The 486,318-nt window shown below is 44.7% G+C and overlaps 7 protein-coding genes and 3 long non-coding RNA genes across 28 annotated transcripts; 6 read left to right on the top strand and 4 right to left on the bottom strand.

Moving 5' to 3' along the window:
• Positions 1-26,973: 26,973 nt before the first annotated feature.
• On the top strand, positions 26,974-33,071 carry MAL (mal, T cell differentiation protein). Of its 3 annotated transcripts, none has more exons than XM_061350361.1 (4): positions 26,974-27,703; positions 30,836-31,003; positions 31,161-31,289; positions 31,535-33,071. In XM_061350361.1, exons 1-4 carry the CDS (start codon positions 27,617-27,619, stop codon positions 31,607-31,609), a joined length of 459 nt encoding a protein of 152 aa, XP_061206345.1. In that variant the 5' UTR covers positions 26,974-27,616; the 3' UTR covers positions 31,610-33,071. The 3 variants fall into 3 exon arrangements, with proteins under 3 accessions (XP_061206345.1, XP_061206344.1, XP_061206346.1); XM_061350362.1 differs by lacking the exon at positions 26,974-27,703 and adding an exon at positions 28,119-28,825; XM_061350360.1 differs by lacking the exon at positions 31,535-33,071 and having other exon boundaries at positions 31,161-31,523.
• Positions 33,072-36,976: 3,905 nt separating this feature from the next.
• MRPS5 (mitochondrial ribosomal protein S5) lies at positions 36,977-324,978 on the bottom strand. Of its 3 annotated transcripts, XM_061350357.1 has the most exons (12): positions 324,973-324,978; positions 78,014-78,072; positions 72,998-73,135; positions 62,373-62,498; positions 61,839-62,072; positions 56,885-56,919; positions 47,878-47,968; positions 46,834-46,880; positions 45,708-45,765; positions 44,368-44,430; positions 39,179-39,315; positions 36,977-37,532 (listed from the first exon to the last, which is right to left on the bottom strand). In XM_061350357.1, coding segments are annotated over exons 1-12 (1,215 nt in total). In that variant the 5' UTR covers positions 324,975-324,978; the 3' UTR covers positions 36,977-37,307. The 3 variants fall into 3 exon arrangements, with proteins under 3 accessions (XP_061206341.1, XP_061206340.1, XP_061206342.1); XM_061350356.1 differs by lacking the exon at positions 324,973-324,978 and having other exon boundaries at positions 78,014-78,137; XM_061350358.1 differs by lacking the exons at positions 44,368-44,430; positions 324,973-324,978 and having other exon boundaries at positions 78,014-78,137.
• Positions 199,873-201,045, bottom strand: LOC133210604 (uncharacterized). The gene is made up of 3 exons (XR_009724971.1): positions 200,861-201,045; positions 200,108-200,178; positions 199,873-200,010 (listed from the first exon to the last, which is right to left on the bottom strand). It is a non-coding gene; the product is annotated as an uncharacterized LOC133210604 (long non-coding RNA).
• On the top strand, positions 244,462-252,854 carry LOC133210691 (uncharacterized). Of its 2 annotated transcripts, XR_009724981.1 has the most exons (4): positions 244,462-244,674; positions 250,845-251,007; positions 251,111-251,259; positions 252,762-252,854. It is a non-coding gene; the product is annotated as an uncharacterized LOC133210691 (long non-coding RNA). The 2 variants fall into 2 exon arrangements; XR_009724980.1 differs by lacking the exon at positions 252,762-252,854 and having other exon boundaries at positions 244,463-244,674; positions 251,111-251,655.
• Positions 262,275-263,698, top strand: LOC133210692 (uncharacterized). The gene is made up of 2 exons (XR_009724983.1): positions 262,275-262,694; positions 263,159-263,698. It is a non-coding gene; the product is annotated as an uncharacterized LOC133210692 (long non-coding RNA).
• SLC8A1 (solute carrier family 8 member A1) lies at positions 270,954-376,435 on the top strand. Of its 10 annotated transcripts, none has more exons than XM_061350347.1 (10): positions 270,954-272,792; positions 361,657-361,760; positions 363,885-363,905; positions 364,711-364,728; positions 364,838-364,852; positions 365,731-365,799; positions 366,633-366,763; positions 367,581-367,680; positions 371,710-371,985; positions 373,856-376,435. In XM_061350347.1, exons 1-10 carry the CDS (start codon positions 270,994-270,996, stop codon positions 374,230-374,232), a joined length of 2,910 nt encoding a protein of 969 aa, XP_061206331.1. In that variant the 5' UTR covers positions 270,954-270,993; the 3' UTR covers positions 374,233-376,435. The 10 variants fall into 10 exon arrangements, with proteins under 10 accessions (XP_061206331.1, XP_061206333.1, XP_061206330.1 ...); XM_061350346.1 differs by lacking the exon at positions 361,657-361,760 and adding an exon at positions 361,208-361,314 and having other exon boundaries at positions 270,955-272,792; XM_061350349.1 differs by lacking the exon at positions 363,885-363,905.
• Positions 376,436-390,473: 14,038 nt separating this feature from the next.
• Positions 390,474-393,703, top strand: GINS1 (GINS complex subunit 1). Its single transcript, XM_061350345.1, has 7 exons — positions 390,474-390,598; positions 390,675-390,739; positions 390,849-390,944; positions 391,329-391,419; positions 391,932-392,048; positions 392,907-392,981; positions 393,221-393,703. Exons 1-7 carry the CDS (start codon positions 390,524-390,526, stop codon positions 393,287-393,289), a joined length of 588 nt encoding a protein of 195 aa, XP_061206329.1. The 5' UTR covers positions 390,474-390,523; the 3' UTR covers positions 393,290-393,703.
• On the bottom strand, positions 392,350-411,487 carry LOC133210689 (ninein-like protein). Its single transcript, XM_061350344.1, has 15 exons — positions 411,464-411,487; positions 409,508-409,643; positions 409,287-409,424; positions 408,932-409,070; positions 408,162-408,272; positions 407,467-407,556; positions 405,584-405,680; positions 404,941-405,080; positions 399,490-399,594; positions 397,767-398,018; positions 396,544-396,756; positions 395,806-395,922; positions 395,472-395,712; positions 394,775-394,984; positions 392,350-392,960 (listed from the first exon to the last, which is right to left on the bottom strand). Exons 2-13 carry the CDS (start codon positions 409,573-409,575, stop codon positions 395,524-395,526), a joined length of 1,659 nt encoding a protein of 552 aa, XP_061206328.1. The 5' UTR covers positions 409,576-409,643; positions 411,464-411,487; the 3' UTR covers positions 392,350-392,960; positions 394,775-394,984; positions 395,472-395,523.
• A 119-nt stretch (positions 411,488-411,606) lies between these two features.
• On the top strand, positions 411,607-422,906 carry EIF4A3 (eukaryotic translation initiation factor 4A3). Its single transcript, XM_061350343.1, has 12 exons — positions 411,607-411,822; positions 412,005-412,077; positions 413,575-413,641; positions 414,655-414,717; positions 415,032-415,164; positions 416,545-416,625; positions 419,608-419,749; positions 420,890-421,028; positions 421,493-421,608; positions 422,144-422,251; positions 422,338-422,465; positions 422,702-422,906. The coding sequence occupies exons 1-12, from the start codon at positions 411,651-411,653 to the stop codon at positions 422,716-422,718; spliced, it is 1,239 nt and encodes a 412-aa protein (XP_061206327.1). The 5' UTR covers positions 411,607-411,650; the 3' UTR covers positions 422,719-422,906.
• A 2,456-nt stretch (positions 422,907-425,362) lies between these two features.
• ATL2 (atlastin GTPase 2) lies at positions 425,363-471,550 on the bottom strand. 5 transcript variants are annotated; one of them, XM_061350337.1, is made up of 14 exons: positions 471,379-471,550; positions 451,383-451,660; positions 443,476-443,610; positions 441,922-442,026; positions 440,726-440,776; positions 438,509-438,565; positions 437,426-437,518; positions 436,990-437,128; positions 436,016-436,143; positions 433,854-433,910; positions 432,560-432,631; positions 429,523-429,954; positions 427,950-427,964; positions 425,363-427,846 (listed from the first exon to the last, which is right to left on the bottom strand). In XM_061350337.1, exons 1-14 carry the CDS (start codon positions 471,506-471,508, stop codon positions 427,739-427,741), a joined length of 1,800 nt encoding a protein of 599 aa, XP_061206321.1. In that variant the 5' UTR covers positions 471,509-471,550; the 3' UTR covers positions 425,363-427,738. The 5 variants fall into 5 exon arrangements, with proteins under 5 accessions (XP_061206321.1, XP_061206325.1, XP_061206324.1 ...); XM_061350341.1 differs by lacking the exon at positions 471,379-471,550 and adding an exon at positions 468,802-468,958; XM_061350340.1 differs by lacking the exon at positions 427,950-427,964 and having other exon boundaries at positions 471,379-471,533.
• Positions 471,551-486,318: the final 14,768 nt, after the last annotated feature.

Below are 486,318 nucleotides of genomic sequence, written 5' to 3'. Positions count from 1 at the left end.
AAAAAAAAAAAAGAAATCCAAGCTTGTAGGAAAACGGAAGACGCAGATAGGCGCCAAAAATGCAAAGGGAGAAAGCTCCATGAAAGCCTCCAGGGTGAAAGCTTCCAGGATGGTGCCATGGGGGGAGCTACAGAAGCTATTCCAGTGAAAAAAACGCAAAAAGAAAACAAAATAGGAAAAATTGTAGAATTGCAGTGAAAAACAAAAAAACAAACCAAAACCCACACACCCCCAGCCCCTCCCCCCAAAATAAAAGCCTCAAAAACAAAACAAAAAAACAAAGTTCGGCGAAAACAAGAATTTGAAGAGATCCAAAAATGCCCTGAGTGGAAAGATCCCTAAAAAGCCTTTAGGATGTGAGCTCCCAAGATACCGCCACATGGAGAACGAGAAAACAACCCAAGGGTGAACAGCACCCCAAGATCCAAACCTTTCCAAAATTGCCTGGAATTGTGGAATTCCAGAAAAAACCCAAATGAGGAAGATTGTCAAATAAAAGAAAAAAAGTGACTCACTGCAAAGCTCTCCAGGCTGAAGAGCTCCCAAAGATCCTTAGGGTCAGAGCAGCCCACACAGAGTGAAAAGTGCCACAAAACCCGAAAGTTGAGAACTCCTTGAGGCCAAGTTCTGATGGAACACCTCAAGACCTTGTGGGGAGGCTTTCAGGAAATGCCAAGAATGGTAAATTCCAGGAAAAAAACCAAACCAAAACAAATTTCTAGAATTCCAGTTTAAAAAATACCCAAATCAAACCCACAAAAAAACCCAAAAGAAATCACAAAAAAATAAAAAAGTAAATCCAAGCTTGTAGGAATACGGAAGATGCAGAAACGCACCAAAAATGCAAAGGGGGAAAGCTCCAGAAAAGCCTCCAGGGTGAAGGTTTCCAGGATGGTGCCATGGGGGGAGCTACAAAAGCCCCCATGGTGAATGAAGAGTGAGAAGCGACCAAAAGAACAAACGTTGATGAACTTCCTGAGGCCACGTTCTGAAGCAGCACCTCAAGGCCTTGTGGGGAAGCACTCAGGAAATGCCAGGCATGGTAATTGCAGTAAAAAAACCTCAAAGAAAACAAAATAGGAAAAATCGTAGAATTCCAATTAAAAATAAAAACACAAACCCAAACCCACACAGCCCCAGCCCCTCCCCGCAGAATAAAAGCCACAAAAACAAAACAAAAAACAAAGCTCGGCGAAAACAAGAAGTTGAAGAGCTCAGAAAAATGCCCTGAGTGGAAAGATCCCTAAAAAGCCTTTAGGATGTGAGCTCCCAAAATGCTGCCACATGGAGAACGAGAAAACAACCCAAGGGTGAACAGCACCCCAAGATCCAAACCTTTCCAAAATTGCCTGGAATTGTGGAATTCCAGAAAAAACCCAAATGAGAAAGATTGTGAAATAAAGAAAAAGAAAAACGCGACTCACTGCAAAGCTCTCCAGGCTGCAGAGCTCCCAAAGATCCCTAGGATCAGAACTGCCAAAACAGAGTGAAAAGTGCGCAAAAACCCGAAAGTTGAAGAGCTCCTTGAGGCCAAGCTCTGATGGAACACCTCAAGACCTTGTGGGGAGGCTTTCAGGAAATGCCAAGAATGGTAAATTAAAAAAAAAAAATCCCAAAGGAAAAAAAAATTTGCAGAATTCCAGATTAAAAAAAAAAAAAAACGCAAACGAAACCCGCAAAAAAAACCCGAAAGAAATCACGAAGAAAAAAAAAAAAAGAAATCCAAGCTTGTAGGAAAACGGAAGACGCAGATAGGCGCCAAAAATGCAAAGGGAGAAAGCTCCATGAAAGCCTCCAGGTTGAAAGCTTCCAGGATGGTGCCATGGGGGGAGCTACAGAAGCTATTCCAGTAAAAAAAAACCAAAAAGAAAACAAAATAGGAAAAATTGTAGAATTCCAGTGAAAAACAAAAAAACAAACCAAAACCCACACACCCCCAGCCCCTCCCCCCAAAATAAAAGCCTCAAAAACAAAACAAAAAAACAAAGTTCGGCGAAAACAAGAATTTGAAGAGCTCAAAAAATGCCCTGAGTGGAAAGATCCCTAAAAAGCCTTTAGGATGTGAGCTCCCAAAATACCGCCACATGGAGAACGAGAAAACAACCCAAGGGTGAACAGCACCCCAAGATCCAAACCTTTCCAAAATTGCCTGGAATTGTGGAATTCCAGAAAAAACCCAAATGAGAATGATTGTCAAAAAAAAAAAAAGAAAAAGAAAAAAGTGACTCGCTGCAAAGCTCTCCAGGCTGCAGAGCTCCCAAAGATCCCTAGGGTCAGAGCAGTCAAAACAGAGTGAAAAGTGCCCCAAAACCTGAAAGTTGAGAACTCCTTGAGGCCAAGCTCTGATGGAACACCTCAAAACCTTGTGGGGAGGCTTTCAGGAAATGCCAAGAATGGTAAATTCCAGGAAAAAAAACACACCAAAAGAAAACTGTAGAATTCCAGAAAAATTAAAAAACTGAAACGAAACCCACAAAAAAAACCCGCAAAAGCCATCCCCCTCAAAATAAAAAAAAAATAAAATAATCCAAGCTTGTAGGAAAACGGAGGATGCAGATAGACGCCAAAAATGCAAAGGGAGAAAGCTCCATGAAAGCCTCCAGGTTGAAAGCTTCCAGGATGGTGCCATGGGGGGAGCTACAGAAGCTATTCCAGTAAAAAAAAAGCAAAAAGAAAACAAAATAGGAAAAATTGTAGAATTGCAGTGAAAAACAAAAAAACAAACCAAAACCCACACACCCCCTGCCCCTCCGCCCCCCTAAAAGCTACATAAAACAAACAAAAAAAAAAAACACAAAGCTCGGCAAAAAAAAGAAGTTGAAGCACTCAAAAAATGCCCTGAGTGGAAAGATCCCTAAAAAGCCTCGAGGGTTTATGCTCCCAAAAAGCTGCCACATGGAAGCATGGAGATCTACAAAACAAGCCAAGGGAGAACAGGACTCCAAAATCAAAAACTGTCCAAACTGGCCTGGCCTTGCGGAATTCCAGAAATAAAGAAAAATGAGAACGATCGGGTGAACATTCAATGTACAAGCTTCAGGGTACTAGCTTCAGTGTACAAGCTTCAACGTACAGACTACACTGTAGAGGCTTCACTGTACAGGCTTCACTGTAAAGGCTTCACTGAACAAGCCTCAGTGTACAAGCTTCAATGTACAAGATTCACTGTGCAGTCTTCAATGTAGTAGCTTCAGTGTCCAAGCTTCAGTGTACAAGCTTCATTGTACAGTCTTCAATGTACAAGCCTCAGTGTACAAGCTTCAATGTACAAGATTCAGTGTGCAGTCTTCAATGTAGAAGCTTCAGTGAACAAGCTTCAGTGAACAAACTTCAATGTACAGGCTTCAATGTACAGGTTTCAATGTACAGGCTTCAATGGGCAAGCTTCAGTGTGCAGTCTTCAATGTACAGGCTTCAATGTACAAGCTTCAATGTGCAGGCTTCTGTGTGCAGTCTTCAATGTACAGCCTTCAATGTAGAAGCTTCAATGTACACTCTTCTATGTACAGGCTTCAATGTACAAGCTTTGGTGTCCAAGCTTCAGTGTCCAAGCTTCAATGTGCAGGCTTCAATGCACAGGCTTCCATGTACAAGCTTCAATGTACACTCTTCTATGTACAGGCTTCAATGTACAGGCTTCCATGTACAAGCTTCAGGGTGCAAGCTTCTTGAAGACCTGAGACACATTTCACTGGAACAGATTCAAAAGAACCTGAAAATCTGAAGTGTATCTCTCCTTGAGGGCTGTGGAGCAAGGACCTCCAATAAAAGCAAGGGAATGCAGCACTCCAAAGTATGTGAGTGGTGAAAAGCTGATGGGTGAACAACTCACAGGAAAACACAGGGTGCAGCAGTCAGAAATCACTGCACAATGGGGAAGAGGGGAAGTGCTCAAAAAAAAAAAGAAGAATCAAAAAAATGAAAGCAAATCGGAAAAAAAGAAATTGAAAAAAAAAAAAACCCCCCAAAAAAAAAGTGCAGAATTCCAGATTTAGAAAAAAAACCCACAAACGATACCCACAAAAAAACCCAAACGAAATCACAAAGAAAAAAAAAAAAAGAAATCCAAGCTTGTAGGAAAATGGAAGACACAGATAGGCGCCAAAAATGCAAAGGGAGAAAGCTCCATGAAAGCCTCCAGGGTGAAAGCTTCCAGGATGGTGCCATGGGGGGAGCTACAGAAGCTATTCCAGTAAAAAAAAACCAAAAAGAAAACAAAATCGGAAAAATTGTAGAATTGCAGTGAAAAACAAAAAAACAAACCAAAACCCACACACCCCCAGCCCCTCCCCCCAAAATAAAAGCCTCAAAAACAAAACAAAAAAAACAAAGTTCGGCGAAAACAAGAATTTGAAGAGATCCAAAAATGCCCTGAGTGGAAAGATCCCTAAAAAGCCTTTAGGATGTGAGCTCCCAAGATACCGCCACATGGAGAACGAGAATGCCCTGAGTGGAAAGATCCCTAAAAAGCCTTTAGGATGTGAGCTCCCAAGATACCGCCACATGGAGAACGAGAAAACAACCCAAGGGTGAACAGCACCCCAAGATCCAAACCTTTCCAAAATTGCCTGGAATTGTGGAATTCCAGAAAAAACCCAAATGAGAAGAATTGTGAAATAAAGAAAAAGAAAAACGCGACTCACTGCAAAGCTCTCCAGGCTGCAGAGCTCCCAAAGATCCCTAGGATCAGAACTGCCAAAACAGAGTGAAAAGTGCGCAAAAACCCGAAAGTTGAAGAACTCCTTGAGGCCAAGCTCTGATGAAATGAAGGAGGAGAGAAGACCTTGTGGATTATTGTCTATCTGGATGGTGTCTTGCAATCAGAGTGAAAAAAAACCCCAAAAAAAAAAAAAAAGTGCAGAATTCCAGATTTAGAAAAAAAAAACGCAAACGAAACCCGCAAAAAAAAAACCGAACGATGTTTCAGAAAAAAAAAAAATAAAATAATCCAAGCTTTTAGGAAAACGGAGGATGCAGATAGACGCCAAAAATGCAAAGGGAGAAAGCTCCATGAAAGCCTCCATGTTGAAAGCTTCCAGGATGGTGCCATGGGGGGAGCTACAGAATCTATTCCAGTAAAAAAAACAAAAAAGAAAAAAAAATAGGAAAAATTGTAGAATTGCAGTGAAAAACAAAAAAACAAACCAAAACCCACACACCCCCAGCCCCTCCCCGCAGAATAAAAGCCTCAAAAACAAAACAAAAAAACAAAGCTCGGCGAAAACAATAATTTGAAGAGCTCAAAAAATGCCCTGAGTGGAAAGATCCCTAAAAAGCCTTTAGGATGTGAGCTCCCAAGATACCGCCACATGGAGAATGACAAAACAACCCAAGAGAGAAGAGCACCCCAAGATCCAAAACTTTCCAAAATTGCCTGGAATTGTGGAAAAATGCAGAAAACAGAAATGAGAATGATTGTCAAAAAAAAAAAAAAAGAAAAAGAAAAAAGTGACTCGCTGCAAAGCTCTCCAGGCTGCAGAGCCCCCAAAGATCCCTAGGGTCAGAGCAGTCAAAACAGAGTGAAAAGTGCCCCAAAACCTGAAAGTTGAGAACTCCTTGAGGCCAAGCTCTGATGGAACACCTCAAAACCTTGTGGGGAGGCTTTCAGGAAATGCCAAGAATGGTAAATTCCAGGAAAAAAAACACACCAAAAGAAAACTGTAGAATTCCAGAAAAATTAAAAAACTGAAACGAAACCCACAAAAAAAAACCCGCAAAAGCCATCCCCCTCAAAATAAAAAAAAAAAAAAAAAAAATCCAAGCTTGTAGGAAAACGGAGGATGCAGATAGACGCCAAAAATGCAAAGGGAGAAAGCTCCATGAAAGCCTCCAGGTTGAAAGCTTCCAGGATGGTGCCATGTGGGGAGCTACAGAAGCTATTCCAGTAAAAAAAAAACAAAAAGAAAACAAAATAGGAAAAATTGTAGAATTGCAGTGAAAAACAAAAAAACAAACCAAAACCCACACACCCCCTGCCCCTCCGCCCCCCTAAAAGCTACATAAAACAAAAAAAAAAACCAAACACAAAGCTCGGCAAAAAAAAGAAGTTGAAGCACTCAAAAAATGCCCTGAGTGGAAAGATCCCTAAAAAGCCTCGAGGGTTTATGCTCCCAAAAAGCTGCCACATGGAAGCATGGAGATCTACAAAACAAGCCAAGGGAGAACAGGACTCCAAAATCAAAAACTGTCCAAAGTGGCCTGGCCTGGCCTTGCGGAATTCCAGAAATAAAGAAAAATGAGAACGATCGGGTGAACATTCAATGTACAAGCTTCAGGGTACTAGCTTCAGTGTACAAGCTTCAACGTACAGACTACACTGTAGAGGCTTCACTGTACAGGCTTCACTGTAAAGGCTTCACTGAACAAGCCTCAGTGTACAAGCTTCAATGTACAAGATTCACTGTGCAGTCTTCAATGTAGTAGTTTCAGTGTCCAAGCTTCAGTGTACAAGCTTCATTGTACAGTCTTCAATGTACAAGCCTCAGTGTACAAGCTTCAATGTACAAGATTCAGTGTGCAGTCTTCAATGTAGAAGCTTCAGTGAACAAGCTTCAGTGAACAAACTTCAATGTACAGGCTTCAATGTACAGGTTTCAATGTACAGGCTTCAATGGGCAAGCTTCAGTGTGCAGTCTTCAATGTACAGGCTTCAATGTACAAGCTTCAATGTGCAGGCTTCTGTGTGCAGTCTTCAATGTACAGCCTTCAATGTAGAAGCTTCAATGTACACTCTTCTATGTACAGGCTTCAATGTACAAGCTTTGGTGTCCAAGCTTCAGTGTCCAAGCTTCAATGTGCAGGCTTCAATGCACAGGCTTCCATGTACAAGCTTCAATGTACACTCTTCTATGTACAGGCTTCAATGTACAGGCTTCCATGTACAAGCTTCAGGGTGCAAGCTTCTTGAAGACCTGAGACACATTTCACTGGAACAGATTCAAAAGAACCTGAAAATCTGAAGTGTATCTCTCCTTGAGGGCTGTGGAGCAAGGACCTCCAATAAAAGCAAGGGAATGCAGCACTCCAAAGTATGTGAGTGGTGAAAAGCTGATGGGTGAACAACTCACAGGAAAACACAGGGTGCAGCAGTCAGAAATCACTGCACAATGGGGAAGAGGGGAAGTGCTCAAAAAAAAAAAAAGAAGAATCAAAAAAATGAAAGCAAATCGGAAAAAAAGAAATTGAAAAAAAAAAACCAAAAAAATAAAAAGGGCAGAATTCCAGATTTAGAAAAAAAAAAACGCAAATGATACCCACAAAAAAACCCAAACGAAATCACAAAGAAAAACAAAAAAAGAAATCCAAGCTTGTAGGAAAATGGAAGACACAGATAGGCGCCAAAAATGCAAAGGGAGAAAGCTCCATGAAAGCCTCCAGGGTGAAAGCTTCCAGGATGGTGCCATGGGGGGAGCTACAGAAGCTATTCCAGTAAAAAAAAACCAAAAAGAAAACAAAATCGGAAAAATTGTAGAATTCCAGTGAAAAACAAAAAAACAAACCAAAACCCACACACCCCCAGCCCCTCCCCCCAAAATAAAAGCCTCAAAAACAAAACAAAAAAACAAAGTTTGGCGAAAACAAGAATTTGAAGAGATCCAAAAATGCCCTGAGTGGAAAGATCCCTAAAAAGCCTTTAGGATGTGAGCTCCCAAAATACCGCCACATGGAGAACGAGAAAACAACCCAAGGGTGAACAGCACCCCAAGATCCAAACCTTTCCAAAATTGCCTGGAATTGTGGAATTCCAGAAAAAACCCAAATGAGAAGAATTGTGAAATAAAGAAAAAGAAAAACGCGACTCACTGCAAAGCTCTCCAGGCTGCAGAGCTCCCAAAGATCCCTAGGATCAGAACTGCCAAAACAGAGTGAAAAGTGCGCAAAAACCCGAAAGTTGAAGAACTCCTTGAGGCCAAGCTCTGATGGAACACCTCAAGACCTTGTGGGGAGGCTTTCAGGAAATGCCAAGAATGGTAAATTAAAAAAAAAATCCCAAAGAAAAAAAAAATTTGCAGAATTCCAGATTAAAAAAAAAAAAAACGCAAACGAAACCCGCAAAAAAAAACCCGAAAGAAATCACGAAGAAAAAAAAAAAAAAGAAATCCAAGCTTGTAGGAAAACGGAAGACGCAGATAGGCGCCAAAAATGCAAAGGGAGAAAGCTCCATGAAAGCCTCCAGGGTGAAAGCTTCCAGGATGGTGCCATGGGGGGAGCTACAGAAGCTATTCCAGTGAAAAAAACGCAAAAAGAAAACAAAATAGGAAAAATTGTAGAATTGCAGTGAAAAACAAAAAAGCAAACCAAAACCCACACACCCCCAGCCCCTCCCCCCAAAATAAAAGCCTCAAAAACAAAACAAAAAAAACAAAGTTCGGCGAAAACAAGAATTTGAAGAGATCCAAAAATGCCCTGAGTGGAAAGATCCCTAAAAAGCCTTTAGGATGTGAGCTCCCAAGATACCGCCACATGGAGAACGAGAAAACAACCCAAGGGTGAACAGCACCCCAAGATCCAAACCTTTCCAAAATTGCCTGGAATTGTGGAATTCCAGAAAAAACCCAAATGAGGAAGATTGTCAAATAAAAGAAAAAAAGTGACTCACTGCAAAGCTCTCCAGGCTGAAGAGCTCCCAAAGATCCTTAGGGTCAGAGCAGCCCACACAGAGTGAAAAGTGCCACAAAACCCGAAAGTTGAGAACTCCTTGAGGCCAAGTTCTGATGGAACACCTCAAGACCTTGTGGGGAGGCTTTCAGGAAATGCCAAGAATGGTAAATTCCAGGAAAAAAACCAAACCAAAACAAATTTCTAGAATTCCAGTTTAAAAAATACCCAAATCAAACCCACAAAAAAACCCAAAAGAAATCACAAAAAAATAAAAAAGTAAATCCAAGCTTGTAGGAATACGGAAGATGCAGAAACGCACCAAAAATGCAAAGGGGGAAAGCTCCAGAAAAGCCTCCAGGGTGAAGGTTTCCAGGATGGTGCCATGGGGGGAGCTACAAAAGCCCCCATGGTGAATGAAGAGTGAGAAGCGACCAAAAGAACAAACGTTGATGAACTTCCTGAGGCCACGTTCTGAAGCAGCACCTCAAGGCCTTGTGGGGAAGCACTCAGGAAATGCCAGGCATGGTAATTGCAGTAAAAAAACCTCAAAGAAAACAAAATAGGAAAAATCGTAGAATTCCAATTAAAAATAAAAACACAAACCCAAACCCACACAGCCCCAGCCCCTCCCCGCAGAATAAAAGCCACAAAAACAAAACAAAAAACAAAGCTCGGCGAAAACAAGAAGTTGAAGAGCTCAGAAAAATGCCCTGAGTGGAAAGATCCCTAAAAAGCCTTTAGGATGTGAGCTCCCAAAATGCTGCCACATGGAGAACGAGAAAACAACCCAAGGGTGAACAGCACCCCAAGATCCAAACCTTTCCAAAATTGCCTGGAATTGTGGAATTCCAGAAAAAACCCAAATGAGAATGATTGTGAAATAAAGAAAAAGAAAAACGCGACTCACTGCAAAGCTCTCCAGGCTGCAGAGTTCCCAAAGATCCCTAGGATCAGAACTGCCAAAACAGAGTGAAAAGTGCGCAAAAACCCGAAAGTTGAAGAGCTCCTTGAGGCCAAGCTCTGATGGAACACCTCAAGACCTTGTGGGGAGGCTTTCAGGAAATGCCAAGAATGGTAAATTAAAAAAAAAAAATCCCAAAGGAAAAAAAATTTTGCAGAATTCCAGATTAAAAAAAAAAAAAAACGCAAACGAAACCCGCAAAAAAAACCCCGAAAGAAATCACGAAGAAAAAAAAAAAAAGAAATCCAAGCTTGTAGGAAAACGGAAGACGCAGATAGGCGCCAAAAATGCAAAGGGAGAAAGCTCCATGAAAGCCTCCAGGTTGAAAGCTTCCAGGATGGTGCCATGGGGGGAGCTACAGAAGCTATTCCAGTAAAAAAAAACCAAAAAGAAAACAAAATAGGAAAAATTGTAGAATTCCAGTGAAAAACAAAAAAACAAACCAAAACCCACACACCCCCAGCCCCTCCCCCCAAAATAAAAGCCTCAAAAACAAAACAAAAAAACAAAGTTCGGCGAAAACAAGAATTTGAAGAGCTCAAAAAATGCCCTGAGTGGAAAGATCCCTAAAAAGCCTTTAGGATGTGAGCTCCCAAAATACCGCCACATGGAGAACGAGAACACAACCCAAGGGTGAACAGCACCCCAAGATCCAAACCTTTCCAAAATTGCCTGGAATTGTGGAATTCCAGAAAAAACCCAAATGAGAATGATTGTCAAAAAAAAAAAAAGAAAAAGAAAAAAGTGACTCGCTGCAAAGCTCTCCAGGCTGCAGAGCTCCCAAAGATCCCTAGGGTCAGAGCAGTCAAAACAGAGTGAAAAGTGCCCCAAAACCTGAAAGTTGAGAACTCCTTGAGGCCAAGCTCTGATGGAACACCTCAAAACCTTGTGGGGAGGCTTTCAGGAAATGCCAAGAATGGTAAATTCCAGGAAAAAAAACACACCAAAAGAAAACTGTAGAATTCCAGAAAAATTAAAAAACTGAAACGAAACCCACAAAAAAAACCCGCAAAAGCCATCCCCCTCAAAATAAAAAAAAAATAAAATAATCCAAGCTTGTAGGAAAACGGAGGATGCAGATAGACGCCAAAAATGCAAAGGGAGAAAGCTCCATGAAAGCCTCCAGGTTGAAAGCTTCCAGGATGGTGCCATGGGGGGAGCTACAGAAGCTATTCCAGTAAAAAAAAACCAAAAAGAAAACAAAATAGGAAAAATTGTAGAATTGCAGTGAAAAACAAAAAAACAAACCAAAACCCACACACCCCCTGCCCCTCCGCCCCCCTAAAAGCTACATAAAACAAAAAAAAAAACCAAACACAAAGCTCGGCAAAAAAAAGAAGTTGAAGCACTCAAAAAATGCCCTGAGTGGAAAGATCCCTAAAAAGCCTCGAGGGTTTATGCTCCCAAAAAGCTGCCACATGGAAGCATGGAGATCTACAAAACAAGCCAAGGGAGAACAGGACTCCAAAATCAAAAACTGTCCAAACTGGCCTGGCCTTGCGGAATTCCAGAAATAAAGAAAAATGAGAACGATCGGGTGAACATTACTAAGAAAAAAAGAAAATTTCTGCAATTGCCTGGCCTTGTGGAATTCCAGAAAAAACGCAAGAGGTAAAGAAAAGGAAAAAAAAAAAAAGAAAAAGAGAAAATAAAGAAAGGAAAGAGAAAAAAAAAGTAAGGAAAACCCAAACCAAAACCCCCAATCTGAAAGGTCTCCCTAAATCTCAAATGGGCTCTCTACAGATTCCTATAATGGAGAGCCCCCAGACATCCTTTGAGTGAGAGCTCCATCAAAGCCCCAGATGCAGGGCTTTGTAAACTCCTGAGGGGCAGAGATCCCAAAATGCACAGGGTGGAGAGCTGCCAAAAATCCAAATTCCAGTAAAAAACGCCCACGCTTAGAAGTTTCCCAAGCCCCAGAACTGATCCCCAAACCCAAAATGGCTCCCAGAAAAGGCCGGATGGTGATGGGGTGCGCCGTGAAGGAGTCCTGCAGGTTGGCGAGGTGAAGCTCTCCTCCAGGATCGCCTGGTGAAATATTCCAAAATTGCCAGTCATGATAAATTCCAGAAAAGGATCAGACCTTGAAGGACTCCCAAACCCGAAAACGGCTCCGCAGGGTGGAGATCCCCTAAAAGAGCCCAGGGTGGAGAGCTCCCAGAGAGCCACAAGGTAGGGAGCACCCACAAATCCCCCAAAGGTCTCCCTAAAACCCAAATGGTGAAGCACTCCCCAAAACCCTTGGGATGAGAGCTCCCAAAATGCCACCAGGTGGAGAGTTCCAAAAATAAGAAAGGGTGGATGTCTCCCAAAGACCCAAATGCTGATGTGCACTCCTCAGGGCCACTCATCTTTTGAGGGCACAACCGTAACTGGTGTTGAACCTTGTTAGAATCAAGGCTGTTGTACCTGCAAGAGCTGGTTGTGGGTGGGTAAAGCTTCCAGCCTCCTGTGAGGGTCAGGCGGGTCTGGCTCCATGGTGGCTTTAGGGCATCAGCATCCCAGGAGGGAAACAGCCACCTCTCTGTCCTCCCAGCTGCTGCTGGTGCTTTATCAGGACAGCAGTGGCAGGGCACCCATTGTGAGGTCATCTGGCATGAATGCCTCTGGTTTCAGGCATGTGTGTCTTGCCTGGCCGCTGCTTATGGAGAGGGACCCAAGTTTGGTAACTGGCTGTGACTATACACAGCTGAGAACAGGCACACCGCAAGCTGCAGCAACCATGAAAACAAATGCTGGTGCTGAACGCAGTCAGGCTGGGTTCTGAAAAGGGAATTGTGTCTGTCCTCCAGGACATGCACCAGCCCCACACAGTTCAACCGTGTCCCCAGAGCAAGTTGATTTGTTACTGCAGGATGGTGATAAATTGATAATAAAAGGGAGGAGGAGCAAAGCAAAATTAAATCGAGTTGAAAACTCATTAATTTAATTTAGAAATGAAATTATGTTATTTTAAGCTAAATTCCCATCCCTTCCCAGAAAAATACCCAGAGGAAGAAATGAGGCAGTAGTTCAGGCGCATTCAGGCAACCACAACAAAAAATGACAACAAAGAGTGTGAAGGGACCAACACATCCGTTTCCTTCTCTGACAGCTTAACACCTTGTGAGGGGCAGGTACCTGAATGTGGGCTCCAGAAAGCCTCCACACCTGAAGCTCCCATTGGCAGAGTAACAGAAGTTGGTCTCTAGCAAATTACTGATGGCTGATGGAAAACTGCTCCCAGAATCATGCCAAGAATGGTAAATTCCAGGAAATAAACAAACAAAAAAATTTGTAGAATTCCAGATTAAAAAAAAAACAACAAACCAAACCCACAAAAAACCCCAAAAGTCAAACCTCTCCCCTCCCAAAAAATAAAAATCCAAGCTTGTAGGAAAACAGAAGATGCAGATAGGCGCCAAAAATGCAAAGGGGGAAAGCTCCATAAAAGCCTCTGGGGTGAAAGTTTCCAGGACGGTGCCATGGGGGGAGCTACCAAAGCCCCCATGGTAAATGAAGAGTGAGAAGTGCCCAAAAGAACAAACGTTGACAAACTTCCTGAGGCCACGTTCTGATGCAGCACCTCAAGGCCTTGTGGGGAAACACTCAGGAAATGTCCTTTGGTGCTGCTTTTCCCTCTTTTTTTTTTTTAGGAGAGGTGGAAGATGCCTACTAGTATTTCAAATATTTTTACTGTAAAATATTGTAATGAAATGAGAGGCCTCATTGTTTAGGCAAAGCCTTGGTATTGGGAGGACTTTCTTTGGGAGAGAAGGTCTTCAGTTCCAGAAGTGGAAAAAAATGTTAAGGTGTTAATATAAATGGGTTTTCACCAGTATTCTATTTTTTTTTTGGAAGCACATCTTGTCTGAAGATGTCTCCAGCTCTTTTTGAGGGCTGGATGTATGTTTTACCTTGCAGTCTTGTATTTTATTTTAAAGCTCTTTTCTGATGAGTTTGAAGTGTCTCTGTTGAGATCTCTTAGTGGAAAATAAACTATTTTTTGTATTAATTCTTTGTATTAATTTTGTATTAATTCTTTGCAGCGTTTGCATGTGTCTAACAGGTGTGCTATAGCTTTTTAGAGTGGAGAGGCTTCTTTCTATCAAAAATAGTGGTTTTCTTCACTTAATAGTGTTACTCCAAGGGTACAATGTGGAAGATGGAAAAACCTGCCAAGTGGATCAACAATTAGAAGTGACCTCTGCCTGCCAAGAAGCATGTGGAAAAATCCTCCTGAAGAGAAAGGTCTTAGCAATCCTTGTAGATAATGCAAAAGGTATCTGTAGGGGGGAAATAGTCTAATTCAAGGCTTTGCATGTCTGCTGAGCTGACAGAGAAGTATTTTTGTAGAGAATGATTACAGATTGCTTTCAGGTGCTATTTTGGACAATCATGTGCAACCTGGCAAGCTGTGATGGACTTGTGCGTTGTATTCCTCTGCAGTGATTAATATGGAGATAACAATTAGCAGTTTGTCTGGGCTGGTTTGGGCTTTTTTCCTTATTTTACACTTGTTGTGTGTAGCCTGTTGGAAGCATTACTGTCTCCAGGTGTTTTCCACAGCAGAGCCTCTACTCTGGAGATTTTAGAATTTGAAGTAAAAAACTGTGGTGCTGACTGTCAGGCTGCATGGGGACCTCATAGCAGCTTTGCAGTGTCTGAAGAGGGCCCATAAGGGTTCTGGGGAGGGACTGTTCATTAGGGACTGTAGAACACTCTAGTGCACCTCAGATATGGATTCTTGGCTTAACACAGTACTTTTATAAATATCTGCCCTCCCACCCAAGTTCAGCTTTCAAAGAGGCCTTGGAGAAGACGATAAGGAGTTAATCACAAGAAAGGTAATGTGTAACTTGCTCATTCCATTAGCTCTCGCATCAAATATGCAGAGTCAACAGTATCGTGTCTCTTCTCAGTAGCAGCAGTGCAAGTTTGCTGTAGGAGATGAAGTGTTACCTGGGTTGCTTAGCTCTTAATGTATCCTGGAGACAGAATCAGCGGCCGTACCACTATTTTCAGTGGGGGTATGAAAGAGAGATGACGTTTGGGTTTTTAATTATTTTGTTCAGTGAAGCCATGTTGCCCCTATAGAGAGCTGAAATGTTAATGTTCTGAAGTTCTTGTTGGAGGTTTAAGTAAAACACAGGGCTTCTTAAAGTCTGTTCCTACGTCCAGAGGTGTCTCCTCAGGAGACTGCTGAAGTGAATGGGGAGATGGAGTTACTACTCTGTTGGATGGTTGATGCATCTGTAACAAAGCACAGATGCTCTTCTAAGATTGAGATTATTTTAGCAGAGAATCTCAGTAAATTTACTTGTGATGTAATTTAGCTTCATCTAAAGTCTGGTTTAGACACTAAAAGCGGGCGTGCTTTTCTGATTGCAGTTACATGTGGGGAAAATTCTTGAATTTTACCTTCTGTTTCTGTCAAATATTCTCATCCAAAATGACACCCACTAGGAAGGGTGAAAACTAGTTCTGCTGTAGTACAGGTCACTTCTGCTTTTTGTGTTTCTGTTTTCACTGTTGCAAAGAATTGAATTGTGTAGGGTGGACAGCAAAGTGTAGAAGAGTTATGCTTGTTTGATGGTGAAAAAGAGACACTGCCCTGGGCTGCTCAGTTCCAGGAAATACTCCTAGAGATGAATGAGGCAGTTGCTTAATTTCTTTTTTGTCTTGTAATTACTTCCTTTCTCATTTAGAAAGACTTGTGTCTCGTGGTATGAAATTGCCATTGTAAATGTTCCTAGTTGCAGGCTCTCTGTATTTTATGCTGTTCTTTTAGAGTTTGGATTACAAGCTGCATGCAGTATTCTGACAGAGACCATATTAATAATTTGTCTATTTTGCCCTCATTCAGGTACCTTCGGTTTTGTTGGTCACTGCATATTGATGAAAAGCATATTCTGAGGTGATTGTAGGTCTGTTTCTTTTGTTCATATGGTTATAACAGTGTATCTTGGGGGCGGAGGGGGGAATTTTTGCTATGGTTTAATAAAGGTTGAACTTCATTTATCATCTCACAGGTCATTCACTGCGTGTGGGTTGACCCTGCAAAAGTTTTTCTCAGCATCTCTCTAAAAGAAATGCCTCCTTTTCCTTCCCCCTTTACTGAAATTCAAATAGTGAGTGAGACAATCAGTTCCTGCAAAGATCTGTTGCACCATGTCTACTTATTTCAGTTCTTTTTGTCATTTGCGGCTTCAGACAGTTGGCAGATGAAGACGCAGGACTGCGTAGGGTGCCTGTTTCTTGGCATCTCGTCTTTAAAAAGAAAAAGCCCGATTTTGTGCTTCCCAGCCCCTTGGCTTGTGAGTTGGTTTTGCTGAGGGAAGACACATACCTACAGCTCAACTGCTTCACGCTGAAGCCCTCAGATTCTGTAGGCATCTCTGGGGAACATGTGGTGACTGTTACTGCTGTCAGCCATGTTCCAGTGTCTGGTTTCTGATGGTGCTTCTGTGTGTTGCTGGAAGAGGATGTGTTCAGAACAGATGAACCTGAATTTTGGTGAATTCCCATTTTGCAGCATCCTAAAAACAATTCTCTTCTCTCCATGAGTGGGAACCGCGTTGAGAAAACAAGGGGAATGAAGACGTTAAAATGCTTTTGCAAGGGGCACATAGATTTGTTAAGGCCAAAAAGGGCTTTTTTCCTTGGTGGAACGAGCACTCCCAGAAGACTGTAATGGGAGCAACAGGATTCAGCCATGTCTTTCTTAGCTGTATGTATTATTTTGGTGGGCTGTTTTTTTCAGTGGGAAAGCCAGAGGAAATTTGGTCTGCCTTGAATTAAACGGTTTTAGTGACTTTTTGGGTAGATGACTGGAGCCGTGTGAATTTTGGACTTTAGGGGGACACAGTCCTGAAATCCTGGTGTGGCTCTGGCTCACCTGTGACCATCTGCCCAATCATGGTGGAAAGGGGCATCCAGTTACACTCAGGGTATCCAGTCAGGTGGCAAAATGTTCTTTGCAGGTGCCCTCCAGGGAATACCTGCTCCAGCTGTTGTGCTCTACAGCACAGCCCCAGCAGGAACAGCAGTGCAATGTCCAGGGCTTCAGAAGCAACAGTTGCAGTTGCTCCTTCTGCCTATGTGGGCTACTGCACAGGGTGTCAGAGCAGAAGGATTTTCTTCACTGCTGTCAAAAATGTCTCAGCCTGTCCCATTGCCCCTTTGCATTTATATGTATGAAGCCAGTGTGTGTAGGTAAGGAAATAAATGGCCAGAAGTAGAGGATTCTGAAGGTGAGAGGGAAGGCAGAAAGGAAAGTGGAGAAACAGAGCTGAACTCCCATAAAGAGCCTGATGTTCAGGTTTGATTTCAATACAAAATTACATTTAATGTTTTGAATAATTTTTATATAAACTTTGACATACATACAGGCTTCACTATACAAGCTTCAGTGTGCAGGTTTCAGTGCAGAGTCTTCAGTGTAGAGTCTTCAGTGTAGAGTCTTCAGTGTAGAGTCTTCAGTGTAGAGTCTTCAATGTAGAGTCTTCAGTGTAGAGTCTTCAGTGTAGAGTCTTCGATGTAGAGTCTTCAGTGTAGAGTCTTCGATGTAGAGTCTTCGATGTAGAGTCTTCGATGTAGAGTCTTCCATGTAGAGGCTTCAATGTGCAGTCTTCAATGTAGAGTCTTCAATGTAGAGTCTTCAATGTAGAGGCTTCAATGTGCAGTCTTCAATGTAGAGTCTTCAATGTAGAGGCTTCAATGTGCAGTCTTCAATGTAGAGGCTTCAATGTAGGGGCTTCAATGTAGGGGCTTCAATGTAGAGGCTTCAATGTAGAGGCTTCAATGTAGAGGCTTCAATGTAGAGTCTTCAATGTAGAGTCTTCAATGTAGAGGCTTCAATGTAGAGGCTTCAGTGAAGAAACTTCAGGGAACAAAATTCAATGTACAACCATCAACGTACAAGCTTCAGTATACAGGCTTCAATGTAGAGCCTTCAGTGTAAAGGCTTCAGGGTAAAGGCTTCAGGGTACAGGCTTCAATGCGGAGGCTTCAATGCGGAGGCTTCAATGTAGGAGCTTCAATGTAGGGGCTTCAATGTAGGGGCTTCAATGTAGGGGCTTCAATGTAGGGGCTTCAATGTAGGGGCTTCAATGTAGAGGCTTCAGTGAACAAACTTGAATGTGCAACCTTCAAGGTACAGGCCTCAATGTGGAGGCTTCAGTGTAGAGGCTTCAGTGTAGAGGCTTCAGTGTAGAGGCTTCAGTGTAGAGGCTTCAATGTAGAGGCTTCAATGTAGAGGCTTCAATGTAGAGGCTTCAATATAGAAACTTCAGGGAACAAAATTCAATGTACAACCTTCAACGTACAAGATTCAGTATACAGGCTTCAATGTAGAGCCTTCAGTGTACAGGCTTCAATGCGGAGGCTTCAGTGTACATGCTTCAATGCGGAGGCTTCAATGCAGAGGCTTCAGTGTAGAGGCTTCAATGCAGAGGCTTCAATGCAATGGCTTCAATGCAGAGGCTTCAATGCAGAGGCTTCAATGCAGAGGCTTCAATGCAGAGGCTTCAATGCAGAGGCTTCAATGTAGAGGCTTCAATATAGAGGCTTCAGTGTACATGCTTCAATGTAGAGGCTTCAATGTAGAGGCTTCAATGTAGAGGCTTCAATGTAGAGGCTTCAGTGAAGAAACTTCAGGGAACAAAATTCAATGTACAACCTTCAACGTACAGGCTTCAGGGTACAGGCTTCAGGGTACAGGCTTCAATGTAGACTCTTCAATGCGGAGGCTTCAGTGTACATGCTTCAATGTAGAGGCTTCAATGTAGAGGCTTCAATGTAGAGGCTTCAATGTAGGGGCTTCAATGTAGGAGCTTCAATGTAGGGGCTTCAATGTAGGGGCTTCAATGTAGGGGCTTCAATGTAGGGGCTTCAATGTAGGGGCTTCAGTGAACAAACTTGAATGTGCAACCTTCAAGGTACAGGCCTCAATGTGGAGGCTTCAGTGTAGAGGCTTCAGTGTAGAGGCTTCAGTGTAGAGGCTTCAGTGTAGAGGCTTCAGTGTAGAGGCTTCAAAGTAGAGGCTTCAAACTAGAGGCTTCAAACTAGAGGCTTCAATGTAGAGGCTTCAATGTAGAGGCTTCAATGTAGAGGCTTCAATGTAGAGGCTTCAATGTAGAGGCTTCAATGTAGGAGCTTCAATGTAGGGGCTTCAATGTAGGGGCTTCAGGGAACAAAATTCAACGTACAACCTTCAACGTACAAGCTTCAGTATACAGGCTTCAGTGTAGAGGCTTCAGGGTACAGGCTTCAGGCTACAGGCTTCAATGTAGAGACTTCAATGCAGAGGCTTCAGTGTACATGCTTCAATGTAGAGGCTTCAATGTAGAGGCTTCAATGTAGAGGCTTCAATGTAGAGGCTTCAATGTAGAGGCTTCAGTGTAGAGGCTTCAATGCAGAGGCTTCAATGCAGAGGCTTCAATGCAGAGGCTTCAATGTAGAGGCTTCAGTATACAGGCTTCAATGTAGAGCCTTCAGTGTACAGGCTTCAGGGTACAGGCTTCAATGCGGAGGCTTCAATGTAGAGGCTTCAATGTAGATTCTTCAGTGTACAGGCTTCAGTGTACAGGCCTCTGTGTAAAAGCCTCTGTGTACAAGCCTCTGTGTACAAGCCTCTGTGTACAAGCCTCTGTGTATAAGCCTCTGTGTACAAGCTTCAGTATGTAGTCTTCAATGCAGAGGCTTCAATGTAGGGGCATCAATGTAGAGGGTTCAGTGAACAAGCTTCAAGGTACAGGCTTGAGTGCAGAGGCTTGAGTGCAGAGGCTTGAGTGCAGAGGCTTGAATGCAGAGGCTGCAATGCAGAGGCTGCAATGCAGAGGCTGCAATGCAGAGGCTTCAGTGAACAAGCTTCAATGTGGAAGCTTCAATGTGGAAGCTTCAATGTACAAGCTTCAATGTACAAGCTTCAATGTACAAGCTTCAATGTACAAGCTTAGGTATACAGGCTGCAGGGTAGAGGCTTCAGGGTAGAGGCTTCAATGTACAAGCTTCAGTGTACAAGCTTCAGTGTGCAGTCTTCAATGTAGAGGCTTCAATGTAGAGACTTCAGTGAAGAAACTTCAGGGAACAAAATTCAATGTACAACCTTCAACGTACAGGCTTCAATATAGAGGCTTCAGGGTACAGACTTCAGGGTACAGGCTTCAATGTAGAGTCTTCAATGCAGAGGCTTCAGTGTACATGCTTCAATGTGGAGGCTTCAGTGTAGAGGCTTCAGTGTAGAGGCTTCAATGTAGGGGCTTCAATGTAGAGGCTTCAATGTAGAGGCTTCAGTGTACAAGCTTCAGTGTACAAGCTTCAGTGTACAAGCCTCTGTGTACAAGCTTCAGTGTACAAGCCTCTGTGTACAAGCTTCAGTATGGAGTCTTCAATGCAGAGGCTTCAATGTAGGGGCTTCAATGTAGAGGCTTCAGTGAACAAACTTGAATGTACAACCTTCAAGGTACAGGCTTCGGGGGACAGGCTTCAGGGGACAGGCTTCAGGGGACAGGCTTAAATGAAGAGGCTTCAATGTAGAGGGTTCAATGTACAGGCTTCAATGCAGAGGCTTCGATGTAGAGGCTTCAATGTAGAGGCTTCAGTGAACAAGCTTCATTGAACAAGCTTCAGTGGACAGGCTTCAGTGGACAGGCTTCGGTGTACAGGCTTCGGTGTACAGGCTTCCGTGACCAAGCTTCAGTGATGAAGCTTCAGTGTCCAAGCTTCAATCCGCAGGCTTCCATGTACAGGCTTCCATTTACAAGCTTCCATGTACAGCCTTCTGTGTACAGCCTTTCATGTACAAGCCTCAGTGTACAACCTTCAACGTACAAGCTTCATTATACAGGCTTCAGGGTACAGGCTTCAGGGTACAGGCTTCAGGGTACAGGCTTCAATGTAGAGGCTTCAGTGTACAGGCTTCAGTGTACAAGCTTCTGTGTGCAGGGTGCGGTGTGCAGGGTGCAGTGTGCAGGGTGCAGTGTGCAGTCTCCAGTGCAGTGTCTTCAACGTAGAGGCTGCAATGTAGAGGCTTCAATGTACAAGCTTAGGTATACAGGCTTCAATGTGGAGGCTTAAGGGTAGAGGCTTCAGGGTAGAGGCTTCAATGTAGAGGCTTCAGTGTACAAGCTTCAGTATACAAGCTTCAGTGTGCAGGGTGCAGGGTGCAGTGTGCAGTCTTCAGTGCAGTGTCTTCAATGGAGAGGCTGCAATGTAGAGGCTTCAATGTACAAGCTTAGGTATACAGGCTTCAGTGTGGAGGCTTTAGGGTAGAGGCTTCAGGGTAGAGGCTTCAGGGTACAGGCTTCAGGGTACAGGCTTCAGGGTAGAGGCTTCAATGTACAAGCTTCACTGTAGAAGCTTCAGTGTACAAGCTTCACTGTGCAGGCTTCAATGTAGAGGCTTCAATGTAGAGGCTTCAGTGAAGAAGCGTCAGGGAACAAAATTCAATGTAGAACCTGCAACGTACAAGCTTCAGTATACAGGCTTCAGTGTACAGGCTTCAGTGTACAGGCTTCAATGTTCAGGGTTCAATGTACAGGCTTCAATGTACAAGCAGCAGTGTACAGGCTTCAGTGTGCAGGCTTCAGTTTATAAGCTTCAATGTGCAGTCTTCAGTATGCAGTCTTCAATGTACAAGCTTCGGTGTCCAAGCTTCAGTGTCCAAGCTGCAATGTGCAGGCTTCAATGTGCAAGCTTCAATGTACAGGATTCAATGTGCAAGCTTCCATGTACAAGCTTCTTGAAGACCTGGGAGGCATTTCACTGAAACAGACTCTAAAGAACCCGAAAATCTGAAGTGTATCTCTCCTTGAGGGCTGTGCAGCAAGGAACTCCAATAAAAGCAAGGGAATGCAGCACTCCAAAGTACGTGAGTGGTGAAAAGCTGATGGGTGAACACCTCACAGGAAAACACGGGGTGCAGCAGTCAGAAATCACTGCACAATGGGGAAGAGGGGAAGTGTAAAAAAAAGAAAAAAAAAAAAAAAGAGAAGAATCAAATAATCAAAGCAAATCGGAAAAAAAGAAATCGAAGCGCTCTAAAAATGCTCTGGATGAAGTTGAAGTGCCCGTTGAGTCCAAGTTCTGATGGAACAGTTCAAGGCCTTGTGCGGAGGCTTTCGGGAAATGCCAAAATGGCAAATTCCAGGGAAAAGTCCCCAGACAAAGCAAATTTGTAGAATTCCGGAAAAATTAAAGAAACCGAAACACAACCCATAAAAATACCCAAAATACATTCCCCTGACAAAAATAAAAATATAAATAAATCCAAGATTGTAGGAAGACAGAAGATGCAGAAACGTGCCAAAAATGCAAAGGGAGAAAGCTCCATAAAAGCCTCCAGGGTGAAAGTTTCCAGGATGGTGCCATGGGGGGAGCTACAAAAGCCCCCACGGTGAATGAAGAGTGAGAAGCGCCCGTAAGAACAAATGCTGATGAACTACCTGAGGCCACGTTCTGATGCAGCACCTCAAGGCCTTGTGGGAAAGCACTCAGGAAATGCCAGGCACGGGAAATTCCAGTTAAAAAAAAAACAAACAAAAAAAACTAGGAAATATGTAGAATTGCAGTTAAAAAGAAAAAAAGAAACCAAAACACACAGATTACGAGCCTCTCCCCCCAAATAAAATCCTCAAAAACCCAACAAAATAAAAGCTCAGCAAAAACAAGAAGCTGAAGAGCTCAAAAAACGCCCTGAGTGGAAAGATCCCTAAAAAGCCTTTAGGATGTGAGCTCCCAAAATGCTGCAACATGGAGAACGTGAAAACAACCCAAGGGTGAACAGCACTCCAAGATCCAAACCTTTCCAAAATTGCCTGGAATTGGGAATTTCAGAAAAAAAACAAATAAGAAAGATTGTCAAAAAAAAGGAAAAGAAAAAAGTGACTCACTGCAAAGCTCTCCAGGCTGCAGAGCTCCCAAAGATCCCTAGGGTCAGAGCAGCAAAACAGTAAAAAGTGCCCCAAAAGCCGAAAGTTGAAGAACACCTTGAGGCCAAGTTCTGATGGAACACCTCAAAACCTTGTGGGGAGGCTTTCAGGAAATGCCAAGAATGGTAAATTTCAGGAAAAAAAAACAATCCAAACCAAATGTGTAGAATTCCAGATTAAAAAAAAAACAACAAAAACCAAACAAAACCCACAAAAAGAAACCCCAAAGCCATCAGAAAAAAAATAAAATAAAATAAAAAAAATCCAAGCTAGTAGGTAAACAGAAGATGCAGAAACGCGCCAAAAAGGGAAAGGGGGAAAGCTCCATAAAAGCCTCCAGGGTGAAAGTTTCCAGGATGGTGCCATGCCGGGAACTACAAATGCCCCCACGGTGAATGAAGAGTGAGAATTGCCTGAAAGAACCAACGCTGACGAACTTCCTGAGTCTACGTTCAGATGCAGCACCTCAGGACCTGTGGGGAAGCACTCAGGAAATGCCAGGCATGGGAAATTGCAGTAAAAAAAAAAAAGCAAAACAAAAAACAAAAACAAAGGAGGAAAAATTGCAGAATTCCTGTTAGAAAAAAACCAAAACCAAAACCAAAACACACACACCCCCAACCCCCCCGGCCCCCCCAAAAGCCACAAAAACCCAACAAAAACAATGCTTGGCGAACACAAGAAGTTGAAGAGCTCAAAAAATGCCCAGAGTGGAAAGATCCCTAAAAAGCCTTTAGGATGTGAGCTCCCAAAATGCTGCCACATGGAGAACGAGAAAACAACCCAAGGGGTGAAGAGCACTCCAAGATCCAAACCTTTCCAAAATTGCCTGGAATTCCAGAAAAACCCAAATGAGAAAGATTGTCAAAAAAAAAAGAAAAAGAAAAATGTGACTCATTGCAAGGCTCTCCAGGCTGCAGAGCTCCCAAAGATCCCTAGGGTCAGAGCAGCCAAAGCAGAGTAAAAAGGGTCCCAAAACCCGAAAGTTGAAGAACTCCTTGAGGCCAAGCTCTGATGGAACACCTCAAGGCCTTATGGGGAGGCTTTCAGGAAATGCCAAGAATGGTAAATTCCAGGAAAAAAAACAAACCAAAACAAAATTCTACAATTCCAGATTAAAATAAAACGGAACTAAACCCACAAAAAACCACAAAAGGAATCACTAAAAAAAAAAAAATCCAAGCTAGTAGGAATACAGAAGATGCAGATAGGCGCCAAAAATGCAAACGGAGAAAGATCCATGAAAGCCTCCAGGGTGAAAGTTTCCAGGATGGTGCCATGGGGGGAGCTACAAAAGCCATTCCAGTAAAAAAACGCAAAAGAAAACAAAATAGGAAAAACTGTAGAATTCCAGTGAAAAACAAAAAAAGAAAACAAAACCCGCACACCTCCTGCCCCTCCCCCCCAAGTAAAAAGCCACATAAAACAACAAAAAATAAAGCTCGGCAAGAAAAAGAAGTTGAAGCGCACAAAAATTGCCCTGAGTGGAAAGATCCCTAAAAATCCTCGAGGTTTTATGCTGTCAAAACTGCCACATGGAAGCATGGAGATCTACAAAACAGGCCAAAGGGGAACAGGACTCCAAGATCGAAAACTATCCAGACTGGCCTGGCCTTGTGGAATTCCAGAAATAAACCCAAATGAGAACGATCGGGTGAACAGCACTAAAAAAAAGAAAATTTCTGCAGTTGCCTGGCCTTGTGGAATTCCAGAAAAAACGCAAGAGGTAAAGAAAGGAAAAAAAAAAAAAAAGAGAAAAAAATGTACAGAAAAGAAAAACCAAACCAAAAACCAGAGCAGCCCTGCAAAGATCTCCAGGATGCAGAGCTCCCAAAATTTGCCAGGGTCAGAGCTGCCAAAAAATAGTGAGAATCTCCCAAAAAACAAATGTTGCAAAAAAAAAAAAAAAACAAACCACAAAAAAACCTAAAACCCAACTCAAACTAAACCCAAACAAACTGTAGCATTCCAGTTTAAAAAAAGGAAAAAACCCCAAACAAAAATCACAAAAAAAAAAAAAAAAAAACGAAAAAATCAAATCTTGTAGGAAAAAAGAAGATGCTGAAGCTCCCAAAAAATGCCCAGGGTGCAAAGCTCCATAAAAGCCTCCAGGATTGAAGCTTCCAAAACGCTGCCACATAGAGAGCTACAAAACCCCCATGGCGAATGGCTCTGGAAACCCCAAGAGCTGATGCACTCCTGCAGCGATGCGCTTCTCCAGGGTGTGCGGTGAAACGTGTCAAAGGTGGCAGGCGTTGGAGAATTCCAAGCAAAATCCAAGCCTTGCAGTCCTCCCAACAATCACAATGGTGAAGCACTTCCGACGGGTCCAGGACGGAGAGCTCTCAAAAATCCCCATGGTGCAGAGCTTCCAATGAGCTCAGGCTGGAGAGCACCCAAACAGCCAAAAGATCAGGTAGTGGCTCCCAGAATCCCCAGTGCTGCTGCAGTGCTCAGGGCTGTGCAGTGAAGCACTGCTGCAGGTTGCTGAGCTGAAGCACTGCTCTGTGCCTGCAAGGTGATGCACGCTGCAGGGGCTGCATGGTGAAGCGCTCCTCAGGGACCTTCCATCAAGTTCTTGCTCCTCCTTGGCTGCAAGGTGAAGCGCTGCTGTGGGCGGTGTTGTGAAGCACAGGGCCAAACATTCCAAGGTTGCCGGGCATTGTGAGGTTGCAGAAAACAGCCAATGGGAAATACTCTCATAAAAGAAAAACATGAAGCACTTCAAAACCCTCCAGAATGGAGATCTCCCAAAGGGCCCAGGGTGCAGAGCTCTGAAAAATCCTGTAGGTCAGATGTGCCCAAGAATGCTGAGTAGCTCTGAGAAACCCAAGTGCTGATTAAATCCTTGAGGCCCGTGTGCGCAATCACTCCTCCAGTGTCGTCAGGTAAAAGAGTCCAAAAGAGCTTGGATTTGCAGAATTCCAGGAAAAAGACCAAACCTCAAAAGGCTCTCAAAAAACGAAGAGAGGCCCCAGGGATGTGAGCTGCCAAAATGCTGCCATGTGGGGAGCTGCAAAAATCCCCAAAGGTTGGAAAGCTCCCAAAACTCCAAAGGCACTGCACTCCTCAGAGCTGTGCAGTGAAACACTCCTGTGGGTTGGTGAGCTGATGCACTCCTCTGCGCATTCTAGAACTTCCGTTTGTTATGGAATTCCAGAACAGCAAACAACCTTTGAAGGACTCCAGAACACCAAATTGGCTAAGCAGAAACCCCAAAAGCTGATGCACTGCCTCAGAGGCACGGCGTGGAGCGTTCCTGCAGGAATGTTCTCCTCCAGGTCTGCATGGTGAAGCAGTCCAAGGTTGCCAGGAAACGTAGAATTCCAGTGAAAAATCCCGAAAGCTTACAGTGCTCCCAAAACCCCAAAATGCTGAAGCACTCCCAAAATCCCTAGGGTAGAGAGCTCCCAAAAATCCAAAAATAAGAAAGGGTGGATGTCTCCCAAAGACCCAAATGCTGATGTGCACTCCTCAGGGCCACTCATCTTTTGAGGGCACAACCGTAACTGGTGTTGAACCTTGTTAGAATCAAGGCTGTTGTACCTGCAAGAGCTGGTTGTGGGTGGGTAAAGCTTCCAGCCTCCTGTAAGGGTCAGGAGGGTCTGGCTCCTTGGTGGCTTTAGGGCATCAGCATCCCAGGAGGGAAACAGCCACCTCTCTGTCCTCCCAGCTGCTGGTGGTGCTTTATCAGGACAGCAGTGGCAGGGCACCCATTGTGAGGTCATCTGACATGAATGCCTCTGGTTTCAGGCATGTGTGTCTTGTCTGGCCACTGCTTATGGAGAGGGACCCAAGTTTGGTAACCGGCTGTGACTATACACAGCTGAGAACAGGCACACCGCAAGCTGCAGCAACCATGAAAACAAATGCTGGTGCTGAACGCAGTCAGGCTGGGTTCTGAAAAGGGAATTGTGTCTGTCCTCCAGGACATGCACCAGCCCCACACAGTTCAACCGTGTCCCCAGAGCAAGTTGATTTGTTACTGCAGGATGGTGATAAATTGATAATAAAAGGGAGGAGGAGCAAAGCAAAACTAAATTGAGTTGAAAACTCATTAATTTAATTTAGAAATGAAATTATGTTATTTTAAGTAGTGAGCTTCAAGAACAGTCACTGTAAAGAAACCCAGAGGAAATTAAGATTCAGTCAAAGGGACAACAGCCCTTTCAACACTTTGGTGGTAGGGAATTGCTAAGGCTGCAAGAAACACCCCCCAGCTCCAGACCCTGCACCCAAGGCCTTGTGCATGGGAGCAGCTGCATGAGAGCAAGCACCACAGATAAGCCTGGCTCAGTGGCACTTCTTCCACAGGTCACTGGTCCACAGAGATGTGCATTGTCACATTGCTCCTTTTCTATTCCTGGTGTTTCATGACTTTGTCCTTAGCCAAAATAGTGTGTAGTTTTGGTGGGTATCCAAGTGACATGTTAGAAAGAAGCAAACACTACGTATTATGGAGAGGAATGAGTCACTCCCATGGACTCCAAGCTGAAGAAAAACCCCAGCAACATAAAGGAAGCAAAATGTTTGGAAATCTCATTATTTTAGGTAATTTTTCTTACCTTGGCATATGTAATCTCCTTCTGAGATGATGGAATTGATTCACCCTGCAATTTGACTGCCCTTGTCTTCAGGTACATCTTCTTCCATGAGACGTTTCTCAGCCCCATTGTTTACCCATAGCTGGCATGCCATGTCTTGCCCTGGCTGCCAGTTGTCCTTTGTGGGTGCTGCTGTGACCAGCTCATGTGGGTGGGGGACAAGCTGACTTACTGTGCAAATAGAGGGGATGAGAGGCTGCCCAGCTGGATGGGTACAGGTCCTCCCTATTGCCCTCACCACCACCCAGGGATTTGCCCTGCGTGCTCAACCTCTGACAGCTCTGCTCAGAATGCCTCAGGGCTGACCACATCTGAAAACCTCCTATGTGGCTCCTATCAGCCAAGTAACCCTTGGTCAAAGCATTTGGCCACACCTGTGCCATTCACAGCTTCTTCAGCTGTCAGCAGGAAGGAGGAAGGAAAGGAGGAAGAGAGACAGAGGGAGGGAGAAAAGGAAGGAAGGAAGGAGGCTGCATTCAGCATTTACCTCCAGCAGCTAGAGCCAGAGCAGCTGATCGCCACCGTGGGAGACGCTTGCAATGTCCTCGCCAGGCTCCACCACCTCTTTGCCCAGCGGCCTGTCTGTCCTGACAACTTTCCCAGATGTGCTCTTCATTCCTGAAATTGTGAGTGCTGGCTTTTCCCCGGGGGAGGGCAAACACTGCTTGTGGGCGTCCAGCACGCTTCATGCTGCGGGCATCTGAGGGGTCAGACTTTGCACTGAGAGTGTGGCTCAGGAGCCACAAGGGTCTGGGTCAGCCATCTCAAAGAGAAGCACGAGCCCTAAGCCGGGGCTTTGAACTTCCCTTTAGTTTGCAGGGGCATGTTGGTGTGTCCTTGAAACCTTTTGTAATTTCCTGCCTAACGAAGTTAAAGGAGTTAGTGGTGGGTTTAAATTAGGTTGCAAGTTGAGCTGATTAATTAACTGGAAGGTGAGTTTAATACCTGACACAGGCAGAGGATAAACTGGTTGCTTAAAGCAGGGGCTAAAAGCTGTCTGAGGTTAATTGTTTGCAGCAGCGAAGAGCCCAGGCTGCTGAAGCTGCACTGCTGCAGCGTTCCTGAGATGGAGGTGCAGAGCTCTAGGTCTGAGTATGTGTGCAACAGTGGGTGAGCAAAGGGTGAACAAACACCTTAGAACTTCTTCCTAGGTTGTAATGCTATTGAGCAGGTGAAGATCATAGTCTTACCAGAATTGGCACAGGTGATTAAAAGCAGCCACTGTGAGCAGAGATCTAAAATTTAACTATAATCTTTAACGTGTGTTCTTTGCCCCCAGCCATGAAACCTCCTCTTTTACAATAGTTTGAGAGGCTTTTTCTAAAGCCTGAGTACTTTCATCCAGCACTGAGGATTTTGGCTGTGTTGTAGGATGGCATTCAGATTATTTCATGCCAAAAACTTCAACTTTGTGATCTGGGACCAAATACTTTCCTGTCACCTAACTCAGTCCACACTCCTGGGACTGACAACGTTTACTTCATTCTGCTAGTGACAGCAGTCAAGCAAATAGGAGCTAGCTTAAAGCGGGTGGTATTGATGTGTAGAGAAGGGCTTTCCTTCAGCTGCCCCAAATATGCTCTGGGAACTTGCCTTCTGTGCTGAGCACCTAAGAATAAGCTCCAGGTTTTCTGCAGCTGCATGAAAAGGGTGAAAAGTCCCTGCTGAGGTTCTGGATGGGCAGACTCTCACCAGCCATCCCTGCCACTGGGTTGTTAGTCCTGGTGCTCATCATGCTGTTAACCAAGGTACTGGCTGTGCCTCCACCTGTTTGAAATTCCTGTCTCCAAGGGATTTGGCAAAGTGGCTTGCTTAATGAGACCGAAAAATAAAAGCACCCTATCCCTTGGTTTGGGTAAGGTCTGGAAATGTGCATCCTGAAGGCTCAGGAACCACCCAGGAAAGAAGAATGCTGTGTAACCAGATTTCCCCATCTCCAGAGGTGTATGACTCTAGGTTGTGCAGCTGTATTATCTCTGCTGTGTACAAAAGGGGCGGCTGCCTTGAATCACAGCATTTGGAAGGATAAAGAGTTTCCCAATCTCTAGAGGAATCTGAGATTGACTGCAGTGGGTTAATAGGGTAACTACAGAATAAAAACAAAAATTGGGATTTAAAATACTAAGATAGTCTTGAAAATGCCAGAAGGTCCTGCCTGCAGCTCAGGCGATTGCCACATATGGATGTGCTGATTAAAGCTACCCTTTTTATTCTCTGAGTCTGGGTTTAATTCTTGTAATATATTTTATTTGAAGAGCTTTCTGCATATATGGATAGCCAGGCCTACGTGGAAAAGCTGAAAGAGGCTGAAAACAGATATGTTTGCTTTGTAGAAGGTAATGAAAAAGATAGATAGATAATTTTTTCTTAGACTGGTCCCCAACTTGCTATGGGTTGTTACTGAAAGCCTCTTGACCCTTCCTTCAGTTTTATGAGTCTGCTGAACAGCACCATGAGATCAAAGTCACTAATGAAACCACGTCATACATACTTGCCTGAGTGAGAAATCACATCCTGCAGAAAGGGGAGATGGCGAGTGGTAAGAAATGAGAAGTGATGCTTCTCCCCCAGCCTTGCATCTCACCCCAATTGTGTTGGATGTTAAGGGAGCAACTGTAAGGCTTTCTCCAGGACCTTTAGCTGCAATGCTCTCATGGTGTCCCGCATGAGTTATTCTAGGGACTACATTACTGTTCAAGCGTCAGTCTTTGGCTGAGACAAGAGACATTGAAACAGCAGCACTCTGGAAGACCTGTTTTCACTCAGATATCTGCAAGGTCTCAACCACCACATCTTCGATTTAGTGTATTGATTTGTGTAATGGAAGCAATGAACTTTTCTACAAGTGTGGGCTGCCACAAATGGTGTGGCATTTTTGGGGTATCATAGATCTGAAACTTTTTTCCCACTTGCAAAATGCCTCCAATGCGTTTGTATTGAGTTGTGTGATTTGTATGAGTAGGCACTTGGATGCTGGAAAAAGCTGGCCTGGGACACAGTGGTGATCAGAATGATTTTACAGTCAGTGAGGCTCTTTTACCTCTGGAGATTTGCCTGCAAGTGCAAGACCAGTCAGTGATGAGGGATAGGTCTCCTTTCTCTGCAGTGTGGGTTCAACTGAGAAGCTCCTCATCATAAAATACTGCATAGACTAAACTTTGCGCAGGTTCTGGGAATAACTGAACTGATTTATAGCAGAGAAAAGCTGCTGAGTACGTTCTGGTGCAAAGGCACCACTTGCAGCTCACACATTCTTAGCATGGGACATTGTGCTATGAAAGCAGCAATAAAAAACCCTAGAGAGTAAAACTGGCCATATTACCTCCTTTCAACCTGTTCTCTGTCCTTTCAGGGTAACGTTTGCATGTGGCCTTCACTAAAGCCACGCTGTTTGTGCAGGTGGGCTGGGTTTGACACCACTCCTTTCAGGGGTCTGCCACACTGTGTGTGAACTGAATGTGCCCTTCTGAAACAAGCCTGTTCATGGAAACCAGCGTCCTGAGCACACTGATGTGGGCAGTGACACCAAGAAGCAGTGTTACAGAGAGGCTTCTTTTGGGTCACGATCAGAGACACATGCTCCAAGCTAAATTCCCAGTTTCAAATGAAGGCAATTGCAACTGAACTCAGTTGCATAAGAGCATCCCTGGGATATTGCCATGTGCAGTGCTAGTGCTAGAGGTATGAATGGCTTTTGGCTCTGCCCTGGATAAGCCAGTTTATCCCATGCTCACCCTCTCTCCTCCTTTCATTTTCAGATTTTTGGGGGCCTTGTCTGGATCCTGGTGGCATCCTCGAAGGTCCCGTTCCCCATATTGCAAGGCTGGGTGATGTTTGTCTCTGTGTTCTGCTTTGTCATGTCCACCATGCTCCTGTGCCTCTACATCTGCAGCGTGCACGGGGGCAGCAGCTTCTGGGTTACCTTGGTAAGTGGATGTGACAAACCTCAGGGCCTCTCTTCTCCCTGGTATCACTGGTAGACAATTGCCTCCTTTCCTGCTACCGCACAGGCTGGGGTTCCTTTTTACCCCCTTCTCAATGTGTTCCCTTTCTGGAAATGACTGTGGGATCCTTGTTTCTTAGGATGCCATCTGCCAGTCAACAGCAGCTCTGTTCTACCTCAGTGCTGCTGTGTTGGAGGCCTACTCCACCTATGCCCTTGGTTTCCCTGTGATGCCAGCGATCAGCTACCGGGAGAACATTGCTGCGGTGGTGAGTGCCTGTCAAGCTGGGGAAGGAAGGCAAGGAGGTGGCTGTTCCACAGCCTCAAGGGCAAATCTTTACTTGCACCAATCATCCAGGGATGGGGCAGAGAAACTAGTCCCAGTCCTGTGTATGAATGCCTCCAGACATGTGAGAGTCAATAGAAATATCATGCATCATGAGGTGTTTGCTTAGAGCAGGAAATCATACCATATAATAAAAATTTAACTGGCTGATGTGTTTTTCCATTATAGGTATTTGCATTCTTAGCTACCCTGATGTACGTGATCCATAAGGTGTTCTCACTCCTGCGATGGAAATCATCCTAAGAGCCTCCCCTTGCAAGTGTGTCTTGTGGTCACTCCATGAACACAGAAGTTGTTCAATGATTGCAGTTTCCAGGCTGGGTTTGGGGTTTGTTTTTTAATGTAAATACTATAAACCAAGAAGCTTTTAATGCAGGACCATGGCAATGAAGACAAAGAGCCTACGAGAGTAAGCCATATCCTGCACAATCTGTTTCCCTTCACTCTCTTCTCAGTTGGTACAGTTTGATGCTGGTAACTGGGGTCCAAATAGAAAACATCCAGTTTTAAAAAGAATAATATAGTTGGGTTCAAAGTGCTAAAATCTCCCTGAACCATACCTTTGTGTCTCCAGGGCTGCTATTTCAGGGGAAGCCTGCACAACCAGCACTAAGGAGCATGAGTATGACACCCTGTATGTAATTGCCGCCTGTCCCTGTAAGCCTGTTTCCCTCCCTAAACCTGCTGTGCCAAAAGAACATTTTCCTAGAGTTTCAGGAAGTGCCATCTCTGACCTGTGATGAGAAATGGGGGCAAAATTTAACTTGCCTCAGGACAATACAAGTTATTGCAATCCCTGGAAGGGTATTGCTGAATTATGAGGCACAACCATAATGCCAAGAATTACCTCTGTCTTTCATTCCCCTATGAAATACAGCTTATAAGGTGCTGCAGGAGAATTGTATGGATTATTAGAGTAACATCTTGAATAAACAGAGGCAATCAACTTGGTTTTGGTGCATGGCTGCTCTCACATACACCAGCACTGTGTTGCTGTAATGAAGATGAGTTTGGCTGAGGTTTTGCAAATAGGCAAGAGTCTTCTGCTATTCTCCCTTTGCTTCACACAGGTACACAGCCCTGTACAGCCTCAGGAGCTGCACTGTAACAGGGCAATGGCAAGGGAGGAGGCACAGACACCAGCATGAATGAGAGGGTTCTTCTGGCAGAGGGAGCCTATGGGGCCAGGGGCTAAACCAGCTCAGTGACAATGTTCATCTGAATGCTTAAATGACTACAGAGTTAACTTAAATGAGTGTGCTGGGTTTGGCTGGGATAATTTTCTTCACAGTAGCTGGTACGGGGCTGTGTCTTGGATTTGTGCTGGAAACTGTTGATAACACAGGGATGTTTTTGTTACTGCTGAGCAGTGCTTGCACAGAGTCAAGAGTTGATCTGCTCCTCATACTGTGCACCAGTGAGGAGGCTGGAGGTGCAGAAGAACCTGGGAGTGCACACAGGCAGGAGAGCTGAGCCCAACTGACCCAAGGGATATTCCAGACCATATGGGGTCATGCTCAGCATATAAAGCTGGGGAAGATGGAATGGGGGAATGTTTGGAGTGATGGCATTTGTCTTCCCAAGTAACCATTACATGTGATGGAGCCCTGCTGTCCTGGAGATGGGAAGTGGTGAATGAATTCCTTATGTTGCCTTGGTTGTGTGCATGGCTTTTGCTTTACCTATTAAACTGCCTTTATCTCAACCCACGAGTTTTCTCTTTTACTCTTCTGACTCTCCCCTATCCCACCAGGGGGAGTGTAGTGGCTGTGTGGTGCTTAAGCTACCAGCTAGGCTTAAACCACGACAGTGAGTTAACCTATATGGGTTTAGACCTAAGAAGGGTGTTTTAACATGTTAGAGGTGCCTAATAAACAGTGGTACCAAATTAGCACCTCCAGCCTGTGGGGCAAAAAATGCTTCTGTTTTCAGTCTGAAGCTCCTGGATAGTAACAAGGACAAGAACAGAAGAGAAATGAAAGTTGACTTGAAGGGACCTCTGTTGCTTTAGGTCCAGGGGGGAATTTTGAGCTGTGACCATGGGCTGGGGTTGAAGCTTTTTAATTGCAATGGGAGGGAAACATTTAAATTCTTTTTTTCCTTGTATTTTTTCTTGCTGCAAACCAGCCGGACCTGTTCTGCTCGTATTAGTGTGACAACAGAAATCTGATTGCAACAGAGATAGACAGGAAAAGAAACCTCTTTTCAGAGCAGGGAGGGAACTCACAGCCACTTGGGACAATGGCACTTGTTCTGAAGTTCAGCATCCTCCTGTTGAAACTGGTTTAAACATCTTGCCATCGTGGGCGAGTGTGGGTGTTTGTGAGCCCAGATTTGTCCTGCTTCTATTAATGCCCCTGAGCTTAGCATTAACACACAAAGACACCTTCCTGCTTGGGTCTGTTTACAAAGGCAGAGACTTGCAGTCATATCCTGGACCCTGGGGTGCAGTGTCTCTGTCCACCTCCTGCACCCAGGTGTGGCCAGCGCCTCTACACCAAGCAGTGCTCTGTCCCCTCACATCCATGTCCCGAGGCCTTGCCAGCATCGCATTTGCAGCCTGTGTCTTGGCAGGGCTCCCATCTCTTCTCCCCAGTTCTTTCTGCCTGGGTTCATCCTTTGCTTATCCCTTCCCTGCCATGCACTGGTTTACACCGGACTGCACTAGTTCACCTGCTTGTCCCTTTCCTTCTGGCCTCACCAAAGTAACCTTGCTGTAAACCAGCACTAGAGGTGCTGCTGGCTCATCAGCCCAGGGCAGCTAGGAGCTGGCTCAGGCAATGTTATGGACATGGCATTGAGAAGGAAGCTTTGAAGCTGCACTGTAAACTGCACCAAGTCTTTGTCTGAGGAGGGCTGAATGGAGAGAAGTGCCACCACAAAGACAGGAGTATCCAAATGAGCTGCTACAAAGCAGTGCTGCCACTTTCAAACCCTCCCATTGTGGCCCCAACTTCAATCCCATGTAACTGAACAGCTTGATGATGAATGAGCGTCCCCGTTTGCACAGGGTTGCTGGGCCCCAGTATAGGATAGTAGTGCAGTGAGGGGTGGCTCTGTTGCATCAAGCTGCTGGATTGGACCTCTCAGGTGCTGGGTTGCAGCAATAAGCATAGTCTCTGCATGGTGGTAAAAGAAGAGAAAATGAAAAAAGCACCCTGAGGTTGCCATTCCCCATCACACCCAGCCATGTTTGGGTGCTGAATGATGGACCTGAACGTGAGCAGTTTGTGCACTGGCACCCAAAAAGGCCAACAGCATCCTGACCTGTATCATCAGTAGTGTGGCAGCAGCGCCAGGGCAGCGATCATCCCCCCTGTACTGGGCACTGGTGAAGCTACACCTTGAATCCTGGGTTGAGTTCTGAGCCTCTCACTACAAGAGAGCCACTGAGGTGCTGGAGCGGGGCCAGAGGCCAAAGGAGCTGGTGAAGGAGCACAAGTGTGATGGGGAGCAGCTGAGGGACCTGGGGGCGTTTAGTCTAGAGAAGAGAAGGCTCAGGCGGGACCTGAAGGAGGTTGTAGTGAGGTGGAGTCAGTTTCTTCTCCCAGGTAACAAGTGACAGGACAAGAGGAAACAGCCTCAAGCTGCACCAGGGGAGGTTTAGATTGGATATTAGGAATTTCTTCACATAGAGGGCGATGAGGCATTGGAACAGGCTGGCCAGGGCAGTGGTGGAATCACTGTCCCTGGAAGTGTTCAGAAGCCGTGTAGATGAGGCTCAGCGATGTGGTTTAGTGGTGGCCTTAGCGGTGCTGGGGTGATGCCTGGAAAATTGCACACCTTATTGCTTCTGAAGCAAAAGATGCTGCCCAGGGCTCAGATAATCTAGGAACTACAAACCACCTACCATCCAATCATGAGGTCTCATCCCCACAGAGAGCCTTGGGGGGGGACAGCATCAGCCTGAGAATTTGCTGTTATCCCACCGGAAAGGTTTGGCATGATGAACACTTGAGGCTTGATCCTCCTCCCATGGAGGTACTTATCTGGGGATAAAAACAGAGGCCTACTGCATCCTCACAGCCACATCTCAACTGGTAGCATAACTGGAGCTTCCATCTCTGCTGTTCTCCTCCAGCTTCCTCACCAAAACAAGGTCTGCAGGCATTTACTCTACAGAGCAGGCAATTAGTTAAAACAAACTAACCACTTGAAAGTAGGCAAACCCTCAGCTCCTGTGATAAAAATAAGATTACAGACATATCATTCATTAACTATGCCCAGATTGCAATCTTGGTTACTCTTGCTTAATTGTTTAACCACAATGTTAGCTGTTCCCCAAATATTTGTATATTGGATACCTTGCCTCCAGTGAGGCAGTGAGTTAGAAGCACTTCCATCTTCTCCTGAATGGCAGAATATGCTTTGTCTGAAAGCAAAGAAACTTGATAGAAATACATGGCCAGCTCCATGGAAAATGTAGGAAGAGTCTCTGATGTTTCTCGTTTTACAGTCAGCTTTATCTGTGAGTGATGAGTGAACTGTACACTGGATAAAGCATCTCTACAAGTATCTGTATTAATATGAACAAATCTGTGAAGACAGGAAACCCACAAAAGATGACTTCTATGGAGGAATCAAAACTCCATGTGGGTTTGTGGCAGAATCTGATTTACAGACAGCCCAGTCTGTGTCCCCTTTTCCTGACCCAACTACAGTCCATTCCCTACCTCTGATCTTTGTACAGCAACCACGGCCCCCTCCTGCTCCTGTCTCCTTTATGCTAACAGAATCAAGCATTGAAAGCCCATTTGTTTTGAGGGACAGAAATGTCTTATCTCTGGAAGTGCTCAAACATGAGTTACTGTCCAGTGGGTGTGAGAAGCGCCCTAAACCTCCTCCAGAGAGCAGAGGCAAGGCAGAGGAGACCTGAAGACTCTCATGGGAGCAGATGCAAGTGTCACTGATGTGCAGGCCTTGGGGAAAGAGGAAGATTTGTGGTTGTTAAATTACTTTAAGTTCTGTAAAAGCAAAAGGTATTTACCCAACCACTTCCTTACCTTGCAGCTCCTCATTTACACAGCACACAAGGTGGACCTGCAAGGCTTGTGTGGATTCTCTTGGAGGCACCACCTATGAATCAGACACTTCCCTGTGCTTCGACTGATGGAGAAAAGATCCATCAGAACAACACGCTGTTTTACCCTGCACTAGCACTGAGAACAGAAACTGGCAGAAAATGAAGTTAGGTCTTCTCCCAGCACACGTGCAGAGGAGAGGCTGGACTGCAGGTTCTGGACTGAACTTCCAAAGCCAGTCAAGATCCTGCAGTATCTCACAGGCTGTGGGGTGTCTGTCCTCAGATATCCGGGCTCTGCTGCATTAAGGGAACTCCCTCCACTTGCATGAATAATTTTTGCACAACTCCAGCTGTTGCCCACCACAACCTCGTCCCTCTTCCTCCCCACCAGAAGACACAGAACTACTTACTGATTTCACTGCTCCCCTACCATGAGTGAGTCTAGGGAGTGAGATGGAGAGCACACACAATTCCCACTACTGCCGCCTGCACCACATCTCCCAGACACTGGCATTTAAAAAAAAACAAAAAAAAAAACACAAAAACAAACAAACAAACAAACAAACACCAACAAACTCACACTGAGCTCATTCTGAGGACTCTTTATTGCTTTCACAAGCTTATCTTTCCAGCACTTTCCCAAAAGCTTGTGAAAGACACATATAACCTGTTGATTACACAGCATCTTCAGGAATCAAGTAAATGCATGCTTGAAGGCAAAGTCATGTTCAGTGGCTGCTCCCATCTGAGCGTCCCTAGTCGAACAGTGGTCACAAGAATTGTGGGAAAGCACAAATAATGGGAGCAACAATTTAAATGGCATGATTATGATGGCCTCCTCTGAAATGTAAGCCTAGCTAACTTGTCCATTTGGGCTGGGCTTTCCCTGTTGCAGAAGAGACAGAGGGACTGAAGCTTTTACCATATTGTCCGCTTGACATTTGCCCACGGAGATTTCTTCATTCCCTGAGCTGCTTTCACATCACTCCATTCCAGCTTTATGTCTGGAACCTCATCTTCAGGCTCGGGATCCTCACGGACAGTCCCCTCAGGCAGCGCCACAACGATGGGCAGAGGCCCCTGCTCCTCCCGGAACTCCACTACACAGAGACTCTTCTGGTCCGCTAACTGCTGGTGAGTCTCCTGGGAGCAGGAAAGAGAACAGACAATCAAAGCAATGATATACAATGATAATTTACTTCAGGTCAAACTCTACATGGTATATGGGGTAAGAAACGTTAATTTACTAACAACAGTTTAAAGGGTGTAAATTAAATTACTTGTCAAGCTCATCCTCATGGGTTTCAGATGAGCTAATTGCATAAGCAGCAGGAATTCAGAGAGTGACACTGCAGATATACTAGCATGACAATGCCATCCTAGAGGATGCTTCTGGAAAGGATGCGGCCAGAAAAGGAACATCCTGCTAATATGGATTCACGTTGGCATGTTAGTAACGTACAGGAACGTTATTATGTCTTTATGGATATAAATTTTGCTCTGCCAACAGTAAAGTGCTTATTACTGCCCTAATAGATAATATTAGCTAATGATATGAATTTAACATTATTTTCAACTAAACCTTTTCCTCACACACAAGTTGTTTACAACTCAGAATTAACACTCGGAATAACACTCAGAGTTAACACTCAGAATAACAGTTCACACAATAAATGTCTACAGGGAACAGGAAGCTTTTCCTATCCAGATCAAGTGCTTACCTCAAAGCAATCACAGAATCAACCAGGCTGGAAAAGACCCTTAAAATTATCAAGTCCAACTGTTACCCCAGGTTTGCCAAGGCCATCACTAAGCCACGTCTCTAAGGGCCTCATCTACACATTTTCTGAACACTTCCAGGGATGGTGATTCCACCACTGTCCTGGGAATGCTGTTCCAATGCCTGATCACCCCCTTGGAGAAGAATAATCTATACAGCAGGCCCTTCTTCTATTCTATTCATCCTGTGAAAGACTTCCCAGAAACAACACACTGAAAATATTATATGCCAGACTTCAAGTCAGACTAACCTCAGATACTGATAAGAACGTGCAACTATCTCATTAGGCAAAGAGGATCAAAAACCCTCCCCTCCTGAGGCTAAACTGAAAGAGCTGGCTAGGACAGGGTGACAGATATGATAACTGTAGCTTTGCAGGGCTATATCGGAGTGTAAGCAGCTAAATCCTGGCAGCTACCAAGGCTCTACATCCAAATGAGATAACCAGGAATTTCCAAAGGACTGACTCATCCTAAGGCTGGTGTTCAAAGGAATGCTGAAATGTTGCATATTAGATCTTTCCACCAGCTACAGGCAGCTGGCTCAGAGGGAGACATCTCCATTGTGAGCGCTTTGAGTTAGAGGAAATGATACCACCTCCCTGACTTATTTTAGGGATCTTAATTATACTAGTGATAGAAGCAGCTGTGATGGTTCAGTCCTTAGGCAATGAAAACTTATATTTCAGACAAACAAGCAGCTGCAGGCAAAGCTGGGCCACAAATTCCTCTGCCCATGACTTTTCAAATGTCACCAAAAATACTACAAATGAAAGCCCAGAAATTCAGATATCCCCTGAAGACACTTGGTTGTGGAAAAGGTAGCACTCCGTACAGCTGTTTCTGAGTGGACAACTTCGAACTGAGACAAATCACATGCTGATTTTGTTTGCTCCCTGGAAAATTACTTAATTTTAAATCTACAACATGAACTGTGTGACCACAAACTATTACAGCATCCTGTCCGGTCCCCTGACCTGATGTAAAGAATCACTGAGAGTGCACTCTACCTGTTGAGTCAAGCCTTTAAAGAGCGCTCTGGTAATGTTAATCAAGTTTTTGGATCCAGAAACCTTGGCGTACATGTCTTTAATGCCAATTAGTTTGCAGATGGTGATGATAGCTCGGTGGCAATGAAGACCATACCCTGGGGGGAAAATATAAATTAGCATTATATGATTATCTGTAAGCATTCAACTTGGCTAAGGGAGAAGAGAGAACTAAGATCTCTTCTTAGTTATTTTTGTCTCCCACCACATTAGAACACATTAGATCTTAAAAATGGCAAAACCATTCTGATGACACCATTCTTCCCAGGCTTTGCTGCCATGTCAACATAAAGATCATGGGGTTTTTTGTACTAAATATACCTTACTTAACATAATGCAAAACCAAATGAAAATGTCACCATCTAACTCAAAGCAAAACCATAAATAATGCAACCTGAAGAATTGTTTAGTATGGCAAGTTCGGGTGGCATTCCTTAGAAGTACCATTGGCAGCTTGAGAAGAATCTTCCAAAAACATACCCTCCCACCCTGGGGACATTCACCAAACAAAAAGGCAATTCCCTTTTCCCACTCAGCAGAAAAATAACACTAGTACTTCCTTATGATACTGATAACAACAACACGAATAACGTATTACCAGAGAAGGAAGGTGACAAGTTTACCTAAGAGTATTAGAAGAAAGCCACTAGAAGGGTAGAGGATCCAAACATAACTGAATTTCAACCAAGACTCTCTTTTCTAAAAATGAGTACCTACACAGCTTCAAAACCACTCCCTTTGCAATTTCAGCTGATCAGCTGCTGAATAACAGCTTCAGTAACTCCTAAGCATGGTAAATCATAGAATCATAGAATAGTTAGGGTTGGAAAGGACCTTAAGATCATCAAGTTCCAACCCCCCTGCCATGGGCAGGGCCACCTGACCTTGAAGTCCTGATTCATATACATGATGGAGTGATTTAAACTGGTCTCCTATGGTGAAGTTACTGCTCAAAACAGCTGGTGTGATCAAGCACTTCTGTCCTTTGGACATCCTTTCAGAAGGACCCAGCAGTAGAAGCAATGTCAGTGTCTCTCATTACCAGGCAGACTGCTGTTGGATGAGAGTACTACAGTGCCTTCCTGAAGTCTGCGATTGTGCTTAAGACCTCTATCAGACACAAAAAAGGCAGAGAGAACTGGAGAGGAAAGGAAAACGGAAGTCCAAGTCCATGGGCAATAGTGTTCCAATATAAAAGTCCTATCTAAACACAGAGCTGCTGGGAAAGAGGCAGAGTACCCAGTGGCACGGGTGTCTCTTGTTGCTCACAGGCCTTTTGAGTAGCCAAATAAAACCTACCACATTTTCATTTTATGCAGCTCTTGGTAAGCAAAGCTTTGAGCAGTGGAAGTGGGATGAGGCTGCCTGCAAATCCAGGAAGGCATCATGGCACTGACTCAGACCAAATTCACACTTGGTAGTCTATCTCTCCAAAATGTGAACCTGTTCCTTGCCTTCTGACTAAGCAACAGCAATTCACCAGGCTACACAGTCTATGCAAAACAGAACAGGCTCTAGCCACCAGCCAAGAAAAAGTCATGCTTTTCCCCTTCAGCTTACAAAAGCCAGTAGGATACTGTGCACTGCCAAGAAAGTAAGATGGCACAGATTATCAAGGTACTGTGCTGAGACATCACTTCCTTTCTCCTGGCCCAGCAATTGGCATGAATTAAATTTGCTATTACATCAGTGGCACAGCATGAAGGATGGAATGGAAATAAAGAAGGTAACAGTCTCCTTGGAGCTAAAATTACTGGAAACACAGCAAAACACATTTCTAGGACAAACAATTCTTTTAATCAAGCTTAAAGAGCAAACAATTGTTGCGACACTTATTTGCTTTCAACTTCATTGCTCAAAGTAGCAAGATCATTAAAAAAAAGCCAAATTACAAATTACAAGCCTGTAACTATAACAACTTGAAATTTGGAGGTGAGTGGAGAGGAGAGACATAGTTCAAAATCCACAAACACAACAGAGGTTTGCATATCATCTGCATCCATCTCCACCACAGTGTTGTATTAGCTCCAATGCATAATTGTAATACATTAGCAAATGGTTTCTTAGTCTCGTCAGATTGTAATGGAGTTATATATTGAGGAGTCTAATTTTGCTCTCTTGTACCCGAGAGTTTTGTTTCACCTGGCCTAGCTCTATTATTATCACAAACCTTAAAAACCAGTTTGTGATAGTTCTAATGTATCTTACTTAAAAGCTGAAAAGCAGGTTATTGATTAGTCCACTCTGGGGGACAGTCTTGCTGCTGAGAAAGTAAGGAAAAAACGTCTATTCCAGCGTTGCATGTTTTATTGTGCCAATATGTCTCTTTCTTTTAACCTATAATCAGAAAAGAAACTATAACCATCCAAAGCCATTTGTTCTGTCATTTGTTCTGCCTATCCCTCACATGGGCAATTTAATTTTCGCCTTATGTCTGCACCTGACCACTAGAGGCAAAGTCCCACCTGAAGCAATTCTGAAAAGGAAAGTTCCTTCTCCGGCATACAGAACAACAGCCTTCCCTTTTAGTTACTATAATGGTGAAGGGATAACCACAATGTCTAGAGCATTAACAGTGCTGGGGCCACAATGGTGGATGAGGCTGCCTGGGCCCATACATGGTGAATACAGAATTGTTTTGGTAATGAGCAAGCAGGTGTGGTGGAAGGTGTTCCTGCCCATGGCAGAGGGGCTGGAACTGGATGGTCCCTTCCAACCCAAACCATTCTGTGATTCTGTGATTTCAGAAAATACTGTTTTCTATGCTACAAGACAAAGTCAAGTTTTAGACACAATTACAGTGAATGACCTCTGAAAGGCTGTTTGCCAAAGATTCATTTTCAGCACTTTTTAAGCATTTAATTTCTGGCATTTTTATTGTGCTTTTCTCCCATCTGATCTCAGCCAGGCTTCTGCAGATTGTTAATACGTAAAGCAGAAGCCAGTCCATCAGTCACTGAACAAAATTTATTCTGAACACAAAAGCAAAGGATTCCAACTGCAAACTCCAGATGTGGAGAAAAAGCTGGGGTCAGACATTTTAACTTGTCTGTGGCAGGCATGCTGCCTTACTGCGGTTTAATTCAGTGAGAGCTATGAAAGAGAAATGGCTCATTTAAATGTAAAACATTTTCTTACACTGAAAAAGATACAAAGGTAACCAAAAGTAGTATTTAAAATTTAACCCTCCTATAATCTAACAAACTGTTAAGGAAACCTACATTAGATCTCCTGGGTAGCCACTAACAAGACTTTGGAAGTAAAACACCCACTTTATACCTACACTAAGGGACTAGTAGCTCACATTCACACGCTCACTTGACATTACTTTTTTAGCTTGGATTTTCACTTGTCTAATAAGTAATCCTGACTATATGATGGGGTTGTTCTCCACTTTGCAGGGACTAGGAATAAATTTAAGAAAGGAACATTTAACAGGGACCACCTTTTCTACTGAAACATTAGGCTTTGCTGTGATCATTTGCTGAGGTAGCTGCCTGAGTCCTACATTCAGGAACTGGAAATAAACTGCCAGCTGTAATTATGCAAAGTGAAAGGTTTCAGCATACATAACCATACAGCTGTAATGCCAGGAGTGAACAGAGGGTATGCCTTAAGTCTAAATAGGCCTAATGTGAAAACTACGAATAATTTCAATTGCTTATACCTATTAATTACAGCTACAGGGTATCAGTGCTGGGCTTCACATCCACATAAGTGTATTTGACACTGCTCTGCGTTTCCCCTTATTCATTCACATTAGGAACTAATTTACAGTACTTAGGACTGTATTGATGTGGTTAGCAGAGTAGTCTCATGACTACTGTAATTCTAAAGTCAAATCAGAGATGAAGATTAAGCATTGTCCACACTCTAAAAGGTAGCATATTCTACAGCACAGATGAGCAGCTGGCATGTGCTATAAACAGGAGGGATCTGGAATGGTGGCAGATACGAAGTCCAGGGTCTGCCTAATGTTAAATCTTGTTTTGTAGTATGTTCACAAGTCATTTAATTGTTCTAAAATTACAGCCAGCTCAAGCTGCCACTATGGATCCTCCACTTACAGTACAGCACAAAAGCCTGTCAGAGATTAAGGTAAAATCTGCAAGAGCTCTACCCTTACGAACTCAATTTTGCATAGATACATAAGGTTACAGCTTGCTTTCAAGTCATGACCACATAATGAGGCCTCCCTCACACATGTACAGTTTATCTACAAAACTGTGCACACTAATCTAACATTACACTTCTCAATAAGGCCACTGATGCCTGCTGTCCAGAGCACACTGGAAATAAGCACAATTTTTTCTTGACATCAAACCTGTTTCAGGAAAAGTACAATCCAGTTCCATCAGTTATAGAACAGGGAAAATACTAAACGGAAAAGTGTTTCCCAATTTTTGGAGGATACGTTATTATGTATGGATGTGTTGTCTATGTGTTGTGTACCTGAAAAGGCTGTCCAGATACTCAGATAAAGCGAAGAACTTAGCCAAAACTGCAGCAACAAGCTACCAAGGCTAAGGTGGTAATGTGACAGAACCAAACTTCTGTTCTGACACAGGTCAGCATGATACTCTCACAAATAAGCTAGGGAAACAGAACCAGGCAAAATCATCATTAAAGTTTCCATCGCCCATTTCCAGCAGTCTGCTGTCAGGCCAAGAACTGAACGGGGCAGGGACCTGGTGACATGGGACACAGAAAAGCCTGAGGTACTGGAGGACCCAGGAAACTACAGGCTAATCAGCCTCACCTAGATCCCTGGGAAACTGATGCAATAACTAATCCTCAGAAACCATTTCCAGGCATATGATGTATGAGAAGGTGGTCAGGAGGAACTATGCTTAGGAAGCATGAAAGAAAACCACAAATACTGCTCCCACCAGTGTTAGAGGCACAAGCCCTGATTTACAATAACAAAACCATGTCATCAACAGTAGGTATTTCTAATGAAAAACAACTGATCATCTCTTAGCATTTAACACATGGTAAACTAGCACCAAATGCTCCATTTCTGAATGGATAATTTCTGAAGGAAATGGACACATTTCTGAAGTGAACAGGCATTGCACAAAGTAACTTCATCAAATAAATACCAGTCAATAATTCATAAAACTTCAAAATTTCCAGGCAGCTTTAATTACCTTTGTTCTGCTTCTTCATGCGGATGGTTGTTCTTTTAAATTTCACTGTAATGTCATGGTAAACTGGAGGGGAGAAAAAAACCAAAGAAGAAGCATTACAGCTAAATTCTTCCTTCTAGAAAAGCTTTACCTCAGCACATTTAAGGAGAACCTTTCTTTTCCAGAACTGTGAACGGGAAGTTGGTTTTACTCTCCTCAGAGTTCTTTAATAATAATGACTAATAGAGGTAAATTTCTGGCATAGACCAGGAATGTTTACACATCTGTGAATACTGTGTTACTATTGTATACAAAACCAAGCTTCACATGAAAAATGTGAAGGGTGTGTTTATCTCCAATAATCCTTATCTAGCTTTGAAGCGAGCTCACGTGATATAATTTAGTCTTCTTCCACATACTCAAATTTTTCTAATAATTCAGCTTTCAACCTAAGATTTCACCAAAGGCTTCAGCATTCTTGGATTTTCCGTAAGAATATTTACCATTTTTGTCTTCCTGCTTCTCTCTGCTTCAAAATGAAGACCAAACTCGTATCTTCTGGTGGGGGGCTGTTATATACATCTCATTTAGTGGTTCAGCTTTTGCATAGTGGGTTCTAGCACTGCAGTCAAGATGGCTCATAGAGGACCTCTGTGTTAAGTAGAATGTAAAGCATGGTGGAAATGCCACCAGTTTTTAATCAGATCCCTAAACTGTGCAATAATAATGCTCAAGGAATAGATGTGTGAAGGTAACTGTAGTTTTGTATTTGTAAGCTGGTTTTATTACACTGAGTATTCACTACACAATGACTTGGTTATTCATATACTCTGTAATCTTTCAGGTTTTTTTATAACTGAATATTCGGTATTCTGGTGCCATGTCTGACATCAGAGAGGACTTGTGTGATATTAAACTGAATTAACGAAGAGCAACCATGAAATATCAGACTGACTTCTCCATCCCACATTCTCCCTGGCTTTGTGCTGGGCTTTGTCAGCAAAGCCCACTGACATGGATTGACTCAACAGGGAATCATCTCTGACATACAAAGGGGAAAAGCACAGAGGAGTTAACCATAGAGAAGAGATAAACCACATAGTCATTCCAGTTAATGGCAATTTATTTTATACAGGGATTGACAAACTATGTACTCTGATATGACCACCATCTAGCTAAAAGAGTGTGGAGCTGAGATTTCACACAGCATGCTGAAGAAGCAAAATAATGCATGAATAATACAATGCATCAGATCAGACAGGGTTTAGTTAGCATCTTTTTATGCTTTGTAACAAGTTGCAGTCAGTTCTTGTTGGCATATTCAGTACTTATTTAGAGTCTAAGAAAATCATACTACTTACTAGTGTGGTCCTGATACCGCTCTATAAAATGTAAGCCACGTATTGCTTTATTCTTTGCCTAGGGAATAAAAGCAGAAATTTTATTTTTTTTCCTTGATTTTTTTTCTGCAAAGGACTGGAAATTTACCACTGTTCACTTAACTAGACAAAAAAAAAAGGCGAGGAAGAAATCTTTTGAAACAGGATGGCTACATCTAATACATTTATTTTATGAAAATTAAAATGTTCTCTGTAAAGAACTGCTTTCTCCAACCAGATTTCATGTTAGTTGAAAATTCTCAGTACAGTAACAACTTTATCAAACTTTGTGTATTTTAGCATTGCTACACTGATAGCTTAGTTGAGCACTAGACAACTAACATTTAGAAGTCTAAAGGAGCCTTTAATACGGTCATTACACGTGTAAGAGAATTTTTCTACACACTAACTGTATAAACAGATTGTATGTCATATAGTATGGGAAACAAGTGACCATGGGAGTATAGGTATATGCCATAGAAAAGGGAGCAGAAATAAGAGTGCATTAGGAAAATCTCATTGCAAAGCAACCTCATTATGTGTGTCCAAAGAGCAATGAAACTGGTGAAGGATCCGGAGCACAAGTCTTATAAGGAACAGCTAAGGGAACTGGGGTTGTTTAGTCTGGAGAAAAGGAGACTTAGGTGAGAACTTATCACCCTGTACAACTACTGAGGTTGCAATGAGGTGGGTGTTGGTCTCTCTTCCCAATTAGCAAGTGATGAGAAGAAACAGCCTCAAGTTGTGCCGGAGTAGATTTAGACTGGATATTGGGAAAAATTTCTTCACTGAAAAGGTTATCAAGCATTGGAACAGGCTGTCCAGGGCAGTGGTTGAGTCACCAACCCTGAAGGTATTTAAAGGCATGGTGCTTAGGGACATGGTTTAGTGGTAGAGTTGGCAGTGTTAGGTTTATGGTTGGACTCCCAAACCTTAAAGGTCTTTTCCAACCTAATGGCTCTATGATTACTTGTATCAAGGCCAACGAACCATGTATACAGACTTACTTATTTGCATATACTACAGAAGATATTGACCATAAAGAAAAAAGTGCAGGTATGAATTATACGTGCTTGTCATCAAGCACCAAGTAATCCAATCAACATACTTTCCGTAAAGCATTCATCCTGTCACCTGCTTTCCCCAGTGCAAAACCTGCAAGAAAGAAAAGAGTCACTTTATTACTGAGAAATAGCTGAGGCAGGACCTTCATAAAGCAAAGGGAAAGAACAGAATTTCACAACCACATTTAGTATCTGTTACTTCCATGCCACTGCACAGATCATACTCAGAAAATGGTTCACAGAAAACCACAGAAACCAGTAGAAAGTAACAGTTTAGGAGTTATGAATACCTAATAATTGGATGCCAATTGCTTGTCAAGTGAAACAAATACACTTTATTATTTCTTTTGCATATTTGTCCAAACTTGTACCAAATGACTTAATAATGGTGACTGTTTCAGCCAAAAACAGTCCAGCCTTCTGCTTGAAAAGAAAGAAGGGAATGAAGAAAATCTGATGCAGATAAGAGCTCCAAGACCCTAAAAGCAATGCAGACTGGGTTTCTAGTTGTGAAGCAGAGTATCAAACCCAGGTTGTACAGAACAGTGCATCTGCAAAAAAATGCATGCCTGCAGAACAGAGCACAGGGTCTGTTTTGACTGTCAGTTTGCAAACTGCTACCTAATCTCTCTGAACCCTCAGACCTACTCCTATTTACCACGTCAGCTATGGTAGTGACAAAGAGATTTCACAGCAGTCTCAAGAGTATCTGCAGTCAGCTCAGAGCAGCGCCATCAACTGTATGGAATGAGTAAGAGGATGTGACAACCATTTTCACTAACTAGTCCAACAATGTCAAGGTAGATTGAATGAAAATCATTTCATTTCAAATCTGCAGATCTACCTTCTTTGGTCTTTTGATACAAAACATAGCATCCAAATGAATACATACATAGTCTGATCGTAAATCTTACTTTTACAGATGAAACTCAAAACTCACAGATATTCAATGCTGCGCAGGAGAAAAAAGTTTTTTTTTGTTTTCTTTTGTTAAGTATTAGAAGTCCATTTAAGTCACCTTGCCTCCCAAATTCCTACAACAAACAGTGATTAACTTGGCATCTTTTACATACAGTAGATAAACATACCTGCAGCTCCTTTACCATTTCCAACAGCCACCAAGGCACGTATTGATTTTTTTCTGCCTTCCTTTGCATTCATACAAAACACATTTCTCACCTGAAAAAAAACAACAAACCACAAAGCATTCTGTGATGGCACAGTCCAATTCTTTCTGTTTGTTTGTTTGTAAAGAGATTCAGTTTACCAAAAAGTAATTAGAGGTCTGTGATGAAACCATACAATATAGTCATCTGCAAGTGGCACACTGGCTTCAAGGCATTAAATATGTAAAGGCTGCTAGAAGTCTATACTCAAACAAAGAAGTTAGCTCAATAAAGTTTCATTTAAATATCCTCTTCTGTATTTAGCTGCACAACAGATAATGGCTCTACTGCTGCCAGCTTCACATGTGATTTCAACTGTGATGAAAAAACATGGAAAAAAAATGGAAGTGACATTAATATCTCACTGCCCCCCTCACATTTTAACATATTTTAGAAGCACTCAGAGCTATTATTCAGGGCATGCTGTTGCTTAACATGAGTTATAACTTAGCACTGAAATCTACTTGCAGACTGCAGAAGGCAGTCTCATTACTGAGATGACAGCTGCTAAAAAGACTTCATTTAAGAATGCAGAAGAAATGTTATTCCATGCCTGGAACTAGAAATGTTTTCAGAAACTCTGCAAGAAATTCAAGCAGAGATGCAAGAAAGCTCTTTAGTTTGGAGTGGAGGGACACAACAACTGTGGAGATAGATGGCCTTATGGTTAGCATTCTGGAAATCTAAATTTGCTTCCGCCTCTGCTACAGACTCCCCATATGCGACTAGAGGCAAATCACTGCATTATAGTCTCCCACCTCGAATGACCGAGTATGTCACCCATGATCCTGTTCAACTGGCTCCTGTTCTAGTGTCCTTGGCTTTGTTTATGTATTTAAATAAATTCTTTACTTAAATACAGATACATACTTTCATATGTAGATTATATACTGTATATAATAAACTATACATTTATCACATATAATGTAATATACATAGTATACAAAAAATACATACACATATAAAATAACATACTGGATATTGCTTGACTGTGTCTCAGGATTACCAGTCACAAGATAAAACTTACTTAATGGTTCACTTCTTTCTCTCAGATGCATCAGGGCCTACTTTCTTGAAGCCTCAATATGATTTCCATAATTTATCACAACAGCTAAATTAAACATGCATTAGTGATACATGAATTAAGCAGTGTGCCCCCCTTTGCCCTATATGTAATTCTTCAGTAAGATAGTCTAGTTGTACTGTTATATCCCAAAGCAGGTTATTATACAATACTTGGTCATGGCTTAAACATGCTTCCTGAAATTCATACACCACCCGCCACCCAAACACCCCCTCCCACCCCCAAAAATTCCACTGACACCACAAGGTACAGGTTAGGAATGAGTACTTCTGAAAAAATCCACCCTGCTTTCATTAGAATAAAGATGCTGTTAAATTCAAGGTGCACATATATTCTGGAGAGCACTCTGAAGAAAGATCATCTTTGCTAATGGCTTATTCTGAGCTATTTTTATTTCTGCAATCTTACTGCTTACAAGCACAAGCTAAAAAAACAAGCCCCCTAAGATGAAAGTGCCTGTGGAAATAGGCTATTTACAGAAAATGCAAAATGATTATGAAAGAAGAGCGAAGCAGAGTGATCTCCCCAGGAGCATCAAGAGCATACTCTTTTTGCTTTGCACATACTTTTTGTCTTCCACTGCCAATCTGAATAAGTACTTGTAAAAACCCCAAAGTTGGCATGCATATTGTCAAAATTAAAGGACATGATGCTTGCAGGAATATACTCAAGAATTATTTTTCTCCCTTTCCAGAAGATGGCAATAAAGACACATGCAATGATTTCTCCAGAAGGCTTCCTAAAACTGCACTTGTCAGCTGTTTCTGAGCAGCTCTGAAGGAAAATGTGTTCAGTCACTCATCACAATCAGTGCTACTGCATCTCTCCTGAAACACTGTGAAGGCCTTTCAAGCTTGATCATGTACACAGACAGCTATGACTACTGAACAACATTGTCCTTAGATTCTCCCTGCAACAGCCCCATGCCTCCTCACATCAAATAAGCAATGCTCTTCTGGATGCTCAGCAATGCTTCCCTTCCATCTTGAAAATAAAGCATGCAGCTAAAAGCCTATCATTAAACTGAACTGGCATTAATTAATAGACAATGAAACAGCGTGACACTTTAAAAACAGCATGGCCTCTGAAAAGTGACTGAAACTAAGACACAATTACCCTATTTACTAGATTGCCACTCAAAGCTGGATTTAACAATTCTTTAAATTTGAAAACAGATGCATGCTCAAGCTTAATCACAGCGTACCTCAAACTGACTGTCACCCTGCATCCATTATCCAGTGGTCAGAATGCAAATTCACCTAGATCTCTCCTTTGTTCTCCCTTTGGTACCTGCCCCAGACATCCCATACATCTTGTATGATACTGAAATGCTCTCCCCCTGCATCCTGAAAATGTGTCCTATACTCCTCAGCAGTAACCTCCCCCACAGTCTGCATCATGCTCTGGAAAACCTCATCTTAACAGGTGTGACCCCTGGACCACTGGGCTAAGGCTACTCGAGTGCAGTCTAGGGAGAAGCCAAACGGTGCCTGTTTCTCTCAGTCTGTAATTTTGGTTCTCTGCCTGCCTCTGTGCTCCTCTGGCCTGTGCAGATGAGCCATCAATGCAGTTACAGCTCTCCTGTGATGGTCTTGGGAGGACTGCTGGAAGGGTGTTACTTGGGTTCCTCTACCTGCTATTGCCCCTGCACTCCTCTGTGTGTGTAGGCAGAGAGGTCTTTCATCACATAACCTAACAGTCAGTACTCTCTCCATCTTGGTCGTAAGTAGAATGATTTTCTCTCGAGGAATTTGATTCAGTAGCTGTAACCTTTGAGAAGCAGAAAGGTTAGAACCAGCCATCCTGCTCACAGTACGTTCACTCCCCAGGTACTCAAGGCAGTGGAGAAACTGCAATACAGAAAATAATTTGAACTCCTCTACCCCTCACTCATCAAAACAGATGAAAGTTTTTGACCAGGCACTTGAAGTGTTCTTCATACAGGTTGAGTCATCACAGATCTGGGATAAACCCCAAGTGCAGTTCTCATCCAAATTAATGAGCCCTATCTGCAGAGAACTACTGACTAAACTATAGTTAGTGGTGACAGTTTTCTGTCACATGTGTGAAACTCTCTCTTTTATAACTCATTCGGAAAAATAAGATAGCTCATATGCCCTACTGACACAGCGTGTTGTCTAATGTGGCTTCATACTGCAGATCACATCTCAGTACAGATCCTTTGGATTACCCCACAGTAATGCATGCTCAAAGCCACACTACATCAGAAGTGGCTTTGTTTCCTTTTCAAAGGATAATCCATCATCACGCCAAATCACTTAAAAGCTTCTGAATGTTCCAAATGCCAAATTTATTAAAGCCTGAGAGGTAAAAAGAGATTAAAGATTTAATTATTTAATCAACAGAACCAGTGTAAGGTGGCATCCCCAAATGCTCCTCCAGAGGCAGGCCAAAATACTTGAGAAGTCCAAGAACATCAGAAATGAATTCTTGTACACAGCTCTGACCTCTCGTTCTTTCCTCTAACAGGTGGCTTCAGATGCTATCTCAGAAACTGTCTGAAATCGTCATTGTCAGTCTAAAGACACTGTCAGTATCATCCAGGGAACAGAAAACTTTCTGTAGTTTTAAAAGCAAAACCTAGAGCTCCAATACCCCAAGAGTACTTTTGAGCCAATATCTCACTTGAAATAAATTATTACTCAGACAGTATCCTGTCTACCACATAATTTTTCAGTCAAAGATGTCAAACAATGGATCTCAGACACTGTAATTTCATGCATCATTTCCTTTTCACAAGCCTTTTTTAATGCACCCTTTGCAAAAACAACAGCTAGAAAACTATTTCCAATGACTCACAAAAAGAAACGAAGGGTTTAGACCACATATTAAGGACTATTCTTTTTGTTACAAGTAACAAATCTACCAAGATTAATTTTGTGGTCTTAAAACAAATATGTTCTTGTGGGGTTTTTACTACTTCATGGAAAATCGAAACTGTGGTCTTATACTCCCTATGGACAATCCCCTGCTGCAGCCAGACAGTTTATTTTTGTCTAGTACATGCAGAACAAATGACTACAGAGCGATAGTTTGTAACTCTCTTCTGTGTTCATATTCCCTACAGTTGCATACATTTCTGTGGCGAGACATTTAGGAATACTTAAGAGAGGTTCTTCATATCATTTTGACCCAACAAACCTATGTTTTTTTATCTCTGCTTTCCACATGCCAACACAGAGCTACTGTTTCTAAGGCAAGTTAATGCTCCTGCTCAGATTTTGGCTAACACGCAGCTTATACTAAGGCCTGATGTATGCCAGGAGCAGCTCCATGAGGTCAAAGGGAAAGCAACACACAGACAAATATCATGTGGAAGAAGGGCAAAAAGTCAGTATGCAGCCACTGCCACCTGCAGCTTACCATCCTCTGCAGTGATCATCCCTGCACGCTGATTGCCAGGCAGCCAAATTCAGAATGCCCTAGCTCATGGCAGTTATACAGACCAAACTGCCAAGCTGGAAGGTACAAATATGTGGGCTTACCCAAAAAGATTTTGAAATGGATCTCACAGCAGTGGGCTGCTGAGGTTTTCATGCTTCCCCTGTGATACAGGGAAGCATTGTGACAAAGAAACAAAGATAAGAACTCTTGCTGTTTGGCAACTATTTCACTCACAGCTGCGCAAGTTACAAATTAGAGAACCGGAAACAAATTAATTCACACGTTAGACTAGTCAGTACAAAGGAGATTAAGCACTTGTATGACATGTTTGCTCTCCTTCCTAGTAAGCTCATAAAATAAAGTTTCATTTCCGGAGTATGCTCCCCTTCATGAAACATTCAAAAGGGCCACTTTCAGCCCTTACTGATCTCATTTTCCAATTCTGATTGCACTACAAGGCAAGTAGTATTATAACTCAGGGTATCATGAAGCTACTTTTTTTTCACTATATTACCATGTTCACTTTGAAGAAAAACAGAATAAAAATTTATCTGAGGATGGATGCTGGAAAGCATCATTTTGTTTAAAAATGGCATATATCAATTACATCTGTAAATTTTAATTGCCACTATTATTACATTGTGTTGAACGTAAACAAGGTAGTAAATACTACCTCCAGTTTTATTCACAGAAATTCTTATATGTAATGCATGAACAAACAGGAAATGTGCCTTCAGGCGCATTCAACCTTCAACCTGAAATGTGACTTCAAGCTGGCAAGGAAAGAAACAAACAGGTAGCCCAAGTCATCTACTCGAAGTAACAGTCTGTAGGAAAGCCAGAAACAAACCCAATATGCAATCCCTGCTGTCGTTCCTTAACACTCTCTCTCGCTAGCTTTATCTCTCTGACAACTTTCAGCTCTAATTTACATGAAAATCTGACCTTGTTTTTACTCTATCCTACAAGCAGGGGAAAATCAAGTTTGCTTTTCTGTTTCTACACTATTAGAAAACACTTTATTAAACAAGTTCTCACTTATAGCAAGGGAGCACAGTTTTTTTAGTAGCACAGCCACGTCAGAAAGGGGCTTTTGTATCTTTGTCCATAAAACAGTAATTTAAAAGTGGCTTTCAGTTTCTTGCTGCAAAGTATAATTCCCCAACAAACATTACTTTAATCTCCTGTAGTGTTGTAAAGATAAAGGTAATGGAAAAGGCATACAGAAATAGCATCATGTATGCCGTCTATTTAAAATAAGAATGCTAAAAAAGATCTGTTTATTTCAAAACTCATACTTATCAGAAAATTACAAGACTCAGTAATCTTGGGCTCACTACTGGCTTTGAATATACAACTTTTTGCTGCTGCTGCTATTCTGAAAAAAAGAACAACAAAATAAACCAAAAAACAACAACCCATTCCTCTTTCTCAGTTCACACTTGAGAACCTCATATAACAGTAGAGTCTCAGCCTGCTTGTAAAAGCTGTTTTATTACTCAGATACAATAAAACATTGAAACAATTTTTATAGCACAAGGAAGTACTGCACAGCATTTTGTTGTTTAATGAATTTGACTGCAAATAATTGCACCAGCACAAAATGGCCAGCTTTAGTAAATACCTACCATAGTATCCAACTGCCAGTCAGTTGTGACATGTCACAGTAACAAAACAACAGCCACTTTTCTGCAATGCGCCCTTTCAATCAACTGAACGCACTTCCAACTGCTATTTGAAGGACCTTTAACAATATGTGTGGGTTTTCCAAACCTCACAAGAATCTACTGTGTGTACAGGTACTCCTGATCTAAGAGGAAATAAAACCACCTGTGTCGTTTTAAACCTGAGAATAATAGATTAATTTTGTGTGTTAAAATAAGAATGCATGAAAAGTGTATGGTGCACTTCAGGACATCTCATTAATGCTCACATAAATGCTCATTTTTATCGCATTCATCATTCCAAATATAATCCCTAAAATAGTACTCAATAGGAATTTGGTATATAAAAGGGATCATCTAATCCACTTGGATATGATCAGAAGATCACCATTTTTTTTTTCCAATAATGCCATCCTATAAAGGCTGTTTCAGAGAAGCCTGGACATATGCACATCAGCATATGCAATAAATGACAGAAGCATACTTCCCATTTACTATTGAAAGAAACCACTTGTGGCATTAAGTGCAAGTTTGCTACTCATTTTATTTCCTGTCTTCTCTAGGCACCAATGACAAATCTGACAATAATATATTAGAGATACTTGAGAAAACAGGAAAAATCTTGATACTGAACTCATTTGTATAGGTTTATATTCATGTCTGTTTAGATATACATGTCATATATGAACTGTCAGTGAAGGTCAGATCCTTTGATAAATGTTATCTTAAGACTTAGACTGAATGCACTCGCTAATGGAAAAGATATACACCTCACTCAAGTAACTTTGTTCTTTTGCATACCAACACGACTTTACACATTTTGTACAAGATTCTGAAAAGTTGAGCTTAAATAGCCATTTGGTATTAACATAGAGAGTCATCACAGTCAAGATAACAGAAGGGACCCTACAACCACCCATCTTAGTCCAGGTGCTGGAATGCTAAAAAATTAAAAATTAAAAAATTTTGATGACAAAAAAGTTTAAAGACAATTGAGGTTTGGCAAGAAAATCAGTACTTGGCATTTATAGCTTATTTAGAGATACGGAGTGTAGGACAAAGTTGCTCTCAGAGAGATTAAAAGTCTGAATGAGATTTTAGTATGACCACAATGCAAGATCTTCATACTGAGTAACTGTTTTCAAGCATGGCTTACGAATTAAAATCCAGTTTGTCAAACAAAGGATTTTAAAAGGATTTACATGAAGGAAAATCAGTTCTTGTAATAGTATATGACAGTGCATAGAGGACAGAGAGCGTGATCCTCGCCAAAAAAGGCATCACTTTGGTAGTAGGACACAAAGTGATATACACTGTGAGTGAAACTAAACAGAAACTCAAAACACAGATAGATTCCCTTGGAACAAACACCTCACATAGACACAGGTACAACATAATATTGGCTAAAAGTACAGGTAAGGTTTCACAGATGTGTTTGGTAAGTGAAGCTGTAGTAATGAGTAAAGTGATGAACAGTCATCTCTATGCATATAAAACTATGTAACAACTCATCAGACAGACAATTTCATAGTGATAAAAGCCTGTCAATGCTCATATTAAGCAAAGACACATGATGTGCATCTATCACAGAATGTATATTGATTCAGGTTAAGACCTTGGCTCTCAGATGATAATTAGAAATGAGAGGTGTCTCTTTCTCCAAGCAGCAGCTAGACTAGTATAGTTTTTCAATAATAAAGCAGTTAAATATTAATTGCAAATGAAGGTTCTGATAACAATCCTGAAAGGAACATAAATTAAACAGGCAATTTCAGCTGTAGGTAAGGAAACAACAGGAGAATGTTCTAAAGTGACAAGTTTACACAATTAGTCATAGCCAACATGGGTTCACAAGGGGAAAAGTCATCTTTAACTAACTTAATTTCCTTTTATGATAAGGTCACCCATCTAGTTGACCAAGGGAAGCCAACAGATGTGGGGTTTTGTTTGATTTTAGCAAAGCTTCTGAAATTGTCTCTCCCAGTATCTATATGGACAAGATGTCCAGCATACAGCTAGACATGTCTATAAATTGGGTTAACAACTAGCTGGTAAGTAACTGGCTCAAAGGGTTACAGTAAATGGGGTTACATCAGGCTGCCAGCCTATCACCAGTGGGTTCAGTTTTAGAGCTAGCACTCTAGTATGTGGATGCAGGATTGGAATGCGCATTAGGAAAATTTGCCATTGATGCTAAATTAGGAGGAACTGTGGACTTCCTCATAGGTAGAGTGACCTTATAGTGAGATATGGATATAGAGCTGGACCACAATTGATCATATGAAATTTAACAGTATCTCCCAGAAGATAGAATAAGTTAAAACATCTAGGACAAGTGAGTTTTATTACTTGAGAGGCACACAAAATGGGATCTCCATTCTAATTACTCTCTGCCCTGTGCAACTGCTCCCCCCCTCTTTAATTCTTTGTTCTACAGGCAGAGTTATATAACTTCCTAACTGTAGTTTTGACTGAGAAATAACCCTACCTCTTTACTGTGGTAATGTTTTCCCTCTTATGGTTGTTTGTGAACCATTAAAGCTTTATTTACAGACATTTGCCATTTCAGAGATACTCAAAACCACCTTTTAATTATATATCATTTGCTCAACAAAGAAGATAAGGCTCCAGTGAAAAGAATGACCATTGATACAAAATACCAGACTAATTCCTATTGCTGTAAGATAGACTTGGCAAAGGCTACTTAAATAACTGCAAGCTCAATATAAAATAGTGACAATTATCTGAAGTCCTTAAAAAGATTTGTAATGCTTACCTCAATGACTCTTGTTTCAAAATCTTCGTAAGTTTCTGTTGGGAGAAAAATAGGGCATTACATTTGCTTGTGTTACTTATCTAACAGCACAGCTCTCTGCAGGTGGTATAATTTAAAAAGGACACAATTTTTATGTAACTGTAATTTATAAATTAATCTCAGCAGCAAGTAGAAAAGGTGATAATAATTTGAACAAACGTATCTAAAGTGAGCTTTATTAGTTGCTTCCGTTTAAAAAGACCTCAAATACGTTTTTTTACTTGACATCATTCACTCAATCATTCAATCTTTTAGAATAAGGCCAGTGAAAAGCAGCATATAGCTCATATTTATAAAACATAGGTTTGGGTTTTATTAATCTCTTCAGTAAAATCCACTTATGTAAAGAAAACTAGTTAAAAAAATCCAGTTAAATGGTAACTTCTCAGAAGTTTAATACCACTTGTTATTACAATACAGCTTGTTATAATTAAGAGATAACAACTGCTAAATGCATTCATTGTGCTCCATTAGGGACCCCAACCTCCAACTGCAATCAGTATCTGATGTTTTTAAGTACCACACATGCAGAGAATTAAGATGGAAACAGTCTCCAAGGACTGTCCCATCTAAATAACCAGAGAAGCACACAGGAAGAAAAATAATCACTTTTTAAATGGTAGAGCAAGACATACAAATTTAACTGCTTCCTCTGAACACCACAAAGAAAACAAAGCTGACAAAAAACTGAGACATCCTCAGAATCTGTTGAGCATTTTTATCAGAAGCTAAGCTATACATCCTTCTTTTGGAAATCACTGCAACTCACCACTTACACTGAAGCATTTTTGTTATATTATATCTGATATTCTTCCTCATTCTTTACAGCTGCAGAAATGCTTTGAAAAATAACCATCCACAGCATGTTACGAAAACAATGTTTTGGGTTTTCACTGGCTGGTAGAGTAAACTGCCTTCCTTCCCAAAATACTGCTCTAAAACTGCAAATGAACCCCAAATTTCATACCCACCGAGCAAAGGCTGTAAATGGTTAAAAAGAAAAAAGTAAATCACCAAATGGGTCACTTCCATAATGACCTAAGTATTATCCAATATTATTCAGAATATTCTGAAACTTGTATCAGCAGACAATCAGCAGGGATTAAAAGAAATAGCAAGCATTTCTTAATACATATTTCTGTGAAGTACCAAGAAGGGGAGGATAATATAAAACAATATACAGCCACTTCAAATAGTCATGTATCACATAGCCAGACCTTTTTTCCTCCCTTTCAATTTCAAATTCTGCCTGAAAAAAATGTCTTTGCAATCAAAGACAATTACAGCACCATTTATTTTGTCTAGTAATAATTAAGGCATTTTGTACTGTAAAATAAAGATCACTTCTATGTCACATCTATGTTCAAGTCTTTTCATCACAGTGCTAATGAAACACCAAACGCAGAGTTCAGGTGTACATTATATATTCAGCCCTAAGTGGTAAACTTTCCACTGCACTGAAAGTTACTAAGTTTCTGCTCTGTCATTAGAAGAAACTTTAAATTAAGATGTTTTTGAAATGTCCTACAACCTTGCAGGGAGAAGAATGGGAGAAGAGCAAGAATACTGGAGAGCTGTGGGAATGACGTGTACTGCCTTCAAAGGCAGTAAGTCAAACAGGAGAGCACAAAACCGTGCACTGCGGTCCACTCAGATCCTCTCCGTAGGCCTTCACCCTGACACATACTGTAAGAATTGTCAGCAAGCAAATCCCTTAGGCTTGGCTTTCAGCAGTTCCATCAGCATTTCTCAAACTCCATTTTAGAGAAGCAGGAAAAAAGGCTGCATATCACGGATACTGCCAAAAAGATCCCATCTTCTCTGAGTTTCTGTTTCAAAACCTGATGACCACACAAACACCTGAATATAAATTGAAAATATATTTGTTTCCTTTCATGCAATTGAGAGCATACTTATATTTGATCTGTATTTTAACATAGATGCATTTTCCAAAAGGAGTATCCTATTATCAACTTCGTTGTGGGAAAAATTAGTGACTTTGAAAGCAACAAAGTAAAATGCAACATCTTGGTATAAGAAGCAGAACAGACAAGAGACCCTTCCAACCTCCCGCTTTTCCAATTTATCTCATGAACAAGAGCATTTCAGTGGAACACAGGAGACCAGTGTTAATTAAAACAGATAATACTTATTTGGTGTAGCTACAGTGAGATTTTGGATAAAAGCTGAAAACAGTAAAATGGTGAAGAACGATAAAGAACTGGAGACTCACTCCTTCACCAACACTGCTTTATCATTTATGCATAACCTCCAAGGCAATTATAAACACAATCCCCAAGACAATTATAAACACAATCATTCCTGCGTAATTTAGAGATCTGTTAATCTACAAGAAGCAGAGTTCTAGCTCACAGCATACGAATATCAGCAGGTACCCTGTTTCCTCTCTGAAGCCTCTTCAGTTGCAAAGACATACTGTAAACTTGAAAGAAAATTGATTTTCTTTCCAACAGAACAATACTGTTCTATCTCTGCTCCTAGTTAGCACAATAATTAGAGGTGCAATGGAGGAAGATTCCTCTGAAAGAATGAAGCATATATAATCACAGTATGTCCCCAGTTATCTCTTTCTTTTTAACATACTGGTCAATTTCAACCAAATTTGTCAGATGTTGAAGGCTAACAACACTGAGGTTTCTACAAGCTTCTTGGACCTGTTTTCACTGGAAAATATGAATGCTGCTGAAGGGAAGCTGCAGCTTATGCTCAACCTCCGATTGTATTAGAGATTCTAGTATCAGAATACTACGAAGGGCTGAACTGCAGAATCTCAGAACTCATTCTTGCTTAGACAACAGAGAATCCATGCCATAGTCTCAGGCCAAAAGGATTCATTTGGTTTATTCCTCCTAACACCTTCACAGTGTCAATGTCCCAAATCCCCTGCAAAATCATTAATTATCTGAATAAAAAGATGCAGAAAGAACTACAGGGAGCAGAAAATCCTCAAAATTTGTAGCAGATTAAAAGGAAATCAGTGCATATTGATCAGAAACTGCTTTTTTCTCAAGCAAATTTATAATATAAATTGACAAGCTTGATTTGCCTATTTTGACTGTACTACCCTTTCCTCTTTTTGGCACAACTTTACTACAGCTTCCACACAGCCAACTTTAATGCAAGCAATCAACACCAATAGTATCAGCCAAAAGCAAAATCAATAAAAACACCGGAAGATAAAATTCTAATGTGCATAAATGGTGTTTGCAACAGCTGCCACTTCTTTTAGTGGAATAAACTACTTGAAAATAGATTTAAATTTTAAAACAACACAGTCTTGTGTTCAAAGCATGAAACTAGAAATATAAAGTTTTCTCAACTTTCTATATATTCCACCACTGAATTATGGGGAATTTGGAACAATTCATTAATTTCTCAAATCACCTATTTTTCAGTTGTAAGATTCTGTGACAGTTGTCAAGTCCATTGTTACGTCACTGCCTTCCGTGGAATATTTGCTGTCAAGGTAATAAAATGAAACACGGGGAAGTAATTATAGGAAACCTTTCATTTGTATACTAAAGCACTACGCTGATATTAAAATAGAATTAACTGCTCTTAAAACTGAAGACAATTAAATATTTGAACAGATTGGCAGGCAAACTCTCCTTAAATGCACAAGGTAAACCTGAGGGAAACCATGTATCTCAGGCACTACAGCGACACAAGCCACAAAAACATCTGTACCAGCTACAGGAATGGAAAACCTGAGAAGGGAACAAAGAAGTAGTAGATAATAATAATGGCATTAGCTTATAAAGCATAAAGGACAAAAGCAATAGATCGCACTGGAAAGACAATGCTCTCACTACCTTATGGCTCAGTTCAAAGCATGGCTGAATTTTTAGTTAATGTCCAATAGAACGTAACCAGGTAATATTCACAGACAGAAAAGAAATTAACACACAGCATCAGGCAGATTGGGGCACAAAGGTGACTGCAAGATGAGACAACAATATAATTCTGATTATATGCAGGTAAGTTCCCATTTATATTGACTTGTTTCAACATATGTTCCAAGATCTAAGCTTACACTGGGAGAACATATTCCTAGGCAAAAATAGCTCCAAAAATATGAACAAGCTTAACACTCACAATGACTGCAACAACCCTGAAACAACAGCGCTAGGAAAAAAAATAAAAATCAACTGTCTTAGGTCATCTTACTAGAAAAGCCTAAAGAAAGGCAACAATAAACATAAAAGCATCATTAACCGCATTACAAGAAAAACTCAGCTGAGTAACAACTCATTTCCATATTTAATCAGTTGAAAAGGATTAGGTTTCTAAATGTTAAACAAAGCTGCTATAGAATTTCTAGTGGTTTGAATCAGAGCATTGTAAAAAAAAGTTAAGGTCATCACTCTAGGCATAGGACTTCTAGTTTCACTGTATTTAACCAACAGCAAATAAATATATTCTACTAGCTACATTCAAACTACATCATCTTTAACCACATTTCGTTATCTGAACTAGGACAAAAAGCCCGATTAATCCCACAGGATCCTTTAAGAAGCTACAAAAACACCACAAACGACCCTAAACACGGCTATATTTCATACTCCAATTGTTGAAAACAGAAAACTATTTCCATGCTTCAAGACTCCTGTAACAGTCTACAGCATAGTACATTACACTGTAATGCAATACAATATAACATCATGCAGTCTATAACATACAGTCTAACAGCTATATTAGACTAAGCAGTGATTTAGCAAGTTTCACTTGTTTTAACACTTGTTCTTTGATTTAGCTGCCTTGCTTCATGTATGGGCATGTAACAGAGAAGTACAAAATCAATTTTCATTTGTAGAAAAAGCCTTGATTTCACTTGTTCCAAGCCCCTTATCAGAAAGGCAAAAGTAAGACTAAGACAGATAATCAGTTTTCTTACCTCCATTAGGACCTGGGTCAGGAGGATCCAGGATGACACCTCCCCAGCACTTTCCACTCCAACCTCCCTGCCTCTTAATTTTCATTTTTCTTCTCTTCTCATATGTATCCCTCTGCTGAATAAGTTCAGACTGAATTCTCTCTCGTTCTTCTTTTTTTCTCTGGCTAATTGCCTGGACTTTCCCACCTTGTATCACAGGAGTGTTAAGACCAGGCCAGAGGAATCCAGAACGTCCTTAAAAATAACAGAAAAAATAGGGTTTATGCCAGATTAAGAGTGAAATGCTGCACACTGGAAAAATGTGATAAAATGGAAGGTTCTCCCATATTTCAAGTGTGTTTTATGATACAGAATTTATATTTCGAAACGAAGGGCACATTAAACAATCAGGATTTAAAAAAAAAAAAGACAAAAATATATCAATCAGTTCTGACACCAAAGAAATTAACAGCAATTTGTCAATTTTATTAATTCAACAAACATTATACATGAAAAGGTCAAGACATGTCTTCAGCCCCTTATTTATGAATCTACCTTCGCCAATCGTCTGGCCTTTATTCAGATCCTTCCTTAGCTTTTTCTTCCTTCTCTTTCCTCTTCCTTTCCTTGTTCCCACACCAGTCTCCGCCAAAGCTCCTTTCCACAGCTCATCAGCTGTCACTGAAATAAAAAAAGCTTTCATAAGCATTGTACAAGTACAGCTTATATAGGAAACTGAAGCTGAACATAAAAAACAAACCCCAAACTTGAAATGTTAACCCTTGTTTGACCTTCACTGGGATTTAAGCTGTAGGATTACTGCCTCGCTAAGTGCTTCTCTATGTATATGCATCTGGTGCAGAGATGTGCCTCTACTCATGACTGAAATTGGGTAGGCACACAGGCAGGTGCATGGGTTTTTAAATCGATTCTGAAAATCCTTTGAAGGCAAACATTCCTAACCAGTAATCAGTAAGGTTATTAATTCCCAAGTCATTAAAAGAAAATAATTCATTAGAACTCTGCAACAACACCTGTAAGCACTTATCCAAGGACAAATACCAATGACAGCCAACTTGAATCACTCCTAAAATTATCCAAGGATTAGCCTGCTTTAAAAAGCCACAAAACACAAGAAGTTAACCAACAACATAAATCTGCTGCTGTGTTTCACCCGGGGGCAATGTTACTATGGCAGTTTAAATCTCGTCTTCTCTAATTAGAAACTGATTTTATTTGAAATAGGAAAAAAAAAATAATCAGTAAATGCTTTTAACCAGGGGAATTAAAATAACTATGCTCAAATAGCTACAGTTTCCCATCAGCATTTCATGCCCGCTAGATTAATGCACATGAGAGTTCTGAACACAGACTGGCAAACACACTGGAACTGAGGAAGCTCTGCTACGCTGACAACATGGTGAGGGCCATGAGCTATCCAAGATTTCCAGAGGTATCACTAAATGCCCAAGTTTATTTTTCTATTGAGTAAGTTTGTATTAAGATACAAAGATATGACACCCATCTTTTCAGCCAAAAATACTTTTCAAAGTGGAATACAGAACTGTATATGGTATATGCCCCATACCTGGAGACTTTAAGGCCAGGCTGATGTGGTTCTGGACAACCTGATCTAGATGAAGATGTCCTTGTTTATTACAAGGGGGTTGGATTAGAAGAGCACTGAAGGTCCCTTCCAACCCAAGCTATTCTATGGTTCTAACTGTGATTCTTTTTTGAGAAGTTCAATCCTGAATCAAATAACCAAAGCTCAGTACATTAGGAAAGCAAGTGCGCAAGGAAGGACACACAACACAAGGCCAGAAAGCTACAAACCAGCGTTCCCTCGAGATGGACAACAGCAGAATAGCCTAGAAAGTACTACATACACAAATAACATAATATATAATAAATGTATAATACAGATTTCAGCTGTATTACAGACAAGTGGAGAAAGTGTAACACAGACAAGCAGAAATGCCCACGGATAACAGCGTTTGTCACAGTTCCCATGTGCTGTGAGGCAAGAATTGTATTTGCTCCTGGGTAGGCTTTAGTCCCTTTAGAAAAGAAATTTTTATCTTTTCTAGACATTCAAGTGAGCCCTAATGTCCAGAGGTTTATGGTTAAAAAATCCCACCAACAGTAAATGTATCAAATGGCTTGAAAACAGCATCTAAACTGTCAGCCACTAAAAAAAGTTTCCAGCTGATTACAAACTGATGCATGTACCTGTGTGCTAAATAAATAATAGTAATTAAAAAAATCTTCTGCTGCACAGAACTCACCAAACAGAAAAACCTAACTGCTGACTCAACATGTTACTTTCAGTAAATGTCAAATGGTGATGGGTACTAGGCTGTCTACAGCTAGTGAGTATTACCCTAAAATGACACTGCATTAAAGCTGAGTCAAGAAAGACTGGTGGTAAGTAGGTAATGCATGATGCAGCTTTTGATGTTCTTAAGTGGACTATAGGATTCTCTCATGAGTTGGAAGTTTGACAATCAATCATGTTAAGCTTCTTAGCTTATTCAGAAAACACTGTGTAACTAGCAATTTATTTTTCTTCATGATAATCCTGCTAGCCTGGAAACTTGAAATTACAATACAGGTATTTACATTTTCTTTGCCAGGTTATTTTTAAGCTGAAACAGCTCCCCAATCTGCTGCAGTTCATGTGGCCTCATAAAGGGCTGTAACAGCTACAAAGGAGGCTGCAGACGGGCAGCAACAAACAGTTGAGACACATGAACAGGAAGCTCTTGAGCTGGTTACACACTCAAAAAAATCCCAGCACTTTGAGCTGTATTCTAAATATCTGAATGATAAGACCACTTAATCCCAATAGAGGAAAAAAGCAAAAGGAGATTGTTTTGTACCAAAGGAGATCAGTCAATGCCAAGAGATCCCACGAGATGAGGTCAGACTGAGTCAAGTTTTGGCCTCAAGCACTGCACAACTTCTGACAAAATTAAAACCAGATGAAAACATCACATTCGGTAGCAAAGTGCAGTTCATCTAATCAGTCTATAATAATACCATCATGTGCTTGGAAAGCAGCTGCATTTAATGAAACATCAGGAGCCTGCAGGCTACAGAGCTGAGCGTTCTTTGTAAGATGGCAGATACCACACTGATTTTAAGACAAAGTGACAAGAACGGAGTATGGAAAGGATAGGGTGCAGTCAAGAAGATTACAATGGTGGGGATACTGCTTACAATAGACAGACAATACAGAAACAATGAAAAAAACCTGACCATAAGAAAGATCAATCTGACTTGGCAGCAAAACTCCAAAATGATTCAAGAGCACACACATAGGCAGGAGAAATGAACTGTAGTGAATAAAAATCAAAACAGAATTGGGGATTGCTGTGCTCTTTTTTGCATTTCTAAATGTTCAGAAATGCTCTGACAGTATGCAATCTCTTAGTGATTTATGGCCTTTATTTTGCCTTTTTAAACTTTGATTTTTTGCATGCGTTCCTCCAAAACTAAAATAGACCCTGTCATAAAAGCCCCCACATTTCTACTCAGTTACCAAAAGGTCCATAGCTACTAACTGAAAAAAAGAAATACAAGAAAATGTGTCATATATAAAATTTTATTTTATAGGTTAGAAAAAGATCCACTACTTAATTTTGCTGAGAGCATTCTTCATGCAGGCTGATTGCTAACAACTGCGAATAGTAAGTCTGCATGACACCATTCCATTCTTCTTAACCCACATAAAAGATGTTTGTAATATTCTGAAAAGGATTTGAATTTATGTCTTTTTATACTGTCCCTGAATTTCAGGAACCTGACAGTCCCAGGGCACACTTCAGAGCGAGTATTAGATCATACCTCAGTAACTCACAAGTATTACTGAAAAGACTTGTTTTAAACTGTACCAGAAACCAGTATCCTAAATCATGATAAACGAAGATTAACAGCACATTTCTTTGCCTTCTGCAAGATGAGTTCCCAGCTTGCTTAGAATATGAACTACAGAGAAAGACAAGTAGCAGTAAATTGGAAAACTAATGGGAATAAAAGCAGAAGAAAGAATCAATTTTATAAGTAGGCTCACTTCTACTTACAAGCAATTTTTCCTTAAGCTTTTTAATGACAAATGGTCTTGTAGCATCAGAGCAGTGGAAATCCAAAGACATTAATATTAATCATATAATAAAAAGACTAATGAACATGTTACAATAAACATGCATCTTTCAAAGTGCTGTTGCTCACTGCTGTTGCATCTACACGTATGTATTACCATAAGGAACTCACTAAGGTCTTTTCAATCACTAACATTCTCTTTCAGATTTCAGCCTGGAATACGCACTTTTATTAGCAGGTGAATTCTAAAAATGTATGGCATTTCAACCCCTTGCCTTCTTCAGACAGTGGATTTGCCATCTCCAAACAAAAAAAAAGATTTGGAAAAAATACTTCACACACAAGAAACACGAAAGAGCATCTGCAAAGGGAATGTGCTGCTTACATAATCTGTCGCAAATTGCATGATAAATTACGCAGTCTAGATTCAGCTGCATAATGACCACAAGGAGACATTTTTTTCTCAGAAGGAGGTTAAAGGCTTAAAAAACACCTCCTCTAGGAACCAAACCGCATAAGCGTCGCTATACTCAGGTGCAGAGGGCATTTCATTGACCTTGTCTTCCCTGATGAACACATGCTTACCCATCTATAGGCAAGAGAAGACACTCTAGTCAGAACATTTACATGGGCTCAAAAGCAGCCAATTTCATAGAAGAAAAAGCCACCTAGAAGTGAAATAAATGAAAAAAAAGAAAAGAAAATCCATTTGCAAATCACTGAAGATTGTGAGGTTTTCCTAAGGAAGCATCTCTACATGCTCATCCAATTCTTAGTTTCTTCCAGTAGTGAATTGCTGCTGGAGACAGGATGCTCAGTTAAATGAATATTTGGTCTGATGAGGCGAGGTTTTTCTCACACTCTAGAAGTGCATTTTTACCTTACTCCTCTAAGACATCACTGTGAGGTATAATTTTTATATTCAGTATCTGTTGATTTTGAAGCACATTTCTGAAAGAACAGCATGGACTCCGTAAGTTCTCAGAAAACATACACGTTTCTATCACCTTACCACAACTGGGATCACTGAGGACTGAAAGGAATAGGCCAAGCATTAAACAGGTATGGAAAGCAAACGATGGGCCTGCCCCAAGAGCTGTTCTCTAGGTATAGCTGAAATTGGATGAGAACAGGGAAATCAATATATTACTTATTTGTACAACTCTGCCTTCGAGGTTCACTGTAGAACAAGACATCATTGTAAGATGTTAAAAACAAACCCATATCCATTCTTATTCTCTGCCATAGTTGTACTTTCAAAAGTCTACCATTATGGCTAACATTTTAAGGATATGCATCTCTGTTAAGAACTATGCAACTGTATAGTAGACAGTGAAAAGTCTGTTCATGTCCCAGACAGCTTAGAAACAAATTCTTCACTACTAAGAACTGCATTTCAGTATTTGTTCTGAGCAGGCAAAACCTCAAGAGAAAGGTCATTCTGACAGCGTTCATGAACAATTAATATTAAGTCATGCTTCTAAAGCAGGATGTGCTGAGAGTCCAGAAAGATAATGAAGTTAATCTTCATAAAACTTTTACTATGTAGTTATTATCTACTATTGGAATTAAAGTGAACAGAGTAATCCACTCACATTCAAATTAAACAAGTTCTTAGTGACAACTTCACTGCCAATAAATTGATATCCCATCAAATAAGAGTTTTTATCATGGTGCTGATATGATGAAACTAATTTATTAAGCAGCTTCATCACTGAGGGACAGGCAGAGCTGGGTTATTCCAATTACATTGGATTTTATCATCTCTTAAAAAGAGACAACTGCAACCCTGTCTCATCAGAGCTAACTGAAATAGTCTACAGGAGTTTTAAACATTGGGCTTTTCTTGTAAAATGACAGCTTTCTTCAGAAAACTACAAAGCCCAATAGTAGTTAATTTTTCTTAAAACCCTTGATGGGTTTTAGAAGACACTGGCATTTAGCCTGTACTTCTATTATTTTTGATAACAGATCACACCAGTATTTTAGCATTCTTTCACCAATTTAACCAAAATTAATTATCAAGGCCAAAAAGAACTATCGTCAGGTACTTCCTCAATTTGAAAAAGGGAAGACAGCAATGACTAAAATGCTGTTCAGAAAGATTATCAAAACTTTCAAACCTCTGATAAAGCTACACATCCAGTTCTACCTTTCACTAGAACTGACTGATGCATAAACCTATTAGTTCTGGTGAAGTACACCATGAAAGTAATCCTCAGTCACATGCCAAGGTGCTGTATCACTGTAAAATTTAAAATGCTGTATTTTGTTTAAGCTGCATGCTGCTGATCTCAGCAAATTAATCATTCTACCACTGTCATTGCAGGTGATGGATATATCCATTATGGGAAATCAAAATTTACAACTAAAATCTTTTTAGGAACTAGTGTTTAACTCATCAGCCTACATAATATCCCCAAAAGATTCGAAAGTAGTTTTGTCAAAATCAGTGTGTTCATCCTGAATGAGAACTGCCCTTGCTACTTTCTTTATCTCCAAACTGCAACCGTCTGCCATCATGTGACATTGTAGTTTCTTGACTTCAGTCTGCAAGCAGAAAAGTGTAGGTCCGTAAAATGATATATAATGCTGGATTACTCTTGAATTTCCTCAGTGACACACTCAAAACATTGTTTTCTTCTACTGCAAGGCACCTCCTACATTCTAAATGGACATGTATGATGTACATCTGATACAAGTTCTGCTGAAAGATAATGAAAAAACTCCTCCCACCCCTGCAAGTGATGGGCGGCTACTTTAACAAAACACGTTCTTCTTTATAACTCTGCCTCCAACCTCTTAAGATGTCATCTTCTGCAGATATTATCTGTTATTTCTACAAGGCCTTTACATAAACCTAGAAACAGTGAAGAATATAAACCATTCAGTCTAGACAGCCTTCTAAGGAGTAACTCAAAATTAATTTGGATAGCAGGTGGTATCTTATGAACTGCAAGAATATGGACATTGAAAATGTTCCAAGAAAGACAAGAACTGCAGTACGACAAAGGGGAACATTAGGCCATGTAAGAGACTAGAATCATGGGAGAGATTTAAGATGGTTTTAGGTAATCTTCACAAACTAAAAATTAGAACTGCACATATCTGTAATGTATCTACTGAAAACTTAAGCTCATTTCTACTTCTCACTGCTAGCCGAATTTCCACAGGACTGAAAAGGAAAAAAACCCTAATCTAGAAACAAATTTTCTGGCTTCTGTTTGATTTTGCTAATAAAAGACTGAAGCCTGAGGGGCTACCTTCTTAATCATAGAAGTTGAAGAAAGTATAATTAAAAAATGTTAAAGTTCTCATTATGTGGATTGCACTAAAAAATTAGTTTACGTGTGTCTGTACATTTGTTGCCAAGAGGTGTGTGTACTACATATTATGGTAGTACAACAAAACCACTGGAGCTAGAAAATACTGCATCCATACTGCTCCGCAGACTTAGTGAATTTCTCCACTTAACTTCAAACCCTAAGCACGCTTTCACAGTGTACATGGAATTAGAATTTCACATTTTTTAAAAATGACACTTTATCACAATGTCATCAGGAAGCTGTAGACATGAGATTTTCCAGTTAGCCACAATTCAATGCTGAATAAAGCCATCTACAAACCTAGCTGTTGACAGACTAAAAACTTGTTAGCTTAAAGGAGGAACAAAATTGCTCTAAATTATCTGGACAAACATCTGAGATATTATGGGGGGTTTCTTCGCAGCAACTTATTAAAAAACCAAGACCTTAAATTAGCTAACAGATGCTGTTGTAAATGCTACTATGTTTTGAAGGTTGCTTTAATTACTAAAGTTAGCCTTAGTGTCACCAGATGGATATGAAGAAAAGATTTGGGTGAGGTCTGTAAAACAAAACATCACTGCCCTCAAAACTAAATGACAACCAGAGGTCAAGCACCTTCACAGAAGTTGCTGCACAGCAACATAGCAAAACCCAATAAAATTGCCCTCCCCATTAAGTAGAACTAACTGTAAGGCATTTAATATTCACTCCCCTTTTTCTGCCTACAATTAACCAACTATTCTTTGACACACAGGCACCTCCCTTGTAAATGTAAACAAAAAAGAAAAAAAGGCACTTGTATATTTGGATCTCTTTGTAACATTAATGCTGAAACATCAGAACTCTTCTTATTATACCACTGACAGTAACACGTGGTAACTCAGTAATTACTTATCTGGAGAGATCATGCTTAAAGAATAAAAAAATAAAATCACTGTAATCAAATTAAGCACAGCAGAAAAAAAAATGAACAATATAATACAAAGAAAATTCACACAGCCCTACAAAAATTTAACATAAAATGTAATTTAAAGGAGCGGGCTTTCAGGAGCTTATGTTTCCAAGAAAGAACAGAGATTTATACCAAGTACGATTGCCTCCAGTGTGCAAAGCTCTAGAAACAAAACATGTTATGATTTTATATTGTTGGCCTGAATGATTCTCCCTTGTTCATTACAATCTAGTTCTATAACGTCTGAAAAAAATCATTCTATTCCTTACTCTGTATTCTAACTAAGAGAATGCATCACCTAGCAACAGAGAAATTAAGTTTGTCTTTTCATTTGTTCCCAAGGCTAGGCTAATAGAATTAATACTCTGATTTGGAAAGCATGATTTTTATATAGTCACAGTATCAAATAAAATTTCTTTATTTTCATATACACTTAAATACACAACAGATATTGAGAAAATTATGCTAGCTGATTTGAATGACTGGGATCAAAGATAACTCTTACAGCTGGGAGGCAAACACATCTGTGTGTAACTCCGCTGCCTTCAGGAATGACAGCCCAGGAATGTACTGACAGTTAAGGAAAACCAATCTGCCCTACCCTCTCAGACAAAAGTTGGACTGAAACAGGCACAATGAAGACATTATCTACAAATACCACGGCTATTGAGACACACTGAAAAAGGAGGCAAGACTTTTCAGAGGAAGTTATGTATTTTTAAAGCATGATCTGAAAAACCTCAGGCCCTTCCACATCTCTAAATAAACATCTCTAAATTCTTAAGTAAATGGAACCAAACTGCTCCCCATAGTAGGGACAATGGAAAGCAAAAAGGAGGAACAGAAACTGAGCCTGGGATAACAAGATCATTTAAAATTATTTCATTACAAACTCACTTAAATATGTCATAGGACAAGAATAAACACATGTACATTTCTGTGTCAGAGTTGCAGGAGACAACTATCTAGGTAAGGATAGCAGAGCACCTAGGGTAGTTGCCGTTCCTCTTGTTTACATTAATTTTGTCAATTTGAATGAGTTAAACTGTTTTAATAGTTACGTTGAAGCTACAGATGTGCCTACTAACAAGAGCATATTAATATTCTTATAGGTATGATGGAAGAGAAATAAACATCCACTAATGAGAAAGAAAGGACTGGTCACCTTTCTCAGTCACAAAGAACCTGTCATTTGGTTGACATTTCACTTGAAAATTGTTTCGCATAAAATGGTCGTATCTGCATTTTTAATGTTATCACTTCTGAAGCAACTACACGGCTAGAGGATATGAATGATTTATACTGTTACTATCTACTCCATTTGAATTTTGAAGATTCTATTTTTTTTAATTCTGTAAGAGAAAACATGCTTAGAAACTGCTTTGAAATAGAAACCCTCAATCTTCTGAATCTGATGAATACATAAAGGAGGCACACTTATATTCTTCCAAGTTGTTACATCTTCTTAAGCCAATAGTTACAGGTAGATTGCCTAAATACAACTTGTTCAAAATTTTGTTAATTCAGACAATGCAGATGCCATCACAACAAACATTTTAATTCAGTCATCTAAGAAACATTCTTCATTAAGTCATCTAACAAGACAGCTGGCAAGCTTTCTGCTAAAACAAAGCTCATCTAGACTTCATGAATATGAACACAAGCATAACTAAGAAAACGATCTAACCTACAAATTGTAATCACACTGCAATCACTTGCAATGCTAAATTATAAATTTAAGATAAACAAAATAACAACAGTACTTAGCTTCTTACATATTCTTATCTTGTGACTGGTTGGGTGCCTAAGAAAAAGTTCTACATTATATTTTTCTGCAGTTAGCATCCTTAGAAAACTTTTACCATGCAGAGCCTCCGGTTCACGCACCGTAGGTTTTTGCAGTTCTTTTGAGACCTCCCTACCCTCAGCTGTCTGAAATCAGTCAATGATCAAAATTTACTGAGTAAGATGAACAGATACCCAGCATGACTGCTTAAACCATTTCTTTAGCAAATGTAGTAAAACTTGTATTTTTCTGCATTAAAAACGTAGAAAACGCAGTATTCTGCCACTTAGATATTGAGAGGAATAGGAAGAGACCACCAGTTCTGACAGCCTGATTCTGCAGAGGTCTTGTATTTGATGGATTATAAACAGTCAAGGAATTGCAAACTGCTGCAGTTATCTCCTGCAGAGATTATGTTCTTACTATTCCTTCTTATCCCCCTTGGGATAGGATAAGGAACCACAAATCAGGTGGAATGGTTCCTTCAGCTATCTCAGTTCACAGTCCCAAGTGTGAATTCAAACAGCCATTTCTCAATTACGTTAAGTATACGTGGAAGAAAGAACTGCAGCCGACCAGCCAATTAGCAGGACACTGCCAACAGGTTTTTGTTTAAAATATTACTGCATTTTAGTTATTTCTTTTTTCTGACAGCACAGCTGGAATGGTACGTCCTGCCTGTGCCTCAAGATTAATTTAGAAAATAAACACACAATATATTCTTAATAAAGGAGTATGAAACAGAGGGGAAGTTACTTCCCCCCTCAACCCAATGATGGATATTAGATGGATTGATTCACTGTGACGTGACACAAACCCTTGCTTGCTGTTAAAAGATAATAAACTGACCTCGCGCATGCACTTTGTCAAATAGGTGTAGTTGCAACTATAATCTTAGGAGACAGGTAGCTAGAATAGATTTTTAAAGTTACTATACATAGATTTTCATGACTGTATCTCTCCAAAGAAAAATTTTCTTTTCTTCTTCTGTTTATTACAGATAATAATTTTACTTCAACTCCAGACTTACACGTATTGAAGAAACTGCTTTGTCTGCGTTGCTCTATTGTCACAGTCCAGGGGGCAGAGATGGAACATCGTGCCTGGAAAGCCCATGCCAGGCTAGAATACGAACAACAATTTCCTTTCACTGGCACAGAAGCAAACCCTAAGAATAAAGACAGAAAGGTGTTTATGTAAGGGACATTTTCTTCTTTAAAACAGCATTCTGTGCAAATATACACACCAGAAGAAAAAAATCAGCAGTATCGACTCATACAGCTTAATTTCCAAAGGGAATCAAACTTGAACCTTCTGTCCTGAAGTGCAAAGCAAGTTGCAGGAGGTGATGGTGGTGAAATATTGCAATGGAAATTGTCACAAAGAGAAAAAAATCTAGAAGGCTTCTAACATATTGGTGATAGAGTGAGAATGCACCCTCAAAAATTAGAAATACTGTCCTAGCAGCAAATGTGCAATAACATCCTGTACAGAATTGAACATGATAAATAAATATACTACAAAATACTGTTATGTGCTATAAAAACCAAATCTGAAATCAGCCCAATAATCCTGCTCAATATCATTAATGGTGTGGGTGATGGGGCAGAGCATACCCTCAGCAAGTTTGCTGGTTATACAGAACAGCGAGGAGTGGCTGATGCACCAGACGGTCATGCTGCCATACAAATGGACCTTGAGAGGTTGGAGAAATGGGTTGAGAGCAACCTCAGTGTGCATATTCAAGAAACTAAAAAGGCCTATACTGTCTTGATATCAAGTTTTCATCATGCTATTCAGAAAATGACAATAGAAAAACCCTACTTCTTCCCAAAGTACATTTAAATTAAATCTTTTCAGATGTTTTTTAGAAGCAGAAAGTAAGCATGACTTTTATCATGTTCTGTTACCATCCAGTATCAATAAAACAACCACCATTTTTTGAAGTCAGGATAATAGCTCCTTCTAGGCAAATCAATTCCTGTAGCAGGAAGCTCTAAAAAAATTCGAAGTCATCTTAAAATGTGAATTTATCATAACTTACTCCTATAAAAAGTTAAAGTTGACAGTAAAACACCATCATGAACAATTTTTGAAAAACTATCAATTTTCACAAAATAAAAAGTGCCCTAGAAACAAAAAAGCAAAAACAGGAATAGAAGGCTCTTAAATATCTGGTTAAATTCACAGAGAATGCAGAACATATCACTGAGTCATAGTATGAGATGCATACAAACAATATGCTACAGTCACTACTCAAACACTTCCTTTCAGTTCAAACTGCTACTGAACTAGCTGTCACTCCTAGTACAAACTACATAGACAATGGTAACTCTATAAGCACACACAATTATTGAGCTGTTTTGTGGGGTTTTTTTTCAATACACATTTAATGACAAACTGTTCATCTACAAGATTACATTAACAGCTCATCTGAGAATAATCTTCCCCCAAATTACATGAGGTAGTAATTTACTTCTTGGACTGGTGTGCAATTAAACAGAACACCATGCATCTAAAACAAATTCAAATTCACACTGTTTGGCAGTATTTATAATTTTCTGTTGCACCCTTCAGTTGCCTACAGCTGGAAATTGCTTCAAAATAACTGGCAAAATCTAATCCTGTCTTCTTCACACACTTGCATATTTTGTCATACCTCAAACATGACTTTAAGTGGCACGCTTTTGCCCATTTCGCATACTTCCTGTTGGCCTATAAATGAACATATCTCCTGATAATTTCTTTGAACAAGCTTCTTTTAATACAAAGGCACAGTAATTCTTAGTTTTAATACCTTTTTGAGAAAAATGAAAAGAAACAATCTGGAGGTGTATGAAGAGATGCAGTGGTTCAGGCTAGTGGCCTAAGTAGCCCAACATTCTGTCTCCAGTAAGTACTATAAACAGCTGGCTTGGGAAGAGTAAAGAGTAAGCAAATATGTATAATACTGTCCTCCTTTATATTTTCTCAGTCTCTGACTACTTTCAGTACAGGTAATTTCCTCAGAACCATGTAGATATCTTGCATTCACAACACTCCTTGATAAGAAGTCACGCAAATCTACTGCTCACCTCATCATGAGCTAGGTTATTATTTTATGGCTGGCAAACAGAAGAAAAGGAAAAAGTCAAATGTCAGAAAAAGAAACAGCCAAATGATCACTGGTGTGATAGAAAAAGGCCAGAAGACTTTCAGTTGATCTCAAGAAGTCTGGTGATCCAAAGTTATTTTTAAAAAGTACTACAACATCCAACTATTACAACTCATAACAGAGCTTGCTAAAGACCATTGTGAGATCCTGGCTTCAACTGAAACCAGTGACAAATCTCCTGTCTTCTTTAAGGATTCAATCTTCTTTAAAGTGAGAACAATTTATACTTACAAGACTCACAGTGAGAGAATACCAGCTTTGGGCTGGCAATCAAAATTACATGTCTGGGAAAGCCTATGGGCTTTGTTGACCGTATTCTGAACACCAGGAGATGAGACACTTGGTCTCTGAATTGCAGCAGGACAAAAGAAGGGGGAGGACAGGGGAAAAAAAACAAAACCCCAAAACCTAACCTAACCAAATCTATATGATTCTCAAAGTCTGAAACACTGAGTACTGGTATTTAATAAAATATACTCGCACACTTCTGTACACACACTGCTACCAAGGGAAGAGACACTTTGAAAGGAGAGCAAAGAATAAATTCATGAAATGTAAACATCTGAAATGTCACATCTCAATAAAACAGTGTTTTGACATGTAAGTATGTACAGCTAATGCATCATATCCTCCATTCCCTATGCATCCTCCAAACATATGATGGGATTCTTACCTAAAACCTGAATAATACGTAAAAGCAAGACAGGTGGATCCTGGACTGATGTCTTGCCACCAGCAAAAGACATGTCTCTCTTAGACATGCTCTGCACCAACATAAAATTAAATTCTCAGTGACACATTCCTGCTATAAACCTTACACTTAAAACCACTATAAAACACAAACTGCTTTTTAAAAACCCTCCAGCTGCCTTGGAAAATTTTGGGTGTAAAGAACTTAATTTCTCAAGCTAAAACCCACGCATTTAAAATCACAGCATATGGAAAGGGTCATTATCTACCTGGGCTAAGCATGCAACACCAAAGTAATCAAACCAGAAAGAGTCAGAGGGTCACACATGAAGTCACAGATTATTTTAATAAATTATTCAGAAGCAGACGCAGCCTTTTACTTTTCCTGGTCTATTTGAAAGAAGTATTATTTCTTTCTTAGGATATACTCTGTAACTACACTTCATTAACAATTACCCTGAGAAAGGAAAGAGACCAGAAATTCATTAACTGCTTAGGTTTTGGGGTTTTTTTTTTTTTTTGTTTGTTTGTTTGGTTGGTTTGTTTTGTTTTGTTTTTTACAAGTGGAGGCAAGGAAGTTTTCAGGAGACTGCAGAAGCTAAAAAAAAAGCTAAGAACTTTATTTTGCCTTTGAAGGTGAGGGAGAAAAAATGGGACATACTCTGCTGAAAGCAAAAAACACGCTCAGCTCCCAGGTGTTCTAATATCAAGCTTGAATATACTTTTACCAATGTAATCTGGCCTTTCTTCCCACCTCAATTGCCAGCTTTCCTTGGAAAACACACAGGCATTCATGTAGTTCATTATCACTTTTGCAGAGAACATAAGTGCATACAAGCTACCTAGGCTGTATAAACAATTCTGAGATAGGTTCACCTACATTATCAGGGTGCATAGCTGATGAGGTAACAGATGACTGACAAGGCACAGCTAGCCTGCCCCGAACCCTGTAATGATGAACAAGATCTGCATGCCTAACATCCATTCATGATTTGAAGTACATGCTTACTGCATGTGAAGAAAAAAAAATATGGTAACTGCTAAGTACTGACAACAGCAAACTTGTCCACTGATGACAATGCAAGTGTAAAGCTACTTATTTCATGAGGCATTTATTATGCTTCTTGTCCTAGAGAAGAATAACATGCAAAATAAAGTCTTTTAAAAGTTTGTTTTGAATTTCCCATTAGCATTATTTAGATATAAAAGAGGATTCATGTGTAGCTCCTGCAGGACTAGGAGTGACTGGACAGCCAGGGAAATGTATGAAACTGGTGTGTTCTGATCCACACACGTAGGCCACTTCTCTATGTGTTGTTCTTATCCTTCGATATTTAATACTGTGCCACACTAACCACTGTAAAGTCTCACAGATGGAGCTGACTCCAACAAACAGCGAAGTACTTCTTCCATGATGGAATTAATAAAATAGAGGGGAAATAATCGCTAGGGCTTACAAAACACAAATAAGCATATGTACAGACACCTCAGTATGACAGTGATCTCTGAAGCACACACTCTGATCTCCTTCTATCCCTTAGCAGCGCTGCCGAGGTCATACCAGTGCAGGCAGGCAGCAGGCCACAGGGGGTTGCTCTTAATAGGTCATGCTCCAGATCACAGAATCACCTAGGTTGAAAAAGGCCTTTAGGATCATCAAACCCAACATCACCCCGGGACTGCCAGGACTACCACTAAACCTTATCACCGAGGGCCTCATCGACACGTTTTCTGCACACTTACTGGGACAGTGATTCCACCACTGCCCTGGGCAGCCTGTTCCAATGGCCGACTGTCCTTTCAGATAAGACATTGCTCCTAATATCTAATCTAAACCTCTCCTGGTACAGTTTGAGGTCGTTACCTCTTGTCCTATCGCTTGTTACCTGGGAGCAGAGACTGACCTCCACCTCACTACAACCTCCTTTCAGGTAGTTACAACTACCTGAGTTGTAAGTGTAAGAGTGATAAGGTCTCCCGAGCCTTCGGAGACGCAACAAACCCACTCTCCAGGCTTAGGCGCATACACACGTGTACACACATGTGGACACACACCCGACCTCACCCCAGGCTGCGGGGAACCGCACGGGGCCTGGGTCCCGCGGAGGCCGGCTGAACCGGGCCGTTCCCACTGGAGGCAAGCCTCCAAGCGATTACCGCCTCCCCGAGGAGGTGCCCCCGGTACCACGCGCTTCCCATCACCTCGCCACGCCGCTCGCAAGGCGCCAAAAGCGCACGCCCGCCCGACCGCCGCCGCCGCCGCCATAGTAGCCCCTTCCCCCACTCTCGGCCACCGTCCTTTGCTGCCCCAAGCGCTGCCTGACGAAAAAGCGACAGGCTAGGTGAGCGGAAACTAAGGCGGAGTGCAGCAAACCGACTTCTCACGCTCAGTTGCAGCCTTATGGAAACGCTTCCGCTGCCCGGCCGCTTCCCAAAGGACAGCTGCATGTCTAACGGTCAGCAGGCAAGCTGATGAACAGCTCCGCAGCAGAGGCCCGTCGCAGGACCCCGATGCTCGTCAGGGCGCTGCGCGGCGTTGGCGCGGTGTTGTTCTCTGTAGGCGTGGGGTTGTGATTGGTGCCCGTGGCCCAGGGCTGCGGGAAATGCCCTCAGCTGGTACCGCCACATTCGCTGCCCTTGCCACCGCCGGCAGCTGCGGGACCGGGCTATGGATGCAGCGGGGCGGGGAGAGTCACAGGTGCTGAGCTTTGCCCAAACCCGAAGTTCGCATGAACACCAGGGCGGCAGCTCTTGTCTGGAGCTCGTCCGGCTTCCTTAGGAGTCACGATGTGTGTCCCGCTGGTTCCATTCCGTTTTCACGCACCTGAGGTGCAGGGGGCTGTGCAGTGCTCGGTTAATCTGGTGTACCCTCGCAGATAGCTGTGTTGTGGCTCCGGGTGCCAGATTGGCGCCGAGGTGTGCCTCGTATTCCATGACAGGTGGGCTCCAGTAAAAGCTGTGGTAACGCAGACGAGCGCTGCCTGTGACAAAGCTTCCGTGTGCCTGACAATAATGCTGTCAAACCCTGCTTGCAGTCTCCCCGCAGCTCTCTTTCTCCCTTGACCTGCAGCAGCCTCAGATGTGCTTTAGGAACTGCTCAAGACCCTAATCTCAGCAAATCTAACAAGAAGACCTGGCAGTTCAAGTACCCTTCGGTGCGGTCCTCGTGGGGCAGAAATCATCTGTTCTGCAAGGTGCCTGCTGCTGTGGCTATGAGGAATTGCTACACCGAGAAGGAAGAGGCAGCAGAATGCTAGGGGGTGAATTGTTGCTTTTTCAGAACACTTGGAAAAATCTTGCTGCAAACGATTCAAAGCAGTTCCCCCCCCCCCCCCCGCCTGCTCCTTTTTCCTGTACATCAAGGCCAATGGAGTTTTGGGTCTGATTGCCCTCATCTGCAGTACAAGTATTTTGAAATACTGCATTAACATTCTTCCTCTTTATGTACTAGTTCTAGTAGTGAAGACTACAGTAGTAGTTTAATATGCATTAGTGAGCAGAAGCACACAACCTGCAATGTGTTCAGTATTTGTCATAGATTCAATGTATAACACAATGATTGCTGTGTATCTGATGAAACAAAAATTCACTGAGAAACTGTAGAGCAGAATTTCCTGTAGTGTGCTGACAGACCAGCTGCTGGCACAAAATTGATGCTAGACATAATCTTTTAAACAGGATTTTTATCTTATCTTCAGGCGCTTTTAATATGCCCATTCTCACAGCACTGCAATACCATGTATTTCAGGATGTAACCATAGCAGTGTCACTAAGGATAAAACCAATTAGTGTCTCATAAATTCCTGCAGATAAGTTCACTGCAGTATTTATTTCCAGTTTTTTCTTTTGGAAGTAATTGTGTCACATAGAGAATTAAGCTCTCTTTTTTATTTATGAACTGGGTGTTCTAATGGAAATGCCACTTTCTGCACATCATTTACTGGAGAGAATGAATTTGCCTTGTGCACATTTGTTACATAGAAAAAACAAAATGCAACCAGTGAAATAGCTGTTCAGCAATTGCACCTTGTCACACTGCTACAGCTGCTTAATGCCAGCAATGTAGGGGTGTCAATGTCTCATGTCAACTGGTTTATGCCAGTCTCTATGCTATACAGACTACAAAAGATGAAGAAAAAGTCATACTCAGCCCTAAAAGCCGGTTCCCAGAGTTTAATACTAGTCATTCAGCATCAAGGTCCAACTAGAAGTGGGCAGATATCTTCCTTCATGAGAGTTACTACAAGTCTTTTGCTCCTACTCCCTCTAAAACTGAACTTACATTTTAAGAAAAGTCTTTCAAAAATTTAAATCAACTTGGAGCAAAATCTTCAAAGTCTGAAAATTTAACAGAATTCTGAATTGACTCAGAATGGTTTGGGGATTTCACTTAGACTCTCTTTAAAAATCGGGTTCCAGTAGCTCTGAACTGTTACTTTACCTGGTTGAATCACAAGTTTTCTTCCTAGAACTGGAAATAGACTGCAAAAGTCTTTATGTTAGGGCTGAGGCTCCAGAAAAGCACTAGTGCTAGTGCTTGATTGCTGTGCAAGAAGCTGGTGTGAGTGATGCTGCAAGAAGCTGGTGTGGGTGATGCCACAAGAAGCTAGAGAGAAAACAGATGACAAAATAGCACCTGATTAGCACCAGCATGGTGCTGTTGTGGCAGGCAGGAAAGGATGTATGCATGGTAGAGAAAAGGACCCAGAGGGGTGATGTGTCCTGAAGGGGGAACAACTGATGTTAAAACACCATGGTGCAGTCACCATTCTCCCTGTGGTGAGAAGCTAAGGAGGGAAAATCCTCACTCAGCAGGCCAGTCTGGTGCTTTCAGTATCCCACTGCAGTCCCTTGAAACACATATCTAGTCTGTCCAGCACTGGAATACTTTCAGCAAAGTGATGTTATCAGGTACTTCTTTGCTGTTTCAGAGTAGAGGAAAATCCCATTGTATCTGATAACCTACCAGCACTGAAAATAATTACAATAAGGCTGCTATCTGGGGTGCTGTCATTTACATTTTGGAGCAAACCTTACATGCTTGGATTTTTCCACCAGTGATAACTGTTTTGCTTGGCAGTAAAATAGATTTGATACAGTATTAGTCATTGATGTGTGAACAGTGCTGCCACTGGGAGGGACAGCAATACTTGCTGATAATGGGCCATGCAAGGGCAGGCTGACTGCTCCAATGAAGGATGAATAGTGGACTTCAATGCCAGCAGAGAAAAAATTCAGAGATGTGATTTTGATTAGAGTTTTTGTATCTCTTAATAATAGCAAAGTCTCAATCTAGCTCATTTGTTTCAGCAAGACTGCTAATTTTTTTGTTAAAAACGGCTAAACACTGTGTTTTTTTTGACTGGCTCATTGCCTGTAAATCTCTATTGATTAAAGCTCCTCTGTGTATGCTTTCCCATTGTAAAAGCAATGTCAGTTGTATGCATTACACTATTTTGGCTCTTCCTTGGTAGGAACTTCAGATGTGCAAGAAGAAACATCTCTAATGAGGAGCTCTGAGACGTAGGATTTCATGCACTTTGGGTCAGCTTCAGCAGGGAAGAGGCTGGTGTCTTGAACAGTTTCTGATAAACAAGCTTCCAAAACAATAGAACTGGCTGTTTGGCATTGGGCATGGTGCTGTCCCTGAGAAAATCAGCCAGAATTTTCTCCCAGGGGTGAAGTTGAGGTGAGACACCACAGGCAATTGTGGGTGGCCTTATAATGTGGAAGCCTCAGTAGTATTTAGCTGTTTAGCAACTAATGCTAAGCAAGGCATTTTGAAGGAGTAGGAAGATCCTCCAGGTGTGGTAGAAACAGCTGCATGCCAGAGAACAGGAATGTGTGCCTACTAGGAACCCCTTCCCCAGGTAGAGGAGATGCAAATTTTTGCACCCTTACCTGCCTGGGCCACTGGATAACGAGGAACCAAGGAGATTTTAGCCCAGATGCTCACCTTGATCCCAGGCCTTGGTGACACATAGAAGAGGCCTCAGTCCCAGCTTCCTTGCTAGGGGCCAAATCAGCCCCACTATGCAAGCACAATATCCACTTGCCAGTGTTGCCTAAAGGGTTGTCAGGAGAAAGCGTAATAAATTCTCCACGGAAACCTGCACTTGATCAGTTTGCTTCTGTACATGCTGCAGACTGACAAGTACCATCAAGGCACCTGTTTCAGGAAGGTGTCCTTAAAGATTCCAGAGCAAGGCCATCAGCAGTATCCTTGAGGGTATGGGGGCTTACCTGCCACATTGCTGTTGCCTTTTAGTATCAGAGTGTTTTTAGGGTTCCTGCCAAACCTCTTGTTTCTCCTCAGCCAGTCGGGAGTAACTGTGGCATACCATCTCCCAAGTGGTCACTCCCTTGCTCTGTGCCAGCAAAATCAGCTCTTCCTTTCATAATTGCTCCCCTTCTGCCCCTGTCTGAATTTGCATGGTGTTTCATTTCCTCTGCTGTGCCCATCTGTGGAGATTCACATGCTGTAAAACTCCAGTATTGCTACAGAAGTATATCTCTGGGACAAAAGATCAGCTGCCAAGGAGAGTGGCCAAGAATACAGGTCTTGGCTAACCTAGAGGTGCTGCAGAGCTGCTGAAACCAGACAGGTTGCAGTAATTTGAGATCTTCAATGGGTGTTTAATACACCTGCTCACTGAATTGTAGACAGAAACATTCCTGCCCTGGTCAGTATTCTCTCTCTGTCTCTCCATTATACCCTTAGTTTTTTAGCCCATAGGTTTCACACTTGGCTGATCACTTGTTTTCTTCAACAGTTCTGGGGCTTGATTTTTCTTCTTATTTGTACATAAGCATCAGTTTTATGGAGGAGGCAATGTGAACCCCAGGTGTCCACATTACCAGGGATATGCGTGACAGAGCTATAGCAGCTGTAGCGATGCTGCATCTAACAACACTGTGTGATGTGGCATATGGTGAAACACATCCAACACTGTATGAAAACCTCTCTTCTTCCCAATGCAAAATTATACCAACATACGTACCTAGAGCATACATCTCTAGGCTTGCTCTGCCTTGGTTGCTCTTCCATTTTTGATACAAAGGTGGTCAGTATGGGCCTTGCAACTGCTGGTTGGGCTCAGAGTCAAGCAGGGAAGTGAGCAGGTGCACTGTCCATTCATAACAATGAACATGCAGTTGCACAGCAGTATTGCAAATGAAGTCAAAAGAAGGGTCATAAACAGACCTCCAGTTCTGAAGGTGCCTCAGTATTTCTGCCATTGTTGTTATGAGTCAGACAGCAATGACATTCCTTGATATTTAATTGTTTTGAGATGGCATCTGTGAGCCAAAAGCCATGGCCAGGCTTTTAGCAGAGCAATGTGAAACCAGCATGTAGCTGATCAGAAAGTTTAATGTGACTGCTGCCATAATTTCTCTTGTGTTGCTGAGGTGCACTGTTGCAAGCTATCAATAACCTACCAAAGTGAAAGCTGGAAATAGATTGAAGCTTTCCTGTGGCCAGCTCCATTAAGGTGTTCTGAATTCCTGGCAGGACAGAAGGTAATTTACATGCCTCTTGAAATAGATGACTACTGCCAGGCACCTGGTTTGAAGGCTGTGCAATTGGAAAAGTAGCCTAGCAGTTATACAGAGAAATAAACATACATGAAAAGGAGGGTCTGGCAGGCCCAGAAGGCTGTTCTAAGACCATCAGCTAAGGCAGCATATATCTGACTATGGTGCTCAAGCTTTAAAAGATGTACGTATTTCCACTGAGATCTACGTATTATTGCCACCTGGCATCAGATGCATTATAGCTGATTTCTGTGTGGCAGTAGCCAGAGATAAAGGACCAGTAAACAAAACAACTCTTCAATTCTCCACATTGTTTATGTATTCTCCTTCCTGTTGCTGGCAGTAACAAACCAGGCTCTGCCTGTCTCATATGGATCATTTACGAAGCAGAAGGCTGTTGTTTCCAAAAACCAGCTCTGGTGCTCAGTTGCACAGAGAACTCTGGCTGTGAAGAGATGCTGCTGGACTCCATACTAGCAGCATTGTTGGGGGACATGGACATTTGGTCTGGCAGGGTTTGTGCAGTGACAGACCAGTCCAGGGGCTTAGCACAAATCCGTTGTCACTATTGTGCTGGCAGGAGCACAATCCAAAAGCACGAGCTCACAGGGGGGTAGTTACACCAGGCTTCACTACAGGTATTCAACTCTTGTCTTCCCTGAGACTTGACATGATACAGAGGGTGCAGTGAGAAATTGTATAAGGAAGAGAAGCTACATTTTTTAAGCTAAACACTCACATCTGCAGGCCTCCTCTTGCAAAGACTGTCTTGCTAGGGCCATAATTGCATGGCAGCAGGAAATGAAATAAAGTGCAAATCTCTTCTTTGCATGCTCAAGTCCATGACTCTATCTGGCACATGGGTATAAGTAAAGAACAGAACAGGCAACTGGTTATCCTGTAAGGTAGCAGTTACCCCAAAGTAAGGCAGAAATTCTGTACAGGATGAAGGCATTCAATACCAGCACTAAATCTACAGGCCCCAAATTAGAATTGCTCTTTTGACTATTTGGGGTGTATTCTTTCTTTAATCACCTGTATTTAAAGAAGTAAGAGCAAGTACTGGAGTGTCTGTGGTTGAGTCACCCCATACACATCTTTTATTGATATGGTTTAATGATGCATGTCAGGCCAACAGGTTTTACCTTTTTCCTGTGCTGGTGGCAAGGAAGCATTACGAGCTGGGGAACTGACACACAGACCTTTTGAGCTGCTGTCCACAGCTGTCCTGCTATCTGGCAGTCAAACATCTTGCCTTCAGTTGCTTCCTATCTGCATGACTCATCTGAGCAACACCCAGCTCAACTTACACACCAAAGGGTCATTCGTGAGATATGTAGTGAAGAACCAAGCAAAAAGTCAACTCTCTTGTCAGCTACCCGCAGTAGTAGCACAAAATTAAGAGGCTGGAGTGCTAAGAGCTCCTCCCGGAACCTGTTCAGGGTGTGTAATCAGTCCTAGTAGACATGTTGCCAGGAACTGGAACATCTCTAAGGAATGTCAATAAGCCAAATAAGCTATTATGAATGGCAGAGACTAGAAGTTATGGCTCAGAAAACAGATGCTTTCAGGCACAAAATAAATACCCATTTTGCCTAAGGTAACTTTTAAGAAATTCAAACATACTGTCATCTCTTTGAACTACATTTCTAGAGAGGAGAGGTGATGAGATTTTTGTTCTTCCCTCCCTGACGTGTTAGAGATTGAGGAAACTTGAAATTAATGCAACACTCAAAAAATTAAAAAGAAACCCCCAACCGTCCCCTGTCTGCAGGTCCTGTGAACTGGTGGAGGTGATCTGGGCTGTGCTGTGCCAGGGTCTGTCATACAGAACAAACATAGGCAGAATAGATGTGAGACTGGTCTGTACTGTCTGCCTCAGACATCCCAGCATCTGGAAGGCAATCTTGGACATCTCTCTCTTGTGCATTTTAAGTAAGCATGATAATGTTGTAAAAAAGGATGTGAAAAGCTACCCTGCCAGTGCCAACTTCAGCACTTCCACTCTGTGCAGAACAGGCAAAAATGCTTTCTGTCCCCTGCTCCTGGGAGCACCTAGCAAAAGTGCTAACAGGAACAACAGCTCTCTGTGTGGCTTTGGGACTTGGCCACCCACACCAGTCAAATGCCACACACTCTCAGGGACATAATAAGCCCTGTATTACCTATTACATAATGTCCTTATGATATAGGCAGTGGGATCAAGTGCACCTTCAGTAAGTTTGCAGATGACACAGAGCTGTGTGGTACAGTCAACAAATGTGAGGGGAGGGATGCCATCCAGAGGGTACTGGACGAGCTCTAGAAGTAGGCCCATATGAACCTTATGAGGTTCAGCAAGACCAAGTGCAAAGTCCTGCGCCGGGGTAAGGGCAACCACTGGTATTAATACAGGCTGACAAATGAAGGGATTGATAGCAGCCTTGAGGAGACAGACTTGAGGGTACTGATGGATGAAAAGCCAGACATGTGGCAGCAGTGTATGCTCACAGCCCAGAAAGCTGACCAAATTTTTATGCAGTTTATAATTCTATTCTGTTTTCATTTTTTTTATGCCTTCATAGCCCACCTAAGCAGGAGAGTTTGAGCTAAAGTTTTCACTGGCCACAGCTGGGGTACCAGTGTGCCAAATAGTATACTGTGCAATTGCTTGTGTGAGAGCTACTCTTTACTCATAACCTGGCTGTAATGATCTTTGCTCTTATGTTCTTAGGATCATAACCAGGTGTTAATACAAGGGTTCTGGGACTGCACTAACTTCCACCCCAATTGCTGATACAGCTGAGAAAGGAAGTACAAAACAGCGTCACCTTTGCTTTTATTCACTTTCAGCTTCTGTAGTTGTACTTTCAGGATATTCTACTTCTGGTCTCACCAACACCTGCTGTATTTGTCTCCTGAACCAAAGGAAGCTTTTTTCCATGTATAATGCTACATCCTGCCTTTGGGCAGAAGTGTCACTTACCCTGCCTAGCTGTCAGTGTCTTCCTTTTCTCCCACTATCCCTTTGCCTGAAGAGCAGGCAAGGACTGCACAGTCTCCACTACTCACACTCTTCCATTTCCTTGAAGTGGAAACAAGAATGCATAAATGGATGTATTGGCTGAGAGAGTAATGAACCAATTCGTGTTTCTGCTCCTGCTGTCAGTCCAGCATCAAAGCTGTAGAAGCCTCTACATTTCCCCATGCTGCTGATTCTCCTGATGATTTTCCCACTGTTTCCTTCCTGCATGGGTGGTAAGCTGTGCAGCACCCAGGCACCAAAACCCCAGGCTCAGCCAGATGGGTGGAAGGATCCAGGACATAAAGACTAAAACAGAGAATTTGACTGTGTTCAAAGTATTATTAAATTGCCTTCCTCTTAAAGAACCCATGTTTTGTTTTGTGGGATCTGGGAGTTGTGAGAAATCTGCCAAAGAAAAAAACTACCTCTTCTCCACTTTCTCTGCCCCTGCCTCCTTCCTCCCGAACTTGGGTAAAATGAGTTTGAAGGTTTTCATAGGTACATAGCACCTTCCTTACATTAAACTAGAAGGAAAAATAATACCTTGGGGACTGGTGGTGGTGGCGGGGAAGTTTATTTGCATTCATATTATCCAGTGTGACTGTTCCTAGTTGACGATATTGAAATTCAGTAAGCTGTTCAGCAGAGGAAGGCTGCTAGTGATAATCCCTTCAATGCCCTGTTCATTTGTGTGTGTCAGACTTTGACTCTAGAGGTATTTCAGAGATGTCTTTATCAACCTCACTTCAATGCTGGTCTGGTGCTGCAAGTGCCTAAAAAGGTAATAGTCAGCATTTCCCCAGATTTCTGCTCGGCAGCACATTAAGCAGTGACATGGGAACATTTTGTGGGATTCCATTACAGCCTATTGCCAACACACAAAACACCATTTCACAGTCCAGTGAGAGAAGTCTAGCAGCGAAGTTACATTAAATGCTCAGAAGATGAGGCAAGCTCCTCAACTTGCTCTGGGCAGGATCCAGGCTGCATGAAAACCTGAGGTACACTAAACAAGACTGGCAAAGATTCCAGTGGTGGACCCAAACTGGGACTCTCTGACCCCATGCGAGCCCTAGGAACACTTCAGACCTGCTCAATCATAAGGGCAGAAAACCCATGACTATGTAGCAGAAGTCTTCTTAAGTATTTCTTTTCTTGATGGAGATCTTGGTGATCACCTGCAGCAGGCACAGTAAGCTGGAAACTGCAGATGCATTGCTGTGCCATGCACATGCATGTATGTGATGGCTGGGCCGTTGCAATTGCAGTTGCAATGCTGGAGATTCAAGTTGCTGAGCACAGCAGTAGAGCAGGGCAAGGCATGACAAATACATCCCCTTAAGCTCAGAGGACCAACAAGTCCCAGGCTGTCCACTATGCAGGGAATCTGGCTCAACAAAGCTCCCTTGGGCCTGAGGCCACTGCAGAGGAGAAAGCTCTGCCATCCAACAGCCCCAAGGAGCAAAGGCACCTGGAAGAGCCACTGTGGGACATGGGTCAACCCACAGGGCTGTAAAACTACCCAAACAACCCTTGATGAATACACAAGCAGCAGCAGCATGAAGAGAGAAACTGCATGTACCTATGGACATCAGCAAAATCTGGAGAAATATCAAGATCGCTATTTGGAAGGAATAGGAAGGAGACAAGAGGGATAAGGCTGGCAAGTCCAGTGCAGAGGTGGATGGCTGCTTTGGAGGACGACCTGACATGCTCAGATGAAAAGCCTGTCAGGGCCATGCAGTGGTTTCATAGACTTCCTCTACCCTGGATGGCAGTTGATTCTCCCCTGCCATGCTATCTGCTAGGAGGACATTAGATTGAGATGAATGAAAACCACTCACATGAGAAAAATCAATATTAGTTAAAATGTCTTATCATACATTTAGTTAATTACTAAGTGAATTGCTTTAGTGCTACACAAAATACGCAGCTGTGTTTAATGAGCTAGTGAAATGCTTTCTTGGCAAACTTTAATAATATCACTATTCTCACAGAGGAAAACTGCTGCAGGGGAAAAAGCATCTGTTTGCACCTAAAATATTCTGAGTGACAGCTCGAAGCCTATTATCTTTAGGGCACATGGCAGTCAATTTCATTAATATGAAGTGTTAAAATATTTATGCTTATCACTACTGTGCAGCCTTCAGGGCAGACTGCAAGGCCAGTAACGCTGGTGACAGAGAAGGCCATTCCAGGATAGGTTGAATAAAGCCAACTCCTGCTTCCTTTTGTTTTCTGTCATAGTGCCCATTTCCTAGGGCTCAGACCTCAAAACCACCTCACGCTTTCCCTGTGATTCTGTTCAGCATCCTACATCCCTTCCATGATGAATGCCCTAGCTCAGACACAGCTCTCCCCACCATGGCTAAGCAATAGCAAATAGAAAAACCTAGTTGACTATACACATGTAAGAAGGACATCTGCCTGTGATATATCCCAGTATGAGGCATGCCTTCTCCATGACAGCAGTTACTTGTGGTTGACTGTGGCTCAGGTCACTTGAGTAGCTCTCTTAAGCCAAGGTGAGGATTGCCTGTAACTCTACCCAAGTACTGCCCTTCAATTAGGAGTCAAAAGTATGCTTCTGGAGCTGCTGCCTTGTACTTCTGCTCTTACAGTCTGAGGAAAAAGAATTAGGCACAAATGAAAGTATGAACCAGAAAAATCTACTTATTTCAGAATAAAACCCAGGCTGGCTTCTCAGAAGTCCTAACATAAGCCATCATCCATCAGGCTGGATGTTAAACCGGTCTAGTAGACCCAACAAATCTTCTTTGCAGTATAGAAGGTTGTACCAACTTTGTATGAACTGGTCATATGAAGATTATCTCATCCTAGCTTCAATATTGTTCCCTAATCAAGATGCACCTTCTGTATCGTCTCAGGAAATGGGAAAATGAGCAGTGCAGAGGCAGGCTATTAACCTCAAAATGCTCACAAAAGAGATTATTGCTGCCCTTCAAAGTGGCACTTGCTGAACATAGGCACCCCAGTATCTGGTGTGTGCTGGTCCTTCTGGGACACGCTCCTCTGCTATGGCAAGAACATACTCTTATTATAGAATCATAGAATCACAGAATAGTTAGGATTGGAAATGACCTTAAGATCATCAAGTTCCAGCCCCCCTGCCATGGGTAGGGACACCTCACACTAACCCATGTCACCCAAAGCTCTGTCCAGCCTGGCCATGAACACTCCCAGGGATGGAGCATTCACAACCTCCCTGGGCAACCCATTCCAGTGCCTCACCACCCTTACAGTAAAGAACTTCTTCCTTATATCCAGTCTAAGCTTCCCCTGTTTAAGTTTGAACCCATTAGCCCTTGTCCTATCACTACAGTCCCTAATGAAGAGTCCATCCCCAGCATCCCTATAGCCCCCTTCAGATACTGGAAGGCTGCTATGAGGTCTCCAGGCAGCCTTCTCTTCTCCAGGCTGAACAGCCCCAACTTTCTCAGCCTGTCTTCATACGGGAGATGCTCCAGTCCCCTGATGGTCCTCGTGGCCTCCTCTGGACTTCTTCCAACAGATCCATGTCCTTTTTATGTTGAGGACACCAGAACTGCACACAATACTCCAAGTGAGGTCTCACAAGAGCAGAGTAGAGGGGCAGGATCACCACCTTTGAGCTGCTGGTCATGCTTCCTTTGATTATTAGACACACTATTACTTCCTAAGTGCTTCCCGTTGGCTCCCCATGTTATATTCATATTCAGGCACTTGAGACAGACGCCCAGTGCTGATTTAACAGGGAAAGTACAAGAGCTACTGTCATCATGCTGTATGCATTGCCTCACCCCTGTCCAAATTCAGAGTGCCCCAAATGTTGCATTGGCACACCTATGATATACCTACACGGATGTTCAGACAATCCTCTGCCACCAGAGCATGGTTTGGGTGACTTAAGTCTTAGAGCTGATCTCAAGTCTCAGTCCTGTACCTCCCTATGGTTGAGACTGCCTTGATTTTTGGGCCCAGCAGTCAGAAGAGCAACATACTGACAGTATTTCTCTGAGATCTTGCCCCAGGAGTCTCCTACTGCCTCAAAGTGACTTTCTGTATCATGATAAGTTGAGACAACCTGAAATGCTTAGAGATTTGAGAATACCTTGAGAAGCATTTGTTTATCTTTGCTTAGAAGAAACGCAGTCACTTGGGAAGAAAAGTTTCAGAGACGTCTTCCAAATCTATAAACAAAGCCAAATATTTTGTCTGCGACGATGTAGTGATTGCCATGCATTACAAATACAGTCAGAAACACTTTGTGCTGAGCACATGATCAGGCTGATGGATACTTGGTCTGCCTGCTGTTTGTTACCTATTCAGAATAAAGTGCCAATGCTTTGAATACAAATTGTGAATTCATTATTCTATTTTGAGCTCAGTAAATGTTTTAGTCTTTTCTGATTTTCAGAATCCTTGAGAAGGACCAATTACAAACACTGTTGCCTATATCATTTATTGAAAGAAACCATTAGCTGCTGCAAAAGCCATGTCTTTGCTATGCAATTACACTTATGGCCTGCCATCTGCCACTGATGCCTAGAGGGAAAAGAGCTTTTATTGCAGAACTATGCTGAAAAAGAAATAAAGCACCTGTGTTCTAGGGAAATCCTGATGCTCAGCAATAGTGGCCAGGCCTATTGGCTCCATCTCTTGATAAACATTCTTGTTATGAGATACTTCTGGTTTACGGCTGTCTGCTCAGGTTTCTATAGTTCCTCTATGAGTAAATGCTCTGAATGTTGATGCTTGCAGTCTAACACATTTCCTCACTGAATGCTTTTTCCTCTGCCCTGCAAGAACCTTGGCCCCAGAATTGCAACCTGCTCAGCACCAGCTCTCTCCTCAAAAGCAGGGAGTACAGAGTGAGCTCAGCGGTTCCTATCCAAGCCACAAGTGTCCCCACCTTGCCTTTCGTATTACTCCATGCTGAGTCTCCATAAGGAGTATAAACATATTTTGGAAATATATGTGGGGCCATAAAATCCCACTTCACAGTCTGCACTTTTTAGTTCACTGCTTTAAAGAAGACTCACAAAATATTTTGCTGTCTGTATTAGGGGATGGAAAACAGCTTGTGGATGGAGCTAAGAGCTTTTTGGAGAATTTTTCCAAAGCAGGCAAGGCTTCTCTGAGCCTCTTTGATCTTTAATAACAAGACTTCCCAGGAGAATTGCATCTCTTCCTGGCTACTGCCAGGCAAAGAGAGCAGTATTTTTCTCTCCCATTTTTCTCTATTGAAGCATTTAGCCTTCTGGGCACAGCTTCTCCCCATAACAACCATATTTTACCCTTCTTCAAAAAATAAAAAGGAGATACAAACTGGAGAATAAAAACAAAACAGCAAAAACTGAGGCCATCCAAACCTTTGTCAGAGCAGAACTAACCTGGAAGGACAGTAAGGATGAGAATGTGTCCCTCATTAGCCACATGGAGAGAAAAGCCAGGGACAGGCAGAGTTTCGGCACGCCCTACAGTGCAGTGTAAGCCAGCAGCTACATGCAAAACACAAGGCTCCTAAATTCACAACAGACACCCCAACTGGGGGCACAGCACACAGCCAACAAGCTGTCAGACATGCTCAGCATGTCCAACTTCAATACATGTATTATGCCAAGTTGTGTGTTAGCGTGGTCACAAAGGTGGACTTTTCTGCAAAGCTTATTTTCATGTTATAAGACAAACTCTTGTGGGTGTTCTTTGCACAAGCAGGGGCAGCACTCATTTTCTGCATGTGGCACCAGCGTGGTTCATACCTTCTGTGTATCCATAGCCTGCTCCCATGCTGCTTTCGCCTCCCTAGCAATACATGCTACAGTGGTTGCAAATAAGATGTTTTCTCTTGGCATAAACAAGCCAGGCAATACTGAGGTCCTCTTTTCCAAGAAAACTTAGGCTATTGTTTAAGCTGTGTCAAGTCAGACACTGGAAATTGTCTCTGTTTTTAAATGTTTATTTTGTACATGTGGGATTGGACATTTTAAGGCATTACAAAATACACTGGGATACCAGTCAGGTTCCTGTGAGCTGCTTCTTTGTTTACTGTGCAATTAGTGCAGAGTAAATCCAGTGTGACCCTGAGAGCTGGGAGAAACTTCCTAAAGTGGAACTAGAGGAAAAAGAAACAGCAACATCAAAGCAAGAAAACTCCCAAGCAAGGGGAGAAAGTACCTGGCTGCCTTGGAAAGGAACACCTTTGGGCATTGCACTGTACCCCTTATAAGAAGATAAACCTTGATACTAGGTGAGGGATCTCACCTCAGTACAGTAACAGTACTGTTATGGGATCACCAAAGCTTTGAGCAGAGCAAACTACCTTTCTATTGACAAACCATTTCACCAGTGGAGCAATATAACCCAACTTAACCATCAGATGTATTCCACAAGGGAAAGCAAAAATGTTGAAGTGACTGTTCTGAATGCAGTACAGTGTCATGGGCAATCTCTGGCACCCTCAGAGTGATGCTGGGGCGGACTGGACCTGTTCATCTGACTTTTCTGCATTCTTCCAATTCTGTTACTACAGCAGGCCACAGCCCCTGCAATAAACACAGATCAAAAACAAGAGAAGCATGGATAGCCCTCAGCCCACCAACCTTAATCCTTCCAGCACATAAAAGCCCATGGCTTGGATTTCCATGGCACTTATGGACTGACAAAGAGCACATAGCTTCACAAAGCAACAAGCTGTTCTCATCCCTCAGGCCCAATGCAGAGGTCTTGTTTCTTTTGTTCTACCTATGGCTCACAGACATTTTCCTCCAGGCATGAAACACAGAGCAAAGAGGAGCAGTCTTTAGGGTCATAATTTTACACAGGTTTCTGCAGGTCAGCTGGGTTCATGCACTGATTTTACTGTCTCTGACTCTTGTATTTATTGAAGAGCTGCCTTTTTCAGCGACAATAAGTAAACTTTCCAGCCCTATAAAGATTTGCAAAGGAAGCTTGACATTTGTTTGTAGGAGAATGAATATGTGGAAGCACCAGACAAAAGAGCAGAGCAGGAAGCCAATGAATAGTGGATATGCAGCAAGTGATGAGACTGAAAGCAGCTGTGAAATCCAGGGTGGAATATAGGTAATGCTTGGGAACTGTCAGGAGCTGGTACTGGGAAGAATGCTGGGTGCACATCGGAGCGGAAACCCTACTGGTGTGACTTCTTCCCCTGTTGCTGAAGCAGGCTCAGGGCTGGGTTGAGTTGTAAAAATAAGTCACACAGTACCATGGGAGGTAACAGGAGACAAGGTGAGGACTCAGAATCTGTTGTTCCTAATCCTCTGCATCACCATAAGGAATCCTGAACAGACATAGAATCATAGAATAGTTAGGGTTGGAAAGGACCTTAAGATCATCAAGTTCCAATCCCCCTGCCACAGGCAGGGACAGATCACACTAAATCATGTCACCCAAGGCTTCATCCAACGTGGCCTTGAACACTGCCAAGGATGGAGCATTCACATGTCTTGATGCTTGCAGTGTTGAAGAATGGGTGAGCAACTGAAATGTCCCATACTTAAAGTGAGCTTCATCTTCCGCTTCTACACAGTCTCACCCTGAGTTGCTCTGTGCTCTCTCCACCATCTTTGCCTGTTAGTCCCTGGAGAGAAGTTCCTCTTCTGACAACACCACAGTGACAGCTCTCACATTTGGAATGATTTGTTTGGCATCCATGGGAGGGAAGCCGCAGGTCTCCACAGAGGTGGGGACTGGCAGCTGCGGAGGCTACCAAGACACAGCCAAAGCCATGGTCCTCCTTCACAGTATCACAGTATCACAGTATCACAGTAGGTTAGAGATTGGAAGGGACCTCAAAAGATCATCTAGTCCAATCCCCCTGCCGGAGCAGGAACACCTAGATAAGGTTACACAGGAACGTGTCCAGGCGGGTCTTGAATGTCTCCAAAGAAGGAGATTCCACAACCCCCCTGGGCAGCCCGTTCCAGTGTTCCGTCACCCTCACTGAGAAGAAGTTTCTTCTCAGGTTTAAGTGGAACCTCTTGTGCTCCAATTTGTATCCATTACCCCTTGTCCTTTCATTGTTTGCCACTGAGAAGAGCCTGGCTCCATCCTCGTGACACTCCCCCTTTATATATTTATATACACTAATAAGGTCACCCCTCAATCTCCTCTTCTCCAAACTGTAGAGACCCAGCTCCCTCAGTCTTTCCTCATAAGGGAGATGCTCCACTCCCTTAATCATCTTAGTTGCCCTGCGCTGGACTCTCTCCAGCAGGTCCCTGTCCTTTTTAAACTGAGGGGCCCAGAACTGGACACAATATTCCAGATGAGGTCTCACCAGGGCAGAGTAGAGGGGAAGGAGGACCTCTCTCGACCTACTAACCACCCCCCTTCTAATACACCCCAGGATGCCATTGGCCTTCTTGGCCACAAGGGCACAGTGTCGGCTCATGGTCACCCTGTCGTCCACCAGGACCCCCAGGTCCCTCTCCCCTACACTGCTCTCTAACAGGTCGTTCCCCAGCCTATACTGGAACCTGGGGTTGTTCCTGCCCAGATGCAGGACTCTACACTTTCCCTTGTTATATTTCATCAAGTTATTCCCCGCCCAGCTCTCCAGCCTGTCCAGGTCCCTCTGGATGGCAGCACAGCCTTCCGGCGTGTCGGCCACCCCTCCCAGCTTAGTGTCATCAGCAAACTTGCTGATAGTACACTCAATTCCCTCATCTAAATCGTTAATGAATATATTAAATAATACTGGTCCCAGTACCGACCCTTGAGGCACTCCACTAGATACAGGCCTCCAACTAGACTCCGCCCCATAGACTACAACTCTCTGGCTTCTCTCCTTCAGCCAGTTCACAGTCCACCTCACTACCCGATCATCCAGACCACACTTCCTCAATTTAGCCGCAAGGATGCTGTGGGAGACCGTGTCAAACGCTTTGCTGAAGTCGAGGTAGACCACATCCACCGCTCTACCATCATCCATCCACCGTGTTATTTCCTCATAAAAGGCTACAAGATTGGTCAAGCACGACTTCCCCTTGGTGAAGCCATGTTGACTGCCCCTCATAACCCTCTTATCCTTGATATGCCTTAAGATGGCACCAAGGATAAGGTGTTCCATCACTTTCCCAGGAACGGAGGTGAGGCTAACCGGTCTATAGTTACCCGGGTCCTCCTTCTTGCCCTTTTTGAAGACAGGAGTGACATTTGCTTTCCTCCAGTCCTCAGGCACCTCTCCCGTTTCCCAAGACTTGGTAAAGATGATGGAGAGCGGTCTAGCAATGACCTCAGCCAGTTCCCTCAGCACCCGCGGGTGCATCCCATCTGGACCCATGGATTTATGGATAGCCAGATTGCTCAACTGGTCTTTAACCCATTCCTCATCGACTAAGGCAGACCGCTCCGTTGACCTATCTTCATCCGGGGTCTCAGCGGTACAGGGCTCTTCAGGACTGCCTCCAGCAGAGTAGACAGAGACAAAGAAGTCATTCAGTAACTCTGCCATCTCTGTATCTTCTGTCACCAGGTCACCCGTCCCGTTCATCAGCGGGCCTACATTGCCTCTGGTGTTAGTTTTACCTGCCATGTATTTGAAAAAGCTCTTTCTGCTGTCCTTGACCCCTCTCGCCAGCTTTAATTCCAAGGAGGCCTTAGCCATCCTAGCAGCTTTCCTACATCCTCTAGCAGCAGCCTTATATTCTTCCCAAGTGGCCAACCCTTCTTTCCATGACCTGTAAACTCTCCTCTTCCACTTGAGCATACCGAGCAATTCCCTATTTAACCACGCAGGTCTCCTGACCCTCTTCCTCGACTTCCTACGTGTCGGGATGCTCCGATCTTGAGCTCGGAAAAAGCAGTCCTTGAACGTCAACCAACTATCTTGGGCCCCTTTCCCTTCAAGCAGCCTAGCCCACTGGATTTCCCCTAGCAATCGCTTGAAGAGGCCAAAGTTTGCCCTGCTAAAGTCCAGGGTTGCGATTCTACTTGCTATTCTACTGACCCTACCACACAAGATCCTGAATTCTACCATCTCGTGGTCGCTGCAACCAAGGCAGCCCTCAACCTTCACTCCTTCAACCAGACCCTCCTTGTTAGTGAGGATGAGATCCAGCAGCGCACCTCTCCTGGTTGGCTCATCCACCATTTGCATGAGGAAGTTATCATCCATACACTGGATGATACAGTACACTCCTTATTAGTGTTGACATCAGTGCAGCTGTGAGTCAGAGGTTGGACTGCAAGACTCTATGCGTGTGTGATGTTCCTGCTAAGACATGTCCTGTGTGTCCTCATGGGCACAAGGGACAAAAAGTGACACAGGTTGTGTAGTCCAGAGTCCAAGCACCCTGAGAAGAGAACGGGAGCATGGGCCAGCAATCTCCATGGCCTGTGAGCCCTGAGAACTGATTTGTTTTGCTCTGTGGCCGTGAGATTCATGGTTTGGGATTTCTTCTGAGAACAAAACATTTTCTATGGAACGTATAGCAGTGGCATTAGCTAGAACTTGCATGACTATAGGAAGGAGGCAGAGCACCAACTTCCTGGTGCACCCAGGACATACTTACACGATGACCTTGCCTCTAGTCTCTACTTCTAAAAAATAAATGGGGTGGGTTTGCATCCTGGTCAGTGTGTAGGTAAGGTCCAGGGAGACCAGGGCACTCCATTTTGGGTAGGTTGGAGCTGACCTCCTCCTGTGATCCCAATCCTGATGGAGAATTATAAGAGGATGGTGCAGGGAAGTTGCAGCAAACCTAAAGAACGGCATGAAGGAGAAAAGATGGGAAAACTGTGGCATCTCCCTCTGCACAAGTGCTCTGGGTCTGATAGCCATCAGCACGGATATTTCCATGTAAAAGAATGCTCGTATGGCTTTGTTCTTCCAAGTCAGAGCAACAGCACACCAGGAGGCAGAGCTGAGCAGCACAAAAATGCCTTAGTAGGGAACTTGCAAAAAAGTAGGCTTATTCTCAGCTCCAGGACAAAACTTGCTTTGAACCAGCTCCTTCACCTGTAAAGCAGGCATCTGTGCTCAGAAAGTTTGGTGCTGGAAATATACAGTGGATGCTCTGGGAAAGCAGACCATTCAAAAATGGATAGCTCTTATTGGAGATAAGTTCAAAACATGTATTTGTTGGATGATGTATGTATATATATGTACATGTATTTATACCTACTTATATACATAAATATATATATTTATCTATAAATATGTTTATGTCTGTATTTGTGTGTATATATGTATGTATGCATACAGGCACATACAGTTACTCACATGCAGAAATAAACTGATTCCCTGGAGAACCAATCCCCCATGTTGTCAGAGCAAACCCCCCAGTACTGGCATTCACGGATCATTGTGTTTGGTTAGAGACACTTCAGTGCCACAGAGGAGTACAGGGGTTAAAGAATCAAACACTTCATCAGAAGCTCTTATTTCAGAGCCTAAATTAAGAATATGGTGCTGGGCTGTATGCCAGGACCCTGTCACACAATACACTGGCCAAAGTCTGAGTTAGAGTTGACTGGAAACGTGTAGACTAAGCAGTAACACCTCAGCACATGCCTTTCTATCAAAGCAGAGAGACCTTGTGAGAATTGCGTGGTTCTGATAAAAAAGCATGGTGAAAAAGCATCTGCTTCCCTGCCTCTGCTTTTCCCAGTTGCTTTCTCCACAGATCATGGATTTCACTAACTCTTAGAAAAGTAGCTAACACAATATACATGAACACATGCATAATATAAGTATACTTCTATAATATTACTGCAGTTGTGCATTTGTGCAATTTAGCATGTGTAATACATGCGCACATGCATACTAGATAATGCAATGTATTCAACACGAATGCACAAACCACCTGGCTTCCAGACAGCAAATCCTCTGATGAACAGCAACTACTCAGTGAACTGGCAACAACTAGGTATTACTGCCTTGACCAAGCAAAACAGACCCGGGGTCCATTCTGGATGCCCATGGGTGAATCTGTGTCCATGGTTGGTGTAAAACCCACCCAGTTTTACCAATATGAGTACACCAGTAAGTGGTGAACCATGCAAAGCCAGCTGGGAATCCACCCAGTATGTGAGCATAGGAGTGGAGCCAAGAGCTGAGTGCCCTGTGAGCAGCACCCTGTGTCACATCATTGAGATAAATTTTCCTTTTTCCTGAGTGCTTCATTACATTAACCTTGGCATCCTCTTCTCTGCTGGGCTCCAGTGTTGCTCTCTTGGGAGCCCACATGCTGTTGCGTCTTGGTGCAGAAGATGGAGGCAGCTGCCTGCACTGCACTGTCCTGCTAGTTTCCACCAAGCTGCCAGTCCTTCCTCTCTCATGAGCATCCATCCTGTGATGGGCCCTGCATGAAGCATGCATAAAATACCATGATACAGTGCCAAGTTTTGGTGCTTTTCAGACTCTCTTCTTCAAGTCACTAATCTCAACAGGATCTAGTCTAGAATTAGTCCTTTCTCTCTTTTTTATTAAGTGCCATGTACTGTATATTGCAAATACTGCTTACTGTTTTCTGCTACATCCAAAGAAAATTAAACATCACACGATCCTGTGCAGCTTGAGTGTCACAAATAATGTTACACAGCCACTTTCAAGTTCTCAGCATTGGTTCAGCATTCAGGCTGCTTTGCAGGAATTCATGTTAACAATCTATTATAGTTTAATATTATGCAATTAAAAAATCAGATTTCCTCCATCAAAGACGCATTAGCAGTAAATATAATGTAGTAAAAAAACGCTGTTCATGATACTGCAATCAACTACTGTTATGGGGAGGAGGGGTAGAATAAAGCTCACACAGAAGATATTAAATCTGTTACCTGCTAAATCCCAAGTACTTGATTTTTGTGGTGGCAGTCATTTTCCTTTAATGCTGCTTCCTGTTATACATTTTACTGAGCCAGAGTTTACCCCAGGCCATATCCCTGCAGATTTCATCTCCTGTGGTTATTTCCCCTGTGGCCCACTGGAAATGGCTAGAAAGCATGCCTGTTTGAACTACAATTTAAAACTTCAATTTTAATTGTATCAGTGTAAAAACCCGCTGGGCAGGTTTATACATCATAATGGGCATACATATATGGTGGCCATATTATAAACATGAGTAGAGAATTACAAATGCTGAGGAGCCAAATGCTGGACCTCAAATCCTTGAGTGCACCGGTGAGGTTACTGGGACACCAACTAACTCGTCAGGCACTGTCTCATCTACACAGACTTTCTTATTGCACCTCTCAGTTGTTAAGGCCAAGCAACAGCCTTCTCCTGCGGATCTCTGCACTAATCTGCTTAGTTTAATTAAACAAATCTCCAGATTCAATTAGCAGTGATAGTAAAGACTTCTGCAGATGTCTTGCTGGTTTTAATACATGCCTGACACCAGGCACTCCTGTGAGAATGGTTATATCTGTCCCCTTGGTTTGCTCATTTGCCTGGCCCTGGTAGAACTGTACTCAATTAAAACATAGCAGAGCCATGATGAGAGGAGACAGCCCAGGAAACAGCTACCATCACAGGGCCTCTCACTGAAAGTCACCCAATTTCCATTCCCATCACAGGGCCTCTCACTGAAAGTCACCCAATTTCCATTCCCTTGCCCTCTTACCCCTGTTTAAAAGTATCACAGCAACTTTCCACAGGGAAAAGGGCATCTCAGTGGGATTAAGGAAAAAAGCCTAATTCTTGACATTTGCTGCTATCAACTTCTCCAGCAATCACAGACACTTTCTTTTTTCCCTTTTCCATTCATTTTGACCCTGCACCAAAGCTACTTCTGCCTCTTAATGCAGTACTTTAAGTACTTCCATTTCTGCTTCCTTTTCACTATCTGCCCAAACACAGCACACACACAGCAGCCCACATGCAGAACCACAGGAGAACTTTACAGAATTCCCGATCATTAAGGTTGGAAGGGACTTCTGGAGGTCATCCAGCCCAACCCTGTGCAAAAGCAGGACCTCCTAGAACAAGTTACATAGGAACACCTCCAGACGGGTTTGGAATGTCTCCAGAGGGGAAGACTTCAGGACCCCTGTGGACAGCTTGTCCCCAAGAAAAGTGTCAGCCTCAGTTCAGACTTTCCAATGTAGGGAGAATGTTATGTTCCTCATACACAGGAATTACACAGTGCAGGTAATTTAGGTGTGACAGTTGCAAAGTCTTTTTGCTGCCACAATCACAGCATTCTTAATTGCAAAAACTAGTTTCCATCTGCAAAAGCTGCATGAACCAGACCTGTCTTAACAGCTGATTTTATTCCTAAATCCTAGTAGAGCTTGGGGATGCACCAGTCAGTTCCAACCACCCTGACCTCCTCCTTGTTTTAGCTTTGTTCTCCTCTTATTTCTGTATGAGTTGCCTATGTTGGATACTTCTGATACTTGAGAAAACAAAGAAAAACCTTTTGGAACCTTTCTTTTCCTAAGACTGTTGGGTGCAGTTACATCATAGCCATTGGTCTCAGCTATTTCTTCAACAAGCCCTTCTCTGCAAGCACAAAATGAAGGCTATTTATTAACAGTAGTTATAAGTGGTGTTTTATAGAGCATTCATCCCACATTGCAATGTGTATAGACGTGAAGCAAATCTGATCCCTGCTGTTTACAGGCTGTGCAACTGAATCATCACTGTAGGTTATTCTAAGGGTCACCATCACAGTTGCTGTTTTAGAAAAAAGAAAATAAGTCTAGAGGAATTATGCTTAAGGCCCCTATCTCAGCAGGATCCCTCTTGGCTTTTTTCTTCTCTAGCTGAGGAAGTGACAGATGCTATTAAGTTTCTTTTGTGTGAGATTTCTGGGAATAATTGCAGTGATTTGAATCTCTCTTTTGCTAGTTGCTAATGCAAACATTGTTTCAGGTTTGGTTAATTAAGTGGAATTATTCTAAGATCAGCATTTACTTTAAAAGCACTAAATCTTCTTTCGGGATAAATGATTGCCATAAATAGTAGAAATGCCCCACATATATTTTCTTTAGGAATACACGGGATTTGATTCTGACCACTTATATTCATCTCTACCTTCCAAAATGCTTTCTACTCAGCTGCAGCACTTGTTCTTCCCTTATTCTCCTATTGCTTTTATACAGAGCTGTGCAACTAACTGATTTTTCATTTCCCTGGCAGCTAAGAAGAAAAAGGAATTTCCATTAATACATTTGTTTTTATCTGAGGTCCCTAAAAGTTAAAAATACATTTCACATTGGCCAATGATGTTTAGCTGGAACAAGACTGAACAATAGAAGTTGACGAGGATACAAATTTGCATTAAAAGACCAATGCAGTGCAATAAAAAGGGCAAGATCGACGTTTTCCGGGCTGCTGTGAGCAATTTGGTGAAAAGGCACAGACTCTGTAGGACATTTTCATGTCAGTGGAATCTGATTTGTTGCCTTCCCATGCTTATGAACCAGTTGCCCTTTCTTCACCCTGCAGATTGTGGACGACTGCTCTGACCACAGACCCCATGTTGTGCTGAGCAGAATGCATGTTCTCACAGTGCCTTGTCCTGAAGAGATTTATTAACTGCATCAAGAAAAGGCATTGTAATTAAGGATCCAATTAAGAAAGAAGACTGGTGTTGGTCTAGCTTTGCCCTCAGCAAAATCCTGCTAGATGCAACACATTTTGCAAATCCTTTTCAGTGCTAATGCTTATGAGCTTGATATTTCACTGCTTTGAGGAGTGCTTAGTCCTATTCAAAACTCACACTTGAATTCTGCTTGTGTTGCCCCGGGGTCTTGTTTTATTCCTCAGACATATCCTGGACAATATCTCATAGGATTTGCATGGATTTTGTTACATGCAGATATACACAGGCTGAATAGACATAGGTTCCTATTAAAATCATCAGTAATGAGGCCCTTATAGTACAGTAGGGCTGGCAGTGTCTAGTCTTTACATCCCAAAAGGTTTTATAACATGAAGTTAATTGTATCTGATGTTTCAACTCCTCTGTTCTGTAGAGCTCATAATGAGAGCCTGGCAAACAATTTCTTCTGAATAATTTGTTGCATGAATTCATCGCCTTTCCCAGCTGACAGAAGCCATGAATAGACTGAAATTCCTCCTATATATTCAGTGCTGCCTGAATGAATGGAAATATGTTTTTCCCCAGCCTGCCCTTCTTGGTTGGGAGGTCAGATATAAGAACAACACTGCCAATTCTCATCTGTTTCAGCCAGCTATTAGCTGTCTCCTGTCTGGTAAGGAGGGTCAGCCAGCCCTAGCTAGTCATACTTCCCAGCGCAGTTTCAGCATCCATCAGAATGTTTTAATGCTCCCTCCCTGCAGACCTCTATCCAACAAACCAACCTGCAAGTGCTAATGATTGTCAGATAACTCCATATAACCAAGCTTAGGACATGAGTGTTACTGCTCCTCAGGCAACCAGATGCCCTCCAAAGAGTCAGAGGGCATTTACAATTGGGACAGGGATGTGCAGAAGTGTTTGTCTCCACCTGCACCTGTGGATTGGAAAACGCAGTGAGGCTGGAAGCTGCCACATGGCTATCAAGATGTTCCATTTTCCCACGCAGATGAATGATACACACCAAGCAGCAGCTAAGGACAGGACATTGCCTGTCACATCTTACGAGGCGATGGGATGGAGATGTATGCTGGAGCTGTGGAGCTCAGAGCTTTCCCCACGCCAGAAACAGTTTGAAGTGCAGAAAGCCCTGCTTTGAACACGCAGCCTGATAAGCTTCCACACTGGTTTCACTCCCAGATAGAGAAATGCTTGTGTGACATGTTCCCCCAAATAAGTCAGGAGCTTTCCTGCCTCACTGGCCCAGCTCTGAGCACCACAATAATGAAAATTAACAAAACATTCTGCTTGGACCAGTGAACCCCCTGTCCCTGTGGAAAGCTGAGGGAGGCACGGCTGGCTCTGCCTAGCAGGAGCACTTTACTGTCAGAAAATGCTGGTACAGGAGTCATCATGCTGAAACCATTCCTTCCCCAACCTCCCCAGAATTCCAAATACCCATGTGATTTTCCAGCTAGGTGGTAGACCATGATTGGGTAATACCCAGATGTTCACATCCAGAGGGACGCTGCCCTGTTTTCCCCAGGCAAAAGAGAATGGGATTTCTGTGAGAGCTGCTGTCTTCTACTTTCTTCCTGGCAATACGAAGCACAAGCAAGAAGGAGCAGTCTCAGTTTCTGTGGAGAAAGGTTCCCAGCAGGGCAAACATGCACAAGCGAGCTGGCACAATGCCCCCAAGTTCACATCCACACCTCTTAAAATCGGCCTCAAATCTCATTTTATTCAATCCAGCTTCAAATCATTACTTTGCTCTTAGGGTAGAAAGAGATCTGAATTTTAAGTAAAACCTGCCAGAACTGCAAAGTCAACCCTAGCTGATGTTAGACAAGGAGTGTTTTAGTTTATTTTTAGGCTGAGACAACTAGAAGACAGAATATGTTAGTAACAAGTCCTGTCAGACAGAGCAGTGGGCATTTTTCCTCTCCTAGTGCACTTACCTGCGGTCAGCCCTGGGTTATAAATAAGCACTGGATAGTCCTGTTTTGCCCTGGGAGTTTTAATTCACCCCTGGAACAGTTAATCAGAGTCAGAGATCTCCAACCTTGGAGGTTTTCAGACCTAGTACTGGTGACAGCAGGGGGTTGGACTCAAAGCCTCAGGGTCCCTTCCCACCAGTGCTGCTGGGAGGCTATAACTAAATGCTGTGCTCCTAGGAGAAGGCTCTTAAAAAGTGACCAGCATTCATGTACCCCAGTACCTTCAAAAGCAGATTCCATGGGGACCTTACTAACAAGCTCCTTCAGCAGCCTGAATCTGCTCTCCCAACGTCAGGGTTATTTCCGGGTATTATTTCCGAGGACACCAGTTTCATTGCAAGCATGAAGAATTCCTAAAATGGATAATAACACAATGAGACACAGCATTAGTTTTCTTTTTTATTGGTCCTGTGCTTTTTATTCTGAGAGACTATGGTCTTCAGGTATTACTGCAATAAAAACCACAGCAATGCCATGACCTGACAGGTGAGTTTTCCATGTGCATCACAGAGCTTTCTCAACTATTTCAAAAGAATAAGAGGACAAGCATACATGATACCTTCTCTGCTTATATTCATTTGGTCAACTATTTTCAGCGCAGGGGGGTTCCTGAAGTTATGCTTCATTTTTTTCATAACCCTAGCAGATGTCTGTTCCAAATACTGTCTTGTACCCACAGTGTCCCTCAGAAAGGAGTTCTGAGAGTTTACGCTTAAGGTATGATAAGTTGTCTCCTTTCATTTATTCTGGACTTGATCTCAAGCAGCATTATTTTATGACCCCTAGTTCTTATAAAGTCAGTGTTTATCCACCTTCTTCAGACTACTCAGGGTTTGGCAGAGCTCTATCACATTTCTTGCTCTCTTTGGGAGAGCCCTCTCAAAGCATTGCTTTTCCAAACTGAAAAGCCACAGCTTACATGATTTATCATTGAACATAGCTAAGTTGTTCCAGGTCTATAATCATTCTTCATCCTTTGTTGAACCTTCTCCTATTCTGCTCCATCCTTTCAGAAACGTGGAAATGTGGGACCAGAACTGCACACTGTATGCAGACTGATGGCAGTCCATGGATCGTTTTGAAAACCCCAGTAATATTCTCTATTTCATGCTTATTTCTTTCCTTATAGTTACAAATGCATTACGCTGACACTTTTATGCCTTGTTTCTAACAGGCCCACCAGGTCTCTCCCTCCTAAATGGTAGCAGCCAGCTCTCAACCCATCATTTTGTACATGGAGATACAATTGTTCCTTCCTGTTGTATCACTTCATATCTGCTTTCATCTGCTCCTTCAGTTCTCCTTTCTCCAGTAATAGAACATTTATTTTAAAAAACACTTTCGAAATAGTGATCCCTTGCATGATTTTTTATTAAAATTTCAGAAATATTTGTGATTTTTGTTATTTTTATTTTGGTTGGGTTTGTTTTGTTTTGTTGGGCTTTGTTTTGGTTTTTGTTCTCTTTTTTTAACTGGCCACCCTCCAAATAAAACAGCACTGAGGAACAGATGTGACTTTCTGAAATACTTGGTGAGAGAAGATGATTGACAGAAACTGATTCTGAATCCCACCAACCTGACAAAGAGGGCCAGGAGAAATTACCTGTTTAATAGAGTTGATCTTGGTGATAGGGAAAATGCTGCTAATGAAAGTAATTGCCTAATAAAGGCACCTTCTTGTAGAACAGCCTGCCACCCTGTCTTCTTTGAACAATTACATGGTGTTGCACAGGTAATCACTGCTGTCTAAACTGCTCAGTACTATAGCCTGTCATGTTCTAATACCTTCTAAACCACTGCATAGAGGCATTGTAATTAACCTTAGTGATCCACCGTTATCCAAGCAGCATTATTTGTTTGTTTGTTCAGGGTTTTTTTCCCCCCTTTTTCTAGGGGCTTCGTATTTCTGTTCTACCCCATGGCCATGTGTTAAGAGCAAGGGTTAGGAAATTACACTTAACTCCTTTTGACAGGAAGAGAGGCCACATTCTCTAAGGGCAAATGGGACATTAAGGCCCTTAGGCCAGTGGAAAATGGAATTTCCACCTACCACAGGTGGCTTCAGAAACAAAGATAGAAAAGTAAGATGATTTTTCATCTGCTGCCCCCAGGACTGGTAATTCAGTTTGTCACCTTGAGTTGGGGAGAAAAAAAAACATTGCCTTTCCATCTGACTGAGCTTTGCAAAATGCACCCATTGAAGGTGTGAGAATGCCTGAAAACATGCAATGCGGTTTGCTGTGGATGGGTATTCATGGATGGGTATTTTATTTCTTCTCTCTGCAGTGAGTTCATTCCACCTAGTGCATGAATTTCTTAGCAACGTTCATCTTACAGCTCACCCAACTCCCTATGATGCACAGCTGATAATCTGGTTTCTAAAATAACCCACAAATCCCCAGTGATACTTTAAAACTACTAAGAGGGATGAGTCATCTCTTTAATTTAGGCTATGGTGTTATCTGAACCAGTAACTTCTATAGCTTAGAGAGAACCTGGGGCTGCCAATACCCTCTTCCTTCTCCCCAGTGTTTTAAACTGTTTGAAGAAACTTGCTCCACATGGCTCCCACAATGCTCTGCTCGCTTCAGATTTGGCCATGCTGCAACATTTCTCATCTCAGATATTTAATGCCTCTTTTTGCTCATGAAAGGTCATATTAACCCAATTTCTTCACAAAAGAAAAATGATCTTCCTTGCAGATCTGTGAGGTGCTAATTAGCAACCATGGCTGGGTGTTTGCATTACACATGCTCCTGTACGCAGACTTAGCATTGTAGAGAACTGAACGGAATGGAACAGAACGAAACAGGATAAAACAGAACAAAATAGAATAAAATAGAAATTTCAACTGGAAAGGACCTACAACAATCATCCAGTCCAACTGCCTGACCAATTCAGGGCTGAAAAAAAGTGAAAGCATGTTACTAAAGTCATTGTCCAAATGCCTCTTAAGAGCTAACAGAGGCACAGAGCATTGGCCACCTCTCTAGGCAGCCTGTTCCTGTGTTTGACCATCTTTATGGTAGAGAAGTATTTCCTAATGTCCAGTCTGAACCTCTTCTGACACAGCTTTGAACCATTCCCACGTTTTCTGTCTCTGGATACCAGGGATATCAGCAGCTCTCTTTCCACTTCTCCACGTTAGGAAGCTGTAGAGAGCAATGAGGTCATCCCTCAGCCTCCTCTCTTGCAAACTAGACAAGCTCAGGGTCTTTAGTTGCTCCTCATAGGATATGCCTTCCATCCCACATAAAAACACAATACTGCATTAGGAAACTGGTAGTTTGCTCTGTTGGACTCCCTGTCTGACCTCTCTCTAGAAGCCTGGAAATAAGTGTTTCCAGTCAAAGCAGAAAAATGAGTTCCAATGAATCATCTCATTTCACTGCTGTTCCACAGCCTTGTGTTGGTGCGGTTTCATTAATGTGCAGGTTAGCTGGCTGCTCAAAAGAAAGGCTCTTTCTCATTACAGAACTTTCCTGTGCAATTACTATCCATGGTAAAGAAGGTTGCAAACACTATTTCATTGAGATAAAGACCTATCAACTACTTTCATCTTGGTTGAAAAGATCTGCCAGCTGCACAAATTGCAGGGCCTCCTCCCCAGCACTGATCCTGGAAGAAGCCCCGGTATTGATATAAGGATACAGCAGTCCTTACAAGCAGGAGCAGTGGAGGTCAAGGAAGAAAACACTGGTTTTCTATTTATGGATTCCTTGCCCGAGTCCTTAGCCCCTAGAATATAATGAGTACCCTCCAAAAACCATGAGCATCATCCTACTACAAAACTACCTAAAATGACCCCAGTCCCCTTGAGGCAAAGCCTGTCTCTCTGCTGTGTCCCAATAGATAGTGCCAAGCACAAAGTGGATTATATCCCCACCTAAGCATCTTTGGCACAGCTGTAATAATATTCAAGGAGAGTGTATCAGAGGTAGAAGTAGCATCTGTGTTGGGGTCCAGGGACTTTTCTCCAGGCATTCTAAATCAGCAGGGACTGCTTTAAGTCCATTATCTACATGCATGTACCTGCCCTTTTTGTAAAAAGTCCATTTTATTTGGGCTTGCAATCTGAAGTTCATCTCCACTTCCCTGCCCTTGGCTGGGCAGAAAGTGAACAGCTTTCCTGTGCAAGACTTCATTAAGATTGAAGAATTGTTTTTGTATGCAGAGATATTTTCTGCAGTAGAGCTTTGCTATGACTGATGCTGTGTATTAAAACTGAGTAGTACGCACTGCAGTACACATGTGAAGGTTCTGAACAAAAGTCTGATGTGAACAATAAAATGGAAAACACCCTCATAAACCCACGCTTTAAAGGTCCCCTCCAACCAAACTATTCTATGATTCTATGAACCCCAGGCTGACAAATTCATTGCTCTAGGAAATCCAAGGAGGCTGAACAGGAGGCAGGAAGCAGAGCAAGCTCCATCTCCAGCTTTGAACAGAAGAGATTTCTCCAAAGGAGTTAACTAACACTTGAAAAACCTCTGCTTTCATCAAATGCTTTTATTAATACCACAGAATTATCTTGTTACTATTGCAAAAAACCACAGACAGCACTTGGAGGCTTTGCACTTGACTGTGTCATCTAGGAGAGGCACCCATACTTAGAAGCCAAAGCACATGACTGTTTTTGTTATTCGGAGAGGTTTTTCAACTCTCTAATATTTCCCTGCTCAAGCATCCAGAAGCCACTTGGCCACTGCTCAACACAAGGGGGTTACTACCCCCAGCCACCACCCAGCAGGCACAAATAACCTGCCCCTCAAAATCCAAAAGGGCTGGGTGCTTGAGAGGTTTCTGTGCAGAAGTGGGCTTAGGAAAAAGCACAAAGTCTATGCTAACATGATGACAACCTGGATACATGACTTTTATAACTGACTGCTATTTATTCGTGTTATCAGTGCTGATAACAATTTCAGATGAATGAGACTACCAGGAACTACATGTAATTAGTACATGCATGTATAATAAAAGAGCACATAATTAAAATGATGGACCGTTTAGTTAACTTAGTGAGTATATCACTTTCAAAGACATGCACTTTAAGTAGAACTGGACAGACAGTTTCCACCATGAAGGAAATGCTCATGCTTCAATACTTATTTTAATTATGAAGTGGAAAGAAGAGGCAGTATTTTAACATTGCTTCTGGAAGATGAATTCCCCCTCCCACCCAGATTCTTTCAACTGCTTGAAGGCGTAGATGTGCTAAAATCACATGTGGTTTTACCAGCTAAACGATTAATGGAGTGTGGATTTTGAAATATGTTATTCTCAGTGAAGAATATGATGTATTGCTGTAGTCATATCAAGCTCAAATTAATCAAAGGATCACATACAACTTTATTTACATGAAAGGGGAAAAGCAGAGGAATTGGGGGCAGAGGGAGCTGCTTCTTTCTTAAAATCACCATTTCATAGAAATGTTCTGCTTTCTCTGGTTCCAGTTTTATGTGGTTTTGATCCACAAACATTTTTGGAAGGAAAAAAAGTTCGACCTAATTTCCAGGTGCCTCTGCTAGCGAGGGATACAGAGCCAGGAAGGATGAGGGGGCTACTACCTTTGGCTGTGCCAGGAGCAGTAGTAGAGCACCAGCTGTGCTGAGGAGCCTGGCCCTGAGTATCTTGTGTGCCAGGCTTAGATCTGTGCTTCTCTGAAGGCTGTTGAAAAGCTGGAGAAAATCCAGAAAAGGACAGTAAGACTTGGCCAGCAGCTGGAGATGATACTTCACGAGGAAAGGGAGATTGTTCTGCTCCAATTATTGAGAAGAAGAGCGTGAGGTGACTGGATTTAGTGCATGCAGCCTTCAGGGGATACAAATGTTGAAAGGGTTTCTTAACTGACTGAAGCAAGAAAAGGCTAATGTTTAAGCCAGCACCTTGGGAGTGGGCCTGGGGGTTTGCTTTACCCAACAGCAGATTGAGACCAGTGCAATGGAATTGAGTGATGCAGATGTGTTTGGCTGGCCATGTGCTGTGGAGAAAGCAGGTCCCACTGTGTGGTGCCCCATGCCATCCCCCTGCTCCAGCCATGGAGGAGGAGCAGAACTGAATTGGTAGGAAGTGGGGAGAAACCCAGCCAGGAGCCAGGTGGGGAGTGAGAGGAAGATGGGTGAAAGGACCTAATGGCATGGTGCCTCACCATGGTAAGGTCTGCCCCTCTCCCTCCAAACACAGGACACCCAAGGGCAGTGGTGGGCAATGCCAGGACCATGAGACCCACACCATGACTGCACAGAACCACATCCATTTTTGCAGGCCTCCAGGGGGTAGCTGTAATGTCAGCACCAGAAAAGCAGAGCACTGACATCTGAGACTGCCAGCTCATGCTCCTAGATCTAAATTCACTCAGAAAAATCCCTTCTTCAGGCATGGCTGACGCATTGTGCTCTCGTACCTGTTCTGGCTGCTGGCCCAGCCTCTTACCATAGGCAAATGCAAACATCTCTTCACCTGGAACAGTAGCACTAATAAACCATGATGAATAGGCTTTCACTTTTCTTTTCCCACTCTTTTAACCTAGTAGAAAGAGACTTAGGTAAGTTTGCTTGTGTTGACAAATCCTGGACTGCCACAGAGTATTTGAGATAAGGAAATTCCCACCTGTGTTTCCACCCCAACTTATGTCTATCTCTTCCAGGCATTGCTCCGTGAGGGCCAGACCTACTGTACTGAGTTAGACTTCAGGAGCAATCACTTGATACTGCATGCAGCAAGTAAACCTGGCTTCAGCAAAGGAGGGGCAGCATCTGGCTGTGAAAGACTTAAAAGTGGCTCCTTGATCTTTTAATGACATTTCTAATCTCTGTACACTGCTCCCTCTCCCCCATCCCACCTCAGCCTTCAACACTAAGTAGGTTTAAATGACAGCCCCAGGCCACTGCTCTTGTTTTAAACCCATTATGTAATGCTCAGATACCAAGACAACAAGCACATTATAATTTTGGATAAATACACCAAAATCACATTCCTCTGATATGCAAAGTGTCCTTAAAAAGCTTATGTTCTTTAGTCTTTCTGTCTGAACAAGACTGCCATCTCTTCCACTTTTGTACCAGAACAGTCTTTTGCTGTCTGTAAGCACCAGGCAGCTCTGAAAGATCTGCAAAAAAGAGCAAGTCCATTCCCAGGAAGATTAAATATACTTGCATTGAAAAACCTGTAAGGGTCAAAAAACTGAGAAAACAAGATGTCAGCTTTGTTTGCAGCTATGAATATACAAGGAAGGAGAATCTATTCTAGTCTTTGCAGTGGTGTTCAATGTCTTAAGTTAAATGTCTATCAATTAAATGGAGGAAGAGGTCTAAGAATGTTTCCCTGAAGTGACTATAATTTGCTGTAATTATGAAGCTCTTCCTATTGCCAGAGTGGATTAAAATGGCTTTAGTCTACCTGAGAATTAGGTTAATAGGTTCTGATTGTAGCTCACTATCACTTTTCAAAGAGCTGGTAAAGTATCAGTTATTCAGGTTATCCAGATGTGGATGAGGACCACATTGTGTCTGGTGCTGTGTGAGCACAGAAGCACCCCAGGAGGCAAAAGACCACCCCAAATGCAAAGACCAGCATCAAAACCACTCCCAGTATCTCAATGTGTTGTCTGTCCTCCCATGAAACTAATCCCTCCCCTTGAAATGTGACTGGGGTGAGCAAGGAAGGTAGCAATGCATTAATGTTTTTATTAAGAATGCAGGTAGACTATCCATAGCCAGTGGACACACTGTTGTGTAACAATGATCCAGATGACATCTTGTGGGCTAAGCTTTTGTCAGTGCACTGCTTTGATTTAATAGGGCACAATCTGTTTAGCTGGAGCATTTGGCTTCCAGGTATAGGAGCTTGGGAAATATCTGAATGTTAACTTCCACATTCCTGTCTGCTTTCTAAACTTGTCTGAATGCTCGAATACATGCTTGAAATTGCCTGTTCTTATTCCAGATGGCATCTCATTGGAAACAGTCATGCTCAATGTGTGCAAATAGGCTGTGATGTGAAGAAATGTCTACTAGGCAACCATAGGTCATCTGGTTCCTCCGGCTGCTGCCAAGGGTCCAGCACTGCTTCTCCTAACCAAAGGGAAAAGCTCAGCTTCTCAGCTTCAGTGAGACTATGGACAGCCACAGACACATTCAGTGACACACAGTGTTGGCCGATGTAGAGACACATCTAGATCACTACCTGTCACATGAGACTATGTGTCGCAGTGATGGGCAAGTATTTGCTCCATGGGAAACACATCTGAAATCTATCTTAGCTGACTTTCTGCTGCCAGGGTGCATTTTGTGATAGGAGTATGTCATATTGAGGAAGGCAAGAGCACTTAAGTCCACCTTGTGATGGAGGGGCACAGCCCCATGCATGTGACCATGAGGCTGAGAGACTGAAGCTACCTTGCTTGGAGGATATGACATAAAGTTCTGCATTACTAAAGTTTAGGACTTCTCCCGGGGGACTAAAAGATGTATGAAACAAGTTAATTGACTTTCCATAGAAAATGCATTCCCAGTTGCTCCAGGAGCATTTGAACAATATCTGCTCTGAAAGCCCCTGAGCTCTGGGTATAACCTACCCTATGCACGGGTGAGTAGCCACCTGTAATTACTCCTTTGCCAACAGTAATATAGCGGACCACTTAAGAAAGCAGCTAGAAATTCCCCTGGATTTCAGCATGCTTTGAAGTTAAGCATCAGGTAACTCAGGTTTACACATTTTTTCCATTCTTAGAGGGAACCACAGGAAAGGTGTAACAGGAGTGATTTGACCCAGGTATTTGAACTCTATTATTTTTTACAATACTTGATATTTCCATGTCTTTTCCAGGGTCAGATTTGATCTGGCAATTATGGCCTGACCTTGGCACATTCCAAGATTTTTCCCCCCATTATTATTATTTCCTTCTCTGCTCTTTAAAGAATTTCTCCATCCACTTTAACAAACTATTCCACTAGTTAGAAAACTCGGGCATACTTTAAGAGCTATGTGGCCAGGAGGGTTTTTCCGAAGTGCTCAGGTATCTGCTAGAAGTGTTCCAGCAGTATAGCTGTCAACATGGAAAAATGCTAACAGCAAAATGCTGAGATGAAAATTTAAGATATACAGAGGGGAAGATATTAATTTTCTGATTCACTGACAGAAGCCCTTGCTGCCTCTCTTGGAAATGCTACTGAGGGAGAAACATTGCCAGCTGAGAGAAAGCCATGTGGGATTTGCTCCTTTTCTTTCTTTGCTGTGGAAAATGGTGAGACAAAAATGTAAAGGCCTCAGACTGCTGCAGATCCCTGCAGCAGGATCTGACCATATCCCATAGGAGGTTCACCATAGGTGGACACCACCAGTTTGTGGCTGCACAGGAATGTAAGACAGGGGAAGCTCCTCCAGACTCACAGCTCATCTCATCCACAGGAAAGCTCAGGTTCCTGGGCAGCACAGAGCTGCATGCCTTCACTAGCAGGGGATAAATCTGCTGCAGCAGCTGGCTTGTCCTGTACCTAGCCAGTGCAGCAGCAAATTGCCCTCCTACTTCATCTCATTTTGGGTCTTGTTTGCTCCCCTCCATTGGCTCCCTGACATTTTCACTCTCTGTCTGCAGGGCCGCCATCTGTTGGAGCTATTCTTCCATGCACTGGGATGAAGAAGCTGGTTTTTTGTTCTCCCAGTGGACTATCTCCACAAAGGGTAAAGAGCTGAAACTGTAATTTAACCAAATTGCATCTCTGAGTTGTAATCTCCAACAGCCTTTATTGCCTGGATTTTACAATGGTTAAATACAGCTCCCAGTTCCATTCCTTTTGGCTAAGGAAGTATTCTACCAGTAAGAAGTTAATGCTCTCACCTCAGTTTCAGTATTATTATTGTTTGTATATGAAATTATGAGAATAATTAATTTGGGCTCTTGCAGCACTGAATGTCAAGCACAAACTAACAGCATAAAGCAACCACTTGCTCTTCTGAGACCCCAGAGGTGCAACTGCACTCTGATTTACTGTCAGCATTCACCCAGCAATTTTACTCCTGGTAAGTGCTTGGCTTTGCACCTAGGATTTAGGTGGAAGCCTACTCATGGAGTGTTTGCTGAGTTGCAAACACTGACTCTGTAATGTACACAGCTGCAGCAAATTGGGTGTGCTGTTTTAAAATATGGTGTCAGTGCAGGAGAGGCTTGCCAACCCATCAGGGCTGGAAGAATGTGATATGCTCTTTTCCTAGGTGAGGATTGTAACACATCTCTTGCTTTAAGCCACTGACTTCAGTCTTGCTTTCCTTGGAGTTGATAAAGTCCATGCAAATTCATCTTGCAAATCACACCTAAATTTTGTATTCATTTCCCAAATGCATATTTGACAGAGTGCAAAACTCATATGCAGTGGTATGATCCAAGTAGTCCCCTGGGTTTGCCAAACAAAAAGCAATTTTCTGCATATAGAGAACGCATAGGGAAGAGTGACTGATTCTCTCATATCTGCACTCACTGAGGATGCAGGAATCATCTGGGTTCCATCATGCAAGCAAGATGCTTTGGGTGGCAGAAGGAAGTGGGATGGTGAGCAGAGAATAAGTATTGCATCTTCCCAGAAACCCTCAGGTCCCTGCTCAGACCTCCAAGGTACATGAAACGTGTACAACTCTCATGTGTGACAGGCACATGCAGCTGCAGGGTAACAAAAGGCTTGGCCTTGTGCCCAAAGGTTTCTTTGCATAATGTTCTTCCAGTGCAGGATCTTGCTTCCTCCTTGCCCCCCTCATTTCCTAGTGCCTCTATGAGATTTACAGCCCCCAAACATGAGGTTCAGCTCTGTGCTATCACTCCTCGTAACTCAGAACAGCTGCTGGTACTTGCAGCAAATCCACACTTGCACAAGCCACAGCACAGCCGTCTGTAGCCAGTGCAGACCATCCACATTTTCAGTGGCACATGGAGACATGGCCAGCCCAGCCTTGCCTTCCCAGGTCACTGCACACAGCAGCAGTGAGTGCAGGAGGACCATGGCCTGCTGTTTTCTGCTGTAACTTCCCTGGGGACAGAGCAAGTGTGCTGGCCTCCAGGGTCACCTGCAGGTAATAAAAGGTGTTAATCAGTGGTTAATGCAGAGTCTTTTCCTTAAACTAATAGAAGATATAAGCTGTCCCAGCAAATCTCCTGCTCCTATCATCAAGCCATTGAAGCTGTAACCACACAGCCATGGCTCTTTGTGCTTCCAGGTGTAGTAGAGCCTAGTAACGCCTTGGATGCTGGTCATAGAAGTGTGTTTTCTGAAATTAAGAGCATTTGTTATAGTCAGTGATAGTCCTGAACTCTGGTGTGGATGGGTTGGCTTTCCCTGTGGAGGGTCAGAGAGATCAGCACAGCTCCCTGCTGTCATTGTTCTCTCCAGACATCCCAGCCACAGGGTTTGGCCAGGACACCCTTGTGCATCCTCCCAGGTGGTAACAGAGAATGTAAGCACTGACTTTAGGAGGCTGAGACAGCACAATTAAAGTAAATCAATTACAACTATGGTTCTGATTTGAAACCAGCTTCAAACTTAATTCTCATTGATTTTAGTTTTACCAGTCGATAGCAGAGAGGCTGTGGGGCAGGAGCGTTGGTGGTGAGATGAAATCAGTGTCCATCAAATGGACAGAGCCACAATAAATTACCAATTAATATCAGCAAGCTAAAAATTACAATGATTAACCAGACAGAGTGCAAATGGGAGCTGTGAAATTGGAGTTGCAATAGCAGGGCAGTTAGTTATTAATGAGATGTGCCAGCAATCAGAATGACCTTATGGTATTAAAGTACTCCCTCTCACATAGACTGTGTTAGCTGACTTGTCAATGGCCTATCAAAAGGAAAAGAACAACCAACCAACCAGCTTTGATTTTAGAGACTGAGCATTATAACAGACAAGGTACAAACACAGTTGCTTTGGATATGATCCTAGTTCATGTTGCTGTTGTCGCATAAAAACCTGCCTATATCAGCCCATAGTGGGAACTGACAGGCTTGGTTGTAACTGGAGCCATCATGTCCTTACAAAGACTCCCATTTCAGCTTGGAAGACTGTGTTTAACCTTTTTCCTGCTTGTTCTGATAGGACAGCACCTTGTTCATTTTAATAGAAACTACCATGAGTGCTGCTTCTCTTTGAAGGTGCATTAAAGCGGGTGGCAAAAGCAATGCCAATCAGCTGTATGGGAGAGCTTTCCTGGATGGGAGATGCCAGACCCCTCTCACTGGTGTTCCCATCTCGCTGATGCAACAGGTGGATAATTCCTTCACATTTCCCACTTATGCACCTCCATTGCAAACCCATGGAACAAATGAACAGCAAGGAATGGCCACCAGAAATCCTTTTTCAGCTGTAAATCAGTGTTAAGCTTTTCTCACCTGGCACAGAGAGGAGGGGAATCCAACAAGACCAATTTTTAGCTTTTAAACACAAAGTATTTAACTTTCTTTATTGTTTTAATACTTTTGCAGTCGAAGGAAGGTCCATTCTGCTGGGAATAGCCAATCATGGCTGTTAATTAGCACCGTGAGGAAGAGCATTTTGCTGTTATGCCGGGATTGGGATAATGTAACCTATTACGATCGAAGAGGGTATATTAAATAATCAAAGTGAGAAACGACTGTAGAGTGGGAAGGTCTTACACAAGCAGAGCAAGAGCTACACCAAGTCCAGATCTGAAGGCTGGAAAACTGTTTTAGCAATTAAAAACCAGCAGTGCAGTCTCTTGGGCTTTCTTTGTTTGGTTGGTTTATTGTTTGTTTGGTTGGTTTTGGTTTTGTTTTGGTTTATAATAGCAGATAAAATCTGAATGCCTTATCATCAGACAGAACATTCAGAACCTGTTGTATTAAAGTGATACAGAGAAAGCCCTTGCTGTGGAAAGTAAGTAGAGATGGTTTTAATCTCATCTGCCATTGTCTTGCTGGGTTTTGCATCTTCCATCAGTCTTACTCAGCCTGATAGGCAAGCACAGCAGTGCGAATAACCAAGCTCAACTCCCACCAGCAGCTGTGCCAGTTAGCTGCCAACCCCCACAGAGACAGCTCTCTGAGCCACATTTTAAAGAAAGGAGAAATCAGCGTTCTACTGGAAAAAGGGGTCTGGGAAGGAAGCATCAGGTGAAGGCGCAGACTGGGGCCTGTATCCTCGTGGAAGGCTGGTTTGTAGAGAGGCAATGGGAGAGAGGGAGACAACATGGAGGGATGGGGCAGTGGCCCAATAGGCTTGCTGGTCTTCTCGTGGCTTGTCACTTGCCACAGCAGCTAGTGATGGGAAGCAGCCCATCGACACATGGGAAAATCAGGGTCATGTAGCCCCTTGGATGTCCTTTGGCAGGAACAGATGAGCTCAAAGCTGTGTGTTGCAGGAGACAGGCATGGCAAGAACAGAGTCCCAGGCCCAAAGCTATGTGCTGTTCCCATGCTCAGGCAGGGCACTGCACCAAGATCTGCTTCATTAGACATACCAGTCTTGTCACCTCTCTGTTTACCTACAAACAAAACATTTTCCTGTACACTGACTATTCAGAGAGCAAGAATACTGCTTGGCCCATCTTGCAGGTGAAAAGGAGCATTGCTGCCTCTCCTGTGTTCCTTCCCTCCCAAGCCTTTCTCTGAACTCAGCTGCACATTGATTCAAGCAATGACTATTGGATGGGGTTTGGCTCCCTGAGAACTGGCCAGTGCCGGTGCAAAGTCTGTCATAGGAAGGAGCAAGAAATAAATGGCTCAGTTGTAACCTCAGTCCCCAGCAGATTGGCAATGACTTTACAGATGTGCTTTTAGAGTAACTTTTAGATGTGCTTTTAGATGTGGCCCTTCACAAAGGAACAGTTTGACTTAGGATTAACTAGGAACAAAGAGAGGAAAACCTCTACCTTTATTGTTGGATTTTTGCCTCTAACTCCTTGAAATTAACTGCACAGAAGCAAGTTTTGGCTGTCTGCAGGCTTTTTAGATGCAGGATGAAAACAGGTTTCCTTTCTCTTTATGTCATGATGTATACCACATGGTGTTAAAGCAGAAGAGCTTCCCCTGCTCCTTAGCCCAGCTGTATATTAGTATCTTTCCCCTAAAGAGGGCAAGATGTCAAACTCCCATACCTGTCTCAACAATTGCCAAGACTAGCACTTCTAATAATACCCAGCCTTGAATTTCTGATGGCAGATTTCCAGAGGATTTAACATTACAGCTTGCTTGTCAGATAAAGCTAAATCCTGAAGGAAAGTCTTCCTGTTGTCTTAAACCTTTCTGAAATACTCTCAGAAATGTGCACTATGTATTTTTCATTACATGAAAGAATTACTCTGCCTCCCTGGAACAGCAGTAATAGGGATTTATTATGTTTGGTGGCTATTAATAGTCATAAGGTGTTACCACACAGAGCACCATGAGTAGTTTCCATGTACACCATGAGTATATAACAAATGGAAAACCAGTATAAATGGTGCACAGGGACTGGGCTGAAGCTAACTCTGCTTAGTAACAGTGTTTTTTCCAGCTTTTTTGGCTGGTTTCAGCAACTTGAGGGGTCACAACTCAAACAGGACTGCAGGGACACTGTATGTCTGAAAATGATTCATGTGTCAGTGCATCTGCTGCTAGGCTGCTGAGAAATAAACGGAGGTTTGGTGTTCCTTTCACTTCTCAGTCACGGAGACTATTTTGGGTGTATCAGGCTGCTTTTATGTGCTTCACTGAGATGGGTCTCCTTTCCTTCTCCCCATTAACTGAGCCGTGGTCTGTAGGCCACAAATTCTGTCCTCAGTCCAAAATACTACATGTGTGAAGACCTTCAGGACAGAGTGTGTGTATGAGGAGGCTTTCTGCAGAAAGCTTGGAATGTTTTCAAAGCTGTGGGCTCCTGATGAGACGTGTCAGATTCCTCCTTACTGGGTCAAAGAAACCACGGTCCTGTGAAAAGATGAGAGTTGCACTTTGGAAAGAGTGGCTCTTTAAACTCATAGCAGCTTTATCTTGAATACTGTGTGTGTGCATAATGCTGCGTTGTCATGGTTTAAGCATGGAAGTTGAAGACAAAGCATCTGACTCCAAACACCTTTGCTCCTGCCCTCTTCCCAGGGAAATCACAAGTGCCAACCTGTGCTGCATCTCACACACCTTTCTCCCATGGAAGCTACTGAAGGCCACGCAGCATGGATCTCCAACAAGGTGCTGTGCATCACTACCTCTTGCTTTGTTTATGGAGACTGGACAGCAAAATCACCAGCAGGTTTGTACATTTGTGATATTCCTGCTCCAAGAGAGTGGTTGGACTGCAGAACAATGGAGGTTCCCTTCCCACCAGCACTGGGAGTCCATAGAGCTTGGCCCATTACACGGGCCATAGAAGTGTCCAGGATGGAGGGATCCCTGCATGCTCCTTTGTGTGGAGGCTGCTGAGCACTTGACACTGACATTTGTCTCTCTGTTGACTGAAAACACCTCCTCACTTGCCTCTTGCAGATGCTGCATCTGTTGGGAAATGCTGCAGTCAGAAAAGATTCCCACCATGCCTGAATGGATTTCACTGGGACTTACAGTGTCTTCACTGCACAGCAAGAGCAACTTGACATACTGCAAGCTGAAAGAAAAGCCCTCCAGGCAAGTAAGACCAGGGGAAAGAAGGAACAAGAGATGCTGAAAGGGCCTGAGGCTCCAGTGGAAGCACTGTTACCTCCAGTGAACCACAGCTGAAGAGGGAAGAGAAGACCAAACAGAGACTTTGGGTACAAATCCCCTCCAACAGACCCCATGGAAACTCACCCTACACAAAGCCGCATTATACCACTCCTTTCTGTGATCCCCTGTTGATTATGAACTGCACTGTGGTCCCTTTCAAACCTTTTGCCATTCTGCACATCCTCAGCCCCATGAGCCAAACATCACTTTTCCCCAGGCCCTGCCACAGATGCCCAGATTTTCTCCTCCCATTCCCATCAGCTGCCTTTCTTTTTATGTCTTAGACCTTCCCCACAGCTGTCTTTGGATATGAACCTCAGGGCCTGGTGTCAGCACCCTTTTCTGTCACCATTGCTGCCAAAGGGATTTACCTCTGTCTCTGATTCAGGACTTTTTCTCATCTTGCATGAGGACAATTCAACCTCTGAGAGGATCCTGTACCACTTACTAATATAACCTGTTACGCAAAAGGTACAAAACCTGGGAGATATGTGCCACTGGTTTGGAATATAAGACCCCCTCTGAGAGATGGTCTTATATATTTGACACTCTGAAAAGAGCTGAAGATTTATGACTAGATTTTAACCCTGCTGTAACCAGAGATAAACCAAGGTCAAACTGGTTGATTTCTACCAGCACTTTTCTATGGCTAGTAGTTTTCATTGTGTTTCTAATTGGAGAACTGTGCAGATGACACTGCCTTATCCCTGTGTTCACAGTGGTAAAGGACACTATTAGTACATAAAGCTGGGCTCCTAATTAACGCTTGCTACTGAGCATTGCAGGACTGTAAAAGAGCCATCACTTACAAGGTGGCAGATACCAGACCAGGGCCATGAGCAGCCAGGGGCAACCACTAAGTCAACATCACCTCTGCAGCCTCTTTGCAAGGCACAAAGCACAGATATCTCTAGAGTGGAGGTGGGTTCCTACAACCTCATTCTCCTCTGTTCCCCATCAGATGGAGGCTGCATCTGTATAGCAAAACACCATCAACACTGGCAGCCAAGAAAAGAGTTGCTAGGCAAATCTGAGCAGTGGGAGGATTTTCACATCCTGCAGCCACCTGGACTGCTGCATGCAGCTTTCCTCCAGCTCTCTCCCTCCAGGGCTCTTAACCCCTTTTCTCTACCCATGTGCTTCCCCCTTCCACACCTTATCTATATTTAGGGCAAACCTCTCTCTAACTCACATAAACTTACTCCTTACCCTTCCAGCCCAATGGGACAGCCTCATGGGAGAATCCACGTGTGCAGAGTGAGTGGCAACAACTTCCACTGCTGAGAGACATCTGCTTTCTCTTGGCTGAAGGTGGCCATACACCTACATAACACTTAGGTGATAAAAGGTAGGGGTAAGCTCCCTAAGAGACACAAAGCCCACCCATACAGCCCTTCCCTGATCTGGCTGTGCCCCAGCTCAGCAAGCTGGTGACATAAAAATGGCACTGCCTCCTGGAAGTGCTCTCAAAGAAATAAAGCCCCTGCTGCCAGAAGGTCATCAAATTACTGCAGGGTTCAGCCACCAAAAGCTAAACCTTGGAGAATGAAGTGTTTACAGTTAAGGTGCTATTTTTACATTGTATTTTTTAACAAAATCACTGGTTCCAAAACCTTGGCTCCATCCTGGCAATGTCTAACCAAACCAAGGCTGGAGGGTTTTGTGCAAAGCCATGCTCTAGTCTGCCTAGGTGCTGGCTCATGGTGGCCCTCCAGCTTACAAAAGGCAGAGCCTGGAAGACCTTAGTATAGGTTAGCTGTAGCTTGGGCTAGACCAGAATCATGTTCCCTCACTGCCCTGGTGTTAGCTTTACTATGGAGGAGTGAGAGCAGTTGCATCCTCTCTGATAGGGAGCTGGGGATTTGTGGAAATGTCAGCTAGTGTCAGAATTTGTGAAGGGAAAAGGACATGTATAGATGGAAAACATCCAGTGATGGTTGGACTTGATCTTAAAGGTCTTTTCCAACTTAGCTGATTCTATAATCCTATTAAAAGAAGAACACCCTACGTTAAAACTGCTGTGACTTCTGATCTGGGGTCTATACCCAGGTGATCCAGAACAAAAGGTGACCCGGAGCAATCAAAACCCAATCACTGCAGAACAGCAGAGCAGGGATCACATTCTGTCAATTCCCGCTTGCTTTTCAGCTTATTAGCATGACCTTAACTGAAGGGAGAGCTGGGAGATGACGGATGAGCAGCGGTAGGAGGGTATTGTAGAATGTCAGCCAGAAAACAAAAAAAATTGTAGGAGGGGTTTGAAAGATGGAAATGGACTTGTTTGTTCCAGGCATAGTCTGAAAATAGTCCTGTGCCTCAAGGTTATGAGACAGGGATGCAGACCAGAATAACATGCTGAGCTCTGAATGGGCAGGTTTGAAGCAAGGACATCCCCCTAAATGAAGAAAAGCCTGAAAGAATAATGTACGTTTCCCTTGTGTTACACTTAAATCACTTAAATGTTTTGTGTTGTTTTTTTTTTTCTCCTCCTATTTCTGGGCTATGGAGGTTTCTTCCACAACATCCAAAATGCCTTTTGGAAACCAGAGTTTCAAAAGTTTCAGAGACATTCAGCAATTTTCCAGAATCACCTGGATGAGGCCCCAGACTGATGGGGCTGATGCCAGAGCTGAGAGCAATGAGATGTTGGACTGGCTGTTGGACTATATCACACTGGAAGCTGAAAACACAAATAGTGGAGATGAGGGGGAAGATTCCTACACTCCTTTAGACCAGCTGAAATTTATTGACTGCCCAGCAATCATGTTGCTTTCTGGCTGCTGATAAGGCCTGCAACCCCAAAATCCCAGAAGTTCCCGATGCCAGAGAAGAGGCTAGATCATAATAAAGCCCTCTAAAGTAATCTGTATTTTGTTAGAGCTGATATTATGATCAGCACTGTGGATGGACCTCATAGCAGCCTTCCAGTATCTGAAGGGGGGATATAAGGATGCTGAGGAGGGACTCTTCATTAGGCACTGTAGTGACAGGACAAGGGGTAACGGGTTAAAACTTAAACAGGGGAAGTTTAGATTGGATATAAGGAGGAAGTTCTTTACAGTAAGGGTGTTGAGGCACTGGAATGGGTTGCCCAGGGAGGTTGTGAATGCTCCATCCCTGGCAGTGTTCGAGGCCAGGCTGGACAGAGCCTTGGGTGAGATGGTTTAGTGTGAGGTGTCCCTGCCCGTGGCAGGAGGGTTGGAACTAGGTGATCTTAAGGTCCTTTTCAACCCTAACTATTCTATGATTCTATGATTCTGTGGCAGGGAAGAAGAAAAAAACAAAAGAAAAAAGGAAAAAGAAAGAAAAATCCCAAACAACTTTAATAATAGATTTTGGAGGACTTTGAATTGTCAGAGACATTTTCTAGTGACAGTTTGTCTGAATCATATTTGGCACTGGTAATATACCACATCTCCTGTCATGCTTTTAATTACTTTAGAGGTTTTTAAAAGAGCATTTTAAAAATTAATTAAGAACACCTCTGATTTCAGAGCAAGCAGGAGAAAATAAAATATCCCCACTCTTGTGTTTCCAGTGGTAGATTGTCCTGGTGGTGCAGAAAAGCTTTCTGAAAAATCCAGCATGCCAACACCAGAACAACCCCTAAAGATAACTTCAGTTTGTACCCATTTAAGAGCTTGGGAAGGGAAGTGTAACATTTTTGAATTTAAGGAGACAAAGGAACCTCAGTTAACTAATTATGTTACCAGGAGTCTGCAGGAAATGGATTGGTTCCGCTCTGTGCTGATTAAAGCTTGAAAAGAGAATAAGGCAATGCTACAGCTGGTTGTGGTGGAAATCACTTGTAGAAGATTTCTTGTGTGCAAAACCAGAGGATATGAATTATTTGGAAGGCGGTGGAAATATCAGAATTTTAGGATTCATATTAGAGATGATCAGTTTTGTTTGGGGCTTTTTTTTTGTTTGGTTAGGTTGGTTGGTTATTTGTTTTGGTTTTAGCAACTTAATGAATTTACCTCTCTGGACAGTATCTGAACACTTTGTGGTATCTAACAGTCGTATGCATGCAATTTACTTAGGCACAGGTTAGGGTTAGGGTTTAACTAAGAAAATTGATACATTGGTTTGTAACCACACTATTGTCAGGCTATTACTTTTCTTCAGAAAAAGACTGCCTAGCCTAAGTCTCAGGGATAAGTCAAGGAACCTTTGTCCAGCTGCTCAGACCAGACTGGGAATATCTATGATGGAAGGTTTGCACCACCAGACATCCTGGCCCAATATGCTCACTGAAGAAGCTGCCCATCTCCTGGCTTCTTGTGCCTCTTGCACCCAGCATGCAGAAGCAGAGCAGAGCTGCCCTCATCTACAGTACCTTCAGCTCTGTGCAGGAGCACAGTGTGAAAGAGGGGTGGCAGGGGAGGCTGCTCTGAGCTGTAAGATCTTTTTAGAGTGAAAGATCCAAATGTCTCCTAGGCTACCTCCAACAGCCACTGGTAAACACCAAGAACATTTCTTGGTTAAAGGCATCTGTGGCTCTGCTTTTTGGGACAAACCTCAAACCAGGCTAGATAAACCTGCTTCAAACTACATGGGATTCAACCCAGTACATCCCTCCAGAGCAACCTTTAGTGCTCAGCTGCCATGCTGAGTTTCTTAGCATAACACTGGTGTAGCTGAGCAGCTTGTGCATCGCTCTGCTCTTGGGAGCCCACCCACAGGCAGAGGAGCAAAGAAGCAGAGAGAAGTACTCCTCCAGTGCTGGCATGCTTGCTGCAGAGCATGATAGGTCAGAGCTGTGTGATTGTAGGGGGCCAGTGTGAGAAATGTTCCCCTCTCCCTTCAGTGAAGATAGAAATTAATGAGTAAAACCTGGAGCTCAGGCTCACCAGTGCTGTCCATTATGCACAGGACTGGGACATTACCCAGTGCATACAGCACATAGTCTGTCATCCTTTCCACAAAGGTGACAATTCTGCCTTAAGGTTTGTCTTTTTGCTTTTCTCACCATAGCACTGATTAAAATCCTGGCCTGTGGTATCAGGAACACTTTTCTTCCAAAGGAGGAAGCCAACGAGCTGGGCTAAATTTAGGTCTGCCCTTAACCCTTCTGGCCACCAAACAGGGTCTGTGCACATTATATCATTGCTGATAACTTAGATGAAATCCATGACAAATAGTTTTCAAACAGCCTATTTGCAAAGGTAATATATAGCTTACTGAAAAGAGACAGCTACAGATTTTTTTCTTGTGACTCTCTTAGCCAAGGCTGTCTCCCCTCCTCATCTCATGTGTGGAACATATTAAGGCTCTCAACTTCCAAAATACATTCAACTCTTGACCAAGAACTGCTCAGGAGATGGGGAGAAGAAACCAAAATGAGAGAAGCCATTTTTCCTTTTCTGAAAGCAAGAATGTGCCTGTCTCCTGTGCTCAACTTGTTCCCTGTCATTTACTCTGCAAAGACCAAAAGAGCAGCTAGGCAGCTCTCTACTGAAAATATCTGCCAGTTAGCCAATCTCCTGATTAAGTTAGTGGAAACAGTTGCATGTATTAAATGAGGACATGCTTGATGTGAATAGGTATTCATACAGCTTTCATGTAAAAGGCTCCCCTCCACTCAAAGCAGCATGTCTGACTATGGTGGGATTCAAGGTGCCTTTCTTTCCTGCTGAATTTTTGAAGCTGACCCCATTTTAAGAGGTTGGAACAGAGACTCCCCCATAGATTGCTTCCTGCCTAAGCCCTAGAATAAATACATGTTTTTTCAACAATAGATTTTAAATGCTGCCTTTCCTTCAAATTTTCTCTATATTGCAAGTAGAACTAAAGAGTATTTAAGCTCTCTTGCTCAATCTACGATCTTGTCTTCTTACCCCAGTACCACTGTTTTATCTTACCAGAAGCTGATGACATTCCCTTACAACTGCATTAGAGGGTTCAGAATCATCCATTAAAAAAATAATTAAAAAAAAATAATTTTTTTCGGTCAGGTACAACAGACTGATGAATAATTCAGGGTGAATCCCTTCTGTGCTGAAGCATTGTATTAGCCTTAGGTTAGCCCTTGAAGATCTAGTCCTGTTTGCCCTGAATAGCTGCATGCATGCAGTTATTCCTCTGAGGGGCACAATTAATGAATTTGGTTTGTGTTCAGATGCTCTAAAGTGTGGTTAAAACAGTCTGCTCCTTTGGGCACAGGTACATCAGTCAAAGCTGCACAAGTGTTTATTTCCTTCAAACCAGAAAGATGTATGTGCAGCACTAATGGACAGAAGAAAGGAGATACCGTCGCTGCTGGTACTGAGGGTCGCTGATTAGACTTGGCTATGCAGTGTGTTGATGACCACATGGAGCAGGATCTGCCAAGCACTTCTCAGGCCCACCTCTTCACAGCTTATGAATTGTAAACCTATAGATCTCTTAATTTCTTAGGTTTGTGGTAGCACAGCTTGCCCAGCAGACCTCTACAGTCTCCTTACAGTCTGCCATGAAAAGCTCACCACCGGTATCATTCATTGTCACCATCTCATTAAAGATGGAAATTATTTGTTAATCCCTAATTGTCAGTATATAGCAAGGAAAATAAACGGAATGATTTCAGTTATTTTCCTTGTTTATCAGCAAATATTTGAGGAGAGCCACAAATAATTCTATCCCTTCCACTGAGTCAAAACCCACTCGTGATGTCATTGGAGGTCTCTACCTGTTCTGCTGCTGGCTATGCAGTGTTTGTGAAATAAGTGCATACAGGCTTAGCTAATATCACTGCAGCAACAGTCTCAGTCAGGTGGGAGGTTGGTGAGAAAATGGGACAATAATTTACAGAAAGAGCTGGGTATTTCTGTTCAAAAGCACCCAAGTGGTGTCCCTCAGGGATTAGTGTTGGGACCAGTCTTGTTTAACATCTTCATCACTGACATGGACAGTGGGATTGAGTGCGCCCTCAGCAAGTCTGGTGATGACACCGAGTTGTGTGTTTCGGTTGATACACTGGAGGGAAGGAATGCCATCCAGAGGGACCTTGAAATGCTTGTGAGGTGGGCTGATGCCAACCTCATGAAGTTTAACCATGCCAAGTGCAAGGTCCTCCACCTGGGTCACAGCAATCCCAGGCACAGCTACAGGCTGGGCAGAGAAGAGATTCAGAGCAGCCCTGCGGAGAAGGACTTGGGGGTGCTGGTTGATGAGAAAATGAACATGAGCCAGCTTCAGTGTGCGCTTGCAGCCCAGAAAGCCAACCGTATCCTGGGCTGCATCAAAAGGAGCGTGACCAGCAGGTCGAAGGAGGTGATCCTGCCTCTTTACTCTGCTCTTGTGAGACCTCACCTGGAGTATTGTGTGCAGTTGCAATGTCCTCAACATAAAAAGGACATGGAACTGTTGGAACAAGTCCAGAGAAGGGCCATGAGGATGATCAGGGACTGGAGCACCTCCTATATGAAGATAGGGTGAGAAAGTTGGGGCTGTTCAGCCTGGAGAAGAGAAGGCTGCATGGAGACCTCATAGCAGCCTTCCAGTATCTGAAGGGGGCCTACAGGGATGCTGGGGATGGACTCTTCATTAGGGGCTGTAGTGATAGGACAAGGGGTAATGGGTTAAAACTTAAACAGGAGAAGTTTAGATTGGATATAAGGAGGAAATTCTTTCCTGTTAGGGTGGTGAGGCACTGGAATAGGTTGTCCAGGGAGGTTGTGAATGCTCCATCCCTGGCAGTGTTCAAGACCAGGTTGAACGAAGCCTTGGGTGAGATGATTTAGTGTGAGGTGTCCCTGCCCATGGCAGGGACATGCCCATGGAACTAGGTGATCTTAAGGTCCTTTCCAACCCTAACTATTCTATGATTCTATGATTCTATGTCATGCTTGTGGCTGCTGCAGTCTTACCTGAAGGCTTGATTGTCTGATGCAGTTCAGAGTCATGTCAGTTAACTATGAAGTTTAAATAATCACTATATATAGACAGTGCTTGAAGGTCTGTCACTGGAAATGTTAATAAAAGCTCAAGATAGAGTCATCCTGCTTCTCTTTTCTGCCTTGCTTTTTTTTCTTTGTTGGTCTGTTGCTCTGTGCAAGCCTTCCCCTGCATGGCCTTCACCCTTCAAATAAGCAAGGTTAAAGCACGTAAATGAGAGGTTCTTCAAAGTTTACTGGGAGAATTGATCTCAGAAACTGTTGGAGATTGCCTGGTTGTCATAAAGCTTCCAGAAACCTCTCTGGAGAGTCTCTTACCCTCTCCCTGTAGCCTGCACGCAGTGATTCACCTGATTCCATTTGGGCTCAGTTGAAACGCAGTCAGCTTGTATTCTGCAGTGATATAACTGATACGTCTACAAGCTGAGGAGGAGCGTGGTGTGTCAGTGAGGTCTATACTGCTTCAGATGATGCACAGCTCTGGAAGCCCAGGACAGTGTTAACACAGGATGAAATTTTACAGGGCACCCAAGAGATCTGGTACCTCAGCTCTAATCGAAGTAGAAGGGTTTGCGGATTCACAATACATGAATTGCCATGACATTGGAACCCCTCTTCGCTTATGGTTCAGAGGAGAAGTAAAGCTGCAGAGGCGGTCTTCCTATCCACACTATCCTGCTCCCAGCCTCTTCCACATGCAAAGAAAGGGAAGAGGAGGTGAAATGAAGTAGGGATAAGGGAAGATGGCCAGGGTATCCTTCACTTGTCGTATACAAGGAAAGACAGGTTCCTTATGAGGCTCTGAGGAGGAAGAGCCAGCTGGATATCTCCTGCTGTTGTCATGTCCTTGGTGTCCCTCCAATGCACTCCTGTGAATTTAGGATGCAGATATGCTTATCTACCCTTCAGCCAAGGACTGTGTCACAGCAGACTCTCATAGGTGAAGGACAAAGTTGCTAAACTTTCAGCATAGAGATACAGAGACACAGAGCCCTGCTGTCTTTCTGCATGCCCAGCTTGCCATCAGAGCTGGAATGACATGTGACCTCCTTTGTCTTCACTGCTATGACTGATTTACAAGACCTTGTCTTTATTCTGGTGTCCTGCACAAAGAACTTCAAGCCAAGTCTTGAGTTGAAGATGGAAAGAACTTCCTCAAAGAGCAAAGTAACCTGGGATGAGAGTGTCATCCATATGGGAGCCTGTAATAACTGGGCCCAGAGCAAACCCCATGGTGATGGGGATCCCAGCTGCCACCAAGGAAGCAGAGAACTGGTAGCCAGCCATGCACTCCAGGGAATGATGCTTAATGGAAGCAGAGGGAAAGCAAAAAATAAATGGCTGTTATACTCTTCAACAGACATTAGTGTGTTGACTTGACATTCATAGAGTTTCATCCTAATTCTACTGCCCCAAAGTCAAAGGAAAAACTCCACACTGGGTGTTGAACCCTTTTACATTATAGCCTGTTTTGTCCTGGCAGGCTCTATGTAAAAGTTTTACAGGTCATCCAAAGTCTGTTCCCATAGTGGCACATCCGTACATTATTATAGGCTCTGGGAATTCATTAAAATCCTTTTGGATTGAAATATGGAGACAGTAAATGATTTATGGATACAATCTACATATGCTGGTTTTGCCTACAGATGTTCTTCCTTGTAATCAGGGGAAGACCTGCTGACTGGCATTTGGATAGAAACGGATAAGACCAGAGAGTGGAAGAAGGCAGACAGGTCTCAGTTCCAACAGTATGGAGTTTCTAAGGGAGGAAATGCTGCCTCTGTCTTCTGAATGTTGCAGAGCCTTTCTCTCACTCCATGAAATCTCAAGCCTCTGTTGAAACTGGAGCACAGCAGCACAGTGTTTTTACCCATTTTAATGCAGATTCACTTACCATTGATTAGCCACCCAGAACTGCTTTGATTTCAGGTATATGTCACTTCATTGAGCACTTGTGAATGTCAGGTTGATTTACCTACACAGCTTCTTTATATATTTATTCACAGCAGAAGTTGAAGTACTTCACAGAGCCTATAGAGAAGCCTTTGTGGAAACTGATAAATTACAGGAGTCAGACTTCAAGGTGAGGATCACTGCCTGGCAGGAAGGTGAGCATCTCCTGTGAGTCACTGTGTGTGCTGAACTGCCAGAGGTTTCAGAATGGTGAGCAGGAAAGGCCAGCCTGCATGTGAGTCACCTGCCCTGATGCTGGATTTACAATACCACTTCATTGGAGCCAGTACCATAAACTCTGCAAGTCTGGACAAAGCTTTTTCCCATAGCAGTATTTTACATGCAAGTATCACAAAGCTGTGCTTGATGTTCTTTAGCAGAACAGTACTTAGCTCAAGGAATGAAGAAGCAAATATCTACTTAGCAGAAGTAGGTGGGAATGGCCCTACCTGAATGTTTCTCTGTCTGGCTGCCTTCCGCTCTTCCCCAGTCTTTGGCTGCTCCTTCACCAATTCTGATCTGCGTTCATTGCTTTCTGCTTCCCCAAGGCTCCCAGTGGATGTCTTAGTAGTTTTGGATCAAGACTCATGAGAAAACTTACTTGCTACAAACAATTTGCACTACTGGGGAAAGCATTGGAAATTCTACTGTGGTTATAAAAGAAATTAAGTTACGACATGTTAAAAAAAATGCATAAATATTAACATTTCTGAAGAGCATGGCATCTCCCTCCTTAGCACTGCTCATCCCAAGAAATACTCATCAGTATTCATCTAGCTTGAGTACCACTGCAAAGTATGATCTGGAAAAGTATCATCTTCATTTACTTGTTTGCTCAGAAACAGTTTTATTTATTCCTCTCTCAATTTAAATTGCACTATATATATATGTTGAAGCCTTCACCATCCACTTCAATCTGCATCTGAGTGGAAAATTAGAGGATTCCTTGGCCTGCGAGCCAAATCTCCCATTTCAGGCACTCACAGCCTTCCACACCCCATGTTCAGGAGATGCACCATTCTCCTTGAAAAGAGTGGGTCCATATGTCCATGAAAGACCTATGCAGGACTGTACCTTGTGCACTGTTCCCCAGGTGTTGAATTCACACACAATGGATGTGTAGTTGAACTTCATCAAGTCAGTATATGGCACTGCTTCACAAGCTTCATACTTACAATCATTGCGAGGTTATGATCCACATATATGCACTGGAGAAGGCAGAGACCACCACCAGCTCCCTATTACATTAGCAGAGGAATGTAGTGATTACCCCACATAACTGCTCTGAGTTTGTATGGCAGTACTTTTCTGTCTTGCCAGAATTTTTTCTGCATGTGACAGATTTATAACCTCACTTTTCAGAAGAGAAAAGCAAGCTGGGAGAGATCAAAAGCCTCACCACAACTCATAGGCAACATCAAAACCAGCAAGACTCTTGTTCCTGGGATTTGAATAATCTCATAGGAAAAAGCTCTATGGGAAAGGTCTGTCCCTCTTTTTTGTTGCATTCCTTCCCAAGCTCACAGGCCAATACCTCAGAGCAGCCAGTTATGATTGCACAGGGCTTCCAAAAGCCTGGGCCAATAGTCATCCACAACCAAGCAAACCAGAGTTCATCTGTGCCTTCAAATACATGTACATGACAACTGCCTTGGTTATCACTGCAGATATCAGGCAGAATTCCTCTTGGAAGTCTTTCCAGATATACACACTTCATATACAAAGGCCTTTGTCATGGCACTTTGTACCACATGAGGTGGAGAGATTTATCCCACTTCAAAGAGAGAGAGCCTCTTTGAGTTTTCATCTTGCTTTTCCTTACCTCCCTGAGTTCCAAACTGAAATACCTATCAGTTCTCTGAAGAGCTTATGCAAAATGGAGCAGCTTATTGGAAAAATAATACTCAGAGGGATTTCATCCTCCATGGTTGTTTCTTCTGCCTTCACAAGAGGCCTTCTCTTGTGCTTTGTTAGTTCTCTCAGGCAGGCAGGATTTATACCTTATTAGCTAGAAAAATGCTGCTTCAGCCAAGATTTTCCCCAGTGATGAATAACACAACAAAACCAACAAGCACGCAAGTCTGATAGCAGCACATTAGAAAAACCCATTTTTTGCAAGATGGAAGAAGATAATACGCAAGAGGATAAAACCCCTTTTGAATCCTTCTTGATGGACACAAAATCTGCTTGGTAAGCTATTAAAAAATCAGCAATTATAAGGTATGTGTCAGCTTCCAAAAATGCTAAGTACCTAATCAGAGGTTTTTTGCACTGAATTGCAACAGTGACTATGTATTTCTGTTCCTTGCTCAGGCAGTCCAGTGCAGAAGAGCTAAGCAGTGAAGGAGATGATGCGAACACAAGCACAGTGCTTCTAGAAGTCCCTGCAGACCTGCTCCAGAAGGGGAGGGTGTGGAGCTGCTCATCTTTCCATCCCACCAGTCGGTCTGACAAGAGAGCTGAGCCAGAAAACTCATGTAGAACAAGAGATAAATATATAGCATTCCACTATATTTTAGTCACTGCAGGCATCATAAGAATAAGGCAAGAAAGGAGATCTTGGCCAAATTCAGAAAACCCTTTCCATAGGAAACCCTCACATTTCATATCTATTAAAATACCAAACTGGGCCCAAAGGCAAATATTTCCCCCCCACACACACACTTGAGTTTTATACTCACTTGCACCAGAAATGTTGAAACCTGAAATGAAAGACATAAAAAAACAACCCAACCTATTTTCTTTTCTTTCCGTGGTTGCTCCAGGGAGTTTGCCTTGCTCCAACCAGTACTCAGTTCCTTGCTCACTTTTTATGCTGCTAGGATAGTTACTGGGAAGGGAAATAACAGTACCACCCTGTCTATGCTACTGTAATTGTAACATATCAAGCTGTGGCAATGGGAAAAATCAAGTTTCTGATCTTCTCTGGAGAACAATGGAGGTTGGTTTGAGTTACAGATTAGCATCAGTTATAAAACACATCTATATGCAACGGAGTTGGAAATACTTTTTCTTCTTCCTTTCAAGTAAGTGAAGGGATCATTAAGACTCTTAGCATTTTCTTTTGATAGTTTTTTTCTCTGCTGATTTAAACTCCTCACTTCAATAGGCTGCACTGCTTATGGTCAGAGGGAAAACAGTGGTGGTGTTAAGAGAGAGCTTGCTGGAAGCCCTGGGCTCCTGTGTTTTGAACTGCTAAACTGAAAATGAATGTCTGCAGCTGAAATTCTTTTCCTGTATTTTTTGAAATACATTTCATTTCAAAAGGTTCCAAGCAACCAGCCTTTTTCAGCTGTAATATGAGAAATATTTCTGAAAAGAGCTGGCAATTGGCAAGATGATACAGAAGTAAGAACATATTTAAGAATCATTTATAATTAACTAGAGCTGTCACTGTGCTCAAAGAACCAATATTAGTTAAAAAAAGACACAGATACACAGTCTTACAGCAAAATCATCTCTGTAAATATGCAAAGCCAGGAGGTAAGTTGGTTGTATCACACTTGCATTTTGAGCATCATTTAATACCTAGCTCCAAGTGGAAAACAAGTAAATCAACTTGCTTTGGAGAACTTCAGGACTTTGCAAAGCACACAGTGATGGAGCAAAACTTGGACTGGGAGTTCCATCCTGATCACACCACTGGTACAGTCTCTAAGCTGCTAGAAGAAAGGTGGGACCTGACTCAGGTCTGCCAGAAAGAGCTTCTCACATTTTCTGGAATTCATTTTTATTTCTGTACAATATATATCTAAAATTCTGAGAACTTTCTCAAATAAAAAGTACATATCTGGCTTTTGACCAGTCACAGAAACAGATGGAACAGTACCAGATTCTCAAGTGAAATGACCCCATTTAAAAAAAGAGCAACAACAGTGAAAATAATTTGAGAATCAGGCTACCATCAATTCAACCACTTTATATGTGCTGTTGCAAATGGGTCTTTACAAGTCTCTAGTTCAGTCTCTCACTCAGAGTGGGACTGTGTCCACCACTACATCTGGCTGGCTGTGTTTATGCCTTGGAAACCTCCAAAGACAGAGATCATTCACATGACTTAAGCCCAAACACAGATACCTTAAAGGTTGGATCTAGAGAGGAAAGGGGACTAGATAAAGCCTTTTTGTACAAATACTACAGGAATACACCACAGAGCACAAGTCCTCCACTGTACTGTGTTGTAATGGAATCCAATGGGGAAAAATCACAGCGGGCTTTATCTTCCTGAAAACCTGTCATCTCATCTGCTCAAGAACTTACTTATTCTCACCATGGCTAGTGACTGCTTCTAACAGGCAGAGAGGGATCACAGCAAGGCAGTCTCTGCACCAATTTGCAAGAGAGGGAGAGCAGCCAGTTTGTCAGCAGTCTCACAGAGGGCTCCAGCAAGGCTCATTTAAATATGCAGAGCACGCACAGCAGAAGATGACTGGAAATCTGGTTGTATGAACACCACTTGAAAGGAAGCAGCCACTGTAATTAGCTTGACAGCAGAACTCAAGTGCTGCCCTCCCTGCTTAAAGCTCAGAGTTAGTTGGTAGTTAACTGCTCTGCTGTGAAGGGGCAATGATAGTGATCCTTGCCAATGTTACCAGCCCTGCTAGGCATCTCAGTGCTGCCTCCCCACTCAAAGGGATAACAAATAGCTGCCAGGCAGACAGACAAGCCGTGTGTGTTCCTTCTGTGCTTGCAAGAAGCACAGGGACACAAAACTTGTGCTGGGGTCAGCCACCCTCTTTTAAGATGCAAGTTAGTTGCCCATGAAGGATGCAGAAGATTTGTGCCAAAACAGGACTAAGTCCTGGAGCAGACTGTTATCCCACAGTGGTTCTTGTCATTACACAGTAAGCAAGCTCTGCTTTCTCTGACCTACTGGCTATTCACTTGCCAGTAGAGAAGATCCAATCAGTTGCAAATTGCACCAAGCCTAAAGCACATTTTTCTTTTTAACTTTATTTTTATTATTATTTATTTAAATCCTGGTTTGAAGAAACCAGAACACCATCAGGTTTCATAGACTCAGAAGATATCAGCCCCTCTTCTTGAAGGGACTTGACTTCCTAAGGAGGTTCTTCTCCGGTCACACCAGTCCAAAGCAGCACATGGGCACACACTTCAGTTCACTGAGTGTGAGTCCTTTAAGAACTGTCTTAGCCTGCATAAGGATCATTTCAGTCAAAGGCCAGGATGTTTCCATTTGGCAATGTTACAGAGTTTCTTACCATTGTGGAATGCTAATCACCTCCTATCTGTCAAGGGTAGTAGCCGGAGGTAACTCCCAAATAGCAACTAGATTTGGTTTGGATAAGTAATGCTGCTCTGACTGGACTTCCTTGGGTCATTTGTTTTTTTTCTTACTTCAGCTACTACTATATATCTTCTGTGCCTGAAACACCCCAAATTTGAAGTTGCTTTCAGTTTCTGTACTCACTTATCACAGGCAAGGGCTGTGGGGCTGACTAGCCCAGTCCCCAAGCTTGGGTGGCATGGCAGTGCTTCATTCCACATTACACATCCACAGAACTTGTGTTGCACCTGCATTTTACTTGCCCCAGTCAGAGAGCAAGACAACAAGGTCTAGCTCTCTGCAAATCCCCTGCCATTCCTTCTTTTAGTTCCCTACCCCACAGTGCAAAGCTCCATGATGAATGGCGAGTCTCAGAGCTGCTGCAAACACATGCCAAGATGAAGGAGAAAAACGTCTGAGCTGATGCCTTGAGACAGCTTATTAGTCATTATTGATCTTGGCCCATAAGCTGCTGTGATTGACTGATGATGATACAAAATTGGAGGCTTTTGCAAGGCATCGGATGGAAAGCGGAAAGATTGCAATGATTTCAAAGCTTGGAGTGATAAAAACTGGCAGTAGAGAAGGGAGTTCTGTGGCACAAACTGCAAGGCTGTGTTTTCAGGTACTAAATAAGCACAGCTCCTACAGGAAAGGATCTCAGTGCCTGGAGGAAGCAAAGGGAAGTCTGGCTGCATTAGTCAGATGCACACTTTCTAATGCAGGCATGAAAAGGGTGAGTGGATCAAGCTAGCTATTTTCTGTACACACCTATTAGTGTCTCTTCACACAGACAGGCAACATTGCTTAGAGCCCTCATCAGGCATTCGATAAAGATCATGCTTTTATACATGAGGACAGCAGTTCCATTGCTAAAAGGAGACAAGAAGAGCTTGGTGCGTTCAGCCTAGCAACACAGAGGTGAGAATGAACTACTGTCACTGCATTAATCTAGGAAGTACCAGCTCAGGGAGAAGTGCAGTTCTGGGACAGCCTTCTGGTATACAGGGAACAGAGGAAGACTGCTCAATGGTGCCTGAGCAATGTATCAGTGGCAGAATACAACAACTTTGCCATCAATAGCTGGGCCTTGGGTGGATGGTTGTGTTTCCTTTGGCTGCAAGTCATAGTCCTGCTGCACAGTCTTGGCCTCCATTGCCTTTTCGCTTCTCTCTGACCCACAGCATGACACACACTGATGGGAAGGGTCTTTGTAAACCTCCAACAGTGGATATCCCCCATATCTCTGGGTGCACCCTGCATGTCTCTACACCACCCTCAGGCAGGTTTTTTATCCCATTGCCAAACCTGAACTTTCAGAAACACAGTTTCTGGCTCTTACCCCTTGTTATAATGTCTGTCACAACCACCCTCTCTGTAAAATCCTTGCAAGAATCAGTAGCTGCTCCTAGGTTTGGGCTCCACAGGAGCAGAAAGGAATAAGGGGAATTCACCATAAACTGGATAAAACAACATCAAGAGAAACCTGTAGATTTACCATCTGGGTGCTGAGACTAAGCAGAAGAAATGCACAATGCCAATATAAAAAAAAAAGAAAAGCATTGTTGAAATTGTGAAACTGTGCTCATTAAGGTGATGCATTTTCATTTCTTCTTTCAATAGAACTCAAAGTGAAAAAAGATCATATTTTTCGAATCTTCCAGATAGTACAACTGCAAAAGTATGAATCATTGTTTTCTCAGGACTAAATGTATGTGTTCAAAGTGCTCCCAAAATGTTTTCCCCCATCTTCAGGTTTGAAGGCTTTGGAGAGGTTTTTTGTTTATTTGCTGGCAATCTTCATTGTCAGAGGCAGGAAGGAGCTAAGTTGCTTTTCCTTCTGAACTTGATGTTTTTTGAACTTGACGATATTGTAAAAGTTTGCGGAGAGAGTTAAAAAAAAAAAAAAAGAAAAAGGAAACATAACCCCAGGATCATCCATCTTCTAACACTGATGTCGACAACTTTCAAAAGTGCAATTGAAACAGCAGCATTCATTTCAATTTCAAACTTCTTTTGGCAATTATGTTGTCTCAAACAATCTACGTTTGAAAAGGCTCTTTTCAAACTAACTCTAGTGTTCAAAGAGGTTGTCTTTTGAGTCTATAGCCTCTGGTACTAAACCCAGTTAACTCAGAAGTAGCTATGAAAGAACAGAATCATTACAAGTGGGAAGAAAAGATTGTTCTGCCTATTATTAGTGCACATGCATTATTAGCAAGAAAGCCATGAGCAAGGGTCAGAGCCTGTAATGGCCATCTCTGGAGCAGTCATGCATGGACTAGCATAAGCCTGGAAGACAAAAACCAGGCCAATTTAAACCTGCTTTGCCTAAAAGGATGTAGTGGTCTGGATGAGCCAGCCTTGATTCAGCCACTGAGTGAGATAGGAAGTCAGACCAAGCACAGCACAATCACATTAATAAATAAGAAGCATTGCCTTATAATTATCCCATCTCACAAATAATCTCTGTGAGAGTTTCAGGTTTGAGAAAGGAAAACCAAGAGTGGCATCAATGACTGACTAGCCAGTGGAGATGCCATTGTTCGGGTAGATAATACCAAATAGATAATAACCTCAGCATCACAGGGTCTGAGTGCTGCTATATGTGAGCTCACAGAGTACTTGATACTGAGGCATGTCATCACTGCTGTAACATAGGCTGCAGCAGAGAATGCTGCATTAATTTGCTGAGTATTAAAGGCATTTCTCCACTACTAGTGCAGGTTGCCTCCATCCCCTGCTTTTCAGAAGTAACTAGCACAGAGATCAGACACGCATCCTTTTCCCTGCAGAGGAAATAAAGCAGACACCACCTGGAAATCTACCATGTGCAAAAAGGTTGGGGGAAACAATTGTGCTACTGAGGACAATACGGGAAACGAGTAGCAGAAACTGCTCAGACAGGTTTGCTAAAGCTGTGGAAATATTAAAAATTTTTGGGAAAAGGAAATCCTGCACTGAACTGCACCTTTTCCTTCATCTTAAAATAAAGAGAAAACTTGCTGACCTAGAGGAAAGACAAGGCGCTTTTAAAGCTGATTGATTTATTTAAACTTTAATTACACAGTTTGTGTTTTGCAGGAACTAGGATCTAATGCAGAATGATAGCAGTGTTCAGGTCTGCTTAACTTTGCCATGGCCTGTGGTTTTGTCCAAGCTCCACCATATATCCAGGCTACCTGCTTTTCATCTCCCATTTCCCTGCCTTTTTACAGCCACAGACCGGTGCTCCTATTTTGTGCCACACCTAGTAGTGAGAGCTTTCCATTAGCAATATGGCCAGACGAATCTGTTTCCATCACACATAAAACTTGATTCAAGGGTTACAGACTATAGACTTGGAGTTTCCCACCAAGTCGCTTCCAAATGATGTATATCTAGTTCTGACCCCAGCATTACAGGATGCAGGTTTGTGCAGGGAATTCGCTTATTATTTATCATGGCACTAGCCCCCCAGGCCCTGGGTACTTTGTGTTTCTTACCAAACCAAAAATTAGGACTTTTGAAAGCCCTGCCTGTTCTGCCTCAGCTGACTTACAACAAATACTTACCATGTAACAAGAAATGAAGGCAGAAACAGGATGCAGACAGTAGACAAGCATCAGCTGATAACTGGTTCAGGCCATAATAACTTTGGAAGAGAATTGACCAGGAAGTGGTGTTTCTTTCTCTTCCTAGTGCAGGAGGGGAGAGAAAAGGGAAAAGAAACTAGAGGGGTAGAAAGAAAGAAGGAAAGTAAGAGGAATGCTATTTTGAAAGTAACAATGATAATAACAAGCAAAAAAAGTTTAAAGAGGTTAAAACTTTTGAGAGGAAGTTTTTCATGAAATTCATGAAGAAATCATGAAACGATTCATGAAGATATGAAAGTGCACTCAGGTGCTACTAGAAACTTCCTGACAAAGTATACTTTTAACAGAGCCCAAAGAAGATATTCTTACATGTCCTAAAAATAACAGACTAAATGAAACCTTTGCCAGGAAATTATGTGCAGTGCTGTGCCATGACAGTTAGCATGCATCCAGCTGTAGAGCTCCAGATTTGCTCCTCGGGAATGATCCTACAGAATTGATTCTCCACAAACAAGAATCCATCATTGCTGTTACTGAGTACTTGATGACACCGTCAACATGCGTATTTGCTTGTTTGAATAGGATCAAATAATCCAATATATATATAACACTTGATACATTAATGGTACAATAGTTCCTCCTGCTCTGAGTGGCAAACCAGAAAACTTCTTATCTGCATTTCTTGAATGCTCTATTAAGTGTAGGTAGAAACCAGGCAGGTGCTTTTCCATGGGCACAGTTTTAAGGTATTATTATTCTAACTCCCCTTCTATTGTGCACAGTTCTGTACTTAAAACCCAAGATTTTCTCTGATTTACAGTGATTGAAAAAGATCTCATTCTAATAATGAAGTTTCTTTTCTAGAGCCAGAAGTAAGATCCAGGACATTGTTAATATCAGGTTCCCCACAACCCATCAGCTCCAATGGAAGACTAATGTTGCACATAATTTATCTCAGAAGTTTTGATCCTAAAACCACATTAAGGATCAAACCCACCCCCAGTGGCAGACTAAAGAGCAAAAGCAGCAATATCCTTTGATCATCTGAGTACTGGATTGCAAAAACCGCTCTTGCTCCATGTGAGAGGAGGGAAAGCTATTAATGCTCTTCAGGAGGCAGCTCCAAGATGTGATGGATGTGTGGCTGAACCAAAACCATCTTGGTGGTGTATTTTAGAAAAACATCCAGCCACCACTGTGAGCCAGAAGAGGTGCTCATATTCCTCTTACTTTCTACAGAAATGCAGAGACAAACACTGCTGTTTCATCAGCCCATCCTTGGAAAGTGATCTAAAAGCACAGAGACTGAGCCATTTGCTCAAGGCAGCTCAAATACTGTGAGAGATCCCATGTTGGACTAGGAGTTCAAATTCTTATCTACTGCCTTCAGCAGGTTGTTCTCTACCCTTTGAGTGTGGCTCAAACAAGGGCAACCCAAGACCATCTAGCATCTAACAGAAGTTTCCCTGGTTGCAATGTCTGCCCATAGCTTCCTGTTCTTTCTCTGTGTACTTTCCAAAAGAGTGCAGGTCTGCTTCCTCTGTACCCTCTTGTTAGGTGCTTCACTTGGAGCTTCCACTTCGCAGGCTGAGCAGGCTCAGCTCCCTCCACTTCTCTTCCCACGCTGAGTGCTCCAGCCCTGACCATCTCAAAGGCCTCTACTGGACGATGCGGTCCATTGAGCTGAGCACAGCATCCAGATGTGGCCTTGCCAGTGCAAAACTTGTAGACCAGGATTCTCATCTCTTTTGTAAAGCTGCTTTCTAATCTGTTAGATCCATTTGTCCTGCTTCCAGGGTGGTTGGATTTCAGCTGCAGCACATAGCGTTTGCTATGGTTGAACTCCCTGCCAGCCCAATTGCCTGCCTTTCCAGGTCTCTTTGAATAGTAGTCCTGTCCTCCAATATAGCATTTGCACCTCCCAGTTGGGTATCATGCTTTAGGTCACACTCTGTCCCACCATTGAAAGCATTAATAAAGGTCTTAAATAGCATCAACCTAGTATTAACCCTCTCAGAAACATCACTTGTAAGCAATTGCCACTCAGTTTCAAGCTGTTGAGCCTGACAAGCTCCCTGAGCCTGACTGTCTACTCAGGTCCATTGCTCATAAATTTGCCTAATGCCAGTGCAAAGCAGTCTCATCCACCATGCTTCTGAAACTACATGCAACTCTTCTACCAGGTAATTCTCTATCAGTAACCAAAAACTTCAAACTGGGGCATGGATCTATTGTGTGTATAATTCTGTGTTAATTCAGTATGCTGTCATGCAAGCCTAAAATCAATAGAAGATAAAATAAAAGTTGGAAATGACCACTCAAAGTTATCCCCAATTTTTATCTGTAAATGAAAACTATTAGAATAGTACTGCAGGAGACTTTTTTTTGAGAAGGTGAGCAGGCTTTTCATTTAAATAGTTGGACAAATTTTGCTGTAGGGTGCTAAGGAAGAGAGAATCCTGCTTCCACATCTCCTTTTTTTATGCACTAACAGGAAAACACAAAAAAGTTAACATTTTTCTGACAAATCCTTAATCTGTTTTATTTTAGTTGCTGGCATTGGAAAAAATTGAATCCCCACCTACTCAGTTCTCGCTTATGCTATATTAATATTTTAAGACATTTCAAAATACACTTGATTCCCAACCATAAACTGAAGAAGAGATGTCAGAAAGGAGATTACAGATTTGAGCTCTTCTACTGTCAGCTCTCACATGAACGTGCGCCCAACTGCTGGTCTGTAAGTTATTGAAAGTGTATCCCAGGAAGACTATAAACTTATAGCTAAGAAACACAGAGAGATTTCCATCCATTTTGAATGGATGGATTTAAAAAAAAATCAAACAGGGAGAAAAAACTAAAAGTAAGGGGAGGTGGTCATTCCAGCAAGAAAGTCAGGAAGTGTAAGGTAAGAATATCAATGTATGTTCTGGCACCTTTTCATTCACCAGGATTCAGCTTCTGTGTTTATTTCGCAATTGCAGTAGCTGTAATTTGTAATGATTATTTGAGTCTGTTTGATCAGAACTGTAATGCCTTTAATCCAGTCATTGTCTCTCCTGGGTGCTACAAAGCATAGAGCTGTTTTCTGTCACTCAGAAGATGCAGCTTGGACAGCCTGAGGATGAGCAGTAAGGAAAAGAACTCTGACTTGAAAAGAAAACTGTCTCACCCAGCAACTCACAGATGCTTTCAAACCCCAGATTTTACCATTTTCATTCACTGTTGAATGGTAGATGCAGAAAAAAATAGTCTGGATATCTTTTCTAAGATAGACTTAGCAGCTGGTCTTATAAACATTTTCAAAAGCCTTTACAGGATGTAGATGCTGAGGATGGTAAGAAATAACCCTTTTCAGTCTGCTTTCCAGTGTAAATCTTATGAGGGCAGGAGAATTACTACCAAGTTTGATGCTGGCATCCATCTTTAAATCCCCACTGCTAATGCCATGTACATTTTTGCCTATATCCAAGTTGTAAGGAACATCAGGAGGCTTCCAGACCTACCTTGTCTTTGGAGCAGGACCATTGATGACACTGGATCTGGTTGGTCATGTGTGGCCTAGCCAGATTTTTAAACCTTCCAAGACTGGACAACCCAGTACCTCACCACATACTACATCTTCTCTAAACACCCAGCATAATTTTCCAACAATAGCCTAGGAAGCTGAAAGTGACTGTGCCCTAAAAAGGCTAAAAGTAAGAGCACCCTAAATGAATAAATCTCTTCAAAATTAAGGTGCACATCAGTGTATCCAAGTGAATTCCTACTTACTTTTTTCCAGAATAGCCCAATGGATAAGTAGCCCAAGAGATGGGAAAGCAAAACATTGCCATTCAATGGACACTGTATATTTTTTTGCAGACATGTCTTCTCTATGGGAAGAATTGAGATGTGATTGTAACTGAATACAATACCTCAGAAATCTTCCTAGGGCTTCTTTGAAAAAAAAATTCAAATGAAGAAATTCTTTAGTGGCTGCAAGACTATTGAAAAGCTGTGCTGGGGGAAGGGCAAGGGAAGAAAAGGAGAGAAAAGCTTTGAAGAAAAGCTCAAAAAAATATCAGAGATCATTGTTATAGGGAAAGAACAGACAGAGCCCTAGATGTCTTTCTGTAGCATCTTTGTTTCTTGGTGAGTCAGACAAAGAAGTTTGGCTGTTGAAAATCAAGCACACCCCTCCAGTTATTTTGCTAATTTCAAGGCCTGTCTAACAAATAAGTAAGCTCTGAATTTAACAGATTTCACTAGAAATAACATATCCTATGTACCAGAAAGAGGTGCATTCTGTAAAATAGTAATGCATGACCAAAGGGGAGGTTGCTTAATTAGCTCATTATTTTTCTCAAAAGCAGTGTAAAAAAAAATGAGCTATCTGCAGTATGACTATGTCTGTGTTTCCAATAGTTACAAGACAAAAAAAAATTAAGTGGTGAAAATTTCTAGATTAATAGCTTCTTAAAAAAAAAACCAAACAACCGAAACCAACAAACCAGTTTATTTTATACAGAGAATATAGACTTTAAGAGCTACAAAATCCCTAAGGCAAACTCTCAAATTAAAGGTATGAGCCCTACTAACTCCAGGGCAGAAGCCATGTGACAGAGTCAGGATGAAGAATGCTTTGGGGAAGAAGCAGTTTCCAGGGGACCTTTTCAAGTGCTGAGCAAGATGAGCTCCTCCATCTGGGGCCACTAAATCTAGGAACACCTCTATCTGGCATGTTCCTTTGGCTATGCCAGCTCCTCCAGAGGACAAAGCAGGATGCAGAGAGCTTCTTTGCTGTGGGCAAATGGCTGCTTTCTAAAAGCTGGAACATGGTATGTGGTTCAGCAATGGCTGTGTTACTCCAGCAAGTTTATTTGGCTTTGGCAGGTGTTACCAGAATGACTGCAATCTGTTCTTGGAGTGAGGAGATGCTTTCCATTAGAGGAATTGCCATTTCCTCCCACTCATGAGGCTGCTTGTGTAGAATGAGCTGTTAGCAACAGGGCATGAGATGAGAGTGGTTTTCCAGACATCATACACAACCTTCCCTCAACCGACTCCAATTGGGTTGACATGACAGCTCCTATCTACTCAAACTGAGAGCTGTATATATCCCCTAACTCCTTTTACTAACTCATCCATATGGAGAAAGCTAAAACTGAGTGTGTTTAGGGCTCCAATTGTTAGTTTTAAACCAGTGCAATCCCTACCTCCTTCTGGGAGAGCGATAAACATTTGAGAATGAACTGTACTTCCAAAAGCTCATAAAATTCAAATACAGCTTTTTTAGGGCTCATATTTGTGGTGTCATGGACACTAGGGTCTTTTTCTGCAGCCTAGACCCCAACAAACTATCTCTTGCCTCAGAGGACTCTCAGCAGAATACCATGATGAAGAGGAGAACGCTCATGCAGAAAGGCTGGATAAATTAACCAATGGCACAAGGATGGGAGATGGCTCTTCCTTAGTGACCCCTCTGAGGAAAGACACATTTTAGTCCTGAGCTTTGCACAACACCAGCTGTGGTGCTTAGGCCAGTCCTTTTAAGGTATAGCTCAGCTATTCGTTTCTACCTAAATCATCTTCCTCATATAGCCCCAAATCTGGATTTGAATGTGGTCACAAAAGGAGAATTTGTTAAGCTCACTAGTAGCTCACACCAGTGGCTGATCCTCCTCGTCAGAAAATGTGCTTTTTTTTTCTCATATGAACTTCCCTGCCTTTCATTGCCAGACATTGTTTTTTTCTTCATGTTTCCTCCACTAGATCAATAAGGCCCTTAATACCCACTATCTTTTCCCTTTGAAGTTCTTGTACCCTGTAATCAAGCTACTTTTTGATCTTCTCAAAAAAGACCCAGACTGAGCTCTTTAAGAATTACTGTAAAGTAACTTTTTTTTTTCCAGAACTGATCTCTATCTTTCCAAAGTTGCTGTTAAAGAGCAACATACGCATTGTGTGATTATCCCACATTCCAGAGAGGGGTCCCATTCAGGAGTCTTGTTAGGTAAAGAATGACCAGGTTGCACAGTACTCCAAATAAATTGGCCTTATTGTATTAGTGTCCAAAGGCTTTGAATTGTGATCCCTTTTGGGTTTAATCTGCTATAGTCAAAGGGCTCACTTCAGCTGTGTGCCCCAGCCTTCTGCCATAGGAACAGCAAGGTTGCTGCTTTAGCTGCATCAATTGTCAGCCAAGCACACTGCTATGAGCTTTAACCCCAAGCTGTGAATTTACTCCCAGCATACCACTTTGTCAGAGAGACACCTCCACCATAAAAGGGTTTTTGAACAAAGTAGAGCAGTCATCACCTGCATGTTCCAGGTATCCTGAGGATCAGGAATACAGCATATGATCACTGTATGGAAGATCAAAACCTTCAGAGCTTTGACTCACCAAAGTAATTACATACACATTTTACTTGTCAACACAAGGCTACTAAACAAAAAGCTTGAGCGTTTAGCAACAGCTGACGTAGAAATTGTTGCTGAAACCAAATAGAACTATTATGCAAGGTTTTTCCTAGAGCCCTGGAAGTTGATCAATGTATTAGATTTTTGATCTCCTTTTTTTCAATGCTTCAGAAAGCTGTCTCATGGAAACCAGTCTCTCATTCAACAGGCAGGGCTAAGTGCAGAACAGGAAACTGTGGCAAAGCTGTCTGACCAAAACATTCATGGAAGATATTTAACAAATGCAAAAGCAACTACCATGATCTTTCTCTTATAGTTAGGGTGGATGAAATATCTGAGAGAAGAGCAATGCTTTTTGCTCTTCTTGACATTCAATACTACGGAAGGGGTAAGAACCTATAGCCAAGAGCATGCCAAGTCCAGGGTGGCAGAGATATGGAAGCAATCTGTAGGACTCTCTTGGCACAAGAAGAGAAAGTTAAGACCAATGGATATGCCTAGATATGCAACCATGGGTAGACTTTCATGCAAAAGGATTAATGCAAGAGAAACAAGTTGCATCCTGTGCAGGCACTGTAAAAAGCATCACAGTCCTGGGACAGCAGTTTCATTGGAAGAATGGTGAAGGATGTATTGAAGGAGGGGCACAATGATTCTAGGACCTGTTACAGCACACAACAGGGCTGACTGCATGGCCTTTGTGGCCAACACAAGGTCAAGATAGCACAAATGACAGCACATCCAAACCATTAAGCAATCTTCTATGCCAGTGTACTGCTATCCAGGCCATTAAGCAATCTTCTATGCCAGTGTACTGCTATCTGGGCAGCTAAAGCAGACACCACGCTTCCTACATTTGGCAGGACACTTTGAAGCTAACCAACCAGCCAAGAATGAGCAGATAAAAAAGATTTATTTCACCCAAAGCAGAAGACTGGTAAATTACCACATGAATCTTAAAAATGGCTACTGAGACAGTGGGAGCACCTGGATGGAAAGACCTGATTTAAAATCCAGTTTCCAGTCCAATCTGTATTTGGACCTTGGCTCCCCAAATATGCAAGATAGTTGTGCTGCCAGATAAGCTTCATCACTGTCTGTCTTCTGCCATTACTGAGTTTCTGCCTCACCATCCAACAGAGAAATGACTCAGCATTACTTTTGGGAGGAAAGTGTTGTTTCTCTCTTCAGTCATTTCTTCCAGGTCCTCCATCTTTTTCAAGGTGGGGAGTGGGGAATTTCTATTCTTGAGATGACTCCAATGCTTGAACAAGCAGTTTTGTCCTAAGTCCAGGATAGTAGTCCAGGATATACCACATCCTTCTAACCAGAGACAAGACATCATGGGAGATATTGCTTGGTGAGTGATCCCAGCCCAAAGATTGCTATTATTGGTCTATCTTCATTTTCTACTTTTTGGCACAACAGAAATGTCCTGTGAGAAATACTGGCTTTTCAAAGAGATTGCAGTTTTTACCTTCCCCAGGAAGGCAGAACAATTCCCAACCAGCTCTGCTCAGAGCAGAATTTATGCCCTTTTCCATCTGGGTTTATCTAGCAAAGCTTTGCCTCTTTCTAGTAAATTAAAAACCTCTCTTTCTTATCATGCAAATGTGTAGGGAGTAAAAGGGCTCTAATATCTAAGAACTCATTATAAAAGAGAGATTTTAAAGTCTACCAAATAATCTTTGTCTCTCCAAAGCAATATACAGCTCTCTACACATATGTATTTTTGCTGTGTTATGTAAAGAAGCCTTTAATCACATCTTAATCTTTTGATTAGGAAACCTTTTTCTTCTCATCTGCAAAGACCTTCTCCTGAGCATTTCTGGACCTTATATATAAAGGTATAGGGAAAAGGGACATTCAATAGAATGCTACCAAGTGAGAAAGTTGCAACCACTTATACCTTGCCTGAAATGCTCCTCTTCACCTGGCTTTATAAATAAGCAGTCATTTCAGTCCCCTCTGATCACTTAGACTCCATCAGCTGATTTCAGTCCGATTTGACAGAGACATCTGAAAGAAAATTTAGTCTCCTATGTGTATAGTAAAAATCATTGGCCAGACTGCAAAAAGAAACACTCAACAAGGTCCCCATGGGGAGACAGGCATGTCATGATCACCTGGTTTACTCCCTTAGAGGTGGTAGCCAGTCAACAGATTAGCATGTGTGTGGTGGCTGGCCATTTAGCACACAGCCAGTCCTGGACTAACCCTGCCTGCTTCTGTACTAGCACAGCTCTCTCTGAGACCATGATGGCGAGAAGAGTTTATGGCTGTGAAATAGAAACCAGTTTTGTAATAGATCTGCTGCTGCCCATGTGGGGTGAGGTGAGAACAGATGAAAACCCCAAAGCAGGGTTAGCACACAGTGATGAGGATCTGGGAGGCAAAGGGAAAGGATGGTGGCTGGTCAGCAAAGGAGCAGCATAGAAATAGGGTCCAGATCACCATGTGCAAACACAGAGCTGTCCATGGACAGACCAGGTCTCTGTTGGACTAAATGAGGTCTGTCTAAAGAAGGAAGAGTCCCTTACTAGCAGCAAGGGGACTGAGCCTTCAGGATGGAAAAACAACACCTTGGGCACAGATCTCGAGCCCCTTAATTTGGGTTCCGAGCAGTGGGTTACTCCTCCTTCACACAAGGACAAGGCAGAATAGAAAGAAATGTCACTACCCACAAATACCTTGCTTGCTGAGAGACAGTACGCATGAGCAGACAGCACATTCAGCAGAGTAGTTGCACTGTCCAGATATGGCTCTTCCAGGAAGAATTCAATTCCCACACCACACATACTATTTACAGCTATGAAATGTCTGTTTTTGCAGTGGATAAAAAGATACATACTTTTCAGTAACAGCTCAGCAGATATTCTCTCTCATGCCTGACATTAGCCAACTACTGTTCAAAAACTGGGTGAGATATATCTATCCTTAGTCACACGTTGCCAGTCCCTAATGTAAAGCATGTATATAAACTGACTTAATCAGAACTGATCCTGCACTCATGCTTTCACAGATACTTCATCCTTCCACCAACTTGTCCACACTTTCCTCTCTCCCACTCCCTTCCTCTCCCAATGACAGTAAGTGCAAAATCATAAGAAAGGAAAAAAACCCACCACAACACCACATATAAAACAACAGAACGACTTAACTGGACCAGATGGCATCCACGAGAATCTGAAATACAAGCATGCATCAATTACTGCAATATTCAGCCTTCATAAACTTTCAACAAATATGTTCACATAAACACGATGCTACATTCTGCATCCTAATTAATCTTCCCATTTGTACAAAACGTCTTCCAGGAACAAAGAAAAAGAATTAAAAAAATAAAAAATAAAAGAACACTTGCTCAGAATGCTTTTTTTTCTTAAGGGACTGAAAGAAAATTCGAGTTCTTCTATTTCAGAAGAACACTTGAAACCCTTTCTTAATTTTTGTAATGAAGTGGAAGGAGGGCTGATTTTACCTACAGGTGCAGCTTTTTCTTTGAAAGGGGGTCCTGTACACTTAGATGAGCAATAAATTTGCTTTTGCTTGGCATTAGCATGACCAGAGTTCAAGGGAGGGGATTTTCCCCCTATACTCTGCTATCATGAGACCTCACCTGCAGTCCCGCGTCCAGATCTGGGATGCCAACACAAGAAGGGTATGGACCTGCACAAGTGAGACCAGAGAAGGGTCACAAAAATGATCAGAGGGCTAAAGCACTTTTCCTATGAAGGCAAGCTGAGTGAGTAGATTTTTTTCAGCCTGGAGAAGGCAAGGCTCCAGGAAGACCTTATCACAGCCTTCCAGTACCTAAAGGAGTCCTACAATAAAGCTGGAGAGAGACTTTTTACAAGCGCCTGGAGTGACAGGACAAGAGGCAATAGCTTTAAACTGATAGAGGAGAGATTTAGATAAGACATTAGGATTAAATTCTTTACTATGAGGGTGGTGGGGCCCTGGCAAAGGTTGCCCACAGAAGCTATGGCTGCCCCATCCCTGGCAGTGTTCAAGTCCAGGTTGGACAGGGCTTGAAGCAACCTGGTCTAGTGGAAGATGCCCCTGCCTGTGGCATGGAGGTTGGAACTGGATGATATTTAATGTCCCGTCCAACATAAACCATTCTATGATTTTATGGTCAAATGTGAAGTAGGAAAAGAAAAAGGGAGCCTGAAGGCAACAGCAATATCCCAAGCCAAACTGTAGAGGAAAACTGGAGTTTTTCAAATACCTGATTCTTTGACTCAGTAACTGAAATGAGGAGGTGGAAGTGAGAAGACTTTCAGAATGAAATCTGGACTATTCTGCAAATCAAAGTGACTTTGGCTAGGCTGAATGCAGCCTTTGTGCTGGCATTACTTCTTGCCCTAGCTTCACTGGTTGGTACATTGCCATTTGTATGAAATTATATGGGGTCAAATCTTCAGTAAGCATCACAGATGGTCTTACATGAGGAAAGACTGTAAAATCATTTGTGAAGAGCTTAGATTTTTTTCTTATCCTCAGAATAAATACATGTCTATATAAATATATTTATCTGTCTTATGGCTAGCTGAGAAGTATAACCATTATTTTGTTTTTGAAGAAATAATTCAGCTATTATCTCTAAGCTGTCTGTTTTCAAGTAAAAAAAAAATCTCTATATATGATGTTCTCCCTCCCCATCATTCCTTTTGAGTTGAGAAATGCTCTGATATTTCTTATTTGAGAGTTGCACACAGAAGGCCCTTCTGCACATGGTCCTAAGAAAGTGAAAGAGGATTTGTCACCATCATAGAGATGACCAGGTCAGGGGCACTAGTCCCATCACTAGTCCCTGAGTATCAGGCATCAGCCTTCCCCCAGAAAAACGGCTCACACGGCAGCATCACTTGTTTTGGGATGTCTCTCACCATTAAAAGGCATCACTGGTGATCCTGCCCAGTGTTTTTTTCATCCTCTGTTCAGTAGGGTCTGGGCAGCTGCAAGGGGCATATCCTTGACAAGGCACACACAGGCAGCTACAGTGGGGAAGGACTTTTCAGCTGGCAGTGCTGTCCGAGCAGTGACCATGCAGACAAAAACAGATGACTTTCTGGTCTGGTTCAAAGCACACCACACTGCCATCTCCCAGCACAAAACTGGTTCTTTCCCTATCCTAATCACCACTAGGTAATTGTTTTACCTAAATAGTTTAGTTTGGCTTGTGGCTTTGCTGTTTAAAGTTGATACAGTGCATATCTGTGTGCTTTATGGATGTGCAGGATTTTGTAAAATTAACATATTTCAGCTACAGTAACATCTTTTGCTATGGAAAAAAAATCAAAATGGAGCTAAATGGAGCTAATGGTTGTGAGAGAGACAATGGCTTCTATTCAACACAAGAGAAATGCCATAAACTCTCATTTCTAAGGAGACAGAAAATACACGTACATTGATTTAGAGAAAGAATTGTCAAATATGACCTGGCTGTCAAGGAGGATGGAAGCAGACAGGTGTGCAACATTTTACATGAGGGAGGCTGACAAAACTGGCATTGTCATCAATCTCAAAATGCCATGTAAGTGATTAGACAACTGTGTTTCTCTAGGATAACTTTATCTAGGTGCCATTGAGCTCCACTTTAAACAGTGTAGAAAGATGTTAGATTAAGAGCTTTGAGATTTTTTTTCTTTTTTCTCATTTTTTGCTTGCCCTAAGTGCCACTTAGTATTCACTCTAATGGCACCACAACCACTTATAACACCAGGGTGTGCTTGTTGCAGCTTTTTTCCTCATACATGTAGTAATTCTTCCCAGAACACACGGTTGGTGAATTCCTCTCCTGTCTAAGCTGCTGGCAGTCATCTTGTTCAAATCTGGCATTCCTACTTTGCAGCAATTTCTCTGACAGCGGGGTTGTGAGGTTTTAATATGTTTGCTTCTTTCTGTTGTCATTCTGCCTTTGTGTTTCTTGGGGCACCTCCCCTGGGAGTCTCAAGGCACCATTTCAAACCACAGGTACACTGGGACACAGCATCCTGAGCAACCTCTCAAGACTTCAATGGCTTTTCCAAAGAAAGACTCTGCTCTGACACTTTTCTGAAATAGATAATAAATAAAACAAGAATAAACCCCTAAAAAACAAGCAAACAATCCAGACCAAGCAAAGAAAATCCCAACAAATAAGGCAAAGAATTATTAAGGTCTGCGAGACACTACTTATCTAGCAGTAAATCCAGCTCCTGTGAAGATGGAAACTCCCACCAGTCTCTAAATGACCAGGATGTAAAATTAACATGCAGTATTTGAGATGGAAACGTCAGAGTACATAGTATAACCAGAGGACAAACCCACTAGTAGGTAAAGTCCATAGGCAGCAGTGGTCCTTATTGCTGAATACACACAAATCCTTGGGAGATCTGTAATTGCCTTACACAGAAATGTCCTACTTCTACAAACATTGGGGCTGGAATCTGTATTTAACCCAGCTGGTGGTCAGAAAATTGTGACAGGCAGAAAGCAGTGAGAAATGTCCTGGTAAACCAGGTCTCAAAAGACCCAGTGTATTCACTTATAAGAAGACTAGAAACAAATTGGCTATGTTTATTAGCCATGAAATGTCTCCTAAGCATGTGCAGGAGATTAGATGAGCCTGTCGCAGAGGAGATAATCACTGTAGTTTTTTGGAAGGGGTGCAGAAGACTAACATATGGAGAGGATTCAGTGGCTAGCCCTGGAGCAGCTCAACACCCTGATCCTCAGTCCAGCCACAGCCAAGCACCCACCCACGTTGCATTGAGCTACACGTCTGCTGTGTGCAAAGATCACAGGGTGCTGTGTGTAGGATGGGGCTGTTACTTGGTAAAGCTGAGGTGTTACCATGCACTACTGTGAAAGAAAAGAAGATGGCAAAAGGCCTTGTGGGCAAAAACACAGCAATCGAGAAAGTTGAGGTTGTTCAGCCTGGAGAAGAGAAGCTGCGTGGAGACCTCATAGCAGCCTTCCAGTGTCTGAAGGTGGCCTACAAGGATGCTGGACTCTTCATCAGGACTGTAGTGATAGGACAAAGGTTACTGGGTTCAAACTTAAACAGGGGAGATTTAGGTTAGGTATGGGTTAGAAACCCAAGCTATTCTGTGATTGTATGGTTAACTGCAGCAAGCAGATCATAGCTGCTCAGGAGCCATGGCCTGCGTGGAAATGTACTGCTTGTCTTGCCCATGCCAGATCCCTGCCAAAGCCTCGTCTTCAGATAGGGAGGCAGGGTTTCCTCTTCCAGCCTCTACCTTGACATTCACAGCTGCCAACACAGGGAATGGAGCTGCCAAGCTTTTGTCAAAGGCTCACAGGCAGCAAACACTTTCTTCCATCTTCTTTGCCATTGCACAGTGAATCTACAGCTGCTCCAGTAATGAGCACATATCTTCAACAGTGGAAAACGCAAGCCCTACAGCATCTTAGTCCCGATGGACCACACAGCTCAGGGCCCACAGTCCCCAGTGCCAGGGCTACCTGTGCATTATTTCCATTAACTTTCACACACACATGGCTAATACCTGATAGGTCTTAAGCAGGATGAGTGTTTCTATCAAGACAGTGAGATAATTTCTTTCTGAGGTCAACACCTCATCTTTGCTTACCATCAAAACTTTCATATCAACTGGAGTTTAACTCCAGAAAGCTGGTAACATACCTAGATAGCCTATACTACAGGTGCATAGTAGCAACCAGCAGTAACACAAGAGTGTCAGTGAGGTCAGTGAGGAAATACTTGCTCTGGATTGTGGTCGAATGCATTAACCAAATTAGACTTACAGCAAGCATTCAGCACCTCCTGAAGTATTGCTGTGCCTAAACCATCTCTCCTTAGTTGAGCACTCAGTGTAACAAGAACACAGTAATTACAGCACTAAACAAGGGACTTTCTTGAAAACAAATCTTATGCATTTTGGCACAATACTTATTAGCAAGCCTGTCTTTTCAGTGCGAGTGTCAGACTGTTCTGCACTGTCACAAAGAGGTACGTCGTCCAAGAGGTGGGTCCTTTGGTGTCCAGGCAGCACACAGGCTGTAGAAGATGCCACATCTTTCTAGTCAGTTGTGCACAATGGATCCATGTGGCCATATCCATATCTCACTACCTTGGACTTCACAGCCTATGCTGAATGGAAGCATACTTTAACCACAAAGACAGAGGACTCCTTGAACATGAATGTATCTGCCAGCCTTGAGGAAAGAGATGAGGGGGACATCAACAGAGAACAGTTGTTTGCAGATGTTGTTTCTCTGTAGCACACAGCCAAAAACATTTGGTTTATGACAACTCAAGTGCTGCTTTTTGTAGGTTGCAGATCTGTGGGAAAGCCAGACAGTAGACCTGTCCAGACTGCTTAGAAAGGACCTGCAAATGACGTTACTCATATTTCTGATGGGGCTTTTGAGGACAGATCTAAGAAACAGGGACAGTTACAACCCAGCCTTTGTTTCAACTCCCCTCATCCAAGCAGCATCAGTTATAAGATGCTCTCCACCTCTCACTTAGTTGTCCTTTCAGTATCAAAACTTCCTGCTGGCTTCCTCCTGATTTGGGCAAGATTTCTCATCCCTATCCCTCATTAGGGCTCAGGAACTCTGAGACTCATTGCTTTCCAGGCAGAATTTAACCAAGGTTTTAAGTTGTTTAAATTTAAGCCTTCATAGGTTAAGGTTTAACCTCAAGATTTAGCCTATGAAGGTTTATCACCTTCAGAGATGTTCCACACGAATGTGGAACTAGGGGTCCCAAAGCTAAATGGGACTTGGGTTAGAGGCTTGCACAAGTAGGCTGCAACAAGGACTAGCATTTAATTGCAAGAAGGTTTAACTTCAGTGCTGCTTTTGCCAGGGCCTGGTAATAATTTGGAAAAGCACACTCATATAGAGCCAGCCAATGCAATTAGAAATACAGGAAAAGCCTGACTGGTTTTCCATGTATGAAGCATTAAAAAAATTAAGGCATTTCTCTCCAGTCCAAGTATTGACTGCAATTATAGATAGCAGGCACCCTTTGCTGCTATAAAATATTGAAGTGCTTTTATATTGCTACCTCTATAGTTTACTATTTAGGGACAGGAGAATGGTTGCCATTTAATGAAGTGCAGTTTCACAGAACAACAGAAAGGAAGCCCATTACTACACAATACTTCTGCCCTTTCTATTATTAGCCTGAAAGCACTTGCCAGATGAATAGAAACAGGTTTAAACTTGCTTTATTATTTCTCTAATGTCAATTTGCCCTGAGCAGCTCACCCTCTGGGTAATCTCTGCTTGGAAGAAAGATTCCTATCTGACAAAAATGTATTTAGCATATTTCAATTTCTCAGAGTTTCAAGTGGCTCTCATGGTATGGCCAGGGCAGTCATGGGTCAGGGAAAACAGGTTGCCCTGCAAGTGTTGCCTCAAGCTTTGTCCTTCAACTGCTGGCATCAGGCAGCACCTAAGAATTCAACCACTGTCCAAAATCACTCTGCTGTCTCCTAGTTTTGCATCTGAAAGCTAGCCTTGGGGACACTGGTTTCTCTGTGACCCTGGACAAGTCAGATGGACTCGAGACAAGTGACCAAGGGCACCTAAGGGCCTGAGGACACAGTCCCAAAAACTCTGCAGTGCAACTTTCCTAGCTGAGAAACAGCACATCTTTATTTCATGCCTATGAATGAAAGGCGTGTTGGTAAAGAACATAGAGACAAATAGTCACATCACAGACCACATACAATTATTGAGAGCAGGTGAAATTGCCTACAGGCTTGTCAAGTTCTCCTGCATGTTACATAAGGGCACGGGCATGACCAAGGGACTGCTGGGCTGAGCAGGCTTTGTCAGAACCCCCTCCCAAATAACAAAACACCAAAACAAACCAACCAAACATAAAGAAACAAACAGGCATATTAAAAACCTCAGTGACTGAAACTCAGAAGGTACCAACAAACTATGTTTCATTCCTAAAAGGCATCATACGTGGGAAGACCTGTCAGTCCTACCCAAGAAGATTCAATCACAGTGCACAGAGTTTTCGTGAGCTTGCCACCCTGAGCAGCAGTTCTCATAGAAAATAAACGGGGCAGTTTCCTTTCCCTCATTCAGACTTGAAGGCAAAAGGAGATTGAGAGCAGCCCTGGGAAGAAGGATTTTGGTTGATAAAAAGCTCGACATGACCTGACAGTGTGTGCTTGCAGCGCAGAAACCAGCTGTGTCATGGGCTCCATCACTGGCAGTGTGACCAGAAGGATGAGGGAGGGGATTCTCCCCCTCTGCTCTGCTTTTGTGAGACCCTGCAGTCTGCATCCAGCTCTGGGGCAACAACACAAGAGGGACATGGGCCTGCTCAAGTGAGTCCAGAAAAGGCCATGAAGATGCTCTGAGCACTGGAGCACCTCTGCTATGGAGACAGGCTGAGAGAGCTGGGCTTGTTCAGGCTGGAGAAGAGAAAGCTCAAGGGAGACCTTAAAGCAGTCTTCCCATACCTAAAGGGGGCCTACAAGAAATCTGGAGAGCTACTTTTGACAAGGGCCTGTAGTAGCAAGACAAGGGGGAATGGCTTTAAACTGACAGAGGAGAGATTTAGATATTAGGAAGAAACTCTTCCCTGTGAGGGTGGTGAGGCCCTGGCACAGGGTGCCCAAAGAAGTTGTGTCTGCCCCATCCCTGGCAGTGTTCAAGGCCAGGTTGGATGGGGCTTGAAGCAACCTGGTCTAGTGGAAGGTGTCCCTACACATGGGAGGGGGATTGGAGCTAGATGATATTTGAGGTCCCTTCCAACCCAAACCCTTCTGTGATTCTATGATTGGCAGGTGTCTTTTCTGCTCCAGGGAGGGAAGTGGTTAGTACCTGGCACTTAAGACAAGGTGCAGAGACAAGAGTAGGCTCCTAAGATACTTCTATTATTCTAGCAGTAAAGTAGACTAACTACGATACTCCCCGGGTTACCATAGCTGTCACATAATGAAATGTGACTATTTTCTTGCTCAGATAGAAGGATACACCATCTCACTGCAGAAAACCCAGACCGAGGGGATCAAGCCAAATGGCCTGCTGCAGAGCCCAGTAAGCATCTGATTTGTTCATTCAGATTACACTGTTTCTCTACATTTTGCTCCACCGAGTTGACTGAATTTATTTTTACTTCCTTAGCTCACAACATGACTTTAAATTTACAAGGAAAGCACCAGTTAAAATTCCTCAGAAATAGAGCCTGTAATTGTACCTTACTACAATTTTGTACCTAAATAACTGTAAGAAAAAGTAGAAGTCAGCCTCTGGAGTTTAGCACTTTCAAGGCCTACCAGAGGAATCTAAGGTTAAACCTGAATATAATTAGTTCCAAGCCTTGGAGGAATAAATCTAGGTACTAGAATAGACTAAAGTCATATTTAATTATAAGATATATCTGCTGACAGCTAGATTAGCTTGAAGAAAGAAGACCTAGCTACAGTTGTGGTTTCTGCTCTACTAAAATTATTACAAAGAGCCATATGCAAAAGCAGAAGGCATCACTAATATCCTTTGATTAGCAAGATTAAAGATCTGTTCTTACAACACACGGCCTTGTTATCTCTTTTGTACTCACAACCTCCTGCAAAAAGTAAAACAGATAGCTAGGCAAAATGAAGTGAGATTGATCTCATTCACGCATACACTTAACACACAGTGGAGATATATAGCCCAAGGGCTATCCAGGGCACTATCTTCCACTCCTTCAACATTTATACTTACCTTACTCAGGAAACAGTTACCTTCACTAGTAAAAGTCTTCAAAATCTCTACACCAAAACAGTCCAGCCCTACAACCATCTTACACAAGCATCCTCTTGCAGTGACATCCTAATTGCTCAGTCAATAGACATCTCAACACAAGCAATTAACATATCTCAGGTCTTTATTTCCTTGCTATCCAATTAACAAAACCTAAAGTTTATTTCTTTGTCAGAAGAAAATTGCTGCTATTTCCCTTTGTGCTAAATCAATTGAAAAAAAAGTAAAAATAAAATTAAAAATAATTGCAGGTGGCCACATCTCCCATGGGTACACTTTCTCCTTGATGTTTGAGGTGCCAGATGATCTTTACTAGATCAACAGCCTAGAGTGTGTGGTGGTCTGAAGCCCAGTTTGTTTAAAGGGGTAAGTTTAGGTAAGGTAAGCTTGTAGTGGGAACATCATTATAAATAAAGCTTTAGAAGTCACAAAAAGTCTCTGAAATACAGAGATTAGTGGTTTCAACAATTTACCGTTGTGGAAGGTTTTAGGGAATGACCTTACAATGACCTTACAAGTGTTGCACAGGAAAGTCCTAGCTTTCAGTCTTGTAAGAAAATGACTGGGGGGTATAAAGCACTGGCTGAGAAGGGCCAGGTCGCAGCTCTGGCTGACTTGTGAATCGTCTGATGCCCTGTGACTGTTTCACCAGGACTTTGAAAAAAATCTTCATCTTTTCTGTTTCTTATGATATTGACACCTTCCAGACTTTGAAAAGTCCAAAGACCTTCTTTAGAATTTAGCCAAAGCCTTTGCTGTGCACTACTTACAAAGCTCCAATGATCTGGTCGACCAACAAATCTTCACAGATTTCTTTCTAGAAGAAATGCCATGAGCAATCTAAAGAAGTAAACCAAGTTGACTTACAAGTAGATGATTGGCCCAAAATGGAGGAAGAGAATTGCTTCTTGAACATTATCTTCTGGATGGAAGCAGTTGCCAGAGCAACTGGGTTTGCAACAGAAATTATTAACTTTTGGAGCAATCATCTCTCCTTTAAAGCAGCAAATCTTTTCTAGTTGTCAAGAAAAAAACCCACCACCCTGTGAAATACCAAAAATGCTAATAAAAACATTTCCACACTTCGTTAGGGATGTAGCCATAATAAATAATGAGTTTATTTTGTTTTCTCCTACTGGCTAATTGCCTTTTAAATTTTAATCATCTCTCTAAAGCAGCTGCCAGAGTTCTTTTTCTATAATGCATTTATATACTGTATATTAATTTCATTGCTAGTTTTGATACATATAAAATGGCACGGCATTACAAATATAAATAAAGCACAGTGGCATGCCTGCTGGAATACAAAACGCAGCAATGATTTCATCAGTATATCAAAGGAGAGCTCAGAGTGCTCCCTTCTTCCTACTAAGCATTTCTCCTGAGAAACCAAGGCAGATTTAGTCAGAGCTGAGCATGAGGAAAGAGTTTCTGTGCTGGACTTCAAATACATTGTGAGACACATTAAACAGAATTTTCTACTCTAAAAAGATCTCACATTGTGCTTTGGGGAATAAAAGACACATTGATGTGTAGAAATGCTGAAAACCTGCATAAAAGATGACGTTTACCCCTCTGCTCCATAATAGATGTTCTGATTTAGTTGTCTTTGCACAGCACATCACGAAAGGGACTAGACATTTCTCAGGGTAGCTTGCCTGATAAATCCACCCATGGGCACATCCTCAGGGTAGTCAAGTACTTACAAATACCAGTGCCACCAGAATTTGGGTCCTTAATGTTTTATTTACTGTTATAAACCTGGTTTGCAGCAGATAGTGTAATAAAAAGCTCAAATGTGAGGATGGAAACACAACTGTTCAAACAAACTTTCCAAAGTACACCAATGAGCACCCATCTTGACACTCCAAGGGTAGGAGTTCACCATATAGCTGCTGCCAAGGGGCACAGTAGATACTGTAGATACAGACAGGTGGTATTTGGACAGCAGCGTTTGGACATGGAACGAGGCAGGTCTGCAGAGGCATGTGGCTTCATTAAAAATTGTATTTTTCTTAGATTCCTTTTGGTAATTTACACATGCTTAGGAAGAGACTGTTGTTTTGTTTTGGTTTTAAAAAACAAGTTTCACCACATTTTGTTGAGAGAACTGCAAAATCTAGACATGTTTAAGCTTCTAACTTTGAAGACAGAAGTAGATTGCCTCCACAAATGTGCTGTGGTTGGACGAAATTCAGGAATCCTGAAGCCCCCTCTGCAGATGTCAATAGGTTTGTCCATCCTGGGTACAGCTTCCTAAACATTCCATGCTTTGGCTGCCAGTCTTTATGGAACTATGTGTAAGAAGTGTGTTTTCTGACACAGCATAAGTTCACTGAGAGGCACACTCTGCTCCTGGCCCCTGGAAATATTTGTATGCAGCAGTACAAAGCCTTCTCAGATAGAAATGAAAATCTAAACCGAACAAAAACCACAACACACAGAAAGAAAGAGGAACACATTTAATGAAAGAGTGAAATAAAAGAACATCCCCCATCTATGTTTTACGGTAGTATTGTAATACTAAATACACTGCTGTTAAAGTTACTGGAAACTCTTGCAATGTAGTCAACCAAATCTGGCAATGTTTCTCCATTTGAGAACAGCTTCTAATGACAGCAAACACTTGCATCTAACAGCTGTACCCATCCGCTCTAAGAGGCTTCTGCTTATTGCAGATGCTGTCAAGTGAGTGTATTTGGGGAACAAAGGGAAGCCAGGGCCACCAGAGCTCCCCGATAAGTAGCTATTCTGCTGAGAGGGGAAACAGCAGCACATGGAAAATCTCATTATGGGAGAGGGTGCAAGTGATGCTTGCCTAAACATAAGAGGACAAGGAGAAGAGATAACGCAATAATTTAAGGAAGCTCTGAGTGGGAAATGAGTGAGTGAATGAGAAAGCATCTGTACATAATTTTCCATAGAATATCTTCAGCTCCCCGCTATCTGGGAGCCTGGACAGAGTCCTCCATTTCTGACAGCCAAAAGAGGATATCAGTGTATGAGATTCAGAGAGAAAATTGTCACAGCGAGAAGAGCTATATTAAGACCCTAGGTGTTGTCATTCAGAATCTAGGTTTGGGTTACAAGGACCAATCAAGGTGAAAGCAGTTGAGAAGAGAGCCTGTCCCACCACTGAAGGATTCCTGCAAACTCTGAGGAGAACGACTCTTGCCCGCCTACTGGCGTTTAAGCAGAGTTTTCCTCTGAGAGAGTATAGTGACAATAGAGAGAGCTCACACAGGCTCTACTCCCCAGTAGCCCTGGTATGCTGCTCACCTGAGCCCCTGGAGAATCACTGCTGCTCTGATCCTTGGCAAGACAAGACCAACAAGTAGAGTTAAGTTCCACAGTTGAGGTGCTGTGTTCAGTGATTCCCTACCTTGGTACAGTATCTGAAGGCGATGCCAGTACATACCCTTCTTGCTTTCCTTTCTTTCCTGACTCTTCAGACACAAACCTGCTTTGCTCTCATTCCCAACTGAGGAAGCTTAACATGACCAGACAGGTAGACAGCTGGAATTTCCACATCCGTCCAATGCAAGGACAGTGGTTTCTGCCAACACACCTCCCTGGGGCACGTCCTGCCTTCTCTCACCAGCAGGCAGTCTCATTCTCTTTAAAACCCTAAAGGTAGGAACAAAATCTCATTAATACTTTTCTCTGATAAGCCTGACAGATAAGACTCACAAAAGCATTACTTCTACAAACACTGGACATCTCCACTCCAACCTTCCATTAGAGACAACACTATCACAAGGACTGGGTCAGGGCAGCCACAGCTTTGGAGGGAGCTATCCTATGGCTCCTGCCATATGGATGAGGGAGAAGCATTCCTTCCAGAATCTCTTTTGGAGTAATTAGTCTGTGTTGTGTTTGCTTCCTGGACTGATATCATGCTTTCCTACCCTCAGAGAGAATCTCTGCTGCTTAGCTTTCTTCACTTTCCTCTCTCAGGGACTGTCAGTCCCTGGTTTCTCTATACACTGTCCCCGTCCCCAGTAGTTCCAATGGATTTGGATCAAGCATTAACCCTCTTGTCTTTCACACCATCTCTCTTCCTTCGTCACTTTCATTCTCTCAATGACTCTCCTTCTCTCGCAATTCATTACTTTTCCCCCAAGCTTTTTCCTACACTAGTTTTAAAACTGGAACTTTCATTATTCCTACTGCCCCGGAAAAAAAAAAAAAAAAAAACACAACAAAAAACCCCCCAAAAACTCCAAATACCCCTAACCAAAATCACAGAAAGTTATTTTCACATAAAAGGAAAACAAAGCAAAGCAAAACAAACAGAACTTTGCATCTTTACATCTGCTAACACAAGCGGAAAAAAAAAATGCATACAGGGAGTCTCCAGCTTGCAAAAAGGTTCCCTTCAGAAATGTCACATGGGGTGACAGAGGCACTGTAGAGCATGGCTCTGAGTTTTTCCTTTGTTAACCCTCATTTTTTCTGTACCCATTGAGGCATCACATGCTGCTTCTTATTGTCTACTTGTTATTTCAAATGGGATATTAAACTGTTCACTGGATAAGTGCATGCTAGTAAACCAGACACAAAGACTCATAGTCAAACCACCTGAAGCTAGTGGCATCCTAGTGACATTTACTTCTCTCTCCCGCTCATTTCCCTCCTTACCTGAGAAGCTCCTTGACACATACATTTTCTTCTTGTTTGTCTCAAAAAGTATTAATACACATAAGATCTACTGTATTGAGCATGGGTGATGTACCACCACAGAAGGGTTTAAGTGGATAAGGACCTGTGGAGGAACTTTCTGCTCACAGTAGGACCAACTGAGACAGTAGGGCAGGCTGCTTAGCCGATCAAGCTTTGAATATTTGCAAGGATGAAGACTCCACAGCCTCTCTGGGCTTGTTCTCAGCACTACACCACTCATAGGGGAATGTTTTCTCCCTCCCTCGTGTCCAATTGGAAACTCCCTTCCTACAGCTCATGCTGTTCTTTTAACATGTGTCTCCCTAGAGCAGTCTGGCTCTGTCAAGAACCACAAAACCTAAGTTTTTGGCAGGATGAGACTTCTGTGAGCAGAATACAAGAGTCCCTTGTCTTTCCTGTACCAAGACAGCTTTCTTGCCTCCTCGCAGCTGTTTCCCCAGGATACGCAGTTGCTACTCAAGGCACAGCACTGTCCTGGAATAGAGCTGTACAAAGCTCTCAGAGCACAGGGTGGCAGTTCGGAAAGTTGGTGGGATCCAGCTAGAAATAAAAGCAAACAGAAAGAGCTGGACAGATTTACCCCTCACAGACATCCTTTCCAAATGCTGTCTTTCAAATCCACCATGAAAAGCAACCTTTTCCTTTTGGAAAATGCCACTGAATGAAAACATTGGGCCTTAGATCTTTAAACTGCAGAAGATGGAAACAACTGACTCCTCTGGTGACAGTGTGTTTTATCTGTCCTGATGGGAAAGGAATTAAGAAAGAGAACTAAAAAAAACCACCTGAAGGACAAAAAATAGTGAATAAGTTATCAGTATTTTTAAAAAGCTAATTGCAATAATCCTGAAAAGAAAATATGAGTGGAACACATTCTCCGTTGTAAAAAAGGTTCCTTATACTTCAAGACGCTTAACTGTAGCCAAAGGATTAAGATTTATTTAAGAAAAAGGGTATGGTTTTCAATTTAGTTTTAGAAAAAAAAGATGTGTTAAACAACTGTAATTGAGAGCATGTGCTCTCAAAGGGCATCTCTGAAGCTTGCTGGGGAATATGTCATTATATTTTAAAATTTGCCACTTAGCTTAGTTTCCCCCTCTGCACTGCATGCTTTTTATCATATCAACGAAGAGGTGAAAGACTTTGTCTTGGTCTGAGACACAAGGAACCCAAATGTATTTTTACCTGCTTAGGTACTCCAGGTTTACTGGCCTTTGGATACTGAATACAGCCACTGCCTGTGTAAATGTTTTTAACAGCTGTGAACTCAACATTAGCCCCCTGTGAACCTTCAACCACTAGCTGCAGTAGGGATAGGACCAAAGACTCACAGCATTCCTCAGTGAAACGATGGTGGAAGAGAAAAGGAGACATGACAGAAACAGGAGAATAGCTTAGAATAGAATGTTTCTGTAGGAAAGGATCTATAGCAATCATTTAGACAACTACCTAATCAATTCAGGGTTGAACAAGAGTGAAAACATGTTTCTAAGGGCATTGTCCAAATGCCTCTTAAACACTGACAGAGGTATGGGAGATTGACCAACTCTCTAGGCAGCCTGTTCCTGCTTTTGAACACCCTCTCAGTAAAGAAGTGCTTCCTAATGTCCAACCTGAACCTCCCCTGAGGCTTTGAATCATTCCCATCCTCCCTGTCACTGAATACCAGGGAGAACCGATCAGCAGCTCTCCTTCCACTTTCCCCACTTGGGAAGCTGTAGAGAACAATGAGGTCATTCCTCAGCCTCCTCTCCTGCAAACTAGACAAGCCCAGAGTCCCTAGCCACTCCTCACAGGACATGCTTCCACCCTTTCACCAGCTTTGTTGTCCTTCTCTGGATGCATTCTGGTACATTTACATTCTTTTTAAATTGCAATGCCCAGAACTGCACGAGTTCTGGTAGGCAAAGTGAGGCTGCACCAATGCTAACTACAGCAGGATAATCACCTCTTTTGACCAGCCTCCTCTAAGCAAACAAGCAGACCTAGAATTTCTCCGAGCAAACCTCTCACTTACATTTTTGGGATTTTTTTTTTTGGTACATATTTATTTCTGGGTTAAAAGAAGCTGAAAAGTAATTTCTAAAATAAAACTCTAGTAATATGGACTCTCATAGATGCATTTTTTTCAGCTCCCTCCTTAGATTAAGTTTTTCTGGAGAGAGTTATATTATCAGGCAGTGGAATAAAGATCATCTTTATCAAGGTAGCTGCTGAGCTGCAGTATTTTACATAGGAGAACACAGAGCTTTCATAGTAAAGATGAATAGTGGCAGCAGGAGGTGGCAAAATACTGCATCCTACTGTCCTAGTTAATACCAGGAGGGACACATCAACGGGGTGATAAAAGGCATGTTTTCACATAATTCTGCAGCTGCCCATGGTTCTAGGTGGCTTAATATTTTTGCACAGACTGCCAAGAGGTATGTTCAGATGGCCTCTACAGCCATAAACCGTGTAATGACCCTAATTAACAATTGCCACCAGTTTGTTTAATGGGTTTCCTCTAAAAGCTTTTGCACTGTGCAGCCCATGATAACGTGGGTTATTTGCATTGCCAGAACATCTATGAGAAGAGTTGTATCTCACTGAGGAAGAATAAGAGAGATCTTCTGATCTCAACCAAGGAGTGGCAAAGACCTAGGAGCTGAATTCAACGAGACAAGATGGAATCCAGAGCTCCACAGAGCTGAGCACTAACCAGTTCAGAGAAGCAGCTCCAAACCAAAAGAATTTAAAGCCTGTCAGGCTGTAGGGTTGCCCTACAGTTTTATTATTATTATTATTATTTGGGGAACCTAAGCAGCAGCAGTATTTTGCTGATCAAACATTAGAGTTGATATAGCTATCCTATAGACAGTGACAAAACTGTCAGCTACCTAAACCATACATGCCGGTTCTCTGAAATGTATTTAGTAGCTGCTTATAGGGTATGTTCAGGTTGTAACTACATCCAACTATTCTCCCATTTAGGTTCACATATGTATCGTTGTAGTGCTTAGAGTTAAACCAGCTTGCAAACAGCTTTTTGATTCATATATTGCAAGTGATTCAGACAACCCATGTAGCTTCTGAGAAATGTCTGAGCCCCAGCTCTAATCTCTTATCACTCACTAAATAATCCATTAATACCTGGCACTTGGCACAGCACACGGACTGCTGCAAGCTGTTCATTTCTTCTTCAACAGGAGCAAGCAATAGAGCTACAGACCAAACAATGTCAGGGTTTTGTTTTTTTCTTGTAGCTGCTGTAACAGAGACATTCACAGGAGCAGTATGATGGAAGTCACTGAAATAGGTTTGGAGATGTTTGTGGAGTGGCCTTATGCAAGAACTAGTTGGAATTCTCGTGTATTTTAAATGGAAAAGAATGGGACTGTGTGTGGAGTAAGGGTCAACAGATTGAAAGCATGTAAGAGCTGGTGGGCACAGACTGAAGGTGAAGATGGGCAGCTAGAGAGAAATAGGCATACAGGACAGGACTAGATGGATATTCATCAACAAAGGCACAGATGGGTGTAAGAGAAAGAATAAAAGAAAGAAGCACTTAAAGGACATGGGGGGAAAAAAGAGGAAAAAAATATTCCCCATCCTATACACCAGAGAAGCAAAAAGAGTAGAGTGGGAAGCAGCAGGGCAGCAGGCAAGGAAACCAAAAATCAGAATTCTAAGGCATCTCAGACAAAGAGCAAAGAATTGAGATACATGGGAGCCTACATCAGAAAAGAGGGAAGAACAATGGCAAGGTACTTCATTGCAACAGCAGAGATTGCCAGAGGGACTGGGATTTCTCCCTCTTTCCCAACAGATACTCCCCGAAACATCATTTGCTTTTTTAAATAAATGAACTAGGGAGGAAAGTAACCCAACAGAATTAGTAAGCAATGGATAACAGTAGAGCTAACCCACCGAGCGTAACAAGAAAAAAACCCCTATTGCTTCATTGCTACTGTGTGAAAGAAGGAAGCCTCCTGCACCACTGACAGCACAACTTTTTGAAAAACAACCTTGCTTAACTCTTCAATTTTGTATTGAATTCCATATGCCTATTTTGAGAACAATGCCTCACTCCCAAACACTGTGCAGAGGCAGCTTGAATGTAATTCTCCCTATCAAAGGTGCAGGCTGGTTGAAGGGGTCAGCTTGAGTTCATTGCTTTGATGCACCTTGGTAAATTTAGTTAGCCCAAGAAACTTTGCAGAGCATTCAGGGGACACAGCTTTGAGCTGAAGGAAATCATCCAGGCTGAGAAGCACACAAAACCCAGTGTCCTGCCTAACCAGCATGCTCTCCTTCCCCAGCCCACCCCAGTAAAGAAAGAAAAGGGAGGCAGTGATTACAACTTCAGCTCCAGTGCTCTGGCACAAATACTGCAATCATTCAGAGCACGAGGGATATATTCAGTGCACAAGCAGCAACTCCACCATAATTGCAGCAATAATTTTAAGGAATTTATCCCCCGCGTGTCACCTCCAACTGTTTTGTTTAAAAATCAGTCTAAGCATTATGAGCCTTGTGCAACAATAGTCTCAAGAGCAAGCAATGATTAGCTGGGCACAAAAACATCTTAGAAGCCCCTCAGATATAATATACCACACCCACGTACGCTGGTAACAACAGGCCCCAAATGACTGATGCCTTAGAGACATTTAACAGCCTCCCTCCCCTCAATTTCTAGAAATGACATTTCACTTAATCCTGCAAAGCAAAAGCACCCGTGCTGGCACTGTGAATAACCAGCGGTGCTCTGGAATTTGAGATTCAAGCTGAACACCTGGGTAAGAGAGCACAAAAAAAGCAGTTACACTCATCCATGCAACCCCCCATATTCCCTAGATTCTGATCATCAGGACCTGTTCAGATCATCAGAGAGCATTAATTTCCAACTGCACTTGAAAGGTGTTATTTCTGCAGAAGGGTGCATGCCCAAGCCAGGCAGCTTCCCCTCCAAGCCAGGTTCTTTCTAGACGTGGGAGTGACAGCACCCTGCAGAGTCATAGGAGGTTAGGTGAAGGTACTCAAGACAGATTAGAAGTGACAAAGCAACCACTCAGCATCCCTCACTCCTGTATGCACATTTCCGTGTTGTCAGTAAGTATGTTGGTACCTGTGACTGGGTGTAGTGAATTTTTCCAGAAAGGTTAGGAGCTGCCCAGCTGGAATGACTAGATTGAGTCGAACTGATAAAGTGCTAAGCCATCCATCCATTCAAACAAGGCCTGAGTTGACTGGGAATGCTGGCTCTTACTTTCAGGAGGAGCCCATTGCCTAATCCTGGAGCTCTGTTGAAATCCTCACCTGCTATAATAAAATGGAGATTACAGGTGTGAGATGGACAATACCCAGAATATGGACTAGGTTTTCAACATGCAGCTGTTCACACCTAGTAACACTTCAACACAAGTGAGTCTTTTTGGTAATTTTCCAGTAATTTCCAGTACATCCCATATCACATATATATTCCTCATCATAACTGAACTTCTCTTTGGTCTTACCACCTCTATTTTTCATTACAGAAAGGTACATTATGTTCGTTGGCTTTACTGGTTACCTGCTACAAGATTTTGTGCCTCCAACTTGGACGGCAGCCCCACAGTATTCACACTCACTATAAAAACCTTTTTGGCAGAAAACAGAACAGCAGCTGAGTAGTAAAATTTGCTCTTGAATAAGACCAGTGGTCAGTGTGGCTGCAGCTCTTTATTTGCTTCTTCTGTTTCTCAAAGAAGTGGAAGATTTTGGTTCTTTTTAAGTTTCATTATAAAATATGACTATTCACAAAAGATGCTAACAGCCTATTTTAATATTGTTCATAAAAGCAGATATTAATCTTTCATGAAAAGACTAGAAGAAAAATACTAAAATGGGAGGAGGTTAATGCTAAATAATGTTAAAGACTTTTTACTTGCAAACAGAACTTGAAGAAAAATTCTTACTTATGCATAAGATTTCCTTCCAAAGCAGATCAGGAGATCATCAATTTTGACCTTTTCTATAAGCAGCCACAGGCCATCATCCAACTACCTGTACTAAACCAAATAACTTGCCAGAAGGAAGGTACCTACTTGCAATTTAAAGACATCAAGAGCTGAAGGAGGCTTTGGAGGATGCTTTACTCCAGCAGTTACTCAGTATGGAAGATTTGTGCTCGGCATCCAGTCTGAATTTGCATAGCTTTGGTGTCAGTCTTGTCTACCAAATTGAAGCATTGTAATTTCTCTGCATTTTCTCCCTATAACATATATCCATACAATAACAAAAATTTAACTGTGTTTGGTCAGAAGGACTTACTCAACTCTTGATGTTACACTCTTCATGAAATGCCTAAGACATCACCAGATCTGAACCCAGCTCTTTATTGATGTGCTCTTTACACTTTGAGGTGAGGAGCTAAGACTGAAGTTCCTAAAAGCTCTCTAACAGATTTAGGCACAGGTCTTGCTAAAGTAGAGAAATATGTTTTCCCTCCATCATCTCCTAACTTGGAGGACTGACAAACTCTCAAAACCACGGCATCGCTGGATGAGATACCACAGAGTAGCAAGGAGCTGGGTTAGCACAGGAATGACAACTCTATATGGTACTGACTGGCACTTTCACCAATTAAAGATGCAGCTGCATCAACCCCTGAGCCAGCCTCCACAGCAGGCAAACCCACTCACACCAGAAGTGGTGGGTAGGAGCTATCTTTCTGTATAATCTGTTTCAAAACAGATTATTAGTTTTTTAAATACAAATATATAGCTGTGACTTAACTTTTTAATTCAAAACCTGATCGTGCTCTAGGTACGAGTCTTCCTTCTGTTCTGTGCCCTAAGGCTGGCAAATTCTGGCTGCATCCCACAACAACAAAGCAGCAGAAGTGACCATGGCTTCAGCAGCAATGAATCAAATTCACCTGAGACATAGTGATCACTCAAGCCTTATTTTGCTAGGAAGCCAGTCTCAAACATAGTACTGCTAAAGTTGGGGTGCTGTGCTAATTAACACCAGCCCACTAATCCCCATAGTCCCACTGTGCAGCTGCTGGAAAACAAAAGGCTTGTTTCTATCAACATGTTGTCACAGGTACCCCGGGTACCTGACTAAGCAGTCCTTCATCCAGAGTGTAAATTACAGCACACTCAGAAAATATATTTAAGTTGGTAGAGTGGTGAAATACCCACTCATACCTCTGCTTGCTGTCAATCTTGTCACCCTGCCAAGCAGACTCAGAATGACAGCTATGCAGTCATGACATGCAAACAAGAACTGCAGCATCATACCTAGATTCCAGAGATACATTTTAAAAAGGAAAAAGAAAGATGCAGAAGTAGGGAGGTTACCAAACACCCGCTCAAACGACTCTAGCTTGGGTTGCTATGGAGAGGCAACTCCACAATAAACACATATCCATGGCTAACATGGGGATCTTGCACCTTGTGTTTAAATCCTTTCACAAAGCAGAAGGAATATGGAGATGGAACAGCCTCTGTTCATCTTCCCCACATTATTACTGTCCAGTTTTCCTTCATCATCCTAATTAGAAGTATTTCTAGTTAGAACAGATGATGAATTGCAGGATTTCACACAGACAATATTTTTTTTTTTTGCTCTTTTCAAAGCAGAAGGGATTTCAGGGAGTTTTAGGATTTTCACTGAAAATTCCCTTCTGAAAATTTTCCCTAAATTGCCAAACCACCTCTCCCTTCCTTGCAGAGGCAACTGGAAGGACAGAGGCCTTTGTACCACAGCTGTAACTGACACAATGCTCTCCTCAGTCACACTAGACTCAATTAGGTTTTCACCCATTATTAAAGAATGATGACTGCTTTTTTTACCCCCAGAAAAGGGAAGAATGTGTGCCTGGGTGTGAGAGCTAGGATAGGCTCTGGATCCATCTCCAGATGGAGCTTCTGCAGAACAAAGACACTCATCTTGAGTTTTCTTGACTTCCTAGTATGTAATACTAACTCTTCTACCTCCTGCTGTCTCCCTTTGGTCCCCTTCCCGAGTCAGGCTCATTGCAACCAACAAGGCAGCTGACAGTGCTCCCTATTCACAGGCCTGCAGAGCATCAGAAGCTGATAAGTAGCTACTGGTAAGTAGCTGTTATGGCTCTACATATTGAGGAGCTCAAGTCCTACCCCATGGACTTTGTACGCTGTGCTGCAACACAGCAACATCTGGGGGGCATAAAATATCATCAGAAAGCGGTGCTTCTCTCAGCAGGCTTGTAAACCCCCACCCCCCAGTGAACGTATGCACCTTTCTTCTCAGCATTGCAGCAAGAGCAAGGAAAAGCTGGAAATGAAGACAGGAACAAATCTATTTTGAACAGGACACTCTGGAAAGGTAGTGCTCCTCAATGGTCATATCGTTTATCTGCAGCTCTAGACACATTCATGCTACAGACAGCCCAGTCTATTGTGACTAATGGGGTTACAGCACTTGTGGATGAGGAAAGAGTGACCGACATCACCTACCTGCACATGTGCAAAACACAGGCACTTGACCTTGTTGAAATCCATGAGTTTTGCACTGGCCCACCACTCCAGCCTGTCCAGGTCCCTGTGGATGGCATCCCTTCTGTCCAGCATGTCAACCACACAGCTTGGTGTCATCACAAACTGCTGTGGGTGCACTCAACCCCAATGTCCATATTGTCAAAGATGTTAAACTGTGACAGTCCCAATACAAAAACCTTAGAAACACTGCTTGTCACTGATCTCCATGCGGACATTGAGCTCTTGTCCACAATTCTCTGAGTGCAACTATCCAGCCAATTTCCTTATCCACAGAGTTGTCCATCCATCAAATCCATGCCTCTCCAATCACTGCCATGACTTCTCAAATATGATAATGGCTTGGCAGCTTCATTCACCAGTTCCCTCAGGACCCACAGATGCATCTCATGATATCCCATGGACTTGTACACCTACAGGTTCCTTAGATGTTCTCAAACCTGATCTTCTCCCACAGCAGGTGGTTTTTCATTCTCCCAGTCCCTGCCTTTGCCTTCTGCAACTTGGGCAGTGTGACTGGAGCACTTGCCAGTGAAGTTGGGGGCAAAAAATGTCAAGTACCTCAGCCTTCTCTGTGGGTAACCAGATCTCCTGTTTCCTTCTAGAGGCGCCCCAATTTTTCCTTGTCTTCCTTTTATCCCCAGTGTACCCATAGAAGTTTTTCTTGTTGCCCTTGATGTTCCTGGTCAGATTTAATTCTATCAGGGCTTTAGCTTTCCTAACCTGGGACAATTTCTCTGTATTCTTCTCAGTCCTTGTTTCCACCCTTTGTAAACCTCATTTTTGTGCTGGATTTTGTCCAGGAGCTCCTTGTTCAACCACACAGGCCTCCTGGCATTCTTGCCTGACTTCCTCTTTGTCGGAATGCATTACTCCTGAGTGTGGAGGAGGTGATAATTGAATATTAATCAGCTTTCTTAGGCCCCTCTTCCCTCCAGGGCTTCATCCCATGGTACTCTACCAAGTAGATCCCTCAAGAGGCCAAAGTCTGCTCTCCTGAAGTCCAGGACTCCACCATTTCATTGTGACTCAAACTCCACCATTTCATTGTCAGGAAAGATGGGAAGATATTCTATCAGGAAATGTAGTGACAGGACGAAGGGTAATGGGTTTAAACTGAAAGAGGGTAAATTTATATTAGGTATTAGGAAGAACTGTGAGGGTGGTGAGGCCCTGGCACAGGTTGCCCAGAGAAGTTGTGGCTGCCCCATCCCTGGCAGTGTTCAAGGCCAGGCTGGATGGAGCTTGGAGCAACCTGGTCTAGTGGAAGGTGTTCCTGCCCATGGCAGGGCTTGGAACTGGATGAGCTTTAAGGTCCTTTCCAACCCAAACCATTCTGTGATTCCACAGTTCTATGATGCAGGAATTAATGTGCATGAGACACACAGCTTCCCCCTCACCAGTATTGTCTCCTTCAGCATGTTCATCTAGGCGCCACATACTGATAGTCTAGCTGATAGCATCAGAAACCTACATGCATATTTTACTGTGGGGGAATAATAATAATACAATTATAAAATAGAAATGAGCAATTCCTTTGTCAGGACCTGTCAGAGTATTTTGTTAAATTGCACTTTAATATTCCATAAAATGTTTATTTACTGATTTTAACTGCCACAACATGACAGGGCACTTGGGTCCTGGCTGAAAACCTTGTTTTTTATCTTCAAATATTTCATGCAGTTGCATTAAATTTGAGAAAGGGACCAAGCCTGGCTAATCCTTACACACAAATTCCACAGCATTCATTTCTGCTTGTCCTTAATTTTTTGTCCCTATTACAGAATGAGATGAGAAAGCCCAGTCTTTCCACTTCCATAAACCTTCAAGTTTGCAAAATATTTTCCATAACAAAAAAAAAGGAAGATTTTTGGTACATTAGGTTAATTAAGTACTTCAACAAAAGTCAAGATATGATCTCCTTCCAGCACTTAAATTCCTGATCTTAGAGTACACGTTACTTTTTAATCAAGGATTTTTTATTTTGAATTCTTAATATTCCTTATGACCATAGTGCCCTGCAGCTGGAGTAAATATTTTATGTTCAATATATTCTAGGCTTACACAGTGCATTATGAAGTGACAAAATTCTGCTTAAGAAATTATGCAAGTTCTGGAAGGCTGCCTAGAAGGATAGCTTTGCATGAAGAACATGCAATTGCCTAACATTACCACCATCTTTTCTTAAACCCTGCTTGTACTGAATCAATCAGCAACAAGAAGGTGCAACTGTTCTACTTATCATCAGCCTGATTTGAGTAAGGAGCAGACAGAACTGGAAACCAAATTACAACATAGATTATGTACCACATCATGATGAGAAGTCCCACACCACAGCTTTCCTAGGCTTATACGAAATATCTGCACAGAAGTTGTCCCATACGCAGGCTTGTTACCTGATGAGTAGCTCCAGTTCCCTACCGAGGTGAGGTATTTTTTATACTTTTTCTCCAGTTTACTATTTTCACTCTGGTAGAGAAGACAGCAGAATAGGAACCTGCATGATTTCAAACCTCCCACCTCAATCACCTTTCCCTCAGTTACTGCTTAGTTTCGCTAAGCTCATTTCTTGTGGTAGGCAATCAGTCAGCTCTTCTAACTTGTGATGGTACTCCTTTTAGAGTTCCTCCTTTAAAGAAAAGGATTTTCTGGTGCCTAACAGAGCATATAAAAATGCATATTACCTGAACTAACTATTAACAAATAATTTGTTCTTAAAGATAAACTATTAACAGTGCTTTTAATTTTATTAACACTCTGATACCAAAGTGAGCACCAGAAGGAGCAGAGAGCTGCAACAGGAACAAGCCTTCCTTAGAGCAGAGAAGTTGGCTGCTCTCAACTTTCTCAATGCCATTTCAAAGCCTTCAACTAAAGATACTGAGCTAGCCCATGTTATCTTCCTATTCTTTACTCTGTTACCACCAAAACCATTCAGTTCCATTTTCTACAACCTTCCTACGCCCTTGTTCTCTGTAAGTCCTCCAAGGGGTGACCCAAAGCTTAGGAATGTCCAACCAACCTAGTTTCATGACAGGCTTTTCACAGAACTGATAAGCTGGCCATGATGCTTATAAACAGGAAGCAACTTCAGTCCTAAGCCTTTGACAGGAAGAATCACACTAAGAAGCCTGCTTTCCGAGCCCTAAAATAGCATGATCTTCTCATCCCCATTCAGAGTCAGTGAAGTCCCGATAATTAAAAACACTTGGTCCCCTTGAGGTAACAGCTAAACTCCATTACTGCTCACACTTACTTATCAATAATTAGGATCAAATGTATAAAGGTACCCCCCCCATATGACAGAGATACATAATTTGTTATCAGGGCAATGAACAGATTAAATCAGACTGAAACATCCTTCAATTAATTTGGAGTTCATCAAAACATTTGCAGCTTTGGATGTGCAAACACAACTTGTGCTTTTAAAAATCTCTTAGGGCACTTAAAATTCCTGTCCCACTTTTCTTCAAGAGCTAATTTTGCCAATGTGAGCTGTTTGATGAGAGAGCTAACAGGACTAGATCATTAGTCTGAGCTCCTAGAAAGCTCCTCACTCCCCATGCACCAGTTCTGGGCCTTGCCTGCAAGCCTGCCTTTGCTGTGCTTGCACTGGTCCTTGAGGGAGGAGAGCCTTGCAGAGGTAGGATATTGACCAGAGGAACAGAAGGTGGTCTTCAGAGCAGGACAGGGGTAGTGTGTCTTCTCTGAGAAGATTTGCTCTCAAAAGGGCAGCAAGGATTTATCTTGCTGCAGCTGAGCAAAGGGGATCCCGTTAATACCTCAGCCTCCAATACATGGAGAATCCTGCGCTACTCTAGCTCCTCACTGGTACTGTGAGGCATATAGTAGGATGTCTCCTGAAGATTCAGGAGCAGCTGATGTCTCTCTCCAGTCCAGTCGAAAGTGGAGCATTGAACAAGGGACTGAGGAACAGGTCTGCTCACTGAGATTTTCCCTGGGGCATTGGGATCCTATGGACCCAAGCCTTTGCCTTGATCCACATAACCTGTGACCACTGCATGCTGACTATTCATGTTTACTGAGCACTTCTATGTCCCTCTTTCAGGAAACATCTGGGCATCAGGTGAATTTCAGTGATGGCAGAAATAAAGCCAACAACAACAGCAAAAAGGACCAAGAAAAAAGCCCTGTGGGATATGTTGATTCTTGGCTTTCCTGCCCAGAGAAGCAGCTGGTCAGCAACAGTCTTTAGTGTACCACCCCTGACTACTTTACAGATTCCTAGATCACTTGAAGCCCAGCCACTGGCTTTTCCTTCCCAAACTGCTACATCACTCCACGTCCTAGATGTCAAGGGGAAAGGCTGGCCCTGTTCCTGCTGGCAAAAAATCCTGCAGCTACTGGTGAGACCCAAGCACTGCCAAAGGTCAGGACTTCCTTCACTCCCAAGCTTTCTCTGTGCTGCCAGTAGTACAACAAGACCAATAGTTTACCCATCTCTGTCCCCTGAAGAAAAAGTGTTGAGATTGAAGAATTCAATAAGTAGAGCTTAGGAGGAAGAAAAAGCCTACATCTTTGCAAGGACTGGTCCCAAAGCAAGGAACATCTCTGAATTTACTTTAATTTATGCCCTTCTGGGGCCAAACATTGAAGAGCCATTTTAATCAGGCCTGGCTGGATGATATACAAGAAGCTTAGCTACTTGCTAACTGGAATCATTAGGGATCTGAGTTTTCTCACTAACACAAGATAACAAACCTATGGGAGTAACTCACTAACACAAGATAACAAACCTATGCACATGGGAGTACAATGTTGATAGCACTGTCTCTATAGTATGATTAGGCTTTAAAAGAGAGCTTTCAGCTTGTTTCTCATCAACTACATGTAGATTTAGCACCTGCTTAGTTTCAGATTTACTACAAATTAAACCACACAGAAGAAGTGTTGTGTGGTTTAAAATAGCAAAATAAGGCAAAGCCTACAACAGTTCAGTGCCAGGCTTTGTGCCATTACATTTAAAGCTGTGTCAGAATTGCCTTCACTCAGCATCCTTGTTCTGTCCCTGAACCAAAGATACTCATGGTGCAGTTAACAAGCTCACTAACACTTCCCAGGAGCTATTGCCTTCCTCCCAAGGCTTTGTTTTCAAAGGCATGCTTGGCAACTTCCAAAAATGCCAGAGCAGCAGGGTTCTCACATCCCTTCCTTGCAGTTTGCCTCTGGATTAATCCGCTACAAGGTTTTAGAGCCCCTTCTGAATAGTCTGGGCAGTTCCTTCTTTGCATGGCTCTTGCTAGAGAAGCTGTGTCCAGAGATGCTATACAGCTGGGGCACTGGCTGTAGCAGAGAGAGATGTCAGAGCTGAATGCCTGTCTCTGAGGAACAGGAAAAGCCCAGCAGTGCCTAGCATCCCACAGGGCAATTTCACTCCCTCTCTAGCTTGCCCTGCAAGGCTGTGCAAGGACTGGATCACCTCCATGCAGCACTGGAGAGTGAAACAGCTTCTGGCCCCAGTCTAAGCTTGACTAGAGCTTCACCTGCTTGTGAAAATAGCAGAACAGACCCTGTCCCCCTTTGAGTCACGTAGGAGAAATCTTCTGTCATAGAAGCTTGACACAGACTCCCACTCCCTGTCAGAGGATGGACAACTCAAATCAACTCTCTTTATAACATATCCTGAGCTAAGTAATTCCTCAGCCTTAACTAATCATGCCCAACATCTCCTACGCACACATCAGCTAACGTAACTTAGGGCAGGATCGCTCTTTGCAACTTTAGCTCGTGGTCTGGTTGTCAAACCACTCAGGTTAGGCACCACTGCTGCTGTATTTAGCTGAACAGTACTCATTAAGAGAGCAGAGATGAAGAACAGCAGCACTGTAGGAAAGAACTGAGTTTCCTGTCTCAAGAGCTAATAGTACCTTGGTAATTCCTGCAAATCTATGAAGCACAGGGAATCAAAGCAAGTTCACATCCCTGGGAAAGGCAGGGATATTTAAGTCATAAATTCTATCTTGAGTGGGCTATTGCACACTATCCCAATCAGGGCATTTTTCATTTAAACACTTCTGACTCCTTACCCTTTCAAACATCCCCAGAAAAACAAGATAAACAGATGCTTCTGACCACTTTCCTTAACTGGTCCACAATATTTTAGATATGATCAACCACTTACCTTTAGGATCCTTACTGACCCCTTCAGTCTTTCTGAAGACTTGTCTGTAGCATCTTTACTTGGAGAAATCTGCCCATTAGCATTCAATGCACAGTGCTGTATTTAGTTTTCAGGAAATATGACAGTCATTCTACAGGAAGATTGTTAAAAAATATAACACTGGCCTATTTCTCTATTATAAATCTGTTGGTAAGATATTTCCATTGATTTTCCTCTATATCATGTATTTCTAAAGCACTGTATGAGTAAATTTAAGACCCAAGCGAGAAGAAATAAAGTTTTCTAGCAAACCTGAGTTTGGTCAATCAATTATGAAATAAATAAGAAAAAAAGAGGTCCTTCATACTGGTTTTATGAAGTGATGCAATGCAGCTCCTTAGAGATGTGGAGGCCTTCTGAAGATTAAACAAAATTAATCAGAAAGGCTTGAGACAGGTTTCTTGAGAAGTGAAAACAGCAAGGCACCAAGCATCCACTACATCTGCCATTTGCCATTAACCATAAGCTTTCCTGCTTCCAAGCCATGCATGGGAAGTTGTTATGGTTTGGAGAGGAAGTTTGGAGCAACCCTTTCCTTTTCACCAAGGCCTGGACAGGAGGTGCAAGTTACAGGAGAGGATTCGACCTCAAGTCCAGTATCCCAGCAAACCTGGCCCAAGACTGACCCACACGCTCCTAGGTCCACAAGGAAGGTCCTTAGGAAGGCTCATCTGATACCACAGGGAGGCCATAACCTCTGTACAGATAAGGCTTTTTGTGAATTCTTAAGAGCACTGATCCAAGTACTCCTTGCCAGTACAATATGCAGTGTGAATGCTTTTCCATGGCTCACAGCTGCAGCATAGCACTCAGAATAGTCAGCCTCTGCTGTTCACTTCCTTATATTCCTGCAGCTGCTCAGTGGTCCTATGAAAAAGGTACATCTACAGTCCATTTCCAGATCTGAATATACTACGAAAGCAAACGCAGGAGTCCCAGCTCACCCATGTCTCATTTTTTACTAAATTGCTTACACTGTTTTGAAACATTCAGAAGGTTAAAAATAAAATTAAGCCTGTCTTAATTTTAGTTGGTGGAGATTAATCGTATCTACTACAAGGTAACAGAGATCTCCTCGTTAGTACTGTTTACAGTGCCCATCCATAATATGACAGAATAGAGACAAGAGATCATTTCAGTTCACATATATAAGCAAAAATAAATGCACCTGAGAGTTCAGCACAAAATTCTGACCTATGAAGCAAGCTTATTTAGAAATCACCATAACAGAAACTGATCATTTGACAGATTGCACAAGGTTCAGTTTTCTTAATAGACAATATCATTCCAGCTGGGTTACACAAGCAGATTGCTTCTCCATCAATATCTGGGGCAGTGGTTTTTACCCCCAGGCCAAGGATTCATGGACTTCTGAGGACTGCAAGTGATAACTAATAAAACACATACATAGGATCTACACGGATACAAACACTCCTAAGTGGTCTGGGCATCTTCCAGGAGATATTTAACATAGAAATTGAGACTTTTAAAAATCACCTGTCCAAATGGTAAATTGTGACTATATCTTGCACTGGAAGTGTACAACACCCCATTTTCTTGACTGCAATGCGTAAGACCTAAAGCAAACATGAATGATGTTGCTGGTCAGATAAGGTCTGCTTGGAAATCAGACATACAGTTTTATTTGCTGATTTCCATTTTAAATAAATAGCCCTACATCCAGATACCCACCCCCATTTCAGCACTGAACAGTTTACCAGCCCAGATAAACAACAGCAGCACCATCCCCTACAGGATTTACACTATGAAAGCATCCTTCCATTCCTCTCAAATCCACTCCAGCCAATGAGCCAGCTTCATCAGAGGCTCAACTGAAATGCCTATACACCAACACACATAGCATGGAGAATAAATCTGAGTTAGAGACATGCACATGCCTGCAGGGCTATCATCTTTTTTGCACTGCAGAGACATGGTGGGATGGCTTCTGTGGCCACAGTGCTGGAATGAAAGGACATGGGCTCTTCAGGGAGGACAGGTAGAGGAGATAGTGAGGGGATGTCACCCTCTATGTCAATGACCAGCTGGAATGCATGGCAATCCAGCATGGCAACTCAGCTGTGCCGTGCCAGCTAACAAGTTATTCTCAACTGGAGAGAAAGGTACTGAAGTCAGTCATATTACTAACACACAAATGAAACCTTAAACCTGATGGCAAGTTTGGGACTCTTTCAAGATACCACCTGGTAGTAATAAGCCAGGATACAGCCCTTACAGGTAGGAGGTCCCACCTGAACCGCTGCTGCCCAAGGACAGGCTGCCCAGGGAAGTGGTTGAGTCACCATCCATGGAGATATTTAAAAGACATGTAGATATGGCTCTTAAAGACGTGGTTTAGTGATGGACTGGGTAGTGCTAAATTGATGGTTGGACTCAATGATCTTAAAGATCTTTTCCAATCAAAACAATTCTATGATTCTATGATTGCACTTTACAGCATGTGCACACAAGCCTGCCCAGCATAATACTGGAAAACTACAACACAGACTGTCTGTAAGCCTTTTATGTTTTACTAAGGGTAATTTAATAATGAATCCTTTCTTACAATGGCCAGTGGGTCACCAGTTACCTGACAGCTAATTTTCAGCTGCACAGAATAAAAGAAACATCAGGTATTGAAGCAATATTGGTCCAATAGACACACAGCTAAGAGCCAATGTTTGCAAGCCGTAACTTCCACTGAAGGTGGGATCCCTTGTGTCAGTGAATCCACTTCTGGGAGTTTTCCTTCTAGCCAATAAAGACCCAGGGTCCCAAAGGAACATGTGGATAGTCAGAGCAGGTGATTGGGAAGTCTTTAGGCTTTAGACTCCATGACTCATGAAAAGCTTCCTCCAAACAGCAGGCAGTCAGAAACAAATGGGTATTCTGACTCAGGAGAGAGAGCACCTCTCCTAATAAGTGGCAATGATCAATGATTCTGTGAGATTCACTTTGCTTACAATGCTTTCTGTTTTGATGTCCCAGAAATCTAAATGCCTAAAGTACCATTAATATAAGGGGAACACAGATGTGAAATGAAATAATTCAGATGTAGTATTTCATCACAAAGTTGATGGTATGAAGTGGAGGAAAGCATATTCAAACCAAAAGCCTAAAAAATTATATGAAAAAGAGTATCTTGCTATGATTTATTTATAGGTCAGTTTGTCCTCAACCATACCACATCCCCTGCAAAGAATGGTTTAGCTGTGTTAATTGTCAGCTTTCATAAAATTTTCACTGCTGAAAGTCCAGACCAGACTCTGATCTTAGCAGAGCTGACCCAGAAAGTGACGGACTCTGATGCTTACCTTTGTTACCCCTCTGTCACGATGCATCTGGAAATATCTGGTTCTCAGTGACCAAGGAGAGGTCAGCAGGATTTCAGGCTGTCTCGTGACAGCTCCATAGGGTCACTCTGCAGGACCATAGAGGATAAAAATCATTCAGTTCAACTCTGGGGTACACTGGAAGAGAAGATAGAGATGGAAACCATTACTTTCATGGACACAGGAGGAAAGCAGTCATTAGTAACATTGCTGATCAATGATGTAATTCTTTATATGTTTGAGATAGGCTGATAACTGAAAGCTGTGTCTCATTTTAAAACAACTGTACCTTAATGAAAGTACCCAAAGAGGAGTCAGAACCTGGAAGACCTGCAAAATTAATTCATTCTTAAGGCTATGAACTAAGTTGCAGGTTGCAGTGTAATGGTGTTTTGACTTATGAGTTAGAGAGATACAAATCTGGGGAAGCACATAAACAAAAAGGGAAGCAAAAATCATTACTGTAAAGAGGGAATTGGACTCCACTCAGAAAGCTCAAATGTCATTTACTTACAGTAAAAGTAAAGGTTATTCAAAGATTAAAAGAAGAAAAAGAAAAACCAAATTTTGAAAACATACGTGGACTTCCTGGTAATTTGAATACCTCCTAGTAGCAGAGTTGGATTCTCTGTCCAAACACTGTCTTTCCTGCTCCTTTCTTCCATCCTCCCAGACTTTCCAAGGTAGCAGGAATGCCTGGCCATAGCATCTCTTCTTTTGCAAAGCAAAATCCAGTTTTACTTGCCTTACTGTGATAGATCTGAGTATCTGTTTCTTACCCAGTAAATCAATAACATGACTGCAGGGAAAAGTTACTGGCTCATTGCTGGAATTTTCAAGTTCAGTGGTGTCTATTTGGAGAGAGCAAGCAACTATTTTCACACTGTTGGCACTCTCAGAAATAATTTCTGGAGAGAATTTCTATTTACATTAGTGTTACTACTCTGCACAGTTACTTCCCACGAGAAATATGGACTGTTTTAACAATAAGCCAGTCACCAGTTTTCCACCCAAGAATTGCTATGCAGGGGGTATGGAACTAGATGACCTGAAGGTGCTTTCCAACCCTAAGCATTCCATGATTCTATGATTCACAGATGATTCCTTCAGACCCATTTATTATCTGGTTCATGGTTTTGCACCAGTGTTTCATTTTTATTCCAGCTGAGCTCTGTGTTCCTTGGCACTTTTAGGATCCTTTTAAAGTATCTTTTTATTGCACAATTTAAATCATTTTTAAAAATAAAGACATGGAAAAATGCACCATGCCTGTTTTTGTCCCAGAGGTTCATGACAGTCACCAGCTATCGCTCGCTTCTACCATTCAGACTCTTGCGATCAGGGTAGGGTGGCTTTTTTTGTTGTTGGCTGGGGGCTCAACCTCTGCAGGGTCAGAGTATTGATCTGCCTCCTGGCATATCCCACTTCCTCACCACACTCCACGTCCTCCCCAGACTAGTGGTAGCAGAATCTCTGCTCATTTTTCCTCCTGTCTGTAGGTCTGTATTGCAATGCCCTTCTCCGTAGCAATCCCTCCTGCTTTAGCTTTCCTGGTATCTGCTCCCAAAGGGCTTGGTGAAGAATGCTTATCCCAGTACTCCATGTCAAAGTTTGCAACTCTGCCTGAAGTAGATTCTTACCTGGATATCATGTCCCAGAAGGACCGCTGAGAGAATAGTTCAGGATGGTAGACCAACACTGCAAAACCTGGAGGAGATGTGTGGAGGAGGGTGCTGGAGGTCTTTCTGTTTACACATATAGCACAAAATAGTCCAAGTTCTTCCTTGTTGTCACCTTGGCACTGACTGGAAAGACTTCCTGGAAGATGCAAGGCAGTAACAAAAGACAGACAAGGGAGACACTGCCAGTCTCAGCTCTTTGCCCTTTTCTCCTGGGGTGGTTGTAAGTGAAGAAAGACAATGTTGTGCCTCAGAAGAGGTGCCTTCTCTGGATCCCTTTCTTCCCCCCATAAATCTCCTCTGTTCTGTATCCAGTCTAAGGGTTCACAGGCTGGACTGTGCAAATGAAATAATGTGTAGAGACAACCAAGGTTTCACAGGGTGAACGCTGCACACCAATGTGGCTGAGGGTGTAGCTGTATCAGGAGAGTCCTAGCACCACAGAACCCAGCCTCGTAGCACAAACCACAGTGACCAATGCAGGAAAGATGTTTGAGAGACTACTTGCAGCATGCAGTCATCCTGCATTGCATGTGCAAGCCAAGCAGGTTACTGACTCTTGTTGTAAAGTTATAAATCAGGGGGTTTCTCTGTCTCTCCAAACACTCACCAAACTAAGAAAAACAATTCAAAGCCTCCCTGAAACAGTCAGAAAGATGGAAACACAGAAAAGTGAGCCTCCAGGTCAGAGCAATTATTCTATTTTCATCAGGATGATCATCATTATAAAATCCTGACAACACAGGTGAGATGCATCTTGCTGTCACTCTGTGTAATTCACTGTTACACGACACAATAGTCTGACTGCAATGGAGAAAATTGCTATGCGCCCTATGAACTCCCATGAACAATAAAATGCAGTTCAGTCCTGCTTATTCATCATATCCCTATGACCTTGAGATATTTAAAATACAATGAAAACACCTGAGACCTTCAAGACTGAAAAGCTCTGCGCACATACAAACCGCTCATTTTTCAAAGAGGGCTTTGTTCAAAATTAGCAAAGTGTCTATCATGCATACTAAAAAGTGACAGCAACAGATAAGTCCTAAACAGCATTTCCTAGCATAGAAAATAGGTCACATCTAGAGTAATCTTCATCCCAAACTTGAGATGTTTCTGTTCTTTTCCTTTTCTTCTCCAGATCTTTCCATAAATAAACTCTTTGAGAACACAAAGAGCTATTTTTCTTCTCAAATGAAGAAAACATCTTACTCAGACTGCTCTACATCCCTGCAGTTTGCTTGAGCTCTCCAATGATTGTCGTATGTTTGACATTCTCACTAAAACCTTTCCTTCCACCACCAACAGCAAGAAAAAGCCCCAACTAAAGGCTCAGAGAACTGGTAGTGCCAGCTTATGTCAACTCAAAATATCCCACAGACTGCATGACTTTAAGAAGAAACTCTCTGTGACCTTTCTCTGTCTTGCATGATGCTAATGCAATTAACCGGGGGCCTCTTATACAGCAGCTCTGTGTAACCCAGGCAGGGTTACAGAGAGACATACAGCCTAGCGTGACCCCCAGAGCACAGCCAGGTTTTGCTTCAGCCTGCACTTGAGGAGAAGCAGCTTACCTCACCATGTTGCAGAATGGGTGCTGACAGCATCCATGGTATCAGTTTCCCCATGTGGCTTTTCAAACAGCTCATGTTTCTGATGCCCTGCTTTTGTGCACCTAGAGAAAAAGAGTCATTCCTCTGGATACCAGGATAAAAAAAGTGTTTGCTCTTTCCATGTGTAAATTATTGCCTGCTTCCCATTATTACCTGCTTGAAGGGAATGAATCTTCTCCTGAAGAAGTGGGGTTCTGGTTGGATAGTACTTCACTTCTTTCCCCAGGTAGGAAAAGGTAGAGCAAGAAAGACAGCATACTTTGCTGCAGTGGCAGACATGACATATATCATATTGCACAAAAGCCTGGAAAGAAATATTCGCATTACTGTTGGCAAGCACTGTTTAATGGCAGTCACCACTTGTCCATTGTCACCTTCAGCTCTGCAAACGGGCATCTCCATTAATGAAGAAGAAAGCTCTTGAAGGTGGTGTCATATATAGGTCTCCAACAGAGAGTTATATTGATGCATATTTTCCCCTTTCTATAAACACAAAGAGATTAATATTGTTTTGACTTTGAACAAAGGTTTTGGAGTTAGCTGGGAAGTGCTATTTTGTGTGACATGTTATGTGGGAGTACCTGAAACACTGCGGCTGCTCCTGGGGACTGCTGCAGTAAAGCAGCAACGCATAGTTTCTTGCTAGGGCCTGAGATGAATGGGAAAGCCTGTCATTTAGGAGGTTATGTTAATTTAGCTCCACTGAACCTCTCTGGGGACCAATAACATTGATTTAGGATTTTGTTCTGATGACAGCTGAAAGGTGTGAGCTAGAAGAATTTTCTGTGCCTTGCCAACTGCTTCCCCCAATTACTGCCTGTAGCAGCAGCTTTGAGTTCTTAAAGCTTTTGTTCACCTTGAGTCTCCAGACAAGATACTGCAGGATACTGAGCCATCTCCCTGCACTGTGTTTTCTACACCAGAACACCCAGTGCCTTATTCTGGAGTGATGCTCCATAAAGGAACAACCTGTTCATCTTACAGCTGATGTTTCATCTGAGCAGAAGTAGATACTGCATATTTGGGGGGGGGGAAGGGTTGATTGATCCTTAGGATTTTTTCAATTTTGCAGTATCTATCTTTTATCTTCTGAAACAAGAAAAACATGAAAATAAGACCCACATCAGATCCTGTGCTAAGTGTTTAATGCTGTCTGCTGCTTTTTCTGAACTTTCATATCTTCTTTGAAAATAGGAACCGTGCAACCCTTTTGCATAGAAAGAAAATCTTGCAGACATTGAAGTGAGTGAACTGCTGCAGAGCTACTTGGCTGATATTGCAGAAAATGTCTTACAGACAATAAATGCTCCCCTTTCATCTCAACTCAGAGGTTAAAGCTGATCTCTCTAATGCCACCAGTGCTGACTGCTTATTCCTAAAGAAACCACCTCAGGGAGGAGAAAGAGATTTCCAGAACGCCACCTCTGATCATAACTTGAAAATCTCCCTAGCCAGTTGTGGGCAGCTCACTTGATATTAACTAAAAAAGCTTTTTATATTATTCTATTTTGTCTTTTACTGTGTCAGATAGGGATGGACAGTTGAAGACAGCAGGATCAGTGGAATCTTACCCCTTCAGACCTTCTTTTTTTCAAGCACATCCAAAACACAGTGATGATTACTTAACCACCTGAATTAGCTGGTGGAAACTGGCTTTGCTCCAGAAACCTCCCCAGAGATGTACTGAGATACTGAGAATGTGACTGGACTGTGACTGTACTGCCTACAGGGGAGCATTATGAAGAATTTTCATGACCAAGAAGACAACATGCAGGGCTGATTAGACACCAAACAGACTATCAGCTGAAGAGCTCAAAGAAGCCCTAAATCAGTGGGAAAACAGGCATTCATGGCTTTGCTAGGCAAAGAAGAGCTCTTTATTGTCTGAAACAAATGCTGAACAAGGCTTGTGAGACTTCAAGCCCTTGAAAACCTATAAATCTGCTTGTCCAACAAAGGAAGCGTGCTTTAGTCCAGTGGCACGGTGGAAAGAAGACACACTGGCCAGATCATGCTGGACTCATCAATCCTCCTAGTCAAAGGGAAGAGATTGGATTTGAAAGGCCAGTAGAATCAACAAATGGTTATGGGACTGGTGTCACAGCGAGGGATTCAGATACTTAGACCATGGGACTCTGAGAAACCTGATCTACTGGGAGCTGGTGGGGTTCATATGTCAGAGAAGGGGAAGAGCATCTTCAGTCACAGGCTTGCCAAACTGGTGAAGGCTTTAAACTGAAGTTGATGGAGGCAGGGAGCCTCAATCCATCCCATTCCTGGCAGTCTGATATCACTGCCAGCTAGAGATGCCCAAAGGACTTCCAGCCAATGAGCCAGCCTCTTTAGGAGCCCAACTGAAACGCCTCTGTGCCGCATGCACGTGGCATGGAGAATAAGAGGAGTTAGAGGACAGTACATGCCTGAAAGGTTATGACCTCATTGGCATTACAGAGATGTGGTGGTATGCCTCCTATGACTGAAGTGTTGGAAAGACAGGATGGGGAGACAAGGATGGAGGGCCACCTCTATATCAATGACCAGCTGACATGCAGAGCTCTTCTGACTGGGGATGGATAAACAGCTGACTGAGAGCTGAAGGATCAGGGCCCATCCAAATGGTAGTATTTATAGAACAAGTGCTGCAAGTCAACAGTATAGACATGACACGTCTTCATTTTACACCTTCATTCCCTTGTAGGTAGATCAGGAGCTTTCCAGCTCATAGGTTCTATGGGGTATGAGTCCTGTTGCTCCTTAGTTAGCTTAAACCAAAGGACACGAGGGGTCAAGTGTATCTGTCACATCACCCGAGCCCTTCAGAGGAGCCATGGCTTCTCCATATCAGCACAAAAGGAACACAAAGATTTTCCCATGTTTGTGGACCAGTAATAGGCATTTTTCAAGAGCAGCCTGCAATGTCTTAACTCTCCTTTGACTGACAGTTAGCAGTAGCTCTATCAAAGGCATGGCTGGAGCATACTGGAGCCCTGCAGAAGAAGCAGGTGTGACATTTGGGAGCCTCTACTCCTAGAAGCTATATCTTGGTTAACAGCCAGACCTGACAAGACACTCCAGTTGATCATTACCTGACAAGTGTCAGCAGTTCTGGTCTGTGACCATTATCCCTTTAGTATAAAACAGCGGGGAGATTAAATAACCTGAAAACACAGCCAGACTTTGCTAGGTCTTGGAACAAATCTTATGGCATTCTGGCCAGCTCTACTTTTATTCCATTTCCTCCCCTGGCAGACAGCACAGCTCATTGTGCTTGCAAGTGTATTCAAAAGTGTGACATAAATGAAATGCACTCAGCTTTATGGGATAAATAAGTGCCCAGATGTGCCAGGACTTTCAGTCATTTTACAAGGTCCAAAGCCGAGGGAATAGGTGCCAGTCAAAAACTTTAGTTTCTTCCCTTTCTCTCTCATTTTCCCTGTTTTTAGAGGTTTCTTGGGATATGAGGTAAGTGAAGCACTGACATTCCCCTTGGAGAGTTGATCAGTTCAAAGCCTGCAAAACCCCAGGCAGAGATCCTCCTGCTGACATCATTTTCCTCCCTGGATGCCTCTGCTTCTGAAGCCTGTGCTCTGGCTCTGTTCTGCTTACCTGGACCAAACCCTGAAGCCCCCAGGTGCCTCAGTACTGGCACAGGACCATCCACCAAGAATCACAGCCACAGCCCCCATGTTTCTGAGGAACAATCTGGCAAATATCAGCACACACTCAGTTGCATTGCCAGCCTTGCAGACCTGCATTCTCATGGCTTGCCAAATACCTGCAGCAATGGATGTAGGTCACCTGCCAATCAATCCAGACTCTACACAGCTAATGAAGGGAGCAGGTTACCTGCAGATCCAAGTGTAAAATGTTTAAGCTAATGTAGACTTTCCAAAGACATCATACTTCTAATGATTTATTCCCTTATAGCAATCATCTGATTGCCCCAGGACCCCACTGCAGTACAGGTTTGGTAACAGGCATCTGTGGTTCTGAAAATGGTGTGACCTAAATAAAACAAACAGATAGAAAGAGGACAAAAAAATCTGCTAAAAAGAACTACCCAACCTTTTATTCAATCAGTAACTACAAGTGAAATCACATAAACCCAGCCCAGCCCATTAGTCTGTGCTGCCTGTGCATACTGTACTTCAGCAGTATTTTAATTCAGGCACAGCACAGGTCTTTTTCTAAAGTAACTTCATTTGTTTGATGTGTTTCAGAAGAACACATGCACTGGGTGTGCATCTGGCAAGACAGGACATATGTGTCAGTTGGACACATATACCAGGGAAATGCAATACTGGAACATGAAGTGTTTGAGATGATAGGCAGTTTCAGTTCTTGTTAGCTCTGTTGAACACATTTTCCCAATGATCATCTTCTGCATAAAAATGTCAGCTTGAAAGCTGTCACACAGACAAGGCAAAAAGGGCCTCTAATGAGAATGACTGCAAATGGAGCACATTTTTCCATATCCCTAGCCTGCAAATGAAGATCCAGTTTCCCAATTACCTCTTCTGTCTTTCCTCATCCCAACTGCTGCACCAGTAAGAGATCAGCATCTTTTTCTATTAGACTACTTTCAGGATCTTTGCTGTGTACCTTGTGAGCAGGAAGGAGTCAATGGCTTTGTGTGCCTAGACACAGGAAAAAATCTTTCCCTCACAAAAAAATAAATACTTCTGGAATTAAAAACAAATGCGGAGGGACCGGACCTGCACTCCTATTTGCCTTCATGAACAAAACCAGTGTCAATAATGGGCTCTCCTGATTTGTTTCCAGCTGATTCAGTAATTTCATCATCTAACTTACAGGGAAAAAAAAACCATGCATCATAACATACCTCTTAGAGATCTTGCAGCAAGTCCATTTCCATGCCTGGTTCTTCACAAATTAAAAATAGAGGCTATATGGTAAGTTATCATAGTGGTAATTACCAGAACAGCTACCATATTGCAGGGTTTGACACGTACTAGCAGCAGACAGGTAAAAATATGTAGGCATCAAGAGACTTTTTCATCCTCTTCAGAAATTCAATTAAAAATGTTTGTTTCAATATTTGCACACACAGACAGAAATACTCATATAGACACACATTTGTTCACATAGTTCTTGCCATACATCTTTTTTTTAACCTTTATTAAATGTTTTCAGACCTTCCTTACATAAATATCCTTTTGCATCTCCTTTATATTAGACTTGAAAGAGAAGAAGATATATTGTGTGTTTGTAATATAGAAACAATTCAAATTTTCTCTATGACCTTGTGTATGATATATTACGTAGCTGGCTAAATAGAGACTCTCTTTTACCAGCTGTCTCTTGATACAGATTTTGATGATCTGTCCAAACTGACCATAGCATAACATGCTTCCATCACTTTTCAAAGGCTCAGGGAGCAGTTCACAGAATTCACTGGGACACCAAGACTTCCTCTATGACCTTTATATCTTTGACTCCAAGTCAGCATAGAAATGAAGCAAACACTCAGCACTATGTGAATTCAAGCTAAGTATGCATTTAAGTGCTACAAAGAGCGAGACCCTTAACAAATTCCATAGACATGGCCTTAGGCAGTTTCACATGACCATATGGGCTCTTTTCCCTATATTGCAGGGAAACTTTGATGTGTCAAGGCTTCTTCCAGCTTCTGTCTTATTATTCCCCCAGGCTGTTTGTCAGCAGTTTTTGCATTGTGCTTGTAACAGTGGTTGAAAATGGCTAAAATACAGCAGGTCAGTTGTTTTACCTGTCAGTCAAACCTGTGTCATTTTTGGTGTGGTAAGCTGGAGGAGATGGCAGGTTTGGGTCTGGTCTACTTCCTTTCCTCCTAGTTCCTGCATTTCCTTTGACATTTCGGGTTCAGTCACTTCTCTCTAACACTTTATATAGAATTTAACTTTTTACTAAAACACCCCTAACCTAAACCTATCAGTGTGGAACAGCTCACAGGAACTTCTGTGGCAACTTCAGCACAGGTTTGTCATGTCACCATTCTCCTCTCTTGGGGCAAACTCTTTCAGGTACACATCAGGCAGAAGGACACATCACTTCATCCTGGAATCTTGTCTGCAGAGAAGAGTGAAATAATGCATTTAGCCAGACTTGCAGACCCATGAGTCACAGAGGTAGTGATCCCACACCTTTCAATTTCCAAAGCAGCTAGGGTTTGCAAAAATCATCCCAGAAGATACCTTTTAAAAACATATTCCTTCCTGATGCGTTCTGCAGAGTCCATCTGATGATGTGTTTCACTCTACATGAATCATGTGCGTTTATGCAGATGCCCTCCAAACCCATGTGAGACACGTGGCTTTGCTGCATTGCCCCCAGTCACAAGCAGAAGGCAAAGCTGGGAGAGGACTCAACTCTAGAGAGAATGTTTTACAGAAGATTGTAAACTGTAAGAAGTATAAACACATCACAAATCATTATTTTAGCAGTAAACTGGCACCAGACAAAGCAATAGCAGATGAGAATTACCAGGTTGTAAAGTTGGCCACATAATTAACTGGAACAGTGAGAACAGCAGTTAGTCCATCTATCCTTTAATGAGAAATAATAAAAAAGAATCTAGGAAAAAAAAACCAACCTGAGAATTAGAGTTGTTTTATGGTTTGGTGTGGTTTCTTTGGATTTTTTTTTTTTTAATTAGTTTCTACAAGGAACATTTATCTTATAAAGAGAGATAAATTATAGGTATAAGCTTAACGTGTGTTTATGGCTTAGCCTCTAGGAGACAAAAGAGAAATGATCTCTGCTTTTTTCCATCTAATCTGCATTAGAATGAACAGTTGGGGCTGGTTGTCCATAATTCACTTGGAAGTGGCCGTACAGAAAACCTTCTCAGCATCTGCAGGCCTGGCACAATGCTGTCTGATGGAGAACACCAGGATCCCTATGATAGAGTCACTAACTGAGTAAGGGGCAGTGTGAAGGAGACAACCGGTAACCAATTAGCAAGGCTTGAAGCATTTTCACAGGGAGGCCCTTGGTTTTGTCCAAACCTGATGGGAATTCCAGAGGAACTCCATATCTATGTTTTGGCTGTTTATCAATGTGCCTGGGGCAGTGCACATGCAATGAAGAGCACTGCTCGTGTGGTTGATCTGTACACACCTGCATAGATCAGACATTTTGCTTTTGCAGTTGTAGGACTGGTAGCTATATCTGCACAGAAAGGGGTGTGTGGGTGCATCAGTGTTGTTTGCTTAAGCAAACATGACATCCCTGTCATGGGTAACACACAGCCACACTGGTGGAGGGAGCTGAGCATTTCCAGAATGCTGTGCCCTGAAGACAAGGCAGCATTGTCTTTGTCTTTGCTCTGCATCCACATCATGTCCCACTGTTTCTCTGTGGAGTCTTTGCACTGTGTCTCCCTCCAGACCAAAATCCAGCACCAGGGAAGCCAGGGAAAGCCTTGTTATTTCAATCCTGCCTTGTTTCATTTATCAGGTCAGACCTCAGGGAGGAGGAGAGGACATTGTGGGAGGAAAAAGGTGCCTAATTACACTGTCAGTGGGTACAGAGATGGCATATGCTGCTGACCACTGGCTGTATCAAAGAAAAATTCATAATGTGTCATTAACATGAGCTCTCCCTGCCAAAAGAAACAAAGCCACTTTCCTAACAAAGCACAGGGAGGGTGCCTGGAGAGTGAGAATCTGAAAGGAGAAGGCAACGGAGATGGAACAGTGTGGGGGGCTTTTCCAAAAACTTTCTGAGGCTGCATAGATGGTATTCTCTGTGCACATGAGATATGTAAGAAGAGTTTCCTGTGACTGTATTAAGCAGAAATCATGGCATATCCTGAAGTGACCAATTCCCATATGGACAGCTGAGACCAATTGTCTGCTATCACTTGTATCGCACACCTGAGAGTTGCAGACATCTCCCAGGGAATCACCACTGCTGTTTGCTATTGAAGATGCCGCAAGGCCTGGTAAGGTGCAGCCTCTTTAGGTCTGAATTACCTCACTACCAGCTGATCTGGTGAAGATAGGGCCTGGTTTTGTGTCATAAATGGCTTGGTTCCCCAAAGGCTTTTCTCTTCTGACAGCACTTGTCCTAGCAGTGTGCCTGAGTGACCAAGCGTGTGCCCCCTGACATCTCACAGGGGCTGATCTTACACGCAGTCTTCCTCACTGGTCACATGGTAAAAACTAGTTTATCCCTGCCTATCTCATTTCACAGCATTTCAAGGGACAGTATTTGTGAGACTACTGTCAAATCAGAGTAAGACTGGTCAAGAGACTCAAGTGCTCTGAGGTGCCACTGACTGACAGGCAGCACAATGACATGTGCCTGTGTTCTAGGAAACCATGCTAAACCTCAGCATGTTAAGGCACTACCTTCAAAATGCATAGGCTGCATCAGGAGCAGTCCAGAGGTTCCTTTGCCCGTGCATCTCATCAGTAGCCCCTGATGCTGAAGAAATTCAGTTAAAGCAACCAAGCCTGCAAATTTTCAACAACTCAAAATCAGGCAGCTTCAGGTTCCGAGTCAGCTGAGTGGCTGTTCAGGATAACAGCGCTGCCCCAAATAAAGTAATGCCAAAGGCATGTTCTTAAAATCCGTTGTATTGTAGATATATATATTGTATAAAAGAAGCAACTTGGCTGAGCTGAGGGTCTTCATGGCCACAGAAAGCGGTTTGCAGTTGTTAGTGTTAGTAAGCCTGCTGTTTCCATGCACTGAACCCAGAGCTCTCATTTATCTGAGTTACAAGCACTGAGCAATGTGGCAGGAAACATGTCCCAAGCCCTGTGTTAAAGGGTTAAATGGAGTCACAAAGACAGAGAGTATCTGACAGAAATGACTTCTGGGGCCATTTGAGTCCAAAGCCCCAATAAATGGTTCTTCACTGCAAACCAGGGCCCTAACAGCTCTCCCCATGCCACAACCCCATGAAGGAGGGACCACAGCACTGCTGTTTGCAGGGCCCTGCAAGAAGAGAAAGGCAAAGCAGTTGTACTCCATGTAGATGGAGCATGGCTGGTTTTGTGGAAGGCCATGGTCCTGAATGCAAGGGACGTGCTGAATTGTAGCTGAAGGCTGAATCATCCCTTATGGAGCAACACATCTGCTCTTACTCACCATCTCTAGAATGTGCAAAGGAGAAAGCGAAGATTATCTAGACTGATGCTGCAAACAGAATTTACTCTGAGCAATTAACTATGTGTCAGGGATGTGCTTGTGGCTGCGGGCACTTGAAAAATAAGTGGGCAGATACTGACGTAGGAGCCTTCTGTGAGGCTTCTGGTTTTATGAACTGTTGAGGCTGAGGGGCAGGTATGCACACAAGCTTACTAATTATATAGTCACGCAAACACCAATTCTGCAGCTACACATATAAACTGAGTCACTGATCAGAAGTAAGATTCATAGCTCCGTATGTATCTTGCTCATTGGCATCTTTATGGAGGCAAAGGTTTGTATAAGACAGAAAATAAGTAGGGAAACCACATGAAGATAATTTTAGTGCTGCAGATAGAACATCTGATGTATAAATGTATTTTAATGTACATGCTAGGCTTCGTGTCACAGTGATACAGCTAATTCCAACTTCCAACTTCCAAATGTATTACAGTCTAAGAAGTTTTAAAGTAGAAAGAGACAAGTTGCTTGTTTTAAAATATAAAAACTTTAACATGGAGATCAGCATCCACTTAAAGAACACAAACAAAGTATTTGAACCCAAAACACGAAGGAGAAATGGGAAATTTGTGGGGATAGTGAGAATATTTCAAATATTTCTCATTTCCAGACAAATACTATCCTACAGCTCCTTCCTGGCCTTACAGAATAAGAGTGTGTCCTGGTTTCAGCTGTAATGGTTATTTTTCTCTTTTATAGTAGCTGGTGCAGGCGGGATTAAAGTCTTTGAATGCCCTGATTTTATAGGTTTGTGCAAAATACAGCATCAATTTAGCTGAAGACATCTGGACTCTCCCTTTTAAATGAATAAAGGCTTTTTTTTTATGCAGATGATTCTCAAAGGAAATAAGAAGTTCACTGGTTGGTGAATAAAACATGGAATAAATTCAAAATACTCAAGAGGGAAAGAAAAAAACTGCATAAAATTAAAAAAAAAAAAACCAAACCCTAACATCAACAAGAAAACCTACAAAAAAAACTCCAAAACCCCCAAAAGAGGTGAAGCTCTTGATAAAGAGCAGCAACGGAATGCACAGCCTACTCAAAGGCTTTGCAGCCATCAGTAATGACAAAAGGTGATATTAAACATTGCAGAACCCTGATTAGTTTTGTAATAGTGTACAAATCGGTGAATGTATGACTTCAAAAAGAAGATTTAAATGTCCTGCTCTAAGCAGCTTACCAGAGCTCCATGTTTTAAATCTTCATTATTGTTTCTTGCTAATTTGTTTTTACCAGATTCTCCTGCTATCTCCTGTGCACTCTGGTTATGAGGTGTTAAAAGGATTAGGAGCCCATAGATTTCAAAAGCAGTTGATCTTTTCTACACATTTTTGTTCCAGGAAGCAAAAGCTTCAACAGTAACTTAAAATAAACTCAAAACTGAATAGCAGAGGTTATCCATTGAAAAACACTTGGGGGGAAGATGCAGGCAAACAGCTCTGTCTACTGCTGCTGACTTGTAGCTATTCTACAGTGGATAAAAAGAAAACAGAGGTATGGCAGATTCACCCCTTCAGAAAAAATGGTGCCCTCATTTCAGGATCTTTTGAGATCATGATGCTCACCAGCATTAATCAGTTGCTTGACCAAGAATGTCAGAAAGCAAAATAATTTCATTTTGGAAGAATAAAATGTAAATCCCAGATGCCCTTCTGAAGCATAATCCCAGCATGGGGTGCTGGTAGGTTTAAGCTTGCTTGCCCACTTAGCCGTCATAGATGCTGGCCATGTCTGTGAGGCATTCTGCACTAGAGGTAGGAAAACGTTACCCCTGCTTGGCCAGGCTGAGTCTCCCAGGGACATGGGGGGAAACCCATGTTTCTCTGCACTAGCCTGAGCAGTTCCTGGTGCTCAGGGAGGTGCCTGCCCTAGTTCCAGACCTATGACTCCTCAACTAGTGGTTCAAATGTCCTGCCACAGCTTGCAAAGCCCTGTCATCCTGTATCAAAGAGAATGGCATTTCACCCAGCCTGCTTAATGCAGAGGGAGCATCCCCTCCCCATGGAACTGACAAGCTGTGGCCCAGCCTAGTGAAGCTGGAGCTTCTCTTTGAGAAGGAGATCTGTCTCTTCTAAGGGCTCTGTTTAGCTAGCGCAGAGACCCAGCTCTCTTGATTCACTCACAACACAGCTTTTCTTTGCCTCCTGCTTAGTTAACCAGAGCAGCAGCTGCCCATGAAGCATGCTCAGAGCATCTGGCTTTGGGAGCATACCACCCTGTGAAGAAAGGGGATCCAGGATGAAAAAAAAAACAGCTGCATATAGCTGAGGAAATCCATCACTGTTTTTCCCTGACTTTGGCCTGCTGCAGACAGGAGAGTTCTCGTTTAAATTCTGACCTGACAAAGTCACTTTGAGAGTTGTTTGTCAAAAGGGATGTTTTTTCAGGGGGGAATCAATTTTGCAGTGACAGGAAGATGCCGTTGCATGCCCAGCCAAATTCATTTGGAAAGGCTCATCTGCTATAAACCAAAGCATCTTTTTCTCTTCCTATAGGCGGAAAAGTCTGTTCCAGAAGCAAACTGGAGCTTTTTTTCTCTTTTGCACTACAGTTACTGTGCTGACAGGCATGCTTAAGCTCATTAGCCAGATACTGAATTTCAGTGCAGAAAGAAAAGCCAGAAGAGAAGCCAGCAGAAGTCTGGCTTTCAGCACAGGAAAATCAATACTTTTAGGGATCACCAACAAATCAAAGATTGAAATTCAGCTTGTGGATTCATGAAAGGTGTATGTGGGAATTTGCCTTCCTATCCTGCAAAGCATTTTGTCATTCTTACAGGAAGAATAAGGTTTGGTACAGAACTCTCTTAAAGAATTGTTTTAAATGTATAAACCTCTCTCTTTGTTGATGATCAACAACTGCTATGTTATTTCTGTAGTAATGCCAGGAAAACCTGCTGAAGGTGATGCTATATACTGTGGAACAAGAATCCCTCCATTTTGAAGAACTTGGTAATGTTTTAGGGAGACACATAGAGCAGAATCATTACTGTGTTCCCTGGTTTGTGCTCTATACATGAATGTGCGTATATGTGAATATATACCTGTATGTCTATGTGTGCAAGCTGCTACCAACTGCTGTCCTCCAAGATAAGTGAGCAAGGGCCAGTAGCAAAATAAGACTCCACGAAGGGCTATACTGGAAGAAGCCCTTTGTGCTCAATGCAGCAGGTTAGGATTTTTTGTTTCCCCATGGGTTGTTTCACAGCAAAGGCATATTTCCCAGGAGACTCCTGCAGCCATCCACAGCTCTGCAGCACAGGACACGTACATAAAAATGTTATGAGAAGCTTAGCTTCTAGCACCATTGTCTTAAAATCTGCCCATGCTCAAAGGCAGACATTCACTGAGAAGCTGGAGTCAGCCTCTTCGGTTGTTAGCAAAGGGTATTTTTCTGCAAGTGTTTTGGAAATAAGATGTGTGCAGAGCCCCAGATGGCAGAGTAGTTGTGCTTCTCTGTTCAACCTTAACCTGTGTGAGGCTGGCATTAAAACCCAGAACTGTAACATGCAATTTCCATCAGTAAGTTGATAATACCCCCACATAATTTGCAATGCTCTGTTAAAAGGAGGTGTCCTCTGACCATTTTTTAATGAGGCAAGTGAGTTTTAGAGGGAAATATGCTCATCAACAGGGCATGCACACGCACATATATATATATATCTATCTCTAAGATGGGCAGGGATGTATAATTAATGTCAACATACAGGGCTGCCTCTGCTGACTGCAAGCTCTGGCATCAGCTTGGCAAGTGTGGGAAAGTGGCTGCTGACTGAGATTATTGGGAGTTAATTACTTGCTTGATACAGAACACATTTACAATTAATAAAAGTTGGAGATCTTTTTATGGAGAAAGAAATGGTCCAGGAGCTTTATGTATCCCTGAAGGGACAGGTGAGAAGAGACAGCCTCTGGCACTGCGAGGCACTTCTTTGGACAGCGCTGATCCAAGGGTACTGACAGTCACTTTGTACTGTTGAATTATTCAGGAGTCCTTCACAGATGACTGCAAGCAAGGGAGAGTAAGAGGTCCAGGAGGACGTTTAGGAGGAAATATTTAGTGCTCAATGAGAAAGTTAGGCATAAGCCAGATCTTCACAGAACTTCAGCCCAGTAAAGGGTGGCAGGCTCTCTGAACAGACACAGGTTACACAGAGAAAGCATTTTCACCCTGTCACTGAAAATCTTTGCAAGTGAAATTTTCTGAAAATGAAGAAGTTACCCATAAATTAGTCAAACCAAAGTAAAAAGGTAGAAGAGACCAAGTTAAACACTGTTAAGATCAACTGAAAGCCATATGTTGTATTGTAGCATTTATATGGCACATGTGAGTGATAGTGTTATGGGACTGTCCAGCTACATCTGAAGAAATGACATTTCTTCTATTTATCAGTATAGCAGAGCATCCTCTACACAGGTTGAAGATTAGTTGTGTCTCTTCAGCCATGGGACACGTTAAAAACAAGGTTAAATTGCAAGGTTCTTTTCTTCTAGATGTGTGAAAGACGTAATAGTAATGTACCAAAGTGACATTTGACCTGCTGCCCAGACAAAGGCTTAGAATTGTTGTCCCCAGGAGCTTTTCAGAGTCATTTTCTTGGTCAGTTTGCCAAAAGCTCACAATGTTTTAATGCCCAACAGCCCCCAGAGCAGCTGGGAGAGTATTCATGCAGGGACAGTGAGCACAGTGCTGTGGCCTCCAAAAAGAACATCTTTCCCAGCAGCATTTCATCACCTTCCTCCTTGAGAGGTACCCAGTTCAGGCCACTGCATACACCACACAGTGGCTCACAATTAAAACAACCCTGCATCAAAAGGTCCTAAGAGATACAGTTCAGTCAGACAGCTGGATGCACTGAATAGCCTAGAAGATTACCTCAGTAGGATGCTTTTGTACCTTTAGAAATAGATAGTTCCCTTCAAGAACTGGTGACAGATATTTAATGGTAAACCTTATGTCAGAGACAGCCTACAAGCAAAGAACACAATAGCTAAAGTATGACCCTGTCCATTTGTCAGAGTGCCTGCTTTCTGCCAGAGGACACCAGGAAATCTGTGTGGGGTTTTTTCACTCTTTCTTTTCTCAGCTATCCTGCCTGGGTTTTTTGCTTCTGTTTTTTTCAGCTTTACTGCTCTCAGGAGTGGCAAGGCTTAAGAAAAGCTGGTTTTAGGGACATTTCTGGTCATCAGGACAGTGACTAGGCAATGGATTTTGTTCTAATATAGATATATTGCTTATAATATATTTGTTATATTTTCTCTGAGACCTTCAGGAGAGCAGCAGCTCTGTGTCACCAGTGGCAGAATTGTAACCCTGACATGGAGCTGAAACCTTCAAGGTCTCAGCTGGTCCGTGATGTGAAAGGCATACTCATCCTTGAGAAAGAACCACTAAAACATGTTCACACCAGTTTCAGTTTTGATGAACCACAGATTTTCAGGCAATGAACACACCATCCAAAAGATCTCAACCAGCACTAATTGTAATAAGTTTTCTTTTCCTTAAATACCTGGGTCTTTTTAGACAGAGCATCAGGAAAAGTCACCCTATGACAGTGTTCCTGCTATGAGGTTAAATGACCTTCTCATTATCCAAATGACAGGAAGTGGCAGAAATTGTGCTGCTGCTCAGTATGCCATTGAACTGCATTTACACTTGGTTTTTCACCTCTCAAATTGAAGTTCAGAGTCCCTACAAACTCTTATCTTGATTATCACTGGCTGTGAGCCAAAGCACACTTTGCTCAGCTTTCTATAAAATGCGAATCATGAGCAATCCAATGGCTTCCTGCAATATCTTTCATTAAAGGAAGATGGATCTACAGACTGAGAAGAGGGAGCAAACTTGTGATCCCCTCTGAAGCACGTCAACCAGCTCTACTTTGTTAACCTGCCCCCATGTCAGCTCAAGATATAGGGCTGACTTCAAGGAACAGCTCAAGCAAGTTCAGCAAGGACTACATAATGTTTATAGATTCCCCAGCAAAGGTAAAATCTTGGTACTATTCCAGGAAAATGTAGCACTCTGAATTCAACAGACCAGGAGATGTGAGGCTGCTGCAGCTCCACGCCCAAGTCCAAACTGTAGTGAGCCTAAAGATGTTTTCCTAGTAGGCACATGCACACAGAGGGTGTTTATATACCACATATATATGTGTATGTGTATGTGGCTGGACACACAGGTCACAGATAAACATTTACATCAATGCAAACCGTGCATGTCTCCTGACCTATGAACTTAATGCACCTGTCCCTATTTAGGATAATGCTTCCCAATAGGAGAGAAGTGTATCTGTCTTGATGGGAGTCAAGCATGGCAAATAGCAGACTCAAGCACTCCAAACAGCATGTATTCCCATTTCCCTACATTCCAGATTACATGTGCCACTGGGTCTCACTGCATTGTTTTTCTCTGCAAAAGCCCCCAGGTAGCATCACCTACTTATAAATCATTAATACCACAATCCCAGGATGTCTGTTGCTTTTATCCCAGGACCTTGTGGTGCTCTTGCATCACCTGCATGGAGACCCATCAGGGGGTTTCTGTGGCAGACGCATAGCTATTTCTTTTCTCCAGCTATAAAATTATAAAGGTGCTTTTCAGACACTGATCTATTCAGTGCTGTTGGGGCACAAAATACTGAAGAACAACTGTGCAGCCACAGGGGAAGAGCAAAGCTGATCAGATAACCTGAAAAAAGAAATGCCTATTTAATCTTTGCTATTCCTTATCCTTAGGTTTGATGCTAATATTTGATGTTCAGTTATCTCTCCTGACAAGAGCTCTCCAGAAAAAAGTACAATCTTGCTCTCTATTCCCTTACTGTATCTCATTGGAGATAAAACACAGCTTCTCTGTGGAGTTTGCTTCTCTGGCACATAATTTTTTGGGTTTGTTTTTAAAAAGAGCTGAAGAAGGATTTTGCCGAATTAACTGGATTTCTCATAATAAAAGCCTTGAGCAGCTATAATTGTATAGTTGGCTTTGTTTACAATTATATCGGCTTCTCTTTTCTCTGTGATTTATTTCCCAGTGTTGTTATCCAACACGCATTCATGTTTGGTTTTGGTTTTTGTTTTGTTGTGGGTTTTTTTTACAAATGGGATGATTGTTCCTCAGATGCCTGAAGCTGTTACTGTGCTAATTCCTTGACTCAGCTTGCTGTGTCCTGTCCAACCCCCTGCCATGGGCAGGGACACCTTCCACTAGGCCAGGTTGCTCAAAGCCCCATCCAACCTGGCCTTGAACACTGCCAGGGATGGGGCAGCCACAGCTTCCCTGGGCAACCTGTGCTAGTGCCTCACCACCCCCACAGTAAAGAATTTCTTCCTACTTAAACTTCTAACCTAAATCTCCCCTGTTTGAGCTTGAACCCATTGCCCCTTGTCCTATCACTACAGTCCCTGATCAAGAGGAAAGAATGTCTTAAGCAACAATCTGGGTTCAGTAGAGTACGTTCAACGGCCACTCTCATACATCCCACTTTCCCAGGCCTTTGAGAAGAAATTGTTCTCCTTCAAACTCCAGGTGCCTTTTCAGTCCCACAAAACATACCAGCTGATGAGCATGGCCACATGAGCAGCACTTAGTATATGCAGTCTATTTTCACCTTTTCTTTTCTACAAAGTTTTTCAAATTTGATTTGAAACAATTGCCAGATCTCGAACACAAAAGCCATGGAATATTGAAGAGCTTTCAGCTTCAGATTAAGTCCAATAGCCCCTGCCACAAATCCCTGAAGATCATAAGATACCACAAGACTTTAAACTGGAGAGATGTAGTTCATGGGGAAAAGCTCAGAGGAAGCTCCCTGTGACTCCTGCCTTTCAAGATAACAACCCTGTGTGTTTAAACACTTCCACACCTCCTACATAGTTCATCTTCTGATGCAGACACGATGCCTGTGATGCACAGACGCATGTCACAGTATACTGAAGGGCAAGACGAACTTGAAGATGATCTTGCAGACCTGGGTGAAAATCCCAGTCTGGAAAATGAATGAAGGACTGCACTGCTTTTCTCTCCTCAGCTTTGTAAAGTGACATTTCTGCCTGTGAACCAAAGGATTCAGTACATGAAAAAGCCCCAGAATTATAGTTGAGCAAGCCAGTATTGCTGGGAGGGGTACTTACACACAGAGATTTTCTCAGAAAGTGTCAATGCCAGCCTGAACTCTCATGGTAGGAAAAACCAAACAACCAAACAAACCAAACTCCAGGTAATCACTCGTTTTCTGTAGAAAATGATAGGCAATAAAAATACTCCCAACGTTCACGGCACACTAAAAACTGACAGATAAAAAATACTGGCTATGAATCTGTCAAGCAGCTCGTGCTGCAGCAGGGAGAAAGCATGAAGCTCAGGAGCTAGGACCTCCAGTACTTAGGGAGGAAAGGAAAACATGAACAGTAAAAACTTCAGTTACCCTGCAGCTTGCATGAAATCTCTGGGAATTTGTCAGCCACGCTGGAAAAACACAGGAAAGGAGTGAATGAGCAAAGTTGGGCAGAGGGATTGCAGCTTAATTCAAGATCAGTCTGAGTCTTAAAATATGTAAGTTTACCACTTTGCCTACAGAACTCCTGTGAATGAGTTATCCAGCAGCATTTCCTGCTGTTAGCTTTCCTGGCAAGGCTGCAATCAGAATAGAACTTCCATGTCAGGAGGATACCCACAAGTAGTGAAGTATGCAAACAGGGTAAAAAAGCAATTCACAGATTTATGTTTAAGAGTCCATTTTGACTTTTTTTAGTAACAAACTGAACTATCTCCAAGTTATCTTACTTACAAGTTATCCAAGTTATACCATTGTTAGGGTGGTGAGGCACTGGAATGGGTTGCCCAGCGAAGTTGTGAATGCTCCATCCCTGGCAGTGTTCAAGGCCAGGTTGGACAGAGCCTTGGGTGACATGGTTTAGTGTGAGGTGCCCCTGCACATGGCAGGGGGGTTGGAACTTGATGATCTTAAGGTCCTTTCCAACCCTAACTATTCTATGATTCTATCTGATCCCAAAACTCATATGTTTGCAGAAATACTATACTCAAAAGGAAAAAGAATCTGGATAGTTTTACAGGAAAAACTATTCAACTACTATGTTTTGTCAACCTGGGCACAGTCACATTGTTAGCTGGACAGCAAGGAAGGGGGTGTACGTCTTTCGTCTTTCTCAGCCAGGCCAGGAGGTGATCAGAGGGGAACCTTAGGGAGCAATTAGGATCCCCCATGCAAACACTCCGAGCTCTGAGCTCCGATGTCCAGGGAACATCCCCAGTAGCAGATTCCAGGAAGACAGCAAAGCAATTTGAAAGTCTGTACCTCTAATTAGCAAGCATGTATTTCCCCACAGGGGAGAGGGACTGGAGGCTCTGCTAGTTCGAGCAGACATACTGGCTGTTCTTATTTAGTTATCTACTTCTCATGTAAGCTCCAGCCTGATGATCTTAGCTTTAACCCTGTGCCTTTAATCCTGCACTCAATTTAGTTTCAGTGTGGGGTTGGGAAGGACTTGCTTGGCTGTTCAGGGCTGAATTCACTGAGGAGGGGGAAGAGGAACCAAAGTGAAAACTGGGAAGGACTCAAGCTCACCCATCAGCTGCAAAAGGTGCCCTTTCAGCCTCTGTAGTGCTCATGAGGCACAGGGTTTTCATCCTCATTACTGGAAACTACCCCTTACCATCTGTGCTTAACCTTTCTCATCTCTAACTCTCTTATCAACCTCATACCCACAAGGGAAGAGCAAGTCCTTCATGTAATGCTCTCTCTAGAAGACACCACAATTTCACTTCGTTCCAGTTTCTGTTGTGTTACTCATCTTTCATCACTGACGCATTCATCCAGCCAAGGCAACATGCAAACAGAGCAGCATTATCCCACTCTCCTCTCGGCATGGTGCATGTGCCAATGTGCAAATCACCATGCTGTGCAATGAGCAGGGGAGTGACAGTGCTGAACAGCAGGACTCACTGGTTCTGCCTTACACATTGCAACACAGATGATCATAAGAAGGGAAAATAAATTGAAGTTGGTCTTTTCCATTGACGTAACTGTTTGAATGAATGCTCTGTTTTAATACTTTTGTATTTCATTTTTTACTTGACAAAGAGAGATACTTCCAACCTGTGTAACAAAAGCAAATCCTTTGCAAGGTATTGCAGCAAGGAGCCCCCTTTTTAAGTAAGCTCTGGAAAAAGCACTTACCTTTCAGCCAACAGTCAAGAAGCAGGCATTCCATCCCAGAAAGTGTGCAATTCTGTCTACAACATCCTAAAAGCTAAGGACAGTAGAGAAACACTGAAGAAGAGTACCAAGACCTTTGGATGATCCATCTTGACTGCTATGTGAATAACTACTCTGCTTGTATCAGTGGCTCTTGCACAGCACATGCCTCTCCTGGTACCTAAACACTATTATAAGACTGCACAGCCCACCTTGTCAAGATCTGATGCTATTTTACACTGTCCTGACAGCTTCCTGGCTTTGACTTCTTTCTATTTTCATTTTAGAGCATGTTCACATTAATAACAGTGGCTGAATCGTGTGTTCTCATTATGAATGAAAATCTGCTCTTCCAAAAAACTAATCAAGTAATACATTCATGCCTGAAGCAGCATTTTAATGGAAGAAAAGCTTCATGTGCATGTTACTAAATATCACTTCCTTACAGTTGCATACTGTTTCCGTTATTAGGCTTTCCTAACACTCAGCCATGATGATAAATAGCATTTTTCACTATGATGAGAAATTAGGGACATTTTGGATAGGTGTTGGTCTATTTCACCTGCCTAGAAAATACATTGAAAGATAAAAAAGTAAGCTCCCTCTATTTCTTATCGCAATACTCTTGTCCTTTCACCACAGAACACTGGATTTCCCAAACTCACGTCCAAACCTGCATCCTGATTACTAGTCAGATAAATGTATATTTATATGGTGATGGTGTCCTCAAATAAGCTCATGATCTAAGGGAGCTGAAACTCTAAGGGAGTTTTCTGCTGTGAATGGAAATTAATCGATCTCTTCTTCCTAGCACCAGCCTAAGTTACTTAGCAGGGTAGCTTTATTTATAACCATTTTGTTATTTGCAATGTGCTGAAAGGCAGTAAAAATGTTTCGTGGTTTAACCCCAAAGTGAAATACTTAATTCCCTCTACTGAAACACTAATTTTGTGGCATCTCTTTGTGTCAGGAATGGGAGAGTTCATTCACCCTGCCACAGCCAACAAGATACACATCTTTCTAATTGTGGGCATAGTTTTCTCTTTCTTCCACGTAAGGAGAGAAGTGGTCCTTGGCTCTGACAGCTAGGCACCAAACAGAAGTGTGAGCTATGAACCATGGCATCCCATTCTTTCTCTCAGTCCTTGGCTCACTCCCAAGTCTACAGACACAGACCAGAGCTAACCCAGGAGGTACTGACAGGGCTAAATTTAGAGAAGCAACATGCAGTGAGATGCAGTGGTGCTCCTGGTACCTGAAATGTAGCTCAGCAGCTGCAGTATGATGATGCTGCTTCTCCTTGTTTCCATACACAAAGTTGTACACCTCCCACCCCCTAAGTAAATGCATCCATCCAACCAAGATACCATTTTGGAGCACAAAATGGGTAGAAAACTGGCTGGCCTGTCCAGCTCCAAGTGGACAGCATGACTAGATACAAGCCCAGCTCTGTTATGAGTGGCCTTTAGGAAGACATAATAACTACCTGAGCAGCAGGATCTGATGTGCCAGGGGGAATGCTGTCTGCCAAGTCAAACAGAGATAAGTATAGAGATCGTCCAGAAGAGCTTTGCATAGCCCCATCTGCCACAGCCCTAAATGTGGGAGAGACTTGTGTTAGCAGCACTCTCTCCTTCATCCAGCCTGGCTTCCCTTTGCTCCTGCCCAGGAGACTGCCACAGAGCTGAGCACAGGAACAACACAGAGGGATCACTGCTCCCTTCTCTCTTTGCCTGGCAAACACGAGAGAATTAGCAGCTCCCAAGAAGCAAATACACTTTTTCTTTCAGTAGCCAATAATTAAATAACTAAATTAAATACTGCAGTTGTTGGTATGGTGTGGGATGGCAAGGTACAATAATGCTTTCCAGGTTACCTATGCTGTAAACTCGGTTGTGGCATGCAGCTACACTACAATCTTGCCAACCTGTTGATGAGAAATTATGACTTTACTCTTACTGATGACACCCTCCCACCTTGTGATGGATCTGTCTTTGCACTAGAAAAACATAAGCTATAAATGTATATCTCAAAAATAAATTCTTATTAAGGTATTGAAAAGTTGGTTGGATTAGCTTTTTTAATACAGCCTGTATGTTAAAGAAAATAGAGTCCGACTAAGGTAAAGAGCTGAAGAAGCTACCTGAGCAAAGAAAGCAAGCTCAGGAAATGAATGACAGTGCCCCATATGGTCATGTCACTTATATATCTTACATCTAATGGAGAAAACTGGCAAAATCAAACAAGTCTTTACATATCTAGTTCTGAGCTACTCTGTGTTTGTCATGGGATTAAAAAGTTGTGAAAATGGAACTACAGGGCAGGGATCAGAGCTGCAGTTCATCTTCACAAGTCTGGTGCTTCCATAGCATTGGCAGATTGTGTAAAGAAAAATACTTCACAAGGAGGAACTTAGTCAGTGTGGATCAATCTGCCCAGGCACACCTGACACTAAAAATATTCTAACCTATTAAGTGCTTAGAACCATTTTAATTGCACTCTGGGGCACAAAAAGAGGTGTTTGAGTTGTAGCAAAACTCATCACCTCTCTCACAAACTCTCTACGCTCAATCACTACACACTCTGATTTTACATGGCACACCACAGGAAACCTGCTTAAAGCTGTGTCTGATATAAAGTGGTTTAGCATTTGGGGAAACAATTTTCTCAGACAAGACCGCTTGCTAAATTCAACCCATAAACAGTTTGCACCTCCCTGAATGCCTTTTCTCTGCTAGTTGGCTACTGATCAAAATCTCTCTGCTCAGATCCCCAAAGCTGTCCCACAAGAAGAAAAGGAACCTGCCTCAGCAAATATGCTTTTCCTTGGGAGAGAAACTGGCAATCTGCATTGGGCCTGCCAGAAATCACCTGAAAAACAGCTGAAAAGACAAAATGGAGTTAAAACTAGCACCGGGGAACAGCTGGATCTTATCCTTTTACAGTAGGGTGCTGCAACCAGCTAGCGGTCGGCTGCGCAACTCTAAAAGCTATGGGCAGTTCTCTGCTTGGTTCATGGGTTAGCTCTTTGACCTACCACAGCCAACGAAGAAAACCATGAACCAGGGCACTACTGTCTTTCCATGCTACACCATTGCCAAAAAGCATCCATACAAACTCACCCTGTGTGTCCTCAGTGCCTCCTCCTCTCCTATCTCTATGTACCAGATGCAGAAAGGAAGGATTACCTTGGAGTTGTTTCAGCCCAGCTACATCAGTCAGGCCTCTAGTCTGCTAGATCAGGAGTATGCTTTTAGAGAGTGATGTTTGAACAAACAGCACATTTGCCAATATTCCCAGCAAAGGGAACTAGCAGCAAATACAGCAGGACGTTGCAGTAGTGAGAGGGATAATGGTGGCATCCTGAAAGTCTGGTTATTCTGCTTTTACGTTTCCTAAACAATATAACCCTATTTTCTATTCTTCCACCCCACCCCATCCCCCTTTTTTTGTTGTTTTTTACATTACAGGTGGGTTTTTTTCCCCCAAACACTGGAAGAAAAGGACACTAGAATGTAAACAATTAGCTTGACTTCACATTTTAAAGCAGAGGCATGTGCAAAACAACAGCAACATAGGAAGGTAAATCTGCTACGAGTTTCTTCATTTTTCCCACTACGAGAGACCACTCTCAAGCAGAACAAAATCAGCAAAGAAGTCAATAGAAATGGGAGCTGATACATGTAAATTCAAAGCGAGATCTCTTCTCATTGTCTCTCAGCCAGGCCAGGAACATGCAGGGAAGGAAACCTTCCAGCACAACTGACACTCAGTAATGCAATTTCTCTCTCTTCCAGGCCACATCAGTTTGGGCAGATCCTGGGTGCTGACACTGGTGTGTCCACCTATAAGCAACTCTTCCCAAGGTGTTATGATGCTGCTCCCAGGGTTTTGCAGCTCTTCCAGGACTTCGGGACAGCCACCAGGATCTGCAAAGTGCAGGAGAAAGAGCTCCTGGGGTTTGCAAACACAAGGACTGACCAGCAGGGAAACACAGGCACAGGATTTTGAACCTTGATAAAGACTCTGGGAGAGAATACCTGCCAAAGAGGGGGTAAGGAAGGTCTGATAAGGTAAACCCCATGCCATTGCCTGCTCACCCTTTAGGGTATCACACATTACAACTCAAGGATCTCCCACCACAGGCACAGCTATCAGACAGCACTTGCACTGGTGGTGCTGGACACAGCACCTACCGTGCATTCATTCACCTTCCAGGCATTGCTGTGCACCAGAAAAGGGGCCACCTCCCCACCCCAGTGAGCAAGCATAGGCTCTGATGCTGAGCAGCATCTAAGCCAAGGCTTGAAGCTCAGCATATGTTTCCCATCCTCCCCTGCATGCCTGACTACCCCACAGCATGCATGCCTGGCATTTCCTTCCAGACAACATTTCCCACATCTGATGAAGTGATACTGAAATAGCTGTGCTATTTCCCCTCAGTCATCCAGGGCCAGCTTTAACATCACGGCTGTCTTCTTGGAGATACTACCTAAAAGGTGCCATGAGTCCATGTTCCGGATTCTCTTGGGCATGAAGAGCAGAGATCCCCATTTCTCTCTGCATGTTCTGGCCAAATGAACACTTTTCCCAGGGTTCTCTCTCACGTCACTATTTCTTTGTGGAACAAAAAGAGGATTTGATAAAAAGCAGGACTCACAGTGAGAGGTATTCATGGGACATCACCACATGGTGCCAGGAGGCCTGGCACAGCCCCTGGCCTCTTCCAAGAGCATTTGTTTTTCTCATTTCCAAGAAGCACCCTCTTTTTTGAATTTGTTTGCCTCACCTGGGAAATGAAATCAGCCAGAAGGATAAGGAAGTATGAGAAAGCAATGCTTAGTGTAAAATCTTTCCCTGACGTATGCCATCTTTGTGCTTTCACCTGCTGGCCACTTGAAAGGAGATTACCTTCTCTGTGCAGCCAGAAGAATTACCAAACAGACTACAAACTGTCTGCAACATATTCTTATGACTACAGCCATAGCAGTGTATCTATCTCAAACATAAATACGTGATACAAAGACAAGGAAATGTCAGGAGCACCATGATGGAATCATCTGAAGAAACAAGCGCTGCTGCTGCTGAATTTGGTGTTAAAAACAAATAATTAAAAAGAAAATTCAAAGGACCTGAGGTGTCTGCTGCAATTAGATGTGTTAGGTAAGGCGAAAGGAGCCAGAAAGAAATTAACACAGGCAATAACCACCTCCTTCCAAAGGGCAAGAAAAAGAAAACAAATCACAACCAGCAAAGCTCAGAGAAAGACAAAGGACTATTTAAAAATCTAAATGTTTGAAAACCCAACTAAAATATACACAAATCAATGTGTCATATTGACATGTATTAATTTCATGTTTCAGTGCTGTTAATTTCCTGTCTTTTAAAGGAAAGGCTGTCTGAGAAAATGGGTGGTTCTGGAAGGAGAGAATTGAAAGGAGCCTTTGCATAGGTTCTCTGATGTCTAATAAGGGCTGAATCTCTTCTCCAGTCTTTTCCTCAGTAGGTATACTAGTAGGACTTCACATTCCTACTTAACCATCTATTTCTGATAGGTTTGTGGGGCCCTGTTGTCTCTTCACTTTCTGCCCCAGGGCTCCAGTTCCAAAGTTTTGGCCCTTTCCTACCCAAAGAAAAAATATAATCACAAGACTGCAAATAAGAGAAACCCTGGGGGAAAGGGGGCTGAATCTAACAAACCTTCAAAATTATCATTGAAATGTATAATGCTATTACAATACCTGTCCCTTTTTCCAATGACTTACTGCTAGTCTTACAACCTGGACAGTTGTTAACTGTTTCACTGCACAACCAACCAATGACCACTCCACAAAGAAATCCCATTGCTTGGTCATTTATACATGTTCTTTTAATGAAATGGAGAGCAGGTATGTGCTGCTGAACTTAGAGTATTAATAGTGCTGGATTAGACATCATGCAGTAGAAGGGGTGCTGCTGCCAAAAACAACAAAGAGGAAAGCCAAGACATCAATTAAACTGTCGGCTACTATTAGTTGGATCATTCTGATTTAAACCAATCCTTGTCAGAATGCGTCAGCTATCATAACCAGATAAAAACAAGAGAAGAAACACACCTAAAATCAGGCTTCCCGTTACATTTGCTGCTCCAAGTGCCACTGGAGCACTTGGAAATATCATTCACTGGTGTCCAAGACGAAAGCTTAAGTACAAATAGGCAAGTGTAGAGGTCATCTATGGGAGGAAAAAAAGACCTATTTTGCTGATTTCCCCCAAATATGAAACCAGATTTGATGTTTCATTGTTACTGGCAAATTACCTATAAAAATAAAACACAAGTGACTTTTTCAGGTCATTTGTAGTCTCTATAAGGTGGAAGGATTTGAGATGAATGACTGGTAACAGGAGATTGATTTGGGCATTAAGAAAATGTAAGTGGATGGAAAAAAATGCAAAATGAAAAGAAAATGGATTATCAGGGAGCCTGACAGGAACAAGACAATGCCAAGAAAACAAATGAAATGCAATAATGAAATCAAGTTTTGTTTGTGATACTTCAGTCTACACCAAAACAAGGTTTACTGTGCTTGGCAGTGGACTGCAAGACAGGGGAAGTGCAGCTTTTTAAGTAGAGCTGTTTCTTTTCTCTCTGGTCTGGTGCTCATCAGAGCATGAAGAGGAAGATATGTTTCATCTTCTAGCTGAAGATAAATACTGGATATCTTCAAACTCTTTCCTGATCAAAGTTCATTCAGACTGCTCCCCTATTCCCTTACAGGCATAGCAACCAGCTTTGCAGGCGAGATTTCGCTGTCTTGGCCAAGAGGGATGAGATGGCAGCTGAGCTGGCACATGCACCCTGATAGCCCCAAAAAGCCCCATGCATAAGAAAAAAACCACAGCACCACTCTCTCAGAGTACCACAATGGTGCCAAAAGGCCCTGGCTGCCTTTCTTTCCATCAGAATGAACCTGATGTTAGTGCCAGCATGAGGAAAAGCTTGCTGTCTCAAAATTCCAGGCACTGCCATGGCCAGAGCAAAGCCACCAGACAGCATCTTACCTGCAATCAGTCAGCTTTAGTGTAATATTGGTTTAAGTCTATTTTTGCCAGAAGAAGCAAAAGGGCCAGACAAGTTTGACCATAACAGTCTGTAAAAAGATCCTGGTGTGAAAGTACCCAGGGAAAGGGTGACCTTACAAGGAACTATGCAGCAGGGTTTCTGAGCTGAGAGACAAGAGTTACAACAATGGCAACTGACAGCAGCTATAGTTCATGGGCTGGAGATAAGGAGCATATTTTAAATGCCGCACTGAAAATACATGACCTTGCTATTGTGAGGAAGCAAGAGCCTGATCCAAACCCCCTCAAAGTCAATGGAACAATCTCAGTTCTTGCTGGATCACCAAAACCAACAAGGTTTAGCTGCATCCTTTCCTTTGCTTTGCTACTTCAAAGTGCAAAGAGGCTGTGACAAGACACCCACTCTCAGAGGTTTTTAATCCTCATATTTATTATCTCTATGATTGCTTACATATGTAATATATATGGTTGTCTAATTCTTAAAGGACATGTCAACTCTCTAAAACAAGATGAATAGGTACACTGTCTTTCAGGAATGGCTTTTTTTGTCTATAAAGGACAATCTAGTGCCTTAACAAATCAAATGCAGAAAGCTGCATACCCCTACTTCTGTTCAAAGAAATTTTTTGGTATTTTTTCTTCTTTTCCAAATTCAGACTTGAAGTACTTTCAGTGGGCACTGAGGCATTTGTCTCGTGTAAGTTAAGCTGCCACTTTTTCAAGTTATTTTTCATGCACATCTGTTTTATAGGGCAAAAGGTTAGAGATCTTTCACTTAATACTAAGTTTATCGTCACAGAAGGGAATCTCTCAGCTTGTGAAAATTTTGTCATAAAACAAATCTGAGCAATAGCACTGACACATACCTTTCTTTCCTCTGTTGAGGTCCGATGGACACCCTGAGAGCTTCCCAATTCTGCTACAGGAGCCAGAACAGCGATTCAGATTGGCAAAAGACTCCTTACCCTTCTCAGTACCCTGGATCATGCAACACAAAGCTCATGTCCTTCTTGATTCTTATCAAGGCTAAGGTTATAACACTGATTGGTGCTGGATCAATTTCAGCTGCTTATGGTAAAATAAGATTTTGCTTTGCCATTTGACACAATTCAGTAGAAACACCAGCTGTTTTCCAGTAATATTAGAGATGATGCATTCCTCATTACATACACAAGGAGGGCTCTCACACCACCCTTTCAGTTTTGCCAAAATAAAGTGGTTTGACCTAATGGGTTGCAATTAGACACTAGCAACCCTTCAGGGAGTGACACAGTTAGTTCTTCATAATTTAACATCTGTTATAGCTGTGTTCTTCCCTTTCATCCTAAAGGCACTCCGTAAGACAACCAATGTATTTTCATGCAAAATAAAACTGTAAAAGTACATATTTCAAACACAATCCTACATGGAGGAAGGAGGATATTTTGTTTGGCTTTTTAATAAAGCAAGACAAATGGTTTTGTGCATGCTGATATCCACAAGCCAGGCCTGAGAAGCCAAAGACATTTTAGGAACTTCAAGAAAGCTTGAAATTAAATCAAAGAACAGCAGGTTCTTGCAAGAGTTTCGGGAAAGGGAGTGGGTTCCAGTGTTATCAGAAAAACAGAATCTAACTAGTAACTTTTTTCCATCTTCACACAAAGCAACCTGGTTTTCAGCTGGGCTTGTGAAGATGGGAGAAAAGTTGGTGACTTGAGAAAACTTTCTTTATTCTGACCAGTGAGATGTTCAATACATCTACAGCTATTAAGCTAGACTGAGATGAGACTGAAAGCCATGCTCATGGGATGTTGTAACTCTGCTTTGGCAATGATATCATTCAGTAGAAATTTTTTACTTGCACTCAAAGTCAGGAAAGCAGCCCACATATATCACAGAAGGTACTTGGTTCAAGAAGACATCCATGCAAGCTTTGACAGGTTTTGTAACATTGGGCTATACCTAATTTTGATGGTGTAAGACATGTCATATGATGTAGTGAGGGCAGGAGCCAGGAGAGAGCTTGTCTAAGCTGTCCAGAAATCACTAGCTTTGGTCCCAGAGGCTAGAAGGTGCATAAACTTGGTGCTGTATGCAGGCAAATGTGCCCCATGAGCAGGCAATGATACGCAAGTGGATTGGGTCATGAATGCCTTACACAGAGAAAAAGGCTTTAGACAAAGCAATCCAGTCAATTACAACACAATATGAGGCAAGGGTTTTGCCATCCAGCCCTTTAAAAGGAGCAGCCATATTTTATGTGGTCAGTTTTAAGTATCATTGCAAATGCAGCACACTAAATCACAGCAGTTTAAGCTCAACAGTCTATTGTAAGTCTTCATCTAGATTTTGATTAACTAACAAAAAAAAAAATATTCTTTAATCCTTCAGAGAATGTATTCCTTGCTGTTCTGATGAAGTAGATAACTTTTGTAACAGGCGCTGCAGGTCACTCACAAATGAAACTTGCACTTTAGAGAAGCTGAGAACAAGGTAAAGTTATTCGATTCTTGCAGAGCATCCATTCTACTGCAGAAGCAGTTAAGTGGAAACAAGTTGGGTTCTTATTCTTGATCAAAGGATTATGGAATTTAAACTATGTTACATCAGATCTTCTAAAGGGAATAAAGACAAAAGTAATCACTCCTGGTTGCACATATAATATACGCTTCTCTTCCGTTTTGGCTTGATTCCTTACATCCATAATGTTTAAGAGATCAGCATCACACTGTTCATACATCTTTCAATCCTTGACTAATAAATTTTAACTCTCTAATGAATATAAATAAGCAGTTGATGTTCCCAGAATTTTATATCCGTACAGTTTTGTGAAAATCAGCTTCTGGCTAGAGGAAAGCAGTCCAGAAAATGTTCCTGCTGTCTGTTATATACTGTGCTTGGCAGCAGCTGGTGACCCATCAGCACAAGTGTGCTGGCTGGCTAACGAGCGTGGATGTAGTTCATCATTACCTACAGACATCACAGATGACAGAACAGAAGCTGCCTATAAAGGAAACAGGACAGGAACCAGGTTACTGTAGGAAACGAGTTTTAATTAGTTCTTCTGCTAATTGAACACCTTGTTTTATAGGACATTGAAATCCTTGTGGTGTGTCCTGTCTCACATGGTAGTGCTATTCCGAAAAAGAGGAATATACAAAATGATAAGACTTTAGAGGCAGGAAAATCTTTACCAGTACATGTCACTATATCATACTGGTACAGTAAAGAGCTCTCTACAGGACAGCAGCTCTTTCCAGTGAAGATCTCTTTATAATGGTTCAGGGGTTCAGGTGGTTCAGGGAACCATCAGAGCAAGTGAGCACTGGTCATACCACCAGCACTTACCCTACAGAGCAGCAAACTAATTCTCTGCCATGTGTCTGGATTTTCTCTAGCAAGTCTTCACATCTCACCTGTGGAGATACAAAATGTGCACATTCAGTGTGGTAGGGGTGCACACATTACCTGTTTCTTTCCATAGATGTAGCTGAAGGTACTATAGCTTTAGGTAATTGAAAAAAATAAAAAAAAAAAAAAAAAAAGAAAAACCAAACCCCAAACCAAACCTACTTTGCTTCATTTGCCTTTTTTTTTTTCCTTTTTTGTATGTGCCAGAATATTTATTTTGCATATGGTAACACCACTTTGATCTTTTCTAGGAAGAAAGGCATATCTGCCACCACCATGAAGAAACATCTGTTCTTCATGCAGGACCAGCAAACAAATAATGCTTGCTGCAGTGACCCTGATGAGGAACAAACACTACTGCTCCAAAAGCCAGGCAGAGCTGATGTGCAGAAACACTGCAAAGTCAACTCAGAAAGTAGTCACAGACCAGGGAGTGGAACTAAACTCCTGACAGGGTGAGTGAAGACTCTGGTTAGAAGCGCAGCACAGTGCTGACTGAAGCCTAGTAGAAGGGGGAACAGCAATGCAATCAAGTAACCTAGCTACAGCAGCGGAGCTTAGGCATCTCACTAACCCTTCAGGGATCATAGTTGCTTTGAACCTTTTGAATGGAAAAGCAAATGCTAGCCATCTGTTAGCAACTCCTTCAGTGAGGCAGAGCACAGGGGTTCTTTACATTAGAAAGTGCTTAAAATGTTAACCCACCAACAGCCTGTACCAAATCAGAAAAGATAGTCATGTCAGAGAACACAGCCTAGGGAGGAGGCAGGGAACCAGAAAGGAGGCTCAGGAGATGTATGCCAGAGCTACATTTTGAGTGTAGCTCTTGGTGGAGTGTAGATGGCTCAGGAATGCACTCCAGTGACTCAGATGAAAGATCTGAAAAGATCCAGATATAGTCTGGCTTTGCTAAAAACAAACCAGTGAACTGCAGTCGGCACATGCTGGCAATAGCCAAGAGGATCCTGCTGCACAGGGATGATGCATGGACAACCCAAGTGCTTACACACAAAACTGCTCCATGGAACCATGGGGCAGCAGGGACAGTTGGAAACAGTAAGTTCTTGCTCCAGATGTTAAGGAAGCTGCCCATGCTCTTACACCTTTCTCTGTTCTGCCCAGGGTATCCAGCCTACATACAGCACAGCAGGAGACCTCCTAAGACTCTTGCTCCTGTCCCAGCTCCTACATGGAGCAGCACTCCCAGACATTAGGTAAGGGAAGCCCTAGCTTTATCTGCAGAATCCTGGGAGCATCTTTAGTCTCTGGTCACGTCTTCCACCAGAGCAGGACAGACTGAGATTGCTTTGGGGTTTCTTTAAAGCTAGACCCTCAGTATCCTGAAACTTTTCCCTACTGTGTACTTTGGAGATGACAGGTTTCATTGTGAATTCTGATGTATGTTTGAAGTTGGGCATATAGTTATGTACCATGGATTTAGATCTCTCCATTTGAAAGCTTCCCAGGCCTGCTCAGCACTGCGACTGAGCTGGCACCCTTATGCAACAGCCAAGTCTGCAGACTGTGAGGGGAAACAGGAACTGAAACCAAACAAGTCAGATCTGGGAATATTTTAGTTAAGTGAAATAATGGTTTGGTTAAGATACCAGCCTTCATAAGGGAGTTGTTAAAACTAATATTACCAGTTCCATTCTTACAGAACCCAGACAGCTGCACTGTGACTTCCTTTTAATTACCAAAGTCTGAACCCACTCAGTGCCACTGGGTTTTAGTTTTACCCCTTATATAAATTATCATAGATAAAGTGCCCTACAAGACAAAATTAATCTATGTAAAGCATTTTAATAGTATCCATATTAGAAAAGAGTATTCATAATACCTATATGAATAACATTTACCAATGGAACCAAAGTTATTATGGACTGGGATGTCACGAAATGGTAGAGCTGGAAGGAGGAAGAGTGGAAGTTCTAAGGACAAAAACCATGCTTGAGCCACATTGGTGAAGCTCAGTCCTATCATATTCAACACTGCTACATTCAAGTCTCCTCTCAGCTCTCACAGGCTTTCCAAAGGTCAAAAAGTACCTGACTGTGACAGTAAACACATAGAAGGAGAAGGAAATGCAGTGTCTGCAAATAGCACCTTGAAGAGGAAAGGGTAGGATATGATTGCCATAAGAAAACAAGGTGATGGCAAAAACATGTCAAGTTTTATATTTAAGAAGACTTCCCTTTGCATTGAAGGCAAGGCTTTAAGCTGGCTTAAGCAAGCAATGCTGCCCTAGCTTTGATTCACATTAATCCTGGGTTTAGGCGACGAGCCCAGCCAGACCACCGTTAGCACTTCAGTGATGGCTCAAAGGAAGCTACTTTACAAAGAAAAGAAGCACATGGAACCCAGCCCCTCAGAGGAGTCATTCAAACCCCCAGTTTAATTGCAAAAGGCTAAGAGCAAGCACCCAACATGACTGTCAGAGGGACAGCCTACCCCTTGCCCTCTCTTCTCAGCTGGGCAGCAGGCAAAGTGAAACAAGTTGTGAGATGACATTTCACTTCATTACTGACCATGTGCCTGCACCTTACACAAATCCATGATTAAGATCTCCAAGCATGAACGCAATGTAAATAATGAATTAGAATAACAATACCAATTACAGACAGTGCTTCAGGCTCTTGTCAGCTAATATGGCAAATGTGAATTTTTCATAAGATCTCAACGATCCTGCCAGTCTATAACATCCTTTTCTCAGTTTTTGCTGAAAAGGTATGAACATCTACAACTCATTTTCAATCATCATCACATTCTGAAGGATTTTTTTATTACCTCTATTCATGACTCATAAGAGTGGGAAACAACAGTTACCCCTGTTCCAAGTATAAACAGTAACCACTTAAAATGCCTTCAGTTTGTCTTCTGGTCTGTCTGACTCTCAATCAATTGGAGGATATCAGAACATATTTACATGAAGAATAACAGATGTTTTTATCTTAAGTTACATTTAAACTCATCATCAATCTTGCAGAGAGAAGTGAGAAAACACAGGATCTCTCTCAGTCTTTCAGATATTCCTAACTATCCCTGAATAAAGCAGCTAGGAGCTGAGTCGTAGTTATACATTGTCAGTTTAACTAAATGATGATCATAATGAACATTGTAGGTCCCTTCCAACTGAAATATTCTATTCTAGATGACATTTTCTCTTTAAAAAAGCCCCACAAAGACTGAGGATATCAAACCTCCTGGCCATGTCAGGCAGTCTGGATGCTACCTGCCTGTGCCTTGTCCTGTATGGAGGATGAGCATTTTCCCTCTGTATCAGCCAGATGAGGAGAGTTTGGAGCCAGTGGCTCTAGGAAGCTGTTGCAAGGAATAACTTCCTGAAGCCACATCCCAAGTTTGCTCATGTTTCCATTATTCATAATTCCGTGAGACAAGATCTTATAACTTAACTATGTTTAAATAGATGAACTGTTGGCCTTGCTCCTGGATGACTTTTTATGAATACATATACTCAATCTGACATCACATAAGTCACAGCTTACCCTATGGACCACGATAAATGTCCAGGTATCTATCAAAAGCTTGTGAATTCTAGAAGTAGCTGTTTACCCGAGGCAAGCTTTACCATTTATTCTATTGCCACCCTTCTGATAGCGAGCAGGAATAATGTCGTGCAGGTCAGGTAACCAGCAGCCAGGATGCAAACGGCTGGCTGAACATTCACACTCACAAAATGATTTGTCCAAACCATTTAGCAAATAAATTCGTTCAGCAAACAAACAAGGCGGGCTCATTCCTGCAGGAGGAACATACCAACCCTTGAAGGGACCACATTTGCTAGTAGCATGATTTCTGAAGCCCACCACCCCAAAGCCTACATTAAAAACTGACAAGCTGCTACATTTTCAAGGTTGGCTGAACATGTTATTCCTACTATTGTCTTACCATCTCATGTGCTTTCAGAGTTTTGGTTGTACTGTGGGTAGAGCTGAAGGATATGTCTGGGAACTGTTGTGTCTCAGTTCAGTTGGATTTCACAAGTGTTTTCTGTGCAAACACCATTAAGATCAGGTACTGAGGCCATGAAGATATCCTACATTAGTGGATTCCATTTCAGAGCAGGGAACCCAAACTTACACTGTTTGGGTGGCCCACATACACATTTTTCCTCATAAGAAACAAAACCCAAAACCACCACCACTCCAAAGCAAGCACATGGACCACTGGGCAACTGCAACCCTGAATCATGAAGGCTTTCTTTGTGTACAGTAGGATTTGCAAGGACCATGTAAATTTTTAGTTCAGAAATGCTGTGAGCAAGGGGCCAATTCGCACCTGTTCTTTCTTTCATTCCACAAAAAAACCCAGCTACTCTTCTACACAGCAACCAAGCAGGAATCTTGTCTTCCTTTTCCACTTGGAAATCCCTTGCAGCCTCTGCCTTCAGTTCCTGATGTTCTGTATCTGAGACTGCGTTGGCATGCATGCGGTTTAGGCTAGGGATGGTCTCCATTGCTAATGCAAATTCAGTTTTCAGCATCTCTTCTTGACTATGTCCAGCTGTTGTTAGGAAATTAATAGTCAAAATTTGAAGACAAGACTTCTGAGGAAGATGAGTAAGTTGCTTTGCTACTGCCAGCTAGTAGCTAGTTTGGTTCCATACTTCTACATTTCCATTGAGCTGGGGAAAGAACCAGTTTTGCACTCAGGTGGAGTGAATCGGAGAGACAAGGAAGCACAGTTCCTGTCACAATGTACTGAGTGCAGTAGGGGATTCACTCTGATCAATGACAGCCTGTGTTTCTGCCAGCACAGACTTCTCAAAACGGTGGTGTGAAGAGGCACGTGAACATCTACAGGTCAGAGCAGAGAGACAACATGTGCACTTGTAAGGGAAAGGATACATATCATTCAGTGGCTTTGAAAATTTCTATGGCCCTACAGATGATACGAGGATTTGCAAGGAATTTGGGGAGTGACGTGCTCCTGAAAATCTTGTCAGTTCCACTGAGGGATTGGTTACATAATTCAGATAAATGCCAACCTCCCTTCTCTGCATTTTAAGGATTAAATGTGTCTGTTCAGTCACAACAATTTTTTCTATATTTCTCCTGCAAGCTAATTCTTTCAAGTAAAGAAATCACTTGCTATCAAAGCAAAAAAATCTCATTTTACTGATGAAAGTATTATTTTGATTTTCCATTTGCCAAATGCTTTCCTTTTTATGGCTTTAGAATCTCCCATGTGGGATTTACCACAGCCCCCACAGCCTTCATGGAAGGAACAATGGTGATTTCCTAACTACATTTAACCTAAAATAAGTTAGGTTAAATGTAGCTTACTTTAAGCTAAAGTAAGATGAAAAATTCCATCAGCAAAAAAATCTTTTCTTGCTAGGTATGCTGGAAATACTCTGGTTTAGATTGGGTATCTGAGAGGACGATAAATTAATAACTTAGCTTTATTGCAGTCAGTGTGCAGTTACAGAAAGTATCACAGCTTCTTTAGCAAAACCAGAGTGCAAAGATATCTGTGAACGGCACATTCTGGACTGTTTTCAGCATGGAAACTAGCATTTCTGGTTTGCAGAGTCTTCCTGGAGTGCAACAGCCAAGGAAGGGCCCGTCCCAGATGGCTTTCCCATGTGCCCCCTGCAACGCGTATCCACAGCCATCATTACAGGGATGCACATGTCATGGTTCTGACTTGCATACCCCTGCACAGAGAGAAGACAGAGATCCTTATCACAGCTGGCCCTGGGGGAAAGAGAGCTTGTGCTGTGCTGCATGTCCAGTGTGCTCTCCAGGATGTGCTGCATGTGGCCCTCAGCCACAGGATGTCCATCACCAACTCATGGTGATGGAGGAGCTTGCTGCTAGCTCCCACATGGTGCCAGAAGCTATGGACCTATGTGGACTTACCCTTACCTAAAAGCGCAGCAAGAAGTTCTGATGACACCATCTTTCTTTCTGATGATAGAAATGGAACATGGAGTTTTTTCTTGCAATCAGACTAGTAGAACCTCTACATGGATGGGGTCTGCATGGCATAGTGTACTCTCATCAGAGACCCGCTCAGTGCCACACAGGTAGGGGTTCCCAGTATCTGAAGGAACAGCATTTTCTCTACTGTCCTTTACAGTGCAGGCTCTAACAAACAGCATTTAAATTATACTTCACAACATCTGAATGCTTTTCTTACTGGGATCATAACAAAGCACCACCTGCCAGTGCATAGCAACATGTCAGTCTACACACCTTCAGCAGGTTTCTTGTAGGTACATAGAGTGCTGCAGTCCTGGCTAACTGCAAACTCAGCCCTGAGACCTCACTGACAAATCAACTCATCCTGGGGGGTCATCTTCTGTCTCTATGCTATGGCAAATCAAACTCCAAATTAATACATTAAAATTATGTATTAACAAAAAGTGTGACTAACATTTTCGTGGATTTAAAAAAAAATAATAATATCTTTGGAAACCACGAGAAAGTTGCCCTGGCAACATTGTTTTCCATTCCTTTTTTACTCACTGTTTTCTTGTGTGCCTATTTCTCCAGCTTCTGTTTCTGACAGTACACAATTCACACAACAAATGCAGCTCTTGAAAGGGAAAAAAATCAGCATTCAACCAAATAAAGGTCAGTCTTCCTTCTCACACCACCAGGGTGGAACAGTCCTATCTATGATCATTACTAGTGAAATGCTAATATAGAAATTTTTAAGACTAAAAAACCTTATATTTTAAGACTAAAAAACATTATATTTTGGACAGCTTCTATAGGACCGATGACCCACATGACATGGGAGGGACAAGCACTCTTCGTAGCCTTTTTTCAACTGAGTATGAGCCCACAAGGAGCTATTACCTCCATGTAAATGTCAATTTTCATTAAGCATACAGAAAGTAATGTAGCAGCTAGGAAGTAACTGGGATATAATTTAAGTTGACAGCTTTGAGATCTCTTCCCTTTGGTCAGATCTCATTAAGTTTGGTAAATGGGTTCAAGAATTGTGAGCTTGCAAGGACACAGGTGAACAGGAAAAAGAAAATTACATTATGTGCTCTGCTCCCACACCTGAAGCTATGATAAAAATGTAAAATAGTGTTTAGAAAGGCCAACAACCCCTCCCCAGATTTCTTGAACTTCCTGCATGTGGCATGAAAAAGTGGTAATATCATGTATAAAAGCAAAAATGTATCGTTAATGTGACTAGGGCACTTCTCAAATTAAAAGCCAGTTTCTGCACAGCGCTGTCTTCTCCATTACACATTCTACCTAATTCAAGATAAATATCTCTGAATACAGCTCTATATTGGTACATTTACACAGGTATTTTAGTTGAAAGCCGCTTTCTGTCTTCTTTTAAGCAACTCTCCCAACTGTAGTTTTATAATCCATTCACCCGGCAAGGCGAGGTGCAGAGGAACTGCAAGAGAACATCACAAATGCTGAGTCCCTCCACTTTAGCCAAGCCACCTGGGCTTCACAATATTGAGGCAAACTATTTGCACAAAGCTCATAGCTTTTTGAATGCACTGTGCTAATATGTGACCTGGCAGCTGAATCATCTGCCAGATTCGTATCTTTCCAAGTCAGGAGTTGGATTGCCTTTAACAATTTCAATGCTTTATCCTTCTCCCCTTGATGTAGCCCACATCTAGGAGTTTGAAAACATTTAGTGCTCTCTGCAATTACCTACCAAGAGGCAACTGACAGTGTGTTGACAGTAATTTTGCCAGAATTAAATCCTTTAGATTTTCTGAGAAAGCATTTAAACCTTTAGTTATTGCTTAGAGATTAGCCAGGCTGCCAAATATCCCATGGTTTCAGCCATATTAAATTCTATTTTATACAAAGGTTAAGGTGTTGAGTTTCTTTGCCTAGAAATTTTCCAATACCTTCAAGTGACCTTGCCTCAGGGAAATAAAGAGAAATAGGAAGTTAATTCAAAACAGTCTCAGTCAGCACAGTCAGCACAGATATGTTCATTTGCCTGCTTCCTTTAGCATTGCCAGGTCTGGCAAAGTTCTCCATAATAGCAAATAGAGTAATCACAGGATTTCATTTGCAATGTATGGCTCCAGACTTACCGTAGTAGTTATCAGGAACAGATCATCTCACTGACAGAAAGTTTATTCTTTTCTTGTGATAGACTTGATTATTACAGCAGCAAGTTGCAACCTTGAGGTGGGAATGGTCTGCTGAAGGTGTCTAGCCCAACTCCCGCTTGGTACTAGCATTACTAGCATACACTCTAGCATTACTTGGGTCCTTCCAGCTACTTAATGGGAAATTCCCATTAGAGGTAAGTACAGTGTATATACTCAGGTGAAACTCTGACAACACTAAGGCCAACAGAAGACTGATTTGGCTTCCAAAAAGGCAGGGTATTGCATATCACATGGCGTGTCCATGACAGGTCAAACTAACAAGACTGTGACAGGACCTTGGTTAGACCAGTACAAAGTAAGAAATGGGGGGGCAATGGGCAGAGAGATGCAGGTCTAGGTGGACAAGAGCAGATCCAGAACATAATGAATAGGAGGAAAAAGGTGTGAAATGTGTCAAGAAAAAAAGTGGTGCTAGACAGCAAAAACAATAATGAGTGTGATGGCTGGATTTACATCACCATTGCTGTGCCTCACCTGAGGGACACTAGCTTTGACTGCTTGTAACAGAGGACTTGCACCAGCATATCATGCCCATCTTCCAGGCAATGAAGATGATCACCATCCTGGGAAATCACTGTTCATCGACAGCCTCCCAGCACTCATCCTACTGCGGTACGGATGCTCCTTTTCCAAGTGCCTTTGGGCTGGTGAGTTGCAAGAAGACTTATAAACACACTGGAGCTCTCTACCTCACCACCCCTGCTGCTCAGATTAATTGGCACTTTTGGAGCTATACCATTAGCACTCCCTTCCTTACACCTTCAAATTACTCAGTCTTCCAGAATAGATGGCATGAACACGTCTTGAGCATCAGTGGTGGCTTTGCTTTCAATTAACATTCTTCACAACCTGAAAGTTGGCAGGGAGTTTAGAGACTGTTCTGGGTCTCCTTGGAGTGAGTCCATGTGTTTTATTAGCAAAATATCTGTGGGTACTTCTACCTGAGCTTGGCTTTGCAAAGCTTAAGTAGATGTGAATAACTCAGAAGATATTCAGCCTGCTGAGGAATCCTGTGGTCACAAGTGAAATAGGCACAGTGGGACCTGAGAAGTGCCTAGCTGTGCACAGTCAAGTGATGTGCACTGAAAAATTAGGGTTTCAGTTAAATGATGTTTTCCAAAAAAAAGGTCTCGTTTCCAGCTAAACATATCAAGTCTTCATCCAAAGGCAATGTCTAATATCTGAAACCTAAATGGAGAGACCAAAATTGGTATTAAACACTGAGGCTTGTTTTGGACAAATCTCAGATTGTACAGGTTGACCATGACCTTCTAAACCTAAAAAGGAAGGTAATTTGAATGGGTTATCCACCAAGGGTATATTAAATTGTGATGTTTCATACCTCTTCAGCAGGTTTTCTGTTTGAGCAGGCAGACCGTTTCACTTGTTCAACAATTCAACACCTTATGTAAGAAAGCAGTGTACTATGTGATTAGGTTTTTCATATACTTAAAGGCATCAACATGATCTACCATGCACTTCTTTCCACCTTCTTCCTCAAAAACATATTTTTGATGTCTCTGAAGGTTCAGACTCCTTTTCTGGCCCCATGCAACACAATCATCATGTCATTGCAAGACTCACCTTTGCTTCATCAGAAAATCGACCTTAGCACCTGCTTTGTGGAGATCCCTTCCCTTTGCACTTTTACCTCAGGGTCTTTGGTGACTGCAATGTTAACAGTCTCAGAGGAGTTTAGAAAGGTGCTGACATCCAAGCATCTTCAGGACTGAGAAACCTGTGTGCTCACAAGCAGAACCAGAGTCTGAAGAGAGCTGAGCATGTCTCACACTGCCATAGGTGTTTCCAGAATTAACAGACATTGGAGGCCTTTGCATAAATGTTTCTGGTCCTATTCACCTTCAAGATTCATTACTTCAACTCCTTTAGAAATCAGATGACAACAGTGCCCAAAAGCACTTAAAAATCCCTGTTATAAAGCACCCTTTTTCCATTTCTCTACTGTTGCCCAAATATTGAACAGAGGCTGTGGAAATGGGATTGGGCTGCTCACTCAAGGAACCAGAAGCCATAGTCATCTGAAGGCTGCCCTTTACAAACTGGAAGTTGTCGCTGTGTGTCTCAGTCAGCTCAGATCTTCTTCCCCTGAAGTGTGAACAACCATTCCAATTAATTTTGCAGTTTGTGTAGCAGATGAAAACCCTAAATCAAGGCAAATGACTCCTAGCTGTTTGTATTGGATGTCTTTGCAACTTGATGGACCATAGCAAGATAAGAAGTGACTGCAGAATATATATAGAACCAAAAATTAGATTTTATGTGATGGGATTTATTATTCAATTTAGGTTTAAAATTATTTATTAGTCATGCAGTCATTTAGTCACTCTAAGGAGCTGGGGCAACTTGGAGCCTCTTTTAAATCACATTCACCTTTTGCTGAACTCCACATATAGCAGTATTGTTCACTCTGCTATAAGAGCACCTTTTGTTGCTCTTAAAAGGACAAGTGCTGTTTCTCCTGCTAGGGAAGAGAGCACTCCCAGCATATGCAAGTAGACCTGGTTACTGGCTCATCAAGCAGCCCATTGCTATAAAGGTGTTTCCTTGCATCTGCTGCCTCCACAGCAGCATGGTTTAGCCACAGCCCATACCACCCGTTAGGACAACAAACCCTAGGACATTAAGGCAAAAGTTCCTATTAGGTAGCACAACTGCTGCTGTAAGTTAACCTCTAGGCCTACATTTTCAACCTTTCTAGCAAAGCAGTTCTATTTCGTGCTTTCAAATACAGCTCATTCTGTGAGAACAGGGCAAAAGGAGGGAAAGACCTGAATCAATCAAAAAAAAAGTTTGATTTTGCAATGTTTGAAACATACCCAGCTTAAACAAAAATCCAGGATCAATCAATAAGCTTTATGTCTGTTTTAAACCAATATTACTGAAATCACTGACATTTTTAATTCATTGTTACAGAATTGGCTTCAAATTCCACTGAGGAGCAACATCTAGTCTAGATCATTGGACACTAAAATGGCATGTGCAGAGTGTTTGGTTGTGCAATTTGAGGCTTTGAGGTAAACCATATTGTCAGGTTTGGGAATGACCTTTCTACGTAGGAGTCTAAAGTTCAATAGTTGCAGAAACAGAGCAAAAACTTCTGGAGGAGGCAACACTCACCACCCTATCCACAGTTTGGAAAAGCATCGCAAGCTGCTTTTTAGCAGTAAATGAAGAGGTGGAGAAGAAATCTCATCTCATCATATAGAATGGTTTGGTTAGAAGGGACCTTAAAGATCATTGAGTTTGCCCCCCATTGCCATGGGCAGGGGCACCTTCCACTGGACTAATACATTCATGTAGGGCAGTTACAGCACCAGTGAGTCACACTCTTGGAATACAGTGCAGCAGGGAGCAACAATGGAAAGCTGCAGCCTAGCAGGTTCAGGCTGGACATCCAGAGAGATGTCTTCCCAGGATCTGGGTCAGCAGAGAAGTTATTTGACAAGAATCTCCACCACTAGAAGTTTTGTTACTGAGTTGTGACAAAGCTGCAGCCATCCTGATCTGGTGTTGGTGATAGGAGTTCAGATTACAGATCTCCAGCAGTCTTTCCCACCAACACTGGTGGGAGTCTATAAAGCATCACAACAATGCCTTTCCTTAGCACCTTGCACTCTTTCCAGCAAACAGCAATTTCAGCACATCCTGAGACATGTGATCTCTAGGTATATGCTGCATCTTGAACAATATGAGGCAATTAGAGATGTGAAATTCACAATAAACTGACTTATTCAGAATAACATTATAGAAAAAATCAGTTTGAAGAACAGAGAGGGCTGTTAGGAACTGGCAATAAATTTCCAGAATTATTTTAAACAATGAGATTTTGTGCTTCTTAAATGCTTCTCTAAAAGAAGTCAGTGCTTTGCTTAATTGGAAGTAGGAAACCTACAAAGTTCACCCTTAAATATTTTTAAAAGCTTTGTAAATGGATTATCTGAGCACAGCAGGCATTATACTTTTGATAAGTGCAGGATGATATAAGCCTCGGGGAACTTTTGAAGATAGTTCATTCAATAATTCATTCACTTCCCTCTAATACTGTGCTGAAGAAAAGTTAAACACTGGCTCTGCCTTAATAAATGAATGAACACTCCAAATGTAGTTTCCTCCCAGGATTAGTTCAATTTGGTGTCTCCCTCAAAGTAACCCTTTATAATATCAGTAAAAAGGCCCAGGAGCAAAGTACCACACGTACACCACTGGATAACTTATCACCATCCTAGTGCTAGTCCATTCTGAAATACTGACATTTGGAGACACTGAATTTGAAGAGCAGATGCTACAGGTGGTGACACATTGTCATGCCTTGGCACAGCCTCTGAAGCTTTCTTCTAGACCCAATAATTTGGCCTGGGCAGCCTCCTACACGTGAGGGAAGCCTTCCCAGAAACTTTGATGAATATTTTATTTTGGGAACTGCTTGAGCGAATCTAGGCAAAACACAAAAGAATGACGTTAGCTGCAGGAACATCGGAATTTGAGGACAGGGCAATTCACTGTGTTAAATTTGCAAGCCCCAGCAGAACTCCTTGAATCAGATGGTAGAGGAAGAGCAGGCAGGAAAACATCCCTGGTTCTTGCTTTGGGAAATGGTGTGGTGCACAGGGAAGCTGGGGAAGGAAGGGTATGTGCCAATGACCTGCAAACTACCATGAAATGGTAAGGCTGACACTTAATAGATAAAGTCTTTCCAGAATAGCTCCCAAGAAGACTGCCAAGAAAAAACTCCACAATGGCTGAAAGCAGCACACCTGGGATCTGTTCTCAGGCATTTTACAGACTCTCTGTGCAGCCTCCAACAGATATCAAGAACTATTAAGAAATACTTGTGGGATGTTTATGGAGGAAGACTTTTGATGTCCAAGTCAAACTTTAGGTAAGTGGATGTTTATGGGTCATTTCTTTTCTCAGGTTGGAAAGCCCAGAATTAATTGTCTTTTGGGACCAATTTTGATTTAGTTTTGAAAATTCCATTATCAAATGTAACTCTGTTGACAAACAACTGAATAATATTTGCTGTTAAGGTTGGAATATTCTTTGCTTGCAAGATCTGTGGATCAAGCCACAGATTTTTTGCAGTGCACTAAGGAAAGCTTCTTGAAGCCTCAATGTCAGGCTCCAGCACATCGCTGGTGAAAAGACATCATTTTCCTACTGGTAGTGTCTATCCTTTCTAACACGTGAACTCATGAAGAGAGGTGATCTGAGGATAACAGATTCCAGCACAGTTTGCTTTGCTGAGTTTGACACATCATTAATGAAAACCACCATCACTAAAATAAATCAAATGCTTAAAGCTGTAACAACAAAATTAAGAAATCTGATCACTAGGGCCACATTTTCCTGATTCAGTCTCCAGTGCCAAATCCCAAATACACTATCCTACTGTGACTTTTCCTTTTTATCTTCCACAGGGAAGAGAGAGAGCTTTCTGGTTGGAATCAAAAGCAAGTGTAGCTTTACTGGGAGTGGATCCAGTTTAGACCACTGCACAGGAATTTCAGCCGTGCTCAGATATTTGGTGTTCATCTGTAATCACAGAAAAAGAAACTGTGGACACAGTGAATGATGAATTAGCAATTGTGAAGGATGCTCCTTGGATGCATCAGGAAAGACAGCCTGTGTGAAGTGGTCCCTACCCTTGCTAGCTAGAGATACCATCACCAGAAGATAGTGGGTACTAATGTGCTCTTTCTTCCAGCAGGCTAAAGATCCTTTTACAGGCAGAAAACTGATGCTGTGTAATTTTGCAGTTCCCCACACACACACCCCTGGCAGTCATAGTGAGTACAGTCAGAGCAATGGGACAGATCTGCAGTGCTTTGTCACCTTCAAAATGACCTGTCATTGTCTTCCTGTCTTTCTGGACTCAGACCAGTTGGGAGCAGAGTATCTGGTAATTGGGTGAATTTTGGTGGCCCATGTTGCATCACTTTTTCCTGAGGTACACATGGGCTTCTTGGGAATTTAAAATAAGTACTCCTATTTCCTGGGCATGTCTCTGTCTTATCTACCGCTGATTCATGCTAGTTCAAATCCTGGAGCACTGTAGCTCCAAACATATTCAGATGCACTGAGGAGACGGGAATTGTATGAAATCTTCTTTCCATGGTTTGGATAAAGGCATAAAGATGTGTACTAGCCACGAAAAATTTGGTAAGGTTACCAAAGGGCACAGATCTGGGAAATACTGCAGCTAGCTCACTAAAGACGTGTGCTTGTTGTTCGGAGACAGCAGCCTGGCAAAACAGCAGGTTAAATATAGTATCTGAGAGAGAAAAATCTTACAGTGACAAGAGTAAGAAATCCATGCCAGCAAAATACTGTACACGTGCATTGCCAGGGACAGGACACAGCGTCTTCTGCCTCACATGGAGCCTTTCACCTGTCAGTGGAATGAAAATCTCCCTGACTGAAGAAAGAGCAGGGTTTCTGTCTTCCAAAGCAACCCAAGGCACCTCGCCCACCGAGCACCAAGTTTCCCTCCAGCAGAGGGGAGTGCAGCCTGTACAGCAGGAGCTGTCAGAAACTCCAGGAGAAGGGAAGCAAGAGCTTGACATTTTCACTGAGCCTGTGAGGATGATTTCATCATGCGCAAATACCAGTAAAAACCACCACGCTCCCCACGTAGCTCAGCACGGGAGGAGAAGCACTCTGAGGTCTGCAAACTTTCAGAGTTACTGAGGTTTGATAAGAATCTGGTGATAAATGAGAAAATTGCTACGGATCAGTTCTCTGCTTTCAACGAGCTGGTCATAGATGCACTGGTTGCATATAGTGCCACTTGGAACATGCGTTTGCAAACTCATCTGCTGGGTCAAACCCACAGTTGAGCCTCCCTCTGCCCATTTTGCTTTTCTGTAAAGTATCTGCTTTGTACTTTTTTGATCCCACAGGTTTTTAGTGAGAAGTTTTTATCTGTGTTCCCATAAGGGATTCACATTTTCCTCTTGATACTGCTAAACATTTTCCAGAGCATTTTCACTCTCTCTAAAAAAGATATAAGAAAGTATATTTTGTTAGACAGCAAAATATACTTAAACTTCCACCCTTTGGTGTGAGCAGGTAAGCACATCTGTCACAGCATAGCCTTCTGAGAGAGTAATAATCCACATCAGTGTGTTTGAGGTCACTGCTGTAAGTTTTACAGAGCAAAAGCCAGGCACAAAGACACAGACTTGCATGATTTTTAACGCAATCATAATTTCAAAAATTGATTTTTGAAATGCATTTTCTTTAGTATTGAGCTATATTGTCTCATTATTGCTCTTTCAAAATCAGGTATGTCCTTATCAATCACCATAATTGCTGTACTTTAAAGTAACTCAATTAGAATTGTCTGCAAAGATTTCACAATTCAGTGCTAGAAAGAGCCTAGACCATTAACAAAGTGTGAGAGTAGTCTAAAATCCAAATGTGTCTGGCACTAATTGCCTTTGCCCTTGGGTACATTTCATTTGTTAATTCCAAAGGGGAACTGAGGAATCCTTTCCTCCATGCTAGTGACATCGGACTCATTTAAAGTCTCTTTTCTGTCTACCGCTCAGCAGCATGCTTTTGGTCCTGCCTTAACCGTTTCCTGACCTGGGCTCATCTCCCTGTTCTGGAGGGATGGCTGATCCAGTGCTTAAACCTGTTTGCCAGACTTGTTCACAAATGAGGGTAAAAGGAATTGACAGCTCTCATAAGAAATATGTCAGAAAAGCAAGGATGTTATTAATACGGAAAAGGTAGTGATATGAAGAGAAATAAGGAAGGAAAAACAATAAGCCATATGGATCAGGTACCAGACAGAAATCAGAGTCCATCAACAGAAGAGCAGAAACATCAAATTTGTTCTTCTGTCTCCAGGCACAGGACTTGATAATAAATTACTGTATCATGAAGATAAAAGATATTTAGGTATTCTAAAAGTGATTTTTATATCTTTCTTATATCTAAGGCATATTTCAAGTTAAATTTCTAACACAGCTTTTGGGAAGAGGCGCTATGACCTTGACATCTACCCAGTTCAAAATACAACTTAGAAAGTCCCCAGAAATAAACCTGCAAGTCTGTCCATCACTAAGTCACTACCTCCTGTGTGTATTAGATGGTTTGGTTTGGTTTTTAAATAAAATATTTATTTTATCCACAGGATTTTTGCCTTGTAGACAAGACAGATGAAGTTTTCTCATCTAGTTTAAAATTCAGCATTCTGCGTCATCCACAATTTTGGATGCTACTTATCACACAGCACAATGCCTACTTTGCAGGCAACTTTGCTCATTTTTCCTAGTTCTAGTGCTTGTCCTTCACCACATAAATGCATCTGTTTTCACCACACCACTATTAACCAAAGTTTTATTATTCCCTTTTTACTGAATAGAAGCCATAATAGAGATTTGGCTCCAGAGAATGAAACAGGGATTCCTTTTCAAGTTTTCAAGTTTTCAGGGAGAAAAATCACATTTGAAGTGGTACAGGCTCCCCTACCCTCACCTCTACAATGCTTTTTTCCTCTTACTTGATCTCTATCTGTGGTACCTTTCTCTTTCAGTCTTTTTCTCAAGCCTCCCTCCCAACTAGCCTGGGTAACCTAGTCTTCTTCTCTACTCATACGCCCTTTTCCCAGCTCTCTCTCTTCACCTCAAAGTCAGACTCTTTCTTTGCTTACCACCCAAAATCCTCTCCCCATCCTTTCACATCCTACCCCCATCTCTCTCCCTACCTTTTGCAGTACAAGCTGTTTCCCCTTCTCTGAGGGTCTGCCAGGACTTTGTTACCACTGCCACCAATGGCCATGCTCATGTTCACTAACAAGATGTTTTACCTACCATCCTAACTAACCACTGCAGTATCTTTCTTAGCTATGGATTTGTTTCTCAGTATTCAGTACCCAGCACACACGAGGAAAGGGGACAGTAATTAAAGACCCCATGCACCAGCTGGCTTACCCCTAACAGGCCTGCTTTTCTTGTTTCTCAGAGAACCAAGACCATACATCTTCTATTGTCCCTGGGACTGTCTTCTACATCCTGGGCCCCAGGCTTTCTGCCTTCCCAGCAGCTCTGCTTATGGGAGACAGGAACAGGGCAAATGACTACAGACACGGGGTGGGTGACTATGGATGGTAGTGGACCTGCTAAACTGCCCTGTCAGCACTAAGAGCAGCTCATAGCCAGGCCAAGCTTGGACAAGCCACCTCCACTGTCTGTCTTGTTCCAGAAAAAGGGCTGAACTCCCTCCCTGACAGAGCAATGCTATGCTACACTGAAGTGGGTGAATATGATCATACATCCACAAGCTAATAGGAGAAACCGAGACTAAATTCCTTAAATCACAAAGTCAGGGACAGCCTTATAGCAGAAAACACTAAGAAATCTGATTTCTGCCCATCCAAGGGATTTAAAGAGCAATTGCTTCCTTCAGCGGTACACAGCTCCCCATTTTTTGAAAGCCCTCCCCCAAACTTGGCTTCTCCCAGACTGGAGAAGATGTTGGAGTCCACAGTTGCAAACTCAACCTTCCTTCTGAAGCAGCTAATGCTGGACACTGAATTGATGGAGCAACTCCTATGTGGTTCATTTTTGAGCTCACCAACCAGCTCCATCCTTCTCTCAATTTCTTCTTTAAACAGTTAAATAACTTATTCAATCTCTGTACACACTCCTGGCTCATCTGCCACCCACCATGAAGAGCAGGAGCAGTCTGGGAGGCATCACAAACATGTTCACCTGATGCTGAGCTGTGGGAGTTTAGCTTACACCAAAAAATAACTACTTTTAAAACTTCTCTAGGTTGAGGACTAGTAGATACACAAGAGGCAAAATTGTTCATGTCAGGGAAAGGGGTGAAAATAAAAGAGCTAAGTTTTTACTCCTTTCCACCAAACTGGCAGACAGCAAATGCGCACCAGGTTTGCTTTGTAAGTGAAGCCCTTCGTAAAACAGATCAAAGCGTTTCCTGAATCTCAGCAATAGTACGGATCATTTCTGAGTAACACATCCCATGGAAAGAGCTTTTTGCAGGGGCTGCACCAGCCAAAACAGGATTAGCAAGTGGTAGAAATAAAAAGCGATTTTCACACTTCCACTCTAGCAGTGAAAGCAATCACTGCTAGAGTAACTCACAATGTGCAAAGTGCTTTCACTCTGGAAGATACTCAGGCTCAGGAGAAAATACACGTGATGGGATCCTACGCCACCAAAATGCCACCACTTTTGAGGACAAGCATTCAAACTGTTAAATCACATTTCACATTCTTGTTCCAAGGCATTCAGGGGCACGTGGAAAATGCTGACTGCAAGACACCTTGTACACGGGCTCTTGAGATTGTGTAGAACAAAACAGACTTTATTTTATCAAATATATTGTAAATATCTGACTGTCCTTGGAAGAATTAAAAGGAAGAGTCAAACCAAGAAAGGGCTCCACCATGCTTATTTCTGCAAATTCATATAGTGACACAGCCCTTCTCTAAGACTGAAATCTCAGTGGCAGGAGGGAAAATCCACAGGGATAAAAGTTATTCTTTGAGGAGGTATACAGACCAGACATAGTCATTAGACATCTGTTTGCATTTTGTGTGATCATATGCTGCAAGGAACAAATTCTAGGGGAAACACCACACAAACACCTCTTCCTTGCTATATTTGCCCAGCATCTTAGCCCACAGTGTAGGCCATAGTAGATATCATTTTGTTTAAAAACCTGTGACAGATCAACTCTGGAAGAGTTTCTATTTTATCTTTTTTAAGCTTTCTCTCATTTAGACTTTTAGTCTGTTCAGCATCTTACGGCAGGGAGCTCCACAGTTTCACTATGCAGCAAAGGATCCATGCAAAAGAATCCTGCCTTCAATCTGTTTTAATACTGCTTTTTAAAACATTATTTGAGTATTTTTCAGTTATGAGAAGCAGCATCTGCTGTTTCTCTGCTCTCACTCTTATTCATGAACATAGAAGGCTTCATCACAACCTTTCAGTTGTTTTCTTTCTTAGTCATATTTAAACTCTTCTTAAACAGCATTCATGCATATCTTGGTTCCCAGATCCACTATTCCTGCTCCTTTATTGCTCCCATAATATCCTCTGAGACAGAGCGCACAAATCTTCATGCCATGTGCAAGTCTGAGGCACATGTGGGGTTTATACAGCAAGCTAACAATGTTGTCTGTTCTCTGGACGTCTTTCCAATAATTACTCATATTCCATTTGCCTTTTTGACCATGATGAGCTGTGAATTGATGTTTTCAGAGAGCTACACAAAATGTCTCACAAATCCTCAGATCTTCCTTGTAAATGGTACATGATAATTTAGAGACAAAGAGCACATAAGCATATTGAAGGCTCCCCCCCACGCACAGACATCATTTTGCAGTTAAATGAAGTGAATTTTATTTGCAAGATCATTCAAGCTCTTCAGTCAGTTTGGACCATCCAGAACAGGCCTACATCAGCGGCAAGCTTGGCTACCTTCTAGATCCCTTTCCAAGACACACAGGAGATTCCACAGGCAAGCTCTTTCCATGGCAAAAATAAGCATTTATTCCTTCTCTACCCTTTAAAATATTTATTAATACGTTTTTCTTCTAGCTCCCTTACAACTACATTTCTTATTACTGTGTCCCCACTGATTCTGTTCTTTATGATAAATTCTTATTAATGTGCCTAGTAGATCCAGTCCCCTGCAACACCACCACCAAGTTTGCAGAACATTTCTGAGCTAAACTAAAGACTCTGTAGTCTTTATAGAGATTCACCAATCTAATGTAACTCCATCTAATTTTACTCCCTTTTTACCAGACAGCAGGATTGCAAATTTAGCAACCTGCCAATCATAAAGATCTTTCAGAACACCGCTCAAGTTACTAGTGTCTTTATTCCAATTTCCTTCTTAGGTAGGACACGAAAAATCTCATTAGTTTCATCAATGAGAGCTTCTGCCTCCCAGCATCTTTCCTTCCCACCCCTACAGATAAGGGGAAATATAAGAACATCTCAGAAAGTCAAAGTTCTTAATTAAGATGGAAAAAAACATCATATCATAAAAGTTAACAAGGGAACAGCGAATGAAGTGACTGCACTGGAGAACATATGTTCATTCTGTAGAGACACTCCTGCTGACGCCAACAGCACACCGGCTGCTCCCATGCTTGTCACAGCACCAGTTGACTCATTTCCAGGCTGATAGGAAGCTTTAGCAGGATCACACTGCAGTTTAGCTCTTCAGCAGAGTTGGAATTATTAAGAACCTGTCACTGCTTCCAGATACACTGGCAGCACAGGCATAGAATTGCTTGGATGTTTTAAAACCAGAATCTTTACACTTCTGGCAATCTTAAGAGCTTAGATGACTAAGAAAAACTGTATGGGCTTGAAAAGACAAGTTTAATCCAGAAGACCTTGCTGCACTTTAAGCTAAGGCTAGAGATCTGCTAAAAGCATAATTCCATTGAAAAAATGGTAGGGGTTTTGTGTAGATTTTTTATTGTCTTGCTAAATCCATGTATGAAGATACCACATCTTCTCATCTAAACTGGCAAATCTAATGCTGCAGAAGAAAACACTCATGTTTCCAGAAGGACTAACACATGGCCATAAACATGCTGGGCAACATTGGAAAACTTTTGGTTGGATCAGATGGCTGATCATAAGAGGCATGTTACAACGGACTGCAACTGGATCTGTTTCAGTTCCTGCACTGCATACATAGCCGTGAATTCTAGAAACAGATAGACTCAGGAATCACATAAACTTTGTATATGTAGTCAAACCCCTCAGTAAGGCACCCGCTGGACTAGAGACACCGTAAATAACTTCCCACCAGCATATCCATGAGTCCAACACCTGAAGCTGTACAATAGAGCAGCCAATAGTCTCCACCCAACAGACCATCAAGAACTACAACAGGCTACTAAACTCTGCTAAAAGGTGACCTTAAAATGACTGAAGTTATCTAAAAGCCTGCTGTTCCAGCTCTTCTAGGCAGTCCTCAGTGTGACACTGCACTTAATAAGCTATAATTCCTGTTTCCCTCTTTGGCACACATCCATGCATCCTCAGCTGCTTGTGCTATTTAATCTCCTCCTAGTTAGGACATGACACCAAGAAGGCTGTGGCACAGCAGTGCTGTTAACCAGGGATAACTGTGGGGAGTGGACAGAGAGGAAGACAAACATCAAACTGCCACTGCTTTCTCAGCAGACAGCATGGGTATCAGCAAAGATGGCCTGTCTGCCAGCCAGGTTTTCCCAGGCTACACCAGGCTTTTTCAGAGCACAGCACAATAACAAGGTTAGAAGAAAAAAAGAAATCTGAAACAGTTCTGAGGAAATGAATGCTCTTGGGAAGCATGGTGGGCCATTTCTAAACCAAGAGCTAACTTACAAAGAGCTTTTGTTAATTAGCATCACCTTCATTAGTGGAAACAACATACCCAGGGGAAGGGAGGGTAGGACACTAGAACGAGAGCTCATCTGAATAAACCTCCAAGCTGCTGTCCTGATCTGTATGCACAGGCAGACTTGCATACAGCAAGATGTATGCCCATTTCTTCCTTTTGTGAGACAGCAGCACCTACATTTGCAGCACAAGAAACCCCTACCTTCTTTTGCCACACAGCAGACAAGCCACGTTCTGTGGCACCAAGCAAAGACAGCTTTGGAAAGGACTATGTCTTTCTTTCACATCTCTGTCTCATCCATTGTAACATGCAGACAACGCCACAGGACTGACAGGTCTAGAGACCATGCTTCCTCCTTCAGGGCTCTCATTGCTCCAAGAACCCCAGTGAAAAGGTTTCTTGAGCTCTGTGAACAGTGCATGAAAACTCATGGTCTATAGTAAAACTGAAATGGAAAACCTGTTAGTTCCAGGGAGATCCAGGCATTTTTCTCAGACTGTTAGGTTGTCCTCGAGATGCCCCAGCCCCCTGCCCCATCCCCGTCCTGGGGATGATGCCTGGGAGGTGGAGCAACTGACAAATGAGAACAGGCATTGCCTGTGCAAGGATGGAGTCTTGGTCTGGGGCTATACCAAACTGTTTCAGATGCAACTCCTTTGAGTTCATGCTTGAAACAATACAATTTTGTGTGCTTCTAAGTCTGCGTCAGCCAGCTCCTTCCACTTGTCGGTTGTATCCATCTCTTTGGAGAGAAGGAGGACTTCCATGCCATTTTGCAAATGTTATCCCACTATGCCTGCCATAGGAGGGGAGGGAAAACAATGCCTTACTGCCTTCTGCACTCTCCCTGCCAATATACAGCTGCCTAAAGTCCTCGTCAGGCAGAGGCTCAGCATGGAAAATTCTAGCTCCAGAGGTGAATGCCTCAGAAAGTTACAAGGAAATGAAAACAAAAGGGGTTGAATAGAAACTGTTTTGTGACCTCAGTGCCAATCATTGCTATTAGATCCCAGAACAGGAATTGCTTGTGACAGGGTGAAAGCAATCTTCCTTGCACCACACACAAAGATTAATCGAAGACCTTGGAAATTTTGATTTATAGATCATGTATTCCTAACAAGCATGTATTTATTATTACATATCAGAAAACATCCATACAGATGAGCCATTGGTAAACGAGAGCTGACAGATATTTATTTTTGCAGTCAGTGGAAGTAATGTTATTAAACTATCCAAAGGCAGCCTTCAAAAGCAAGAAAAATAAATTTCAAATTAGTTTAAATGAATGAATTCATAGTAATCACTGCTAAAGTATCAAGTCATCAATCTCTGTCTCCACTGCCTTCCAACCCTGAATATTAAACTAGCAGAAGACAAAATACTGTGCAAAGATTAAGGTGTCTGTCATGGGGGTAAATGCAGAGACAGCCCTCTCCCATGAAAGAAGTGCTCAGCTCTGCGCCTGCTGGTGGGTAAGTGGCAGTCATCAATTCCAGGAAGATTTCTCCATCAAACCTTTGGAATTTGTAAATACAGAGAATTACAGAATAATTGAGGTGGAAGCGACTGTGGTCAAGCTTGGATGAGGTTGCTCAGAGCCATGTCCAGCTGAGGCTTGAGTGGTTCCTATAGCCTCTCTGGGCTTCCATGCCCACATTTGACCATCCCCATTGGGAAAAAATTGTTTCTTAGTATATCTTCTTATTTTCCTCTGGCTCCTGTCATCATCCTCTTTTTTATGGCTTGAGAGAGTGGGGATGTTGGGGGCAGTGCTAACATGGTGAAGGACAGTGCTGTGCCTCACTTGGGTAGAGTCTTCTGGTTATCATTACTGATTAGCAAGAGTGGGAAGATAAAAGTTGTCTGTGATGCCTAAAATACTCCTGAAAAGTCCTCCCTTGAGCATCATCTTCCCACCCACAAACGCATGGTTCATGAGGAGTGGAGGAGCCACTTCTTCACCCAGAGCCAGGCAGGTTGTTCACTTCTGAGGGGCCAGGGGCCACCTTTTAAACAACTCACAAAAAATTAGGTGGCTGGGGCACGTTTCTGACAGTACAAAAGAAAACAGCAGGCAAAACACTCTCCCTTCTTCCCCTTTCTGCCCTCCAACTGAGAGTGAAGCAAAAATTTGGGAAGATAGTGTTGAGGAAGGGGAAAGCATAATCATTGATCAGACATGCTGTGTAGGACGACTGCTGCTTTGCCAGCCTGGGGCTTGCTTTCGGGCCCCTGAGAACATGCAGGAAATTATTAACGATTTCCCAGTAATTATATTAATTGCACATTAAATATGTCCCATGTTATATGAACTGCAATAACAATATTAAGTCTCAATGTGTGAAGTATAAGCAGTAACACCCAGCAGTAAGAAATTCTGTTTTCTCCTCTGCTTTCCTCACTCTTTCCAGAAAGGTGGTGAAGTGGGAAAACACTCATGGAGCTGAAGCAGCTCTCACTTTCCCTGAGCAGGGAATGGGAAACAGAGGCTTCAGATGCCCCAGAACATTGCACTTACAGTTTTATGGTCCCAGCACAACCAGTGTGAGCCATTCCATGCTTTCCAGTGGGAAGTGGTACTTTTAGGCTTCGTGTTTCAGTTTTATAGGCCATGAAGTACTTCTGAAATGCCTCACCCTTGACAGGTTTATGGGCAAATAGGTATCTTCCTTTAATATTTAGTCATGTTCATGCACAAATTACCCAGTTCTAGTCACACTAACACTAACATTGCAGCCTTGCATCACCCTCCGGATTTGAGTATTTATCTGCTCCGGTCTGTGCTATTGCAGCTGGAGGGTGTAAAGAGCTGCCCTTTTCCAGTTGTTATAGCTGTAGCTGCTGCCTCCAGCAAAGCTTATGCACACCCAGGAGAGATCAGACCCTGAAGCACAGTGCTGCCAGAGGGAAATCAGAGACAGCCTTTTCTACTGGGAGACCTTTGCAGCCTCAATAAGGAAAGCATTAGTAGGGGATTTCAGTTTTGCTCTTTGCCTTCAAACGCATGCATAGTTTCATTGAGCTCAATGATATGCTGCAAGTCACCAGCACGCCAAATTGGGACATTCGTTTTGACTGAGGTAAAAGGTAGGTTAATAAAGCTGGGAGGGCATCTCCCACTACCCACCCCCTTCAAGAGTGGGGCATGAGGGTGTTGGGATCTGTGATGAAGAGTCAGCAGAGCAGTGAGTAGGCCAGAGAGTTCAAGGGGATGAGGAGCAGGATCATGTAGCATGTTCAACACAGGCACTTTTCTATAGTGAGACTATCATACCTAGCTGAGCTGAGAAACGCTGGGCACCATGAACAGAGAGGGCAGGCACTGTGTGAGAAGCTGCCAGAAATGGAAGAAGGGCTCAAGTTGCCTTAGGCAAAGCCTTTCCTCCACGAAAGAGTTAATAGCATTTGTTCCTGGTGATGGCAAGAGTTCAGACAGCACTGTCAATGGAGTACCTGTACATGGCATCTGAAGGGCATTTCAAGGTGTCACCTTGGAACTTGTCTCCCTGCCATGCAGATGGGACATTGTCACAGAGAGCCCTGGTACGTCTATGGTCCCTGCAAAGTTGACAACACCAGGGAGAAACCCCAAATCTCTTCAACGGGCAGGAATGTGGGGCATTGCAGCAACCAGTGGGTAGCTGCCAGCTCTTCCATCACAAACATGGGCCAGGTTTTCTGTTCCTGGACTGTCTTCCCTCTGGGAGCCAAAGCTGTCTGCTGCAAGTGTCTGGCCATATGACAGCATAAGAGGGAGACCACTGACAACACTGATGAAGTTACCACTGGGAAAATGTGAGGTGTGAGGAGCATCTTTCCTGGGGCTTCCCCAGAGGTGCCACCCCCTCTGACTGTGGCCATGCCTGGCTTTGTCAGGCTAGCATGGAGCTAGTGGATAATGGTGGCTATGGATGAAAATGCGTTTTCCCAGTGAAAGCAATTCTGCTGAATTTAGACTCTTTAATTTTATCAATACTCATCAGTGTCTCTTCATCCTGATTACAATGTTCGTCTCCAAAAGCACTGTTTCCACAGAAGTGCTGATTAATGTTATCACACCAACAAGCTGATGAACAGAAACAAAAACACTCCAGAGAGAAGTTGTCGGAATCCATCACCTCGACATGACTGCAGAAGCAAGAGAGACCCTGAGCCACATTCCTCCTTCCACAGGGTGGAAAACTCCTTCCTAATCCCAGAGGACTAAAAAAGTTCTCTGGGATTCCCAGGATGATGGACACCTTCAGGCGGAATTCTGTATCCAAGTTTTCTTCAGATACAGCATCACTTTTATCCTGGCAGCTCCACAGTGGTGGATCTGGTCATGGTTTCATGGCAGAGAAAGAAACCAGCAGGTGGGATGCCCTGTCTGTTCAGGAAAAAGGAGCATCATCAGGCCATAAGCAAAGTGTAGAGTAGAGAAATTTCTGAAAAGCACAAAATTTAATCATTCAGGTCTCCAAAATCCCTCTGGCTGCAGAATGTCTGGCAGTGACCTCATGGCTGAGGTCACTAGCTGAACAAAACCTGCCCTTGGATGCCTGCTCGTAGGTGGTTTGCTGTGATTGGAAGCATGCAACTCCATTCTTTCTGCCTCCCTCTTCCCTTTGTCCAGAGTAAGACTGTGAACATTTTGAAACCTTCAACTGTTGTGTTGCTACACTTCCGTCATGTTTGCTCATGTTTTATGGACATGATTTCCTTTTTCCCATAGCAGTTGTTGCATACGCCACCTGCTTCACTGGTTAAAAAAGAACTGCTTTTCCTAACCGTGTCATGGCTGTACCTAGGAACCCAGCAGAATAAGACCATTCTGTTCTAGGTCCCTGCCTACCTCCAGTAACAGATGGAATTTGCCCCCTAAATCCAAAGAGACACAATAGTGGAAAAAATCTTGCAATTTCTGTTTCTCACAGAAATGAACCAGAACAAAGAAAGGCCAAATGAGATACCCAGCTTCTACTTTTAAACCAAGCTTACAGTTGATAGTGTACCTGGCCCAGGCATCTGTGAAGCAATAGGTTGCTCTTCATAGGAAACACTCAACGCCACCACAAAGTAATCCTCTCCCTCTCCCTGCACTGCTCTTGTGAACTGGCTGTATGAAGCAACTGGACTGCAGGACTTGCAAAGACCAGAGGCTATACATAAGGCATGGTTTGTAGGCAGAGGTAGTGAGTTGGACTGAGCTAGCAATGCAGCAGGAAGAACCATGCGAGAGAGAGCTTTTGCTTTACCCTTTCATTTCAAATGCAGGTTAAAACTGATTTTTTTAAATCTCCTGGACTCATACAATTTGAGAGAACAGAGCGGTGTTCAGGCAGCAGACAGGAGCATCAGAGACAAAGGAGGTGAAGAAGTGGCTTAGAGCCCAGTGGTGGTTAGGAAAGAAAAGGAAGTGTGATGTTTCTCTCTGAACCATCGAGGACTGGCTGAAGAAAATTCCTCTGCACTGTAAAACCAACACCTCCTATTTTCCAGGATCCACTGCACATATGAATTTTTCCCCCAAGCCTCATCTTTTGATGGCACGTTTGGAGATCTCCACTGATGATCAGAATGGGAAAATCGGAAACAAAGGGGATGTTTTATGCAGAATGTTCCCTCCCTGGTAACCGAATGTGCTGTCCTTTACAGGCTGTCTGTGTTTGTGCTATTGTGCAGAGGTTTCTTGGCTTCCCTTGCATAGTTTCCGTGGTGCGTTGGGTACGTTGGAAGCATATTGTATTACATAAAGCAGCTCATTTTAACGTTGCATGAATTGTGCCGTTACCTCCCTGCCCTCTGCTTCAGACACAGAGCAGCTATGTGATACGTATCACAGACGTGACTGCCATAGTGAAGTCTGTGCAGACTCATACGGCTTTTATCAAGCAAGCGACTGTGCTATCAGTATTGGGCCTGATCCTGATCAAGTGCAAACTGCTGCAGCCACTGTCATCAGGATGTTTCCAGGAAAATGAATAAATCAAGGAAAAGAAGGCAGCAGGGTTTTCTCCTCTTTCTTGGCAACCAGCAGTTAATTTTGTTCCAGCTGTGGTTGTTGACTTTTGTATGACAACCCAAATATTTTCACTGAAAACAAAACTTTCAGGGAAACCCTCTGTGTCTTTTATTTTATTTCCAAAGGCGAAACTCTTCTTTGAAAGAAACTGCAACCAGTGTTAGGACACAGCCTGGATCCTCCACTTGCTCCTGCTGGCTGGGAATCTGGCCTGTTGAGACCTGAGGTTTCTAGCAAAGAATTTGAGAATTGTTATCTCTCTGATGCTTTTAAATAAATGTAGGCAGCTGTCTGAGCCATAGAGTACCCAAGCCAAAATATTGTTCATTCCAAGTGGATTTACTCCATTATAAATTGTCTACAAATAATTTGGAAAGTGACAGTGTTTCTTAAATTATATTATCAAGCTCTTTAAATATTGAAATGCATCAAATATTAATGCTTGGCAATTCAGGGTATCCTTAGTCTTGGTTACTGCAGTATTCTGATCAGCATCAGAACCATTCTATGCTGGACCTTTGCAGAAGAGGTGGTACTAGCTAAGGGAAGGGTCATATCCACCACCCCCATGGGCGCTTAGCTTCAGGGGTGTTCTTTTCAGGAGGGAAATGTACAAGTCCATATTGCAGGAATAGAGCAAAGGAGTGAGCAGGCACAACCAGAGCCAGGAGCAAACATGCAGTGATGAATGCACCATCTAAGCATGCTGCTGACTGTATGTGTCCAAGTCCTGCAGTGCAGGTCCAGAGTAAGCTGCTATCTGCAGACTCCTCCAGTCACCACCACAGGAGCCCAGTGCTTGTGGGCTTTTCAGTTCCAGTCTGGCCATGGAGCCCTCAAGTGTCTTACAAGTTACATGTGAATTGGAGCCCATGTGGCTGTTCCTGAATTTAGGAATATCACAAGGACCAGGCTGCTGTGATCCTCATCTCATCAGACTGAGAGGCAGCTCTGTCAGAAGGCAAGAAAATATGAGATGATAAAAAAGCGCCACATGTGGATTTTACATGACAGGGGTGGAGAAGCTGCTCCTGTAGAAACCAGAATCCAAATGAATACAGTGAGTATCAGACCTCCTTTCCTTCCAGAAGAAATTCCAGAACAAAATTCATATCTTCTTTTTTGTAAGCCAAGGAGAAGTTCCGGTTTAGCTGATGGAAGCATCTCATTTAGAAATGCTGGTATATCATTTTGCATGCACGCTCTGAGGCTGGCGTCCAGTGGAAGGGAGCTGGGGATACAAGGCAGGCTGCCTGTCTTCTAACTATGTAGGGCATCAGCAGGAGAGTTTTTGTGGATGCTAGGTTGGACAGAGCCTTGGGTGACATGGTTTAGCGTGAGGTGTCCCTGCCCCTGGCAGGGGGGTTGGAACTTGATGATCTTAAGGTCCTTTCCAACCCTAACTATTCTATGATTCTATGATTCCCTCTTTCCTTACTTACTTTCACCCCTCCCCATCTCAACCCACCGTGTGGTACTGGAGTCAGTAAAATCAACATGTTCTTCTGGAACATTTCAACTTTGACTAATCAGGAGAGTTTCTGACAGAAAAATGTTCCACTGGAAAATTTCTGCCTAGCACTAATTAACATTTTTCTATTAGTTTTGTCCTGAAGGCACAGTAATTTATGCCTTGGTGAAATAAACAATCACTTAATGATCACTAAGAATTGGACACTCCCCAGGTTTGAAGCGTATTTGCTTACCTTAACCAAAAAAGGTCTTATTCGCTTGCAAAGCTTTACCTACTTAACACAAGGAAAGAATGGCTGCCTGACTTTCTTGTGCTTTACCTGGGCACAGGTCCAACTGCATTTTAATCACTTTGCTTTAAAAGAGGGGGGGGAAATAGTGGATTTTCACTTGCAGTGCAGTAAGGTTTTAACTACACTGGAGACAAGCTGTGTATGTGGAATGAGAGATGGTCCATGCTCAGAGATAGTCATAGAAAACAACAGGAAAGCAGAAAATTACCCAAGTGCCTTAGGAGTTCAGATTTCCTTACTATTCATCTGCCATATGAGGAACATATCCTAACCTGAGTTTCCCACTGAGTCACAGGATAATTTAGGTCATGAGGGACCTCTGGAGGTGCAGCCCCTGCTGAAAGCTGGGCTGACTTCCACATTATATCAGGTTGCTCAGAGCCATGTCCAGCTTTCATAGCACGTAATGCTGCACAAACGCACCTGAGCAACACATCTTAACATGTTGAAAACATCAGCTGCATTCTGCGCCTCCACCTTTTCTCCGCAGCAAGCCTTTATTTTGGAGCCCTGTGCAAGCCAAATGCAGAACAACAAGTCCCAGGTGGTCTCTGGGAAATGGCTGCGAATGCTGGGCATATGGTGCAGCTTTTGCTGCAGTGAGAATACAGCTACCGGGTCTCCCAGGAAAGCAGGCAGCTATATTTAAATTACTCTTGCGAAATTCACATTGATATTCACAAAAGACACTTCAACACCTCTTTGGTGGCTTGTAACTGCAGCACACAGCATGGGAAAGAACACTAGACCCTTTGAAGACCAGGGCCCCATTTCATCTCAAGGTTACAGCATTGTCTGTGGCAGGCAGATGACAGACAGCACACAAAAGCACCACCTCCCGGAAGAGAATCCTGAAGATGCAGCACTCAGCTGCTCAGTGGAAAGACGGATTTTCCCCAGGAGGGTGTGCAACCCTGGGAGGGGACCTGGGTGGATGGGGGTGGATGCCTGTCAAGGGACCAGGGTTTAGCAGATGAGCCCCAACCACTCTTGTCTGGTGCAGGCATCAGTCCTGATCCCAGACCTGTGCTCACGCTTCTGGAAGTGTGGTACCAGGCTAAGCAGAGCTGCTGATGTCCTCCACATGTCTGACCACCAAAGGTGGACTTCGTCCCTCTGGCCAGATTGTTTTGGAGAGCAGGAGACAAGTCAGTAGGCATGAAGTTCAATGGTGGCTTACTTTTATAGAATCATAGAATAGAATAGAATCATAGAATAGTTAGGGTTGGAAAGGACCTTAAGATCATAAAGTTCCAACCCCCCTGCCATGGGCAGGGATTTCCCCTGTGGCCCACTCAGTGCTTGGTGACACCACTGATTGTTTTTCCTTTTGCTTTAGGAAAATGTCTTTCACCTTATGATCTACAGACCCTGATATAAACTTCACCTCTCCCAGCACGGGCAAATGGAAAAGCTGTCAATGGAAAATATGAGAAGCTATTTGGTCACTCCATGTAGGGAGTGGAGTTCAGAAAGGGTGGTGTCATTCATCCAGAGGGTGACATGCGGCGGCTGTGCAGAAGGGCAGATCAAAGCCAGAAAACAGCTTACCCTCTTGGCCTGGTGGTTACTGAAACTCTGAGTTAACATGTTATTCTCAAAGCCACATACGTTTTACTTTAGTTATGCATACTTGTGCTTTTCAATGTGTCCTTCATGGAAAGGAGAACACATGCAATGAATTGAGGCAACAGTCTTGCTTTCCTTAGCCCATTTTCGTTAGCCCTAAGATTTCTGACCAGCAATACATGGAAGTAAGGAGAGACTGTGAAACACAAATACACCCACACAAAGCAGTATCTCTAATTGGGCAATTTGTAACATAATAATGAAATAATGTAGTTTTATCAGTAATTGCAGCTGGTGAGCTGGTGAGCCCTTAAAAAAAACATTTATTCTGCCAAGTGTTCAACAGATGTTTAGGAAAAATCTGAAACAGTCAAGGTCATTCGTGTGTGGGAATATACAAGGAATTTCCTTTTCCTGCAATGAATCTAAATCACAAAGTTTGAGAATGGCATTTTCAATTCACATGGCCTCAGTATGGACACCTACATTTAGCCTTAGATATCTAAGTGCCTTCATCAGTTTTCTTTCATCCAGGGAGCCTAGTCTAGAGCAATCGATTAGGTCACTAATACCTTCTTTACTCCCAGTGGCCACTATAACATACAATAAAAATGACATATACTCAGTCCTGCCCTTTCACTGGAGCCCTTAACATTCCCATTTGCTCAGCAGAGATAACAAAGGGCAGGATTAAGGTTAATTATATGACTACTTTCCCGACCTGTGACACAGGGCTCCCTGTATGCATTTTTGTCCTTTATCAGTCCTTTCTGAAACTTAAACCTAGGAAGTATGGAAGGTAGAAAGGAGAACAAGGAGTGATTTGTTCATGAGTACATCTTCAAGGAGCTTCCAAACTGCAGCCTCCACTCTTCATTGTTCCAGGCATGTCCCACATTGGCTACTGTAATATCAGAGGAATGCTTACTCCTGCTACTGCTGCTAATCTGGGAGCAGTCACGTGGCTCTTCTGTAATCTCTCTCTCTCCAAAAATTTGACTCTTAACCTTCCCTCGCTGCAGACATGATGTATATTGCCTTGACATTCTTCCAAGTAGCAAACAAGCAAAATCCTGACCTGAAAGTAAAGCAAACGGAGGGGGGATATTTCTGAGAATAGAATTATGTGAGCCTACCGGAAAGGGAGAAGAGAAATCTGCCTCAGTCACTTCTGTTTGCCCTTGCCTAGGAGTTACTTTGGAGAAGATAACAGAATGTTAATCTGGGGAGAAGGAAAAAACCAAAAGTTGTTCTGAGGTGCAAATAAAAAAAAAAGGGGGAGCCAGCAAAATGTATCTTTATTTATTTATTTTCATTCATTTACGTGTCAGATGAAGCTGAAAGCTGCCAGATAGTTTCTTTTCGACAGCTTGGAGTTACTGTTGGGAACAGATCCATGTATGGAAGCAAAAGCAGAAAAGCATAGATAAGCTGAGATCCAGCTATGCAAACCATCTTTAGAGACACTTAGAGGACAAGTACCCCAGCTCCTTTCTTTCTGGTAAATTTAGAGACACTATCATATGTGGGCTTTTTTCCATTCTGCTTTACCCACAACTGCTGAGACTCGGCTGGGGTAAGTGAAAAGCAATTCAAACATTTCTTGGGAACACCTAGGTATTCAGCTAGCTGACACCCTGAGAAAAGCCGTAAATCTTGGGCTATGGGATGACTCCAATAGCTGGATAGCAGTTAAACTCTCCAAGTAAGGAACATGACATATAACAGCTTTGCCGCTGGAGGGACAGAAACTTTCCAAGTGTCTGAAACAGGCAAGAGAAAAATGTTGGAAAAGAAGATTTTTATCACTCACGGACTGGATGTACAGGCTGACTGATGTTAGAGCTTCAGAACACAGGGAGAGGGGCAGGAGGGATCGGAGGTGGTTTCCAGTGCCTGAGCCTTTTGGTGCTTCTATTTAGAAAAATTCATAAAAACAGTCAAGGGTTTCTTCTTCCCCGGTCTGTCCTACTTTCATTTTGAGAAACATGTCTTATTTGGGTTGAGCTGACTGGACATTAGGAAGAGCTTGTTGTAAATGACTGTTGTTTTTCTTGGCACTTGGAGGCAGTTTCTCAATGTTCCTCTGTAGATTTGAGGTTGATCACATCCTGTGCAAGGATTTTTTGGTACGGTTTTAACTGCCATTGCAGTGTTGTGAAAGTCGACCCCAGCGAAAACAGCTGTGTGCTATTGTGAATATTTCCAAAGCACTGAAGTAGTAGCTCACTTTCAAACTAGCACTGAAATGTGTCAGTGCTGTGAACCGGGCACTGTCAGAAAAGCCAAGTAAACCCTTGGCAGAAAGGCTTTCTCCACGGAAGTGTTTTGTTTAAAAGAACACAAAAAAAGCTTTCTGTAACCTTGGCTGAAACTCTTGTCGGTTTGCATTGGTACAGTTAAATGTGAGATTTTTCTTTAAATGCCACACAATGGCATTTGGGTAACAGTTATGTGCTTTCAGGTGTTATAATACAGTATTCATACTCCCACTGCAAAGTGCTAGGTAGATCTTTCTCATTTTTCAGGTGGTTAATAGACTGGAAAAAACACTAGAACAGGTGAAGTGAAATTATACAGAAAGAACTGAAAATAATATCGGGAATATGACTGAAATTGTAGGAGATTTCCAGAAATTTGAAGGATGGTTGTAAAAGGAAATTACTAGACCACAAATGTCAAACATCCCCACTAATGAATGAAAACGCTTTCCCTTTTCCTTACATAAAAACATATAATGGAAGTGTTTGCTTGTAACTCCATAGTAAAGTCTGCAGTTGAGAGGGCCCACGCGTGCAGCTCTCATTTCCCCTTACTAAGTTAGCATTTCCATGGATATTCCCACCTTCCTCTTTTATATACTCACTGAAATACGAATCTCTCTGTCTGATTTCCTCTCAAGTACTGTAAAGAAAATACTCAAAATTAAGCTGCAGCTGAAATTTGTCTGTGTCAGGTAAACTTCTCTTTTTTTTACCTTTTAAATACATATATGTGTATGTAATGTGTCTATAGAAATACTAGTACAGAAATTAATCTTTAAGTAATTGGGGTCAATAAATAGCTTTTTAATTGCTATTGAGTAATTGGAAAATAAATCTTTTTGCTATTATTGCTATGAAGAGCACGTCTGCATTTCACACTCAGATTGCTTCTATTTTCTATTGGATATGGTTCTGTTTCATAAGTTGCTGTGACCCTGGTGATAAACAAAAGCTATTCCCCAATTTTTCCCTTTTTTTCCCCCCTCTTTTCAAGGCTATATGCTTCCCCTTCCCCAGAGACGATGACTATCTGATGTGCATGGTCCCTAAGTAAGGCATTACGGTTGTGCTAGGCATGTCAAGAAGAGGATGTCAGGATGGAAGTGGAAAAGCTGGGACCTATTTAATTTGACCTTCCCATCTGGCCCAGGGCCTGGGACAGTGTGGCCCAGTAGACAAAGCCCTGGTGGCAGGAGTCATAACTCGGTTCCCCGCCCCAGGGCAGGTCATCCCTTGTGTTCCCTCTTTCCATCCCTCTATCAGAAGCATTTTCAGGCAGGCTGTGTTAATCACTAATGTTTATTATTGCTACTATTACTAGTATTATTATTATTATCATCATTGTCATCACCATCAGTGTACTAATTATTATTAATATTTACTAGTGATTAGTCATGGGCATTTATCTTGTGCAAAGCTGATGGGATCTCATTCAGGGCCCCTAGAATATGAACAGTCATAGAAAGCTCTAGCAATAATATCACTAGATGTCTTTCATAAGTGACTACCCATTATGAGTGCTGCAGTCTCTGAGCACCCTCCACAAGGTCCTCCCACAAAACCTTCTTTGCCAGGGTGTAGGGACGAGAGGGGGAAGGGGGAGTTCTGCTTTTTCTCACAATCAGACAGAGTGAGGCCACTGAGCTGAGCCAGGGCAGCACAAAACCCAGCAGTCGAGTAACAAGGGCAGAGCTGAGCTCCGTGCTTATTCTCACTAGCTGTGGACAATGGGAAAGCTGAGCTTGCCCCAGTGGCACTTGCAGCAAGCAAGAGTATGCTGTGTGTCTCGTGCTAGGAGCCAAAGACACACAGGACTTCTTGGGGCCACTGGTGGGTTTTGTTCCTAAATCTGAGTGCTTTTCATTTAGAAAAAAACCCAGCACACGGGTCTCCAAACGTTGGGTCTGGAGAAGTCTTTGCACCAGATAAACATAACTGGTTCCTGAAAAGGGAAAGCCATGTTTGTGGTTTATAGTGCATGCAAGAAGAGAGCATCCTTGAAATACACCTCACAGAGGGGAGCTATACCGTGAAGTCACTGAATGAGGATTTCACAAACTGGCTCTGGTTTGAAGTAAGGCCAGTGTGCATTCTCCTCCTTCAGACAACTTCAACATTTTTACAGTAATTCCCAAAGGATGGACTTTGGACACCATCTCTGTCTTTTCTCTAGTAAGTCAGAAGTTTGGAGCAGATTCTGGGAACACACTGAGAGACTGATCCACTGCTCTGGCCAGATACATTTTATTGCCTATATGATAGAGAAAGGAGCTTTATGTAATGACTCTGCCTGTTCCCAACCTAGAAACCTGCAGACCCATGTGCCAATTCAAATCTGGTTTGCCTAAGGAAATGAAGCTTGAAGAATATGATGTTCCAAACCAAATACCTAAAAATGGGCAGCTGTCTTCTCTGCTTTTCTTGCTCCCAAAACGTCATCTTTCTTTTCTTGTTTCTCTTCCTCCAGGGTAAGGAACAATGATCTATCTGGAGAGGGTTTCATCAGAGCACTAACAAAGACAGGCAGTTTTCTTATAGAAATGTTGTTTTAGGAGAAGTCTGTGTTTGCAGGCTGCAAACACCACATGTAAATACTGTAGCATGCACCTTGGTGCTTGCTGCTTGCAGTCTCATGTTTAGCAGCACAGATATGCCCAGTATCGTTCATGCTTCTTGTACCTTCATAACCTTTGAATTAGACTAGAATGGGAAATGAAAATAGCCTGTGTTTTAGAGAAACTGTGCTGCCATTTTTGTTTCACTGTGTTAAACTCTGGGTGATCCAGGCTCACAAACCTCTTCCTTATGAAAATCTTGTTTATAATAACTGACTGCACAGCATGAAGAGATGAGTAAATAACCCCCAGTGGCCTCAGCTGAGCTAAATCCAGGTGTCATTTTTGGTCACTCATGGACATGAACCACTCCTAAATTTCCATCCCCTGATGGGATGCCCAGAGGTGACCTGGATAGGCTGGAAGAGTGGGGTAGCAAGAAACTTATGAAATCCAACAAGGACAAGTGTAAGGTCTTGCACCAGGGTAAGCACAATCCAGGAGTGCAGCACAGGCTGGGATTAGCCTGGCTGGGGAGAAGCTCTGTGGAAAGGGCTCCTGGGGGATACAAGCTTAACATGAGTGAGCAGTGTGCAGTGTAGCAAAGAAAGCCAAGAGGATGCTGTGCTACATCGACAGGAGCATCACCAGCAAAGATAAAGGTGTCATTATCCCACTCTACTCAGCTCTTAGAATACTGTGTTCAGCTTTGATCCCTGCTACACAAAAAAGATGTGGACAGGCTGGAAACGGTTCATGGAAGGGCCCCAGAGACGATCAAAGCACTGGAAGCTGGCCATATGAGAAAAGGCTGAGAGAACTGGGTTTGTTCAGCCTGGAGAAAAGAAGGCTCAGGGTGATGGACACAAGTTACTCCTGGGGAGATTCCAGCTGGACACAAGAGAAAAATTATTCACAATGAGAACAGCAGCCACTGGAATAATCTCCCCAGGGAGATTATTCTATGATTCTATGATTCTATGATTCTATGATTATTATCCAGTCATGGATTCCCGAACACTGGACACTGTTAAGGTTCAGCCAGACAGGGTGCTGGGCTATCTAGTCTAGGTCATACTTTGCCTAGAAAGGTTGGACCAGATGATCCTTGAGGTCCCTTCTAACCTGGTGTTCTATGATTTTATGATCCTATGATAGAAACTGCTTTTAATGCCAGGCTGGAGTCTAGTTTTTACAACATACCTTTACATGATAGTAAGTTTTCAGGTATTCAGCATGCTGAACCATGGCATTGCTGAATTGTGCTCACATGGTAGGAATCCTGGGACTGGGGTTTGAAGACAAGGCATTCAGCAAACGAAGAAAGCCTCTTTACAAATGCAGGGAAGAAAATCATAATCTGAATTTAAAGTTGCATGCCCCAGAGCTAAAAAGCTCTGTTTTAGAGGTGTCCTCAATATTTACCCTAAGCAGTTGGCAAGATGTGCCAGCTGGGTATGGCTGCGGAGACCCTCCAGGGTGCTTCAGACAGGCTCCAGTCATGAGCCTCACACTTCAGACCCACCATCTGCTGATCTGTGCTGCTATGGGAAGAGACAACAGCGTGACAGCTTTGAGCTGTGGTGGTGTCTTCTGCCAACCTACAGGTAAAGCAGGGAATTTATGAATTGACATTCATTTTGGAGTTTATCCTTTAAGAATCTCAGTGTTATTCTGGCAACACATGGGGGAAAAACGTAGCAACAATACAGTAAATCTGGAGGTCTTCAAAACTGTTTATTCATATCTAGGGCTCCAACCATCACTGTGATCTAATCATAAATGTATTCTTATTGCATAGGGTCACTGTAGGGCAAAGCTGAAGTTGTTTAGTTTTCCACCCTTCAGCATATTTGGATTTCTTTTATATTTAATGCTGAACTTCCTCCTGAGTTTGGGATGTTTGTTTTTAGGATCTTTCTAAAATCCTTGGAATGCTTAACTCTGACGTTGCTAACATAAAATGCAGGTTTGGTTTCTGATGTCTCTAGCTGAGCCTTTTCCAGAGATAGAGAGAGGAGAGAGGAGAGAGAAGAGAGGAGAGAGGGGAGAGGAGAGAAGAAAAATATTAGTTTGACCAGAAGTTTTGTCCCTGGGATGTTTCCCATGTTAACCCACAGACTATGGCATATCCTGAAGATTGCAAGACTAATCCCACATGACACCACCACCACACACCATTTTGCTCTTCCAGAAAACTGTCCTTCCTTTTGTCAGAGCACCAGATTGGCTTTTCTTTCCCTCTCATATAAGAAAAATCAGGAAACTAGAGGAAAATGTGGAAACAGAAAAATATGGAAAGTGCAGGAATGTGGCCTGCAAAGATATTCTTGCCTTTCTGTCCCACCACCTCACTTGAGGCTTCCTTGAGTCCCTGTTGGAAACTTCTGCACATTAAATGTTCCCTTTCTGCTTTCTTCTCTATCTTGGGGTGTATTGGACACCCTTCTGTTGCAACATGGCCAGAAAGGGGTTGTGGTCTCCTCTTTGTCAGCTAGGTAGGTCCCTGCAGACTGCCTGGACAGCAATGTGCAAGGAGGTGAATGGCATGGCACCATCCTGGGCTACCTGTATCTAACTCACTGGGAGATGGGCTGGGATCCTTGGGTGCAGTGTACCTGAAAATGCTCCTCCAGGCAGCTAGGTCTTCCAAGCTACAGGGAGATCTCACCAAGATGCAGAATTGTTCAGCAAGCGTTAGGGAGCAAGGGACAGGACATGAGCTTACAGGAGGTGGAGGGGCATGGCCCACAGTGATCTGAACAGGGATTCAGTGTGTCAGGCCGAAGCCTGAAGAGTCCTGAAGCAACTGAGGGGAGGTGCTGGTCCACCTGAGGCAGCTCTGACCACTCTCAGGTCTTCTGAAGGGGCCTAGGGCTGGATGGGCCAGTCTTATCTCTTGATCTAAAACATCTTCGCCTTTCCAGATCAGCTTGCTTTGACACCTGTTTCTAAAAGCAGCAATGATGCATCAAGGCTTAGGCTTCAGTGTGGGAATAGGGAGCCCACCTATGAAACAGACCCCTCCCTGTCGTTCCCATCATCAGCAATTGCCATATCTCTACACTGGGACAAGGAAGCAAAACCAAGGTGACATCTACTTGCCCAGCATGTAATTCTCAGCTCATCGCTTCTGCTGCAGTTTGGCCAGCACGATATTAGAAAAACCCCGTATTATCTTTTTGGCTTACAGAAAGAGACCAAGCAGAGACCTTGTTCTTCTGCCCTAGATGCAGCAATAAACATTTGGATTTGCTGCTAGATTGTTGAGACTGCCAACATGTACACAGTGAAAGTAAACCCTTCCTGTGGCCACAGACCACAACATGCTAGTGATCCATGGTATTATCCTGTTATTTAGTGAATCATTGTCGCTGCTGAGAAACACACAGTCGAGTAAGTTGCTAACAATAACAGTGGATGTGAGAGACAAGTGTTTGTTTTACTCTGGTGTAACTTATTCCACATGGTCCTTTAAAACATGTTAAATGTTAAGTCATTTTGGCCTGCCAACTATTATTTCAAGATGACCTCCTGGATTTAGCCTCCTTTTCAGAGCATAGCTGTTTGAAACAAGGCTCTGGAAACATCTCCTGCACAGAATAAATGCCCAGTTCAGAAGCAAGACAGATGTTCTCAATTGCCTTATCTTTAGCTGGATTAAGTAGGTCTCCATTTTTATTGATTGTCCAGAATAGTGATGTTTACTGATGATCTACTGTGACACATTTCAGATGTAACCCAAGGAGTTAATACAGATTCAACTTCAAGCATTTACCTCCTGTATGTGTTTTTTCAAGTTGCTGATGAGCCATATCTTTGTGGAAACCTAGCAGGCTTTCTAAGTTGTCTTGGTAGTGCTAATTCTTGGGCAAAATACTGCAAAAGGAGAGATATGAAGCTGTGAAAGTTGTCCTCATTGCACTCTCTAGCTACAGTACTCAAAGGTTTAATACAGTGAGCTCCAGCACCACAGTGGACCCTTGTGTGATGTCCTGCACTTGGGTTTTTGCTGTGTTCTGCACTGGGCCTTGTCCACAGCACAGCTTGGAAATCAAAGACATTAAGTAACAGGAAATAGATGCTTCAAGAAGCATCTTTCTCAATAACTGAGAGATTTGCCTTTTGGCTTGAGTTGATTTAATCTGAAGTTAATTTCTGAGAATGAGACTAACCAGTACTTAGAGCATTTTAGAGCCTTGCTGATAACCTCATTATTCCCCTGAAGTGTGACGTATCTCCAACTTATCCTAGACAAAACAGTTAATCTTGAAAGTTCTCTGCTGCGAGTGTGCATGAGGATCTATGGTTCTGTGGAGAGCAGTGTGTAGGGAGCAAGCACGTTTTATTATCTGAGAAAACTTCTTACCAGCTTAGTGGGCAATGATTTGTCTCTTCAGCTACAAATTGCTGGGTAAGGTTCAGGACAAATCATGAGTACTTTAGAAGAATTAGTTAGTCCCTTTCTAGACACTTGAGAATCTCCATTACAAACTGAAGACCCATCTGAGGATCCATAATTCAGTGACAATTACCACATTTTTAGAGGCTGAGGCAAGCTGTCTAGGTGTGCTCTTTGCTTCATGTGTGCCTGGAAAGTGCCTTAGTGTGTTAAAATGCTGAAGATGTACCTCCCTCATAATGCACTGGAATAATTTGGTCCTTGACCTTTAATTTCAGAGTTCTTACCTTAAAAATAACCAGGCAGACTATCTTTAAGCATGCTTTGATGCACACACCTAGAAGAATGCTACAAAGCTGTGCCACTACTCATGTTTTCTAGACATTTTCTGTCCCTGCTGGTAAAAACATACCCGATTTTAACATTCTTTTCTTTGAAATAGACAATCTGATTATTTTGAAACGTGCCTTGATGTATGCAGCCTACGGAAAATTACAGAACAAGACAAGCTTGAAGACTCTAACATTAATAAAGCTGATGTTTTGCCAGCACAAACTGCCTTCATCCTGAGTTGTAACTCCATCTCTTGTCTTTGGAGTAGATTCTATTTGACACGTGTCTTTTCTTTTGTGGCTGTAACTTTAGCTAGTTTTTTCTACCCAAAACATTTGCAGGAAGACACTGCTGAGTTGAGCTCTTTGAAGAGCTGGAGGTATGTTTAATGTGGCATATGTGCATGGCCTGATTGACTTTAGATACAGCTACAGACATGTGTAGCTTAGCTCATTTGTGATTCCCTGTATTGTTGAACTCCTGTGGTGCCAGTGTCCACACTTAAAACCCTCTGTAGAGTCAGTCAGGAGAAATGGGGACTAAGTCCCTCCTGACCATGAAGGCAAGCTGGACACAAGAAAGGTGGAAACATTAGGTTTGTTTTTCTGCTTCAAACTGTCGTAACTAAGCACAGAGCTGATCGACAGCCCCCAGTCAGTCCTGAGTATGTCACTTGCTTTACCTTATATTCTGCATTTGCCCCTTCTGTTCTTCCCAGGTTTTGCTTCTTTACCAAGTGTTTTTCCTCCCAGACAAGCCATACACCTGTATTTACTTTTCCCCCACTGGCCCCAGGTTTCCTGACTTTATACAGTTATTTGCTACTCATGATATGGTTGCCTTGGTAATTTCTACTTCAGTAAGCAATTAAGCTAGTAACCTGCTTTTGTTATATGCAATTTTCCTCTTTTATACCATTTTTCATGCTGCTGTATAGTTAGTGTAACAACTTGTCAGGGATACTCTGCTGTGTATACATTACTCCTTATGATCTGCAGGCTCTGGTTGCTTCTCATACCCTTACTTCATGTTGTAGCTTATACAGCCATAAGTCAGGGTTAAGCAAGACATTATTTTGGCTTTGTTATGAGGAGTGCCCATGTGTGCCCTTGTGCTGTTTTCTCATTAGAGTTGCAGTTTGGTCAGGGCAAGACATCTGCATACTACCTGCAATTTACAGTGGGACAGGCTTCTAGCAGGGCAAGTGAAAGGAATCATCACAGTAGAACAAGTGTTTCCAACACAAATCTTCCTGTGCTTCCCGCTCCTGAGAGCATTGGGTAAGCTTCAAGGTACCTACGGCTGAGACAGCAAAACTAATGGAAAATGTGGGTGAGGTAAATGGTTATGAGCCTGGAACAAAGCTTGATAGGACAAAATGAATGTAGGATATATCATGGTCTTCAGAGCAGCCAAAAGCTCTCTTCCCCAGTGTCCAACTGGCTAAATTGCTCATCCATCCAGGAAACAGCCTGGAACCAAGGCCAGTCCGCTCCCTGGTTGCATGAGCTCGAATAGCATGGCCACCTAGATCTGCTCTTCAAGCAGAGCTCTAAATTCCAATGCTCTGTTTTCCTACCCCAAATCTTTGTCCAAAGCCTAAAGGCAGGTTTTCTTTTCTTTCACCCTACTAACCACAACAGTGGTTTTCTTTTTTGTGATGTGCTGAATGTCTCCTAACTGTTCATCTCTCAGATGCATCTTCCTGATGAAATGATGTCGAGAACAACATCACTTACATCTCATCTGACCTCAACAGAGGTCTCATCCTGAGGTTTCCAATGCCATTTGCAGGTGAAACAAGGCAGAGCTAAGGCACATGCTGGTGAAGTCAAAGCAATAAGGAGGCAAGGAAGATTTCTGACCATCCTGCAAGGACAGCACAGAATAGAGCCCATTATAATGAAGACAAGTTTCATTTTAACAGAAGTTATTTCACATCCTCTTGCCTAATGGGCTTGGGTTTTGCAAAGTGTTCCAGCAGCTTTCTTGACCTGGAATATATAAATAAAATATAAATAAGGTGCTTTATGCATCTGAGGCCATTCACTTCTCACTTTTAATAAAAAAGTCTATTTTCCTTGGAATATGCAGCCTCGCTCAGGGCTGGCAAACAGATGGTACAGAGGAGGCCAAATTACCTTCACAACCAAGGGCCACAGCCAAAGTCATGCACTACATCTGATTCACCCTGCATCTCCCACTGATAACAATGGAAACTTGCACACAGATCAGATGAGGCATATGGCCTCATGTGACACCAGAGCTGTTGAGGAAGCATCATGGTCCTCAGTTTGAAGGACATAGCTCCCAAATCTTGCCACATTATCATGGTATTTTCACTTTTGCTTTTTTCTTAAAGTCCCGGTTCTTAAAGTCCCTGATTGCACATTTGGAACCTCAAGCAGAGAACACTAGTGCCTGCTTGGTTGTAGTGGTGCCCTCGGGCTGGCATACTGTACCTCCATGGCCCCTTGCAGGACACTCATCTTGAAGCCAGTGAAGTCCCTAGTCTATCGCTTTCACTGGGAAATGCATTTAACTTGACCTTACACCTGCATTTTTAATTCCTGCATTCTGCAGTTTTGTAACAGCAAAAAGCTTTGTTGGTTTTAGTGGGAAAAGATGCTAAGGGACAAGAAATTCAGCAGGTGACATCCGGTCCTTCATTTTCCAGGGACACAGGCTAGGAACTGTTTTTTGCCTGTGAAATGGGATGGGAGTGAGATGCCAGCATTACATGCACTGCTGTTGAGACAAATGACAGCTGTCAGAAGGCTGCTGAGTTTCTACTCCTTTGAGAAGAGTAAGAAGACAGTTTGCACCTTTTACATCTCTTACATTAAGCTCAGGCACTGAAGTCGCTCTGCACACATATTGCATTTTTCCTGTATATCCCTGATGACCAGAAAGCAGGTTTGGTCAGTTGGTTGTTTTTCCAAGAGAAAAGTGAGATTCTGAAGCAGAATTTGAAGAGCATGTGGCTTGTTTCGTCCAGTAAGTGTTTGCAAAATACATGTGACTATTCCCATTCCCAAGCTCCCTAAATTCATGCCCAGCCCCTCTAACAAGCTCTGCTTTCAACACCCACATGGCAGGTGGTTTCCAGTGCAAATACTCTTCTATGTCTGCCACAGACAAGCAAAGCTCTGCAAAATTTGGCCTGTCAGTGCCAGTCTTCTTCCAGGAAAACTCTCTCACAAGCTGTTAAACGCTATGCTCATCCATTAGTGCTATGGATTTATTGTTTAAACATGCATAAAACGCAGCATGGGGCAAGTACTTGGGAAAAAGCTCGAAAGCAGCATAAGCTTGGTTTATCCAGTTACCTCTGTGGGCTTCCAAAGCATTGCAGTGAGAGCAAACCTTATGCTACCAATTCTTCATTGGTGTGCCAAAACATCCCATTGGACACTGCCTTCTCCCTGGGTATAGGCTTTACTCTCGGTTTTCCAGGGATAGAAAACACCTTCCACAGCCAAGACCTCTGGCTGGCCAATGGACAACTGTCATGCATTTAGACCTTCCTGGGGTCATCAGGACTCAGACTGTACCAGCTGCTTGGAAACAACTAAGGAGGCACTGCCTGGAGAGCTTAAAAAGATGTGTGTGTTGTCCAGCACACTGAATTGCCCTTCATATTCACTGCTGTGTCCCACTCCATCCACCACATTTCTAAATGCCTGATTTATTCTCCAAAGAGCAAAGGCAGTTTCAAAGGCATCAGTGAAAGTGAATGCTCAAACTGTTGGAAACTATATTTCTGAGCATCTTTTTTAGAAACACCACTCTCAGGGATCTTCAGGTCTCTGCCAAGAACATGCAGAGGAGAGCCAGAGAAGGTTCAGTGGGCTCATCCTCAAGTCTGCTGCAGTGAGCAGCAAAGACAGATGGATGGCAAGCCAGAGGTGACATCCCATATGCTCCTGCAGGGTCTCTTTGCCATCTCCTGAGGGACTCAAGGAAAACCATGACCAGATATAAATAACCAATGAGGATTCACTGGTTATCCCCCAACATTATCTGAACCCGCAAAAGCTGGAGCAGAAACCAAGGCATCCCATGGTGGACGTGTTCCAGACAGGCCAAGAAAGAGTGGCAGGACAGCTGCTCAGAAGTGAACATGCTGTGGCTGAGCTGAAGACTGACCTTGTCCTGACCACTTGTCTCTTATAGGGAATATAAGGCAGGAATTTTTTAAGGAAGATATACTGAGGGTTTTTTTTTTTCCCCTTCCTCTAAAATGTGCAGGAGCTCAAATATCTTTTTTCTCACAAGGCACTGGGCAGAGAACTGGCCCACGCTATTCTTTCCAGTGCTTGAGACATCACAGTCCACTAACCCCATTCTTTGCAGGGAGGAATTGTCTTTCTGCTCAGCATATGTAGACAATACCCTAAAACCTCCCCCAGCAACTGCAGAGAGATGCAGGCTGCTGTCAGAGCAAGCTGTGGGTGTGCATGAATGAATGAATGAACCATTCGTTAGTACTGGCATGAGAATCTCCATGATTTTGAGACTAGTAATTAGTGGTTGTAAGTGAGTTTGCAATGGTAGGTGTTCACTTACATGGCTGCAAAGAGAGACAGGTAAGGAAAAGCAACCGGAGCAAACTGCTGCCTCTCCCACCATAACCTAGGCTGCAGTCATGATGAAGCATGGATGTGCCCACACGACAACAAACTTGCTGTGTCAGGACATGAGCAGTCTTGTTGCATTTCTGCCTGGAGCACCCAGCAGAATACAGGATCATTTGCTCAGCTTCTCCAGCAGATCGCACAGCCCATGCAGATCTCTGTGCTGTTACAGCTACCACTTCAGCTAGCTTGCCTGAGAAGAAGCCGTGTGAACCACAGCCATTGCAGTGTGGAAAAGTCCTATAATACAGTATCTCTTCTCACCATTTGGGCTCACTGTCTTCCCTTCTCCCAGACTTCCACTCTTTCTTTCAGAGCCCAACTCACCGTTCTCTTGGAGGCTGTGAAAGTTGTAAGACTGAATGTGCGTGGAAATGGGTGTGAGGGACTAGGGAGTGGTGGACATCTTCTCCCAGCCTCCCAGAGTCAGATCCCTCCTAACCAGTCACTTTTCAATATGAAAGCTGCTCTAAGGTGCAGATGGAATAATGTTACACCTCTGCTTCATCCTTTCTGTCCCAGTGCCATTAAGGCAGGGTGATACAAAAGGTTCATTTGCATGGACTAATGAGCATCACCACATACACTGAGAAACTCTTGTTTCTTTCAGCTCCCCTCAAAGGTCACAGAAATCACTCACCTGAAGCAAGCTTTCTGAGTGTTTCAGCAGGAGGCACTGGGAGACAGGAACATACACTGCAAGCTGCAGAGAGAAGTGAACTGGGGATGTGCTGGATCGTCAGAGAGAAGCTCACCAGTGGATCCCCATTAGTAGAGTTAATGTCTTAGAGTTCCAGAGGAGTTTGGTACTATATTCAGTGAAAGAGCTGGGAAGTAGGTCAGCAACATAACTGAGGGAGAGGGGGAGCTTTAGGGAGAATTTCATGGCTGACAGCTAATTAAACTCTGAGTTCCACTGCTTACTATTGCAATGATTAGGTTTCAGTGTGCAGGGTGAAAAGCAACAGCAGGGATTGTGTTTGCTGCAAACTTTGTTGCAATAAACAACAAATTGTTGTCCAACCTGTGCTGGATAGTGTGAACATTCTCTTCTGCTCACACTGTCCATTTGCGATGCCATCTTGTTGACTTGCATCAGTCTTGCATCCTGCAGCCACTGACAAACCAAACACCACCGGTACACATCCAGTGCTCTGCTCTGGCCCTGATCAGAGAGTAGCACTGTGAATTGTCTACACATTTAACCGTGCTCATTTTATATCAACGGCCCTGCTGGGAGAATTGAGTCCCATGAAAGTACCACATATGGCCAGATGCAACTTTATCCCTTCTCTAAAGAATTTTAAATCAAAAGAGGTGAGACAGACAATCAGAGTTAGCTACTGGACACAAACCATGGGTTTTTCCTAAACTAAATCCATATTTGGAAATGCCTTTCATCCCATGTGTAGGTAATAAGCTCTTAAAGTGAAACCAAAGCTAAGTAATATCACTAACAGATGCCAGTCTAATAACAAGTAGCTGTGGTTTCGGTTGGTCAGTTCATCACAAAGTGCTTTACGAAAGAGTTTTGTGATGTTTTCCATGCCTTACACCTCATCTTGAACAGAGAAATTTAGTTTCCCATCTCTGAAGGACATGGGGATGCAGACATCTTTTGGGGTGTTTTTTCTTAATTAAAAAAAAAAATAATAAAAGAAGTGAGAGGAAGAAAAGAACAATTGAAAGCCAAAGGTAAAATTCTGGATTGCTATCCTGCCAGTGCTGACAAAAATTACAGGCACAGCTGACAAGATAAGACAGAGAAGGTGTAAGAGGGTGCAGGAGCTAGTGTAATGGCTCTGCTTCTCCATGGTTCTTGTTGCACCTGAGGATATGGGTGCAGAGGGCTACTGAAGGTCACTGGGTATTTGCAACTACCAGTGTGTGAGTTATTAGCTTTGGTCCTATTTTAAGTTCTTAAAGACAGAATTTTGCCTGGAGGGTGGGACAATGGGTTCATCTGCTCCTTACTGGAGCCAGCAGTGGGTGGAGGACTCATTCAGGCATGGTGAAAGGGGAATTGCCCTCAGGAAGGACACTTAGGCCAGCCTGAGGTGCAAGCAAGTCATTTTGTGTCAGGCTGCTGGCTTTCTGCAGGACCTCCCCAACACTGATGAACTTTCCCGTGCGGAACAGGAGGCTCTGTGGGTTCAAGGGGCTGACCTGCACGTAGCCAGATGTCAGATCAGTTCCCAGGAGGGCCCCAAATGCCCCTTGTTTGTCACCCCGTTGCCCACACTGTCCTTTGCAAACACAACACTGGTGATGTGACTGGGGAGTGAACCACAACCCAGGGCTCCTTGGGATGCTCCTACCTCCCCATATCAGCCATAGGCAACAGTAGGGCATAGTGACAGACACAGCAAGACACCCCTCTTCTTGCTTCTCTTCTCAGTATCTCTCCCAGGGCTCACTCACAAGTGGGGACGGGCTTGCCCTGGCTGGGAGGATGCGACGAGTCACGTCTGAGGGCAGGCAGAGCATCAACGGGGACTGTCCAGGGCAGCACAGGGGTCAGTCAGGGCAGGGCTGGGGGCTGCCCCAGGCAGGGCGGGCAGGGCTGCTGGGGGTGGGTCCGCATCCAGCCCTGCCTTTCAAAGTCCCTCGCTCCGAGGAGGAAATAGGGAAATATTTCCAGCAGCAGCAGCAGCAGCAGGAGGAGGGGGGTTGAAGCTGCCACCGCGGAGGAGGGACGGCGGGTTTCTGTCCCCGGGATGCGGAGGGAGGGGAGGCTGCCTGCGGGGCGGGCCGGCTGAGCGCATCCCCGGGGCTGTGTGTGTGCGTGCGCGCTCCCTCCATCTCTCCCTCCATCCCTCCCTTCCTCCTTCTCTCCCTCCCTCCCTCTCTCCCGCCCGCCGCCGCCGCGCCGCAGCCGCGCACCGGGGCTCCGGCACCCGCCCCGCGTCCCGCCGCGATGCCTCGCCGCTGCTGAGCCGGCCCCCGGGCGCCTGCTCCTGCATCCCCCGCCTCCGACAGGTAGGACCGCGACCGGCCGGACCCAGCCCGGCCCCGACACCGGTTTCTACACTGGGGTCCCTAGTGTCGGGGAGGATGGCGGAGGAGGGATGGGGGGCCAGGAGCCGTGTGGGAGATGATGGGGAGGAGGGGGTAGGATGCTTCCCGCTCCCTCCGGCCTCGGGAATGCGTTTTCCAGCCCAGGCATGGCACCTTTGGGAGGACGGTGGGGCTCGCCCCCCTCCCCCGCCGGCCAATCGCAGTATGTCGCGACAGGAGGCGCGGCTGCGGCGGGGGGCTGCCTCCCCACTACCCCCGGGGCCGGGCATTGCTGGGCAGGTGGGGCTGGGGAGGATGCGGGAGCAAAGAGGCTCCCCTCGGGGTGCTTACGGGCATCTTCGCCCGTACGACGCGGCGGGGAGCGGTGCCTCCGCCCGGCGTGGCTGTCCGTGCCTCCGGGCAGGGCTGCTTTTTCTCCAGCTCCGGGCTTTCTGCCTTGAAACGGTTTCCGAGGTGAGCGGCCGGAGCCACCTGCAGCCACGATGAAATTCCCGTTTTCGTCTCGACCAGCATGTGTTGTTAAGGGCTGGCATTAAGCTGCGCTCATCACGTAGGCTTTGTCTAGGTGGAAGCATGGCTGGGGCTCTTCCATCATCTCGAGTTTAATTCTTTAACCGTAGCCTTGTTGCTTCCCCACACTCAGCTCTGTCTCCAGGGCGAGAGCCAACTGCCAAAACGTTGCAGAAATGCAGCAAGCACTAGGGAGAACTGGAGTCTAAAAATGAAAGCTGTAGTAAAACCACAAGGTCACAGGCATGTGGGTGCGAGTGATTTCAGGGCTCCTCTGCTTGCGCTTCACAGGATGCTGTTCATCCAGTCCCAGATGTTGGACATCCACGAGCCAGGCAATGGAAATGGGGGCTGAGACAGGCTGGGGTTCTCTGCACACTCTCCCGACTCCTGCCCAAGCATTCATGTGCTTTTTCTCACCAGCACAAAGGGAAGAGGTGCACACTTATTTAGAAAAGGGAAGCTTGGACACTTGCATGTTGATGGCGGCCGGGGAAAAAAGAGCTGTGCTATATCACTTTGGCTGGGGCAGTGGACATCACCAAAGAAAGGCATTTGTCTTCCTCTGGGTGCATCTAATAAACGTTTCTTTCTCCCCTTTTCCTTCTGATTGGCTCTTCAATAGCAGCTTTGCCCATTTTCCAGCAGAGGTATTTAGCCCAAATAGGAAAATAACTCAGCATTTCTAGAGCCATTATCATGAACCCCCACCACTGCCTCCCCAGGAAAGTTGATGCACTGCCTAACTCCTCTTACACCCCACCAGCTTTGCGTCTCTGGAGGCATAAGCAGCTCCTAAGCCAGTGCTGGGGAACCACACTGCTCGAAGCTTCCTCTGTAGCAGGGTTTGTGTTGCAGATGTTTGAGGAGGCTGGAGGTACTCTTCGTGCTCAGCGTCCCTGAGCACCAACACTGAGTAACACAGTTTTAAGCTGATAAAACTTTGCTTGCTTCTCTCTCCCCCACTTTCCCCAAGCTTTTTGTGATCTTCTGGCTGTGAACTGCTCCTGAGAGTTCAATATTCACTGTTCTGCAGCTGGCCAGGCTGTACATAGTTTGCTCTCCTGGCACTGTTGTACATGGCAAAGCATAAAGTTGGCTCATGTTGGAGTTCTTGGTAGTCTTCACAGCACCCTGCATGATGCCATAAAGGTGCAGCCATTTCTTTGCCTCTTTGGGCCTTTGGTATTGTCCTGACCTGCTCAACGTTGTCTGGGTTGCAATGTTCCAGTATTACATCTAGGACAGAATGTGGTTTTCTGCTGTGGGATGTTTTTTTGAGGGGGGGATACAGTCCTGCTGGCTTACCAGGGAAAAGCCACTCTTCTCCAGCATCCTAATGAAACTCAGATCCTATAATAAAGCCCAGTGTGCCCCAAGGCATGAACATCACTGGACAACCAACCAACAGGTTGGTCATAGACAGCACAACTGGCATGCAATACTGCCTCTCCTTGCAACCAGTACAGTGAAAACCTGGAGCTCTGTTCAGTCTCAGGGTGCCGTGATCTATATGTGCTCCCAGCTCATGGACGTTGGTGCCCACACCTGTGCAAATACTGGGTCTGCTGCAGGGTGCTCAGTGTGCTGTGCCGTTGGGAATCTGGCATCCAGTGTAGGCTGAGCTCACTGACTGGCCTTTCTCTTGCCAAGGGTGTGAGTGCTATCTCTCCAGCTATTTTCAGGCAGCTTGTAGGAACTTAGCTTTCTCTGCTATCTCTGTTCCTCTAGTGATTTTAACTGAAGTTAGGGGGAGCAATGTGAAAAGACAGGCAGAGGTGGAAACTGATTTCATATGCCTGGCTTCCTAAGGGAACCTGGCTAACTAATAGAGGTGAGATTTGCTGCTGCAAGGAGCTCCTGGGGAAACAGAGAAGGTGGGGAACACTGGGCAGGAGGGACAGGTGGTTAATCTTGCTTTTGAGATAAGCAACCGAGACCTGGCAAACACGTGGGCTTAGATTCCCCTTCCTGAGATGTGGTGGTTTGAGAGCTGAGCATCTGCTCGGCACTAGGGTTCAGCTCCCTCTAGAGTCAGCGGTTCAAGAACTGTACCTCTGGATGGAGACTCTCCTTTTACCACCCTGCACCAGCCAGGGCAAGGCACCCAGCTGAGGGATGGAGCATGCTAGGGTGGGTCTCCAGCCCAAATTAATCTGCTCACCTCCTGTCTAGGACCATGTCCAAATCACCGAGGTCCACAACCTGCATTCGCCTCAGCCTTACTCCACACACACCCCCAGGCATGCCTCCCACCTCCTCATCCCTGGATGTGTGCAAGAATATGGGGCTGCTGACTTGTCTCTGCTCCCTTGAAGCTTTCTGTTCCTCCTTCCCACAGAGCCCAGGAGAGCATCCCACTGCACAGGGGACCCACACAGAGCTACAAACCAAATGCAAAAATGGACCCAGAGGGAAGAGTGGACACAGGCAGACAGAGATGAAAGCAACAGGCCTGCTAATTCATCACTCCTGGCCCCTGTGGGACATCTCTGGGCAGATGCTTCCTTCCAGGCTACCCAGGAGCCTCAGGCTTATTAGCACTGTTTTATTCCCCCAACACTCAGAGGAGATGCTCTTCCCATTTCACAGAGGAAGACACAGAGCACAGGGAGGTGAAGGGCTGCCCTGAGACCACAGAGGGAGTCTGTCTGCAGGGCAGCCTCAAAGGTGGCTCTTGGGGAACAGGAAGGTAGCACCGTGCTTAAACCAGCAGGGGAGATCCACAGGCAGAGGAAGGCATTAACAGCCCAGGAGGAATAATGGAGAAGAGGCTGATGCTGCTTGATAAAGACGAGGACAAAAGCAGGTGGCAGGGATAAAGAACTGGTCTGGAAAGATCAGTGAGTAGGAGAGGAGATATATATATATATATATATATATATATATACACACCCATTAAATAAATAAAAGTATGACCCTAAAAAGCATTCTTCCTTTGGTTCTCATTTCCTGGCATTTTCCTTGCTGAGATCTTGAATCATGGGGGAAAGGGACGACTTGCCATTTGGTCTCCACACATTAAAAAAGCAAGGCTGGAATCTCCCTGACAAACACTTTCAAGCTCTGTCTTTACAAGCTGCCCCCAAATCCATCCAATCTGGCTGAAAATTTTATATTGAGGATGGTTTATTTTCTCTATTTATGTTTATTTTGGAAAGTTGCTGGGGAAATTGTGGGAGGAGATTGGATGTTTCATTGAAGAGATAGGATACTTGGAAAAATCAGTTGCAGACTGATAATTGTTCTTTTTTTATGTCCTTTACAGAAAAGAGGGTGGCCTGGTGTGTATTTTACTTGATTGGCTTCGTGGAGGGCTTGTGCCTCTGACTATATTTGGAAAGGTTTTAATGGGTTTTTTGTACTGATGCAATGAGGATGCTGATGGCCTGAGCATCGTTCTCCTGATGTGGAGACCTAGAGGGTCATAGGCAGGGGTTACCAACAGGCTGTGTTTGTTCTGGGGTAACAAGACAGGGTGGAAGGGAGAGGAGCTGGGCAGAGCTGAAGCAGGGCTGTGAGTCAAGGGTTTTCCCAAGCTGTGTTTAAAGTGCTGTCACACTGCGCAGCCCTGAGTGGCAAAATGGGATTTGGACATAGTAGCTTTCCTCCACGGGTCCGGATGCACAGCCAGCATGGCAGTAGGATACTCTTCTTTTAATGGGTAAAAATCACAGCTGACAGGAGCTGCTTTTTACCAGAGGTGTGCCACAGCTCAGCATCAAGATCATAAGCGAAGCTAGCAGAGCCTGTGGCTGCCCTGACAAATCTCCAACCACTCCGTACCTTTCAGGGCTGCTGGAATCCATTTTGTGTCCCTTGGTTGTAGGAAGCTGGACGTAGGCTCTTGGCTGGTTTACTGATTGATGGTCAGACACCAGACAATTTGTTTGTGCTTCTTTTTTTTTAACCCCACAGTCATGTGTTTTCCCACTGCAGGCTTTGCTTAAGTTGCCCTGCTGTGAAGCGGATTGCTGCTTTCAATGAGGCACAGGTCTACAGACTTGGGCATGGCCTGGGTCAGCAGGAGAGGAGAGGTCTGCTAGCCCTCTGGAGATGGGGCAGTGGGTATGAATCCGACCCACGGAGGTGAGGTGCACAGTGCTTTCCTCAGGGAAGTCTGGTTATTGCTTGTGGGGGACTCTTAGGTGTTCCTCTCCTGCAAGACAAACTGGGAAAGGGGTGCTGTGACTTGGAGACTTAAGGTTTGACCTTGGGGTAGGAGCACAGGGGCACATAACTTGAAACAGCCATTCTTGCTGTGAAGCAGGGATGACACACACACTTGCTGGCTAGGAGAGCCTGTCATCTCACTTGGGGCCTTTTTGGGGGTTGCTGTCTTTTCATCAGGGACAGTGGCAGAGGAGCGAGTAGTTGTCTCGCTCGGAGGCTCTGTCTCTCTATCTTGCAGGCTAGCTGTGCCTTGCAGCAACTGCTAGCTTCTTCCTTGTCAAAGTTTTTGGCCCCTCTAGCTGAAGAGAGACCATCTTTCTACCTTTCTCCTTCTCCTGCAGCAGCAGCAAAGGGGGTTTTGAGCAGCAGAGCACCCTCACTATCTCCTTTCTGTCTGTCTCTGACTGTGGGATGGGGAAGAGCTGGCTGGGAGTCCCTGCAGTGTTGCAACATGGTCCTGGTCATGTCCCCGTAGCATGTTGAAAAGCAGCTGCTCTCATGTGAAGAGCAAACTTCCTTCTGCCCCTCAACAACCCAGCAGTCATCCTGTGGGGACAGGGGGCTGCTCCCACCTCCCGCACACCAGTGACAGGGCTGTGCAGACACCCTCTGTCATGCAAGCTGGCAGTGAATTCACAGTCATGATGGCTGTTACGAATCTGATATCTCAGTGGGGTCGTCATCGTTGGCTGGCATCGGTGGTGGCTGTAATGGTGTGAACACTGCTGAATTGCTGTTGTTCTGTCTGGGTTTTCTGTCAAATGCTGGGAAAAAAAATCACTGTGGAAATTCTCTTTCTGTGGCCACTCATTCCTTGTGAGCCCAGGCCGTTTCCTTCCCTCCCCAGTCCTTCTTGTGTAATAAAGAGTCTGGGCTAGCAGTGTTTCTTCAGTACTCTGAAAAATAATGGTGCTACCAGCTTGTTGCAGATGGTCATAAAACTGCATGTGATACAAAGGTGTAGGAAAAAAACTGCAAGGGTCTTACAGTGGATATTTCAAGGGTGAAGTACCCAAATGGAGATTGGACTTTGGGGAGGCTGCTGCGAAGGAGAAGCTGTGCTTTGCTGAAACATAGAGCAGCTTCTAGGCTCACTTCTCATACAGCAAGCAGCCAGCCTGCAAGAGTGTTGCTGCCAGGGAAAGGTTAGGGCAGAGTCTAAAGGATGTTTTCTCCCTATCTGGCAGCTCCTGAGCTGGGGGGCTGGAGCACAAGCTGGCAGCAGGAACTCTGTCCCACCGGTCCATAAAGTCTAGAGCTCCCCATGCCCAGCAAGGAAGCATGTGTCAATGTGGGCAGCAACTGCCCTCCTGGTGTTTGACAACACCAAGGGTTGGCATAAAGGCTGGACCAGCAATCCTTGGCAGGGAGCTGCATCTAAACTGAGCTTGCCTGGAAGAGCCATGTAGCCTCTTGAAGGTTTTCTTCCATGACTGTGCAAAACCAACTGCTAGAACCCTGGGGGGAGCTTGTCCATGGTAGCACAGCTTCTACTTTGGGAGAGCGTACGTTAGGATCTGGCTCTCCTGGTTAGCTCCAGCTCCTTTGAAAGTTCTCAGGCAGCCAGTTCCAGGGATCCCCAGGACAACCTGTTTCCTTTGGTGATGAAAAGGGCTCTGGGATCTATCCCTGGGCATTGGGTAGTGATTATGAGCAAGGTTTTTTCTGGCCTGGGGTGATGGTTTGGGATCCTTCACCACACATATTTGCTAGCACTGAGCATAAGAGCAGCTTGAACCCCTGCACAGTGCTGCTGTGATAAATCTAAGCCAAGAGGCATTGGGAGAGTGATAGGGAGGCCATGAGCACTGTGGCAGCCAGTGTTTGCTGGGCTGCTAACCTCACATGCTGTGAATCAGCTACCACATTTGCTTTTATTGTTGATGGCTGGGATGGGAAATGCAATTGAGCCACCTTAATGAAAAGCTAACAAAGTTGGGTTTGGACAGAGGGCTGGCATTCTGGTAGCCTTGCTTCTCATTAGAGAATAATAGGAATGATTTTACTGGGAATATTCCTAACCCTGTGCCTGCAGCAGTGGGCTGACCATGGGCTGAGACCCTATGCGATGCAGTGAAAGAGGGTCTCTGAGGACTGAAGTGTTTATTTTGGATTCTACAAATAAAGAAATTCTGCTAATCTTATAGCAGCTGCTTCTCAGAGATATTTTTAGTGTCACACTCTGATTGTGTGTGTATAAACAGCATGCTGGGGCCAAGCATTTTCTAGCCCTCCGTAATTCCTGAATCTGGTGTTAATAACACTCATTGTGAATTGGTTCAAGTATCATAGAATCATAGAATAGTTAGGGTTGGAAAGGACCTTAATATCATCTAGTTCCAACCCTCCTGCCATGGGCAGGGACACCTCACACTAAACCGTATCACCTAAGGCTCTGTCCAACCTGGCTTTGAACACTGCCAGGGATGGAGTATTCACAACTTCCCTGGACAACCCATTCCAGTGCTTCACCACCCTCACAGTAAAGAACTTCTTCCTTATATCCAGTCTAAACTTCCCCTGTTTAAGTTTTAAGCCGTAGAAAAGCTGGGGAGGGTATGTGAATCTTCCTTGATGACTGTGCCACAAAACGCTGGAGAAAATCCAACAGAGTTGGAGGATGCTGCTGCTGCTCAAAGAAGGGTCCCAGCACATTGCCAAGGGTGGTGGGTTTCTCTTCCAAAGCTTCAGCCTTTCCCCACCCTTCTGAACTCTCCAGAAAAGTTCCATGCTTCTTATCTCCTGCCATCAGAAGGAAAAATGTTGTCTGTACATGGAGAGGTGGATGGGAAGGCCAGAAAGATGGATTGCTCAGATATCTCTTTTCCTCCTTTTTAATTTAATATGGGGCTTGATTAGAAAAAAGATCAAACAAACCCCAAAAGAAAAACCACCCCAAAAAATCTAAACAGACTTATACTAGAATGGTTGAAAGGGAGGAGCATGGCAAGTAATTTTAAAATGCCTTATTAATCTGATTTAGTGGCTGTCTTTTTTCTGCTGGCTGAGACTTCCACTGCTCAAATCCTTTTAAGACTATAGAGTTGGTCCAAAGTGTGATGGGACTCTCCTATTCTTTCTGACCTAAATCAGTGACCCAAAGCATAATATATTCTCTAGAACCATCTGTTTTCTCTTCTTGCCAAGGGGATTTCACAATGCCTGGTTGATCTGAATAATTGTACATGTGCAAGGATATGACATGCCACAGGGAGAAAATTAACTGAACAAGGGCAGGTGGATGCTCTTGAGTTTTCTGTTGAAACTACTACCCTTTAGAAAGAGAGGGTGAAGACCCGTGCAGCTGAGTAATATTTTATGCCCACACTAAGTCTTTTTTAAACCTATGTATTTAAATAAATTAAAAAAAAAATCAAAACTCAACTACACTTAGGAGCTATCTAGAGTAAACAGAGTAGATACCAAGTCAGCTTCTGTTTTGACACCTCCTTTATCAAATGTCTCTGAGACTTGGTTTGGAGCAGCGTGAAACACAGGAGTACAGATGTTGGGTGACTAATTGGCTAAACTTCAGTGACCATGAACACACATCTGTTTCAACTTAGCTATTCACCAAATAGCCTGTAACAAGGTACTCTTCTTTACAAACATCATGTTTTCAGTTTTTTACTTCAGATTTGTTAGCTATGCCTACCGCCTGAGTTCTGGGAAGCAGGAGGAACTCGGGGACTGTGATCAAGGGAGCAATGTTGAGGGTTCTCACGCCAGCACTAGAGCTTTTTATAGCATTAACAGCTACAACTGCAAACAACTCATTTCTTTTAAATCTGCCTTCATACAAGAGACTTGCTGCTTCTTGATCATCTTATCTGTTCTTATCACCCAGTTCTCTGGCTTGTTCGCTTCCTGCTCTGTGTATCTTTTTCTTAATTAGAAAATCGGGGGTGGTAGGGGCAAGGCAGAAGAACTTGAAAATTTCATTTGTATAATGCCATTTGTACAAAACTGTCTTGATAAATTCTCAGTACTATTCTTCCAGCCCGATAATACCACTAGAGCATCCTTAAATAAAAACAAACGGAGGAGAGGGATTTGGTCTGTCATTACAATGTCTCTATGTGGAGTAGGTCCTGTAAATGGGTGTAGGAGGGTTCCCATTGATTCTTCCAGCCAGTTCTTCATTTGTGTGCAGCCCTCTCCCTGTGTAATACGCCCCTGCCCTAATGAGGAAGGGTGATTTCTGTGTCATGGGGGATAAGGAGAGGTGTCGTGGTGACCAGGTGCTTTTCTTCAAGTAGATGTTGGTGCTGTTCAGGAGGGTAAATGCTTCTTCCCAGGAATGGTGGCAGGCCTGTACTTCTGCAGTCAGCAATGCAGCATGGGTGTAGCTGTTTCATGGTGGAGAGCCAGCCTGGTTCCCAGCTGTGCTGTGAAACAAGCACTTAAGAAGGAAGAGGGAAGGTGTGCTTAGCCATCCTGCTTGCGTCACGCTCACTGTGATGGGGCCCAGGTGACAGCTGGGATGCTGTTGCTGGATACTGCCTTTAGCGTGGATGGGTTGGTCTCTGTCTCCCACTGCATGCAGCTGTCAGACCTGGCATTGTGCTTGCTGGAGACCAGGCAGATGGCAAATGGTAGGGTGAGACTTGCCAGGCATTGCGGAGGCTGGGCTTTGGGGGGCATTGACTGGATCTTCTGCTTGTGTCCCACCTCTGATACGGGCTTGGGAATACCATCCTTCTGTTAGAAGTTGAAACCTTTCATGGCTGAAACCTTTCATTTTAATTTTTTCTTTCTGGGGTGTGTGTTTTTTATTAGCAAAAAAAACATTTCAGCCTTTTGTGTTCTCCAGCAAATTGAAGGTATTGATGTACTCATTTTCCTCTCTTCATAGAGACCGTGTGATTAAATTAACTTCTATTGGAGAAGCATGGCAAAGGCTCTCCTTGAAGAGAAAAAACTGCTTTAATAACTAGGAATCTGGCTTTATTGCCTAGTAAAATTGAGGATGTAACACTGAGCATGCTCAGTTTTTTGTACTAAAGGCATCTGTTCAGTCAGTTTATGCACTGTTAACTAACTGCAAACCTCTTTAACAGCTCCTCTACACTGCTGGAAAATCCTGGGACAGGAGAAGGGCAAGTACTGCTGTTGTGCCTGTTGACTGATGTTGTAAATGGAGTGAGAAAGGCCCTTGAAGGGGAAGACGTAAAAGCTGACCTAGTGGGAAAAAAAGCACAGGAACAGGTTTCCTCTTGAAGCATGCCAAGAGAGCCAGGCTTGGATGCATATGGGGTTCTTTCCAGTTTCAGGAAGGTGCAAAGTGATGCACTGTGGAAGGAATGGCTCCAAAATCATTAATTAAAGACTGCCCTTCTGGTGCACCTTATGACCAAGTTACTGTTAAGAATAAGGTTTTGCCAGGGCTTGAGCTCACTTTGTGCAGATTTCTGACGCAGAGTAGATGCCTGGGAGGATTGTGAGCAAGACAAGGCTGTGAAATATGTAGTTTACAGTGACTAAAAATGGAAAATATAGAATTATATTTTTTTTTAAACAAGGGGGGATAATAGATTTCCCTCTCCTCTCCTGCTCTTGCCCTGAACTCCAGTGAGTGAGTGCGTTGTAATTTTGAAATGGGAAACACTTCTGCCATCTGTGAAGCAGAAATGATAGGCTTTAATTAGATGAGAAACAAGAAAATGCAATTGAACAAATAGGCTTTCAGTGAAGAGAAAGAGTGGCATTAAACATCTTAGTAGCTAAAGGGGGAAGGTGATGGCCCACTGGTAGCATCTGAATTAGTCGTTCAGATAACTGAACTAGATGATTTGTACATGGAAAAGTGCAGTAATAACACAAACGGGCTCATCAGATGTGTCTTCTTGAGTAACAGGGTAAGTTGATTATATGTTTGGAAAGATGAGAAATAAACAGGCTGTAGAGGAAAAATCTGTTCACTCTGGTCAGCCTCACTTAATGCATCTTTCCTTTTGTCTCTGCAGGTTGAGGACATCTGGGACCTGTTCTGTGGAAGCGGCCATGTCGCAAGCAACTCACCCACCCACCTTCCCAGTGAGCTTCCAACTCCTGAGCGTTGTGCTGGTGTTGCTCTTCCATGCACATGGCATACATGCGGAAGGCCCCAGCGAATTGCCTGTGAACGACACCGAGGAGTGCACTGGCTCATACATCTGCAAAAAGGGTGTGATTTTACCAATATGGGAACCGCAAGACCCCTCATTTGGTGACAAAATTGCTCGGGCAACGGTGTATTTTGTAGCAATGGTGTACATGTTCCTGGGAGTATCCATCATTGCTGACCGCTTCATGTCCTCCATCGAAGTCATTACATCCCAAGAGAGGGAAATAACCATCAAGAAGCCCAACGGCGAGACCAGCAAAACCACAGTGAGGATCTGGAATGAGACCGTTTCCAACCTCACACTAATGGCCTTGGGCTCATCTGCCCCTGAGATTCTCCTGTCTGTTATCGAAGTGTGTGGCCACGGCTTCACGGCAGGAGACTTGGGACCAAGCACAATTGTGGGGAGTGCTGCTTTTAACATGTTTGTCATCATTGCGATCTGTGTTTATGTGGTTCCAGATGGAGAGATAAGGAAGATCAAGCACTTGAGAGTGTTTTTTGTTACAGCGGCCTGGAGCATCTTTGCCTACACTTGGCTTTACATTATTTTATCTGTGTCTTCTCCCGGGATTGTGGAGGTTTGGGAAGGCTTGCTCACCTTCTTCTTCTTCCCCATTTGTGTGGTGTTTGCCTGGATAGCTGACAGGAGGCTTTTATTTTACAAGTATGTCTACAAGAAATACCGAGCTGGCAAACAGAGAGGCATGATCATTGAGCATGAGGGTGACCGGCCCTCCTCCAAAGCTGATATCGAGATGGATGGAAAGGTTGCTAACTCTCATGTGGAGAACTTTTTGGATGGGACACTGGTGTTGGAAGTGGATGAGAAAGACCAGGACGATGAGGAAGCCAGGAGGGAAATGGCTCGGATCCTGAAGGAGCTGAAACAAAAGCACCCTGACAAGGAAATTGAGCAGCTTATCGAGTTGGCCAACTACCAGGTCCTGAGCCAGCAGCAAAAGAGTAGGGCCTTTTACCGCATTCAAGCTACTCGGCTCATGACAGGAGCTGGCAACATCTTGAAGAGACATGCTGCAGACCAAGCCCGCAAAGCTGTCAGCATGCACGAGGTCAATAGCGAGGAGACAGAAAATGATCCCATCAGCAAGCTCTACTTTGAGCAGGGGACCTATCAGTGTCTGGAGAACTGTGGCACAGTCGCCTTGACCATCATTCGCCGGGGAGGTGACTTGACCAACACAGTGTACGTTGACTTCCGGACAGAGGATGGGACAGCCAATGCTGGCTCTGACTATGAGTTCACTGAAGGGACAGTGGTCTTCAAGCCTGGAGAGACCCAGAAGGAAATCCGTGTTGGCATAATCGATGATGACATATTTGAGGAGGATGAGAACTTCCTGGTCCATCTCAGTAATGTCCGTGTGAGCACTGAGGCCTCAGATGAGGGCATTCTTGAGGCCAGTCGTGTCTCAACGCTTGCCTGCCTGGGATCACCATCTACTGCCACTGTCACCATCTTTGATGATGACCACGCTGGCATCTTCACTTTTGAGGAGCCGGTAATGCACATCAGTGAAAGTGTGGGGACCATGGAAGTGAAAGTGTTGCGAACCTCTGGTGCCCGAGGAAATGTTATTGTGCCCTACAAAACCATTGAAGGCTCAGCCAAAGGTGGAGGAGAGGACTTTGAAGACACCTGCGGGGAGCTGGAGTTCCAGAATGATGAGATAGTGTAAGTGAAGGTTTTATTTGTTACAGTCTCTGGTTCTCCTGACATTAAATGCACATGGCTCCCAGAGCTGCACTGGAGGTGTTTGGGTACAAGTGCATTACAGAAAGCCATGAATGGCCTTATGTGCTTTGGGGAGCCTGAAATGCTGCATTCCTGCCTTGGTAACAGACCAGAGAGTGATGCCTTCTCAGGGGTGCTCCACTCTTCCAGCAGCAGCAGGGTTGGACTGGTTTGTGAGCCCAGCTTCTCACATGTGCTGAGCAGATCTCTATGGCCTCAGCTCTACAGTGCAGTAGAATGTATGAATTGTGGTACTTACTACCCCTTGCCTGTTGAAAGTCAGGTCATCTGGAACTGGGTCACAGCCTGTTCTACTGATGCTCTGTTCAGGGCTTTGGTGAAGGTAACTTCACCTCCTACTCTTCTAAAGTCTGCAGTTCTGTATCACTGGCCAATGCATGTCCTGAAATAGTACTGTCATGCAGAGAAGCCTCATGGTTAAGATGCAACTGCAGCTACATTTGTCTGCTTGCAAATGATAAAGAGGCTGAAAGCTGTTGGAAGCTAATCCTGACTGTTGTTAGGTGGATGGTGGAAAAATTAGCGCTTTATTACAGTATGTGGAGAATATAAATTAGCCCAGTAAATCATGATAGAAAACATCTATCCTCAGATATGCTGTGAAGATACTTCCTTGCCCAGCTGGGGCTCTGGGAGGAGTGAGGATTGGGAGTTGCATTGTTCCAGCCTCAGGCTCTTCCTATAGTGAAGTCTGTGTCTGTACATCAGTCCCTGCCAGCAGTAGACTCTGTAACACAAAACCACTGCGTAGAACTTGGAGCCATCACTGATAAAGGGCACTGCTGTGTCAAGGGAGAAGTAAATGTTAGCTTGGGTGTTGCATATCATACAATTGGTCTCTTAACAGCTGAGACAGACCCACATGAGTGCCAAGAGAAAGCCTTATGTTCTGTTACTTGCTCTGCATTCACAGGGAGAATGAAGCAAAAGAAGGAATCATAAAACTTCTTGAAGTAGGGGGAGAGAAAAAAATGTTTTGTGGTTCTCAGGAAGGATATTAGTTAGACCAGCTGGGGTTTTTGCTTCTCAGGAAAAACTGAGCAAGAACTTCACAGTTCCAGCAATCTGGAGGCCAGAACATGCATGTTGCTCACACAAGGGTCAAGAGCACATGATACGCCATTGTTCCTGGCTCCGGAATGATAACTGTAGTAACAAGGAATTCAGTTCTTGCATTATTTATTTTTCATTTTGGGGAAGCAGGGAGTTGGTTGCAGAGGTGCAATGAACTAGGCTATAAGGATACCCCCAGAAGGCTCTTTACTTTTTAACCAGGTCACTTGGCACTAGCAAAACTGGGCTACTGGCAGGAAGACTTTGAAGACTGATCTCAGTTCCCCTGGGATGTGACATGTTTACATGGCAGGCCAAACACAGAACCACAGAGGGCTCAGAAGCGCTTAGGCTTCCCCATGTCTTGGATCCATCACTGTGGCCAGGACCTCTGTGTTTTCCTTCATTCAAGACAGGTAGTGTCACCTGTCTGTTGGAGCTCAGGCTGTGATGGGGGGTTTGGCAGTGGAACAGTGATGCCTTCTCCAAGGCTTTGCACCAGGACCGTCTGTGCTGTGCCTCTGCTGGTGGCCTTTCCTCCACTAATCTGTTCACTGCTGCCTTTTGCCAACAGCCCAGTAACCAGCGGGTGTGCTGGGAACAGGCTGACCACATCCTGCCTGCGCTACTGCCTGGCCTCCCAGGGTGTGCTGGTGTGCCCTCCCCATGCCAGCAAGCCTCCTCCTTCCTTTTCTTACTGGCTGTCAGCATGGGCACAGCAAGCAAGAAACAGGGGGAAAACAGCTTTCTTAGAAACCCGAGGGTGTTTTTTTCTGTGCAGATGCCAGGGCTTTGCCATCATCTCTCTATTGACTTTAAACTATCTCTCCCTGGAATCGCTGGGAGGGATGGTACATGGGAAGCACCACTTTAGGAGTTAGCAGCCTGGTACAGATGGGGGCTTGGGGAATGGGGTGAAAAGAGGTGGCAACTGCAGGGCCATATGGTGACCAAGAGGCTTGCTTCATTCAGGTAGGAGGGGACATGCACATACTTCATTTTCCTGGGAGAAGGATGAAACTGGTTGTAGAAATTGCAGTCTGTTCATGTGAATGAAAGGCACTAGGTACTCATATAAAGCTTGGCTGCTACAGTCTACGTTCAGGTACAGAATGGTACAACTGACTTGCAGAAAATTCCCTGCACGTCTGTTTGCCGGGGCACAAGTTTAGGACAGCCCTCCAGCAAAGGTGCAGTATAGTCCTGAAGCTGAAATGCTGCTTACAGGCATCATTCCTTGGCAGAATTTGCTCTAATGGGAGTAAAGATATGTGCTAGCACAGTATGGATTATAGAGCTAAAGCCCGTTTGCTATGTCATTGCTTGTTAGCACTGTCCTTCAGCTAAAACACATCTATGTAGAATAGTGCAATCCCCCAGCATATTTGATTCAGTTGAGTTCTAAACCTTGAGGATTTCCCATGCTTTGGTGGCCAAGAGATGGTTTTGCTTCCTTTGCACTAAATGTGTTTAGTGCCTCTTTGCCATTCTAGGCTCTATCAATAAGCTTGATAAAGCAGGGTAAGATGCGTTGTGTTTTTGTGGGACACTAACAACAAAGGTAGGGCAGTGCAGGGGGACACGATGATAAAAGAAAACCATGTAAAAGCCTCTATTATTAGACTGCTGGTAAGTTCCAGTAAAATTAGTAAGTGCTGTGAGGGCCCTGATCTTCTGGAGACCTTCTTTCAGTTCCCAAAAGGCCCAATTACGTAACATGTTTGTTTGCAGCATCCAGAGAGACTTTCCCATTTTGCAATCTGTTGATGTCCCCTTTCCCAGAGCACACGGAATAGCTGTTTAACTGCTGAAGCCATGCCATTCCTGCCCATTTAAACCAGGATCATATTCTGATGCTATCAAAAAAGATGCATAATGGAGAAGGTATTGGTCCTTCTATGGAACATTTTATTCCAACAAATGCCTGTAAGCATCTTGGAGTGATGCTTTTGTTCCCCTTGCTCCTGAAGCACAGCTTGTGTGTTCAATGGGTGCATGTTGGCAAGTGAAAGAAATGGCATTTAAATGTGTTTTGCAAAGGGGTTAGCTGGGTTTGTGAAACAGATTGTTCCAAGCTGTGTGGGAAAGCTGAAGATGTCTGATTTGGGTCTCAGCAAGGTCAGTCTTAACTGATGCTTCACGGGTACCTGGGACTCCGAGACATTGGTATAGGACATGGTGCTATTATTTAAAGTGTGAGGGAGAGTCTTCCCTCTGGAGACATCCTCAACACAGTGACTCCAGCCTTGTCTTGCATCTTTGTTAAGGATTCAAACTTTCTTGATGAGAACATGGAGAAGATGTGCAGTTTCAGGCTCTTCATGCCCAACCATCTACCACAGCTATCATGATTATAGAAGAGGTCACTGGTTCATCTAGCCACTGTATTTTTATCTCCTGATTCAATGCCAAATAACTCAAAAGAAGTCCAGTTCCTATCTTAAAGGAGGAAGCAATCCTTCCCCCATCTGCTGGTGTCTCTTCTCCTTACTGTCTCGAAATAACAGGAGGGGCAACTTTTCAGATGTCACTGCAAAGCTATATGAAAACTGTGTGTTCTTTCATGTTCAAAAAACAGTAGTTTTTCTCGAGACAACATTGCAACTGGAGTTCTATTACAATCTGCATTCTTACATCTGTACCACCACCCCTCAAAAGTTCTTACTGCATTAGTAAGTCAATGAGGAAGATAATGTTCACAATTACATGGAAAACCAATTAAAATGGTATTTCATCTATGCAATTCATACCTGTAAATTCATGGAGAATCCTGTGTCAATAGACCCCGTTCTTCATAATATATAACTTAGCTGAAAGTTGCCTGCTGAAGGTTTAGGAAATTACACTCTTGGCCCACTGAATTTGACTTTTCCAAGCCATCTTTGGAATTTCTCTGGAAGCATAAATCTAGGAGCCAGATGCCAACAGTGACACAAATATAAGCTAAATCCTCTGATGTTTTTAGGGAAAGTGTCCCCAGAGACCACGTAGCCTCCCTCCCAAAAGTCCTTTAAAATTGTCAGTGTCAATATATAGATTGTGGCAGGGGGAGAACAAAGCAGTACTGCTTTTTTAAGTTCCTCTTTTCTTTTCCAAGAGAAGTTGGGTGAGGTGTTTCTAAAGAAATAGCAAAAATAAACCCCTGATTCAGCATTTGGACCTCTCTAGCTCAGTTTTTCATCTGTGGCCTGCAGCTTCAAAGAAAAAAATGAAACCTCCAGCATATTCATCCTCGCAGTAGAACATATCAAAGAGCAGAGAGTTTTCTGGTGTGGCAGAGAGACCTCTGTAAACCAGGCTGAGTGTGAAGAAAAGACATTTCACTTTTCATGTTTTATCGTTGAGCACATTATCTCTTTGTCCCACTTTGTTTGCATGGGTAAGTGTGCATCACCTCCCTGGCTTGCACAGGGTTAACGTCTGAAGCCACAGAATAAGGTATCATAACAGACCAAGCCAAGATTAAACTCTTATTCAGCCTGCTTCCAGCACCTGCCTCAGGGTCCCTGGCAGTGTTCATGGCCAGGTTGGACAGGGCATTGAACAACCTGCTCTAGTGGAAGGTGTTCCTGCCCATGGCAGGGGGGTTGGAACTGGATGATCTGAAGGTCCTTTTGAATCCGTATTATTCTCTGATTCTACATTTTCCCCTCACCAATGGCAGTCTTACCTGGCCCAGAGGGATTTGCAAGCAGTTCAGATACCACCACCAGGATCTAGATCTTGGGTCCTTGCTGGAGCATCCAGTGCCCTGGGTCTTTCCCATGAGAGGTGGCCCTGGCCATGGCTCATAGCAGAGAGCAGAGCACATGTGTTGCACCAGGCTGGAGCATGGCATAGGGGACTGTTTTCATTTCCACAGGAAATCTGGGGAGGAGAAGTTCCCTGGGGCTGAAATGTATCATTGCTTTGGGTCCTAGAGGCCAGAAGCTGGTCATCCCCTCTTCAGGGGGGAAGATACAGCTATAACAGGGTGAACTGTGTTTTCTTTTTCTCCTCTTCATTCACACAATGCTTAATCTTTCCTGAACCCCCTTAAAATGTTAGTCTTAAAATCTCCCAGCCATGTGCATCTCTCTTAAAACTGCTGTTCTCTTGTCTTGGCTGCACTGGGCGACCCCCACATTTCTTTCAGGAGACAGCAAGGAAACAAGTGTGAACACCATGTGGTGTTTACAGATCTTCCCCTTTCTCCTGCACCCAAGTTCCTACAGGTGCTTGCTGTTTTCCTGTACATACAGACTGTGTACTGAGTGACACACATGGTGTGTACCCAAAAAATCATTCCCAATTGCCATGTCAGGTCTCAAGCCTGCAAAGCACGTACTCACAACTGTATCTCTAAGGGTCTTATGGCCTAATACGTTCCTCTTCTCCCCAGAGTAAGGCCAGTGCTTGTGCTCCTGTGGCATATCGTCATGGTGTTAGGGGACACATTCTGCCTGTAGCTTGCTTGAAGAGGGAGAGCATGGGATGCAGTCTGTGCCATTTGCCCAAATAAGTAATGAAATCTAGGAACTTGATTTGATGATGTCCCCTGTGGAGGGGATTGGGCAATGGCGTTTTATTATTAGATGAAGCAAGTTGTGCCAGCACATCACTGGGGGTAGTAGGGGGGAAAAGGGTGAGGACAAGAGTGGTTAGCTCTCAGTGAACAACTGACATGGTTTTTGTCCTTGAAAAACTAATGTTGCCTTATTTGTAATGAGCTGTTGTTGGCAATTTACCACTGCCAGCTGCATCTCTGTGGTTGATTAAGGGAGCTCAGATCTTAAATATATAATAACACTCTGAAAGCCATTGAGAGGCAGTTATTAGCTTCATCAGGGCCTGTGTACACATCCGCTGTGCTCCTTTATGAAAAGGCTACCTATTAAATGCATTGTAGTAATTTATGAAACACAGGATCTAGGCTTGTTTTAAGAAATCAAAGCAGCAACTTGTTGGCAGAAGGAAGGAGCTATCTTGAAGTGCTGCTCTGCAGCTCCTTGCCAGGGAGATGAGATTGGGGTATAGGAGATTGGGGTATATAGGTATATAGCATGCCACTCTTCTTTTCCTGGCGTGCACATGACCACTGCTGGAAGCAGCTTTCGCACCAGCTGTGATGGGCAGGTCAACAGAACCGAGATATATCCCTTTCCCTACTGTGCACATGGGGTGCTTTACAGTGGCAAATCCTTGAGCAGGGAGAGGTAAATAGTTGGTACACAGGACCCTGATGAAAGTGCTGAGTTCAAGTTGTGCATCTGCCTTGGGAACAGGCTGCTTTCCTCTGACACTTTGCCCTCAGATTTGACCAGGGCAGATGACACTCAGTAGTTATCTTCCAGCAGCAGGGCTGCATTTGTGGGCTTAAAACAAGAACAGAAGAACAAAAAGCTGAGAGCTGACCACAGCCGGCATTCAAGCATCTGTGCAGATGGGCAGAGAAACATCTGCTGTCATCCAGAGCCAAACAGAGAGGAGAAGCTGGACTTGGCAGATAACTGGCTGAGTCAGAATCAGACCCTCCCTGGGGGAAGAGGCTGAGCCCAGAGGCATCATCCCGCATGCTTCAAGTGGATGGAGCTCTAGCAGCCGGCTTTCTGCCACTGGGGATATGTGATGTGCTGTGCCCCTGGCAGGCAGGCCCACCAGAGGTGATGCACATGTTTGGGTCTGCCCTGTATATGTTCTTGCTGGCTTTGATCAGACCAGGGACAAAATTGTGTGTTCATAGCAATGACATGCCTATCAGTGCCATGCAAGGGGAAACACAATTGTGTTATCCCTTGTCTCTGCTCCTTCCCCTGTTCTTTAGCACTATAGGGTAACTGTGTTAACCTACCTTCACAGCCCAGTCTTGCTGAACCACCTGTATTTCTAACAGTACTCTTGGGTGAGCAGCTCTTATTAAAAGTTAGTCTTTCACAGCCACAGTGATTGTGATAGCTGGGTGCGTGACCTAGCAGCAGTGGTATTAGTGGGTATGTCATCTGCTTTGCAGTCTCAGGAATGGCTGAAGTTAAGGTCTGCCCTCTCCAAGTCATAAATGACATCTAGCCTGAGGACAACTTGGGAATTATCAGAAACTCTACTAATAATGTTTCTGACACTGACATTGGAGGCATTGCATTGGTTTCCAAGAATGGCAATGCTGGATCCTGGGTGACAACAAATAAAAACAGCAGTCTCTGTTTTAAAAATATCTTAGCACTAAGAGAGAAAATATTCCCACTGCTGTGCAAATACGAGGGTGACCAGCATGTGCCTCATCTGTCCAGTCCCTATATGGTTCCATTCGCATAGTGTCTGGACTCCTTCCTACACAATCAAAGTAACAATAAAATGTGTCTGGCAATGAGAAACAAAGAATGGGTTCACAGACTGGATCCCCATGAAGTGGGTGCTGGAAGTAGACACATGGAACTGATAGGATATGCCTGCCCCATCAGAGTAAAGTCCTTTCCACGGGAAGGTCTTTTGAGTGCAGATGCTCTCAGATGGCTGAAGACAGGGATGGAGATGGGCTGAGTGGAGTCCAGCACAGAGATACTACATTTGTATTTCTCTGGATGTGGTTTAAATTTTACAGCATTATTGTCAGGAAGCTTCTTTGCCCTTTGGAGTTCTCAAGTGATTCCTCTGGTTGTTAGCTCCTGTACAACACTGGTGTGCAGTAGTCATATGCTGCACTATTTTGGGGTCACACAATGTGGCTCTAAATTAACCACAGGCCCAGTACACCCTGAGGAGACGCTTGTCCCAGAGGCCAGATGCACCATCACCAGGTGACAAATCTGTTGTCTCGCTGGCTGGAACATAAGAAGGACATGAAGTTTCTTGCTGGGTCCAGAACAAAACAAAACAAAACAGAAATGATTGATTTTCTGAGTTCTTTTCTAGACTCTGTTGCTTGCTTCCAGGAGAACAGAATAGTTATACATGGGGCCTTTGCAAACAATTTGGAGTAGAAGTAGAATCATAGAATGGTTTAGGTTGGAAAGGACCTTAAGATTGTCTAGTTCCAATCCCCTTACCAAGGGCAGGGACACCTTCCAGGTTGCTCAAAGCCCCTTCCAACACTGCCAGGGATGGAGCATCCACAACTTCCTTGGGCAGCCTATTCCAGTGCCTTACCTTAATTACCTTTATTCTTTACACAGTAAAGAATTTCTTTCTGAATTGATCCATTAAAGCACTCATCAGCCCCTCAGACTGCCCAGGCAGTCTCAGCTTTATTGCTAATGGCTCAGCTTGCTCAGCATGTGCAAGCATCTGCCCTGCCTGCCTCGTCTCCCCAGCACTCACCCTCCCATCTCTGCACCACTCATGTGGCCTTGGCTCTGCCATCCTCTGACCAAGACCTTACCCGTGTAGGCTGAGTGCTCCTCTCACCATTGTTGTAACAGATGACTTACCCTGCATGCCTTTAGACATGGGCAAGAAACATGCCCGTCTGGAGACTGCGGACATCATGCTCTGAGGAGCTGTGTGTCCTAAGCCACAGCCCTCCTTTCCCTCTTGACAATGCCATTTGGCAGGCCAGACTCTGATATCCTAATACGGCACAGCTCTCACATGAATGTGCAGCCCTGTCACAGCATGAGAGGCAGAAAAAAGTCTGTTCTGCAGGGAGTCTGGAATAAATAGAACTGTGATGAGCAGGGGAGAGATGCACAAGTTTCATTGAGAATGGGAGGCTGGGTCTGAGACAAAACCTGTTACTTTGGCCCAAGCATGTCGGGAGCAGCTTTTGCCTTGCCCCAGAGTCTGCACAGGGCATTATATTTGCTTAGTTCAGTAGATTTGCATTCATGCTTTAGGCTTGGTTATTGAAATTTATGTTCCTTCTTAGTGCCTGGATATGTGGTGGGACGGGGGGGGGGATAAAGTATCACTCCTACATAAGGGAAAAATAATATAAACAAAGTCAGTATTAATGCCACAAGCACAAATGATCCTACCAGAGGGGAAAGGGAGGGAAGTGTAACAGGACATTGATTTACCTGACTCATGAGCTCTCCAGTGACCTGGAACTCAGAAAGAATCATACAAACACCTGAAAATGGGTCAGTTTAGTAGAGAGGATTGTAACAGAGCAGCGTGGGAATGTGGGGTCAAAGGCAGGCTGAGCATGAACAGGACAAGAATTAGAGGGGAAAGATATATCTTATCCATGCCTTAGCAATGCAGAGGGAGAAGGGGAAGGGAACTGAACAACAGATTCCACCAAGAAGCAGATCCCTCTGCAGACATCTGTGCTTATGAGGCCTGCAGGTGTAGGACAGAGATGATATAACATAGCTGTCCTCACACTCAGTGAGCGTACTGAAATCTAGCTTTATTGTTAGGAGAATGCCTGAGGGGTTCTTTGAGCTGCTAGCAATCCCCCTGGAAGGTTTCCTGGGTAATAGGTAAGATCTGCAGGCAAGCTCAGGAACTGCCTTCAAAAGCAGCTCAGCCAGATTAGGGCTGCTTTCTGTATCGGAAAGAGCCCAGCATAAATCATCATGTTATCCATTATGGCATGGATGTGACAGATGAACCACTTGGTGGATAACGAGTTAGATGGGTGGTTACACTCAAAGAGTTGTGGCCAATAGCTCAATGGCCAAGTGGAGATCAGTGATGAGTGGTGTCTGCCCAGGATCAGTGCTGAGACCGATCCTATTCAATAACTTTGTCAGCAACATGGGCAGTGGGATCAAGCACCCTCAGCAAGTTTGCGACAACACCAAGCTGTGTAGTGCGGTCGACATGCTGGAGGGAAGACATGCCATTCAGAGGGAGCTGGAAACACTTGTGAGGTGGGCCACTGTGAACTTCATGAAGTTCAGCGTAGTGAAGTGCAAGGTCCTGCAACTGGGTCAGGGCAATCTCCCAGGCACAAATACAGGCTGGACAGAGACTGAATTTGTAGCAGCCCTGAGGAGAAGGACTGGGGGTGTTGGTCAATGAGAAGCTCACCATGACCCAGCAGTGTGCACTTGAGCCCAGAAACCAACCATGTCCTGGACTGCATCACCAGCAGTGTGACCAGCAGGTTGAGGGAGGGGATTCTCCCCCTCTGCTCCTCTCTGGTGAGACCCCTCCTGCAGCCCTTGCATCCAGCTCTGGTGCAACAACAAGAGGGACATGGAGCTGTTGGAGCCAGTCCAAAGGAGTCCACAGAGATGCTGTGAGGGCTGGAGCAGCTCTGCTATGGAGACAGGCTGAGAGAGCTGGGTTTGTTCAGCCTGGAGAAGAGAAAGCTCTGAGGAGACCTTAGAGCAGCTTCCAGTGCCTAAAGGGGCCAACAAGAAATCTGAAGAGGAGCTTTTGACAGGGACATGTAGGGACGGGACAAGGAGGGATGGCTTTAAACTTCCAAAGGGGAGACTTAGCACAGGTTGCCCAGAGAAGCTGTGGCTGCCCCATCCCTGACAGTGTTCAAGGCCAGGCTGAACGGAGCTTTGAGCAAGCCAGTCTAATGGAAGGTGTCTGTACTCATGGCAGGGGGTTGAAACTAGATGATAATTAAGGTCCTATGACTGTAATCCTATTTGTAAGTACTTCAGAGATAACAAGGAGGTGCATAACAGCCACTATATATATTTGTCAAGAACAAATCCTAGCAAGCCAACCTAATTGCCATTTATGCCAGCCTTTTTGTTAAGGGAGAAGCAGTGGCTGTCATATCAGCTTCAGAAGAGCTTTTAATGTTGCCTTGTTCAGTATTGTTGTAAGGAAGCAGTGACTAAATGGGCCACAGGGGTGATGGGGTCAGACCTGCCTGGAAAAAGGAATGAGGCACTGAATGGGATGAAAAAGTGTTCAGCAGATCCTTGTCCTGAACTGGAGCTTGTTGGGCAAGGGAGGGAGAAGTTTGGTGTATGAATTTGCAGATAAGAGGAGTGGAGAGGCCAGAAACATTACTGAAGGTAGGCTGGAGATTTACAGAGGTGGGCTGGGAAATAGCCTGAGCAGAAGGAAGACACTCTAAAGTGCTTGTGCAATACTAGTCATAAGCATAAATCTATGTGAGAGGGGAACAACTGAGTCAGGGGGTGCCATTGTGACCCTGCAACCAAATCTGAGCTCACAACATCATACTCTTGCAATGAATGAGACAGACGTCTTCCTGCAGATATTCATGGGGAGTGCAGCCATCCTTACACTCTCTCTGCCCAGCTGTGTCCAGCTTTGAGCACTCGGTTCCAGAAGAATTTGGGAAGAGTCCAATGGAAAGCACAGAAAATGACTAGTAGTCTAAGAAATGTGACCCAAGGTGGGAACTGGAGCTGTTTAATTTAGAAATACACAGGAGTAGAGAAGGTCTAAGCCCTTAGCTATGTAAATGGCAATAAGATATTCTCTGTGTCTGCAGGGTTTTGAGGAAGCAACAGAGGCAATTCAGGTTACACAGGAGGGGAGACTTCCTCCTAGTACGGATGGGTCCCCTCAGGAGTAGCTTGGAGGAGTGGGTGACCTCTGTCAACAGCATAGGACAGCTTAGAGACTATGTTGAAAACTTCACTGAAGATAGCAGATGTATTGTCTCTTTTCGGACACGTTTGGGTCAGATGAGGTCTTGGGAACTCTTCCTCTCCTGTTGTTACGTGTTAGCCAGGCAAAAGCATCCATCATGTGAGTTACACTTCAGTCAGGTGGCCTTTGACCTGCATGGTCTTCTGCCACAAATGTGTGAAGAGGTAACATGCAAAGCAACCTACGGATGGAGCAGAAAGTCCAAACGCGTGCTTACACATGCAACCTTTGGAACTTTCCTGTGACCACCCAATCTGGGCTTTTTGCTTTCAGTGGGTATCTGGGACAGGACCAGATATCCGTTGTGTTTGCCTGCCATCTGTCTCCTTTGCTAATAATTAGATGCAATCCAAGCTTCCCCGCAGGAGAGCCCTGTCCCCACAGGGGAAGAAGCAAGGCTGCACAGATTAAGGGAGCTAATTAGAGGGGACGAGAGCATTGGCACTGAAGCCCCAACAGTAAAATTTGAAATCTAGATAAGGGAGCAGTATTTAATTATATACAATTAAAACACAGCTCCTCAGCCCCCTGAGAACTGGCAGCCTTGGAAAGCCCTCACCAAGGTGTTAATGAACAGATATGAAGGCAGTGGTGGGCTAGGGGCTGAGCTTATTACACTTGATCTGGAAAACACATCTTCATCTGGGAAACACATCTAAAGAGAAAAGCTAGGAACATTCCTTGGACCACAGGCTCCTTACTTCTCTGTGCTGTTCTCCCAGAAGAGGTAATGGGAACCCAGAGCTCTGGCACTGAAAGGGAGATTGCTCTGCTCTTCCACACAGCCAGGCACAGACCGCTGCAGACACCTATGCAAGGAGAGGCTATCCTGAAAATGCAGAGGAAATTGAGGAGGGTTGTAAATACTTGGCCTGCCAAAGAGAAACACTGTTTGTGCCCTTCTCTCCCAATGCACAGGAGACAAAGCTATTGCCCCTGTGTGTGCCAGCCAGGGGCTTCCTGGTGTATCTCTGATATTTCCCTTTGCTCCACAATCCTCCAAAGTTATTTTAGGTTATTTAATGGCTAGTTTGCTCTAGCCACTAAAGCAGCTACTCTCTTCTTCCTGCTCCTTTGCCACAGCACATACACAGTCCCAGATTTCTGATCCTTTAGCCTGCCTTCTCCAAGCCAGGAGAGCAGTTTGACTTCCCTGTAAAGTGCTTGCTTTGTATTTAGAAATCCACTGTTGCACACTGTGCCAGCTGAGCAATCAGGCTTTGTGGATTGTAGCAGTAGCTTTCATCCCATAGCTGCTTCTGGGTGTTAATGTAGTAAAACCACGACGAGGGAAAGCTTGGACGGATTCATACAATCTGGCAGAGTAGAACGGCAGAACCAGCCTGAAGTCTTCCAGAATTCCTCTTCCTCAGCAGCTTCAAACCTTTACGGAAGGCTTTTGTTCATCCTTGGGTGCTAAAGGAGGTGGTGCCTGTTTTGATTTGTACATACGAATTGGAGGAGAGCTTCTGCTTCCTGAAGGTATTAACTTTGAGAAGCACAAGCAAAAGGCTCCTTTTCCTCCATTCTTGTCTCCTGGTCTTTTGCCTGGTCTTTGCTTCCATTTTCTCCTATGCCCATGTACAGAATCCATGAGTTCCATGAGATGGAATACCAACAGTTTTCCTGGTAATTTGGCTTCTTTAAAATGTTGCAAGACCTGAAAGTGATGCCAATGCCACTGAGGTTCATTTTATTTGCCTGGGCCTTTCTGGTGATGTTTTACTCTGCCATGCCAAGAGCTAAAGCCTCAGGGGGTTCTGCACTTGTGTTTTAGGTGAAAATTAAATTTCTTGTTGAATCCCAGAGCTCCAAGAGTTGGAGTTTTAAGAAAAATGCTAACCAGCTTCTAGAAGGCCCTGTCTGGCCTTTGAGGTGCCAGGGGAGAATTTATGTGTTTTGAGGGGAGAATTGTTTTCTATTATTAATCCTGCAGAACTGGAAGGGAAGGGGGGAAGCTTAAGTTGTTTCTCAATTCAAGTCTTCCTAGAGCTAGTATGAATGAGCGTGCTGGTCTCTTGCAATACACAAACAGATTTCTACAAAGCACTTGCTAATGAACCAAACCAGCAGTTTGTCCTTTCAGTGATTTGTGGGGAGTCAGTAAAAGACTCAACCTGGGGAGCTCATTACGCTGCTAAAGTAGTGCATTTTTAGTGGAGATGCTGGGATGCTGTTAGCTGCTGGCTGTGATGCAGGGCGAGCAGCTTGGCAACACTGGAAGGCAACCTGTGAGAGGAGATGTCTATTGCCCCTGTGGGCACAAGCACTGTCCTGGTTCATGATGAGGACAGGGCAGCCGGGCCATGCAGGTGGGACACAAGAGGCACTGATTTCCACCCCTACTCCAGACACTTCACCACACACATGGTGTAAAACTGAGGCCTTCTGGAAAATACACTCAGACTCCCAGGGATTAAAAACCAGGCACTTAATCCCATACCTCAAAGGGAGCGTGGCAGTGCTCAGCCACTGCTTTGCTTCATGAGTGCAGGGCATTTGCCGCCCTCAGCAATTGCACAGCTCAGTTACAAAGCTAATTCACACCACTGCCCTTTCCTCTTAGTGTTAGTAGATGGACTTACTCATGCAGCAACTGTAGCCATCTCCAAAAAGGATGTATATATATGGAGGTGCCCAAATACTTAAGGGTTGCATATGCCTATGCCTCAGCAATTAGAGTAGGTGAAAGGCTGACCAGGGAAGTACATATATGGGGATGAAGATGCATAAGGTAAAAGAGAGATAAATACATGATGAAAATTGGAGAAGGAGGTGTGGAAGAAAGTGGTTTGTATGGAGTACACACTGTGGAATCACAGTGGTTTGTATGAGTGCTTCCTCTCAGCTGTTAGTGAGCCCTTCCAGAGCTGCAGCATGCTCAGGGTGATGTTCAAAGGCTCCTGCTCCCATCAAACCTTAGAGGAAGGTTGGGCTGCACAACCTTGCAACAGTCAGTTGGAAAAAGTTTGGCTCTTGCTACGGAATTGAGTTTGACATCCATGTTTTAATGAGTTGAGCTGATATTGCACAAGTTTCAGGTTCAGTGTGCTTGCAGGAAGAGCTCTGGCTTGGCAGTAGGCAGCAAACATAAAAACAATGAGGAGAAGAGAATTTTTCCAGCCTTGCCAAGAAAAATCACTGTGCATGGGAAAGGGAGAACTAAAGTGATCTGAATTTTCCTGCTGTTGGTCAGCATTTTGGCGACAAGGTAGTCACACTCTGTGTGGATGGGTACATGTACGTGAGAGATGGAAAGGAAAAAGGTAACACAAAGAACTCCATATTTAATATTGTTGATAATCTCTTTCCTCCCAGCTAGAGCAGAGGTTTAAAGTTTCTTTGCTGTATGTGAGGGGAAATGTACTGATCTGTGTGAATGGTATTTAATTAGAGAAGAAAGCTTTGCCTTTCAGGAAAGTTGCAACTGAATCAGTTACTTTGGAATTCTGAAGAAATTAATTGAATTTTGGGGTTGTGGGGACTTTTATATTATTATTTATTGCCTCACAAAAAATTCAAGTTGCATTTTGAACTAAAATTTCCTTCATGAACTCTGGAAACACGAGCAGGGAATGGATTTCAGGCCAAGTGTTTTGAAAGCCGATCAGCAACTGTGTCAGAAGGTGAAGCAGCAACACTTCAGCATCTCAATTTCTCCGTGAAAGCCACTACATTGAAAAGGTATATATCAAGTCAGGCACCTTGTGCAGCAGCTCTTTGCAAGTAGGGATTTGCTTCTAGCACCCTAGCTATGTGATGGAAAATCCTGCAAAGGAGCAGGTGGGAGTCACAAAGGCACATGTCAGCTTTGGATCTGGAGCTCAGCATGACAGTGATCTTTACCAGTAACCATGGAGAGTGAGGGTATGGCCTGCCCCCCAGTCCTTGCTGGGGTACAGCACCCTTTGATCTGTGGCATGAGTTTTATTCATTTATTTCTTTTTGAGCTTAGGCATATGAACTAATTAGAGGAGAACTGGAGAGCTCTGATAATGCATTTGAACATGGGTAGCTTTAGGCTTGCATTTGAGTCATTAAAAATGGAGTAAAATGGTATTCTCTTTGCACCAGTTACTGTGAGCAGGGGCCTTGATTTGGCAGCAGTTATGTCCCTAGCACCACTGCACTAATGACTTCTAATACAGAAAGTGTGTCATTAATGCAATAGAGTTGTGTGAAGCTACTGTATGAAAAGGAGAGGCTGAGACAGACTAGTTTATGATGAGCTCGTAACAAACCTGGGACAGACTGAATTTGAACCCTTGGGAGGCTGGAAGCCAAAACATTTGCTGATCCATGAGGGGAAGCCCTTCCCGCATGAACATCCTCCTGAGGATGAGGGCTTAATGCAGGGTGAGCAAAGTGGGTCTGGAGACACGCCAGAACAAGCACTGCTCTCTCCTGCTCCTCCCTTGGTTTCTTCATCAGTCCCATTACAAAACAGGTCACACAGCCCCAGCAATACAAGAGAGGGGGATCCAGCATAAAGATTTCTCTTCAGGTTTTGCCAGGAGAGGCAAAGCCCAGGAGGGTAAATCGCTCCCAGGAAAACCCACCCCGTATCTCCTGAGGATCTTCTCTGCCTACTGGTGTGTTCCAGCAGCCTGGGTGATACTGACATTCGAATGAGGCTTTCTTCATTGCTCTGTAGTATCCCTCTACTGGCTGCAGGCAGATTTGGTGAAGATGGAGGCCACTGATTCTTAAGCGTAAATGATACGCTGTGGAGAAAGACTTCATCTCACAGCTGGTCCAAACTACAAATACAGCATAGCTTCGTACGTCAAAGTTGCTAGAGAAGGCCTGTAAAGGTCACTTGGCTTAGCTCCCTGTGTGACAGAGCTTGCACAGGCTTGCTGGCTGTCATTCCCACAACAGCTGGAACTGGGGAGATGTTTGATTGGGGGGGTTCCCCAGAAGTATCTCACCACGTTTTCTCCTTTCAGTGAAAATGAGGAAAATTGGAAACTCCACAGAAGTGTACTTGGTTTTCATTTAGAAAGCTGGAGGAAGAGGAACCGTATAGACTGGAGGGCTTGTTTGTTAGAGAAGACACCTGGGACAAAATCAATATCATCCTTCCCTACTTCAGCCCTCAGTGGGATAAATCTACATCACAACACTAATACTGAGTGACCTGCAGAGATTTACTGTGCTGAGAAGGCCCTGCGCCATGATCATGCTGTAGGGGTTTAGGTTCAGTTGTGCAGGAGGTGGAGGTTTGCTTGCACACTGCGACACTGGAAATAGATCACATCTCTTGAGCTGTGGAACAAAATTATCTTCAGTTTCTTCTTCTGTTGCTCTGCGCCCTGTAGCAGTGCTCTTCAAAGGGGGTTGCAGTGCAGGCATAAATAAAATTCAACACCCACTGGGACTACAGGTACCTGGAGCCATAACAGAAACCTTAATGAGTTAAATCAGAGCTTTTATTATCTAATTTCTCATCATCAACCAGTTTCTTGCATCTTGGTAGAGACGGTGGTGGAGAATAGCACCTGATTCTGAAAGCAGTGTGCCTTCTGAAATGTTGCCATCACAGATGTGTTTTTCAGGCTTGTACTTCTCATTATCTTGTCAATGGGAGCTTGTGGAGGAAGGAGAATGTATTGGCAGGGAACATGAGGATATCTTGTCTTTGCTCTGTAGATGTGGGCACTGAGGTCTTGGGCACAGCTCCTGCCAGGTATGGGGACAAGAATTTCCTTTTTTGCCAGAAGAGTTGCAAGAGTGACTGCAGCCTGGGACTGGGAAGCCAGCTCAGCCACATCTGTGGCTGAAAATGCCTTGAAGCTGGAGGGTTAATCGTAGAATCACAGAGTCAACTAGGTTGGAAAAGACTTTCAAGATCATAAAGTCCAACCTCTACCCAAGGACTGCCAAATCCAGAATCATCTGGCCACTGCTTCTGTTGATAGGCTCCACAGCTTTTGGCAAAGGAGCTCTTTTCAAATCTCAAAGCTATTGGCTGCAAAGGCAGTGCATTTTTGAAGTCTAGAGTATAAAAGACTGCAGATAAACCTGAAGAATTTTCCCTAGTAGCTAAACCCCCGGGTTATATGTGTTGAAATTGCTGAGAGAAGATTCAACAAATGTTTGTAACACCCATATTTCTTATGAAGGATGCTGCATACTGAACGAGTGCATAGAACTCTTGTCTGTCAGCTAGGGAGTGTATTGCCTGGGTTGCAACTGCATGAGTCTGCATGCAAATACCAATGCTCTGGCTTGTGGCTGGGCACACCTAGCAGTTCAGCTGTTCCTTCTTTTTCAGATCTGTCCTTTCACATTTCCTAATCAGTGTCTGCAAGCACCACTTACTTGGTTGTGACATGCAGGTAGGGATTAATGCAGACTGGTGGTCAGGGGGAACAAGGCTTCTGAAGCATGAAGAATTAAGATTGACAGCAAAGTAGCTCTGGAACATGTGAGGAAGCTCAGAAGCATCAGCAGGCATCAAGGTCTTTTTTCACCACACGTAGTCTTCCTGTGAGGCTGGAAAACCCCTTCTTCCTACAGAAATCTCATGGTTTTCCTCATGTTGTCCCTGTTTCCCACTATCCTCCCCTCTGTCTCACCACTCCAGTTTCCTCTGCTCACCTTCTGAGTGTTAAGGGCTCAGAAGGCAGCTTGTACCCTGTTTCAAACCAGGCAGACCTGATTCATCCTGCCACAGAGAGTGCTGTGGCTACCTATATAGGCATAATGCTGCTCTTGCTTTGGCCTTGCAGACCACTTGCAAAAGAACTGATATCCAGCAGACTTAGTCCTCAGGTGTCAGAAATTAATAAAAGAGCTACGTTTTACTAGATTCTAAATCAGGATGCCTCAGTGTCATTTGGGCACATGCCCCAGGCTGCACTGGGATGCATGGTGATGCATGTCTGTACAGCATGATGGTGCAGAACGATCTGCTGCAAACACTCTGGCACTGGTTGGATAAGCCAAATGTGCACTGTAATACAGCCCACATAATAGCTACCAGCAAAAGCTATTGGATTTTGTATTTCAAACTGCAGTTCTCAAGCCTGCATCTTTGCACTTGCCATCACTGCAAAGAGGTTTGTTGTGCTTGATGGTTGTTTCTACCCTGCAAGCCCACCTTTTGCTGTGGCAGAGCTAGCTGGTGTTACTGCTGAGTCCAAAATTTGGTTGGTTGTTTCACTACCGTGCCCTGCTGAGATACAGCACAAGTTACTGAAAGAGAAACAAAAGAGGGTTTGTATTTAAATAGAAATGGTTCTCGTGGTTTTGCCACCACATATGGCAGGGACATATGCAGAAATTAATTTGCTGCTGCTTGCCTAGTAACAATAAGCAGGTTGAGACAGTATGTTAGATCTCACAAAAGGAAATAAGACTTTTATAGTCTCTCTTTTTTCAATTCAGATGTTCACTGCTGTTGTCTTGAAAGTGAGTTGCAAGTATTGAATTGGGGGTGGGCAGGAAGGCATTCAGCTGCAATGAAAAAGAAACAGGCTATCCCCAGAGGCACATGAGTTCGTCTGCCTGACAGCCGGCTTTATGAGATGTCCTATGCAGAGGCTGATCTCTTGATGAGGACCAAGCATTATGAGCTCTGTCTCAAAGCTTATGAATGTTGGCGACCTCACTTGACTGGTTCACGATTAATGTTATGGGTGAGCTGTTAAAAGCCTACATGCAGCAGACTGAGAGCAGGAATGGCAGCTCTTTGCTTTTACCATAAGACAGTCTCTGCGATGGAGTGCATGTGCACAGCAGTGTCTTGAAGAGAGAAAGAACTTGATATCTCTGGGCCAAAGCTGCTGATTTTTCAGAAACTATGAGCCTGTTCTCTCCCAGAAGGAAAACTTGCAATGCTGTTTTTCGAGCCCATCTGTGAGCATACATCCCTATTGTGAGTCTCACCTAAGAGGAAACATCCCTGCCTTCCCAAACACATGGCAAAGGCAGAAACAGTGACTCTTCCAGCACTACAGTAAACCTGAAATCTGGGAGGAAACAGCTTACAAGCCGAAGGGGAAGGGAGGACACAGCTGACATCCATGGTGCTAGGTTTGTGAACACTCAGCTAAAGGCAGAAGAGGACAACAAGAAAACACCACTGTCCCAGCCAGGCTCCAGTTAATCCCTGGGTAGTGAAGAAGGACCTTGTGCCAGGCCATGTGCCCCACACTGGGGACACCTCCACTCCGTGCTATTGCTCCCGGCCATGCAGCAGATGCAGGAGCATGTGTGACGCACAAAGCACCTCTCTGAGTAAAGCTCTGCAGCTCATTTCCTGCTACTGCAGAGGGACACTGGGGGGATTCTTAAAATAATTTGAAATTTTAGTGGAAAATGTGGACTTTTGCTATCGGAAGATTATGTGCACAACGTGTAAGTCATAGTCACTACAACTGTCTGAAGCAAAGCCTGTCAATGCCTTTCCTAAGTCCATCTTCATGCAGGAGTTGGTTTCACTCTCATTTCTGCAAGCCTGAATACCAGAAAACACCATTCTCCTATTTGCCAGTGAGCATCTTATAAAATGCCCTGCCTCTGCTTGGCAAGGCTTTACCTCAAGAGTGCACAGTGGGTCCCCCAATGATTTTGCAGTAGTTAATGGTGCTTTATAATTCGGAACTACTGTTGCAGGCACACGAGCCTTGGGGATGTCTCTGTGCATCTCCAGTATGCTATGCCCTGTTGTACACATGGTTGCAAGTGTGGCATGCTGAGACGCCCCTGGGAGAGCAGAGCTCTTAATGCAACAGCGTGACAATCATACTTCAAAGCTGATTGATGATACAGGCTTGTTAATTTTACAGAGGCTAATGGATCTCAGTGGTGCCACGTGTAGGAGGATTCCTAGGGACTTTTTAGCATCTTTTTCTCCCCTGTGTAGTTCTTTGACCATATATAGCCACAGTATCAACTTACAGGCCTGGGGATTTCAGCTTTCTGTTTAGATTTTAGATTAAAAGCTGCAGTTGGAAGTGATTGTTATGAATATTTCCTGCTATCTAGTAGCAAGGCTGACTTCAGTCCCTTCTAAGGAATTCACCATAATTACCCTTTATAACAGCTGCAATGAAAACTCTGCTCCTGGCAAAAGGCTGTGGATGGAACCTGCCCTCCGACTGCTCCGGTGGGATGGGGCTATGGCACTGTCGGAGGGGCTGAAGGCTCAGGGAAGAGCAGAGCTCTGCTGCAAAGCCCACCACGGTGCTGCTGGCCTCTGCCCCGGGAGCTGCAGCTCTGTTGCTTTGCTATGGGACTGCTGCTAGGGCAACGCCAGTGTCTGATGTCACACGCTCCAGCAATGCTTACAAGCCAAAGTAAGCGTGTGCAAAGACCACTGGTGATGGGTTTAGACTCTGCAAGTACAAAAAGAGGGGACACTGCTGTTCCCTTTGCAGGGTGGAACATGCCTGGCTGCTTCCACCTTCCTGGCAGGGTGCTGGTGGAGTGGGCCCTGTTTCCAGGAGCTGGGGCTTGAAATGCAGATGAGCGTCCTTTGTCCCATCCTGAGGCTTGCAAAGGTGAAGGAAGTGTTAAATGAAAAGGGACACCTGCACCCTCCTGTGATTTCTCTGCTGCGGCCACATAGGGGATGGGAGTTGGTGCTGGGCACTCTCACACGGTGGGGATTCAAAGGATTCGCCCAGGTTCTGCTCACTGCTGACCACCAGCAAAAGCAACCTGAACCTGGGTGCCGTCCAGCACACCCATCCATCTACCGTTATTGCATGGGGTGATGTCCCCCCTTGAGTGCAGCCAGTGGAGCACATAGGATGGACCTTTCTGGAGGAGACTTTCTGTGGTTTCCATTTTTAGGGAAAAGTAATGAATGCAGTGAGCATCTGGGGGCATTGTCACTCGTCTATAGAAGTCCTGGGACTGGAGTCTCACAGCTGCTTCACTGACCGGTTATTTCTCTGAACACTCAGAGTAACAAGGTAGATAAGGGCTGTCACCCTGGCCAGGATTCATCCTTTTTTATTTTACCCTTGCTCCCTTTCTTGTCTATCTTTTAAAATATCTTCACATATCAAAAAAAAAACAAGCAAAAAACCAAAAAACCCTGAAAACCCACATAAAATCAGGCAGAGCTGCTGCTCCATGCAGAAGGGCTAAAAAAAATAATGCAGCAAGATCAGTTTGAAATCCTGGCTCCCAGGGCCTCTAGAAATTTGTGCCATAGAAACACTGCACCGTTGTGCAATTTAGTGCCTCTGAAGAAGAATAAATCTGCTTTCAAAAAAACCCATCTGCATATTGCATATATTTATAGTTAGCTGCAAGCCTTTCCAGTGAGAACTTTTAGAATTTATTTTAAATTAAAGTGACTAGCGTGACATACCAGTACTTAGCCTTTTAACAAAAACATTTTAGTCGTATAAATACAGTTGCTATTATTAAACTCTAGGGAAAGCCAGCAAGCTGCTCTAAATAACATCCCTCTGGTTTGCCTGTCTGGGCTCTTCTGTTGATACCCAGAACTGAGCCATTGGAACACCTTGTTGGAGGCCAGGGGTTCATTTTATTTTCTGCTCCCCTGATGGCTGTTGAAGCTTGTTTTAAACTCTGTTTCCATCTTCTTTTTTCCCCTCCTGCTTTCCATTATGTTATTCCTTATACCTTTTTTCCTTTAGGCCTTCTTTTGTCTTTTTCCTCCCTCTCATCATCCAGGGAAGCCCAATTCCCTGTGGTACTGTCTGGCCTTCTCTCTGAAGGCACACAGAAACCTGTCTGATAAATCAGTTGCTGGGTCTGACTTTAAGGATGGCACAAGTTGCCCTGTAGGGTTAGCAGAAAGTAGGGGGATTTTTGTGCATTGAAAAATGCCCATAGCTGAGATTTTAGGAAATCTCTATCCATTTATCCTGTCTGTATTTACACCTTTCAGAAATGCCAAGCAGGAGAAAATTTTGATGCTCTGGAGTAAATAACACCAAACACTGGCAGGTTTCGACTTGTGATCCGCGCGATGCATGAAGGGCTCCCTTTTTTGGGACCTCCCATCCAAAGAACTGTCTAGAGGTTAAAAGGCAGGCAGCCAAATACCGGGGTCAATCCCATCTCCTCCGTGTTGGTCTTCACTCATTTCATTTCCAAACAAGAGCTAAGCAGCTCTTCCTTGTGCAGCCTTTAAGCCTGGGTGGCTGCTAAGAGAAGGAGGAGGCAATAAATCACTTCAGCCAAAGGCATGGACCCATCCAGTCACTTAATTAACGAGGGGCTTTCTCCTGATTTGTAACCTCCTTTTAAAGCAGATGAGTATGACTGGTAGTGAAAGGAAACATATGCAAGAGTTTAAAAATAGATGTGTCACGGAAGCAAGGAAAATTTTTCCCTGCCGTGTGTTTCTGGAGCCAGCATCCAGCTTCTCCCGTTTGCCTAAGACTGTGAATGAGAACCTGTGTGCATGGGGGTGCTGCAGCAAAAGTGTTCCTCCCAGCTCCTATCCTCCAGCATAGGCAGCATGCAGGGAAAACCAGCCTGCTCCTGCTTGTGTTCCCATACTAGCCCAGCAGTGGCCCCTTGGGATTTATCCAGCACAGCCTGGCTCTCCTTGCTGTATAATCATCCTGCCTGTGCTGGGAACCCCCTGCTGCCTGCACTCATGATGCATGTAGGATCCTTTGTATGTGGTGTGTTATTGGCTCTCCTCGGGTAATTTAAGCACAATGTGGGTTCATGAGAGCACCTCGGTCAGACAGATTATCCTTGCTTTGCTCTGCTGTCCTTCACCTCCTCTGCAGCCCAGAGATGTGCCTCTACCTGTCACCATGTGGGCCACGTGCTTTCGTCCCCCCTCTCCCAGCACCCATAAAGTTTATTGCTGTATTTCCACATCCAGGGACTTAAAGCAGGGCCCTGCCATGCTAGCACCTGATAACACCACATCCTGCCCAAAGAACTTTGTATGGGCCTATAAAAACCATTAATCTTGCCCTTGCAGGTGGAAAATGGAGGCACAGGGGTCTGGGAGTAGCCCATGGGAACCTCCTGGCATGCATCATTGTTCAAGCTCCCCTGCCAGCCTGCGGGCTTTGGGGTGAGTTTTCCCACTGGGAAAAGAAGAGCAGCCATGTCCTGTCCACAGCCTCCTCCAGCCAGCTTCAATCACCAAGCAGCTCTCAAGGGAAACCAGTGGACCTTCATGGGTTTTCTAATGTGCTTTATTAATTGCTGGACTGAAACGCTGAGTTCAGCTCTCCACACCACATTTCCACCCTGAAGCAGAAGCTCACGGTCTTTGGCCATGGTTTGTTTGAATGAGGTCACTGAGATTTTTCATCTTGCTTATTTCTCTTAATGTGCATTGTTAAGGACAAAATCAGGGCAGCTGCTCATGGCTTGGGGGTCCTGAGCCCTGTACCAGGAGACGTGGCTTTCCAAAAACCTATGAGCATTGATTTGCTGGTTCACACAAGGGCACATCTGTATCAGGCAGGATGGACAGGATGATGGACAGCAGAAACACGAGGTATAATGGGCTGAAACACTGTAGGTCCCTGGCATCCTCTTGCAAAGCCAGAATTTTCTATGACATGCTGAAAGTAGGTAAGTTTCAGATTTTAGCATTTGTCTTTCTTTCCAGCATGAGACATTGAGAGGTATCAGGAGAATTCTCTCAACATGATTTCTGTTTGCTTTGTCCTTATTCCAGGTCCTATTTTCCCTTTTCCCCCCCACTCTCTTAATTAAGGCAGTTTAAGGGGCTGCAAATATTATGCTTCAGAATTAAAAGCAGACAAACTTGCAATTATTAGGGAAGTTCAGGTGAGATATAAGGAAGAAGTTCTTTACTGTTAGGATGGTGAGGCACTGGAACAGGCTGTCCAAAGTGGTAAATGCTCCATCCTTGGCAGTTCTCAAGGCCAGAATGGACAGAGCCTTGGTATAGTATGAGGCATCCCTGCCCATGGCAGCAGGGTTGGAACTAGATGATTTTAAGGTCCTTTCCAACCCATACCATTCTATGATTCTATGGGACAGTGATTCCCTCTGTCCCTGTCTGAGCTTGTCACTTTGGCACCTCTCACCTATCCTGCCCTTAGCTGCTGCTTTCCACCAGGTCAGCTGCAGCCAGGCAGGCAGCTCACGCTCCCCTGCTTCCCTTCTCTCCATACGAAATGAGGCCTGGCAATGCTATTGCCATAATGATTAGGGTAGTTCTGCATGTAAATCAGAAAAAAAGCAAACACTCAAGCAAGTATGGGGTGGGAGAGGAATCATTTAATACCTATAATAATCATTTTATTGTTGGTTTTTTTTTAGCCCTGGGGGTTTTCTAGCCCTGGAGGTTTTCTGATGTTTCAAGAGATAAAAGAAGTCTTTCTGCTGTATTTGTTGTTTTTAGTAATTGCCCAAGTAATTGCATTGGTTGTAAACTGAGTGGTAATAATCATGTGTACAGCTGTGATGCAAAAAGCAGAGCTAATCTTGCTGAGGGTGCCATGCAATATGCAGTGCAGGAGTAATGATTATTAATAGTATGTGTTGACTTAGACTGATAATGCCCCAGAGCATTCATTCTCCGTATCTCACCAGTGGTAAATGGACACTTGGTGCGGAAGACAAATACCTTGTAACTAGGAAACTGCCTGGCCCTGGACTTCCAGGGGCTAGTGTGTCCTTGGAGACAGGGGCTCACCAGGATGGGGGCTCCATGTCTTACACTGTTTTTTGTACAGGGAATTATGGAACTGCATTTGGATGTGATAAATGTAGACACAACGCACTCTGTGGGCAGGAGCAATGCAGGTTGAGTATGGACAGAGATCTTTTCTGAGTTAATTATTCCCAGAACAAGAAAGAATTAGTGCTGAGCCCTAATTTTGGAAGCAAATGCAAGATGAGCTAGCGAAATATTAAATAAGGAAAATTATTACATAGTCTGAAGGGTAGAGCTGGCTGAACAGGGGGAAAGAAATTTAATTGAAAAAATACAAAACCTCACAGTGTTGACATAAGAAAGTGCTAGATTACCCCAGGAAAAAATCGCAAAACCTAGAATCTTCACCTTTTTCTTACTTTCTGGCTCTTATTCCATCTTTACAAAGAGGACTATTGGTGACTGTCAAGTCACAGGGAGGGCTGGGAAACAAATTCTTTACTTTGTTCCTTAAACTCCTTTTATTATTCTCCATATTTTCCAGAGTTCCTTGGGTTTATGGGAAGGAATCTCTGATATGGCAAATAAAAAGTAAGAGCGTGGCTGTGGTAACTTGGTAGCATTTTGGAGTTTCAGCAGCTTTAGAGAGTCTGTTTATCAAAAAGAAATGAAAGAGCAGTTTTTCCTTTTCTCCCTTGTTTTTTGACAGTTGTGAAAAATTAATTAAATGCTGGAAGGAAAGTCCAAGAAATGGGTAGGAAACAGCAACAGTGAGGACTTAAAGAAGTGGCAAGGAAATTATATAATAACAAAATTAGGAATAAAAATTAATAATATTTAAAATAATATAAGAAGAGGCAGGGGAAATGAAATATTGAGATTTTTGTTTTTGAGGATAGAGAGGGCTTTTAGAATATAATTGCAAGGTAAGTTTTGAGAGGGAAAAAGAACTTTTAAAGAGACATTTTTGGACAGCTCTGGTAGTAAATATTATTCCTTTAAAGAGAACACTTAGAGGAAATAAAGAAATTTTCCTTAAGCCAGAATAGCAAGTGACCTGTACTGAAATGCAGTGATTCACTCTGCCCTATTTAAAGATGTGAGATCCTACATATTCATAAGGAATAATGGAAAAACTCCCACCACAAGGGTATTTAGTATTTCAGAGATGAAATTTAGAACCAAAACTGTAACATAAATAAAAAGATATTAGGGCACTACTTCTCATATCAAGTGAGCTGGTTTTACAGTTGGTAAAACAAGCAGCTAAAATGGGAAATATGGTATTTAGAAAACTGGTCTTATTGCACAAAGTGGTGCCAACACCACAGCCAAACACCAGCACATCACTTAGCATCATAGAATAGAATCATAGAATAGTTAGGGTTAGAAAGGACTTTAAGATCATCAAGTTCCAACCCCCCTGACATGGGCAGGGACACCTCGCTCTAAACCATATCACCCAAGGCCTAGTCCAACCTGGCCTTGAACACTGCCAGCGATGGAGCATTCACAACCTCCCTGGACAACCTATTCCAGTGCCTCACCACCCTAACAGGAAAGAATTTCCTCCTTATATCCAATCTAATCATCAGAGCTCAGGAAATATCAGCTGCAACTCAGGGTCATTGGCATCTTGTTTAGTGAAAGCTATCTACCTTGGCCTAGATAAGACCTCCTAGAGGCACTTCCTTTGGACCTAGGAGCTGTTTCTCATGAGTTTTTCCCTCTTCTCAAAGAGTAGGGAAAGCTGCAAGCATGTTTATATGAGTCGAAATGTCAATGAAGAACTTGCTTTCCCAGATGGAAAAGGAAACAGGGGGTCTCTGCATAGCCGTGGGTGACTACAGCCCTGTCTGCCTCTTTCCAGGTTCTTACCTGCAGCTTCAAGACTGTCCTCTCTCCACCCACCAAATTCTTACCTTGATCTACGTTAGACTACTTAGGACACTTTGGTCTCTTTTGACCCCAGTATTAGGTTGCTATCAACTGCAATGTCCTATATTGTCTTGGAATTGGAGCCTGCTCCCCATATTGTAGGAAGGACCTCCTCATAGCCATAATCTTGTTAGGGTTGAGATTAAGAGTTTACAAGAAGCTTTCCCCTCCACCTAGGTGAAGGTATCTATAGCATTGTCCTTGTACTCTTCTGCACGTTGCCATGGTACGGACTGATCTAAACACCTTGTCACCTCCTTTCATGCAGAAAATAACATCTTAGGATACTTCTGTTGATCCCTATGCCAGACTGGCCTTTCCCACTGTACTTGCTCTCCTGTACCAGTGGTGTCCGTGGCAACACAGCAAATTCTGCAGGTGGCCCTCTGACTCATGCTGGCCCAGCTCCTGTTACAGCAATCCCTGCAGAGACACTGGTTATGCTGAAGAGAGCAACCTTGTCTTCCTCACTTGGACTTGAGGGAAATATTCTTGCTGAGGTGTTTGCAGAATTGGAAACCACCAGGGTTTCACATTTGCACTCTCCTTCCAGGCTTAGCTCAGAGCACATGGATGTGCTGACAGAGTGATATCCAAGAGACAGATGTTGCCCTCACCTTCCTCCTGACTATCCACGTCTTCCACCATAGAGCAACTGTTTTCTTTGCAAGGCTGGGGTGAACAGGGACCTTAGAGGCTGGGATCTCCCATACCTTCTCTGTAGGAGATGGAGAACACAACTGCAGACCCAACACAAATGCCCAGGGGCATCTTCCCTTTTGGATATTTAACAAGAACTGTGTAACAACCTGTGCTTGGGAGTGCAGTACTAAATAGCTAGAAATAGTGGGAGGAAGTAATTTCTCTGTTACTTAGACTTGTGAACAAGCCTCTTGGATCACAATACATGCCCATGGACAATGGAACTAAAGGATCATTTGGGGAGCTAGTGAAAAAGTGCACTTTTCTGAGAAACTTTGAGGATAGGTAATTGGTCAAGTATCCTTAGATTGTGTCATGAGAGGCCTTAGAAAAAGGTATCATTGGTTTTCTCTTGTTGAAAACAATCAAAATTACTTTTGTTGCCGAGTAAGTGGTTTAGATCTCATTTTCCCACTGCATATTGTACTTTGCAGACTAAAAAAGACATGAGAAATGGAAGTGACTGATTTTTCCATTCCTTAAGCTTCATCCACGTGGGTTGATTGCTCAGGGGATTTCAAGGCAGACTGAAACACAGACAAATGCTGGCTTCATGTACGCTCTTAAATACTTCTGTGTTTTGAATTTTATTAGGAACTTGGCAGACTTTTACTTGAGCTCAAACTTCCTTTTCTGCCTTCAGTTTATCAGCTGCCATAATTTTAGATGTACAATCACAGTGTGCAACCATATAGCCCAGCATGCATGAACAAGAAGAGCACTCTAAGAACATGTCTGCCTAAAGTACTTGTATTAGCAGCTGGCAGCCAGGGCAAATTAGACCCAAACTGGTGTAATGCAGGAGTGAGAAAAGCTGTTTTCCAGCATGCCTTGTGCTATCAATCCTGCTATGCTTGGATAGAAAGCTTAACTGCCTGGGAAAAGGCCGGGATCTTCTCTCAGCCATATTCTCAGAGTTTTGCCCAGAGACACCTTGAGTGTATATAAACTCAAGGGCATACATATTCAAGGGAGAGGATTTGATAAACCAATACATCTGTCAGAAAGGAAATACAGCCTCATGATCTTTCAGAGCTGAATGCGGATTTAAATCCTGCAGATGAGGCAGCCATAATTCATTGCATGAGGCACTGAAGACAGGTGCACAAATCTTAGTTTAGCATGGGAAGCAGGTGTTTTTCAATTTATCCAAAGAAGATTTGGACTTGTGAAATCAGTGCCCTTTATTTGGTTTTGCTGCAGTATGTCCCATTCAGGGTCCGAAATGCAGAGTGGCAGGTGCTGCTGGATCTGGCATTGAACACCTTTGAATTGGCTGACGAGGTCTCATAAGCCCTTGGAGATGTGGAACACATGAGCAAGCTGGGGAGAAGAGGTGGATGCAAAACTGTTGTGGAAGGAATTCAGTCCCTCTGGAGTAGCACAAGCCCTCAATTCTTTGGTGACCTAAAAGCAGAAAAGAAAAAAAGCTGATTGATCTGATGAAGCTATTTATGTGACAGGATGCTTTCTTGAGCATGGTCCAGACCACAGCATGTTTGGGAGTCATTGGCAGCTTGCCACCTGCAAGGGAGGTATTCGTGGTCTCCATCAGTGCTAGAGGGAGAAACTCCCTGTTTGCTCTTTGCTTCCCACTAAAACAGATTCCATGCTGGCTGATATGCAGGCTGTCCACTGGTGAGGGGTCGAGATGCGCATCTCTAACACAATTTGTTTTTCTATGGGAAAGACAGATTTGACCACTTTAACATCTGGTGCTGTAAAGTGTCCTTGCCTTGACTGCCTCCAGCACAGAGCAAGCCCTGGTGTCTGCCAAGTATGACTCAAGGAAATGCTGAAGACCAGGGTACAACTGTGACCTGTGGGAGATGTTGTACTAGGCATCCTATACCCTGCTCTGAAAAGATGGAAGGAGTGCTAGTTATGGACTGTAGCAAAAACTTGTTTCTTCTGCAGTACTGAAATAGGGGTCTTAAGTGGAGCAAAAATCTGTGCAACATCAGCCCTCAGCTCACATGAGGGCTGTAATATCTCAAGTGATCATCTGGAGTAACCACCCTGGGACTCCATGAGAACAGGCCATCCTGCTGGCCCCGGGTCCATGCTGGCACCAGCCTCTTAGTCAGGGCAAAGCACTATAGGCAGACAATGTGGGTTTGCTCCTGACTGGGCAGTTTCCATGTTGGGCAGAGGTCTCTCCTGGAACCTGGTTTCTCCATGGTCCTGGAAGCCCCCTTTGCCATACCTGAAGCAGCAAGTCACAGGGGTCCACCTGTATCCTCTTGTCCCTGATCCTGATGGCAAGACATCTGGACAGAGCAGAAATACGTTTGCCCACTGTTTTCTTGACCTGTGAATGCCAGTGCAAATGGAGATCACCTCAATGGTGATCTTGTGTTTCATGACACTGCAGCACAGACCTGCCTCAGGAAAAGCAAGGGCTTTGCCTGGCGTGACTGCTGAGGCTCTCTGGGGCAGTGATTTCATCACACCACAGAGGGAACACCAGGGAAATTAGCCAGGCTTCCAGTTAGCTGATCAGCACACCCTTGTCACCCAATCTCAATGTGGAGCAATAACGAAGACAAAGTAGGGAAAGGCAATCTGTACCCAGAGAGGTTTTAATAAGTGAAATTGAAAATAAATCACTGCAGACATGGTGGCTCATGCCAGCTCTCATTCATGCTCGTTCACTTGCTCTGCTTTCCTTTCCCTCTGCTAATTGTTCTGCCGCAACGCATTATTATGCTGGTTTATTACCCAGCTGGTGAAAATTGGGATAGTCTCCGAACCTGCCTTGGAGAGGATTTACACTGGAACAAACCAGCCAACATCTTAGCCTGGGAGAATAAATTAGGAAATAAAGAGAATTGGAGCGCCTGACATGTTTGGTGTGTGATGGTGCAGGATTAGGCGTACCTCACTGAGCAAACAGCAGCACCCGCAGCACTCTGGCACACTTGTGTGCCCCTGCCTCCCTGCAAACACCTTGAAGCTGAGAGCCCACTGTCATGATGCCAAAAGGCAGTCCCCCAAAAAGGGGGTCCCTGTGGCCTGCCCCTCCCTCCCTTCATTCCTGAGAAATTAAAGCAAGTTCTGGGAAAGCAGCCGGGTGCTGGAGACCTTGGGAGATGTGGCTCAGAATAGAAACGCTCTCCCTCACCACAGCCCTCTTGAAAGCTGTTTTTCAGCCAGAAAGGGTTTGTTCCCCTTGCTTTACTGACAAACCACCAGCTGTAGTGCAGGATAAAGAAGGGTTTGCACACCTCCACAGTTACCTTTGGGGTTCTCAGGTGAAGGGGAACTGTTTGTGCCTTGTTCTTCACCATTAGGGATGTGGGTCTTTGTTTTGAAGCAAATGGATGAAGGCAGCAAAACACAGATGTCTCATGGCCGTATGTTTGGAGGGAAGACTGGACTGTGCTGTTATTTCTCCGTGATCTGGGAAGTCAGACTGCTCCCTAGGTACAGCTCAGTGCGCTCCTGGTCTCACACCCAGCCAGCCATGCTGACACAACTGTGCTTGGCAATGTCAGCTACAGCCCAAGCTCTGCACAGCCCTCTCCCAGACTTCACGACCTGCAGAGGCTCTTGCCTGCAATCAGCCAGGAGCAATGGCAGCCCAGGAGTTAAAACCAGCATTAACCATTTGATTGCTGGGGGGGGGGGGGGGGGTTAAGTTACTTTTTTTTACCAGGAGCTCCCAGGCAATTTTGTCCTTCATAACAACCCCTTCTCCTTTAGCAACAAGGTGATGGCTCTCTGTGGCATGGTGAAAACCAACCCTTTAATGTTTAAAATGAGCTTTGAGTAATGCTGAATCATCCAGAGCAAAAGGCTCTGGTACAGTGGGGCTGCCTTGAAATGCCTTGGTATGGAGAGCTTCACTTTGGGACTACTGGTGAAATCTGCAGCCGAAAGCCTGCCTGCTGCTGCTGAGCATGAGCCAAGTGAGCTTGAGGGGGCCAAAGGATGCTGTCTGTGCTGCATAGAGCAGCTACAGGTGCTACATGGAGCAGCTACATCTTGTGCTACGTGGAGCAGCTACATGTGAGACACAGATGAGTTTTGGGGAATGGCTCTCCTTTGGGTGAGCAGGGACCTGCCGTCCCCATGCCTGAGGCATGTCAGAGATGCCAAATCCATCTGGGTGCTTTTGCAGGCACACATGAGCACAGAGCCGAGGGCGGAGACCAAAGGGATGGGCTAGCAGATGCTTGACTGCTCCCGCAGCCCCTGGCAGTTCAGCTCACTGACAAAGCCCATGCCTAGGGAAGGGAGCTGCTAGCCTACCCATCACACAAGGGGAAAGGAAGGGTGTCTGTGGGCCTCCATGCAGCATAGCCTGGGCTTCACTAGAAAGTGAGCTTCACATGTACCCCAAACTCAACACTTCCCAGGAATGCCCCAGCTCTCCTGGCAAGGTCAACACCCCTGTATGATTTGTGGCAAATGCAGTTAGAATCATAGAATCATAGAATGGTTGGGGTTGGAGAGGACCTTAAGATCATCTAGTTCCAACCCCCCTGCCATTTGAAGGGACACTTTCCATTAGAACATGTCGCCCAACTAATTAAGTTTGCTTTGTTGAGCAACATTTGAGGGTGTACACTCCAAATGCTTGGTCTCATCTGTGTAACTTGGAAACTACAGGTGCCATTCCTAGTAGAGGTTCATCTTTCCCTTCATGTGCCTTTTAGCCAGGCGGTAGGCTCAGACTGCAGGAACCTGCTTCTTTCCAGCCAGGACTTTCACAATACTCTGTGCAAGAAGAGCAATCGGACTATCAGGGCTAAAGTCCCAGGGACCTGTTGATCCCAGGTGAATGCACATACCTCACTGTGAATCTGACTGTAGGAGTGCTCTGCTAGGAGCCAAGTGCCTATTGGTCACATCAGCCTTGCTGTGCATTTGCAGATGAATTTGCAAGGAGCTATTTGCCTGAGATGTGATTGTCCTGCACACAGTTCTCAATGTGCAGCAGAACTTTCCTGCTTGAAAGTAGAGGAAACACTTCCAAAGATGCTGACTCAAATCCCTCGGGAGAACAAAGCAAGCTCTTTGTTGGCTTGTCTGTGTCTCTGCATGATTCACACAATTCCAAGTACAAAGTAGGTTACTCAGGGACCCTTCATGAGAATTCAGAATGGAGACACCCTGGGAAAAAATCCTAGGAGATTAAGGAAGCTGAAGCAGTAGGACACCCCTGGGCAGACAGCCAGGGAGGCTCTGCTGAGGAAGCAGGACTGACGCATCAGGGGTGATGGCTGGATGGGGTCAGAGAAGTGGGTGCTTGTAGCTTCCGCACCTGACAGCATGCAGGTTCACCATGCTTGCAGAATACTTTGTTCCTGCATTTCAACAGTATTGCACAGGGAAGAAAATCAGTGCATCTTTATAAGGTACAATTCAGTGCCTCCAGCCAACCCCTGTATTGAATCTGGGAACAGCTATCAGCCAGCACAGCCTGCTCATTGAACTTTTCACAGTTCTGTGTCCATTTAGAGCTTTGCATATCAAGTACTCCCCAGTTACAGGAATCAGGCATGGAGAATCACTCATTTCTTTCAGGACTAAGTGAAAAATTAGACTTGTGTTGACATATTGTAATAGCTATTCTCACCCTTTTCTCTGAAGCCCCTGAAAAGAGAGGAGCAGGGATGTTCCCTGCACACTGCAGATGGGCTGCTGCATAAGGACAGAAATTAAATGATTTGTCCTGTGTGTGATCCAGAGGCTCAGCTGAGTTACTCATCAAGTCCCTTTTAAACCACTTTGTAGACTGCTGCGGTTGCTTATTACTTATGATATCTTACACTGTCTGATGACAGTGCTTGTCTGATGGTGGTGTTCTGCCTGCTGCTGCTTCCATCACTGACCTGTGGGGCTGCTTCTGCTGGCCCAGTGAAACACAGCCCTGCCAGTCAGCAGTTTTGACATGCATTGTGCAAACCACAGGGTATCTGGAAGCTAAAAGGTGTGGGCTTCCATCATATATAGAGAGACATTTTCAGCATTGCGGCATTTGGGTCAGGAATTTTCCCCATCTATCTGTCTGTGGTTTGAGGCTTAGCACACATGCATTGGTCATGAGGAAGCACAGTCTCTGTCTGATCTGCAAGGTATTTGGGTGCAATAGGGTTTTAGATGTATTTTCTGGAGATGTAATTTACATTTTCTCATCAACAAATACAAGTCTGTGCAGGAAGGAAAAGCTCTGAAGTGCTGGAGAAGAGTCTGATGGAAGTTACATGAGAGAAGCACTGACATGAAAGTGTCAAACTCTGGCTCAGTGTCATGAGCTCAAAGTCTCTTACACTGTGTGCTGGCTGTTGCTGCTATTTTTTTCTCTTCAGAAGTTGCCAGAAACTGCTCTGTGCAAGGGGAGAATATCACAGCTGCTTTCTTAAAAAAGTTATGCCTCCTAAACGGTTCCTGTGCCTGGGAAGCAGGCAGTGAGGTACTCGGAATGCATCAACACAAAACCCACTCGAAGCCATCGTGACCATTTATGTCACAGCCATCTCGGTGGCATGCCAGGAGACAAACCTTGCTGGTGGCATAACCCAGGAGGTTTGGAAGATGAGTCCTGTTACCAACATCTCCAGTATAAAGCGCTCAGCACTTTCAAGGGTATGGAGGGTGGGCAACCTGCCTGCCTGGCCCTGAGCAGCAGTGTGGTTTTGGACACAGAAAGGATGGGTTTGGGGCTGCCAGGCAATGGCACCCCAGGAGAAAAAGCTGTCACAGTAGGAAGGAGGTGTCCTGCCCTCCCAGCAGAAGCATAAGGGTGGTGAAGGATGTTGGGCAGACAGCAATGTTAGCTGGCCACTGGCTTTACTGTAGGCTGCTATAAATTTAGCCAGAGTCTGAATATTAACCAGTTAAGAGAAATATGCTTTTTTTCTGTCAAAGAAATGTTGCATGGACATCGGGCTTTTGCAGGTACCTTTAGCTTTAACATCTCTTGTACTTAATTGCCAACCCAGCACTATTGTGTAATCACTTGAAATGAGAGGGATTTCCAAAAAGATCTGGACCTTTTCCCCATAGTCTCTGGCAAGAATCCCTCCCTGCAGCCTTACAGTCCTGTCCCTCCACACTCATTATCCAGAGACCCTTAGGAAGTCCCCCTGTGCTCACACCCTGGATTGCTGAGCTCCCAACCTAGCCTCACTCTTCCCTTTTCTTTGATGTACAGCATTGTCCTGTTTCAATGCTCCACTGCATCGCCATGACCTCCATACACTCGTGCTGTCGGTGGACGTATTCCCAGACTTTTAAAGAGTTTGTTCTCTTGGCCTTGCTGGGAGGAGCAAGGAAGGTTTTTTGAGGCCAAGCTCAGTGCGCCTGCCTTGGAAGAGCTCCTTAGCATGCACTTTTTGCTGTGTAAATAATAAATAGCAAATTTAATATTAAACATCCTGTCTACTTACCAGACCTTGTTGCGCACGTGAAACCTGGCAAATGAAGTGGATGAAGGGAGTTTGTCTTTAAAGCTGTGTGGGATTTCTAACATGCCACCTTCCTTTTTTGGGAAGGAGAATAGTTTGCTCTCTTCATCTTCCCTCTGCTTCTCCAGCCACACCTCAGTGCATGATCCTCTGCCTTGGCCATCCTGCCCCTTCCACCATGGCCACCTGCGTTTCCTCATCCCTCTGCAGTAAAACCTCAACTAACACAGGAGGACCATGGACAGGGGGAAAAGCCTGAGGGATCTGCTTGTAGTAAAATAGCAGAAATGTACGTGCAGGGATTGGTGGAGCTGGGACAAGGTTTCTTCCTGGCAGGGAACTCAACAGGATGCATAGCAAGGATGATGGAGCAATTGAAAACAGTCATTCGAGAAGGAAGGACTGTTAGTACAGCAGGGGACATCTGCCTGGGTAGCTCACAGACTCCCAGGGAGACCTGGATTCTCCCCATCGTAATTTAAAACCCAACTGTACTCAGCCCTTCCTTTTTTGCAGGAGAGATCCTGCAATGGCAGCAGGGAGCTTGTGTGTACTTGCATGGATGCATACAGGGGTGAGGTGGTAGACAGCAGTATGATGCAGTTTGTTTTTCCATCCCTGAGTTCTATGATTCAATGGCTATCAATCATTTTGGACAGCTAACAACATTACTCCACAAGTCAGGTGAATAAGGAGCAGGCACGATCTCTGGGGATCTGACACACAGCAAAGCAGGCATCCGCCTGTGAGAGCGTTATTGCATTAGCTAAGCATTCCTGTTTGAATTGATACATGCTCTTCTCTTGCACTGCTGCTGACAAGCAAAGGCTGTATGGAGTAAAACACAGCAGCGATGAGGCAAGGCTGGGCAGCCTGATTAGATTTTGTTGTTTGTTTGTGTAAGATTCATGGGAGGAAAAGAGAGGGAAAGAGCCAGATGAAGATGAAAAATGATGCTGCAGATAAAGACTAGTGGTAAATATACAGAGCTGGCCTTTAATTCAGTCTTCATAGTCTGAAACCAACACACACACACAAAACCCAGACTGCACATAATGGATTTTGAGAAGATGAGCCCTCAGCTCCCTCCCAGCTTTACTTTTTAGAGAATGCCTTTCTTTCATTTTGGAAATGATTGCATTATCTCAAACTGCTTGTAAATCTTGTTAGCCAAGTAATACTGTTTGGACTAAATGTCTGTTCCTACTGGGCCTCGGGGGAATATGGAAAATAACCAATGCAGCCCTGTTGCAAACTCCCACCAGCTCTGCGAAGGAGACTCCTTTATTAATGATTAACCTCAGTTCCTTTCTTTGCTGAGGCAGACAGAGAAGCAGCAAGATTAATGAAAATTAAGTCTATTAAAGCCAATGTTATTTTCTATTTGTGTGTACAACCTTGCCACAAACTGAACTCATCAACAAATGCAGGATTAATCAAACTGGAGTGTGGGAACTTAGCATCTCCATGCATGTGTGTGTGTGCATGTGCATGTGTATACACTAATGCCTACACCAGATGAATTTGCAATTGAGAGGAGCAGAGAAACAGAGGCAAGATGTTAATTTTCCTATTTATTATTTATGTAGTTGAGAGTTTGCACCCAGCAAAGCTCGTGGAGCTGTGACTGATGAGTTAATTGGACACCACACTGTCATCTCCGGAAGAAGATGCGGAAACCCAGGGACAAGAATAGTAGCTGGGGCTGTAGGAAAGCATCTCCATGATGTGCTGAAGGTTGCAAAGCCATAGCTCCTGCTCATGCTGTAAAGGGAAAGCAGCTGTGGTTGTTGCTTTTATTTCCCAGAGGACTCCAGTGTAGGGTTAGATCTTCAATAAGGATCAAGATACCTTATATTTAAATCTGTCTGATTCCTAGCTTTGGGGGAATTGCTGGGGATGTGCCAGACACAGGCCAGCTGCACTTCTGTATACCCCAGATCTTGGACTCTGCTCTGGCACTTTATCAGTTGCTGCCCCCAGCCCTTTTCCATGCTTTTCTGACAGGGTTTTGTGGGATGGGGAGGACCCTGCAACCACTGGTGACAATGATGTCTCTGCCTGTTCTGCACCTTCTGTCTGTCCATGCAAAACCCAGAGCCTTCTTTCTTTCTCAGTGGTGTTCCAGATCTGAGTTTCACTTTACCATGAACCATTGGATGCTCCAGGGACCTGGGGACCTCTCCAAGCCCCACTAACTTACATGTGGATGTGTTGCAGCCTTCCATTCTCCCTGCCCCAGTGCAGTGGTGGAACTGAGTCTCAGCCAGGCATGATTCTCCTTGCCTGTCTGATGGTGAAGCTGCTCACATACATGGAAGGGGGCTGTTTATCTCACAGAGGCATTGCAAGGTGAGTGAAGGGGCTTGGAGGCCTTCCAACTGCCCCTTGGTGAAACAACCCTGATGGTGATCAAGGAAGGAAACTCTCCAGCCCCTCTGTGTAGTGTTTGGCAGATGCTTTGGGGCTGAAAACCTCTAAATATTTTCCATTAGATGCCTTTGGAAAAGAAAATTCATAAACTTAAATTGTCTGAAAGTCAATTTAAGCTTGTTGATAGCAAATGGGATGAAGAGAGTTCAGTGGGAAGAAATCAAGGATGTGCAAGTTCCCCCTTCACTGCAGATGTTGGGGAATGTGGGCTTTGGCAGTGGCTTGGTAGCACTTGGAGCCGCTCACCTTCCCCTTCAGCTCTGTCTTGCACTAAGTGTATTACTTCAGCAGCACTGAAAACGGCTGCAAACAGCACCAGGCTCCCTGTGAGGTGCAGCCTGACAGATTACTATCCCTCCTGGCTTCCCAGTATCTGCCTGCAGGAGCTGTGGATGGTGAGGATGAGCTGAAGGAAAAACGTGCATTGGGGATTTCACACTCAGGCATGATTAGCAAAGCTACTGTTACAGGTCAGCAATGTCCTCATCATGTCAGGCATGTGGTACCCCCTGGACCAATGCAGGAAGGCACCACATGATTGTTCCATCACGTTTCATGGGTCCCCTGAGAGACAGTCCCTAAACCAGTTGCAGGCCACAGGGTCACAGTGTAACTGTGCCTGGTGACTGTGCTGGTTCTCCCACAAACAAAGCACCTCACAGATAGGAAGGGCGAGCACACATCTCTATCTTGTGAACCATTGCTGCCTTTGAAAACAAGGCAACAGCTGAAAACTGCATAGAATCATAGAATCATAGAATCATAGAATCATAGAATCATAGAATAGTTAGGGTTGGAAAGGACCTTAAGATCATCAAGTTCCAACCCCCCTGCCATGGGCAGGGACACCTCGCTCTAAACCATATTACCCAAGGCCTTGTCCAACCTGGCCTTGAACACTGCCAGGGATGGAGCATTCACAATCTCCTTGGGCAACCCATTCCAGTGCCTCACCACCCTAACAGGAAAGAATTTCCTCCTTATATCCAGTCTAAACTTACCCTGTTTAAGTTTTAACCCATTACCCCTTGTCCTATCACTACAGTCCCTAATGAAGAGTCCATCCCCAGCACCCCTGTATGCCCTCTTCAGATACAGGAAGGCTGCTATGAGGTCTCCATGCAGCCTTCTCTTCTCCAGGCTGAACAGTCCCAACTTTCTCAGCCGATCTTCATATGGGAGGTGCATAGATCTTATCACTCCGCTATTGCTAGAATAAAGAGGCATAAGGGCGATCTGCAATGGAGATTTCTTGCAGGCATGTGTGCTTGAGCAGTCCCAGGAGAAGGCTAGCTTTTAGATGTCACCCATCTTTTTGCATCAAACAGAAGAGGACCACAGATGGTGGCCCGACAGGGTTACCAAGGACAGGGCATAGCATTATGTTATTATAGGTAATAGCATTAGGATCTTTTCCCCTTGGTGGGACCATTGAAAGGGAGCTAGTAACCAGCTACAGTGACCAGCAGGCATCTCTGCACCCTTTTCCTGCTGCAGGCATCGCCTTGCCCAGGCACTGGCTGCACTTGTTCAGTACCAGGCAAAACTCAGTTTTGTTCCTGTGGCTGGGAAGTCCTGAGCCCACTGCAGTCTCTGTTGGTCTTGCTGGATAGCACACCCGGGACTTTACAGCAAAGAGGCAGTGAGAAGAGCCCACTGAGCACCAACAGATTCAGTCCTGTGCCCAGTCCAAGTGCTGAGCAGGACCTCAGCAGTCCAATTGCTTCTGTGATTCTGCTCCTCGCCTGCCTGTCATCCCGGAACTGCTCCATATGAAGGCTGTCAACACTTCTGTGTCACAAGAGGAAAACATTTGATCTATCCAAGGGTACATGAAGCTAAGAAATTAAGCTATTTCAGTCTGCGAACATCCCTCCTCTATGGCAAGTGGTTGGCTTGGGCTCAGTCTGTGGATCCTGACTCACAGCAGCCAGGAACAGGAGTTTCGTTCCTACCACAAAGCTGAGCCCACCATGGGGAGATCTTGTCCCTTTCTGCATCCCCATCACTGACATGCAGCAGCCACATTGCTCATGTTTCCCCAGGGAGAGCCATTTTTTTACTCTAAGCAACACCATCAGGGTCCCAGCAAGGAGAGAAGAAAAAGCCTTTTGCTGCCTGCAGCAGAACTGTCCTTCCAGGGTTACCCAGCTGGAGAATGGCATCACAGGCATGCAACTGGGGGGTCAGCTTCGGGGTCTGAAGCTGCTGGGGGAGGGTGTGACCAGGTTTAGAGAGCACTTTCCCATAGGAAAGGCTAGGAGGACACGACCTCTGGAAGTGCACGCTGGGCTGCCTGCTCCCCCTCTGCATCTTGCAGTAATTTCATTTCCAAACCCATCTCTTCAGACCAAAGTGCACAGCCGTGAAACACAAGGTTGACAGGAGTCAAGCTAGAAAGGGAGGATAGGGGAATAAGGCTGCTGTAGGATAAAAACAGCTGATGGGTGAAATCCTATCCACTGGGAGCCTGGGGAAGCCTTCTTCAGGTGGGGAATGCTGGGTCTTACACAGTCCAGAGAAAAGGGGGTTAAGTTACTCCCATTACCCAGTAAATTTAACCCTTTTTTCTGCCTGCAGACATAGCATCTCCCTTTCTAGGCACCCAGCTCAGGATACGCAGCATAGTGTTGGGAGAACTGCACCATTCCCAGGGCCACTGCTTTGGTACTACAGACCTTCATTTAGCACCAGTGGACCAATTGTTTACTCCTAGTTGTTTGACCTGGACTGAGTAAGAAAGCGTATTGTTAATACCTCCTCATAAAAAGACAGGCACTTGCATGCTTTTTTCTAAACATTCATATAAAGTAACTAATTTTCCACTTAAACATCTGATTCTGTCTTTAATCCTACTAATCTCCTGACCTCAAAAATACTCAGTTAGTGCCACAATTTGGAATGCTTTACGTGAGAATATAAAATTCCTTTTGTTTCTTCTAAATCCATTGCTTTGTAATTCCACCAACAGGTCACTTATTCTTGTGTCAAGGAAGGATAAATGAGAAGTGTCAGCCAGACCTTTCATATATTACTTTATCTTCAAGCTAAACAAATCCACTGTGTGCAGCCTGGCTTACTATGGAAATCTCTGCACTCCTTTATCAGTTGTCACCCTGTTACTTGATGTTCTCCCTTTCTGAAATAGAATGACAGAAACCACCTATGTGCCCTCACTGCAAATTTACTGCACGCCGTCGTGCTGGTTTGGTGCTATTGTTCTCAATCTACTGTTTGCACGTCCGAGGGTTTCTGTTGTTTTCTAGATGTCAGAGCAGAGTTCTTCACTGGGCTGACTGCTGAGAAGCCCTTTCTACCAGCAGCTACAGCTGATTTACAATGTAGGGCATGTAGGAGTAGTTTGGGTTTTTTCCCATCGATGTGTGCGTTGCTTTGCATTCATTTCTTCAGTCTTCATCTTCCCACTCCCTCACCCTTTGAAGATTCCCACAGTTCTCTTGGAGTTTGAGTCAAATATGCATATACATGTATATATGCATATTTGTATGCATATATATATGTATACATATATGAAAGGAGGTGTGTGTGTGTATGGACTTTGTTGTCAGACTGTTAAAGAGTTTATGAAGCCCTGTATATTCCCCCATGCAACTGTGCGCTGATGAGCTTGTTCTCTTGAAAATTGACCATTTATTCTTCTTGTTTTCCACTTTTGAGCTGTTTTCAATACTGCGACATCTCTCAGATCTCTTAAATATTGATCACTGGCTTTTGTTGCCTTTCATGAGGGCCTGGACCTGGCTGAAGCCATCTGAACTACGCATGAGCTAGTGCTGCACAGAGTGCTCTTAGATGCTTATCCTCAAATTTCCTGCTCTGACACCAGACGCCTCCGGTTGATGGCTCACTCTCTCCCCAAATTTAATCTGCACAAAGACACTTTGCACACTGAAAAATAAAATATTGGAAAATTTTGTGCCACATGTGAGCTGGGATCAGGAGACGAAGCCAAAATGTCAAAGGCCTGCTATTGCTCTGTCAGCGAAGTAATGAGGCTGAGCAGATCCAGGGCTTAGAGCTGCACCACCCCACGTGGCTGTGGGCTTCCTGTCCCACAGAACGGCTGCCTCACTTGATGTATCAAAACATGAATAAGCAATCACACAATCAGATCTAATTTGCATCCTGCAACCCACCCAGGGGCAAACAGCCAGTTCTTCATAATGTCTATGGACGATGTAGGCCAGACTTTCTGTTTTCTAGGTGGGCCATGAAGTGATACAAGCTAAGAAAGCTGGGGCTGTTCAGCCTGGAGAAGAGCAGACTGCATGGAGACCTCATAGCAGCCTTGCAGTATCTGAAGGGGGCCTACAAGGATGCCGGAGAGGGACACTTCATCAGGGACTGTAGTGGTAGGGCAAGGGGTAATGGGTTTAAAACAAAACAGGGAAAGTTCAGGTTAGATGTAAGGAAGAAGTTTTTCCTTGTGAGGGTGGTGAGGCACTGGAACAGGTTGGAACACTCCATCCCTGGCAGTGTCCAAAGCCAGGTTGGACAGAGCCTTGACCAGCCTGGTCTGGTGAGAGGTGTCCTTGCCTATGGCAGGAGGGTTGGAACTTGATTACCTTAGTAAGGCCCGTTCCAACCCAAACCATTCTATGATTCTGTGATACCACCACTACAGATCTAGAAAGCCTCCCTCAGCAGAGTGTGGACAGCATCTTTGGGAATCCTTAAGGAGGTCAGGAGCAACACAAGCAAGTTTTACATAAAGCAGTGGAGATGTCTTGCTACTCCAGGTCCTGAAATAAGATGAGTGGTGGCCCCCTTAGTGAACATGATGAGAGCTTCTACAGTGCTTGCCTCGCATTGTAGCCCTTCCGCTTTAGAGCCACCTTGAGAGGAGCCATATTCCTTCATTTTATGAAGTTTTCTTTTAAAAAAAAAAGAATAACTTTGTGTTCGGTGAGTCTCTGTGTCAAGTTACCTGATAACAAGCCAAGGGCAGAGTGTTTCGCTCTAACAAGGTCTGGTGTCTCATTCAGCATGAGGAGCTTCTCTCTTAGTAGCTTCATACATAAAATTCAGGTTCACCATGCTGGGAGAAATAGAGTGTATCATACATGCTTTTACTGAGCCGCTGTGAAACAGTATTCAATAGTGTAGAAGGGAAAGAGTACTTAAGAACAGATTACGGGCTTTTTTTATCCCAGAGCATTGCAATGTGTGTGGTGGGGGTAGAACTCAGAATTGTCACATTTCAATGAAGTCACGTTTCCCTTCAAACTGGGAAAGCAGCCTAACAAAAAAGAGCTAGGTACCTGTGAGCCATTCACTCTGTGAGCAGAAGTTCCAACAGCAACCTGAAATGAACAGTCCTGACCAAGCTCTGTGTTGAAATAATGCAGGAAAGGGCTGGTGCATGAGGCAGACAAACGAAGTCTGGGGAGAACTCTGCATGTAGTGTGATCCTGCCTCAAGCACCCTCCAGCCCAGAGCTGTATTTGATTTCTCTGTTAGACGCAGGTGGCCTTCCACTACTCCCACAGGTCCCTGTCTCAGCTAGTCTAAAGAGAAAGCAAAAACTCTCTTGTGGTTCCCATTCTGCATTCCTGTCATAGGTACAAATGTCATGCTGCTTTGCAGGGCTACAGGGACTTTTGTCACCTTTGAGAGGTGACTAAGGCTTCATGGATTAGATCCCAAGTGTACATAAACCCTGTCTATGAGGGCAGAGCCTAAGGCTGTGTTTTTCAGAGGATGGTGGAGGCAGTGCTGATTTATGCTAGCATGTGGTCTGGTTCTTTGTGTTTTTCTTGCTGATTTGGGAACTGAACCAATTCACGAGTTTAAATGAGCTTTGAAGCCCAGCTCTTCATGAGTTGCCATCAAAATGAAGTTACACGCATGGATATACATTGTTCTAATGGCTCTGTTGAGTTCTTATGGTTGTATTAGTGTCCTGAGAAGGGGGATTCAGTCTTGGCCAACATCACCGGGCAAATTTACTCAGGTCCATGCATTTTCTTGTAATCCTGCCAATATTTCCAGCTGGGAAAGTGATGAAAGGCCATATCTGCTCCCACAAGACCAGGAAAATAAGGAGAAATACGGTTGTTCTTGGAGGGGTGTCTCACCAGGCTGCTGCTCCAACAAGGTTAAGGCAAAAACAAGTCCTGGCAGAGGATGTGGTATCTCAGATCTATTGTGTGAAAAGGAGGGCTCAAAATCTAGCTCATAGTGAAGGGTCCTTCTCCTGCATGATGCTGTGCCACCTGCATGTCTGCACCTCCATGGGGCAGTTATGTCCCCACTTCTTTGCCTAAGCACTCTAAATAGCTCTGCAAGAATATGCTGAAACTCTTCATCTGTCCACCTGACCACATCAGAGAGCAGGACCACGTCCCTGCCTTTTCTTTTAGTGCCAGTGGGGCAATGGGATTGCTAATACCAACATTAACACTTGGAAGTCTCTGGTGGTTTAAGATCTGATACCTCTGGTTTGAATTGCACTGAAATAAAGGGCAGATTAAAGGGGAGATCTTGGCCAAAATCCTGATGTACCTCTGTGTTTCTGTGTATGCAAACGGAAAAAAAACACCAAGCAGCAGATAAAAACTTACTTGGATATGATTCACCCAAATATTGTGTGGGGGAATCATTTTCCACCAGGGAGATAATTACTAATTACATGAGTGTGACACAATTTGATTTGCAAAGTTTTGTTCTTTGCAGCCTGAGAAATCAAATCTTGCAGGAGCTGAGGTTATGGGTATTATTTAGGCAACGGAGGTATTATTGTTTCTGTCAGAGCCCTGAGTCTAAGTTTTCAGGAAGGCTGCAGCCCTTTAAAATAACTTCACTTTATTTATTAGCTCAAAACTTTCCCAGAGCGAATGACAAATAAACCCTGTGGTATTTTTCCAGGGCTTATTTTGAGATAAAAGCTATCTGGTATAAAGGGTTCCTCTGGCAGATGGACAAGACCATAAATCAGCGTCAAGGAGCAGGGAGAGCTGCCTGACGGATGCAAGATGTGCTGGAGGGTTTCTCCACTCCAGATGAACCAGGGTGAGAGCTGCCCAGGCTGGCGTGGTGCAAAGGTGAAGGTGGTTCCCTCCCACCTTTACTGCAGTTAGATGGGTAACAGAGGGATCAGCACTCCCATGGCCATCATGGTGTTCACTGCATCAGCAGAGCGTCAGCCTGGCTGTGGGGCTACAGCACAGCGGCATGCCCCCCTTCCATGGTAGAGGTGGGAGGAGGCTGGGGGCTGGTGATGATGATGCTAGCAAGCCATCACGAACCGTGGTGTGGCTGATCACTGTGGCAGCAGGACTATCTTGGTGTTGCAGGTCTGTGGAGCTGCTAATTAAGAATTAACAAGCTCAAGCGAACGCAGTGGTTTTCTGTGTGCCCCTGTAGAGAAATCATCCTCCCCATATGAGTCCTTTAGTCCTCGCAGCCAGTACATAACCCAAGCCCCTTTAATTTCTCCAGACAGTGCTGAGAGGTCCTGGTATTGCTCCCAGCAGGTTTTGTACAGGAAGGAAAACATGGAGAGGGCTTGGATTGCAAGAACCAAGGGAAGCTTAATGAATCATTAAAAGCAAGATAAGAACCTAAAAGCCTCTACCAAATGCCCTTAGTAATGTTGATTTGATTTTTATGCCACTCAACAGGGATGAAACCAGAGGCACATGAAACAACTACATATTCTGTCTCTGCAGCACCCTGTTAGTGGTGCATGGCCCTTGCTGGAGACCTCCCTTGCACATCCAGACACAAGGCTATGGTTTGGGGTGAGCAGTTCAGCTTTCTCCTCAGGGCCTGCCTGACAGAGACCAGGCAGGGTATGTGGCCATGCAAACATGTGGCCACCCAAACATCTCCTTCAGCTGCCCCTCCTGTGCGCTGGCTGGGCTTTTTATGGCAGCCAAGGAGAGAAGATTGAAGCAGAAGCTTTTTAGAAAACTAAGGAGAACATTAAGAGAAATGAGGAGCAGAAGCCAACCTCTTTGTCCTTGCTGCTTCCCCCACGGTGAAGATGGTCATGCTCTGGAGTCAACCATCGTGGGCAGGAGGAGTGGGGTTTGGGCAGCTGGGTGAGGAGGGGCTAGGGGGATGTCTCCCACCCCGAAGACTCATGCCATGGGCAGAGACACCTTCCTCTAGACCGGGTTGCTCCAAGCCCTGTCCAACCTGGCCTTGAACACTGCCAGGAAAGGGGCAGCCACAGCTTCTCTGGGCACCCTGTGCCAGGGCCTCACCACCCTTACAGGGAAGAACTTCCTATTACCTAATCTAAGTCTCCCCTCTGCAGTTTAAAGTCAAATTTGTCCTGTCCCTACAGGCCCTTGTCAAAAGCCCCCCTCCAGCTTTCTTGTCAGACCCTTTAGGCACTGGAAGTTGCTCTAAGGTCTCCCCAGACCTTTCTTCTCTCCAGGCTGAACAAGCCCAGCTCTCTCAGCCTGTCTCCATAGCACAGGTGCTCCAGCCTTCTGATCAACTTCATGGCCTCCTCTGGACTCACTTGAGCAGGTCCACATCTCCATCAGTTCCACCCACCACCTCCCAGCAGATAGCAGCAGCTCCCTTTATCACAGAGAGCTGGTGAAGATTGCAAGGCACTGAAATACCACGGAAAAATGATGAATGTGGACAATTTTGAGCAGATTATGTCTGCTAGATAAGCTGTCAGTACCTGGAAGACACTCTGCAGGATAACTGCTGTGTAGCAGCAGCAGAGCTTTCCTTCTCCCAGGGAGGCAGCTGTGGGTCTTTGGCCCCACTTAATACAAACAGCTGATTTAAGGTGCAATTTGAGCACTCAGAGGAGTGGTTTTCAATTCATATTGATCCAAGCCTGGAGATGCTCCAACAGGGAGCAACGGTCTGCCTTGCTTCAGTGCTTTGCAATTGAAATTAGAGAACTGAAAGCCAGGCCACCAGCTTGGCCATGAGCAGCTCACCAGAGGGATGTATCTGAGGATGTATTAGGAGGGAGCTCTGGTGTTGAGGTCTGTCCTGACCCCTGCAGAAGACAAGTGTTGGCCATGTCTCATGTCTCCTCTCTGTACAACAGCATTGCTCTGCCTTGCAGCAGTATGCATTAAAAATGTGGAGGGGTTTAGTGAAAGGCCTGGGTAAAGCACCAAGGAGCAGTGTGCTGGGCTCTTTCCAGCTGCATGTAGGCTTTGCTTGATGTTCATGCTGCTCTGAATCCTTGCCAGTGCCCCGAAGACATGGGCTAAAGGCCTTGACAGAGGTCAGGTATTGGTGTGAACCTGCAGGGCTGTGTGCTCCCTTCCTCCTCTGACTGTGTTATCCCAGCTCTCAGATCTGTGTTTCTGCACAGTCACCCTGGCAAACATGGCCATGACACACGCCAGGCATCCTTTGTGAAGCCCAGTTTGTGGATGGCTCGTAAGCATCTCTCCAACCTTCACAGGTATTACTGGTGAGGCCAGAGGGTATCAGGTACTGGAAGCTGGAGTCTTAGAGGAAGGAGTAAAGGGGACCTTTTCTGGCATAGGTTTTCAACATCTTGCTGTTAATGGCAGATTGAACACTGGCAAACTGTATCAGCTTCCAAGCAGAGTCCATCCCTGGTAGTATCACGAGTGAGATGCCGTGTAATTTCTGTTAGGTCTTTCCACTTCTTAGCTGCCTTGGATGGATGGGCTGGCTGCTGAATTTAGCCGTTTACTTGCAGTGTCTCAGAATAACTGCAGTTAGCTGCACATGGATTTTATCCCCTGCAAGCCTGTTTCTTTGGCTTCAAAGACTGAACACCTAGCATTTTTCATAGCATTGTTCTCTTCTATCTGCTTCCTCCTGTCTTCGGAGGAGGCCACATTTCCCAGGGATAAAAAGCCAAAGCTAAACCAGGCTGAACTCAAAGCTGCTGTGTTTGTGAAGTGCAGCCGATCTGGATTTAGATCAGAAGAGCTCAGCTCACAGTACAAAAATAGACAAAATTCTTTAAGGCATCCTCTAAATGTTAGCAGCTCTTTAAAAGGCAGCTCTTTCAATCTGTCTTCCTAACTTTTTCCCTAAAACACTGCTTGATGCGCAGAATAAGCCCTGTTTTCTCTCAATCTGCAGTTTTGCTGGCATCTGGAGCTGTCACTATGGTAGGGACCCTTAATGGCCTCACTGGGAGAGCAGGGCTCCGGGACATTTCTGCTGCCCCAGAAAAGGAGCCCTCTGCTCAGGCAGATCCTTAGTTCTGGCAAAACAAGGGATCTCTTTCTGGTCTTGAGATGCATCAGAATCCAGTCTCATTGCTTGTTCCAGCAAATACCTTATTGGGGGCTGGCTGTGCACCCTGCTGTACAGGGCTTCTGACTACTCCCCCCATCCTTTCTCCTCCTACTAGCTTCATCCACAGTAGAAGCAGGAGCAGGTATAGGATGAACAGCACACCACAGCAAGGAGCTGCAGGAGACACAAACTTCACTGGGGATCCAGCTTTCACAGGTCAGTGTAGGGGTATCAACTCATGCACTCCTAGGACTGCAAGAAACCTCTTGGGTCAGAGTACCCCTGAATGAGAGACAACTGGTTTAGTGACAATGGAAGGCTCTTGTATTGGCCATAGGAGCTGTACCTTAGAAAAGGGGCCCTGCACATCCTGGGCAATATCTTGCACTGAACACCATTGCTTTTGACTTGTTGAGGGACCATGAGTGACCTCTAAAGTCACTCCACAAGGCCAGGAAGCTTGAATCTGTTACCCTCGTGGTCAAAAAGTTATTTGAAGCTTGAAGCTTCTTCCTTAGAGGAAAAGAGAAAACGTGGGATCAGCTGCTAATGTGGCACAAGAGACCATCAGCCGGTCTAAGTGTCTTAAAGCTTTGTCATTCTGCATTGGAGGGATCAACATATTTCATTGACCATCCTCTGATGCAAATATAGATATAAGATCCCTTGATGTCAGTGCCATAACAGCCCTGATCAGTAAATGCCTAGATATTGGCAAGAGGTGATTGCCTTGAATTAACATCAGCCACTATTTAAAATCCCTTCTAGGCTGGCCCCTGCTGCACTGGCAGTTGCAATGATGAGAGGCTCAACACTCAGCACTCCGCTTCGTGCCTTGCTTCCCTCATTGCTGAGGCATCACCTGCTCCATTTTTCTTGCTCTCCTTTTAGTCCTTTTTTTCCCCCCTCCTGCCCTGTGCATTTTTAATCACATCCCAGGGCAGCCGCAGCATCCTGGCTTATTGCAATTGCATGTCTGTGTATCGTCCACACTCACTCTCCTCACTGCTGAAGAAACCTTTCAGTGTGAAAAATCCCTCCCTCCCAAGCACCACACAGATGAAATATGCATTCCTTGGTAAAATATTAAAACAAATCTCTTCCACGCAGGCACAGCCCATGAAGATGTCTTTAAAACACACAGGGAGGCACAGATGCAATATTTACAATCTTGAGCAATGCAATTTATAATCTGCCTGAGCTCCCTCATGCTATTTGAGAAGTTTTTTTTCTGGAGTGTATCAGAACAAATTAATCAGTGTTCTCCTTCCTTAACTACATGCAAATGGGGTTCTGGCTGTAGGATGTAGCACTAATTGCTCACTGGGCTCATCCAGGCAGCTTGGATTTGATAAGCAGGAGAAAGCACTCTTTAGTGAATTTCTAATGCAAACTGACCAGCCCATTTCCCCTTCTGCAATTATTAAAGGTCAGCACGAAATGAACCAAGGATGTGCAAAGGGATCTGGTTGCCTTTTCCTTTGATGCTGGGTTCTTGTTTCTCTTCCTTGGATTGTGGTGGGGAGAAGGAATAGGGTAACCTGCCCCATCTTTGCTTGTTCTCCTGTGTGTTCACCCTGGGCACAGGGCTGGCCAGAGACCTGGGCTTGACTGTCACTTCTGGGAGCCCTTCCATGGATGCTGGTGAGGGCTCTCTTCCATCACTGCCTTCTGCTCTCTGCTCATTTGCACCTCCATAAATTTTCCCATTAAAAGAGGCATCCACGCAGTGTATTAAAGACACTGGTCATTAACTATGCTACCACATGCTAAACCATTTCTCATGGCAAAACACAGGTCTATGTGCCTGCTAAAAGAATGACTTTTGTGGTTCTTGTGTATTAAAAAACAACAAAAATGGGGCCAAAAAAAACCCAGGATAATAAAAAAACTCTCGGAAAAAAAAGGACAAATTTTACTGCCAGGCTATACTGGCGCTTGAGAGATCCCCTCTTGCCATAGCACTATCTTGCTCCTTGCCTTACTGCCTTAACACTGACCCCTTGGCTATTTCACCTCTATGTCCTCTGTAATCCCTAGTGCTGAAATTACAGTCCCTGCGTGGCACAGCTGGAACTGGAGCAAGGTCTCGGCTTTTCCTGGTGGGGTGGTTTGGAAAGGCTTTCTCCTAGCCCCTGCCACTGCTTGGCTGCGCATAGCTTCCCACAGGGATTTCCTGCAAGTTTCCTGCTGGAGCTGTGCAACACTTTTACTGCAGCAATAAGTTTCCATGCATGTCTTTGTGGCAGCTGCAATTGGAAGAAATAGAAATGCAGAAGAGCTGTGAGGAGAGGAGCAGAAAGTGAAGCCAAAAGCATTTCTGTGCATCCTTCTATGTTTCAGGATCCATGTTTTATGTATCTGGTTGCTAAACTTAAAGGTATGCCGTGTATCCTACTGGCTCCCTCTACCAGGTGGAGTTGGTGAGCTCTAACATCTCACCTGAAAACCCAGAAATGCACAAAGCTACAAGGTGGCAGCTCTCTTACAAACCAGGTCAGAAGCCAGACCTGAATCATGACTGTCACGATAGATCAGCACTTCTGCAGGCAGAGGGGGGAAGAGATTGCTCTGGAAGAGGTGATACCAGTGCACCCTTCTGGGATCAGAGATTGTAGAAGTGTAGCTGTAAAGCTTTCAGCACAAAGCAAGCTGCTTTAGAGAGGTTCAGAGCCTGCTGATCACTGCTGGAGAAAAATCAGTTCCTCTGCACACAGCATCTTCGAGCAGGAACTGCTGAGCCCTTTGCACCAAACACATGGAGTTGATTTTCTATTTGTGACTATAAACTAAGTCAGGTCCCAGTGAGGGGCTGGGGATCGAGGCTGTCCTAGGCAGCTCAGCTGTGTGTCTGGTGTCCAAAAGGAGAAGCTGGACCACAGAAGCTCTGCAGCACTTCTGGCAGATTTGCTCTCCCCCATTGTCCCAGGGGACTCTCACAGCAGAGTTAAGTTTCTCTGGCGGTGTGCTGGTGAAGTCCAGCTAATGTTAAGATCTCAAAACAGCGCATGTTGAGCTGACGCTTGAGAGGCAATGAGCGCCATGCCAGCATTGCAAAGGGGCAGTGATGTGGCAGTGTCCCTGCTGCAGGAACAGCAGCACCCAGCAAACATGGGCAAATGGAGCCTTTCCAGCCATGGCATCAGGGCTCTGGTTGTCAGCTGCTCTGCTTTTGGCCATCAGGAGCTTGTAGGGCCTGTTTGGGTAGTCCAGCCCAGGGCTTAGGCTGTGATTGTTTATCACTGGATATCAAGACAGCTCAGTCCAGTGGTAGGAAACCTGTGAGACAGATGAATGTCTCTTGAATTGTGTCAGCATGACTAGCAGAGTGCTGGTGGAGATGGATGTTTGGTCCCTGCAGAAGTCTGACAGAAATCTGCAGATGCTAAATCCCTGCTCCACAGCTTCTCCCATGCCTCTCAGGCTCTTGCCATCCAGTTACTCATTTGTTAGCATTTTCTGCAGATAAGGCTTCTGGGTGCTCCTGCAAATGGTCCTGCAGCATTTGAACTGGGAATACATGGCATGCAGACTTCAGTGTTGCTTGTGGAAAAGGAAGGGTGAGCAGGGGGCTGTCCTAGAGCAGAAGGGACCTGCCAAACCTTGGGCAGCCACCCCATACGCAGAAGGGACAGGAGGAGTAAATGTGTTATGGCTGCAGAGCAGGATGCAGCCAGCGGAGTTGCATGCTTGGTTTCATTGCCTTTCCTAGAGCAGACACTGGCAGCATTCTCCCTTCTACCTTGACTTGGGAAGTGCCACTTTTTAAAGTGCTGATGAGATCTGTGAAGTCATGCCCAAGGCCCTTGTGGCAAACAACCCAGGGGGGTAACAAAAGCCCATCCTCCCCATTCAGCAGTGGCATCAGAGGCTGATGTTTCTGCTTGTCTGGCCAGCAGAGTTTCAGCACAGTCCTCAGGAGGACTCGGACTTCTCTAGTTGCCCTTGGAGCATGGAAATGGTGCAGCAAGAAGCCCCAGGCACCTACCCATGGTGCCACTGGAACCTCTTCAGCACACTGGGAATGTCAGGGATGGGTGTCTAGTGCTCACTGCATGGGAAGAACAAGCAGAGACATGGCTATGGGGCTGCTCATGTTCCTGAGAGTTCCTGAGTAGAGCTGGGAGGACAAGAAACGTTGACTTACTTACCACTGTAGAGCCAGCTGGGCAGCTGTGGTGCTGCAGCTGTTAGCAGAGGGATTTCAGAGTGTTGAGTAATGCATATGATACTGCCCCCCAAAACCCATCTCCCTGCACTTGGTACTTCCAGGATCCCCATGCCAGGTGCCCAAGCTCCATGATGATTTAAAGAACCAAGAGGCTGAGCAATTTGGTGAATTATTTATCTATTATTCATTTACCTGATGTGCATATAATGCTGTGCAGCAAGTAAGCAAGCACAAAATTAAAACCCAAAATGATGGATGCTGCCTTATGAAGGGCTCTTCATCCCACTCTTGAGACTCATTCAGCTTTAAATATTGATGGCAGATCGCCTGTTGGCAAACAAATATTGTGTAAATCTATCCATCTCAGCTCGTTGCCACAGTTCAGGAGACAGAGGGTTTGTGCAGTTGCAGCCACATGGGCTGAACTGTGTGGTCTGTGCTGCCTGGGATGGAAGGGGGACCCAAAGTCCCTTTAATTACCTCCTGAAGCTAGCAATTAATCTGTGCTTGAGTACTTACCAACGTGGCAATACAGCATCAGTCTTTATTATGCTGATCCTTACAACATCCCTAAGAAGCATGGGCAATCCCAGCAGGGACTGCAGCAGGTCCCATCATCACAGGGCTGCTGTTACGTCTCTGTTACTGATTGGTAACTGGTGGCTCTGGTTGCTTTTATTTCACTTCAAGGTGCACATTAGTATGGAGGATTAGTTTTTAAAGGTCCAAATCAACAGATCCGTGCTGTGAAAGGCAATGTGATGCCAGAGAGCCTGGGGAGTTGCTGCATTGAGAGACTAGCACAGTGAGAAGCAGATTCCCAAGTCCAGGCTGGTCTGCATGCAACTGGCACAGTCTCTCCCCTACTACCCAAGCCAGCCACATTCAGTCTTTCCAAACACACAAACCTGTAGAACTGCGAATTTCCCTGGCAGACCCCATCCCTACCTCACACCTGCATCACGAACCAGATTCCTCAAATCAGACACAAGCCAAGAGGGTCTGCCTGCATGACGATAATTTGAGGCTGCCCCAGGAACCCCAAAGCTGTGGATCTGCTTTCTTTCTCCCCCATCACCCTCTCAGCCTCTTGCTGGGCCTATCCATGTGGCCTGAGCTCCTCACAGGAGTCATTCCTGAAGTGAGATGCTGGGTACTCAGCTCAGCAGGCAACAGGGTCCATTGCATGTGCCAGCCCACATGTTTAATCCACAGCATGGTCTTGAGAAGCAGAGATGTTTACAAACCAGCTTCTGCCTATGTAGAACTGGCATTGTGTGAGCTGGGTTGTTGTCCCCAGATCTGTTAGGTCTAGCTATGGTCTTAATTTCCTGATACACGGTATTAGCTCTGGCCACAGTCTTCTCTACCCTGTCAGTGTTCCCACTGTGTTGAACACTGCCTTCTTCCCCTCCTTTCCCATCATCAGGAATCTGGGAAGGGGCAGGGGTTTGTGCACTAAGGGCTAGGGTTTGTCTGCTCCTCTGCAGCCTGGATGCACCCTCAGGACCAAGGTGGCAGATGGGCAGCCCGGGGGAGCCGCCAGCAAAAAGCATGCTGAAAACATCTCTGTTGGCTCTCCTGAGCCATAGGCATGTGGTGAGCGAGGTGTCTCCCTGGAGGCACTGTCCTTGCACGACTCCAGGGCTAATTTCACAATGTGCTGCAGTGTGACTTCCACGTGGCGTGATCCCACATGGGCACGGTTCTGCCCGCTCCTTCCTGCTCTGGCAACACTGTGCAGGCAGCTTGGTGTATTACAGGGCTTTCAGGACAGCATTAAACAGCACGTTTTCATGCTGGCATAGCTTCAGAGTAAAGGCCTAAAGGATACGTTAGCCTGAGAAACAAATGCCATCAACCTTGCTTTTCCTCGCTCTCTGGAAGAAAGACCTGATACTCTTCTCACGTTTGAAAAGCCCAAGACAAGTATCTTAAACTGGAGCATGGCCAGTCCGATTACTTCTCTTGGTCCCGTGCCCAGGGTTTATTCCATGAAACATCTCAGTGACAAATGTTCTCACTGCGAGAAACTTTCTAGTACGGTTTTTTTCCCTATTTCTTGATGCTGTATGAACTTTTGCCAGAGGCTGCCCAGAACTAAGGTGTAATTCTGATCCACCCAGACCTCTGCAAACTGCAGCTGGAAAATATCTCAGCAAGGTGATAATCGCTACAGCCTTGGGAAACAGCTCTGTATAAATGAATGCAGAGGTCTCTTTTGCAGGAATAAACTTCCCTTGGAAATATTATGTCCTTTTCCTCCATTAATCTTTTCCCTGGGATTTCCATATCAGCACCCTAAGATCCAAGCAGACTGTATGCTCATTTTCAGTCTGTTTCAGGCACAGCTTAATTGCAGATACCCAGATGTCTTGCTCTCACTAGCCATATCATACCGTTAAACTAAACAACTGCCAACCTAAGCACATGAAAGCATGGCTGGATAATGTTTCTACCAAAAAGTCCTGGTAGCAGTTCAGGTCTATACCTTCTCTTTGCAGAAATCAGTGCCTCTCGCTCAAGTATAATGTGTGTATTATTGCTTGCATGCATGTTGTTTACATGAATATTGCAAAAGATCATAGAAAGAGGTGAGCTGCAGTCTCAGGAAGTTAAACTCTGGTCTGTAATGTGTTTCTAGGCTGAGAGCAGGCTACATGGTGTCTGCATCACAGCTTATGAATAGGGAAGAAACTGGGAGGCAGTGATGCAGTTTAGAGGAGCAAGAAGCATGGTAGTGCCAGACTCCTAGGCATGGTGGGCAGTGCCAGGCTGAGAGGGGCAGCTCACAGAGCTTGCTGGCTCTACTTTGTGTCTTGACATTGGGGCTTATTATTCACTGCAGGACTCTGTGCAGACAAGTTGCCAGCTCTGACCACTTAGCCAAATTAATAGGGCCGAGTGGGAACAAGACGTACTGGTGAGCTTCCCTGGGACCAGGCAGATTGTGGCTGCCTCCATGGAAGCCAGCAAAGGGAAAGCTCAGCCCTGATGGCCTTGCTGTCTCCCAGCTCTGGAAGCTCCAGCCATCCCTTAAGGGAAAGGTTCTCATCCTTTTCTGATTTGACAGGAATCAGGGAGAGGTGAGTTGCAGAGATGTGCACCTCCTCCGTTCCCCCACTGCCAGTGCTGGGTGGCTAAAGCCTCCCTGACCATGGCCGTCCCCTACATGTGGCTTGGGCTTTGCACACCCCCTCCAGATATTTCCAAGCACTGATGGAAGAGAAAGCAGTGAAGTGCCCTCTTTTTGTTATCCTGTGCCTAGCTCAGCACAAACCCCAGGTCTGCTCCCAGTGCATTTTCCCTGCGGAAAGCATGGGACTGAATGAATGGTCACTTGTGCAAAGAAATGACACTGCATGCAGCAACATCTGGGATAAAGCAAAAGAGCCCCGCGCAGCATTCAGACCAGCTGCTGTGTAACGTTACATACCAGCAGGCTATTTGTCACTGCTTTCTCTTATTTCCCCAGTGAAACTCCATGTGTTGCATGCACAATTTTCCCTGCTATATTTGCTGCATCTTCACAAATCCATCCCTCGCCATGCCTCTCTTGAGAGCTCACTAGAAAGCTGTATGCCTTGGCCATTTAAAGATGCAAGCAAAATGGGAATTACCATTCCAAAGCACCCTGAAAGCCCCAGGATCTGCAGGCAGATGAGGGTTTAAACTCAAGGCACTACCGGCAGTTTTGGCAGGTACTGATGCAGGGCCTGAGCTTCCCTGCTCTGCTCAGCCTGAATACCCACTCCTGTGCCTTTCAGTCACGGTTTGCAGTTATTTCTTTCTTTGGTGGGGGGAAGGCTGCCTACAGCCCTGGTCCCCAGCACTGCACAAAGATTTCATTCACAGGTACCTCATTTTGGGATCCCACAAATCTTCAGACTTCTGGAAGACTGCTGGGATCTCTGTTTGGTCATTAAAACGTTTATGGCATCACTGAGGCTTCCACTGCCACTAGTGGAAAAAGAGGTGTCAGAGAGAGTGAACAGTGTCTTCTACATGACGCAGTAGGGCACAATAGAGGAAAGAAATCTCCTTAAACAAAACTGTATCTGAAATGCAAAGCATGATGTTGATTTTTTTTTAACAAAGCACTGTCATTATCCTAAATATAAAAATGTTTGATTCCAAACCATTTTTCATAGTAATATTAGACAAAAGTGTCTTGTTCTAAACATGTCTCTTTCAACAAAACCAGCATCTTTATGGCTAAGAAGAAATACTTTGAGAATAAATCTCTATGCCAGTACTAGTGATAGGTCTTTCATTTCATGCTCTAATTGAACATTGGCTTTACAACTTAAAAGCAATCATCCTAAATTGCCTTCTGCTCATGTTAATGCTTCAGACAAAGGGTAATATTCAGATTATAGGTTTGTATATTATTCAGACAAATCTGGGTTCTTCATACAGCACTTTTTAAAAGAAAATTGATTTTCCCTGTGTCAAGTATGAAAATACTAATAATGGATGATATACTTACATCATCCTGTACTACTGAGATTGGCAAGAACACCTCTGAACAAAGCAAGTTGTAGCCAGCATGCACACCCTCATGCCAACACAAGCTGGTGGTTGGGCAACCTCAAAAATGTTGCTGCCGGTGACTCAAACATGCTTCTTCCAGTGGAGGGACTAGATCTCATCCCCTGCGCTGACAAGCAACATCTGTTTAATAGATGTCATCTACTTAAACTCCTTGCTTGGCTTATGGCTTTGTGGATTGGCAATGGCTTGCCTGCCAGACTGAGCTGAGAGCAGAGCTACCGGTTTCACTGGATGCTCTTCCCCCGGAGTGCTGAGCAGTCCTCAAGGCTGCCCTCTCCCCACTGCCCACCCTCATCCCGTACATATAGCATCTCCCAAGCCTTATGGAAGACACACTGCCCCTCTCAGATGGGCAGCAGAGCTGGGTGAGAAGGTGGTGGGTGGAAAGGGCTGCCCCATCATGCCAGCAGTGCAGTGCCATAGTCCTGTGAATCACAGAATCATAGAATAGATAGATAAAAGCAATAGAATGGTTTGGGTTGGCAAAGACCATAAATCATCTAGTTCCACCCCCCACCATGGTCAGGGACACCTCACTCTAGACCATGTCACCCAAGACTCTGTTCAGCATGGCCAGGGATGGGGCATTTACCACACTTTTGGGCAACCTGTTCCAGTGCCTCACCACCCTCACAGAGAAGAACTTCTTCCGTATATCCAACCTGAACTTCCCCTGTCTAAGTCTGAATCCATTACCCCTTCTCCTATCACTACAGTCCCTGATAGAGTCCGTCTCCAGCACCCTTGCAGGCCCCCTTCAAATACTGGAAGGCTGTTATGAATGGGGAGGGCTGGTGCACTGCACCACCCAAGTGACCCACCAGAGCCCATGAGGGGCTGACACTGAGCCTGGACAGATGTCAGTCACAGTCGTAAAAGTTTGCCAGTGAAGGCAGGGACTTCCAATGGGAAATAAGCAAAAGCTCAGACCATAGTCATCAACTAAAGCTGCAGTGTCAGGGCTGACACTGCCTTTGATGCATCTGGATTGTGCCCTGAATGGGAATCACTGATGAAGCATTTTCCTCTTGCTTCCTTCCAGAGCCTTTTGCTTCCCAGCCCAGCTCCCTCCCAGGGATGACGGTGGGTTAGCATGGCAGCCCTGCCCTCCCCCATGCTTCCTGCTTTTGTGGCTGTGCCATGGGAATCCCACTCTTTCCCAGGCGTCATGCTGGGAGCAGTGTATTTTTAGCTCTTAGTGCCTGGGCTGGGTGTCTGCGAGGCGGCAGGGCCTTTGGCTCCCCGGGGCACTGCCAGTTCCCACCACATCTGCTGCTCTCCATTCGCAAGCTGCCTCTGCAGTGCTTGGCACGAACAGGGACGTTGTCTCCTCACTCAGCAGCTTCATTAATTCACACTTTCTTTCCTGTTTCAGAACAGATCTTTCCTTCCATCAGCTTTCTGCTTGTTTGCCCTGCAGTTCGAGGCTATGTCTGTCTTCTCACTCACCCCTGCCATGCTGACCCTCTGGTCCAGCAGTGTCAGGGTTTCACTGGCACCTAAATTGCTGGGGCATGGCTTCTGCAATCAGCTGGAATGAGTGTGCTTGTGAGCATGGGTGGAGAGATAGGATCGTGCCTGGATCCAGCCATCACATTAGCAGTGCTGCATTACCCCTTTGCTTTCCTCATGCCCTGGAAGGTCTCCTACCTGCTCCTCGGGTGCTCTGGACCTCTTGCAGGAGGTTTGTGGCCCTGGTAATGCTGGTGAGAAATAAAGGTCCTCCCAGGATTCTGCAGGAATGTATGTAGCAGGCAACAGAGGGCACTACATTCAAACTGTGCTCTCCCAGGGCTGCTTCAGCCCAAAGGCTCCTTCCTTTCTTCCTTCCCAGATGCGGAAACAGCTGCCCAGCAGACTGATGGCTGCAGAATGGAAGATCCTGTGATCTGCAGAAATATTACCCAGTAAAAATAACAGCCCAGTAAAAAATAGCTGCAGCTGGGAGCTGTGCCTGGCATTGGGGAACATAGCCCCAACAGGGACTCATCCCTCTGGGCAGAGGCCATGATGCCATGAGCAGGCGCTTGCAGAATGGAGCACTGCTTGACCTTGGTGGGAGCAGAGGGCACACACAGCTCTCCTGTCCTTTCATTGCAGGAGCTGAGGCTCCAAAGAGAGCTGAGGGGCAATGTGTCACAGTGCAGAGCTTTCTTCTTGATATCAGGATGGTTGGACAGTGTAAAGAGCAGCTGCAGCCCTGGGGAATGCACTGTGCACAAGGATGAGGATCCTGGAAAAGGATTTTGTCTTGCTTACAGAGGGGCAGCTGATACCGACAGGGCTGAAGTGATCACAGAAGGAATCCAGAACATGTTTAGGCTCCTAAGGCCAAATCCTGAGTGGTCATGCTGCTGTCTACGTCCCATACTTAACCCAAGGAAGCCATGGGCTTAAATTTGTACTAGTCCAGCAGTTTACAACATCTGGACTCTTATGCATTGCTTCCAGCTTAGAGGTCCCCAGCCTGACTGTTGTCACAGGGGTAGGAGAAACAGAGGCACAGAAGAACTGAGCTAGAGGTGATGTGTGCTGGATCAGACCACATGGCTGAGTTTTCCAGCATGTGGCTCACAGTCTGCCCTGTGGCTGTGAGCAGCAGAGACAGAAACACTTGAGTTTTATCTGATTTACCTTGTTTACTCCAGAGTTGTCAGTCTCCTGTTAAAAGAGGTACAGTCTGAAAGTGCCTCTTGTTAATAGCTCATTATCAGGACTGGTGCTGCTATGTACAAGTGTTATCTTCTTGATCCCATCTGTCTCAGGAAATGAGATTGAGAGGAGAGCAAGGATAGAGCTCAGCGGCTGCAGAAGCCTGGGAGAGAGACCTGGGCACCCCACAGTTACACTGCGACCATCTCTAATTCAGCTCAGCTTAGTGCAGCACTTAAAATGTCACTGGAGAGCTGCAGCGGTCGTGATTGAGCGCATCTCTGCTGCACACCGATGGAGGAGAGCAACTTCAGCACGAGGGAGACCTTGGCTCCTGAGCCTCCCCTTGAAGTGCAGGAATGAATTATGCAAACTAATCCATCCCTTGGCTCCTTCGACAACTGCTGCCTTCCTGACACCTCCTGCATTTACCCCTTTCTTTATCTCCAAGCAGTTTTAGAGCCTTTGAGGCAACACGTCCTTTCTTCTGGCATCCACATGTGTCCCAGGATGGAGGTTGGGGCAACTCATTCGCCTGTTGTAGGATGTTGTTCTAGACAGAAAGATAAATTACAAAACTATCTTTGGCCAGAGCCTGGTGGACTGTTGAGCTGCCCCTGGGCTCTTAAAAGAGAGGAGGGAATCATAACCTGTGTTAAAATATAATCGATTTTTTCTGGCAGCTGGCAGAGTTTCAAAGACTGCTGCATGCCAGTGGCATAGCCGGCATCACTGCTCTTCTCCACCAGCTGCACACATGAGGCTGTTGTGGGTCCAAGGTTAGGGGTGCCAGCCCAACCCCAGTGCTGCCTGTGCCATGTGGAGCTCCCACTCACTCCCAGTAATCCCAGTGGGCATCAGTTCATTGCTCCCCACTCTCACTGGCTAGGAGGCTGGAGGGAACTGGCAGTCTTCTTTTGGCTCAACTAATAGTTATTTAAAGCCTACTGCTATTATTGTGGGCTGGGGACAGGTTATTAAGCTTTCTCCCTGGAGTGATCTTGTCTTCAGTGGAAGGGGAGAGGAAATGGTAGGGAGAAGGAGCAGTGGAGAAAGGGAACTGCACATAGTTGTTTGGGCAGGCTATTGAGTCCATGCCCTGCTTGTCCAAGCTGTGCAGACCTCCCTTCCTGCCAATGGCTGCTGCTGTTCTGCTTGCCCCACGGGCTTGCTGGGATTCTGGTCCTTAAGAAAGCTGGAAGCTCAAGCAGACAGAAAGGAGAGAAGAGATGAGCCTAACAGGAACTGGAACAGAGAAGTGGAAGAAGGTGAACACAGGACCCCTGCCAGCGCTGGTACCCCAGTCACCCCTTTGCCGCATCCCTGCTTCTGTGCCCTCTGTGTGTGGTATGCCCATGCCTGCTGCCAGCACAGAGCAGGGGGCAGGAGAGGCTGTCCTTTCCTGCTGCCCTGCTGAAAGCCATGCTTTATTTAAGAGTGAATTGGCAAATAGCTTGTCTCATTTTTGGTCAAAGAGCTCCCAGACAGGAGAACCGCAGTGAAAGTGGCTGTTCTAAACTGTCACTTGCTGGCAGGTGGGGATGAGCTGGCCCCGACACAGGGAGGTCATCAGCTCTTAGGGGATTGAAATAGGAAACTTTTTGTGTTCCAAGTGTTGGGGAAAGCAGAACAAAACAAAAACTAAAACACCTTTCTAAGGTCTCACAGAAACGGCTGCTTCTGCTGCCCGTGCAACAGAAAGAACAGCTCTTGTCTCCTGCTCTTTGTCTGCCTTGGAGTGGGCAGGGCCTGGCTTTTATGCCAAAATTGTCTGTTGGCCAGAAAATGGGGTTTTGTTGTGCCTGTATTTTTAAAGTGCCGCTGAGCTCAGAATGCCCCCAGTGATGGAATGGCTTAAAATGAATGCTCCACACACACTGTCTCAGGAGCACTCAGGTGTGTGTTTTGTCCCCATCCCTCTGCGGTCGGAACGGTTTATGCAGGTGGTACCATTACCTTTGGCTGTTGGAGATGTAGTACATGAACACTGAACCTGAGGTGCATGACCATGTGCATCTGTGCAGAGTTAAGGTTATGTGGACAGTCTTTGCTTTCCTGCCCGTAGGCACTTCTGTGCAGATGTAGCCCTCTACATACCTCCTCAGTGCAATGCAGCTACAGCCGAACAACAAAGAACACAGTGTGAAGTATCAAGGGTGCTCACTTGGGATAAAACAGCACTTGAGAAGGCCATGAGATGATGCTGTGTCTCTGTATGCTCTCATTGCCCTGCTGCTGGGCACCTCTTTTGCAATCAAAGCATTAAATACCCACAAACTGCTCCTGCCAGGAATTTACCAGCAAGTCAATGCTAACAAGTTGACCTTGAGGAAGAGCTGATGAGGTGGGTTTGGTCGTCATTCTTCAGAGCAGCTCATTTAGGGCTTTTTGAGATGCAGGTTTTAATTTCTCCCTGCACATCAGCTGTCTGGAGTGCTAAGTCATTGGCATGTGAGATAACAAAATCCCATACAATTAGCATTTGTGGTTTGCCACTGTTTGCAGAAGAAAAGAATAGTTTAAATACCTATTAGTCACCCATAGCTCTGCATGTCTGCACTGTATGTTTAGGAAGCAGATGCAATTTAGCAGGCCAGGGGATTTTTTATATTTTGAAAGAATCTTTTAAAAGTGCACTGCTGAAAAAACAGCTTTTAAGTATGGGGAATTCGATATGGCCCGGTAGTTGTCACTGATTAAAAAACCAGCGTTCAAACCCATTTCTAAAGTGCTAAGTAGGAAGCAGAACTGTTTCCTGGGGGAGTTCAGAGCCCAGATGAACAGAGGCTTCAGGAAGCAGATGCAAAATACTGTGTGGTTTTGTAGTATGCTGTTTTCTAAAGCTAGTTTTGTGTCACTGGCCTGGGCAGGTTAAAAACTCTCCCTGTTTGTGTGGATCTCCTTCCTTCTCAGCATTGTTTCATGCTACTTTGCAAATAAAAGCACCTCACACTAAGCTGGAAAGCCCCAAAGCTACTCCCTGTGCCCATGGGATTTCTGGCGGTTGCTTTTGGAAAGTTTTGGGGAGGAGGAATAAAAGAACTACAGGGAGCTGGGGATCCTCTTTCCCAGCTTTGCCTAGGATGAAATTCCAGCAAGATGGGCCGGATGCTAGGGCTGTGTCCATCAAAGCAGCCTTGTCCCACAGCCTGCCTGGCCCAGGAGCCCACAACCCCTGGCCAGGCATAAAGTGGAGGCAAATTGGTGGGGAAGATGAATCCAGAGAAGAGGGAAGAATGTGTTTATTTGGCATCATCTATTTTCACAGAGTTAAGCTTCTTCCTCCAACATTTCACTGTCTGCAAGGGCCTCCCAGAGATTTCTAGGTGCTGGTCGCAAAGCCCTGTAGAGGGAAGTCCAGGAAGATGTCTTTCCAGAGTGGTACTTGCATTATAACCGGACAAGAATATAGGAAAGCTGCATTTGAGAGTGCATGGCTCTGGGCTGGGCTGGGTTAAAAACTGGGGTGAATCTGATTTCAGATTGCTGATCCCATCTAGCACTGCTCTGAAGAGGAACGGATGTCCTTGCTACTGAGATCTAGGAAAACTTGCAACTAATGGGTATTGATCAGAGGAGAAAGCAGATCTGTGGGCACAAATTTATGTGTGAGCTTGAAAGACGTATGTTCCCTAAAAGGGGAACAGTGTGAATAATCAGGCTTTGAGACAAATGCTAATCAGAATTACATTTTTCTTCTGAGTTTGCAGACAGAATGTTTAATCTTGGAATTAAATATTTCCCTGGTGAGAAGTTAGACAACTTCAAGAGGCTCTTGTTTGAAAAATTAAGCTTGGTGTATGTCGGTTTTAGATCTCTCTGATTGTGTGGTGTTCAGTCTGTCCAGAAGCTGGACAGCCTCCAGACCTTTGAGCAAAGCAAAAACATTAATTTCCTTCCTGCTTTATTCAGAGACCAACAGAGAAACATGTATTAATCAAAGGCTATCAAAAACAGGTTTCAATCAGATATAAAGGCATAGAGTTTTCCATAGGAGAGCCACAGTACATTTTCTTACTGTAAAATATTTTATCAAAAATTAAAGCTCAGATTTTCATTATCTGGAAAAGTATCTCCTACAAGTTTCATCTTCTTTTCGGTAGTCCCTGGGGCTACATAGCGTTACATACAGGACCTAAGATACAGGAGAAGAATGGATTTATGGAGATGTGAGTTGGATGTTTGACAGCTGTAGGTTCAGGCACTTGATTAATCAATAACTGGTATCCATCCCAGCTTTTCATTGCACTACTGATATCTAGTTTAATGCAGTCTCAGATGGATTAACCTTTTATTATGTTCTCTGTGCTTGCTTCTGAGAGTCTGGAAAGTGTGCCAGATGGTGTGTGTGAACGTGCACACATCTACATAGAGACATACATGAGCACTCTGCCCTAGCTCTGGGGTTGGCCTTGCTTTGGCAAAAGACCTCCAGAGATCCCTGCCCCCTGAGCCCTTCTACAACTGCATATTTCTAACCAGACTTCAGGAGAGGGTATATGTGCTTTTTCAAATGCTGTGAATCCATTTACACACAGAAATGTATTTGATACTCACTGCAGCAGAATAAGCTGAATCAATCCACAAATAAGCTTCACAAAGAAGCAAGAAGAAAAACTGTATCTACTAACAAAAATAAATTGTTTTAAAACAGACAAACAAGGATATAAAGAAGGAACAGATTTATTTGCTCTTAGGAATAAGAGTTCTGGTATTACAGTACTTATTTTGGAAATTTCATGACAGTGATTTCATCCTTTGTAGCCACTTGTGGCTCAGTACATTTTTACCATGGTTGCCAAGTAACAATCACTAAGCATTTCTGTCTAGATCAGTAAAGGGGAGTGGATGGAATGGATAAAATCTATTTTCAGAGGCATAATCATTGGTGGCTCTTTGTATCTTAACAGTTCAGTTCACTTTAGCAGTGGCAGTGCTCTGTTGAAGGCCTTCAGATTTACAAACAGGAAAATAGAAAGCAAGGAGACTAAAGAGGGTTTTTATATTATTATTATTACTCTTTCAGAGCAGAGTGGCTTATGAGTGATTAAGAAAGCATTAACTATGTTGGATGTCAAGCCCGATGCACAACAGGAGCATTATAATCTCTTCCCTGGGTCCAGGCTGTGACGTGCATGTTTCCCCCTAGGTTCCACTGCACCAAAACCTCCTGGTACCACAGTCCCTGCTCTGGCCCCATTTTGCTCATCGAGCTGCTGGCAGCTGAGGCAGGCAGAGAAAAGGTTTCCCTCACTGCAAAAGAGGATGAAGCAATGGGGAGAAAATAGGGAAAAAAGTGAAAATGGGAAGATCTGGCAACAAGTAATTCCAGCATGGTCTCTGCTGCATTGGTATGTACCTCTAGCCTAGACTGACACAGATGTCCCCTGCCAGACAGCCTGACCAGAACCACTACTTAATATGCCCAACAGACAGGGTGGTTTTGCCCCGATACCCTCAGTTTTATTAAGGAAAGCTTTCCTCTTCCATGCCTGCCCCCTCCTGAGCATCCTCCAACATATCTCAAGGTCACCTTCATCTTTCCAAAGATATTGTGTCATGGATGCAGCATTCAGGGTGGGCTTGGAGAAAAGCAGTTGCATGCCCTGTCATCTTCCAGATGGCAGCCCTCTACACACCCCTGTGTGCTGTACGCCTTCCTTATTACTGCCAAAGTAACTCCCACTGATTCCCAACAAATCCTCTACCCTTGGTGTTCTTGCTTGAAGAGCTGCTGGCCAGTCAGGTGTTTCCACTGCCCCAGTGATGTTGCACATTCTCCAGAACCAAGGCTATGCCTCTGGGAAGGCCAGGGCCAACTGCATCTCTCAGTGTATGTTTTGGGCACTCCCTGATATTGCAGCCTAGCAGAAGATGAAGGCTGAGGATGAGCACTGCTTTCTGCTCCACCAGCCTGAGTTGGAGCTTGCCTCTGCCTGATGCTGGACTCCAGGAATGTCCCTGAGATGCACAATAGGACTTCCATCATCTGGCAGGGCTGGTGTGACCATGCAACTCCCTTTCCCTTTCCTCTTAGGAAGGAAAAGACAACCCTGGGAAACAAGCCAGGCATTAATTACAGCTCATAATCCTCTCTGTGGCAGTCCAGCAAGTGGGAAGTACCTGGCTCCTTGAGAGAAGGAATGTGCAGCAAAGTTCTCCCTTAACGCTGTATCTACCAGGAGTGAACTTGGAGGAAATGCACTTAAAGCAAGAGGAGCACCTGGGCATGCTGCCAGGAGGCCTCCGTGACCAGTCTGGGTTTGTCTTGGCGGATCAAGACTCAGAGATGAGCCAAGGACTTAGCTCTCACTGCTGACTCCAGTATAATTCAGCATGCCTCCTAGGATGGGTGTCCCCATCAGCCCCTGCTGCTAGGGAGGGAGGGATGGATGGAGGCAGCAGGAGGAGAAGTGCCAGGGAGCAGGGCTGTGTGTGATCCCAGCTACTGAGGCTCAACAGTGAATACACTGGAGGAGGGCTCAGGTCAACTGGAGGCTACCCTGCCCATGGGGGCATTCTGTTGAACTATACCTGGCAAGTGGCACTGAGCCTTGCATGGACTACAGGGATCAGAAAGGGATAATAAATATGTTAATCAAAGGAATGGGTATTCTGTAAGATGAATGATCTTGCACGTTCAAGGGGGTAAAAAATGCCTAGGTCTGCCAAGGTCTGAGACACCCACAGGTGATGTACACTGCCCACAGCCCTAGCTGGAGAGAGGATGCACAATTCAAGGACAGGAAGAGCAGCCTCAGTCCAGCTGCTTTTGGGATTAAATGAAGATCCAAATGGTATGAGTGCATTTGACAGGGAGAGAGTGTGAGGAAGGATTTGGAAGCAATGGGCAAGGGACAAAGCACTGCCATGTCTGGCACCAGCAGCACATTTCCCACTGGTTTCACAGGGTCACGGAAATTTCTGCCTGTTCTCCCCAAACCTCCTGCATACAATTCTCCATCATCCCACACAAAAGCCAGGTTGTTAGCAGAAAGCAGGCAGGAACTGCCACCTGGGGAAGAAAAGAGGGATTGGCAAGGTCTTTTTGCAGGTTCCCTGGAGATGGTGAGCATGGAGGGGATCCATCTCACACACTTTCTCTCCACGACAGATGACTCTGTGCAGGAAGGAGAGGTTTCTATTTAACTGTGCTATTTGTGATTACTGTTTTGTAATGCTGAGCAGGCTGAAAACTGAGCAGGGCCAGACTACAGTGTGCCAGAGCCAAAATACTGGCACCTTCCCACCCAGGCCTTCCCCTTGTAAAACAGCTGTATTTTTAGACAATTGGTCATATCATGGAGTTCGTCCCATGATGTCTGCTGGATGGGATTGCTGTGTCCATCTGTGGTTAGTTGGAGTGATGTAAGTAGGGTGGAGTTGGGTCCCATCTGCCTGGAAACCATGATGATTGGTGCAACACAGATTGGAAACCCACAGTTTGCCTTTGATGTGGGGAAAGGGATTTGGGTTTTGTTATTTGGGCCAGAAGCTTGTGTGATCTGATGGTGGGTATTTAGTTGGCAAGGTAAGGATACCCTGATTTAAGACAGTGAGGTTGCTTTCATACAAGTAAGAGCTTCAACCATTTTGGCAAGGATATAATGAGGGTGTTTTTATGGGCACTGTGACTTATGTTCTGAACATAGAAAGTAAGGTTGTAAATGAATTGGCATTTTACCAATAGCATAAGGTACGCTGAGTGGATCCCAGGACACAGAGCAATGCGTCATTTTCAATAAAAATGGAAACTGTACACAAAGAGCACGGTTGAGAAACAAATCTGTGGTGATCTCCCCTCCTTCAGCATCTTGTTCCTCCAGGGCAAGGAGGTTTTGAGGATGGGAGAGGTAACAGGGCCAGTCCAGCCTCCAGCGTCAGCAGGTGCATTCTCACTTTTGCTACCAACCGTCCCCAGAACTGAGGGCAGATGATGCCACCGCTAAGCCAGAGCAGGCGCTGAGCTTCCATGTGTGTAGCTGTCCTCCCCACCATTGCTTGTTGATGGCTTGGTGGTGACCAGAGTCCTCACAGGGAGAGACCACTTGTGTCCAGGGAGGAGGTACAGGCTGTGTGTTACTGCTGATCCAGGAGTTAAAACGAGCAGCTTCCTGGAAACTGTGATGCAGATAAGGCTTAATGCTCACATCTGTACAACAGGGCTCCATCTGTGTTCCAGGAAATATTTATCTTTCATAAGTTTTCATCTTGTACCTTCTGACAAACAAAATAAGAAGGGAAAGAAAAAAGGAAGCCTCACTGAACTGCAGTGGAAAAACTTCTTCCTTCCTCTTACAAAACCCAGTAGTTAGAAAGGAGCAGCTCCCAGTCCAGCAGGATGTGTATCTCACATGGAAGGGTTTTGGGGTAGGTTGAGTGTGGTTTTTTCGAGTAGATTTTGACTTTCAGGTCCAAACTTAATGGTCCTCTTCTGGTGCTGGGAAGATTTGGGAAAAAACAGAACCAGACCTCTAATAATTGTTTATGATTTTAGAGACCCTGTCTTCCTCTGAGAATCGCAAATGAGGGGAAAAAACACGACTTGTTTTTCAGAGCTTCATCTGACTGCGTCTCATGGAGCAGGAGAGATAAGGAGTCCTGCAGGACCTCTGTTTTTAAGCATGAGTTCAGTGCTGGGTTTCACACCTCCATATCAGCAAGTTTCTGTGTGTGTAGTGCCTCACCTATCTGGGAAGAGGCACATGGCATTTCTGCTTGGAGTGCTGGTACCCAGCCCTGGAGGTGTTGAGAGAAAAGCCGGGCCTGTATATGTTTGGCTTTAACCCAGCAGGACAACACTTTTCCAGCATGCTTTAAGCGGATATGGACATCTTGATGTGCAAGCAGCCCTCCCTTTGCCACCAGCTGGCTGGGACATTTTAGCTGGCACCTACCAAGGCAGCTCGGTCAAATCCAAGGTGGCTAAACCATTTCTAAACTGGGTCTTCCTTCTCTAAAGCTGGTGCGTGATTTGGTGCATAAGTCCAGACATCTGCTTCCACAGATGTGCTTCGTTAGTGGCAAAACAAACCCAAGAGGCACTGCATGTATCAAGGCCAGGTTGGCCAGAGCCTTGGGCAACATGGTATAGTGTGAGGCATCCCTGCCTGTGGCAGGGGCTTGGAACTTGATGATCTTAAGGTCCTTTCCAACCCAAACCATTCCATGATTCTATGATTCTATCAGTTTGTTAGATTAACAAAGCGCCTGAGGCTCAGAGGAGATGCTGTGTGAGCATTCAGGCATCTTTGCTGTGAAGCATCCCACTGAGCCTGGCTGCTCTGAGGTAGCTCCTGGGGAATTTGTCCACCAACACTTGGAGACACCCACTCTCTCATGTGGATTGAAATACAGCTGGGATCCGGCATGACGTGGGAAGAAAGGGAAGATCAGCACCACAGGAACATTGAGGACCAGATACAGGAATGCTTGTGTCTAATGGGTTTCTGAGTCAAATCAAACTGAAAGGGTTCACAGGCAGCACATGGTCTAACTGTTTTGGGAAGCTGAAAATAGCGGCAGAGTGCGGTCAGTCCTTGGTTAATCTGGGTTTGTCTAGGCCAGACACCCAGATCCAGTTCAGGACTTTCATTAAAAGGCTGTATTTACAGAGCTGCCGACCTGGCCCATTGCCCATGGGGGTGACACTGGACACTGGGCACCTAGCCAGTTCGACCGGGTGACTTCAGCATCCTTCTCCAAAGGCTGTGATGAAATGTTGGCTTGGCTCCTTCTCCTGAGACCTCAGACACTGGGTCACGAGCAAAGCTGGGATTTCTCTGCTGAGTATCTCTGCCCCAGGCTCACAAACGTCCACTTCTGTCCTCAGGAAAACCAGTTACATGGGACTTGCCCGGAAATGTCCTCTTTTGGTCATAACTTCCCATCTTCTGCCTTGTTCCATCAGCAAAACTTTAGGTGGTGAATGGAACCAGTTTGCCTGGTTTTGAGAGATTTAATAAGGAAAACCAGCCATTCTGCATGCACTGGCATGAATAAGGCTCAGTTTGTGATTTGGCTGATTGATGAGAGTTGGCTTGCCTATGGCTGACTGATATTTCAAGTAAATTATGTGGAGGCTGGAGCAGCTTAACCCAGTATTAGACACCTGAAAACTCATACAGGAACAAGACATCAGACATCACCCTGCTGCAGAAAAAGCTGCATGTGGAGTTTGCACATGGTTAGCAGCAGGAAGCTTGCTGTCAGGCCATAACTTTCTATTGACTAATCATTAGAAAGATGACACTTTCACAATCAGAGTCACAGAATGGTTTGGGTTGAAGGGACCTTAAAGCTCATCTAGTTCCAACCCTCCTGCCAGAGGCAGGGACACCTTCCACTAGAGCAGGTTGCTCAAAGCAAAATGTGTTTTTGAAGGTCACCCTTCAAAACACCCAGTCAGCCATGGACTTCTCAAGGAGAGGGAGAGGAGGGAGTCAGGGCAGGGAAACAAGTGTGCATTGGTGATCCTATAAACCTCCCCCTCCCAGCAAACAGACTATGATCTCTCCTGGGACACCCCATAGTGTGCAGTGCAGGTCCTGAAGCACCATCTCCTCTGAGGGTGCAGGGGCAGAACCATGCTGGTGAGGGGGGCTGCAAAAGCTGCTGGTGGTGTCTGAGACCACCTAACATCAGTAAAAGCCATCTGACAGTGCCCCACCTCCCACTGCTTTAGCAGAAAGGAAATTTTTTTACCACTGTGCCAAGCAATGCAGAGAGAGGTGTAAATCACTGCTAGATTATTTCTTTCTGGTAAGAAAACTTTTTAAATACCTATCCAAAAAGTAGCTGGCTTTATAAGGGGCACATGCATCACTCTGATAGCCTCTGCAGTTTGACAGACAGGCTCATTTACTACCCCGAAATCACTGCAATTCATTGCCAGTGTGGTGACAGGCACCCACCTTCATCCTCCCCTATGTGGTCGTGGTTCCCTTTGCCATGGACACCCAAAAGCACAGCACTTTGTGAGCTGCTCAGGTCTTCCTGTGGCAACTTTTGAAAGACACAAGCAGATTTTAGAAAGAGCTGAAGTGCAGAGCAAAAGACAAGAAAACCAATGGTCCAGGAGGAGAAACTGCTGGTGCTCCCACAGAGCATACTGCTAGTGAGCTGCCCATCCTCAGGTCTGAAAGCAGTTTTCTCTGCAATGTTTGGCCTCCTAATAGCCTGAATGGTGTCTCCTGGAGATATCTGTCTGTCCAGTGATGGAGGGAGTTGGTGAGAGCAAGTCTATCAGTTTCATCAGGGCTGGGATGAGTCCTGTGCCTTGGCGCTTTCAACCTCTGATTGCAGACACAAGCTCTGGGATGCTGATACATACTTGACAGTAACAACTGCATGGGTCATACAAAGCATCACACTGCTTTCCTAAATTAAATTATCACTGCTGGGGAGAAGGACCAGAGAAGAGCAGGGCAGGTCAGGGTGTCCTATGGCCATGGGCTGGCAGCTTGGTTTGCCTGCTTAAAGCCATCTGAGCAGCAATTCACATCACGTCTTATGCCATGACAGGAGATTGCTGGCTCCAAACTGTGAGAGGGATTACTTTGTTTGCCCACAGTCAGCTGACTCAAATGGTATTTTCCGCACATTTGTGCAGTGATTAGTGATGAAATGCAAATCATATGCAATTGGTGCAAATGGCTGGTGTGCACAGCCAGCTCCAAAGTGAGGTACTTTCATTTCCTCTGAGGCATTTAGGCTCTTTTTTAGTATCTACACAGAGGAACAGGATGAACCCACTTGTGATCTGAGCACATAGCTGAAGCAAACAGCAAGGGAAGAGTGGGAAAAATCAAGCACTGCCTGGATGAGCTTACTGAAGCGCATCTGTTTTGGTTGCATCCATAGATGGAATCCAGCTTATGCAAAGATCTTTGTTAAATAAACAGCTACAAACCACACAAGCAAGCCTTCCACATACCTTGCTTCCAGACTTGTTTCTCTTGTTTACCAGGGCCTGGCTGGAGCCGTGTTTGTGGAATAGCCTGTCACATTGCAAACCAAAGTATCATAATGGTTGCTGGATATAGTAACAAAATATGTTTCCCTAAGCATCACATTTGGAAAGAAGGCCTATAAACACAATGAAAGCAATAAAAAAAAAAAATCCTAAACCCTTGCCACAAAGAATAATTGCACATATATATACAAATATATGCATGCATATTTTTAACTTGGCTTCTGTTCTTCCTTGGCTTTCAGACCCGCTTCAATCTGCAGTTCAGTGGGGCTGTGTTTCCTCACTTCCAGGCAGCTTGGTGGGGATGGCAGGGCCAAGATAAATAAATAAATAAGGGTTTGTGGCGTGAGATATTGTATTTAATAAGTCTGATGAGTCCTCCTGAAACCCAGTTGTGAAAACTTTTAAAAGTCTGTTTCCTGTAGCTATCAACATGCTAGGAAAAGGGAAGCCCCAAGGGCTGGTCAAATTTTTCCCAATAGCTGCAGTGACTTTTGCAGCTGGTCTTGATTTGCCTGGATATTGCTTGGATATTGCTCATTTTCCTAGTGCTCACAGCAGCCCTGGAATGGAAATCCTGGCTCCCCTGGTACCGGGTGCTTCCCCATGGTGCGCTGGCAGGTGAAGGGTGCCAGCCCAAAAATTAATTATCCCGATTGGTTCTTGGCTTTCCATGCAGTTTGAGGAAATGAGGCTGGATTCATGAATAATAGAATGAACACAGGAGGCCTAATACAGGATAAAATCCATGTGAATATAACTCCCATCACATCAGCAAACAGTCTTGTGCTGCTTGTGGCATTACCCTCCCTTCCTGACACACTGTGTTTACAGGGCTTGTGTGTGCCCATCATCTGGAAAACAAACCCTCACCTGTGGCTGGATGATGGTCCTGAGCAGCAGTAGCAGAAGGGAACCAGGGCTGCTCTGAACTTTAAAACGCAACGCAAGCCAGCATCGAGGCTACAAGTGCCTGCTGCAGCTCTGTATGCCTCCAGGCTGTGTGTCTGTGTGTGTGCCAGTGCCTATTAAATATACATGGTCCTGCAATCTGTGGGACATTGTATGTACACCAGGAAGTAACCAGGCTGACTTGCTCTGCCTCTTAGGAAACGCAGAGGAATTGGTGGCTTTACCTTGATCTTGTGTGATTTGGAATTAAACCTATATTATCTTCAGCTTTCAAACCAGCCTCCCTCTGATCTATTTTATAGCACAGCTGTTTCAGTTGGGGAACATTGATGTATTCTGGCCCCATGACAATCTGTGGTCTTCCCCCATGCCTGAGCATGCTGCCTAGCCCAAGGACATGGTGGAGTGTTCTCCTTGCTTTTCAGATGGAGATGGGTTTTATTCACAGCTTTTCCGGCAGGGCCCATCCACATAAATTGTAAGCAACTTGGAATACACCTTGGGCATTTTTATCTGGGTTTCTGGGAGCTTGGAAGCACACTTTTGTGCCTATCTATCTGCTTGAATTCTGACATGAAGCTGTTTATCTGAGGTGTAGAAATGGAAATCTCATCTTTACAAGCTCCCCTGGAATTTTCCTGCAAAGATCAGTGAAACCAATCATTAATATGGGGCATCATTTATAGCCCTGTGCAGAATAATTCTCCAGGCTCTCTAGCAGCTATGAATTGGAAAACAATAAAGACCGTTACTAGAGGGTTCTATTAAAAAAAAAAAAAAAGGCATCCTTTTTGATATATAGTGTAGCTCTCATAAAAGGGGGCAGCAAATTAAAAATGTCTCTCAGCAAATACATTATATGCTGCACCGTTCCAACTTCCTGAGCTTTTTCTTTTCCATCCCATTTTCTGGTATCTTCCCTGAGTAATTCCAATAAAATTAGAGACATTTGATAAAGTGCTCTGCAAAGGTACCTCTGGGGAAACAGCAACTGCAAACAAATGCTCACCTTTACAGATGGAGGACTCCCGAGTCCAGGGCTGCAGCAGCTGTGCCCAGACACATTGGCTTAGCCAAACACAGAGTCACAAAATGGTTTGAGCTGGAAAGGACCTTAAGATCATTGATTCAGAGAAAACTCCAGGAACAAACTTGCCAACAAAGTTTTCCCTTTGTCTCAATTACCCAGTTCCAAACCCCTGCCATGGACAGGGACACCTTCCACTAGACCATGGTGATCATGCAGTCAAAGCATGCTAAAAACTGCAGTGGGGCAAATTTGACTTAATTGTGCATCCTTACAGCCCTTCTTTCCTGATTTGGTCCAGATCCCCACACATTTTGCTGCACATGATGGTATCATCGTCTGAGTCTTTGGGACTGTGCTGCCCCAGGCGTTCTTGGCCATTCAGGCTCAGGCTGGAGACTGCGGGCACATGGCCAGAAACCCTGACTGTGCTTGAGCCCTGCCACAGCTATTGTGGCTTAAATTAACCTTAAACACCTAAATAGCTTTGAAAATGTGAGCTCTGGTGAGGAAACAGAACTGTGTGTGGCTACTAGAGGATCCCAACCTGGCTGTAGTAAATAAACGTGCTCATGATGAGTGAAGCATTCTGGTATTCATTTAAAAAATAGGCGTCACAAAGAGATGGTGTGAATTGGTGTGAAGAATTCCAGCAGTGGGGGCTGCACCGCAGTGCATTTGGAAGGGCAGCTCAGCCTTGTTTGTAACAGGGACTTTGAATCCTGCTGAAATTTCACTCTCTTCTTTGCAAACACTAATATCCTCACAACAGCACCTACCCATGCTTGAAGGAAAACCTAATGAGTTTCAGAAAAGAAGAAGGGCAGAATTTAAAAAAAAAGCAGCTTTTATTTCCTGGGTGGTTGGTTTGGTCAATTTGTTTTCCCCTTATTACACTTTGCTACAATCCCCTTGAATCCTGACAAGGAAATCTTCTTAAAAGCACCTCTTTTTCTTTATACTCAATTGCCATTGACAGCATGGCTTTCTGGAGCCAAAGGCAATTAATGCTAGCTTTGTTTCTCTTTCTTCCTCTCGCAGGCTTTGCACTGGTAGAGGTCTCTCTTGTTCCCTTTCCCTCCCTCCTTCCTTACTTCCACCCAATGGCTCTTAAACCATCCCTGTGGCTCCCACCAGGCCCAGGCTACGGAGAAACTCCTGAGCACAACATGCCATGACACGTTTAAACATCTTTGTGCTTTAAATGTTTCAAACTCTTCTGGTTTTAAATTGCCCTTCCCAGTTTTTTTTCTGTAGCATCACTCCATCTGCAGCCAGCCAACGCAATGAGCAGGCCAGGGCATGGTCTTGTCAAGATAAGTGCTTTGGCCCAGAGTTAAATTCCAACCATGTGCCTCTGGCTTTTCCCAGCAGCCCTGGCTCACTACATTGAGCTCAGGATCAGGATAGCTCTAAAAGGAGACTCATCCCCTGCAGATCCCAGGCTGAGTACGAGGGGGCAGGTGGTGATGCCCAGCAAGCTTCATTGCCCACCTAGCACAAGCTGATGAGGAGTGCTACCAAAATTACTGTGGAGAGCCTGTCACCCTCGCAGCAAGTGGGACTTCATGTACTTGGAGTCTCTGCCTATGGCCGGGGGTTGGAACTAGATGATCTTGAGGTGCTTTCCACCCCTAACCACTCTATGATTCATAGCTGAGAGGCCATTGGTAAAGGGGAGGAGGCAAGGATATGGAATTTCCCCAGGCACTGTGCCTGACCCTACTATGGGCACCAAGGCCAGCCAGCTTCCCTGTTGCAGTCAGATCTCCCAAGTGGCTCCTAGGCACAGGGAAAGCCCTGCTGAGGGCACAGCACATGTAAAGGCAGGTTTGGCACTGGAAGAGGATGGAGCATTTCCAGAGCAGATGAAATCTTCCAAGACCTTGAGCTGCCAGTTCGAAGAATCCTACGCATTTTGCAAGTTTTTAGAGCCTTAGAACTTGATCTAATTTAAGCAGATTTTTATGGGATTGGCACATCTTAAACTCTGGAGAGATCCTTCTGCTGAGTTTTATCCTCTGCAGCAAAGCATGAGGAAGACAGAATTACTCAATATGGTGTTTGAGAAAAAAATGTTTGCATGGGGGAAGCAGCGTATCTTTTTTTCCCAAAGCTGAGTCTTCACTGGTGAAAATAGTAGGGCTTCTCATAGCTGTCTCAGCAGTGGTCACTCCACATGAAAAGTTTCAGTCTGAATGGGTAAAGGAGCAAGGGACTTAAACTCTAAAACAGTGGAAAGTCATGAGCAAGTTTAATGGCAGGCGTTTTGGCATGCTCTGCCTTTGACTCAAAGCCTGGATGGCATCAGGCATCCGCATAAGCATATGTAAGATGTGGGGATCAGCTGGAGAAATGGCATTCAGGAACTCTCCCCTCTGCTTGTCTTGACTAAGGATTGCCAAGGGATGGTAACCAGCTCCCAGGCTCTGGAGTTTGTGTGGGAATCATCTCTTCCACATAATATCAGCAGTTTCCAGCATAACAGCAATATGCAGCCGGACATGGAGCAGCCCCTGACATGGGGTGTGCAACCTGTGGGGCTTGAGAGAGCCCTGTCTTTGGTGGGCTTTGGCTTCTCACCTTTGATTGTCTCAGGAGCAAATCCAGCAACGTGTGTGTCCACAGGGCTCTGCAGTAGGATTTTCCATCTAGCATTCTCTATACTCACCAGTCCTCCCAACTCATAGGTGGGCACTGGCACTGCTGAACTGGCCACAGAGGGAAGTCATTTTTATCCCCACATATAGCTGGATTTAGCTTGCTCCAAGGGGAGTTGTCCTCTGATGGCCTGAACACACAAAGATGGGTCCAGGCTGAGGGCACCAAAAGCTGCATCCTGCTGCCATAAATGGGGCTGACACATGGCTGAGGACTCTGTGGGCAAAAACTTTTCTGTGTTGCCATTTGTAAATGCTCCTTGCCATTTTCACCCAGGGGCATGTAAAATGAAACATGGGCTTTTTCCCTCAGGAGGGAAAGGGCTGATGGCCAAGGTTTAGCACAACACATGGACCCTGCCCATCATGTAAGGCAGCAGGATGTCACAAAGCACTTGAGTGTTCTTCCACGCTCACGTTTCTCTTGGCCACTTGGTTCCTCTTATTTTAGCTTTGTTTAAACAATCTCCTTGGTAACTGGAGACAGAAGCAGAGTTTTTTTATTCTCTTCATAGGGTTGGTTTCCTGCCTATCTCAGCACTAGGAGGGAGCCTTAGCAAATATGTGTTTGCTTTGTGCTCTCACAAAGCTTCAACCCCATGTATAACTGGGGATTTAAGGAGACCTGGTGTCTCTTTCAAAGGGTTTTTATAAACAGAGTTCCAGTTGACAGGGCCATATTTCACAGTTTAATTTATTTGGCAGTAAACAGAGAGCGTGTCAGTCACACAGTGTGAAAAGTGGCTCTTACAATTGTCCGCGTGCTCCCAGCCTCGAGCATGTCCAGCAGCAGGGAGTCTCTACTTTGTCCAGATGCTGCAGCCACCGGAGTGGCAAAACCCTTTGTCATGGACAGAAAACAGCTCCTTGCTGTGACACTCTCCACCGTGGGTACCACAGCCCTGCACATCTCGTACTGCTTGCCTCTGCCAGGACACAACAGCCCAAGGACATTAAGGTCTTCTTGGGGCAGTTTCAGAAAGGTCCCTGCAAGGGGGTGGGCATTAATAGCTGGCAGATCCTGAAGCTCTGGAGGTGTTTGAAAAGGCAGGGGAAATCCCCCATCTCAGGTCTCAGCTGACACTGTTTCTACCTCTGCCTTCTGGAGAGGCAACTCTTTGGAAAGAAAGGGGGAAAGAAAATAGTAAAACGAAAACAACTCCCAGACTGTCTGAAGGCTTGGCTGTGTTTCCAGCCAGGGGAGGTAAAATCAGCCCTTTCCTTTCTTTTTCTATTCCCTCTTTCTGAAAACAAGCTGTGTCCAGAGAGACAGATTTCAAAGGCAGAACAGCTTTCCCCATTGCTCTGCTCCATTCCGAGCCAAGCCTTGGGGCCAAGTTTGTCCCCTCCCTGTAATGTCTTTCTAGGCTTGGGACAGAGAGGAACTCTGCTGTTGCCAGTCTACTTCAGCACATGCTCTTTCTTGGCCAGATCCATCCCCAAAGGATGGGAACAGCAGTGTGAAAACACCCAGCAGTACCCTTAGTGCAGAACTTACAGTTGAGATTTTGGAGTCATTTCACAGGACAATAGAATGGTTAGGGTTGGAAAGGACCTGCAGATCAAGGTGACATTAAATGACATTGAGTCATTTCTTGACTTTATGCTCCAAACACTGTCACTGTTTAAGGCAGCATTGCCGTAGCAGCAGCCCTTCTAAGGGTGGTTGTGGAGTGTTTTACAGGGCCTGTTCTGAGTTTGCTGGCCTTATCTCTGGGTAGCTCTGCATCACCTCCCTCGCAGGGCATGCCTTGTGGCAAAGTGACAGCACTGCATGGCACTGGGGTATAGCTCACGGCTTAGGTTGTGGTCTTCAGAAATCAGCATCCCTGATGCCTCAGGCCTAAATAATGACACATTTCATATGCTAGTACTCAGAAGGTTTCATGTCTTTTATACAGCCAGGTAACCCTCAGTATTGGTCCAGCAGGGGTGAATTGCCAAAGGACGAGTGATGAACTCTGCAGCCAGCCATTTAAATTGCCAAAATGTGAACACTGCACTTGAACAGGAGATTGCTTACAACTTCTGATAAAAGTTGAGCGTGACAGTGACAAGTTCATGAAAGGTCAAAAGGATTTTCTGTAGCTTAGGAGTCCACTAACAACAAGCAGGGCCCCCACAGGGAGAGCAGGTAGGATGTTTGCTGTGTGCTGTGCTTGCAAATGCAAATCACATCTGCACACACACACACACCATGTGTTGAAGCAGATGTCATTTTGTTCAGCAGTTTGACTGCAACTTGTGTGCATGTGTGTGTGCACGCACATGTGTTTTGCCAAGTTGGCACAGAAGCTGTTGAGAGTAGTGGGGCACGCCAGTGTAAGCAGTCACAGGTTCAGTCATAGGTACCTTCCAAGTCGTGAGTCAGTCGCTTGCATCGCTAAGCAAAGGATGCTAAATGTGGTGGTGGTGAAGTCCTAATTTCTGCAAAACCATCAGGAGGACCAGATCCTGCATTTGGGTCACCACTCCAACAGTTTTGGGGGTGTCTTGAAAAGAGGGGGCTGATCTTCGGGACCAGCCAGTGAATAACAGGGGTCAGATGCATCCCTGACTGAGCATGGAGTTAAAATGAAGATGAATACTGCTCCTGAAAGGGAACATGCACATTTGATATTGATGTTTGCCCTTTGAATTTCTATGGCATGCCTTCTGCTGTCACTGAGCATCCCCTCATCCTCTCTTTTTCCAACATACAGCTGCTTTTCCAGCAGCAGAACTACCTGTCAGCAACCCTGGCAGAGTGGCAGGGCACAACTGAGACCCTTTGTCCAGTGTCTTCCTTGCCCTGAAAGCCAGACAAGCAGGATTCAAAATGTGCCTTCCCTGGGAGGGAAGCACTGCTATGATTTATACAAAACCTTGCTGCGGTGGTGGTGCTGGAACAGCTGATGCATAGCAGATGTATTTTGGGCTTCCTCAAATCCCAATTCCTAGTGCCGAAACCATGCTTTTAGACATGGACCTCTTATTTCGCATGGTCCCAATGTTTTGTTTAGTCAGCTTTAGCTCAGCAAAGTTTGCTAAATGACTTACAGGGCTGCAGAAACGTCCCCTTTCTGGCAGTTGCTCATTGAAATACATTTGAGCGTGTGTCAAAGCCTTTTCACTAAGAGTGACGTCTCCTGTTTGAGGAGCATTGTCATGGCAACTATGCCAGGGGCACACAGGGAAGAGCAACTTCTCTTTGTTGGAAAGGTTAGAGCAATTATTGCCATAAGGGGGAACCTGGCTGTAAAGGAAAACCACATGCGCATTCACCTGCATAGAGAAGCAAGAAGCACTTGTAAGTTTCCAGTTGTTTTCCTTGGGGAAAACATGCATGAGGACGATCAGGGAAAGGGATGGTGGTTTGACCAAGAGGTCCTCTCCTATACAAACCCCTTCATTATTTTATTTCTTACCATTCTTGTTTTCCACTTCAGATGTGCCAGCAGAGGTTTCAAATCCAGCCTTGGCCTCTCTTTAGCCCAGCTCAGCACATGTCTCTTCCCTGCAATACACCACCCCTATTGCTCACCTCTGTGTGAACCAGGGCTGGTCTTGCTGGTGGAGCATTATGAAACACTGGAGCTGTGCTTCTGTCCCCTTTGTTACCTGCCTGCATTACCCACAGACCCAACTGAGCAGACAAGCACTAGCAGAAAATCCCAGAAAGGCAGAACGGGGGAAATACCAGATTTTGGCTTTGAACCCTGCAGACTTAGAACTGTGCTTTGCAGGGTTTTATACTGAGCAAGGATGCTGGACTGGGCTGAGCCCTGGGCAGTCAATCATTTGCTTGCAGCGTGGGCTGAATTTTTAGGGACTAATGTTAGTTTTTAACTGGCACAGGCAGTGTTGTGCCAAGACAGAGGAGAATTTATTTCTGCTCTGTCAGCTTTCCCAGGCGCCTTAACCAATTGATGCTAGGGGTGGTTTTGATCAAATTCACAACAAATGTGTTTTCCCTCCTAGTTGTTGTCACTTGTATTGCACTGTTTGTGCCTGCTGTCCTTGGAGATTGAGATGCTGATCTAGATGGACTCTGTCCTGTTTGATTCCCAAGTGGTCCTGCCTCCAGCAGGCACCCTGGGAGCTTTAAGGACTGGACCACAATCTCTAGATCACTAGACATGATAGCAATGGGACTCGGAAAGAACAGCAGTGCACTGTTTACTGGTATTACTGCATGCAGAGCCATGGGAAAGGAGAGGTCACTCCTTCAGCTGTCCTGGGACAGCAGAATATTTAAACATAGCATCAAGAGAGTGCCATGCATCTTTGCCTAGCTGGCCCCTTGCAAGATGAGACATTGACAGAAGAATGAAGACATGTTGGCAGAGTCAAAATTCACAGCCAGTCAGAGCAAACATTGAGATTCCCCAGAAAAGCATTTCTGGTCTGACAAATCCTGCCCAATATGGTCTTCCTAAGAGGACAGTCAAGCAGCATTCAGCCTAGCATATGAAATCATCTTACCTGGCAACTGTTGCTCCTGAAAAGTGTTTTCTGAGGCACTGAGCATCAGCTGCGCCTGTCATCTGTCAGCTCTGAGCAGCAACAGCTCTCAGTCCTCCTGTCTCTGCAAACCACCTCTCACATCTTTCATCTCCCTTAGGACAAGAAAGAGCAGGATGGATCTTTTTCCAGTATTCTCCTGGTAGTGATGCTCTGGAGCAGGCCAGTGTTATATATTTGAGACTTATGCTGTCATTTAAAATCAATGCATCCTGAGGCCAGGGGATCGGTTGGTTGATGTGGCCACGGGAGTGACAACACAGCCCTGTGGTCTTACAAAGATTGATTCAGCAAACCTTGGAGAAAGAGGTGGAAAGCAACAAGAAAACAAGAGCAGCCAGATTGATTTTGGCTCCAGAGATTGGGGGAGAACAGAGGGACCCATTCTCCCTCCCTCTGTTTGCAGTACCCAGGCTGGTGTGCTTGATCATGGGGTTGGTAGGCACTGGACTGTGCAGACCTGGGCTGCTGGACCAGCAAACCAAGCTGCCACATCAGATCAGCTCACATCCACAGTTCCCAGTGCATACATCAGGCTTAGCTTCAGGCAGGTTTTCCTTTGCCCTCCATGCCATGTTTGCAGCACGCTGCAGGCACAGTTTTCATGACGTACAGACCTTTCATTCAGCAAGGCATGAATCAATGAAGGACCCTGCAAACATGATTCATGGGATACCATCAGCAAGGACAGAAACCCTCGTGAGCCTTCCTCTGTCAGAGACCACTGGGTAACAGTTAAAATCATGTGCGACACAAGGCTGTTTGCATAATCTGGCCTATTTCTGTGCATCTTCTGTCCCTCAGAAAGATGCATCCCTGTGCTGGCTGAACAGGCATCGCATTGCCCTCTCATGTGTCCCTTGCCAGGCACAGATACCCTGCACAGGGATGAATGCCTCCACCACAGCCCCGGGTGTCTCTCTGCATATGAGGCTGTCATCCTCACCATCAGGTGCAATTTTGTTGTCAGCTGGTGAAATAGAAGCCTGATCTGCTCCTTTTTGCTCCCAGCAACAAGGCAACTTCCCTTCTCAAGTAGCTGTCAGAAGTTTGAGGAATAAAGCTGATTAGTGCATAAAAGAACTCCCTGGTGCCCTAGCCAGAAGAGTTATCAGCTGCAGGGACAAACATGGGAGCAGCTAGGCTTTATTGCATCTATAGCAGCACAGACAGGGCTTTGAGCTCCTGCAGCTTCCAGGAAGGCTCACCAAGCAGATATAAGGACAGCCAGGGAGATGAAGAGCAAAACGTAGTGAAGGTGGGTATAGGGAGATGGAAAGCAAAATGTAGTGAAGGTGGGTATAGGGAGATGGAGAGCAAAATGTAGTGAAGGGGGGTATAGGGAGATGAAGAGCAAAACATAGTGAAGGTGGGTATAGGGAGATGGAGAGCAAAATGTAATGAAGGTGGGTATGAGGAGATAAAGAGCTGCCTTGCTGTTAGTGGTTGACTCCCACCATGCCCTGGGGTCTGGTCCAGGCTCCTTGATCATGCCATGGACAGTTTGCATGGCCCTGGCTTCTGGCTCTGGCAGTGCCCAGCTCTGATGATGAACATAGAATCGTAGAATCAACTAGGTTGGAAAAGACCTATAAGATCATCAAGTCCAACCATTACGCCAGGACTGCCAAGTCCACCACTAAACCGCATCACTGAGGGCCTCGTCTACATGGTTTGTGAACACTTCCAGGGACAATGATTCCATCACTTCTCTGAGCACCCTTTTCATGAAGAGATGTTTCCTAACATCCAGTCTAAACCTCCCCTGGTGCAGCTTGAAGCCATTTCCTCTGCTCTTATCACTTGTCACTTGGGATAAGAGACTGACCCCCACCTACTTCTTCCTCCTTTCAGGCAGTTGTACAGAGCGATAAGGTCCCCCCGAGTCTCCTCCAGACTGAACACCCCCAGTTCCATCAGTCGTTCCTCATCACACTTGTGCTCCAGGCCCTTCACAACTTCCGTTGCCCTTCTCTGGACCTGCTCCAGCACCTCAATATCTCTTGCAGTGAGGGGAATGATTGGGAACTTTCTTCCCTGCAGCACCACGTCCCATAGAGAATCCTGCTTTCCCTTCTGCATAGGCACTGCTGTACAGCCCTGTACACGCTCACGTGAGCTGCATGAAGCAAGGAGTCTCCCAAGCCACGTGCCCGTCCCTCATGGCAAGCTTTAACTTCAGCTAATTAATTGGCTGGCAAGCAGAGGTATGAGAAATCAATGTGGCAGCTTTCTGCAGCAGTATCAGAGCACATGCTGGAATGGGCAGCACCACTGGTTGTAGCACTTAAATACCACCTCCAGAATGTGCATCCCTCAGTCACAGCAGTACATGTTCTCACTGGCCAGCTAGTTACTTGTTGATTGTGTGTTTAGAGATGAACATTTTCCTGGCCCACTGGAGACACCATTACTGGCTATGTCAGTACTTCTTATCTATTCCAGCTCCAGCTCGTGGGTGATCTAGCCATAATGATGCTTTCTTAGCTGCTAGATCTCTGATCTAGGTTTACTGCAGGATTGAGGTGGGCAAGATAACCAGATTGGAAGGACTCTGGATCAGAGGGCCAACATCAAAGCTAAAGCAAGTTACTCAGGCAAGCTTTGAACATCTCCAAGAATGGAGGTAGATGGCCTCATTCTCTCAATAATTAAAAAAAAGAGGAAAGTAGTGTTAAAAAGGCATGTCTACAATTCTGAAAGAGAGCTAGAGATGCATTATGAAGCAATGAAAAGCACCTTTCACCATGGTGAATCTGAGCAGCAGTAGGAAGTGAGTGCTGGAGCTGAGACATCTCTGCTCCTTGAGATCTGGCCCTTTCCAGAGACGTGCCCAAAAATCACAGGTGGGCCGGCGTGCAAAGTACAGATCACTTCCCCAGAGCATCTACTTGCTGTCCATGACACTGAGCTGGAATTCTCAACCACATCTCTCTCCCTAACATATGAGATAGATACCATAAATGCCAAAAGCTTAGTCAAGCTCAAAGGGAAATGGGAGAAATCAGCTAAACACACAGAAACCTGGTCTGGCTAGGAAAATCTGGGAGTTGGGAGAGCATCAGTTGGAAATGCTGTATATATATGCCCATCCTGCTCTTACATCCTCCTACTCCAAGGTGCTCATGGCAGGTAGAAGAAGAGGCTGTACTGGATAGCCATTGGGTCCGATAGGGTGTAGCAGTTCTTCCCTTGGGGCACCAGCGTCATCAGCCAGGAGGACTTTTATGTGGGCTGTTGTAACTAAGGGATACGTAGGAATGCTCTATTAAAACACCTTTACAGTTCAAATGAAATAGAATAGTTTGAAATTAACGAATCCTGATGGAGAGTATTGGATCTGGAACGATGTCAAAGATTTGTATGCTGTATTCACGAATACACCATCCTTCTCTTTTTGGCGCTGGGTGTCAGCAAGAGGAGAAGAGCTGGAGCTGCAGTTCTGCGAGATTTGTTTTATTCTTTGATTTCCCGTACATGGAAATGAGATGAAACTCATTCCCTCAGCAATTGCCTTGGCTGAAGGCTCAGGAAAGAGCAATCTCCAGTACAGAAATGCAGACAGTTGAATGTGCCATGAATGCCTTCAGCCTTCATGCCAGAGCAGGGCTCTTTAGCTCAGGTGAAATGAACTCAGCACCAATGGAAGGAGAACCCCAGCAGCAGCAGTGGTTTGCTGCAAAATTGACCCATGGTGTCACTGGGACTTACTGCATGGGCAGGGAGGAAGGCAGGAGATGTGCCAAGCCTGGTGGTTTAGGCCAACACACAACCTGGGTCAGCAGGGGAACCTCTAGCCCCCTACACCTAAATCTGTTGGAGAGATGCCTCAGGAACTGTTCTTTCCCAACCAAGGGACAAGGCAGGGAAAATATTACAGCTTTTTCAAGGGCTGTGGTGTTGCACACTCATGGGATCCTGAGTGTTTGACTTAAATTCCCAGCTCCTGGAGATGTTAGATTATGGCAGAAACACCACTTTCATCCTCAAATCAAAGCTGATTCTAGACCTCTGGGAAAACTGGAGGAACAGCTTGGAAACGCCGTCTAGATTGACCCCAGATTTACAAGAGGAGAAGAAAATGTGCAATGGTTTAGAGGCTGCTTTAATCTTCTATTTTAATATTCTGGGTTTTTCCCTCTGTCCCATGGATTTGGGACTCCTGGTTTCTGGCCCTGCAGTGACTGAGCAGTGGGTTTTTTCCGGGTGCTTTACAGTCCTTTTTGTTGTGCTGAAAGAGTCCCCGAGCCACAGGAGAAAGAGATTTTAAGCGCACCTTTCAGCACTTACTTACACTGTTGGGACTTCAGGTATTGGCATACTTCATCCCACTGTGTCCAGCCAGGGAAGCCAAGGAGCAGACATCTCAGCTGCTGCACTCAGTGCTGCAGCCCACGTCACACCATGAGCCTCAGCAAGCTGTCCTGGCTCTGCCAGGCGCTCCTGGTCTGCTTCATTCACACCATGTATTCTAATGCAAGAAAATCAGCCTTGCACAGCAACTTCCAGCACCTAAATGGGCTACAAGAAAGACAGAGAGAGGCTTTTGACAAGGGCCTGTAGGTACAGGACAAGGGGGAATGGCTTTAAACGGACAGAGGGGAGACTGAGATGAGATTTTAGGCAGTTCTTCCCTGTGAGGGTGGTGAGGCCCTGGCACAGGGTGCCCAGAGAAGCTGTGGCTGCCCCATCCCTGGCAGTGCTCAAGGCCAGGTTGGATGGGGCTTGGGGCATCCTGGTCTAGTGGAAGGTGTCCCTGTGCGTGGGGGGGGGGGGGGGGGGGGGGTGGAATTGAATGAGCTTTAAAGTCAGTTTATGAGCTTTAAGGTCAAATGAGCTTTAAGGTCAAGATCCAACTCAATTAATCCTATGGTATTATGTACCTCTGGAAAAGAGGACTGCAGGCAGTAGGCTTGCAAAACTGGACACTGAATGCAGCAAGAGCACAGGACTAAGCAAGGCCAGTGGGAACAATGGCTGAAAATGCACAGGCTATGGACGCAGCCCCATGTTAGCTCAATGCTGCTTACATTATTACAGCCTTGCTATCCAGCATATCTCTGCCTGGGAGAGGAGTGAGAAGCAGAGACCATGTCAGAGGGTCCCGCAAGAGCAGGGTGTCATCAGTGCAACCAGTGCACATCCTAAATTACTGTAGAGAACAATCCTTGCTCTAATGCAGGATACAATGTGGAGCTGCCTCATCCTCCTCCTATCCCACTGATCAAAGCTAGCCACGTGCATGGCTGCAGAGGGGGTTTGCAGTAGGCAGAAGGCAGTGCAGTGGAGATCAGGCATGCTCTAAGAACAGCCTGTGTTATTTTCACATAATTTGCTATTTCTCAAACAGATGTGATCTCAAACCCTATCAGGAGGAAGCCCTTTTCACTGGGTTTGCAATCTCATCCCAGGGACAAACTGACCTCAGCAATTCTCGCCCATTGGAGATTCACTTAGACAGCAGACTTAGCATTTGTTCTTCCCACCCTTTTTCCCATCAACCTTCTACAACAGGAACAGCAGCCATGCACATATCTACCCAACACAGAGCACTTGCTCGCACCCTACAGAGATCACTTGGAAAACTACAGAATAGCAGCACCCTCTGGCAGTGGCATTTAAGGCCCTGAGGCCACATTATTCAAGGAAACCCAACTGATGTTGGGTATAAGCATTAGTAACAGGGTTTTTAGCTAGTGAGAATTATTCTGTGGGGCTTTGGGGAAGGCCGCATGCTGCAAGGCAGAGGATGTCCATAGGAAGTTTACATCTTGCTATGTTCGCTGCCCTCAGAATTGATGAAGGCAGCTTTTTTAATTAATTTTCCTGAGAAAGGCCTTTTCTCATACATGGGGGCAGGGTGCAGTGTACATTTTAATGGGAGTTGTCAAGAAAATTATTGATTTTGTTAGTAATGCTTTTGAAATCATGCCATTCCGTTAATTCTGTCAGGTCCTCTTCGAGAGCGTTGCTGAGAGCATTTTTGCATCCTTCATTAGTTTTTTAATGCACAATAATTTCCCCTAACTTGGCAATGCAAAGCAAGATCAGCTGTGTGCTTGGTAACCATTTTTTCTGCAAACTTATTGCAGAAATAATTAAAAACAGAACAAATTATTACAGATATTCATTATGAAATACAATTACACCGAGCCGTGCTGCACTGTTACAATTTTCATAGCCATTGCTTGCTCTTGAGTAAATGGTTTCATTATAAGCATGAAGGGCAAACTTAATGCACTTCTGACTCATAGCAAACAGTACAAGAAATCATCCTGGTTGTTCCTCAGAGTGCTTGGCGGTGTTTGCTCTGAATATAGTGTCAACTCTGCTGCCAAATACTTGTCAGCTTAACAGAGGGGCTCTGGGTGGCAGTGCAGATGTGCAAGGAAGGGAGAAAGACAGAAATTACAGCAGCATGGCCTGAATTTCGCTCCCCTAGAGCGTGGCTTTCTTCCATGTTTATGGGGTTTCAGCGCTGGGACCTGCTAGGAACCTCCTTGATTGTATATTAGATCAGCCTCAGGGCTACTCTGGCTTCTGCTGGCTGCCTGTGGAAAGCGCAGAGGAGCCAGAGATGGAACAAGAGGCTTTTCTCTAAAGCATGGGACAAGCTTGGGCAGCAGGAGAGTGACTGGGACTCTGGTTTAACAGCATTCACAGGAGGGCAGTGCCAACAAGAGCAGTGGAGAAGCAAACCCAGCCAGGAGGTCACCTGCAAGCAGAGGGCTGCAGTCACTCCATTGCCTTTTGGTTTCTTGTTGGTATTGCCTTCTTGTTCCTTGTTTGGGACAAGGTCAGAGCCAGCAGGAGGTCTTGTCCCATGTGAAGAGTGAACGTGGAGCTCCAGGTGGGAGCAGGGGATGCTGGATTTCTGTCCCCCATCATGACTTTGTGAGGGCTTTGCCCTATAGGGAAGATCAGAGTAGTGTTGTGTCCCCTCCCTACCCAGTTCCCTCTTGTACTTCAGGTTTAGTCACCTTCTGGCAAGCAGCTTTCAGCTGGGTTTCTGGACCACTTACATGAGTCCCTGAAAAGAGCTGGAAAACAACTTCTGTGCTATTTTTTTCCCCTGGTAAAGCAATTTTAACTCTATGGGGTGCCCCAAGGAGCAAATCTCTCTGCTGATGGCCACAGCCTCCTGCGAGGCTTTCGCCCTTCGTGGTGCATGCTTCGTGGCTGTGCTCTGAGCAGGGGCTCTGCCTATGGACCTGCTCTGCTGAATGATACAGGGGCAAGTTCAGCAGCCCTGGCCATGTGAGAAGAGAGACTTGCTCCAATACTCTATAACAGGAGAGCACCAAACCTTTGAGGCTTTGGGAAGGATATGCTGCTTGCGAAGGAAAATAAAGAAGTGAAATCTCACTATCAGTAAAGCTTTCCTTCAGCATATCCTAACCAGAAAGGCCATCTTTCCCATATGATCCCTGCACAGAAAATATCTGAACTCCAGCATCCCTTTCGAGCTTGTAAATTGGAGCCTTCAAAGCCCAAACTGATCAGGTCATCATGATGTTGTGCATAGATCTGCTACTCCTGGTGAGACAGCCTTTTCTGTGCGCAGGGGATGGTTTAAGCAGTGAATTGTGCTTTCAGAGGCTTGATCTGTGCTCATGGCCCCAGGAGCCCATGCAGTGTGGGCGAACTGTTCTGTACCCTGGGTGTTTGGAAAGGAACGTGTCTTGCTGCCCCCAGGCTAAGGCACTTCTGGGGGAGGCTGGTCCAGGCTGTGTCATATCCAGTCATGGTCCCTGGCTGTGAAGGGGAGAATGGAACCCTGTGAGCTGCTGGTGCTTTGATCCTGTGATCTGTGCTCATCCTGAGGCAAGCTCGGCCGATCAGCTCCTGCCCTTTGCTTTCAGCTGTGTTGCCCCTTCCAGCCTGTGCTACCAAACCCACTGTTTTATGTCTGCAGCACCTTTCTCCTGCCATTTCTACCCTCCTCCCTGTCTCCCCTCTTCCCTTTTTCCCCCTTACTCTTGAATCTCTATTTCTTCTTCTCTGTTCCAGCAAAACGATATCAATCAAGGTGATAGATGATGAGGAGTATGAGAAAAACAAGACCTTCTACCTAGAGATCGGGGAGCCCCGGCTGGTGGAGATGAGTGAGAAGAAAGGTGGGGGACGTGTTCCGGGGCTGAGCCCAGCCTGTGTGTCCCTGTTTGGCTCACTCATACCTGGCACATGCAACACCGAGCTCACATCACCAATGCCTATGGAAAAGGGCAGGAGTGAGGACACTTCCCATCTCCCCTGAAATCAGATGTGCCCCATCCCACCGTGGTCCAACCATGGCCAGGTGGTGAGGATGCTCCTGCCCTTACCCATATGCCCCAGGAGGGATGTGCAGCCGCTTTCCCCCATCCAACCATCTCCGGCACCACGGCACCTGGGCAGATGTGAACTGCATGCATGTGTGATGCCAATCATGTGTTTGCCTTTGTCTTGTGTTCCCACAGGAAATTCATTACCCTTAGAGTACTTGACCGTGAGGAGTATGAGAAAGAGTGCAGTTTCTTCCTTGTGCTTGGGGACCCGGTGTGGCTACGACGAGGAGTGAAAGGTGTGAGAGTAAAACCAGACCAGCTCTCGAGACGCTGCCGTCCGCTTTCTCTGTGTCTCCCTACTCTCACACTCCTTTCTCCTCGCACTTTGGCTCCCGGCCGTTTTGCCCTCCCTCCTCTGAAGCTTGGCCACTTTTTGCTCTGTTTTCTTTCCTCTTTTGTTCCGGGAGGACTCCATCTGACTCACAAGGGACCCCAGGAGCAAGATGAGCATCCAGGCAGGGGACAGTGAGCATCACCAGAGACATTTTGAGAGCAATACCCTGCCACATCACAACTACACATTCATTTAATTGAGTAGAAACTTCAGTCTTGAGAATTAAAAAGGCAATGCTGCATTATTTTTATCAGAACATACAATAGTTTTCTCCAGCGATAAAATGCATGGCCAGAACAGTAATTCCAGCCTTTTTATACTGGCACTAGGATCTGAAAATAGGTAAGAATCATGGCACAAGCAGGTAATACGATAAGATGCAATCAGTCTAGGACAAATCAGGTTATACTCAAATAAAGTTTCATGGCTCTGCACTGGATAATAGCTTCTCATAGGATTAATAAAAACAATTTCCTCTTTCAGCACATTTCTTAACCAACTGCAAAACTTCCCAAAAATACAGAGTTTACTTGTTTTTCTATGCATTATTTTTCTGCTAGGAAATTAAGTGAAAATTAATGGCAGCAGCTAATTCTGTGCACTATTGGTGGCTGAGCAAGAAGCAATTTTAGAGTTACTTAAGATAATTAGCAGCAGGATTTGGTCTGTCTGCCTTGGAGCTGCTTTCTAATCTCTGGGGCATAAGCTGTCCCTTCAGCAGGCATGGGGCTGTAATACATTATTTGTTCAGGACAGAAAGGGCCCCCAGTGGTCCCCATGCTGAGTGGGGACCTGCTACTATATTTCAGTCTGAAAACACATCAGGCAGTGTTGTCATGTTCCCCTTCAGTGCAGGTGCCATCTAGGTCAGCTGCATCAGATTTCCTGCTGGTTTATGTGACCAGCTACCAGAAGCAGGGCCAAAAAATCGGACATACTGACATGGCCCAGCTCTGCGAGTGGGATTCATATCATTAAATGATGCTGATGGCATCTGTGGAACATAGCCAGTGTTGCCAGGGTAAAGTGACACACGGACAGCTAAGGTCAGTGGCTCCAGCTTTGCCCACCTTCATGGGGGCCAGCGTGGGCTCAGCCTTATGAGCCTGGCAGGAGGAAACATGCTTTCCAGGACCCAGGTTTGATAATCATTGTGCCAACCCAGGAGGTCCCAGCTGAAATTAAAAATAAAGGAAAAGGAAAGAAAGTCCCTCACCTTCCTGGTCACATAGATAATGGAGGAAACCTGAGTGAAGATCAGCTTTGCAAACTCACTAACAAAGGCAAGCCAAGATTTTAAAGGATGCTGTTTGCTGCTTTGGCCATGAAATGATTTAATTAATTTATTTATTTATTTATAACTAATTTTTTATGCTTGGTTTTGTACAAGAGACAGTGAGGCAGAGCAAGCAATGTGCTTGGCACCCTGGAGATGAGAGCATCTCTGAAATGTCGCCCTTGGGCCATGTAGCCATGGTGGGGTCTGCACCACAGGGGCTAGAGACACACTAGTACATAAGGGAGAGGCTTTTACTTTGGAGACCTAAAATGTTGAGCAACAAGATCCCTGAGCCAAGCCTTGTCAAGAATTTTTCTTCTGCCATATACATCAGAAGCACAGCTACATGCTGGAACTATTGCTCCCCATTAGGCAGGTGGAGGAGGTCAAAGCCAGTAGCCACCATACATGGGACAACTTGTGTCCTCCCCTGGGGCAGAACTGCCTCCCGAGGCCAATGGAAGATCTTGCACATGCAATTCAAAGGGGGAAAATGAATTTTGGAAGTGTGCCTTGTAATCCCATATCCACCTCATGTTTGCAGTACTTTTTATTTAAAATCCATAGTTCCATGAGACATTTCTGTTCCTTTATTTTTAGTGCCTTCAACACTAATGGTATCCTGCAGCTTTACAGGTCTGAAATGTCTGCCCTTGGATCTGGAGTCTTTCTGTGGATATCCCTTTTGATTTCATTATTCATTTACTTTTCTTCTTCTGTGTTTGTCTCTGTCTGTCTCCTTCACAGCCCTGTTGTTGAATGAGCTTGGTAAGCGTGCATTCGTTTTTTCTTTTCCATTTCTCCAGTGTGCATATTTTCTGAAGAGAATTGATTTTGCTTGATGTTTTCCTTTGCTCATGCCATTCTCTTTTAGGGTGGTCAGCACTATTTAAGTAAGTTCAGGTATCTAATGCCACACCTTTCCTTGGTGCAAAGCCTTGAAGTCGCTACCGTTAACAAGCAGTAACACGCTGTGGCAAGGAGCATTTTTGGGGGGTGGTGTTGCTGCAGTCATAATAAACCTGCCAACACCCTGAGTTACAAAGCTGCACCATGCAGATTAACCCATTGCCTCTTACAAGGCAGAGGAAGGATTGCCTTGTGACTTAGGGATGCTTGTGGCTGGACAGGAAAGGTGTCCAAACCCTTTTGAAGAGATGGTGCAAACTTTACCTCCAGTCTTGGGGAGATTTAGAGCTCACCCAGCCCCTGAGTTTCCCTGCTGGCCATCCCCAGCGTAGAACAGCAGGGAAGCAAGCAAAGGTGCCCTCATTCCCTAAAGTACCCCTAGCCCCAAAGGAAGCTCACGCTGTTTTGACCCACTTCACAGCATATATTAGATACTAGGGAGTGTCAGCTTGCAAATGTGGGTTGAAAGCTTGTGTTCAGGTCTCCCTACCACTGTCCCAGGGATCTGTGTTGGGGAGAAGCTCCCCCATGTCCACAGTCCCCATTGTGGTCAGGAAAGGACCACCATGTCCCTGTGGGCTGCAGGGTGTCCATGTTGCTGTGCCCATACTAATTCTCCCTCTCTCTTTCTCTTTCTCTCTCCCATATTTTTTGTTTCATCTAGGTGGCTTCACCATCACAGGTATGGATTTCTGCTCTTCCCCCACCCCTCCTTACCCTCTTCTTAATGTCCATATGCTTACCCTGCTCTTTCCTCTTGATTTCCTCTTTGCTTTTGTTCTGCCCTGGAGGGAAACTCTGGAAGGGTAAGAAGGTGCCGTGCCGCAGCCGGTCACACTAACAGTGTCCTTTCACGGAGTGCTCTGCCTGCCACACGCACTTAACCCACCTCAGGGAGGGTGAGCCACCACCCCTGCAATGACAGGCAGCCCCGCTCCATCTCTTGGAGAAGGGAGGGCTTCTCCATTTGGTCCAGCCCTCCCTGCTGCCCAAACAAGAGGTGTGCGCAGGATTCTGCATGGCGCAGGGAGCCTGTCCTCACAGTGCTTGAGCACTGTGGGAGGTGTGGGACCGCATAGAATCATAGAATGATGGACTCAACTATGTTGTCCTTTAAGATCATCAAGTCCAACCGTTCCCCAGCACTGTAAAGTTCACCACTAACCCATGCCACTGAGGGCCTTATCTAAACAGTTTTTGAAGACTTCTACCACTTCCCTAGGCAACCTGTTCCAACGCCTGATCACCCTCTCAGCAAAGAATGTTTTCCTAATATCCAATCTAAACCTCCTCTAGCTCAGCTTGAGGCTGCTTCAGGTACTCAGCCCCTGCTCTTACCACTAGTGAGGCCTGGCAGCACGGTTCACTCCTTCGTCATTAGCCAGCTGAGCACCTGTCATTAGGCTAAGCACTTCAGGAGGAGAAGGTTCCAGGTCCCACATGTTGCAGAGCAGCCCTTCAGGAGCCCTGGAAACAATAATTCAGACTAACAAGGCTCTGGCCATGGGGTCAGTCCCTTTGACCATCAGGAGAAGGGCTTTTCTGTGGCTTGGTGCTGTCTGTGCAAACAAGAAGCAGCAACATTAACACTGTGTGAAGTAGGAGTAGTTTACTAACCACATGGCAGTGGCTTGCATGGGATGTACGGTCCCTCCTGCTGATCTCCTGCTGATCGCTCTGATAGGCAAACCCATCTTCAGGAAGGTCCAGCCTAGAGATCATCCTCTTCCTTGCACCGTGATCACCATCCAAGGTACCTGCAGTGTGATGCCCGAGGGCCATGGTGGTCTAACATGGACTGACTGGGGTGTTTGAGTACTGATAGCTTAACTCCTGTCTCAATTGAATCCAGCCCTTTTTAGCCCTGATGTCCTTCTGCTCATCCCTGAGATGGATGAGGACTCAGTAAGGATCTATGCAGGGACAGTGACAAAAGCCATGCTGGCTGGGGTCCCCATGCCCCAAAGCTTGCATGGATGCCAGAAGAGATGCTGGCCTCCTCCATTGCTCTTGCAGTTCCTCCACTGCCTTGTCTCCCAGGGCATGGGGCCAGGCCATGCCCTGTGCATGGCTCCTCACACCTGTATGGCCCAGCACTATTTGCTCCAGCCCCATGACTGCAGCAGGAGTTTCAGGCTCCTCAGCTGCCAGCCCTCTCCCTACGGCAAAGACCTGCTTAGAAGGAGGCAGAGCCAAGGTTTCATACCCTTCTCAGCCCTGGGGCTGCTGGCAGCTCTCTCTGGTTGTAAAAGGCTGAGAGAAATCAAGTCCATGCTCTGATGCAGACCTGGAAAATAAAGCAGCCTTAGTGATGATCTGTCCCCTCTCAGTGTCCCTGTGGGACAGACAGCAAGTACCAGTGATAAGCTATTTCCCACCCATGAGGGTGAACTTCTGAGGTTACAGACCTTACCAGCATTTCCCACCTGTGCTACCTTCCCTACTGCTCTATGACCTGCTCCTTCTCAGCTGCTCTGTCGCTCATGCTCCCACCCGGAGGCTTCCTGACCTTCCCCTCTGGTGGGAAGCCAGCTCCAGAGAGTGACCAGCCAGGCCTGGCTCACCTATGGGCTCTTTGATTTGCAGAGGAGAATGAAGAAAAGCATCCCCTGACCAGCAAGGAGGAGGAAGAGCGTCGGATCGCAGAAATGGGGCGCCCGGTCCTGGGGGAGCACACCAAGCTCGAAGTCATCATTGAGGAATCTTATGAGTTCAAGGTACTGTCCATATCCCTTGTTCCTGTTCTTCCCTTCCCTTTTGGGTTTGCACAGGCAAGCACACGTTTATGGAATCACAGCAAAGCAAGGCAGCTCTGGCATCAGGTCTCAGAGCAAGATCAAGGGATGCTTTGAATGATGGGCAAGTCAAGGCATGATGAAAGGGTGTGGGTCACTCCAGTGAGATGGTGGTAGGCTAAAAAACATTCTGCATCCTCACTCTGTCCATTAGCCCACAGCCATGGTCCTTGGGGGATGATGCCAGATTATCTGTCCCATTCACAGGCTGTTTGCGGTGGTTATTATCATTATACAAACACATCAACCTGGTGAGCCTAAGAGCTAACTGGGCTCCAAAATGATGCAGGTGGCTTTAAAATATAACCTTGTTCTCACAGTGATGTGCTACCCCCAGGTCTTACTTACAGGCAGTCTTGAGTGAGCCCTGAGCCTAGAACTCCTAGATAGAGCACAGCTTCTCAAATGGGCCTTGATCAAGTCCCAGTTAATGCTTTGCTGCAACCCAGTAAAAGTTCTTCCCAAGGCCCTGGCACTTCAGCACCATTTGTTGTTAAACCTTCACTGAGATGGTTCAAACTCTCATCATGAGCAAGTTTCAGGAGGTCTTTTTGAGCAGCACTAAGGGAAATTGCAAGTATTTACATTTGTTTTCACTGCTGAAGCTGTTGGCCCAAGCTTAAAACCTGCTAAGCTTTTTCCATAAGTTTATGGCTGTGACCAGTAGTGCCAGTGGGTTTTAGCCCAGCGTCTCTAGCTCAATAGTCCCTAATTCTCTCCTCTGCATCTCCATCCGCAGAACACAGTGGACAAGCTCATTAAGAAGACAAACCTGGCCCTGGTGGTTGGCACAAACAGCTGGAGGGAGCAGTTTATTGAGGCTATTACTGTTAGCGCAGGTGAGTTTGGACCACAACTCCTGGTGAATTATGATCAACCTTGCTCGTGACTCCACTTTGCTATATCACTAATACAGACCATAGTGGAGCAGCCATAGGCAAACCAGGTGGCAGAGTTATTTACAGGGTCTGCATAAATAAGACTGCTGAGTAAAGCCTTTTGTGAGAGCACCTTGTCTGATGTGTAGGAAAACTCATGCACTGTGTTTGGAAGAGAAACTGCATGACTGTTGCCAAATGGCAGAGGGGAAAACTCATTTCAGTGGGAGAGATCTGGGAGGCAAATACAGTGTTTAAATGTAGAGTGGTATAAATGATGCTGGTGCGACCAGCAGTTCTTCCCATCCTTGGTGTTCCCCATAGTACCATATTGTCCTCACCGCCGTAGTGAGGGTGCCAAGCCCCGAAGACAGCCACTGAATCCCAAATCTGTGGACCAAAATTTGCCCTTGATGCCTGGCTTTCAGGAACTCCTTCTGCTTCAGCCAGCTGAGGCTGGGGATTATGGCTCAGCAGCCCAATAGCGGCAGCAGTGTGTGATACCTGTGTTTCTATAGATCATACCTGATCATATCTTCCCTCTCTTGGACAATTGCTTTTCCCTCAGAAATGCCCTGTTGTACTGTTCTCCCAGGTGCCAGTACCACAGTTACCAGTATGCCCAGTATAGCACAAATTAGTATTCCCACATCTGAAAGAAAGGAGGCCCCCTCCAGATGTATTTCTAAGAGTTGGAGGTACTATAATTCACTAGCTGGATGTTACAGCCTCACAGCCCAGCCTGGGTTGCACACACAGTAGGGCAAAATCAATGAGCTTAAATTAAACTACTGGAGAAGGCAATCTGAGCTCATCTGACTAATTGTGCATTGAAATGCATGGGGAAGCACTCTCCCTTCCTATCTCAAGCTCTGCTGTACAGGGTAACCTCTGCCCAGCACAAAGTAATTAAAAGTGATGGCCCTACCATTCCATTTACCCTTCCGCCTCTGAACATGAGGACAGGACATTGTGCAGCAGCTATCTCCTAAAAATGCAATGTCTCCTCTTGTAGCATAACTATTCTTAAAGCCTCCAGCCAAAAGCCTCCCATTATTTTGGATACAGCATGAACATATCATGCAAGACAGTCCTTGCTGAAGGTTTTGTAGCTCAACTAATATATGCCAGAATCAATTATTTAATTGCATCCTATATTAAAGCAAAGGTAATCACTGCTACTTGGATCCGATCTCTGTGACACATGTAAAGACTGTAGTTAAGTGAAAGCCCTGTTGCCACCATCAGTGCTAAAAGGATGATTAAGAAACATACAATAAATGTGGCATTTTGGGTGGACATGAGCTGTCCCTTGCACTTGGGGAACAGCAATTTTTATCAGAGATCTGGACCTACTTTTTTTTTCCAGGATTTAGCTCCTCAAACTTTGTGCTGAGGGTTTAAATTTTTACCTGCATCCCATCATGGAGGGCAGATGAAAGTCACACTTCAAAAGGTAACATGCCAGCTGAGAAAAGAAACATTAAAACCCCATTTCCCATCCAGTGATCAACTGGTGGCAATGCTGGTCAGGTCTGTGGAAAGGCAGTGCTGGTACAGGCAGGATTGTGTCACACCATGGTCAGACCATCCTATGCTGTCCATGGGGCTGAGATGGAGCGTGTCATACATAGCTGCCTTCACTGTTCACCCAACAGCCCATAAGAGCAAAAAAATCATGGGGTTTGTGAGCCTGTTCCTGAATGCACCCCTAGGTCACCACTCAAACTCACTCTGCGTTTCAAGTCACCTACACAGGATCTGAGCAGCAATTTGAAAGAGAGATGCTATCACTGCTTAAGGAAATGATAGACAGATCTGGATGAGTGTTATGACAGTGGCACCCATGTTCATTTTTCAGCCTGTTTTATCGTTTCCTTGAAGGTTTATATCCATGACAGTCCTGCTGCCATGCAGCTTGGGAGGGGATTAAAATACCTGCTGCAAAATTACAGCACAGCACAGTGTAGCCTGCCAGTACCAGCCTTTGTGCAATGAGGGGAAAAAAAAACAGGCCAGCATAAGCTTCCCAGGCTGAAAACTGTTCCTTGTCTTCACAACAATGCACAGGAATAGGATATTTATATCTGCCAGAATAATACCATCATGGCACTGATTCTACTGTTTCTGCCATAGTGAATTTGAAGCTTTCAAGCCAAGCAACACATCATTTTCCATCAAGTTATTGTAGAGACACCAGGTTTCCCATTGCCTCTATCTTATCTGTTGGTCTTGGTCTGCAAAGGTGCTTTTAAGACAAAAAGAATTGTGCAAAATTTCCCTCCAACAGGGTGCTGGGTAGGAGTTTTCCCAGGTTGGTCATGGCTTTTTTTAATTGAATATTGAAGATGATGTCCATCAGCCAGGGTATGTGTCCCTCCTGGAGAAAATGTTATCTCCTGATGTTACCATCCAAGATGCAGTTTGTGGCCATTGCCCCTGTCAGCACAGAAGAGAGTTTACTTTCTCCTCTCTGCACATTCCCTCCCAGTTGCTGTATGCTGTTGCTTAGTTCCCTCCAACCTCCTTTTCTCCTATTTCCCCAAGCCAGCTGCTTCCACCTCTCCCCATAGGCAACATCTTCCAGGCTCCAGTCATCTTGGTGCACCCAGTTTGAATGCCTTCCAACTTCAGCTCAGCCCTCATGTGGGATGCCATATGCCCTGTGTACAGAGATATCTGCATTAGGGGTTCCCTCCTCTCTTGCTCCCACTGGCTCTGTCACTACCCTCTCTCCTGCAGCTCCATCTCTGCTGAGAACCCCATGAATGCTAGCAGAGTGCAAGGTTTATATATGCTAGAGCTGCCCCAGACCAAGAGCGTGTTAATTCCCCTTACAGGTTACCAAATCTCTTGAGGGTGATTGTGATCTTGAGTGATCCCTGGGCCTTTTTCTTTTCTTTCTACCGTGTGCCAGCTTGAGTCAGGTCTCCCGTCCCGGCCTCCCCCCCTCCCCAGCAGAGCATGAGACTCACAAAGTCCTTGGTCAGGGTAAACATCACATACCAACAACCAAAAACATCGGTGCCATCCGCACTGTTCCCAGGCTGAAAGTCAAAACACAACGCTGCACCAGCTACCAAGAAGGAGAAGAATTGACTGCTACTGCTAAACCCAGGACAGGCATGTGCACCAGCAGCTTCCCCCAGAAACTCTGTTGTCATGGCACAGAGCCACTATTTGAACACGGGATTCATTGATAGCCACGTGTTGGTACACAGCAAACAGCAAGACCATTTTATCCTCCCTGTGGAGGCTTTATACATCTTCTTACTCAATTAAACATCCACATTGTGAAGGAAGATGTGAAAGGAGAAATGTCCACCCTGGCCAGCAGTGGGGCAGATAAAAGCAGCATGGCCTCATTCAAAAGCTTATGCCAGGCTCCTTAGTACTGTGGCTGCTGGGAGAAGCAGACTTCCCAGGCACAGAGCCATCATCCCCTTAAACCCAGTGTCTGGCAAGATGGGACCTTGTCCTCTCATCCACTGTGGTGGAGCAGAGCAAAGGCTCTGATTTCACTGCGTGCTCTTGGCTACTCTGGAACTTAGCGACTTTTTTCTGCCATACTGAGGTGTTCTCCAGGGAAGGAGAGCCAAGCTCACCCATGTGCTCACAAGGTAACATATCATGTGTTACCCATTGGTAAGAAGCTCTGCTGACAGCCAGGCAGGGAGATCTGCTGTTCCACATGCTTGGAGGGAAAAAAATGCATCAAAGGCAATGACAAATCACCAACCCAAATGAAAGGTATGTCTTTAACACAACTTGCAATTGTCTTGGACTCTCCAACATCTGTGGCTTAGAAACCCATCTTTGTTCCTTGAGGGCAGCAGGAAAATTCCCACTGATTTCATTGGGAAAGTGTCACCTCCTCTTCATGCCCAGGGGTGGTTCCAGCACAAGCAGGAGTATGCAGAATGCATGGGAGCTTTGCCCAGCCTTCCCTAGGATAGGCAAGTCTCATCAGGCACTGATGGTTTTCTGCAGGTGAAGACGACGATGACGATGAATGTGGGGAGGAGAAGCTGCCCTCCTGCTTTGACTACGTGATGCACTTTCTGACCGTCTTCTGGAAGGTCCTTTTTGCCTTCGTGCCCCCAACAGACTACTGGAATGGCTGGGCTTGCTTCGTCGTCTCCATCCTCATGATCGGCCTCCTGACAGCTTTCATCGGTGACCTGGCATCCCACTTTGGCTGCACCATTGGCTTGAAGGACTCGGTCACCGCGGTCGTGTTTGTCGCACTGGGAACATCAGTGCCAGGTAAGGCCAACAGAACGGTTTGTTGTAAAGGTTCATCTCTGTGCAGCCTGGGTTTGGGTCTGGGCTGGGAAAGCTGGGAACAGCAAGGTCCTTGGCTGTGCTGTGCAGGACCCCTGAGGACAGATTTCCGGTGTATGTGGAAGCTGGTTTTCATTCTCAGATGGGCCAGGAGGATTGAACCAAGATTAAATTATTTCAAGGACCTTCCCCTTGCAAAGACTGTGAGGTGTCTGTTCCTGTGGACAGCCTCCATGACATCCACTTTTAGAGTAGGAAAATGGTTTTCCATTAAAATGCTGTCTATGTTGGCAGTCCTGCACTTTCTCAGAATCTGCCCCTTTAACCTTGCCTTCCAGGTGAGTTAGGTACTAGGCCATACACAGGGCACACTGCCTAGCATGGACATCTTTGTGTGAGACCAGGTTCAGCTTTGGCTCAAATGGATCATGGTGAGGTTGCTCAAAATGCGACTTATGAAGCCCCCAGAAGGCCCTGACCCCACAGATGTTTGGAGACATGTTTCCAATTGAGTGGTCACCCAGCCTCAGAAGACACAGAGATTGAGGACTGACCAGGGAGAGAAAACAACCACGAGTTCCATACCTACATGCCACTTTGTCCTCCCAATGCACATTGACTTGCTGCAATCCAGCCTCCTTTGCTCATCCTCCTCCTCCCATGGGGGCACCTGGAGAGCCACAGAGGCATCAGCACTGCCCCACAGCCCCATTACTGCACTGTAACCAAGGCTGAGAACAAGGGGAATTGCCTTTTCCTTCTCTCAGCAGTCAGATGCATTCCCATGGGAGCTGCTTTAAAAAATAAAGCAGCCTTTTGACTTCTCTGCTGCAAATGGCCACTCCCATTATGCCCAGCCCCTCCCGTTACATGAAACTGGGTCTTTGTGCCAGGCTGCATTTCACCATCTCACCTTGGAGCCCCACTGAGGAGTGTAAAGGAAACTGTAGAATTAGAAACATGAAATCTGACCTCTCCATTTTCTCTTTCTGAGCCACACTCTGCTGCCTGTAGCCGAGGTGATCTGGGAGTGCAGACATGTTAAGAATTCATCTTCTCATCGTCAGCTCAGAGAGTTCACCCAGACAAAACCCAGATGCTTATCCCCCTCCTGCTCACCCCCCTGCAGATCCAGAGTGCATTTGGATGTAAAATCAACACTTTCCTATGGTGCAGAGCAGCATCGTGCTGGTCTACTTCACACAAGATCTGCCATATAAAAGGCCAGCTGAGTTTCATCACAGCACTTTTGCCACCAGTATTAAAGCTGGTGGAGAATCCAGGCAAGCGTACACCCACCTGCACGTTTCGTCTCCCTATGGGGTGAAAGATGACCACTTACTTACCAAAGTGTCAGGGTCTACACAAGGCACTGACTTTAGTGAGGAAAAAGGTTTTGGAGAGACATTGTTAAAGCAAAAGCACAAAAAGAAAACTTCAGAAGACCAAATACAAACCACTGTGGCTCCCACAGAGCTTTTCCAACCTTTTAAGGTGTTTTGCAAGTCAATGAATTAGTGGATGTGGGAGAAGAGGCCAACATAGTGTAATACTGGGAAGGGTTGTCTCATGCTTGAATCACTGTAGGGCATCTGGGCCATAGGGGGGGAAGTCCCTTATTTCTGGACATTATGATTTCCCTCCTAAGCATTCTGGACCCTGACTGTCACTCTAGCTCTAGCCAGATGTGCCTTACTTCGGAGTGCATATAGACAGGGCTGTACCTTGTCCCCTTACCCACTGTCTTCATTCCCCAAAAGGGAGGCCATTGACATTTGTCCCCAAGCTGCCTGGTGATGTCCCTCCTTACCTGGCTGTTTCCTGAAGGTTTCTCTCCATCTTCCCTTTGCAGACACCTTTGCCAGCAAAGTAGCAGCGACACAGGACCAGTATGCAGATGCCTCCATTGGGAATGTCACCGGGAGCAATGCCGTGAACGTTTTCCTGGGCATCGGGGTGGCCTGGTCGATCGCAGCCATCTACCATGCGGCGCACGGACAAGCTTTCCAAGTCTCACCCGGCACCCTGGCCTTCTCCGTCACCCTCTTCACCATTTTTGCTTTTATCAGTGTGGGTGTGCTGCTCTACCGGCGGAGACCTGAGATTGGAGGTGAGCTGGGCGGGCCGCGGACTTCCAAGCTGCTCACGTCCTCACTCTTTATCCTCCTCTGGCTCTTGTACATATTCTTCTCATCTCTGGAAGCCTACTGCCACATAAAGGGCTTCTAAAGGGACAATGAGAGATAGTAAATATATGTATATCTATATGTATCTATATAGAGTGATATATAGGTATAGATATAGATATAAAGCTGTGTATAATGAACAGAGAAAGAATAAAAGAGATTTGCCATGTTCACACACCTGCTGACGGAAAGCGGCTTTGGAGCATCCTTTGAACTAGGCAGGACCCCAAAGCCAGCAGGACCCCTCCCCAGGCAGCTGCCCTGGCCAGGAGCCCAGCAGCAGGGCCCTCTCTGCAACTCTACCAACAAGAGCAGCTGATAGCCACCGAGCCCTTTCCCATCGCTCTCTCCTGCCTGCCGGCTCCCCAGGAGGATGGATGCGGAGGCAACCAGGGTGCATCAGTACAGGGAAGGCCAGAGTAGCTGGTAAGAAACAGAGCAGTGGGCAAGGGAAGGAGAGGAAAGTGAGGGTCCTGATGTCCGACCACCATCCACCTGCCTTCACCACTCGGGAGCATCCCCTCTGGCCCTGTTGGAGAGAAGCGGGAGACCGGACTGAAGACAAGGGGAAATTGGGAGCTTTCTAAGGATAGAACACAAACCGTTTTCGTCATTGATTTGGGGTTGGGTTTTTTGTTTTGTTTTGGCGTGTGTACAAGTAGCATTTCCCCCACATGCCCCTCACCTTTTCCCCTCCGTGCTTCGGGGATGCACAGCCGCAACCTCGTGTCCGGTGTCCTAAGCCGAGGCTGTGCGGAGCAGCAGGGGCATTCCTCCTGCCTCATCCGCCTCCTTGGGCATGCTGTCGTGGTACTTGTAACATTTGCATGAATGAAATGAACCCTATCTGTATATAGCATCCTATAGAATAGTCCTTCCAGCCATGTGGATTGAGCATTGCAGATACAAGTGTTTTCTTTTCACCAGGTCTTATTTATTTTAGTTAGTTCAGGTTTGCCATAGGTTTTTTGTTTGTTCATTTGATTCCTCTTAGTGGGAATAAAAGGAGGGAAAGCTGTCCCCATTTATTGCTCTGCACATGGGTCCACAAGAAGCAATAACAGCCATGCAGATGTAGGTTTTCAAGGGAGGAAAACCCACACTCCAGAGGCTGCAGGCTCTGTCTCCCCATGTGGTTGGGGTTCCCCCACATTGGCCAGTCCAGGACATGCTGAAGCTGGTGTGAAGGCTTCCACCATCTGCAGGAGGTTCTCACAAGGTCCCAGTGAACCTGAGTGGGATGAGCAGCAGCTGAGCCCAAGGGGAACGAGCGTGGCTGGCTCCCAGCACCTTGCCTGCCTCTGCCTTTATAGCTGGTGGCTGCCTCAAAACCCCTTAGCCCCCTGCTATTCCCTGTGTCCCCAGAGGTCTAGTGACAGCCCCTGTTTCTGAGCATTAAGCCATCAGGATCAGTCCCTAAAGCTGGTCCTTTCCCACAGCCATTTGGAGGCAGAATAATTCAGCGTAAGAGCTGAAGGCTGTACCAAGGTCTCCCACACCACTGGGAGCATAATCAGGAAGCGTCCCCCAAGGAAAAAGGCCACATTTTGCACTGTCCAAATCTGCAACCAGTGGGAAGGATGAGACAGGGAGGTGTAACTCAGCATCACCTCCCAACTCCAGTAGTATGGACTGGGGTAGCGAGCCAAGCCTGGGAAGATGTGGACATAGAACTCCCCTGCGCACAGCACAGGGATGACATCGTGCACTGATGTTGAGAGATGTCTCCTTTCCCTATGCCCTTCACCAGGCATCCTGGTGTCCCAGCCAGGCAAATGCCCAGCCTGCACATCCGCTGATGAGCTTTTCCCACCCAGCTGAAAACCACATCTGATGTTTGTACCATAACCAATTGGCTGGGAGTATTTGTACTCATCTTGAACAATCTGTGGAAATTTTAATTAACATGTTGTAAGGTTTTTCTCCAGGAAAATGAAGTTGTGGGTTTGGGTTGTTTTTTTTCTTCTCAAACCTTTTTTTCACTTTTGACAGGTTTTTTTTTTTTGGGGGGGGGGGTTCTTTTTGTTTCTCATTGTTTTGTGGGAAGAATCAAACACAGGTGCAGGTTGTTCAGGTTTATGATTACCTTTATGTACAATGATTTCATTTTCATCTGTTTGGCTTCATTGACTTTTCTTTTGTGTGTATTGCCCTCCACTATAGGCAGTGAGTCCACTAATTGTGATGATCCTTATAAATGGTACACAATGCACAGACAAATAAAGTTTGTAATGATTCCTGATGGATCCAGTAGTGCTCCTGCATATTCTCTGTGGAAAACCCTCCCCTCCCATTGTCTCCCCTTTTGTTACACCCATCTCTTCTTTACTTATTGGTTTGCCTTTACTGTGTTTCTGCCACTGATGGGGGGCAAACGTGCCTCTGCACGACCACTCTTGTCCCATCTCACAGCCTTTCCTCCTGCTCCATCTCCATTGTGCCTCGGGCTTGGTGTGCTGCAGTACAGACAGGGCTCACAGGCCACCTGGCTCTCAAAGGAATGCTGGAGACCAGCCAGGGGCAAAGCTGCAGTGCAACCGAGTTTCTCCTGTGCTGGGTCTCCCATCAGAGCTGGCTTGCCCTAGACTGAGGGAGAGCCATACATACGGTACTCAGCAGCTCCTTCTGCTTCTGTCTTCCAGTTACATAGAACTGCTTTTGCTGGTTTAGCCTCAAGGTGACTTGACTAGATTAAGCCACTAGCTAAGGATAAGTGGGAATGCAAGAGATACATTACCAGAACAGGGTCTCTGGGTGCAAACCCCATGAGGTTGCTGAGCAAAGCGGGAGCTGGTCTGCTCTGGGCAGCTTCCTGCCCATGCTCCACTCCAGATGCCATGGGCTGTTTCTGATCCACATGGCCACATGTTTTCTGATCTCAGTCAGCAGTGAGGAGGAGAAAAGCCTCTACATAGCCAGTGATGTTGCTCCTCCTTGTGTTTCATCCAGCATCTGTTGAGGTGTCCTGAGATAAACCCTCCCTGCGGTGCTTCCAAGCACTGCCTTCATCTGGTTGGGCTCCCCCTGCTCCTCCCAGTGTGGTGCACATGCCTGGGGTGCATGTTCCTGGGGGTCTGCCCATGCTCCTGCCCCTCCACTATGCAGGGTCAGGATGAGATCGCACAGCCAGTCACACTGGCACCACCAGCAGGGTCTGACTTTCAAGCTCCAGGTTGGACACATGCCACCAAGCAGAAAGAGAGAGGATAGGAGGTGGTTGATTTTGTTGCAGTATGACCGTGTCTATAAAGGCCCAGAGGTAGTAAAGTTCCCATCTGTGAAGGGATGCGTGGCAGAGCAAGTAACACACCCCAGCAGCCAGAGGATTTAACATCATCTCTACAATGCTCTCATGCAAACCTGGCCCTTCCCCACACCCTATGCTGCTTCTTGCCAGCTGTGCCACTAGCCCCACGATGCCTGTGGGTGCTCAGCACCCTGCAGGATGAGTGCAGCTCAAGCTCCAATGCTCATCAAGCCCCAGGCGAGCACAGCCGGTCACATCCACGTGTTTCTCCCAGGCAGTGAATCACAGAAGCAAAGCAGCTCTCCTGACCCAGTAATTACATCTGCCGAAAGGTGATGTTGGTATTTTACTCTCATCATTTGCTTCTTCAGAATGAATTGCTGTTGCTGAAGTCATTAACAAGTCAAACGGGGCTTGTGTAGCAGCTCAGTTTAACAGGCAGTAAATAACTGTTCTGCTCAGAGAGCTTTCCGAAGGGAATGATGGAGCATTGCTTGCTTAGGACAAGGCCTAAATCACACAGTAAACACCAGCCTTGTTTATGCAATTATTCTCTGCCAGCCATGTGCTTTCTGGCATCTTTAACAAGCTTATGAAAGCATGGTGTGTATTTGCCCAGGAGGAGCCACGGATGAGCAGCAAGCTTTCTACCTGGCTGCCACCTTCCATGCTGAGGAGGGGAAGGACCTCTCCACCGAGCCCCAGCCTGTGTTTGCAAGGGTGTAATGCCTGCCTTTCTGCACCAACTTCATCTCTAAACCAAACCCTCCAAAGGTAAAAGCAGATTGCCCTCCTCCACGAGACACCTGCAGCTGGCAGCAAGGAGCACAGCCCCAGCATGGGGTGCATCTTGCCCTCACACCCACCCTGTGGGGCACCTGCCTCTCCATGTCCCTTCTCTGATGCCAGTGTTTTCCCATCTCTGCCAGCCTCTCCACCCTCCCTCAGAAGAGAAAGGCATGGGGTACCTCTGATAAAGCCCCATGCTCAGGAAGGTTGCCAGAAACAGCACTTCAAACCCTCATCCTCTGTACGTTCACCTGCCCCAGCTGCTCTCACCCCTCTTAACACCCGATTAGCCAAAGGCAAACCTCTCCGTGGAAGAGGATGCAGCATGGCACAATGGACATTCAGAGGCCAACATCCAAATAAATCAATAGGATACTGCAAAGTGCCTGGGGACAAATGGAAGGAGCAAACAGAACAGTGACACCCCTGAGCATCTTGGCAAAACTCTATCCCCAGCTCTTCAGGGGCCAATGGGAATGGAGGCAAATCCCAGCCACAACCTAAACACATGGAAAAGGTGCAAAAGAGCCCAGGACTCTGCAAGTCCCTGGTGCCAATAGGAGCCACAAACCAGCAGCATCTCATGGCTGAGCCTATCCAAACTACTAGTTCCTACCTGCCCCTGTGCCAGGGCAGCGAGGGAACCACTTGCTCCAGAGATGTAAATCCCTTGTCTCCAAACAACATTCCTTCTTATGTGTCCCCCATTTCCAGCAGTGGCTCTGGGGCAAGGGCAGGTTGCAAGAGTCATTTGTGCATCCTTCTCCCTGCTTTCATGACTTCCTTAAAGGACAATAGGGAAAAGGGAGGCTTTGAGCCCTTTCTGGTAACGAGCCTGGATGGAGGCTATAAACTCACCGTGCTATTTCTGCTACAGGCAGGGAAGGGAGAAACAGAGCCTGTGTGTTATTGTTACAGCTATTTTTAAATGCTTGGGTCAGAATCAAGTGCAATGGCATTGGGGGCCATATACGTACCTAAGGAGGACGCTCAGCTGCATTCCAGGAGGGCAGAGCTGGGCATAGCCAGAAAGTGACGGAAAGAGGCAAAACTTAATGCCAAGGGTATTATTCCAGGAGAAATCCCTGCATTATTTTTGTGTAGGCTTTGGCACCATTTGGGGAAACATGTTTACGGAGCACGGGGAACCTCTCTGGCCTCTCTGAGCATGTGATGACCGACCACACACACATATACACATGCGCACCCTGTTTATCTTGTAAGAATCTGACTTGCACAGGAAAGCATCCAAAGGCATCCGTATTCTTGCAAAAAGCACCAGGGGACAATAAATACAGTGAGATTCCTCACCTTTTAAGGACTTGAGCCTGCCTCCTTTTGGAACTAGAGGTGCCAAGAGCCTTTCGTCAGCCAGCAACACCCCTCATGCAGAGGGAACGGACGTTGCAAAGGGAAAGGGCCCATCTGGACAAGCTGTTATCAGCAAAGATACCCAGAAGACTGCTGTTACTGACAGGATTTGCTGTCTATGATACGTCCCTGAGAGCATCCAAGGAGTTTCCATAGGGTCTTGTCTCTCTGGAGCACCTCAAGAATGGCCAGCCCTGCCTCTGAGCACCCAGTGCCCCAGGGTAGTTCACTGCCTTCTCCTGCATCCTCCGTTGGCTCCTTCCCACCCTCCCAAAGCGAACATCAACATGGGGCTCCCCTCTCTTGGGGAGATGTCGGTGGGATGTCCAGCATCAAAGGGCACAGGGAAAGGTAAAGTGCTGTGGGGTCCCACCCAGACCTGGAAACCCCATTTTAGGCACTGCCACAGCATGTCTCCCCCATGTAGCCAGCTACCGTAGCTACAGACATGCATCTTCGTTTCCACACAGCTATAGCAGAGCCTCTAGCATTTTTGGCTGTCTATGGGTACCAACCCCAGGCAGTATTTTTATCTATTTGATTCAAAAGAGCCCTTGTCAACAATACTGCATTAGGACAGCTCTAGGACATCCTAGAGCACACATACCCCAGCCCCAGTAGTGTGCCATTCCAGGTAGTGCTGGGAAGGAGCATTAGCAATGCACCAGGAGCATATATGCTACCTGACGCTGTGGTCCTCCAGCATCCACATAGAGCTATCTCAAGGCCCCACAGAGGCTGTCTGAGCAAGGAGATAATCAATCCAGTGTGGGCTTTGTTTGTGCTGGGTCCCCATGTAGAGCCTCTTCATATGTCCTCCTCCTTCAGGCCCCCTGCAGAGGAGCCTTCTTTTTTTCCTCCTGCCCCACAACTGGAGCTTCCATTTGAGTGAAGGCCTCCCTCTCACTGAACCGAACAGCAGTGCCTGTTAGCTCAGTCTGTCTGTACCTCAGGGCAAAGATTAACCACTCCAGAAGGTGTCTTGGACTTGAGCCCCTGCAAGCAAAGGACCATGCAAGTTTCCATGCACCAGAGGCAAACCTGAACTTCAGCATGCTGAGCCCTTCTTTCTCATCACCCAGCACCATTACAGCTGCTACCCACAGGCACTGAATTTTATCATGCTGCTGCCCCTCACTCATGAGTTTTTTGGAGTTTAAACATTTCTGCTTTGTTTCCACCATTATCAAGTCCCACAGATGCTCCAACTCCACCCTAACCCTTTCTCTATGCTTCCAGAGCAAACCAAGTTGAACTGGTGGTTCAAGGTCCACCTCAACTCCTTTCTTTCAGAATGAAGCCTGTTCTTGGTGCTCTAAATTTTCTAAAACTTACCTATCTACCTGCCTACAAAACTTTCCTGCCCCTGCTTAAAATGGGTAGAGTTTAATTAAAGAAAGTTGCAATGGTTTGGGGCGCTTAGAGCTCCTGAACCCTTGCAGAACACAGAGTGCTGCCACAGGGCATTTCCATTGCCCCTCCTGACCTCTTTGTTAAGGTTGGGTTAATTTCTAGCTCAGATGAATCCTCTACAGATGAAGGCATGGTGAGACCTGCATGGAAGTACAACCTTGCTCTGCTCCTCTGTCTTCTTGACAGCCCATGGCGCTGTCATCACCCAGAGCTTGTGCCCCTCTGCCCAGCCCAAAGCCCCCAGCAGGCTCCTGGCTTACAGAGATGTGAGTTCCTGGCAGACGAACTTCTTTCTTTGCAGAAGTACTTAGAAACGTGTGGAGTTGCTGGGTCACTGCTAAACTGCTGCACTAGCACAGGAAAGATTGGATCCTGGAGGTGCCAACGTGTCCCAGGTTGCTATCCGACTCATTTGGGACTGTTACTAAAGCCTTTTGCAAACCAGTGGGTTTGTGACTCCCAGGTATGTAGGGAGGTGCACAATCAGATTTCTCCTTGCTTGGCGCGATGCTGTTTCCCTCACCCCTTGCTTTCAGCTATAGCCCTGTGCATTGCCACGCTCTTGCCTTGCAATAAGAGCTGCTATTAGATGCCTGTTGGATGAATTTCCCCTGTGCAGATGAAAATGAACTGATGCCTGTTGTGTCTTCATTTGTTTGCCCCATGTTGCTTCCTTCATCTTCTGAGCTCTTGAGAAAAACACGTGCGCAGAGCAAGCCATGCCGAAGACCTACTTGTCTTGCTCTTAATCAGGAAACATTCACTACTTCTGGCTGCTCTAGAGAGCAAAAGATTGAGAGAATACCTCGTACATTAGAGCCACTGTGTTAGGAAGAGATAAAACGTTAGTTATTTTTTCCCTGAGAACAGCTCATCTTCTGACAACACTTGTCTATTTTCTGTAATGCATTAAGCATTCGGAGGCATAGCTCTGCAAATAACCCGGCTTTCAAGGCTGCCTGTTGAGGGCATTGTTCAGCAATCCAGTGAAATGGTTTCGTTTGTGGATGAAGGTGAAAAGTTGGTGAATTCTCCTAAGACTCCTAGCTCCTGCTGGAAGAAACACATACATGCTGGTAAAAGCTACAGAATGCTGAGTTTGGTACAATGGAGCCCTATGGATCCCATAGTTCTCTAATCAAAGAGGCATGCACGGCTTGGAGGTAGTACATGTAATCAAGCAAGAAGAGGACAAGGAGGATGCCATGTGCTACCTCTACCCCAACACAACAAGCAAGCCCAAGAGATACTCCCACAGGAAGCAGTCAGGGAGCAAAGCTGTCACCAGGAGAGATGCTCCAAGGGCTGGAGCACCGCTGCTATGGAGACAGGCTGAGAGAGCTGGGCTTGTTCAGCCTGGAGAAGAGAAGGCTCCAGGGAGACCTTAGAGCATCTTCCACTGCCTAAAGGGGCTACAAGAAAGCTGGAGAGCGGCTTTTGACAAGGGCCTGTAGGGACAGGACAAGGGGGAATGGCTTTAAACTGAGATGAGATCTTAGGAAGTTGTTCCCTGTGAGGGTGGTGAGACTCTGGCACAGGCTGCCCAGAGAAGCTGTGGCTGCCCCACCCCTGGCAGTGTTCAAGGCCAGGTTGGATGGGGCTTGGAGCAACCTGGTCTAGTGGAAGGTGTCCCTGCCCATGGAAGGTGTCCCTGCCCGTGGCAGGGGTTGCAACTGGATGGGCTTTAAGGTCCCTTCAAACCCAAACCATTCTGTGAGTCTATGGTTCCATGAAAGCTCACACACCTCAAAGGGAGAAGTTTCCCCATGGGACTCTGTGTGCTGCTTTCCATACAACTGCCACAGCGAGCAGAGCCACCATCCTGCTCAGCAGCCTGCAGACAGAGCCAAAGTAAGGGCCTGGGCTGCCCATGCTTGTTCATCTGAGCATCGGCCTTGATTTCAGCCAGAGGCCTGCAGGGACCAGCTATTATATTTTGAAGAAGAGGGGAAAAAAGATGGGAATCAGTCAAAAAATGACAGCAGCAGTAATTTAGATCAGTTACTAATTTACTGCTGTAATTAAGTGGTCCAGTTATCTCAATGCTTGAGTTCTCAAAATGCTCCAGTTTTTAAAAGCCATTTCTGCACACTTGAAGTGCAGGGGAAGCAACTGCTCCTCTTCCTGGAGCAGAAAACAGGCTGCTGCTATGAGCTTGGAGAAGACACAGAAATGCATCTGTCTTGGCATAGATGCAATTCAAATCAGCACCTTCTTCTGCCCCACTTAGGAATGGAGGGATACTCAGGCAGGGAGCTGGGTGCTGCCTGCACAGCCTGTCCCAGGGATGAAGTATGCTCCCCATGGATGAGGCAGCCAGGACCCCCTGTAACTGCAGGATGCAGTAGAGAAAGAGCTCCAAATGGATTTTAAAGGGTGAGGGGAACAGCTGTTGGTAAGATGCACCCCATGAGGCACAGCAGGCAGCAAGGATGCAGTGCTGGGGCACAGGTAACATACCTCATGGGCACACCATGCCAGGCCACTGCTGAGGCAAGGTTGTCCTCTGGTATTTGTGATGTGCTCCAGAAGTGATGCTCACTCTTTCTTGCTCTCCTCTGGCAGCAGCCACTGTCCCCTTGCCCAGCCGCCCCAGGGGAGCTCCCCATCTCCCCAGGATGAGCACAGGGAGGCAGGCAGGGAGGAGGCTGCCACCACCCTTCCTGATGCACCTGAAGCACCAGTCAGCCCAGCCACCCACCACAGTCACTCCCCACATCCTGTGTCACCGTCACCTTGTGAGTCCTTCCCCTCACAGCCGCAGGGCACTGTAAGGCGGACAGACGCCTTGTGCAAACCTGGGCTGAGAAAGACAGAGAGATCTCTGACCACCCAATGTGCCACACAGTTCCCCCTGCTGGGGATGGGGCAGATAGAGCCCCACTGGGAACAGCCAGATTTTGCCAAGCAGGGCTGAAAGGATGTTTGCATTAGAACTGGCTTGCCTGGGGACAGAAACCAGAGCATGGGTCGTAAATTCTACCCCGCCTTCCTTGTGCTTGCTGCCTGCATCGCTGCCGCAGCAGCATCAAAGCTGAGGGTCACCTTTGGGCTCAGCAGCTGAAGCCTCCTGATCTCTCTGTCTCTCTCATGGTTCCTCCTAAGTTCGATGGCACAATGCAGCTACACTATTTGAAAAGCCATAATATCTGTTGGTACGACTCTTTTATTACCTTCGATATATATATATATTTGTTGATAAAAGAGGTCATCTTGGGAGACACTTGTAGTCTACTGGGAAATAATATTCCAATGCTGTATATTCTGTACATGTTGTATAAACAAAGCAAAATATTTAAATCTAAGTGTTTGGTGGACTTGGTAGCGTATGCTGGAGGGGGAGGCTGGGACTTGGCAAGCGCACTCCTTGGGCCACCATAGCCCAGGCTCGGGGTACCCAGCAGAATCACCATCCCACTGGGGTCCTGGCCAAAGCCCATGGGGCAGGGTCTGGCCTGTGGCTCCCTGGGTGCTTTCCCCCACACGAAGGTGAAAGGAGGCAACTCTGCAGCCACGCTCCATCTCCTCCTGCCGGTAAAGCACAGGACTGGATATGGCTTTGGTTGTCAGAAACTCTCAGAGCAGCAAGCCCTGCTTCCCTCCTCCCCTGCCCAGGGTGGAAACCTGTCAGCCGCCACCCAATGTGGTATCTCTAAGCCTTATGGTCAGAGAGAGACAATTCCCCATGGGGCAATATTCCAGTGGCAGCAGAGACCGGCTCTGAGCATCCGGCTGCTCAGACTCACTTCCATGCTAAACCCGTGCAGCGGCACCGGCCGCTCTCCCCAGCGTGTCTATGACAGTGACAAGCTGTGATTCTCTAACCTGACACACACTGTTAGAAAACCTGTTTCATATTTTCCGTGGTATCGATCTACAACTTTTGGAACCATTGGAGACAGTTGTGGTAGCCTCAAAATCGTGCTGAGCTCATCTATTTTTATATCTGTGGTGTTTTCCTATTCATACAGAGTAGTGAACCAGTAACCCTATAGCTGAGAGTGAACTGTTCAGAATAAATATACAACTGCAGAAAATGTTTGTAAGAAATAATTTATTTGAAATATTCTGCCAAAGATAGCTCTCTAATGGTCTGCAAAATGTTGTTTCTCTCTCTTTGCTCTGAATGTCATTGTGAAAGCACCTTGCTCCCCACTATCTTTTGAAGATTTGCTTTTTTGTATGTTTAAGGGCAAAGAAATACGCCAATGATTTTTTTACTGGAGCAGTAAATAGAGCAGTCAGGAGGCATGAGACAACTTTATAAAGGTGATAAACAGAATCCAGTCACAATCACTCTCAAGATCCAGTTTCTCCCGTAATTCCTCTCGCTGACAGATGGGGTTTGAAGGCTGGGACAGTTCTCTAGCAGGAAGGCCTCAGTTTCAGCTGCTGTTCTGCTGCTGTTGCTCACTTGAAGGACAGAAATCTTTCAACCACCCATTTGCAGTCTCAAGGCATTTGAACCCCCTCATGGGTAACTTCTGCCTCTTCATTATTTATGAGCATGATACCTTTATTAGCCCTCGAGGCCCTGTGGCATATGGGTAACCTTTGCTCAGGGCTTTGCAGTGATTCAGCCTGACGAGGTCTGGCCCATGCCAAAGCCATTCCCGTACCACATGCAGCACCTGCAGCAAGAAGGAATTCTGCTGACACCCACATCTGTCCCCTTGCCCTCATGGGGACAGGGGCAGAGGAGACTCAGCCACTGCAGGACACAATATCTTATCAAGTGGGTCTATCCCTGCAAGTACACAGTTAAACAGAGGGAGGTACAGCCCTTTACCAGGAACAAGCTGCTCAGATTAGTCTGTTCAGAAATTACAGTTTGTTGTGTTTTTTTTTGTGATAGAGAGAAGTCTCATTTCCCTTCTTCATTTATTCCCCTTGAAAGAACTTTTAAATGCTAGGAAGAGCCTTCATTATCTTCTGTGATCCCCAAGTCTGTTGCAGTGGAAATATATCCACATCCATTAGGCTGCAGCACATCAGAGAGATTTTTGGCTCAGGTTTTTTATTGTGCTTCTGAGCAGATTCTCAGTTTCTTGAATTTCTTGTTCATAAAGGTCTGCAGGAATTAATTGGTAATAAAGAAATGGGGCCCTGTTTCAGTGCATTGGTTTCCACGTGCACTTCAACTGTTGACTCACAGCAAGTCAGACGTGTGCAAGTGCTTTACTGAACAGGCACCTAGAAACAGAGATGTGAAATGCAGTTTCCAAGCTGTGGGGTACATACGGGTGTGATGGAAGCACCACCATCCATCAGGTCAGGCAACCATGCAGCAAAGCACGCAGCGCACTGGGAACCACATCCAGAGCACTGGTATTCCTCTGTGCAATGAGCTCTTTGAATCCAGGGGTAGGGAGCTGCAAAAGCGAGTGAGCCGGGAAGACAAGTGTGAGAAGAATTGGATTTCTGATCACTGTGCATTTTGTTAATTAGTGAATTCAAATAGTTTTATTTTTACCAAAAACAGATAATCTTTATTCCAGTAAAGACAACTGTTGACTTGAAATATATATATATATATATATTATTTGAATGGTTTATATCCTGTTGCTCTAACTACATAAAATGGAAACATGTTGCAAGTTGTGTCATTCCAATGTACAAAATAAATGACTTTTTCCCTGCATGCTGCCTGGGTATGTTGTGATTTGAATTAAGAGTTATATTTGAATTGCCTTATTCAAGAGGTTGTATGTTACCTAACTTGGGAATGACCTGGCACTGTTCATCACATTACATGTGTACTTGATGCTGTGTTATGTCAAATTCAGATGAGTTGTCTGTCATCTATGTATTTCGTGGGAGACCTTTTACCTTGTTAAACTGTGGTATGTAAACCTCTCATTGCCTGAAATAGTCAGAGTTGTATAAATCAGTGTCTTCAGCTGTTTTCCTAATTTTATCACAATTCCTAACACAAAATATAGATGTTTGTAAATTCTTCATTCATTTTGTCTATTTTTATGTATGAGGCTTTTTTAATCTGGCAAAGGAGTAAGACAAGGCAGCTTCCCTCAAATTTTTCAATCAAGGCTCAGTTACATTCTATCCCTCAGCAAGACGCAACAAACAATTTGCAGCATCCACAGTCGGAATTAGGGACGTGTGTTTATTGCTATTATCTTCTCTGGCTCAGATGGGCCATTATCACTGCAGAACACAATGATTAATGACAAGCCAGGCATGATGCTTCTGTAGTGACAGCCCTCTGGGAACCAGGCGCTTTACAGCAGCTTCTTCAGGCCCCACACCTCCGCTGTGACATGGGTTGGGTGGGAAGGGAGAGGTTAGATGTCCCTGCCACAGCCAGGCAGCCTGGAGGAGAAAGGGGAGAGATGCTGTTTACTAATCCTGGCTTCAAAGAGCTTTTTTTTTCCTTACACAAGGTACCCCAAGACTGTGCCTGCCCTCCTGCATGATACCCTGGCCATAAAAAACACATCTTGTCTACTGTGGTTCTAGGCAACCTGGTCTAGTTGAAGATGTTCCAGCTCATTGCAGGGGTTTGGAACTAGATGACCTCTGAAGGTCCCTTCCAACCCCAACTATTCCATGATCCTATTCATTAATCCCATGGCTGCATCATATCTCTGAAGACCAACATCCTGTCCTGATGCTGTGCAAAATCCCCCACAATGGCTTTGGGTTCAAGCCATGATCATGTTACTTTGTGGCTGGTTAACAGCAATGTTAACATCATGTACAGATCAGACCCTTTGGAAAACATGCAGTGCTGTGGAAGGAAGCAGCACAAGGCAGACATTAATCTGTTTCAACAACAGCACAAGGACAAGAAGTGATCCAATATCCCCATGCAGCTCTGCCATATCACCCCAACTGCAGTGTCTTTTGGTTGCAGCACCATGTGGCCGAGAAACAGAAGCCCAGCTCCAGCCCTCAGTTGAACAGAGTATTTCTGAGCATTTTCCCTCCATGCCTAAAATGTCAAGCAAAACAGTTGTTGAGAGCTTTAAAACACTCCTGGCAGAGCCAGCCACGGTCCCCACTTAGTTGTAGAGGTACCACATCATCCTGAACACAAGCAGAATAAATGCTTCAAGCATAATAAACCACACTGAGGTGTCTCAATCATGGTGTAGAAGCCCTGCTGTGCAATCCCCACTCCTCCGGTTTTTGCCCATCACTGCATAACTGCACTGCATGAAACACTGCTCAGTAACCATAGAAACTCATGGGCAGGGAACTAAACTCCTGAATCACAACAAGCCATGGTGCTGGGTTATTGATTCCCTTTTCAGGGCTTCCTGTGCTAAAAAATGTCCTGTCCCATCCAGAAACACACCTCACTTTTTTCCTTATTTTCCCTTTAGTTTTTGAGGGCATCAGGTTTCAAGGATGCTGCTGTTGAAAGGGAGATGCATTGGGAAAGGCTGGGGTAGTACATGGAGGAGGTTGTCAGAGCAGCACCCCAGAGAAGATGGACAAGAGGAACGGTAACACCAGCTTTGCTACAGGCACACCCCATTTTTTGGGGGGGGGTTAAGTACAGGGTAAAAATGTGAAATTTTTGCCTTATCCATTCAGGTGCTCTCAGCAAGACCCCAAAGGTGTCTGTGGTAACACCCTACCATTCCCTGCTTCAATCCCTGCTGATGAAAGGCACCATCTGGAAGTCATGGAAAGAAAGGGAAGAGACCCCCCAGCTCTTGGTGAGCTCCTCACAGCATCCTGAACCCCCATTAGCCCTGTTCCCCTCAATCCTGTTTTTGGCTGGAAGAGTTACTTTTCTTCCTAATAGCTGGTGCAGTGTCGTGATTGGGCTTTAGTCTGAGAATAACGCTGGTAACAATTTTTACCTGCCATGTCCTTGGCTCACTTACAGGTCACACTGCAGGAGCCCCGCGTGTGCAGGAGGGCATCTTCTGAGATGGTGATGGGGACAGGGCTTGTCCACAGCCCACCTGACCTGTCACACATCAAGCCCACTGGCGTCCCAGCCGTCGGTGAAATACCACTACTTTGATGGTTTTTTCACTTACCCGGTGATGCGGGGGGGTGAGCCCCAAGGGGAGCTCTCGCTTCTGGTGCCAAGCGCCCTGCACACGCCAGGCGTAACCCGCTCTGGGCAGCGGCAGGTGGGGAGTTTGACTGGGGTGGTACATCTGTCAAAGCATAACGCAGGTGTCCTAAGGCGAGCTCAGGGAGGACGGAAACCTCCTGCAGAGCAGAAGGGCAAAAGCTCGCTTGATCTTGATTTTCAGCACGAATACAGACCGTGAGAGTGGGGCCTCACGATCCTTCTGGCTTTTTGGGTTTTAAGCAGGAGGTGTCAGAAAAGTTACCACAGGGGTAACTGGCTTGTGGCAGCCAAGTGTTCAAAGCAACGTCGCTTTTTGATCCTTCAATGTCGGCTCTTCCTATCATTGTGAAGCAGAATTCACCAAGCGTTGGATTGTTCACCCACTAATAGGGAACGTGAGCTGGGTTTAGACCATTGTGAGACAGGTTAGTTTTACTCTACTGATGATGTGTTGTTGCAATAGTAGTCCTGGTCAGTACAAGAGGAACCGCAGGTTCAGACCCCTGGTGCGTGCACTTGGCTGAAGAGCCACTGGCGCGAGGCTACCATCTGCGGGCTTATGACTGAACGCCTGTAAGAACCCGCCTAGAGGCTTGTTGTGCTATTGCATCATCGGTCACTTGTGATTGACCCAGGAGGTGACAGTCTTGCTCAGAATGCGTGGGTGAAGGTCTTCCCGAATCTTTGTTAGCGAAGTCAGGCCTTCCTCAAAGGAGAAGGAAAACTCCTATCTTCACACCTGGGCTGATGGAGCTCGTCTGGCCTTGTATGGTCTTCCATCAAAGGACACTCTTACAAAACCTACGACCTGTGGACTTTGCTGTCACCGTCCTAGCAAACTACCTCAGGTGTAAAGGGTGGGGCCAGTTCTGCAGAAGCTGCGCCTCACCTAAAAAATCCACTGCGCAGGCTGGAAGGGCTTACTCTCACTTGTCTGTTTGGACAGGAGAGAGTCAAAACGGCAGGTGACAAGGTGCATGGGAAGCTGCAGATCCAACCTTGCATGTGGGTGTACCAGCACATTGGTAGCTCGAGATCACTCAGGAGATGACAGTTCTGATTGGACACTTCCTGATTGCCTAAGCACCCTTTTTTCCAACCAGATTTGCATATCCCACTTGCCCTTGATCATCGTGCCTATAGTAAGCGTGGTTAAAGCCCTTCCCAAATCTTTGCTCGTGAAGCCAAGCCATCAATCAATGGTTAGTGTGGGAAAGGACCTAGGTCCTTTTCACCCAGCACAGGGGCAGGGCCACCTGAGTCTGCAGCCGCTCATGGTTAACCGCCCTGAGGTCTACCCCATCACAGGCACACAGACCCGGCACAGCTCGGTGCCCCTAACTGCCGCGGTGTTTCCCGCGGGAGGGGCACAGCCCCGCGCACAGCGAGGCCCCGCCCACAACTCCCATTGGCTGCGGGGCGGCCGGGTTTTCCCGCGCGCGCGCTCGGCGGGGCGGCATGGCGGGGGAACGCGCGGTGGGGCTGGTGCGGGAGCTGCATCGTACCACCGGCGGGAGCCTCCCGCCCTTCCGGGTGAGCGGGGCCGGGGCCGGGAGCGGGACGGGCCCCGGCGGTGGCCCCCTCTCACTGACCCTGTCCCGTGTTGCAGACGGAGGAGCTGCGACAGGTACTGGAGGAGATGCGGTCGCTGTACGAGCAGAACCAAGCGGATGTGTGAGTGTCGCGCCCGGTACCGGGGTGTCCTGGCCCGTCCTGCACAACCCGACAGTGTGCCCTTCTCTCCCAGCCGTCCCGCAGCTCTGTAACGCAGCTCCTCCTCCAGGTCCGAAGCGAAGTCAGGACGCACGGACCTCATTTTCCTCATCCGGTTTCGGCACTGCTGCCTGCTCCGGAACCAGCGCTGCATCCTGGCCTACCTGTGAGTGTGGCGCGGAGCATGGGGGGCTACGGCGGGCCTTCGGGGTCACAGAGTGTCGCTTCTTCCCCACTGACACGATACAAGGCCCCGGAGCACTGGGTACTGGGACGCTCGGCTCTGGCGAGCGGTCCCCATGCAGGATGCGGTAGCAGGGCAGCTGCGGGACAGGCTCTCCCTGCACACATTGCTGATACCGTCAAACGCTGGCCCTGTTTTATTTCTGCTCTTTAAACGCTTTAATTACTGCATAGGTCCAAAATCACATCTTTCAGAGGAAGGTGGGTGGAATGACCCAAGGTTTTGCTCTCTGCTTTGTTGCCTGGGGATATTGCCAATGTTTGCCTCAGCAAAGATGCTGGGCTTGCCCCTTGTTTGTTCCCCCAGGTATGACCGGTTGCTGCGGATCCGAGCACTGAGGTGGGAGTATGGCAGTGTCCTGCCAAATGCCATCCAGTTTCACATGTCAGCAGAGGAAGTGAGTCAGCCTTGTCTTAAATTCTTCCTCTTTCCACTTATTCCTCCTGATGGATTACCTATTTGGTAGAATCAAAATAAGGTACAATTCCCCCACTATAAATATGACACTTAACGTGTCTTCCTGTAAACACCAATTTGTTTATTCATTGTCTACGGGTACAACCCCAGACAGATACCAAGTGCAGGTAATGCTTGGCACTTTCAAGGATCAGGTGGAAGATCAGACTCAAAGCCAGCAGAACTTAAGTCTTGCCATGCTGCTCTCAAATGCCATCTCTAGACCAATGTACAAAGATGCTACCATCAGCAGAATGTGTCCTGAATCCAGATTACTCTCCCTCTGTGGCAGTCTTTCTCTTTAGAAAAGCTTGCATTCACCTTTGGCTGGTACAAACATGCTCTGGAACAGTGGTCTGACAGCACAGATAAACTAGGTATCACTCACTGGGGACCTCTCTTTCAGCATTAGCTGTTCAGCTTTGCCTGAGGAATCAATGTCAATATATGCAGGTGGAATGGTTCAATCAGTACAAAAAGTCTCTGGCTACCTACATGAAGTCAGTAGGAGGAGAGGAGGGGCTGGACCTTACACAGGACATAAAACCTCCTAAAAGCCTGTACATTGAAGTAAGTGCAAGTGTTTTCTGTTTGTGAACAAACTTTTTGCCCAACCATTGTTTTTTAGAGAATTTCACCCCCATCCCAAGCTGTGTTATTGAGCAAAGCCTTCAAGAGCACCAAAGCTTCCACAGGCTTCTACATTTTACTCTTTACATTCTGCCTGTCAGCATTTTACTCCCTCTTCTACTGAGGGCTCAAAGTCTGTTGGAAGACAGCATTTCTAGTCTGAAGGGAATTTGTGTGGTGGGTTGAGTGGTCTGAATCCTGATGAGAAGTTTGTAGCATTTTGCAGAAACTGAACCAAATCTACATCAACTAGAAACCTTGTTCCCATGCTAAGGACTGTTAATTGGTTTTCCTTGATATTTTAAATGGACTTTGACACACAAAACTATAAGTCTTTTTATACAATTGATAGAACAAAGTAAGAGCATGTGAAACATCAAAGTCAGTAGCTAAAGTACTCTATTCTGATGTCCTCTTCGAAAGAAGATGTACTGGCAATAAACCTACTCCTTAAAGAGTTTCACAGTTTTTCTGGTATGTGTGTGGAGAAGTTCTGGAAATGCTGCTGCTTCCCACATTGTGTCTCTTGTGCTTCTCTTCCTCTTGTCTCTGGAGGACTAGGCTCGCTGGTGCTTCTTGATCCAGGTAGAGGCAGGAAGAGAATGCCAGGGAGAGTCTATAGAGTATGGGATCAGTCCAGTTGTGCATTTCCAGATCTGCTCCATGTTGAGGATCCAGCAGGCAGATAGGAATGTGTCCATACTTACAGTTCTGGGGCATGTGTTTTAAGTCAGCAGTGATGTCTGGTGTTTTCTGTGGGAGATCTGATGATCCGAGAGCTGCATTTCTGCTTTGCAGGTGCGGTGTTTAAAAGACTATGGAGAGTTTGAGATCGATGATGGTACCACGATCCTGTTGAAGAAGAATAGCCAGGTACCCATGTCAAGAGTGTGTGGTCCTTTCTCTTCCTTCCCTTTCACTCCCATGACATCTTCCTGCTTACCCCAGCTTCACAGCACATCTCCTTGCACATGCTGCAAGCTGTCTGTGTGGCCCAGCTCTGACCTGGTACCACAATGCAGTGAGCACACTGCACAACAGAGCTGGTTGTGTGCAGTGACAGATACACTCTGCCTGGGTTGCAAGAAAAGTTTGTCTGTGTTTCCATGCAGCACTTCTTACCCCGCTGGAAGTGTGAGCAGTTAATCAGACAAGGAGTCCTTGAGCATGTTCTTTCGTAAGAATGCAGGACAGAAGGGACAACTCTTGCTTGCCCACAGTGGGGACTCAACTCTGGTATGTGCAGGACTTCAGATACCTTACCATTTCTGCAGTGCACACCCTGCAACTCCTCTTTGATACCTGACACTAAGATCAGCCCTGAGTTTATAAAGTATGCAAACCACACTGGCTGGCTGTTCTTGACCACAGTGCGTCCTGGTAGTGTAACCATCCTGGGAATCCAGCACAGTGGGGGTGGCACTGGGGGGGTGAGAGGAGTCTATCCAAGACCCTCAGCTACAAACAGGTTTTATGAATGCATTTTTGTCTGGAGCAGTTCTTTGTTCGCACTGTGCATGTAAGACACCAACCAAGTGGGCTCCAGAAGGCAGGACGGCTCCAAAATTGCAAAATAAAAATGGCTTCACCTTCAACTGAGTGTTTTACAAGAGTTAACATTGTTTGTTTAAACACTGTGACCTGGTTCTCTGGCCCAACCTATCTGGACCTTGCAGGTTGATGCTCAACTGGTTATTTAGATGTCTCAGTGCAGCTGCTCTTCCAAGTATCAGCTTCTTTCTAAGATGCACATGAAGCTTTGACTCTCGCAAAAAGCCTATAAATGTTTCTTAAGGTGCTGAGTGAATGAGCATTGGCTGCAGTTTGGGTCATGGGCCTCACCATGGTTTCTCCCAGCACACTTGGGCTGTGCCTGTGTTCCTCTGGGAAGAATCACATTCTCCAGAGCATGATCTGGCAGGGTATCAGTATTATCTGGAGTAGGGATGGGTAAGGGAGCAGAAGGTTCTAAGGCTTTCACTTAGCACAAAGTCAGAGCAAGGCTGAAGAACTGCTCTCCCCATTGGGTGTTCCTAATAGAGCTGTTCACTCTTGAGTAGTGGCTGCAAGGTAACACTTCCAAAAACGTGAGCCCTAGGTAAGACTCTAGTCTCAGCATTCATCCACCAGGCAGAAAAAACAGGCTTCGATCAAGGAAGCCTCAGTCAGCCTCCACCCACCTCCTGTTACTGTCCCAGGGCCTGGGAACCCCTCTGCCCTGGCACGCTGGGACTTAAAAGCAGTGGCTGAGTTTCAGCTCAGCCAATTTATCCCTTTTTATTCTTGAACTACCAGCAACAGCTTGAGCTAGTTTTAAGCCCTCTTCTTTGTATTAACTTTGTCCAGCTTTGCTACCCTGATCCAGACAGGCTTGTGTAGTCTCTCTTGTACAGTGTTCTCCATAGTCCCCAAAATCCTAGGAGTCCTTTCACAGCTAGTGGCAACCACAGCCCCCATGTAAATACCCTCTGCTCTGCACAGAGCAAGGCAGGGCACTGGTGACAATGATCCAGAGGGTAACACTATGGGCAGATAAAAAATTGGGGCATTTGCTAATGTGAATGCTTGGCTTTGTGACCTTTTAGACAATTTATTTTGGCAAGAGCAGCGCTCACTGCCAGTGTGTGAGGGCCAACAGAGAAGGCAAGATGATGCAGTTCACTTACCATGTCTCCTGGTATCCTTTGAAGAAGGGCAGGGCTCCTGATGATGGGTCACCAGTCCTGCCCTGAGCCTCGAAGGTTCAAACTGAAAGAAGGCTTTTCCCTCAGCCCTTCTGATCTGTTCACCGCAGAGGCAACAATCTGGCATCAGGTTGGTTTTGGTCCTAGGCTCAGGCTTTAGGAGGGCCAGAGTCTCCTAGAGCCCAAGAGAAGCTGTAGGGAATAAAAGTTTAACAACAGCTGAGGCAGGCTGCTGAAATACAGAGCAGATGGAGATGGCAGGAGGTACTGCAATACTGCAGACATTTTAATGCCACAATCCAGATTTCCTGTTAGGAGAAAGCCAAATGCAAGAACTTGCAAACTCTCCTGCCCTGGCTTTTCAGCTGCAACAGAATGACCCCAACAGCAGCCTTCCATAGAGAGACAGCTTTTGGACCACCACACAACCTGCTGCCAGAGCGCAGGCAGCTCCTGTGGGATGGCTGCCCTGAGGGAGACCTGAGTTACAACAGCACACTGCCACTGAGAAAGGCACAAATGCTGCTGCTTTCAGTAGGAAAATTCAGCCATCCACAAGATCCATTTCTTTAAAGGACTCTGTCTTGTTTCTTCATTTGCTACTTTCTACCCAGGAAAATCCTGGCAAGACCAGAGAGGAAAAGGCTTATTTCGCAACCCAGACATATCTCTTCCATACCTGACAAACCCTGGCCAGGACCAGGGGCAAGGCTGCCACAGCACACACCCTATCACCCACTCAAAGATGCTGGTGTGATTTTTCCAATGAGCTGCTTCAGAGCTGAGGCTTGCTCCTCCAACAGCTGGTTCTTCTCCTCAGTGCTCTTCTGCTTCAGCTCAGCTGCCTGCAGGGCCATTGCAACCCCCCTGTTCTCGTCACGGAGGTCTTCGATCAGCAGTCTGTTCCTGGAGAGTTGGGCCTACAACAAGGACAGGAGGCTAAAGGTTTACCATCCCCATGCTGGGGTCCCAGTCAAGCAGGAACATGCAGCACTAACCCCTCTTCCCCTCACCTGGGCATCTTTAAGCTGAGCTGCTCTCTCTGCCAGCACAGCTTCAGTACTCCTGAGGTTGTGCTCCATTGCCTCTGCCTGATCCATAGCTGCCTGCAGCAGACGCTCGTGTTCCTCCTGCAGCAGGCAATAAAGACTAATGTTAGGCTGTTCCCAGGCAATCCAGGACTATCCATTTCCCCAGGGCTCTGCTCACAGATCTTCACACTCTGAAGAAGAGCATGAAGGGATCAGTGGGTCATGTCCAGAAAAGCCAAAGGAGAGACATAGTTTCCATGGATATAGTTTTTGTGTCTGCTCATTTCAATTCCTTAGGTTACAGTTTCCTCCCTTTGCTCAGGTTAGTGCAATTGAATTACACTGTCCTGAAACAAAACACAAACTCACAAAACCCCAACACCCTGTTGCCCAGTGCACCTGAGACAACCACAGCACTATATGCAGGCTACATCTCCACATACAGGGCTCAAACTTTCCCCAGCCTGAGTCAACAGTGTCTACCTGGTAACTCCTGCTCCATAAGCACAAGGTACCTAGCCTGGGGTAGGTGGATTAGAGAGGGGAGGGTTCCTGTTTGAGTGCAGGGCTGTGACTACATTCATAAGGAATGAAAACTGCAGATGCACATTGAAGATAAAGTGCACTTAGGCTTTGATATACCCAAACTTCTGGTGGTTTCCAGGCTGGGAGTGCTCCCTTCCTGTTACCCTTGACTGAGAAACACAATTCCCTGCTTACCTGAGTCCTGAGCAGCTGCCTGCATGTCTGCTCAGCCTGCTGGTGGAGGTTTTCCTGGAGCTGCTGAGCCTTGCATTGCTCTGCTCTCAAGCTGGTTTGCAGCTCCTCAAAATGTTTCTTTGGCACCATGTTGTTCATCTGGGCTTTGACCTGCTGCAACTGCAGAGTGTGCTGAGTCTGAGCCAGGCTCAGGCTTGCTTTGGCTTCTAAAAGCTGCAACACAGAAAGGCTAATAGCTGGTTACAGCTTTTTGCCATCACTGGGACAGGCACAGGGTGTGCTGAAGGTGAGGGGAGAGGCTGGAATGCACCCTCAGCCCACACTTGGCTCTCATGCCAACATGGCCACAGCAGAGCAGCAGGACCATGGAAGGGGTATGTGCTGGGCAAGCCTACAAAGCCAGAATGGAGAGCACTGAGAGCTGCAGGAGAAACAGGGACCCCTTGCTGAAGGATGCTGCCCTTGCTGAGCAGCAAGAAGCAGGAGTTACTGGTGGGATACTCTGGGAGGGAGTCCTAGCTTCAAGTGCTGCAATGGTAGGAGGCAGAGAGAGCTGCTCACTTGTATTTGTTCTTAGATACATCACAGGCAAGCTGGGCTTCAATCGCTGCCTGTACATCATGCCCTCTGCTTCCTGCCACTAGCAAAAGGGGAAGCAAGTTTGGTCCATGTTTGCTCCAGGAGTGGCTGGCACAAGCTGTACTCTGGAAAGCCAGTCCCTGAGCCTTTTCCCACGGTACAAAGCAGGAGATGGACAGTAATACATTTTGAGGTTTCTCACATCGGCTTTCTTCTGTCCTAGTGGTCCTTGTTTGTCTGCTCTGACTTCCCCACCTCAGACATGGCCTGCCTGGCCCCTGTCATCCCTGCCTGATCCTGCCACCCCTCTTGTTCCTCTGTCAGCTGAGCCATGGGGAAACCACGGCTCCTGGCACTCCCAGATGAGCCACCTTCACTCAGCTTCTATCTCCTCTGTCCAGCCAGTCTGCACAGGACAAGGACAGAGGAAACAGGGTCAGCTGCAAGTAAGGACTTACCCCAAGCTGCACCTGAACTTGCTTCAGACATATCTGAGTGGGAGAGCAAGTCCTTTGTCCCCCACAAAAAGGAAGAGGACACTCTTTTCTGCTAGGGAAGGTGTCCAATACAGTCCTGAGCTGGACAATTCCAACATCACAGGGACCACTCAGCAGCCACCCTGTCACCAACTGAATGATAGTCACCTTCTCCTGCGAGGCTTTGAGCTGCTGTTGAAGCAACTCCATCTCCATCCAACATGCTGCATGCTGCTGGTGGTGCTCCAGCCTTGCAGCCATTTCTGCACCTCGTAGCCGCTCAGCCTCTGCAAGCCTCTGGCTCCACAATGGGATGGTGTCAGGGCCAGCACGACGGCCAGCCTGGTGTTCAGTGACTTCACGGCCCAGTTGACACATCCTTACATTCTGCTGGGAGATCTCCCTGCTGCTCTTCTCACCCTGGAAAAGGTTGAGTAAAAAAAAAAATAATTCATGCACAGAAGCTTGGGGTGGGGTGAGAGGCAGCAGAAACTTAACCTGTCCCATACTGTCCCCACTGGGTTTCCACTCAGGAACACAGGGCTTTGTGGACACTCAGGACAAGAGCCCTCATTTCCCAGCCTGACCAAAGCAGCACAACATTCAAGGTGAGAAATTCCTCAGTAGATGGAAACTCTGGAGGAAGTCACTGGGGGGTGTCACTGAGGACAAGGAATACTCTCCCTCTACTCTGCTCTTGTGAGACCCCCCCCCTGCAGTGCTGCATCCAGCTCTGTGGGCAACAGCACAAGAGGGATGTGGACCTGCTCAAGGAAGCCCAGAGGAGGCCACAGAGATGCTCCATGGGCTGGAGCACCTCTGCTACAGAAACTGGCTTGAGAGTTGGGCTTGTTCAGCCTGGAGAAGAGAAGGCTTCAAGCAGCTTCTAGTGCCTAAAGGGGCCAACACAGAAATCTGGAGAGGGACCTTTTACAAAGGAGATAGTGACAGGTCTAGCAGAAGGTGTCCCTGCCTGTGGCAGGGGGTTGGAACTAAAATGACCTTTAAGGTCCCTTCCAACCCAAATCATCCTGTGATTTCATGATGTTTAATAGAAATATTTAGACTGGAAAGAATATAGTATGAATGGACACATGCATGTATGAAAGTACCAGACGGAGGAGCAGAGTAAGGGTTACAAGAGCAGAGTACATCAACACTAAAGGGTATCCACCCCTTAGACATTGCTCCTAGGACACTATCCCTAGCAGTAATGCTGAGCAACGTGCAGTTTCTGCCCCATGCTCTGACCAGACCACTGCACAGATAACGTGTCAGGAGAAAGTCTGCATCTAACAGCAGGGCAGCAACACACCCTACACCCCATTCCTCTCCTAGCTGGTACTGATTCATCAGTGGGTCAGGTGTCTCTGCTCCAACAGGTCACACAGCCCAACCCAGGGCAGACAGCTGGGGACACCCAAAGTCCTGCAGCACTCTCAGAGACCTAAAAGTCAGGGGATGAAGAACAATAGGAGAGCCATCTTATCCGAGTCTTGGGGCTATCCACACCAGAAACATGGTTCTCCTTGGATTTATGGTTCAGTGGGTGACCTTAGTACCTACCTCAAGCTTCCTAAGGCAGCAGCAGGCCAACATGCTTGTGTAGTGAAGAAGCCCATCGTTTCCTCTGTCAGCATACCTATCCCCACAGCCTTCCCCAAACCCAGCTCTGGTTCCTGTGCTCTGACCTCCCCAAGCCTGTCCCAGCACTGGCTGGCAGCTTTTAAGTGAGCAAAGGGTGTGAGAGTGCTGGCTTGCTCAGAAACAAGAAAACAAAAGGCAGGAACAAAAGTCAGCTGAAATCTGGTAAATGCATCTGAGTAGCTGTTCCTTTTACATGCATCAGCTCTCCACCCATTTACAGCTTCCTACAGCTGGCTTCTCTTACCCATTGTGTTCGCTGCCCTCCTTTGCCAGCCTCAGCTCTTGCTGAAGTCTCCCAAGTTGACTTTTCAGCACACTGTTCTCCTCCAGCAGCCAGCACAGGTCTTCCCTGCAGGGAGAGACAGAAGTGTGAGAACACCATGCAAAAGCCCAGTTTGATCTTGGCATTCTACACTGGCTGCATACTCCATCCCCATTTGACTTGCAAGGACAGCAGAAACTAAAGAAATCTGACAAACAGCCATCTAATAACTCATGCAAAATGTGGGGACCATCAAGAGACTGGCAGAGAAGAAGTAGGCCTTCAAGAGAAGGGAAATACAGGTGAATAAGGACAAAAAGCATCAGACCCTCAATTTCTTTGGCTTCCAGCTGACTGAAGTTATTTTGCAGGCCTGCCAAGAAGTAGAAACTAAGAGATCTGGCTCATTAAGACACACCAAGACTTCACTAAGGATAACCAGGTGGTTAAGTCCAACCCTTCAACTGCAATAAAGCCATACCTGGATTAGTCAGCTTGCTTCTGCGGCCTTTGTGATTTTACATTGCTGGATGTAACAGTTATGACCCCAAAGACAAGGCAGCCTCTATACCTCATCATCCTTTCATCCCTACTGGTATCCCAGCCTCTCATGAGGCCACAAATACTGGAACTTGTGGGTAGGAAGCTCAGTCCTGTGTCAATCAGACAGTCATACCTAACAGCTACTGCTAAACCCCATACAGGACCCAAATTCCTCAGGGAAAAGTGCAGGAGAATGGACTGTCCATCGTTGACAGCACTGCAGTTTGTGGTGTTGCATGTAGTTACAGTAGTGTTACTGTAGTGATAGGACAAGGGGTAACGGGTTAAAACTTAAACAGGGGAAGTTTAGATTGGATATAAGGAAGAAGTGGTGAGGCACTGGAATAGGTTGCCCAAGAAGTTGTGAACGCTCCATACCTAGCAGTGCCCAAGGCCAGGTTGAACAGAGCCTTGGGTGACATGGTTTAGTGTGAGGTGTCCCTGCCCATGCAGGGAGGTTGGAACTTGATGATGTTAGTGTCCTTTCCAACCCTAACTATTCTATGATTCTATGTGTGAGGCAGAGGAGCTGAGTGGGGAAGTTCTTCCTCTCTTGTGCAAGAGGGAGCACACAGGCTGTGAGCTGCTGGCTCCCCCTGCTTGGCAGGGTGCTCCTCACAGCAGCTGCTTTACAAGTCAGTTTCACATCAGGATTCATATGCTGTGCTTCCCATGGCAGCTCCAGCAACCCACAGACAGCAGTACAAGGCAGAGGAGACAAATGCACAGCCAGCTACAGCCACGTTATCACATCCCAGCTCTCTGACCACACTCCCATGGTTAGTAAAAGGCATGCGGGGGACAGCAAGAACATAGCTGCTGCTAAAGAGTGTCAAGAGAGAACACAGCTGCTGTTAAGAGTGTCTTTGGACCATCATGTTGTTAAGCAGCTTCGTGTTTCACAAGGCATCTGCTTTTCTTCAGCAGCAGCACAGTTCTGCAAACCTGCTACTCTCTTGAGCTCTGGGTCATCTTCCAAGCAGTGCACATGTTTCAGCTACATCAGCTCCAGTTTCACCCCTTTCCTTTCCCTTTTCAGCTCAATTTTGACAGCCTGAATGTCATGTTTCTTTCTATGCTGCTGTGCCACTCTGCCTCCCAGGGCTGTTTTCCCTCTTGTTGCCCTTCAGATCAAGTCTATGTCCTGACACACTGCTTTTGTATGCTGTGTGAAGGCAGACATTTAACTTTGCTCTCTCTGCCTCCTTCCCAAGCACATTCCCTTGTATATCAAGATTTCATTTCTCCTTGACAAAAAGCTTTCTGCTTTGGCTCCAGCTTCTAGATTGAGCAGGCCTTTCACTGCAACAGATGTCTGCACTGGTCCATCCATCACAGTGTTTTTTATTTCTTTCCTGTTCCTTTGGTGCTAACGTTGCAACAGGCAGGAGACTTTGGTCCACCTGCTCATCTGAGCCTTGGGGATCCACTCCTTTTCCCCCAGAGGGCAGCCCTCTAGACACCTTGTCCCTTCCAGTACCTGAGCCGTGAGCCCCATGATCTCTGCATTATTCCCATTTCATCTCAGTGCTTTTTTTTTCTCTTTTTCTTCTCAGCAGCCAGCATCTCACACATCTTCACTTGCTCCTCATTAACCTTCTCTTCCAGTTTTAGCTGCCTCTTCCACAGAGACCATGTCCTTTTCCTTCCGCTTCCACTGCTGCCTCTCCTGGGCTCCTGAGGTCCTGGCCTTGCAGCCTTTATCATTGGGAAATCACCTCTCACACCAATGCTGCTACTACAGAGCCTTACAGCTGTTGTCCAGGCCTACACTCCATAACAGCTCTTGATCATGCTCAACCTCTGCATCTTTCCAAAAGATAAAAGCTGTTTTGCTGACCCGGATTTGATAACACAGCTTGAAGAGCTCAGCCAGCTTCAGAACATACTTTAGCTGGAGAGGCAATGAGAAGTTTTCTTTAGGTTGCAAAGTCAAGGCAATTACTTAAACATTACAGAAAGTTCCCACACCTCTCTGAGAAGTTCTACACTTCTCACTCATCCATCAGATGTTTTCCAACAACTCCGAAAGCTCCCTACTACAGCCAGTCCCTCCATCAGTCACCAGAGATGGTGGTAACAGCTCAAATGCCTTGTATTCCTGTTATCTGGGTTTGTTCCCGTGGTCTGACACAAACTTCAGTGAAGTCACCTCCTTTCTCCCACACCTACCCCATATTTCAGCTCCTCATCCCTAAAACAGGGATAATGACTTAGTAAAACCCTCTGCTTGGTTATTGACAAAGCGGACTCTGCTCCTGAAGGGACATACACCAGGGAAGAGGCATGAGGAAAGCCTAAGGGTAGTGGTGGGGTGTGCTGGGAAGCAAGAGGGGGCAGGCATGGACAGGGAAGTTTCCTATCCAATTCTCCTTCAGTCTCCTCTGCAAGGCCATTCTGGCCCCTATGGGGAGCTTGCACAACTAGCACCAAAAGCACAAGAAGGGAAAGATGAACAGCCATTTAGTGACAACCTTACCCTCCCACAAGCCAGTCTGTTTTGCTATAAAGAGAAATTTAAGCTATTTTTTGCTGCTTTAAAGACAGCCAGTTGCAATGATCTAGCAAGTAGGTGCAAGTTTGAAGGACCAAGAAAGAGAAGAAATACTAAGAAAACGCTGATGAAAGCTCTCACTCCTCCCACTGTTTTGAGGTACAATCTTTGGTGGGCACTGCCTCTGACGCAAGCTTGTGGAACATGCAGGGAAACTTAAGTCTTGAAATATCAAACATTCACTTAAGGTGAGTTCAGACACCGCATTTCAAACAGCTGCAGCCCTGCAATACTGTCCAAATCTTCTTCCAAATTAAAGCAGTTATCCATCCTCAGGAGGAATCAGCCCAACCTACTCTGGTATGAGCAGGGGATGCACCCCTAGTCTCCCTCTTAGCCAGAGAAAGAGAACAGTGCCAGACCTCAGGCTCTCTCTGTCCCTGTGCCGCGTCCTCAGCTCTCCTCCCTCCTGGTCCAGCTGCTGCCCTGGATGGTAAATGTCTTCAGTGTGCTGCTGTCCAACCCTGGACTGCTCCACCTCAAACCTCTCCTCCAGCTCCATGCTCCACACACGTTTTTGCTCTTTCAGGTGATCAATTACAGCCCAGTACTTTGCAACTGTTTCTTCCAGGTCTCTTTTCTGGTCTTCCATCTTGCCTATCTCAGTCCTGAAGCTTTCCTCACTGTCCTTCCTCTCATTCTCAAAGTTTTTCCTCATTAACTTGATTTTCTCCTTGTAATAGTTTATCTGTTGGGAGAAGACAGGATTTGGGTATTAGCACCATAATCCTGAGAGCTCCCCTCTCCTCCAATAGCTCTGCTCAGATTAATCTACTGATCCCTCTCAACAGGGCACACTCTTCAGGCAGTTCTAGGCCCTTCTGAACTTCAGGCAATAACCAAGTCTCACACAGCAGCCTCTAATAAGCAGATATTGGTGGTCCCCAGATTTTCCCAACAACCTTCTCCCTTCGCCTTTTTTTTGCAAGGAACCCCAAAGAGGAGAAGGGAGATGTGAGGGCATCATCTGCCTCTGCTCCTCATATTCTTCCTCCACCCCACAGAGTGGTTCCTTGTCAAGATGTGGTGGTGAACAGCTGCTACTCCCCAAGGTTTCCCTGTAAATCATAGACTCATAGAATAGTTAGGGTTGGAAAGGACACTAACATCATCAAGTTCCAACCCCCCTGCCATGGGCAGGGACACCTTGCTCTAAACCATATCACCCAGGGCCTCGTCCAGCCTGGCCTTGAACACCGCCAGGGATGGAGCATTCACAACCTCCTTGGGCAACCCATTCCAGTGCCTCACCACCCTAACAGGAAAGAATTTCCTCCTTATAGCCAATCTAAACTTCCCCTGTTTAAGTTTTAATCCATTACCCCTTGTGCTATCACTGCAGTCCTAATGAAGAGTCCATACTCAGCATCCCTGTAGGCCCCCTTCAGATACTGGAAGGCTCCTATGAGGTCTCCACGCAGCCTTCTCTTCTCCAGGCTGAACAGCCCCAACTTTCTCAGCCGATCTTCATATGGGAGGTGCTCCAGTCCCCTGATCATTCTCGTGGCCTCCTCTGGACTTGTTCCAACAGTTCCATGTCCTTTTTATGTTGAGGACACCAGAACTGCACACAATACTCCAAGTGAGGTCTCACGAGAGCAGAATAAAGGGGCAGGATCACCTCCTTCGACCTGCTGGTCACGCTCCTTTTGATGCAGCCCAGGATACGGTTGGCTTTCTGGGCTGGAAACTCCAGGATCTGATCAGCACAAAGGCGGGACTACAAAGCGGGCAGAAGATCTGCAAACAGCTTTGTGTGCCTTGAACTCTGCATCACCTGTGGCAGTCTAGGATTCACTCTTGTAGTGCTGCAGTGGAAAGCCAGCAAGCATCCCTGACCTCCCAGTTCAGCAGCAAAAGCAGAAGTGAAAGTGGAAGCTGAGGCCTCTCACATGAGCACTCACTGCTGTCTAGAGCCCCGTGTGGCTGGGCTCACTGTCAACTTAGACAAGCAGCTTAAAAGTGTGCTGCAAGCCCAGGGAGACAGGGCTCTAATACCCGCCATGCTCTCAGGAGATACCCATCTGCTTCACATCTTAGTCCTGCCACTGGTTTTACTGTGACAGCAACACTGAGTAATCTCTGGCTCCCCATAAAGAGCAAGACCCACACAAGTATTTTGCAGGATGATAGAATTTCCATAAAGCCTTTGCCAGCCAGTGAGGGCTTCAAATCCTCCTACCAGCTAAGAGAAGCACATGCTCCCAGCAGAGAGACAAGGTACCACTCTGCTCCCCAGCGTGGAGCCAGCAGACACCCCATCAGCCATGCTGTAGCAGGGTGCTTGCCAAGCAGTTGTGCCAAGAAGTCAGGAAATTTCCCCCCACTCCCCTCACCTTCATTTCCAGCTGCACCTTCAGGTCCCGCATCTGCTCTTGGAGCTGCTCCATTGAGAGTGATGTCTCTGTGCACACAGAAGCAGGATGCAGAGGGCTGGGATGGTGGCCCACAGGAGAGGAGTCCTGTGAGGACAGGCCTACAAGACAAGACAAGACAGGCCTGGCTGTCCTGATCAGGACAGCTGCAACTTCATCTAGTCAAGCCCATACAAGCCCAAAAGACAGAGATCTCCCATCTATCTGGCAAGCAGTCTCAGGGCTGCATCTCCCCGTTGGGCCAGAAGGTTTTTTCCTGATGCTCAACCTAACCTCACAGCCTACAGTTTGGGGCTACTTCCTCTTCATCATACTGTGTTTCTTCAACATTCATAACAGTGAAAATCTTCCTGTTCACTCCCAGCTGCCTAGTACACAGGTCACCATCACCAGCCTACAAGATGGAAGAGCCTCCTTTCCCCAGTCTACCTCCTCCTCACCACCCATTACCCCCTTCTTCCCTCCCATGGCTGCCCAATACCAGAACTGGCAGCAGCAGCTCAGGCACAACAAACCACCACACACACCCATGGAAACTCCAATCTGGACAGGACCTTGTCCTTGCTGAGAAGATGGAGAGGCATCAAACCCTCCTCCATTTTACCTCCTGCTGGTAGCTCTCTCTCAGCCCTGCTCTCCTGTAGTTGGAGATACAGCCTTTCCAGCTGCCTTCGCAGCAATCCATTCTGGTCCCACAGCACCTGAAGCAGAGACTGATGCAGCTAGAAAGCTCCCCAGAGCCGCAGGGGGCTGAGCACCCATGGCTGCCAACAGCCATGTGTACTCAGAGGATCTTGCAGCATGAAGTGCATAGTCCCCTCACCAGCACAGTCAGAATCAGGCAGAGGAATTTTCTTCCTCCCCCAACAGGCAGAAATGAGAGATTTTTTGAAAAGACAGAAAAAAAACACAAGCCCATATGATTGTGACTACCATCATTACACAATGTAAAGCACAAAGAGCCACAAGCAAATGCCCCTGCATGCAAAATCACACAATACCATGGGTTTCCACAGACACCTCGGAAGGCTGGACCTCCTGAGACCCCTCCTCATCTAAACACAACCAGTGCTAGTGAACAACACACAAGAAACACCACGATCTCAGTATGACCCTCACATAGCCCAGAGGTTTGTGCTACATCCTCAAGACATTCCTGTGGGTATCTGGGCTAGCCAACAAGCATTACTGTGTGCAGACAAAGCAAGAGCAGTATTTGCAGTGAGACAAGTCCCACAGGGCTCAGGAAGGGAACATTTCGAGGCTCTGAATTTTCCACTTTGAGCAGACATCAAATTATATCCCATATGCTGCCACCCAGGAAAATGATGGAGACTGAACTACGATACTTCCAAAGATCCCCATTAATAAATATTATTAAGCAGGCCTAGACAAATGCAAACCCAGCTTGTTTAACCTCCATTCTAAACAGGAGAGCAGAGGAGGAGGGGGCTGACAGCATCCAACAAGGATAAACCTGTTCCTCCATCAGCATTCTCACAGGCAACTCTCGGGCTGCTCAGTGGGAGGAAAAAATTGCAGCACAGAGCATCTTCAACCCTCTGGTGCCACCTGGAGCAATGTTGCGCTGGGTAGCGCTCCAGCTTGTTTGCCTTTAATTACAGCTTCAAGAGTCTGCTGCATTCATGAAATGGCTTCGCTGAAACTGCAGGTTTCTGCCCCTGCTGGGGGGATTTGGTAACTCATCGTCTCTACTCAGCGGTGCTCCCCAGTCACACGCAGCACTTGGAAACACGGGCAGTGCAATAAGCACAGGACTCAGGAGTCAAGGCACAAAGCATCCAGCAACTCAAAACATGCAAGATACACAAGAGAAGAGAAGGGAAATGGAGGCGGTGCTGACTTCCCAGAAAGCCCAAAACTCTGGGCAGGGGCACAGCACCCTGCAGAAAGTACAATACACACACCACCAATGCCTGGGCCACACACATACACCAGGTGTGTGCTCAGAACAAGCTCACCTTGACTCTCTAGCAGAGCCCAGCAGCAACAGTTTTTGTGGGGGTTGTTAAAATGTGGGGAAAAAGGAAGAAGGGAAAAACAAAAAGAATTTAGCTGACAACATGCTTTCCACAGACGGAGAACAGCTTTCTCCTTGCATTTGAGAAGAAATGCAAGAGCCCACGGTGGTCTGCCCTCATCCACAGAGCTACACTGTTCCCAAACAATAAGCCTGTGGCTACAGCACAGCAGGAAAGGAAGAATTTACAGTTCAGCCCTACCTCCCCCTGCCAGTATACCAGGAAGGGAACAACCCCATGGAGGGCTGCAGGAGAAGGAGACAAGCTGCTTTACTGGGGGCACTGCTGTGTCCTGCCTCCTGGCAAAGGACTCTGAGCAAGACAGGAGGTATCCCCCCTCTGCACTCTGATCAGGGCTGCCTCCTTCCTCTCCCCCAAGCCAAGGGATGTGCTGATGGGAGATGTGCTTTCACAACAGCTCTGCTGGAGAGCTGCCCATCTGTACCTGGCACTGCCGCTCGTACTCCAGGACAATCTCTGCGAAGCATTCACTCTGGTTCAGGAGCTCTGGACTGTGGGACTCCACCTGGCCCAGCTGCATAAGCACGGGGAAATACCATTAAGGAAATGATCACCTTTCCAACTGGAAAGCCATAGCTCACAGTGTACACCCTACATGGGTGGAGGGGTTCATATGGACACCTGTAGGATGAGTTAGGTGCAGAAAGAGGAAAAGCATTTTCCTTCATGTATGAGACACCAAACTGCAGGCAGCCAGCTTTCCCAAACTGCCAAACAAGATCACAGATTCGTTTCTCTCCCCAGATCCATTTTACCAGGTGCCTTTCTGGAGTGGAAGACACTAAAAGTAACCACTTACATCAATACTTGTGAAAAAGAAAGGTTTTCTTTTCTGGAAACCAAACTCTGAAGTCCTTCACTTGAAGACTGCAGATTAGTAGAATATTCTGCAATTGCTAACTCTGCTAATCCTTTTTCTTATTTTTTCAAGCTTCAAAAGGCCTAAGTCAAAAGCCAGTATTTTTTCTTCCCCAGTTGCCATTAATGTGCAGGAGAGTTTGAAGAGGGGAAGACCATAACAACTGACCCAAAATACACAAGATCTCACAGAAAAAGGCCAATCTTTTGACGAGTTCCTCTAAAGTTCCTATTTACCTGCAACAGAGAAAGAAAGGCTACCTTGTCTTTCACAACAAAGTTGAGTTGTTTCTGCAACTCCAGCACCAGCTTCTCAGAGGCTTCCAGTTTCTCAGCCATCTCCGTCACCTTGTATTGCAGCTCTATGTTCTCCTGCAGACAAAAGGGAGAAGATTTTTGGGATATTGTGGGTCCTCACATTGCAGGAGGGGTTCACCAGCCACGGGCCTTCAGGAGGAAGCTGTAAAACAATTGGCATGTAAAACACAGCACAGCTCCCAAGAGATCCTGCTTCAGCCAACATGCTGCTGACACACACCACATGGGCTGGTGTTTGGTTTATCTCCAAAGGACAGACACAGGAGTGGGTTTTGCAGAGTAAGAGCTTACAGCCCCACAGGCTCATCTCCACCTCTGCTTCACAAAACTATGCTTTCCCCACAGCCAACAAAGGCAGCAAGTTCTGAGCTGTCTCTACCTGTACTTGTACACTGAACAGCACTGGGAAAATCCCAGGCACACGGACAGTGTCACATTTGCTTTTGGCATGGTCCCTGGCACAGTTTTAGCCTCAGCCATCAGGTGTTCAGGCATTGGCAAGGGCCAAACCACTCCTGACAGTCAACATGGGTGTTTAATAATGTCATGGGAAGGGAAAAAGTTCTGTATTTAATTCAATAGTATGGATGTGGCTGATGACTTTTTGCATAAAACTTCTTCCTTCCCAGCAAAACCAACACAAACCATTCATCTTTATCAGCACCTCTGCTCTGCCTCCTCTGAAAATGTTTCACCAGGGCAGTTCTACTTACCTTCATGGTGTGGTTCAGTTTCCCTTGCCAGCTGGCCTCTTCACCCCGGAAGAGCTGTATATCAGCCTCCAGCTTTGCTTGGTGACTGACTGCTTGCTGCAAAAGCAGGTCTTTAGCCTCTGTTTTTGCCTGAAAATCCCTGGGGGTGAAAGCAACATGGTTGGGGCACCTGGAGTGTGATCTCAGATGGCCACAAGGTCCAGACCCCCCCTCTCAGTAGACTGTATGGGGCTTCAGGGACTTCTGTCACTGACACAATGGCAAAACAAGTGGGAGATTCATAAAGAGATGGCAGGGAGAGGCTGCAAGGAACAAGAAAACATTTTCACTGCTCCACCAAAAGGACCCCTCGTACCTGAGCTTGCTCTGGGTGTGCTCAAGAGCAATGTACTGCTCATCCAGCTCCCTGCCAAGCTGCAGGCACCGTCTCTCCACTTTCTCCAAGTCCAGCCTTGCCTTGTCCCTCTCCCTGGCAACCTGCCTCACCTGGATCCTGCAGACATGGTGAGCAGTGCATTAAGAAACATCTCAGGCACCCCAGAGAAGGCCTGTTTTTACAGGGAGCAACACCCTTACTTGAGGCACTGCAGTTTGTATCTGTAGGACATGAGAGCTGCACACTGAAGCCCACTCCTGGAAACCATGAGTGTGTTGTCCAGCGCTGCAGGCAGCTCTGCCAGGCTCACCTGCTCCTCAGGTAGCTCCTCACGTGCTACTCAGCCTCTGCAAGGACAGCACAGCCTGAAATCACTCTCTCCCTCTTCTAACAGTGCAAGAGGACTTCTTTTGTCACACCATTTCACCACCCTCCAGTCTTTCAGAGATCTCCCTCCCATCTCACAGACACGCTTAGATCCCATTTACCCCCGATTTTCCCCAGCCCTAGGGTGGCCAAATCCTGCCACCCCATCATGAACCGGACTGGAAGTGCTTCATCCACCCTGGCTGCCTGTTTGCTGAAAGACCTTGCTGCTCACTTCACCCACCAAGACAGCACCAGAGACCTTGAGGATCTACTCTAAGTTCTTCCAAGGCTTACACTGCAATAAGATCAGGCTTTGCAAATCTAGTGCTGATGCTGGAAGGATGCACTGCTTCCCTGTGCACTCTCCTCTGAGGAAGAAAGTAGCAGAGGTAAGTCAGTGGGGCAAAACTGGTAGAGAAAAACTGACAGCTTTGGATACTGAAAGGAACCCCATCAGTACTAAAATGCTCTACAAACAACCCCAAGCTGACAAGATGTCCTGAGCTGCCCTTAAGGCAGCCATAGGGAGCAGTTTGGCAGGCACAGACCACGTGCTTTTATCTCCCTGCTAAGCAATGAAAACTCAGTATCCACAAGGAAGCCCAACATGGAAAATGAGAAGGTCTTGTGAAAGCTGTCAGATTGGGATTGCCAGACAACATTCTGTTTGCTCTAGAAGATAAATTTGGGCTGAGATCAGCTTCAAAGGTAAATGAGATTCAGCCAGGCTGAACTGAAAAGCAGAACCCATGCAGCCAATACAGAACTGGTGACATCTCCCAAGGGCACTGATTTCATACCAGGTTTGAAGAAGCCTGTCTTCAGAGAACTCTCACCTCAAAGTACTTAGCCAAAAGAACATGAAACAATTTTTATATATATATTTTTTTTTAACAGTTTTGCTCAGGACCCTGTGTGGAGCTCTCCTGGTTGGCAGGGTGATGACAGCCAATCCGCAGCACATTCCAGAGTCACAGATCATAGAACCATAAAATCAACTGGGTTGGAAAAGGCCTTTAAGATCATTAAGTCTAACCGTTACCCTAGCACTGCCAAGGCCACCACTAACCCACGTCACTGAGTGCCTCATTTACAGTTTTTGAACACTTGCAGGGACGGTGATTCCATCACTGCCCTGGGCAGCCTATTCCAATGCCTGAGCACCTTTTCTGAGAAAAGTTTTTCCTAATATCCAATCTAAACCTCCCCTGGTGCAGCTTGAGGCTGTTCCTCTTGTCCTATCACTTGTTACCTGAAAGAAGACACCAGTCACCTCTCCATCCTCCTTTCAGGCAGTTGTAGAAAGAGGTAAGGTCCCCCCTGAGCCTTCTCTTCTCCAGATTAAACACCCCCAGGTCCCCAGCTGTTCCCCATCACATTTGTGCTCCAGACCCTTCACCAACCCCACTGCCCTTCTCTGGCCCTGCTCGAGCACCTCAGTGTCTCTCTTGTAGTGAAGGGCCCAGAACTGAGCACAGGATTTGATATGCGGCCTCACCAGTGCCCAGTACAGAAGGATGATCACTGCCCTGGCTCTGCTGGCCACACTATTGCTGATACGGGCCATGATGAACATGATACAAGCTGCTCATGGAGCACTCCGTCAACAGCACCCCCAGGTCGTTTTCCAAGAGCAGCTTCCCCGCCGCTCCTCCCCGAGCCCGCAGCAGTACACGGGGCTCTCACGGCCCAAGAGCAGACCGCGCCGCCGCACCCGGTCTAAACCCACCCCATGACCCCGCCGCAAGGCCCCACTCACCGGCCCCCGCGCATGCGCCAATCCCGACCCTTGCGCACGCGCTGATCTCGCTCCGCGCATACGCGAGCAGCGCAGTCGCCCCGCCCCCCTTGCGCATGCGCACACTCACACCCCGCCCAGGCGCTGACCCTCCGCGCATGCCCAGTGGCCTCTTGGTGTTCGGCGGCAGCGGTGCCATTGGGTGTGCGTGTGGCGGGAGAGGGCAGCCCTCAGCTATGTCGGGGTCAGCGGGGTCCGGCGGCACGACCGGCTCGGCGCGGAAGCGGCTGATGAAGGAGGAGGACATGACGAAGGTGGAGTTCGAGACGAGCGAGGAGGTGGACGTGACGCCCACCTTCGACACCATGGGCCTGCGGGAGGACCTGCTGCGGGGCATCTATGCCTACGGTGTGTGGCTGGGCGGCGGCGACCAGGGGCGGAGGGAAGGGGGAATGGGGGCATGTGGCCAGGGGCTGCTGAGGCCTGTGGCGGGGCGGGCACCCGGATGTCGGGTAATGCGCCTGCGCGGTGGGGCCGCCGATCGCTCGGTTCCGGGACTGACCCGCTGATGGTAACGGCCGATTCCGCAGGTTTTGAGAAGCCCTCGGCCATCCAGCAGAGAGCCATCAAACAGATCATCAAGGGGAGAGACGTGATCGCCCAGTAAGTGGGGCTGCCGGCGGGGGGGCGTGGGCCGTGAGGAAACTGCGAGCTCGGTTCGGGGGCACTCACCTTTAAGCTAGAAGCAACGTCTGTCACTCATAGAATCACGGTCTGGTTTGGGTTGGAAGGGAAGCTAAAGCTCATCCACTTCCAACCCCGTGTCACAGACAGGGACACCTTCTAGTAGACAAGGTTGCCCCAAGCCCCGTCCAGCCTGGCCTTGAATGGTGCCAGGGATGAGGAATTTACCACTTATCTGGGCAGCCTGTGCCAGGGCCTTACCACTCCCATAGTGAGGTCTTCTTTCTTATATCTAACCTCAGTTTCACCTGTTTAAGTTTGAATCAATTACTTCTTGTCCTATTGCTATTGTCCCTGATAAAGAGCCCCTCTCTGGCATCCTTGTAGGCCGCATTCAGATATTGGTCATGGTCTCATGCTACTGCATGTCAGGATTAGGGAAATCACATCACAATCAAACAGAGTGAAACATGCACATGAGACAATGATCCAAACAGTTGTTGATGTTTCTTATGTTTAGGTAATAAAAGTTCAGTCAAGATGTGTTGAGAACCGTGTGTTCTCAAACAGTAGGGCTCTGAAACTCTTGGGAATGTTTTCTAGCAAAGCCAGTGAGAAAGAGAGACAACTGCAGTCTCAAGGAAAAAAAGTGAACAAAAGAAAACTTATTATGTTTCTAGAAATAAAGAAGGATATTGCATCCCACTGAAAAAGAAATATTTCTAGGTCACTAGAGGGAATTGCTAACCTTCCAAATTGTATTGGCTTATCGAACATTTACCTTAAAAGAAAAAAAGAATGATGAGTTGTAGGAATTTTAAGTGTTGGTCTGATAAGGAGTAGAGATGCAAAAGCTGAGGACCCTGTAGAGGCAGTGCTCTGCCTCTGATACTGTACTTGTCAAAGCTGCTTGTCTGCACATCATGCTGTGACCATAACCTCTGCAATGGAGACAGGCTGAGAGAGAGCTGGGCTTGTTCAGCCTGGGGAAGAGAAGGCTCCGTGGAGACCTTAGAGCAGCTTCCAGTGCCTAAAGAGGCCAACAAGAAATCTGGGGAGGGGCTTTTGACAGGACATGTACTGACATGACAAGAGGGAATGGCTTTAGACTGACAGAGAGGAGATTTATATGAGATACTAGGATTAAATTTTCTACTGTTAAGTTTATGAGGCACTGGAAAAGGTTGCCCAGGAAGCTGTGGATGCCCCATTCCTGGAACTTTGGATGGGGCTTGGAGCAGCCTGGTCTAGTTGAAGGTGTCCCTGCCCATGGCAGGGAGTTGGAACCAAATGAGCTTTAAGGTCCTTTCCAACCCAGACCATTCTTTGATTCTATACCTTTGTCAGATAGAGTGTTGGCAATATAGACTTCTTCGCAGTGAACAAGTGTCAAAGAGCAGAGGGGTGGAATATATTGAAATTGCCTGAATTGTTTATCCAGACTTCCGGAGTGTTCACCAAGCATCTGTTTCTCAGGTCACAGTCAGGAACAGGGAAGACGGCAACATTCTCCATCTCTGTTCTGCAATGCCTGGATATACAGGTACTCTTATAACATGTGGTAAAAGGTATTTTAAACTAAGTTGCTAGAGTCTTCTTCAGAAAAGCCTTAATTTTTTTAAGTGTATAAATGAAATTTCACATTGAAATCTTTTAATTATGGGCAGTGAACCTCAGACAAACTTCTGGCTGAAAATTTCAGCAGATTCTGAACAATTTCACTGTTAAACCCACTGTTTTAACAGTGCAAAATCTGTTCTGATAAAATCTTGCAGTTACAAAGTTGGCTATAACAGCTGATCCCTTTCACATATTAGAGGGCTAAATTAGTCTCCCAGCAGGCAGAATTGTCCTCAAATGATCCTAACGGCATCAGCAACCTGTCTGAACAGTTGGCACACAATGCACAGCATCAAACCTGGATTTTTGACTGACAAATGCTTGCTTTTGTTATAGTTGGGAGTGTCATGTCCATGCAATTGCTTTTTAATTACAACTTGAATGCGTACATGCTGTTGAATAAAATGATGATTTTATGTGGACCCTCTAAAATAAGGCTTAGATTGTTATTCACCCCTTAGTGCCTGAGGTATAAAATAGATGTTGCCTGTTCTAATTTAAAAGTTGATCTTTTTGCTTAATTACTATAAAGTGCTTATAATATTTTTCAAGCATGACACTGTCCATGTGCCATGAAAGGGTTTTATCTGATCTGAACGTACAGAATTAAAGTGACTTAAATTTGTATCTCTCCTTTTGCAATACTACAGACTTCTATAGTTGTTTTCAGAAATCAGGTTGGAATGAAAAATAACTTTCAAAGAACTGCATTAAGTCTTGTCAAAAGTAACTTCACTGAGAGGCTATTACTGTGTAAATGCTCTCTTTGTGAGCAGCTTCACAGGAGTACTGACCCTTGCAAACACTAGGTTTTATGACAAAATTCCAGTTAATCATTCAGATGTGACATTTCAGAGCAATGTGGATCCATAGTCTATCTTGCACGTACATACCAGCCCTGTGATTAACTGCTCTGTGATCACTTGTTTTAATCAGGTGCGTGAGACCCAGGCATTGATCTTGGCACCAACTCGGGAGCTGGCTGTACAGATTCAGAAGGTAGGAGCATTTAAATTATCATCTGTAAAGCACTTGCAAGGCTTGAGGCTGATCCTCAGGTGTTCCCCAGCAGAGCTCAAAGCTGCTGCTTTAGAAGGACAGCACTTTTAGAGCAGTTTTGAGCCCCCGGGGAACTGAGTTCCCATAGTTTGGAAATCTGCTTTTGAGGAGGTTTGGGTAACAAACGTAAAAAATCCTAACTGCTTGTGCTTACATCTCTTTAAAAACCCACTGTCTGGCAGACCTGCGTCCCTTCACAAATACAAACTTCATGGGAGATCAGTTATTTAAGCCATTCCTCTGTATCAACACAGGGTCTTCTTGCTCTGGGAGACTACATGAATGTCCAGTGTCACGCCTGCATCGGAGGGACCAACGTGGGTGAAGATATCCGAAAGCTGGATTATGGGCAGCATGTTGTTGCTGGCACTCCAGGTCGTGTGTTTGGTAAGGACATGTGGGAGGCTTCAGACCCGAGTTGAGCCATGGGAGTTGCCCGCAACTTTCGTGATCTTAGATTTGAAATAACATAAAAATTACATTAATCTGACACAACTCTTGTTAATGTGAAGTATAACAAGGTAGCAACTTCCTGTAGCAATATTTCATAGAATCATAGAATAGTTAGGGTTGGAAAGGACACTAACATCATCAAGTTCCAACCCCCTGCCACAGGCAGGCACACCTCGCTCTAAACCATATTACCCAAGGCCTCGTCCAACCTGGCCTTGAACACTGCCAGGGATGGAGCACTCACAACCTCCCTGGACAACCTATTCCAGTGCCTCACCACCCTAACAGGAAAGAATTTCCTCCTATATCCAATGTAAACTTCCCCTGTTTAAGTTTTAACCCATTACCCTTTGTCCTGTCACTACTGTCCCTAATGAAGAGTCCATCCCCAGCATCCCTGTAGGCCCCCTAATATTTGGAAAAAATTAGAGAGAAATCAATGGGAATAGTGTGTGGATTTTCCCTGATGCTTTTCATTGTTGACATGGTCCTTCATATGGTGGCATGGGAACAAAGAGTATTTTTTAAGGAGAAAATAGTACAATCCTAGGATATACTTCAGAATTTCGAGGGAGAAAGAAGCTGGGTCTACTTGTATATCAAAGTCAGGTCCACGTTCTCTGTGGACTGACCATCACTCTCTGTTAAATTGGATGCAGTTGTAGCTGGTACTTCTGGTTTCACTGCATGAAGTTTTTTGTGTTTACTGTCGGTGGCAGTTACCACAGTGATAGTGTTAGCCTTCAAGCTCCCGTGTTCTGGATCTCTGAGAGTCAACGCTTTCCCTTAGACAAGCTCCTGTCACTGAGAGAACACACAGAGCCATTCTCCACAAGTGAAAAATAAGTAATTAGCAACCATAGAACTGGGCTGGCTTTGAACAGCAACAAATAACAGGGCTTTCTGCAGCAGTATTAAGGGATTATAGAAAAATCTGCCCTTCCAAACAGGATGTGGATTTTCCCAGTTTGTTGATGAAAAGTTCATGCAGCAATTTGCATCTCTCACATTGGGGGAGACCAGGTCACCTGTCCTATGCACTTAGCAAGTGGCAACCCACAGCTTCGACACTAGGAGCTTTCCTGCAGTCAGTGCTCCCTTAGCTGGGCTCCAGAGACAGAGGGATCTAGGTTGAAGGATGCTATGGGCACCGTGTGGTTCTTGGATGTGCCTTCTATCACCAGACAGCTGTCCCTGTTGGCAGCAAAGGAAGGGCCTGTTCCTCTTCCACCAAATTGCCCTGGCAGGAGCTGGGAGCAGCGTAGGCTTACTTGCTTTCAGAGCCTTTCCATCTTACCAAGTGCAATCTTACAGATATGATTCGTCGTCGAAGTTTAAGAACTCGTGCCATCAAAATGCTGGTTTTGGATGAAGCAGATGAAATGCTCAATAAAGGTAAAATATGTCTCCTTTTTACTTCTTTTGTCCTCACATCTTTGAGATTCCAGGATGCGCCAGCTGGCAGTCCTTCTTCTAAAAAAACAACTGGTTTAATGTTTTAATTATAGGCTGTAACAGGTTAAGTTACTTCATATGCCTTGTCTAATTTAGTTTTTTTGTCCTTTTCAGTAGCTGTAGATTATCGTAGAATCATAGAATAGTTAGGGTTGGAAAGGACACTAATATCATCATGTTCCAACCCCCCTGCCATGGGCATGGACACCTCACACTAAACCATGTCACCCAAGGCTCTGTCCAACCTGGCCTTGAGCACCGCTAGGTATGGGGTATTCACAACTTCCTTGGGCAACCCATTCCAGTGCCTCACCACCCTTGCAGTAAGGAATTTCTTCCTTATATCGAATCTAAACTTTCCCTGTTTAAGTTTTAACCCATTACCCCTTGTCCTGTCACTACAGTCCCTAATGAAGAGTCACTCCAGCATCCCTATAGACCCCCTTCAGATACTGGAAGGCTGCTATGAGGTCTCCACGCAGCCTTCTCTTCTCCAGGCTGAACAGTCCCAACTTTCTCAGCCTGTCTTCATACAGGAGGTGCTCCAGTCCCCTAATCATCCTCGTGGCCCTCCTCTGGACTTGTTCCAACAGATCCGTGTCCTTTTTATGTTGAGGACACCAGAACTGCACACAATACTTCAGGTGAGGTCTCACAAGAGCAGAATAAAGGGGCAGGATCACCTCCTTCGACCTGCTGGTCACGCTCCTTTTGATGCAGCCCAGGATACGGTTGGCTTTCTGGGCTGCAAGCACACACTGAAGCTGGCTCATGTTCATTTTCTCATCAACCAGCACCCCCAAGTCCTTCTCCGCAGGGCTGCTCTGAATCTCTTCTCTGCCCAGCCTGTAGCTGTGCCTGGGATTGCTCCGACCCAGGTGTAGGACCTTGCACTTGGCATGGTTAAACTTCATGAGGTTGACATCAGCCCACCTCACAAGCGTGTCAAGGTCCCTCTGGATGGCATTCCTTCCCTCCAGCGTATCAACTGAACCACACAGCTTGGTGTCATCGGCAAACTTGCTGAGGGCGCACTCAATCCCACTGTCCATGTCAGCAACAAAGATGTTGAAAAAGACCGGTCCCAACACCGATCCCTGAGGGACACCACTCGTTACTGGTCTCCAGATGGACATGGAGCCATTGACCACAACTCTTTGTGTGCGGCCCTCCAGCCAGTTCTTTATCCACCGAGTGGTCCATTCATCAAATTGATGTCTCTCCAATTTAGAGACAAGGATGTCATGTGGGACAGTGTCGAACGCTTTACACAAATCCAGTTAGATGACATCAACTGCTTTACCGCTGTCCATCAGTTCTGTAGCCCCATCATAGAAGGCCACCAAATTGGTCAGGCAGGATTTCCCCTTAGTGAAGCCATGCTGGCTGTCACCAAGCACCCCATTCATTTTCATGTGCCTTAGCATGCCTTCCAGGAGAATCTGCTCCAAGATTTTGCCAGGCACAGAGGTGAGACTGACTGGTCTGTAGTTCCCTGGGTCATCCATTTTCCCCTTCTTGAAAATGGGGGTTATATTTCCCTTTTTCCAGTCATCGGGAACTTCACCTGACTGCCATGATTTTTCAAATAATGATGAACAGTGGCTTAGCAACTTCATTCGCCAGCTCCTTCAGGACCCACGGATGGATTTCATCAGGACCCATGGACGTGTGCACGTTCAGGTTTTTAAGATGGTCTTGAACCAGATCCTCTCCTACAGTGGGCCCAACGTCTTAATTCTCACAGTCCCTTCATCTGCTTTCCAGGACCTGGGTGATGTGCTTAGAGCATTTGCCAGTGAGGACTGAGGCAAAGAAGTCATTGAGAAGCTCAGCCTTCTCCAAATCCAGGGTAGCCAGTTCTGGTAGCTTCTGGAGAGGGCCTACATTATTTGTAGTCTGTCTTTTGTTTGCTACATATGCATAGAAGCCCTTGTTATCTTTCACATCCTTGACAGATTTAATTCTAACTGGTCCTTAGCTTTTCTGACCTGGTCCCTAGCTTCCCAGACAGCGTCCCTGTGTTCTTCCCAGCTTCACCTGTCCTTGCATCCAGCTTTTATAAGCTTCTTTTTTCCCCCTCTGAGTTTCCTCAGCAGCTCCTTATCCATCCATGGAGGTGTCCTGGCCCTCCTGCTGCATTTCCTTATAGTCAGGACACAACACACCTGAGTTTGGAGCAGGTGATCCTTGAATATCAACCAAGAGTCTTGGGCCCCCCTGCCCTCTAGGGCTATATCCCATGGAACCTTACTAAGCAGGTTCCTGAAGAAGCAAAGTGTGCTCTGTTGAAGTCCAGGGCAGTGAGTTGCTGCACGCTCTTCTCACTGTCCTGAGCATCTCAAATTCGACCATCTCATGATCACTACAACCAAGGCTGCCTTGGAGCATCACATTCCCAACCAGTCCCTCCCTGTTGGTGAGCACAAGGTCAAGCATGGCACCTCTCCTTGTTGACTCCTCTATTACTTCCAAGAGGAAGTTGTCTTCCACACAATCGAGGAACCTCCTGGATTGCTTGTGCTGAGCTGTACCATCCTTCCAACAGATATCAGGGTGGTTGAAGTCCCCCCATGAGGAGAAGGGCCTGTGAGAGTGAGGCTGTTCTTACCTGCCTGTAGAGCACTTCATACATAGAGTCCTGATCAGGCAGTCTGTAACAGATCCCCACAGTAATGTCTCCCATTATCATGTACTGCCTTTCATACTTTATTGTGTACCACTGCCACACATGGGAGTGGTTTGCAGAAAATGAGGGAGAGATGAGCAATACGTGACACTGGCTTTGAGCTACTGATTCACTCATTAATTTTTATCTCATAGGATAGGCCCAGTACTGGATTCCAGATCAAATTGTGAAGGAGCACAGTATTTGGAAGAATGAAATAATAACTTCTCTGTGGTACTGGATTTGCTTTTCAGGTTTTAAGGAACAGATCTATGATGTGTACAGATACTTGCCTCCAGCTACACAGGTGGTTTTGATCAGCGCCACTTTGCCTCATGAAATTCTGGAGATGACCAACAAATTCATGACAGACCCCATCCGCATCCTGGTGAAACGGTGAGTGAGTAAATTTCCTTGGAAAGAACGGGAGTTCTTTGACTTGGTCTGGTCCTGGGCTGTCTAGCTGTTTGCAGACACACTCATGTCCTGTCTTCCAGCAGAGGTCAACTCGCTCTTTGGTGTTATCTTCGTCCAGTACTGCTTGCTGCTCCCACCTCCTCATCCTCTCCATATATAGCAGTCTCTTGTCCTGGAAATCCATCTGTCACACCTGCCCAGTTCCTCTGCTCCTCAAGAGGATTTCCACAGGCCTCTTCCATTAATTTGCTATTTTTACATAGCAAGCCAAAAAAACCTTTAGCTGACTGATCCTGAATGCCCCTGGAGGTGTAGCTTAAGTCTGGTGGTATCACAGTTCCTGATGCAGTGGAACTTAGCAGGAGTCAAGAGGAATAAGTACAGGCAGCCTGAGAGGAGACTCGCTCTTACCTGATCTCTTATTGCCCTATTTACCTTTGTTTGTTTTACCTCTTTTATTAAGAAGCTTGAATGTAAAAATTGTGAAAATAGAAATGTTTCCCTTTGTAGCTGTCTGTCTAGAGCAGAGAGGGTGCCCCAGTTCTAGTCTGTGTTGCATGGGTCAACATTAGAGCAGACTTCTCCAGGAGCTTTCTAGAACAACTTGGACCTGTGTGCAGATGCAGCAACCCACAGCACACAGGACAGAGGTATGATCTCCACTGAAGCACACCTGCTGAAGCACTTCAAACTATATTGTATGTGTTCGCCTACTTGTGTGGTACAGCTGTTCGTAGAACCACAGATTGGTTAGGGTTGGAAAGGACCTTAAAGCTCATTCCATTCCTGTGGCAGGGACAGGCACAGGCAGGGACACCTTCCACTAGACCAGGTTGCTCCAAGCCCCGTCCAACCTGGCCTTGAACACTGCCAGGGATGGGGCAGCCACAGCTTCTCTGGGCAACCTGTGCCAGGGCCTCACCACCCTCACAGGGAAGAATTTCCTGATGCCTAATCTGAATCTTCTCTCTATCGGTTTAAAGCTGTTCCCCCTTTGTCCAGTCACTACGCTCCCTTGTAAAAAGCTCCTCTCCAGATTTCCTGTAGGCCCTTTTAGGTATTGGAAGACTCTTACAAGGTCTCCCCTGAGCCTTCTCTTCTGTTCTTGCTGCCCTACAGTGATGAGTTGACCCTTGAAGGAATCAAGCAGTTTTTTGTGGCTGTGGAGAGGGAAGAGTGGAAGTTTGACACCTTGTGCGATCTCTACGACACGCTCACAATCACCCAGGCTGTCATCTTCTGTAACACCAAGAGAAAGGTACAGCACAATACTTTCTGAGGGGGGCCGGGAGGAGACTGGGACAAACCCAGTTAAGAGTTCTAGTCATTTTCCCATTAGAGAATAGGTTAGTAAGAATAGAGATTAAGTATTTGTCTTTGGGATGTGCCCAGTTTAAATAACTGGTTATAAGCAGACCTGATACAGCTGACAGGAGCTGTCTTTTTAGAGAACTAATTAGTAAGAATGTGTTTATTCTTGTAATTGCTTATAATCTCAGAAACAAACCCAAACTGTCTGAATAAATGCCCTTTATTCCTTTTTTTTTTTTGTGGAGCCCTGTATTACATTGCCAGTGTTCTGTAAGGTTTGTTTACCATGCTTGTTAAAATGTCTCTCAGTCCTTAATAGCATACATCTCTGCAAATACACTCCAAGCACAGGTAGCACATGTGGCTGTCCTGAGCAAAGAGCTAACCCAGGCTGCTTGGCTGTATGCACAGGTAGACTGGCTCACAGAGAAGATGAGAGAAGCCAACTTCACAGTTTCATCCATGCATGGAGACATGCCACAGAAGGAGAGAGAGTCCATCATGAAAGAGTTCAGATCTGGTGCAAGGTAAATACCTTAAACAGTGTTCCTTACAGCAGGTTTTCTTGTAATGTCTGAAGGGAACAGATTTCAGAAACCCATAATGCCTGTCCTCTCCGAAGGCCTTGTTAAGGTCATATTAGGAAGAACAAAGATTCCCATCTATCCCCCTGCAGTGTCACAGGGTTGAGAGGTTGCCCCTTTCCAAAGAGGGATGCTCATACTTCTAGGCACAGAATTAGTCTGGTTTATTTCACTGAAGAGGTTGGGTGTTGCTCCATTTAAAATAAGAAAGAAAAAGATTTGGGCTCCATCGTCTGTATTTTAAACTCTTGGGAGCATCATACTCTCTGAAAGATCAAAGCTGTCTTGGTACCATCTGTCTTCACTGAAGTTTGGTGATGCTGCATGGGATGGCTTTCCTTGCAGCAAAAGCATGGATGATGCCAGTGTGCTGCAGGTGGGGAGCAGAGGGGACCCTGTGCTGGGCACTGCAGCAGCTTCTCAGCTCTCACACCGCATCAGGCAGTGGAACAGCTCTAACAGTCCCTTCTCTTTGCAGCCGAGTCCTTATTTCAACAGATGTTTGGGCTAGAGGCTTGGATGTGCCTCAGGTGTCCCTCATCATTAACTATGACCTACCCAACAACAGAGAACTCTACATACACAGGTAAGCTCAGCCTTCACTGGGGGAGCGTGGCTGTATTACCCTTCCCAAGTGGCTCCATTCTCTCTTTCTTTCTGCTTCCTCCACAGAATCGGCCGGTCAGGCAGATACGGCCGAAAAGGTGTTGCCATCAACTTTGTGAAGAACGACGACATCCGCATCCTGCGGGACATCGAGCAGTACTACTCCACCCAGATCGACGAGATGCCCATGAATGGTGAGTGCAGGCCAGCCCCAGGGAGTGCTGCCCTCCTCCAGCTGGGAATTGGGGTGCTGCATCTGAAAGAGAAATGCCAGATGCTTTGTTTTGCTTCTTGCCTCATTCCCAAGCCCGAATAGTCTTTGCTTCCCCTGAGGAAGAACTTGGGAGCAGCAGTAGGTGCCCTGAAATGCTGGGCTGACCCTTGTGGCACACTTGGTTTACTTATATTCTGTCATTTTCTCTTATTTCAGTTGCTGATCTTATCTGAAGATCCACGTTTACCAGGGAGTTGTACTGTTTGGTAGCCTCCATAATCCTGTTTTGGACCCACATCCCTTTATCATACTGCTAGTCATACGTTCTTAAGTTGAGCTGCACTTGGGAACTTGTGTAAATAATTTCCTTACTCCCATCCATGTTTTTAAATAAAATAAAAAAAAGGAAGTTTTACCATAACCTCTGCTTAATTGCTTTAACCCAAGATAGCAACAGGCAGGGAGTTTTGAGATAGTGCCATACTGGGCTTGCACAGTGGAAAAAACACTGAACACTCAGTACATCTAGGTTCACAAAACAGAGGTTCTCCACCCTTTCATTATCGCTGTGCCATGCTAGCTGATGTACTTCTAGTTTCCTTAACTTGACTTTTAAGGATTGGCCATCTACAGGAAAAATCTGTGGCCTGTCCCTAGCCTGCTCTAAGAAAACTGAGTTACAGGATAAGACAGTACTTTCCTGTTGTTTATGCCTTTCTGGCGCCAGAAATCACATCACTTACTGTTCCAGCTATTCCCCTCTCAAGAAGCACAGGCACTGTGAGGGTGAGTGCCTCTAACTTGATGACAGCTGGAGAAATAAATACATTCTAAAAGCTGTTTCCTGAAGTAACAAAGCAAGTAGCTTTTATGGTGTCAGCTTCTCCACCCCTTTCTGGCACATCTTTTTAGTCATCTATCTCCCTACAGCAGTATAGAATCGGCTAGGTTGGAAAAGACATTTAAGTCCATGAAGTCCAGCCGTTACCCCAGCGCTGCCAAGTCCACCCCTAACCCATGTCACTGAGGGCCTTATCTACATGAACACTTCCAGGGATGTTGATTCCACCACTGCCCTGGGCAGCCTGTTCCAGTGCCTGAGCGCCCTTTCAGTAAAAAAATTGTTCCTAATATCCAGTGTAAACCCCCCCCCGGTGCAGCTTGAGGCCATTTCCTCTTGTCCTATCGCTTGTTCCTTGGGAGACCAGCCACCTCATTCCATCTTCCTTTCAGGCAGTTGTAGAGAGCAGTAAGGTTCCCCTTGAGCCTTCTGTTCCCCAGAATAAACACCCCCAGTTCCCTCAGCCATTCCTCGTCACGCTTGTGCTCCAGGCCCTGCACCAGCTTTGTTGCCCTTTTCTGGACACTCCAGTTCCTCATTCTCTGTCTTGTAATGAGGAGCCCAAAACTGGACACTGCCAGCTGTAGTCTTTCCCATGTAGCTTTCCTCCCTGGCTTTGCTGTGTTTCTGAGGCAGGAGTTGGGTAACTACTGCTGCTGAGGGACAAGTTACCATGTTTTACTCTATGCCTTTTCTGTTGTTTTTTGCTTGCCCAGGGAGGATGGGGAAAGCAAGGCGTTAATACACCACCAGTCTGTACAGAACTGGAGCAGCTTTCAGAGCTCCTTTCCCAAGTCAGTAGCAGAGTAGCTCTGGATAGGCAAAACAAGTGTTTTATCTCTTTCATCCCCTGCATATTCCATTAGTGAAGTTCCTCTATTCCCTTACCCACCTTCTGTGCAATCCTGACATTCTGAACAGTACACAAGCAGAAGCTGAGAAATACCAAACTTATTTTACTAATTGTAAGGGGCTGTCCAATAGAGGCGAGGCTACTACAGCTTCAGGCCCCGATACGCAACCAGCAGCAAGGCTGAGCCACAGCATTCCCAGTAAGCACACACACACAGCATGTGCAAAGACAGCCCCACTCCAGTTGCTGGTTCAAGCCCACCCTTGCACACACCCCCTGCGGCTGCCCTCAGTACCCAGCCGTCAGATACAAGTCTATCCTGTAACCGTCCTTTGGAGCCTGTTATTCCTACTTGCCTCCCATAGGGGGAGGCACACACAAACAGGTCTCAGATGAACCCCAGACCTTCCCTTACGCTGGACCTCCTTGTCCCTCTGGTTGCCGCATGCAGGACTAGATGTGTATCCAAACCAGAGTCACGGCTGTTTCATTACCTGGCTCCCAAGCCCCTTGTCCCACTTGCTGGCTAAATCTGGCTTGATACTCATACACCAACAACACACCACCTCACTGCAGTTGCCCGCACTTGCTTTCCACTCACTAGCCTACTGGCACTCCAAATGTAAAAGCCTGTGACCCAGATCCCACTCTAGTTACTGGCACTTTGACTTCTATGCACAGAATGGAGCCACCTATCCCAGGAAGAGGGTGAGAAATGGAGTTAATGGAAACAGGACAGACACACCCAGACTAAAGCACTCATCATTAACCTCTTGCTACATAACCAGGCCTTTCTGTCCCCTTGTGTTACTTCCCATCCATGCTCCTCCCAAAAAAAGCACCTTCCTTGGCCCCTTCTTTTTCCTACCTTTGGTCCCTCCCACAAAGTTGAGGGTTTCTTGCATTAATTCTGAACTTCTCTGGCACAGTGTTCAGGAGCCCCCCAGACACACACCCTAGTTCAGTCCTCTACTAGGACAGCCTGGATAAAGCCTTCCAGCTTCAATGTCCACATCTTGGACAGAGTTCTGCTCTCCTCATCGCTGCAGGGCACAGCACAGCCTCAAATCTGACTGATACCTTCCTGGGAAAGGCAAGAAGCAAAGGCAAGCATGACCCTCCAAACTATTTATGTGACTCCAGTCATTTGACTAATAAAGAGATTCATCACCAAAGCATCAGATTGTTTAAATAACAGTATTTAATCTGTACAGTTTGAGAAGATATCATAAAATGCAACATTCCTACCTCATCTTCAGCATCATTCCCTTGGAGCTGAGCCCTCATCTCCAGAGGGCAGGTAACCTCCACTCCCCAGCAGTCCTTTATGGTACAAAAGTCACAGTGCAATTGCTTTAGTCCTAGACAGATGATTTCCCTCACTCAAGAGAGGGGAGACTGATGAAGCTCAAATGTTGATGGAAATTATTACCATTTAGGAATGCAAAAAAACCCAGCTATTGCCCACAGTCATTTCCAGCCGAAACTACAGCAGTTAATTCTTTAGCTGCCTTTTACACTCCACACAGCTGATTTAGTCAAGAGTGAGAACAGAGCCAGTAACAAGGTTTCAGAACGATACAGTTGTTGGAGGGCAGAAGCTGACAAGCAACTCCACAAGGCAAGAAGCGTGCTTTAGAATACCAGAAAGCTTTCCTATGCAGGGAGGGGGTATGAGCTAGACAGATGTCATCTTTCAGAGACAAGCATGAGGAGAACATCAGCTTCAATAGAAAGCTATGAAGTACAATAGACAATTTGCTCATATAATTGTCAGGATAAGTATTTGACATAGTTTATGTAGTAGAATACATACTTCAACGTCTTTTAAAAATAAGCACGGATTTCATTTCATATATACACAACTGATTTTAATCATGTACTGAAAATAAATTACAGGAAATAACTTTAAAATGCAACAGAAGACGAGTTTCACAACAAACATTCCCACTGATTTTCCCAAGGGGGTGAGAGATTGCAGTGCTCAAGGCAGGTAAATATCACAAACATATCAAAAAACTTCAAATTGTTGATGCATTCACACATTTACATGAGCCACAAACATTCCTTTACAGGGACTGCACTTTTAGCTACCACAGAACCAGGTTTTGCCATAAACTACAAAACTTTGATACAAAATCGTATTTATATATTTATATTTAATATACATGCCCTATCTGTGATTTCTTAAAAAATAAAAACTAAACACACTGTACAGACAATCCTAACTCATTGCTTGGTAGCTGTAGGCAACATTTTTGGATGGAATTTCTCCCCCAGTAGAATTAATGGCAATATTATATACACGAAGGCTAAACTGCAGAAAAAGACAGCTCAGTTCTGATATGCACCTCCCTCAGGACCAGGTCTGCGAGTTCAAGGCAAGACACCGTATGCTCTGACTCACTGCCTCCCTTGCAAGTCAGTTCTGCTGTCAGCAGTGTGAGGAACCGATACATGCATTTGTGTAACACTGGTAGAGAAGGCAATAAAGCAACGTATGTGTTGTAATGTGGTGGCTCTAATGGCTTCACTGACTTGATACGCAGAAACTCTTGTTAGAGGTGGCGAGGGTATGGTGTGGAGCTGGGTACGTTTGGTGAGAGCACCCCTTATGTGGGTCTGATCATTACACTTCCCTGAATTACCTCCTGCAGAGGACAGATTCCCACTGTAAGCCAGAGACTGCATCAGCTCAAACACAGGGGGGCAGATCCCTCCCCCTTTGTCACCCCCAGATACACATGTGCAGGGTTCACCAGGACTACACACAAAATAGACACCCTCCCTCCCACCCCCAGCCGTCTCCATGGCACCAGTTTGTCTTAGAAACAGAGCACTGACAAACTTAACTCTTCCCAGGTGATGGCAGCAATCTGTGAAGCCAATCACACTAAACTACTTCTACAGTTGATTGTAAACTTTGGTTTATTTTTATTTATTCATTTCTTAATTACTGAGTTCTCATGGTACAGCAAGCATGTCTAGGATGAGAGGGCAGAGTTGAAGAGGAGATGAAGTGTCAGTCTGTCTTTAGTCTGGCATGGTGAGACACCTGCTCGCCCAGGCTTGCTTTGAGAGAGTTTTTTACAGACTGCCTCATATGATCCTCCATCAAATTATCACTCATGGGCTTCAACACCTGTGGAATGAGAAACGTGCAAAAGAAACAAAAGAATGAGGTAACCAAGGAAAAGAAAGTATAAAAACATACAAAGAGATGAGATCTGAAATAATGAAAATTTAAAAAAGCCTGGAATGAAGTCTGACACAAACTGGCACGAACTGAAAGAGAAGCGAGTTTTGCTGCTACAGTAACGAGGTTGAATCAGTCACATGCTATGGACACAAGCGATATCCCTCCTATACAGCAGTATTTCACTGAATTCAAACCATTTTACAGTTCCTAGAAGATGGATGTGCAATTCCATACCCTATATGCAGCATCAGTCTGGTATGGTTACAGCATTTATGCAGACCGGCCCAGACGGTCCAGCTTATTGTCCTATATGTGTAAGTGTGAACACTTCAGATACAGAAAGAAAGTTAAAAATACTGGCTAGTTTTTCTTCTTGTTATTGTTGGATGAGAGTCGCTGTCGTGGCACTGATGTTAGAGCACGGCGAATCGTTCGGCGTCTAAGGACTTCAAAGAGTTTGGAAAACACCTAAAACACGAATTCAGCTGTTAGGAAAAGCGGCTCTTAGAAGGCAGGAGAAAAAAAGTCATCAAGTTCAGAAAAAAGAAATTGATTGCCAGTAACTTCTCACCTTCCTGGGATTCCTCTGAAGCAAGGAGGGAAAAGAAAGGCAGAGATTCAGAAAAACCATAGCAAGAACATGGTATATAATCACAGAGTGACTCACAGAGGACCCATAGATGCTTTTCATATCATTGCTGATACGCAACTGCAACGCCACCAGCAGCAAGCATTTTTGGAGATCACCTTCCTCTAGTCCACAAAAGACAAGCTTCTGCCAGCATAAGCCAGGTTCTCACCCTTCCAGGGAAGGCAACAGTCACAGAACCAGCTAGGTTGGAAAAGACCTTTAAGATCATCAGGTCCAACCGTTACGCCAGGACTGGCAAGTTCACCACTAAACCACATCACCGAAGGCCTCATCTACATGGTTCTTGAACACTTCAAATGAAGCCTCGTGTGCTCTAGGTACCCTACAGCAGCAGTTGCATTCACTGAGTACTACACATAGAACTAACACCTTGCAGTTTTCTTGCAGCATTCCTCAACCCCAAGCTCCAAAGCAAGAAGCTACGGTGGTACAGGAGAGACTCAGTTTTAATCTCTAGTAGCATCAAATTTAGTACGCTGATGCTCATATCCCTCCTATTATTAGAAACCCACTTTTTCCACTCCAGTTAACTCACAACCTTACCTGGTTACTCAGACAGGTTTAATGTAGCTTATGATGAGCCTTGAATAGAGTAATTTTTCAGATGTGGAAGAGAGCCTCTGCACAAAAGGCTCCAGTTAGTTATTTGCTTGTGCCCTGTAGGACCCATTTTAATGTCACCCCAGGTAAGTTCAGTGAGACCTTTATTTCTAGTAACAACAGCACCAACTTACTTCCCTTCTGCTGACACTGGACACAGCTACTTGGAATGCTCCAAACACTACTTGTTATAGTTGGTCAGGAATTCTCTACATTGGCTTTACTGGCACAGCTGTCAACTGGATTAGGGCAGCAAAATCCCTGTACAAAAGGCTTTCTCCTCCTTTTAACACTCATGTCATCTCTTCTTTCAGGATTAGTCTATCGATTATTTCTTGCAACAGCAAGCACCAACTGAAGTTGTCGTAGATAACACGTCTTCCTGAAGGAAGAAACCTGCTGTAAATCCTCCTGCAACAGCTGCTGCAAGTCATCAGCCAATTCTTTCTGAGGTCTAAGTTAGATTTCCAGTGTCACATCAGGTGAGGAGAGGGAGGCAGCAATGTTTTGCCCTCCCCATTTCTGGCACCACCTGAGATTTTACCCACCACATCCATAAGGCAAGTTTATCACTTCAAACATACCTTTAAAACCAGAGTTTCTTGCTCTGAAAAAGTAAGGAGATTTTTAAAGAGTGCCTCCACTCTTCACATCCAAGCGCCTAGGCCTTTAGGTAACACTTATCCTGATAATATGTTAAGCTTATTTAACGTTCTTTGTGTGCAGCACCTCTTATTGAAGAGAGCAATCATACCCCTGAGCTGATTTTCCCTTTGGCAGCACAAGCATTCTCCATTAGGTCTAGACCAGCTTTTCACTCACAGCACAGAACAGAAACTACTTCGTAAGTCTGAACAAGAAAGAAGATATTGCATTAAAAATAGATACCAACCTGTTCCCATATAGCTTCAGCGATCTGATCAATGGCTGTTCCAACTTCTCTGAATTCCCCAGAGTACTTAACGTATGCCCAAGTACAAAACGATATAAGAGCCATCCCCAGCACAAGATTACACAGGGTAGCTATAGAGTTCATACCAAGGAACCCAGTCAGTCCTGAGGTTATATACATGGCAAACATGACTGCAAATAGAGTGGCAGGGGTACGAGCAGCATAAAAGATGTTTTTGCCATCGTTGTGCTTCACAAAGTTTGCATAGATCTCGTCAATTTCCACTTCAAGCTGTTCCTGGTAGCGACGACAGAACTCCTCCCCTCCCATCTTCTTCACTGAGCGGAACTGCCTGATGGCTGACTCCCTGCAATCCTGATGCTTCCGCTCCAGGTCCGATGGGGCAATATAAGGCTTATCTCCCCCACAAACCTGTTAAAGCAATCACAGAGGAGGTCACCACACCTGAGTATCTTATGAAAGCAAACCTACTCCTCGCTGCCCCCCTCTCAATCCAGCACCTGGATACCTCCTGCAGCTTTCCTGGTTCTGGAATTCTAGAGTCCATCTCAAGAGCGAAGCAGCTACAGGTACTTCGCATCATGGCACAGCAAGTGCCTTATCTGTCTAATCACATACAGAGCTATAGCACATGTCTGAACTCATACTTTCAACTGTTCCCTTTGGACAAGACCATGGGGCATCAGTACCACATACATTCCTGTTATGAAAATAGGAAATAAAGGAACACCATGAGGCAGTGAAAGCTTGGCTTCAGGAAGGTTAAGGAGAACTCTGAAGGCCACAAGCCATCTCCTCAGCTTTTTACTGCTGGTCACCCATCTCAGTGAGAGGGTCAGTGCAGAACTTGACAAGCAGAGTAGATTCTGTCCATTCAGCAAGTTTATTCATGTTTGTTGCTGCTACTGGTAGGCTCCATGGAACTTACCAGGTGACATGAGTTAACAAGAACCAGCTCCTGATATTATTAGCCTGCTCTTCCCTAGACTGTGCTTTTGGCTTGACTCTGATCAAGTTGTGAGCATACGCTTCTGCTGAAGGGACAAGATCACAGACTCAAAGGGATACCCACCACCACCTGAATCAGCATGGGTATGAAAATGACTCCAAGGACTCCTACTCTGTAAAACTGATTTCTGACCTCTTGAGTACTGTGTTTACAGATTACCTAGGCCATCACAGATATATGTATACCATTAGCTCCAACTCCTCCAGACCCTCACAGTCAAACTACATCTAAAACTGGCGATTCTTTCCACATGACGTCAAACAGCTGCCTTCTTTCTCCTGCCACAAGGTAGTCTTAGCACAATGCTCATAATCTCATGTCTTGAGTGCAGCAAGAACTTTAACCTCTTGCTGCTGCTATCCCTTCAGCAGGACACACAGAAGATCACTTTCTCAGAGGACAGTATTCCCTTTTTTCCTCACAAGATGATGGCTTCACTGGCTAGCTTCAAGGCAAACCTTGCTGTCAAGATTCTGACACCCCCACTCTGCCCTTACTCAAGTTTAAGAAGCACATTTATGCTTTTTTTTTCATATTTAAGTCCTTCACACCTGGCAAAACTCCCTGGAAAAATCGCTACTAGTCTCATCCTTCAAAACTGTTTGTTTTCATATTGTCCAGAGTGTAAACAGTAGGAGCTGCTGATTCATCAAGACCACCACACATACAATTGCCACTGTTTTCTTATACTCTCTGTGTCTGCCCTGTTGTTCCTTACATTTCACTGGTCATTAGGGGGAACAGTGGTTATGCACTCTCAGCAAAGGAGGGCTTTGGTTTATGAGAACTCCAAACTACAGCAAGAACTATCTTTACATAATCCAGCCTTAAATACAAAGAGTTCCCACTTCTGTTCCTAAAAACAGAAATTTCAGAGCTGTGTCACGTTAAGAACATCATCTGAGACATCTGGATAAAAAAATTATTCAAGACATTTGTGTGTATCTCTATAGTGATATAAAAATACGCAGTACTGGGGAATATTGCTATGGAAACAAAGTCTGTTTAAGAGAACATCTGTTCCTGTTTATTCCTTTCCCCAAGTATAAAACGTTACAATTACAGCATCTCAACAGTCATTGAAGATTCAAGGTAGGAAGGCAGAAGTTAGCGTTTATTATAAACAGCCCATCTACTATTTCAAGAGATGTCCTAAATGAAAACAAATGAAGGAATCCCTCTACACCAGCAGAGCATTCTCAAAACAGCCTGCTAACAACTGATAATGGCTAGTCTGCTGCTAGCATTAGATATTACTTTAATCTCTAGAATGGAAAGCTACTTCAACAATTAAGACCAGAAATAGCTGAAAAACATAGGGCGGTATGTTTGTAACATGTTATCACACCTACTGGTCTTCTCTGGTTGTAGAGTTACACAATAAGCATAGCCCTGTTAAAGCTTTATGAGACATACAATTGTTTTCAGAAGTTCCTATTATAAAACCTTGCGTAACACTACCCTGAAGCATGAAGTCCATCCAGGCATTCAGCTTGGAGTGGTGTAAGTCACTATCTTCAAGAGAAGCAGCAAGCAGGAAATTACATAAGCAGCTTTTTTCAGACACAGTAATTCTTGTATTTCAAGGGCTTTTTTAAAACTTTAGAATCATTCTAATCTTTGCATTTTACAGTTCATGACTGACCACAGTTCAGAAGCATGACACTATAATACTAGAACTTTACCCTTGCACAACCCTGGCCCACCAAATGTCTCCTCAGCTGCTTGCCTATTTCAAGTCACAGGATTTTAAGATGTCAAGAACAGCAGGGGGAACTAACAGGTGGTACCTTGCAAACATTCCCTACCTCCCAGCAATTTCTGACTCAAAGAATCCTGGTTTTGCTGCATCAGACATCTAATCTCACAGCAGAGTGAAGAAAACACACAAGTACTGACCCTAAGCTACTTCTCTCCATTAACATGCCCACAAACAGTCACTAAGTACAGCATTAATGAAGGCGTGTATTTCCATATAGACAGTTAGAAAATACTGTGTCATCATACCTGCTCCATGCCTTTACTGTACAAGTCTTTTGCTCCTGCCACAGCAGCAAGATTGTTCGCCTCAGCTGTTGCCTAGAAAACATTAAGCACCGTGTATCATCACAGCATTACCAGTTAGTTGCATACATGTAGGACACTGCCCAACATAACCCCACAGCCTCCAAAGCTTCAAATGGCCAGGAAACTGCCCCACAGAAACAAGTCAAGGTTGGTGATATGCATTAAAGCAAATTACTGACTAGGAGAATGTTTTCTTCAGCTTTCTAGTACAACTGCAGACACATTCCCATGTGCTTGTACAGGCTTTTCATCAGCAGCAATCTCTTCTGAATGCTCCATTATTAATAAGCAAATAAGGAGCACTGAACTATTAAATGTTAATCCTGATACATTACTACCTGTGAGAAAAGCAGCAAGTTGTATTAACTTTGCATTGTACGTGTGCAGGTTTGGTGTCATAATCTGCAAGACTTTAAAACTGTTTTCAACCTGTGTCACATCAGGGTCAATTACTCTAGCTAATAACTGCAGGATGTAATCTTTTGTATCTCTCAGCCACGTTTATGGCATGCTAAGTAGAGGAAATTAGAGCAGCCTTTGGTTCATTATGAGTTTTCTGAACTTTCCCAAAAGTCTAATGATTTGGTTCATTGAAGGATGAAAAAACACCCAGAACAGTCATATATTAATGAAGTAACAAAGGAAGCTTAAAAAAAAACAAGTTTTATCAAGACAAAATGATCCTAAAGCCCACACTTTGGTGAAAGCTCTTCATCCCTAATAATTCAAGGGTTCAACACAGCTTAATACAATCAGTTGCATTCAGATCACTTTAAAGCTGATTACATCCTCTTCAATCAACCCTGAAAAGTAACCTCAATGCAGTTACTCAGTCTAACAAACCCACAAGAGTAGCCCAACACTGCAAGAGAGTGGCAACAGCTGCATTACTGTAAGCCTTCTCCATTTTATCTGCTGCATCTGATGCTAAATGCCCTCTGAATACAGTCTGAAAGATATTGACAAAATAGCAAGTTACAGGAAATACAGAAATTGAAGCAGCTAAAAAAACCCTAAGCAACCAGATATACCCCCACTCCATTTGTCAGATAGAACTGAGGGAAGACACAAACATGTACCCAGGCTAAACAGTTCAGATGGCTTTCAAAGTAAGGAGTTCCTTCAAGAACTACAGCTCTGTGTGTGGGAGCTTCAGACCCACAGCAGTCATCATCTTCAGCTGCAAAGAACTTACAAAGTATGCATCAGATTATTTGAAAGACAAATAAAATACCTGCAGCATAGACTTCGGATGAGGTAGCTCCTCTCCTTGATAGATTTTAATATAAGCCTAAATGGGAGAAGAAAAAAAAAAGGTTTCTTTTTCCTGAACATTTATGTTTAAGGAGCAGGGGAAAGGAGGCATGATATAAGGATAGAGCTCATATATTATTCTTTGCAATAATGTAAAATATTCAATTAAACAAATTACAAGTCTGGTATTCTTACAGTTATCCCTAGTGCTTTAATCCCTTTACTTTCCTTGCATTTGAGGCTGGGGCCTAGCAGGGTAGCAGAGCAGCGTAAGAAGATACGACCACTATCTCAAGCTTTACAGCAGCTTTCTGCTCCCTCACATACGTAAGGTCTTTGCTAGGCAGGGAATCTTCATCCAAAACAAGAGTGAAGATGACAGTCCCACACAGCCTTTCTGGCAAGAGGTCTGTCCAAACACACCCCAGTGCTGGGAGAACCAGTACTTACATTTCCCCATGTGCTTTGCTCCCTTGAAGTGTGGGAGGAAAAAAAGCAGATCAAAGCACTAATTCAAACACAGCTGAACTGCCAAAATAATTCTGGGAGCCAAGCAAGCAGACTATTCCTCTGTGCCCCAACCCACCAATCCTTAGGTGTCCTTTCCTTCACCAGGGTTTCAGGAGGCTGGAAGAGAAAATGTCCTTCATGTCTTCTTCTACAGCCCACAAAACAGCCTGTGTGTGGCACAGATCTTTGGGACAGATTAGTGCAGGGGACACAGCAGGCAGCAGTAGCCATGTCAGCACTTGGGATAAGCTATGCAAGTCAGACCACTTGTTAGGGCCACTCTTACCCCTTCAGAGGTTGGGCAGTTATTCTTCATGCTACTACTGCTCTCTACCCTGGCTTGTCTACAAGTCTTTGCCTTAAGGATTCTTCTCCATAAAGGAGGACAGAACAAGGTTATCAGGGTCCCCATATACCCAATGCTCTAGGTTGTAGGACAACCTACAAAAATGTATATAGAGTTATACAGGACTCTGTTCCCTCGATACCTTCCTTGCTTTCCTCCAAGTAAAACCCCTCCAGTTCCCAACTCAGACTTCATGATCTCAGCTTTAGATGCACAGTCCAAAGGGAGCAGTCCTCTTTAGTTACATAACCACGGTGTTTCCACAGCAGCCTGCATGACTGTTCCCAGACATTTTCAATAGAGGAGCTCTGACACTCAGTTTTTAAGGTGCAGTCCTTTCTAAACTGCTGTTGAATGCTCAATCCCTATACTGCACAGAATCAGGTCTTACTAGAGAAGAAAGTGAAAGAAAAAGCAGCATGTAACCAGGTAAATACAGAGACTAAACATATGAGCTCTAGAGTGTTGATTTATGCTTGTCAGAACAGCCATGACTTCTGCATCCCACCTAATGCCTTTCCTTTACAAAAAGGGAAGAAACTTCACTTAACACTTCATTTTACAAGTATTAAAGAGTTTGGTCTCAGATTCCTCCCTTGTATAGCTTCTTTCTTACCAGCCCAACTCTGTTCTACCTTTAATATACATGCTCAAAAGTAGTAATGCAAAATTAACGTCTTTACAAATATGTGCCACTTCGTCCTACCAAGCCAACTGTCTAAGTCATTCCACTCAGAAAAAGGTTACACACCAATTTGTGGTGATGTAGGGATTATGTTATCACATTTCTGCTGGTGTCACTATGAGACCAAAACAGCTCAAGGGTCTAACAGCTGCGAGTATCATACACAAATATTTCAGTGCATACAGTGGTGCTGCACATGCAAGTGTTTAGAAAGCATCTTTCTGACATGTTAAAAATCCAGAGGGAAGTAGCTGAGATTTTTCTTGCATACCAAGCAGTTTAAAAGCTGATTTTCAATCTGCAGAGGCCCTCTTTAAAAAAAAAAAGAAAAAAAGAAAAAAGACAAACCCAACGTACCTAAAGGAAGCAAACAAAAAAATCCACCGACCCAAACACAATTTTGCCCACAGCAGCTTGCTAAGAGCTACACTGTTAGGAAGTTTTGTGCCAGTTCTGAAAAGTCAGAGTAATGAAAGGAAAATGTGAGCTGAGCAGTGAGTGTCAGCCTAGATATCTTATCTTCTCTGGGAGCAACATGTCCTAAAATTAGAATACTGTCTTTTAAGCCATTAACAGAAATAATTAATATGAGTTTGCTTACCTTGAAGTATTCTACAAGATCTCTACAGGTCACCTTGGATCCACTAATCTCTTTTTCTACCAAATTTTCAGGGGCAAGCAGTAGTGGTATCAAATTCCTCAGTTCGTTCTTAAAATCTTCATCTATATCTAGAAATAAATAAATGGGGGAAATAAATAAAATGGTTAGTTTTGTGTCAATCTTACATTCCCTAAAGAAACACTGATAAAACCCTTGATCCTTCAAAACCCAGTGTCACAACACTAGACTGTATTTTTAAGATATTTAAAAGCTTTCATACACAGCTTTAATAAGTAGCTTTAGTAAGTTCTACTTTGTCTTTACCTTAACTTCAGACTGAGACAACAAGGTTCCACAGACCTTGTAATATTTAAAATGCATTTCCCCAATTACACCAACAGCTTACACAGTAATCCCAGCACAGCAGTGGTTGACAACCAACTGTCACAAACTCACTTTTTTAGCCTTTGCCATTCTAGTATGTTCCCTCTGTAGGGGGACAAACAGCAGTTGGAGGAATCCTGACTGCCTCTCATTCTACAGCAGCAGAAGTTGACAGCTTTTAGTTTAAGTTATTTTAGTTCTGACCTTTGGTTTACCAAGTTCTTGAAGAAAGGCCTTTTAAATTTCAGGAAAGTGTTTAATTTTCTGAATTCTCCCCTTCGGAATCCTTATTTATCTTTAGAATCCTTATTTAATGACCTTTAAGTATGTCTCAAATTACCAGATTACAAGCAACAGCTAGACACAAACATACCCACTCCTTCTGCTTACTTAACTCCTTTACCTTTAAACCACTGAAAAGAACATACAATTTCTAGATTCCACAGTTTCACCTTTTAGCTCCACATTTTTCCAATCAAGCATTTCAATAGTCAACCATTTCAGTGTTTAACTTCCATCATTTAAAAAACAACAAAAACCACCGAATTCAGTGATCTAAATCAAGGAACACACAATGGAAAGCTTCCTACCATTCAACCTCCCATCAAAATTTGGATTTGTTGCAACTTTAAGACCAGGGTGGGGCAACAGGAAACAGCCAAGGTTACTGAAACAGGAGTGTATATGCTTCCTTACATTCTGTAGCTCTTCATGTTGGTTTTGCTTTACCTGAAGGAAAAACAAACAAAAAAGGCAGCAAGAACTGCTAAGCCACTACTAGTCTTGCAGTACTGCAATTGAGATTAAATATCATCTTAAAAGCAGTAAAAGCACAGAAGTATGTTTTATCTTTCATTCCTGAACCTAAAAATGTCAAACTCTAAACCCCAGAACCCCGCACACGAGTGGGAACATCACAAATGCATTTTATTATGCACAAAGAGTTAGCTCATCATGCACCATTATCTTGATGATAACGTGACACTTAAGCTAAAGACCACACTAGGACTGCTGGAGAGAACTTACCTGCAGTCTTTTCTCTAGGAACTTTCTTCCTCCTTCCAAGCCATATGCATGCTCGTAAGGATAACTCCAGTCTCTAATTAAGAACATTAGTGTCTGTAACAGGAAGAACAGCAGCAGTGAATGGTTTGCATCATTCCTAAGGTAAAAACTTTCATCACATGTGATTACTTTAAGTGAAAATAATTCTAACTCTGGCTGCTTTAAAGAAACAGCTGTAGTTTCGTGGTGCAAGTGTTTGCTTGGTTAAAAAAAGTAGTTTAAAAAAATCCACCAAACCCACACACCAAACCTACAAATGCAACTTACTCCTTATCTAAAAGGAAGCGCCCAAATGTCTCAAAAAGGTTGTTTCCCTGTTGCTGTCCTAGAGGCATTACACTGTCCTCTCTCCCATCAACTGAAGACAGGAAAGAAACCTTGATATTCCTCATATCAGACAAGGTGCTTCACAACAAAAAAAAAAGCATCTTGCCTGGGCTAATCACACAAATATTGGGGATTCAAACTTGTGAGACACAAGAGTCATACAACTCACCACCAGTTAATCATAAGTTGACTAGTAACCTTACAGGTTAAGGAGGAACTTCAGTATAGCTAAGATCTCTCTTTGTCTCCACTAAACAGAAGCAGCCTCAAACCCAAACCCTTCTTTGGCCTAGCAAACAGGAGATGCTAGCAGTTTTGAGACTTTTAACACTGAAGCCAGTAATGCTTCAAGTAAATGCAACACGCCCCTAATGCTATTTCTTAGAGGCCACAGGACCTTTACTCAGAGCCATGTACCACAAAGACCAACCGTATCTCACAAAGTAACAAGCAAGAAGGCAGCGTGAAACCTTTAACATCTGCACATCACGCTTTCACTCCTTTTATGCCTTGTAACTCAGGCACAATGCTGTACTTGCCTTCAGCATTTTTCCATTGTTTTTGCCAAGAAAAGTGGTCACAGGGAAGGGAAAAAAATAAAAATAGTCTTGTAAAGAACAGACTAGCTTCAGCCCAACTAATTTCTCTTCAGAAATTATCCTGAGCTTAGTTTCTATATATTCAATTGCTTAAGAGTGATTTAACATATATACTTACCTGAAACGGCTTTTGGTAAATCTCTTCCATAGCTAGTCTTCCATATTCTGTAAACAACTGACAGAAAGAAGAGTGTTAAGGGTGAAACATGTAAACCACATTTTCCTACTGTAAAATATTGTACCATGTCACTAGAAAATAAAACATTCTATCTTGAATTCTATTAAGGATTAGGAATAGCCAATATGCCTCAAGAACAAGTGCACCAATTCTCAGTAAAATTCAGGAAGGAGATATGATTTCCACTGGTTTCACAGTGCTATTCCATAGCTGTCAACACACCACAGCACTAAGTGGGTAGCCTGCAGGCTATTCCCAGAGGAAAGCTGGCTGCATCTTTCATCAAGCCAGTTTCTCACGTTTGTTTCCAAGGCTAAGGAGGTATAAACCTGTGTAACATTTTCCCCTTACTTCCCACAAAAGATTTATTTCTGAAAATCTCAAGGAATTTGGCTAGAGCCAGTGTTATCAGACATTTAAACACAAGCCAAGTTAGACAACTTCCCAGATCTCTACTTCAGCCCATGACCTTAACTGATAATTGTCCCTTGCTTTCAGTATAAAGACAAGTGTTTGCTGTCTTACTCTCCTTGCTTTCACTGTGTTAATACCAGCAGCAGCGTTCTTCACTCATTGAGTGCATCAGACAGCCCATGAGAACACAAATTATGGACTGGCTGGCTATTTCAGCACAGATCAATACATTCAGCTGTTGATCCATGCTAGCCCCCTTACAGATCCTGGAGATGAAGGAAGCACACCATACCCTCTAGTACCAGGCAACTGTTATTCTGAGTTAAAATCAACTCCTGGAACATGTCAGGATAAATTTCTTAGCTAAAAGGACAGTTCCTTCTGTTGACCACAAGAGCATCTGAGAACTTAGAAGACTAATTTAACACAAATTAACTCCCAAGTTTTGTCACCTGTAGCAAAACGTGCTCTGAAGTTGCCAAGCACCCCCACAAGTCTGGCTCCTTTGAGCCTAACTCCCTACCCCATTCACTTCCTAGTGAAGGAAAAGGCAGCCAGGGAATAACGGTACTTCAGAGTAACAGAAAATCCTATTACAACAGAAACTCAGGATTTCCTTCCCTCAGCCCATGACACCTTGCCTCAACTTTAAATCCATGGTTTTCCCTAACCACTGTTTTATATTTATCTTCCTTCTCTTCCCCATCTTCCGCCAACTCACAAACTCCAGTACAACAGAAAGGGACAGCTATATTCAGATTGCACTGAGGCTATTAAATGACCACAACCATGAGGAAAGCCTAGCTTTCACATAATCAGCTAAAGCTTTTTGGTTTTTTTTCCTTAGTGCTTGGTTGAGCTTTTCTGAGGGGTGGGGGAGCACTGGCCCACTGATATAACTCTGTCAACTGAGAACAGCATCACAAGTCTATGTTTAGTTAGTGCTCTTCTGCTTCCAGTACTGGCAGCCAATCTTTTGCAGCACTGACCAAGACACAAGTCCTTTCAATCAGAAGACATGCAAAACAGTTTTAAGCTGTGACAAGGTCATGGCCTGAGTACAGGCAGGCATTTGTTAATACACAAGCTAGCCTTTAAAGCTACAGGTTTTAACTTAAGGAGATAAAGTTCTTGCACCTTTCACATGAAGCCAGAATTCAGTGGCCTTTGACCACGATATTCCATCACAGGATGAAACCCCCACATTAAAGAGAGGACAACCTTTCCTGGTTTTGTTTCTAAGCAGAAATAAAACTCTGTAGAAGTTTCTCAGTTTAAAAACTAGAGAAGGCTTCTGTGTAGAAGATACTCTTTCTGCCCTGTCCCAAACTCTAATGTTTCTTTAGAAACAAATATGAAATACCATCCATTTTCCCATTTTAGGAAATAAGGAGAAACATTGGAATTTTCTCATTAAGTACTTCATAAATCATTTTCCTTTCTTATCCTTTTAGGAATTTCAGAACTTACATAGAGAGAACAGACTTCAGAAAGATAAGATTTAGCCAGATCAGAAGCCTGTACTGCTTTACTGCTGCATTGGCACAGCAGAAGCACCACACCACCGAGTTGATGCAAATAATGTTGTTAAGAGGAAGTATTTGTTTTAGCATCAGGTCAGCTTCAGCGGTTTATATGAAGCAGCAGGCAGCTCCCAAATCAGTTACATGAGTAGCAACTTCAAGTACAATGTCAAGGCTATCGTTTCAGAAGCAGCTTAATATAAATTCAGCATATTCTTACCTGCAAGTGTTGAAGGTCATCTTCCTGAATATTCTGGGACAAGTTGTACACCTGTAAGAGCCAGTAAAAGAATTACAGTGTAACATGAAAACATTATCTTACATTCATGTAGTCTCTTTTAGGAATCTTGGTTGTTTCAACCCCCTCCAGAAAAAGCCTAACTACCCACAAGTTAGCAACTAGAAAAGTGTCATAGAACACATCTCAAACAAAAATCACTTCCTTATACAAAGTGCTAGGAACAAAACCACTGCTGACTACCCTAATCCTTCTTACAACAGCTTCTTTCCAGGGAAGCAAGTATTAAAGGGATCAGAGAAGACTTCTGAATGCTTCAAATCACCACGTTAAGTGTGAGACAGGAGAACTGAGAACAGCACATCTGCCATCCTCAAGTCCAAACGCTCTAAGATTCAGTGATCCAGCAGCTGCATCTCTGACACAGAAATGACTGGGTAGTCAGTGCTCCAGAGTTGTTTTTTGCTTTCAAATATTCCCAGGGAAATCTAATTTTATCTGGGGAGCTCATGACTGTTTCAATAGCACAAATACTGTACAGCATTAAACTCAAAAGATGCATCAATAACCTACAACTTGTCCTAAATACAGGAACAGAACAAAGGAAAAAGCAAAACAAAACCAAAAACCATCAAAACCAACCTCACAGGGCAGAAGTAGCATCCTGCATATTCCTGTTAGTTTCACATTGCAACATTTATGAAGAAGATCATTTGTTACCCATTAAAAACCTGCTCGCTTTTGGCATATTTAAGGCACAAGCTTAAAAGTAGTCCTGGGCACAGCAAAAGAGCGCTGTCAGAAGTTTAACCATATTAGCAATTGTTAAGTTTAGCTGAGGACAGTGTAATTTCACCCCAAATTGTATCTAAGGTTTTTAAAAAAGATTCTGTAACACATCTGTACAGAAGCAGTTGCTACTTCGACAACTTTTTGAGGGATTTCCTAGTTCAGTCAGCAATTCAGCAATTTAGCTCAGCTTGGCCTTAGATAACCTTGATTCCACAGAGAAACTTGATCTAGTATACGACACTGAAAATAAGACATTACGTATTAAAGCTTAAATGATAGTTTGAGGAAGATACGCAGGTGAACTTTGAAAGCATGGCTAGAGATATATATGCTCAGGACAGAGGGTTCCTACAGCTGCCATTATTTGCCAGCACAGGTATCCTCACCTGGACAGAACTCGTCATGGTGCTCAGAGCAAAAACCGTTGCACAGTCTTTGATAGTGGATTGGCTATCAAAGGCACCTTGGGTATCCATAAGCAGTACAGCAACCTGGAGAGTTTTAAACAGCAACAATAGTTAACCAAACTATTAACGCTTTCAAATGCCAGGCCACTGGAATAAATTCGACTGCAAGCAGAGCAAGTCTCTGCCCCTGCACCTACTTATTAAACCTTAGTCAGCTCCCTACCACTTCCTATATACACCTACAGCTGAGTAAGCAATAAACAGAGTGCCCTATCATCAGCCTCAAGTCTTTGGCCTTGCTGTACTGGTTACCCTCTCCCACAGAAACAGCCTCCCTCAGCCCACAGTAGCTACAGAGCAGAGTGACAGACAGCTCTTATTCACTGGAAAGACTTCAGACTCAGCTGACAATCCAGTACAGTTCATTAAAGCTAAAAGCGAGATGGTTGCTTTTAAAAATAACTATCTTTAAGTAATAATTTTCAGAAGGAAACAAGATAATTGATGATGTCTGTTAAAATTACAAGGAATGATGTGATCTTAATGATAAGAGTTAATCTGCCCAATTCCCACCTTTGAAATCTGCTACAATTGCCTTCTCTTTCAGTTAGGGATGACTGATAAGCAAGAGCCACTGAGTGATTTGTCCCCAGAGCACAAACAGATCCCCACAAATGCTAATTAGCTAGAGAACAGTTTGGTTAGCTATGAAATTTAATAAAACTTCCTGCACGCCCCTAAGCCACTATCTATTTAAGATTAGTGTCCCATGTTAATTTGCCATCAGATTATTCCTTTGCAAACCTAAAGGGTATTAAAGCTAAATAATCAAGAGCTTATAGTTCAGGAGAACAAGAAGAGCTCAGGATAACACCACCAGTATTGTGGAGTAAATATTTATTAACAACATTAACACTTTGTTTCAGCACGAAGAGAAACATCTACAACCAAATTTTGAAGTTAAACTGACCTAAAGAGTTAAATAAGATGCACTAGCTCTGATTACAACAGAGTCAGTGCCTTTTATTCCACTGTTAGACTTAGTCCTTTTTTTACAGACTACCTGTTAAACTATATGGAAGGACCAGCTTCCACACACCAAAGCTGTTTCCAGTACTTACAGCTGTGCATTACATTTTACTACAACACAGCTACAAGCTAGAACACATTCTTACCTCTCAAAAAACAGCATTTTTTAGGGCTGTTCTTATCACAGCATTTGCCTATATATGGGATTTATAGCCATTACAGTTTTACAACATCCACAGGATAACCCACCCATCAGCCTGGGCATAGTAAGCTTTGCCAAAATAAAGTCTGCTCAGAATAAGGCCATTGTTGGAGATCAAATCTTATAAACCAGCAGGAAAGTTCATACTTGCACTGATACAAGTTTTCCAAATACATTGTGCAGCTACTGAATGCAAGGGAAAGTAGCTGATGTTTGAACTCCCTCCGTGAAACCCACGGCATTACAGCTATACACACAGATGCAAAAATCGTTATATATACCTATTTCAGTCAAGCACTTACCTTTGTTCCATTGGGTTTATCAATTACAAATACTTCACTCCAAATCTGTATGCCAGTGGTTTCGCGTTCACATCCACCTCTCCATGTAAACCCCGTCAATGGTTCAGTGTTTCCACCTATCCAGCACGGAGAAGTCTACAAAACAAGAGTAGAAACTTACTTAAAACCAAGGATGAGAGGGTTTTGGGGGTTTTTTTAATATTATATGTTTTAGCAGACTTCCACATTGTCCTCTGTTTTTCTTCAGAGCAGACTGACAACACTACACAGAATATTATTAAAACACAATACCACTTTGCTGTGCTTCAAGGTTCATCCACAAATAAATGTCGTTCAGGTCTACTGTATTCAAGTGGTTGCACGATTCAGCCACTGAAGAGTGTATGTGCACAGCCTTCAAATCCCAAGCACTCACAGCTAATTCAGAGCAGCTCAGCTTTGTCCATTGATTCACTTCGCACTCACGCTCTTCTCTCACAGTTGACAGAACTCAACCCAAGCATAGCTGTAAATAGCTGTATTTTAACTCCAGAAACTGTTAAAACTCCACAAGAAACAAAAAAATCTGATCTTGACTTAATCCTCTCCCTTCCCACTCACAAACAGATCAGCTGCTGAAACCAGCTAAACACCTAAGCCCCTGCGCTAAACAGAGGCTGGCGCAAAACTCCTAATACCAACTTGCAGAAGTCAAAGAGTATAAGCAAAGACCAGAAGTTCCAAAATCTATAACTGTCACAGTTACAAAATACTTTTTCGTAAGCTGATTCAGCTTCAAGAGAAAAGGTCACATTGAGAGTTTGATACATGTCAGTCAGCCTATCCATATTAAAAATGTATTGGCATTTTGCCCACTTTAGGAAAGGCTACCAAAGGATTAAGTACAGTTTGCAGCTAACAGTTCCGACTGTAACAAGGTCTTCAGTTCTCAAGGACAGGCAGCACACAGAGCAGTGGCTCATGCAGAAGAATCCAGCCATTTTATGATCACATTTGACCCAGAAACATAGTTTATGTACTGGGCAAGTAAGGAGTGTGAACAGGCATCATCAGGAAGTTTCACTGCAATAGGTTTATATACGGTGAAATTCTACAACAGGCAGACAACAGTTAAACTGATGAGGGGAGAGGGCTTAGAGAAAAACCTTTCTTGCACAGGTGAGAACACAGTTTGCTGGCAGAACAGAATGACAATTAATTCATTTGCCTCTGACTGCCCAGAGAACTTTACCACCCTGGAAAGTGTGCTCTTTGAGAAGGCCAAAGGGGAGACTTCTCAGTTCATTAGCCTATGGTCTCTACCTTGCTGACTCTGCAGTGGCAGTCTTCAGAGAATAGCTCAAGACACATCCCTTCACATCTCAAGAAACAGCATGAGCATCCAGGGACTATATGGAACAGAAATACAAGTGAAACTGCTTATTTATAAATGGGGATGGGGAAAAAACCTGCACATGTTCCTCATGTCTAGCAGCATGAAAGGCAAACCATACCAAGAGGGAAAGACAGTCATGCAGCTCTCAGCATTTTCCCAAATGCTAAGTGCACACCATTCAGCTCTGCTATTCTGATCAGACATGGCAAAGTAAATGAGATGAGCAGACAGAAACTCAGATGATCACAGATACCCAAGTGAACCACAGGTAGGTGGTTTCGGGTTTTGTTTGTCTAGAGTGGCAGGTTTTCTCTGCTTGCTTTGTCATGCAACCGCACCTCTACCAGAGAGGCTAAGCAAAACCTGAACAGCTTTCCCCTGGTGTATTTCATTCCAGAAGATGCCTATGCATTCACTGACCACTCAAAAAAATCAAAGCTCCAGGCCTGCTTTGGGCTTCAGTACTCCAGGATACAGTTTTGTAATTCTGAATCAAACTTCCCAGATATGTCAGTGGACTGTAGCTTTTCACTTTTGCAAAAGAATCTGTTACATTATTTAACAATATGCTCCATTAAGCATTTATACAAGAATACTTTTTCCCACTTTGGTCCAAAACCCCTTCCCACAGGGAAGCAGTGTGAAAGCACCAGTCAAATCTGATGAATCAAGAAACTGCTATGGGACTGGCGTCACAGGCAGGGGTTCAGCTTAGATCATGGGACTCACTTTGAGAAGCCTGGTCTACTGGAAGCTGTTGGGAAAAGCATCTTCAGTCACAGGCTTGCCAACCTGGTGAAGGTTTTAAACTAAAGTTGTTGGGCAAGGGGAACCTCAATCCAGCCCTCTCTTAACAGTCTGATACCAGTGCCAGCAAGAGATGACCAGAACCTAGAGAGGACAGGAAAGCAGCTGAAGAGCAGCACAAAAGAATTCCAGCAACTCCAGTCAGTAAGTCAGCTTTGGCAGGAGCCCCAAGTGAAATGTCTGTATGCAAATGCACATAGCATGGGGAATAAACAAGAGGAAAGACATACACACATGCAGGGCTATCATCTTATCTGCATCACAGAGACATGGTAGGATGACTCCTCTGGTTATGTATTGGAAGTACTGGAACGGAAGGACACAGGCTTTTCAGAAAGGAAAGGCCGCAGAGACAAGGGCAGGGGGGTGTCACCCTCTATGTGAACGACCAGTGCACAGAGCTCTACTTGAGAATGGAAAAGGAGCTGACCAAGAGCTCATGGATCAGGATTAAAAAGAGGGCAGGGACATGTGACATTATAGTGGAGGTCTGCTACAGGTGGCCTGACCAGGAAGACCAAAAGAATGAGGCTCACTATAGTCACATAGAAGCAACCCCACATTCACAAGCCCTCATCCCCTTGGGGAGCTTCAACCACTCCAACACCAGTTAGAGGGACAACACAGGAGGGCACAAACAATCCAGGAGGCTCCTGGAAACTGCTTCTACAAACAGCAGAGGAACCGACAAGGAGAGGTGCTACGCTGAAGACTGTCCTCATCAGCAAGTGCTGATCAGGAATGTGAAGCTGGACAGAAGCCTTGGCTGCAGTGACCATGAAATGGTAGAGTTCAAGATCCTTCAGGGCAGTGAGGAGGTAGCACAGCAAACATGCTACCCTGGACTTCAGGAGAGCAGACTTTGGCCTCTTGAGGAATCTGCTTGATGGACTACCATGCAATAAAGCCCTGGAGGGAAGATGGGCTCAAGAAAGCTGGTTAATATTCACCAGTCGGATCACCGACTCCAAGCTCAAGAGCGATGCAACCAAACAAAAAGGAAGTGAAGCAAAAACACTAGAATGCCCATGTGGATGAACAAGGATCACCAACACAAAAAAGAGGCCTACAGAGGACGTAAACAAGGACAAGTAGCCTGGGACAAACATAGAGAAATTGTCCAAGCAGACAGGGATCAGGTCATGAAAGCTAAAAGCCTGATAGAACTAAATCTGGCATCAAGGGCAACAAGAAAAACTTCTATGGGTACATTGAGGGTAAAAGGAAAACAAGGAAAAATGCAAGGGCCCTCTGGAAGGAAACAGGAGACCCGGTTACCCAGGCCACAGAGAAGACCGAGGAACGCAATGACATTTTTTGCCTCCAACTTCACTGGCAAGTGCTCCAGTCACACTGCCCATGTCGCAGAAGGCAAAGGCAGGGACTGGGAGAATGAAAAACCACCTGCTGCTGGAGATCAGGTTAGACACCATCTAAGGAATGTGAAGGTACCCAAGACCACAGGACCTGCAGGTGCTGAAGGAACTGGTGGATGAAGTGGCTAAGCTACTATCCATCATATTTGAGATAGTCATGGCAGTCCAGTGAGATTCCCACAGACTGGAAAAAGGGACATGTAACCCCCCCCTTTCTTAAAAAAGGGAAAAAAGGAAGATTGGCAAACCATAGGTCAGTCAGCCTCACCTCAGTGCCTGCTAAGGTCATGAAGCAGATCCTCCTGGAAACTATGCTAAGGCAATGAACAATAAGTGAGCGATTCGTCAGCCAACATAGCTCCAATGAAGGCAAACTGTGCCTGACAAATTTGGTGTAACAGAGTTACAGCGTTGGTGGATAAGGGAAGAGCAACTGGCATCATCTACCTGGGTTTGTGCAAGGCATCTGATACTGTCCCACATGACACCCTGTCTCTAAACTGAAGAGACAGAGGTTTGATATACGGACCACTCAGTGGATAAGGAATTTGCTGGATGGTCATACTCAAGTGAGTAGGGGTCAACAGCTCAATGTCCAAGTGGGGAGCAGTGAGCGGTGCTCCTCAGGGGTTGGTGTTTGGGACCAATCCTGTTCAACAACTTTGTTGGCAATACGGACAGTGGGATTGAGTGCACCCTCAGCAAGTTTGCAATGACACCAAGCTGTGTGGTGCAGTCACCACGATGGATGGAAGGAATGCCATTCAGATGGACCTGGACAAGCTTGAGAGGTGGGCCAGTGAAAACTTCATGAAGTCCAACAAGGCCAAGTGCAAAGTCTTACACTTGGACTGGGGCAGTCCCAAGGAAAATACAGGCTGGGCAGAAAATGGACTGAGAACAGCCCTGAGAAGGACCTGGGGGTGCTGGCTCACAAGATGCTCAACATTACCCAGCAATGTGTATTCCCAGCATAGAAACCAACTGTATCCTGGGCTGTATCACCAGCAGCATGACTAGAAAGTTAAGGGAAAGGATTCCTCCTGTCCACTCTGCTCTCATGAGACCCTACCTGCAGTACTGGGTCCAGCTCTGGGGCCCCACAACATAAGCTTCCAGTGCCTAAAGGGGGCCTACGAGAAATCTGTAGGCCTTTTTACAAGGGCATGTAGAGACAGGACAAGGGGGAATGGGCTTTAAACTGACAGAGGGGTGATTCAGATTAGATATTAGGAAAAAAAGTCTTTACTATGATGGTGGTGAGGCACTGGCACAGGTAGCGCAGAGAAGTTGTGGCTGCCACATCCCTGGCAGTGTTCAAGGCCAGGCTGGATGGGGTTTTGAGCAACCTGGTCTAGTGGAAGGTGTCCCTGCCTGTGGCAGGGGGGGCTGGAACTAGATGAGTGTTAAGGTCTCTTCTAACCTAAACCATTCTATGATTCTATGAAATTACCCTTATTTCTAACAGTTCAGACCAAAAGCACACAAATGTTTTGAGAAGTCCCTCAATAAGCACCAGGGTATGACCACATTTGATTTCACATGTGATTCGTTCACAGGAGACTTTGGTGTCTTAACAAGCACAACGTTACCTGAAGCTGCTTCATCTTGCGGACAATGCACTCAAGCCTGTCTCGACTGACCTTTGCATCAGTCTGAAGCACTCCTAGCTTGTTACCTCCATTTTTCCTTATTAAAACTCAGTGTCTTAACAGTCTCCACTCATCAAGCTGGCTGGAGAGATAGTGAAGAGATGGGAGGGAGGAAGAAAAAAAAAAAAAAAACACTAAAAAAACCACCAAAAAACTTTGTTCCTTCAAGAAATCAAGCTAGAAGTTGCACTACAATTTTGTATCAGTCACCTAAAAGATAATCTATCTAAATATATTCCACACTAAGAAAAGGCCCAATGCAGCTTTATTTGCACAATGCCATTAGTGCTCACTGCACCTTGCCAATTAATACAAGCTCAGAAGGTCATATCCTGGTAAAAAAGCTTTAAATCTAAATTTACTTGTGTTACTGCACCCAACTCTTAATAAGGCTTAAACTGCAACAAAGATCACAGGATACTTGCAGCAGCTTGGTGAGTACACACTGCTATGCATTTGTGGCAGATCATCCTGTTCCCTTTCAAATGAGAAATCATATCACTAAGTATCAGTGCTTGAAATGAGATACCCATCTCCCTGAAGCTAGTGACTAGTCTCAGATGTGCTGAAATCCTACCTGCAACTTCAGCTGCCACAAATGAGGTTTTTGGTTTAAGACAAGAAAATGGGATTATGAAGTATCTTGGCAAGTTTTTCATCACATGTCTTGAGATCCACAGGGGAGGATATTCCAAAATTGCTTGACTAATGTACAAACTGAATGCAGCTGTTTGAGTATTTTGTGCAGGATCTACTATTTAGTTCACAGAACTTACAGACCTGTAATTAAGCCTGAAGCGGTGTGGTCAGATTAAAGAGTACCATAAAACTATGCCAAGGCCTCCCCTCCTGTACTGAAACTTGCATAAGGATCGAGGATGACATCTGACTTGATACAATTCAGCAGTGCTCAAAAGAGGAGTTGCACTTATCTTCTCTCATCCCCAATTCCCAGTTTGCAGCAACTCTGATGCTTTTCAAATTTTCCCTAAGCCAGCTTCCTGTCACTGAGCTGGCAGGAAAACAATTTAGCAAAGTGCACTGTCTTCTAATGCACCATTGAGTTGGATCAGCTCAGCTAAAGGCCTGCAAACATTACAGCTTCAGAATGCAAATGCCTGGCCAGAAGCAGCATATGAAGAGCAAGACCTCTCTGGTTTTGTAAGAGACAGTTGTTACAGTAGATGACTAAGTCTGCCTTTATCTTCAGTTTAAGTGAAACATGGTATTTTGATGGACACCTATAAAAAAACGAAAAAAGTGACTGCAAAATAAAGGGAACAGAGACACGTTATTGTACAAGGCTGAAACAGTGTTTCAATCCATTTTGCTTTATGAACTTTTGTTTTATTTCACAATCTGAAAGTTACAGTATTTACTTAAATCCCACCCCTTCTATTTCTGGAAGGAACTAGCACTACCTCTACCCAGCCACCATCTAGCTCAAATTACTATACTTCTTGGGAGCTCAATTTTGTTGTTAGTCTGTGGGGTTTTGAGTTTTGGTGTTTTTTCTGTTTTAATACGAACAGGACAACAGCGAGGGTTCACATACACACACACACAAAAGGCCACCCACTGAACAGCTATAGCAATGAAACATTTACTCCTCCCTAGGTTAGAGTCTTGAGAAGTGGGGAGCAACAGCTTGCTACTCTGTATTCCTCCTACCATATCCTCAATGTCTTTCTTAGAGAGCTGCTGGCAAATCAGTGAGAAGAATTCAATAGAAGGCACTACTGGGAGTGAGAGAAAGAAAGTCTTCACTTGCCAACTACCAGCAGCTTCTTTGCAATATCCCCATATTTCCTGTAACTGCAGGGTTCATCTTGAATTCTCCTCAAGCCAGCTAGCACAAAGGTAAAATAGATGCAGTCATGGTTAGTTTCTGCTACCATGAATTACAACTCCAAAGCACAGTGACCAAGAAAAGGGTAAGTTCTGGGGAGGGATTTTTTTAAGATTTTCTAAAAGCAATGAAACACTGAACTGTCAATATTCACGATGCAGATTAAAAGAAAACCACACCACAACCTGCAACAGACAGATGTGTATGTTAACAGAAAACCCTACCCCACCTTCTCCATATCAGCCAGGAGTTTGAAGTACAGTAGACGCAAGACAACACCAGCCAAAAACTACAAGCTAAAAGAAGAAGTTAAATTTTGGATCAGGCATTCATTCATTAAGCAATGACTTAAAAGGATTTAAAAAATTCCTGGATTATGTTCAGAGACACATTCCAAGCAGCAAACAGGAGACCTTCTCCGTTTTGCCATACCTCAGATTTAAGCAGATATAGTCCTCCTATTACTCCTATTACTTCTTTTTGCAGCACACAAGCTAGCACTACAATATGATTTCACGTGATCAGGTCAAAGCGAGATTCCACCAACTTAGATGAATCCTTCCCCAAAGCTCAGCTACAAGGCCACAAAGCTTCTTCATTCAAGTTCTCATGCCCACTTACACTGGGACATGAGTACATTCCATTGATAACTGCAGGAAAAACTATCTTAAAAAAAGCTGTCACTTAAATATATTTCTTCACAGAGTAGGAACAAAGCAGCTGGCTTGCCCACCCCCCAGTAAGAAAAATTTGACTTGCTATATTTGTGCTCAAGTCAACAAATACAAACGTAAGTGACTAAAATACCAAACTACTTTTCTCCTCCAGGGAGAATCCAAATTACTCACCCTGTTATACATGTATCTAAGCATGAAGTCCAGCAGAAAAGATTTTCCTTTGCGGAAAGCTCCTGCTACAGACACAACTACTATGTTAAGATCTTTGATGTGCTCCTGAAGCAAGATTTTTTCCAATGCTGCTTCATCTAATTCAAAGTTATGGTCATCTTCATGAGCAAGAACAATCTGTATGGGGCGCGGCTTATCCAAATCCACCTCATCATCCGAGTCTGGCAGGGCATCTGAGTCGGGTAGGGCATCTTCCTCTTCTTCCTCATAATGCTTACCTGCAAATTGACAGGTTACAACACGTTAGTAAGCCAGAGCTTAGGGCACTAGACATTTCTTTGAAGGGAAGCCTTGAGCTGGGCCTTCATTCCCAGCAGCAAGAGGGATATTCTCGGAAATGCCCATGAGATAAACAGCAGTATAGACTACGTTTCAGGTCTTCTGCATTCTCTGCGTTTTAACAAATCACAAAAAGATGACTGGTTTTCAGCATCGAAACTCCTTTCAAGTATAACTTCCATTAAAAATCAAATATCCAAAGAGGACCAAAAAAGACCACTTTTGGATCACCTTCTTATACAATTGTAAGGGAAATAAAAAAAAAGGGATGCTTTCTGCCAGTTTTGCTTGCCAACACCTACAAGCAAGACCAGTGATCTAGTATGTAACCCCAGGATTACATAAACCAGCAGATGACTGAACTCCTCTCTAATTCCAACACACTACACCTGTTTCAATTCTGATCACAGTACAGACTTCAGAGTGCCTATTCAGTGCTTGCCTGAGGATAAACTCCTGAGCATGTGCAAGACCTAACACTTCTGGCATAAGAAACACAAAAAACATTTAAGTAGCTCCTGGCTTCATATTCTTCCCATAACACAGTATTATTAAATCTTTCTCAGTAACAAGTACTAACTCTTTCAAAAAGAGTTAATAGAATATTTTATACACAATTTAAGAATCAATACTCTTTCAGGATCAACCAGTAGCCGAAAGAACTGTAACTCATATGAGATTTAAGTTACTAACTTCTACAGGCTGGGCAGAGAAGAGATTCAGAGCAGCCCTGCAGAGAAGGACTTGGGGGTGCCGGTCAACGAGAAAATGAACATGAGCCAGCTTCAGTGTGCGCTTGCAGCCCAGAAAGCCAACCGTATCCTGGGCTGCATCAAAAGGAGCGTGACCAGCAGGTCAAAGGAGGTGATCCTGCCCCTCTACTCTGCTCTCGTGAGACCTCATTTGGAGTATTGTGTGCAGTTCTGGTGTCCTCAACATAAAAAGGACATGGAACTGTTGGAACAAGTCCAGAGGAGGCCACGAGGATGATCAGGGGACTGGAGCACCTCCCATATGAAGATCGGCTGAGAAAGCCAGGGCTGTTCAGCCTGCAGAAGAGAAGGCTGCGTGGAGACCTCATAGCAGCCTTCCAGTATCTGAAGGGGGCCTACAGGGATGCTGGGGGTGGACTCTTCATTAGGGACTGTAGTGGTGGGACAAGGGGTAATGGGTTAAAACTTAAACAGGGGAAGTTTAGATTGGATATAAGGAGGAAATTCTTTCCTGTTAGGGTAGTGAGGCACTGGAATAGGTTCCCCAGGGAGGTTGTGAATGCTTCATCCCTGGCAGTGTTCAAGGCTAGGTTGGAGGAGGCCTTGGGTAATATGGTTTAGGGCGAGGTGTCCCTGCCCATGGCAGGGGGGTTGGAACTTGATGATCTGAAGGTCCTTTCCAACCCTAACTATTCTATGATTCTATGATAAATTAAGGTAACACAGCCCTTCAGACATACAGCACAACAGGAGAATTACCCTATTCTCCTGAACTCCAGAATTCAGGAGTTACTGGGATAGAGGCCTAAAAGAACACCAAACAAAATGACCTGCCCGGGATGAAGTCTCCTCCTACTCAGGTACCACAACACTGAAGTCTGTCCCACAGTAGAAACAAACTCTTCCACTGGCCTGATTAGATATTTCCTATCAAGCATCTGGAAGCTATTTAGTACTTGCAAAATTACCCCTAACTCCAGATATACATTTTGACATATTCAATCAGAACGCACCGCACTGAACAAGGCACCTTCCTAGCAGTTATTTATCTGGGAACATCACTGTATGAACTTAAGTATGCCGGATTGCTAGTAAGGATTGCATTTTCAAGCACTGCTTTAATGAAGACAAAGAAACAGCAATCTCCAGTTACTTGATCCATTGCACACAGATAAGTTACATGGCCTCATGCTTCCTGTGGAAGCAGCCCAGAAGCAGGGTTCCCTTGCAGGATGTCTAAGGCACCATGGAACACACCACTGCTTAATTTATTCATGGCAGAGATCCTGCCAATACCCACAGGACCTGCCAAACTTGGCATCCTAGGTACTATCATCAGCAAAAGACCTACAAACAGTGCTCCAACGCACTGTTTCGTGGATGTAATGAGCTATTTGAGTTATTACCATGAACCTGAAAAACTGGTAACATGGTGACCCTAGAGTTTCCCCAGTGGCTGTCTCTTTAGCTGGTTCTGACAACATTTCCCTTCATTGCAGATCAGAGAGGACATTTCCATTTCTAAGCATTAAATCTGTGCTGCCTCATAGGCCAGTGGCAGTAAATCTTTGGGATATATATATATACACACACACACAGAGAGAGAGAGAGAGAGAGAAAGAGAGTTTGAATCTATTAAGCTAGTGCAGTACTTGGTTTGAACAGGAAGTAAACTTGAATGCTTAAACACTAGGCAGCTAGAAGTGAACTCCAACATTATCCAAGTGGATGTGCAAAACAGCCCCTAGCGTCACCCTAATCCAACTGGTTGACAAAGCAGCCCCAAAAATTCAATTGCACTAACAGCTCTGACAACTGGAAGGAACAGCTTTAAAAAGAAAAGCTGTCAACAGGACACCAAACTAAAATAACACTGACACAATACTGGTCACCACTGCAGAAGAAAATCTCCCACCTTTGGCCTAAAGTTTTTGTATTCCCAGATATTAAACAGGCCCTCTTTTCTGAAAGAGTTTACAAAACAGGTTTTGCCCCATATGGGTAGCATCCTTGGTATGCCAGAAAACTTGGGAGGATAGCCAAGGTGAGGTATGAAGATTTGACAGTCAGAAAGAAAGCCTTCAGCATCACAGCCTAGAAACACAAAGGGAATAATTCTATTGATAAAAGCATTAAGATTTTATAGCTCCAAGAAGAGACACCTTGTGTTTTAGCAAACAGATAGTCACCCAATGTATCAAAGCCTCTGCTCCTACATAATCCCCAGGCAACAAATTAAACTTGATTACTTAAAACAGCCTTATAGCCTTTCATTTAAATGTGTACTTCAGCTGCAGTAAGGTATCAGTTTTGTGAACTAAGGTGAACTGTAAAATAGTCTGAAGCAACAGCTGCAACTTCATTCACCTGCAGCTTGACATTAACCATCTTTTCCTACTGGGAAGTTATCAGAACCTTAGCAGACCTCAAAGTGCAAGCTGCAGCAGCATGCCTCTGCCAGCACAGAGCATAGCCACCCAAAGCTTATTCATGCCAAGAAGCTTCCTCAACGAACAAGTAGATAGGTCTTTTATTAATACTTATTTCTAAACAAGTAGATTCTCCCTATCACAAGTAGACAGTACTATCAAAAACTTACACACAAAGTATCTGTTAAAGCTCACAGCATCTTGTTAACAGTATTCTGTACCCCTAGAAGTCAGTTAGCTCAGGACAGAAGATTCACCTTAGTCAATTACTATTAGATTTCACTTACCAGTAGAAATACTAAAAATCATGTCCAGAGCATCAAGTTGGGTTTTTTGGTTGGTTTGGAATGGTTTCTTATAGGTTTTCTATTGGTTTTGTTTGTTTATTTGTTGACTAGCCAGCCTGATATATCTGAAAGCTCCCAACCTACCTACAGAAAAGACCATCATTGCCATGAATCAAGCACTTCAGAGGGTGCAGAACTACAGTGTTGACAGCCGTGAAGGAAACTTGATCCATCCAGAAGTGCTGGTTTGATAACTTCATGCCCAAGTTGCAGAAAATACCTTTCCCTTCAAGAGATTTGAACTACTTAGCAATTACCAGGACAGACATTGCACAAGTATATTAACTGTAGAACAAGTGTTACTGCTCATCCCAGGAGCACAGTCAGCATATGCTAACCTGTCACATGTTCCTAAGCAGATGTCAACCTTTTCGGTCCTCTATACCACCTTCTGGCTGCTTACCCTGTTACTCTGGCTAGTCACTCTCAGGCAACACTGGAGCTCTTTAGAAGCCTTTCTAGAAAGCCTCAGCACCCTGGACGCAAGGATCACATTCTACTTCCACGAACTAATTTCTCAGCAGTCTCTCAAAACAACAGTCAGGGCAAGAAATCCCACTTCATACTCCGCTTATCTGCACTAGCTGCAGAAGCACTGTAACAAGTCCTGTAGGTAATTTATAAAATAAGCAAGTTGATAGCACTGTCAAGTCAGTCCAGGAATTAATGAAATTCACAGCCTGAAGCCCTACTCCTTATTTTCCCCACCTGCCCCAGCATAGTCACAGCATACTACTTGAAACTCAACACTTAAGTGGACCCAGTCTAGGAACCACAAACTGCTGTAGGTTTTTGCAATAGTCCAGTCCCAGCAAATCCAGTATAGGAATGGCTGAGGACTAACTTTAGAAGAGGTGGCATTCACAGAATGACTACCCCTACACTGGAGCGTTTCTAGCCAACTGGAAAGTAGGTTTGGACTTGAAAAGATCATGACAGCCTTCCTGTATAGGTCTCCATGATACACATTCAGTAATGCTACAGATGCAATCAAATCAATAGACTTTCATTGTTTGGGGCCTTTTTTTCTTTTAGTTTTTTCTTTTTTGTTTGTTTTCTTATAGTATCTCAACACTTTGAGAAGTCCAGCTCCATCCCAGTAATGGGGTTATGGACACAGCACGTCCACCTCATACAATGGCTGTTTCAGAAGCATGGCTGATGGTTTCTTGCACTGCACGCAGAACAGCAAGGGAATACTGACTCCTGCAAGACTACTAAAGACAGGCTGGTACTAACTCACTCACAGGGTTGGTCTCAATGCTGCTGAAAATTCCCAAATGCACAGAAGACCAGACCTCAGGCTTTTAGTACATAACAGAAAAGCTTTCACCCGACAAAGCATATGGCAGCAGAGCTTGTAGCACAGTGCTGCAGACCCAGAGAGCCACAGCTACATTTTTCTTTTTCAAAGATGTTCATCTGACCTTTGAAGCTTCTGTACTATTGAACTGACATACTCCAGACTACAGCCATATCCACCACTCTGGCTGGAGCTAATGCAAGATCATCATTAATTGGATTTGCCATCCATTCCGGCCTGTTACTATGACCATTCACTAATTATTCCCTACTTCACTTTGGCTTCTTCCAAACTGAATCATTCAATTAGATCACATGAGCTAATGAACAGTTCTAACTATGCATAATTACCTCCTAACCCAGGTTAAGCAGGCTGGGAGACACAAGCGAAACAGTACTATAGAGCAAGACACAGAAGCAGACAGACTTGAATGGAAACAAATAGAGTCAAGAGAAGATACTATCCCCCAGTTTCCCTGTAAGCTCTTCACTACACTCAGCAATAACTATAGCAGGACTACTACTGACACTCATCAGCCAAGTACCAAGAACAAGCACCATTTGTTGAAATGCTAAGCCAGATTTTGAGAACAGTAGCTTCTTGTGTATGTACAGAGTATTCCAACTGAACTCAACTAAATAACCCGTTTCTTAAAGTATGAAGGGAAATGAAAAGCTAATTCCTGCTTCCCTTAAGTACACAGCTAGCAGCTGATGACCTATTTTCCTGCAGTGTATGGTCAGATCAACCTGCATGCTATGAAAATAAGAGACAGCCTACCTTAAATGTGAATTCCTCCCTTTAAGCACCTTAATTGAAATAAAGTACCAAGACAGTTACCTTTAAGTTTCAAGCCAAATACACTTGAGTTCTTTAACTCATCATTCACATTCTTTCATGATGAAAGCACATGTTAATTGCTAAACTTTGTTGGTTTTAGATACAGTACAGGTTTTTGATCAACAAGCACTGAATGACAACTACCAATTGTTTTTCTAGACAGGGGGTTGGACACAGACAACTGTACACAGATGAGTCAAATAAACTTAAATTCCATTTTCTCTCAGTGGCTAAAGACTTGGACTATGAACAAAGTCTAAAGGAGTAACTTTCACTGATGTAGACAGCTTGCATCAGTACTCCTTCCATTTGCTCTATCACAAGGAGTTAAAAAGCCTTAACTCTGTACATCTTCAAGCTGATAGTCTTAATACCTTGTTGGTACAGAAACCTGCACTCTGCTAGAAGTCCAACTTTAAATCAAAACTGCCAGTACCCCTAGATGCTCTCAGCATTCCTGAACTCCTTCCCTGGTGCTCTACAGACATCACATGCTTGCATCCATACAAAAGCAAGCCAAGTCTCCCGCTCATAGTTCAATACAGATGCACGATAGGTTCTCCCACATACCTGAACAGTAAAGCGAGCTGAAGTGGGCTACGCTAACCTCAAACCATCTGGCTTGAATTCTTGTTCTACATCCATGGCCTGAGGGAGTTCACAGCTTGAATCAAAAGCTTAAAATAAGTTAGCATGAGGAAACTGCTGCACTGCATTCAAATGTAATGCATTCTATCAGAGCTTCACCTAGGAAGTTTTCCTGTGAGAGAAAGGAGACAAAATGCTTAAATGTTTCTTGTTCTGGTGTAGTGAATTGAGGAAAGTGTGGGCATGTGTGAACTGAGTTCCAGAGTGTAGGAAAAAAAAAAAAAGTTAACCTTCAAACCTTATTTGGTAAGGTAAAAAATCTGGCACATCTAGCGGAAAAAAAGAAAAATCACTAGATTTAAGTCACAAAATTGTCCTCCCCTTTCTCCAGCAGCCCTACTCCATGCAATAAACTCACAGCAAGGTCTACATTAAAGCTATGGGGCTACCAGAGACCATAATGCACCACTGCTTTCCATTTGCTGACCAGCAAACGCTGCCAAGTAGCTCATTTTAAGGCCAGAAGTAAATAAATGTATTGAAAATTTTGACTATAAATAGGACTGATGAGCTAAGTTCCAAAGACTTGTTTGGATATCCAGTAAGACTGACAGAGGAGTAGAAGAGAAGACACATTTAACTCTCTCTGTTCCTTCAGGGCAATGGGATGCTAAGGGACAGATCTAGAGCTGTTACATAAACTCTGAGCAGAAGCAAAAAGTACCCAAAGCTACAATTCTGCCAGGGAAGGGGAAAAAGGAGATATTCTGATGACCTAGATACCTATGAAGCGTCATAACTAATCAAACAATAGGCTTGTCAACTCCTAAGTGCTTTAAAATGCTTCTCTGTTGAATGGTCTGCAGGAGCAGATAGCTCTCCCCTGTGCAAAATGCTGGTAAGCTAGCATTTTGCATTCTCCATTGAAGGGGATAGAAAAGCTAGAGGGAGACTTCAGTATAAAAAGAGAGATGCAGGAAAGAAGTCAACCCTCAAATTCAGCTATTTTCAGCAAATGCACACAAGTAACAAAATACCACTAAGCACAGATTAAGACAGAAGTAGCAGAACCCCTGACACAACCCAGTAAGCAACAACAGAAGTATATAAGGATTGCTAATATATATATATATATATATGTGTATATATAAGGATTTGGAAAGCACATCTCCAACTTAGTAACAAAGATGCTTCTTCACAGCTACAAGGAAAAACTTGAAGGGTAAGGATAGTCACAAAGCATGCTTCTTATCCTTCTTCCACTCTGCCTAAAACTCACTGCTATTATTAGCACACTCACTGAAGGACCTAACAGGATCTCTACCCACAGTAAGGTTTACCAGTATTTTTCCAGCCCCCTCAAAGAATGCTGCTTTAGAATGCTAAGACTAAGGCAGATGAAATCACTAAAAGGCCCCTTCCTCACCTCTTCTCCCCTTTCTTACCCATGTTCCCAGTTTCTTGAGGATGGGAATGAGAACACACTGGATCTGACAATGCCTTAGTTCACCACAGACTCTGGAAATGGCAAGTGAAAGCTCTTTGTGACCACTGCAGGCCACACAGATTTAAACTAGGCAGACTTCTGCTTGTATTTCAGAGTGACTGTATTTAAGGTTGCTGCTGCTAATGATTCAGTCAGTATTTTCTAATTGGTCTAGCCCATAACCATATTTTACATACCTTGTATGTATTCCTCATCTCAGCAGGTAGTAATTTAAACAATGACCAGTTAGCCCAAACCAGTATTTTGAGTAAGAAGAATAAGGAGGAAAGAATATGGCAAGAGATGCCAACTGCAATTACCCCATATTCGAACTTTACATTTGCAGCCAGAGTAAGTCACACATCTGCGTCTGTACCATGGCCATAGAGGAGGAGCTCAGCAGCAAGTAAAACAAGTACTTTTGCTGTACAAGGAGCTATGCCGAAGGGCCAGTTTTCATACTCATTTCCAGGATAAACAAGCTGTCAGTCAGGAACACCAAAAGGTTTAAGGAAACAGAGCAAGCCAAAGAGGCTTTAGTTTTCCTTTTTGATCAAATCATGCTTCTAAGAGTCTAAAGTTTCTAAGAAAAATGATCTTTTAGCCCAACCTCCAATTTACACTCAGCTTTCCACCTCTCAAGTTCTGCAGCTAAGGGAGCCTCCCATCCAGCTTTTCCAGCACTGAAACCCATAATTCTGTTTTAATAATAAGTTCTACAGTTCATTTCAAAGAATAAAGGGCAGTATAGGGAGAGACTGTGTTTGCTTTAGGAAACTGCCTTCTCAGGATCACCTAGCTAGCAAAACTGATAGAGTAACTACCTTCAGACACCTTCATGGAGTATTTCAGTTCCTCCTCCCTCTCCCTTCTCAACTGTGCTTCACTTGGTACTGTCGCTAACACACCCACTAGATGAAAGGGAAGTATGACCAAGGGAAACACAACCTTAACCAACACAATTAATGCCCAGATCAACAATGTGAATCTAGACAGGGAAAAATGCCCTACCAAGTCACTTTTAGGGATAACTGAGGCAGGGGAAATCGCATTTTGTATGCGTTCATTATATCTCCAGTGGAAGAAGAGATTTTTCTCACATAGCTACAACAGAAGTAGCTTTCATCTCAGTTCCTGCTGCTATGAACATAGAGAAAGAGGCCTGGGCTGTCATATCACCCACAATAATCGATACAGCACCTAACTAATGTCCGTATACTTCAGAGTGCCACCTACTCCCCACAACTCCAAAGTCTCTACCAGACATCACTGGTGTTGCTGCACAAAAGTCATTAGCTAAGGCAACGGCTCAAAGTACATTTATTCTGCCAACAGGACGCTGCAGGTAGCTGCCTCCTCCTCTCTCCCATGTTGCCTCCCCAAGCCTGTTTTACCAGTAGAGCAAAGCCTTAGCCACCCACTTACACAAGAGCTCTCCCACTCTTTCCCATTTCCAGTACCACGCAGTACCACACTGCCTTTCCTGCTAATTTTACCACATATCCAACACTGCTGAAAGTCAACTAAATAAACCAAACCAGCAGAAATAACAATCCAATATGAACAGTTTTCTACAAACTGTATCACCTCAGTAACAGTCCAATGAGCACCTGAGCTGAAGAAAAAAAGCAGAGCCTCACAGCTTCACGTGTGGGGCATAGGGTCAGCTCAGCTGTACTTCTGAACAGGACTGGTGCCCTCTGTGTTGGCACCATTGTTCTAGGTCCAGGCACCAACTTATCTTGAACAAACAGAAGGTGATGTGCTGTGCACTTTACAACTCCTGCAACAACTGCACCAGCACAATTGAGGGGGAAGGACAAGCTGCTTGACTGGGTGCTGGTGCCAGAATAGAAGTTCAGCTTTGTGACTACAGCCCAGTTAAGCTGGAAAGCTTCTCCAGACTCTCAGAACTCACAAGTACAGTTAAGAAGCATGTTCCTGTGGAGACTGACTTGGTGATATGTGATAACACTGCAAAGATGGGTGGACAACTGGGCTGTAACTGGATCTGATTGGGTGTTGCCAAGGATTTGTCTAGATCCGAAAAAGTTCAGTTTAGGCTAGGCTAGCCAACACACTTATTAACCTTCGCTTAACAGCAAAGTTTCCTTCCTTTCCAAATAGAAGTGAACACTAGTTTCAGTTTTGTCAGCAACAGCCTAGAATGTGTAGCTAGTGGGAACACCTTGAGCTTGGCATAGCCCTTCCTGCACTAAAGGAGTACTCCCTTGAATGTTCCTACTAAATATACTGTAACCGCCAAGAGCTGTTTCTTCTAATCTACTCTTCAGTAGAATTTTGAGTTCAAAAATAACCGGTTAAATTGTCTCAAGGATGCTGTAAAACACACTTTAGCAGCTCAGTTCCACGCAACATGCAGCTTCATATCAGTTCAAAGGCCTTAAGACCTACCTAAGCTTCTTTAACATCATTCACAACACTTGTTACCACAGAAACCTCAGCCACTGCTGCAAAACAAGGGTCTTAACAATAGCAGCGCTTTAAGGTTTGAAACAGCCTTTTTCTGGACAGCAAATGCTATTACGTGTACACTAACGGCTGCTGGCCAGTTAAGCCTAGTGATGAGTATAGTAATGAGGGTCAAAAACAGAGAGTAACTCCAGAGGTAAGGCAAACCAGACTGTCCTGCTGAAAGGAGAAAATGCAGAAGGGGAGCTGGTTACCAATTCTCTTTACATCAAGTTCTCAAATTAGTCTGAATACAACTAGCCAATCTAACTGCTTGTCTACAGGACAGCACACCATATATGTTGAGACTATAAATGGGTTAATATCAGTCTTTCACTTGGGTGGAGAGCAAAGAGAGAAATACAGCTGTCTGAAGATATATGTTTAACACTCCCCTCCAACCATTCAGTCTTTGTAAATCATATTTATTGTCTCCATCCTGAGGATCCATGAAATCTTTCCTTAGAGCATATGGGGAGGTCAAACACTGGGAAAATAAGTCCAGGTTTTAGAAGGTGAACTCAAAGAGAGATAATGCGCTGCTGTTTAAAGCTCACAAAAACTTAATCTAGCCAGTTCCAATGCACTACAGAAATAAGTGAACAACAGTTTAGACTACAGAACAGCTCAGTTGGATATTTGATTAATGAAACAGTGATGTCTGCAACACCACATATTTAAAATGAGACTCTAAGAATAACATTCAGTTTATCACAAGCCAACTTCCAACCTCTTTAAAAGCACCAGACTGCATTTTGAGGGTCTTCTCAAACAAGCAGAATTCCTAGTAGCTTCTGAAGGTTCCACAAGTATTTAATCACATCTGCTGTATTAGTGTGGATAGTGTGTTCGGTTTTCCATTGAAAAAACTAAGCTTAAAAGTAGAAGCTGCATTTCTTAATGCCCCCTATCACCATTATTCTGTTTTGAAGGATATTTTACCTTTTAAATCTCAGAGCATAACATGTGATAAGTTTTCAGTAGCTACCTATTTCTACAGTACTATTAGCTCTTGAAAACACCCTAGTTCTGTGCCCCAGCCCCTGAAAGCATTACTAACTGCACTCTTCCAAACAACCTCTGTACCAAGAAGTCTGACATACTAGCACTCAAAAAGATTTCCTTTTAAGTATTTCATACTGCATTCCTTTCCTTATTCCCATGACAAGCTTAAGACTTTGTTGCTTGGAAGATAAGTGATAACTGCCTTGAGGGCAGCTTTTAAGGCCAAGTTTAGAATCACAGTGCTGTTGTTAACAAGAACAATTCCTTACTATTAGTTCAGAATTACAAGGCATTTAAGAAATTATTTCTCTTAAAAACAAGAGAAATTCTTGTTTTAAGAAAGTGATTTGTTTGTATCAAGGACCTTAACCTAATTTCCTACAGCAGTCATTTTCACTACCACTCTATGTCTTTAATACATTAAAGGAAGCCAAGTTTCTGCCCCAATGCTTAGCAGTTCATGAACTTCAAGTTTCCTCCCCTGAAACCAGTACTGTGACGATTTCCACATTAGGCACAGGATTGACAGATGGCACCTTTCATTTTCCAATTGCTTATGGTTCCGCAAGTAGATCATGCTATACAGACCAAGACAAAAGAAGAGCCACAAGCAAAAAGCCAGAAGACCCTTTATTACATTTACCCAAGGAGCTGAAAACACAGAAGGGGTTGAAGAGGACAGAGGAATATGACGCAACATGCAAGTTTGCAAGTAGTAATATCATAGGATTATGCTTATAGAGACACTTAAAATAACTGCACTTATTCTTCCACTCAGCAGTACCACCCTGTTAGAGAAGATAAGAGGCGAGAACAACTTTTCCAAGGACACACAACATACAAGAAGCAGTCCTAACACATCAGTACAAGCAGTTGACACGTTCTCCAACAGGTTTCTGTAACTTAAAAAACAAAACAAACCCACAAACCTTGTTGTCCTGGAATCTTTATACAACACGTTGTATAAACAATTCTCAAAAGACACTTCAAATATTTTACTGAGACCAGTAAGATCCTCAAAATTCAACATGACTATCTCTAAAGTGAAGGAAGAAAAAAAACGTATCACTTGACACTAACTACAGACTGGAACCTGATTCTGATCTCTCTTGAGCAACAACTACATAAGAGCAAATTAAATTCTACTCTCAAATATCCATTTACTAGAAATTACATTCTACGCTCCATGTCTGTAATCTGTACAAGATCTTATTAGCTCAAGCCTTCAACTTCACCACCTTCCAGGGTTTCACTTCTATTCCAGTCTTAAGAGAAACCTGCCAAGACTTGCAGCAGCACACAAACCCCACCTTGCCACACAAAATCACTGGTATATAGGGCTGAAAATACAATCAGTCTTTCACTCATTGCCTGCACTGAAAAATAAAGCTGAAAGACACCCAGAACAAGGAAAACCATATTAGATTGGACATCTCCCCTTCTAGCAAAAGCATATCAGAATATCCCTCATACCATACACAAGCCATAAATAGAGGCCCAGTAACCCAGCTGTAAACTGAGTCCCTTCCCAAAAGGCACTTTGTGCAATCTTACAGCTTCGACAGCTCTCTTGCCTGATCCTCTGCGATACAGAAGAGCAGGGCAATTCTTTTAAAAGAAGATGGTCCTTCACAAATCATTTCTGCAAATACCCAAATGGACTTCTCTTTCACATTATATTTGATTTCCTATTAGAAATGGACTTCCCTTTCATACACTATTTGATTTCCTATTAGCTCTGCTCATAAATTCAGCACGCTGGCATCAAACAGGAATTCCAACACCCAGATTACCTGTGTTCACTCGGGTAACCTTTGTCAGACTGCCTTGGATGCTATACGCTTCAGTAATGCCACCTCTGGTGTCAAGCATTCTGCTTTCAATTTCTCCAGCCTTAAAGAGGAGCCAGCCACTAACCATTATAAATTTAGTAAAGCTATTTTTTTTCTGTTTAGTTAATGGGAAAGGGACAAGAGTTATTTAGCTTCACATATCACACTGAGCACAAGGATCCACTTTTCTCACACTAGAAAGAGATACAAACTAGTTTTGTTACTTCCAGAAGTAACGTCCCCATAGAGTAGCCAGAATTCTCATTGACAGGACTGCAGGCAAACTAACTAGATAGCTCTAGGATATGTAAGCACATGAACAACCTGCTATGGAGGCAATTCATTAAGTGAATTTACCAGCTATGGCACTATAATGGCATCAGTACACTCCCTCCCAAGCACAAAGGGGGAGGGTATGCTCCTTGATTTGCTGCAGAGCAGGAGTTCCAGTTAAACACCTAACAGGTAGTTACTTGCCTATCATTAATTTATACCTTAGATCATCTCCCAGTAATTCATTTGTACAGCTACAGAATACAATGGATGCTACCTTCAAGTCTTAAGAGATACATTCAGTCAAGTAAGAATTAGCAGTGGGGGAGGCAAAACAAATCTTCCAGTTCCTCAGATTTCATTCCAGGTTTTTTAAGTGGGCAGATGATGAACTTCCAAAATTTAAATGCCTTCAGAGTTCTTCATATTGCACGCATTCAAAAAGCACAGTCAGCAAGTACATGAAGTCTTGCTTTCCTGGAAATGAACGTTACAGAAAATTTGTTAATTTATTTCAGAAATACACAGAAGTTAAAGGTCAGACAAGTTGGCTACCAACGGTCTCAGAACACTAGTCCCTATTACATATTCATTTGCTGCTAGAAGTTACTTGATTATAATGCTTGACTTAATAGATATCACTCATTTCATATCAGTCATTTCTTTGCAGGTAACTGAAGTATCAGACAATCTGAGTGATATTTTCAGATATATTTCAAACTTCCTCATCTGTTTGTTCTGGTGTTTCAGATACAAACACCATCCCCACAAATGTATTCATGTAAATCAACTCCCTACAGAGCACTGTGACCTCAAAATCAGCTATAGGAGGCAGTATTCATGTTAAGAACAACCTGCCAAAAACCCAGGGAAGTTACCTCCATCCTTCCTCCAGGACATCCCAAGAATGATGAAAATGTTTTGAGAAAGAGACCCAGTCATTCCCCAGTAAGAGTAAAGTCTTAAGGACCAATGTATACAAGTACTTCTGAAAACTTTCAGTTAACTACAAACGACAAATACAGCAGCCCTGCCGATGCAGAAGCTTAGAAAATATTTCTGTGCCTTTTTCACCTTAGACAGTTGCCATTAAAGACAAAACCTTAAAACAGTAATGACTGGTGTATTAAGCTTGGGAAGTTAATGCAGGATTTAGCAAGAAGCTGGAAAATGCACTCAAACTGGCAACTTGCAGAACACTCTGTAAGTGTATTTTGCAGCAACAATAAGGACAAGGAAATGATTTAACCTGATTTTAAAGTTTAAAACTTCCCATTCAAAGACTGCCATGCCAGGATATCAAAAATTATCCGAAGGACAGGGCCTGTTCATGACTGCAGTGCAGTAACAAAAGCAACTTCAGGTCTAACTTTTCTACATAAGTTGAAGTTTAGTGAAACTTGGCAGTACTCCTCATGAATGTCCTTGGAACAGTTAGAAACATCTACAGACTATGCTAAGATGTACAACAGTCAACTGACAACAAAATTAAAACTAGTTTCACCATAGTGCTGAAGTGAAACTTGAGATGCAGCTTGTGCTGGAGACAAACAACACTGCAGTTCAGTATCAAAACATGAACAAGACAGAATTTAATTTACATGTATTTCCATCTGCTTATTACATCTGTTTTTACAGTTGGGCAAAACAAAGTCAGAGAGGATGCAATACCACCATCAGGAGATAAATGCTCTATCACACCAGAGGAAAATCCCCAGCCCTCCTCTCCTCCAACAGACCCGCTCTTATCCAGTCTAGCCAGCTTGAGGTAACGTCCTTGTTCATATTAGGACAAGTGAAAACAATTCCTCATCTACCACAGTATCTCACCCCATTTGTACGTTATAGTATATTCAGTAAGCAAACATTAATTGCTGATATTTAACCAAAACAGACACTGCAGTTAGCATGAAGTGCCTGAGACATATCAGCACTCCTCCAAGACCTGGCTCAAGCACTCCTGTGCACCCAACATGAACAAGAGCTACTTGGCCACCTAAACTAGGAGAGACTAGTTTTTAAAGAAATGCTTTTACGAGAGTTGAAGCAGAACTGTTCTGTGCTAGGACTATTTCAGAAATGTCTTTAAATTACAGGCAGAAGATGAGAAGGAAAGAATACAGCCTTCCTCAATCCCACTCCCTGCTTTCAAAAGAATTTTAGTTGAAATGCCAAAGAACTATTGCTATTATTTGAGGAGGAACTGTAACACCATTAGTGGCTTTAGGAAAACCTAGAACATAACAGCTGTTAAGCAACACTTAGTAATGGTACAGGAGGAGTTATAGGCCTCTCCTGTTATATTTTGTGTAACTACTCCAATCTACAACTCTGCTTTATTTCGTCGTACAGAAAGCTCTTCTACAAGCAGGCACAGATCATCCATAGCTGTACATGCATACCCTATCAAATCAGTTGTTCCATGCCTTTAGTACACAAGTAACTTAAGAGACATGTACGCATTTCCATCACTAATGATGACACAGCTACCTTAAAGGCCATTTATTACTGGTGTGCTGGTGCTTTTATGACCCTAAGAAAGTTATGCAATCATCTAATGCTTTGAGATGATTGAAGTACGTAGTGGTGAAATACAGAGAACCATCAAAGAAAATACAGCAGTGCTGGGTTTGGAGACGAGAAACCGGTATCCAAGCAGTAAAGGAGTACATCATGTCCTCAATGTCAATCTCTGGACTCTTAAATTATTAAAATCCCAAAACTGCCAAACACAAACATTTCCACATGCTCAGAAGTGTTGCCTTTTCCTGCCTATAAAAAACGTCAGTAGAGTCACCACTGCACACCTGACAGTTTATAGCATGGTTAGATTTCCCAGTCTAGCTGGCTTACAAATGAAGCAACTGAAACCAATAGTGGCACATGGCATCTGTTAGATTTTGTTTTATCATGCCCAGTCCAATCACTCTGCTTCCAAACTGAGAGTTATACAACAAAGATGTTAAAATAGTTCAGTGTTTTAGTGCAGTGCTAAGAACCTCACACAATCAACTTAGCTTTCATGTCAGTACAACCCCCACAAGTACCAGTCCTCAAGCAGGGTATGGCAGAGGAAGAGTTACAAACTCTTAGATTTTAAGTTATTATTGGAAAAATAAGCGTAATAATGATTAAAAAAGAATACTGCGCAGACTCCGGCACATCCGAGACTAAACACCGAGCCAGAGACGCGTCCCGTCACCACCGGAGGATGCATTACAAGCAAGAACGGCACTGACAGTGGAGCGCACCAGGTCCATACGGGGGACGGGCCAACATGATCAGTCACCTCCTTTCCCGAGCTGCCCGGTGCTGCTCCCTTCGAAGGGAGACGCGGCTCCGGAGCCCTCCAGGCTGCTTCGCTCCGGCCCCGCTAGTGTCAGCCCAGTGCCCCGCGGCCCGGGGAGCACCGGCCGAATTAGGGCCCTCACCCCTCTCCTCACGTCATGCACACACGGGCGGCAGGGCCACACCGCAGCGGGGAATAAGGTCACCGACGGCCGGGCCGCGCTCCAGTACGTGCCGCCGTGGGCACAGCGGGAGGCCCTGGCGGCGCAGGGCGACCAGGGCGACCCCGCACCGGGAGCCGCCGCGCCGGCTTCCCCCGCCGCCCCTTCAGAGCCAGACGTGGGGGCTGGCGGCCGCCCCCGCCATTTTGAGGAGAGGGGGGCAAAGAGGGGAGAGAGCAGGAAGACCCCGGGGCCTCCCCCGGCACCGCCCGCCGTAGGGCCCGCGGCGCAGCTCCACGCCTCCCGGGGGCAGCCCCGCCACCGCCCCGGGGGGACGCGTTACCTGCCGGTGCGGGCCGTTGGCGGGCCGGGCCCGCGCGCCGCGCCGCGTCCCTTTCCGCCATCTTGTCCGGGTTTAAAATTAACTCGCTGTGACGTCAGAGCTCCGCCGAGAGACCTTTATCGCCCGCCGGCGGTGGCGCGGGCAGAGGCGGGTCCTAGCGCCGCCGGCCGCCCGCCCAGGGAGGGGCGGGGCATGCGCCTTCACAGCCCCACTGAGGGCTCCCCCCCCCTCCCCCCCTTCTGTCTGTCACTGGGGCGATGCTGTGCGGCCGCCGACCGCCGGGCAGCGGGGAAGGGAGGGAAGAAGCGAAGTCCCACACGCTGTGGGACGAAGCGTCCTCTGTGGTAGAGACATACGCACCCGGCCCGCCCTCACCACCACCAGCCGGGCCTTACTGCCCGGGCCAGCCCCCAGGCTGACGGGAGGGGTGCTCCCCTCACGGCCCTGCTGCACCCCACCTCAGATGCGGAGCCTTGAGTGAGGGGCCATAGGAGTAGCAGGGTGATAGGGATGGAAATGCCATGCCCCCAGCTGCACAGAACGCCTTCAGGGTGAGAGTCCCCTGAGGGATTCCTCACGCTGCGCTGCCCTTTCCCACCTCTGTTGGGCCAGAGGACAGTATGTCCATGGGGACAGCCAGGAAAGTGACCCGAGCGCTCTGTGCTCCTGGCAGGAACACCAGCTCCTTGCTCGAGTGCTTGCTGCTGCTGCTGCATTTGGGCTGGAAACACACAAGAGGACAGCTCTGAATCAGAACAAGCCCCAGAAGTTCCCAAGGGACCAAACATTCCTGCTTGTTTCTGGGTTTTGTGAGAGCCTCGTTCCCCTAACCCAATACTGACATTACCACGTGCATTCAGAAGGCTAACTATTAAAGCTAGCTGCCTTTACTGCACAAAGGTTTTAGGTCTGTGAGGTTTCATATTGCTAAAGGTTATGCAAACCTCGACAATCAAATTGATCGGTGTGACCTTGTTCCTGGTTACAACAACATATTTAGCTGGTAAATCAGCATGTGAAGTAAGCAACAGCATTGCAAAACCCCACCTCACTATGGTAATGCTTTCTGTAGAAACCATTTGCCTAAAAGACTTGAGCTATGCTAACTTGTTTGGTCCTGGGGATGCAACTTTTGAAGGACAACACAAACAACCTGAATTCGGTTCTGAGGTGGAGGAAAAGCTTCTGAGCAAAAAAAAAGCCACAGGCTGCCCTGGCACCTGGAAGTGTTTCCCAACCAAACCTTCTCCAAACCTTCTTTTCAGTCCTTTACTACTGAAGTAGCACATAAGGGTCATCCTAACATTGGGGTCTGTTACACTTGTTTCTATGCTTACAGTGGCACTCCTTGCCTCAGAGAGTTTCATGCCTAAAAGACATTAAAATGTCTAAAAGATGCTGTAATCACAGCTAATACATTCAATTCTAGTTATGCCACCTGTGTCAATAAAATCTGCAATGCTGTAAAACTGTTGATAACTTTATTTTCTAGATTTACACTAGCATAAATGGAATCAGGATTCAACCCCCTTTTTACAGAAGTATTGGTATAAATGTAAGGGAAAAAAAACAACACATTGCCATTGGCCTTTTGCAGTTTAATACTCTCTCTACTTATTTGAATAAAATGAGTGTTCCATTGTCTGTGCTTCTAACCTTATGCCAAGCCAAGAGGAAAACCTTTCCTGACATCAGAAAGAAGGCAGAGCACGCTCTACGTACAGAGGTATTTCATGGATACACAGGAAATCAGGCAAACATCTTCAAGCAAAAGTGCACTGAAAGCCAGAAACAGTGTTAACTGATAGACTTCAGCAACTCACTAAGAAACTTTAAAAATGGGGGAAGAAATACTGAAGAAGTTTTCCAGCTCTGTTGTTAGCAAACAGTCTTGTTTCTGAGCAAGTCTGGAACAGTTTACATGGAGGAGAGTTTGAAATAGTGCATATACAGACAGATTTCTCCTCCATGCAACAGGATTTGCTGCTGCTGTAATGTGAGAACAGAAGTCAAGAACTTGGAGGTCAGAAAGCTCAATCTAAATTCTGTCCTTTCACGTCTGCAGGAAGGAAGGAGACATTGAGTACTGCATTCAGGTCTGGTGCCCCAACATAAGGATATAGACCTGTTGGAGCAAGTCCATGAAGATGCTCCAAGGGCTGGAGCACCTCTCCTATAAAGACAAGCTAAGGGAGCTGGACTTGTTCAGCCTGGAGAAGTCTCCAGGGAGACCTTAGAGCAGCTTCCAGTACCTAAAAGTGCCAAGTTTAGACACAGTCCCAAGGCAGGGGCTGCTCAGCCACTTTGCTGGGAGAGTTGTCCTCTTCCGCAGCCAGAAGGCAAGTCAATCCATCAGTTTCTCCTGCCTTTCAAGACAGCATGGAATGGGACAAGACAGTTCCTTACCCTTGCCAGCAGAGGCATCCACTGGACATTAGAAAAGGCTGGATTAGATGCAGGTTCCTTATGTCTTCCTGTATAAAATGCTTCTGTATCCCTGTCAGCTGTCCTGTGCAATGCTGCTTGGTTTGTTTAAGGTGACCAACATGATGACAAATCTCTAAGACAAACACCCACCTGAATCATGCTGAACACCACTCCTGGGCTGGGGAACAGAGCAGTCGTCCATTCTGAAGGGCTGAGGGTCCTGGGATGAGCTGGAGAGGTCTCTATTGGCAGTACAGCACTTACTAATGTCTTTCCTCATTTGCTTCAGTCCAACCTAGTGACAAGGTGTGTCTCAATCTTCCCTGTAGGCTACACAGTGCTGCATTCCTCTGGGAGCTGAGGACAGACAGTAACGAGATAAAGGTGATTCTTCTGGCAGCCCCCACTCTCTCCAGCAATAAGGTGCTTCCCACCTCTTGGCTGCAGTCCCTAGGGCCGCACAAGGCTTCCCAAGAGAGAAGAATGGGGATATTAGGAGTGGTCAGCCCTTCAGTGGTCAACCAGTGCTAGCACTAGGAACAGCCAGCACGGATGGTGGTCAGCAGCCCTCCCACCAGACACCAGATGCAGGGACCTGCATCACTTGGGCAAGACTGAGATTTCCTAACAGTCTCCCAGTGGGAAATCTGCCTGGATCTCAGGCTTGCTCCCAGAGACAAACACGTGCCCCCATCCCCAATTTGAAAAAGCCCTACAAGGCAACTTGTCTTACTTTTCTCTGAGAAGCACCCAGGCTGCAGAACCACAGCCCTACTGCTCATGAATTCACCTCGTCACAGCATCCCACCTCTTCCAGCTGGAACCCTCCTCCCCTCTGCACCGTGCCAGCAGGCATTGGAAGCTGTGCTGCCCACCAAGCTCCTGCCCTCTCTGCAGCTGGATCCTCCTGTTGACTCCCTCTTCCCAGCCCCAGTCCCTGCCCACATGCAGGAACATGCTGCTTGGTCCTGCCTGGGCTGGCTGGTGTTTGCCTCATCACCTTTGCAAGGATCTCAGCCTCATGAACAAGCAAGCTGGGGTTTCTATGAATTTTTCTGATATCCACCATTCCCCAAGAGCATCTCCCTCAGATTCAAGGGTGCATTCCTCTGTCACACAGGTGATCTAAAAATTGCTGTGCATCACAAGCTTGTAGCTACCTCTGCATGTTTGCATGACCTGGAGCTTGCCCAAGAAAAGCCAAGGTGGGACTCAGCATGGATCCAGAGCTGGCTCTCCTGCAGGCTTCCCTGCAGAGAGCACCAGGGAAGCAGAGAGGCTGTTTGAGAAGGAAGGCAAAAGAACAGTTTACCAAATCTCTTGAACCTGCAGCTGTCCCACATGCCAAGATGCCTTTTTAGCTGGCAGCAGCCCCTTGCATACCACTCATTTATAGCAAGCCGAGTGGGAGACACATCCCATTCTCCCCTGGTGATGACTCAAAGCTGCTCCTCTGGGGAGGGAGGAGGAAATAATGCTGAATTTTAGCTGTTGTCAGAGCAGCTCGGAGAATGTTGCTAGGCACCAGCTGCAGGAATCACCTGCAAGTGCTTTCACAGGAGGGGTTGGGCCCCAGTGCCAAATACCTTTGAAACGGGCATAATCCATCCTCAGCCTAAAGGAGCTATTGCACAATCTTCCCAGGGCTAAGGGTTTAAATCAAGGGACTGTGGCATTGCTGGGGAAAGGGCACTGGGCGGACTCTGGAACCAGGAGCCATGCTTGCCTGTGTTAGGGGAGCTCTCTGGAGGTCCCACAGGTGTGAGTGGGAGCCGTCTCCTTCATCTTCCTCTGTTTTCCCTTATCAGGGAGATTGAAGTCTTCAAAGGATCAAAATGGCTAAGTGCATCTGCTCCTGGGAATGAAGCTCTGTAGCCAGCTGAAGCTTTCATTTGCAAGCATTTGTTCAAATGGACTCCTATCCTTGGGGTGTGTATAAACAGTGCAATTTCCATTTCACTGCTGTGTAAGAGCACAACAAGATGCAGCTGCATTTAAAGCCTGGCCTAGATATCAACTCCAGTGGAGGCTGCGGTTCTGCTTCAAGTGCCAATACACCTGAAAGCTCTGGGGCTGCCCCACTGCAGAGATGGATCTGTCTACAGCCAACTTGCTGCCTCCCAGCCTCACCTGGAGGACACGTCTGTCTGTCTGCTGCCTGCTCTGTGGTGATTTTACCTACCTCTTTACAAATGAGACCAGCTCTGCTGCTGGGGAGGATGCACCCACTTTAAATGCCAGGATAGTGAAATGCAGTTCCACACAAGATTTAAACTGCTTTTTCTCACCTGACCTGAGCATCTCTAAGCGCCTCTGGGGCTTGAGTCCCATTGGCGGCATTTCCCAATGATTCCTTAGGCCATCAAGGCCACCACAACTTTTCCACACCCCCAGATCCTAGCTCCCAAATGTCTTGTCCTAGAAAAAGAGTAACTATTCCATCTGTCACTGTGATGCCCATCAAATGTCTTGCAGAGATAATCACTCCAGCCACTGGTCCTGTACGGCCTCCCTCTGAGGCACAGAGCTGTGTCGTCTCTGCTTGTACATACAGCACTTGGCACACGGAAGGAGGAGTCTCCAGTGATGCCTACGTGATCAGTGATACCATGCTTCAGTCCACAGTACTAGTGCTTTCTCTGCATGGTGCAGCATGCAAAGTTCAGGTTACCAGAGACAGTTTGGGATGAGAGAAAGTACTGCACCATCACGGAAGCATCAGTGTTAATTCAGTCTCACTTCGAATAATGCTGTGTAGACAGTTTATTCTTTAATGTAATAAAATAAGTCTGATTGCTTAGTGTGCTGCGGTATTTGCTAGGAAACACTCCTGTCAGCTTTTAGAAGAGGATACTTGTCTTTACAGCTGAAGTGACCTTTTCTATCACAAGCCAACTCCTCTTTGGAGCAAAGCATCACTGGGTGATACTGATTTGAGTGAGGTGGCACACATTTACACCTGAGGAGGGTATTTTGCACTGAGCCTTTCACAGGCAGAACTGGCTCCTGCTTGCAAGTGGGGTTGAGTATGATTTCCCTGGCTTTCAGAAGGTGCTAATTACACAGCAGAGCTTATTTGCATGCTTTGAACTTAGTGACTTTTGCTCTGCTGGGTGAGATTTACAGGTCCTTACAAGGAAGCAGAAGGCTTATTCCCAGGGTTTCAGGTGGTTTCTTCCCATGCAAGTCCTGACTAGCCGCATAGAGATGACTTGTGCTTAAAAGAAGGATCCTGCTGTGAATTCCCACAGCACCAGAGAAGATGAGCTGCAGCTGTCATTGTCCTTTCCTGGAAGGCAAATCAACTCCAACACAGGTTCCCACACACACACTCGGATCCGGCTGCATCAGCCCATTGCTCCACCAGGATGGGTTTGGATGCAATTGAGCCATGCAGTCACAGCCCACCCTGCCGAGCTCAGAGGTTCTGGTCTAGTGCAGGCTGTCTCACCAGCGAGTCAGGTATCTATCAGCAGGAGCTGACGCCGGTGATGCCAGCATCTACAGGAAACCCCAGGTCAGATGAGGACCTGAGCTTCTCCCACCAGCCGTAGGGACTTACAAGAGGGCACCTGCGGCAGCAGCACCCTGCAGGGCTGGAATGAGTGCTGTGCTCTGCTCTGAACCAGTCCTGGATCTGAGGCATGATGTTTAGCACACTGATGAAACTGTCTGGATCCAGTCTCTGGCACCAAATCAAAGCCTGGGGCTGAGTCTAGACATGAAGGACCGGACCAGTTTCGCCATCTGTGTTTCCAGGTTCAGGCTGGAACATTGGAACTCTGGGCCAAGCTAAGGACACTAAGCAGAATATCCCACTTAATCTGGCTGGAATAATGTGTGAATTTAACTAGATTTAATCTACTCTCAATAAAATCTGTAACACTCTATAGGAAGATGGCATTTAATCTTTCTCCAAGTCTCTTTGTATGCATCTGAGCACAGGGCCCACAGCATAGCCATGGGCAATTGCAGTGAAATGAAAACCAAGTTTTAGCAGCACTCAGAGGATGGGGCTGAAATCAGTGTCCTGTCACCTTTGGATTTGTGTCGGTCTGATTCAGAGATTCTCCTGCCCCAAAACCTCTCTGTGTGACATGGGGAGGGAATCATCACAGGGGCTGGTACTCGCCAGCCCCAGCCCTGTTCCCAGGCAGCAGGGCTGGTGTTGATGGGGTCCCCATGCTTGTCTTGGTGCCCTCAGGAACTGAAGAGAGCCATACTGCTCCCCTGGTTCCAGGGGAGTTTCAGCAACTGCAGGTCTCCCCTTTCTGAGCTGAGAAATGCACCCCCATGGGCCAGGCAAGCACTTCAAAATAAAGGCAGCCACTCCAATGCCACTGAAGTGAAGTGCACATCTCCTTTGGGAAAAGCACAGTGCCAGGCTGTTGCTGGTGACTGCTCATCGAGAGCATGGCTGGGTCCTCCAGGAAGACTGCACAATGGATTCAGGTGCTGTCCTGTACACTCACTCCATGCCAGCTTGCTCTGTGCACCCGGTCCACCACAAAAAGCACAGTATTGCACTGACTTTGATTTCATTTAGGTAGTTTGACAAAAGAAGGCTCCAGTGGCTCATTACAAGAAAAACATAAAATTATTTGGAAATACTAATCAGGAGGATATAGAATCATAGAATCACAGGAAGGTTTGGGTTGGAAAGGACCTTAAAGCTCATCCAGTTCCAACCCCTGCCATGGGCAGGGACACCTTCCACTGGAGCAGGTTGCTCCAAGCCCCATCCAGTCTGGCCTTGAGCACTGCCAGGGATGGGGCAGCCACAACTTCTCTGGGCACCCTGTGCCAGGGCCTCACCACCCTCACAGGGAAGAACTTCTGCCTAAGAGCACATCTCAGTCTCCCCTCTGTGCGGTTAAAGCCATTCCCCCTTGTCCTGTCCCTACAGGTCCTTGTCAAAAGCCCCTCTCCAGATTTCTTGTAGGCCCCCTTTAGGCACTGGAAGCTACTCTAAGGTCTCCCTGGACTCTTCTCCAGGCTGAACAAGCCCAGCTCTCTCAGTCTGTCTCCATAGCAGAGGCGCTCCAGCCCTTGGAGCATCTTCATGGCCTTGTCTGGACTCGCTCTAACAGCTTCACATCCTTCCTATGTTGGGGACCCAGAGCTGAATGTGGGTTTCACAAGTGTGGAGGGGGAGAATCCACTCCCTCAACCTGCTGGACACATTCCTTTTGATGCAGCCCAGCATGCAGTTGGCTTTCTGGGCTATCACATATTTTGTGCAACTCCAGTAATGTTAACTTATGAGAAAGAGACAAATAGCAAGAGGAGAGGGAGAAAACAATTTATTCCTTTCCTGATTCTGCCTGCCCTAGATAAATGCAGCCTGGCTGTAGCAAAGAACTGGAGGTTTAGCTGCTCAAACCAAAGGCAAATTCATTTGAGATCCAGGGATTAAGATACAATCATTTGATCTCTGATTAAACAGTGGATGAGCACCACAAAGGGTAGCTTAAAACATTTGGAAAGATGTTAAGGAAAATCAAGCAGGATTAAATAACAAAGTAGCTGCATTAAGCTAGAATGCCTCCCTGGATCACAGGAAGCCAGGCACCAAAGAGCCTGCCGGCAGGGACAGGCAAGCCCGCTCCATGCCACAGCTCTACAGCATCTGGGGGCTGTGTGACTGTATGGGAAGAGCAGGGCATCTCGCTGCCTGGCACAGGTGAGCTCAGTGTGTGTGCAAGTGATGTGGCAGAGCCAGTCCCACTGTAGCCCCATCAGTCCCATTCAGGGCTCTCTGGGGATGGCACAAGGGCAGCTCAGCATCCCTGCTGTCCCGGAGCTGCCTGAGGGATGAAGCAGAAGGGACCATGGCTTTGCAAGCTGTGTTATGGGAGGAGAGGAGCACCAGAACTGCCACATGACTGTAACTCTGGATGAGGGACATTTGGCAGGTGCCTGAGACGCTTCACATCATCCCAGGCCCCTGGCACTCCCACACCAATGCTGGCCTCTAGCATGGCCCCACTGCCTGTGGTACCCTGACCTCTGTGCAGGAGACAGAGCAAAACTGAGAAGCCTGGAACATCTTTCCTCTGTCACCACAGGGTCATACTGATGCTCTGCTGCCAGCATGGCATCTGGGGGGATAAAACACAACCAAGGGATGACTCGAGCTTCCGCTGTGCCATCTAGTTGCCTCCCCGTGCTTCTATTTCCCACCCAGACTCTGAGGTGAAAACAAGTTGAACTCACACTGCCCTGCACCAGTTTGTTGCTCATATTAAGCTGCTCTCTCTGACTCTCCGGGAAGCATGGCCACCTGCCAAAAACCTGTACTGGGAAGAAATTTTCCTGCAAAAAACAGGCCAGTGAGCTGTGAATGTGTGCTCGAGGATGGCAACACCAGGGCAGTGAGGCTGGGGCTCTGAAGTGCAGTGTGGCTGCTTCCCAGGCTTGCTTTGCAAGCTTTTGGGAGCCTTCCAAGCCAGAGTGGTTTCTTTTCCTAGATTTGGGATTTCCTGTATTTCCTAGGACAAACCACCCAGCTCCCTTGAATGACTGCTCATTTGCAGCTAGCATGGATTGTCACTAGCCATTCTCACAGGTTTTCTGATGTCCTCCATATACCTGTTCGGCTGCTTCATTCTGCAGCACCTTCAATATGCTCAGTACAGTGATGTTAAATGGCTATCAGTCCCAAATGGGCAGCACTACCCAAGATTAGTACCTGGGGATGCGCTCCACTGCAGCTTTAGGAAATGAGACCCCTGGGGGACACAGAGCTGTGCTGGATAGGTGTCCCAGTGACAGACACAGGTACCTGCTTGTGCCCATTAAACCACAGCATCCTGCAGGTAAACACCAGCCTTTTCTCCCCTCCTCACTGAGAATGTTGAGCTGATGGCTTTACAAATAGGTTGTGCCCTTGCAAGGCTGGTGCCTCCATCACCAAAAAGCACCTTGCAACAAGGAACCCCAGTGCTTGGAAGGGTCCAAGTATGGGACTGCCCCAAAGCATGTAACTGCTTTTCCTTCTCGTTGTCAGAGGGACAGCAGCCCTGCTCACCACAGCCTGTTTGCCAGGCCCCACTGCCAGCTGCAGCCACCTGACAGGCGCAGTGACCCTGAGTGATTATTTAGCAGCGGATTGTATAACAGAGAAGGGCAGACATTACATTTCTGTCCCTGACCTCAGCCCTGGGGTATCTCCCACCCAGAAAACTTCCAGTCTAATCTTTCAGACCTCAGAGGAGCAGCCTGGAGCATCTGACACCATCCTTCAGAGAGGAGCGATCAGTGGGGACCAGGTAGCTCTGGGCAGGAATGGGCTGCACAGCACACCCCCTCCCACAGAGGGGAGAAGAGGAGGAACCTAATGTCCCCACAAGGGCTCAGGTGTGGAGCGCAGACCCTGCTGAAATGCCCAGACCTTGCAAAGCCCCCCTGCTCCCTGCTGCCCATCTAAATAAAGCTCTACACTCACCTCTCCATGTCAGGATTAGCTGTGCCACAAGGTGAAGATGGATAAGCTGTCCTCGGGCACAGCAAACTAGCTCTAACAGCTCCCCTGGGTTCCAGCCACACTGCCTCTGGGAGCAGCTGAGCCCCTTGGACCTTTCCCAGGGGTGGGCAGTGCCCAGAAGGCAGTGGAGAGGTGCCCACATAGTCTAGGGCTCAGGGCACACCAGCCTTGTGCTGGTGATGTCCCCAAACCATGCTGCTCCTTCATGTGGCTGAGGAAACAGTTCAGGGCAATGACCTATAGCCCTCAGAGGTCAGAAGGATGCTGCAATGTTGCAAGGAGACAGGCATGGGCACTGATCACTGCTGGGCACTTGCCAGTTGGTTCTGATTCATCTCATTCAGAAATCAAGCCAAACCCAGTTCTCCTGAAGCCTTGTTTATGAGCTTGACTTTAGCCTCCTCCAGGTCTAAGCATCCCCTTTCAGCAGACCTTGGTGGCTGTGAGCAGCCCCTCCAGGATTAGCATGGATTTGCTGGGAAGCTGGAAAGGACCCAGCAGGGCCACCAGGCTGGTTGATATGAGGAGACATTGCCTACAGGGAGAGGTGATGACTGGCATGGTTATTTGGGAAGGAGAGGAGGTTGGGGCAATTTAGAAGTTTACATGGAGGTCAGATACAGGGAGAATGAGGCCAAGGTCTTTCCAGTAGGTCAAGGGCACTGTAACATAAAGCAAGAGGCAGATATTGCATCCAGGCCAGTTCAGGTAGGCCGTTAGGAAGAACTCCCTCTGCAGAAGGGTGGTGCAGCCCTGGGCCATGCACGCAGAGAGGAGGGGACTCCATCCTTGGAAGCTTTTCAGCTTTTCAGCCTTAGCTCTCAGAGCCCCAGCTGCTCTGACCCAGCAGTCAAGGGCTGGCTGGATCAGAGACCTCCACAGGACCCTTCCCACCAGCACTTTTATGAGTCCATGATAAATTGGGTGATATGACTTCAGCCATACATGCCAACTTACATCAAACACTGCTCTTGTACAGCCTACAGAGATGTACCTGCTCAGAGATGCAGCAGTCCACAGAGGATTTTGCACCAAACTGAGCTCAGGAACACAGATTTTACCCAACAGCCACAGGAAAAAAAATAGGTTCAAAAGATAAGATCAGAAAATCCAGTATTTAAAATGGGTGATTGTTTCCATAGCTGGGCTGGAAAGCCAGCTGCTGCACTGTAATAAAGGCCAACTGTTAACCAGCGGGCTAAAGAGGTGCGATCCTCTCTGAGGAGCAGGGGGTACATTACTGAGCCTGAGGTCTGCGTGTGCCAGCACTGGGAGATGATGAGCAGCAAGGTGCAGGGACGATCCTGCAGTGCCTTGCAGGCAGCACAGAGAGATGTTGAGCCCATGAGCTGCACTCTGCAGCAGCACCCAGCTAACAGAGCTCACCTGGAAGCACGATTACCCATGTCTTTGACAGGGAAGAAAAGAATAAAAGGGTGAATGAATGTATTTTTAATAGGTTACATAAACAATTAACTCCAAAGCTGCCTTATAAACAGGTGGCATGAGCTGTCAGTGCTTTTACTGGGCCTTTAACAGAAGAAACATTTTGGCTGTTTCAAAATCAAACTGCCCTCCCTTTGGGCAAGCCAGATCTCCGCTGGAGGAAGCAGCTTTGGATTGCTAGGAATATTTGGATTTTGCAAGGCTAGTCTGCTTCATTTACAGGCAATGGGGAATTGCTTTGGAGTGGGTCCTTGGATCTTAAAAGCCTCACATGTATGCCTGATGCCTTGCAGTACAAAGTAGGCTTGAGCTGTATCCTGCTGTGCTGCTGCTGGCAGGGGGCAACTCAGCCTACCTGGGGCATGAGCGCTCTGCTCCACCCAGGCAGCAAGGTCTGGCTCTGGTCAGCTTCTGAAAGAGCCCAGTTAAGCGAGGACAGAGTTTGAATGCAGTAATACTGCAGTAATACACTCACTGTGGCTGAAGGTGCCATAGCCATATCTAGTTCCACTGCAAGGGAGCCAGTTCCACACTAGATCATGCTCCTGGGGCCTGCAGTGCTCCTGCTGGCAGGGACAGCTCCTGCCCAGCCATCACCCCTCCAGCCTGATGAAAGAGATGCCTTTACTCTTTGTCTCCTTGCCTCCGTAGGGAACCAGAGCTGGCAGCAGCTCCCAGGGGAGGCAGCTTGGGGTCACACTCCCCACAGGAGGCTGGGGGTTAGAGATCGCAGCACACTCACTGTGCAGCAAGGTATTTAACAGCTCTGGGCAAAGGGTATGCCCAACAAGTGTGCCTGGGTGCAAGTACTCCTTTATCATCCCTTATCCCTTTTTACTCATGTCAGCTGCTTCTCTGGCTGCCTGTGAGCAGGAGTTTCTACCCTGCTCAAAGGGCAGGAGCTCAGAGTTGCTTTTGCCATCTGATCACACTGATCCAGCAGCGCTTTAACCCTCAAGGACAACCTGCCACGTTGCATGGCAGGGTGTGTGCACCAAGTCACAAGTGCTGGGGGTGTCCTGGCACATACAAGGTTGAGACCCCAGGCCCCGTGTCTCACCCAGGACAAGACAAATGTCACTGTGTTTGCTGCCTAGCATAACTGCCTGAGGAGTGGGGATGCTGGCAGCTGCCCTGAACTCCCAGTCTACTGTTCCCAGCAAGACAGCAGGGACAGTGCAGCAAGCAGACCCAGAGCACTGGGGCAGCTTGTGCAAGAGACACGGAGCGAGGGCTTCTCATGGCCCAGAGGCAGAGGGAAATAGCAAACTGAGGTCGATTCTTCTTTTCCCATGCTGAGAGTTACAAAATCCATGGTCAAGGTTACACACCCAAGAGACTGTGACCTCTGGTTCTGCCTGTTGAAAAACATGTGCCTGAAAGAAGAGCACAGACAAAAGGAAAACAAACAAACAAAAGAACAAATCCAGAGGGAAAGCAGAGCAGGAGCAAGCTCTGGCTGAGGCCAAGGAGATAAGGCAAAAGAATAGCTTTCCAACTGGCTCAATTACTCACCGTGCTACGCAGCTGCTGTACAAGTGATGCACCGTTCCTCTACTGAAAAGCTGCTTAAAGACAATTTTTGTTACATACAGTAAGGATGGAAAACAAAAAGAAGGTGGAAATTTCCCCAAAATAAACAACATGATTTATTTGGTATCAAAACAACTGTTTTCTTTTGGGTACAAACGATCTGACTCAAAGCTTGAAGCTGACCCTGTTCTTTGCCAGGAAGATAACACTGGGGAAGCCAGAGAACAGCCAGAGCTTGACAGCACACAGCTGGTGAGACCAAGCTTTGCCAAGCTCCTACTCTGGCCCAAGGCAATCTACACCAGTGTAAATGCTTCTCCCTCACCCTCATCTTCCTTCTGCAGCCCATCATTACAATACAGGTATCCTACCTCCTTGGAAAAACCCAGGCAGGGCTTATTGCTCCCTGCATTGGGGTGAGCTCCAGATGGAGCCCACAGGGATGGCTCAGCATGGCGATGATTAGCCAGCACAGGAGCCAGGGAGGCAGACAAACCTCCATCTCTGCCATGGCTCCCCTTGTGCCCATCATAAGGGGAACAGGCAGAGCCTAGAAACGGAAGGGAATGGGACCCAGGTCCCACCCTCTCCAGATAAACCTGCAGGCTCCTCACCCCTTTTGTGAGCTCTGAGGCAGATATCTTGGCACATAGTGGACCCTGCTATTTCGTCAGGCTCTGCTTGTGCCACTATGACAGCCAGTTTTCTCATGCCTCTCACCACTATGACAGCCAGTTTCATCATGCCTCTCAATGGCATGAGAGAGCCCTCAGCCAGTTTTCTCATGTCTCTCTCATGCTTCAAACACTCCTCAGAGGTCCCAGGCCATTGTAGGTACTGCTCACACTTTTGGTTGTTGGATCCTTCTCCATTCCGTCCCCAGTGGAAGCAGTCACGCTTACCTTGCAAGATCTGTTTTTCTTAAGCCAGGCTGCCATTTATCCATTACTACTGACGTATCAAGAGCATTTGCACATGCCTGGAAGCACATCAGCTCCCTCAAGGAAGAAGGATGAAATATCCTCCCTTGCCTGATAGATTGAATTCCTTAAGCAAGTGGAATCAAATCCAGGTTTCTGGGTTACCCAGTAGAGCTCTTTTGCAATGCTGTTCTTAGGAGAGGGGTTGCAGAGATGTCTTACCTCACACACCAGAGCTGGCAAGACCTCAGGAGAGATGCAGACACCACAGTTTTCCAACTTGGACATTTCCAGGTTAATACAGACAGGATTCCCAGGGCAAGGATTCATTTCTGAAGAAACAGCCTTTCACACTGCCCTCTCTGAAGCGCAGCTGTGTTCAGCAGCACGTGTGCTTGCTGCCCTTGGCATGCTCTACATAGCCTCCCTCCTCGCTCACAGATGTCTCAGCAAATCACCCTACATGAGCTGGAGTGGCCACCGTGGTGAAGAGAGCCCAGACTCAGCACCTGGGAGTCCTTCTGCATGTCTAGCTTTGTGCATCCATATTCGTGATACAGTGGAGATGCTGCAGGAGAGCATCTCATCATAGGATGGTTTGGGTTGGAAGGGACCTTAAGATCATTTAGTTCCCCCCCACCCTGCCACAGGCAGGGACACCTTCCACTAGAGCAGGTTGCTCCAAGCCCCATCCAGCCTGGTCTTGAACACTGCCAGAGATGGGGCAGCCACAACTTCCTTATAGATAACCTGAACTTCCCTTGTTTAAGTTTGAACCCATCATCCCTTGTCCTATCTCTACAGTCCCTGATGAAGAGTCTCTCTCTGGCATCCCTATAGGCCCCCTTCAGATACTGGAAGGCTGCTATGAGGTCTCCATACAGCCTCCTCTTCTCCAGGCAGAACAGCACCAACTTTCTCAGCCTGTTCATACGGGAGGTGCTCCAGTCCCCTGATCATCCTCGTGGCCCTCCTCTGGACTTACTCCAGCAGCTCCATGAGCTCACACAGCCCATAAGCACAAACCAAAAGCAGTGTAAAAGGCAGTTAGTGCGAGGTGTCACTGTCCCAGTCCAGCAGCCAGCCTTGGGCTGCAGGCTCCTGCCCCAAGTGAAGTACCAGGGAGCAGTCAACACACCCGGTCCCTGGCGCTGAGCTCGGAGCAAGGGGATTTGTTGCTGCCACCTGCTGTCCCCTGTCAGCAGGGCAGGCTTTGCTCCGCTCTCCCTGCCAGCGTGCCCTAGGGACTGGGCCTGTAACTGGGGAAGTAAACAGCAGGACCCATTGTCCAGCCCGGCTCCTGCTAAGCACTAGAGGGACCCAAAGACTTGTTTGTCCACCCAGAGACACCAACGGAGAAAGGGAAGCAGTGGCTTCTGTGTCCTGATTCTCCAGTACAGTCGATAAAGTTGCCCCTGGTTTTCTTTTCAATCTGCTGCAAGCCAGGGCCGCCTGCTCCTGCTGGGAATGCTCAGATTGGTTTCTGCATCTTCCATCCGCAGCCCAAGACAGGCTTGAGCACAAGGCAAGAGACATCCCAGGGGAGAATCCAGGCTGCACCTGATACAGTTAAAAGCCCCAAAGGCAAGGCAGAAAGGTTGCACAAGTCCCAGCACGCTGCGGCACAAGCCAGGGTGAGACTGGTACAAAGGCAGCAGGAGCCATAAGAAGCGTTTTATTTGCAATTCCTTGAGCAACAGACACTGAGAAGATGCACAGTTGAGACAGGAAGTATAATACAGAAGGGTCCACACGGCCACAACAGGAGCAGTTTGAGCAATGCACTGACAGTAATTTTATTAGTAAGCTAAAATTGGTCTTCTGACATGTTTCCATAGGCTTTAAACCAGGAATTGCTCCTATTGGCTCTACAGCTTTCTCTAGGAGAAAATGTTGGTTTTTACAACAGCAGTAGGATATTCAGGGACACTTAAGAAAGTGAACTCCATTTGGTATTCCAACAGTATTTGCCAATGGGCATCACACCCCACTCACACATGCTTTCTCAGAGCTTGAGTGGCCTGTATTTGATTTCACTTCCTTCAGCCTGGAACTGTGCCCACAAAGGGCCTAATGCAGTTTCACCAATCCACTTTATAGCAGTGCTTCTATGTAATTCAGATTAACCTAGTGCTGTCCCCTGTGCAGAAGGTCCTGTTTTATGCTGGTGCAAATGGTATCAAGGTCAGTGTTAGCTGGTGCAGAGCAGTGGAGGACAGTCCTGAAGGCAGCCAGGAAAAGCAACACATCCAGTTCATGTGCCAGGACGCAGAGGACATTGGAGACAGGAAGTAATTCAGAGGCAGCATCTGTGTCCACATACACACCCAAGGGATGCTTACCAAGGAACGCTCCCTGCAGGCTGAAGTCATTGGCCCATGATTTGCCTCATAATCTCCAGGTCAGATTGTCTTCATTTCTGTGATGTTCCACTGCAAGACCAGTCATCACCAAAGCTCAATCCCATGTCAAGCACTTCTGAATGCTCCTTGCTCCGGCTGCCCTTCAGTGCCATATGAACTCACCAGCAAGAAAACAACATCAGCCTTTCAGCAAGTGACCCTGAGCCCTGGGAAGCAGTCGCCCACCTTTGCTGCTAGTCAGGACAGGCCCACAAGGGAACTTCCTCCCTGCTAACTCAGCCCACCAGAGGGAAAAAGCAAAGGTAAGGGATGTAGACATAGAGGAAATAATAATTAAAAAATAAGTAAAATCTAAAAAACTTACTTTGAGACAGTAAGTTTCCTGCTTCAACTGACAGGACAAATAAGCTGAGGAGAGGGTGCCAGGAAGCCTTTCAGATTATCAGGGGTCTAGCCCAGAGAGGCAAATCACTTGAAATGCTACAGAAGCCCAACAACAGCAGAGCTTCTGGTGCTTGGTCCTAAATAGGACCCACTCAGGACCCTGCACATTCTGCCGTGGCAGACTTTCGTATTTCAGATAAACAGAGCAACCCGGGATTGCATCAGCTGGGCTGTGCCTGGCACAAAGGGAATTCAGGACTACATGCCATCTAAAGCCATGTGTGTGTTTTATTAAATATTATATATATATAGGCAGAATCACAGACCCTGAAAGGAATCAGGAGAGGGAGGAGAGGCAGAAGTCTGTTGTGAAAAGTCCATAGGGAAGTAGTTGAAAATGTCTTTGCGGCAATAGGTGCCCTATCTATCCTTCACTGTTCTTGCCTGCTCACTCTCACCAGATTCCTGGCAGAAACCACTATCTCCTGGCTCCATGCAGCCCAGCAGGTAAAACCCATGCACGGACAGGTTATTCACACAGCCTCGGATCCATGCAATGAAACAACCAGCCCAGTGACATTCCCCTGCAAAGCGCAGACTTGTGTGAGGACAAGGGCAGGCACGTTTGCTACGTCTGTGAGGACCAAGGCAATCCCCGTCAAGCAAGCTGCATGTGCATGCAGCAAGGGAAACGTGCTCCATTTCCCCACTTCACCAGTAAACCAGGAAGAAGTAGCAAGAAAACAACAGGGAAGTCAAAGATCTTGGGCCTCATGCCTTCATCATGTGCAAGCCATGTACACAGAGCTACCTTGTACCAAGCCAAAGCTACCTAAATAGCATGAAAAACTACTAGAATTGGTCTGTAAAAACTCAACCAGCCTTGCTCTAAAAGCTCCTCTGCTTTACAGGCCAGCAGCCTGTGGTCGCTCTGTACTGCTGGCATAACCTGGAGGTA

This window comes from Neopsephotus bourkii, unplaced genomic scaffold (genome assembly GCF_033783945.1).
Source record: "Neopsephotus bourkii isolate Nb327-2 ecotype Australia unplaced genomic scaffold, CSIRO-AGI_Nbou_v1 NB_481, whole genome shotgun sequence".
Lineage (NCBI taxonomy): Eukaryota > Metazoa > Chordata > Aves > Psittaciformes > Psittacidae > Neopsephotus > Neopsephotus bourkii.
This window is presented reverse-complemented; position numbering and strand designations above follow the sequence as displayed.

Coding starts and splice junctions, on each gene's coding strand:
- EIF4A3 (XM_061350343.1), top strand. CDS start 411,651: ATGTCGGGGTCAGCGGGGTCCGGCGGCACGACCGGCTCGGCGCGGAAG. Junction 416,626..419,607: donor AGATGAAATGCTCAATAAAG/GTAAAATATGTC, acceptor TTTGCTTTTCAG/GTTTTAAGGAACAGATCTAT. Junction 421,029..421,492: donor TCTGTAACACCAAGAGAAAG/GTACAGCACAAT, acceptor CTGTATGCACAG/GTAGACTGGCTCACAGAGAA.
- GINS1 (XM_061350345.1), top strand. CDS start 390,524: ATGGCGGGGGAACGCGCGGTGGGGCTGGTGCGGGAGCTGCATCGTACC. Junction 390,599..390,674: donor GGAGCCTCCCGCCCTTCCGG/GTGAGCGGGGCC, acceptor CCCGTGTTGCAG/ACGGAGGAGCTGCGACAGGT. Junction 391,420..391,931: donor TTCACATGTCAGCAGAGGAA/GTGAGTCAGCCT, acceptor CAATATATGCAG/GTGGAATGGTTCAATCAGTA.
- MRPS5 (XM_061350356.1), bottom strand. CDS start 78,077: ATGGCGGCGGCGGCGGCGGTCGGGCGGGCGTGCGCTTTTGGCGCCTTG. Junction 73,136..78,013: donor CTTGCGAGCGGCGTGGCGAG/GTGATGGGAAGC, acceptor CTTTATTCTTAG/GGTTTGCTTCTGTGCCAGTG. Junction 62,499..72,997: donor AAGCAGTTTCTTCAATACGT/GTAAGTCTGGAG, acceptor TTTTTATTTCAG/TGACAGCTGATGAGCTGTGG.
- LOC133210689 (XM_061350344.1), bottom strand. CDS start 409,575: ATGGTTTCCAGGAGTGGGCTTCAGTGTGCAGCTCTCATGTCCTACAGA. Junction 399,595..404,940: donor AGGTGCAGCTGGAAATGAAG/GTGAGGGGAGTG, acceptor CTCTCCCTGCAG/GGAAGACCTGTGCTGGCTGC. Junction 396,757..397,766: donor TCAAAGCCTCGCAGGAGAAG/GTGACTATCATT, acceptor TCTGTGTTGCAG/CTTTTAGAAGCCAAAGCAAG.
- ATL2 (XM_061350337.1), bottom strand. CDS start 471,508: ATGAGGAAAGACATTAGTAAGTGCTGTACTGCCAATAGAGACCTCTCC. Junction 440,777..441,921: donor CCATGACGAGTTCTGTCCAG/GTGAGGATACCT, acceptor TGGCTCTTACAG/GTGTACAACTTGTCCCAGAA. Junction 436,144..436,989: donor TTTTGATGGGAGGTTGAATG/GTAGGAAGCTTT, acceptor ATTTATTTCTAG/ATATAGATGAAGATTTTAAG.
- SLC8A1 (XM_061350346.1), top strand. CDS start 270,994: ATGTCGCAAGCAACTCACCCACCCACCTTCCCAGTGAGCTTCCAACTC. Junction 272,793..361,207: donor TTCCAGAATGATGAGATAGT/GTAAGTGAAGGT, acceptor TCTCTGTTCCAG/CAAAACGATATCAATCAAGG. Junction 366,764..367,580: donor AGGAATCTTATGAGTTCAAG/GTACTGTCCATA, acceptor CTCCATCCGCAG/AACACAGTGGACAAGCTCAT.
- MAL (XM_061350360.1), top strand. CDS start 27,617: ATGTCCTCGCCAGGCTCCACCACCTCTTTGCCCAGCGGCCTGTCTGTC. Junction 27,704..30,835: donor TGCTCTTCATTCCTGAAATT/GTGAGTGCTGGC, acceptor TTTCATTTTCAG/ATTTTTGGGGGCCTTGTCTG. Junction 31,004..31,160: donor GCAGCTTCTGGGTTACCTTG/GTAAGTGGATGT, acceptor CTTGTTTCTTAG/GATGCCATCTGCCAGTCAAC.